Source organism: Lates calcarifer, linkage group LG15, assembly GCF_001640805.2.
Source record: "Lates calcarifer isolate ASB-BC8 linkage group LG15, TLL_Latcal_v3, whole genome shotgun sequence".
Taxonomy (NCBI): domain Eukaryota; kingdom Metazoa; phylum Chordata; class Actinopteri; family Centropomidae; genus Lates; species Lates calcarifer.
The window spans coordinates 23666687-24154273 of record NC_066847.1 but is presented as its reverse complement, the minus strand read 5'-3'; the positions used below and the strand labels follow the sequence as shown (position 1 = coordinate 24154273).

General features: G+C 40.9%; 32 protein-coding genes and 2 non-coding genes across 56 annotated transcripts; 20 read left to right on the top strand and 14 right to left on the bottom strand.

Moving 5' to 3' along the window:
• The first annotated feature begins 704 nt into the window (after window positions 1-704).
• LOC108885837 (protein NDRG1) lies at window positions 705-5490 on the top strand. Its single transcript, XM_018680326.2, has 12 exons — window positions 705-1066; window positions 1475-1580; window positions 1825-1945; window positions 2087-2149; window positions 2288-2348; window positions 2849-2935; window positions 3124-3180; window positions 3329-3495; window positions 3681-3780; window positions 4001-4036; window positions 4147-4198; window positions 4513-5490. Exons 1-12 carry the CDS (start codon window positions 1016-1018, stop codon window positions 4743-4745), a joined length of 1134 nt encoding a protein of 377 aa, XP_018535842.1. The 5' UTR covers window positions 705-1015; the 3' UTR covers window positions 4746-5490.
• A 2742-nt stretch (window positions 5491-8232) lies between these two features.
• On the top strand, window positions 8233-68046 carry LOC108889485 (focal adhesion kinase 1). Of its 10 annotated transcripts, none has more exons than XM_051075912.1 (35): window positions 8233-8510; window positions 16322-16348; window positions 26948-27234; window positions 27322-27488; window positions 29849-29936; window positions 30199-30278; window positions 30407-30469; window positions 30566-30620; window positions 30985-31125; window positions 31620-31697; window positions 32328-32435; window positions 33146-33263; window positions 33623-33653; window positions 34350-34420; window positions 34835-34852; window positions 35447-35503; window positions 37406-37426; window positions 39017-39114; window positions 39659-39743; window positions 39932-40032; window positions 41371-41486; window positions 42080-42180; window positions 42355-42444; window positions 42627-42831; window positions 49675-49786; window positions 55769-55846; window positions 55993-56181; window positions 56992-57117; window positions 59679-59741; window positions 61621-61660; window positions 62428-62531; window positions 64242-64397; window positions 64919-64999; window positions 65137-65222; window positions 65695-68046. In XM_051075912.1, the coding sequence occupies exons 3-35, from the start codon at window positions 26992-26994 to the stop codon at window positions 65819-65821; spliced, it is 3297 nt and encodes a 1098-aa protein (XP_050931869.1). In that variant the 5' UTR covers window positions 8233-8510; window positions 16322-16348; window positions 26948-26991; the 3' UTR covers window positions 65822-68046. The 10 variants fall into 10 exon arrangements, with proteins under 10 accessions (XP_050931869.1, XP_050931866.1, XP_050931871.1 ...); XM_051075909.1 differs by lacking the exon at window positions 8233-8510 and adding an exon at window positions 10031-10407; XM_018685957.2 differs by lacking the exons at window positions 8233-8510; window positions 16322-16348 and adding an exon at window positions 20503-20855.
• On the bottom strand, window positions 67948-71328 carry LOC108889522 (prostate stem cell antigen). The gene is made up of 3 exons (XM_018686032.2): window positions 71191-71328; window positions 69219-69335; window positions 67948-68963 (listed from the first exon to the last, which is right to left on the bottom strand). The coding sequence occupies exons 1-3, from the start codon at window positions 71237-71239 to the stop codon at window positions 68752-68754; spliced, it is 378 nt and encodes a 125-aa protein (XP_018541548.1). The 5' UTR covers window positions 71240-71328; the 3' UTR covers window positions 67948-68751.
• Window positions 71329-73316: 1988 nt separating this feature from the next.
• On the bottom strand, window positions 73317-78999 carry LOC108889531 (lipid scramblase CLPTM1L). Of its 2 annotated transcripts, XM_018686041.2 has the most exons (17): window positions 78439-78999; window positions 77734-77825; window positions 77424-77589; window positions 77203-77315; window positions 76823-76901; window positions 76589-76706; window positions 76338-76432; window positions 76088-76172; window positions 75825-75925; window positions 75671-75730; window positions 75488-75538; window positions 75304-75386; window positions 75031-75065; window positions 74813-74868; window positions 74617-74661; window positions 74276-74409; window positions 73317-74104 (listed from the first exon to the last, which is right to left on the bottom strand). In XM_018686041.2, exons 1-17 carry the CDS (start codon window positions 78637-78639, stop codon window positions 74038-74040), a joined length of 1581 nt encoding a protein of 526 aa, XP_018541557.1. In that variant the 5' UTR covers window positions 78640-78999; the 3' UTR covers window positions 73317-74037. The 2 variants fall into 2 exon arrangements, with proteins under 2 accessions (XP_018541557.1, XP_050932264.1); XM_051076307.1 differs by having other exon boundaries at window positions 77203-77589.
• Window positions 79000-79640: 641 nt separating this feature from the next.
• Window positions 79641-83121, top strand: LOC108889562 (uncharacterized). The gene is made up of 3 exons (XM_018686085.2): window positions 79641-79872; window positions 80909-82402; window positions 82603-83121. The coding sequence occupies exons 1-2, from the start codon at window positions 79794-79796 to the stop codon at window positions 81451-81453; spliced, it is 624 nt and encodes a 207-aa protein (XP_018541601.1). The 5' UTR covers window positions 79641-79793; the 3' UTR covers window positions 81454-82402; window positions 82603-83121.
• Window positions 83122-83819: 698 nt separating this feature from the next.
• On the top strand, window positions 83820-96738 carry mrs2 (magnesium transporter MRS2). Of its 2 annotated transcripts, XR_001962006.2 has the most exons (13): window positions 83820-84717; window positions 85794-85858; window positions 85993-86029; window positions 86354-86466; window positions 90220-90381; window positions 90510-90640; window positions 90970-91086; window positions 93483-93552; window positions 93887-93969; window positions 94349-94466; window positions 94857-94970; window positions 95099-95376; window positions 96009-96738. XR_001962006.2 is itself a non-coding variant. In XM_018686056.2 (12 exons), the coding sequence occupies exons 1-12, from the start codon at window positions 84381-84383 to the stop codon at window positions 95156-95158; spliced, it is 1407 nt and encodes a 468-aa protein (XP_018541572.1). In that variant the 5' UTR covers window positions 83820-84380; the 3' UTR covers window positions 95159-96738. The 2 variants fall into 2 exon arrangements, 1 of the variants encoding a protein (XP_018541572.1); XM_018686056.2 differs by having other exon boundaries at window positions 95099-96738.
• On the bottom strand, window positions 86724-89790 carry LOC108889547 (integrin beta-1). Its single transcript, XM_018686069.2, has 7 exons — window positions 89611-89790; window positions 88774-89028; window positions 88378-88588; window positions 88137-88266; window positions 87703-88009; window positions 87305-87583; window positions 86724-87083 (listed from the first exon to the last, which is right to left on the bottom strand). Exons 2-7 carry the CDS (start codon window positions 89025-89027, stop codon window positions 86879-86881), a joined length of 1386 nt encoding a protein of 461 aa, XP_018541585.1. The 5' UTR covers window position 89028; window positions 89611-89790; the 3' UTR covers window positions 86724-86878.
• On the top strand, window positions 91298-91370 carry trnar-ucg (transfer RNA arginine (anticodon UCG)). Its single transcript has one exon. It is a non-coding gene; the product is annotated as a tRNA-Arg (tRNA).
• trnar-ucg (transfer RNA arginine (anticodon UCG)) lies at window positions 91853-91925 on the bottom strand. The gene has a single exon. It is a non-coding gene; the product is annotated as a tRNA-Arg (tRNA).
• Window positions 96739-97598: 860 nt separating the features above from the next.
• Window positions 97599-108009, top strand: LOC108889552 (syndecan-2). Its single transcript, XM_018686074.2, has 5 exons — window positions 97599-97878; window positions 102895-103027; window positions 103772-103977; window positions 104459-104714; window positions 104817-108009. The coding sequence occupies exons 1-5, from the start codon at window positions 97819-97821 to the stop codon at window positions 104978-104980; spliced, it is 819 nt and encodes a 272-aa protein (XP_018541590.1). The 5' UTR covers window positions 97599-97818; the 3' UTR covers window positions 104981-108009.
• Window positions 108010-109726: 1717 nt separating this feature from the next.
• LOC108889595 (carboxypeptidase Q) lies at window positions 109727-127931 on the top strand. 2 transcript variants are annotated; one of them, XM_018686153.2, is made up of 12 exons: window positions 109727-109783; window positions 110512-110662; window positions 110986-111201; window positions 111348-111464; window positions 111561-111768; window positions 111853-112060; window positions 116856-116967; window positions 117621-117712; window positions 118346-118441; window positions 118948-119053; window positions 125767-125923; window positions 127083-127931. In XM_018686153.2, exons 2-12 carry the CDS (start codon window positions 110512-110514, stop codon window positions 127090-127092), a joined length of 1473 nt encoding a protein of 490 aa, XP_018541669.1. In that variant the 5' UTR covers window positions 109727-109783; the 3' UTR covers window positions 127093-127931. The 2 variants fall into 2 exon arrangements, with proteins under 2 accessions (XP_018541669.1, XP_018541660.1); XM_018686144.2 differs by lacking the exon at window positions 109727-109783 and adding an exon at window positions 109815-109983.
• On the bottom strand, window positions 119419-125744 carry LOC108889616 (uncharacterized). 2 transcript variants are annotated; one of them, XM_018686187.2, is made up of 3 exons: window positions 124442-125744; window positions 122689-122821; window positions 119419-122567 (listed from the first exon to the last, which is right to left on the bottom strand). In XM_018686187.2, exons 1-3 carry the CDS (start codon window positions 124694-124696, stop codon window positions 122404-122406), a joined length of 552 nt encoding a protein of 183 aa, XP_018541703.1. In that variant the 5' UTR covers window positions 124697-125744; the 3' UTR covers window positions 119419-122403. The 2 variants fall into 2 exon arrangements, with proteins under 2 accessions (XP_018541703.1, XP_018541695.1); XM_018686179.2 differs by lacking the exon at window positions 124442-125744 and adding an exon at window positions 123447-124430.
• A 250-nt stretch (window positions 127932-128181) lies between the features above and the next one.
• dscc1 (DNA replication and sister chromatid cohesion 1) lies at window positions 128182-131853 on the bottom strand. The gene is made up of 9 exons (XM_018686166.2): window positions 131484-131853; window positions 130862-131030; window positions 130589-130723; window positions 130247-130337; window positions 130013-130151; window positions 129831-129883; window positions 129567-129721; window positions 128958-129106; window positions 128182-128838 (listed from the first exon to the last, which is right to left on the bottom strand). The coding sequence occupies exons 1-9, from the start codon at window positions 131651-131653 to the stop codon at window positions 128727-128729; spliced, it is 1173 nt and encodes a 390-aa protein (XP_018541682.1). The 5' UTR covers window positions 131654-131853; the 3' UTR covers window positions 128182-128726.
• Window positions 131854-132036: 183 nt separating this feature from the next.
• mrpl13 (mitochondrial ribosomal protein L13) lies at window positions 132037-143627 on the top strand. The gene is made up of 7 exons (XM_018686201.2): window positions 132037-132161; window positions 133139-133262; window positions 133547-133640; window positions 134255-134315; window positions 136161-136247; window positions 138178-138299; window positions 142836-143627. The coding sequence occupies exons 1-7, from the start codon at window positions 132135-132137 to the stop codon at window positions 142858-142860; spliced, it is 540 nt and encodes a 179-aa protein (XP_018541717.1). The 5' UTR covers window positions 132037-132134; the 3' UTR covers window positions 142861-143627.
• Window positions 143628-143757: 130 nt separating this feature from the next.
• Window positions 143758-271054, bottom strand: col14a1a (collagen, type XIV, alpha 1a). The gene is made up of 48 exons (XM_018686105.2): window positions 270787-271054; window positions 268931-269066; window positions 258274-258390; window positions 254012-254155; window positions 253444-253539; window positions 234952-235107; window positions 234667-234786; window positions 234374-234538; window positions 234053-234217; window positions 233199-233350; window positions 232177-232306; window positions 231619-231764; window positions 231330-231459; window positions 231081-231220; window positions 230353-230479; window positions 229221-229360; window positions 226766-226898; window positions 226235-226270; window positions 224773-224912; window positions 222161-222293; window positions 221064-221186; window positions 218528-218677; window positions 214021-214137; window positions 210237-210383; window positions 208111-208185; window positions 204876-205015; window positions 202142-202265; window positions 195923-196066; window positions 195429-195593; window positions 195165-195203; window positions 194879-195017; window positions 192400-192542; window positions 190998-191107; window positions 183860-184018; window positions 181549-181626; window positions 180589-180675; window positions 176154-176207; window positions 173392-173487; window positions 172690-172743; window positions 166728-166781; window positions 161154-161207; window positions 160930-161001; window positions 157844-157879; window positions 155395-155461; window positions 155023-155214; window positions 151727-151804; window positions 150475-150630; window positions 143758-146543 (listed from the first exon to the last, which is right to left on the bottom strand). Exons 1-48 carry the CDS (start codon window positions 270796-270798, stop codon window positions 146224-146226), a joined length of 5691 nt encoding a protein of 1896 aa, XP_018541621.1. The 5' UTR covers window positions 270799-271054; the 3' UTR covers window positions 143758-146223.
• An 8867-nt stretch (window positions 271055-279921) lies between these two features.
• deptor (DEP domain containing MTOR-interacting protein) lies at window positions 279922-313185 on the bottom strand. Of its 2 annotated transcripts, none has more exons than XM_018686218.1 (10): window positions 312814-313185; window positions 312467-312559; window positions 308499-308677; window positions 307536-307659; window positions 299778-299956; window positions 294875-295057; window positions 293311-293448; window positions 290677-290747; window positions 290063-290167; window positions 279922-285257 (listed from the first exon to the last, which is right to left on the bottom strand). In XM_018686218.1, the coding sequence occupies exons 1-10, from the start codon at window positions 312825-312827 to the stop codon at window positions 285135-285137; spliced, it is 1209 nt and encodes a 402-aa protein (XP_018541734.1). In that variant the 5' UTR covers window positions 312828-313185; the 3' UTR covers window positions 279922-285134. The 2 variants fall into 2 exon arrangements, with proteins under 2 accessions (XP_018541734.1, XP_018541739.1); XM_018686223.1 differs by having other exon boundaries at window positions 312467-312556.
• Window positions 313186-315621: 2436 nt separating this feature from the next.
• limd1a (LIM domains containing 1a) lies at window positions 315622-334842 on the bottom strand. Of its 2 annotated transcripts, none has more exons than XM_051076030.1 (8): window positions 332788-334842; window positions 327499-327600; window positions 323155-323222; window positions 321911-321973; window positions 320976-321106; window positions 319877-319928; window positions 317917-317985; window positions 315622-317272 (listed from the first exon to the last, which is right to left on the bottom strand). In XM_051076030.1, the coding sequence occupies exons 1-8, from the start codon at window positions 334034-334036 to the stop codon at window positions 317201-317203; spliced, it is 1806 nt and encodes a 601-aa protein (XP_050931987.1). In that variant the 5' UTR covers window positions 334037-334842; the 3' UTR covers window positions 315622-317200. The 2 variants fall into 2 exon arrangements, with proteins under 2 accessions (XP_050931987.1, XP_018541750.1); XM_018686234.2 differs by having other exon boundaries at window positions 315622-317219; window positions 332788-334837.
• Window positions 334843-339088: 4246 nt separating this feature from the next.
• Window positions 339089-369108, bottom strand: lars2 (leucyl-tRNA synthetase 2, mitochondrial). The gene is made up of 21 exons (XM_018686249.2): window positions 368956-369108; window positions 365381-365625; window positions 363811-363942; window positions 359317-359408; window positions 359173-359233; window positions 358985-359074; window positions 358515-358658; window positions 355576-355683; window positions 353572-353731; window positions 352965-353069; window positions 352331-352446; window positions 351897-352180; window positions 347846-347944; window positions 345812-345949; window positions 345621-345724; window positions 344896-345075; window positions 344479-344648; window positions 342724-342801; window positions 342503-342614; window positions 341124-341251; window positions 339089-339496 (listed from the first exon to the last, which is right to left on the bottom strand). The coding sequence occupies exons 2-21, from the start codon at window positions 365612-365614 to the stop codon at window positions 339317-339319; spliced, it is 2715 nt and encodes a 904-aa protein (XP_018541765.1). The 5' UTR covers window positions 365615-365625; window positions 368956-369108; the 3' UTR covers window positions 339089-339316.
• Window positions 369109-378881: 9773 nt separating this feature from the next.
• LOC108889676 (transmembrane protein 158) lies at window positions 378882-381501 on the top strand. Its single transcript, XM_018686271.2, has one exon. It carries the CDS (start codon window positions 379533-379535, stop codon window positions 380232-380234), a length of 702 nt encoding a protein of 233 aa, XP_018541787.1. The 5' UTR covers window positions 378882-379532; the 3' UTR covers window positions 380235-381501.
• A 561-nt stretch (window positions 381502-382062) lies between these two features.
• On the top strand, window positions 382063-389021 carry cdcp1a (CUB domain containing protein 1a). Its single transcript, XM_018686263.2, has 9 exons — window positions 382063-382344; window positions 383097-383306; window positions 383406-383768; window positions 383870-384238; window positions 385366-385557; window positions 385866-386237; window positions 386323-386679; window positions 386790-386877; window positions 387182-389021. The coding sequence occupies exons 1-9, from the start codon at window positions 382275-382277 to the stop codon at window positions 387624-387626; spliced, it is 2466 nt and encodes an 821-aa protein (XP_018541779.1). The 5' UTR covers window positions 382063-382274; the 3' UTR covers window positions 387627-389021.
• A 779-nt stretch (window positions 389022-389800) lies between these two features.
• On the bottom strand, window positions 389801-391234 carry clec3ba (C-type lectin domain family 3, member Ba). Its single transcript, XM_018680332.2, has 3 exons — window positions 390992-391234; window positions 390731-390829; window positions 389801-390605 (listed from the first exon to the last, which is right to left on the bottom strand). The coding sequence occupies exons 1-3, from the start codon at window positions 391086-391088 to the stop codon at window positions 390205-390207; spliced, it is 597 nt and encodes a 198-aa protein (XP_018535848.1). The 5' UTR covers window positions 391089-391234; the 3' UTR covers window positions 389801-390204.
• A 1375-nt stretch (window positions 391235-392609) lies between these two features.
• On the bottom strand, window positions 392610-399957 carry fez2a (fasciculation and elongation protein zeta 2a). Of its 2 annotated transcripts, XM_018686279.2 has the most exons (9): window positions 399454-399957; window positions 398029-398137; window positions 397709-397825; window positions 397396-397528; window positions 395921-396186; window positions 395634-395714; window positions 395328-395403; window positions 395170-395235; window positions 392610-393793 (listed from the first exon to the last, which is right to left on the bottom strand). In XM_018686279.2, exons 1-9 carry the CDS (start codon window positions 399804-399806, stop codon window positions 393777-393779), a joined length of 1218 nt encoding a protein of 405 aa, XP_018541795.1. In that variant the 5' UTR covers window positions 399807-399957; the 3' UTR covers window positions 392610-393776. The 2 variants fall into 2 exon arrangements, with proteins under 2 accessions (XP_018541795.1, XP_018541805.1); XM_018686289.2 differs by lacking the exon at window positions 395634-395714.
• A 343-nt stretch (window positions 399958-400300) lies between these two features.
• ubxn11 (UBX domain protein 11) lies at window positions 400301-404388 on the top strand. The gene is made up of 14 exons (XM_018686301.2): window positions 400301-400592; window positions 400674-400720; window positions 401417-401539; window positions 401631-401731; window positions 401834-401885; window positions 401965-402041; window positions 402122-402227; window positions 402335-402552; window positions 402646-402723; window positions 402802-402916; window positions 403009-403112; window positions 403258-403331; window positions 403970-404119; window positions 404213-404388. The coding sequence occupies exons 1-14, from the start codon at window positions 400522-400524 to the stop codon at window positions 404379-404381; spliced, it is 1485 nt and encodes a 494-aa protein (XP_018541817.1). The 5' UTR covers window positions 400301-400521; the 3' UTR covers window positions 404382-404388.
• Window positions 404389-404951: 563 nt separating this feature from the next.
• On the bottom strand, window positions 404952-416808 carry cep85 (centrosomal protein 85). Of its 2 annotated transcripts, XM_018686313.2 has the most exons (14): window positions 416642-416808; window positions 415632-415691; window positions 415394-415525; window positions 411542-412335; window positions 410087-410217; window positions 409706-409823; window positions 409412-409597; window positions 408899-409051; window positions 408647-408801; window positions 408323-408440; window positions 407560-407610; window positions 407345-407452; window positions 407019-407262; window positions 404952-406894 (listed from the first exon to the last, which is right to left on the bottom strand). In XM_018686313.2, the coding sequence occupies exons 2-14, from the start codon at window positions 415669-415671 to the stop codon at window positions 406731-406733; spliced, it is 2394 nt and encodes a 797-aa protein (XP_018541829.1). In that variant the 5' UTR covers window positions 415672-415691; window positions 416642-416808; the 3' UTR covers window positions 404952-406730. The 2 variants fall into 2 exon arrangements, with proteins under 2 accessions (XP_018541829.1, XP_050932027.1); XM_051076070.1 differs by lacking the exons at window positions 415394-415525; window positions 415632-415691; window positions 416642-416808 and adding an exon at window positions 413022-413390.
• A 1979-nt stretch (window positions 416809-418787) lies between these two features.
• On the top strand, window positions 418788-426178 carry wdtc1 (WD and tetratricopeptide repeats 1). 2 transcript variants are annotated; one of them, XM_018686334.2, is made up of 16 exons: window positions 418788-418848; window positions 419504-419643; window positions 419821-419904; window positions 420044-420090; window positions 420497-420608; window positions 421323-421510; window positions 421630-421812; window positions 421949-422043; window positions 422197-422312; window positions 422418-422493; window positions 422587-422683; window positions 422791-422961; window positions 423070-423305; window positions 423559-423727; window positions 424274-424466; window positions 424569-426178. In XM_018686334.2, exons 2-16 carry the CDS (start codon window positions 419578-419580, stop codon window positions 424764-424766), a joined length of 2031 nt encoding a protein of 676 aa, XP_018541850.1. In that variant the 5' UTR covers window positions 418788-418848; window positions 419504-419577; the 3' UTR covers window positions 424767-426178. The 2 variants fall into 2 exon arrangements, with proteins under 2 accessions (XP_018541850.1, XP_018541840.1); XM_018686324.2 differs by having other exon boundaries at window positions 418804-418950.
• A 712-nt stretch (window positions 426179-426890) lies between these two features.
• Window positions 426891-429981, top strand: LOC108889728 (transmembrane protein 222). The gene is made up of 6 exons (XM_018686357.2): window positions 426891-427078; window positions 427343-427427; window positions 427695-427726; window positions 427826-427922; window positions 428010-428140; window positions 429284-429981. Exons 1-6 carry the CDS (start codon window positions 426960-426962, stop codon window positions 429369-429371), a joined length of 552 nt encoding a protein of 183 aa, XP_018541873.1. The 5' UTR covers window positions 426891-426959; the 3' UTR covers window positions 429372-429981.
• Window positions 429982-430120: 139 nt separating this feature from the next.
• Window positions 430121-432674, top strand: LOC108889718 (trophoblast glycoprotein-like). The gene is made up of 2 exons (XM_018686346.2): window positions 430121-430909; window positions 431132-432674. The coding sequence occupies exons 1-2, from the start codon at window positions 430650-430652 to the stop codon at window positions 432117-432119; spliced, it is 1248 nt and encodes a 415-aa protein (XP_018541862.1). The 5' UTR covers window positions 430121-430649; the 3' UTR covers window positions 432120-432674.
• Window positions 432675-433264: 590 nt separating this feature from the next.
• On the top strand, window positions 433265-437091 carry kdf1a (keratinocyte differentiation factor 1a). Its single transcript, XM_018686363.2, has 4 exons — window positions 433265-433612; window positions 433965-435028; window positions 435462-435536; window positions 436392-437091. The coding sequence occupies exons 2-4, from the start codon at window positions 433984-433986 to the stop codon at window positions 436475-436477; spliced, it is 1206 nt and encodes a 401-aa protein (XP_018541879.1). The 5' UTR covers window positions 433265-433612; window positions 433965-433983; the 3' UTR covers window positions 436478-437091.
• A 2607-nt stretch (window positions 437092-439698) lies between these two features.
• nr0b2a (nuclear receptor subfamily 0, group B, member 2a) lies at window positions 439699-441252 on the bottom strand. Its single transcript, XM_018686373.2, has 2 exons — window positions 440377-441252; window positions 439699-440267 (listed from the first exon to the last, which is right to left on the bottom strand). Exons 1-2 carry the CDS (start codon window positions 440909-440911, stop codon window positions 440026-440028), a joined length of 777 nt encoding a protein of 258 aa, XP_018541889.1. The 5' UTR covers window positions 440912-441252; the 3' UTR covers window positions 439699-440025.
• A 5201-nt stretch (window positions 441253-446453) lies between these two features.
• On the top strand, window positions 446454-449441 carry gpatch3 (G patch domain containing 3). Its single transcript, XM_018686385.2, has 7 exons — window positions 446454-446944; window positions 447593-448050; window positions 448183-448357; window positions 448565-448624; window positions 448732-448853; window positions 448944-449071; window positions 449168-449441. Exons 1-7 carry the CDS (start codon window positions 446524-446526, stop codon window positions 449349-449351), a joined length of 1548 nt encoding a protein of 515 aa, XP_018541901.1. The 5' UTR covers window positions 446454-446523; the 3' UTR covers window positions 449352-449441.
• Window positions 449442-449655: 214 nt separating this feature from the next.
• Window positions 449656-453291, top strand: gpn2 (GPN-loop GTPase 2). Of its 2 annotated transcripts, none has more exons than XM_018686394.2 (6): window positions 449656-449769; window positions 450119-450652; window positions 450832-450988; window positions 451101-451261; window positions 452554-452684; window positions 452888-453291. In XM_018686394.2, the coding sequence occupies exons 2-6, from the start codon at window positions 450233-450235 to the stop codon at window positions 452958-452960; spliced, it is 942 nt and encodes a 313-aa protein (XP_018541910.1). In that variant the 5' UTR covers window positions 449656-449769; window positions 450119-450232; the 3' UTR covers window positions 452961-453291. The 2 variants fall into 2 exon arrangements, with proteins under 2 accessions (XP_018541910.1, XP_018541917.1); XM_018686401.2 differs by lacking the exon at window positions 449656-449769 and adding an exon at window positions 449776-450004.
• Window positions 453292-456336: 3045 nt separating this feature from the next.
• Window positions 456337-472845, top strand: arid1aa (AT rich interactive domain 1Aa (SWI-like)). Of its 3 annotated transcripts, none has more exons than XM_018686436.2 (20): window positions 456337-457570; window positions 460078-460296; window positions 460422-461045; window positions 461169-461264; window positions 462048-462288; window positions 463223-463312; window positions 463421-463591; window positions 464181-464538; window positions 464660-464805; window positions 464899-464984; window positions 465106-465315; window positions 465435-465639; window positions 465830-465983; window positions 466103-466266; window positions 466393-466585; window positions 467558-467683; window positions 468198-468297; window positions 468507-469350; window positions 469452-469582; window positions 469679-472845. In XM_018686436.2, exons 1-20 carry the CDS (start codon window positions 456656-456658, stop codon window positions 471560-471562), a joined length of 6957 nt encoding a protein of 2318 aa, XP_018541952.1. In that variant the 5' UTR covers window positions 456337-456655; the 3' UTR covers window positions 471563-472845. The 3 variants fall into 3 exon arrangements, with proteins under 3 accessions (XP_018541952.1, XP_018541957.1, XP_018541935.1); XM_018686441.2 differs by having other exon boundaries at window positions 456338-457570; window positions 465848-465983; window positions 466097-466266; XM_018686419.2 differs by having other exon boundaries at window positions 456338-457570; window positions 466097-466266.
• Window positions 472846-473726: 881 nt separating this feature from the next.
• pigv (phosphatidylinositol glycan anchor biosynthesis, class V) lies at window positions 473727-476517 on the top strand. Its single transcript, XM_018686463.2, has 3 exons — window positions 473727-474117; window positions 474369-475535; window positions 475632-476517. The coding sequence occupies exons 1-3, from the start codon at window positions 474055-474057 to the stop codon at window positions 475917-475919; spliced, it is 1518 nt and encodes a 505-aa protein (XP_018541979.1). The 5' UTR covers window positions 473727-474054; the 3' UTR covers window positions 475920-476517.
• A 1252-nt stretch (window positions 476518-477769) lies between these two features.
• On the top strand, window positions 477770-485818 carry zdhhc18a (zinc finger DHHC-type palmitoyltransferase 18a). Of its 2 annotated transcripts, XM_018686484.2 has the most exons (10): window positions 477770-478399; window positions 478570-478730; window positions 478981-479130; window positions 480066-480203; window positions 480317-480368; window positions 481093-481195; window positions 481291-481403; window positions 481636-481741; window positions 483030-483100; window positions 483852-483998. In XM_018686484.2, the coding sequence occupies exons 1-9, from the start codon at window positions 478164-478166 to the stop codon at window positions 483069-483071; spliced, it is 1101 nt and encodes a 366-aa protein (XP_018542000.1). In that variant the 5' UTR covers window positions 477770-478163; the 3' UTR covers window positions 483072-483100; window positions 483852-483998. The 2 variants fall into 2 exon arrangements, with proteins under 2 accessions (XP_018542000.1, XP_018541992.1); XM_018686476.2 differs by lacking the exon at window positions 483030-483100 and having other exon boundaries at window positions 483852-485818.
• Window positions 485819-487587: the final 1769 nt, after the last annotated feature.

Genomic DNA, 487587 nt, shown 5'->3' with positions numbered 1-487587 from the left:
TTTTCATTTCATAGACCAGTGAAGGGATGAAGGCTCTAATAATAATCAGCAGTACTTTTAAAAACTGCTTTGAAAATGAAATAAGATGTGAACAAAAAGTATGATTCCCAGGTGAACTCTTGCATCAACTCAAAGAATGTAGTCTAACCTGTTGAACTTTTTTTGTTTTGTTTATGTTTTTGCAGAGATAAGCCATAGGAGTTTTATTTTAGCTAAAGTGCTGCGTAAGAACTACATCAGGAGGGTCAAGGTCACTGAACTGCAGGGAGCAGAGTGTTTTGCAGTGAGGAACAGATGGCACACTGAGATTAGACAGCTGACCTGCTCATGGTTTGGCTGAAGCTGCTGTGATTCCCCTGACGCCTTGTAGCAAAAAATAACAAGCTTTATTTGTGAATTTTACTTAAGTTCCCAGGTATCAAGCATATTACAGGGCACATTTAATCCAATTTATTTTCCTAATAACAATAACAATTGCTTTCAATACATTTTGGTTGTTAAGTATAAAAAGCCAATTTCAATTTAAAAAAAAAAAAAGAATAATGCTATGCTGATACTAATGTCAGAATCACAGTCTTGTATTGTTGGAGTTTTGCTCAAAATACCTTCCACTGCAGGTGAAAACCCCACAGTGACGTAATGTTTTTGCAGGGTAGATGCTCTTGTTAATTCCCTGAAGAAATCCAGTGATGTCTCTGTGGGAATACAGCAGCCTAAGGTCAGATTAAAACAGGAAGAGGCCAGTTGGCCACGTGTGAGCACAGGTTGGAGTTAGGGCTTAGAGGCAGATCAGTGTCAGAGGATATATAAACCAGCTCAAACATATAGTCTGTCACTCACACACTGCTGGACTTTGGACTATATATTTACACCATCAAGTTGTTTCTCACTATAGGACTATCCAGAGATCCAGGGAAGTTACAGATCAAAGATCCACTCTACACAGAAGACATCTGCTCTGCATTTACTGAACTTCACCCTTGTTCCTGTTGTGCTTTACTCTGCATCAGCAGTCATGGTTCTGGAGGAGAATGAGTGTGACTCTGTCTTTGAACCCCAAATCACTGTGAGTATCACAGAGAGCTTAAGTGAACCTTGATGCTGGATCCACTGTTTTTGAGTACATGGCTAAAGAGACTAGTCAGTTTGCTGGGTGTAACATTGTCAACTTCTTCATCTTACAGTAAAATGACATTAAATTGTCTTGTGCTTAAGAAAATACAGCAATACAGTGGTATGAATGCAGAGACTACACCATTATTCATGGTGAACTCACATCACTGGTTTTGTGTGATATTAACAATCAAATGTGCTCTACAATTTATTACATATTTGTGCTGCTCAGCAATTTGTAAATTTATGGTGCCTTCCTCCACACTCAAAGGGCAGAAACACAGTGGACCAAAGGGAAACACAAAGTAGGGGAATGTGTGGACAATCTGAATGTGTGACTGAATCTGTGTTTTTGTTTTAGGAGGAGCATGTAGAGACTCAGTATGGGAACGTCCACTGCATCATGACAGGGACTCCAAGGGCAAATCGCCCCGTCATCCTGACCTTTCATGATGTTGGACTGAACCGTAAGTCTCACCTCTTAACTCCACAATAATGCCTTGTGACAGTATGCATGCACAGATATGACAAAGTAACCACACAAAGTACACAAGTCGATAAAATCCCAAACTTTAGCAATGAATTCTACACATTCTATATCCTTGCATGATATATTTTGGTTGTTGTCTTATGTCTTATGTTGCCTCCTGTATGTTTCATGTATAAGATTTAATGCTGTATGTTAATTTTTTAAATTTTTTCTTTTTGTAGACAAGACCTGTTTTGAGACTCTGTTCAACCACGAGGACATGCAGGAGATCATCAGACATTTGCCTGTTTGTCACGTTGAAGCACCAGGACAACACGAGGGAGCCAAAACTCTCCCTACTGCGTAAGGAGACTGTCCACATTACTCTGTCTCTTTTTCAACAGCAGTCTAACTCTCATTGTATTTATGTTCATATTTAAAGCTGATATTATACCATTATTAACACACCTGCTGATGTTTATGTTGACTTGTGTGACCTCTCAGGTATACCTACCCTACCATGGACCAGCTGTCTGAGGCACTGCCTGCTGTCCTCAAACACTTTGGGTAAGACAGACCTGAAACTCTTCAGGTCTCTCAGAGTTAATCTGATACTTACCTCACAGTTTTGTTCTGTCTTTCTTTTAAATGGACCAGTGACGTTTGAGTGGTTAGCCTTTTGACCTTTGACCGTGTGCTTTGCAGGTTGCGTAGTGTGATTGGAGTGGGAGTTGGAGCAGGAGCCTACATCCTGGCGAGATTTGCTGTGAGTGCAGATATATCTTCTCTAAATCCAATTTGAGAGAACGCAGTCACCTAGTTTGCAGAATATAAACTCTGAATGTTTACTCTTTACTTGCTGGGGTTCATCCTGTTGTAAATCAGATCTATGCCAGAGTTACTAATCACATTTTTCCTATGCAAAGCTACACAGATACAATTACATGTGTCTCATAATTCCCAGAAGTGGACTGACACTTCCAACCAGCCACTGATAACTACAAACAGCCATGTTATCCATAAAAAAATCTCTAGATACTGCATGTTCTCTTTCTAGAGATTATTTTATGGATAACACAGCTATTGTTAGAGACTGTAAAGACTAGGGACTAAAGGATGTGATAGAAACTGATCAAAATCTAAGACTGTGGAAATCAAGACCATGATATGTCACCCAAGAGTTATGTGGCAATATGTTGTAAACACACTCATAATTGTAGGAAAAAATAAATAAGAGAACTGCTGTGTGTGTGCTTCTGTGTGCAGCTGAATCATCCCGATCTGGTGGACGGGTTACTCCTGATCAACATCAACCCCAGCGCTGAAGGATTAATGGATACTGTTGCAAACAAGGTAAACAAAATATGTGGTATGTGTGTGTGTGTGTGTGTTGACCACCTGTCCTGTACTGTTCTATAAGACCAACATCTATTTCATATATTATGCTATTTTCTATCTATACAGCCGTCTGTATTGATTGATATGAGATTGAATTGGTTTGATTGTGATGTAACAGTGTGCATGTTTTGTGTGTTTTATAGATCACTGAATGGACCCACACTCTCCCAGACACAGTCATTTCACACTTGTTTGGAAAGGTAAGGTATTAGGCCTCCTCTATAAGGATTGGCTTCAGTTACCATGACAACAAAAGTGTAAATATACTGTATATGTTTAAAAAAAAAAAAAAAGATGTCAAATTCCCAGTGAGTCTGACTGAGTCTTACTTTCAAACTGATTTTTCAGGATGAGATCCAGACCAACCACGACCTTATCGCCACATACCGTCACCACATCACAACAACCATGAACCAGTCCAACGTGAGCCACTTCTTCCGCTCCTACAACAACCGCACCGCTTTGGAGGTGGAGAGGCCTGTTCCTGGAGGAAACATCAATGCCAGGACACTCAAGTGAGTAAAAGCTAATCCGACGTTTTCTCACACATTCTAGCTAGTTTTAATGGTTTGAAGCAGAAAGGGGGTCAGTCAGGAGCCATCGAGTTCACGCAATACTCAATCTGCAATCTGTCGGGCTCAGTTGAAGCACGTGTCTTACCTTCGCTGCCTATAATTCCTGGCTATCTTCTGTTTTACAGGTGTTCCACTCTGCTGGTTGTGGGAGATAATTCTCCAGCTGTGGAGGCCGTGGTCGACTGCAACTCTAAACTCAACCCAACCAAGACCACACTGCTCAAGGTAACTAGACGACTGACAACCAAAGAATTATAAAACACACACACACACTTGCATCCATACAATATGTGATATATTTCTGTATTGAGAGAGACCAGCATGTAAAGAAATAATTTACACCAATTTGCTGTTGTCAAATATGAACATATACTGTAGTGAAACAGTTCCAGTTTGTTATTGATTCAACTGAAAGTTCACACCTGTTTGTGTTTTGCCCTTCTAGATGGCAGATTGTGGAGGCCTTCCTCAGGTGGATCAGGTAGACTGTGATATTTTATTGGCTACTCTGCTGTCAACGCTGTCAAATCTCTGCCTCTGATTGATTGAAAGTGGAAATGTGTTTAACGCTTTTCATCTCTCTCTTCACAGCCAGCCAAAGTGACTGAAGCCTTCAAATATTTCATCCAGGGCATGGGATACTGTAAGTTACTATGACTTAACCCTAAGCTACTTTGATCTGAAATTCTTGAGTCTCTGCAGGTTGCACTCTTTGACTGCTGCTTATGACAATTAGTCAGTTCAGTTGAATTTATGTCTAACAAGTCACTGTTAAACATCACTTCCTGAAAATGAGAGGATTATTCTTACCTCACATAGAAAATGTTAAAGGCATCTGTCACAGTTAGAACAATTTAAATGAATCGATATTGTGCTATATCCAGGACAAAAGCAAAATAAACTCAAGACTGTTAAAGGCGGATGCAGAGTACAAACCTGTCTCTCCTCTGTTCTTAGTGTCCAGTGCCAGTATGACCAGACTTCGCTCACGGACAACCTCCAGCTCCAGCATCTCATCCTTCGATGGCTCTCGGAACCGTGCACACACCAACGAGTTGCAGCGAGGCCGGACACACTCACACGGCACTGAGGAGAAGCGTGGGCGCTCACACACAGATGTCTCCATGGAAAGTATTTCCAACAGTGCGCTGGACCATAGCATCTCAAAGTCCACTGAAGTGCCATGCTAGAGCGCACTCTGCCCTGAATCCCATGCACTTAATTCAAATTATACCTCATTATATCGACCCAGCTTCATTCTACATTTTTTCTTACTGCTCCCTCTCTACCCCTCTTCATTCAATAATGCCCTTTCATCTGCACTATATCTAGCTGAAAGATCACAGGTCATACCTGTAGGTGACTTTCTTTCATCGCTCTTTTCTTTGTCTCTATCCTACTGTGTTTGCACCTATCCACTCACCAATTTCAGTACCTTTTCCTCACCAGTTCAGCCTCCCACTCTTTTAACCTGCCCTGAATTGTGAGTTTTTCTCTCTGTTTCCGTTCATGTCCTTGTCTTTGTCCACTTTCCTTTCTCTCTTCTACTTTTCTCCCCTCTGACTCTGACCCACAGGCTCCTTATTCTCTTATATTCATAATGACGCACACCACATGTGGAAAACATAGAAGCTATTGCGTATTTGTGTAAAACTCATATGTGTATTTATGTATAATAAATATAATTAATATATAAAGAGTCAGCAGTTCCTGGTGGATGTTCATAACTGTAGGAATGTGTATTGATTTTATGCAGCTGTGACAGGTGTGTATTATTAACTGCAGGAATATGTTATGGACATACATTTTAGTTCACAAAATGTTTTAAATTGGACTAGCTTTAGGAGTTCTGTGTAAAACAAACTTATATTATTGCTGTAAAGGTATGTTACGTTCAGTTCCATTATTATGACTTTGTGTAAGTATGTCTTGTACTATCAGTGATTAAACATTTTAAAGTTAACAAACAGCTTGCAGCTTTCATTTATTCAAACTGTGGTTACAGAACAATCTGACCTCTCTGACATTAACTGCTGTTACTAAGGCCACAATCAATGTTCAGTTCCCTAAAATTCCCTAATCAAGTTTGTCCACCCTCACTGCTAAATTGGATCTCTGTACAAATGATACCAGAATACCAGATAGATAGATAGATAGATAGATAGATAGATAGATAGATAGATAGATAGATAGATAGATAGATAGATAGCTCGTACTTCAATGGTTTATCCACTAGATGGAGCTCTATAGCCTCTTCTGTTCTCTTTCTCTGACCCAGTATTCAACCATTGCTGGGTCATGTTATGTGGCCAAATAACCCTCTACACTCCCTGATTTCAATCCTAACTGATGTTGTGTTTTAACAATTGCATTCAAATCACACTGAAATCCAATTTCTGCCCAGCATCTGTTTGTTTTTTAATATCACTCATCCAGCACAGCATTATGATTTTTTTTTTTTTTTTTTAAATATCACTTAAGGGTCATATTTAGTACTGTCCCTTCCCAGACGGATAGATTAAAGTGCATTGTATAATAGTATGTTTCCATCCCTGTGTATGGTCCCTGACACGCACATTTGAATACCATTTATCTATGTATATTTTGTGTTGGTTTGTTAATTCACATCCTGTTTAAGCTGTTTTTCATTATTTAAAAGAAAACTAATAATAGGTCAAGAATACAACAAGAAATTTGGCAAATAAACATGGGAGTATATAGTGGGGTTCACTGCATAGAGTACTGAGTACGGCAAGTGAACTGGCTCAAGGTTGATTTACCCTTACCTTTCTCTCCAATGCCATTTAATTATATAGAGCGGAATCATTTTACACTACACATAATATGTTTTTCCCAACAGCTGCCAAGCTATGTGACTGCCAAATGCGCAAATGTGGGGTATGCTGGTGGCCCAGCCGATACTATGTAACTATGATGTCACAAGTTTTAATCCACCTAAGTGTCACCCTCCTTTGTGCCATAATTTGCATCACTCTTCTGTGGGGTTAAAAATAATCTTTGAACAGAGTGTGTATCTGCATGCATTTGCGTGTGTGTGTGTGTGTGTGTGTGTGGATATTAGCTGCATGCATGAATGTACTGTACAGTGTGTGTAGGTGGGACTGTGCATGTAGGCTGTCAGTAGATGGATTGTTTTGGGCTGTGACTGTGAGACAGTGGAGACACACAGATCCAAAACAGCATAATGGCAGTCAGCATCAAAGTCACAATAATTTTGTTTGTGATGTATAAATGTGTGTGTGTGTGTGCGCGCGCACATGTGTTGGTGATGCATCTTTATTTCAAAGCCTCCTTTGTTTGGCTTACATTATGATACTATAATGAATAATGCATGACATAAATCTCTTAAGATTTCATTTAAACATGAGACACTGGCTCTAGCACGACTGTGGGTTCATACATGTATCTTCTGTTTCCTATTATTTCACTGTGCTTCGGTGCACTGGGCTACGCTTTAAAAAAACTCAATCCTGCAAATTTCCATCCGCACTGGTAGAAATTTTGTGAGGTTGATTTGATGACTGCCCCTGCCAGCGCAGTGATTACTCGTCCAAAGTGAGATGGACAAAGTGGAGAGCAATTTAATTTCAGCTTCACCCAGCAGAGTGTTGCACAGTGAGATAATGACTGTTTTGTTCAGAGATGTTAGTGTCCCCCATTACTTTCATCTCCTTACCTACAGCAAGGCACTTCACTAACTGCAACTCACTTTACACAACTTTTTACTCAAGTCCATCGCCGGTGAGGCAAACAGCCATTATTATAGACAATGTGATCATTTGACTGTGGCAACGATAGTTGTACTTTCACACTGTGAAGTTTAGGCTCTGACACCCTCTCCCAACATATACACCCACACACACCTCTTGGAAAATAAGTAATAACTCCAGTGTGTTTATGTAATGTTTGACTCAGCCAAGGGCTTGTCATCAACCATTGAAAATGTTATTACATTTGTATATATCTGATATTATATGGTCACATATGCATATAGTGCATTTCATACCACATCTTCTCTTGCTCCTGGATATAATTAAGGTTGTGTCGTGTCGTGCCTGCATTTCATTTCAGTTCTATTTTGTAATGCTATTGCATAAATGGTTCTTTTACAGCCTGTATCTTTTTTCTTTTGACAGTTAATGTCATGGGTACTTATTCCTTATGCTCTGTAATCAGGGAAGGTTGATTGGGATGAGAGCACTATAATTTCCATTACTTCATGAATAAAAGTAACTTTGAACCTTGATATCTGAATAAAACATTGTTTAATATATTATACAATGTCATATAAAAACAGGGAATTTATAATCTACACAGTAATGCTACTGTTTACTTTAAGTATTCTTACCAATTTTCATTACAGTGCATTGAATATGGCAACCAAACCTGGCAACATTTATTCATATTTTCAAAAAAATAAATAAATAAATAAAAACACTACCCCCTGTTTAAAGCCTTTAAACACAATTTCATTTGACTACAGTCATGAATTTGGGTAAAACTGAAATTGGACAGCTTTGCCTTTCATGCGTTCATTTTACATTAAATCAATGCCTCATATGGAAGGTATACTGAAATGTGGGTCTTATATTAAAAACACTGAGGGACCCTTGTAGTAGTACTGGACACGTAGGGCCCCTCTCCTCCTGTCAGTGAGCCCTGCCAGCTGCAGCCATGTTGGAAAAGCTCGGGCTCCAGCAGCAGCAGCAGGAGCAGCAGCAGCAGTGCTAACAGCTAGCGTCAGTGGACGCCGACAACCGGGCACGGCGCTGTTGTGGACAAAAACAGACCGGGAGAGAGACTCATAACGGAGAGGCACAGGCACCAAGCCGGTTCTGATATCAGCGGGTGTATGTGTGAAATTCAAACATACTGGCTGGAAAAGGTGCGCGGTTACGGGGAGTAGGTGCGGCCGGGCTCTAGGACTAAAGCGGGTGAGTATTGATCCTCTCCTGGGGGCGGATTGAGTGGGAATAGCCCACTGTTAGCTGAGCTAGCTTAGCATTAAAGGGGGTAACACACACAGACAATGGGGTAAACGCCAATGCAATACGCGGGGGTGTGTTTTTAGGGGCTGGTATCAGGATTTATGGTGAAATATCGCGGACTGGATGATATGATACACTGGTCATTTTTGACTCCGTGGAGTCATTTGTATTCCTAACAGACAGACAGTGGTGCAGTGGCCGAAACCACCCCTCTCTGATTCTCCGGTAGGTGCAAAGGTCCAAGTCAAGGAGGATTTCTGTCATGCACAGCAACTACGCTGTAGCAAAACATCTGGGTTTTGTTGAACAACGAGTTGCTCAGACTGAGATTCATTGTTGCAAGTACCGGTTTTTGAGACAAAAGGGGGCAGATCTTACTTAACCTGAGCGTCTCAAGTGTTTTTTGGGTTGCTTGCTGCCTTGTCAACCAAAATACTGTACACTTATCGCTGTGGTAGGCCGATTGAAATGTATTAATTTTTAAGCAGGTCTGAATATAGGAGCACAAACCATTCTTTTAGTGTGCTCGGTGGGATTAAACCAATATTTTAGTGTAGCATTAATACAATTGACAGAACTAAACATCGTGTGTAGCTCGGTGCCCAGCAGCTCTGTGGATGTGATTTGTCAGATTTTTTTTTTCCTATTTTGGAGTCAAAGCTGCCCTGTCATCTGTCTCCTACAGATCTCTGTTTTCCTGCCTTTTCCCCATCTTATTCCCTGCCTTTACATGATTGTTGCCCCCCAATCATCCCTGTACATGTCCTCCAGCAGCCAAACTAGAGGGTCAAGACCCTAAAGTATGTACACAGATATTTTGGTGCAGTTGTGGACAAAAACGTGTTTTTAATATTGAATGACAAACAGCTGAAAACATTTTATTATTCCAGATACAATACAAGCCAGACAAAGCTGGTATCAGTTCAGTTTCCAGTTAATAAACTCAAAATGTGATTATTATTTTTTTTTAAATCAATGATGAAAGGTGAATTTCCCCCATTCCTGAAAAGGGGATGTGACATTGTAAGTGAATTATCAAGAAATGGCATTTTCATGAAGTCACTTCCCTTCCAATGGATGAACACAACCGCTTTTCTGTGCAGGTATTATTGAAAGACTAGTTAATGTTTGCTAGATGGCTTGTCCAGTCAGTGCTGCAATTCATGGATTTTTTTCCCCCCCAGTGATTTATACAGGTCCATAGTCAGATATATACAAACCTGATTCTTGTAGATATTTTTTTGCCATCTGTCTTTTATTTCATTTATTATTTAGTGCATATGCAGAATCTTTCTCACTTAAATTGCATTTGCAAGTAGAAATCATAATTTTTGTAAGCTTGTTACTCATAGAAGTGATTAATAAGAGGGTTTGTACTTTGCAGTGGCTTTGTTTCTCTTCTTTCTCTGTCTGGCTGCCTTGCTTCCTCTCCCATTACTTCCACTAATCCGAAGAGGCAGGGACGGGGAAAGCAACATTGAGGATGGATCGATGTTAACACCTGTCTGTTTTCAGTCAGGGACAGATAAAGGGAGACAGAGTAGTGGATAAGACAGGAAGCGAAGAAAGAGGTAGTGGGAAGGCAACAAGGAACAAAAGCTAAGGAGAAGCAAGCAGCTGTTTGGAAATGAAACTCTGCCCCCAGGTGTATCAGTCAGAAACAATCAGTGGGCGGGTGTTTTCCCTCTCCCTCTCTATAAGTGACAGCGTACAGTACAACTAGGAAGTGGAGAGACAGAAGAGGGACATATACGGGGCCATCTGTGATTTAGCAGAGGTTCAGTCCTCTGTGTACCGAGTCTCAGTATGCAGTTCTGGGATTTCCTGGGCTGCACCAATGGAGGTATGTACGTGTCTGGTCATACTGATGGCTCAGTGAACGAGTTTGGCTGCGATTGGACTGGTGTACGGGTCCTCTCTGTGTTAGGCAGGTAGAGAGGGGTCTGGCAGGCTGAGGGCTGGAAAGGAATTTGTGCTGCTCACCGCTGTGCAAGCAGTTGCATGTGAAAACCTCACAGACAGGTAGAGTGTGAAGCACAAACAAAAGACGCAGCAGGCTCTGATACAGTGTCAGTCTGCTCTGCTTTCCTTTGATAAACTTTGTCGGTTGCTTTTGACAACAGATTTGACAAATGAAAAAAAGAGGCACAAATGAAGGGTTTGTTTGTGTCTGTTGCTCTGATTGTTTTCAGATCTTGCTTGCTACACTTTCCTCCACGAAACATAGAGTGAGTATGTGCCGTCCTATCTTTATGGAGTTCACTTGTTTGGTCTGTTTAGTTTTTATTTCAGGTTTCTTTTTTATAATTGGTGTACAGTTTTATTTTCCCACAAATCAGAATACAGGGTATAACAACCACTGCTACCACTACATATTACTATCATTCTAACTATTGACTAGTGACCGTCGCTACCACTGTGACTATAGTCCTCAGAAACTGCTGTCACACTGTCACAGCAAAAGACAAAAAAAGTCACAATTTATAGGGATCAGTTTGACTGTAGGTAAGAGCAGCATTGAATTTTTCACCCTTATAGTCAAGGTTCATGGTTCTTTTTGCCCTGACCTGTCATGCTTTACGCTCATCCTGTGCATCTAAACCTACATTCACATGAACAAAAAGGGTCTGAATGTTAAACTTTTGAATGTGAGTCACATCTGATTGTGTTTACTGTGCACGGCAGCCGCATGAAAACTGATCTTCTCTATTCTTTTTGGACAACCAGGTCTGGTCAGACCTACACCACAAAGAGTTAAACATCAGATTTCTGTTCCTGTATAAATGCAGCTAAACAACCACAGGCCACAGAGATCAAATGACACTTTACTTGTCCAGAAGGCTACACGTAGGTGAGCAAATGTTAGGCAGTTGATACTTTAGTGGAGGAAAAATGTTAAAAAAGAAAGTAGGGAACGTTTTTGTCATAAAGAGCTTGTTGTAGCTTTTGTTACCTTTCTAACAAACCCACATGTACGGATGAATACAGATGATTTGTGGACCTATGGAAATAAAAGCATTGTGTGTCCTTTAATCTAGAAAGGATGTAAAACTCTGCCTTATGATCTCAGTTAAGTCTTGTGTCTTGCCTCAATTGTGGTTACTTAATTTGTGCTGTATTGAATTCCAGGACAGTTCTACCTCCAACACCCATCCTATGCCCCGGGCTACTCTTTCTGTTATTGCACCAATAACTATAGCTAAGATGCCTGATGGGTTGTGTCATATTCTTTATGCTTTTTTGGCAGGTATCACAAACAGACAGGAGAAATTGTTGGACACGGATCTGAATTTTAAAGTTACATTATACAGTTAAATTTGCTGTGTAGCTGATTCTACCATCTGTGAAATTTTTTCTGGGAACAAGTTGTCCAATTACAAATTATAGGAAACAAATGTGCTTTATCTTACGCATATTTACACCTGTCCAAAACCTGAAGAGCAGTGTTACAATACGTTTGTTGGGGCAGTGATTGTCATCGTTTTTCTTTTTTTATGGGACAATGCAGCAGCAGGCTGTCTGGAGAGAGCAGTGAAAGTATGACTGGAAACATGTGCTCATGTTGTGTCATCATCAGTCCTCCCCTATTTGCATCCATAGCTCGCTGTTTTGTTTAACTTATTCCATGTGGTCAGCACTCACTGCCAGGTCCTTTGATTGTGAAATGACTCATATTACAGTTTATCAGAATATTGCTTTGCTCTTTAGGTTTACAAATAGTCCTAGATTTATTGTCAAAGCAATAGCATCAGGTTACATTAAGCAAGCTTATTTGACATGTTTTACATTCCCCTGTATCTGACTTCACTTTAAGGCTTGGCAATATGGGAAATAATCACTGTCACTATAAGTAGAACACCTGCTTCTAAAATCCATATATAACACAACAGCTGTTTGGATATGGAAAAGTCATTTTCTAGTTGATGTTTACCCCAGTGGACTATATAGAAAGGGAGATCAAACTGAGCAGTTTCACGTTTATTGTACCGTACCATGATTAAAACTTAACATTTTCTGCAGAAATGCATCTGAAGTGACTCACAACAGCAGCCAGAGGAAGAAAGTAGTAGTTTGCAGTGCTCACCAACATGAGCAGGACTGGATTAATTTTTCATGTTTCTTCTTATGAGGTTGTTTAAATATATTGGTCCAAAATCAAGTTTACTTCAAGTGTTCTCTGTGTTTTTTTTTTTTAATATCAGACAGCATACATGTTTCTATAACTAAATGGAGAAATTCATATACATGTACAGCTTATACCAAAACATTTCAAAGGGTGAGCATCAAATAGTAAAATCCTTTATTCTTAGTTCCTGAAAGAATTTAAAGATGTGTAGTTTCTGTGAGACCCCAGGGATGTGGTGGTTTGGATCAATGAATTTGTGAACGTCTGAACATTAACTTTGGTGCAGTGCACCGCACACTGAAGTAGATCTATAAAACAGCTTATAAAAGGCTTGTTTGTGTAAAAAAAAAAAAAAAACAAAAACAAAAAAAACAAAAAGTGACTGTAAAAAGTGAAACTATAAATCTGTAAATTCAGAGAAAAATGGCAAGAATGGTAGGGCATAAGATAAGAAGGGGGGATCTGCAGCTCTGCTCTGGAAAACAGTTTTCTTTTATATATTGCCAAAAACATTTACTCTTCAAATGAAATGGATAATGTTACAAATTATCAACAACAAACTAATCTTATGTATCAGGCTTGTCCCAAGCTGGTTAGATATCTGGATTTGTTAAGTTTATAATCTAATAAATCACAGTTAAAATGCATAAAAATATAATTGAATCAAGTCTTTGTTTCAATAGATTATATTAAAAGAAGAACGTGCGGTTCATTTTGGCAGTGAGTGTTAAAAGGCTGCATGGCTGGTGATGAACATACTGTATGAGAGGGATGTTGCAAACTTCATAAAGTATATGCTCTGCGCACTGTTGTACTCTGAATTGATACTGGTGCACTGGAACGTATCGTAGTGCATTATGTTGGAGCATTTATATCAGCACACTGTTAGACAAATTGAGCATGCAACTTCATTTGATTGAGTGTACACAAGCAAATGAACCTGGCCACCCCCTGGAGTTATATACTGTAGCTGGCCTCTGAAGGTTGTAAACACACGTGTGACAACATATGAAAATGTTTTTGTGACGTCAGCACATGTAAACACTTCTCCCGCCAAACTAAAAAAAATACAGATGTGAAAAAGGGGGCTCTGGTGTGAATCGGACAGTCCTCTGCCTTACTTCCCTGTCGCTGCAGTAGTCCCAGTACAGTAATGTTTTTATAGCTGCTGCTTACAATGACAGCTACCTCATTAAAGCTGTCGTTGCTACTGTGGTGACTCTGTTCTATTCTCTGATGTGGCACTCAGCTCTGCGCCACTCCATTTGGATATACTATATTCTGATGAGTGCAGAGAAGCTGCGAAAGGCTGTTGTTGTTTCCTTGATGCGAATGGAGTTGTGCAATGCCCTTAGCGTGGTGTCAGCTGTACCGTGGCCTCTGTGGTTTACAGCCAGAGGCAATAGTTTTCTACTCTGAGTGGGAGAGAGAAAGAAAATAGCTGAGAGCATGGGGGGTGGGGGTGGGGGTAATAGAGTAGGAGGGAGAAGCTCTGAAGAGTGTTTATGCAAGTGAAAATGTTTTAAGCAGTTCTAGTGACAGATGTTTCAGTACTGTTTTAATAACAGGTTCTAGTTTGGACTCATTATTCTTGGATGTGAAAGATTAAAGTTGGGTTTAAAGCGAGGTCATTTCTGGTCACACTGAGAGAACATCTCTGCCAAGAGGTTTGTTTGGAACCAAGTCTCTTTAACAGAATACGTATGTGTGGTGATGGCCATGTTGTCACACTTATGTTTGAAACGTTTTATTATACAGTAACTGTATAAACTAAAGGCAGATGTGTAGGGAAAATGTGTCTGCAGTTTTCTCGGGCATTAGTGCTACGGCTGTCTATTCAGGTATATTTTTAACACCAAGTAACATTTCAATACATGCTGAAGCCTTCTCTACCTAATGTTCTGCCAGTCCTGGCTCAAAAATGCTCAATGTATCGGCGCCTTAAATGTTACATTTATCACTAGTGAATATTGGAGTCAGAGTAAGGGAGAGAGAGAGAATAATGCCAGGACTGGTGTTGTGTTGCTTTTGTTAATAGCATCTTCCTTGTAGCCAACATTTTGGACACAACTTTGCCAAGAACAAATTGGATTATGTGATTAGAGGAAATTATGTGAAATGGCAGAACACACAGTAAGCAGCAGTGAATCAAACCAAGTAAAATGTTTGAGTCAAGGTAATAACCAAAATGTTCTAACTCTAACTCAAGACAGTTTATTGATATACAGTACAACTGTTGTATAACATTTTTATTCTGACCTCCACCTCCTTTGTGCAATTAATAAAAACAAAATTTGGTGTTTTCCAGACTACACACTGCCTCTTTTGTTTGTTTGTTGTGGCCTTTAACTCTTTTGTTTGTTTTTTTTTGCCCCCCGTTTTTCAGTGTAACACATTACACACTCACAACCAGCTTAACATTAAAATGTAATATAAAATCAGGACAGAGCTGCAGTTTGAAAAGGAGTTTTTTTTAAAAAAAAAAACAGTTAATACCAAATCATGTCTTTTTGCATTTTTTTAGTTGGTTGTAGCCTGTTGTTGGCATGTGTGTGTCTGTCTACAAAAATAGGTACATTTATTTCTTGTATAGTGTCTTAAAGAGACTATACATTGGATGTTGCACAGTAAAGGGTTGTATAGAACTAGCATTTGGCTTTTATCTTTCATATATCATATGGCAAAGCGGTGCCATCCTAAGTCGCACCGCTGTTGCTTGGTAACAGATGTCAGCTTAGCTTCAGAGTGTTGGGCATTTCATCATATTGCTGATTTTGGTGTCATTTCTTAGCACAGAATGAGTGAAAAGATGGAACAGAGGAGTGGTGAGCAGAATGTGGCCGAGGGTTATGAGACAGATTTGAGCAGAGTTGAATGAGGCCAGTGGGTGAAGTTATTACAGCATGACAGAGCAGATATATTCTGCCAAGTCATGATTCCCGCCTCGCTCCGGCTGTCTGGAATGTGGCTCATATCAAATCCTCCTAATTCATTAAAGCTGCTGCGCAGTCACTGGTTGGTCAGAGTTGACAAACATGTAAACCAGTGGATGTGTTATTTGATTCCCCCTTGATAGCTCTGTTATCTGTCATCATACTCTTCTGTAAATCACACCACCTGTCACGTCTTTGCCTTCGTCTCCCTCTATGCTTCTTTATTTTATTCTTTTTTTCTTTTCATTCCTTCTTTTCCACCTTTGCACTGCCTTTTTGCTGCATTGTGGAGGAATAAGGAGATGCTCATGAAATTGGACTGAATGTAGAGTATGGTATCTAGGGAAATAAATAACACATACATGCATGTAGATACAGTTTAATCTTAGTACGTGTGCAGGACAAATCTGTGCCCATACACATCTGTGCCATTATACCTCATATGCGTGTATAAGTTTTACAGACGGTTAATTGCAAAATTTGTTGGGGTTGGTGATGGTCAGGAAGAAACTTTCTTTTGGCTGTTCAACAATCTGAGTTACTTGGTTACTTGACACTTCCAGTCATGCTGTGGTACAGTGGCCATGACTTAATCCATGACAATAGGACACTGGATTGTGAACGATTCACTGCAGCACAATGTTATTTACACAAATTTATTAAAGTCAAATCTTGTTCTTTTTCCCTCTTTTTTTCAGATATTTCCAGAATATCATACTACGCTGGTGAGTACAAGTTTTAATTACAGGCAATTGCTGTTAAATTACCTGTCATCTAACTGCTAGTGCAACCTATACCTATTGTTACTGCGGTGTATACAAAATCAATTAAGGTTTCCCTTGCACCCTTATATAATAAAGCTTTTTTAGGGGGTCAGAACTTGGTGCCCAAATTTTGTACGAAAAGAAATAATGTTGAAGTATCCATTCAGTTTCATTTTACATGATAAATTAAAGGTTCCTCCTTTTTAATTTTTCACACAACATGATGCTCTTTGGTCTTAGTCTTGACTTCAACTTATAGAGGGCTGGTGTTACTGTGTTATGGTATGGATGGAGGTAGTGCGGAGTAATTTCAGAGGTATAGATGAGACATTCTATGGCCCTTAGCTCCAGTCTCTCTCCATGGCTGTTGCTAGGTAACTGTTGATCCTATGTCTTTGAGCAGGGTGTTATATATTTGGAGCTGGGAACTTGTCATTTCTGAGAAGGACCAAAACATAATTTACATATCTTAACCTTAGCCTTGGCAACTCTCCACTGAGGGATGTGTCTCCAAAGTTGAGGTTAAGACTGAGGTTAACTGAAACTTATAATGAGATTATGTCTCTGACTTTGCAAGAAAGTTACAGCAGCAAGGCACCCAGTATACAGAGTGGTCAGATCTGTGGCCTTTAACAACCTTGGGAAAACTCTCTTTCAGCACTGCTGATAAGGATCGCAAGTTCATTTTCAGTGGAAAGCATACTGAACATAACATTCAGCCTCTGTAAGTCTGTTAGAACTGAATTATGTCATGCAACAATTTTAAATGGTGATATGACTCAAAACACAAAAGAAGACATCTGGAGTCATGGCTTGCAACTGGGCCGAAGAATCTGAAATCTAGTAAATCAGATTACATTACTGACTAGAAAAAGAGAAAATCACAGTATCAATTTCTTCAGTTTTTAAAAAACAAAAGGCTATAATCATTTTGTCTTTAAATGTCGATCGTTTCATATTGCTCATTCTTGACGCCTGCATAGAACTGGCTGTTGGTGTATTGGTGCTGAGCGCAATTTATGGCACAGATATTTTCATTCATCATTGTTCCTTGTGTTCATATCGTGTACTCAAGCATTTGATTAAACATGCTTCATGTTGAGACTATTGTCCCAAGAACAAGAACCACATCAGGAATTTCAGAATATTATTGAAAATCCACGTCAACAAACGTTAACAAATTATTTAACCCAAACTGCAAAGTTTTTTTGTTTTTTTTTTTTACCTAAACCTGACAAAACTCTATCACATCATACAATGATTAATTTTTCTGCAGTGATTTTAAACAATTTTGGAAGGTTCAGACAGAAATACTGACATGCTTATATGGGAATCAGAGAAAGCTCTTAGTGTTCATGGACATATTTCATTGTTTAATTTCCAGGACTTGTTGTTCTTGTTTGAAGCAAAATCTAAAATATAGATCTACGTCAGTCTCTATCACAAAATAATCAACAGCATGGTTGTTTTAGTGTTTTGCAGCTTGAGGCCTAGCTGTAAAGTGCTCATGACCATCTTGTGCTCTGGCACGTCAAGGGAATTGAATGTCAGAGTGCTTTACTGCCAATGAAGAACTGGCATGCTGCAGGAGCAGGTGAAATATGTGTGGAGAGGAGAGGAGTGAGGACAGAGGGCAGCAGAGACCTGTCGTGGTGTGTGGAAGCAGACAGACAGACAGGCAGACAGGCAGACAGACAGACAAGGGGAGTGGATAATGAATAGAAACAGAGGGAATGTGTTGTACGGGTCAAAGAGTGGAATGTATGTTTTCAGTGGCTAAGCTCTGATCCTAGTTAAACCGTTTGTGTGCGTGCGCTGGGTTTGTGCGTTCATATGAGTGTCTGTTTATTAAAGTTGGAGTGTTGATTGAAGAGTGTCGTCCCATTAGCATATTTTTACGTACTGTCCAATCAGTTTGCCTTCTTTTCACTTCATCAAGTCTCAATTACGATATTTCAATCTGTCTTTTGCTGCTCTCTTTCCTTTTCTGCCCTACGCACACACACGCACACACACACACACACACACAAACACTAACGTCCCCCCTCCCTCCCTGCTTCTGCCTGTTAGTGAGCGGAGCAGCTTTTTTCGCAGCGTGGTCACAGCAGCCTATACCGAAAACACAGCAGAGGAAAAACACTTGGCTCACACATACACTCACTGACTTTGAGTATCTCGCACACTCACTCCCACCTCAGCTGACACACACACACAGTTTCTCACACACACACACATACATGCACAGTCACCTACCTGCTTACCTGCATGCACATGCACTCTAGTACACACATTCTCTCACTCACAGTCTAATTTTGACCGCTCAAGGATTGCGCTGGACGTACTGTGTGTATGTGTGTGTGTGTGTGTGTTTGGCTGCCGCAGCGTGTGTGTGTGTGTGTGTGTGTTTGAGGTTGGAAATTATGTTGTGATCTAGTTGCTCTTCCGCTGCTGGAGAGGAAAGCCTTTAGAAACCGGACTGGGCGACATACAGCTGACTGACTTTGAAACAGATTTACTGCATCAGGTTTTTTTTCCTCCAAGCCACTCCTGCAACATCATTTTCTCTTCATAATCTTTTTCCCATCCTGCCTGGCTATTTTTGCATCAGAGCTTTTTTTTCTTCTTGCCTTTTGTTTTTGCTCCACCTCTCCCTTCGGTCACTTTATGTCTCTCTCTGACATCAGACACCTGCTCTGACCTGGTTAACTCCTGCAGGCTCAGAGCATTGTGGGAAAGCTTTGGAGGATGTGAAGCTCCACGTCTCCCTGGGGTTTCTCCACTCTCTCTCATCCTCCTACTCTCTTTATTTCATCTTTTCCCTTTCTAATTTACATTTTCCTTTCACTTCTTTCTTTCTTGATCGTTCTGTTCTTTCTCAATTCATTCCTTAGTCTTTCTCCGTCTCCTCTCTACATCCGTCTGTCTCTGTCTTCGCTCTCCTTTTTCCCCCCTGCGTCGGTCACTTTCATACCTCTACCTCTCCCTCATTATGCTCCATTTCTCTACACCCGTCTTTGCCCTACATTTTCATCTCTTCCTTCACTGATGCCAGTTTCCTCTTTTTTCTCATACCTCTTGCCATCTCCTTTGGACAACATTGTGGATTTATAGAACAAAACTACTACCCTTCTTGGAAAATGGTACTTTGATGTAATTACATGGAGTCTTACTTTGCCAGCAAGGACTGTCAGTGTTATTTTGTAACACACGACTTGAGATTTATGGCTGCGGGGAAGCCACCTTCTTTGAATTTCACATCAAGGATTGATTAATCGGATCAGCAGCTCCGCACTGAAGACCTGAATCTCATATTTTGTGGGTATTTATTGGATCGTAGGGTGGCCTGATGGGTAGAGAAATCTTCCCCTAACAGCGGAAGCCAGGCTTGAATGTCTGTTTTGTGAAGCTTACATCCTGCTGAAGTGTCCTTGAGCAACTTACTGAATCCTCTCCACCCACAAGGGCTCAATCACCCTGCAGTGAAGGAGAAAAAAAAAGGCCTGCCTTACAGGGATCATTACATATCACATTGCACAATGGTTAAGGTATGTTGCTGGGTTAAAGGTCATGACATAGATTGGACAGATTGATTACTAAAACCTGGCCCCAAGCCACTTCCTCAAGTCATGAAGTACCATGATGTTTCAGCAAGATGTAGAGGAGCGAGTCGCAGTCTTGTGATCAGTAGCTTTGGTTCCTGCACCAGATACTATACTGTTTTTAGTGTCTTTCAGTTGTTTTAGTCTAGGCAAAGAGCAAAAAACCTGACCTTAAGATCACCTCTGATTTGGATCATTTCAGCCTGCTGGACCGCTGTGAGAAGCTGAGTCAGACCTTTATCTCTGTGTTATTTAAAGGTGGAAACATTTGGAGCATCTCTATCAGCTGGACTTGGACCCTGATGATAGATGTTGAGCGCAGTGGCTGCTAGAGCGTAGACAGTCACGGACTGGTATTCTCTGTACCTCCTGTGGGGTTATTTGCTGTGTCACCACATTTTACAGCACAAAGGATATTTGACATCCTCTGTTTCCTCTTACTGGACTCTCTGCTTTACTGGAGTTACTTACAACCCTGGGACACTGGCTTTGATTGATTTTTTTTTTTTTTTCCTTTTGCATTTCCTGAGGCCGTCTAGTCAGGTGGCTAAAAGTCGTACAATGGATGATATGACCCCTGTAACCAATGACAGCCCAGGTATCAGCACAGCAAGTCTCACATTCTAACTTCTTTGGGAAATTTTTTGGATATCACCGTTCGCTCCACAATTTTCCATAGTTGCAACAAGCCTGATCAGGAGCCAGTCTTGGTCCTTGGCTCTATGCAGTTTTCAGGGCCTGGCAGTTTTGTCTGGGCCCTGTGGCCAGACCTGGAACTGCTCCCCCTACAGAACAAATGGAGAACAGCGGCTGCATCCCACTCTGCTGGAGCAAGGGGGCTTGCATCTATGCACAGCACCCCCTACCAAGTATGTACTAAATACTATGTCAGTACAAACATGCCATGTAGAAACTAAATGCAAAGTTCTTTTACTAACTCTTTTATCATTCACAACTACACAGTAATAGACCCTAACCTTCTCTATTGTGGTATATCTCATGTGTTTGTTTTTTTTTGTCATCATCATGTTTCCATCATGTTTGGAAACATCATCATCATCAGTTGGTTGGATTTAGTTTACCTGAGCTAATCTGTTTACCTCATCACTCTGGGCTTTGGGAGAAGTTTCAATACATGATGCACCACAAAATTCTTTGTTTCTGTCCTATCTGTCATTACTTATGAGAGACGAGGTCCAGTTACAGACAAAACATATATTGCTCATAACCAGCTATTACTTTTGAGGTCCTCGAGGCCACCAGAGAATGAAAAAAGCCCACAGTCACTGTAAAGTTTTGCATAATCATGCTAAACTTTGTTTTGCAACATGACAAGTTATGAATTAGACTCATGTTTACAGTAATTGATCAGATGTCATAGAGCATCATACTGAACTGAACTTTTTTTTCTTTATCTGAAAAAGCATCACTTTGTTTGCCAGGGTTACAGTTATACTGAGCTTTATGTAGGTTGGTGAATAAGAGTGTGTCGGGAGATGGTGGTTATAAGTCGGTTATAAGAAGCTTTGATGTTAATAGAACGGCTCCGATCACACATACAGACACACACACACACACGCACATTTAGTGTCACGAATGTAGATGCAAAACCAGTGTTTAGACTTCAAGCTTTTTCTTCTGAGTCCCCTGATATAGATAATGCGCATCCTTGGCAGAAAACAGAAGAGAGAGAGAGAGAGAGAGAGAGAAAGTGTGGGGGAGGGGGGGCAGAGGAAATTGTTTGAGGATGAGAGAAAGATGAGAGGGAGGAAGGAAAAGAGGTGGTTCAATACGACAGGAGGATCAAATGGAGATGTGAAGGCAGGAACTAAAAGGTCTGTGAGCATGTGAGATGAGCGACAGTAGGAGATTAAGAGAGGGGGATGAAGAAAAGAGTTGCAAATGAAGAGAGGGATGCAGAAAGAAGGAGAGTACAGGAGATTTGGGATGAGAGGAAAAGATGCAAGCTTTGGAAAGAAAGACATGAAGGGAGAGATAAATGTGAGAAACGTCAGAAAGGAATGGGAAAGGGATGGTTAAAAAAAAATGGAGAGGCCTAGGCTCCCCCAGGATTGTGCAAACCCCAGTAACCCAGATACCAGTTAGACGAGGAGATAAACCATCGTTCTGCTTCTGCTATGGGACAGAGCTCAACTCCAGCCTTCTGTGGTTTAACAGGCTGAACGTCAGTTAGTGGAGCCCCACTGAGAGAGAGGGGGTGGTGGGCCTGGCAGCCGCCTGCTCCCCTCCTGGCTGCCTGCATGGCCTAGTTGATTTGATTCCTCTCCTTGTGAGGCTGTGAGGGCATGCATGTGGGGATTTAGTGCAGTTATGTTGAGTAGAAATTGGTGCAGTGAGAAATGGTTTCATTTGTCCCGTATTGTGTGGTGCACCTATATTTAAAACAGTAATTAATGTACCTTTAGAGCCATTTATTAAAAGTGTCCTAAATCTTATTTGCAAGGTATACAGTTGGGACTGAAGGACAGCTTCTGTAATATAATGTGGTTATGGTTTATGTGTGTTTGTAGTTTGTTTCAGTGGAATAATGCACAAGAATGCATTGCTGTTGAGCAGCCAATGTCAAAGATTTAGGTGTCAGAGCTTTCCATGCTGGATATTATCAAAAAACTAAAGAGAGCTTGATGGCAGAAATTTTGGATTTACACGACAGAAAAAAAAAGAGCTTTATGTCTATTGCTTTATCCAAACCCATACATAATCATTCACGCATTTTGGCATTAAACAGATAAAAATTACATTCCTATCAGCGTCAGATACAATTAAGCAAAACAACATACTTTCACTACCTAAAGTATCAGTCTTTCATCACTGGTGTTTTCTTGTCACTCACAGTTACATTAGATTCCATGACAAACAGGTTGGTAGCTTTTGTGATTTTTGGGTCATATTAACTTAAAGTTTATGAGAGTTATGAGCTTTTTTGAAAACTGCTACCGAGAAACAGATAAACACATTTACTGCATTTCCTAGTTATGTGTGATATAACAGTATTTACAGCATAAAGTAGCTGTATGAGAACAGTTAAATGTAGGTATGCCTGCCTCTCTAATAGGATTTCTTTAAGCTGTGTGTAGTATTCAGGTTAAGGTTACGTGTTTGTGATTTTTGCGTCACTATTGTGTTTTGTGTCGGCGAATGCAGTGGTGTGTTACAAATAACTAATCTGACTATTGAGTGAGCAGCAGCAGATGGCTGACTGTGGTTTGTGATTCTACAGCTCCTCTGGCGAAACTGGTTCTATTTAAAAACGAGTTGCAGTCAAAATAATGTCCCCAATACATTTTTTAACGTGCCCCTCTGAGAGGAGGCATGAAAGCTGGAGCGAGAGCTGTTAAAACAACTGGAGATATGTTTGGCATCTGCATCACAACTTATCTATATTCTGGACAGATTTTTCCTCATAGCGTGTGTTGATAAATTAACCACAAATTGTACTGCAAAACTGGTGCACTGCATTTGTTTTTTAGGCATTGTTTAGTATGTGTGGTTGATTTTTCAGTTACACTTCTTACAAGAAACACCAAAACACCGTCATGTCGTAACTCTGATATCCACCGAACACAAAACCTGGCATCTGCTGCCACACAGCAGGAGCACCTGGGACAGTAGGACATCATGCTGTAAGAACAGAACAGCACAGTGTTTGGCCATAATGAGAAACCTATGCTAATGTCCTTGGAATACTTCACTCAAATAAAATGCTGCTCTGCAACATATTGTATCAGAATACTAGATTAATCAAAGAATAGATTTTTCTTTGCATGGTGGTTAGAAAAAAAACTCATCCTGGCCCAGAAGCTTAGGCATTTAAGGAACAGTGTCATCAAATAATGTATTGCACCTTTACAGCAAATACGGTGCCAACAGCAATACTGAAATGATCCATAGTTCAAACCTCCTTCCCTTTTAAATGCGGCACTGATCTTCTCCAAGGTTGTTTCACCACTAAAACAAATGCGTAGTGTAATGTGAGGTGTACTTCAGAAGATTTGGGGAATTTGAAGCATTCCCAGCAAATACACAGAGCCAGGCTTGTCCTTTCAGTTTGGAGAGCTTGAAATCTCAGCAGCTATTAAAGTAACAGAGGGTTAACTATAAATGATCTACACTGCAAAACTAACCTCTCTAATTTGTGTATTTTGAGCAAAGAGCCAGTATAATATTACAAGTTGTGCATTTAATGCATTCATCATGGTGATAGGTTTCATCAGATAGACAGAGAGCCAGTAGTTATTGTTATAATGAGATGATACAGTGATGGAAATACACTCGGTGGAATTACTCTTTAGGGATTGTAACAAGCCACCTAATAATCCAGCAGTATCATAGCCAAAGTAGCATCATTTTAATTGGATGATGACAGTAATTCTCTAAGAAGGACATTTGTAATTTGATCTACACTAATCTGCTGTATTAAAGCTGTGAGTGAAGGTCTGTTGGGTCTGTGTCCATGTGACCATTATACACTGACCACTATTCATCAAGTCTACATAATGACTTTTACACAAAACATGAAAACAGGTCAATTTAACAAGGGTCTTCCTAAGATCCAGAATTTTAAGCCTAAAAGCAGACATGAATCTCTATTGGAGATTACAGAGAAAGCTAAAAACTGACTGATTCACAGAGCAGTAAAACAGTACTGACAAAAAGGTTAGTGTGGATAATATGAATGAGATGAGGAGCGAGAGGCTTTCATGTCACAACAATAATGGAAATAGAGACTAAAAAAGAGCGCAATGCCTCACAATGTGTGTCAGACTTGTGCACACACCCACAGTTTTCTATACACCCGCTATTGATACAGCAAGTTCTTACAGGAGCATGCTGACTAAAGTTGCAAGATACATAATGTCCTCTTTTAAACTCCTGTTGCAGTCACTGTGCGTACACACACGTGGGCATGTACAGTATTTCACTTGCTGTCTTTGAAGAGGCAACTGGAGGTCAAGCTGTTAAAACTGCTGAACCAACTGTTCCTGGCTCAGTCTCCATATTTCTGTTTCTGTGTTTCTGTCTTCCTTTTTATCCCAGTATGAAGTGTTCTGACCATGACCCGAGCACAGCACAGAAAAATGCTGAATATAGTGATGTGATGTTAAAAGTAGTGATTCTTTTTTTTTTGTTCTTTTTTTTTGCTTGCAACAGCACAGTATTGAAACAACCGGGCTTGTCAGGAGCAGTAACCGAAAACACAGTTTGGCAGTTGTGTATCTAGTCTCACATGTATGGTCTCCATATATGGTCGATTAAATAAGTCATTCATTAGAAATGATCACATCAGCATTCAATAACCTTGTAGATGATGATGAAGCAGATTGCAATTTTTCTAAAGTGTTTTGTTGTAGATAATATTCACAATACTGGAAATGAGCCTTGAAATCACTCTCTCAGATTCAGTTTACTTTAGTAACCTCATGACAGCCAGGATTCATAGTCAGCTGAAACCAGTCACTGGAGTGATGATGACTCAACAAGACCTGCTGGGATATCCAGGAAGTCACAGTATGACACACAGGAAACTGCAGAGTATGTGTCTCACACAAGGATAAGATGTGTGAGGATGAACCTACAGTAGAAAGAGGATAAAAAGATGAAAGAGAGGCAGAGACAAAAAGGAGTAATCTGTGGCAGGATGGTTCGGCCCTGTTGTTGCTTAATTCTGCTGTGCATTTATTTAGCACCGCAGCAGTTTTATTGAAAAACATGTTTCTTATAAAACAACTTGTGATTTTGTAGGTTCATCTCATCAATACAAATTTGCCAAAAAAATTTTTACCTTGTATTTGGGCTACTTCCCAATTATAGTGTTTAGTTACTCAGAGTATAAGCATTTGAAGCTAGTACAGACTTGTGAGATCCACATTAAATACTGTTTACTCGTCAATGTCATTATTCCATCACATTTCAGTCGCAGCACCACAGCAATCCCTTTCTCATCTCTTACATACAGTAAATACTATTTTAGGTTTGGGAAACAGGGAGCACTGGAGTCGGCTGATACACCGACTGGAGAAATTGGAATCCGTATCGAGGGAGAGAAAGTCAGATCTGTGCATCGTTATCTGGAAAGGCTTCTGTAACATGAGCCCGAGCCATTCCCGGTCACCTCCAATATGTCCAGAACAATTTAGTAGTCTTTCCACAGCAGACCCTGGTGTGTCTAGCCAGATTTTACAAACCACCAGATTGCAGACTGTAGCCCAGCAGGCATGCAGGCAGGGTAGGGTAAATGTGCCACAGAAAGACTTGAGTATGGCTTTTTCCATGTTGGCTACTTCGCTTTTCACTGCAGATAGAACTGAATGATCAGACCACGGACTGACTGGTTGGCTGGCTGGAGTCTGACTTGGCTTGACAAGACCGACTACCTGGGTGATTTAGCAGTTGGCCTGCCAATCTGACCTCAGTGTTTTCCCACTGTCTGAGGATTTATTTATTGAAACTCTCCTGATTTATGTCGAACTGTGAGTCCATTAGGGTCCTTCTAAAAAGACCTTGCATCAGTGTTTTGCTGCTTTGTATTGACTTTCTACTGACTGACCCCTCCTCATCACACGTGCTCACACACAAGCTCGCTCATTAGCGTGCAGTATATGCAAGTGTGCATGTTTCGCTGCTCTTGTACGACAGTTATTTGTTGTCTGAGTGTTGCTGTGTTGTCACAGTTTTATTGTTTCCTCTCCAACCGGATTTGTTCTGCATGAGTTGATTATTAATGCAACCTGTTTTGTGTCATGACAAATGTGTAAAGTGCAGCATGACTGACAGGCTGGTGGTGACTGAGTCTGTTCGAGTGGGTGTTTTGATTTTTTTTTTTTTTTAACATGCCCTAATCACATTTTTTAAAACTGTCATCTTTTCTGTGTAATGTCACAAGCTACTAGTCAACTATGAAGTCATGTTTTGACCTCTGTCTTCTCTGTTTCTCTCTTAGAATATGACGGCCAGTTAGCCCCAGCAGGAGCATTTGAGTCAGGCATGGCGTCGTCTTCCTACTTGGAGCCCAACCTCAATCACTCTGCAGCAGGTGGTTGTGGGGTTAAATCCCGGTCTGGGATGCCTGGCGGTCCTGGTGTTGGCACCAGCAGCTCAGCCGGAGGCCTCGAGCGGCCCCCAGGCTCCATGGACCGGGTTCTCAAGATCTTCCATTACTTTGAGACAAATAGTGAACCATGTACCTGGGCTAGTAATATCAGGCATGGAGATGCTACAGATGTCAGGGTAAGGCGCACAAACATCTCTTACCTTCCTGTCCCTCTACTGTCATTACTTCTACATTTTTTCATTAATTTACTGTTGTTTCAACAGGGTGTCATCCAGAAGATAGCAGAGATTCACAAATTGCGCTGTGTGTCCTCTCTGGGCCTCCGTCTCACTCATCTGCACTCCGATGCTCTCCATTGGTTACACCCTGATTTGGGCGTGTGTCATGTCAGGGAGAAATATGAGAAGCAGCACCCCCAGGAGGAGTGGAGGTAGAACTACAAGAAGATTTAATGTTTTACGCTCAACGTCTGCTTCCACTTTCCATCCCTTCCTCTTTTTCTCTTTTTTCCCCAGTAAGAGTACAACAGAGTAATGTCTATGTGTGAATAGACCTGTTCAGATAAGTGAACAGGTCTGGATGTTGAAGTCCTTCAAGGGCTATCAGTATACACCTAAGTTTAATGATGCCTCTGTCTGTAGTTTAGGTAGCAGTGGATTGATGCTTCTCTGTTATCAAGATTGCACCCCCCCCTTCTTCTCCTTAAATGTTGTGCTTGTATCAAAGAGCAGGCAAAGTAACATAACATACTTTGGTCTCAGGAGGACAAGAGGCAGACTGTTATAATAAACATGTCATCTTTACAAATGCCCTGTTGAACTACACAGAAGCTGCATTTGTTTAAGCCACAAAACTGCCAACCAACAGTGTTTTATTGAGCCTTTCTTACAAGTTTCAGCTTCATAATATATGGTCCCATTGAAACTACTTTATACTTTCAATAAAGCAAAGACCAAGACCTGAAAGGCATAGTATACAAGCTATAAAAAATATCACAACCACATATTTAATATTGATATTCCCCCTTTACCCATGACCCTTGTCTCGATTTTCTTGAGATTTACAAGTCCTCATGTAATGTGTTTCCTCATTCATCCATAGTTGGGAATACTGAGGATGGTATGGTGTTTACCTTAATTTATTTGGTCAAAGTAACTTCATTGCACAAACTGCTGGTACTTTTTGTTGCCTATTATTAAATTATAATAAGTTAAGGATCATAGTCTACACTTATTATACATCTGGTGTTCTATAGGGAAAAACATTCATTGGTTCTCTGTGATGTTCATGATTTGGAAGCAGCTCTGTCTGTTTTCAACATACAGTCAAACTGTGCTGGCACTTAGACATACTCAAATGATATTGTTAACAGCTCTTTTTACATTTAAGTCCAATGTCCTGCTGTTGATGTGTGTCAACCAAAGTCATTAAAAATGAAATGAATTCAACATGAACCAGTTGTTCACGTTGCTAACATGCAGCAGAGCAGCTCTGCCAGTTGTTGCAGCTTTGCCTCGGAGGACGGCAGAGCTGCGAGCCCACAGGAGCTTCTGCCGCTGCCAAGCTATTGTTAGAACAGCAGCAGTAGCCCAGGGGATGGACTGACTCTATCTCACTCCTCTCTCACTCCCTCGCGTGCTCTCTTCCATTCTGTCTCGTGTGCTTTCACTTTGATCTCTCTCTCATCTTTCACATCTGTTTTCTCTCTTATCCAGTTCTCTCTTTTCTCTCCAATATGCATCATTTTCTATCTTTCTCACGCTCTTTTTGGTTCATTCATTATTGAATAGGAATGTTTTATTCATTTTGTCCTCAACCTTGATTTCCTTTGTTATCTAACTACAGGCCTGTAGCATCACAGCAGTTTGGAGCTCGCTACTCTCCTGACCCATTTCTTTGAAATGTAGTCACTGCAATATGTCAGTCATAAAATAATATGTGACTATAAAGAATGATGGGCCATCTGGATATTTCTGTGACACAGCTAACTGGCAAGTGTAACAGCAGGAATCTCATTACAGTTTTTGGTTTTACAAGGTTATCACATTCAGTTAGTTTGCTGTCAGCAAAATCTGAAACCACATCCCTCTGTGTCACCAGACACTAACATAGTGAGAAGAACTTTAAGACTGGGTTTCAGGCCCCTATGTCGGCAGCTAGCCACACTGCTGAAGACACACAATCTTCCACATCCATGGATGCTCTTCTGTCACTGTCACTTTAACCTTTCTGTGAAGGTGGAGCAAGAGACATTTTGCTCAATACGGTCAATATGGCAGTTTTGTGTTTGGTACAGCTGCGTCATCACGCAAAAAAACCCCACCATGTAATGACATACTGTGTACTCTATGTCAGATATTTCTGCATTATCTCTGAAAGAGATGTGGGATTTATCTGATCAGGAAGAATGACTGTAAATGCTATTAGACACCACAGACATTTACATTGGGTTTGATCTTCACATTGTTCAAACCAACACATTCAGTGTTTTTAACAAACAAAAGATCTATTTTTCACAATTGAGATTGTCCTGCATTTAATTTCTTCTATACCCCCAAACTGGGCCCAGAGGGAGGGCTTTAATAAGTACTGAGGTCTGTGAATGCGTCAGCTGTATGTATGAGTAAGCACGCTCCTTCTGTCTTTATGACTCAGACAGGCACTGAATTTGGATGCTACAGGTTATTTTATAATGTATGCTTGTGTGTGTGTGTGTGTGTGTGTGTGTGTGTAAGTAAGTAAGTGTAAGTGAGTATGGTTATTTATCCAAACTGTCTCTGTCACTTTTAGGTATGAGTTACGGATGCGGTACCTTCCCAAAGGTTATCTCAGCCATTTCTCTGAAGACAAACCTTCTCTTAACTACCTCTATCACCAGGTGAGACAACACGGCAGGGTTTCAGAAAGGTGTCCTCCTTGTGACATACTACATACTTAACAGTTTAATTTTCTTAAATTTGTTCTGTCATACATGATCTGCTCTGTCACGTCTTCCATCAGTTTTACCTTTATCAAGACAGCCATACATTTACATGGATAAATGAAAAAGATACCTAACTGATACACTTCACTCTGCTCTTACATGAGATTACTGTAAAAGACTACAGATTTTACATTTAACTGCCACACTGTTTTTCCAGGTCAAGAGTGATTACATGCAACATATAGCTGATCAGGTGGATCAAGATGTTGCTTTGAAATTGGGCTGTTTGGAAATTAGGTAAGACAGACACACACACACTTTTTTATGCCACAATAATGACAAAAGTCAGAATGACAAACAGAATTAATATATATTGAATTACCATTTACTTTGAGTTTATCAGATTTTCTCTGGTTATTATGCAGGAGGTTCTTTAGAGAGATGCCTGGCAACGCCCTGGATAAGAAATCCAACTATGAACTACTAGAGTAAGATTGATTTAATGTAATGTATTTTAACAAACCGTGCAAAGGTAAAGTTCAGCTACTCAAAGATGAATGTTGTGATGCTGTTTGCCTTTTTAGGAAAGACGTTGGTTTGAGAAGGTTCTTCCCCAAAAGCCTGCTGGACTCTCTTAAGGTGAGGTTAAACCACTTTTAATGAAGAAGCAGCCAGGGTCTCCCATTTAAGCTCCATTGCCTGATAACATAAGTGACAGTGGCAGACATTTCTTTGGGAATCCTAGTCCTGCCTAGTCAGCTGAATGAGTTAATGGCTGTTTGACTGAGTGACCAGCTGACTGGCAGAGAGGCTAACTTAATGACTGAGTGGCTGTCTGGCTAAATGTCTGATTATCTGATTGTGTGGAATTAAGTTAAACCTCCTGTTGTCACTCACACTGTCACTTGTCTTTTGTGCATTTCTTGGCTCTGAACCAACTTTCTCCCAGAAAGACTTAACCCATGGCAATGTTTTTTCTTCCCTCTCCTCCACTCTCTGTCAGGCAAAGACTCTTCGTAAGCAGATCCAGCAGACCTTTAAGCAGTTTGCTAACCTCAACGATGAGCAGAGCATCCACAAATTCTTCGAGATAGTCTCTCCCATCTACCGCTTCGACAAGGAGTGCTTCAAATGTGCTTTAGGGGTACGGCAGCGCTTACTATATCAAGATAATTTTGCATGTAAAGATGAATAGAGAAAAGTTCATTCATGGATTTTCAGTACCTGAAAATGTATTCAAAGTCACGGGGGTAGGAGGTTGGAGCCTGTTTAGCATTCACAGGGTAGAAAACATGCAGAGTGGAGTTTCATCTTTAATTTAAATGACTTGCCAGAACCATACAAAGAGAGGTTAGCAATTGCAGTTTTTCTATTCCTTCCACAGTCACATTATATGTGGTTTTTATTATACTATTCTCTACAGTACTCTGTTGTCACTGTCATTTACAGAATTCAAACAATCCTCTGTCCTGTAGGGAATTTAGTGTCATGTAGTGAAAACAGATGAGAATATTGAAATAGTTTTATACAATTGTTGCCAGAACTGTGTTTAGTTAAAAAAGCGGATGATATAATGAAATATGACATACATTTTAATGCTGTGGTTTTTTTTTCCACCATCTTTCTCTGTCTCTCCAGTCTAGTTGGGTAATATCAGTGGAGTTAGCTATCGGACCAGAGGAAGGAATCAGCTACCTCACAGATAAGGGCTCAACGGTGAATATGCATATACACACACACACACAACTCAACTTGACAGATCTAACTTGGCACTCTCTCATGAATCATCAGCAGCTTTAAAATGTGCTTTCTCTGTTTTAAAAAAATGTAATGCCTTCAACACTACCATACACTGTGTACTTCGAACGGACAAAGTGGCAGTCGCCCATACTGCCCTCTACTGGTTCATCTCACATCTGTGGTCGACAGGTTTTCTCTTGTGTCCTCGGTTGTTTCTTGAACACACAGTGTGAGCTGGAAGAAGCCAGATGTGTAATCACCAGGTGACATTGTTATGAAAATTACACAGCTCTATCAAGGACATGCTCGCTGCTGTGAGAACTCAAAACACAGGAAACAGCTGCATACCCTTAACTCCAGAGCGTAGATTGACTTATTAAATTATACCTTAAAGAAGACAGACAGCCTGTCAAATTGTCAGCAATTAGTTTTAATGAAATTCGTCTTTGCATGAAAATTAATTAGAGCTTGTCCTTGTGGCCTGTATAAGCACATTAAAATTCACTCTTGATGATATTAGCTTTGAACTGAATTAACAGCACCAACATATTCCATATGTTATATGTGGTTTTTAATCTCTCCATGTGTCTGTCTTTGTTCCCGCAGCCTACACACTTAGCTAACTTTAACCAGGTTCAGTCCATCCAGTACTCTGCTTTGGAAGAGAAGGACAGGAAAGGCATGTTGCAGCTCAACGTAGCAGGAGCTCCAGAGGTAAAATACACACCCATACACTATTCCACTGGATTTTCCATTGATGGCTGGTTCTTTGTGGAACCATACTTATTGTCTGGGATTTGTATATTACGTGTGGGGTAATACCTGAAGTTGTATGTTGAATTTAAATCATTGATTCACGTGGAGTTGAGGTATTTTAAGCTGGAAAACAGTGCCCATTCTCTCATCCAAAATACATGTTTTTCAAAATGACAGTGAGGCAAAACTATGTGTATGTTGTATTTTGGTTGGCTCAAAATGACATCATAAAGAATTTATGTCATTCAATTTTTAAGCAGCAAAATATTTTTTTCTCATGTAATATAGCTTCTGCTTGTTTATATTTTAAGTGGTAGTACCAAATAAAGAAAAAAGAAAAAACATAAAAACCTGTAGGGAAAGAGGGAAACAGTACGTGGGAGGCTGAAAGGGGGTGTTGCCATTTTCACTCAAGTGTCAGAGTGAGTGTGTCTGTCGAGAGTGGGTGCACGTTCACAGCGGGCTAGTACAAGTGGAAGAACATGTGTGCATCAGTGCTGGAGTATCTCTTTAGGTTTTTGTGTGTGTAAAAGTGTGTGTATATGTGCGCTGGTAGTGGACGTTATCACTAATAAGGCTCTCATTGTGCCACTGTGAAGCAACTCTCTGTCCCACTCTTACACTAATCCTTCTGTGCGTGTGGCGTGTGTGCATGCGCGCATGTGTAGCCTCTCACAGTCACCACGGCATCGCTGACTACAGCAGAAAACATGGCTGACTTGATTGACGGATACTGTCGGCTCGTCTCCTCAGCTACTCACTCCTTCATCGTAAGAGTCCACAAAGGTAGGACATGAATCCACTTATGTAGTTTACGCTTGCTGTACTAGTGGTGCAGTTGATATTTTTGGTCTTATTTAGATGGAAACTGGGAGCGAAAGAGAAAAAACCCTAACATGTTTTACCTTATACTATAAATAGTACTTTGGGCTGAAGTTGCTGTCAGCCATCTTTCAAACAGTAGTCAAGTCTGATTGTGGCCGGTGAGGCTTTATGGCTGTCACTTTGAATAACCAGTCTGTGTTTGGTTAGCCTTTTCTAAGAATAACTATGGCAGCAAAGAAATGGTTACAGTGATGTTGTAGCTCTAATATGAAGCCAGTCTGTTCTATTCTCTAACTCGTGTGTTCATTTTGTCTCTGCAGAGGGGGACAGGGCTCTGCCTTCAATACCAAAGTAAGTCAGCTGACTCTGTTTACACCAGCGGAGCATTTTATGAATTTAAAACAAGGTGTCATTTTCCTGTGAGAAATTAAAACATTTTGAAATACACTGTTCCACCTGTGGGACGCGCTTGGTAGCTCTGCTTTAAGTGTGTTTTGGTTTGTACTGGACTTAATAATCAAAAAAAAAAACAGACAAACAAATGACACTGTGCTTTTTTGTGCTTCTGTAACTTTGATAGTCACTCATACTCACCCTGAACTTTTGCTTGTAGAATTAACTGTTCAGAGGAGACCAGGGTTATGACTGTAATCAAAAGGAGTGAAGACTACTAAAATGTTTTATTGTGGGTACATTGTGTTTTGGCTTGTGCACAAAAATGGGGGGGTGGCTGTGGAAGGGGTGTAGTCAAAGTTCTTGTGAGCTTTTTTCTCATTTTGTTTTGCATGTCAGAATTTGTTTTGTTATTTAAATGAACCTTTGAATTGGCCATATAACGAATATAATATTCTTTATAAGGTAGGACAGTCTTTTATAGTTATAGTGTTTGACATTCTAAAGCAGCACACATGACAGGATGTGGGAGGATCCTCTATTAATCTTTTTCCACTACTATCTTCATAGCTGCAACAGGGAGGTCATTCAGAATCCGTTGGTTTAGATGTGAACCAAATCCTAAAAAAAATCTTTTTCTTCTCGCTTGCACAGAGTTTCAAATCATGAGAAGCGGATGGAAAAACGGATGGATGGAGTACGGACCAGAGCTGTGTGTGTCTCAGGTATTAAGCCCCTGTCTCACTTTCTCCTTGCCTTGTCAGTCTCTTTCCCCCCATGTGAGTTTGTCTCTCTGCCCGCTGCTCTAAATGTCATGAATGACAGTGACTGCAAAGAGTTAGATAAAGGGTTCATAGATATGTGTGCGTCCCCGGTTTCAGCCCTATAAAGCCTCATCTGTGTGTGCAGTGAAGAGTCCTTGTCTCGCCAGATGTCCCCATGGAGAGCTTTAGTCACTGTCACTCTGTCTGTGCCCTGACTGTCTGCTGACCTCTGACTAAGTCACACTTAACACAGAATTAAATGAAACTTACCCCAAAGTCGTAAGGTAACACTTCTAGCTTTAATTGTCTATCTTATAACAGTACAACTAATATTTCTCTCCCTTGTCTCCCTCATGCTGCATGTGGCTTCTGCAGGTCACACTAGTGGCGATGGTAAACAACATTCTTTCTATTAACACTCCTAAATTAGTAATACAATGGAATTCCTGCTGTGTGTCTACATTTAGTGTGCTGTATGTGTGTACAGTATCTCCCCTGTCTATCTGCCTGTAACTGTTGCTGCTTTATCCATGACTCAACCTGTTTTTCTCCAACTTGTTTCTCTGGAAAGAATGAACCTTTCCATCCCTCCCCTTTCCTCATGTCTGCCTCTCTTTCTCTCTCCTGCTCTATTGTACTGTCTCATTGCTTTTGTGCAACTGTACTGTCCAGTAGTACATGAACATTTTAATTGTTGTGCATGTGTTTGGAGTCAGGTATGGTGACAGGCTTTTGGGAAGGTACTCGATTATGGCGTGTTTCTGTTACTTTTGGCATTTTCACTCTTTGTCTGTGGAGGTGTGTTCACTGAGCTTAATGATGATTTGATTTGTCTATGTGTACTATGGGAGGTGGTGGATGTAGAGACAAAGGATATGATTGCAGATGTAAATCTTGGCAATACAAATCATTTTGTATTAATAACCGAGCTTTAAGTTTGTATTGTGTCAAAGAAGATGACGTCAAAGTTCTGCTTTGCCACTGCAGAAACGGACGACTACGCTGAGATCATAGATGAGGAGGACACCTACACCATGCCTTCAAGTAAGTGGACACACACGTGCACACAAACATTGCAGGCTGCTTACTGTATGTGACAAGTGGAGAAACAGAGTGACAGGTGTTCAGACTTTTGTTTGAGATCGTGCAGCTTACTGCGCGTGCATGTGAGAATACGTTTCGTGTGTTTAGGTTTGAAGATTGCTGGGATGATAGGGCGAGGATTAAAGGTCTTCAGGAGACATGAATGTGTGTTGCTGGTGCTGTGTATGATTCTTGTGTGTGTCTGTGCATTTGCAGTTAGGTTGGGTTTAGATCAGAGTGATGAGACTTGTGCTGTATCACAGGTTGACTCCATTTTCAAAATGTTGACTTTGATCTAATTTGTCTTTGTCTTATCGTTTAGTGAGGGAGGGGGCTAGTAATTCTGTTCCAAAACCAGATAATGGATGAACCTATTAAGTACATCTAAGACACATGCAGATTCACCTTTGAAAAATATTTTATCACTATTTTCCTTCTAGTTTCTTTTTCAATGAATGGATAACATGATGGCTGATGTTTTGTATGAACCTGCATTTTCCATGGTCACATGTAGCAATATAATATAAAAGGGGAAGCCACTTGAACCTCATATTATGTGTGTATTATTAGGTTGGCGGGCTATATTTGTTTTCGTGAGTTGTCATATGATTTAAGGAGGGTCACAGCTTCCTCTGCTGCATTGACACATTATCTTGCCACAATATTTTATGTAACAGTGAACAATTTTCAAATAACTGTCTCCCACTAATCAGTGCTATATAATGAGTGTTCAGTTTGACAGTGTGCTATTATTTCAATTTTAGGCATCAGTGTAGAGGTTTCTCTGACCTTGGAGTATCTATCTGCTGTTTGTGATAAACATCCCTCTGCATTATTACCTTAAAATGAGATCTGAGTAAATATGAGGGCCTGCTGTGCTGCTGTTGCTGCTGAGTAGTGCCTCACTGGGTAATGCTAAGTGGTGATGCTACATAGGCAACATTTAGGAGGCAGTGAAGATGGGCAATATCACCTTCATCTAGGATGGGAAATGCAGCTGGGACAAATGACATAGTGGGCTGTTGGGATAGTGAAAAAAAAAAACATGAACTACTCCCATTTGAATTGCCTCAAAATGCTGCCTGGGTATCATAAGCACATGTTGTTCCATGCAACCAAATTCCAACATGGCTTTGCTTTTTGACCATTCATAAATTATAGCTTTCATTTTACCCCTGTGGATTTGCAGGTGTGAACACACAAGCTCATACAGAGAGAACAAGTGAATCAAACGGCACACAGAGTGCTAAATGTCCACACTGTAAATGACCAAAAACAAAAATCATCACTGTTATTCACGATGTCTGTTGCATGATTTTGTCAGATTTGCAAATGACTGATTTTGTTAGAAATGATCTAGTTAGATTAATACACTGACATACAGTACATAAGCTGGGGAAGGTCACATTTAGCTGTTTTTGTCTTCCATGAACACTTTCAATGTCTGTTTTGTTTTTGTTAAGTAGCAGGTTGTCAAGCAATAAGATGGGTACATTTGGTGTTGAAGTTGTTTTTGCATTGTAAAACACTCCTTTTATGAATACTACACTATCTAGTGGTGAGCAGTGGTGTGTGTGTTTGTTGCCTCGTTTACTCTTTGTATATAGACAACAAAAATTAACCATCTTCAGACAAAACACACTAAAAGGCTTTAAACATTATAGAGCAAGTCATTTTATACGATCAGGGACACTTTAACTAGCGCTCAGCACCTCTAACTTAGCTGCGTCACTGTCACACCCACAATCACAGCAATTGTTAAAGTAACACTGACATAACTAATAAAGACTGCAGTAACATTTTATGGTTCTCTGTACTCACAGCTAGTTATTTCTGTCTCCTATCACTAACCCATTTTCCCAGAATACTATGGACTAGATCAAGGTAAAGATTGGAACGTACCATAAGTCTGGTTGTATTGTGATGGCTCTTTAATTTGGTGGTTGTTGTGATCCTTTGTTTTTCTTTACTTTTGCTTGCAATTGTAAAATAAAAACCAGAATTTATTTCTGTATCTGTACCCTGTTGATTTGACCCCCCCCCCCAAATTGATGTTTGATGTGCTGTCAGTTTTTGGCTAAACTGGTGGTAACCTCAGAACTGAGTCCCAGTTGTTGGACATAGATCTTGTTGTGTATTTTAAATGTTAAAGGGAAAAAAAAGTGGAACAAACAGTTTTCAGATACTTTTTTCTGAAAAAATCAATAATAACACCAGCAAGTGTTGAAACCCATTTAGTGCTCTGGGTAACAACAGCATGGCAAGAGTTCAAAAACTTTTTTCTTTAAATACCATTTAATCAAGCAAGTCGACTAAGTGCATGTTCCTATTTACAACTTTGGCCTGGTGGAGGAAGTGCTGTGAGACCAAGGGTTAAAATAGATACATATGTGTGTGCTGTATGATTTTAAATACAAACCACTAACACATAGAGTAGTCCCACTCCATTGTTGAACTCTTAACGTTTGACTTTTTAAATATCAGGTTACATGGGCGATATTTAGAGGCACACAGGCATTAATTATGGCTTACTGTACATTTTTGTTACTGTATGTTGCAGCCCATTTCCACATTTAGTCCCAGGCATCTTATTGCCTAACATCATTGTCTCTAAAACTCGCACATGTACTGGACATTTTACAACAGTGATCGTCATAGAAGAGAGGTCCAAGAAGTCCATTTGTCAAATGTAAACTGACATGTTATGTTAAATTCATATGCTGATTACATGGACAAAGTCAGGTCAACAGTGCCATGCCTTTCTGGCAGAGCAAACCACCAGCCTCTCAACAGCCAACATTTCACAGACATCTTTATTTCTGTTTTCTTAAAGCCAAATTTAGAAACGCTACATTTTTACCAGCCTCACTTTCCAAAAGTACAAATGAAAACTGATGGGATTATAGTAACAGAAACAAATTCCTTTTGGTCCAAGCAAGTGTAAACCAGCCTGTGAGCTTTGAGTCCAGGCCAGTTATGTTCAACCTGACTTTATCCGTATTACATTTGAATTAGCTTAGAAATTCATATTCATATTTACATTGAGTGTTAATGGCTGTTGTTTGTCTGTGTTACATGGCATGTCTGGCTGTGGTTTGCTGATGCTGTTGTTGCATGCTGTTGACATTGAGCTATGCTGATTGCTATAAAGCCAAGCTTGTCAGAGTAGGATTAACTTTATTAATCCAGAAATTCAGGATAGTTTTTCTTATTTTTTGTTCTGTTTCAAATAACCCCCTACAAACGTATTCATAATTTTTATATATATATATATATATATATATATGTATATACATACAGGGCTATTCTGCACACTGCAAAGAACTCTGACAAGCTTGGTAAACGCGAAGGCCTGACTAAGAAAGCGTATGTGTGGGCACTGACGTGTGTTTTTGATCTGAAGGTTTGTGTGTTTGTCCTTTTTTGTGTGTCTGTATCTGCGTGCATTCATGTCCGTGTTTATCGTGTATCTAGCACGGGACTATGAGATTCAGCGGGATCGTATTGAGCTGGGACGCTGCATAGGTGAAGGGCAATTTGGAGACGTTCACCAAGGAGTCTACATCAGCCCGGTTAGTAATCTCTATCTTTATCTATCTGTCTAAACAATATGGCTGGTCCTTAGCCTGTGAGAGATTGACAGGTGGCAAAAATGGAAATCCATACAAATGTTATAGGATTATACTCTTCACTCTCAGGACAAACAGTTCTGTAGATACCAAAATATGGTTCATGCTCTTATTTATAAAGGCAAAATATCTACTGACCCTGGCTGTCTTTGTTTTCTCTCACACTCCCTGCAAAGTTGCTTTGAAGCTAACTAAAAAGAACGACCCATGCTTGAACTTATGTCACAATAATTGCACATGTACATCATAGTTGTAACAGAAGAAGATGATGTGATGGCCTTGCTACTCAATAACCATGGTATACTCACATGTCTGATAATTTAATAAAGTCGGAAGTTAATTTGTTGGTTAATTTAAATCTTATTAGTTTCCTTTTTAGTGTCTTATATGCTATTGAGCTCAGAGCAGACACTGAACAGGCTTAATATAGATGTTTGTGTTGTAATGCTGACTGTGCTGTTTTACTTGGTGTATCTGTTTCTTGCAGGAGAACCCAGCTCTGTCTGTGGCAGTGAAGACGTGTAAGAACTCAACGTCAGACAGCGTCAGGGAAAAGTTTCTCCAAGAAGCATGTAAGTTCCTTGTTGTGTCTTGTGTGTGCATCACAAAAAAAAAAAATCTTATTGACCCTGGTTGTCTTCGTTTTCTCTCACACTCCCTGTAAAGTTGCTTTGAAGCTAACTAAAAAGAATGAACCAAACTTGAACAATAGTTAGTCATTCTGTGAACTGACCTTCGCTCCCCACTTTTTTCCCTGCAGTGACCATGCGTCAGTTTGACCATCCTCACATTGTGAAGCTGATGGGAGTTATCACAGAAAATCCAGTCTGGATTATAATGGAGCTCTGCACACTTGGGGAGGTAGGAGACTGATAAGGATTTGTATAAGCGTGTGCTTTACATGACTGTGTTCTATGTCTGTCTCGGTTAAAAATAGATTTTTGGTCTATGGCACATAGTCAGTAGCTCATTTTTGGTTTCCATTCCATTTTTCTCTGGATCCATTGGGACAACAATATTTTGGTGAAAAAAGTGAACAGAAATACAGAAAACATTTGTATAATGTTTATTCTGTATTCCTGTTTGCTTTGATTGATGATATTAGGTTTCTTAATAAGCATAGTTTGAGGCAAATCTCAACTCACAATGATGCACCCTTCATATGTACAGGGGCTTCGGGAAGTATTCAGACCCCTTAACTCATTGCACACTGTATTGTGTTGTAGATTCCATTTTAAATGGTTAAAATTGTCATGTTTGCCTATTAATATACACTCAATAACCCATCATGACAAATTTGAAATTTTTAGTAAAGTTGTTAGAAATCAAAAACTGAAGTCTCTCATTTACAAAAGTGTTCAGACCCTTTGCTGTAGCACTGTAAACTGTGGCCAGGCGTGAATGCAGCCAAGTACAGAGAGATCCTTGAATGAAACCTGCTCTAGAGTGGAAGTGACGTGAGACTGGGGTGATCGTGACCTTTCAGCTCAACAAGGACCTGAGGCATAAAGTCAAGAAGCAGTGGAGAGTCTACAGGACAAGTCTCTGACTTTCCTTGAGTGGCCCAGCCAAAGCCCAGACTTAAGCCCCGCAGAACATCTGTGGAGAGACCTGGAATTGGCAGTTCAAACACACTTCCAATCCAATCTGATGGTGCTTGAGAGGATCTGCCAGGAAGAATGGGCTAAACTGCGCAAAGCTTGTGGAGATTTACCCAAGAAAACTCAAATCTTTAATTGCTGCCAGAGGGGCTTCTACAAAGGACTGAGTTGATGGGCAAAAGTGGCAATTGTTTTCCATTTACAATTAAATCTGCAACACAGTATACTGTGCAAAAAGTGAAAGGGTTTGAATACTGTCTGAAGCCAGTGTGAGCAGCAGTACAGAGGAGAGGAGGTAATATACTGCTCAAATTAGATAACAAGGATAATGTCCCCACTAAATTCTCCTCAGGTGGCTCCTGGTCCTCATAGCACAGCTTGTTTTATGGACCTGTTTAAATGGCTATTGTTATTTTCACACATTGTTTTCAATTTCTCCAGCTATTTCTCTTTGTCTCAATCATTAAATCTCTCTCTTTTTACTACTTCTGCTTTCCCTGCTTTCTCTCTCCCTGTCTCTTTGTGTTTTTAATGGCTGTTGCTCTCTCCCTCTAAAATCTCTCTGTGCTTTTCTTTTTATCTTGTCTGTTCTCCATAGTTGCGGTCGTTTCTCCAGGTGAGGAAGTACAGTCTAGACCTGGCCACTCTCATCCTGTACTCGTACCAGCTCAGCACGGCATTGGCCTATCTGGAGAGCAAACGCTTTGTACACAGGTATGCAAGAGGGCATCCTGAAACTACAGTATACCAGAATATTTAGAAATTATGAAATGAATACCCCATTAAATCTCAATTAATAAATAATTATTATATTATTATATATTATTATAAATTAAATATTAGGGCATGTTTGTTTTGCTACGTGGCCTGAGCACCGTAGTAATGATGTAGATCTTTCACAGAATGGATTGATCTGTTTACCAAATAATTATTGTCTTTTAATAGTCATTTGTAATGACAGGGTAGTTGGATGTAGAAGTATATTATTTTACAGCAAATAACAAAAGTCAGGTGTTGCCACCTTCTGAGAGGAGCATTAAATTGAATATTTATAAATGGAGACATGTCCTGTTATAGGAAAAAAGTATTGACACAAACTTCTAGTACATGGATACTCATGTCTCATGAACATGCTAACTGACATGGAGGGGTGAATTAGAGATACTAAACATCTTACTGTGCTGTTTTTCCAGCAGTTACATGAGAGATATAAATTATTATCTCATGTGACAAGTGTCAAGTAGATTAAAAGAATAAATGGCAAAGTGTCTAATGACCTCCTCTAACCCTGGTTTCATCATCTTTAGGGACATTGCAGCGCGGAACGTGTTAGTGTCTACAGTCGACTGTGTAAAACTGGGGGACTTTGGTCTGTCGCGATACATGGAAGATAGTTCTTACTACAAAGGTAACAGTATTTGCACCATACACACAGGTTCCCCATTAAAGCACACTCCACCATCTCCAATGAACGTCTTATGTTATAATATATATAGAGAGCCAATATTATTCATAGAACATATATGATCTGAAATGATTAATGCAGTAGTAATGTAATGTCTCCCTGATCCCTGTTTTTCAGCATCTAAAGGTAAACTGCCTATTAAATGGATGGCTCCAGAATCCATCAACTTCAGACGATTTACCACAGCCAGTGATGTCTGGATGTTTGGTAAGTTTAATTCAATTTTTTTTCTTCCTTTCTTCATTTCTGTGTCAGTTTTGTTTTGTGCTGTAGCAATAGGTTTTTACTTCTGTTTTACCTTTCACTATCCTGTTTTTTACAGTATTTAAGAGCCAATACGTGGCTGTCTCATAGTGACAGAGTTTCTATGTTTTTCTGTCTCTCCACAGGCGTCTGTATGTGGGAGATTCTCATGTACGGCATCAAGCCTTTCCAGGGTGTGAAGAATAACGACGTCATTGGCAGGATAGAGAACGGCGAGCGGCTGGCGATGCCCCCTCAGTGCCCTCCTACTCTCTACAGCTTGATGACAAAGTGTTGGTCTTATGATCCCAGCAAGAGGCCGCGCTTCAATGAACTCAAAACACAACTCAGGTACTAAATCGTGTGGTTTAAGAGTGTGTGTGAGCCTATCTGTCTTGTCTTTTGAATTTATGAATGAATTATGATTTCATGGTTAAGATTTCTGGATGTTCTTGTGTCCATTTGCACAAGCCAGTTTTTGTTCTTCATTGTAGGCTTTGGCTGTAATAGACTGGGTGAAAGTAGCCCAACAAATGATTTGAATTGTGGAAGAAAAGGGGGATCCAGGGGCACATTCATTACATTAGGTTAATTACATTTTCTAATATTCTGAAAATAGAAAAGTTAATGTCTTTGCATTCTGATTTCTGCATAACATGACACCAGTTTCAGTAAATGCATTAAGTAGTTAGACCCTGAAATTTAGCTTTCAGTCTGTCTTTTATAGGGGCAAATGTACGATTTTGATCACTTTGAATCCCGCTGCATGGTTTTCCTTGCTGTTTTCTGATTATTAGTTTAGATAAAGGAATATTCCACAGTAAATTATGTTTTGCAGAACAATTTTCTTACACTTCCCTAACAGCAGGTGTCACTGTCTGGCTGTGTTAATGTGACAAGTAGAGCACGCAAAGAGCTGCTGCAGATATTATGCCAATTATATGAAATTAAGAAACATACTGTGTCCTTTTTCTCTGACTGCTGGTTTAACGTCAGACCGAGGGGATCATGTCAGTGTTGCACCAGGAAGGTGCTTTTTGTCTGATCTGATTTAATCCAGTTTTAAATACTACATGAATGTTTCATTTTTAATAAGGGACATGAGAGGGTAAATTCCTGTGTGGTGAAAGTATACCTGCCGTAGACACTGTACTAATGTCACTCAAAAACAGTTCTGTGGATAATAGTATTGTAATGTTGAACAAATTTTATTAACATCCCAAACATGCTGTGGATTTTTGACTATGACAGCAGTTATTATATGTGAAGTCTTGAATCCTGCCCAAACCCTCTGTGCAGCAGTCGTATACAGTGCAGTTTGTAACTAGCTGGCCAGTAATATCTTTTTCAGTGTTTTGGGTCTACTCCAGCACACTTGAAATAATGACTAGGAGGTTAAGGTGCTTACTTTCATCCATAAGGGTTTTTGGTGATGTTGACTTCAATTCAATTTAGGAGACATAGCTCTCTGGGGAAATATATTATATAATATAAATGACAACAGTGTCTTCACAGTTCATCTGATGTGTAATTAAGACCCTCACGTTAAACCCTGAAAGTTAGTACCTTTACCTCATGAGTATGATTTCTTTTTAAATCCACACTTAACAGGCTCCACTTTACCTCCTGTTTGAGCCGATGACGTTACGGTTGGCATAGTAACAGAGATGTGATGATGACAGAGATAGATTAATTGAGACATCTTGGTCACGCCTTACCTTCTTGTTAAGTGATACATCACTGCCTTGTTACTAGCTTTGCCTGGAGACAGATTTGGAACGAGAGAGACTTTATCTATCAAGAGACGATGTCCTGGGCATGTTGTGATCAGATATGGCAGAGCTAGACAACACTGTTAGTAATTTAAAAACTTGCTGACTAAGCCCCAGAGTAACGCGTCACTGTGATTATTTTCCTTTGAACAGGAAAGGGCCAGCCTATTCGTCACTCTTGTAGCATACTACTAACTGAACTAGACATTAAAGTATTTAGGAAAAGTTTTATCAAAGAGACGGAGAGTTGCGCTGACAAGACAGGCAACTAACCTATGAACAACAGGGCATGGTGTCAGTTATCATCAGGTGAGAGGAGAGGGGAAAAAAGATGATTTCACTTGTAAATTAAAGGAAGAGATTGACTCCATAAACCTGACATGTTTTATGATTTATGTGCCAGTGTAGGGTTACATTATATGATTATAGTTAATGCTAATCATAGGATGCTAATAGCCAAAGTGACATCACCAGCTCTTAATTTTTAAATTTCCCCAGCACATTTGAGATAAATAAAAAGCTGTTTTAGATATAGTATGTGCATGCATGATGATGCTTGACAGGACCCTTTGCTTTGCTTTGTGTAAAAGAATCGAGATCCCTGTTTGTACAGATACAGTATTGACTTAAATCTAAGACACTCCTTCTCTCAGCAGAACTTGAGTGAGTAAAATAATTTTTTAAGCATCTCGAATACAGAATTGAACAAGAGTTAACACTAATTCTTTACCATCAAGTCTTTCTTACATTTTCCTTTTGGTACACAGTAGGGGTAAGTAAGGGGTGCAGCACCAGTAGAGCTTTTCCCAGCCACCATGACACAACAATTCTTAATCATTCAGACATGAACGGACCTGTAGTTTTTTGGAAATGATGTTTCAGCATCGCCTCTGATGGCGAGATAGATCATAATAACAGGAGTGGTGGTGATAATGAAAGAAGTAGAAAACAAACTGAAACTCAACAGTGGAAACAGCTCATTACACTTAATCATGACATTTTACATGAACTACTCATCAGGTAAAGTCAGGATCTGTACCTCAGATCATTCACTACTGGACCTTAATAATGCACATGTGCTGTTTGTTTGCTTTTTTTATTTACACATGATCACAGTGATCTTCCAGATTTCTCGTTTTCACTTAAGAGTGGGTTGCCCTAGATGAATTTAAATAAATGATAATGTGGCCAGATTGCAAGGATGCTTTTACAGCACTGATCAAAGTTGAATCACTGCTTCACCTCAGCAATATGTTATTCTGAGGATGTCTTCCCCTTAAATTCTGACATTTACATGCAAATAGATTTGATTTAACTGGGAGCTTAATAACACACCAAATACCGCATGTAAACATGTGCATGTAATATGTTTTTATGCAGTAATACATTTGCTTATTATTCAAAACTGAATTAACTAGGAGAAAACTAGATGTAATGTATGAAACTTTACCTCACATCATTAGTATTGAGAGCTGAAGCATACTTTTCTGTTGACAAACTCATACACACAGAACAACGCAAGTTTCAGGAGCCCAGCAAAATGCCATCATTGTTTCCTTCGGCATGCACATTCTCACTCTGTCTTGTTCTTTTTCTCTCTCTTGCACACACACAGAAACAGGAAAATAAGAGTACATATTTAACTCCTGTGGTTTTATGAGTTTGCTTAAAACCAGCATGACTCACACCTTAAATTCCACCACGATTCCTCTTCCAAATTTTCTCAATGTCAGCTCTCCTCTCATGGCCCCTAATCCTACTCCTCTTGCAAACTCTACCTTTTGTGTGGTTTTTTTTTTTTATCCTCTCCTCCTGAACTCTTTCACCTCCTCATTGTGTTCTCCTGATCTCACTCCCTTATTTTGGCTCCAGCTGAGCTGCAGTCGTCCACATCGTGGAGGTCCGCACATTTGACACATGTGCGGTGTGTTTGTGGTTGTATGTTTTGATAGGCTGAAGACTCGGGATGGAAAAGTACATGTGAACTGCACTTGGGTGCAAGGCTGACAAAATTAAGAACATGTACTCTAATTGGCTATGATACCTTGAAGAAATAGTGAGGAACCCTTAATGTGCCTCATCCAGTGTCTTGGAAACCAAGTCAATATTGACCATGTTCACTGTGGTCACTGACTATTAATAGGAGAAACTCATGCCATATAAGGTTATACAGTTTGGTTTACTCTTGGTCTGGCCGGCTTTTATATCATAATATCAATTATAGGTCTCTCCTGCCAAATATGCAGCTCTCAGCTACTACTACAGTTTTCCTAGACTGCAGACCAACATGAGTGTGTGTGTGTGTGTGTGTGTGTGTGTGTGTGTGTGTGTGTGTGTGTGTGTGTTTACACAGTGGGCAGCTGCCAGCAGGAGGGGAGAGAGAGAGAGAGAGAGAATGAAAGAAGGAAGGGAAAAGGCAAGCAGAAGTAGTGTAGCTCTGTTCTCCCATGGTAAAAGCTAGCAGATCAAGGCTCCTAACTCTCATATCTTATTATCCTGATAGTAAAGTCTATGTGTGCTGATGTACCACTGCCTGAAGTCTAGTGGGGTTTTGTATAGCTGCAACAGAGCAAATTTGTGTCATCCTGCCAAGCAGAAGTAGGTTTTATCTGTTTAGTGTTGCTGGGATTCTTTGTAGTTATTCATGTCGACCTTCAGTAGCGAATCAGTGCTGAGTGCGGCTGGCGCATCATCATTTTAGTGGCTAGGATATTCTCCTCAAAGTGCCTCGACTGGAAATACTCTGGTGCTATCAGATAGGCCTTTTCAAAAGGTAAAGTATGGTCTCTTCCGTCTCATTAGGCTTTTCTAAATGTTGCGGCATCAGCCTATAATAGAGTGAATACTTTATTTCCCTGCTGTGTTTATGTGTGCAAGTGCGCTGCGTTCAGTGGATGCTACAGTACCTGTGGGTTTTTGAGCAGCCATTTTGAGTGCCTCTTAAACATAATTCATAGTTGATTGTTTTCAAGTCTTCTACTGATCTTCAAGAGGAACTGTGTCTCTTTGCATGTCCTGCTTAAAGGATGGGTTCTCATTTGATCATGTCTGTCCTAAAATAATATCACATATTCACATCAGCCATAGGCACATTGAAACAGTTATTGGTCTCTGGAATTGTCCTTCGTGGTTGGAATGAGATCCCCTTGTAAAAAGCGATTTCAGTTTTCTCACTGATGGGAGAAATCCAAAGATGTTGGTTCAGCAATCTCAGTTAGATTATTTAAGTGGGGATCTTTCAAAATTTAAGTGTTTGTTTTCATGGACAGTGTATCCTTTCTGCAGCTTTGGGTTAGTAACACAGAGTGTTGAAGTACAGGGTGTCACATGCCAAGCTGGAGGGAATTTAATGTCTTGCTCAGGAGCACTTCAGCAGGATGGATGCTTGATGCTGTTAGTTTCAGCCTGAGTTAAAGCCACCTTACTTCCTTTTGATTTGTACTGCTGTGTATGAAGTTTACATCTTCCTCAACTGCTCAATACTCATCAGTATCCACTATTCTGGGCAGCTAACAGGTGAGAACTACGTGAGTGAAGCAGGGCGTTGCTAAAACGTCCAAGATTGTGCAGTCAGCCAAGCCTGAATAAATAAACCTAAAGGCCTTGTTTTTCCAGGTGGTGGCGTGGTGTAGGTGGGGGAGGAGACAGTCAGTGTTGATGATGTTGCCAGGTGCTGATGTTATCATCATCACCCAAACACATACATGATGTCATTTATTGTTAAACTATGAGGCAAGGTTTGCAGAGTCACTGATGACTGGTTACATTTGGATCAAGCCAATTGCTTGGCTTGTTAAATAGAAATTAAGTAGCAAGGCCAGGGACACAAAATTACAATGCTGATATGATTGTAAAACACTACTTTCTGGGAGAAAAAAGCCCTTACAAGCAGTTAGAGGCCCTATTTGTTGTCACTGTTGTTGTTTCTCTAACCTAAAAAGTAGTAACTGATATAATCATCATGTATTTAAATCATCACTGCTGGCTGAGTAAAGTAAAAAATACTTTCAGTAATGACATTTTTTGGTCATCTGTTCAAAGCAGTTGATGTTTAAGCCAGTGGTCAGTGTGTTGGATCTGTTTTCACAGGTTATTTTAGTGGAGTAATGTTACCTCAATACTGATACTGTTGTACAGTTGTGCATGAATGTGTGTTGTGACGGTAAAGAAGGACTAAACCTGACAGGAGATGGACTTGGACAGGTGCAAGGACACACACACACACACACACGGCTGGAGACAACAGAACAGGAGGGTAATGATGTTGCTAGAAATAGCCCTTACCCTTGTTGAGGAGAGTAGAAAGAGTGTGTGACTGTTGGAATGTTGAACCCTTCAGTTTTCTGTTTTCTGTTTTGCGAAGCCGTCGGCTCTAAAGCAGCAGCAGCTCCTTCCTCTGGGAATCTGGGTTTGATTTAGCAGCAGTTTTCCCAGGGAACGGGTCAGCGTGAGTAATTTTAGTGGGTGAATTCAGTGTGGTATCTTTGGCTACATTAGACCTAAAAAATGCTTGGTTTGGGGCGTGGGACTTTGCTTCATTTCCAATTGATTCAGTTTGTTAATTTGTTGATTTCCTAAGCAAGACTAACCAAAGATTTACTGCTTTAGTTGCAGTAATAGTTTTGCCTGACACAGCGAAAAGATGATATCAGTAGTTACTGTGAATATACAATGAAGGGTTAAAGTTGGAACTTTAACTTTGAATATAAATATGTAAATACTGAAATTAAAGTAAATGTCGCAACATAATAGCTGACCATCCCAGCACTACCACAAAGTAGACAGAGAGTTTTTCAAGCGTCTGATGCCAAAACCATTGACACAACTGTTGAATTGTTTTTGTTACTGGGAGTATTGACACATTGAACATCATTGGGAGTTATATGAGTGTTCAGGGATGGACTGATGTGTTAGTAAGAGACTGAGCAATAAGATATTTCATAACAAAATGGAATTTGTTTTTCTTAGTACTTAGTACTTAGTACTGTAGTAGTTTGTGTTTTGACGCTCTGTACAAACTGTGTTCGAGGAGAATTCTCTGTATGCACAAGTTCACGCGGCAATTAAACTCTGACCCAGAATAATGTCTGTGTGTTTATGGGGTGCCGTCTTTACAGCAGGGGGTAGAAAAACACTGGAGCAGACAATTTGCTTGTAAAAAATAAACTGTTGTGTTGGGGAAGACCTAAATATGTGGGTACTATTTATAGTAATAACAGTCTGAAGTGTTAATGCCATGTCTTCATTTTTGCATTTGCACTAGAGATTGTTACAGAGACAACCCTGTCTATTTATCATCTACTGTCTAAGCTTTCTTTTTGTCTCTTCCCAGCACTTGATTAAAAGAGGTGACAGTTCAGCAGACACACACAAACATACCAGTACCATCTGTGTGTTACATCATCTCTCTCCTTGTTTCCAGCACTATATTAGAGGAGGAGAAGGTCCAGCAGAAGGAGAGGAACAGGATGGAGATGAGGAGACAGGTCACTGTGTCCTGGGACTCAGGAGGGTCTGATGAAGCACCACCAAAGGTAAGACATACACCACATGAATTTGTGTCTCTGTGTGAGTATCTGTGTGTGTGTGTGTGTGTGTGTGTGTGTTTTGTCTGAGGGCAGCAGTAAAGAGTCTGTGTATCTGCTGTGTTTGTGCTGTTTACAGTCAGACACCCTGATTATTGCAAGTCCCATCCACTCTTTAGTGAAGGATCGCAGCCTCTCTGATTTCGTTTGGAGTTACTGATATATCTTTTGCTTACTTTGCTGCATTCCTGATTGGAAGTGGACCCCATTAATATTAAGACATTAAAACTATTCTGGAGGATCCTGGTGACATGTTTAGTTCAATTATTGCCTAAGTCCGTTTTCAAGCGAGGTTTTCTCAGCTTTTCAAGGAGGAGTGTCAGGTGGGTGTAGCAAAGTCCCATATCATGGTTAAAAAAAAAAAAAAAAAGATAAAATGAATGTTTTGGTCAGAAGACCACTGATCATGTGACCTTTATGTCACTTTTTTTTTTTTACCAGCTTTTGCATGTGTAATAAATTCATTCTTTTTTGTATCTGAAAAGCCTCTGTTCTGACATTTTTCACATAATCACACTATAATGGACAGATTGAGGTTAGTATTAGAGTCTTATAGATTATAACAAATGACATATACTGGGGCTTTTTGTTATATGCATCTTTAAACCCTTGACCACCACCAAACTCATTTGCACATGCTGTGGAAAATGATCAAAAACTGCAACAAGATGTATGTTTCTAACTGGCTGTCTTGCAATGTGTAAACAAGGTGGATTTTCTGAATAATTACCTTTGACTAATATGACCCTACCTCTTAAAATGCGCTTTTTTTAAAGACCATAAACCCCACCCCCACCCTCTTTCTCCACTAGTACCATCCCACAGCTCACAGCTTGTTGCCCCAGCTGCTGGCTGCCTCACCCTCACTCACTGCCCCTGCTGTTAGCATCTGTTACCTGCTTCTTTTGGTTACAACTAAAGCCATATGTGTTCAACGGGAGTTAATCAGATTGAGAGACAAAAAAGGAAATTTAAATGTTCAGGGAAGTAACAGCCTGTTCCCTCATTCAAAAACTTTTTTAGCCCTTTAGAGGCTTAGCTGCTGTATGGCTTTGGTTACATTCCTGCATATTTCTGTCTGTTCTCCAGCTCATCCCTGTCTCTCTCACCTGTCTTCTACATGTCTCTATCTTCTATAGTGCCTTTTTTTTATTTCCATTTTTCCCTCCTCTACCTTTGTCTTTCTGTTTGCAGCCCAGCCGTCGTCCCTCTCTGCAGCCCACCTTCGGTCTGGATTGTCTTTCCGCTCCTCCTCCTCACCACCATTGCCACCAAAACCAGCGCTTTGCCTCCCAGCTTTCCCTTTGCCTTGGAAACCCTCATCCCTCATCTCCTTGCACCTCCTCTCAACTCCCCACTCCTCCACTCTACTCCTCCTCTCTGCACTTTCCCCATCACTTTTCCTACTCTCCCAATCCTCAGCCTCAATCACCACCTCCTCAAAACAAAACTCTCTACAATCGCGCTTTCTCTCCACACCACGCTGGGTTGAATTCCGAGTCCCAAGCTCGTCCCAGCTTGTCCCCACAGTTTCAAACTAACCTCTGTTCTCCACCTCACACAGATTCAGACAGCATGTCCAGTGGCAGCTGCCCCTACAAGATAAATCCCTCTACTAACGGCCACCTGCTCTGTTCATCCCAGCCAATGTCAAACAACTCCCACTCCCATCCTAGGCACCTCTCTCCACTCCTCTCCCAATCCAGTTCTAACCTTCACTCTCCTCTCAGCAGGATGTCAAATGTTTGTCCCCTCACCCTCCAAAACATCCAGCACATGTCAAATTCTAATCTTAAAATCCCGCTGTTGCCCAGCTTTCACCATGGCTGCCAAACTAATCCCAGTACCCCACTCCAACCTGACTCTGACCCCAAGACCCAACACCCTGCGGTGCAGTCATGTCGGAGGCCCCCACTGGTTTCCCCTGCTCCTCTCACTTCTTGCACGCTGCCCTCCACCAACCCTCATCCACACAGTCAAATACCAAGCTTCCCTGTAACTACCCACACAGCATTTCCCATCCCCTGCTCTGAAAGAAACATGTCCAGACCCTTGAAGGCAGGTGGTGTACTGCTACGCTGCACGATAGATATTTTTAATAACTAAAACAAACCTGTATGTCTGCATCAAAGAACGTTGCAACATTCTTGGTTGTGGAGCCTCTGATAAATGTTGGGGGGGTGGGCTTCTTGCACAAGAAATAACATCATATTGAACTTGATTATTATTGATCAATTGAGGCTATTGAAGGTAGATAAATTTACTATATTGTTGTTGATTGGGACATTGAAATGGTGACTCACTCAAAGGATTTGATTCAAAGGAACTGACACCAAAAACTGAGTTTTTTCTTTTATAATAAAAAGATTTCCACTTGAAACATGTTATGACAGTATTTTAAGGTGGATTTTTTTTTTTCTTCACAGACCTTGATAACTTGGTTTTCAGTCAAATTTGATTGACAGTGGCTTGACAGCACAAGCACATAACACAAGCGAGTGAGCCCCACCCACTTCGAACTAGTGACATGGACACAGAGCTTCTCCAACTCTGGCTGAAAATTGTCTGTTTATATTTGTTCCATAAGCTGATTGATTGATGACAATAATGTTTCCAGGACCTTAAAAGGTTCATTTTCTTTTAGTGCTTATTTAAAATTTGGCACGTTACTGCACTCAGGATACTGGTTTATGCCCACATCCCTTGACTTTCTCTATGTTCACCACATGACAGCCAAAGTTAAAATAAGCACAGTGCTGTTTAATCAGTCACTTAGGAAAGAAAAACATTGAAAAAGGAACATGTCAGTCAATTTTTTGGCAGAATGCACAAAACGGACATAAACTCCATGTAAAAAAAAAATGTTGCAACATTATTTGATCTGTTGCTTTAATATTCCAAACATTGAGTCATTGATTATAATTAAGTGCCATGATTTTGATGCCAGCACCAGTGACTGTGCAGTGAGCATGTTTATGCTCGGCCTGGTGACATGGTTTAGGATGCAAAAGAAGTGCTGTTAAAATGTTCTGCGTCGTGATTGAATGTAGTAACATACGTTTGTGTTTGTCTGCGTCAGGCATTGTGTTGATGTGTCCCCGGATTATTGCACCCTATTTCTAGCCTGTTCAGGATGCCTGTGTAAAATCCTAATTCCACTGGGCTAACAGTCTGACTCACCTCACACACACACACTCAGAGCTTATATACAATATTTCATGGATTTTGCCAGAAAAAGCAAAGAGTCACAGAATTGACAAAAAAATCTTGTGGTCTGCTGTAACACGTCCCTGGAATTTAAATGATGAATGAGCTCAAAAAGGATGTTGAAACCATTTTTTTTTTACACTAGGTGGAAGCCAAAGTCCAGAACTAATGCTGTAATGCAGCAACTTTTACACTCTCCAGCACCAGGTCTCATATCTGTCCAAGAGGAATGACTTTCAACTACTGTAACATATAGTATAATTCACCATAATGCTAAGGAACTGCAGTCTGTACTGAATTCTGCCACACTGACCTGCTGCATATACAACTGACGCTTGTGAAGAATGTGTGAAGCTTGAGATTGAGACAGTTACCATAAATACATAAAGACCTAGCTAAAAGGTCTCTCTCTACTTAATCCTGTTTATACAGAGCTAGCTCACTTTCACCTTGACCTAGCTGTTGGGTGCTGACCAAGTAGCACTACACATGAGCTGGTTTTTGTGGGTGAATCTGTTCTGAGGTGAGAGTTCTTTAGTCTTCCCTCAGAGCTGTATCAGCACTCTGCCTTGGGAGAGCGTAAATAAAATGTAAAAATAGGATGCACCTTTACAATCAGAGATACTTGTAGCACAAAAATACAGAATAGGTAAGACAGCCAGAAGACAAGTCACAAGTTAAATCCCTCCACTGGACAAAATCCATTCCTGTTACAAGTCACAGTGAAACGTCCCTGTCAGCTTTTGCTGTATGTTTGCACAGCATTGTGGCACCTAAATGGTGATAGACGTGTCTGTGTGGTAGTCAGTGAATTGTGCCCTAGAGTGATACATTAAGTAAAAAGAAAATCTTAATTACACCATGCTACTCCACATTCCTAAAATTCTTCATGGAGTTATGCCATGGGACTACATGCTAGTGAGAGTACGTGTCTCGTAACAACAGGTTCATTTTAAAAAGAATCCCAATGACGGTGTGGGCTGCCCTGAAATTTGCTGCAATTTTAATTCATACAATCAGTTTAACTGCCACAGGTGATGACACATAGCTGTGGCTTGAGAATTGTTAGTTAACAACACATAACCATGCACAGCACCTCATCCAATGAGGTTGTAGCAAGCAAAAAACTTATATTAAATAAATTGAATAAATATTTACTTTTGACATGTTGCTGATTCTCTACAACTCAAACAGAAGGAACAGCTGCAGTAGTCAAAGTGTCAAAATTGTGTCAGCTTATTTTCATTGCCAGTAGATGGTGAGCATTGGCAAACTGCTGCTATTGCCTGTTTTTCCTGTAAACGGCAAGCTGGTGGTGAAACTCCTGGTACTGGATGACATTGACAGTGCCTATTCATCTGGTCATTGATTCTTAAGAAAACTGTTTCTGTCTCATCCTGTTGTGTCCTCTGTGATTAACCTCCAGTCTATGTGTCTGCTGTCCCTGTGTTTTTCTTTCTGTTTTTAAACTGGGTATTCCCAGGGAAACCTCCCTCCACATGGACTGACTATGACAGGGCTGTGAATTTGGGCCAGATTGAAACTTTTAAGATATAATTTTCTTCTTGAGTAGGAACCCTGTGTCCTCCCCCCGTGTGAGCACATCCACAAACCTGCTGTATGTTTCTGTCTGTCGGTCTGACTCTGTGTCTGAAACTTTGACACTCCCTTTTGTCTTGTCTTCAGTTTGTCTTGTCTGCTTCTCTTTGTCCTTCTCTTTCTACTTTTTTTTCCCCTTTTTTCTTTCCTTATCTTCCTCTTTGTCATTCCTTCCTGTCTGTTTCTTTGCTGTCCCCCCCCCCCCCCCCCACTACCCCTCCCTATGTGTCTTTTGTGTCTGTCTTGCCGTCGGAGGTGTGGTCCAGAGAAAGCTACTATGAGAGACTGTGGAAGGTAGAGGTTACAGTAATATTGTGCTAGACACCTGCTCTGTGTTAGAGCAGTTTAAATCATCAAGAAAAGTGTTTCCAGTCATTCCAAGAGGGGAAACTGTTCATCAGTTTTTAACAGTTTCATCTCAACAAATCACCAGAAACCAACAGAAGAAATTAGGCTGTGGGTTCACCAAGGACTTCTGGTTTTACCTACAAGTGGCTATAATCCAGAATCAGACTCACTTCCCTCTATTAAAGTCTGTTCCTTTGGCCAACAACATTCAGTGGAAAGCTGCATCACATTATCTTGCTTTAGAAATGATTCATAGTAGGATAAATCCCTTTTATTCTGCTAATTGGAAATATTTTACACTTCTGTCATTCAGTCTAGACAGTTTCCAAATTAGAACAAAAAAATGTACTTAAAATAGGGGTCTTTGGTGAACATGCAACCATAACAGACTGTTTACACACCTGCATCATATCTAACCAGGTTTTCCAGCGATCAGTAGTAGTGCAGGAATTTAACATAATCTACACCGGTAATCCATGGATGTTTATGTTTGTAACATAGGGACAGTAGTTCATGCCAGTTCAACTAACAGCTTGGTGGACTTGCAGCCCCGTGGGTGGTCCCTCTTTTTTTGATTGACAGCTAACCCAGCCACACAAACAGCTCCTGGAGGTTTGTGTGTCGATTGTCTGAATGACCAGGTGTCCCGACTTGTATCATTTTGGTTTTGGAAACAAGATGAGACAACACTTAATTTTTGTTTTTCTTTATCTTTCTATTTCTCAATCTCCTTTTCTCTTTCTTTTTTTCTTTTGTTCTTTCTGTCTCTGTCTGTAGCCGAGTAGACCAGGCTATCCCAGTCCTCGCTCAAGTGAAGGTTTTTACCCTAGTCCCCAGCACCCAGGACACTACCAGGTATTTAGACAAATTCCACTATTCTTCTGCTACTGCTGCATTTGTTATAATTACAAAATGGATCTTGTGATATAAGAAAAAAACAAAAAAAAAACAAAAAGAACCTAAAGACTAACATTTGTCTCTGTCCCTGCTCTTTTTGTCAGATGGCAGGATATCCCGGCCCTCACACCCTCCCCTCCGTGCCCAGTGCCCTATACCCCCCACAGGCAGCGATGCTGGACACGCACCACGCGCACACACACCCCCGCCACCACGTCCACACGCACTCGCATGCACAGCACCTTCCACAGCCTCATGGACAGGACATGGTGCTATGGGGCTCCGCGATGGAGGTAGGAGGACTCATTTTATACTCACACACACAAATACACAAGTCTATCATGACAGGATAAACATATACAAAGATAATGCTCTCAATATGTTGCTCATCTGGCTCGCATACATTCACACTCATGTCATGTACACAGTTGAAATTCTTTTTGTATATCTTTAATTTAAAGACTTAAACGCCTCAAAATTGAAACTGGAACTCCAGCTCTGTGTCGTCAAATATTATTAAGATACTTTTTCCATCTATTACCTATAACACTTATCATCTGAGGGCTGCGAGGGGGCTGGAGCCAATCCCAGCTCACATTGGGCAAGAGGCGGGGTACACCCTGGACTTATTGCCAGACATACAAACAACCACAAAATTATTTTTACTTTATTTAAATACATTTCGTTGGTTTGTGGCTATTAGACAAAATCTCCTACAAAATTGCACTTGTTGCCTGAAGAGCTTCATCATTCTGTGAGGAAGTTTCCTGTCCAGTCCACAAACTTATGTAATTACCCAAATATTGTAATAGCACAAATCAGTGGCCCATTGACACCCATTATTTTAAGTGTGTGTGTGTGTTTGTCACCTCAGTTCAGCCTCTCATCAGTCTGGTGTATGTGTGTGCCTGTCTCCATGTCCTGTGTTTGTGTGTGTGTGTGTGTGTGTGTGCGTGCGCGCATGTCTTTCTTCATCTGTATGCATCTGTGACTTTGTGCGTGTGTCCCTGTGTTGGTGTGCATGTCTGTTGCTACGCCTTTGTCTTTTGTTGCATGTTTGTTTGTATTTGCGTGTGTGTGTGTGTGTGTGTATGTGTGTGTAGGACAGGGCAGTAGACATGCAGCAGTGTGTAGGCCAGCAGTGCCTGTTAATGGAGGAACAGCTGATGATACAACAACAGCAGATGGAGGAGGATCAGAGGTGGCTGGAACAGGAGGAAAGGCTGCTGGTAACACACACAGCACACACAGTGGAAAATACACAGACACACGTAATACATACACAACACAGGGATTAAGAGAACATTTCACTTAATATATAAGACCAGTTGCATCCTCAGTTTATCTTACACATCACAAAACAACAGTGTGTGTACATATATATCTTAAGTAGAAGACTTAAAAAAAGGAAAAACAGCTACATTTAAGACTCTCAAGTCTCTTTTGTGTGTGGTGTTGCTGTGCATGGTACAGTGTGTTATCGTGACCTGTAATGCAAATGCTTGCTTAGTTGGCATCTTTGACTTGTCAGCTTTTTTTTTTTTTTTTTTTTTTTTTAAGTTCCAAGATGCATGTTGTTGTGTTTTCATTAATGGTCTCTCTGAAACTTACCAAGGACAAATATATTCAACATTTAATACATTTTAAATCAACAAACTTCTTTGTATTAATTAGATATATAAGCTAAAACACGTCTGAAGGCCCGGGATCACTTGTGTATTACATTTCCTAACAAAATAATACTTCAGTCCTGATAGGAATTACATCTGTAGTGATACTAATGAAGGCCCTCAGCTGAGGTTACAGTAATAATATAATTGATTATAACTTTTTTTGGTTGATGTTTAAAAGTTTTGAACCTCTGTTTAAACTTGCTGCATTCTCCTTGAGCAACAATTGAATCCTTAGCCTTTTTAAGTTCTGCTAAGATGTTGATGCTGCTCTTTATTTTCTGAGTTGAGTCAAAAGAAAAGGGAGGATTTTCTTGAGATCAGTTAAGAACCACATTATCTGGAGGCTTACCGTGAGGTGCGAAATGTTACTGCTGTATTCATCAAAGCTGAAGAGTTTTTAAAATGAGCATTTTTTTCAATTACCTTAAGTACTTATACTTATTTACCGTTATGCTCAGTCTCATAAGCTGATATAGTTTCTCTCAGATTTTACCAGCTTTAAATTCCTCCCAAATTATGGCATTAAATTCCGGTCACAACCTCAACAGCTCAATTGTTGGATGCACTCTTAGTTAGAACATAGACTTCACAGGTTGTGTGAAAAGTGTTATGTGTTTTGAAGGAGGGACCCTCGACATAAAGACCGGGGGGAGAAGAGGGAGGAAACGGTTTCATGTCAAACACATATTTCTGTGAACGCTGATTGAAGGATGTCTGGGGTTTTTGCTCAAGAATTTTATTGTGTGTGTTTGCGTGTGTGTGTGTATTTGTGTGAGTGTGTGTGAGAGAGAAAGCATTTGTAGGCAGGTGTGGCCTGTGTGAATTCCAGGCTAATGATAGGCTTAGAGAATCTGACAGCCCAGTCAACAGTCTGTCTTTGACCCACAACCACTAACTGACAACACACAAGATTACTGAAAAGCTTGGGAGGCATGAGTGTGTGTGTGTGTGTGTATGTGTCTGTATAAAGTGTGTGTTGTAGGCAGGCTGGTTTTTATAACACTGTCACTTCAGGGAGGGGCAAGAGTAAGAGCGGGGGGAGAAAGGGAGGAGAAAGGAAGGTTTTGGGAAAGAAGGGTAGACATGCTCGCACACTCGTTGGCAGCACGCTCCATCCCTCCTCCCTCTCTTCTCTCTGTGCGTCAGAGTCAGATATAAGTGTGCTGGAGGCAGGAAGCCAGAGTTGAATCTGAATTCTTGTCTTGATGAAACTGCTGGAACAGACTGGGGGTGCAGGATAGCACACAGACAGGAAAAACACTCCACAGCCACATAGAGATATAATAAGATCAGAAGATAACGACGCAGACACAACACCTCAAGCAACTCAGGCACAAACGATTCATCAGGCAACTTTGATGAACTCAATAGCAATGCTGGTCTTCAAGTCCTGTCTTGGAAAACTGGTAGGCGAGGATGGGTGTATGTGAGGGAGTGGCTGGCGGGATGGTATGGTTAGTTGTGTGTGTGTGTGTGTGATTTTATTTTTACCAACATATCAATCTGAAAAGTTTTTCTTAAGCTGGAAAAAGTTTGTGTGTAGAGTGAAAGTCCTGGACATTTGGATCCTGCAGCTTTGTACAGTGTGTTCCTGTTTGTATTGGAGGTCTCATGCGGGGACAGTGTGTTTGGGATGCATACTTAAATGCGATTTTTGTGTGAGCTTCACTGCTGTGATCCACTCATTCATTTCCTCATTCACTTGTTCAGACTTTTAGATAAAACTTTGATTTGAAGAGTTGGAGTCTGCTGACTTTCACCTTATTCAGATCATAGGGTGAAATATCACTCATTTACTTATGGCAGGGTCACTTATTGTCATGTATTCCCTAAAATGGCTGTACATGCCAGTCTTTACACAGTTTAAGTGATTGAATTTGCATCATATAATGCACCAGTCCGACAGCAGCATGGGATACTGAGCTGAGAGCATGTCTAATATGGTCTAAGGTATATCTGAGGTATCAAACATAACCAGTGTTTGCTTGTTGCATACAGGAAAGCAGTGTGATTTAATATTCATTGGAAAAACAGTCACATTCAGTGTGAATACCAGGACTTCTGATCTGTCTAGATCAAAAATGAACATTTTTTTGCTTATTTTTGTGTGTGTTTAGAAACCAGACACCAGAAGTTCTCGAGGGAGTCTGGACAGAGAAGAAGGTGGACTTCAACCACCAGTAAGTTAACTTTTTCTTCTTTCGTTGGTAGTTGTTGTTATTCATGCTCACTGCAGGACAATAATAATGCCTCACAGGTTCAGTAAGAAAACAACAGGGAATTCATATGTTTTGTTTTCCTGAATGGACTGTGTGTCACTCACAAACTTTCTGATTTTCACGGTCAACATCAACACCTTCATCACATGTCCTCCCACTCCACACACACATGTCTTAAAAATAGAGGGAAGTTGTTTTTCTGAGCTGTTTGTGTTTTTAAGCGAGGAGGATGTCTGATAAAGACAAATGTTGACGGAAGCCCACGTTCTGTCAGACTTGTTGCAGTTGGCTGAAGCATGTGTTTGTTTTGATTAGAGCTGAGGGGATTGATCGAGGCACAGGAAGTGACCTGTTGGGGGGTGGGGTCATCAATGAGGGGGTCAGTGGATTCCCACAACATCACTGGTTATTAATAGAAAACTACTGTAAGAAAGCAAAGTAGCCATCTTTACTTATCTCTCAGAAAATCATAGGCTGGGGCTTCTCAACACCAGCAATGTATAGGATGCTAATTTTCAGTTGGTTGGGAAAAAAAAAAGCAAATCTGAAGCGTCACCTCGGATGTTAGGGAATTGTGAGATACATTTTTCCACTTGTGACATGTTAGACGCCAACTCATTACTTGTTTGATTAAAGAGTTAATCAGCAGATTAATTGATAATGAGAAAAATCATTAGTTGCAGCCATAGTCACATGAATATGTACAAATATGCCTCAGACTCAGTGTTTGTGAAGGAGGATTTGTGATCACTTCAGAGAGCTGTTTTTTTTTTTCATTTAGCACTGTGATGTAACTCTGAAATGATTTGCACATTGACAGACATGCATTTACACTTAAAACCTACCGGTGGTGAGATGCTGTTCACACCTCTAACATTATAGGTTGAAAAGGAAACTTAATCACTTTTTCCCTTTGGTAACATTTTTTGTGACTTGAAACTGGAGTCTTCTTGTTTTTCTCGAGGCCTTTCTGTTTTCTGATTTATCTTCATCCTGACACTAAATTATGTTGCTGATCAGAGCTTTTATGTAACTTTACCCCAGAACTAGAATCTAAGGAGCCAAAATCTTAAGTTGTATGTTGATGTCTGTGTCCCTGATGCCAGCAGAAGTTGTTGTAGCAGTCTGAAGTTGCCACGGGCAAGACAGATATTTCTGTCTCTGTAATTCATCTCACTGCTTGTCCTCCTCCTCCTCCCATTGAATGGCTGTGGTTTGTGGTGGGAAAATCTCCCTTGTTTGTGTGTGTGTGTGTGTGTGTGTCTTTCTTTTTCTGTGTGTGTAAAATGCTGTAGTAGAGTATTTTGGGGTGTTGGTGGTTGTCAGACCATGACACTCTGATGGTACCAAGGCTTTCGAAGCTCTCTGGGCTGTTTTCTCACACAGAGAAAACAACAAAGATGCAGCAATAATGCAACAAAGTAAACATGAAACATGCCTGACACCGCTAGAGAGCTTGTGGCATCATTTTATGCTCATAACCATCAAATCATATGACATGCTGTAGGATTTTTTTCTGGTTTTGAAAGGGTTGTGCTAACAAAAGAAAGACAATTTTATCCCTGTGTAGCCAGACAGAATATTTTTGTTTATATAAGTAACACAATGCTACACCACACAGCACAGAAAAACAGAAACAGCTCTTCGACTGGAGTTGTACAAGAACAAGTTGTGTGACAATTTTTTGTGTAAAAATTAAATTGGATTCCCTAAATTTTTCAGGACAAGCAGCTGATGGTTTTTGCCTGTGAAGTTCTAATTTCTTGTCAAGCTTCTGATTATGTGTGTGTGTGTGTAACTGTGTAATTGCTAACCCAGTGTTTTGTTTATGTGTTTGCAGACAGGAAACCAGCACATATACCAGCCCGTTGGCAAACCAGGTAATAGACAGGCCTCCAACTGTCTGTAATTACAGTCAAACAGCCGCTATTGTTTTACTCCCTCGTCTGTTTCTGTTTCTTAATCCCCTAAAGTACGTAGTTCACCCATATAGCATTACATGGCTGTGTTTAGCTCTTATTCACTCTTTGTATACAGATACTGTATCTCCAGCCTTTTCTGTCTGTTGCACAGCAGATAGTGTGCTAGTGTGAGAGTCAGTGTCCGCCTGCAGAGTTTACAGTCTGTTGCCACAATACGACAGATCTGATTGTGAACTCGGCAGCCTGTTGGCCTGCAAGTGAGCAAATCAACCTCTGTTTATATGGACTCAGACGGCATGTCAGGCTCAATATGTTGTGCGAATGGTCTGCCCTGCACGCAGCCGAGTGCAGAGGACATAGAAAAACATTCAGCTGAAAATAGCATCACAGTTGGGAGACTTTGCAGGACAGTTTCCTTTTTTTGTATGAAGAACTGCACTACATTTTTTCCCCTGCACTCAGAACCGTAGTGTCCTTGTGTTTTGATCATTTGTGATTTATATTATTTGAACTTAAACTTTAAGAACCAATTGATTAAAAAAAATTATAATAAAAATAATCATTAGTTGCAGCCGTATACTGATGTTAATTTTGAAGTGCAAAAGCACAGAGATTGCAGACTCTAAACTCAGACAAAGCCTGTCTAAAAATCTATCCAGAGCTTGTATGAGATTGTAAAGCTGTGAGGAAACATCATTTTCACCTTTATATGTTGTTACCTGCAGAGCATGCAGCTCCCCCAAAGAAACCCCCTCGACCCGGGGCTCAGAGCCAGGTGGGCAGTCTGGCCTGTCTAAATACCGGAGACAGTTACAATGACGGAGTCAAGGTACACACACACACACACACACACATACATAGTGACAATCAGAACTGGAAACTCACAGAAAATCAAGCGTATAACTTTTAGCACACAAAACCAAAACAAAAATACTTGCTCACAAAGAGACATATTAATAAGATAACACACAGATACACCTGTAAAACCAGCATTTACACACACATATACACATTGCATGTTTTTAATGCTTAGAGCATTAATATTTTCCTTTTATCTTCTTCTCCCTTGGCTGCTCCCTCTCTCCCTCCCGTCCTCTCCCACCTCTTCCTCCTCCTGCACTCTGCCTTAATGTTGACCCTAGCCCTGGCGGGTAAGCAGCACACTGTCTGTGTGTGTTTACTGTGCGTCTTGTCTCCTAGTTGATCACACATTTACTCATATGGTCCTTTCTTCCATCAGTCCAACAAATCAAATTCTGTTAATATATAAAACAAATTTATTTCACCCCTGCAGTTATTGTGTAGTCAGGTTTCTTGTTGCTACTGTCTTCTCTTCTCCAAACTAATATCCAAATCAACAGTTTTCATTGTTTTCTTCTACTAACAATACTTCAAAATCCTCCAGAACTAATTTGTTCTAATCATGCTAGAGGCCATTTTGGACTAATTTAACACTAATAATGCAAATATTAGAACTTTGGGGATTTGTCTTTGTCATGAACAATATCAGAGGATGGACTGAGTGCAAAATACATTTGATAAACAAAAGCGAGGGATCCTTCCCTGGTTGCTCTTTGTTTGTTCCATTTTTTCAATTTAATGGTGTTATGAGAGCTTCCCCTTGTGTTAATAATAGAGAGTGTCATATGTTATTCAGACTGTAAAGGCCTTGGAGGCACATTTGTGAATTTTTTATTTTTTTTTCACTTGACAAAACAAACTTCTACAAATCCTTTCAAAATATAACACATCAGACCCTCAGCCACAGTAAAAATTACATGAATGAGTTATCATTACTTATAATTACTCATTACTTACATTAATGCGTTAAACAGTAGTAACAGGCAAGGATCAGAACTGTAGTGTTTTGTAGTGTCTGTAACTGATTGAACATATAAATGATTTACTTCTGGAGGGAGGATTGAGTTTTATACGTGCTTACTTGAATTCAGGTACCGTTCATAACTTTAATTAAATAAGATAATTTAAGATAATTAAATAATGATGAATTTGTTTTAAGATGTGACCCCTTCCTGATCAGTATAATTAGTAAATCTGGTTTTGCCAGCGTCACACTACCATCTAGTGGCCAGAATACAGAATTATTTTTTTCAATAACATCTGTGTGAAAGCAAGGATTCAATTTAACTGACCATATATACAATCATAGATCCAAGTAACCTACTGACATATTCATTCACTCAGCCGTCCATCCATTCAATCACTTACTCATTAATCTACTCATTTTCTTCTGTAGTATTGTTTGTGATTTGTGAGGTTACAGTGCTCTGCAGCTGTGGCTTTTCGTCTCCACCTGTTTAAAATATTTGAAAAGCGGTGTTGTGTACGTTAGGTCAGGCAGTGCATGATTCATGTAAATGAATGAATCTGGGAGTGGTTTGTTATCAGGAAACTCAAGCTCATCTTTTTCATCTACATTGTCTCAGCTGGTTTTCACCATGTCCTCATATAGCCCTGTAGTTCTTCAATAAACCTGTCAATAACTGATGTTTTTTTCTTCCTTTCTCTCATGGTCCAGCTTCAGCCCCAAGAGATAAGCCCACCTCCAACTGCCAATCTGGACCGTTCTAATGATAAGGTGTACGAGAACGTGACAGGATTGGTCAAAGCTGTGATCGAGATGTCAAGCAAGATTCAGCCAGCTCCTCCTGAGGAATATGTTCCCATGGTCAAGGTAATGGATGCATTCAATCTCCTCAGCAGCTCACTTTCAATCATCACTTTGTCTGTCTTAAGCTATCAACATTGAGCTTTAAAACTTGACAGTATTACAAAGATCAAGGCAGTTCTGTTGATACAGTTTTATGTTGACCACCCTGACACCATGTTTTAATTTAATGACATTGTTCAGCTCTTCAGAGGGCTGAATTTTCATACTTCTGCTTCTAGATGAATAATTTGTGACTCATCTGTTAACCAGACTCTGCAGAGCTGACCTTTTATCCTCACAAGATGTTGCTTTTAATCCTGGGGATTTAGTAATTGAAGTCTTTTCGGCTTGCACTCAAAAATGAGAATGTTACATTTCATTCCATTTTATTTTTGATGTCTCCATTATACGTTTGTATAAATGTATTTCTGTGTCGTTTATATGGAAAAACTCCATGTGAATTAATGAACCGACTTTCCTTATTTCACGTATAATTTTGTCCTGTCCTAAAAAGTTATATCTGGCTGTGTTTTCATGTGAACCAGGATGTGGGTCTGGCATTGAGGACGTTACTGGCCACAGTGGATGAGACATTACCACAACTTCCAGCCAGCACACACAGAGAGGTACAAAAAATACACTCTTACTAATACATGCATATACTCACACAGTAATGTGTGCATGTTTATCTTCTTACTCTTGTAAAATGCATATAAACAGTAGATGTTGGTAAAGACTGCAATGCTCTGGTTTTCTTTAACAGATCGAGATGGCACAAAAGCTTTTGAACTCTGACTTGGCAGAGCTGATTGGGAAGATGAAGTTAGCCCAACAATATGTGATGACCAGGTAGGTGTACACACCAGCAACTTCACAAGATACAAAGCATAGTTCTGTCTTAGTGCCTTATGCTAGACAATAGTTAGCTACCTTTATGTCTTATATTTCATAAGAGTCTTTTTTTTGTCTATTTATTTGATGCAGGTAACCATAAGACATATATTATTATTCCATTGAGGGGCACCAGTTAAGTCTGTTACGTTTTAAGAAATAGTATTACATTAATGTCTGGAAAAACTTCAAAAAAAACAAGGGGGCAGAGACTACTCTGAAAAATATTGGTTTCAGCACTCTTTGTTGTTGTTGTTTTAAATTTGTGTTTTTAGTCCGTTCATCTTTGCCACAGTGACTTTTTGATGCTACCACTGGGGGGCACCAAATTTCTACACATAGTGCCTTTAATATCGCACTACCCAGACATCCACAAGTGAAAATCTGTTGTATAATTAATACACATGTTTGTGTTTTTGTTCCGTCCCAGTCTCCAGCAGGACTATAAGAAACAGATGCTGACGGCAGCTCACGCTCTTGCCGTCGACGCCAAGAACCTGCTGGATGTCATCGACCAATCCCGGCTCAAGATGATGGCCCAGTCCCGCCCGCACTAGCCATCTGAGCCCGACCAACAGGAGCTGGTCTGCTTTTTGAAAGACAGCATCGTTAACAGTTTCTGTTGGCAGTGGAGAATAAAAGACTGGACAAGTGACATCAGTCGTGACTCCCGATGTGTGAGAGTGGACGGAGAAAACAGTGGCTCTGATACTTTGACAACAGTTCGTGAAGAATCATTAGACATTGACTCCTGCCTAAGCCGAGGTAGTCAGTTCATCTGGGATTAAACTCTGCACCACTGTGACTTTCTTAATACAAGAACAGAGTAAAAACTCTTCCTGAATCAGGGACTTGGCAGCTTCACTCTCCCTGGACTGGAATATAATGATGAGAGGAAGAGAGGAATATACTGGCAATTTTTAAACTGTGAGCCCGGATGAGATTCCTTAAATCAGAGGTTTCAGAGGCTTAAAAATCTCTGACAGAAACACCATCATGTGAGCGATTAGATCTGGATTTGTTGATATCAGACAGATTAGTCCTTGTGGAATACAACCTTAAAGCAAAGCCATCAGAACCTGAGCAGACTGCATTTGATCTGCAACATATCTGCATGAAACTTCACAGTGGGAATGGACTTAGACATCAGCCAGCAGCCATGTTAGTACGTATGCTGACACCTTGTGTTTTAAACCCCTGGATGTGAGCCTCCTCCTCAGTTGAAATACCTCCACCTCACCATGGATGCTTGTCAATGAGCAGATCAAAGCAGATGTTTTCTGTTCAGCTTTTGGTCGTGTGCGGTGCTTTGGGCGGATGCTCCAACAAGAAAAAACTCACAGTAAAGACACCCAAGCAGCCTCCCACCATACATCGCTCCTCCCTTCTCTGCCCTCCATCCATTCCCGTCTTCCCTCCGTCTCACCAGCTTTTATTTATAGACTCACAAATTGCAGAAGAGGAGACGGAGGGAGAGACAGGAAGAGCGGATTCAAACTTGAGGACAGCAGCGCAGCGCCGGTCTACTGCCTGAAGAAAGAAGACAATATTCTCATGTTTCCTATCTATTTCACTCACTTCTAATTCTCACTGCTCCTCTCCTTCCTGCAGTCTTCCTCAGCTCCTATCTGAGCAGGTTTTAAGGACTCCAAATGTGAAGAATCCAACTCTGTCTGGGTGAAAACCACTGACAGGAAACTCCCTATTAGCACTCAGTTCAGTCTATTCTTTCAATCGGCTGGCTCCATGTTTTTTGTGTTGTTTTCAGCAGCAACATTCTTCTTCCTTGATACTGAAAACTGCTTGTAACTTATAATACAAGTAGATATTCGATCCCAGCAGTGACTCAGATGAGCAAAAATAGAAGGGAAAAAAAAACAGAAGGTGGATTGTGAGGATTCAGTCTGAGTGATGGGACACTTTCTATCCATCTATGAAGAAGAGGAGGACATCGCGTCTCAGATTGGTTGCTGAGCTCAACTTAAACTATTTCTGTGAGGACAGTGTCTCCTCCTCTGTTTCTTTCCTCACCCACAGTCCCAGTGTCATTCAGCTGTTCCTCACCTAAGAGTGGTGTCACACCTGTAACAGCCCCTCACCCACCGCTGTCACACAGTGAATTTCCCCGGGGACACAAACAAACCTCACAACTGGAACCTTTGTGCTTCGAGTCCCAGTTTCTGTCAGGTGTTAAATATGTCCCTCCTAACAACAGTCCCCAGGGAAACAAACACACACACATACACGCACACACACGAAATGTGGAGCCACGTGACTGGATCTTGTCCCGCAGACACAGAAACACTGAACTGAAAATACAGCAGATCACATGTGTCTTTGTTAATACTGACCCCACATGGAGTATGACATACTGCTATATGAAATATACTGGTGACTGTACTAGTATAGCATGATATACTGGTATGGAGAAGAGCATATTTGCACAGCACCAAACAAAATCAGAATTTTTTTGAACCCTGTTTTACCCAGGTTTGATTTCCATGTTTAGCCAGCAATGAAACTATCAAATATCTGGGTGTTATAGGGGAAAAAATGTATAAAAAGCAAAACAACCCCCCCCCCCAATCTATTTTATCCCCTTGTTGTTGTGTAAATCTGCTCATGTTGGTATATTGTAAGCTATACTGGTGTGTATCACTGGTGAATTGTACAGAACTCGTACTAGTAAACACTGGTTTTTATTTTGTCTTCTGGGCTACATCAGCCATCTTGTCAAATAGGAGGAAAAAAACAATGAAATAAAATAATGATGAAATGGGAATCAGTTTGTCCACATTCTTATCAGTGATAAAACATTTCCTATACAAGGTTTTATATCTCCAGGATCTAGAATTATAGAGTTGTTATTTTGTGTTAATGTTGGTGGGGGTGAGAAGGCTCCACACTGTGGTCCATTTACACTTTTTTTTTCTTTTTTTTTTTAATTATTCCAATAAGATAGTCCACTGTAATACTTACTGGTAATCCCTGTTTCAAATTCATTTTTATCTGAATCTCTTCTTTTTTCATGTCTTTAATCCCAAATAGATTTTCATTATGCTGGTTGTGTCATCAGGTACAGGATTTATCAGGGAGATGAATATAGATACAGATGGGTAGATATATAGGCAAGGTATACTACGTACATGCCAGAGCAAGGCTGAAAAACCTGCATTCAGTGAGCTACAAATGTAGTGAATACAATATGTACCATGGATTTTTTTCATATAACATTTAGTTTTTTCATACTGTGTAGTACAGCCACAGGGTAGACAGGTTATTGTTAATATTGTTCATGTAGTTCATACATGTATATATAGTTAAAAGTAGAAATTTAGAGAAGCAGTTTTTACATGATACAATATAATACATAATAATACAGCCTGTACAGATATATTCAGAGACAACACTTTGATCTATAGAGCAGCAGAGTGACATAACATATCACTTCTGCAGCTTTTGACAGCACTGATACATCCCTCTGAGCTCAGTGAGACAGCAGCAGTAAAACACCTACAGACAGAAGCACAAGTGTTACGTGCACGTGAACAGACTCGGCTCCACTGAAGTTACACAAGTTATAGCTGTTGCAGCAGCTGATTGTGTTTCCGTTTCCGTTCGAGTCGACTGAGGCGGTCGAGGCAGCTCCTTTGCACGTGGCCTGACTACTGCACTGCTTCACTATGGCTTTCGTAGCACCTGAACAACACACACAGACAGCAGGATGTTGAACTGAGGTCATTGCACATAAATGACCAAAGCTTAAAGCAGAATTGCATTAATCAAAGTTCCCTTCAATAATGACTCTAATAAAAGACCTATTACTTATTGTGGAGAAACTTTAGACAAACACTTAAGACTTAATATGACCTTTTAAAATAAATTCTGGAGCCTGAACATCTGCAGATCTACATGTTCTCTTGTAGGGACCTGATTCTTTGTAATCTCTCTTACCTAAAGTGTCAACAACAGTCATGCACGTGTCCAGTGGCGCCTGGCATTTCTGAGTGTTCTGGTTGCATTCTTCATTAGTGGTGGCTGCACTGCACACGTAGCACTCCAGTGACAGAGCTGCATGTACAAGGAAGGAGGCAAAAACCGACATAGAGATTAAAAAATAAGATATATTTTGAAAGCAATGAAAGCCAGTGCATGATTCAAAGAAGTTTTTCTTGAAAATACATAAAATCTATGTTCCTGATAAAAGCAAATGGGAGATGTTCAAAGGCCTAAGCCAAGCGAGACAATATTATGACTGATGTGTCTGAAAGTTGTTCACATCAGCAATTCGACATTCCTTTATTGAGTTAATAGTTTGTTATGTGGGTGGTTGTCGGTGTATAATCCACCATCTGATACAAAGGAGCAGAAAAACATTTGCTCTGTCACAGTATGGTGTACCTCTTCATTTACCCACTCAGTCACTCATTTTAGGTCATAGCGCTTTGTTGTCACGATCATCTTGGATGTATTTAGTCTTTATTAATATTAATGCCTTTGACATGCTAGGCTGTGACGTTTGGTTGACAACTCTGTACTGAAGTAAGAAGTACTCCTTACTCAACAAAATCTTTTCCATGTCTATGTGAGAGAATTGGTATCAAAAATCACAATAGACTAGAATACAGTTTAATTGATTATAATGGGATCTGGTAATCTTTTCCATCTTTGTGTCTGGACTTCAGATATTTCTGAGAATGACGCACAGCTTCAGCATAGAGGAGTGTTCCTTTTCTAAGAATTAGGAGTCAAAATCAGGCTCCTGGTTGTCTGCTCCTGTATTAAAGTCAAACAAATTATTAAATATTTCAGTCTGACTACAGAGGAAGAAAATTATAGAAGGAGAAAAACTTTTACAATACACCACAAATGTACATTTAAAGAATCGCTTGAAATAGAAAGATGGCTACTCCCAAAGATGGCATTGTCAAAACTTGTCAGGCTTGCTTCTTTAATTATAAAGAGGTTTTGGTGGAGGAGGAGGTTGCATACTGTTCCTCCCATTCACAGTTTATTGTTCTGCTGTCTCTTGTCATCAGGCTGATACATCACAGTAAACATATGCACATCTAATATTTATATATACACATGGGATGAATTCACAATAACATGCTCTCTCATTTATTCTTATGAGAGCAACCCAAGCAGAACAAAACAACAAATACATGTAAACACTGAACACTATAAGCCCAGAGGGGAAAAAAAACTGGACAAACAAGGCTTGCATTAAAACATATTAGTCATATTTTTGAAGCTACATATCTTCAAATAAACTTTAATGTTGGTGACACATTTCCAGTATTACTGCATTAACCTGCTGTGGAACTACTGAAAAAATGTCAAGGACACCTGCTTAAATCAATGACAGAAGTTAATTATTAGTCAAGGTAAAGCAAGAACAGTACTCTATCAGTGCAAAAAAAAAAAAAAAAAAATGCACTGATACATACATCCTCTACAAACACAGCCACCCTGAGAAGAAAAAGAGGAAAGAAACTCTTGGTTTTTGTTTTAATCTTAGAATAAATCTGTGCAAATCTGTTGTTGCGACTGTTCTATACAATTAAAAAAAAACAGGTGTGAATATTTGACTAACAGCATGTGATATAAAAGCATTGTACTTCTGTTCAGTCTTTCAGTTTCAGCAAAAGGCCTGAAATTGCCCGCTAGAATAATTAACTTTGTTAATCACTTTGTGTTCTACTAAAACCATCATTTATTTCATATTTCTAATTCAAAAGCATATATATTTGATCACTACCAGGACAGACTTTTTCAAGGATGGAGCAGCTTTTAATCTCACCAGACTGATGCTTTTAGCCTAAAGTCCCTATTAACCACTCCACACCCTGCCTGTGTACAGAAGCCCCCTGACCCTTTGACCTTCAGTGTGAACAAGTCTAAAGTCTGAGGTTAACTTACAAACCTGGAGAGAAGAGGAGGGAGAGGAGCGCGAGGCTGAGAAGCATCTTCATGGCAGGTGTTAGTTTCTGTTCGCCACCTGAACCTCTGCTGTCTGCTGTCAAACCTGGTGTGCCCTGTTCTCTCTCTCTTTCTGTGTGTGTGTGTGTGTGTGTGTGTGTGTGGTAACTTGTTTGTTTTACAGAAGCACTCGATTACAGCGGTTCCACCCACATGATCCACCATCACGGCATCAAACCGAAAGCATCTCATAAATGTCGTCTCGGCATGTGAGTGCGAGTGTGAAGGACATTCCTCGATCTTGCTTTGGTTTCACAGATACTTGCTATTTATTTATCTACTGTCAGTCAGGGGCACAATGAGGCTTACTGACTTAAAGCAGCTGTTAAGTGTAACACAGTGTGCGGCCTGTGCGGGCTGAGGCAACAAGGATTATGTCATCAAACTTTCAGCTCAACCTGTGCTGCAGGACTTCTTGGAGAATTGTTGGCTTTATTTTGTTTAGTCAAGAGGCAACTCCCATCTCTATGCAAGTGCAGCAGGGGAAAGTGCTAGAAGAAAAAAACAGTATTCAACAAAATGAAGACAAAGTGACCACATCAGTCAAAATGATCACACAGCCTGCCAGCCAGTGACACAAATCATAGATCTAAGGGTCTTTTACAGTGGCACCCACTTTTTATAAATCATCCCACAACTGTCCTCTGGCTCCCAAAACACTGCAGGACTGTGAAATTGTAAGGAAAAAAAAAATCAGATCTTGCCTTTTTTAAAATGGATTTTTAAAATATCTATGACTTGCAGTTATTTTTTGCAGGACGGACAAGAGTCACGCCGCCCTCATATCTGTCACATCACATCTGGTCCAGTGTCAACAGAAGAATGCGCCATTAAACACCCAGTACACACCTAGCACACATGCTCACAAACACACTGTTTTTGTTTGTTTGTTTTTTTTACTCAATAAATGAACATTCATTCCCTGAGGCCAAACCTGAATCTTAAGGGGAAATATGAGGATATTTCATTTATTCTATTTACAGTATAAAGACAAGAAAAACAAACACACACACACAAAGTAAACAAAGCATGAAACTTCCTCAAGAGAAACCAGTCAACCAGTTGCCATAATCACTAGTCTGTTACCTGTGCTGATTGTCTCCTGATTGCACACATTGATAGACACACACTCGCATGCGTACGTGCACATCAAAACACACACACACACACACACACACACACACAATCACATTGTTTTGTTCAAATTTACTAGTTACATTTTTATTTTAATTTTTTTTGCCAAAACAATTACAGCTGAAAGGATACAAAATAATTAAAAGTTTGTAAATTATTCGGCACTGAGATCAGTGTCGTACAAGTGCAATAAAAAGCCTGATAAAATGTGAATAGTTCATTGCAGTGCTGTGTAGATACATGTTTCTGATAGTAATGTATTTGTGTGCTGAGTGGAAGGAAACAGACTGATTCTTCTATGCAACTACAGTATATTTTATGTTGTGAGTCAAACTGTATTATGGAGATTTCATAAACGCATGCAAATTTGCAGTAACTGGTTAACTTGCTGGGAGCTGTAGTTTCTTTTTATATGTTAGCATTGCGAAGTCAGTCTTTTTCAAAAATAATTTACAGCATGACGACAATGGAAATAACTCATTATGTAATACATGATGATGAACATTAAGAGTGATACAATACAAAAAAAATCGAATGGAATTTTAGACATGAGACAAACATTAAAGATATACATCCAGTAGAGTGTACTCTCCTGATAATCTAAGCACCTTCATGTGAATGCAACTTCAGGATGTGATGAGGGACCTAATGTACAACATCAAGCACCAGAAATATAAAACAAGTCATTTATTTATTTTTTATTTTCTTGAAATGGATGATCAGAGAAAAAAAAGGTGCTTCTCATTGCTGGTCTTGAACCATGTGGCTTAAATGTAACCTTGCAGGACCCAGCTGTAGGTCCTTCATTCCTTTCAAACGTGTGTCACAGAGCAATGTAAAGTTCAAACCACAGGACATTGTTCTAAATTTCATTTTCAAAGGAACAAAATACATTGAGCTGAGTCGGGGTAATTGTGCAGAATAATTTTCAATTGATTTAATGGTGCAAGCAGCACTGTTGCTGGTCTTGTGTTTGAATATTTCAGTCTATATGAGAGTACAGCTTCATAAAGCTTCAGTGAAATGCTTCTGTTTTTTTTATGGCATTATTAGAATCTGCAGCTTCTGTGAAGCGCTGGAACAAGCCTACAGAATATAATGAATGTGTATGAATCTATACAAGAAATATGTAGAACTGAAGTTTTCTTCTTTTTTTTTTTTACTTTAAAACTTCTTCGTGATTTCATGATTCAAGCTTTAAGACAGCCAGTCATAAAGTTCACGTCTAGTTAAAGCAGATGGGTAGCGATTAATGGTTATCAACCTATATTTGCGATTGGAAACTCCACCTTTTACAGCGTAGCAGGAAACGCCTGTAGTAACCTACATATCTGTGCATATAGAGCAGAATTAAACAAGCGTACATTAAGACTGGTGATATCATTCCTGAAAGATAACCCAGTGTAGCATGCAGCAGAGAGAATCTGGAGATGAATTCATTACTGTAAATCACTGCAGCAGTGAAAGGGGGAATCATCAATGCCAAGCAGAAAGCAGCAGCACCGTGAGTGTGCAGCAGTAGCAGAACATGTTGTCTTGGATCACACGTGGCCGAGCATCGTGTCCGGGTCTCTGTTTTGCATATTGAAGACTCATTTGTTTCCCTCTGTCTCTCAAATATGAGTTTTTGTACGAAGAGAATTCACTTGTCGTCTCCTCACTGAGTCTTCACTTTCTTGCTGTGGGTCCCAGAGTCTCGTCTTCTGGCCTTGGGGGCATAACGCCTGGCAGAGAAATGAGATGACAGCATACAGCATACAAGTTACATTCAAGCCACACACACACACACATACATATATATATATATATATATATATATATATATATATATATATATATATATATATACTGGAAAGTGAGGTTTTCCTGGTAGTGAGTTGTTTTACAGGTTGTACCTTCGCTGGTAGAGGTAGAGGATGAACAAGAGCTCATCTCTGAAGCAGGAAAGTTGATGAGAGGAGGAGAAGGATCCAGAGGAGGAGAAAAAGGAGGCACAGGAGCACAGATCTGAGATCAGTGTGTTCACTCCCTGGTAGAGAGAGAGAGAGAATAATGACACTCATCAAGTAGCAGAGTCCCTGTTGAGATTAAACACTGTGTCATGTTTAAAATGGTTCTTTTATCTGACACCAGAAAACAAGTAAAATCAAATTCACCATTTTATTATAAGGTTAAGAAAACAGGGTGTGTATGGACATGATGGATATAACTGAGCCAGAAAAGTGGTTGTACTCACTTTGTACATCAACACTGTCCCCTGCAGGTGGCTCACAGACTTCAACTGATCCAGAACAAGGGGTGGAGAAACACAAGACGGAGCCATGAGAAAAAACAGAGACGAGAGAGATTAGAGTTCTTCTACGATATAAAGTGGTGATTAATACACGTAAACAGGCTGTTTTTCATGTCTCTGATGAAGCTGCAGAACAGACCTTGTGGTTAATAAAGAGCTGTGGGGCCATAGACAGGAAGCCAAAGGCATACACTCCTATGAGGAGAAAGAAAGTGTCAGTATAGCACATCAGTACTATGAATATGAAAGTAAAGGTATCAACTTAAATCAGAGATAACTGATAAGAATAAATCACATAGATGAGCTTATTTTCACTGGTACAAATGATGTCATGGCGACGGATATAAGTTGACTCACCAGTCACCAGGCTGTTGACCAACCAGGAATAGTAACTGTTAACATAATATAATTTAATGTTAATTTAACAATCAGAAGAGCACACTTTGTTTATATACTAACTTTTAATATACATGTAGTACTCAGACATTCAGTTGGCGGGGAGGGGGACTGAGACTTAACCAGGAAAGAGTTTGTACTGGTGGAAATGGCTGTAGAAATGGTGTCACAGCAACAAGACAGCATTTAAAATCATGTGGCACAGCAGAAAGTTGGATATGGTGATTGGCTCACCTCTTTTGGCGTAAGTAGGCCAGTGAGAAAATAGCACCGCTAATACACAAAGGATAGACCAAGTAGGACAAGTATCTGGACGCCTAGGGTGAAAAACCACAGACAAAACATTAAGATTAAACAAAACCTGAGACTGAGACATGAAGTCAGAGCTCTTCCAGATGAGACAGAAACATACTGATACCTGTGTGTCATACTCCACTGTCTTTCTCTCTTCTTCATCCAGCTTATTTACCTACATACACAGAGAGAGGGAGCAACCTTAGGTTAGAAATAACTAACAATATATTTTTATAAAAACGTCATTACATCACCCTTGACAGATGGTGAGTTTAAACACAACAACGGGCGACTGCTCCATACTCACATGGAGCTTGGAGCTTTTCCACTGGAACTGGATCTTAAACACTTTAAACACCTTCCACACCTGGCAGGGACAACACTTTCAGTGAGTTAAATCTGTCAGTTTCGATCTTTATACGTGACACTTTTTGTCGGACGAGAGCGATCACACTAAATACCTCCACACACGCTCCCAGTCCGACGGGAAGCAGCACCAGCAGACTGGTCTCCTCTAGCAGGTGGAGGAAAATCAGCAAAGTACTGAGACTGCGCCACAGAACTACAGACAGAGAGACAGACAGTATCATTGCTCACTGTGGTAGATCATTAACAGCAAAACTAGAATTTAATGTTGCTGGTAAGCCCCTGCGTAACAAAGCAGCTTCTGTGTAGGAAACTAGTTTAAAAAGTCAGGCTTCCTATAACATGATGATTTTCTCACCGGACTTTCTAGACATTCCCGCCATGCTCTTCTTTTTCCTCCATGAACTGATGTCATTTTTAAGAGCCAAGAATTCACAGATGAGCTGTAGAGGACCACAAAACACAGTCACACAACATGCCGTGTTCCCTCATGGCACTTCATGCTACATACAGAAACTGTGATTTATAAAATAATTCTCAGTACATGAGACTACTGTATGTTTCAGGTGGATTCTAACATGATAAGATGGTATGTTATGTCATCTTACCTGCAGAGCTGTGATGAGTGCAGTCAGCACTAACAGGTAGAGGTTGGATCCCACCAGAGTTTCTTTAATTTCATCAATGTTTTCCTCTGTGAAGCCTCAATAAACACAAAGAGGTGATTATGTGACATGAAGAGCAACATGCTAAGTATTTAGGTTTTTAATAAAAACAAATAATTAATATTTATTTTTAAAATCATAGTTCACCAAAAAATAATTATAATTAAAAGACATCTGTTGTCTTATTAGCTCACCAAACTGTCGTAGAGAATAAACCACATCCTGTAGATGGACCCAAAACCTGAATCTCCTTAAAGAGATTCCCTCATAGGACACGGTCAGAGGGAGCTGAACAGTGCTGCTGCTGATCTCCTGTTGATGGATGGATAAATAGATGTATGGTCATGTTACTCAAATTCAAATTCCAGTATTTACTGGAGAAGATTTTACTTTGTATCTTTCAAACACTGTGTGTGAAAGCTTCCTACCATGAGGTCTCTGACTCTGAAGCTGAGTTCGTTGATCAGCAGCAGAGGAAGGTAGATCATCTGTCGGGCTTCCTGAGACCTACAGGCAGAGACGTTTCATTAAAAAACATGTCTGTTTTCTTTACTTTCAAATCAGCATTTGCCTAATGACTAATAACTCTCTACTCTCCAGAGAGTTATTATCTGGTGTTGCTGCAGCATATTTTCTTAAGTGTGTCATTTATAATAAAATATAAGTCTACTTGATTTTCTCACAAACAGCCAATAAAATACATTTTACTCTTAGACTCTTATGGTAAACACCAGTAATAAAGCAGAAGTCAGCAGCCCTTTGCCTGATCACCTGACTTTGACCTCCAAAGCTTCCTGTGGACACTTACACTCTCATGTAGCGCCGCACATCACTGGGAAGCCCCGCCTTGTTGAAGGTGAAGCCCTCTGACATCATAGTAACTGACAGGTGCGGCCTCCAATGGGACACGGGACTGGACCTCTGATGGAGCCACAAAAATATCTCAGTCCCAGTAAAGGCTACATGTGTAAATGTACTGTAAAGTTGAAATGATGATACGTCTTTGACAGAAACTGAGTTGCATTTTACCTTCTGCCCCTCTGTGTGTGTGGGAGTGATGTAGGTGGTAAGCTGAGCTGCGTAGTGGACTTCTCTGCTGTCCTCCAGAGGTGAAACGCCAGCTTTGTGAATGTAAACCACTGCATACAGAGTGCCATTAGCCCGAGTCTCCTCTGGCAGAGAGACATTCACCTGCCTGTAGAGAGAGAGGGGGGGAGACAAGCAGACAGGGAAAATAACAAATGGTCAGTGCTTCTGTTCTTGTTATATACTAATGTTGACCAGTCACTCATCTTAATTTACGTTATAAATAGCTGTAATATTAATGTGTCAAACCCACCTTTCAAATGTAGACTGTGGGTCAAATGGGTCTATTCTTACAGCGAGGTTGAGCTGGCTGTTGTCTGGCACGAGGCAGGTGAACACACTCATCTGGATGAAAGAGAAGACAGTTAAACTCCATTTTGCCTGAGCAGGGAACAACAGTGATTCTTATTTATTTTCACAAGAAGAATGCATTTTGTGACTAAGCACACTAACTTATACAGAGCTTAAACTCCAGTGAGAGAGCTTCATCCTGCTGCAGCATCGTCATGTTCAGAGTGATAAATCTGTCTGAGGAATCATGCAGATCACCAGTTATGCTACAGGATCAGCCTGACAAACACTTGATATCTTAACTTTAAATCTGCAGAATGATGAACCTATATCTGAATAGAAATCTCAAGTATACACACACAGTAGTAGGTTATGGGCTGTAAAATGTAAATTGGCAAAATATCACCTGGGACAGTCATTTATTATTTAATTCAGTGCCATTAAAGTACACACCTGATTTGCCTAGGGTTTTATGCTAAGCCTTACTAACTGGCTGATAACATGATGACAAGGTAGAGGCAGTTTGTGTAGTTTATTTCAGCTAAATGATCGGGGCTGTGCAGTGGTCTTGCAGTGGGTCACACAGAAATGAAGTTTTATTGTGTGACTGATTTGTCTGCCGTTGGCCATGAGGTTTAGAAAATAAGAAACAAAGGCTTGTGCTAACCTGTAGTCTGGGTCTTGCTGCCAGGTAGGAGGTGATGCAGTGCTCTCCTCTGCCTCCGTCGCAGGGTTTGGTGTTGAGGAAGCCGTAAAGCAGCCAGGCGGTGTGGAGCATGTAAACCACAAACACGCCGAGCAGCAGCTTAGCGATAGAGCTCCTCTTACCGCCGCTCTCCGCGGGTTTGGAGCAACACGATGGGAACATGGCAGCCAGCTATTGTTACAGTATCTCAACGACGAAATAATAAAGTGAAATGGAACAGGAATAATATACGTGGTCTGGTTTGCAGAACTGTTTATAATCGGATACGGCGTCAACACAGTAAAATCCCCACGCTTCCTCCCTGCCACAGCATCCTTCCGGTGATCTGCATCCAGCTGAGGGATGCTGATGCTGACGACACCCCCGCGACTGCGCCCACACTGGGTCCACATCCGAGCATCTAATCTCACGAAGCTATAAATAGGTTTCATATATTACCATAGTCATAATACCCCCCGCTTGTCACGTGTCACGTGGGATTGAGCGATCCAAGGGATACGGTTTCAAAAATGATTGTTTTCGCTGAGTACAGTATTTTCAGATTTGGTTGGCCTAGTCTAGATTTAAATTTTACTACGTTAAGGCCACCAAAATAAATAAAGGATTCTATTTCTCTCCGTCCGAATTTTGTTCCTGTCAGTGTGGGGAGCTTTGAAACACAATCTAGACCTATACGTTATTCAGTGAGATGGTAAAGCGTTTTTTTTTTTTTTTTGGTTCAGTCACTCCCTAAAAAACTGGAAAAACCTTTTTAATTTGGCACTATTTATAATGAGAGGTTCTGGGACAGTTGTTTCAATCTGTTATGTTGAGTTTATGAGCATCGTCTGATTTCCTGCTGATTTATTTTGAGTAAAACACAATGAAGATTTTATTTTTGGCCTCAGCATATGGAAGACAATTTTAACCAAGAAAACAAAAGGGAAAAACATTAAAAGTTAGGCACGATGAGAAAAAAAAAAAACTCATGGTATGGTAAGGTGGTGAATGAAGAAATAATAAATAATACATGCACTTAAATATAATAAAGATATAACGCATGATATTTCTATGTCTTGTTCAGGCACAGGAACGCACGTGCGTCACCAAAAGAAACGTAACGGTGACCTAAGCGAGGGTATATAAGGGCTGCGCATCGTTTAGATTCCCCCTTTTGCATCTTGACACGAGTTGACCTGTTGCAAAATTTTATCTGCGGAAAGCGAACACTTGGAGAAGTGAATTCCCGGAGAGAAAAAACTACTGGAAAACGCATCTTTGTTGAAAAACAAAACTACTGGATCTTTGAACTATCGTGGAAAACCGAGGAGTCACACATGGCCTTCAGTCGACCACTGATCTTCGAGGAGCACCTGCTGAGGGGAGTCGCCCCCGAGTTGGACGACATCCGTGCGGGTAAGATAACACTTAAATTTATTCTACATTGTTAAAGTGACAAGTCATTTTGCTTATGATTAATTCATTGATTCACTGCCTAAAATCCGTAAAAGTTTCATCAGTGTTTAAAAGTGCTAATTTAAAGTTGGACAGTTCACACTATCGTTAAACTTGTGGGAAAAAGACAAATTTGGTGAAAACAGACACTTATTCGACGATTTCTTCGTGTAAAATTATTATTTGATGGACAGAATTTCGTAAATACCCCGGGAAAGGTGTAGAAGTAATTAACTGTAAAACTTGTAGTGATTTGAAAACAATGGTATTTTGGTTTGAGGGCATTAAATTGTCTAAATGTTGCATCGAAATTATTGGAAAAAGATGGCGACTGGACCAAATTTCATATAATGCTGAAAGGTTTTTCTTGTGCACCATGGAAACGATGGAGCTTTAAGCTCCGAACGTAAGGAACGTTAGCGCGTACAGATGTAAACACACCAGGCCCTGTTGTTCTGTGTGATCCTGAGTTAGTTTTGATTCTTAAAGCTTAACTTATCATATTCGGATGTTATACCGCATCATCCCGTACCTTCATGTACACAGTTTATCACAATAAATGAACTCATGTTCAAGTATTTCTCCAAAATATCAGTGTCGTTAAGTTGGAAGATGTCTGACTGTTTTCTTCAGCCTGAACTGTTGTGTACTTTGACAATGCTTTTAGCTGGTTAGTACTTTTTGTGAGGATGAGAGCAATTTGTTTTACAACTGGACTACATGTGTGCACCCTGTGTGCAGGTTGTAATGTCTCCTGCACGTCCCATGATTTGCAACTCATACAAACTACTCTTTATGTCTGTGCAGAATTACAGTAGTTTGTTAGATAATGTTGCTGGTTGCACATCAATTTATCAATGTACTCATGGTTCAGTGTGCATGATGATGCATGTGCAATGCATGTTATATTAATCTATGTAACTTTATGCAAAACATTGAGTGTTGTACACTGAGACACCCCTGTACAATAATCTGTTCTAAATTAAATGTCTTTAAGGTGGTCATCAACGGATGGACATCGATGATGGCGAGGACTGGTCTGACGGCGCTGAATCAGGGTATGGCTCCATGACTGAGGATGAAGACCTTGACGTCGACGATGTTGAGGACGTCAGCTTCCGCTCCCCTCTCGTCCAGCAGCTCCAACCAGACGGCTTTTGGGAGGATTGGCGACGAATGGGCCCTCCGGTTCCTTTTGGCGCTCCCCTCGCCACCCCTGTTCCCACTCCTATGCCCGACGCTGCTCCTGTTTCCCGGAGCCTGGAAGAGTCTGCTCCCTCAACGTCAGGCCTCAGCTACCCCACTAAGAGGAGCAGGGAGGAGAACCACATGGAGCAGGTAAGTATGAAGAGACTGCGGAGGAATGAAGAGGAGTCAGCTCCTTCGACGTTAGGCCTCAGCTTCTTCGCAAACGGGAGCAGGGAAGACGACTACAGGAACTCAGCTCCTTCGACGTCAGGCCTCATATTCTTCACAGGGAGGAGACACTGGCCCGATCCCTTTGGATTCCGAAGATGGGCTGAAGACAGCGACTCTGATTAGAGTCTGACCACCCTGTTGCAGGTTTGGACAAATGTAAATACTTTGGCATTTGGCAGAACTGATGATGGCCCAGGTAGCCTTTGCATCTGGCAAGGTTGGTAGCACCCTAGGTAGCATCTTGCGCCAGGGATTATTTATACATATTTGATAGTTAGATTTTTCATTTGTATTTTGAAGAGCTGACAAAACTACAAGTAGCCTACAACAACACTTTTATCCAGAGCATTTTACAATGTGCCTCTGATTCACACACATTTTCACACACACATACACACCGCGACATGCGAGGCACTGGCCTAAACATTGGGAGCAATTTTGGGTTCAGTGCCTTGCCCAAACACACTTCAACATGTGGACAGGAGGAGACTGAACTCAAACCAACTCTTGCTCAGTCACTTCAGTCAGTTCAGAGTCACCTGACAACTAAGAGTCTTTGGACACCTTTGGACTCAAAACAAAGACAAGCAAGCCCAAGGAGAACATATAAAATCAGAACTGCTGCATGCTTCAATACCTCCCTGCAAAAATATCCCATCTAGCCCTTGGAAAAAAAAACAACAACAACAAAAAAAAACAAAACAAAACAAACAACAATGTGCAGGTAATGTAAAAAATGTTCTATCACATGGGCCATTGCTCATAACATGATGTGGGAGAAAAGGTAAGTATGAGTGTCGGACTGTCCCATTTACTCTCTTGTTCTGTTTCAACTAAGCTGTAGGAACCCATACAGAGGTAAGTTAACATTAACAAAAGTGTCCTGCAAATTTTAGTTTACTTATTTAATAGCTCAGAGATTATTTCTCTTACTCACTCACTCTGTTATACTTTTATGTGTTTTTTCTTTCATGACAACAGAAAGGACATGTTTGCTGCAGACCAGATGAGAAGGATGGATGACCACAGAACAAACTGGAGAGTGGTGGTCGCCTGTTTTTCACCCAGCTAAGTAAGTAAACCCCTCACTAAGACTACAAAAATACCATAATAAGCTAAAGTTACACATACTGTATGTGGATTACATTTATTAACTTTCTTGAATATTATTCCATTGTTTATAATACATAATATAATAGTTACCTTCAAAGCAATGGTTGAATTACACTGTTTAAAACTATTCATTAAATGTTTGACTGTTTTACGTGGCAGGAACCATTCTGTGTCTTTGGCACTCCTGGAGCACCACCCTCTTCAGTTACCAGCCAAGAGGAGGAGGAGCGTCCCGACTCAACCCGCACAGAGGAGGTTGTCCCCATGTGCTTCCCCTGTGCTGGTGGGGTTGGGAAGTTTCTCTCACACACGTACAGGAGGCTTTCACCATCTCTTTGCTCTGAAATCGAGACAGTCAAGAAAGAGACACAGTTTACACTGAATGAGAAAACAGTTCATTCTGAGAGATTAAAAGTATTTAGCTTTGTTGCACTGAATACAGTAGTTACTATAGATATATGTTTACTGTTTATGCCCAGATTAACACAGTATTTGTTGTCTTTTGTTTAAGTATTACATTCAAGAAAGTGCAAGTGCAACTTTGTACTGTTTGATTTTAGATAGTTTAAGTATTAATATGAAAAAATACTGTAAAGATAATGAGGGTATTAACTTTGTCCACATATTGTTAATCTGCACTATTCTCTGTACTTTTTTACTTTTTTTGACTGGTTTGATGATGAATTCAATAAAATAATCACATCTGAAATGTTACTGTGTTCTGTGAGATCACCTACCCAGTTTGAATAATCAGGCCAGAGACATTTTTCATCTACTGTTTCTACTGATGGCTTATAACTGAACACAACACTAGACTCATATTCTACTGATGTTCTGCTGAGCTGGCAAACATTTGATGACATACTTGATTGTTATTATACATGAACATTATGTGTTTATATATTAAAACACTAACAGTATAATGTTCTAGTACATCCACTATCTGTACATGTTCATGACATGATGGTTTCAGCATGAAAACACTCAAATGATCAGATATTAGTGTGATTCTTCCTCACATGTATCACATAAATATTAATCATAAAAAACTTTGAAAATCATTTTTGTTAGCTGAGCTGTGTGTTGGTGAGCTTGAAAAACAATGACATGACCACACCAGTAAACTTTTATGGAAATGTTTCAGTTTTAGGTTGACCACCCGATTCTCAGTAAATACAGAAACATACATGAACATACAAACATTTTATAGTTTCAGTTAAAATGGTTATTACTGTATCCTTGAATTCTTTCAAGATTTATATGAATAATATTCCAAATAGCACATATTATAGGACATACAGCAGAACATGTTATTACTGTCAATATAATTGGTGGGAGAGAGTCACTTCTGTATAGACGATCTTTGGCAGTCGGTCCTCGTCACCGCGGTGCATTGTGGTTAGACACAGTGCTCTTGCCTCTGTCCCCCATAGATGTATTTCCCTCCGTCTTGCTAACCCGAAGAACTGCGTTTTCGGACTAAAACGCAGCCGTATGCGTTGATAAAGGACAGTTTGTAGTTAGCGGCGGGTGACTGACTTGTGTTGCTGGTGTCTTCGCTCGCTGTCATTACCAGTTTAAAATGGGTAATTACTGAGAGCACACGCTGTCCCTGGTGCTGTCAGCTAACGTAACTAGCATAACACGAGAGAGCCGCACAGCACTTCTGAAAACACCGTGGGGAAAGTTAGAAAGTCTCCGAGCTAAGACAGCGTGTGACCTCTTTTACGTGAGACCGTGTAAACCAACATTAGCTCTTACTCTTAACTATCATGCGAGGGTTTTTCATTATTGAATCGGATCTAGATTCTGGACTGGCTAACAGCTGGTGGGAACTGAGGGACCACCAATGAGATAACTCAAGGATTTTACACACTCAGAGCTTTCCACCTATATTTCAAGCTGTGTCCGCATCTGAGCTGAACATCAGCTCTCCAATGCCACCAATGGCAGTCTGCGCCAAGGCTGTGTGTTGGGGCGGTGTGGAGATGAAACTTCACAGAGTGCTGCTGGCTGCCTGTATGAACTGCACCAGGAGATATCTGCCATTTAGTGGGAACTTATACCCAAAGCGACCTTTCGGTTCTGCCAGTGCTTTTTCCTCAGGACTTGGTGAGACTCGAACTCTTAAGTACACTGTGCCGCTTGGAAATACAGAACTGGCTTCGTGTAGCAGGAGCTACAGTGATAGTGGTTCAAGGTGTCAACTCAGAAAACCTCAGTCTGTTGCGGTGAGAAAGGAGAACCTGCTGCAAGGAGGTGCAACATGGCCTGGTAAGCATGAGATAATCGAGTTAGTTAGAAGCACTCTGACAAGAGGTGATCTCACAATCACAGGTGGTTCACACAGGTAATAATTAATATGACTTATGTTGATCCTACACTGCACAGCTTCTAACAGTGTGAGCATATCTTAATACATGTCATCCACTGGTATTAGTTTATCACAGGTATACTGGCATCAGCGTGTGTGTCTGTGGGTAAGTAACAAGTTTTTTGCCGTACAGACATGTAAGTATGTTGGAGGTTATTTAGAAACAAGCGTTTTATTGCATAGTTTGTCCACCAGAGGGTACTGAGAAGTGTATTGTACATATCTCAGTCACAACTCCTTAATAACGAAACATTCTCAACTATTGATATCAGTAGTGATCTTGGTATTTGTCAAAGATTCAGTATTACTCAGGCTGTAGTCTGTTTATTTTAACTGGAGATGACTGATTGTAGATTGTTTTTGTAGAGGAATATTAGAAATTTGATGAATCATTTATACTATAGCACAGACCTGTCAACCTTTGTCATTGAATCAGTTATGATAAATTTGTAATTAAGACATCTGCATACCTGTTTCTACCTACTGTAACAATGTCTTGCATACTGCTTTGTGTTATGTACAGTACTAACAATGAAACCTGATAGAACTGCTGAACCCTGATAGATGTACATTGAAATGTACAGTAATGATGAATCTAATTTTGCAGGTTAGATATGCATCAGTCATTTCACTGCACTTCAGTGTCAACATTCAGTGCATTTGCCCTTTTTTTGTGTCACTCTATTATAAATGCTAATTTGCCCAAATGCTCTTGGCCAACTGAAATGGGACACAGATCACTGAGAGGTGTAGGTTTCTCCACAATCCCTTGAAACTGCAGCCAATTAGCCCATTAACATCACTGTGATTTAACATCTAAAATAAGTACATGATTGTCAAGCTATTGTAATAACAATGTTAGGGTCTTATTAGAACCTTTTTGCAGTCTTTAAAACTCTGTAGTTGAATTTTATGTAGCTTTATATGTGAAACATTTCCTTCACGTGTGGTTTCATTTTGTCTTTTCTTTGAACAGTGTCCTTTATCCGCCACAGAGTGACAGATGCTCCTCTTTCCAGCGTGCCTCCAACTTTTGTAGTGGTAAGAGATGTACAAAGGGCAGTTGGCCAAAAATGTTTCAGTGGTTACTGAACAGTAGTTAATACTAAGTTTAATCTAAGGAGCTTTTGGTGGAACTGATGCAGAAATCAATTTCTTTTTTACTTATCTCACAGATGAAGTTTGACCAAGAGGGGAATGTGACATCATTTGGTGAGTGTTGGAAGATTAATCTAATCTGACTTGCTTGCTGTCTTTTACTTAATGAGAGTAACCAGAGTACACATTTTAATCTTAGCCATTCACAATAGTACTGTTGCTCATCACTGCTGTGTTACTTCTGCTATGACCTGTGGTGTGAACATCCCCAAATGGTTTATGTTAGCTCCCTCACACTGTTCTTTTCTGTTTTATAAAGAACATGCTGAAAGCAGTAAATAAGATGTCTTATAACCTCTGCTATTGGTGTAGAGTCTCGTCCTGTATCATTACCCCCCCCCCCCCCTTACTGGAGTCTTTTATTTGTTTCTCTTACAGAGAAGAAGAAAACAGAGCTTTGCCAGGAGCTGAGTCTTCAGGCCCGAGACCTTCGCTTTCAGCACAGCACCAGCCTCACTGCGAGAAACAACTGCATTATCATACGAATGGAGGTATGCTCTCTTTTTGTCTTTGTCTTCATGAAACAAACTTGATAATAATACTTTTCTTTAACGGCCACTAATATGCTAAATGTTCTGCATTACACTTCAGTGCAGCACTCACTACAGCTCCATTTTAAACCTCAGGCATTCAGTAAATAGTAAATGAGACATGATTCCGCCACGTGAATGGCAAAGTGCAGTAAAATAATGAAAACTGGAAAAATATGTGAGGCCCCTAAGTTTTGTGAAGGTATAATATCATTACATTGTTTTCAAGGTTATACATTATTTTATTTGCTTATTTTTCCACAACAAAATAATCATTAAAACTAGATGTAGCAAACTAAAACTCAATAAAGGGAAAATAATCTGGACTTAAGTGGGACACCTTTCATCACGCACTCCTCCCTCTGGCAGCTGATTACTTAAGCCCTCTAGAGTTACACTTTCTAGCTCGTGCCACAGTTGACTGTTGTCTGGAGGATGTGCGTGAGAGGGTGTAATAGAAGATGCACGAGTCCTCAGGGCTGATCATTAAACAGAGTGCTGTAGTTCCTCCTGTTTGAGGCAGATCATCTTTGGTGTCCACCATTGTCACGCTGAGGTAGCTGCACTCCTGGTCACACCTGATGCCGAGTGAGAGAACACAGTCAATTCAAGAATATCTGAATTAGTCATTTTAGCCACTGTAATGCTAAAATCAGATTGTATTTGGTTTGAGTTTAGGACTTTGGTTAATGTTTTAAAATAAAACAAATGTGCTTAACATCAGCCTCCATCTAAAGAAACTTTAATTCCCCATCTCATTTTATCATTACACCCTGCATTAAAAGCAACCAGTTCTTACCTGTCCCTCTTCTCTCCCATCCCGAACGCGCGACACTCCACACACTTTGCGTGTTTGACACATGTGTTCTCACAAGTGGGGCAGTTCTCACAGGTTGGCCCTGCATACGGTGGCTCACATTTACATACTCCACACTGACACATCCCTTTACCGTTGCACAGCTGCTGGTTTGTTGCCATGCAGGAGGCAGTTTCATATGAGCAGCTGCAGTCTTCACCTGTCCAGTCGTCATCACAAATGCACTGTCCGCACATGCACTTCCCATGGCCTCCACATACTCTGTTGGGTATAAATTGTATTCTTTACATATATAAATCAATCTCTGTAATCACACAGAGTTAAAAAGGGAAAACAGTGCGGCATAGCAAATTCAGAGTTCCAGTTATCACATGTCATACCTGTTGTTCTGGTAAGGACAGTCAAAGTTGCTGCACTCACAGAATCGTCCACTGTATCTTTCCTCCGGGTTTGCTCGCATCTCGCACTCACAGAAGCCCTCCACACACTGCCCCCTGCCACTGCACACTGGGGCATTTGGGCCTGAGCGACAGTAGTCTTCGTGTGGTGAAGAAAATGAATCAGTGTCCCTCTGGCAGTTTTGTCCAATGTAAGACTCGTAGCATGCGCACTGGCCACACAACAGAGCTCCGTGGCCACTGCAGGTGGGGCTGTTTTCCTCACGATTTCTAATGCAGTCACACTGACCTAGAAAAACCAAATTAAATGTATTTGTTTGTTTTTTCCCCACAACATTTTTGTCATTGTGTCTCATTGTGTTGGGGCTTTTTTAATCACCTTTTGTATTATAGCATGGTTCTGTGGTTGTACTCACACTCTAAAGTTATTTCTAACATCACACTCAGTGAAAAGCCTCTGGGTGTGATAAGGCTGGACCAGGGCCCAGTCCTGTTCTGGTTTGAGTCATCACTCTTACCAGGACACTGGGCGGCCACCACGTTCACCTAGAGAACAGAGGATTGATTATTACAATAATTTCTAAGTGTTAAAAATTATGATCAAAACCTGTTTTTCATAATGTCCTGTACAGATATGTCAGTTTTAATTTCACTAACCTGTATGAGTAGGGGGTTTCCGGTCGTGATACTACTAAATGTGATGTTGACTCCTGCTGGTACATTGCTGATGTCCATAGTCAGTTCTTGGACAGGCTGGTCTGTAGGCATGGTGATAGTTAGAGGGAAGGACTGGCTCACACCCGGCCTCAAACGGAGGGAAAGCTCCTGGGGCTGGAGCAGCAAAGTCTTGGCAACTGCTGGCTCTGTGCTGCAGAAGTTCAGTAGTCGCCAGCAAGAAGATAAAAAGCTTAGAAGTCATTGTTATCACTGTTGAGGGTAATTTGCTGCATATCGGTGTTGCCCTCCCTGTTTTTTGTTATTTTTTTTTCTCTGTGATTTAATCTGATAAGACAGTGTCAAGGGTTTCATAGTGGACCTTACTAGGGAACTTACCTGCTGTCATTCTTAACAACCTGCACAGCGCCCTGAGGGTTATACACATAACTTTTATGACAGCCTGCTCTCCGAAGCCCCTTCGAGGTATGACAGCGGACGTCGGAACGAGGGGCGGTGCACCATGCGCACTCCGGGCCAGACTGGATGCACTCGTCACAGTTTGAGGCAGACAGGAGACATGTTTGTTGTTTAGTCCAGCCGGTACACAACAGAGCCAGCAGCAGGCTGAGACAGAGCAGCTTCACAGCCATCCTGCAGGTACAGCAAAACTTTAAGATGATGTTCTGGAGAGTAGTAATTTATTCATCAGTTATCATTTTTTATTAAATAAAAGATTTAAGCAAAAAAAAAAATCTGTTATATATGATAAGTAGGCAGACTTATAGTAATATAACAAATTCTCCGGCTATCTTTTTTTTCCCCCTTCCTTGCCTTTTTCTTCCCACATGGGCAATGTAAGCTCATGTTTCTCTAATAGCCTCACATGTTCTGTTTAATTGGTCACATTTAAAATTGAAATAGAGAAATAAATTAGCACAATACAACAAATGCTGTTACTTTATTAGACTCCTAAGCAGTGAAGATGCAGGCCTGGAGTCAGGCCTGTTTGTATTTCATTCCATTTTGAAAGCAATACAAGATTTGATTGATTGATTTTGAATTGATGTAAATGTTTGAATACCCCATGTACTGACACATCCCTTTCCAACAAGGACAGAAAAAAAGATCATGTCCATTAGCAAGACAAACAAGTAAACAAACATAAGAGGTATGCGATGGATGCATCAGGTAGCCTCCAGTAATATGTAGTTTGTCTAGTAGCATGTACATTACCTGAAGAATTGTAGGCTTTCTGTGCTGTAGCTGTGTCTGCCTCAGCTGAGTGTGGCACGTTTACAGGCTTCGGTCATGCGCTGGATGTGTGTGAATGCTCCTCGACACCCAGGATGCAGAATGTGATCACTGATCCTTATTGATGAGGCTGTGTTTAGTATCCAGCTGTGCCTTAAGAGAGCAAACAGAATTGCAGTTGCAGCAGATCAGTATGTGCTAAAGTCCACAACAAGAGTTTCTCAATCAGGTCTCTCACTGCAAATATTCGGATCGGTCAGCTGTTGGGCCTGTAGTCTTCCAAATGCTGATCTTCATACACAGCCATAGATGCACAGACATGTCAAGATATTAAATGTTATATAGATAAGCCTATTACTAAAAAGCTACACATCTGATGCTGAGGAAATTTAGGTGATTTCAAACTTTGAGTCATTTTTTTAAAGGACCCTCACCCTCCACTCCCCTCTATACACACTGTTCCCTCACAAATGGCTTAAAAATCTGAATGAACATGTAAGTATTTGGTTTAAGCTTCCATTATTAGTGATGAAAGTGCATGTTTCACTGCTTTCAAATGTAACCTCCACCCTCCCCCTTGTCTCTCCACAGTCCCTGAAAGCCATCATAACCCCGCAGTCCCTCTTGGTGTTGGATTTTCGTGGTCTGGGATTGGAGCGCTGGTTGGTGCTGGAGCTCGCCCCTCAACTAATATCACAGACACACTCTCTGCCCTTTGAGTTCAGAGCACTGGAGGCCATACTGCAGCACAAGGTGAAACACTGTGTGTCTCTATGTATTTAAGCATGTTCCAGCCCAGATAGTACCTCTCTGTAAACTGAGGACACGCATTCAAGATAACATGAACGCTTGCACATATGTGCATCTTTGTGTATCAATAGGTTAACACTCTACAAACCCAGCTGAATGAAGTTGAACCAGTAATATTGGACGTATTGGAATCCCTGGTGGATCCTAAAATCCTTTCTGCTGATAGAACTAAACTGCATATTCTACTGCAGAACAGCAAGAGGTAAAGCACATAACCATGCACATTGACTTGGCTTGTAAATGCTCCTATGAGCGAGGATGGATTAGTTGAAGCACAAGATTGTTTTAAGATAACTGACCCAGTTATCTTCTTTGCCATAATATTTTCCATTTTAGCAACTCGGTTTTTATCTTTTAAGAATCTCTATTTAATTTTTAAGTCACTACTTTTTATCCTTGGATCCTCAAATTTAGTCAAATGTAATTAATGTATACAATTTGAGCAACAACATGTGCACTATATTTACCACTGTGGCAGCGTTAGACCTAATTGTGTGTATAATTTGTCTGTCTCTCTTGTACCTCTGACAGTTTATCAGAGTTGGAAACAGACATAAAGGTTTTTAAGGACTCCTTGCTGAAGATTTTGGATGAGGACGAGATGATTGAAGAACTCTGTCTGACCAAGTGGACAGACCCAAGAGTTTTGTATGTTACACATGCACTCACATACACTTAGATTAATACTAACAGCAGTTCTCTTAAAAGCTCATTTAAAGGCCCAGTCAGTGGCTGCAGAAAGATAAGAAAGAATAAGACTTTATTGATCCCCCAAGGGGCTGAAATCTGTTTACCCTTCCTTTCAAATAATGTGTGACCCTGCCCAGGCACTGGTGAGTATTGTTCCTCCTTTTCATCTGACCACGTGGCCTAATGGATAAGGCGTCTGACTTCGGATCAGAAGATTGAGGGTTCGAGTCCCTTCGTGGTCGTGTTTAGTTTCCCTTTGATTGTGTGTCTGTGGTTTTTCCATGTTTTGTGGATCACCCTGCTTTAGGGATGGATTTATGATCAGGTGTTTTGCTGTGTCTAAAAATAATCAGAATAGCAAATTAACCCTTTTTTGTTTTTACTATATTTTATATATTTAGTATATTTTTGTTTTGTCTGACGTTATTGAAACCTACAATGTAGAGAAGGATGTAAGTGGTAATCCTTACATTTCTCACAAATTAAACTTGAGTTTTTGATGATTGTGACAAAATATATCATCATAAAGCATTTGTTTGCCAAAACAATATTTCACAGACAGAGAAATCACAGATAAATTTCAGTTCAAAATCATGTTCATAAACAATTCTCATAAAATTAGGAAAATATTAAAGTGAGCCCAAAAAGGAATCTGAAAGTTTAAGCAGGGGAGAAAGCAAATCATGGAAAAACCACAGACACACAATCAAAGGGAAACTAAACACGACCACGAAGGGACTCGAACCCTCAATCTTCTGATCCGAAGTCAGACGCCTTATCCATTAGGCCACGCGGTCACTTGCAAATAACCCTTAATGCTAATCAGTGTGAGGCTGGGGCCACATTGTTTCTTGGCCAGATTACCTGTTGGTTTCTGTTGAACCACAATACATATTTTAAATTTTAAAATTGTATTTTAGTTTATTTTTTTCCCAGACAACTTATATAGCTGTCTCAGGACTTTTATGACAGTTGCTGTCAGGGAAACATCCTTTGTCATAAGGCCCGTCATCACCTACTGTTGATTCTCTCTGGCTTCATGGCTTTGTCCACCACTCTTTCAAGTTTTATGAAGTGTTTTGCTTCAGCAAGACATTTTTTAGCATTTAACCATCAACCATCAATACTTTATTTCTGTAATATGTAGGGCTGGGTATCGTTTAAAAATTTTCAATATGATACCAATACCTTGACTTCGATTCAATAGGTATATTTTTCAATACCAGTTTTATCAAATCAATTGTTACAAAGAAAATTACATTACATATTACAGTACAAATATTGAGTTTTATTTTTCTTTTTTCCCACTCAAAGCAGTTTTCTAACATAAAAATATACAACAAATAATTTTCAGTGCAAAAGAACTGTGAGTGCAAAAGAACAAGTGACTAATACTCAGTGTCTAATGCTCACTGCTGCATACTAAGGACCTTGAAATCTTCGTGCAGTTGAACACGGAACAACTTTCTGCTCGTAAATTGATTCCGTGCACGTTCAAATGCTTCATCAAATTGGTCGTGTTGCCTTAGCAACGATGTCTTTCCTTTTTGCAAATATTGCATTGCGCACTATTGGCATTAGTCTTGCTAAAATGGAGCCACACTTTTGACTTCGGTCGTATTTTTTTAACCACTTCGAGACATACACACACACACACTCACAGTAGTTCACAACACAGATACACGTGAACCCCGTCTGTGGGCGTAACCACGTAAGTAGTTTTCCTGCATGCCTCTACCGTGTAAAGTTACAGCCAATCACCGGCAGCGTTATCAGATCTTGATCACGTGATTAACTCCTTGGTATCGAAACCTGGCACCGAAAAACAAAGCATCTTTCGATACCGGGTAGTATCGAAGCATTTCGGTCGGTGCCTTAAAAGAACCGAAGTTCGGTACCCAGCCCTAGTAATATGTGCAGGGCTGATAAGATGAGCTGTATTATTTTCTAATTGTCTCGGATCCTCTGATACGGCAGGGCTTAACTCTTACATTCATTATTTTCCATTTATTGCCTGTTTATTTTCACACAGCAGAATTTGAAATATGGTTGGTTTGAAATTTTTCCTTTTACTCTTTGGGTGATATTTGTGTTCTGCAGCACCTTCACATAAAAAGGTGGTATCCATCGTGTCAAGCTGAGTGACAGGCTTGAAACATTCATAGAAGAAAAAAGAAAAAGAAGTGAAAAGTTAGAGAGATTTAGGATAATGGTATGTTCTTATATGAGGCCTATTGATTTTTGGATATGATATTTAAAGACTTCTTGTCTGGTCAGTGGTCATACTGATTGCTGAAAGTTTTGAAAACTACCAGGTCTTTTATGAAAATATAACTGTCTCTCTGCCTTTCTAGTGAGGAGAGCAGTTTGGGCATTGACCATGCTGAGGAGATGGAACTGTTACTGGAGAATTACTACATGCAGGTAGTGCAACTTTAACTAACAGTTACACATTGATGTGTTTTACACATTGATAATTACCATTAAAATGTGTTTAAAATATATATTTATATATATATGTATGTATGTATGTCTAGACATTTTGCACTATGGTGCACTGACTCCTCTGAAGCAGAATTATAGATGGAGGAAATGTTCAAACTGTCTTCATCGAAACATTTTTATTTGCTAGCACCTGTTTGTTTTAATATGAAAACAATGAAATACAATGTTAAATGTCATCTATGTGTAATATACAGTGAGCGAGTATTGAATGTAGCTAAGTGTTCATACAGTGATAGTGACCTGCTCCATACAGGCTGAGGAGCTGGGGAACAAGGCCAGAGAGCTGAAAGGGCTGATTGACGACTCTGAGAGTGTCATCTTTATCAATCTGGACAGGTACACACACACACACACACACACACACACACACACACACACAGGGTGCAATACATATAGACACAGTATGTGTATGCATATTTTTTTGGATAACTTACAACACAACAAACTTAAGGCCTCTAAGTGGAACTGCCTCTTAACTGCCACTTGCACTTTATGTAGACTATTTTATAATATAATATTTATTTATATAATATTTTATTAACTGTTTTGATAATATTACACCTTATGATGTGTGTGGTTGTTGTGAAATTTTCCTCACTCTGACTGAATTTAGATTCAAAGAAAATGATTAAGCCACACTCATAAGAGATATTTGAATTCCTTTTGAAACAAAACGACTTCATTGGCTCTACTTTTGTTGTCTGCTTTATTTCAGCCATCGTAACGTGATGATGCGTCTAAACCTGCAGCTGACTATGGGTACCTTCTCCCTTTCCTTATTTGGCTTGATAGGAGTGGCCTTTGGAATGAATTTAACGTCGTGCTTCGAGGAGGTGAGAGCTTCCTGAATTCAATCACTTGAGGGTATTGATTATTGTATTTGCTGTTTACATCTTCTCAAAATTGAGGATTTTCGTGCTTGTCCTAGTTTTATATATGCAAGCCTTTGACTTTTTGACCGTCCAATAAAGTCGGCAAGTTAAAGACAAAACTTTGGATTTAGACAGCATCTAATGCGCGTTAATGATTGTTTTATACATTTTACAGAAAAAGACTCTGATGTGGTGCTGTTTAATTAAATTATTGAGTTTGTATGTTAATTATGTTTCCCCCTTGTGTATTTGTCGTATGTGTATCCAGTTATGTTTATCTGCAGACTGTACCTTTTTGTGTATTTATAATTGCATATATTTTTGTGTTTTTCCGCTGGTTTTTATTTCCAGGATCCACGTGTCTTCTGGCTGGTAACGGGCTTCATGTTCTTGGGCAGCGGGCTGATATGGAGACGACTGCTGTCATTTCTGGGACGACATCTAGAGCCTTCAATACCCTCACTAGTAATGCACGCACACACAGACACACCAAAGGCCTGATATACTGTAATTTGCTGATCATAATTTTTATTTAAGTGAGTGAGGGGCTAAAGATCAAGTCATAAGTGTCATTTCTCCTCTTTGTGACACAGATCCCTCCAGTTTGGAAGAGAAATCTGAAAGCATCAGACATCAGATCAGGAGTCAGATGAAGTTGTACCTCCGCTCTGTAAACTGCCACAGACCTCAAACAGACTCTGCAGCTTTAAAGACGCTTGTTTTATTGCCCTCAACCTCCCAGATTCTTTACGAATGCTGGACAGTTTTTTTTTTGTTTTGTTTTGTTTTTTTTAACACACCTCATTGTTTTATGAGCCTACAGCAGAGATCAAGACTGCATCCCAATGCCAAGAGACGCCATTGTGTTACAGTATGTGTGCTTTTGTAGTCCCCATCATCCTCACACTGTGTTGGAGTTATTTCAGATGCGATGCCTTCATATCTGTTCATTTCATATCTGTGGGTGAAGTATGTGGGAGTACTTCTCTGTCATAACTGGTTTTATGGGTGTATGTGTAGGCAAGATGCAGTACTGGAACTGAAAATGATAATAACCAAGCTAATATGATTACATGCAGTTGTATGTTTCCTCATTTCATAGGTGAGATAAGGTGCAGAATTAAAAAAACATCCTATTATTTAAGTAAATGGGAGCCATGTGAACGTGTAGGTCTATTGTTAAGGTTTATAAAGAGTTATTTACTTTGCACTTGTTAAGATGAGTGGTTCATGGCAGACATTTTGAAACATCAAGGCAGGAAAAGCTCAGGTGTAAATATTGTTAACGCAGGCTTCCTTCCATTAAATGCCCCACTAAGCCATGTCACTGAATGACCGTGCACAATGTCATGTCGGTTGTTTGCAGGGACTATTCTTAAAACACTTGATGCTCTAAAAGATGAACATTTATCAAATGATAACCTGGTATCTAATGTGACTGTCAGCATGACTGATGAAAAGCAGTGAAACAGGATTATTATTATTATTATTTTTTTTTTTCAGATAACTTCTGTGGAACAATGACTGAGCTGCCTCTGCAGTTATTTATGTTTTTCTTGTCAGTGTCTCACTAACTGTGAGTGTCTCAAGGTGACATTTGCCCAAAAATTAAAGGGTTTTAATACACATGGAGCTTTGAAGAGGATGATTATGATTGTTCCTATTTTCATGAAAGCTGAGTTAAGTCAACTTAATTGTATCAGGAATTTGCCTTAGTAAGCTCATAATGCAACAGGACGGACACAACAACATTCAACACAATATACTGATAATAAAATCATAGATAAAAACATTTTAAAATACACAAGGTACCATAAATAATAAAAAAATGCAGGTCAGCAAGCTGTTGGTATTCTTTGTTATTTTGAGGTACTTCAGCCCAAAGCAAACTATAGTAACTCTTATACTGTAAATCACTGTCACTGTCAATGGTGATTCTCAGCTTGGCTGGCCATGACAGGACAGAAAAGCAGAAAAAACAGTTTTTTCTCTTGTGCATTGCTGAAAAATTTTACCTCTTCAGACCTCCAAAAATACTCCTTAAATGTACTGGTCAAAGCTGACAGACATGCAGACCTTTGACTTCATTTTCAGGAGTTCTAAGCAAAAACTGTTGGAAATCATTATATTATAGTATTGTGTATTATTTCTAACAAGTCCAGCTAAATCCTTCACATTTTGACTGTTGCCAACTGTATTATTTTCAGTGCCTATAAAGAAAATATTCACTGTCCTCCTAAATGTTTCTTTTTTTACCACATTTTTTTCAATACAAATTGATTTTTGCCCATCTCAAGGTAATTGAGACACCTCAGGTGTGACTTGGATGCAGTTTGTGTTGTCATAACCATTCTTCTGCAGTAGAGGGAGACATACCTACATACCTACTACTTAGTTTAAAATGCAGTTCACTAGCTGATGCACTGGAGCAGTGCACCCTGGGCAGCCCTCTCTATCAGTTATAATTATCTGTAATTCTGGTCATGCTAAACATCATGTTTTTGTGACATATTGGAGAGCTTTACCTCTTAGGGCCTGAAAATTAAACCATGTGAGAAATTTAGAGGGGAGATGTCTCTTTGGTGAAACTGCTAACGTCTCTCAGACCTTTGAGTAATAAGGAGCCACAGCTAGACACTGATTTTTTGTAAGGGGTTGGGATCTAGATCAATGTATTGTATCGAATGTCTTTATGCGAAATTTTAGTCTGAAAAGTTATTAGTAACTGCAGCGGTCAGGTGAATATAGTGGAATAAACAGTACAATACGTTGCTGTGAGTTGTAGTAGCATAAAGTGGAAATATTCCTAAAGTACCTCAAAGATGTACTTGAATAAATGTACTTAGTTACATTCTGTCACAGGAAAAAAAATGTACTGCCGTAAAGCATTTAACATTTAAATAAAAAATGAGAGAAACATCTAGCTGATTCATTGTTAGATTAGGATAACAGACTTTAGATGTTTAAAAACAGGGTGAATTGGTGATTTTCTGTGTCTGTGGGTGTGTGTGGTGCGTCCATTGAGAAACGTGCCTCCCTCGGTGAACGTCATGTCGTGCTAACGTCACCGGCCACGCTGCACAACCAGTCCAAACAACTTTTCCAGAGGAACTGCACATCGATTCCAGCGCGTCCAGGAGCCTTTCACCAAAGTGCCGAGATTTGACCAGACAGCAGAAAACACCAGTGAAAACGTGACGAGGAATCAGCTGAACGACATTACTTTGTCTTTCGGCGTATACAAGTTAGTTTTTCATCCTCGCTATTTATATTTTTGCCTTACAACTGCCGTCTCTTTTTTTGGAAGTTTAAGATGAGGAATCTGTGGTTGTTGTTCCTCGTCGGGCTGGCGACTGGGTTTATCAGTGAAAAAGTAAGTGGCTTTTAATTTGTATTTGTTTGCCCTGAATTTTGACATACTGACGCTAATGAAAAACCTGAATGTTATTACTCGATAACGTTGAGTTTGTGTCTTGTCTTTTATCCAGAGTTAAGGCACCAATTAGCCGTTAACACGGGTTTAAAAGACGCAAACTCCTCAACGTTTAATTTTGTTCAGCTGTCTCTGTTTCCCACGCAGGTTCCCCATGAAATCAATGGGCAGTTGTTTTGAATACGCTACATACAATGGTATACCGTCCTAGCTTGTTCAGTATATATTTTATTACCAAATTTTCTCTAACTGGTCCACCTGGACGTTTTATGTAAAGTCGGAGCAACATGAAAATAAGCCTGACTGTTTTTAAGCTTAAGCAAATGTTATCTTCCAGGAAGCAACAGTATTTACATAAGAGATATGTTATTTGGCTGACTAATCTGGGGTTTGCTGATATTCAGCCCAAGTTCAGGCGTCCAGTTGGTGTCAAGTTCACACAGGGCCAAAGTCTGTTCAGCCTCCAGCTTACAGCTTTGACATTTAAACCCCAAACCTCCAGACCTGGCCTGCATTTCTAGCCCACACAAGCTTTAAAATGTCATTATTTGCAAAATGAAATTCAGAGTCAGAAAATAATGACTGCTTAACCAGGATGAAAATGCTAAGGAACAAAAAATCTGTCTTTCTCTCCTCCTCCTTTCTCTCTCTCTTTTTTGTAAAGCTGGAAAACACCTGGAAATGACAGGCTAAAGGCAGAGCTCTGTTCACTGTCACAAGTGTGAAAATATCCTGGTTGCATGATTTATTGACTGTAAATGTCCTAAATGAGAACCAGGGAAGTGTGACACCTCTCCATAGATGCATGATATTTATGATTTATGGTCTGTATATTGTGAAAGGGAGAGGGGCTGAAACCTGACACTGTCCCACTGGATATTTTGTAGCAGGAACTGAAAAGAAAAGCACACATTGGCTTAATGCTGGAATAAATAGTCTGTGATTTCCTTCCTACCCAATACCCCTCTAAATATAATACCCTATAAACAAATGTGATCACTAAGAAAAACAACTTTTTTTTGCTCCTAAACCTGAAATTGTATCATCTTGTAACGTGTCCCTTGCTCTGACCCACATTATGCTTTGATTCCCCTTTTACTTCATGCCACTAATACACAGACTCCAGTCCTAAATTGCTGGGTGTGATGGGTTACATTGCATATTCAAACTGTCTCTCTCTCTGAGCGCAGCTGAGGTGGATGTAGGATTACTCATTAGTCAGTCAGCGATGTTGCTCACATCTGAGAGATGGATGTTCAAACAGGCTTTCAGGCCCTGTCAGTTTGTGAGCTCATAGTTGTGTCATTTTCTGGATGACTCACAGTTGAGTCCCACTGGGCTAGTCTGGGCACGCATTAAACTGAGTGGGATAACACGCCGTTTTCCGTCCTACCAGAAAAGGTAAGCGGAAGAGCATAACACCTGTTGTCATTATTATTGATGATCTTTGTGGTGCTTCTGAAACACATTACCTCAACAGACATATGACAGGAAGAAATAAATTCTTAAATGATAATCCATGACTGTCAAAATAGTAGATTGGCATCACTTGCTGTGGATAGTCAGTAAACTGTGTGGTCAGCCTGAAGTTTCATGTGCTCTCTGTTTATCAGTAGCACAGTGTTAGTCACAACATATTAGTCACAACACTGAGAGGACTGTACACATCTGGCTGGCTTCCTGGCTCTTTCAGTAACATTTTGGTTTGTGGTATGTCTGCCAGTCAGACTCAGCATATCTTTTACAGATTTTCACACCGTTATCAAGTATGTAGCAAAAGCTGTAAACAAAAGCTAATTAGGTTTTTTCCAGTGGGAAATACCAGTAAGGTTTTTGTTTTCTTACCCAGCTCTTTGCTCCACCATGGAGCTTTTGACATTTTAAGCCAGTTATCTGACGGAAATCTTATCTTTAGCCAATTTGTGAGGACTAGTATCTGTAGTTTGGGGTCAGCAGATTCAAATTAATGTGATACATATCTCAGACATTATCCTATCCTCTATGTGTCGGACAAAAGTAGATAGTGTCATTTCCTTTTCTGTTTGCGTTACACTTTGGAATAGAAGTTTTTGTACACCCGTGTCTCTCTCTACAATCCTATTGAACCCTGTTTGTCAAGTATAATTTTTCCGTTGTGAAGCATTTATAGAGTGTACCTGCTTTCAAAAGACAAAATAGATCAACTTGATGTTAAGTGGTCAAACATTTTTATGACTCTTAGCCTTCGTCAAACATACCCTCCCTCAAACACAGTGTTGTGTGTTGCTGCTGCTGCTATCTCGATGGTGATGACGGGTCCTCTGTGTGCTTTTGGCTGTTACACAACCTCACTCTTGACCCTCTCGCTGACTTCCAGCTCATTGGGGAAATATTTGACTTTAATTACTGTCTGCCCAGCAGGCAGAAAAAAAAATGGATTTGTTGATTACAAGATGTAACAATGCACTCGCACACTCTCCCTGTTGCATGTCTGCAGTATTTTACCACTGTGACACGGCTGTTTCCAGAGAGCTGTCTTCACTGTGACAAAGCACTGGGGCACCAGATGGTTATATACGGTCTGTGTGTATGTGTGTGCGCACTATGTACATACGGCATGTATGTTTTCCAGATGTGTCAGTCAAGTCTTCCAGTAAACCCTGATGCGTAGTTTCTTTCTGGCGGGGGATGGACAGAGAAAGTGTTTGCTGATTTAATTTTTTTGCCTTTGTGTTTCATTTTGTTTGGTACATTGTCTGTACATGTGTTTGAAAACAGTGAGGTTGAAGTAATAGGTTGATTAATCAATTAATTAATAAACTTAGCAAATTAGCAAATTAGTCTGCAATAATTTATGATAATCAGTCAGTTGTTTATCAAGCAAAAAATGCCAAACTTTTTCTGGTTCCTGCTCAAATGTGGTGTTTTTCTCTGTCATAGACTGTGGGTTGGACATAACAAAATATATGAAATATAAAGTTTGATTTATGTGTGATTGTCCATACATCTGCCATATTATCATATTCATTCATATCAGAATATATCCTTGTTAATGGTGATAATGATTTTAGCCATACAGCCTAGCCCTATATCTGTGCCCTTCAGTGTATGGGGCTGATTTTGTTGTTAAAGTACGTGGTGGAGGCTGTGTGTGTCCACAAATTAAACCGCACCTGAGGTCACAGCACAGCTAGTTGTTGTGGCCTTAAAATGGAGTCTTGCTCACTTTTTAGTGTGTAAATTTTGTGCCTCCTTCACTGGAACAATTCAGTCAGTATACACCTGAGCATGAACTGCTTTCTTTCAAGGCTAGAGACGAGAGAAGCAATACCAGTGAAGTCCAGCTATGAGCTGTGAGAGTGACAGTGGATCTAAGAGGGTTTTAAACTTAAGACTCTCCTTGGTCTTCCATGCAAATTCAAAATGTAAGGTAAAAACAGAGACGAAAGACATGAGAATGGACATCATGTTTGCATGTCTGCAGCAGTTCTGGTTTTGTGTGTGTGTGTGTGTGTGTGTGTGTGTGTGTGTGTGTTTCGTTTTGACAAGCACAGCATCTGCTTTTGTAATTCCTAGCTGAAGATAGCAAGAATGTGAGAACCTCCGTCTGCTATTTCAGTCAGTCTTGGGATTATGAGACTTCACTGTCCTTTGAAAATTGATGTTGATGATTTTCTGTTTGGCTTGTTTCACTACAATGTGAACATCTGGTTTATCTCATCGTGTTTTTCTCTCCATATTTCTTCATGTCGTCAGTTGTTACATCTCCGTTAGCTCAGCCAAGCTTCAGAGAGCACAGGCTGTTGGAAGTTGAGCTTTAAAAAATAAATCCTGGGTCTGGATTTAGTTTAATGAGACCAAAAAAGACCAAAAATAGGTAGACCTGTAGCTTGGTGATATATGCTTAAGTCGATTAGTCATATCAGTTACCATCTGCATGACTTGTTGGGTTTTGTTTGTTGCCTTATGTTTACATTTTTGCCTACAGATGAGTGAAGGTGTTCTGACAAATCAAACGCTAGGATAGGTATGACTCATGCTTTAGGAATTTATTCATACCTTTATGTCCCTCAAGTGTGAACATCTATTGCAGCAAAATGGGAAATGTTACACCTCCTCGCCCATCTTCTGTCCACCTGTATTACAAGAAACTCCCAGTACTGTCCCTGTCTCTCTCTCTTTCCTTTTCCTTTCTCCCTCTCTCAGCACCTGTGTTAGTGGAGGCATACTATACATACCAGACATACTTCAGGTCTCAATGGGCCATATTCATCCACGCCTATGTGTGTGTGTCTTACTACCAACATCTGCTGAGCCATTCTTCTTTCTTTTTTTTTTTGTAATTTCAAACTCATTATCAGGTGGTTTTCTTTGATTCATGCGTTTTTCTAGTCTGGTCGAGCTGTTTGTTATATCACCTTCTGTCTGAAGGTCTATACAAAGAGACAAATGGGCTTTTGGTTTTCATCAGACTCCTTAGTTGAGTGTTTGGGTCAGTGGGAATATACAAAACTGTTTTTTCCATGTGTGTGTCCACTTGTCTGTTCTTTTGAAGCTGCTCTATCTCGTCCCTCCTCCTCCTCCTCACACACACTTAGATGTCTGCTGTCTGGCTCTGTGAAGCTTCACAAATTACTGCCACAACACATGACATGAACAAGAAACCAGCCCACCGTCAACTGTACATGCGACAGTATGGAGGGAATACACACACTGGTTAAACTCACAGACATCAGTGAACACTCATGGCATATTTGGCCAGCATAGGTCATTGGTTGTGAGAGGTATTGTCTTACTCCAGAACTGTAGAGATATTCACATGTTTTCAATTAGAGGAAGGAATTTTGCAAGTGTGAATGAAGCAGATTTATGTGTATCAGTGTCTCTCCCTCTCCTTTTTGAGTCTTTGTTTGTATTTCTCTCCTGCTTGCATCAAATATGAGTAATAAAAATCTCTGTAATTTGTCTTTCTCACAGCTTTTGGTCTCCTCCCAGTCGCCATTTTCCACTGCAGATGACCTGTACCTAGAGGGCCGATCATCAGGTGACCTCCCCATAGATGATGAAGATGGTGAAGATTACGGCTCAGGCTCGGGATCTGGAGACTATGGTAAGGAGACTACTGTCTTAAACTTTACTTGTCTTGTAATTATAAAGATTAACACAAAGTAAATTTTGATCCTGTGGACTTTCATTTTTATTTTTATAATCATAACTATATATCACTAGGACATATTTGTTGAAATTGTACCTTATTGAACTTAATAATTCTGCTTATGACCTCCAGTCACATGTCTACACATTCAACTTTCCTTCAAACAGCTAAAAGTTTTCCTTATCTCATGGTGTGTTTCCTGATCTGCTGTCTATCCATTTAGTTACACATGTCAGACAAATGAGCAATATGTATTGTAGACACAAGTGCTTGTAAATTCAGACACAGAGGCAGTCACTGTATGCCAGATGTTTGTCCGGAGGTGATGTGAAGTTAACCAGGTGAGATTTTATTGGGAGTCCACAGGTGTCAGATACTTTCTGCCTTTATTACGAGTGACTCACCTTTACACCCACAGTGAATAACGTGTTGGAACATTTAATTCATTCAGAACACGATTGCAATATAAAGCATAAAAGTGGTGTAATATGGTTAGGTAAATTCCCCTAAGTTATAAAGCCCACAGGTTGCATTCCTGCTGCATGTAAGGGAACTCATTAATTAACATCCCTGCAGCACATTTTAAACATAATCGGAGAAAAATTATCTTGTCACTCCACAGGTACATACTCGAAGACAAATAAGTGCAATGGTTCTAGGTTGAAAAGAAAACGACTCTAAAGTGTTCTTCTGTCTCAGCTTTCGCAGATAAAGAGGAGTTATTCAGGTTCCTCAACTTCTCTCAGGCCTCAGACAGAACCAAAGAAATGGTTCCAGTTCAGCCACAGCCAACAGCAGACTCTCCTCACAACCCACCAACCACAGCAGCGGACAGCCAAGATCAAACAACCACAGTGAAGACAACAGCATACATATTCCCTGGTGGAGACAACACAGATCAGGAGGTAGATTATATTACTTTTCCTTTTAATTCAAATCTTTACCTCAAAGTCAAGAAATCTTGGTGGCTTTTGTCACAAGACAAACCACCAGTTATATACTGTGGACCATTTCAAATATTAACAGACAGATATTTTGAATGCTATACCTTGGTGCACTTTAAATACTTTTTCAGTATGTTTTTTGGGACATGGTAAATGCAGACTTTAATATGCCATCTGCTTAACTGAAAGTTTCTGCAACTGTATTATAGAAATTTTGACTTATGATGGTAAGAGCTCATATGAAGTTAGTTCTTACTTCTGAAAGTTGTAACAGTAAAACTATAAAACTTGGAGCTTGGTGTATGTTCAGCATCCACCGCATGGTTTAACTGTAAAGTAGTAGTAGTAGTAGTAGTAGTAGTAGTAGTAGTAGTAGTAGTAGTAGTAGTAGTTAGTTAGTAGTAGCACATCATGCATTTAACAAATACATACATTATCTCAGGTGCCAGGTATTGGCCCAACAGCTGACTGGTTTACGAAGAGTACCAGCACCAGCTCCACCACTGCTGAAGATACAGACGAGGACAACAGTCTGGACAGGTGGGATACCACGACATCCAGCGATAATGGAGAAGAAATTTTGATGAAGGAGGAGGACAATGACATTCTGACCAGAAATCAAGGCAGAATATACGAGATGGACTCTCCTGAGGAGGTGACCTCTGAGAACTTATGGGAGAGGACGGAAGTTCTGGCAGGTAAGGAGACATTTCCATGAGCCCTTTTAAAACCTCAGTCAGTCGAGGTCATAATGTTGTTTAAAAAATATATAATGTAATATTCTCTTTTTTCCCCTCCAGCGGTGATAGCATGTGGAGTGGTTGGATTCCTCTGCGCGGTTTTCCTCCTCCTCCTCCTTGCCTACCGCATGAAGAAGAAGGACGAAGGTAGCTATGACCTTGGGGACACCAAACTTTCCTCAACAGCCTATCACAAAGCGCCTACCAAGGAGTTTTACGCCTGAACTGATCAATAGGGACTTAAAATGGAATCTGTCACCTGCCAGTCAGGGCTGAGAATGGATCTATAAACAGCTGAAGATGATTCCTCTTGTTGAAGTTTGAAGTCGAGCACCTCTGCTCTTCCTCAGTGCTCCTTAGATTTTTTTTTCTTTTATCTTTCCTATGTTCCTCCTCTGCCATCCTTTCAACTTTTTCCCTACATAATGTTCAGTTATTGTGAAGAAGAGAACAAGTAAGACTATTAAAATACATTCCTCATTCTATACTAAAGAAGGAGTTAGACATTTAATACACTTGCTAAATTTTACAAAAGCAATCTACCCTTGAGTATCACAGCAGAAAAAAAACATTCTAGTCTAGGAAAGTAATCCACTTTAAAGTAGTGATAACGTCGTGCCTTTAAACCCACATTGCTTCTTCAAGCTGAACTGGAATTGGATTTGGTTCTGCGTTACAGACAAATCAAATGTCCCATTTAGCAGAACCGAACGGTCCTAGCTCAGCGGAACGGCATGAGGAAGTAAACGTATGAATAACCTCAACGCATTTTGAATGCTCTTAAATGAAATGATGCCACATGTGGGATTAATATTACAAAGAACCCTCAAAAACCTTTAAACGTTGATACCCTTTACCTTTTATTTGTGGTCAGATTTGCTTTGTTTGTTAACATTTTGCATTGTTACATTTCACTTTCTGTACACTTTGCTGAATTTAAGTGTTGTTGTTTTTTTTTTTTTTTTGGTCATTATAAGGAATGAATATGTTTTTTCATATGCTGTCCAGTATTGGTATGAAAGATTTTGTTACTCTGCAGGTACATATTTTTGTTGTTTTGTCGTAGATATTTGACACTTGTAGAACTGACCAAATATAAATGTGCTTTATTTGTCTTTTGGAAAATTATTTTTAGTAGCTTTTTTGATGTGCATATTTAGAGATTATATTTCTTTAAGCCATTTTTTAAAGAAGAGATTACAGTTTTTTCATAGCATTCATACAGTGATAGCCTTAAACAGGTAAAAGTCCCTCAACCTTGCATCTGTCCAACATTAGTAATATTTTCAGGGCTATTTTATGTGGTGACTGGGTGCAGCAAACATGTGGGACAGGGCTGCTAAGGTAGAGCCAAGGCTAATGACTATAATTCACAAACCGTAGAAGTGACCAATGTTGTCTGACAAAAGCCAAAGCACATTCCTGTCTTACTGTCAACTGTATACAGCTGTAATGGTTGGTTTGAAGTTAAAGGGACAGTGACAGCATTTAGTGTTTCTTACAGTTTATAGAGTCAGGGTTTATTCATGCAGCAGGGTTTGAAAGTTAAATTGCAATCAATTGCAGATTTCTGTTTCTTCTTAACTGTAATAAGCAGTGTTACCCACAGGGAATTTCCAACTCTGTGATGGTTATAATGCTAGTCTGAGTGTAAACATGTCAGGTTTTAAACACGTTTCCTAATTCTCAGTCTATACCTCAACCAACCAACCAACCAACCAAAGGAGAGTGGAATCTTTTAAGAGACTTTTAGAGCTTCTGTAAGGATACATTTAACAGCAGTGACAACAGGAATTTTATCCAGCTACCTACCGCTTATTATGTGTCAAAGAAGAAAAATGTTCACATCAGCCTCTTTTTGAAATGGGTGAAAAGTTGTCTTGAAGTGCTATTTGTGGCCTTATAATCTTGATGAAATGGTCAAATTAAAATTTTTTTCAATCCTGCTTTGGTTATCAATATGATGATGGTTGATACATACAGAGAGGTGGTGGTGGTAAAACTATGAGTAGACTTGCCATTTATCTACACATTGTCATCAAAATTACATTGATTTCAGATTGTTTATTTCTGTTGCTCTGAGTTTTTTGACTTTGAGTTTGATGTTGCATAACTGTTGAATCAGTATAAGCATTTCCTTATAGGATTGTAATGGCCATTTTCCCTCGTTAAAGGTCACTGCCCTTATCGGTTCAATTTTTGTGTTGATTAACACTTTGATTGCCTTCATGCGTGATGCTACGTTTATCTTTTGTGCTTTAGTCAAGGCTACATAATAGTGTTTTCATGATATAACTGCCTTGGCCATAATAGAGCTATAACTGAGTATTTTACAACAGTTCTAGACTATTTGAATGCAAAACTACCTATTCACTATAGCTGGAATAAACAGGACGATCTGATCACTAACCCACTGTGACTTACTGTTGATAACGTTATACTTGTTGGGCATTTGAATCCTCAGTGCCTCGCAATTCATTGTCTACATTCATTTACAGTATTAGTGTCATGTTTTGACCTTCGAGCTGTACAGAACCTCATCTGTAACAGTTCTGGTCTTGACTGCACTGTGCCAGTGTGGTCTGGAAAAAAAACTGACATTTCTGTTTGTACTTACAATGGAAATGTTTGACATAAACCGTACCCATAGAGGGTTAAGACAACGGGTCGGCACTCAAACAGGTGATGACACACAATAACCTTTGTCTACTAGGATCTCTGTAAGTTTATACAGTATGTTGATGATACTATAATTTATATGTATTAATTTATACTTGCTTAGACAATAGTCCAGGTTAATATGTCAGTGATAAATTGGGATTGTGCAGTATTTACTCATGGTCGAAGCATCTTTGTGCCTACTGCTCAGTTTTTGTTTTTTAATATTTATGTTTTTAGAGTATTTGACAAGCTTCATTTCAATTCATTTTCAATGTCATTATCAATTATCTAGCTTTTTAAAAATGCATTTTTTTCATATGAATGGCTTTAATAATTGATCAAAGTAGAATAATAAGTTCCTTGTAAATAGTTTGCAGCTTTAATTTTCATTTTGATAAAAGTTGAATATGAATTGATGGAAGCCTTGAGTTAACAAATAATCACCAACACAATGGTGAGGACCAACCAAAAACCAACTTACCAATAAGGTGTACGTGCGAGAGGCGGCCTACAGAGAACTGTGTTGCTGAAATGGTGTATCTTATGAGGTTCACTACTGAATTAAAGATGTGGCTTTAATGCAATGCTGAAACTGGCTGTTTGTCATTCTTTTGGCTTGGGGCATTGGTCTGAATATAAGATCATACATTCCTTCTTTGCTCTTTTACACACACAGCACAACAAGACAGATGTATTCACTCAACAGCTTGTGTGCTAATGTTCAGTGGTCTTTCCATCCCTCTTACTTTCTGCCCTTCTGTTGACCTGTTTTCCTTTCATTTCCCCTTTCTCCTGTATCTGTATACACATTGACAAAATCTGTGTGTTCATCTGCCATTCAAGCAATAATTTCATGTATCCACACAGTACTTTGGAACCTCTCTATTATAAACTTGTGTTTTGTTTGCGGTGTTGTGTATTCACTGTGAAAAAAAGGCAAAACCAAAAGACTGTATCAGAAGCCAGATTCTTAAACGAGTCCTTTAATCATTCTACAGAAATTCATGGTGTCAACAGATGAAAGCTCAGACTGGATACACAGTTTGTAATGAACTATTGGTTACAACATGCTGTGTTAAATGTCCCTACGCAAAAAGGTCAGCTGCAGGTAAAAGCACTCAGATGTAAGTTTTGTTCCACTTGTTTGCACAGTAGCGTAGAAAAACATTTCCTACTGACCTCAAGAAATATCCTTTTACAAATGTAGGTGCCAGAAAAAAAAAAAGAAAAAAGATTTCAAACCACTGTGTCAAACCAAGCCAGCAACATGTGAATGGAGCCAAATGGTTAGATGTTTTCCAAAACCCAGTGATGCAGAGAAGAAAACACAAATGGCAGGGGAAACTGTGAAAGGAAGCACTGGTGAAAAACAGATAAGACACAGAGGGTGTTATATCATTATACAAAAAGCAAATGGAGAAGAAGAAGAAAACTAAGCATACATGAATCTTACCCTTCTCACAGGGTGGGTCATTTACAGTGAATGCCAATGACTGCAGAAGATTAGTGGTGGAGAAGAACAGGGGGTGAAAACCACAGATTGGGATGTGGGCAGAGACTTACTTTGTTTTTGTTTTTTTGCAGTGTGGATACAATACAACCCAAACACTGGACATAATTTTGGTAACTGAAACTACAAGAAAATATGGAAATGTAAGAAGAAGACACATTATATATATCAAGCACTTCATAATTTGGTTTCTGTATAATGTGAGAAAAAAGGCAGATAGCATTGACAGGGAGTTAATTTATACAATTTAACTGTCAAAGTGAGAACAATACAGCTCACACATCCAGCTGTATTGTTTCCTTGAAAATGGCTGTGCAGCGGCCTGATAGCTCTCTATTCATAACAAACCTCCTCCTTTCTTTCTATGCATTCACATTGTCCAAGAACTCTTAAACTTATGCTGAATAGTACTAGTATGATTAAAACTGAATATGAGGCATAAACCCAAATCATTAGATACCATGGAGTCTGTCATAATTTTCTTTGAACTGGATGGGCATAATGTGTGTCTCTGTGTGTGTTGGTTATGAAAACAATCTTTAGAAGTGTATGATAATATCTCCTGCCAGGCAATGAAAAGTTGATAGCATGATAAGAATAGACTATGTTATGTAGGCCATAGCTGGTGTTTCTCTACTGGATAACCTTTTTTACAATAAAAAAAAAAGCAAAATAGTGGCACACCAAAAAATATCAATTATTCCATGTTTTTATTTTTATTTTTATTTTTATTTTTACTTATTTGTTTTTGTGGACTGCGTGTGTTTTTTTAAATAAAAGAAAGGCTTTTATTGTGAAAGCCGACAGATCGGAAGTTTACGTCGTTACGCTCGCTGAAACCAAGAGCACAGAAACGGTATTTACATCCCGGCATTCATTCGGTGTAACTTGTTATTAGATTACTATCACGGCAATATAAACTCTTGTAACGTGAACGATAGCAAAGGCACTGACTTTGGCCTCAAGGTTTTCTGTTTGTGCTGTTTTATGGAGGTTTCAAATCAAGTTTTAAGATCATGGTTACTGTCGGTAACGTCTCTTTCCATCCTCAGAAACGTTAGTCTGTACTAAAACTTTTTGTCTATCTGATGTTATGGGTCTGAATTAAAACGAATATGAACAAAAACCCGGGAATTCGGCTTTGTCAGTACGGTCATTTTGCTGTTACATTTGAACTGATAGCAGGCCTAGCTCAGACTTACAACCGGTAGTCATAATGAAAGTAAAACTGTAACTTCAGCTGGAGTTACTCGAAGTCAGTATTAGATAAAACTAGTATACCATGACAAATCAGATGGAGTTTCATATTGTTGGAGTCATCTCTGTTAGATTAGCTAACAGCATTACGTTTGTGCTGCTGGTTTAGTAGAAATGATTGACATCTTGTTTTAACTCAGTCACTTTTAATTTCCATTAAAAGTGATTGAGTCAGTGATACTGTTGCATCCAGTGTTTTCCTCGTGAATTTGTAGCAATGTGGGATCAATTCATTGCTGCTATTTACAGGGAACTTCCCTGTTAGGGGTTATTTGGGCGGCTTCCATCAGATTCTACTCAATCACACTGATTTGTCTCTGTCCACAGATGGCTTGGGAGGGGAGACTGCCCTTCCTCCTCTCCATCTTTATGTTTCTCTCAATGCTGTCATCTCTGAGTGACTGTCACCCTCACCCAGCTTGGCCTGTGAGTTCAAGGGCTGTGACCGCGGCTGCAACTAATTATACTGCAAGGAAAGGTATTTAATCTTTCCTATCATCAGGACATCAGATAACAGTGGCCTGTGTGTGAAAATCAGGGCTGACACATGTGTCTTCAGTGTTATTTTTTTTAAAGATATTTTTTAAAAAGTGGCACAGAAATCATGTGGTTAAAATACATGCCAAATTTCTATCCTATGATTTACAGATTATGTTGGATACTGGACTGAAAATGATTCCATCCCAGCTCGTATACACCTGTGCTTCTGTCTTTTTAGATGCACTAAAATACATCACCTTCTCAATAAAGACTTGAGGATGAAACCTGACTTTCTTTTTGTGTGTTTCTGTGTGAACGCAGCTTCAGATGTAGCAGCTGAGGTAGCAGGCTATGCTGATGTGGCAAAACAGATCATTGACCTGGCTGTGTTTGGCGCTGCCCAGAACCGCTCTTACAGGCGGCTGGCCGACTTCACGGACACTATAGGCAACCGTGTCAGTGGCTCGCACAATCTAGACCTGGCTATCAAGTACATGCACAATGCCATGACGCAGGATGGGTTGGACGTTCACCTGGGTGAGTATGCCTTAGTTATCTGTTTCGCTGGATGCAGGATGTTAGAAGCATGCAGTGAAGACAGGTTTCAGTCTGCTCATATTAAAGAGTCTCTCTTGTCTTCTCCCACTAAGTTTTGTTTTTGTGTCCTCCCATGTGGTCTCCAGAACCTGTCAAAATCCCACACTGGGTGAGAGGGAAGGAGAGTGCAGAAATGATTGCACCCAGGGCCAAAAATCTGGCTATACTGGGATTGGGAAGCAGTGTAGGAACACCACCTGAGGGTAAAATCCATTACTGAGCAAAATCATCGTAATGCCTGTCATCTGCTATCCATCTTCCTCTTACTCCTCCTGACTCTCTCCCTGTTATCTCTGCAGGTATCAAAGCCGAAGTGTTAGTTGTTCAGTCTTTTGAGGAACTGAAGCGTAGAGCCAGTGAGGCCGTAGACAAGATTGTGGTCTTTAACCAGCCATTTGTCAGCTACGGGGAAACAGTGGCTTACCGCGCTTATGGCGCCTCTGAAGCAGCTAAAGTGGGAGCTGTGGCGACTCTCATTAGATCTATCACTCCATTCTCTATCAACAGGTATCTATCTATCTATCTGTCTATCTATCTGAGTGTTAAGTCAACATACTGAATATTTCCCTGTCTTTGTCTTTCCCGGTCCAGTCCCCACACAGGTTTGCAGGACTACCAGGATGGAGTGAAGCGCATCCCTACAGCCTGTATCACTATCGAAGATGCTGAACTGATGTGGCGTTTTGCGCAGAGGGGGCAGAAGATTGTGGTCAGACTCACAATGGAAGCCAAGACCCTGCCGGATGCCGACTCTTTCAACACGGTGGCTGAGATAAAAGGCTGGCAGCACCCTGAGCAGGTAGCACTCATTCACCCACTTACATATACCTGCCTGTCTGGCTTGTTTATCTCTGGGTATCATCATGCAGCGGTCTGTCATTTCCAGCGTTTTCGTGTCAGGGTAAATCTGTTGGGTGAGTCTACAAAGTAAACTGTGTGGGGAAACAGATGTTGTTCGTGTTAGGATTACATTTTTGGAAGAAAGACTTATCTCTGACTGTTCCTGTCTCCCTCCCTTCTTAGTCTTTCTCTCTGTCTTTTCCTTGGTTTGGTGGGAAGAAGAATGAATGTTGTAACCTCTTTTTGCTGACTCCTGATATTCCCAGAGATATTTAGTCCGCCTTTACTTTGCTGATGTGTGTGTGTGTGTGTGTGTGTGATCTAATCTTTCCAGAGAAGCACTGAAGCTTGTCTCTACTGGAAATACTGAGAAATGTCACTTTCAGTCATTCAGTAAAAAGTAGGTTTCTATGGAAACACAATGTTGTATAAACAAACTATTTACCTTTGATTGCGTTTTTTATGTTTTGAAAAAATAAACGTTTAGAAAAATCCTATAAAATCCTCCTGCATTAATGAATCCCTAAACTCTGGCCATATGCAGTCATTTATATAGATTACAAATCTGACATTACTGCATTTTCCCCAGATCAGTGCATTTTTTCTCTGTTGGCCAGTCTAAAAAACTCAAACTGAAATTATAGGCCAGCTGAAATTAACCCATCCTTTTATGGTATGAAAAGAGTTGTCATTTGTGAACACATGTTAATGTAAGCCAACAGAGTGATGATTTGAATCTAAATTTTGGCGTTTTTTGTTTCTAGTACTGCAAGTATGGCAAACTGCCGTCATTCTTATTGTGTTTTTTTTTGTTTTGTTTTTTTAATTTTCAGCCTTTGTAAAGCATGACTAATAAGCTGTGTATAAAACTTATGAGTCAATGGGAATGGATGTAACCTCTAGCAGAAGCATTGACCCGCAACTAGGATAAACTTAATCTGATTTCAGCATGCACCGTGTGAAATGTGTGTTGTCCCCTGCTGAGCTTGTTAGTCTGTCACAGGGTGAACGCACGTAGACCGACAGACTATGTGCGAATTATAGTCACCACTTTTTTTCACTTTTCGCTCAGTCATAGAATAAGATGGGAAAATATGCCCTGCTCTAAGTCAGAAGCCTGTCCCAGTGGAGTGAAAACACATGATCTGACCCATCTTGCAGCTATGCAGTGAAATGCCACACAATGTCACACACAGCTACTTTATCCATATCTGGGTAAGAACCCAAACATGTCTAGCAGGTAAAACCTGATCAATGGATGAGGTGCTGCTGCATGAAAGCATGCGGCTTCACTCTGTTTTTGGGAGCGGTGCTATGATGCTCTTAAAGAATATCACAGCATTGGTTATGCCACTGACTGGAGAAGGGTTGAGGAAACAGTCTGGAGAGCCCTGGATACCAGAAGTGGCATTCTCTGTACCACATATTGTCTAATGGGGGTACACAAATGTTACAGTCCTCAAAAGGAACTGTCCGGAGCTCTCATCCTGTCTGCTCAAAGTTGCAGTGTTTGTCTGAATAAACATGGATGAAAAGCAGGATCAGCATTTCCTTTTTTCAGGGACTGCCCCAGTCGGTTTAAACCAGTACATCCTAAATAGCTGAGCAGGGTATGTACATTTTAGTTGTGCTGGTTTGGAGAGATGACTGATAAAACCTGTGTGAAACAGAACGGGGGAGAAGCCTCTGGTTAGACGATTAGAAGATTTTCCATCTCTATGTATCACATGTAAAGTCTGTGAAATTTCCACAGTGTGGTCTGTGAATCATGGTGTGTACTGTATATACTCTTACGCAGCTCTTAATTAGGAACACCATGCTAATCTTGGGCAGGGCCTCCCTTTGCTCTCAAATCTGCTACAATTCTTTATAGCGTGGATTCTACAAGATGTTGGAAACTCTCCTTTGAGATTCTGGTCCATGTTGACACGATTGTATCACATACTTTCTGCAGATTTGGGAGCTGCACATTCATGCTGCCAATCTCCTGCTCAGCCACATCCCAAAGGTGTTCTTTTGGATTCTGATCTAGTGGTTGATGAGGCTGTTGAAGTGAACTGAACTCATTGTCTTCTTCATGAAACCTTTGTGACATGGTGCATTATCTGGCAAAAAGTAGCCATTAGAAGATGGGTGTGGTGTGGCTATAAGGGATGTGGTTGGTCAGCAACAATACTCATATAGGCAGTGGCACTCAACCTTTAATGGATTGGTATTAAGGGGCCCAAAGTGTCCCAAGAAAACTTCCCCCACACCATTACACCACCACCATAAGTCTGGGCTGTTGACACAAGACAGGTTGGGTTCATAGATTCATGTTGTTGTTGCTAAATTCTGACCCCACCATCTGCATGCCTCAGCAGAATTTAAGATTCATCAGACCAGGCTACATTTTTCCAGTCTCCAGTTGCAAAACATCATGTCATAACAGTAAAGTCCAAGACAGCCAAACACAAGATTCCTGACTTCGACAGCTAGCAGAGAGCACAAAGTTGGTCTACTTGGTATTGCAATAATGTCATTATGTCCACTTTATTTCAGCAGTTACCAGTGTGTGTAGTCCAAGTGAATGTCTTTACAAATTGCAGTCTCTATGGTTCAATTTGTGGAAAAACAAAATGTGGAGATAACTGAAAACTCAGTCAGGAGACTTGGATTAGAGGAACATTGCTGATGTAAGTTGTTACTATTCTGATCTGGGAACCAACGCTTGGTCCCTCATTATAGAAAAGGGAAATGAAACACATGGCATGGTTGACATCATTTCTGGCTCTGTGACTTGTGCTCCGGCTGGCAGTAGCAGAAAATGTGGTCGGTGTGTGTGTGCGTGCGTGCGTGCATGTATGTGTGTCCCTGTGTGTAGAGAGACGTGCATCTGAGGTTTAGTGAGTCATTTCCATAGTTTAGCCTTTCAGGACCTTTCAGAGTCATCTGAGAGTGATGAGTTGCTAGGATTTTTTCCACCTACTCAACTTCTACAATTCCCATCCTTCTTTTTCAATTAAAATTTTACCTTTTCAAATCTAAAATGCCCTGATGTGTACGCTTTCTGTTTATGATTATACCCAAAACCCAAAATCATTTTGCTTGACAGTGATGTGATGAGTACTGGTTACAAATGCTCATCTGTATTTGCAGGAAAGAATGTTTTTGTTATTCACATCTACGCTAAACTGAGCCACATCTAAAACATCTTTATTGTACTTTGTTGGTCTCCATCTTTTAAACTATGGTGACTTCAATGTATTAAGTTGTCTTCACTGTCAGCACACTGTACAAAGCAGCTGTAAATAAACTGCTAACGATACTAGTCAGTTAACTATACCACTAAATATTAAGAGGGACAAAGTGTGTTCATATGAAGTTAACAGGGGTAGAAGGATCTTTCTCAGGGTTACCATTGTAAGAATTACAACAGAAAAATAATCCACAGTGGGTTTAAATAAGCATGAATGTCCTGAATCAATGAATCCTTTTATCACTACTGGTGGCCTTATTACTACATTTATGAGCAAATTCCAAACCCAAAGACTTACTGTGAAATCCCTGCAAGTTGTAACCAGCGATAAACCCCTATATGGACAACACACGTGTTGGGTTCAGAGGTAGAGATCTCTGGTATTGCAAAACAAATCCAGTGATTCATGGACAGAGACATGTCTGTGTGTGTTTGTGCGTCTGTATTAAATGCCTGAGTATGTCTTATATTTCCAGCTGATGTACTCCTACCTCATACTAAAGGCATTAAAGTGTGTGAGCTGCACATTTACACAAATGTTAATGGTACTGAACTTCTTTTAAGTGAACTGATGGCACCTTCAGCTCTTAGCAGAAAAAAAATCATTTTAACAGAAATGGTGCCCTCTAGGTCATTGTCCAGACAGTGCTGAGAGAAAATGTTTGGTAACCTGGAACATCAGGTCAGGAGCATCCCACTGACGGGAATCTCACTCCTCAAAATTCCTGGAAACGGCGATATCACTCTGAACAATGTGTTTTTGTGTCTATGTCCTGTTTTTTTCATTTTATTTGTCTGTCCTTGCTGATAAAAAAGTGTTTTTTATTCTAATCGCGGAGTCCAATTTTAGGCATGTGATGTTGGTGTTATGTGTTTGTGTGTGCTTTATAATTAAAATAATAAAAATGTAGACAGGATATGGGTTAGATAGTGCTGTCTATTCCAGTTCTCTCATCATATCTGAGTTGGCACATGTCACTCTGCTGCTCATTGACCTTCACTGGCTACTCATGACCATTTGACCGTCTACTTCAATCATACAGGCTAATGCTCCTTCTTGACTACTGGGTTCCTCCCAAGGCACTTCGTCTCGTATTGCCATTCCTGCACACAAGGCCGTCGAAGACCAGACTCTTTTTGTTTGGTTTCCTTCCAAGCTTCCAAATACTATCAGTGCAGGGGCATCACTCTCTATCCTCAAGAATCTCTTGAAGACTCATCTCCTCTTAGAGCACCTCCTCTTCTAACACTTCTAACACCCTAACATACCTAACTCGCAATTACTGTCCACTTTGTCTTTTTGAACAGATTTAGTATTTAGTGTTCACGTCAAGGTCTCCTCTGTCCCTCACTTGTAAGGATAAGCGTGTATGCCGAAATTAGTAATGTAAATGAGTCATATCCGACAAATGGTCAAGTTGCCATGGATACACCCCTAGAAAAAGTGTCCTATCGCACTCTCTCGATCTCCGTTTGTTTCTATATTTAGATCTCTTTTATCTGTCCAATCTGCTAGGTCGTCTTACTGAGCGGTCATTTGGACAGTTGGGATGTGGGCCAGGGTGCCATGGATGACGGAGGTGGAGCCATGATTTCCTGGGAAGCCCTGTCACTCATCAAGGATTTAGGTAATATACCCAGCAGAGACGGACATAACGTATAAGCTAATACATACAGCACATGATAATGGACAGAATGTACTTCCACAGAAAGAGAGGTGTACATACTGTAGGAATGCAAACAAGTACATATCACTCAAGCTTATACACAAATGAAGTCATGTTAATGATTTACTTTGTTATTTATATAACCTGTTAGTCCCACTGAGATCAATAGTGACCAGGCCAAAGACTACAACTGTATCAAATGTGTAAAAGCAAAAATATAGTAAAGCTCCATGAACAAGGGAGAAGAATCACATTTTCTATACTGGTGCCTCAGTTACCTCCAACAGCCAGTTGGAGGAGTAGAGTATCCGGTTCCAAACTTAGGGACAAATTACAAAACAATTCCTCAGACTGTAAACAGTAATTTCCTCCAACTGTTTGTAGAGGGACAAAAACACACATAATTAGGAAACACACTCTGATATACAGTGCAGTATTCTTATAGACAAGAGAGTATAATGTCCATAGATGAAATGTTTCATAGTCAGTAAAGTTCAGTATGTATTACAAGTTTTAAAGAAAAGAACTTCAATAGTAACAAACTGCAGCCATTATCTCTGTTCTGTTTATATTTTATCTGCACTGTGTTCATTTGTCTTTTCATCCATTTTTAGGTTTGCGTCCAAGGAGAACCCTGCGAACAGTGCTGTGGACAGCTGAAGAGCAGGGTGGAGTTGGAGCGCAGCAGTACTACGATCTACACAAGGTATTGTCTACTTTTGTTGCAGTACTTATTAAGAAACACGCTGTAATGGCAGTAAAGTAAATATTATTCCTGCTAGGAGGAAGCAAGAAGGGTCGCGCCACATTGTGAAAGTAAAGACCGGAGGAGTGTAGAAGTACACTCTCGGTGAACTGGGGAGGCCTTGGCTAGCTACCAGGTTTTTCTCTGTGCAAAGAATCTAAACAGCAATCTACAGTCTTACAGAGTTTTCTTCTTTAGAGACTTGGCTGCCTACCAGGCCTTGACCCATAATAAACTGCACTACCAAAAACAGAGATACAGGGTTACTGCATTTTTGTATAATTTTTCACTAATGTACTGTAACTCCTGAGTGGACTGTCCAGTTCCTACATTTGACGTATAATTAGGATATAAATGACCTCAATCAGGTAAGGCAGCTGCACTACCAACTCCTAGTAGTTGGCTGAGTGTGTGTGTCCTGTTTTCAAAGTAGCTGTGCTTATATGTTTAACTTAAGACTAGGCTCACCATGTCCTTTGACAGAAGTTTGTATTGTTTCCAATTATATCACACACACCTTGGCTTGTTTTTAATGTGTCCTTGGCCTCTCACATCTTCTATCTGGTCTGTTCTCTACTTCCTCTCCCCACCCAGGCGAACCTGTCCAACATTGACCTTGTTATGGAGTCCGACTTGGGGACATTCACCCCTGTGGGTCTTCAGTTTACGGGCAGTGATGCAGCGAGAAAGGTGGGATTGAAAACGAAACACTGTCGCACAATTGTTAGTAGTTACTCAGGCTTAAAAGTCTGATCTGCAGAGCACAGATTCTATAAGGCAGCATGTAGCAGTCTAGTAAAAGTGCTGTTTCCTTCCATCTACTCCTTACTTCACATTTATATCTCACCTTCAGACCACTGCACCCTAGACTGGACATTTTTTAACTAGTCCCACTTAACCTCACTGTTGTGCATTTAAAATTGCAAGTGGGAAGTAGTTTCTGCCACAGAAACCATAGCAGTAAATGTAGAAACCAAACTTTATTTTTTATGTGAATGTAGCACTGTAACATCAAGTTACATGGTCACAGAATGTTTACTATCGGCTATAGTCTGACATCTAAATTACAATGACTATTTAATGCTAGCATTGCATAATGCATCTCTGAATTACAATACTGGAAATGATGTTGAACTGTGTTTTAAAACCGCTGGTGTATAACAAACAGTTATACTTTGCTGTGTCTTTATCAATAGGTGATGGAAGAAGTGGTCAAACTGTTGGCTCCCATTAATACGACTAAACTGGAGGCACATGGAGAAGGAACAGACATCTCACCGTGGATGCAGGCAGGAGTACCAGGTCAGCTGAATCTGTTCCTGTGCAACTATAAACACATGTCCATGATAAGATAACAGAGCCTAGTGAAAACTGATACCTAGGATTTTACATGTCGGTCATAAACAAATAAGAGTGGAAGTAGGAAATAATTCATCTTAATATCTGTGGTTCTGGTTTCCATGAGCTCTTGTTTCTTCTGAAACTGCTGCATGCATGGAATCACATCCTCACTGGTGAACTATGAACACACCATGGTATAGTATAGTATAGGGAAGTGGGTGCAGATTTTAACTTTAAGTGGGATTTCTTAAACATCTGAAAAGTCTGAGAGTAGGATGGACAGTTGTCTGCTTGGATAAGTCAAATCTCAGAACCACACAGTTGACTTGAGTTTAGAGTTTTTTAATGAAGGGTACACAGTGTACAGCAGGCCTATAGACACAAAAACAATAATAAAGAATAAAATAATAACAGCATAGAATCAATAGAATTCAATAGAATTAAACTGTGTAGTATTAGAAAAGACAACCCTGAATCATTGTATTTGGATACTGCAACCCACATAACACAGATGAGGCTTTAGAAAGGCTGCTGACACCTTACTTTTACAGTTTGTTACAATTGATAAAACCATAGTAATATAGTTAATATGATTTTTTTTTTTTTGGGGGGGGGTTGCATTTCTGATAGTGGAGGCAGATTCAAACCCTTAACCTTCAACATTAGAGATTTAAGTGAAAATGCATTTTACACAGATATACATTGTTGTATAACCTTTAAAGGAGGAACCGAAAAAAAGACACAAAAACATGTTAAAGAAACATTTCCGCACATAACCAGGAACCACTGACATTCCTACTTTAAAGCAGTGACAAAGAGACTTAATTGGAGAAGAGTGTGCCACATGGATATAGTGACAGTCTTCCATCATCAAACATTTAACAGCTCCAGTGGAGCCTTGGTGCCTTGCTCATATGATAGGGCTTCTGAGGTATTTTGTTTGTCTTGGTCCTCAGAGGATTGTTTTCAAGGCCCTGCTTCCCAGTCTTTAAGAGCCCCTACTGTTTATCACTTTAAGAACACCTTTTTAGTAATGTGTGATGGAAAACTATTAGATAAAACTAAAAGGAGTAGCAGTTAGCAGCATTTCAGTTAGACAGAGATCACTCTTCAGCCTGTTACACATGCTGATAATTTGCTTTCAGCATTCTTAATTGTTCCATTCGCTAATCTCTAGTCATTCACCAACTCCTCTCCATGACAAAATGTCTGAACAGCGTAAAAAAGACAACAGTTTTACTGTCAAAACAGTGACGTGTCATGTTGAATCCTCTGGTTCATGAACCACCATAGACAAACTGCTTTGTGAAAGGCCTTCCTCCTCGTCTGCAAGGCTGGGCCGAAGTCTCTTTTATGGTCTCTTTACTATTGTTGTCAGTCCCGGTCTAGTAATATCCATTATGTTAAGGCACTTTACAGAGTAAGGTCTTGATAAGCAGGATTGGTCCAAGTGGGATGGCCTTGACTGAGGAAGTGAACATTTTGATGGGGATGGCAAAGTTGCCTGGTTAGAAGAGGCTCATGGGACAATTTATGTTTATTAAAAATAGTTTTGATGTATGTTATATGGAACCAATAACATAGAAATTCACTCCTCATAATGAAACAGGAAGCTTGTCAAGTAACATTTAAACCTGTTTCTTTTACGTAAATTATTAAAAGACTATTTTCCATAATGCCGTCCCAAGATTTTGTGATGTGTCATGCTTTGGTTCCTTAAATGATGCCTTTAGCATCTGAGCACATGCTCAGTGGATTCTGGCTGATTATAGTGTACATTTCCAGTTGGGCGTTCACCTGCTTTATAAAGTGATTTATTGAGCCCTGTATGTCCTTGTCTCAAGCGGATAATGATGGAGTCTCCCTTCTTGTTCCTTCCAGTAACAACACATTTTTTTATTTTTTACAGATGCTTTCCTGTTTATTATCATCCCAGTGTTCTTGCCAGCTACAATATTTGCATATGACCACTTATTTGAGTCTAAACTAAAACTGCTGTAAGATGTTTAGAAAATGGATGGACATTTTAAGTTTTTATCAGTTGCGAGTTAAGCAAATTACTCTACATAAAAGTTGACTCCCTACTTGGACCTCGGGTACACAATATACCATAGGTCTATATAACTAAAAAATAATAAATAGAGAATAAAGTAGAAATAAAGTATAAATAACTGCACATAAGCAGTCTAACTTAATGGAGCTTTGTTTCATTATGTGTTTTACAGCACATCTATTGAACTTATATGTGTTTTTATATTTTTCCTATAAAACAAGACAATGAAAATCCCCTCTATACATATCAAGTTGAATAATGATAGTTTGCCAAGGCTGCTGACAGTTTATCAGTCAAAACTGTAGCTGCAGCTCCACACAAAAGATACTTTTAACATCTGTGCAGAAGTTTCTCTTCACTTTTAGTTCAAATTTATAATAGTTTTACTATGGAACACTGTAAATGAATCAACATGATTCTGTGGAAGAGACACTTGTAGAGCTGAAACTAATATCAAAGATTTCACTGGTGTTTTCACCTGTTACAGTTGATTTTAAATTACCATCCCTTGTTTAGTAGTATTTGAAAACTATACCAAACCATAGCAGTTTGGCTTGGTTTTATTTTTTATATTACCTCTATCCTTGTGGTTTTGGTAGAGGTTAAATAGTCCAAACATCCTCTCCACCTCTGTCTAGTTTTAGCAGAAGTGAAACTGTGTTGTACTCAGAAACACATGGTGGTGTACCTTGTAGAAGGAGGAACTAAAAAAAAAAGAACCTTCAGCCAGGCAGACCAGACAAATCACAGAGAAAAACAGAGAAGACACTGTAAATTTCCCACAAGTGGGATAAATAAAGTCTGTCTTAGTTACACTCTGTTTTCAAACAGTTTCAATAAAGCAGCTGAGGGTTTTGGTGCCTTGCTCAAGGACACTTGAGGACACTTGAGCAAGGCACCAATTGACACTATTTTCTCTGTTCTGGTGCTTCAGGAATATTAAAACATGTGTACTGCTGTGTGTATCAGACAGAGTAAAGGGAAACCATCATCAAACCCATTATGGAAACCAGTTCAGTTGGACAGAGGTTACTGTTCAGTTCATTTCACAACATAAAACACTTAGGTGCCCAGTTACTTTTGTACACTGTTCCATGGCGTCTGTTTTACACCATAATCCAAGTTTTACAAGTCATTTACCAACTCCTCTCCATGGCGACATTACCGAAAAGGTGAAAAAAGACATACTGCTAACCCACGACAGTGATGAAGTCCTCAAGAGTTGAGTTAAATCCTCTGGTTCATGAACCACCGTGGACTAGCTGCATTGTGAAGGGCCTTCCTCCTCGTCTGTAAGGCTGAGCCGAGGCCTCTTTGATGGTCTCTTTACTATCGTTGGTTGTAGGAACAATATGGGACTGTCCAGGGGAAAGGTGAGGGTGCAAACACCACAGTCTTTGCTGGGCACTTTTGCCTGGGTAGCTTCACAGACAGAGAAGTGAGTAATTCTGTCAGTATGAATGAGCACATTTACTGTTCAGCTAGGTGAAAGTAAAACAATTACATTTCATATATGACTTGATGATTTGTAGGGACCACAAACCTGTGCTTCGGATGTGATTTTGCAGAGTTTTCATGGATAGCTGCGTGCCGACCGATCTCTTCTCTGGGGGGTCAGTCTGGGAGGCTACATGTCTTACAGCAGGCAAAACTCGACAGACGCTGCCACCGGTGCCCTTAACAGCAATACAGGGAACAACAAATTTCATTTAAAACAACAAATGATGCTCTTGTTTTATCTACTTATTTACTTACCTTTCTTCATTTAATACACATAAATATGTGTTTCAACTATTTTACCTTAATAGTAGCTTTAGAATCATTTTGATGGTGCATTGACTTGTAATAGCAAGAATGGTGCTACTTATCCATTGACGTGGCTGAGGACTGTGGCTGGGGTCAGATTTAGGGATTTCTTTTCAGCTGACATGAGAACCACCAACAACGATTTTATTTATTTAGTTAGTTAGTTAGTTAGTTAGTTATTTGCTACGATGAGATCAGTCCAATATTTTACATTTTTTTCTGTTTGTTATTTGAAGTGTTGATATTCATAAGAAGATAAAGCATTTTAATATAGCATCTCCTCTCTCTAGCTTCTCTGTGAAGCTCGACTGAGAACAGATTGTTTTGTGTATGTCTGAGCCTCTCTTCTGATTGGCTGACTGCCAGGAGTGACGCACGGCCAGGCTAACCACGCAGGTAACGCACTAAAGCCCATTGATGACACTCACCGGTAAAACAACTTCCGATGATGCTGCCTCCTTACTGAAACACAAAACATATGACTAGTTTACTCACACGTTCCTGTTTTGGAGTCAGGCCCGTGCAGTCATTGGTCGGCCCCAACAGTGTGGGGACCGATGCATCCTTGATCACTGGCCTGCTGGAGAAACCTGCACTGAACTGTGCCTGATTGAGGAAGCAGTCAGCGCTGAAATGAGCCGAACAGACGGTTAAAGTAGGACTAAAATGTTCTGATATTTCAGAAAAAATAAACTTCAACCACTGGTATCTAACGTTGCTGTCCTTGGGAAGGGTGTGTAGTAATAATTGGGTTGCTTGACATCCTGTCTTACATCCAGCGATTGTGCAGCGTCTCCTCGACATTGTTATAACGTGTATTGTTATGTTATTAAAGGTGAAACAACAACAAAATGTTTAGACGGTGGGTCCGGGTCGGTCGGGCCGTGCCGGAGGCTGAGGGCGGTGGTTGTGTAGTGGTGACATCACATCCTTACGGAAGTCCTGACGGCTCGTGTACAGGCACATTTACTTTAGGCTGTGAGCGCGTTGATACCTTTCACGGTGTCTATGTAGCACCCAGACCTGCTTTATAATCAAAAAGACGTACATCTCACTTTCCGTAGCTAGTCTTTGGTACTGGTGCTTCTATTATTCCTCGGCATACATTTCAGACTCAATTCAACCTGAGCAGTGTAAACAGCACCTCGGTCACCACAGCATCATCTGGGAATATTTACATCCTTACTTCCTACCCACGGCTTTTACACTTCGGATGACCACAGTCTGGATTCCTATTTTATATTTAAAAGTCCCACTGTGAATTAACCCACATTAATAAAACGCTCTGCCTCAAAGTGGTTTGGACACACGTACAAATGTCTGCTGGTCGTAATGGGAATGCAGAGTTTTGTTTTCTGATTTGCATACGGCCTTTTCCATTGCTTCTTTAATAAGGAGCTCCACAGTGGTTCATGACACATTGTTTAAATATGACCACAAAGTGATTCAGTCAGAGGGATGTTCTCTTTGTGTTGGGAGGCTTTACTCACCTGTGTCACCACCTTGGCAGGTGTTGGGACGGCGTCAGGAGTGAGGAGAAACTGCTTTTTGAATCCCATCTCCACCTCCGCGTAGTTAGAGAAGCACTCTCGCGTAAAGTGGAGATTGCACACGTAAACAGAGGCGGTGGGTATGTCAAGCCGTCCCAGAGCGTGCAGCCAGCGGTGCGCCATCTCTCTGTTGGACGGTAAAGAATGCAGACCCTCCGTGCTTTTGCACTCGGGGTAGGCGCATTTGCGACCCATGTCTGACAGCTGATTTGGGGTCAGTCTACAGGAATAGCTAACCAGGCTAAAAACAAACTTCAACTTCAACTTCTTCTGTCTTCACTGGATCGGTTGCCAGGTATTTTTGCTCTAGCGCCACCTGTTGGCCCGGAGTGTGGAGCGGTAGATTGGCAATAAATAAAAATGTTATTTACTCCGGTGCTTTAAATTGTGATTTTACTAACAGACTTTGTTTGCTCAGATCTTTTGGCATGTCAGCTGAGTAACTGTAATGATTTCATCTGTAGCACTTGTCGGACTCCTCGACCATTGGCTGTAAATTATGCATGACAATTAATTCCTGACCTTATAAATATATTTCCACCACTATCTTTATTACTATACTAGTTTGGAAAAAACAAACAAACAAACAAAAACAGACTGTAGGAAAACACAATCCAAAGTCAGGGTCCACTTACTAGCTCTTCCCACATCTTCACTGTCCTTCACGCTTACATGGATGGAATAAAAACAAAACAAAACAAACAAACAAAAAAAAAAAAACAACAATCTGACCCTTGATTTTCTCTATAAAAAGGCAAAAGGCTGCATTGGCTAAATAACGTTATAGACTCGGACTAAAGCTAGTTGCTAAGTGACTGTACTGTGTATGTGTTTTACCAACTACAAAAAGATTTAGAGTTAAGCCTAGAACTGTTTTATTTCTGCCACCAGTTTGTTTTTAAATCAGATTTTTTTATATATCAGCAAAGAAAAGACTGAGGAGCGAGTTAATGAGCAGATTGAAATAGAAAGGTAACCACAATGAGAAGTGAAAGTTGTTATATCGTAACCAAGACTAGTAACTGGTTTTCCTCTTTTACTCCTTTAGTGGGTTTGGTTATTTTTCACAGGCTGGGATCAGTCTGGCCAAGAAATGGAATCAGTCCTGGTCTTACTCAGAACCGTGCCTTCCCTTCTACAGAAATGTCCTGAAGAATTAAACCAGATTAATGACCTGGAGTCACAGCACAGCTGACTCTTCAGTATGTATCGTTGAGTGTTACAATTTGTATCTTATCTGTTGTTCCATCTTGTCTTTCATCCAGGTGCCAGCCTCCATGTGGCAGACAGTCGATACTTTTGGTTCCACCACACTGAGGGTGACACCATGACTGTTCAGGACCCTCAAGACATGAACCTCTGCTCGGCATTGTGGGCCGTCGTTGCCTATGTCGTGGCAGATCTGCAGGACATGCTGCACAGGTAGCCAGTTAGCACAGAGAATGTGGGGGATAGGAAAACAGGATGATCACCGGTTGATTCCAAAACACATGATAAAATCCCAGGTTTTAAAAAAAGACTTGAGATTGAATAGAGTTTAAATATTTTAATGTCACTTTCTGTTTACAAAACTGAACGTGGATCAATTTTGGGTCATGAAAGAGGACAAAAAGAAAATGTGTTATTTCCTCTGTACTTATTAAGTACTCAGGGGTCATTAATGTTACTGTAATGAATTACTGTTACAGTAGATCCAGATTGAAGTCCAGGCACATTTTACCACAAATTTGAAATGTATACATTAGTAATGACTTGAAAACATGTTGTTTTAAACAGATACTTAGTAGATTTGCATAATGTTGTAGCTCAAGGCGGTGTCATGATTATTCTGAATCTAAAGTAAGCTACAGAGTCCAGAACAGGACCATGGACATGTAAGGTTTTAATCGAAAACCCAGTGAAAAATAATCAATATCAATGTGATCATGATGGTTATTTTAATTATTTTCATTTTTATTTTATGCTTAGAATGCTTTTATGCTTAGAATAAAAGCTGATTGTATAGTGCTGTTTTACTGTCTAAGATTGAGACCAAGAGAGTGAAAGCTCTGAGTAAGATAGGACTTTCTCAGGTTCTGTATTTGTCCTAATGCCTTAATATAAAGTTCTGCAAAAAGGATGAAAACACGAAAAAAAAAAAAAAATTCTAGGTCTGTGGAAGTTACAAGAAGTGTGAGAGAGAAGTAAATTTCCCTTCATGCTGGGAATTGCCCACCCATGAGAGACAGAGAGAGAGAGAGGGATATCGGTAAAGTTAGGCTATATTCAGACACAAAACAAACAGCAACAATGGATTAATGTGTGAGAAAGTGTGTTGAGAAATTGTGGCGCTTTTCTAAATTTCCATGTTTCTGTCTGTTAATAATATATATATATATATACTGTTTAAAGTTTTACAATTCCTGCCTACATTATGCTTAACTTAGTCTTGGCGCATATTTCTTTCTTAATGTCACTTTTATGTAATGCTCGGTAAAATATTACATTATGAGATCTTTGCAGTGTTGTGATATCATCAATAAAGAATGAATCACAGTTTTACGCAGTTTATCCTATCTGCTCTTATGCCGTAATACTTTAGGTCTTGCTGATCATGTAGTTTCAAAGAGGAAGCGGAGGACAAATGAGCTACACACAGCACTGAGTGGTTGTTTCTGCAGAAAAGAGAAGGAGGAGGAAAGAGGAATGAAGCAGGAGGAGGCATGATGGGTGAAGAAATTATTAGAGTACCAAAAGAGAAGAGAGATCATACGGAGGAGGAGAGGAACTAGAGGGAATTCATCATTTTGTGGGCGCCACACAGACAACTCTGAAGATATAACAAACACACACACACACAGAGCTGGGACCTCCTTACCCCAAGAGCCGATAAGTCAGTACTCCCTTTGGGTGATGTCAGGGTTACTCAGCTAGCCAATGCTGATAAAGTCATTTTGAAAACAGATGTATGTGTGTGTAGGTGTTTGTCTGTTGAAACAAAGCTTTGTAACTTTTGCTAAGTGTCTGGTGAGCTCTTTCTCATGCTAGCAACACTGATTCATACACAGACTGTTGTGGTAGCAAAGAGACACACTGAGTCACGCACATCACTGCTAACGTGACCTAAAGTCACTAAATACACACATTAACGTCAGAGAGACATCGTCTGACAGATGGGACTTTTTGAAATTACATTTGAAATGATATTTAAATCTACTGTGTTTTGTGAAGCATTTAGATTTACAGTGTATGATTAAAGGTGAACTGATTTCTTTTTTTAAATATCCTGTGTAATTAAGCCATGAACTATAAAGCTGGTCTGATGTTTACCTGTACTCAGCCACAACTACTGACCACATACTGTGTGATGTCTGTCTGGCTTTAATTCAGTTTCATCAATTATCAGTCTTGACAAATTTGTACATTTTCTAATAAAAGAAAATTAATTCTATTTAAAGATCTTAATCAGAGCATAAAATCACACCACAAACTTGGTCATTTAGTATTAGTTGTTTCATGTTACTCTTGATTTGAATACGATGGCTGCTATATAATTTTTCCCTACTTTCCCTACCTAGAAATCTTCTGCCGATTGATGAATCGATTAATAATTTTTTTCAGTTTTATATGTGACAGAGACTGGGATCCAGTCTACAGAAACCTGACGGCCTGAGGATATTAAGCAGGTCAGTAAATCAAAACATTTTTTAAAGTAATTTATTAATCTCTTGTTCTCTGTGATACAAGTAATTGTTATTTGATTCCAGTAAAAAACAAGACAGGTGGAACAACACAGCTGGACGTCAGCCAGTACATACTGTTATAGCCCGTTAGCGTGTGGAGCTTATATTTGTCAGCACACCCCACCACCTTGTGGACAACCTCCAGCACAGCACCTGTCTTGTATTGTATGTGGGAAATGAAAAATGTACTAATTTATTCATATCTGGTTAATTAAGGTCAACAGGAGACTGAGAAAACAACCTATGTGATAATATGATGACCGCTTATTCTATTACCAGTAACATTTTTTACAGACAAAAACAGAAATAACAAAGATCAAAGTTTGTTTTAGTGACAAAAACATTTTAACATTTCAGTTTTAAGCAGTAATAACTGTTTAAGGTAGTTGATTGATAAATACCTATAATGCGAATTGCATTTTTAAAGGACAATTATGAGTAATTTTGACAATTGCTGGGAATACACATAACCACATTCATTTCTAAATGTTCAGTGGACACGTTCATGTAGCCACAGGCCGTCTGGAGTTGAAGACTTTGATCCCATTTTGCATTGAAGACCGAGCATATTTTGTGAGGAGGGCTCCCGTGGTCTGTTTCTCTCCGCACAGGTCTCTGGAAGAGGAGAGGACGGAGGAAGTGGAGCATTACACATTATAATGAACTGATTCACATTGTTATTATTTTGCTTTTTATTAAAGGTTATAACTTCTTATATGGATAATAACACCAACTGTATGTATGGCGTGATGTCCTCTTCTGTCCATTTCTCTCTGAGTGTGAAAAGGTGGTTGAAGCGCTCCAGCGTGTCCTCTGGCAGATCCTCCACCCGCAGCAGGCAGATGGTCTCTGGACGGGACATGCGGTCGACCAGGGCAACGCTCTGGAAGATTTACAATGCCATCAGCAGTCTCACAAGAAGGTCAGTCAGTAGGAATGAGCTGCAGCAGGTTGCTCCTTTTTTCACAACAGCATCATTACAACTTAGCTTTAGAGGTCTGCAACAACTGTGCTCCATACTGGCTCAGTCTATGTGGGAGGCATTTGAAACTACATTCTAAACTACATAAAATGCAAACTGGCTTGAGAGAGAAATAACCAGAGACAGTATGAAACTGCAGTTTGAGGGGAGGATGTGCTGCAGATAGATAGTCTGTGCAGGCTGAAGCAATATTCAAAGTGCTGAAATTTTCCTGTTAACTACCACCTCTACTCTTTCAAAGATGTTCGATATTGTGGTGAAAATATGTGGAGAAATATGTAAATAATGTAAAAAAAAAAAAACCCTGTATCCAAAATGTACAACATATACAGTATACAGTATAAGAGAGGTATGGGCTAACCTTTAGCTGGTCCAGTCTTGTGCTCATGCCCTCTGGGACGCTCTGCTGCCAGACCTCCTGAAACTCCCTCAGGTTAAACTTGACAGCGTTCTGCAGCAGCATCAGCGCTATGCCCCGACAGACTTTACCCTCATGCAATGCATAAAACACTTTGTCTGTACAAAGGAAGGAGGATACACAGATTTTAGCACAGTGTAATTCCAGATTGTGTACTAATGAAATATTATGGTCTGACAATTGAATCTTCAAAGATTTTTTTCTCACCGTTTTCAATATAAAGTTTCCCATAGCAGTTCAAACAGTGCTCGATCATCTCTCTGTGAATAAGAATGAGACGATCATTATTGGAACCCGGCTTATCATCTACTCGTAAGACGTACAACAGACGCTCATAAAGTCAGTGTTACCTCTACCACTGAACATGAGGATTCCAGATGCTAACTTACTTGGGCTCCAGTGGGGCTAACTCTTCCAGACTGGTTTGAAGGGGCACCTTGTGGAAGGACCATGACTCAGAATCCACCAGCTGAGTCACATGACTGAGCAGCTTCATCTCATAGTCAAAGTCTAGCACGCGCCAGTAGCCTGGAAGAAAGAAAGATACTCTTAGTAAACATCTGGTAGATTTATCAATACATTCATGTACATATGCAACTTCTTATCAAAAAATCATTGTTCACCATCTATCTGACAGGCATGGATGGTGTCTAAGTGGGTCTTTATCTCCTCTTCACTGGCCTGGATCCTCTCCAACAGATCCTGCATTGTGTACTGACAACAGAGGAACACAGAGGGAAACGCTTACTAAGAGCTACAATAACATTCAAAAGCACGAACATCTTAGGCTGCCATACTCAAATTTATGGGTTAAATGTTTTTTTTTTAATGCTAAATTTTCTTGAAACTAGCAAGTAGCCTACAGACAGACTTCTACCATGACTGCTACTGAAAGAGTGAAGAGTTAACATACATACTCTGGAGCTATATACGGTTTAATGACTTCACTGTAGAAGATGTTTTACCCTGTTCTCTGTATTCTCCTCCTGCCCTCCTAAAGCAGGTCCTTCATAAGGATTCTCCATTAAAAGCTTTGTCAGTTTCTTCAGTTTAGGACGCCGTTTCCTCAGTTCCCAGTAGCTGTTGCAAAATCCCCAGATCTACAACAGAAGTAGGACACTGTTAGAGCATGTGGGTCACATATTATACCAACCATTATGTGTATATGTCTGTTTGTGTGGGTGTTACTTACTTAGGAATGGAGCACATGTGTGTGTATGCATGTATCATTTCCATACCTGAGTGTGCACCACTTGAGAGCTGTCCTGGCTGTTAGTAAGCTGGTCTGGTGTGCTGCATCCTGGGACAAACAGCAGCAGGTTGGAGGTGTCGGCAATTTTAAGATCATAGGTCTTGTCACCGGTACAGAGCACTGCACAGTCATCTTTATCCCCCCGAATCACAAGACTGGAAAAAGAGAAAATTAGAATTGTAAGTGAGTGTTTATCTGTCACGTTTACATATGTATTTACATCCATCCTGCTCATGCATCTTTTCCACTGCAGAAAAAGGGATGACAACAGTGCTTCACAGATTATGTGCTCATCTGGTTTTAAATTAAATTAACGAGCAGTTGTGAGTTAATACATTGATTAGTCAATCTAGACAAAATACATCGACACCAAACAACAACAAACCTTCTCAAATGAGAACAACCGTTGTTTTTCTTCGTCTTATATAATTGTAAATGAAATAACCTTAGAGCTTTTAACAGCTGTCACATCAAAAAAGCCCTCTGAAGATGTTTTCTTGGGCTTTGGGTCACCTGAGCAGGGTATTTTTCATCATTTTTCTGACATTTAAAAGATTCAGCGATTACATTAGTGTTTCCTCAGTGAATGCACATTATCAATACCTTACCTTTGGCCAGCTTCTATGTGTTTGCACAGTGTGTCGTCCAGCTCCATCAGGCAGTAGTCAGCAGATGATACATTCTCCCCAAAAGACAGACAGTGGATTGTTTTCTGTAGATCCTCTTCTTTCAGTTTGGCGATCTGCAGCGTGGCCTGCACCTCCTCTAAAGTTCTCATTTTAGCTCAGACGGCAGTTTAAACCGATAACGTTTTGACAAATAAAGGTTTTTTGACTGATGAGACAAATTGTCACAAACTACCCCCGTTTTAATAAAGTATAACACAAGTGAAAACTAATGCTTTTTGTTGACCGGTTACTGTCAAATTTCCCCGCTCTCTTTCTGTCGTGGGAAGGAAGTGGTATCTACGTCAAGGTGCGACCTCAAAATAGAGCCGGGTAGAAACTTCTGCTTGATTGACTCTTAAATAAATTCTAAAACAATCATAATGTAAGATTTATTTAGAGATTGACGTTCAGATATATAAACAAGTCACACGAGCGCCCGATATATTTAACTACATAGTTAGATAAAGATAAAACCGTAACATAGGAACAGCGAAGTCTCAAATCTTGTTTCAACCGGATAAAATTACCGGACGGACTGTCACTCACGTTGAGGGTCAAATATCTTGAGGATGTACTAACAGTGTTGTCGAAATGTCAAGTTTCACCAGATCTGCCCAGGTGATTTAACACATTATATAATACATTATCTTATTTAAATCTCACATTTTGACTGTTTCGTGCCTTAAATGTCACGCGGGTCGATAGCCACACTGTTAACTAGCGTTGCTAGCGAGCTAGCCGCGGGGCGTGTGAGTGCATGATTATGATCATTGTTATGGAGATTAAATAGTAAACGTGTAGCAGTTAGAGGGAAAAATACCCACGCATAGAAGAATAATGTTTTTTCAATAAATGTTATAACTGTAAGCTCAGCAGTATCTCTAGTTAGCCCCTGTACTGTCATATAACGTTACTGTGTCGAATTATTCCGGCTTGAAGCATTGTCAGGGAACATTTTAGGGTTATTTCTTTATTGCAGAGTTATTTTATACACTCACACTTTTCAAGCCTGTGTGTGATTATCCCGAAGGATTAAGATGTGAACATGGTGGTGCAGTGGTCCAGTGGCTGCTACTAATGTTAAAATTGGAAAGGAAATAACATGGATATCAATTATTAGAATTTGACTTTTAATATATATAGCACTGTCCAAAAGTTTTAGGCACCAAATATGAAAAGGGATGCTTTCAAAAATAATCCCTTGAATATCGTTTGTTCATATGTAAACTGAAAAGCACAGCAACGTGAACAAAGTAGAAATTAATTATTTATTTATTGGAAGCACTCTATAATAGGTTTCAAAGACTTAGTCCAATGCCATAGGCCTGTTTCACAGCAGACATTTTGGCTCGTCATAGCAGGAAATGCACAGGTGCTGGCTAATAACATTAACGATGGGTCTCTTGAATTCAGTGTTGCAGTAGTTTGGACAGTGAGCCTGCATGCACGATACCAAGATCCTGACACTGAAGCAGCTAAATGGAAATGAGCCATTGTTAATTTTATTATTTGCACATTTCTCATACCATTAATCCTGTGACTGTCCCATGCCTGTCAGTATATTCATCCAATTCTTTATCCCCCTCTGCTTTCAGCAATGGGCAACTTTCGCCCGCTCCTGGTTTGTGATCGATGCCAGGATGCAGCCTCCTGGGAAGATTGCAACCATGTGTTCTGTTAGACTGCAGGGGAAGCACAAACCTATCTACCACGCACTCAGTAAGTAGGAGCTGCATCTGTCCCCCACCCTTGGTCCCAGTTTAAGGTTGTTTTGGCATGAAATGGCCACATGATGGCAGCAGAGGATAAACTTAAAAATATTAATAGCTTGATCTCACTCTGCATGAAGTTACATTCTCATATTGTTTGTTTTTTAGAAGATGAGTCTTAACTGGTCTAGCAGACCAGCTGCTGTTTTTGGTGTTATCCCTTCTGTCTCTGTTTTAACAGAGTATTTCTTATGATTTCTACCATAAACCGTAACCTCTTGATCATCTTTGCAGGTGACTGTGGGGACCATGTAGTAGTAATAAACACCAAACACATAGCTTTCTCTGGAAACAAATGGGAACAGAAAGTCTACTCATCACACACAGGGTAAGTGCCTGCTTACCTTTTGTTGTTGCTTTCTTTCTGTCTTTGTTCTTCAGTACTTCAGTCAAATGTAAAGCATATCTCAGTAGACTCTTGTCTCAGTCTTAAGAAATGGCAGCAGTCCACTAACACACCACTGCTTTTGTGGTGGGTGGGAGTTGTGTTGATTTATATTCTGAGATTTGTTAAAGTGAATGTTAAAGTTAAGAATTGCTTTTTCTTTGCACAGTACATTATGCATTTACATTAGAGATGAGGGTATAGGGGCTTTTCTCTAGAGGTTGACTAAATGAGGTTTGATTAAATGCTCAAATAATCCCTTGGGTGTTGAAAGGCATTTAAAATGCATAACCCATTTCCCACAGTGTTTTTCCTTTGTTTAAAAGGGAAAAAAGTATTTGATTAGACTTGCCAATAAAAAACAGAACACTTTTTAATGTATGAATTTATTATGTTCAGTATGAGACCTTATTCTTCTGTCATGCTTGGTATTTGCATACTTTGTTTTTATGTATATCTAATTGAAATACAGGAGAAGTGTTAGAGATGTCAAAGCTCTAAGGTCTTGGCTTGTTATGCACATCAAGGAAAGACTTTGCTTTTCTTTTTTCCCCCAGGTATCCAGGTGGATTCAAACAAGTCACAGCTGCCCAGCTGCATCAGAAAGACCCAAAAGCTGTAAGTGTTGTCGTTCAGTATTTTGTCATACTAACAAAAAATATCCTAAAATCTCAGAAATGCCATTGCCATCATACCTTACACTGTGGATTTCTATTATACTGTATGTGTGATTTTAACCCACATTCTTGGATATTAGTATAATTTCTGTGTCTGCCACATGCTGTGCAGAGTAGGTGTTTCATGGTTTGACATTTATCCCTTCCTTCTTATGTGCTGCTTGTGCACATTAATGTGAAGTGCAGAGAACAGGGATTAAGCAGCAGTGGATTTAAACTGGTGATGGCTGCGTTTGGTGAAACACAGTATGAGAATGTCAGTTCAGGGATAATTCCTGTGGTTTTGCTTGTGTTGCATATTCACAGTTTCAGGGCTATGGACCCGTCATTGTGTTAGAGGAACAACAGAGCCTGGATTTTTACACACAAAGATAAAATTACACATAGAACTTGATGTGACCTGTAAATTGTGTTTCGATATTTTGGCAATTGAGTTACAAAACGCTGAGGGTTTGACAAAAAAAAGAACAACGTATGAGCTGAAAGAATAAGTGTAGTGAAAGTATATATTTTTCTTGTCAACATGTCCCATGAAAAGACCAAAACTAACAGTGTATTCACATATCCTCTGAACACGTACTGTTAGTTAAGCCAAACGCTTAATACAGCAAATTACTCTGTGCCACAAAACAAAAGCAATTCCCAAAAAACAGTTCAAACACTATTCAAATGCATCAGTGAGCCACACTGTTGCACCAGGTGACTGTTTTCTTGAGTATGGTGAACATGGGCACTGTGGTTTATTTTTGTGTTGATTTTATATCCAAAACATACTCACCAGAAAACCAAATGTGTATTAATCTGCATCTAAAATATACTAGTGTCTAACTGTGTAAGGAAAAGATTAAAGATTAACATCTTCAATAGGAGGGGCGGTACGGTGGTGCATTGGTTAGCACTGTCACCTCACAGCAAAAAGGTTCTGTGTTCGAGCCTGGGGCTTTTGTGTGGAGTTTGCATGTTCTCCCTGTGCCTCCGGGTAATCCAGCTTCTTCCCACAGTCCAAAGACATGCGTGTTAAGTTAATTGGTGACTCTAAATTGCCTATAGGTGTGAGTGTGATGGTGATGGTGGTGATGGTGGTGGTGGTGGGGGCCCAGCTCCATCCTCATTGTACGACATGCATACATCCTGTTTGGACTAATCAGTGGAACACGGGGCTGTTTAACCTGATTGCTGAGCTTTGCAGGTCAGCAGCAATTTCATGTCCAGAATCAATTAACATGTCAACTGCAACAGCAGATTGAGAGCCATACAGCAAGAGTTTGGAGACTTTTTCCACATGCGGCTAGCGTAGGCTCATAAAAATACCAGAAAATTGCTCTTGTCATGTGGGAACCACTAAAAGTCGGTCAATGACCTGTTCTGGTTCCCAATCTGTAGTTTACAAAACCAGGAGAGACGTCCACTCTGCTGTTGGCTCTTTGCTGATGCAGGTTTAAGTCCAGCCCCTGACCACAGACGTGTGTCCTGATGGTGGTTTAGTTAAAATGAGGTTTGGAGGGTTGGCGAGAGAAGAGGGAGAAATAGAATTGGACAGATGAATGATTTGTCAGCGCTGCCTCTGTCCAGCATCTCTGTCCAATATCTCAGTCCAGTAGCTCTGTCCAAGTAGAATTCACATTGTAGCAACCAGCCTCACATTGAGAAACATAGTCAATTTTTGCCAAACAAATGTAAGAAAAATATGGAAAACAGAATATAAAGTTGCTATAGATACTGACTTTTTACGAGAAGTGATGAATTACCTGCGTATCATCCATTTCAATGTGCTTCTTTTCACCAGATTGTGAAGTTGGCAGTTTACGGCATGCTGCCCAAGAATCTACACCGGCGCACAATGATGCAGCGATTACACATCTTTGCCGATGACGTAAGTCCTGTTTCTCCTTATCTTTCAGAGCTGACGGGACTACAGATGCTCCCCCGACAACTTAATCACCCAGGCTTATTAAGGACAATCAGAAAGAGGGCACATTATGAGAAGAGGCGAACTGATATAATTTTGAAGATGTAGACTCAAAAAAAGAGCTAATTATAATCTTATTTTTCAAAGCTTTATCCAGGTCAAGGTTTTATTAATTTCAGCTGCTTCACCTTTACAGCTTATATCAGTTAATTAATATAAAATTGATATATGTAGTTCAGCATGATTGTCGCCTTTGATGTAGTAGAGTATTAGTTCCTTTCTTCATGTACGTTTTTCCCAGCTGGTGTAGCTCTTTGAAGTGTTTGGAGGTGTCTGCTTAGTGTTCCCCACTGGTCGTGAAGATTCCTCAGAAGCACTTTTTCCTTTCTCTGTGTTGTGTAACTTAAAGCTAACATTTTTATATTGACAAGAGGTGAAATGACTATGTATAATGTGAAGGGGGTCACTCGTAGTGATGAACCAACAGAGAATTATCACTCGACTCAGCTGCAGTTTCCCTCAGCTCTACTGAGCTTTTTGGCATCTTTCAGCTCACTGTTTGGGTTTGGAGCTGACAGCTTTACTGTTTTGGTTCACTCTCACTGTTCTCCTCAACCTTGTTTCCAGATGCAGCAGGCATCTGTTTTCAATGAGATCTGATAAACCAACGATACACTATCTGCTACAGAGTTAGTGACTAGCTTGTGAATATAGCGGAGAGTTTAGCAGTTTAAGAGCCGGGCGTTAATAGAGACAAAAAGCAGCTACAAGAGTGAACATTAAACTTACATACACCTGATGGTCAGAAACACACCTCCCAATGAATGCTAATGTTGCTCTGTATCTGCAAATCTGCTGGATCTATAAATAAGCAGGCGGTTGTTGATGCCAGTATTGTGTTTTCTGCATTGTGTTCAACAATGCAGCTTTTACTGTTGCCCCCAAGAAGACAAAAAAAACTGGTGTGATTAATATGTTTCCACTGGGTTCTCAAAGTCTGTCGCCTTTTACTACTTTATTCAAAACAGAAAACATACATTGCGTCATTGTTACAGTGAACTGTGGCCTCTGCAGTTCAGAGACAACACTTTTGGCACTTCCATAGCATTAAATTTTGATTGTTTTAAAATTGCACTGGCGAGAACCACTAGTGTCACACATCACAGCTCCTGAAATGAATTGAAACAAAAAAGTACTTGACAGGTTGTTAATTGACCCGGGCGGTGTGCCCAAAAATTAACTGGATGTAATTTTTACCCGTGTGAGAGCAATGTCATTAATTCCACACACGTGTGTGTTTGTGTGTGTGAGTGACTAGGAGAAGAAAATCAGGTCTGGGGTTTGTGATACATGTGGGCTGTTAGGTGTCAGAATTTAGAGGTGAGGAAAGTCAGATACCTGTCTTTTATATTTTGGCCTGGTCCTGTCTTAATATCCGAATTGATGTTGTGCAGTGTGCATCCCTAATTACGACCAGATGGGCTTCCTGAGTCTTGTGAACGTCTGCAGTCCCATTTGCAATTCAGAACAGTGCAGACGGTGTAAAGTTGCTTATGAGTATTCTTGAAACTTTGAAGTTTATGATCTCTATTTTTGTCTCTTAGTCAGAACTATTTGCCCGCCGCTTAATGAATCTGTAGGCACACGCTCACATTTAATGAATATTAATAAGAGTGACGGCCTGTCTGTCAACCTTGGAGAGTGATGAGTCTTTGAGCAGAATATCTGAGCTGCTCCTGTAAATGGTGTAAATGGTACCTTCTTATTTCTTCTTTATTCTCGCTTTCTTTTTCATGTCGCCTCCTTTCAACTCTTTTTCTCATCCCATTTCCTTCATTTCTCCTTTAATTTTGTGTCCTGCCTAAAACTTTCTCCTTTGTCCACCCCTCACTAGGAGCTGCCAGAGGACATCCGAGCCAACCTAACGGAGGAACTGGCTCAGCCCAGAAAAATCCCCAGGAAACTCAGCGAGTACACCCAGGAGGAGATTGACGCCTTCCCCAGGCTGTGGACACCGTATGTAGAAACACACATGCACACACAGTCAGCACTCAAACACAGCAAAGCCCGAATAAATGCACTCACTACATGCAGCGCACATGTCTGTAACACAGCACATAAAAATCAATACAGGAGGAGTTAAGTGTAGCACACACAAAAACCTCAGCATTGGCCAGATTAACAGGATCAGTGACTCATTCTCTTCATTGCTGTCTCCCTCTTAAAGACATGTTGTGTGTGTGTGTTTATGTGGAGCATTACACATTCAAATAAAGGCCTCTGTGCTGTAGGGTTCTTTTTAATACTAAATGAAAATGACCTCAAGTAAAAACTTGCTGTCGCTGAACAATATCTTAGTTGTAAACTAAATTGAGTCACTGTCATGAAAAAGCCTTGAGAAACAGAGAGAGAGAAATATTTGGCAAACCCACCATTGCCACTACTATAATATGTCACATTAAAGTGGAGTTGTTATCAGGTATGCCTTTAATGATTATTTTTTACCTGCTAGGGGCAATTATGTCGTACATTGTGAAAATGATCACTGACTGCTGCTGTAAAAACTGTGCTTTCACAGCAGTGTTTTTACTTTTTCTTCACCAGGTGACATCAAGTATAATGTTCCATTTGTAGAAGCTGAATCTCCCGCAGAGAAAATATAGATTGTAATGTTTATGGTAATGCAAACCCCTAACTTCTACCTTCTTTACTAATTGCATGACATACTTTACAAGTACCACACTTGGGAATCATTTCCTCATCTTCCTGCCTGTTGAAGACCTTTATGAGGAGTAACACACACAAAACACACACACACACACACACACACACACACACACACACACACACACACACACACACACACACACACACACACACAGCCATCTTTTTGCATCTTGTGCTAATGAGGAACAGCCAAAAGAGGGTGATGTTGATCTGAGCACCATCTCACAGCTGCTTGATTGTTTGCAATATAGTGGCTGGTCATGCAGTTATATCTGTTAAAATAAATGATGCTTTCAAATACTCTATGGCAATAGACAACATACCTGAGGAAGAAAAGAAAAGTTTTTGTATTTTGCATTCAGAAGAATTACAGGTTTGAAAATCCACAGCAGATGTTTAGGCAACAATATCATCTGTGACATTTTCATTTGGCACATTTCTTTTCTCTACTGTGCCCATTTGGACTGGTAGACTATAGAGTCACCGTAGGTGGCATGTCACTGATAATTAAGCAGTGCAGTGCAATCTCTATGTCACTGAATACGGGGGGTTTGCAGTCGTCCATTGCTTGGCTCTGCTCAGACCTTGTCAGTAGTGTAGAGTGCATTGTTTTCATGGTCTTACTAAGCAACGTATGCATGAATAGATCCAATTCAAAAGCCTGCCAAACTGCTTTTTGTGGCCAGTTTGACTCTGACACTCTCCCCTTGTGCAGGAAAAAATAAGATGCAACATTTTTCATTGTAACTACAAACACATGTGGCTGTGGTGTGAATGATTGTCAGCCAACAAAGAGCTGTCAGTATGTGACATGATGCACAGAAAACAAGGACTGACTGTTGGACGAATAGCCACTAGATTCATGGGAATAGACTTCCTAAGGTTTAAAATTCACTATATGAATTCAGTCATAGGAACTTGCAGACAGCTCTAGTACCTAAATATATGACCCATTTCCCCCTCGAGGTGACATATTTATTTACTATATTCAAAGGGTTTTGTGGTGTCTCTGATGGTTGCATACCAGAGTTCCCTGAAAATGAAAATCCCTTCAAAATTTAAGGCCATTGTACATTTTGCTACCATCAGACGTCACAGGCCACTCAGCTGCTACTCTGTAGATGTTGTATTGTTTAACAGAAATTTAGTATCTCAGAGATTTCAGTTTTTTCTTCTGGCCTAGGTGCTGTGCCAAACCTTTGAATATAAATTGTAAAATGTCACAAACACATGTGGGGAGAGTCAGCTGCTTTCCACCACTCCCTGACTGTTTGGACGGACAAGGTTTCTCTGTGGGCTACGAGAGAGAGCATCTGTTATTTGGCATAATCATATTCATGGCTTTTCTGAGTGAAGTATTTTCTGGTTGGAGATTAGACTGACATTGTGACCCGCGGTTTGCTGTCATGATAAAGTCGTCCTGTTGCATTTTTCTCCAGTCTCACCTGTAGTAAACCTCATTCTGACAGGTTAACTGAGAGCAATCTCTCCTCCACCTGCTCAGCACTAGCCTTAGCATCCCATCAGTCCATCCGTTCGTCCATCTTCCGGGCCGCTTATCCTGGTCAGGGTCACTGCTCTTCACCCGGAGTCCTGTGGTGGTCTTTATTTTAACTACTCACAGGTTGTGACTGTTTGTGAGCAAATAAAAAAAGACCAAGCGGTAAATTCAGCTGTGTTACCTTGTGGCACAGTTAAATATACTGTAGTACTGTAGTACCATTGTTAATTATCTTTGTTTTTATTACATACCGGTGCATTGCCTGTTAAGAATGTACCTGTCAGTAGCTGCTGTTTGCTTGGCCTACGTTATTCCAGCTTGCAGCTTGTACCTACTGGAGTTGGCTGCTCCAGTCCACTCACATAGTGTCCGGGTGACAGAGTATAAAATGTTGTTGTTGTTGAGATCTGCCTTTCTTAAAACCCTGGCATGTGCATGCTGTAAATTGTGTGGGTGATGCGCTTCCCTTGTAGTGTAGTTTCACCTTTTACTTCACAAAAGTGATGTGTGAAGCTTTCTCGAGAACCATTTGTCCAAAAAACTTCACAATCGACACTGCACTTCCATGGGTCCTCAGCAATACATTTGCAAGTCTGAAGTCAGTCAGATGAGCAGTTGTCAAGAAACGGACAGAGATTCCTCCATTTACGGTTAGATGATTTGTGAATGCTACTTAGATTATTGATGTATTGATGAACAGGGTGGATTTATTGCAGGACTGTTGTAGTAGACTGCATTAGTCCTAGCTAATGCCAGAACATTAGGAAATACCATTTAAGTATTAAGTATTCCTCAAGTTAACAAATAATCAGTTCACCCAAATAACCCCCCTCAAACCCCCACCCCTGCCAGATAGTTTGGTTTGATTTGTCCCCACTAAAATGGGAGTTAATGGAATCTCATTTGCAATTCCTTACTGAATGTTAAAAATAACATTTTATAAAAATTCAACAGCAGTCTTTCTTTCCAGAAACAACACTCTGGTTTCGTTTGGTAATCCAGACCTCAGTGTCAACAGTTTTCATTGGAAGTACTTTCTACTGAAGAAAACTGTCCCTATGAAAACTGTTGACAGTGTGTTCTTATGGAGAAACAGGGGTATATTTTCAGGAAATACTCCTGCTGTTGAATTTTTCTACATGTAATATTCTCACAAACAAAATTCTGTTCATCTCCAGTGCATCTGGGTTTGAGGCCAAAATCTCAGACTCTCAAAATCTGGTTGAATAAAACCAAATCTGCATGTTTACTCACCACAAGAGGCAATTGAGATAATGGTTTGCTGTAATTTGCGTGGACTGACCCTTTAAATCTACGAACAGCACCTTGATCGTGACACAGTTTCACTGTGGCAAAAACCCTCCATCTGGTACTTGAAACACATGTGAACAAAAACCCCCACATTTGACATGAATATTTGAAGTGAAGTAACTGAATTAAATTAGAAAACACAGAATTTACACAGAGGGCTCTGATCCAAAAACTGTTCTCATTCAGTTACTGCCCTGTGTTTCTGTGTGTACATGTACAAGGCGTTGGGCATTGTCAGCACTGTCGGTGTATGTGTGCACGGTGATAAATGAGCCACCTCTTATTGTTTACTGATCCAATCTCCTCAGCCAATCAGTGCGTGTGCTCAGGCCTGTCACTGTGTGGTCGTCAAGGTCACGCCAATCCTGGTTTCTTTAAGAGATGGGCCTTGGCCTAGTTAATATTCCCTCACACTCTGTCTTATTCATTTTTACTGATCAAATATATATGTGTGTGTGTGTGTATGTGTGTGTCTCAAGGGAAATGGGGTTGAGGTCATCAAGGGCGATTCAATCGTTACCTTTTATTAAACACATAGTTAATATTCTCTCAGAAAAATCTTGGAGCAGAGGCAAAAGATTATTATTGGATATGCGTCCCCCCCTTCTTCCTCTCCACACACACACACACACACACACACACACACACACTCTCACACTCTCTCTCTCTCAACATACAAACAAGTGCTCAGACATAGAAAATCGACAACATAAACATACCGCTGTAGTTGATAGCAGAGCTATTACACTTGATAACATTTTTTCTACTTTGTATCAAAACCAATACAGCATGCTCTGATAATATCTGTCTGCTGCAATCTCTGCTTGAAATTAAAGGGAAAAAAAACACAAAGAGGATGCTGTGTCTGGTCTCATTTTGAACAGAAAAAAACGATAAGATCTGTCTGGTTTCTCATCTGTCACTTTCTCTCCATGGTTTTCCTTGTAATTGCCTCTTTTTCCAGACTTTTATGCCTCCACATACTAATGCGTTGTCCTGTGTTTTCTCCACAGACCTGAAGACTACAAGATGAAATGAAATCAAGGCTGCCTGACGTGAGCAAAACTGAAGATTTTCACATTACACTGAAAGCAACAGTTTCCTCGAAATAATTTGTAGTTGTGGCAGAAAGAGCTTTGTAAAGTCAATGGCCAAAAAGATTTTTTAGGATTCAAAAACATACAATAAATGATTTTCTCTGTTCAGATGAGACACTACAAGAACAAAAAGTCATTTACACTTCTGTGTAAATCCAGGCAATAGCACTGGCTGCTCCAAAACTGAAATCAAAGCTGGACTGGACTTTACTAAAGCAGTTAGTCATCACACAGATGCCAGCATCGTCAACACAAACTCTCTTCTGCTCTGTCTGTGTGGCTAAACACAATAAAACCGCTCTGTCAGTTGTTTTGGCCTTGACACAACCACAGCAGACCTGAATAATCGGGGAACAGCTTGAGATTTCACCGTGTGGCTCAGCTCTGATCAGAGAAAAATCAGATTCTGTGGGTTTTCCCTCTGATTATACAACCATGAAATGATCAGATCTGGCCCATAAAAAATGACATCTGTTAGAGCTGATCCTGCCTTTGAAGGTTTGTGGGTTCACAGTGAAACCAATTAATGTGTTACCATGGCAACACTCAGGCCATCAGTGCAGTTTCAGTAGAAAAATGTTAACTTTGGTCAGGAAATCCTGAGCTTTTCCTCTTGTGTGTGTTTCAATATTGTTGTCAACTATGAATCTGTTCTTTTTATTTGAATCGTAAAATAGGCTAATAAACAATTTAAAAGGAAAATATTAACATGCTTGTTTATATTAATTTATTCTGTCTAGTGAAAAACTCACACCTCTGAAATGTCCACTTTCAGCAAACTAGCAACAACCCCGACCCTCACTGCTACAATAGCAGTTGGGTCTTTCTGTTGCTCCAGGTTCTGGTAGCGCGCAGAATTCGATCCCTTAGACTCTGCACAGTGAGGCCCCTTTTGGTCTACGTCAAGGTCCACTATGCCACTGAGTACCCTCTTATTAGGAGTATCTCTCAGTGCACTTTTCAATCTTCAGTTTGGGTGTTAGGGTTAAGTTATTTCTTACCATTAACTCTTCCATCTGGGCTGTGGACTTCAAAAATTATCAGCAATTAAACGCACAACCTTTAATCCTAAGAGCAGCAGCCAACTGATCAGACACTCTGAATGTGTATTTCTTGCAGAATTTGAGTGTTTTAAGTTTACTGAACCTGGTCACCAAACACTCAGTGAACCTCTCACTGTTGAAACAGGGCAAAACCAAACTTTTGCATAATTAGGATGATTCATAACACCGTTTGTGTTGCACAGACTCTAAAGATTTTTGTCCCTTTCAGTCATTTAGCTTTTTTTAACCGATATGTTCCACCTGCCAAGACTGCAGTCTAAACATGTCAGGTAGAAAACGACCTGTCTTTACATAAAAACGTTCAATTAAATAAAAGTAGCCTCGTCAGTCCATTGTTACATGTTCGTTTCACTGTGAATTTTAGTCCCCACGCTGCAAAAGAAACTGATGTTAATCTGCACCTGTGTGCTGGAGACAAGAGCTTCGGCTTTATCAACAGACAGGAGCCATGCTTACTACTTCCACATCCAGGCAGCCTCATACTGTAGAAGCTGAACTGAGGCACCAGATTGTCATATTTTGCAAATGAAAAACACAACCAACAAGAGCTTTAGTATTTGCATCTTCCTTTGTTTGTGCCAATTTGGAATCATAACTGGCTAGATCAATTGTCCCTCATCCAATCTAACTGATTACAGCTAATTTTGGATTTATTTCCACGCTGGAAACAGCAGGATTCTGTAGTACATTTGACTGAACTCAGCCCCTAGGATATATATACAACTCACTAAAAACAAAATGTATTGTTACAATGTTATTCTCATTATCTTATGAGGTGTGTTGGTCAGTGTTATCAGCATGTCAGTGAAGAGATGGGTGTTGGAGCTAGAGGCTTCAGAGGGTTAATTAACCTGTTCTTGTCTAGTAGTGTTTTTACATAAATGCTCTAGAATCTAGTTTAAGTTTGACTTTTTTGTGTTGTTAAATGACCTAAAACACAATGTTGTAGTCTCATTACAGATTTATTGGTTATAAAAGCAAACAAATTAGAAAATAAATAAGTTGTTCATATTGTACTAAGGGGCATGATGGTAAGACACATTCCTTATTAAAACTGTTCAAGTCTGACAGTTTAAATGTCAAATAGACCAGGGCCAGCTCACAGCTAAACTTTCAGTTGCTTCAGTGCCTGTTTTTTTCAGACTGCAGTGCAGGAGAGGGCAAAGTTTACACTTTGTGGTGAGACAGCAGACTGTTTGGATCCAGGCCCACCTTCCGACACGAGGTCGAAAGGTCAACCGGTGAGAAAAGTGTTTCCACAGTGAGCAGGCCTGACTTTGCATAAGAACAATAAACAAAACAAACTGGGGCAGCAACACAAGACACAAACACCGATTTGTCCTTTAAATTCACCACAAGTCTGAGTATTAAAGCCCAGTACAGACCTGCTCCATGTTTGTACTAACAGAATGAAATATGGAAGGACAAAATATCATTGTGGTGGCCAGATTTTCTCATCATTTACAAGATAAATTTGATTTGTGTTCCACAGTGTTTAGGTAACAGAAATTCGATATGTCTGCTTCTACATTTCATTTTTTGGAGATTAACTCCCATAATAGTTCATCCAAAAACACTGGTAAAGAGAAGCAAATTCAACACAATACTGTACGGAGAAATCTCTTCAAAAACATTTCAATATTCCTTTACACACTGAAACACTGAAATAAGTGTGTGTTTGGGGGGGGGGGCATGATTCATCATTATAAAAAGCAGCCTGTACAAATGTTGCCAGCTCATCATCCTCAATGATTTGAATTGTAAAATAATCTAGCTAAATTACATTAAACCAAAAACAAGATGCACGTATCCAGTTACACACTCACTGGTTGGCTCAAAGGAGACATGCAGCTTCACACACAAAAACAGAAGAAGGGTTTAGTCCTGAAATCAGCTGTAAGATGGGAAGAAACAGGTCTTACCTTTACATTACCACTGGACGATGCTAACATAGATCAGGCACTTTTCGGACCCCCTTTTTTACAGAGATATCGTACAAGAGTCCACAGAGCTATTTACACTGTTTCACCTGGTGGAGAAACTCACTGGAGACACAGGGAAGAGGGGGGTTCTCACCACAGTTCCAGATTGGGGGGTGGGGGTGGGGGGTGGGGTGTTGGGGTAGGTGTATGTGTATGTCAATATGTGATTTGTTTCCATGTGTGGATATGTGCGTGTTTGTGTGTGGGTGTGTTGTGGCGTGCAGGGCTCAAGCACTTTAGGTGAGTCCATCCTTCCTCTTAAAGTCCTCCCTCCTCGCTCTCCTCCATGGCGACGACATCACGTGAAAACCTCCTGGCGACGCCCGGCGACCTCAGCTCCACGTCCTCGGAGTGGGCGGGGCGCGAGCGGTAACCGTGGGCCGACTGGGAAGGCTGTCGGGGGTAGTACTGAGGGGGGTAACCACGATGGTAATAGGGGTCCTGCTCTTCCTCTCCCTCCTCCTCCTCCACCTCATCTTCGCCTCCTTGGTCGTTGTTGTAAGCCACTGCAGCGGGGTTGTACAGCTGGTTGTAGGGAGGGTTGTAGGGCTGGTAGCCGCCGTGAGGCAGGGGTTGGACTGGGGTGGTGGGAATATTTGGGGGTCAGTTTTGAACGTACGTTTCCGGATCACCACAGCTAACATAAAATCACCACTGCAGGTGAGCGTGGAGCGAGGTAAAGGCTGGCTTTGTGACTAACAAATGCCTTAAGTGAGCAGAAGCGCGGCAGGAATGGGGAGCATGCAGAGGGTGAAATTTAAATTATGCAGCAGGTTCGAGCAGTCTAATTTTCTCTCTTTTTTCACTGACACTGAAACTGTGCATAAGCAGATTTGGGATCTACAGTAAAGACTGTGTCCACAAGACTGGGTTAATGAGGAAGTTAGTTAATGAAACTCAAGAAAAATCTGGTTTCTACCACATTTTGCCCAGATTTTCCAGAAATGAAAACATCACAATCTGGGTCCCGTTAGGGGGAAAATTTAGATTTTCTACCCACCTTACAGTATGCGAGATGTACAGATAGAAGTGGGTTGGTTAGTAACGATTGCAGCCAATCAGCATCAAAGCAATTCATCAGCATTTAGCTGAGATTAGCTTTGAAGAGATTTGAGCTTGAAGCGGGGTGAAGCGGAGGGGCTGCCGCAGCAAAGCATTGTGTGCGCGGGCATTTGATGACAGATGGCACTGCGATCAGCGCCGGTGATCATCACAGCAACGTTGTGTGGTTTTGTTTGGCCTTGTGGGAAAGCAATCTAATCCAGTTTTGTCTCTGAGACAGTCAAGTGATGAAACACACGGCTTTACAGTTCCATCAACAAATCTTACTGTATAGTAGAAATTAATCCAGTTTCTATTCATAATTAACAATCATACAGAATCATGTGCATTACGACTGAAAATCTTCTCTGAATAATGTTTCTAAAAACTTGCACATGATACAAATTAGGTGCTGTAAGTTGCTTAAAATCACTTGCTCTGTTAATAAAGCCACCTTGCTTTTTTTAACTGTTGCAACTTAAAAAAAAACATGGTTGAAAAAAAATATCAGGCAGTTTGATTTGTTGCCTTTTGTTGTTGTGGATAATTTCACATATAATCCTGCATAAATGAAGCGTAGGCTGCAAGAGTAGTTTGGGATACAAAAAAGAAAAAAGAAAAAAACATTCTCCAGAGAACCGAAATTTCAAAAACACTGCTGCAGGGATTAGAGGTTAAACACCAGGGCCAAGAGTAATTATCCATCCCAAGAAATACTGAGGCCTTGAGGGAATCATTGAATTTATCAATTTCCTCAGTTTCTAGTCTTATGAACAGGGCACAGAGGGAGGGATGGAGGGAGGTGAGCACAGGAAGAGGAGGAGGATGAGAAGGAGGAGGAGGAGGAGGACGGCTGGAGAATGCTCCTCAGTAATCATTCCCATAGTCCTGTTGAACTTCAGTCAGAAAGACGAGGAAGCCGAGGGAGAGGAACAAAGGGAGGGAGGGGGGAGGGGAGTCAGAGAGAAGATGTTACACCTCGTATCAGGAGGGAAACCCAACGGCACCAAAGAGTTAACCCTCTCAAACCGCACTGACAGAAACTTTCCCAGCTGTCAGGTTGCGGTTTTGGAGGTAGAAAAATTAGTCTTGGAATCTGCTTTTCTCTTTTAGAGAAAGAAAATATGCACACCCTGAGTAATTCTTACAATAAATTTAGCTCAAATAAATATTAAGACATTCATTTAAAATGTTTGGAAAGATGGAAAATGTGTCAGATCTCTATTTTGCTTTCTTTACACAGGAAAGTGCAAATAAAGATTTCCAACACAGAGACAGAAGTACAACATGAGCGATTGTAGTCCATAAGACATACCAAGAAAAGCATGCCATGTGAGTAATACTGAGCCAAACATTGTGCAGTAACACAGCACAACTTCAGTGTTTAACCAGTAAATACTCAGTGAGATGCTCATTTGAAGGCAGTCTGCTTCACGCACACAGCTACTCTAAACTCTGAATTCAGTGAAATGATCTCCAGAAACAAGACTTGTGATATGAGAGCTGGGTTCTCCCTCAGTTTCTAGAGAAGTTTAAAGGGATAGTTCAGTTTAAGGCATTTAACTACTTAACCAGAGAAATTCATAGACGATTTATGTATCTGCTTGTAGCTGAAAGACGTACCCAATGGTTGCCTATTGACTATGTGACCCTCAGCTTTAATCTCAGCATTCACATACCTGGGAAACCAGGCAAGACATTTGCAAAAACATAAAATAGGAATAAAAAGTAAACAACACGTTTGTCTCACTTTGATTTCGTAGGAAAATACCAGCACATTTACTGAAAAACCCTGAACTATCCCTTTAAAGGTCACAAGAACAAAACAAAAGGAAGAGTATACTCTACACAGTGTATTTTATAATTACAGTTTCACTTTTAAGTGGTCAGTGAGGCAGTGTTTAATCCTTGCATGGTTTAGAATAACAGACACGACTCCTCTAAGTCATAAAATAAAATAAAATAAAACATTATGACTGGAATCCATTCATATAAAGGGAATCTGCTTTGATGGATGAAGTCATGTCTCATCCATTGGCTACTTTTAGCACATGATATATCATCAGGACGACTTGTCAGGAGCTGTTAGATGTGTAATGTCCTTGCTGTGATGGGCCCAAGACAATGGACACTTAAGCTGGAAGGTCATCATCAGTCTGAATATTCAAAGACGCCGAGCGTACGTGTGTGTGTGCGTATATGTGTGTGTGTGTGTGAGACAGTGCATTTTATTAGATGTGAATGCAGACAAACAGCTCTAGTCTGTGACGTAGTAACCTTCTTAATCCATCAGTGTGGACATGAATGTATAAACTTCACAGTGGAACAACTATAAAAGCCTGATTACTCTCCAATTCTCTGAGAGCTTTACGAGGACAATAACTATCTCAGAGCCGGCTGTCACAGTGAAAACTATATTTCAGTGTTTTATACTTATAAAAGGTGGTTTATAAGATGGAAACACTGGGCAGGGTTGGACTGTTTAAGCTGTTTATATTAATAAATTACCAAATCTAAAATAATTAATCCGCCAGTAGTCGGTTGCTTTGAACAAATTCTTTTTAAAAAATGACGGAATATAAATGATGCTCAGTTGCAAAAGGACAAATCGAGACAAATGACATCTAAATAAAGAGCAGAGAATGTTTTTGTAAAGTCTGGATATTTTGTGTTTTGACTATGTTTAGTAAAATATTCCAGTCAAAATGTTATTTTTGTTTCAATTGCCAGAACCTGACTTACAGTGCACACTGCATGTTTCTGCTTTTGTCTTCATTTGTCTACAGCAGTGGTTCCCAAGCGCTTTTCAAGTAACAAGGTTATCGAGAGAATCTCATTCATGTTCTGTAGTGCAAATGAAAAATGCTTGCTCAACCTCGTGTTTTTGGATTTTATAGACATGTCTGTATTGTTCTTTAACGTCTCTGTTCCCTCCCAGTTTGGTGACCCCTGGTCTCCACTATGCTAAAGGTATCTTTTGACATTTAACTGGTGTGGTGTGGATGTTTGTCTACAGTGTGGAAAACCAGACAAGCTGTCCCTGTTGAGTTTCATGTGCTAATTTGTTACTGCTGAGGCAACACTTTACTTTATGTACGCCATTAAATATTTAAAAGCAGTATATAAACATTTAGTGAAGGGTTTATAACATACTATAATGTAGCTGTAAGGAGATATGAAGTGTTTATTGATGTATTTGTCAGTAACTTGGTAACTCCTCCTACCAAGTTAGGTAGGAACTCATAATGACAATATAGTAAAACACAGTTGTAATAACAAAATATATAATTAGAATTTACAGGAGAAGTTATAATTGTTGACTGCATAATAAAACACTTGAACATGTCCTTAATGTAGCTGCATTCAGCTTAATTATAGTATGTTATAAACCATTTAGTAAATGTTTGTATACTGTTTGTAAATGCTACAATAAGTGGGTGCTACAAACAGCAGCTGGATGATGCTTACCTCCGACATTGTATCCCATACATGAGTTCTGGTCACAGTATCCTGGAGGGCCAGCTGGTCCAGTGCTACCTGGATTTCCCGGCCTCCCCGCTGTCCCCGGGGTACCAGGCCGACCGGGTGGACCCTGGCTACCTGTCCGTCCTTCACCGGGCAGGCCTGAGGACGGAGGAAAAGTTTGTGTTAAAAGACGGGCGGAGTGCAGAAAAGTCAGTCGATCAATAAACATTCGGCGGAACGACTGACAGCGTGTCACCTGGTGAGAGGGGATAAAGGAAGACAGAGAGAAGGCAGGAAAATAAACTGAAAATGTGCCATCCAGGCTTGCACGCTGTCACTGTGCTATCACCGTCTTCAATCTGTTCTAAATCCCCCTCTCTGCTGCCGTAACAACATGACATCAAAAAATTAGGGGCAGCAAACGTTTTCTTGTCATTTCGGGATAAGGGAGATCATAGTGAAGGTCCTGGGGGCAGGCACAGGAATAACTGTTCTTAGCTGAAATTTAGCCAGAGGCTTCTTTTTTCTGTTTACATAGGAGAAACTACTCCATCAGGACTCGCTTCGGCAGTCAGCAGAAATATGAAATCAATATTTCGAGGTGAGTTTCATTCGCCAAGCGCTAAAATTATCATCCCACAAATATTCCAAAAAAGCATGGTGGATAAAGACAGACAGCTCTCCCCTATACCTTTCTGTCAGAAAAGATTTCCTTTCTCATACGTTGAAGTTTGTGGATTTTTTTTAGCAGTTATATGATCATAGAAAAGTTTCCAGGGAAGTTTTGTCAGCTTGTTTTGTGAGTATTGATCGCACAACAGTAAACACAAAATCCCAGCCCTGACATATTTTCATAACACAAAACTCAAACTCCACACAGTGCACAGGGAAATCAATACAGAGAATTATATTCATGGTCCAAGACGTCCGCTTGCTTTTCTCCGAGATTCAACAGAGAGTAAAATCCAAAACAGATTAAGTCTGTGTGCCGTTTAATTCTATTGTTTAAATATTAGAAACATTTTTTGGTTTTCTTCAAAGGGACCACAATGAAAAACATTCCTCATACAGTAGCTCCGGTGTGGGCGCAGGCTGAAAACACCAAAAACAAAAGGTTCAGAACTGAATCATTTTAAATATATATTTTAGAGGAGCCACAGCACCTCCAAATGTGATCTGTGCATTGAGACTGGATTCAGTTCTCTGTGCTTATCAAGTGCTCTCAGGACTACGTCTGTGTTCGTCTGTATCTTACCTGGAGATCCGGGTGGTCCTCGAGGTCCCTGACTCCCAACCCCTGGACTACCCCTCTCTCCCTTCTCTCCTGGAAGACCTGGCAACACACACAGCATAAAGAGATCCACATTTAGGTGAAAGTCACATTGCACTATTGCTATTTTTGGTGCACACACAGCTACATCAGGGTTTATTAGGGGATACTGACGATCCCAGTGGTGGAAAGTAACTAAGTACCTTTACTCCAGTGCTGTACTTGAGTAAAATTTTGATGTATGTGAGTATTTTTAGTGTATACTACGACTGTTGTACTACTTCACCACTTGTATTCCACCACATTTCACAGGGAAATATTGTGAGTTAACTACATTTATGTGACAGCTATAGTTACTCAGTAAATCAGGTTTAATTTAATAACTGTTTAAGACCCAAAGAGGTCAAATTGTCTAATATTCCATTAAAAGCAAAGATACAATAATATATGAATTTGTGTTGTTCATGACCTCTCAGATTTATCTTGTGACTGTTTGGAACTAACTGTACATAAAGTAGAAGTTTGACATCTAATAATGTAAAGTATAGTAATATATCACAGAGAGTACTTTTGCTTGTTACGGAGTATCTTTACATTGTTGTATTGCTACTTTTACTTAGGTAAAGCATCTTAACGCTCTTCTACCACTGCACTATGCCAACATTCGTATTACATTACAAATTTCTGTAGGAAATGTGCTGGATAAATTATGCCTGGATGATCAGTCTAATAAAATGTATGATAAACCCAGAGTTGGCTCCGTGCTGCTGTCCAGTAGTGCAGCTGTCTGAATGACCTAATGGAATATTTTTTCATGCGCTCTAATATTAGAGAACCACATAAAACTGTGATCTGCAGATTTTCTGTCCTGCTGCTTTTATGGCTGTCTTAATCAGCTGCATCGATAAAGAGGAAGTAAGCACAATGAGTCTGAGGAGAAAACATTTTACATTACCCCACATAAAAGTTTATTTCATTGTCTCGTGTTGTTCTCTTTACAAGAGCTCAAATGGCTGGCTCCATAGTCTCCCTCTATGCAGGACAATATTTTATATGGAATGTAGTTTGTCAATTTTACTTAAAAAAACAACTGATTTCTGTTGAGCAGCAAAACTTTGTTCCTGATTCTTCTATCAGCCCTACTTGGACCATCTGAGATAATAACAACATGTCCTATTTTCATAAATAAGCCATACATCTTTTGTAATATTTGGCCTACTCTGGTTTCAGTTCAGCCTGTAAAACAGTAAGGTAATTTGTGTGTGTGTATTGGGCCCATGGCTGCAGATCATAAATGTTATTGAGGAGAATCAAAGGTCTGAAGCGTGGAGGAGGACCTAACCATGCTGGACATTTCCTGACAAGAGGTTCAAGTGCTCTCAGCTTTCCTAACCCTCTGTGTGTGTGCGCGCGCAGGCCCATTCAGTATGTGGTTCTTCAGTGTGGGTTGCATGTTTTAGTGATGAAGACGGAGCCTCATAATGGCTGTTTCTCCTCTAAGGCCTCGTGGCAGGCGAATGACCTCATAGATATTGGAGTTACTGTCTTCTGGTCTGGAGTGAAGCTCGCGGGAGCTCTGACCCTCACTGTGAGTTTGTCTGGTGAGTCAGAGAGCAGGCCAGACAATGATATATAGCAAACAAGCAGGCGGGTTGAAGCTCCAACTGGAGCGACGGACAATTTTTCTGTTCTTTTCACAGTAAAAGCCTCTCGCTGACGTGGTAAATGCACCACTTTACATACATAATGTATCTGATTATTTTACAATCACACTACTTTCACCAGCGGGATGCTTCTTTTCAACATAAAGATTTATCACAACACCACAGGCTTACACAGTCACAATAACCATCTTTATCCAAATAGCTGGCTGTGGCTGAGTAGGTTCTTTTTATTCTGTTTCATTTATGCAGAAACAGCGACAGGAGAAGTAGACATGGAAGTGAGGATGAAATTGAAACATTAGCAACAACTCTGCTTGACCTATTTTCCTATTGTGCAGAAATCTAGTTTCCTTAAACTGTTCATTATTTTGTTTGTTGCTTTGAAATGGGCTCAAATGTTTACCTTCATGTATAGTATTGAAAATGTTGGAATGATCAGAGTGCATTTCTACACACTCTATACACATATCTTTAAACAAATTTGGTTTAGAGGACACTGGCATTTAATTCCACCATAGCACCAGGCTGTAATTATTACAAAAAAATAATACTGGAAATCATGGTAAATTTGGGTTAAGTAATTACACTATTAAATGTTGAGTACTTCACCAATTTGGCATTTAGCAACACTATTGGACTCAAGGTGAAACACGATTGATCAAAACTAATCCATCAGAATTAGAGAGACTGTCTTTTTTTATTCCACATATTCTTCCTTGTTAAAACCGTTACCCACAATTCAACTGAATTGCTGACAGTTCAGCTGGTATGTTATGCTGGTAGCGGCTACTGTAGCCTCGAGCTGCCAGCCTCAAGCAGAGATGAGGAGCATGCTGCCTCACCTCTTTCTAACTCCACACCCCCCAGATTATTTTCATTTTCAGACTTGTAGTCTGCAGACCCAGCTGACGCCGCCTCAAGTGACATCCTTTAAGGCAATTTATCAGACTTGTCTGAGCTCCCTCTGGAGCCACAAAAAGCTTTATGCAATTTTTCCACATATGCAGTTGTACTCTAAGACCTATAAAGATACTTTACTGTCTAAAATCAGTGGAGTTCCCTTTTAACTAAATAAGAGATCAAACAAGTGATCCCCTTTCATTTGCAAGTTATGACAGAAAACCCAAAGGTTGGGGTGTCTTGGTATTCTAGGTGTTTAAAGCATTGACCATGAGCCACAGTGTCCCTGTCAATCAGTCCTCTCAATTTTGTATTAAATGCATAAAACGCCCCACCATTAAATAAATAAATAAATAAAAAATAAAAGAAAATCAAAAGGCTGCATATTATATTTTTTCCATATATTATCAGTCATCCTGTCTTCCAGTTTAGAGTTAGATTGCAGTAAGGTCTGTCTAATAAATACCCAAATGGTTTCCCCTCTTTCGATGCTAATATAAACAACAGCATGTAGTTTGAGTGTCTAGACACAGCCCAGACAGTGAAGGACTGATTATGGTGTGTGATCACTCTGTATATTACAAAGAGAGATTTGTATGTTTGGATATTGCTACATCTATTTTCCTGTGTCAATCTTTCTTCTTGACATATGTTGTCCTATCCTGTATAACTCCGTCTTTATTCATAAACACATCCTTAGATATCGTCCTCTCTTACCTCTGTCTCCCGGTCGTCCGTTCTGGCCATTGGTACCAGGGAAGCCCGGTCTGCCAGGCGGGCCTTGCTCTCCCTGAGGCCCCGGGAGGCCTCTCCTTCCCGGCTCCCCGGGTGGTCCGGGTACTGTTCGGACCGACACTGCAGACTGGACGGGGATCTGGTTCAGTATGGAGTTATAGCGAGACAAGTGGCCTGCAGGAGGTAGAGGAGGAAAATAGTTTGAAATGATGTAGATGACTTTTGAGTATTTTGAGACAATTTGTGTGTTTTTTGTTTGTTTGTTTGTTCTGTTTTGATTGAGGGTTCTGCAAAATCAAATAACAATATATTTATATGCTTTGTGTTAATGTTTATACGCCACTGATTACTCACTCTGGATGAGTTGTTCACACACTTGCCGTGCGATGGCTCGAACAGCAGCCTGGGATTGCACATCGCCCTTGGGAACAAACGACACACACAGAGCTCAGAGAATGTGATATCGCACAACCACACAGTAGACTGATTCGACTTTTCTATTTGAGCAGCCACAGGAACATAAACTTCCAGACCAGTGGCTGATAAATTGGTGGGCGTGTGTTTTGTGGATGTTTTAATGAGCGTACTCCACCTTTATTCCACACTCTGACGCCCCTTATATTTATATTGGCCAAAACAGATAGCTGAGAGCAAAGCAGAGGGTATCTATAAATTGCACAATTAAATTACACTACATAAATCAAAGTTTAATCTTATAAATATCTGGGTATAACTCTGTTGACTTCAACTGTGCCTCCACTAAACTATGTTGGTATTCCACGCAGTAAATTTTAAATCCGCATTTTTACTGCAGCTGAAATTAGCAGTGGGAAACATATCAACAAATGTATCAAAATGAAGTGCTGGTGTCTTTATTTGACAGTGTTAAGTGCCCACTCTTGTTAGGATTTTAAAGGGAGAGGTCGCCCACTGCTAAACCTTTGATACGACTTGCTATGTGGTAAAGTAACAGTCAGAAAGTACCAAACTGTCTTTATGGGCATCTGTATTGATATAGACTGAGCAGAATAAGAACAGAGCAGAGTGTTTGAGTGTATGAATGTTCCTTCATATGAGAGAGGTGGTAATTCCTCTGACAGACTGAGCAATTTTATTAGATACCTACAAGTGAAGAGTTTTACTTGATATTTAACTTAGGATCTAGTGACCTGAAACTTTTTTAGATTTAAGTTGTAACTGATATTCCTTAAATGCCATTAAAAAGGAGTTTTCAATGGGTTTGCAAATTAATTTACAAGCAGCCTTGTGGTTGTATGCCTCAGCCAACCAATCCAGTTATAGTTAATCACCACGTGAATTCTCAATTTATGGCCACAAACATGTTTTTTGCAGTCACAGTGACCTTGACCTTTGACTACCAAATTCTAATCAGCTCCTGAGTCCAACTAAATGTTTGTGCAAGATTTAATGAAACTATCAGATGTTCCTGATTCCTGATCACATTCACAAGAGCGGGAGGTCACAGTGATCTTTCACCACCAAAGTCCAAGTGAACCTTTTGCACTTTACTGAACATTTCCCAGCATTACTGAGATAAGGCGTTCACGAGAAGAGGACAGACGGACAACCCAAAAACATAATGCCCGAGGCAATGGCTGTCAGTGGTGTGGAGGCATAATAACTGTGATGATGTCTAATTTAAGACACCACTGAGATGCTTTATGGGAAATGTAGGATCCAGTGTTTTTGAAGCTTGACTCATACAACAGCCTAAAAGCTGCGGATGCCAACACCATTGTTTTGATTTGGACCACTCTATTTTTTTTTTTTTTTTTTTGGTTTGTTTGTTTATGACAAATATTCCAGTTTCACAAAAGTGCAATAATAAATCACTGGAATAGCCTTTCAAAAATAACATTCCACTGAAAAGCTACAGACTTATTATCATTCAACTGGCATTAGACCCTTATTGCTTAGATTTGTCACTTGAGTTGAGACTTGGTCACAACCTCTAATATAAGTTCTAATACAGCTGCTTAAATAAAAGTGGCTTCACTGCTTAACCAGTGTTTATAATGAATTCGACAGCTGGCAGTCTCCTCCTCTGCCGTGTAATCATCATCGTTTTTATACAGTCATTTGATGCGACATTTATTAATGTGTACAGAAAAATACATTAAGGAAAAAGCTTTGTGATAAATGTCTACTTTTCTGCTGCTCATTTTTTACTGTATAAAACATTCTGGGTCTGTGAAATGAGTTGCGGGCTAGGTTCACATTACAAGATCCTAACCAGATTCTAACCATCTTTATTCACAACTGGACAACCGCACACAAATGTACAACACAGAGGAGAAAATCCTGTCATGTATCTTTCCCCCCCAAAGAGACTTTCACGTTGAGCCCTGCTCTGAAAATTAACTGCAGCAAGGTACAAATGTTGATAAAACGAAGCAGAAACGGGAATTACAGGTTTGATTCAAGTTGGCAAGTCGTGTGTCTGTCAAGCCCTAGGCGGCGATGGCCTCGCTACTGTGTCAGCAAAAAATAGCTCTGCTGCAAATTTGAACCATGAACACTGATTTGATTTGGTTTTCCCTAAACGAGGTTGAGGGAGTGAAAAGAGAAATAAAGTGAATGTTGGTGCAAAAGACGAACGAGAAACAGCGCATGTGTGCAGGAGGGTAATTTGGTTTCTTCAAAACAAGGGTGTGTGAAGCATTAGTGAGGAATTGTTGGGAGTTTTACTTGAGCAAAATAACAATATTTCAACGGCAAAATGGAGCAGTAAAACTTGATTTGTTCTAAACAGTGGTTGAAGTGTGAGAGTGGAATGACTTACTCTTTCTCCCTTATCGCCTTTGGTACCAGCAGGACCCTGGAACATAAAAGCACAGGAGGAGAATAAACATTGGCCTGGGATGTGTACTCACAAATAGCCACACTCATCTCTCTTTCCCTCTCTCTTTTAATACCCTCACCCCATTACTCTCCATCTCTCTTTACCATTTTCCTTATGCCTCTTCAAACACACATACCTTTTCTTCTCTGATCTGACAATAAATGCATTGAAATTGTGACAATGTGTGCCTAGGTTCTCTTTGTTGTAAAGACAACACACACACACACACACACACACACACACACACACACACACACACACACAAATAAGCCCCAAAGCTAGTGTGCCCACAAACAGTGCACAATGCCTGTGCATTGGATGGGCTTGCTTTATGCTACTGCCAACACTGTAAAGCACACAGATGCATATCTGATCACAATACACGCACACACACACTCAAAAACCTGCCAAGCACATAAAGCCAGTGAATGCATATCAGAGTGTAATGCATTGTAATCCAGAGGCAAATAAAAGACATATTTCCTGGCCACAGAACCATGTGCTGATATGATAAATATCAGTTTGATGTTGTTACAGCTTTTGAATAAAGGCTTGTTTATCTTGGGGGGAAACATGTCCTTGACCACTGACTGACTGGCTATATGTGTGTGTGTGTGTGTTGGTGGATAGAGAAGGATAGAGAAAATGTGCACGCAGTCCTGGCATATTATATGCATATTATATTGCAGATGATAGAAAGCCTGTGCCAACATTTGACACAGCCGCTGAATCTGAGTGCAGGTCTCCACAATAAAAGTCTTCTCCTGGATCTCCTTTTGTGTGTCTGTCTGGACCTCCTGAGTCTTCCTGGGCACATAAATATCTACTGTCTTATCAGGGTGACATAGTAAAACCAAATCAAACTGTGTGGAAGCCAAAGTTAAGTATCTGGGTATAAGAAAGACAGAGAGTATCTCTCATAAAAATCTGATTTCTTATATTATTTCATCAAAACTCTCTTTTCGTAGTGCCTGGCATATGTATGGTCTGTCCAAAGCACAGAGTAGATGTTTTCTCGCTCAAAATGTTTTACAGTTCATCCGCAGGGGGAAGTACGTTTATGATGACTTTCCTCTTGCACAGTTCTTCAACGTGGAATGATAAAACAGTCACAAAAAGATTGTTGCTTTTTTCTTTTTCGAAACTGGCAAACGTAAGGCTGCTCGCTACCAAGTCAAGCAAGATAAATTAAAAAATCCTCAGGTGGTTGAGGCATTGGAAAGAACATTCAGAAACAGTATTTTGTCTAGGTTAGACACACACTTGGACTCATTGCCACACACTCAGGACATCACCTGGTGCTACGACAACCTGATTGTTGACTTGTGAGGTCAGTAAATAGAGAGGTATGTACATCTGGTGTCAACTGCAGGGAATTTTGATCAAAATGTGGGTCAGTGAAACAGTAGGCTAAACTTAAAATGTATAATCCAAATACCTAATCAAGGTTGTTTTTTTGCTGTTTTCCACAAGTGACATCTGTAACATCTGGCCCATCAAGACTCTGACAACATGGGCCAACTGACAGGAGATTTTCATACAGACTTTGCAGAGATCTGTACAAATAAGCTAAAAATAACATGTGTTTTGTCCTGTTCTATGTTATGAAGTTTCATGAAAATTGATCTTGATATATAGAGCATAACATTTCCAGATGTATCATGTCATTCCTGAAACAGAACAGTTTGGATTCCACTTCAGATGTCTGCATATCAGGTCAAGAATTTGACAGAGCTTGAAGTCCCGCTGTTCTGAATCTTTACACTCCATCTTGCCTTCAGTGCTATAAATCCACTGTCCTTTAACCCATTTCTCAGTGCGGCGGCACTTTTGTGTCCACCCCGACAAAACTGTTAGGAATGGCTTCCGCAAGGTCTCTTAAGGTCAGCTGCGACATGATGAAGCAAAATGCTATATTTCCCTGTAGATTTAAATGGCTGATAAAAACCACTTGTTTAAGAGGAAAAATGTTCTCTTGCAGCAGCAACCTGGCGGAGGGTTGCAGGGGGCCAGAACGAGAACTGAATCAGCAATTCAGCGCTGAAGTAAAGTTTGAGACTAAAACTTTTAGTTTAAGAGATTAAAACTCCAGATTTTCAGTTTGTGTATCAGCTGCATGTGCATACATTCATACGGGGCATCTGTGTCTGTCGGAGTCCCAGAGATGAGGCAGATGTGATCTCTCATTTGTTTGTGTGAGTGTGAGTGTGAGTGTGTGTGTGTGTGTGCGTGCGTGAGTGTGGGAGAGAGTGGGGGAGAGAGTGTCGTGAGTGATTTATAGCTCCCCCTCTCTGAGCCAAACTTTGCTGCTGGCCTGCAGAGCTGACCCGAGACTAGATTAGCTGTCACCAACATCACAGTATCATCTGTTCCTGTTAGCATTACACAAAGTTTGGAATCCAACATCTTCTCCTCCGCATCCTTTTCTGGGCTTGTGTTGTGTCACTTGCACATCTTTCTTCTTCTTTTGCTGGGGCTAAGCAGAGAACTACTTACTGAACTTTTACAATGAAAGTGAACCTTAACATTTTGAATTTCAAATTTTTATTTATTATTTCTTAAAAGATCACCTCATGAGATTTGTCTTTTGGATAATCTATACAGATGAGCTTAAGTCACGAGTAAATGATAGCTGTTATTATGATTCAAGTCCAACACTAAGAGGCTGCTTCCAGTTAAGAGAGGGGAGACTGGGAAGTGGAACAGGACAGGAAGGAGGAAAAACAATCTGCAAAGCATGAACTCCTTGTCAGTGTTGGAACCAAACCACAATGTTATTTATATTTAAACAAACTCCTGTATGTTTAGGGGGGCATGAATGGAGAAAAACATCTAAGACCAAACCTTTTTGTGCGAGGGTTTAGTTCCTGCGGTTCAGGTCAAGTCACACCAACACAATAACAGTGTTCTGTATGTATGTAGTCTGTATGTTGCATGCATGTCAATGGAGTTCTTGTGTCTGAAGCTAATTCGGTATCTGAGGTATTTTCACATCAATCTTAACAAAAGAAAACATTTTCACTCACTGGAAGTCCTTGATCTCCCGGGGACCCTGCTGGTCCACCTGGTCCTGGAGCTCCGGGTGCACCAGGGGCTCCCTGAGAGAAACACAGGTAATGGGAGAAAGAGACAGAGATGGAGAAGGGAGGTGACAGAAAGCAGAAGGATCAGTCAAGTCAGTGTGTGAGGGTGAGCTGCCAAGAAAATGATGCTGAGAACTTAATAAAAAATCTTTTTAAAAAAGACTTACAACAGGTCCAGGAGGTCCTTGTCGTCCCTGCGGTCCGATATTTCCCGGCAGACCCTGACGGAGCGGTAGAGGAATACATTCAGTATATTAAATATTATGTGCACTTTCATAATTGTAGGTTGAACTTTATTTTGCACAAGCCCTTTCTAAGAGGCCTGAGGAATTTCCTGCGAGTCTCCAGACTAAACCGACACTAACACTGTTATTTTCTAATACAATTAGCATACAGGCTACTGATGGAAACCAAACTCAGAAGCTGTAGCGTCTGCTGCTTCTGCCGGTGGTTGTCCAGCCTCAATCTGCCAGCAACTACCTCGAAATCAAACATTTGCTTTTACTTTTAGAAATATTGTACAAAACACAGGTGCATTCTTCCTGACTGCAGGGCTTTTCACAATAAGATTGTAGACCGTTACATAATCTGTATTTCAGTTGCCTCAAGGTGTGTAAAACCATCCGTGCCCTTTAATGTCTTCTCCATGATGCTGCGGTTTTTAAAAGAACACGTGAAAAAGAAATTGCAGCTTTCACTTCAGAGGCACATTCATACCTATGAGAATTCTGTAGGCCAGTTTTCTGAACGTATGACATATAATAACAGGATATATAATAGCATGATGATGGCTTCGTTGTATCTTAATATTTATGGGTCGTTCAAATTGAACAAATTCATTGCTATTAATACACAGTTTGGAAATTGAACTGAGCATCGGATTGTCCTGGAAAACAGCTTAACCTGAGGTTCAGCTAATCCTTTCATTTTTGCTTGGATGTCTGTCGTACTTTGTGGTTGCACACTGGGGCTGATGCCCTTTCAACATGGACACTCCTTATACGGTTCTCGGTTTAGCCTGTGTGAGGATGCAAGTCCTGAATTACAAACAATAAAATGACTTAAAAATGGGGAATATGACTCAAATGAGGATACAAAGTGCTAGATAAAATGTTAATGAAATTATGGAGGGTGGAAAAATTATAATGATTTAAAAGGCGCATGATACAGTCTATATACTGTAGTTTGCTCTTTGATTTCTTTGCACGTACACTGGATGCGTGTTATGTCTAATCCCATTCAGTAAACAAAATGATGACATATCTCTTAGTGAGGGAAATTCCCCTGTGGCGTTTCATCCTAAATGTCTGCCAAAGCAGCAACAGCATCCTCTTTGTTAAAGTCTCACGGGAAACTTTTACCTTCCAAATGGACACAACAATACCATGTGTTTGACTGCACAACAGAATCTGCGTTCATTACACAATAACACAACCATGAGCTCCTCTGCAAACCTCAGCCAGTATGTGACATCAGAAAACTCCTCAGTGAGTGTCACTCCGGAGTCACACAGTAAACACTCGCCATGTCCGACCCACTAATGGGACCCGGGAGGAGGCCTGAGATCCTACCAATGCTCAAGTCTCACAACGTCACACACGTTTTACTTTGAATTCCTTTCAGACTGAGTAGAAACACATCTGGAACAAGAGGGTTCTCAATCTTATGACCCCAAAAAAAAAAAAAAGTTCACTAAATTCCCTACTGAGAAGCAAACAAGCATTTGATGCAACACAGACAGGAGTCAGCCTGGTGTCACACTATAAACACTCCCCAGTAAATCACTCTAAAAGCTCTGGTAATGGGACATAGCTAATCGATCCAGTGCTGGAGCATAATGCAATGACAAAATTACACACCCGCCGTCAATACTGATGACATATCATAATCCAGACTTCATTTTTTTTTCTTTTAGGTTAAAACAGGAAATTCAGCCTTGTGCCTTCTCTCACAGGAGTCAGGCTCATGAAAATGTATTGCTGCTGTTTTGGAAGCCAAGTGGCAAAAAGTTTATGGTCTGACCTAGAGGGGCAAGGGCTAATCTAATTCAGAGTTTTGTATGCATGCTGAAATACCCACAAACAGTGAGCAGGTTCCCTCTATGTAACCTCTATTAACTACTAATCTACTCATAGCAAACTATCTTTGCAAAGGGCTCTGAGGTGAGTTTGGATGCTCTAGTACAAACTGTGCTGAGGACTTCTCAGCGGAAGATGATTTACAAGTCAGCAGTATATCTACAAGCTTTTACGAGCCTGGATCTACTCAGTGCGCTCCTGAGTTGAAAATGCTCTGTAATGCAAGCATCAATGACAAAATAAAGATTCATAGCTTTCCTTGATCCTTTTCACTGTGACACAGACAAATTAAGTAGCTAGGAGACAGTTACTGTTGTTACAACTGGTCTAACTGGCTGGTGCTGTACAGTCTTGGCCAGACTTGTGTTTTTTGTTTTTTTTTTAACACTAAGCCTGGCTTTTTTTTGGCTTGTATACACCTCAAATTTTTTTTTCATGTAGTGTGTAAGTTTAACTGAGAATCAAAGGGATATCTGTGTTCCCTCTTCTCCTTTCTACAGATCAGATGATAAAAATGAGTGGCTGGGATAAATCCCTATCAAGTGTCCACCCCCAAAAAAGCAGCACAGGCAGCAGGGATTATCAAAAGCTGCTTCTCATTCATAATCACTGTTCAGTTGGCTACACTCTACTTTCTATATCACTGTTAAATGAATAGCAGTAATAGCAGAAACTGCTGTAGCATTGATAACCTCTTGTGAATTGATTCTTATCAGTATTCGCTGCGTCCCTTTCGCCACTGCTTTCAATACATCCGATGAGAAATCACAGATTTAGAGGGACTTCAGTCTGAGCACGCTGCTGGAAGCATCAGTGTGTGACGCTGCAGTTAATTCTGCAGCAATAAAACTACTGATTGGAGAGGTTTCCTGTCTTGTATGGAAACTAAATTATAATTGGCTCTTTGTGAGTCTACAAACATACGCATTGTGTTTTTTTACAAGAAGTCAATAATTACAGATATAAAATACACAACATATTAGTAGCATCTTGATGAAATATGAATGTCGGAGGCCTGTCATAATCAGTGTCTCCCAATTGATATCAGCTAAAATTGCTCCCTGATTAGTCATTTCACATGATTACACTCAGTAATTACATTGGTAAACATGCACTGTATTCTGTGATACAGTGCAGCCTGGTAATTTGAAAACATGAACATAATATATTGTGAAACAAAAGCATTGAGCTGTAGTGTAGTGTGTTTAAAATTCTAAAAAGTTTTATTTCCCTCGCAACTGGCGGTCGTAGCTCTGGCATGTTTAGGAGAATCTGAAAACCACATTTACACTGACAGCAAGCTCAGGAGTGTAAATAAAAGCTCAACAAATCTAGCAATAAAAAGCAAAATATGAGAAAAGGATGTGCAGCTGTAGGAAAATCTAGTAATGCTTTAAATAAAGATCAGCTTGAAGATTTCCTTTTTTTAACTGTTAAATAGCAGCCTCAGAAACAGAAATACTACAAGCTGAAACTTGAGAGGAGTTTACCTAATCAACTAGCTAGCGTGTTCACTTAAGGAGACTTGATATTTTTAAAATCAAAGTTGGAAGTCCTCTCATTCACTCAAACACATCCAGTTTCCTTGGAGTCAGCCTGTGGCAGCCATTAGCAGAACCTGAGGAAATGTTACATCCAATCCATTTGTAGTTGTACAATGAGACAAACACTGTTTGATGGCATTGCATTGTGTTAGTTTGTGAAAGATGGTAGTTTTTACGTCATGAGCCTTTCAGCAAGACAAACTGGACGGTACATTAGGCGTCAAATTGAGCATCAGCGATGAAGTTGTAAGTCCTAAATCAAACATGTCATGGAAATGAAGCATGTTGAGAGTATCCAGTTAGAGTGGATGGCTACATTCATTGTACACACAGCTGAGAGCCTTTACTGTGGCTACCAGACAGTCACTTTCCAGTGTGAATATGTATCAATATCTGCTGCTTACTGATTCTGGTGATGCAGTGGGAGTGAGCCACAATATCAGACATATGCCTTTAACTCTTAAATGGGGAAAAGTTCCCTAAACCTAAGAGGGAATTTGGGATGGCATTTAGGTTATCTGACAACATTACTCCAGTCTATATGTTTACTGGTGAGTCAGTCTGCTTCTCTTCCTAGAAAATGTCTGATAACAGATATTAACACTGTAATGGGCAGACAAAACGTTGTTCACTGTCTGTTAGAGTCACGCACCACCATAATCACAAATCTTTAAACACTGCAGCACACTGCTGCGTAAAAGAAACAATCGAGATGGTTAAGGCAGGATGGAAAGCAGATAAGACTTTAATGAAGATGCCATTTCACAGTGTAGTGGCTGTTATCAGCACCTTTAATTAAACCAAAATAAGATCTGAGTGAATCTTTTCCTTGTTAAAAGTTCATGAACTCCAAACCTATCTGGAACTGTGAGAAGAACCTCCAGCCAACATACAGGTGTCCTGAAGGAAACAACATGACAAGTCTGAAAACTATGTATGACTTCTTCCGAAAGCCGCCACAGAGGGGAGCGTCTGGACCCCTGTCAGCCAACGAAGAGACAGCAGATGGATTATGTGTAGAGTCTTTCACCTCGCCAGGAGCCAGGCCAGGACAAAACTCTCCTGTTATCATATTACGCATTTGGATAAAAACCTCCTCTTTCTGCTCGCCGACACATTACCCTCTGGCTGCGTTTGTGTTTTGGTATTTACAGTCCTGCTGGGTATTGTAAGGCCTGATTTCTCTGTCAGCATCAACTACAACCAGCTGGTATCACTGAGCCTTCATGAATGGGATCTCATCCACTGTGCATGTTGTGTTCAAAAGCCGGGCAATATGTACTTTTCAACAACTGGGGGGAAATACTTGTATAGTTTTACGAAGGGACATAAAACCAAACAGACAAACACAGCTGGACATTTAGAAACTACACAGCTGGAAAAGTAACACAAATATTTTCACAAGAGGCTTGAAAAACTATTGTTTGAGTGAGAATCTTAAAGGACATCTAAAATGTCACCTAAAATAAGAACAAAAATTGTACAAATGTTATGTTTTTAACTGTTTAGAATTTTGCATTGTCCGCTTTTCTGACACTCAAATATTTATTTATCACATTTGCCATTTGTACTGTATTCAGTATCTGGAAAATATGTCAGAAAAGCTACACAAATCGCTCATAATAGTTCTGAAAAACCTCTGATAGTTAGGGGAGCAACATCTGGCAGACGTGCATTTTCCAATGGACTGACCTTTTTTTATTTTTGTTATTTCTATGTTGTTGTGTATTGCTATGCCTACCTGCCTTTTCTCCAAACCATTTTGAACAGAGCTCTCATATCTTAGAGCACCCTCTACAACTAGTAATGATGATGTCAGCAAAAAGATATGCTACTATCATATCGTCTCCATTTATCTTTGAGCAGGTTGTGGTTTTTCCGAAATAGCAGCCTTCAAGTCTCACTTTCAAGATTGAATTTCTACACTCCATTTAACTCAAAACGGAATTTATTTTGTCCACATCTCTACATTACAGTGTCTACATCTATATATGAGGTAAATCAAATACTACAGATAAATAAATCCATGTAGCATAAAAGGAAATGCTCCTCTATATACAACATTACAAAGTAGGACCATAACAGAGTGTGCAACAGTACAGTTAATGTATTATCTTACCCTTGTTCCTGGGGGGCCGTCTCTACCGGGCGAGCCAGGGCTTCCAGGAACGCCCTAAACAAAACACAAACAAGCAGGTTTGAAATCACTATGACAACACTACAGCACTAGTTTATACAGTACAGCACTTCATGTTTTAAAGGCACTTCATCTGCCAAATCACACACAGTGTAACAGGAAATGTCTTTTTTTCTCCATATTTAAAATTCATTAAAACACATTAAACCAAAGGTCAAGACAGATAAGGGTTTGCTGTCTTGCTCAACGATGCTTTGACAGCAGTGGACATAAATTTGATTTGTGCAAAGAACCCGCTTCTAACCCTCGGGACACAGGACAGTCTCTATATCAGCTAGCCACCCTGCTGCTCCATCTTCTGCCCCATTTCCCCTTCATCCACCTCTCTGCAGGTCAAAGCACACAGCCGATTCCAAAATACAGTCATGGATTAAGTGTTGAGGTGATTTATCTCTGCACTTCAGTATTAGTGGAGAGCTCATAAAACAGGACAGTTAACACTGTTAAAGGTTCCACAAATTACAGGACAGGGTCGCAGAGGACAGGCCTCCTATGATTAATGATGTGCCGTTGTTTAGATGTTGGCTGATGCGTGTTCTCCCAAGACATCGGCAATAACACCTCTCCCGCCACTGTCACACACACACACACACACACATACACACACAGAGCAGGGAAGTAAGCTTACACATCTGCACAAAACACATAATGAGGCTGAGGAACACGCTGCAAAAAATATCCATCTTATTGACTCCATGTAACAAGTGATAAAATCTTCCAGTGCAAATGTATTAAACTTGTTTATAGGTTCTTTTTAAAATGCACATATCTTTAAACAATAAAGAGAATTTTTTAAATTAAACTTGGTTTAGAGGTTGAAGTAAAAGTTGATTTTCATTGGCTTTTTCATAGGAAACCATTTTTTCACTTGGTTTAAGAAAAAAAACTTGAATGACTTTATAGGAAGTTTTTTAAAATTATTTTAAAACCTTCCACCCCCTTTATAACACACTATCATGTAGCTGCAATGTGGACACTTTTAAAGTGTTTGTTGATATTTGTCAACTATAACAGTAGAGCTACAGCAAATGTAACTCATGTAACAGATAAAAAAATGTAAATTGTAAAATATAAGAAACTTTCCATAAAACATAAAATATTTAGTAATTCTGTAAGTGCTTCATTAAACACTAAGATACAAGATTACATCTATATCATAGTCAAGTCTTGACCTGTGTATACAGCGTTTTAAGTTTGATTAATACATTAATAAACCATTTATTAAAGGAAATGTTCCACTTACGCTCATTCGCTTTGTGGCGAAGAGTTATATCGATAGCATGCTCATGTCTACCTGTTAAATATGAAGCTACAGCCGCGAGGCAGTAAGCTTAGCTAAGCAACAAGACTGGAAACATGAATATATTTTAAATTTTAATAAATCGATAGGAGAGTGGTATTGATCTTCTCATGTTACTCTCCCCCAGAGGGCAAATAAGCGAATTTCTCAAAATGTCAACTATTCCTTTAAGTGTTTACCTACAGCTTACAGAGGCCAAATGGGGTGGAGGGTAAAGTCAAAGAATTTGTAGTTTTTCCTTTATAACTGGCATGAATATAGGCACACATACACACACCTCTCCTGGCACACAGACCGACCTGAGCCTCTCAAACAGGCCTTGAGAATAATACGAGTGGGAAGGCCAGAGAGATGAACGATCACAAACTAAGTGCACAAGTGATTCTGATTCAACACGTTAGCCTTGGGATTGTTTTGCCGCAGAACGACACGGACAACACAGAGCTGTGAGATTTAGTGTCCAACAGATTAATTGCTAAGTAAAACGGGGGGGCAAGTCGGGCAACTGTATACATCTGCGAAAGATCTATAAGGAAACCGAGTTTAAAATATTGCCACACACACAGACACACACACACACACACACGCACAACCTTGTTTTCCAGCCTCAGACAAAGCAAAAATTATTACTGGATAACGCGTCACATACACATACCGATAAACAGAATGAAAGTGAGAGATGAGAAAGATGGACACACACAAACACGCTCTTTGCTATTCATTGCAGCTGCATTTTTCACTGTCAAATTGAAACAGAGGTGGAAGGGATGCTGATGACAAGGTTACATTGTATTTACTGCAGCAAGAAACACACAGAGAGAGAGAGAGAGAGAGGAAGACACCGGATGGGGGAGAGCAGAGTGGAGAGCGAGCGAGGTAATTGATGATTTAGAGTTGTGATATTCTCTGTGGTCTCTCGTATATTACAACAGAGCCCTGGAAGCTACAATATTCCCCCACTGAGCCACACAAACAAACACACACACACACTCACACACTGATATTCCTCTCTCTGACAAAACACATTACTACTCTATAACATAGTGCGGCACAGGGCAGCACTGCCAGCTTTTATTAATAGGACTATGCAGGCTGAGAGAGAGCAAGCGAGCAAGCTAGATAGGACTGCATCAGGAAGTGTTGCAGCTCTTGGTGAGCTGGTTAAGACACTAGTTGTTCTCTCCTAATGAGACTTGGTTACTGTTACTCTCTCTAAGAGAATTAAATGTTATTAATTAAAAGACTTGCACTAGCTCAAACTTACAATCTGAGGCTGAATTCTAGTCTCACTGTCAAAACAACTTTACTGATTTGAGCATGTCATCAGCCAGACTACAGAATAGTTCATACAAATGGATAAAACTCCCCAAAGAAAACACTGTAATTATCAGGCACAAGATTATCAGTACAACAACAAATTATCTTTACAGCTGCCTCTGCCAAAAGCAGTTTATCAGCATCAGCACTATAATAAACACCTGTCCATTACAGTAAATATTATTGTCATTATCATTATCATTGTAAAATTTTGTTTTGTAACCAACACCCTGTTGACATCAGAGTTTGTTGAGTAATTAGCATCACTACCCAGCCACTAAATCTAAACATTATTAAAGACACCCTGCAGCATAACCACCATACTGAAGTACAGCACAGAAAATGAAAGGTAACTGCTAGAAAACAACCACCACATCATAGTAGAGAGCGTTTTCGAAGGCAAATCAATGCATCAGTTTGACGTGATCAGTGATCAGCAGATGGGAGCGGACCGACTGAGACGAGTTGTGCTCTGTGGCATGGAAAAGAAATTAATATTGCTCCTTTATGCTCTCTGCAGGAGCTGTCTCTCAAAATCAAAACTTTTGCAATGTCAGCTCCATGCGGAGAGTCCGGCTGCAGCTGAATCTGGTTGTAATGAATTTCAAATGAGTTTATGCACTCATTCTATGAAATTTCTTTTCCCTGTACAGATCATTGTTTTAGTTGTAGCACCAGGTAGGAAGCAGGAAAATACACTGGTTGTCAGTCCATCACAGGGCCTGTAAATCAAGAAGTGAAAAGTTCCTACGAAAAATATAAGCCTTCTAACTTTGACAAGTGAATACAAGTCCCCCATCTTACTTCATTTGCTCTGGTCCTCAGGCAACACAGCGATGGACAACACCAGCTGAAGCACCCAGAGAGATGCTGTATGTGTAAATAGGTTCCTGCTCACTTCAAACCCAAGTGGAGTTGGAAAATCCCATCTTAGCCAGGAGACTATAAAAGATAGAATGTGTGTTCTTTTTCCAGTTCATAGGTTTGATAAAAGCCTGAGTATTTCTAGGACAGACCTGGATTATCTATCTCTACACCAGGCAGAGCTGCAGACTGAGGGCGCAGATAGTGCTGCAGACTGAGGGCGCAGATAGTGCTGCATCAGGACCTACTTCAACTCAATGTGTGAGTGGGATGGAGCTGAAAGAGCTTTTAGGGACGCTGGCTCCCACACTCTCAACTATCAAAACAATTTGAAGAAATCACTTGAGGTGAATTCAGCAAAAACAAATGTCCTGTGACATGTACAAGAAATTTTAAAAAGTACAAAGCTGAATGGAAATGTGTGCACAACATCTGTTTTTCTACTCTTGATTTAAGCTCTAAGGAACATTTTGCTGTTCAGATGTGGTGATAATGAGGTTATCAGCCCGGCCAGTCAAAGTGACTGAGAAGAATTAGGCAAATTATGTAGCAGGGAGTGCTCTGCTCATAATAGACCAAGGCTTGTTAAATGTACTAGTGCTGTTAAAATTTAAAGTCTGTCTTATCAGATATATTGCAAGTCGGTCTTCACAGATCTCTGTCATTATCCCAAAACTATACCATATGTCACTGGAATGGACGTGAAAAAAGTTGCTTGTTGTTTGCTCAAAGACGCATTTAATATTTGACTCACTAGTCTAGTGGGAAAAACAGCACACATTCAAACCCCAAAGCTCTGGATCAACTGAAAGACTCCACACACCCATGATTCACCCTCATAAGTGTTTTTACTTAATTAGCCTGATTAGATTTTTTTACTCAGGACTCTCTGTGTCTCTCTCTTCCTCTGTGTGTGTGTGTGTGTGTGTGTGTGTGTGTGTGTACATACTGGGCTTGACTGACCCTCTTGTTGCAGCTTACAAAAGTGTTATTGGTGTATTGAGTTTGGTGACCGAGCATAATTCCCAGCTCTGCCCAACTTTAACCTAAACAGATTTCTAATTAAGCTGAATAACTAACACCTTGAGGGTGTTTGTGTAGGGTCTTGGAAGTATAAGACAAAGGCTACTGTTTGTAACTGCAACAAGTGTGTTTTGCAAGCACTGCAATATGTCAGGAAAGCTATATTTTTTTGGAAAGCTAAAAAATACTGTTACCATCATTAATCTAAACAGACACAACAGCCAGAAATAAAACCTGCTCCTGGAACCGATGTCCAGAGCTCCCAGCAGAACATTAAATTAATTCAGTATTACCTCTGATTGGTTCACTGCCCAATGATGAAGATGATGGTAATGATTATGCACATCTCAATGATTCCATTAGACCATTCTGTGTCTGTGTCCACATGCATATGTATGTGTATCAGAAACAAAATGGTCCACACACACAGATGCAGCGCTACTTGAACCTCTGTTCATTTTCCTCTCACGTCCTCCTCCTGCTCTCTCACTCATTTATGTTGTATAGTTATGTGAAACTGTGAGAGAATAATATGCTGCATTTTATCTGCATCTAATGTAGATTTACACTTTTGACACAGCCCTTCACCTCTAGAATAAACAATAATAAATCAATGATTTAGCAGCCTTAAGAGACAGCAACCTTAACTACTCACCATTATATGGCACACATCAACAAATTGTCTTCTACTAATACTGGCTATATGGACAGGATGATAAAATAAGGTTTTCTTTTCTTTCTTTTTTTCTTTTTTTTGGTTTCACACTTTAAGTTGTTTATCCACCTCGAAAATTAATCCGCAGGAAAAAAGTACTTTCTGAGGCCCAAGTATTTTCTGCACAGTCGAAGCTATTTAGTGAAAAAATTTAGAGAAACCAGTAAGGTAGTAAATATTTTACATATCTTAACTTCTAATGGGTGTTTTGTTTTATGTGTGATTCTTAACCAGTTCAGTGCTAAAGATCAACACAATGAACAATAAACAATAATAAAAAATGGACTGAAGTTAGTTGCCTTTATAGGGCAACAAGTTTCATTTCTGTGAGCCTGCAGGGCCACTGCACCTCAGTGATAATGGATGTAGGGCTAATTTGTATTCTCCACACATACACACATTCAAGAATAATTTATAAACATTGTCACACAGAGAGACACACAGACACACACACAGCTGGGTTCGTTATAACCCAATTCTTCTTAGTTCCTTTAGTCAAGACTAAAACAGTGGGAGAAATCACTGTATGTCGGACGGGTTGTAAAATAGTCCCTCCCTCTGGGTTCTGCTTTGTGATGTTGGGAATCATATCAACACGCCTCCAACACACACTTCACCTCTGTCTCTTACTATTATATCCATTTTTTTAGGAAACGTTGTCTCACCATTTGTCCAGGTGGACCGATCTCCCCTCTCTCTCCCTTCTCTCCAGCAGCACCCTGTAAAACAAACAGTGTTATTACATCTCAGCTGGACCAGTGGTCATACAGACAGCTACCAAAGGACTGGAAAAACCAACATCAGTTATCTTAATAAGATGCTGGGCCACCACAAGTCCCCAGAACAGCTTCGGCGTGCTTTGGACAAGATCCTGCAAGTGTGTCGAGTCTATTTGAGGCATACGTCAACATTTGTCAGTTTATATTGGCAGGTGGTTGACAGCTCAATGCTAAGTCCGTTTCTAATTGCACACATTCTGTGACATTACTGCAGACAGGTGGGAGTCGAATGGCACACAACACACTTTTTGTGACCATGTTTCCATCATAATTTAATGTAGCAGTGAAACTTGGGAATATCAGAACTTTTGGTTCCATATTTGGTATTTGTCTTGATCCCAGATATGGTTCTTACACCAGTTTCATTTCTAAAAACTGTTTTTCTTTCGTAACACCGTCTACACATTAGGGCCATAGTTGTTTCTTCTGAAAGGAGGAGTTATTATGTGTAAATTATGCTTATTTTTTAATATTTAAATTATCAAGTAATTGTGGAAATTTCCAAGGTGTGACCTTGCACTCCTGAAATATGACATTACACAACCTTTCAGCATGCACACACAAATACAGTCCTGAACAAAGTCTTACCGGGGGGCCCTGAATGGAGAGTCCACTGGGTCCCTGAGGACCAGGCGGACCTGCGGGTCCAGGAGGGCCAATTTCTCCCACCGGCCCCTGAGGTCCCTGTGAAATCAACACGTTGGATTTAAATGCTTCAACGTTCACTCTTGGCCCCAACTTTTAATCACATTGACGACAGGAAATCTTCAAAGGCTCAGAAAAAATAGAAATTTAAACAGCTTCTATAACAACTGAGTAAACGCCTGCCCAAATGAAGATCATATGCAGTGATCAAAAACTCATTAACAAAAACAGAACAGTTACTAAATGGACCTTTGTGTGAGAAGATTTAGCCAGAACAATGGATCATTTAGTGAGGATTCCATTTTTGATTGTTGATCTTTTGACCTGCTGAAGGTCTCGTCGGCTCATTAATAACGTATATTCATGAAATGCATTTAAACTCTTGATCCTCAAAGCACTTTGAAGGCCGTATAACTTAGATTCACTTTCAAGAAAGCTAAAAAGTATTTAGTCTAGACATATAAGATGTGCATGACAATTCCAAGTGGTTTCAGTGTTCTTCTAGTTTTCTTTATAACTATAAATCGAAAGAATGTTTAATTGTATATTATATGACAATGTTACGCTCATATCCATTGGATGTTTGCCCATTTCCTCGAAAGGCTGACAAACTCGACACATACGATGTCCATCCAGTTAAAACTACAAACTCTGCTCAGCTATCATCACTACATGCCTGAGGGTTTTTACTACCACTGGCTGCTTCTATAATGAGATCTACTACAGGAAATAGACGTAGACACTCATCTATAATCAAGCTGTGCTGGGGTGGTGGCTCATTTGATTCATGTGTGTGAGCTGCAGACAAGGTTCCTGCAGTGGGAGTCAGAAAAGAGCAGGATTCCTGTAAACCGCCGCTGAGTCGCAGCATTTGTAGCTTGTTGGCTCAGCAGCAGCGGTAGCCAAAGTAATCTTCGCTGCGGCTGTATTTATTGTTTTACTGCTCAACCATATAGTCGCTGGCTTCATGTCTTTCTTATCCATGCAAACAATCAAACGAAACTGAGGATCAGATAAACATGAATGGAGTGGGGGGGGGGAACAAACAGAAATGTGTTATGTTTAATTAAATGATAAATATCACTAAAATATGTTGCTACACAACCTGAGGAGATGAATCAACTGACAGATGATGAAATTTAAATTACTTGGTCTATTTTAATAACTGTACAATTTATTGCCCCATTTAACAGAGCTTATAAAAAGTAATGTAGCCAAGTTGATCACTGAGAATGATTAAGGATGAATTCATGGAGGAGCTGCTCTCATACAGCAGAATAATCCAACTATTCAAATAAAGCTGGGTGAAGCTGCAGAGTTAGAGAGGACAAGTGTGAGCTGGCAGACGTGTATTAATATATACTCTGTACTGTACAGTGTGTGTGTGCCAGCAGAACAGAAAAGCATACCTCACTCCAAAACTAACACAATTACGCCCATCAAAAATAACACACATGGTATGTATTGGGTAAGCCTTGCACGAGTTCGACCCTGTCTTTGTTTCAGTCTTGGGGAATGCTGGCAAAATGTGCTAAGTTTTAAGTTCTGGGTGGGCCACTTCGTGTACTGCACTTGATACGCTGTCACTCAACAGAGTCAAAGAGGAATATGTGGTTGAGATAAACAACTCTTTATTTTCTAGATTGACAGCCTTTTGTGTCTGAGCAGAAGTGACAGGACCCCTGCTGCTTCTCCAAAAGAAGAAAAGCTTCACTTTTTTTAAAAATATATATATTAAATTACAATCATGGGAACTGGGTATTGGTATTGAGAAACTTCCAACAGCATCAGGCCTTGTACTGACTGCCACAGCTGGATGGTTTGTAGAAGTTTGGAACAGATTGCTGTAACAAAACTACAGCAGATGCAAACTCTACAGTACATCTTTCATTAACAGTCCAAGACAAGATTTGTTAGAACAGTGCCTGTTAAATGCAGGATAGTATCAGTGGCGATCGGAGCCTGCCTTCAGCGAAAAGGAAGATGAGTTGGCTAGGAAAACTGATATAGTATTTTCTAAAATGACGACTTATTTCAGCCCAAGGGTGCTTCACACCCTTTCTGGAGGATGGAGTGGGCTGCTGTTGAAAAGGCTCTTTTGTTTGTGAGCTGGGGGCATTACTTCACACCCCGACAGTCTTTCCCTTAATCATCTAATCACTGAGTTGAACGGAGGATGGGTTTTTTTTTCTGTCCCTGGAGAAAGAGGTGTGGACCAGCAAGTTCGGATTATTAGTAAAATGTACCATAAACAAGAGCACTGCAGTCTTGTGGGCCCTTTATTTGCATTGATCAGTGGGTAGATGTGTTCAATTACAAATGAAAACTGACCCTGCCTCTTTTGCTTCACAAAGAGTTCAATCTGACTCAACTTTGACATGTGACATCATGAGGCTCAGATGTTCAGCCGTTTTGAAAGAGGGGGTGGGATTCATCCAAGAAATACTGATTTTTAAAGGTTCAGTTTACTCATTTAAAAATTCACAGAAATTATGTCAGCTCCAACAGTTCATGCTTTTTCCAGGCGAAATCTGGTCTGAATCCCTCTTTACCATTAACTCCTGAGGTGCTGCTTCTTGCTCAAGAAAACATGCTGCCACATAGTTGCTCAACCATGTGAAAGACGCAAGATGGATGCTATCTGAGACTTCAGGAGATTCTGCAGACGGATAAAACATCTCTGAACTGAAGTGCGTTTTACTAACCGTTACTCCTGGCTCTCCCCTGTCTCCTCTGGCACCCCTTATGCCTGGACCGCCCTGGAACACAGGAAACACCAAAAACACACTGTAAAAATAGCACATAATCAATGCAAATTTTGTGCCTAAAGAGAGAGAAACAGATAAGAAACATGCCTGTGCAAAAATACACATCCACCAGACTCCCTTTCAAAAATGGAAATTGAGGTTCATTTTTTAGAAATGCAATAAAATTAAAACTGTACAGGGCTTTAATATGAATGGATTATGAATATAATGGAAAGAGTCCAATGGTGATCTGTGCTGTAAACTGCCCCTCTGAGCTCTGCACTTTATTACTTTGCATCTGTAAGTAACAGCAGGAGTCTGGAGCTGTAAACCCTGGGCTGACCTCTCTAGCCCCAAGGTTTATCCGGGGACAAACTACACACATCTGCTAATCATTGGCCCATTTGGGATACATCCTCTTCCTGTGTTTGCTTAAGTAGGTTTCCCCTGGGAACAAAGTGGGGGCTAGGTAGTTCCTACAGTTTTTAGCCAGAGGGGACAGGAGGGATGGTTGCATGAAGGGAGAGGAAAATGAGAAGAGACACACAGATGTAGTAACAGCAAAAAGTCAGTCCCTATGGCAGGATTGTGTATCATCTCTTTTGTTTAATCTATAATACATTCTGTATCATCTTATTATAGATAAGACCTGTGTCATTTTATTTTTCCCCCAATTTATACCAATGAACAGAAAACTACCAAACAACTGATCCAAGTACAGCATATAGTTGCTTTACCATTTATCATCTAAATGGCTTGCAGGAATTTTTTTCTGTACTGACTGATATATATCTCTTTAAACAGAACATGTATTGGTATTTATTACTAACATGATGTTCATGAGGTCTGGTTCCACTTTTGCCACCGCTGAGACTGTTAAAGGACAGGTTCTGATTATATTTTTAAGCTCTATCTTGATGCGGAGTTCATGGGCCCATATATATGATGAGGGACAAAATACGCAGTCCTTGCTCTGTGCAGAAATGTGCAAACCGATATGATGTTTCACCAGTCTGAGTTAGAAAAATCAAGCAGGTATCTGCAAATGTTACAGTCACTTAAATACAAAATTCCCTCTTTGTATTTCCCTGGATGGTGTTTCCTTGTACTTTCTGCCAGACAGACTAAGGTTTGTCTCTGGGTCACAAAGCCAACATGCAGAATGCTGAAGCCTTTGTCTGAACTGAAATGCATTTTTGCACAGGAGGCAGACTATGGCTTTTATCCCTCATCAACATCCATCAACAGAGGAGTGGTGCAAGGGAAGGAAAGAGGAGGAAGAATTACAACAACCAATTACTTTTTCAACTATATATTGTATGTGAGAATTAAAAGAGGTACACCTTTAAAAGAAAGAAAGTATCCTTTTAATTCTCCTTTTGGCAGGGGAGACTAAATGTAATTTTAGTTAAGGAACGGAACTACTGTTCTTTTGAGTCTGTGCTTTTTAAAATTCTTGTTAGGGAAAATATGTGTTATTCAAAATGATTGATTATATTTGTCAATTCAGCAATTTGTCTTTGCAAGTATGTTTTTAATGGATTTTTGCAAACAGTGTGTGCCTATTACTTGTTGAAGGCAGGGCAGAACCTGCAAAGAGACTGAAACTAGCTTCCAACATCAGCAATACAAATAATTGTGTTTGGATTTTTCATGGGCTTTTAATGGGAGTAGAAAAAAAATTACACAGCTATTATCATTTAACTGAACATTTTGATGCCGAAGGCAAATTTAAATTTAAAAAAAACAACAACAACAACCTGGATCTCAAAAAGCATGGGCACAATTGAATTTTAACAAACAGAGATGGTGGGCCGAGCATGTCTTCTTTGCTTTAATGTCAGATTGATTGCTGACTGATGTTCAGCATCGAGCTGACTCTCTCTCAATCAGGCAGCACAGATTGCAATTCAGCCGGGGCGATCAATATTATTATTATATAAGATGACTCAAAGATTCAGAAAACTGAAGAGGCCTGCTGCTGTGCGAGACTGGATGACATATACACCGGACAGTGAACGCAACTGAGAAGCAACAACATTGTGTAGAATGATGACTTCCAACAGTCTGTGCGGTGGAGATCAAAATAGGGTCTCGCCTGTGTCAATATACCATAGACAAAAGTACATATTCTATCCAATATGAAAAGTTTCTAATTTATAAATTTTTCATCTCTAATTTTACAATCAAATAACATCTACTACACTCCTGTATATTATACTGATAATTATTTGCTCTCCATCTCATTTTGCCTTCCAGTTCTGTGTTTAGTCACTGCACTGTGTATTCCCATAGACCCAGGTATTTATTTAGCCTTTTTCACACTCCTTGGCTTATCGCAGTGAGCAAAGGCTCAGCAGCACACCAACAAATTCTGTACACATCCATTGTTTACAGTGAAACTCTCTGTTTTCACAGTCTGTTAGGACTTTGAAAGTTTTCCTGTCCTTAGGAAGCTTTTCTTCCACAGGGAGTACAATACATTTATTGTGTTAACAGCCATTATATTGTTTTAACAAGGGGAATGGCACTGCCTGTTCATCTTTCCTCAAAACCCCACTGACTGTTGTGCACAGTTTTAGCACAAAAGTGGCTATGATTTTGTCATTAAACCATTCCTCAACGCCCATATGCTGCCGTTAAAATGTGATTTAAGAAGCCCATTCAATGCCGGAGAGAGAAACAGACACAGACAGAAAGACAGACGGAGGAACAGCGAGGCATAAAATGAGTAACAAAGAGAAGTATTGGGATGAAGTGGAGGCAAAGGGAAAAAAATGAAGAAAAAGAGAAAGAGAAGGACAATGAAAAGCTGAGAGCTATACAGTGCTGCTATTGATCTCTACTTTGGAGAGAGAGCAACAGAGTGAAAGAGAGAAAAGGAGAAAAGAGAAGAAAAAAACCCACAGAAAACAGCAGAATCATGTAAAAAATATATATTAAAAAGATCTTCAGCCTCTTTTTAGTCTTTTTTCTGATAACAAGTGAAAAGATAAAAGAGAATATGAGTGTTTTCCACACAACTGTTGAACCAGCTTCCAACTTAACATGCATTTAAAAAAATGAGTTAAATCTTGGTAGCATATTTTCCATAACTTAGCTAACATTTGACTGTAGTACATGTTTGTGCCATGAGGTTGAAACATTAAAGAGCTGTAGAGAAGCAGAGGGGAGACCTGTGGCCTGTGGATTTAACCTGGCTCATCAGACAGGGACGAAACTGGGGGGACTGTAATCAGCAGTAATAAACTGAATAGTCATATAATTACTTTCTCCAACCATACCGGTGTTGATCCACACCTCCTTCCCCTGCCCTCAGCCCCAAAGGCTGGAGACAGTCAAAGAGAAAGAACTTAACAAGGGAGAGAAAACAAGAGAAAAACAGAGATATAGAGACGGGGTGAAAAGAGAGAGAAAGGAATGAAAGGACCAAGTTGGGGATAGAGAGAGAAAGAACAAAAGAGAGAATATAGACAAAAAGTCTCAGGCTGTAAATGAGCTCATTTACTTGCTCTCATCTCTCAGCCTCTATCAGGTTTTACCTGCTACTGCGTGAGGGGAATACAGCCTCTCTACAGGCTCATCCCTCTTTTTCTAACACATTGCCACCCCAATCTTTCCCATTAACAAGTGGGATTCAAAAAATATCAGATTTAAGAGAAACTGTTTTGAGATATTAACTGCTCAGTGGACAAGAAACTCACTGCATATAGATGATAAATAAGATGTGTATCGACTGATAAATGCACTTCTAATTGTACTTGTTTGACACTGTTGGTCAGGCATGGTTTGACCACTGCCATGAAGTCTCGCGTCTTTCACCTTTTTATCTTCCCATACTGATATTTTATTAGATTATTTTATGTGTGCGAATCTGCTGTTTATGTCTTTTTATGTTTGCAAAAAAACTTGCCTCCAACTGCCCTTAAGGGACAATAAAGTGTTGTGAATTGAGGTGAATTGAATCGACTTTTCTGAACATTCAGTAGTAAATTCCACAGCAGGAAATTAACCTTTTTATGAAGCTGCCAGACTGGCTGTTTGGCTTTGAAATTTACCAGCAGTATCCATTATTGACAGGCTAAACATTTTTTTCTGGAATGAATACAAAGCTTTTTTTCAGACAGTAAAAGTGAACAACTGACACAAGGGAATGCAAATTAGAAAGTCTGTCAACAAATGCACTGAGGTATAAATAAATGACAATATATAGAGACAGAGAGGAAAAAAGAAACGCAGAGCCAAGAGGAAAGACACACAAAGGTTTTCACATAGGCCCCTGGAAAGCCAGGGACAAAGACATGAAGAGACTGAAAAGACAGTGTTCACTTCAATTTGTCGAGTGATTAAATGATTTAATAAGTAACTCAGTGACGGAACACTGATCTCTTACAGGGGGTCCGGAAGGTCCTGGGGGTCCTTTGCTGTCCTGCGAGCAGGTGCAGGCATGAGGCATGGGAGGGCACTGCTCCTCAACTCTCTGAGGACACAGACACACACACACACACGCACACACACAGCACAAATTGAGTGTGCAGATGACTTGGTCTATATTCAGACATGAGCAGCATCACTTACAACCTCACCTACATACATACATACATACTTAAATGGTAGGATTATGTGGAGCTTATTGTACTATATTATACTGGTGGTGTTTCTAACATGCTGGGCTGCTCATGTATGTGGGATGGACAAAAAAATAGACACACCTTACAATATATACAGTAATGCAATCCAAAACATCACCACCACTAACTACAGCCTAAAATTTACCACAAAGTTCACTCAGCATTTCTGAATGTCAATAAAAGCTGATAATTATAAGCATTACAAAGATGTTGCTTTAGTGGATTGCATCAGATTATACAGGTGTATTAAATTAACTGGTCCACAGTGTATCTGTTGTGTGGTTATATGCCTGGGGTGCTAACTGATAATTGGTGTTCTCATACCAGTGCATTCAGACCTGACTTTTGTATGTGCAAAAGAAGACAACATTGTTGACTCTCAAGGTGCTCATTAGGGGAATTTGCATCACATCAATGAAATGAAGATACCAACCTGACCACAAGCGCTTTTAGCAGTGGCCAGAGATAATAGCCATTCATTCAGTGCAGATTCCAAGTAATTTGGCTTTAATTCGGGTTTCATCTTTCTGGATTCATCATAACTCAGTTTGTGAGTAACCACAATTATCTAACTCTAATTATCTAAGGCTGTAATATTCATGGCATTAAACTGGTGTTCGCCCACAGAGGAGTGCAGAGGTAGAAAATTATGTATTAAAGTGAGTGTGTGTGTGTGAGTGAGTGTGAGAGAGAGAGTGTATATGCATGTGTCAGTTCCTTACCAATGCTGGCAGCTCACAACACTTATCTCTGCTGGCCCACGACGTACTGCAGATGATGTCAAACATCTGGAGCTGGAACTGTAAACACACACACACACACACACACACACACACACACACACACACACACACACACACACACACACACACACACGTATGCATGAATACACTTACACACACAAACCAGTTCCATTAGTTCTACAATATTATCAGTTAACACATTTCAAGATGCATAAGTGAAACAGGGGCAACATTAGATGTGGGATATTAACCACGGTATTTTGTAATGATGTGGTTTTGTGGTGTTTCTGTGTCGATAAGAGATGAGAACAGAGACAGTTTGACTGCTTACAAGCTCTAAAGTGCAGCTGAAAAGTGCTGGAAGATAGATGGACGGAGTCTGGCAAATCGCTTCAACAAACAAAATAGATGTTCTGGAGGATCCTCTCATCTTAAACTACAGACCGGGCAATAAATTAGGTCGCTACAGTTTAGCATCATGAATGAAGAAGGTGCCTGCTGACATATACTGTTTATTGTAAGAGGAGAGCAGTGTCTGAGATCTACACTTCTAACCATCCAGAAACCAGACGTCCTCCATTACCCCAACCCTCAACAAAGATCTATATCAAACTTCATACACGCATATATCACAGACACAACTTCAACTATGGAAAACTCCCACTTAGACTAAATGACTAAGTAAAAATGTTTTATCTAGGAATTAAATACATACAGACACAAATGCGCGACTACAGACTTGGATGAGATTCTGTCGACTTGTGGGAAACTGTCCGTTAAGTGTTTGTTTTTTCTCGCCGCTACTGTATCATAATCTGTACTGCTTCATACTGTATAAATTGGGAGAATCTGCTGCATGGAAACATTGCACCTAGTCTGGTCATGTTTAATTTTTTCCTTAATGTTTACATAGTGTTCTATGTATTATTTTAACTAGAGATAGGGCCCCTGCATGTCTGATACACAGTAACTGGGTCATTATTTGGTTTAGACATCCCAGGTTCAGTTAAATTTGGTTCAAATTAAAAGGCGCCAAATGTTCTTTGTCACCTCATCTCTTTCAAATGCCAAATCTTAAATACGGCAAATGGTTCAATTAATTGGAAAATGCATGACAATGAATGGAAATTTGAGTGAAAGATCTTTAATTCTTGGAGAGTAAAGGCCTGCCTTACAGCCTGTGTGAAATGGTCTTATCCTGGTAATTATAGTCCTTCTATAACAGCACCACAGGGGTTCTTTGACTTGAAAGAGCTGCACACTTTCAGTCAAACTGGAACTAACACGGACAGCCAAAAGATACAGACTCTCTGTGATCCGTTTGTGTTTTTGACCCAGATTCACTGAAATACTGTCCTGGTTGTCATCATGTGACTTAATCTATTCATGCTGTCACTTCTGAAATCGCCTAAATCAACTCACCACCTGAAAATCCACAGGCTTGCTGTCACTACGAATGAGAGAGACTTAAGAAGAGTCTCTGGATATTATGACATGTCATTCACTGTGAAGCCTAAAACAAAAACTAGTTCTTCAACTAAAGACATCACCTCTGGCTGATTCAAAGTACAGACATTAAAATTGTGTAAACTGTGATGTGTATGATGTTAGAGGTCTGTTAAAGCTACCATTAAAGCTTAAAACAGATGCTTTTCTGCAAAGGTCTTTCTCAACATAACATTTTTCAATCAATTTCACCAGCCAGTAAGGGACATTGTATTGGTAGTTGGAGAAAACGTCACATTTCTTCACTTTCCTTTTGAAAAACCTCTTCATGCAGCATTTTCCAGCTGATAATTTTCTTTGGAGCAGGTCAGAGGTATAAATTTACTAAGAGGAGGGCTAAGTATTCCCAGAGACCCAGGATATCTCACCTTCTCCTCTGCCTGTATGCGCCAAGTTTTTTTTTTTTTTTTGGAGTGTCTGTTCTCCTTAATGGGTAGAGCACGGCTAACAAAGTATCTGTAAAACACTTTGTACATTTTCACTTGCTATAAATAAAATGAATTCCCACTGAGTAATTCACTGAAAATGGTTTTGGATATTTATGGTTGTCACTTCACAAGCCATAATGATTGTGGAACAGGTTGGGAAATAAATCCTGGCATGTTACTCTTACTTGGAAGATTTTGTCTGTTTTGCTAACCCTCCCATATTTGACTGCCCTGATAATTGCTCTATACTTAAATTTTCATGACCAGAGGGAACCCTAAACATACTGTACAAGATACACATTCACCCTTTATTCATTGTGGACTTAACAATAACACAGACAAGAAATCACACTGACCGGGGCAGAGTTGTCCTGTGTGCCTCTGGACCGAAACATCCTTCCGAGGATCTCCACTCCGTCTGTGGTGATGTTACCGGCTGCACTGACGGGTTTCTCCCCGACTACAGAACAATCTAACACCACCTTCACGGATGTCTTACTGATGGTTACATGGAGCTGTATGGGAGACAGAGAACAGGGTGCATTAGAAGTCTATCACCTGCGTTCAGACCTAAAAACCTTGAGATTATGACAAAACAGCAGCAAGATACAAATGGGCTGTCACCTTTATTTTATCCAGTATTTTATCTTAAAAGTCAGTGTTGTTTGGTCTGTATAACAATCATTATTGCTTATAAACACAAACAACTGAATGGACAGACTCAATAAAATAGAGTTGTAACATCATTTTAAGTGTAGCATTTTCAGAGGTCCCTCATCTGTGATCAGCCAGAATACTAAACATTAGACTGTCTCATGTGTGTATGTGCACCAGCAACAACAGGCCACCTATCTACTGACTAATCGCAGTGACAACGAGTTCTTTGCGTACGTGGATATTTTTTTTATAAACATAAACACAAGCTAAAAGCATGATAAGCACACAAATTAGCCTGTCCAGTCAGAGTGCCTGTAAGCTCAAGCCGCCTCCTTAGAGGAAACCACTGCCGGAGCCATGAACCGTGAAATTCAACTAGTCGCATGTTTAATGAGCAAAGAGGGCTGCATCCTGGTGAAGGACTGTAATAAACCTGACTATCCGCACCTGCATGTTTCATCATTATGGGCCGTTTTCTGTCACGTTTTTGCTCGTTCACATTTCAGTAAAAATACAGATGCACGGTAAAGAACAGGAACACACGTGTGCAAGCACATACACCTCTACACACACATACACAAAAATGCACAGTAACAGGGTGCAGCTAATGTGGAGTTAGACAAAGTTCATATTCGGGTGTCAGCACCCATTCCCCGACTGACGTCTGGACGGCTGCTTTATAATGACTTTCTGTTCTCATCCTCCACTTTGCACACTTCACTGAGCATGATGTGTGTGTGTGTGTGTGTGTCTATGACAATTTGCTGGTATTTTGTGGCATTTAGTGGTTTCAGTTAAGATTAACATTAGTGGTTTGGGAATGAACACAGAGCACTGAAGTGTCTAAGGTTTATTGATGTATATGTTTCTTGGTGTGAGAGTGTGTGTGTACACTTGTGCTTTGTGAGGATCAGTTTGAGCTTTAGACAACAGAGCTGTTTGAGAGTCAAGACTTGTGCTGTCTCAAACCAGGTACAGTTAGTACACTTAGATGTAGTACACTGTATACACATTATACTCACTGGCATAGTGCATGATTTTGACATGGTAGTGTTTCAAATCAAAGATGGCCGCTGTGTACTTATGGGAAATGACAACACAACAAAATATCCACCAGCCGCTTTGCTCATTCCACTTAAAAGTAAGCGTTTTGCTGTTTCATGCACCATGTAAATTACAGCACCATCAGTGCTGACAATGTTCCATCCTTCCTTTGCCGCTCTTTTCACAAGTTTGTAAACACATTGGTGGTCCCAACCCATCTGCCATGTAACCGAGATGGTGACTACTGGTGATCATTTTGAGTGCTCCGTCCTGGTTCTTACAGTGCACTGCATGTTTTCGTTCAGTGTGAACGCACTTGTACACTCAAAATAGCAAGTGTGAGTATGGGAGTATGTGAATTGAGGCAGAGCACTGGTTTCACAGTTCAGGTTTGAATTAGGTTTAGGTCCGGGTTAAGGTAAAGGTTGGGGTTAGGCATTTAGTTATGATGGTTGAGGTTAGGGTAAGGGGCTAGAGAATTATGTCAATGAGTGTCCTCACAAAGATAGAAGTACAGATATACGTGTTTTGTATTAAAGAAGTCATTCACTGTCCTTCAGACAAGCTGGTTCCTCCATCTACTCCCACAGCGACTCAGACTTATTTACAGTCTGGAAGACGTTTATTCTTGAAAATTGACAATTCGAACCATTCCTCTGTTCTTTCACTTCAGCTTCATTAAATCCTGCCAACAGTAGCGGGCATCCGAAAACATGGCTCTAGTAGTATTTTCTCATAGTGAACATCAGGGATTTTATTGTTCTTATAGCTGTGTTATCACCGTGTGGTAATGCAATTTGACACACCGACTGATTTCAAAAGTCTGCACTTCATTCTAAAGTTGCTGACACCTAAAAGTTATATAACCTATGGGATCATCTATCTATATCTATCACAAACTTTCATCTTTGTTTTTCAGGTCAAATTCAACTTTCTCCACATAATGTATTTATGTGAGCAGTGTGCTCACCATGACAGTATCTGAGGGCAGTATCTAGTGCAGATTGAAGGCAAACCTCAAAACTGAGACTTGGGAAACTTGGATTTCGCACAACAACAAAGAAAAAAAGACAAAACAAAAGCGCTGACCACAAGAAATGAAAGAGAAATATAAGCAGCATAATGTTTTTCGCTCTGTGCTGCTGCTGCCAGGTCAGATGGCTGGTTGCAGTCTACAGGATTCATCCACAGCTAATACTACTGCCAGCACAAGATGAATTAGCCTCTCTCTCTCCCTCTCTTTCCCCCTCACACACATAAACAGATAAACAGACTTTCACAGTCTTGTGTTTTCTAAAGCTACTGCTGTCTTACAAATCAGCACAATCTCCCTGTAATATAAAGCACCTCATTTGTTTGCGTCTTTCTGTCAGATGGTTTTATTTTTCCTCTCTGAGAATTCTTTTTCCTTATCATTTTCAAAGACAAAAAACGAATTAGTTTTTATTTCACAAACCAGTGACGGTACATTATCTTTGTCATTTTGCACATACAACTTCAGTAATCTCACAAATTGAGTAACTCTGTTGCACTTGGATAACAAAAACAGTGAGCTATCTTCAATGACTATGAATGTCAAAACAAAGCAAAATCAACAGAAACAGCAGAAACTGTTTTGATCAGAATTTCACAAATTTAATTTCTTGCTCAAAGCAGCCGGACTTAACATCAGAAGAAAATCAAAACTTTCTACAAGAATATTCTAAGGATCCCCATCTCAATAACAACACTGAGGAGGAAGACGAGAATGAGTGAGTAGGAGAGTAGAGAGAGGAATGGGAAGGGAGGATAAGGAGAAAACAAGGGAGGACCCAGATGAAGAGGAAGAGGTTTGAATCAGCATGTTCACTTCCTCTCACCTCTTAGTAACTTTAGAGCACGAAATGAAGCTGTGATACAGTAATGGAACCGGAAAATTGGCGCGCAGACAAACACACAAAAGCTTAAATTGTTATGGCAGTTTTTAAACGTGCTGTGTGAGATAATGTGGGGTGAAGTAGATGAGGCTATCAGCATTTCTGCTGACTCAGCTGTCTCTGACCTGCACTTAAAATTTGCTTTAAAGTTTGCTTATGCATGCCTGAATCAGTGTGTGTGTGTGTGTGTATGTGTGTGTGTGTGTGTGTGTGTGTAGTGTGATTTTGTATGTGAATGGCTGCTTGCAGAGTATATACATCCATGCATATACTGTATGTATGTATACAGATGCACTCTCTTTGCCTGTGTACAGCATGTGTGTTTTCCCTTCCTATGTTTGAACGATCACAAAGTTGCTTTCACAATGGCTAAAACTCACTTATCACAAACAGACTTTACAATAAAGCTAGCTCCCTAACTTCAGTTTGTCTCTGGTGTCATAACAAGTCCAGAGATGACCACACCTCAGACACAGACATATTTCTATGTTTGGGGGGAAGGGGGGTGGGGTTGGGGGGTGGGGGCGTATAAACAAAAGTTTCATTACAGCTGGAGACGTGGCCGCTGTTTAATGACTAACTTGGCAGCAGTCATACGTAGATTTTTTTAAGCAGTAGTCACGACAGAAGTTTAGCTCACTATCCCTGTCCCTGATATTTGTGGAAACAATCTTAGTGAGTTGTAAACAAATGTGTTTTCAGCAAAAGGAAACATCTGCTGTGTTGACAGAGAACTCAAAGGTAATGATGTGACTTTTGAAGTTTATAATACAGAGAATTTCTTTTTAAGGCCATCACAGTGTGTTACAACCACGGCAAAAAAAAAAAGAGCAGGCAATTTTCTGGTCCAGTCTGACCTGGTTTTAAAATGTAATCTGTATCTTAATATATTTGTGCATTTACACCTGGTACTTGTATGTGTTTTCATGTTCTCCTTGAGAACATAACCTACTTTGGTGTAGGATTTCTATCTGGGGTGCTAATCCAGACGAGCAGGGCCAATTCTTAACCTATCATAGCGAAGATGTGGGCCCGCAGTTAAACACAACCTGCCTCATACAAACCATTTAAAGCTTGAAGAAATGGACACCACATGTCTAGCAGAGATTAAGGCACAACAACATTTTTTTTTTTTTTTTGCCTCTGTCTGGATTAATCATCAAGTTGTTTATCATCACGACAACAAGGCATACATAGCAAAGCAACACAGCATACTGTGTTACTTTATCAGCCACATGACACATCTCAGCTTCAGTCATCTCAAATCTCTCCCTCTAGCAGACACAACATATTTATTTCTAGCAGCAGCTTTTGTTTCTCCATTCTTATGTCTTCTTCACAGGAACATTTATAGTAACAGCTTAATAATCATCACTTATGGATGAATGAATTAACAGTGAATTTTGAATTTCACTGAGAAATGCTGTGGATTACTGTGCTGTGAGCTAGAAAGCTGCAAAAGCAGTGGTGTAAATTCCTTGAGTGTAAATTTCTACAGCACACAAGGACAGCTTTAAGTGCTTGTGAACATTTTTAATGTGAGGCATTTAATCATTTGGGAGGTACAAAAAAAGTGCTCATACACTTCTGGAGTTTAATATGGCCCTGAGCAATATGTGAGTTATACTGAAGATATATTTTAACTTCTCCTCTCTGTGTCTACATGTCTCTCTGTTTGTCTATATCTCTCTACCATAACTTTCTGTGTGTCTCAAACTCTCTGTCACATGTATTTCTTCCTTTGCTCTTCTTTCCCCCTGCTTCACCTCCTCTGTTTTTTGTGTTTCTCTCAGTGTGTGTCTGTGTATGTGCTTCACTGAGCAGTGACATATCCTGCTGGGTATCCCTGCTTTAACACGAAGTGTCTTCATATGGTAAATCCCTTTATAACGGACACACAAACATGCGCACGCACACGCGGACACTCTTATTCACTTGTCATCCTGTCTAAACGGAGACGAACACTTCCTCTGGCCAGACAGTCTTCTGCATCTGTTCCCTCTCTCAACACTGTCATGTTCTCCAACAGAAAGACAGAAAACAATGGAGAAGACAAAAGGCGCCAAGAATGATGGACAGCTACTCCCTGACATTTTGAGAATTAGAGATAAAGACAGACAGAGAGTTGGTGGGCTGGTTTGTTTTCAGCAGAAATCCACAGAGAGACCCAGCAAAGAAACTACACAACAAGCAGCTCTACAGTGAAAAAAAAGAACAGGTCTATAAAGACTTTGCCTGGAATCCATTAGTTTTCAAGTTATGTTTCCATCCATTTGTCAAGCAAATGTTAACCACTCCTTTAAAAACATTTTTACGTTTTGTTACAATACATGCAAATGTCCATTCCCATTAGCCCTGCTGAAGTAAATACACTTCCTGAACAGTGTAGCTAATTCAAAGAACACATCCGTGAAGACAAAAGAACTGATTATCATTCGCCAACTTGTTATTATTATTTTGTGTTGCCTAATGTTGTTGATGTTTCATGCCAAAGTGCTTTGCAATGTGAATTAGTCATTCGCTGGGCCCGCTGGGTCCGAACTGATGCCATTATTTATTCCATGGAGGCATTCGCATCACTACTTATTCCATAATTTCTTTTTTTCACACACACTTTCTTGTCTCAAGCGAGCAGAAAATTGTCTTTCACTGAGGGAATGTCACCACAATTTGCCATTTCCATCCAGTCAGACTAATTTGATGCAACATAATTTTAAAATATTCCTAGCAATTGAGGGAAATGTGAAATGTCTTTGTCAGAGGACTGGTTGAAAAGACAAACTAATATCGTATCTGGTGGTCTGGTCTGAGGTCACTGGTGAATAGAAATAACAACAAAATCACTGCAAACTACCACTGAAGATAAATATGATTAAACTAACACAGAAACAAACAATTTCATTTGACATTTTCTCTTTTATATTCCTGTTTTGGCTGCATGTTTGTAGATGCAGTCAGTTTATGGCAATAAAACCAGGTACATGCTGTGTATAAAAGTGTGACAAAAGGGCTACAGTGACTAAGTACCCAGTTGATTTATAATAAATTATTTATGGTATAAAATGTCAAAAACATATGTCCACTATAACTTCATTATGAGAGACCACAGAGAGGTCTTAAAGGGTGATGAAATCTGCAGTTTCACTCCCACTCTGCACAATCCACTAGTTTAAATAAAAAAGGTGTAGCGAGAACAGTCGGGAGTGGGAGGGAGAGACAGAAGAGGGAGGAAGGCTATCATCACCTGCACACACATACATACACACACACACACACACCGCAGCAGTGTTGACAGGTCAAGAGAAAAATTCCAGCCTGAGAGCCACTGGAAAACCACCCAACAGGCTCCACAACTTCAAAAACATCAAAATACAGCAGATATTCCCCTTTTTTTGTCTCTTTCTCAGCGGCTTGCTGCTTCCTGTCTCCCCTGTCCCCTTCTGCTCTGCAGAGTTTCAATGCAGCAGATCTGAATATTAACAGAAAAGCTACAACCTAAAACTTGTAATGAGGGTTTGTCAGTGTGAACCTGACATGTAATGCAAAACCAGTAAATGTAGTCACTGTGGGGCATGCTCTCTGAGTAGGATAACAATGACTGTGATTGGTGTTGAAGTGGTTCGAGTTCTAAAGGACTTTAACAACCTAACAGCACAGACTGGACATGCACATTTTATACTGCAATTTTTTTCTTTAAAATTGCTCGCACATTCCCACCAGCAACTAAAACCTCTATCTGCGGTATACTATAATGATATGAAGCACGAGCAAGCACATTAACATGAAACTATAACCAACAAATGTAATGTTTTTACACAAAGGAATCACTTCTATCATTTACGTTAACACCCATATACCGTATATATTGAAGACTAACCTTATGGAAGCTGCCATGGAAGATCTTTTTGATTTCTGTTCCTTCAAATGTAACAGTTTGGAAGTCTCCTTTGTAGTCATAGTTGAAGAACGTCAAGGTCTTTCCAGAGTCTGCAGGGGGACGGATGGTAGAAAAGGTTGATGTTCACATCAAGTAGAAATTGTACGTTATATTCTCTCTGTCTCCTTCTATTAGACTCCAGTAAAGAGGTGGTTTGTAACAAAAGAGAACCACGTGTTGGAGAATATTAGCAAGAAACAACCTGATCTTTGAGGTGCTCTACTGTTTATCTGCACAAGGTTTAAATTTACTACTGTAAAAGTACAAACTTCGTCAGATGTCCTTTCAACTGATAACTTTAAAAGATTCAATTTTATTTCATTGTGATATAGACATGAAATCCGTGTCGTTTTTCTTTTTACTTTTGGACCAAGCACTGGATGCAGGGACATAATCCAACCCTCTCCATTATTCTAATAATATATCTGATATTAGTGGCAATGAGAGTTTGTAATGTGTCAGTGAAAACTGAGCAGGCAAAAAAAAAAAAAATTGGTGGGGGTGTTGTTTTATGGTTAATGTTGGAGTAAGCGTCATGGTACAATTTTGTTAAAATACTGGAAGCTTATTCCAAACCTCTGGAACAATTTAACATATGTGCCATCATCCACGTTTCCTTCCTTTGGTTTTAGCCCACGAAACATTTCTCCATTCTTCTGATGTGGATATTTTCAGAACTCTCAGAAGCAGTAAAATACACTATATAAACCAAACCTAACAAACGATTCCATTTTTTCACCCCTTTTCCTGCAGCTCATGCTTGCAACAGGCAAAACAGAACGGCCAAAATTCAACTTCTTCCAGCTACTCCTGGGGTTCCCAAGATCATCAAGGCCAGCTGGTAATATAATCTCCACAGCAGGTCATGGGGTCTGCACTGGGTCCCCTCCAAGTCAGCGGTGTCCAAAAACACCTCTAAAGGTTGATGCCTGGGGTGAGTTTGCCTAGTGTGCAGTGACTCTGTGACATCGCTTATCACAGTCTGACACGAACATAGCCAGTGCACCGTGGTCAGTCTTATGAAACCATCACTATTATCATCCCATCTGCTCTGGCTTCATATTAAGTCAAAGAGCTGAGATATCTCTGCATCTTATTAACACTGAGGATACAATGTAAATGAACACTCAAAAATGTAGTTCATACCTCAGCTGTAATTACTTGTTTGTCTCAAGTGTTAAAATCTGCAGAATTATGCACTTTCAAGGTTTATTTGGAGGAGTTGGGAATGCAGGAGCTGCAGCACAAGTGAGTTTGTACTTGTCAAACTGTGATGCAGGTGAGACAAAAAATAAAAATAAAAATACAAAGAAGCTGAAAAACATGGGTGATTCAAACTCACTGTCCAGGATTAGTCCCACCAATGGCTCGTTGGCTTTGTTGAGGATTTCCCACAATGCAAAGGGCTCCTGCGGGGTCTCCGGCAGTAGGCGGAGCATCATTGAAATGGTGTAGTCAGAGGGTAAACCTTCAGGGTGAAGGTACCTGGTACACACATGAAAGAACGGGCACGCACATGCACACACACACACACACACACACAGACAGCAAACTTAGCTGTGCCCTACAGGCATGTATCTACTAGGTGTCTTTTTCAAAGTGTCAGCTGATGTGAATGCTTTTAGAGTGCTTTCGCTGCCTCAGACCGTCTCTGGGTGCCAGCCACTTTTTGATCAGTAAGCCTTGCCTTTTTTCTGTGCAGTTGCCTCCAAGCACTTCAGGTTCAAATCATCTTAGCTTCAACTTTTCAGAGCACTCATCGATGCCACTTTTCACAAACGGAACAATCACAGAAAAGGAAGCTATATAAAGTAAGCTCATATAAAGCACGAAAAAAGCTCCTAAAATGACAACATTGCAGGGGAAAAGACATTATGATAGCACAACTAAAGGTACTGAATGCTCCTGCGAAGTTTTTGTATGCATGGGTTTCATATTTGAAGATTTCCCTCTGGTGCAGTGCTAGGTAAATCTATATGTTTCTGACCTGTATTTGTAATTATCTCTGAGAATGTTTTCCAGCTGCTGTAATACCTGTTAATTACAAGTGGCCATGGTCTAAATCAGCAATTTGAAACCCACTTGAGATGTACAAGATGAACTCTTGAATGAAACCAGAAGACATGACCTTAAAAACTTTAATCTTTTTCAACACTTGGACAAAGTCTAATCAAACTAGATTCTACAATAGCTCCTACAAGTGTTTTGAGGTGGTTCCTCTCACAACAAGCTGAATTATTGACGCTGGTAATTGTGTATTACAAGAACAGAGCGTCTGTTCCATGAGAAACTACAGGGCATAGAATGTGCATTGGGATGTGTGCAGTAAATGTTAATTAGTGCACAGATATGTGTTTTCTTGCTTTTTTTACTGGTGAAATGTGATGAAAAGCTTTAAACGTGACACCGGAGATGCAGTTTTTACAGGTTGTGATTGTTTTGGAATACCATGCTATGACTCAGCTTTGCTGGCCTGAATCTGAAATTGCTTATTTGCTTTTTGTATTAATTGGCAGTAGGAATTACAGGGATAAGTGGACATGGCATTTTTAATATATTACTGCAATAATCTGCTTGCACTCAGCGCTTTCATTACATTTCCTTTTTATTGCAAAAATGCCACGATTTGTCATAACTGCATTTTCTGAAAGTTTTGAAAACAATGAGAGGCTTTCTCAAAGCAGAAATGTTCACGTCTTAATGTCTAATGGGCGCATACACTGTATTTACATGAATTCATCAGATAAATGTATGTCATTTAGAGTCTGGGTACCGCATACAGAAATATTATTCTAATAGTGAAAAATAATTAAACCCAGGTAAAAGGCACAAATTCAACTGTCTTGGTTGTTGGCTCAGGGGACAGGTGCACTGTGTGGAATGTGTAAGATAACATAATAACACAGCCCAGGTGTTATGAGTGGGACTTGAACTCTTGTGAGCTAAAAGATAATCCTAACAAAGATAAAGGGGAAATCTTTGACATGGTAGCTTTCAAGCCTTCATGCTTTTCATGTTAGTTCCCCACTAGTTTGCTATCGGCCAGAAAGTCATTTTCTTTGGCAAGACTGTTGAATAGTTCTGCATCTGCTGCTGGCTGATAATTCAAAAGACCTGTGGTGTTTGTGTCCTGCTGACCACTGACAGTGAACGCTGCCCATGTCCAAGGGAATAAGGGAAAGTCTCTAGTAGGATCAAAATATTAATGCAACACAGAAGTAACAGAAGGTTACATGGTAGTACCAGTTTCTGGTACTAACTTACTTTTTACTTTTACATACCAGTAATTATGTTTATGTTTGCGACTGTTTTAATAAACATGTATAATGATGATTGTTGACTGAACTGAACCATCCTATTTATATATATATTTATATTTGTGCATTCACAATTTGTTCTCAGGTGTATCCCGCAAAACAATTAAACAAATAATCTGAACAGACTGTCACCAACAGCTCTGTCTGTTGTCACTTATTTTTTATGCCAATATAGCTGATCACACTGTGCAGGTTGATCTGTATTTATGCACATGCTGTCAGGTGACCCTGTGAACATAAAATAGTGATGTGACAACAGCCCTGCAATAAATCCTCTCTCCACAGAGGTGAGATGTTCAGTTTTTGTTGAGACTGTTTAAAAAAAAAAGTGTTCAGTGTTACAGACATTTTGGCAGCTGTAGTATGGTGCTGTTGAACTGTACTTTACTCAGGTATTTCTAATATTTTGTCAGCCTCAGTGACAGAAATGGCCAAGTTCATTGTTTCTCAACTAAAACAGAAAGGTGTTTTCATATTTCTCCATCTTACTGTGGTGTTACTCACTTGGTAGGCTGTGACACCATGGCATCACGGTGTAACCTGTAACACGGGAAGCTGTTGAAAGACCCCGGCTCCAGAGAAACTCCAGGTATAATGCTGTACTCCTTCTCCACAAGGCCAAACTTCTCCATCATACGGAAACCTGCATGAGACATTATCATCATTACCTACAATGTCATTATGTTACTGCCATCATTATCATTAGTCCCCCCCATACAGGGGTTCGATACAGTAGATGGACTTGTGAGACTGTTATTGCCTATTTTTCCCCATAATTTGCACCTCTTACCTGCCATTGTGTTACCACTCATCAAAACAGACGGACAAGCTGAAAGACAGAAAAGAGTCTGTTACTTCATCTGTAATATCTGAAATGCTCAACCATTAAATAAATCCTTCTTTCCTTCCATGTCCTTCCACTAACAAGAGTCCTTTCTCAATCTTCTCCCTGCCTCTTTCACCTTGCCTGAATCTCTGTCTGACTTTCCTGACCTCTTCTTCCTCCCGGTTTCTTACCCTCTCTCTGTTTTAAACATAAGGTGGTGTTACTCACTGGCAGTGGCAGCCTCGCAGACAAAGGTAATGAGCTGTTCTTCTATTTTCTTCACAGCATCCAAATCGTCCACAAAAAAGACATGTCTGTCACTGGGCTTGCTGGCGATATTCACCAGCTCTCCGTAGTCTGCGTCCGCAAAGCCGATGGCAAAGATGATATAGCCTGAGAATGGAATTAAACAAGCGGATTTACTATAAGCTTAAAATCTATGGAACAGATTAAATAGACTAATGGAATATGTGGTTTGATTTATGGGTTTCAAACCAATGTTTGAGGAGTCTGATTGCCTATAAAAGTACAATGTGACATACAGTTCATACACCATACAGGAACTTGGAGGTTGAATGGGGTTCTGTCCTCCATCTTGCCTGTACTGTACCAAATAAAATACTGTACATCCAGTGTCAATTAACTATAATTTCCAGATTTTCCCAGGACTTCAACAAACAACAGATCATTCAATTTCTGCGTTTGGTATATGAGATATCCACCCTCCATCTGCATCTCCTTGGACACTTTGTTGACATCATCTTGCGAACGTCCATCAGTCAGGACAACCAGGACCTTAGGAACGCCCCTTCTGGCTCCGGCCTCTGTGGTGAAAATGGACTCTTTCACATGTTTTATGGCCCGACCTGATGGAGGACAGAAAGAAAACACTTAATTTAGAACAACCGCACCAATGGGTTCTATTTTTGAATGTTTAGTACATACACCCATTTATACTAACAGATGTGTTTTTTCTTGGCTTCTTTATTCTTACATAGTTACACTTTTTTCGCATTTTTTTCTTGAAATGCACTAAAGTTCCACTTTTCTTGGCTGATTGACATCAACTGTTTCCAATATACTTCTCAATCATTGGCTCACTCACAGCTGTGTGGCTAGTAATGTCCAGTCATATTATTGCAGATGTATAGCACGGATATAAAACCTGACACCTATCACTGTTATGCTCATGCTCCCTTGTTGATGTAACCAAGATTAAATGTTCGTGTTTGCTTTTTAAGAGGGGTTGCTCTTTCAGCAGAATACTCTGCTGTTTAGATTCATCAACACCAAATATAACTGTATGACCATTTGCTATAATTGGTCAGTTCCTTGGTGTAAGTGTCTCTGACTGACCAATAAAACCTTGGAGAAAATAAATGCTGCCAAGATGTTTACCGTCATTATCTAACTCAAACCATTTTATAAATTTCTGCCAGATTATGTTCATAGTGAAATAAATGTTAATCAATGGCTGCCTTGAAGGAAAAACATACTAAAAAATCAAAAAGGAAACCACGCAGAATGCTTGGGAACATGGCCAGTAGTGATGTACCATATACGTTCATAGTACAAAATTAATAACCACTAGTATGGCCCCTTTACCATAGGTGGTGCTTAGACCCTTTCCACACCACTCTTACTGTAGTACCATCTGAAATGATGCTTCACATATCTATTGGTGCAACACTGTGGAACGAAAGGATAGCATTTTTTCCCCAAGCAAGGCTGGTTACCAACAAATGTTTGGCAGACAAAACTAACTGGAAGTGTGAATCAGCCCATCAACAATCAACAAAAAACAAAAAAATGCCCTCTTCCCCACCTGTTACATGGAGGTGAATGCTGGAGACCTGTGCTACAATTTTAATGTAAGTACTAATTAAAAACATGTATTCCACTGACATTAATAAAACACATTATTGAGCTCATAATTATTACATGACAATGATTGGCCTGAGACTGAAATTCTTCCAGAACCAGATTTTGGTCAAGTGGCAATCAGCATTTAAAATATGTAAGAAAACAGAAAATTTCCTCTGAATTTTAGTAGAATACAAACATGGAGAGATGAGACAAACTAAGATTAAAATGTCACAATCCAGTCTGTAAAAAAAAACATTAGATGAACTTTTAACAGTGTATAGGTCACCTGCTAATGGATTTAATCAGTCAATAAAATCTGTCCAGACAGCTTTAAAAGGTTTTGAGACCCACCCACAACCAGCAAACAAGACAGAGTCAATGCACATTTGTCAGTGGATTTAATGATGCCTTATGTGTATCATTGTGTTGTGTTTCTAGCCTCTCAAGTTTTGTAAAATAAAATTCAAAACAGTGAGTACAGTTTGTTGGCCAGGTGAAATCAACTCTGTAAAAAAGCATTATGCTCATTCATGCTGTATTTATACGACAAATCTATTGATGTATTTGCCTCCAGAGAACTCTTTTGCTACTGATAAGTGAAGTGAACCTGACCTCTGAACAGAGGAAGGATGGTCATTATTGTACCAAGTATGAGGTACAGTCACTTAAAATAACAGTCTAGTCTTCTAGACGTCACACAGACTGTATATATGCAACAACATACACACAGATTTAGTAATTTTGTGCACGTAAACCGATAAGCATAGGCTCCTGATCATCAGCATACATAGGTAGGTCATTTCAATTTAATGCCAATATTTGCATACTGTCCATTCGCATAAATAGTTCATATGGCTCATCTACTCATCTCCACCTGACCTTTTCATAATTACATGGGCAATCCCTGCTATTAATCCTCTCAACTCCTTTTGTCCTTTTGCACTTTCTCCACTCACTCCTTCTTATGTTTTCAAGAGTTTGCCTTAGTTATTAAGAGAGGAGCATCAGGGAGCCTTGTATTAAAAGTAATACCATTCGAAGCAATAAATGGCCAATAAGTTGACTAACCCCTAGCGAGAGTGTTTCACGTAAACATAAAAATGTCTCCCAATTTCTAACCAAAACCCTTAGACCACATCTTCGCCTCCTCCTCCTGCTGTTTTTATTTTTTTCTTTTTTGCACTAAGCTGTCAGTGATGACAAATGATAGAGTGCTTGGCCTGTAAAGTGTTGCATTGTCAGATATCTGCCAGTGATACATCTGTTTCTACACTGTCCTCTGATCGCGCTGGGCAAGACTGGAATTACAGCAGCTAGCCAGGCATGAAGTGAGACATGGGACAGAGCAGAGGAGAGGGGAGATGATTGGAAGGAGGAGCAGGAGGTGGGGCTGAGTGGGTGGGTGAGGATGGAGGAGAAGAGCAAGTACTGTAAAAGGGCACAAAGAGAGTATGGTGGGGGGGTGAAATAGAGGGAAAGGTAAGAGGAAAGGAGAAAATGAAAAAAAGAAAAGACGACAGCATGTATGAGAGGAGGGTGAGAAAAAATGACAACAAAACAAACATGTCAGTGGATGCTGGGTTGAGAAGCCCGTCATCAATCAGCGATCCATCACTTTAATCCATGTCAGTTTGGATTTGTCCTCCTGTCTGGCAACAGTTAAGCAGTTTTCTTGCTGTCACTGAAGAAGGGAAACAATGTGAGAATGTAAAAATAGGTGAAATCATCTCTCCTGTTTTAGCATCCAAAGCCTTGGTGGGTGCAACATAATGAAGTAGGAGACTTTTTCTCCCTGTTCTTTTGTGGCTCCAGGTGAAATCTGTATGACAAGGAAGAGACTGTAATGCTCTCTCTAGGTGATTATGAACTGAGAGAGCTATAAAACCCTCTAATCTCTAGAAAGTTACTGTAGGTTCCTAAGAATGATTTGAAAAGATTTTGGATAATCAAATGCATTGCTGAAAATATACAATAGATTTTGAATAGCCTCTTTATAGTTGGTGAAACTCATTCATAGGCTATTCATACATTCATTCTTGAGCTCATAAAAGACTCATAAACCTCGAAAATTGAGTGAAGGTCTCACACAACTGCATTACTACAGCAGAAACAGGAATAAGTCAATCTGACTGCTGCAGTAAAATCATAGGAAGCAAATCACATCTTGACTAATCTGATGTGTGAATATTGCAGTTATGGATTAAAAGCAACACTAGTTTACATACTGTAAGTAACATGCCTACACACATACAGTACACACACTGGGAAATCAAGCACACCTTTATGTGTGCCCCTAAACACAATTCCTCTATCAGTATGTACCGTACAGTCAGGCAGTGTCAAGGATTTGCATGAAAATCAATCTCAAAAGACACACACACACTCATATACAGTACATACACTACAGGGATAAAGACTATTACAGCAGCAGCTACATTTAATCAATCATTCACCACGCTATTCAGAGGCTCACTAATGCCTTAATGAATAAATGCATAGTGAAAAGCCAAATCCCAGAATATCAGCTTCAGCACCCTGAATCCTCAACATACCCTTCCCTCACACTCTTAGGAGAGGGTACTGACAACGGAAAAAAAGTTGACTGTAGAGTCTTAAAGAAGGCAGCATCATTTACATACTGTTTATAAAATGGGTTATAGAGAAGAGGCTCATGAGTAGAAGTTGGCTCAGGAGGTGAATAAATAGCTGTCCCTTCTCCTCAAGCAGCAACCTCAGTCTGCAGTGCCACTGAGCAAGAAACTGCTGCCGCCACGGTAGCAGCTCTGTGGCTGACTGTCTGAGATGGTGGGGTTAGTGGGAAACTCCCAGACATGCAATGAAGCAGAACTTTCTGAGAATGAATGAACATGAATTCACAAACTGATTCACACAACAATCTCACCCAAAAAAAGAAAAGGAAAACAAACAAAAAAAAAAGTCTGACAAAATCTGTTTTTGACATGTTTGCTTGACCCAGGGGTTTTAGAACAGAGGATGCAAAGTAAGCTAGGCACTTACAGTAAAAACATAACAAGGCATTGAAACTGTGGGGTTTCTTGCTGGCTTCTACACAGATATATCAGCCAGAGGCTAAGGGTTAAAGAGGCAGAAAGCTACAGTCTTTTATTTGAGGGCTTTGGGGGATTTAGACACAGTGAGGGGCCCTGGTAGGGTCTCTACGGAGAATTTGAGGTTTAAGAACGAAAAAAAGGGAATAATTTAGGGTTTGGAGAGTGAAAAAAAACTTTAGGCTGACACACAAGTACTCTACCTCTCAATGGACCAGAGGAGTAAAATGTAAGTGTGGAGGTTTGGGCACAGTCTCTAGCAGTATAAATCTCAGTGATTGTTTGCTTGTAAAGTTAAACATTGTTGCATCATGTTTAAGTGCCATATTCACGTGATGAAACACAGAGGAAGGGAGAATATTAAAACTAAAGCATAAAAAAGGCTCAGTAAACAAACAGGGGAATAATCTCCACCTTCGTCTGAGGCAGCAGCAATGAAAAAACAGACGTGGAAATAAATAATTATTTTGTTTAATAAACTGAAACTATCATACACACTAAAGCATAATCTAAAAATATGTGCTGTGTGGGCTTCTATGGTGGAATAAGGACAGCCCAAAGAATAGGCATTATGTTTGAGCTATTCAGGAAGATTAATTCTATGTGCATGTTATGTGTACATGAGTGGGTGAGAGACAATGAGATAGGGGAGAGAGACACAGAGAAACTGTGAGCCGGTGAGCAGTAGTCTAACCTTGTGAGAGCTAGCTGCCTCCTCTCTCCCTTTGTGTGGGGAAGATGATATTTCATGGTTTATATTCTATTCTGCTGTAGACAGTGCGCACAGGCGCACACACGTGCGCTGCTCTGTCAGCTAAAACAATTGGAAATGGACAGAAGAAAGACAGACAATGAGAAAGTTTAGAGGGAAGAAGAGAGAGCGCTCGAACAGAGGAAGAAGGCGATGTTAAAGATATGGGAAAACAGAAGATGATTAAAAAAAAGGGGACAAAGAAGAGAGGGAAAATGATGGAAAGGAAGATGAAGAGAAAGGAAAGCTAACTTGAGTGAACTGTCACCAAGGCGAGGGAGGTGAGGACAGGGGAGAAGAGGAGACGACAGTGGAAAAAGAGGAGTAAGAAGTGAGGGAGTAAGGGTTAAGTGGGGCGGTGATTGTACAATCAGTGCTGGAGTTGACAGGAAAGCTCAAGGATACAATTAGTCTGAGCAGACACTGAGCTGTGACCCAGACTTTAGGAGAGTTAAAGTGCTCTGAACAACTAGCATTACCTTTAAAGCCACATTAATGCACCAAGGTTACTGACATTCACCCTCTATGTACTAGCACAGCTGGACACTTTCACATGAATTTTACAGAGGATTCACAACCCAAAGTGCTTGTTGCACACCCTGATCCTGAACTAAAAATTTTCCTTTCCGCAATAGTTTGAACAAACATCCTAAAGCAGAGGAAAAATTTCATTTTCATGCCGATATTTCAAATTTCACAACATGCTTTCTTTGAGTTTACTCATCAAGACTGGTTCTGATAAGTTGAGTTCATTTTTGACCTTGGAAACTACAATTGGCAAAAAAAAATCTCACCACAAGGTCCCTTAGTAGCTGCTCTGAGGTTTCTGACTGTGTATCACGCAATCTTCCTCAGAAAATGGGCTTGTGAAAATGTGGATGTAAAAATTTTGGACAAATGATTGAAAGCTCCAGATCAGCTACAAATGGAGCTTGTGGTGAGGTTGTTTTGTAAACAGCCAAGGGTTGATTCCAAGGGTCAAGAATGAACTTTCAATCTCAACAATGGATGAGAAAGGAGGCCTTAAAGTACCCTGAAAATGGAAATTTTAACATCTACTTCTTCCATGACAAATGGGCAAAGGGAGAAAGGTTGAGTAATACAATCAAATGCTCCAGAACAGCTATTAATGGACCCTGTGAGGAGATTGTTTTGGTACATTTAGACTGAGGTATCAAACTGACATCTCAATTTACCTCTCTGGTTGTGCTGTATGAGCTATTACCACATTAATCCCACTAATACACTGCTCTGACCTGTCTTGGTGTTTCCTCCTTTGTATCTGATCCTCTGAATGGCTTCCAGCAGCGCTTCCTTGTTGCCATGGGAACTCAGCTGGAATTCTGTCCGAGCATCGTCGCTGAACTGAGCAATGGCTACCTGAAGAGAGACCGAGAGACAGATAAGTGAAACAAATTCAAAACACATGTCAAATCAAAGTATACAACGTTAAAACTCCCATTTGTCTGAGCCGTGTTGTTTTTAAACTTGCTCTACAGGGATAGTTCACACCTAAAAATTCAAAATCAGTCGTCATCGGCTCACGCTCGTGTCAGTCACAATACCACTGCAGTGTGTTTCTATATTTGAGCGCACAGGTTCGTTTCATCTTCCTCCAATACAAAAAGCAAGACGCCAAATTACTCCAAGCAGCTCAGGCGGTGTTATCTGTGTGTTATGAAGCCAAATTACTGTGCTCTGCGTCCAAATATCTATCTAATACTCTCCCTCATTATCACCTGCAATTTCTGCATTTATTCTCAACAGCAACAACAGTATCAAACAGATGCTACCTTTGTTCGCTGAAGGAAATGCTGTAATTATACAAATTGAGTGTGCTTAAACAGCCCCACAGAGTGAATGCTGTACAGATGGGAAAGTTGAACTGTACATGACACCTGAGAAATGTTAAGGTTTAATAGGCGAAAGCGGTAACGGGTCACAGATTTGACCATTTCTCACCTGGTCAGTGCAGGTGGTCTTTATATTTTTCATTCTGAGCAGATGGGCCAGAAGTTCATGATGTTAAAAAGACAATATTACAGCCTTATTATATGCAAGTCTCCAGGTGAAAATGCACAAATATGTATGTATATATATATATGTGTGTGTGTGTGTGTGTTAACACATATATGTGTGTTAAAACTCCCAAATCAGAGCTATGATCAATCTAATTGCCTTACTCTAAGAGGGGCGAACAACTATCATTACCTCCAGACTGCTAATGGTGCTGTTGTTGGCTCAGGGCTGCCTACATTTACCAGCCAGCTCTCTCTCTACTGTACAGCCAACTCTCTCACATTACAGCCACTGTTTTGCTCTCGGTAGCCTGCTGCCAGAGGGTTATGGGGCACACAGTGAGGGTAGCAAACTGCTTAACAGCAGACATTACACAAATGAAAGAAAAGGGTTTAGCAAGCACCTCTACGGTGTGACAAATGAACCACCTGAGCTCTGCTGACATAGTGGGGTGGGCGAGTGGGGAGGCATGCGGGTGGGAAGCACAAAAAGAATTAGTTCACAATGACAATAGTGAGCTACTGCCCCAAGTTAGAGCCTGGCATTACCTATTGATGAACCTGATACATGAGAAACATTCAGAGGCAGCCGAGATGGTAATAGTTACCGTGGTAACGTGATTTAGTATTATTAGTATATTAAGTTTTAAAAGTATTGCTCATGGTGGATTTTACACTAAGAATCATGCTGATAGTGTATTACTCACTATTTCAACCATTTGATGTTTATTCCAGCTTTTACTGCATCTAGACTTAATTTATTAAGACCACCATTCCTGCCAGAGAAGTAATGTTTTCTGGCACAAGACACAGTGGCAGCAAATGAGTGGAGTTAATCGGACACTGCTCGGCAACAGAGAGGCCTTCCAGAGAGCAAAGATTGACTCACTAGGGGGGTTTAAAGTTCCCTCTTACTTTCCTAAACTTTTATATAGATACGAGGCTGTGGTCATGCTGATTTCTCAGGGCACAGAACAAGAAAATTGGGTGAGATTCGGCTCCACTGCATCCTCGCGGTATCAATTAACACCAATGGCAGCAGCCTTCCTCAAACACCAAATGAGCCAAAAGCATAGGGGTCAAAAGGAGGAGGAGTTTAAAAAAAAAAAAAAAAAGCCAGAGTTTTTATTTCTGTATGTCTGACTTGTACCAGTGGGAATGAAACAAAAAAAAAGGATGAGATGGCTAGCAGGTTACAGAAAGCATGCTGCAGATCTTGACAGAGCCCGGCCGTGCTGATAAATCACACTCCATCCTTTCATTATGGATATACAGCACCCAGTGTCCTTTATTCCATTATCTACTGACTGAAAGTCTAGTTTCAGGGACATTTGAGAGGAAATTAAAACAATTTTTTCTTCCTCCTTCTCTTTTTCTGGGTAGCTGGGGGTGAAATGGGTTACAGCATATGAAAGAGGGTGAGGTGGTTTGGAATATTATGGAACGAAAAGATATTTTAAAGTGAAAAAATATATATATTTTCGCAGCATTTTCTCCCCTGTGACTGGCCTCTTTAGCCACAGATTACACTAAGATATGTGATTTCTTTATTTCATCATTATTATGGTTTTCAGTGTGGCTGTTTTTGGCTAGATCCTCAGCATCTGCTTTACATTGCATTTCCCATGAGCATGCATCTTTCAAGAGGAAAGTGCTATAACAAAGAGAATAAATTAGAGAGAGAGTGAACAAGAATTAAAAGCCTTAGGCACGTTTGTATGTCTGTTGGTTAACTTATGGGACTGTATATACAGTAATTTTCACTAAACACAGACGTTTAGACTACACACAAGAACCACCAGCAGTCATAAATGTGAATACCAGCACTCCAGGGAGACTGTAACACTATTCAGAGTGAGGAGGTCAAGACGGCATTCTAACATTTTCAGTTCTGAAATCTATCCCTGTGTAATGATGCATGTCCTTCCTTTCTGAAGTAAAGTGACCTTGGCGCATATGTCACGTGACTGACCTGGGTGCCGTCTGGTCCAATCAGATCCAGCGATCCCATGGTGCTGTAGAGGAAACGCGTGATCTTCATGAAGTTGTCGTCTCCGATGGACCAGGAGCCGTCTACCAAGAACGCCAAGTCAGCCTTGGCCTCCTTACACACTGGACAGACAAACAGATGGACGTACAGCCAAGAGAGATATGGAGATTTAGCCAACACATCATTTTGTCTCTGCATTTAAAAAGTAATTTCATACAAAATGAAGGTCAGCGAAGGACAAAGCATAAGCTGAATGTTAACTGGCTGTCTAATATATGCAGACTCTGAGTAAATATGCAAAGTATGAAGCTCTGCAAATACACATCCTCTGGAACAGGGTAAATATGCAAAGACTGTGTCTTCAGATTAATCTGCACACTGTAGAGTTTATAAGAATAAAGGTATGACACACACTTTAACTTAGAGTTTCAAACTCTTATTTGACCACAAAAATGTTCAATATCCAATGTGTTGGTGTTTTTGTCTTCTTCCTTCGTAAGCTGCTCATTCATATTTCTGGTCCAGCAGTGACTTTTCCTTCTGCTTTTATTCTTCTCATGTTTCTAAATGACTCCCAGTAGCCTTATCTTTGCTGCTGTAAAGTTGTTTTGTGGTTTTAACAAGTTTTCAAACTCTAAGTCTGCGCTAAATTCCAAAGCCCAGTTCAAGACCATGTCAGCCTGCATAACTTCCTGGAAAAAACATGAACTGTATCTACACTGTTTATGAGGAAAAATGGTTGTAATTCTAAATGCAAGAAAGTATAGGAGAGGAGAGGAGAGGAGAGGAGAGGAGAGGAGGAAATATCAAATGATACAAAAATCTTCTGGTGTTATTGTTTTTCTTCAGAGACAAATGCTTTAATCGTATATTTTTATAGAACTTCATCAGTCAAGTGTTTGTGCTTTTCACAAATGTCAAGTTAAAGGTCGGCTGGAGAATGGTTTGATTAAAAGGTTTTATGTGGCTGATTCTGATGTGATGATAAAAACTTTTTCATTCTGTGTTGTGACCTGTCTTGAACCAACGCTGTCTCCTAAGAATTATGTTTATATACAACTAAACTACAACAGCAAATACATTTTGCAGGAAACGTATCAACTATAGCATTACAGAATCTTTTTATTGTTATGTGTGGGCACTCACAGCACTTAGTTAAGGTTAGGGAAAAGTTGTGATTTCATACAGAAAAAGTTCACAGTGACAGTTTTTATTTACATTCCACCAAAACCACAGTCTCTCCCAAATCTTAACCAAAGTGCTTTTGTTGCCTAAACCTGCCCACAGACAGGACTGTGGATGTGAACCCAGGCCTCTAATCTAATATCTCTGCTTTTGTGCTGCACGTCTTTTTCTCACTTCCCTCTTCCTGTTGCTACTACTGTGTCTTTCTCCTCTTTTGTCTCTTTCTGCCATTTTCCCTCTGCTTTCTGTCTGCAGCCCTATGTCTGCCTGTTTTTCTCATCCTGTCAATCACTTCGTTTCATTCTCTTCCTCTTGTCTTTTTCATTTTTTTGTTGCCTATCTTTCTCCCACTTACAGACAAACACGCACCTTACTTTCTCTTTCCTCTGTCCTGAGTAAAGGTTGCCTGTCATTACGGACGGAGGCATCGGCCTGACAAAGGTCAGAAACTCAGACAGAAATGCTTACAGACGGGCTCAGCAGGTGTGTCGGTTCATGTCTGCGGGTCAGCCTTTAACCTGAGCCCATCAGACAGGAACAGAGGAGGAGGATCGTCTGGGCGGGAGGCGGACGGTCGGACTGTGAACTTATACCCTTTTGTTTCTAATCTTTTTAAGCTTGTCAAGCCTTTTGGAAAAAAAAACCCAAGTGAGAATATTTGACTTGTCTGATCTCACAAGTCATTTACTGTTTACATTCAGGTTTAAAGTACAGTGGAGTTTAATCCTTGGTCTTAAAGTCATTATGATCATTATGATATGTTTGGATTTCCTTCATAAGGACAATTTATTTCATAAGCAGTATAGCTTCCTGAGTAAAGACAATAAGAAATAGTACATACTGTAAATACAAGAGTTGTGTCATTCAGCTGTCAATCAGAGGTGCACCCTGTAGGCTGTAGCCAGGGTGCCTTGTGTATAGATGGTAGCTGGACTGAATATGCTAGGTGCTTAAAAGAGACTGTACTGAAGCTGAAGTTGGATGGGAGCGGTCAGGTTAACTCTGCTAAGCCTGAGGTAATAAGCTAATAAACCAGGATTAGAGTAGTATTACTTTATTTTGGCATCAGACACAGTCCACAGCCTGGGTACGTTTCACACAATAAAGTCGTTGTGGATACAGTAAATGTCTCGTTGACTTCCTGTGGGGCACTTTTCTTTTTTCCCTTTTTGCTTACCTTAAAGTTACGCTCCCTAATTTTATTATAGTGCCCCCCAAATCCCCACATTTCCTTCCAGGTCACTATTTATGTTTTGAAACTAAACACAGTTCACAGTTGTGTAAAGAGCACAGGGTGACATAGCATAGCTACTCTATTAAAAGTAATATACTGTTCCTCTTTCAAAACCATGCCACTTGTGCTGGCTAGTCTGTCTTAAATTTAAGAGCATAAGTACTGCTCCATATACTTTGGTTACATTTCCCTGTGTAGCAATGTCTCAATTAGATTTTTGTTGCCACCAATCCCAATTCAAATCATTTGATGGAAAGTATATGCCAATGCAGATCCGATTTTACACACCAATTTAATGCATCAAAGTTAGCATTTACCCAATTAAAGTAAGATACTTATTTCAAGATACACAAACCACTGAATAACTCCACATTCTGCATCAAAATTTCAGTTGGAATATCACCTGCCTATTTCAAATATACAGTGGAATGGGTGCCAAATAAACCAATTACTCAAAAGAGTAATTTAAATCACAATTCCTCTCAAAAATGTTATCTTCCTTACCTCCACAGAAACAATTGAAATTATTATATATATCTGTTGCATCTGTTATATCTTATCACATATAACAGCTGGTGTATATACAGTGTAATGATTCACAAGTTTGCCTGCACGGTTTTACTTTACAATTACAACAAAAACAATAACAAAAAATTAATTTCAAGACTGATAAAACTTTGGTGTCAGGTGACGACAGTTATCACAAAAAAGCAACCAGAGTACTGTGAAGTTTACCCACATGACTAGAAAAAAATCACATAAGAATGAGTGTGTGTTTGTGTTTAGCGTCTCGCTCACCTTCCTTAGCAGGCGGGATGGTGGGAGGGGGCTCTGTGGTGGGTGGTTCAGTCGGAGCCTGAGTGGGTGCTGGCACTGGACACAGAGACACACACACACACACACACACACACACACACAGACAGACAAACAGGGAAACAAGACAAGGTCATCGATCATGGTGGCAGTGACAAGTGGTACCATCATCAGCTTTATCTGCAGGGCACACATATAAACAAGCGCACGCGCGCACACACACACACACACACACACACACACACACACACACACACACATAGGGTCAATAAGCTGACAACACATGAGAGCAGTAGGCTGTTGCTATCAAGCTGAAAGTTTCCTAATCCTCCTCCTTCCTCCAACAGCTCAGTTACAGTAAAAAAGATTTCTCATCCAATCAGTGTCTACAGCCTATAGGTACATATACCGCTGTTGTGTTTTGTTCTGTATATTTCCATGACCGAGTTACAGCAGTCAACTTCATCTTTCTGCTCTTTCTATAGACCTCTCTTCCCTTCTTCCTCTAAGTTGGGCACAGCAAAGGTGCTATTTTCATCAGTCTAGTATCTGTCTGACCAGAGGCTGTTTTTTCAGACTCAAAAACAGCCCCAGGTTAAGGTATGCCTCAGTGCCAAGCCAATTACTTTCCAGAAAGCCGTGGGTTCTGTCAAACCAGAGTACAGCGAGTAAATCATCTTGGAAACGGTGGCGACTGCCCACAGAAGGGACACATAACTCCACAAAGTAGATAAAATTATCTCAGCAAATGTCTCTTCGGCTTCCATGCTAAAATAATTAGCACATAATGCGTTCGAGTCAATTGTGAACTTTGCTGTTGAGCTTTTTTGCCCGCCAGTACATTGTGGCAAATGTCACTGAACAATAAACACTGGGGACTTTCTGGAGTTTAGGAGTGGTTCATGTTGCTGTTGATGTCATTCTCTCCGTCCTGCTGTTTCCTGTCTTCACTGTCTCTCTCCACACTGTGCCTTCCCAAGAAGTATTTCCATGAGTTTTTAAAAGGTCACAGACAAATGATATCAGTGTATTACTGGACCATGTTTTACAGTAAGTGCATTTACAAATACTGTACTTATATACAATCCTGTGGTAGTTTTACCTTAATTAGTATTTCCATTTTGTACAACTTCCCTCCACTTCACTACATTTGTGTGACAGCAATTCGGCTACTGTGCAGATTTTACATATGAAGGATGAGATCATCTTATAAAATATAATGCATTGTTGTAAAATAAAGTACCCAGCAATATATTAAGTGGTTAAATGATCTACTTCTCCACCAGCTTCAGCATTAAGACTCATCTAATAATGACCCTGTAATATAAGACCTTCATAATAATTTAGCACTCTGCATAATGAACACTTTTATTTTTGATTCTTAGGCACAATATCCTGATTATGGTACTTGAAATGAAGCGTGTTTATATGGTGGTTTTACTACTTTTACTTAAGTATATTATCTTAATACTTCTACTAGCAGTGTCTGTAGTCCAGTAACCATTGCTGAAACCAAACTGTACAGTCTCCTGTTGAATTTAATCCACAGTTGTTGACTCAAAATCTGTGGATCAACAACATCAGTCCAGGAATCTGTGTGTGTGTGTGTGTGTGTGTGTGTCTGAGACCATATCTATCTATCTATCTATCTATAATTCTGGTTGTGAACCGACCCCTCCTGGTCCCTGGAGCTGTGAGCTTCACCTCAGCTCATCAGCTGATCAATGAACTGCAACAGCAGAATTTATCTTCACTGAGAGGGAGAGAGAGAGAAAGAGACTGACCACAGTGAAGAAAGCTGGAGGTAGAAGAGAGGGTTGCAGAGGTGAGACAGATGCGTGGCAGAAGGTGGCTACAGGGGGGACAGATGGACAGAAGGAGAAAGAGACATAAAGAGAGATTGGAAGGATTAATTGGGGAAAATGAGGTAATGGGTGAAAATTTAGAGTGAGGGAGGAGAGAGCGGCAGTGGACTAAAAATGGGTGTAAAACATGAGGATAAAATGGTTGAGTGTGAGTCAACCTCCTTAAAAATGTTGATAAAAATTTTAAATAAATGGTAAGACATTCAAGCATGTGTATTTACAATACATAAAACATTTGCAACATACAGGTCATGTCAGTGATGGAGACTGAAGGTCCCTCCATTTCTTGCATCTGCGTGTGAACGCTGATCTGGTATTGGCTGCTGGGCGTGAGGTCATAGAAGCACTGTCGGGAAGCACCACCTCCAAGGCTCACTTCTTGCCTTTGACTATCTGCAAGTAAACAACAAAAACAAAAAATGACGTCAAGTTCAGATCAAGAGTCATAAAATCCTAACAAGCTCAAATCCCCCTAAACGTTCCTGTTTCGAATTAACCCTATTTACAGAGCACACGTCTTCATTTTCAGCCATGTACTGAATCATATTCAAACCTGGGAGCTGCCAAGTGTAATCACTTTCTTAGAGAGTTGGATACTAAGCAGGATTATTGGAGTCGTCAGGTAACAAAGTGCCTTGCTCCACGGCACATTGAAGGTTAGCTGCTGAGCAGTAATTCACTACACTGCACAAACACCTGAAGATTCAAACTTCGGAAAATCTTGCCTCCAACTGCAGACAAATGCACTTTTGCGTATCTAAAACATGTAAAAATAACTTAATATTATCCGTAATAGAAAAACAAATATTAACACGTTATTTTCAGGTAAGAAAAAGTAGGATTTAATTTGGGAAATCTTCAGCTCAACACATGACTCAGTTTCCATGGTGAAGCTTCATGCTTTGTTGATTTTATTCAACCACAAAATTTCACAAAATTGATTCTGATACTTCAAACTCATCCAATCTCTTGATTTATCACAGACAAAAGTAAACAAACACAAAATTAGGAGACAAACAGTAGCCTGTGGAGCTTTACTCATTTATTGAACCAAAAAGTAAGGTAACTAGACAATTCTGAAGTTAAAAAAAGACTGCAGGAAAACATCATTATATCCAATGAAAAATGACATGAATCATATTATTGATTTCTCTCCTCTTCCTTTGTCAATTTCCTTTGGATTGTAGACGCTTTCAATTTAGTGTTTGTTTTGAAAGGCTGTAGAAGTACAGCATCACAGAGCAATAAAAAAAAGAGAATTTATGTTGGCAGCCAAAAAGGGACAAACTGGAAACTGGAAGCACACATATACACACACACACTAATAGCTGTCATTTGTCAGTTTCATTAGTCTAATTCTATTTCCTAATGTGTCTCTCATCTTGGAGAGTGACAAATTAGCCCCTCCTCCACACAGGAAACAGCCATAGATAATAAAGTTTAGGGAAACAGCTGTCACTGAGAGGCTGCACTTTTCCATCTGAGAAGGTGTTTAGGCAGCTGGTTGGCTCTGCACGGATTAAAGCAAATCTCTAAACTCCAGCTAGAATATCTGAGGAGAGACAAAGATAAATAGAAGGAAGAAAGAAGAAAAAAGGAAGAGAAAAGTCTTCCACTGTCTGTCTACCACCAGTAAACAGCAGTAAAAGGTGTATAAACATCACTTACTGCTCATGTTACCTTCAAATGGAAGTAGCTTTTATTTACAGTGTGTCTACAAGCTCTAGCTTCCCATTTATTTTAATCAACACTTTAAAACAGAGCTACAGGCCTTTCTCACAGAGAACATTTTGACATAACCAAATAGGTGCAATTAATAATGTTAATAAGGTGTGCTAAAATAGGTGTGGCACTGTAATGCGGGTAATGACTTCTGTCTCACTGACACGCCTGAGTGGAAAAGGGGCACAAATACAAGTGTCTTTCCTGTGCATATGTACGCAAATAAGTGCATATGCAGTGGTCCCCCAATTTATTTTTCAGCCTTATTCACCAATATTTCTATAACTTTTTGCAAAATTTTTACAACCATACTTGTGTGGTACAGGAGAAAAATACTGCAACTTTTCTTAACTGAGAGTAGAGCTTCAAAAAGGAGTAGTGCTTCAGGAGTAAAACTTAAAATGGGTCCAGCAGACAGCTTTGTACTCAGCCAGATTCCCTTCCTTGACGCTGGTGAGGCCAGCAGCATGATATGCACATATTCTGTGCCCTGCTTGTTACAAGGTATTCTCATTTTTGTGCACACTCTCACACTCTTGTGAGGTGACACTGACTCTTTTCATGCAACATTAACTGTTTTTCCCCCCCTGGAGCTATCTGTGACATGATCCCCCTGCTGCACCACAACAGTAGCCTCGCTGAAATAAATGAGGAAGGACACATATTTTTGCCAAAGAGCTACCAGTGTGAAAACCCACTTCCGTGAAACTTGGTGATGAAAGTGGTACAACTTTCGGAAGACTGCCAGCCTGTACTGTCGTATACCCATGCACCTTCTCTCATTATCCTCTCAGGGGTTTTTGGGTAAGTAAAAACTCCTCCACCACTGCATCTGGTTCTGCTGTGAACTTTTGACCCTTGATGACATTTCAGAAATGAACTCTTGGGCAGATAAATAATCAAAAGACTAAGCAGGAATCAACCAGTGTCAACTGGGTCATGCATTCAATAAAACCATGTTAGAGATAACCAAGTATCGATGTGGCATTTTCTCTAGCTGTCTATTTACTGCAAAGAACCACTGAAAAATATCAACAATGTTGTCACTATTTCAACAGTGTTTCTTACTGCAGATTTTATATGAACCTGTGCTGCACAACCAATTGCCCTCTGAGGACAGATAAAAATAAAATTTGAACTTGAAGTTGTTGACTGTGAGTGGACCAGCTCCAGAATACTTTCTTGTTGACAGGATAATTTGTGCAAAGGTTTTATTAAGGTTTTTATATTGTAGACACTTAATTCAAAGTAAAATAAAAGGAGAATAAAGTACAAAAAGTTAAAAAGATGAGTTTAGATCTATTTTTCTCTTTTTCTGATTGATTTGTTTAAATAGATTTCTTTAATCCTTCTTTCCTCCCTCTGTCTCCCTTTTTAACAATTGATAACTGCATAATCTACACAATAAACAGCTTCTAAAGGTCACACTCCTTACTCTCTTAATTCTGATGAAATGAATGACATGAGCTATTCTCAAAGTGGTTTTCCTCCCATGTCGTTTATTAGGGAGAGACTGCGTGCATATCAAGTCTCCCTTCCTTTCGACAAACAGAGATTTATAAAAATCCTTCACAATGTAAACCACTGCCATGTGAGAATGACAGAAATATATAACATTCATTTCCTCAGAGGCTCATATCAACATGAAACCAGATGACGTGTGAAAGGTATACATAACCGACACACATGTAACTGTCACACACACACACACAGTGTATCTTGAGTCCTGGGCTGACTCGTCTTAGTAGTACTCAGTAAACGGAGGAGACGTTTTCATGAAGACAGACTGTAAATCTATAAGGAAACATATTCACAGTTTGGAACTGAATCCAGCCACCTCACCAAATATCACAACTCTAGTAAAAGTGTTTGATTTACTGACTGAATCGCATTCCAGTCACTTAGCTGGCAAAAGCCTCGTTTCTCACAATGTAGAATGCTGAACATATTGGGAGGGCTGAAGGTGCACATGGAAATGTTGATGAGAACAACTAACTGTGTGACTGTGCATGCGCTCTAGGACTACTGTTTGTTCCCAAAAACTTTGCCTGAATTAAACTTTTTTTTTTTTTAAACTGCATTTAAAAGGTGTGACCCAGACCACATTTGAGCAGTACTTAATTTGAATTCAGAACAAATAAGTCAATCACGTTAACACTTGGAGTGAGCTGCCTGTCTGGTATCACATTCTCACACAAAGAGCAAAACTAATGAAAGCACTAAATCAAGAAATGAACTAATTTTCTCTCCACCTTTTTTTTTTATACAAACACTGTCATTCACTCCCACTAACAGTGAATGTACTTACTGAGTGTAGACTGTACGGAGACTCTGTATAATGTGGCATGGAGGAGAGGCTGCCATTGGACACACATGCTGTTGGAGCGCACCTGGTAGGTCGACAAGCCAGAGACGCCGAGGAACACTGGAGACAGAGAGAAATAGAAAAATGACCGAAAGATTAATTTAGCACAGATTTCTTTATTCCTGAGGAAGAAAAATTCTGTTTTCATGTTAAGACTATGTTCAACAGGATATTACACAACAAACAACCAGTCTGTTCATTAGAGATTACAGTACAGACATCTCTCAGGGACCAATATTTTAATTACTAAAGGTATCAAGTGGCACATAAACGCTGGGCAACAATCGGTAGGACTACATTCTGTTGTTCTATATGAAAGTAGTTAACAGAACCTCCATGTTCAACCAGATAAAAACATGAAGCAAACCACTGAAGTAAAAATCTGTAACTCTGGTCACTTCTGTTTATTATCCTTTGAATGGTTTGCAATAACTCAAAGTTATGTTTAACAATATTGGAAAGGACAAACTGTTGCACATTTTCTAACTGTAAACCTTTTATTTACTGTCCCTGTCACTTGTCCAGCAGGCACCATCTACCATCCAACTCCGCCACCCACCAGATAACTCAAGACTCCAACCAGGAGAGACTCACACACAGAGCACACTCCAAGTCTGCACAAAACTACTGTATATTCATTAAGGCTGTATATTCAGTAAGGATTGTATATGGTGCTCCAAAGTCTCTCTAATTTTGCAAAGACAGTAAACTACTTTGAGAAAAATGTGGACGTTTTTGGTAAGTTTGGTTATTTGGAGAGTAAAACTGATTAAAGTACACACTACATAATGCATAATGTGCCACTAAAGCTTTGACTGACTGACTGACTGAGGACTGTGTGAAAAGGTTTCAGGTTCAATGCCGGCAGTCTGCATTAGGGTTGCAATAACGCTAAACTTAAGGTCAGAGCTTCACTGTTTTGTATTATGCATCACATAGACAAGTGGCACCTTGTTGAACATCTATTTGGTGTGCTGACAGCAGAAAAAATGAACAGTTAAGCATCCATATAAAGTGTTAATGGTAGAAATATAACTATACTGACAGTTACAACATTCAGTTAAAGCAAATCATTTAGTTTCAAAATTAATCAGGCTTAATATCTAACTATCATGTAAAGAAATAATGAGGCATGATGCAGCAAAATGCAAAACACCACGAGCAATTTAAATAGCTGAAGCTTGTTTGGTAGTGAGATTTCAGTGTACCACAGGCAAGAAAACCTCCCAGGAGCTACTCTCTCTTCTGTTTTCCTCGCACTCTCTCTCCCTCTCTCGTTCGGTCCCCCTTGTTAACAGAATTTGCTGATGGCATAAAATAAATTTGGCTCTTGCACCAGTAAATGGATATTTTATGCTGGAACCATATGGCAGGTGCCTTATTCTAAGTACTAGTGAATAATGCATATGACAACCCATCATTCCTTTAAATAATATGCAAAGACACACACACAAACTCACCCACATACATGCAGACACGCAACATACACACTAGCATGCACACACATACAACACATGAATATGTATATGTGTAATTAGGTATGCACACGAGTTTACATTTGTACATATGATTAGGTGCTGTATTAGGTTGCAGTTTACTCCAAATATAACCAATTTGGCATGTTTGCACAGGAAAATGGCAGTTTCACAACCAACATGAAGCCAAGCATTTGGACCTAACTGCCCTGAGTGCACAAGCTGACAAAATGTTTGCACATTATTTTATACTGTTGACTGCAACTGGTCAACACTGTTGGTTTTTGGTTTTATTCCAACAGAGTTAGTCAGAGTTAGTATTTCTTTTAGGATAACTTTGACTTTGACTGTTCCCTGTTATCAGGGACATCTGAGTTTTAACTGCCTCCACTTTTGTTTGCCAAAATAATCTGCATGTGTCTAAGACTAAACCAAACTCATTTTGGTGAGATGGATTATACTGCAAGGCTTCAGTGGAAGTGCATAAAGCCTAGTTTAAACACAGAAGAAAAACATGAAAACTAGGACAAAGAAAGATACAAGAATGAGAGAAATGGAATGTAAAAGAAAGAAAAGCAGGAAACTGAGGGTAACTGCCCATTTAACATCCAAAGGTCAGGGTGAAAGGAGTATCATGGATATAAACTATAGTGGACCATATGGAGATGCTGCAATCAGTCAGAAATTACCTCTGTGTGTGTGTGTGTACACGCATGCTGAAGTTGCCAGGCTTGAAGCCAAACATTTGCACCCATCTGCCTTCACAACCTCCACCCTCCACCCACAGTTTCCACTATTTTTTCATCCTGACTCTGGCTGTTTCTCGTCATGTAATCCTTTCACAGTGGGAACTTCTCTTAATTCAAGTCTTTAGCGAAATGCATACTATTTTCAAAATTTCTTGAGACTCCATTGACTGAGCACCCTTCAGTGGTCCTGTGGAAAACAGATTTTTATTGTAAACCTGAAGCGATACCACCTAAATACAGACTACATAAAACTTCATTTGGGGGAAACAGTTTCATTTCATTCAATGGTCCTCAAGGTACCAATAATTACCTTTCTATGCTACATACTAGTATGTATAATTTATTGGTGCAAACATGCCAGTTGGCTCCTGTGGTAAGGCTACAATGAATGCACTGTACCCTGGGAAATATGTTACTGTACCTCCCTTATTAGAATGAGAAATGACTGAACACATCTCCTTAATAAATCTTAGTTTCTCCACTGCAGAGCACAAATATGGACAATGAATTAACTACACCGTGTGTAACATGGGGAAATCTGACACATCTGAAAATTTATCAGAGCACTGAGAATTTTTTGCATCTGACAGAGGATATGTGTTCGGTTTAATATTTAGTGATGAGTCATTTTCTTAATCCCTGGCCAACAATGTAGAAAAACAAACTGCAATGTGGTACATAACACAATATGTATTAAATAGAACTCTATATGCTATCTGCTATAGATTTACTTTTTATTGTATGTATAGTCATAAATGAGGCCTGTGAACTCATCATCCTTGTTTTGGGTGGTAGAGGTACCATCATCCAGTAAAGTTTCAATATGGACGGCTGATAAATCTACATGTCAATGCCTCATACTTTATCTTCGTCTCATTATGAACACATCTTTCATTATGAGAGCTTTACAGAAACAGGAAGCCACATGGGGATTGTCACTCATCCTACAGGGAAATGATTAAAGAGGAGATGAAGGAAACTACATCACTGCAGCAAAATATAATGAAAACTCAGCGTATCAAAGTATTTCCCTTTAATTGTTGATTATGCATAAAACCATGAATGACTCTAATTCAAATCTTTCTCAACATTTTTCTCCAAAGTTAAGGGAAATAGCTTTTCAGAAAGAGAGTGGAAATCCAATTTTTGCTGCATAAATAAACATGCATGAGAAATTTATGAGATATTAAAATTATATAGAGTATATTTGTTTTCATCCCGATGGATGTGCTGCCATTGGATTCGTCCCTCGTGGCCAATCAGACAGTAAACCCAAAAGACAACAGTAGATTTTAAAGTAAGGGATGATACAGCAGTTTTCTGTTATATCACACACACACACACATACACAGAGAGCGAGAGAAAGACTCACATACAAACAGGAAGTCAGTAAGCCAAAAAGACAACATAAATGTTTGGTGATAGATAATGACACAGCACTACTCTGAGAGCCTGCCAGAGTGGGATTAAAATAACACTGCACAAAACAGATGCACATACATGCACACACAGATACTCTACAAAGACTTTTCCCTCTTTCTATCACTATGTCAATCTCTCTCTTCCTCTTACTTCCCCACTCTCTGACAGTCTATTTGCTTGAGATGAGAGAAGCATTAGGTTTTACTGCACCTACTGATACCAAATCTATATGCATAAAGGATTGTTCTCACTGGCTGACTGGGAAATATTTATATCCTTCTGTCTATCTGTCTGTTTGCAAAAGTCTCAATGGAAATTAGAGCGTATGGTATCAGCAGGCAGTTAATATGCATGTTGTGCCTTTCCTCAAACTAGTTTGCTTTTCCGCTGCTGCTGCTGCTGCTGCTGTTGCTTCTGTCTCCTCCTTCTAACAATCACACTCTTTCATGACAAATTTAGAGTGACTAAACTTTAGGTGGTGGTGACGCCCCCCTTATGGCTCATATTTAGTATGACTTTCCAAAAGTAAATCACATTATCCTCAGTGGAAGCAGAATCTAAAATTACATGTAGGATCTTACTTTTATACGTAATTATAGATTATATTCACTTTTTGTCTGAGCAAACAGCCAGACAGCCACTCCCACTTACAGCTATGCCGATATATCCTATACCTTTAACAGTGCCAAATGAGGGAGGATACCATGAATAGCTGAATTCTGCAATCAGATATAATATCCACCATTTAATACTCTAACAACAAAGTATGAGTGATCTTTGCAGGTGTATGATAAGGATGCTTACATGTTTTAGCATTCACTAGCTGTGGTTCACTTTGTCCTGTAGGGTAGGAAGCCGTCACTTGAACACTGTATTCAGTCCCACTTAGCAGATTCAGAAGAAGCATGGAGTTCACATCTTCACCCACTGTTGTCTCCAAAACTGGACCTGAAACTGAGGAAGACACATATATGCATAATGGGGACATACAGAGAGGCAAACAGAGGAAATCAAAGAACCAGGAAAGTCACTGTATTTAAGATAGACCACCATTAACAACGTAATGTGCCGCTCAATAATAGAGAAAATGAAGAGTGTAGCGACAAGAGGTGAGGGGGCGGGGCTTAGCGAACTGTCACCACCTGTTCTTACCGCATGACACATTTAGGTGTGGCTCCATACTAGGCATGGGATGATATGAAAATTACATGTTACTTTTATTCTGGCCAAAATAATTGCGAGATTATCGCGATAATCATGAACATATGCTGTAAACTCTTACTCTTGCGGCTCAACACAGATAGAACACATCAGATAGGTAATTCAAAAATAAGGAAAAAAGTAAGTAAGGAAAAATAAATATAATGGGCAACGTCAAATGAGAAGATAGATTTTCTGTCAAAGTAAATAAATTTTAATTGACTTGAACTGTTCCCTATGGGCTGTGGTCAAATTAACGTTACGGTTAACGCTTAAAGGAAAAACTGTAGTAAGCAGTCAAGTTGCCACAGACCGCAGTTCTGCTCTGGTCTGAAACAGAGGAGCTGTTTGTTGTTTAGCTACATAGCTAACGTTACCTGGCTAACGTTGGCTAACGTTAGCTTAAGTTACCGGTGACCAAAACAGCATCACAACGTAACAAGCACTTAGATAAACGTCAACGTTAGTATAACTGGACCAACACTTGCTGCTTTACCTTGAGTCCTTTGAATCGGAATCCATAGTATATCCACACATCCGATCTAACTTTGTTTTGCAGGGATACAATGGACAATCGTAAGTCTTCAGCCATGGTGACAGGCTGAGTATTTTAGAATGACTGGAGAGATGCAGCTCCCCCTTGTGGCAATTCAATGTAAATCAACATAAGACTGTATGAAGACAAGCTACACAGCTTTTCTGTAAGTCACTCGTGAGGACATTAACGATTATTGCCATATCCCGATGATGGAAATTCACCACTCAACTTACTGTGAATGTTTTTTATCGCGATGGGCGATAAAATCGTATATCGTCACATCCCTATACAACTGTTCATTAAACTTCAGATTGCTGACAGAGCCAGAGGTAGCCCTCATTATTAATCTCTGACACTGATCAGAATGACACAATCCACATTTTTCAGTACAGTAGATTTAACACTGAATCACTTGTCTGGTCTGTTTATAGGTAGCTAGGTAGAGAAGTAACTATAGCTTACTGACACTTACAGATATGTGGTGAGTGTGCTAATTTGGGACATACTGGCAATTTATAACCTCCCACACATACACAAACCTGCACAAATATACATACAGGCATGCATTAGCCCAGCAACAAAGATACCCTGGAGTACATACACACATATGCAACAGAGTGTACACAGAGTGGAGCTCTATTAGATAGGACACAGACTTTGTGTATATTTGTATGTCTGTGTTGGTGTATGTGCATGTGTTTGAAAGGGTTTGTATACATTTTATGTATTTGCTACACCAAGTAAGCTTATGCTTACATTAAGTACTGTATATTGTAGCTGCATATCTATATGTGTGTGTGTGTGTGTGTGCAGGCATTTCCACACACAAGCACTTCTCTTGCCTCCACGTCCCAAGATTCTCAACTTAATTCCTAAAATCAGATTAATGCAGCCCGTCTGCTTGAAGTGCGCTCCTCAGAGACTCAGTAATTGTATTTCAATGACTTAAAACAGGCATGGAAACTATAAAGACTGGAGCCTTGTCTTGGAATGATGAAACAATTAGCACTAAGGAAGCAGCAGAACAGTGAAAATGGTCTTTTGTTGATGCTTCAAGACAATAAATAAATGAGGATGGGTAATGTCTTATTTCAGCTCTGGATCACTGACGTTTCCCTTGAAGCCTTAAGCTTCTTGTTAAAAAGGAAAAAACTAAGAAGTCACTATCAGGAAAGCCAAAGCATCCCTGAGAGCAAATTGTTTTTTCAGTGACTATGTGCTTCTCATAGGTCTGTTTCTGGTGGGTCCTCCTGGAGCATTTGGATTAGTTAAGTCTGGAGGAGTCTCTGTCCCAGGGCAAAGCACATACAAAATAAAAAAAACAATACCCTTGTGCTTGACAATTAACAGTTGTTTACCAGTGCTTGTGGCGTACTTGTGTGGGACAGAAACATAGAATTTAATTGTCCCTGTCTGTCTGTTTTTATGTTTCTAACTAACAAAAACCATCACAAAAACAAACAAAAAACGGACTGAGGAAAATCTCCACAATCTGTACATTTTGCAGGTCATCCCCAAGGGTCTATGTGGGGATTACTGCTTGATTATACAAATTATGTTAGGATTAGCAGTGTGTGTATATGTGCGTTTGTGTATGTGTACCATAAATGGGCTGGTAGACGATCCTGTAACCCTCTGTAGGAGACTGAGGTGGATCCCAGGTGACCCTGAACCGGTTGTACCACTCCTCTGACACACGGAGGTTTCCAGGAGACAAGAGGGGCACTGCCACAACACAAAATAATACACTTAAATTTTAAAATAAGCAAGGCAAAATATGGAAATGTTCAGCTGCTTGGGAAACAAATCTCTTTTGTAAAGGACAAGTATAGTCATGGTGCTGATGACGGCCTGAGTTTGGGGAATGATACTAAAACTGTTAATGCAAACAGAAATTGCCAGTTTACGGTGGCATCGGTGACTTACGGTGGCTGGTACCAAAAAAGTACTGGGATTTAATATCCAGCTGTAATATGATTTATGGCTTTTGTTCCTTATTGCTGGAGACAGCAAAAAGAAAACCAAGGCCTAACTCTGCACATAGTTTGTCGACATATTAGTTTCAACAAACTGTAAATTATAAATTACTGTAACATTGCAAAGTTGTAGATTTTTTTGTTTGTTTTTTCCCTACTGGTGCCAGTCGCAGTTGAATTTCAGTTATCACAAAGTTGTAAATTCCTACAGCACCTGATCTAGGTGAGAAGATGTTTTTTCTCCCTAAAAAATATAAAATCATGATCTCATATGATGACATATTCCCTCTGACGCTTCAATTCTCTGTGCAATGAGGAGACAGTCACTACTGTTCATGGGAGGTAATCAAGAGAATGTTTGAGAAAATCAATTAGAGCTGGGCAAAATAATTTAATCGTCTCATTAATGAAAGGAGCTGCTGTAATTATGAACGGCCTTCATTAAGATAATTAAGAACGCGTCAGTATTTGTCATCGCATTAATTTACATTCTCCTTCAGGAACATAAAGGAACATGAAATTAATGCAAATGAACATTCTGCTCACTGCACTAAAATTCATTTTCATTAGCTTTCACTTATGTTAGATGTGTTCTCCAAAACTGGGAGCTGCATCTTCCCGTAATGAAAACCAAACCCAATGAAACCAAGAGCTGACCCCGATGGTTAATAATTCAGAGGATAGTGTGTGTGTTTGTGTGTGTTTGAGGTTTGTAAGGCTTACACGTGGCTCCCAGGGTAGAGACACTGATGCCATCTTGTCCGTCCGTGTACACTGGCGTGACTGTCACCATGTACTGTGTGTCTGATTGTAAAGGCTGAAGCACAGCTCTCCTCTGACCACCGGGAACTAACACCTAGACACATAGACACACACAAATACACACACACACATGCACACACGTACACACACACACACACACACATATTCAGGGCCCATTTGAGGGAGCAAGAGAGTGCAGGGAGTTTTAAAGCAATAATGAGTTCTACTCACTTGGGACTAGCATGCACACAGGCAAACAGACAAGGGGCATACAAATAAGAAACACGCATTCAAGCGCAAGCACACACACACACACACACACTGAGATAAATGCATCATATAGCAGAATACATTCAGAATCTGTTACTTTTCTCTGCTGGTTTGTTGGGACATTTGGAGAGAAAGATTAAGGCCAGGCTTAATTTGGTGAAACAGAAAGTGCCTGCAAAATGCTATGTATATCTTAAGGGATTTGAACCACAACTGCTCAAGTATTCTGCTCACTTCAGTTCAGTCAATAAAGTCAGATGAGGTCAACGGTGAGGCAGAAAAGAGCTGAGAAAAACCCATTACTGCTGGCTTTTCATTTATAAGTGTTGCCATTTGTTCTTTCTGTGCATCTATGCATCCTCTGGAAATTTTCGTTCACATAAATAAGGCACTTCCTTGTAAAAAAAAAAAGACAAACAAACTTTAAAATTACACATAAGTACCATAAATATTAGGCCTGGTACACTAACAACTAACAACAAGATATCTAACAACCCCGATATTGCTATTTTATAATATATTTAAATCCAGATGGATACTAACTAAAGCTTGGCTTGACAGTTCATTCTTGACCTTGGAAAAACCAGCTAAGAAAACAATCTCCACTTAAGGTCCACTTACTCGCTTGATCTGGAGCTTTCAACATTATCACAAGGTCTTTACTAGCAGATGAAATTTATTCAGTCAAAAATGTTCTTCAAAATTCTGGACCATGTTTGCTTCAAGAGTTTCATTGTATGAACATCTGCAGTCTCATCACTACTGTGCAAAATGTTGAAGATCTTACATTATGGTTGAAATCTGCAGAATGAGCAAGTAAGAGAACGTTAAGCAGAGATTGAAGTATATGAGTTTCTTCAGAAATTCTCACGCAAATTGTCAGCTGTCCAAACTAAAACTCAGCTTTCTCTTGCTCCTTATCTAATCAACTTTCTCATTTGTAATCCAAGTGCTATTTGATATGCCCATCAGAAACATAAATCTGTCCTAACAAAGTGTTTTCTTTCCAAACCAAGAATTTAACATAAGCACAGCATAGAGATGAACTTTTCTTAATTGTGCCAACAGCCAAATATTAGCCTGTGTGTGTGTGTGTGAGTGTGTGCATGACAGAGAGGTGCTTTAAGGTAAGGCCAGGTAAAGCTGTCACAGCTAGTGCATTGGGAGGAGCTGTCCACTCTGACTAAGGTGCTGAAACTTCTGTCAGTGTCAAAGCAGGAAGGCACGCACACACACACACACACACACACACTAAAATGTTAAGAAAAGTATAAACAAATAAGCACATAACCACTACCTTATGAAACACAGAACTGCTCTGTGCTGTCGCTTCTGCCCTCTATCTGTCTCTCACACACATCCACATCAAAACACATCCAAACTTTCAGAGAGGTGCGACCTCAAACAACCCTTATCTCTCTGCTGGCGGACAGGTTTAAGCCTTTCTCCCCATTTTGTTTAGCTATTGTTTCTTTTCCCACTCTTTGTTTCTTTTGCTCTTTTCTCTGCTGCCCTCCAGCTCCTGCTCCCAGTGAGGTAAATGGCTACTGAAAAGATAATGGAATGTCTTCTGGCTTGACTTGGCCCCTCCATCTTCTACGGCTCTGACACCACATTGGGAAATTAAAACAGGGGGGAGGGAAAGCGAGGGAGAGGGGAGGAAAGTTAGGGGGAGGTAGAAGGCGAGAGAGAAGACAAGACTGAGAGAAAACAGAGAGATAGGGGGACAGATGGAAAAGATGGGAGAGGCTGGGTATGTGTGTGTGTGTGTGTGTGTCTGTTTGTGAGTGTGCATCAGCGATCAGGGTCAGTACATGGCACTGAGCTCAAGGGCTCTTACCACAGATAGAGGGAAGGACAGGCCGAGTGGATGGGTACTAAAAGTGTAATCAGTTTTCTGATTGGAGCAAATGACCCGACAATGACCGCAGCAGTCGGCGTCCAGTCGGCTGTAGGTGTGAAATAATGATGAACGCCTTCCATGCACAACTGCAGTGTTAAATATTCCACGTAATTAGTGCCCACAACTCACAGAATGGAGATGTTTGTGTGTGTTTACTTGCGTGTGTTTGAGAGCCACAATGCCTCAAGTGGCAGAAGACTATAAAGAGGGAGACTTCTAGAAACTACAGGTGTGTGAGAGAGCTCTAAAAATAGTCCTTAAAAGAGAAGGATAACTAAAATCAGAAACACTCACAGCATAAGCAAAATGCCACGTAAACCTCTAAATCTGCACTTAATAATTTGTAATCTGTAAATGATTTTTGCTTTAGCAGTAACAGATCACAACTTGATCAACTCACAGATTCTTCATTGTGGTCCTTGAGGCTACCATAGGAGACCCTGTAGCTCTCCACGTGGGGGTCCTCCATCTCCCACGATGCCTCTAAGCTCTGGGTGGTCTCGTCGCTCAGCTTAAGGTTTCTCACAGCCTGACGTGCCACTGCGACACCACATCACAAACAACAAGTCACTGTACTGAATCACTGTAAGATTTGTGTACAAGGAACTGACACAAAATCTTGGCTTAAGCTGCGTTTTCTTCACACTTTTAATGTGGTTTTGTGAACCGTGGGTTTTGAAAAATGTCAGTCAAGATGCCAGTATGCTAAAAGGAAATCATAACAGCGACTGTCAAAGTGCCAGCACGCTCAGTCAGCTGTGATGTGCTGGATGATGAAAATAAAGTTGCAGTACAATCTGGCACAGACCGAGAGAAAGTCAAGTGTTTCTGTTTTGTTTTTAGCTTTGTCAGACTCAATAATGGCTTTAAATCAAAGCAAACATGTTTTAAAAGTCTATGCAGTCCTCTTGGGATGAAAATCAGTGTGAGGGTTCCATACATAATGCAGCCCTAAACTACAAGCCTTGATTTTTTTTTTTAAAAAACAGAGGTGACTCGCTGTCTTAGTTGGCCACTTTGAGCTGTGATTTTCACAGAAGTACTTGGAGATTTAAACAAAGCAGATGTGCCTTTTTAAAGTTTGTAATATAGCGAGAAGGGACTTAAGTAAAGGAGACGTGCTGCTTTTTACGTTTTTAGATCAGTGAGTGGAGAAAATGCTCTGACTCAATTAGCTGTAGCCTGCTCCTCATACAAAACACAATCCAGATGGCCTCCGGGTCGCCTCTGAGATCATGGAGTTTGAACTACAGTCTCTAGGTGTTGCCAACTTATTAAAGACACTTATAAAAACAGAAAAGATCTTCCAGACATTTTCTCACAAGGCGCATCCTGTTTGAGAATGTTATCAGTCTTTCGGTTTAAGATTCATTATATTTAGTCAGACTTCTCTAAGCCCCTCAGTAAAGTCTGGTTTTGCTTCCTGAAACTAAGACAACAAAGACCAAAACACACTGCTACGGGAACTCTGCTACAACTGTGGTTGCTCTCTGGCAACATCAGCATGCACTGGCAACCAGGAGAGACTTTCACATTTCAATGGCTGAAGATTTTCTAGACAGATGCCTTGGCTTGAACCGTGATTAAAATTTGGCCAGTCTCTCTGCAGGGATTGTTTTTAGAGCAAGTACTAGGTGAACTTAGTCCGCTGCTTATTGGACACATGCAACAAAATGATTTAAAGCAACACTCCCGAAATGAAAAAGTACATTTCAATGGCACAACTTCAATCCGCCATAACATGTTCAATCATGTCACATATTTTCTTTAATGTTTGGCCACTATTATACATGTACAATACTGAGAGTGTGATTCTTTGGACACTTTTGCTCCTGCCATTTTGAAATGTGGACATTTCTTACCTGCGGTTGTGGTGGCAATCGTTGTTGTCGTGGCCACTGGGGAAATACAGAGGGCATAAATCAGATAACTGGATAGAAACTCTCCTCAACAAATCTCTGTATCAATAACTAAGGTAATTAGACAGAAATACATAACAAAGCATTGATGGGAAAATAGATTTTCTTCCTCTGAGATAAGCTGGGACAAACAAATCAATGCAAATAGGCTCATGCAGAGCTATACTTTGAACTCAGAAATGCAAATTTTATTATTCTAAAAGGCATATGCAATTAGACTTTTCTGTTATTCTCAGCAGGCTGTGGCACTTTGGTGAAGAGGGTTACTTAGGGTCACAGGGTAATTTAAACAATAGTGCAACCAAAGGGGATTTTATTTTATGAAATTACACTTGTCCCCTTCTTTTGTCTCTGGAAAAGTTTTTAGCCTCTGACTTTTGTCAGGTTTTGTATTGATTAGATAAAACAAATAGTACAACCCCAGGAGTTAGTATCAGAACAGCTGTACGTGTTGCCAGTTAAACAGCCACTTACATGTGGTCTCTATAACCGAGACGGTGTCACTCTCTGATTCGTCGTTGAACACAGCCGTCAGCATAACTTCATACTCAGTAGACGGATTCAGACCGTTCAGGATGTATCTGTTATCACTTCCACTCAGGACCACCTACAGAAGGGAAACACACACACACACACACAAGCCTAAGTCTCATATTACATTTGACTTCCAACAGTATCTTCTTTCCAAAATCTTCTTTTGGACGATGTTGGCTGATATTTCCCCCAAAAAATGTCAACCATGTGCTTCTGCTGTTTCATAAGCTGTTTTCAACATTTTATTTTGGTTAAAACTTGATTAAAACACTGTGCAGGACAGTTCTTAGATCTTTATTATCTAATAAGAAAATCTATAATCTGATATTAAACTAAGTTTTGACAGATGAAAATATTGTATATAAATTCTCTGTATCACCAACTTGCCTAGGTATTAATGAAAAGTATAAAAACAAGCCAAAAGTAATAATGTTTTCTCATGTTGTGTCTCAAAGTGCTTCTTCTCTTTTATATCTCCATTTGTTGTTACTATATTTGCCAGGAGAAAATAATAGGACGACTTTTCTAAGTTACCCTCAAGATGTGATAAAAATTTGGGCATTAACCAACAGTCTGACAGATAATTTATACTCTAAGTGCAACACCAGACTTTCAAAACCAAGGTCATCACTGAGTTTTAGTAGAGAAAGCTGCTAAAAACATAAAATAACAAATCGTCTCAGTGCTCGTAATTTTACTCATGAAAACAGCAGGAAATGGTGGAGCATATTTTAAAAAGCTGGTGTCTATGAAAACAAATGTGTACAGAGAATTTGTGCTGAATAAATTATGAATTGCAGAAATTCACATCAACAAGAACACAGCATTTAATGTTATGTTATGTTAAGCAAAAGTAACATCTGAATGAGACCATTTATAGACTTATAAAGATCATGATTACAATATAAGTAATTCTGAAAAGTGTGGTTTCCCATGAATATAGCAGGATAGCCAATTGGATCGACTGCTGCTGCCGGAGTCCAAACGACCACTATAATTTGTACAACACGGAAGCGAATCAGACCCCAAGGTAAACACAAAGAGGTCATCAAAAGTACAGCTTGTTCCATGGAGAGCTACTCTGAAATTGGAATTTACTGTAGATGACTCAATAACCAGATTATGTGCAGGAATTTGTTTCTGCACAGAGCCCTTTGAGGCACAGTTATGTGCAAATTTCACCTGCGCTGCCAGCCATTTGCAATCTCCCTGGAGCATGTGCATCTTCACTGACTCATTCTCGCCCTTTTCTTTTTACAATTCTTTGCATTTAATGAGATGTATTTCCACATTGTAGAGCGTTGTTTCCTTTATGCCGGATAACAGCATCACCTTCTGTGGTATTTGCCTGATTAAAGAGAATCATTTTATTGAAGCACATAACAAGACCCAAAGACCTGCTGCTTTCAAAGATGTATCAGGACACCAGTAAAACAAATGAACCCTAATAAAAACAGCATGATGCATGAAAAGAACCAATGATGATATCATATATTCTTCTCGTATATCTATGATCAAGTTTTAATCTCACTCTGTTTGTGAATGTGTGTCTGTGTAGCTGTTGGACAGTGGTATGTTTAATCTCCTCTCAGATATAACAAAACAGAGCAGTCGGTGGTTGATGTAAATATGTGTTTGTGTGTGTGCACGTGTGTGTGTGTTATGTGCACATGTTTACAGTATGTGGGTGAAAGACAGAGAAAAGCCCTTTTCTCTATTCCGGCAGTATTACCAGCCTACCTCTCCAACTCCCCAGAGTGTTATTTTCAGCTCTGATGACTCTCAGCAAAACACACAAATACACACATACGCTCACACAACATGCACACAAAAACACGCACACACACACACACACACTTTTACAGACCTAGGGGCTCTATCGCTGCCTCCCAGCTGCCTCTAAACCCCAGATCATGGTAATAAAACACCCAAGCCATTAATTTCTAGATTTATTCAGCCTTTATTTATACTCAGCCATGCCAGGGGTTTTACCAGCTACCAGTAGAGTGGTTTATATGCAAGTCTATGGAGTAGGCTTCCTTTATCTGGGCACATGGAGTGTAGCCACTTCTTCCTCTGGAAATAGAGATAATAAGTGGACCCCTGGCTAAATGAAAAATTCAGAATCCATGCAGGATATTTTATTTATCTTTTGATGTAAAAATGTTAATTTTATTGGTGTAATATGTGTCAGCTCGAGGAAGAGAAAATACAAATTTTGCGGTCCATGCACACAGTAGCTGTGCCAAGGACTCTGACATGTTTCAGCCTAATAGTGTTGTCAATGTGATCAATGAGGATGATCTTCTCTGTCACATTTCAATTCCTGTTCTTGGAAAAAAAAAAAAAACCTTCTTCAAGGAACCTTTAAATTACGTATTTTATTGGTACTGACCTCTTTTGTGTCACCACCTGTGAACGGTGCCCAAGAGAGTCTGTAAAGGACGATGTCATCAGCTGAGTGATCCCAGCTGACTGCAAAGCTTTCTGTGCCGACATCACTGGAGCGTAGATTCAGAGGACCAGGAACTGGATCTGAGAGACAGAGAGAGACTTTTTTGCACTTCATTGTCTTTTTCTTTCTTTCTTTTTTTCTTTCTTTTTTCTTTTTTTTTTTTTTTTTTTTTACCTCTGTTGTTAAATACTTACACACTTTCAAGTACCATTTTATTATGTATTTACGCAGTGTTACACAGTGATTTTTTTTAGCTACCTTCAGCTTGGAGCATGCTATATTCACTTACCAGGAATTAAACTGCTGCTTTCCTGACTGTAGGGACCAATTTATTGCACAGATTTAAACTGTTTGTTCAGTAATTATCTTACATCTTATAAAAACACTGTTGCACCACAGCATTTTGGTGTGAACTCTAATCATGCAGGTTCTCAACATTTCAAGATTCGCAAAACCTTAAAGGCGCTAACACACATTTGTGCATCTTCATGAAGCTCCTTTTCTTCAACCTGGTCCATTGAACAAAGTTTGCCAAGAGATAAATAAAAATCAACATGGCCCTTTAGAGTGAGTAGTTTAATAGCTCCTCGCCAGAAATACATTTCTTTCAGCTGACTCAGCACTTGAGCCAAACTGCTTGTTGCTTGAAGGGATATTCCTACAAATCAATATCTGTTAGCGTGACAGAATAGTCAGGGACAGTGAAATGACCTTTTAATGTGACTGGGCTATTATGCTGAGGTGTAAATGAGGCAGGCAGACTGCCAAAAAAGCAGAGGGACCAGTAGGGGTAATAAAATTCAACACTGTTTGGCACTAAGAGTGAAATGGTTTGCCTTCTAATGGTATTGCTACAACTATTTTCAGGAAATTGAGACAATGTTGTCCTCAGCAGGGACAGGGATTGGGAAATGGATTCATGCCGATGAGGAAGACAATTTAGACAAATCTACTTGATTATTACCACCGGAGGCAACATTGCTCATCTGCATCTGCCCCTGTTTGAATTCAGGCCTTGCAATGAGCCCCAAACACCAAGTAACCGTTGCATCAAACAATGGCAGTTTCTTACTGGTGGTGAATGCGTCAGTGAGTGGCTCTGATTGGCCGTTGTCGTACATGGCAAAGATGGCCACCGAGTACTCCATCAGGGACATCAACTTGCTGAGGTCATAGGAGCTCACTGGGCCGACCTCCACCTGAGGGACACACACAAACGCACACATATACACATCACATATCCACACAAAAACCTGTTGTATGTCTGTACAGTTACAGACTAGTTCAGTCACAGTAAGCCAAAAAAGCTATGAACACACTGAAAAAAAAACACATTACGTCATTTGTAATTATTTCTTCTAGTTTTTATTCACAACAGTGCCAAGGCAACTGGAAGTCCAACCATGAAATTTAACCAAGGTTTCCAAAAGAATGACCTTTAGCAGTAACATTTGGTGAACACATTGGACACAGGTACTAATTTCTATCTGCAAGTAATAGGAGTTTATCCAACTTGCACTTGGCACACACACACACACACACACACACCATCCCTGTGTAATTACAATATCCTCTTTATTTTCCGAGATGATTTATATCTGTACTCAATACTCATTTTGGTCTGACCTTTTCAAAATGAGGACAACAATCCCTACAGTTAATCTCCTCTTTGTCCTAACCTTCCTTCCCTCCTCTGTTTTTTTTCCTCTTTCCTCATCTCCTCTCACCCAGACACAGATGCTCCCAGATTCAAATGCCATCAAATATAATTAAATCACTGTCATCATCAACATCACACACCTTCTCTGTGACTAGTTCGTCTGTCTTGATCCACATGATGCGGTAACCTTTGACCCCTCCTGGCGCGGGGTCCCAGCTGATGTGGGCGGAATTATGGGTGATGTCAGAGAACTGGAGGTTACTGGGAGGACTCAGCGGTACTGAAAGGAGAGAGAGAGGAAATGTTTGATGTGTGTTTATATGATTCTGAGAAGCAGTTTGTGAAGGATAAAGGTTGAGAATGAATGTGTGTGCATGTGCATTACTCACATGTAGTTTCCTGATTTGTAATAGGGTCACTGGCTTCCTCTCCATACATGGCATAAACAGTGACAGTGTATTCAGTGTGAGGGATCAACCCATCCAGCTCCAGCTCTGTAACTGCATCTGATACCTTGATCTGTGGACAAATACACACAAATGCATGCATTACAGCATTTAACACAAACATTTGGACTCACTGTTCCCAAGCTGCTGCTTAAAACTGCGAACTGAACAAGCATTTCTCGATTCAATATATCTTTCTTTCTCTTTTTCTATCTTTTCTTTTTTCCCCTACCTCCTTCTCATCTAAGTCTCCATCATCTGTAAGAGGTGCATACAGCAGCATGTAGCCAGAGGCCCCATCCACGCTGTCCCATCTCGCTTTCATGGTGCTGTGAGTCACATCAAACAGCCGCAGGCCTGTTACTGTAGGAAGGGCCACTGCACACACACACACACACACAGGCACACACGCACACACACAGGCACACACACACACACACATGCATATGACCACACAGACAAACATACAACACAGTTCAAGAAGCGATCATACTAGTACATGTTATAAACAATGTTATAAACAATATCTGTTGTTGGTGTTGATTAAGTGAGGTTTGCAAAAATTTTAGCTTTTGAGGAAATATTAAAAAAAGAAAAAAAAATCTTATCTTTGTGGATGCTCTTTGTGCATTACAAGTGTATCATTTTCAATATGTCTGGCTTCCCACAGCTGTCAAACTTTTAAGTGACTGCCATTAACTTTGCGATCTCAGATGTTGACTGAAGCGTTGGTGTGAGGTTTTGTAAGCACACTTCTGCGTGCGTGTCTGTGGAGTGAGAATAAACTCACAGGTTGTTTCCGATCCTCTCAGAGCTTCACTCGCCTCATTTGCATACACGGCAAACACAGCCAGCTGGTACTCGGTGAGAGAGCTGAGATGCTCTAGCACCACTGAAGTCTCGCTGCCGTCCACTACAGCCTGGGGTGCAGGAGGGTGAGTTGGGAGGGTGAGTTGGGAGGGTGGGGTGTGAAAGATGGATGGAAGGGACAGGAAAGAGAGATAGGGTGTGGATATAGATGGGAGAAGAGGGGGGGCAAAGAATAGCAGGGGAAATGGAAAATGGGACAATAAATGGGGGAAGATGAAAATGACAAATGGAAGAGAGGGAAAAGAGGAAGGCGGGGCAGGAAAGAGGGATCGAAAGAGAACGGGAGAGGCGGGGAAACACAATCGATTTAATGAACGGGGTAAAGCACAAACGTCTGAAGCTAAAGAATATTTTTTCATTCTGAACCGAATGGATGACAGTTGTGATACAGATTAGATGTGGGCCGAGCCAGCTGGAAAGGTTCTCCTCACATGCGGCTCCAGAACATCTGGTCCCTGTAAACCCGGCTAAGTAAAAAGATTTAATAGTTTCTGTGGTCAAACGTTCTGGAAAAATCAAGCAGGTGCCTGGATCAGCCGGAGTATCATTTCTGGTGAGCCTTCATTACCTGCGCGGATGTTGCTGGGGACTTGTGAATGGAGGGATGAGAGAGAAAGAAAGAGAGAGGTATGGAGGTAAAACTGAGCTCAAACGATACACCTGGCAGACAGCTCCCATTGGTGTAGTAAATGTGATGGAAAACTAGAATGTACCCCAGCCTAGACCCACCTCTGTGTGTTCCTGCTTGTCTTGACCTCAGTATTTTTTAGATCTTGCTTATGCTTTTAAGCATATGCACATGTAGCTTTCAGATAACAGCGAACATCATCAGATTTTTTGAGCTGTACTTTTGCAGTAACAGGGATATTTCTTAAGTACAGTACAGTAATTCTAGTGATCTCTCTGCAAAGAAAAAAATAAAAAATAAAAGTATATATTCACCTCCTGTGGTTCTCCTCCCTGCACAGGATAATAAACCACTCTGTATTTCTCTACGTTCCCGGGGGCATGGCTCCATGAGACCCTGAAGCTCCGGGCTGTGACCTCTGACGTCACCAGGTCAAGTGGCGTTCCGATATCCTCTGGTACCTGCTCTGAGGAAAGGAAAAGGACAAAGGAAAAGGGAAGTATAAGAAAACAGGCCGCATCAGATTACATCAAATCACTCCCAGTGAGGAACTTTCAAGTAGAAAAACTCACATGCATCCAAGATCAGAATAAAGGAGATAGGGTTGAAATATAATCAAAACACATTAGACTGGATTTATGATGTCCCTTTAAAGACAACCCCTTTCTTTTATTTTCCGTCCTGCATCTTTATATGCGCAGAGGTGGAAACTTATTGGTGGAAAGAGTGGGAAAGAAGAGCAGGATGGAGTGTCCTAAAATAATAAACATTTTGTGGCAGGATATTGTTTCCATTTGGCTGCTGTATGACACCACCTTCCCCATGGAGAAACTTTGCATTAAATACCTCCATCTCTGGAAATCCACCGTCTCTTACCTAATTACGCACGGTTAGATTCAGACCAAGCAAAAGCTTTGTGACTATGGTCACTTTTTTTTCCCCATCATCCAATCATTTACGGATGCATTTGGAAGAGCCAAAGAGATCACATTGCGCATTGTTACATATTAAGTTTTATTTTACCTCAAATAATTGCGAAGGTTGATATCGCAGAGTGAAGTTAGATCTCTAGTTTGCATTTAAATAGACAAAAATGCTTATCTGAGATATTATATAAACATGACTGCACAGCCTCTCTCTCTCACTATCTGTCTCACTGTCTCCTTACTCTCCTTGATGTCTTTATCTTGTTGCTCCACTTGTTCACACACTGTTTTGGTCAGACCCTCCACTATGGAGCTCATGATGTTGAAGTCGGCCACATTGTAGACGTGAGTGTTCTCTGGCTCTGAGGCGATGGAGCGTAACTCATTCTCATCAGCGTTCTTCACACCTGGGAGGACAGGGGCAAACACACGATCACACTTAGTGACAAAATCAGTCTGACTGTTGTCTGGGACGACCAGTTTTTCATATGAACTGACTATAACACAGCAACAAGACGTGAAACTCATTGTGACGCAGATGTGAATCCTGTGCCCGTCCTCACCGATAGCAAACAGCTCAACCCCTGCGTTGCGCAGGCTGTGTGCGGGTGGTATAACATCATCCTGGGACTTCCCGTCCGTGATTAGGATCCCGATCTTGGGCACACCAACCCGTGAGCCGGACTCAGGTTTGAAGCAGTTCTCCAGGATATAGGTCAATGCAAGGCCTGGAGAGAGACAGAGAGAGAAAGAGAGTAGGAATGAATGAGACAAGACGGACAAGGGTGGATGGAAGGAGAAAGTCGGGCAGAAAGGGATAAGTTATGTAAGGGAGAGAAATGGAAGGATGCAGTACCTGTGAGAGTGTTTCCTCCTTTGTAAGGCAGGTTCTTGACAGCATCAATAACAGCATCTTTAGTGGAGAAAGCATTTAGATGCCACTCTATCCGGGGATCACCACTGTACTGAGCCAGACCTACAAACAAACACACAAGCACACACATTATATTTATACCTCATATTACAACCTGTCATTTGCTTATATTGCTCCTTCAAAGTTAGATGCAATTAGAATATTTTCATGAACATCAAGGGGCCATACTGCCCGTATGGTGTTCCCATCTGTTCAAGAGGTACCCACCTATCCTTGTCTTATCAATGCCAACATCGAAGGCATTGACCAGATTTTCCAGGAACATGCGGACCAGCCGGAAGTTGAGCCGACCGATACTCCAGGACCCGTCCACCAGGATCACGATATCTGCGATGGCTTCGGTGTGGCACACAAACTGATCGACTGGGTGAGGAAGAGAAAAGAGGGACAACAAGGTCAACGGGGAGCTGATGACAGCCTCTTCAGAGAAGAGATGATAGATGATGAAGAGATTTAAACTGTAACTGACATCTATTCAAGTTGATTGCAGCTGGAGACAAACACACTGAATAATGTAATAAGTATGTGATTGAAAAGATGACTCCAATTGGAAAAAATAATGATTTTACTATTGATGTCCAGATTTTTCAGCCAAAACACAGAAACACAAAAAATGCACACCTCAAGTCGGAAGGTTTCATGTTGTCTTTATTTAAAAAAACACTGTAAACCTACCAGCCAGAATGAGAACTTTAGAGACCATGTAAAATAATAATCATTTATACAGTGACACAAACACATATCCTGCATGTTTTCTTTTTATCTCACTCTATAAACATGTGCAACATGTGATGTAAAAACTGCACTTTGAGAGCCTCATTTGAACTCTGCGGTGATTTTTCCCATAGCTCTCCTCTTGACCTCTTCTTCTTGGAATGAATTACTCTTCAAGTTATTGGAAAACTGACTCACTTTTCATTAGGAAGGCAGTTTTAAAGTGGACTCTACACATGAAACTTCCCACCTGAAAGTAATAGTGAGGATAAATAAGAGTCAGTATTATGTATGGAAAGAATCACACCCATACACACACAGACACACATACACACTTGGATTTGCATAGAAATACATGCTCTAATGCCGGATATACAGTACACAAATACAACACCCTCAGCATCTATATTATGATGCAGTACACATTAAAAACACAACCACAGATCTCTCTCTCTCTCTCTCACACACACACACACACACATCTCTACTCGGTCATTTATCATAATTCCATAACTGCTTATCTTGTCATCCTGGATGATATCCTGAAAATGAATATATCCACTTAAAGTTGCATCATAAATCCCTTATCTGTCTTCAAAAGTAATAGTGGATAATCCAGAACATGCTGATAAGGTTGGACATTTGTGTCTAAACGAAGAAAAGCGATAAAAGAGAATGCTGACTTCAGGAAATGCCAAATATTACTTTGCATTTTTGTTCCGTAAAGTCAATGTAAAAGATTACAATAAAGACTGTAGAGCGGAGTGAAACCATGAGTCAATGAGGATAATTAAACTGCTGCTGGTTAGTACTTTCATTAAAACCAATCCAAACTGAACACATCTGGGAGTGCAGTTCAGTTTTTTAACATCTCCATTAAGACAGTAGAGTGGAAGGTTTAATTTCTCACCGTGTTCTAACAACAGATGTTAGTTTAGTGGCTCAGGTGCATACTGGGTAATTGCAATGGCCTGGGTTAGTCCCAAGACCTTCGTTATAATTCCGTTTCCCTTGTGTTCCCCTCCTGGTGCACTGCCAACTATCGACTGTAAAATTATGCAAAATAGGATAAGAAAAGCTGCTATTCAGTGACAAAAGGAAAATTTCTTTCTCAGTCTTATGAGTAGGAGTCAGAAATCCACAATGACTTGACGGACAGCAAAATTGTTAAACAAACAAAATGCAATGTAAAGCATAATTTTGCTGAGTAATCTTTTCAATTTTTTCCCCCCCTGACACCTGTGTTATTCATGCTATCATCCCAAGCCAACGCCATCTCAAGTTTGAAATTCATAAAAGACACACTCTCCAACGATAAGCCACACAGGTATCCGTTTCAAGAAGTGATTTTCCAGACAGAGCCTTCTGTCTGCTGTCTGTGTCTGTCTGACTGTTTGAACCATCCATCTGCTGCAGACGGCAGACGAAGGAGAGAAGCGAGGACAACAAGGTCAAGAGATAGCTGATGACAGTCTTTGGTTTGCACATGCGTAATAAATGAGACTGAGATGCGATTGTATAACAACAGGTAAAGTTTTGAAAAAGCAAAGATTATGAATATATCCTTCAGAGCTCAGGCTGACAAGTAGAGAAGAGAAGAGAAGAGAAGAGAAGAGAAGAGAAGAGAAGAGAAGAGAAGAGAAGAGAAGAGAAGAGGTTGTAGCTTAGCATGAGAGTCCCAGTAAATGGTAAAAGGCTGAGAGGCCAAAGAGTGAAAGGAGGATTCTTTGTAAGCTTCTTCTCTTACAAAACAAACAAGCATGGCCTCTACAGAAACTCTAAGGTTAAAGAATAGAAAGGAAGAACCGAAACTCATCACGGGGGGAGGCTTTAAAAGACACACACACAAAGACACTGATCAACCGAGGAGCTGCTCTACGATAAAAAGTGAGAGACATTGAGAGGGTATTAGTATCTATAGTAACTGCCGTTGACAGCGGTTAAAACCAAAGACGGGGAGGGAACTTAATGGTTAAGGATGAAAGAGTCGAGCGAGGAGAGTGGGGGACTGTGCAAAGTGAAAAGCCATCAAGATTGACGAAGGAGATGATAAACAGAGGATTAGAGGGTTGGTAATTACAGCTAATTACAGCTCACTGGCCATTCCCAAGTCTATTGTTGCTGTCAGGGTGGTGAGAGCGTCCTTCATCTACGCGTAACACTGGTGTTTTACATCTGAACCAATAATCAAGGTTGCCCCCTCTCCTTCACATTATCCCTGCTGACCTGTGTAAACAGTCAGTTTAGTTGGATATGAGAGGTCGTTGAGTCAAAGTTAAGTTTTACTCTTCTCTGTGTCCAGGTTGTGTGTTTTCTCTGGTCAGTCACCCGACAGGAGAGAAACATAGAAGTCTCTGCAAAACCACTCACCTCATAAACTTAAATGCATTTACAGGACTTTGTTGAATGGGTAGTAGTTAATTTCAAGCAACACTAGATTTAATGTGAGGTTTGTGTTAAGTAATGAATACTAAACAATGTAATTACAGTAAGATTGCATGCTTTGCAAAATTTTATTGGGTTGTGTTACCTATAGTTGTAAAGGAGCTGTGACTCTAAATGGCACTAGTTGTCTGATCTAAGATCTTAAAGCAACTTCTAAGCTGAAATGAAAAAACATATGTGTCATTATCTAATAAAATGTATTTTTCAATCAGATTTCCTTCAATGAATGTTATTTTCATATATTTAACTATTTTAAAATCTCATTCTGGCTGTAGCGCATACATTCACAATTACACATACTGTACATGTGCTCCAACTGCATGCATTTCTTTCAGTGATTTAACTGGAGCTGCTTCTCTCAGTCTTTTATTGAAGCCTAGTTTAAGCAAAATTGCAGATCTACCTACTGTGCAGATCTTAAATAGCACTTCCAGGGATGATTTGTGTTATTGTTGTGTCCCTGCATTCAAAAAATACAAATTTTAGAAAATTTTGTTTACTTGATTTTGATTCATAATGTAGGCTAATAATACATCACCGTGTCCTCACTTTTTAAAAAATCCAGCATTTGTTCACTCTTGTGTCATGCACTATGATATCTCAGGCACCACTGATCCAGTATTCTTAGACACTTAGAGAAATGATGCATCTCACTAATCCGCTGATCGACAAACTCTGTCAGCCACTAATCCTAACATAAAAAAGGGCTGAAGGATTAGTGACCTCATGATAAGGATGAAAATGAATGTTGGCTGAGACACATGGGCTACTGTATCACTGCCCACCCTTTTTGAAAAGAAGAAAGTCAACAATGATGTGTTAACTAGGATTAACAGATTAAAGCAAAAGTCCAATTTATTATTGTGTGAACAGAATAGAACTGACAAAACTGTGGAGCCATGCAGTGAGTAGGTGTGTACAGAACATTTCAGAAATCCTGAAAACATTGTGATGTTAATAGTTTTCTAAAAAACCTTCTGGGAGCACAGAGTACAAGCTGAACTATCTATGTCAAAGTTTTACATCATGTAGGGGAATAAAACAAATTCATCCATCTGTAGAATCTTACTGATTAATATTAAGTGATCAACCAACAATTTTTGGAAGATGGACCACAATAACATCAGAATTACCTCTGCAATCATGTTACAGATGTGTGCAAGATGGTCAGGAATATAGATAAAGGAGAGAGATAGGAAATCAAAGCCAGGCATTCATGTTCCTCCACATGCACATGATGGTGACTCCCTCCCAACAATGAATGTCAGAGAGAGTTGTAGTACTGTAGTTGCTGTTGAATCCCTCCTCTCTGCTCTCTGCCTGACTGCCAGACAACAGCAGGCTGGTCAAAGGTCCCTCTGCTCCTTCCAAGCCCCATCTGCCTTTCTCTCTCTCCTTCTCCTCCGCTTCTCTACCTCTTTTGCCCCATTTTCTCCTCCCGTCTAACGCCTTTGCTGCAGGTCAAAGTGCAGTCACTGGGGAACAGTGGGGCACTGTGTGTGTGTGCCCACATAAGAAGGAGAAAATGTGTGAAAGAGAGGCAGAGAAACAAGTGAAGTGGGAAGAAAGAAAGATGGCGAGACGAAAGATGAAATACCGCAGATATATTGACAGATTCCACAGTGTCAGGTCTTAAGTTAGTCCAAGTCTACAATTACTCTCCACTCCTCTGTCTCACTCTGTCCATCTCTGTGGTTAACTAATAAGAGACAGGCTTTCTTTGGCACCAAAATCTGCCTTAAACACTTCACAAAGTAAAACAATCTGCCATGGCAGAGCACAAGACATGTCAGTCTATACTCTAATGGGTGTGAGGTCTTGTATTTCTATTCGTATGGGGACCAAATGTTCATATGGAAATAGAAAAATTCAGAAAATCCTAGCAAGAGTTGACACATTCAGAGGCCCTTTAATAGTAGAGTAGTAAGGTCACATTTGATGTTATGATAAAATGAAGAGTTAAAGGAATGCTTAATCTCATTTGCATATACTGTATTAGTCTTGGGGTGACATATCTGTACCTGAATAATTTCCTAAATCTCCGCATCTGTGTCACATTTACTGTATCAGCCTTTTTAGTTTGACTGACCACTGACATTTTCTAAAGTCATGGATGGCAAGAGTAAACTGCTACTGTGGAGCTTGGCTGGTTTTCTTCTCTCTGCTGGATAGCGTGTTACAGCTAAGGCAGCTTTTGGAGCCGAAACCCATGTTTCACTCAACCAAAATGACATCTCGGCATATACGTCAGGAACCAAGCATTTGAGCTTCACTTGCTCACCATGTTAACGAGGGTTTCACCATGGAAACTAAACCAAACAATGTTTTTTTATGTTTGAAATTTGTTGGAAACTTTCTTTGGCTCAATTTTAACACTATTCAAAAATCAAACAAGAAAACCGCCGCTAACATGAGAGCAGTTGACAACTCAGAAAGTGTTTATGTGTCCAATGGCCATGTTGGTATTTGGCTTGAAAAGTAATTATGTATTATTTACTGCGGTTATGATGACTAGACATGATCAGAGTAGTTGCTAACAAAAGCTAGTGACAAGAGCGTGTCGATTATGTTCTTTATTTTCAACAGCTGCTTTTTTTCTGTTGTTTGTAATGTGCAACTTTCCACAAGTATTCAACTAAGGGGAAAAAAACACTTGGTTTCCATTGCAGACGTAATAAAAAATTAACATTTACAACTGAGTAAACACCCCCATCCTCAGCATCAGCAGATGTTAAACGTTAAACATATTAAGCTTCTTCACAGCAGACATTTTGAGTGGTCTTAGTAGGAAAAGCTAATGTTACTAATTATACCACTAATAATAAATTATATCATAGTGACACTAAAACCGAAGCAGGTAAATGCATCACACGCAGCCATTGTTAATTTTATTATTTACACCTGTGCTTTTTCTATCGTGAGCCAACTGAAAACTTACCACAAAATAACTAAATGTTAAAAGGACTGCATATATATGGCACTTTTCAAGTCTGGTCAAACATTCACACACACATTTACACAGTGATGGAACACTGATAGAGAAATTTGGGGTTCAGTATCTTGCCCAAGAAAACTTTGACATGTAGGAGGAGCCGGGGATTTAACCCCTAACCATCTGATTAGTGGACAACCCTGCTGTACCTCCACAGCTATCGGTAGAACAGACAAATCTCTCTATCAATATGACCGGTGCTTAAATCACTGTAATGTTAATAGGTTAACCATCCAGCCCTGTATCAGACCAGCAGTGTTTACCCCCCCCACTACTGCTAAAACTTGTTATGTCCTAAAGCCGAATTTACGGCTTTGTGTCCGTGTGCCCATATTCATCAACTGTGAACCATGAGGTTGGCTGAACTACATCTGAACCTTATTTGCATAGAAGCACATGATTAGAAAAAGGCGCTGCCATCACTGAAACCTATTTACATGCGAGCGAATAATTGGACAAGCACCAGCCATAATTGGCATGCAAGCACGTGATTAGACAGACCGTGGTCCTGGTTGTCCATGAGAGAGTGAGCAACCACATTTTACAACTCACAGCCCACAGTACAGTCTGCAGAGCCGGTGGGAAAAAAAAGTATGTGGCTCCCGGACAATTGAATTAACTTGTGTGGGAGTGGAGAAATGTGGGTATTAAAATTGTGACTGCAACAATGGAAGCCACTGTTGGCTGCAGAGTAAAGACAGACGGGCAGTGACAAAGACGGGGAACAGAGCTGAAGACTGGAAGAGAGAGATGATCTAGACAGTACAGTAGTATAAGTAACAGCTAGTACTGTGGTACTGACAGTTGTAGCAGTATACAAACACAAATAAAGCACACCAAGGTTTAAACACATTCACATACAGGCTACATGTTATCCGCAAAGCACACCAGTTTAATTAAAGCAAAACAGATTGCTCCGTAATCTCCTATTCCCAGGAAGTAACGCACACACTCAAGCATATGGATATAGATGGGAGAGTAATGTGTGCACAGTACACAAACAAATACATACAAAGACTCACACAACACACATTCAAACACACACACATACACACTTATCTAGTCTAGAAGACTTTTCCAGCCTCTCCCTCCTTCCTTGCGCTCCTTGTCTTGCTCTGTTCTCATTAACAGTGGTTCTTCCCAGCCGGCCTTGATTTATTGCTGACCTCTATTTAGCCAGGGATCAGACAGACTGTGCTGTCATTTCAATCTCTCTCTAGTTAAGTTAAGTGTGATTGTGTTTCAGTGTCTGGAATTAACATTGAGGACGGTGACAGGCACGCAGATAGATGGATAGTAGTTTCCCACATCAGTGAGAACAATTCCCTTATTCTCTCAAGCCAACGTCTGATTCCTGTGTTAACCTGCTTTTAAAGGAGTGCTTCACCTCCGAGATAAGGCTAATTTGTTGCAAAAATAATTGGACACTTATTCCCAAATAGTTTAACACGAGGTGATATGTTTGATTTTGATGTATTACTCCACTCAGAATGAAAAATAAACTTCAGCGAAACGATGGAAATAATATCATACAGTGAGTGAACTCCCTCTTTTTTATGGTCACCCCTGTAAGAAGCTTTCTCAATATATCATTTCAGGATGAATAGTAATAGGATCCATTTCTCCTGCCTACTGTTTATCATGTAGAACCTAATGTTTCGATATAAGCAATTTCCCGTGTATTATAGAGAGAATGTCCACTTTAAATCAATACTGTCTGTTCCTTTCCACCTCATCTGCTCATGTGTAGGTGTGCTTGCTAAGTGCTCCACCAAACTGAGATGAAAATGTGCATCACATTTAAAGAGGCAGCCACAATGAAGCTATAATGAAGTGAAAAACTGACCCTGCCGGCCAGTTTTCCATTTCATCACTTAGTGTACACCTGTCTAACCACATGTGCCAAAGAAGAGACAACATGTCTTGTAATTTTATATCAAAAATCCATTAGTCTCACCTCCTAGAAAATAATGTACTTCTGATTTTCACCTGTAGGTGTACAGAGTATCTAGTTAAGATTTACGAGGCATTGACGTTTTTCACAGTAGACATATAAACCTGTCATTACTGAAGAGATTAATAGGACTGATGATGATTCTGATTCAAGTGTCGCAGTAAGATGAGACAGTGTGACAGTGAGCCAGCATGCACAACACAAGGATTTGTATGTGAGGTTTTATGATCCAAAACACCAAATTAACTTCATGATGGACGTTTATATTGTGACAAGTGAGACTGTTTTGTCAACTGCTGTTTGAACGAAGCCAAGAATGAACCATTAATGAATGTTAAGGGCGCATCTATGCTCCCTTTACATATGAAAACAGTTACATCCATTTTGAATGATGTAACCGCCACTGCATACCTCTATGTGTCCTTTACATTGGCATGGATTGAGCAATACATCCACCAGAGTGCAGCTCAGAGTGACAAAAACAAATTGATGCTATGGAAGAATTAAAAACAGCCAGTGCAACAAACATCTGACTGCTGTATACTGTATGCTGAAGTTATTTTTTTCCTGTGAAATAAAAGTACTAGCAGCCATCTCAGTGTCACAGCTTCATACCTGAGGCTTAGAACTGCTTGAACCCAGAGAGCTGTTTTAGCCTGCCAAAACACACTGGTGGTACACAGGAGCACAAAAACAAGATTTTCTTTGTTTTATTGGCTTGTTTATTCAATCAGAAGATGGGCAGCAGATTGATACACCTGTCGTTTGCTCAGTGGCCCTCAGAGAAACTCAGACAAACTCAGCCAGGCACAAACATTCATATTCATCTGTGGGTCCTGTGGGTCTACAGTACGTGAGTGTGTGTGTAGATTGAGTGAGTGACAGAGAGAGAGAGTGAGAGAGAGAGTCTTTGTCTGGGTGTGTGTGTGTTTGTGTGTGTGTGTGATCCAGTGAGTTTGAAGGTGTAATCCGACAGCTGTTTTCAGACAGTTTGTGTTGTTCCACCACAGACCTTCCCCTGCTTGGCCTCCTGATCTTTAATCCACTGTCTTATTCTGACAGAACAGACGCTGTATGTATGCTGAAAGCAACACACGGCCTATAAGCTTTCTCTCTACCTTTCTGCTTGTCTCTCCATCATCTCTACCTGTCTCTGTTTGCCTTGCCTTGCTCTTTTCTTTTTGTTTGTCTTCCTCTAATCTCTGTCTGGTACACACTGACTCTCTCTCTCTCTCAAACACACACAAACACATAGACTTGTTGAACTGTGTGGGTTCCTATTTCAAAAGCTGAGCCCCTCTTATCATGTCTGGTTAGTTTTTAGCTCCATGCACACACGGTAAGATCTTAACTGATGGGTGTGGCTCTTGAACTAGGCTTTTTGTGTCACTATTTAATACAATACTGGCTTAATTATTAATTCTGCAGAGTTTGCATGCCAGCTCACCCCCCACTTCTATCTCTCCACTCCACTGTTTCAATCTTTTCATTCACCTTAGTCAAGCATAAGCTACTATTTGTTTGACAGATGTATACATTGATCAACTCAAGGGGAAGGTAACTGTAAGCACTTCTATGGAGGAAAATAAGCCAGGAAACAGTGTACGGAGGATTTACTGCAGCTAAACTAGTTAATATGAGCCACTGGAAAATCATGGAAATTTATTCAAAACAAAGCTATGATTTTCCTGTATTCCACAAATGATAAAATAGCTTTTTTTTCCTTCTTTTTAACCAGAAGCCTCTAAGCAAAGAATGAGCCTCATTTCAAAATATGGGGATGTGGTTAATTTTAAAAATAAAGTTCAAGGTCTGATGCCCTTTGCCAACCACAAAGTTTAAACTATGGGAATCACAAGGGGTGGAAGAAGGGAGCAAATGGAGGAGTGGGTGGTAAGAAAATATGAAAATAGGGGGGATGGGGGAAAGGGGACAAGGAGGTAAGGAAAGGTCAGGCAGTAAAACAAAGGAGAGCTAGAAAGAGGGGGAAACGGCATGAGGTGGGGATGAGAGAAACACATACAGCAGTAAATTTGTCATATAAAGCAAGAGGTAGAGCAGCATTAAAAATTGTGAAAACCGGAAATAAACAGCAGGATAGCAGGTGAGGGAAAAGAGAAAATTATTAAAGAAAAAAGTCATAAATTTTGGTTATAAATGTAAAACTACCAAATTGAATAAATGCCACTTCTAATGACACACATCCATTGTCAAGTTAGGTATCAAGCTAGCAGTTTCTTCTACAATAACCTTACCCCACTGTAGTTATGTACACAGTGCTTTTTGCCACAGAACAATACAGTGTGGTAGACCTGTCTTTGTGACCATGACAGAAGGAGGGAAGAGAAACTATAACAGGGGGAAAATCATGGAGGAAGTGGGCGCTAATTATTCTAATTGACCTCTGCACTTAAAGAGTCCTTGCCACTAATGACCAAAATGCCATTAGCACATCCATACACACATGCACTTGTTAACCACTGTCAAACAATTAGCTCAACTCAGCCATGAACCCCCGCTCCTAATCAAGGACAAGGACAGAAGTCTGGCTACCACAGAGACCACACACACACATGCGCGCGCGCGCGCACACACACGCACACACACACAGGCACACACACACACACATCCAAGTGAGCAATGGCTGATCTGCTCCCAAGTCTCTGGACACACATCTAAAGTGTGTGAGGATGATATTTCTTTAGTCCCCCTCAACAGGAATAATTCAGGAGTTTGGTGAATGTCCAAAACAAAATGTAAAACACAACTTGCGATGATGGAAAAAGCATTTAGCGAGACGAGACAAATGGAGACAAAGTGCGCATTTCTGGAGGACGCTTACCTGAGTTCGCTCTTTGTCACCTCACTTTTCATTTCGGTTTATTTTAATACTTTCTCTTTAAATACTTCTCTTTAACTCTCTCCTTACTTTGCCCTTCAGACCGCACACCAGCTCATTTTCAAACTGTGCATTTTCACATCATCTGCGAATCACGTCTACAACATTAATTTTAAATTTCTTGGAGCCTTTCATGCTTTTAGCCATGACATACACATTTGGCTCTTTTTGCTCTCAAATGGAAAGAACTGATGTAATGTTAAGAGGCATTCAAAGGGACTGATAACTCACCAGTCAGTGGACTGGGCTGCATGTATTCACTGTATTTGTCTCCCCTTCATTTGTGGTATCGGTTTTGGCCTCCTCGCTCAGTCTCTTCAGCTATTTGTCAGCTCACTGACACATCTCTCTGGCTACGAACCTTTGACATCTTGTGTAGCCAGTGAGCGTCACAGTGACTGATTGGTGGAGGCTAGGAATTAAATTAAATGTGACCCAAAATGCACAAAGACAGAGGGAGTCTATAACTGTTAATTCTGGAGACTAATAAGGCAATAAATAAAGCGAGACGCACAAGCACACATACAGACATGCACACATAACACACAGAGATGGAGAGATGGAGACTAAATGAATGTTAAAGCTGGGAATTAACAAGGTGATAAATATAGAGGGATGAACACACACACACACACACACACACATACACACACACAAACCTCGCTAGAGAGTGCCAGAGCTGAAATAAATGATAATGTTAGGAATTAAAGCTGGCTATAAATACAGAAACCTCGCTCTCCAGGTGTGTATTTGTTACCCTCTGTGGATGTGATGGATAGTCTTTCACCATCAGAGTGGCGAATGTCAACAGAATCTCATTGGCCTCCAGTTCAACTTTAACTATGTCTGTCCCTCGGGTTCAGTGCGAGATTGTGTGTGTCTGCCTGTGTGCATGCCGGTTTCAAGCTTCAGTCAGGGAGTGAGGAGGGTAGCGATCCACTCACATCCTATTAGGTGATATGTATTGAAAAAGGCACCAAAGCATGGAGGCAAGGAGAGGCTTGTGTCCTTTTAGTGCTCAGTGATTTCATCTTGTGTGTAGGTGCTGTTGGCACGGCGCGTCTGATTGCTCTATGTACGAAAGCTAGAACAAAGCAAGTCAACCATACATTATTTAGTCAACCAGCAGATTGGTATTGATATCAAAGTCTATCCAGTTAGTAAAAAGAAAATTTCAACTCAAGGGAAGGCAAGTACAAGAAGGGTAATGGAATATCAAAACACAGTGAAATTGTAAAAATTGATGAAATATAGTTTGTTTAAAAATATTTGGCTGAAATGTGAATTCACTGTTATTACAAACGATTTTTCTCCCTCTGTGGCCCATCCAAGACTGCAGCATTAAGCTTTGACTACAGCAGAAACCAGTGCTGAGTTACAGTATCTGTTAGATCTTTATGGTCTGCGGGGCGACAACCATCTGTTTTACTACTGGAGGCTACTGACCCACATTTGTAACAAATACAGTCATGGACACACCTACAGCACACACACTCACACAGATGTCCTCTGATCTAATATTGCGCAGCTGTCCAAATAATGGCTATTATTTTTGAGGAAACATTGTTTAGGGCCAATTTCCAATGAAAATATATTACTGTCTTGCACAAGGGACCACTAATGGATTTGTTCTTGCTTTGATAAGCGAAACACAGATATTTATTGTTATTGGCTGCAGAGTTTCTTACTGACTTTGTTTTGGATGAATCGTGGATGAAACCAGCAGTAACGGCTAACTGTTAATACAGTAGATAATGGAACAAAAATCTATGCTCCTTAAATTATTACCTGTAGGGAAAAAGAAAATTTGCCATATATTGCTTTTATTGGACAGTTTATAGTAAGGAAAAGTGGAGAGAAAGAGAGAGGGATGACAACTGAATACAAGCGCCCCACCTAAATGACAAAATGTGTTGTCTGTCATTGCCGTCCATATGCCCGCTAAAAAAAGGCTTCATATGCTTGAGTGCTTTCTAGCCTGCTACCACTATGGTAAAGGTTAGGTTTAGGAAAGTAGTGTTGACTTGGTTAAAATTCAGGAATAATTATGATCATTGTTAAAAGGAACCAACACTAACCTTTGCTTCTTACAATTTATTAGAAGCAAAGTCATTATTTGCACAGCCACAGAAGGTCACTCTTCAAGGAGATCACCAAAGTCCCCAGAGGATTTATCATTTGGGCATCATAGATATCATGGATATCAAATTTCATGACAAAAGTCTTTAAGTTTTTTTTTGAGATGTTCACAAAAATGTCAACATTGTTATGGTGCTAGAGGAAAGGTCCCAATCTGGTTCACTGAAATCAGTAGGCGTCTTCCTCTGGAGACCATGAATCTCTCTACAAAATTCTATGGTAATCCGTATATTTATTTGAGATATGTAGATATGTAGATGTAATAATCATATAAAGATATCAAATGTGACTATTATGAGAGCATGGTTTCTGTTAACAGAGAAGCTGTCAAAGGAATTCTGGGATAGCTTTCTCTACTTAACCACAATGGATCCATTTAATCAACTGAACAAAGATGGCAACCTCCTGAACTGACGTCATTTGGTCCCCGTGTGTGATAGCATTACACAGTATTTGCTGTGTTTCCTTGTTTCAGTCCAAAATGGAAAGAGTAGATGTTGATGTTTTGACACTTTGGACTTTGAGAATAAAGTATGAAATGTCAAGCACTGAAGCCACCATTTTTTAATGTAGCCCGCTGATTAAGGAGCCCAGAGAGAGTCTTTTTGTTGGCAGAGATAAAACTGACAGAAACAAATGGAAAGTCAAGGAATGACAAATGAATGAATGCTTGGCACTCCAGCTGACAAGGAGTTGATTTTTTTTCATTCATTATTGTCTTTATTTTTTTTTATAATTTAGTGGTTATGAGAGCCTGTCCTTGTTGTACCTGCTTTTTTTAATCCAGTTTGGAATAAATCTGTCCTAATGTTATTACAGGCAGATTTACAACAACGTTTAAAAGTGAAAGTTTTCTTTCAAAAATTAGTATTTCTAAGATAAATGTGAATCTAGAGTTTGTTTTTATCAGGGAAGAGGTGTGATGTAAGAGAAATTAGTTTATGGTGGCTCTTTCCTGTACTTCTACAACCAAAACTTACATTAGTTTTATTGGGAAGAAATAGCTAACAAAAACAGAATATTTAAGACAAGACTACGGTAACCTAACTGCACAGGTACATCAGCGCCTTCAGTGAGGCAACTAACCCTAACCTGCTGGGATATCATTATAGATGTTTGAAATGATTCACACACATTTACATTTTCACAAGGGAAACTGATATTTTCTCACTGCCTCTGCTGCTCTATGAGTTAACTATCATGTGTGTGTGTGTGTGTGTGTGTGTGTGTGTGTGTGTGTGTGTGTGTGTTTGCATCTCCAACTTCTTTTGCTGCCCACAAAAAATCTCTCCCCTTTGAACAGTATGAAGAAAATTACTCCACACATGTAACTGTATTTAAGTCTTCAATTATCACTTGTAAAAGGAAACATAGTAGGTGTCCTGTGTATTCATTGTAATTACCAGAGGATGGTTAGAGGGGGATAAGGATAAGGCGATTGCATTTCACAGTAATTATGCTTCTCTGATGTTACTCATTAACAAAGAGCGCATGAGAAAATAACTTCACTGACTTGACAGAATGATATATCGCCTTATTTAACAGCAGCAAATGACTAAGGATAAATCTGACTCGGAAATTTCCGCAATTAATCTGATTCAGCAGTAAATGTGCGAACTATAGGGATGTCCTGGTTGTGTCACAGTAGACCTGACCTCTTTCAGATCAGAACACAGCTTTGCTCTTATGTAATTTGAATGTTTTTTTTCTATCCCTGCGCTTAGGTTTTTAAATCATTGCAGAGGTATTTATCCTGCTTTTCTCTGCAGGCAATGACACAGCAAAAAGGAGGGAGGAAAAAAGCCAGACACTTCAACTGAGAAACTGATATTCAAGTAGAAAAGGAATTCTCTTCACATCTTCCAGCAGTGAGCAGCTGAATCCGGTGCACACAGATCACTGATTGATTTAGGGGCTGTAAAAAATGCTTCAGCCGTGTCTCCTAACTGAGATTTGACTCAGGAGTCCCTGACTGATGATTCGAATCGTTGACTTTTAATGTCCAGACCTGCAAATGACTGACATCAATATGGGAAACCTGGACAAACTCCAAAACTACAAACCGGGGGTAAAATATCCCTTTAAAACCTTTCCTGTTTGCTCAGAGCCGGTCCCAGTCAATGACACTCCAAGAGCAGACAGAAAATGAGTTTCATTTAAAGCCTCTGGAATGGACAGTCTGTATTTAGTCCAGAGCAGCTTGTAGTTATGCTCTGCAAGATACAGTTAAGTAATTTGTAGAGAATCTTCAGAGCAAAAGTGGGTGGCTAAGGTGGTTATTTTACTGAGGAGCGGAGGAAGTTTCATGACACTTCCTTTAGCTAATGGCCCTCTGCCCTCTACTTTAAAACACATCTGAGCAACTTACTGATCCACCTTACTAATATGCTCACGAACACCCATACACACCTGCAGACACACACACACACACACACACACACACATACACAGACGGACCAGGATGTTTTTGATTTTCCGCAGCTTAAGTTTGCTGTCTTTGCTGAATTTTATGCATTCTATTTTCACCTTGGTTGACTACAGGTGAGATGCACAACAATGCTGCGACTATTTCATGCAGAAAAATTTATATTATTGCACTTTTTAACATCTGATTTTGTTTATTTGTCATTATATTAAAACTGCTTTACAGCAGAAAAAAAACCTATAAAAGGCTGGCTGCAGTGCAAAAACATAACTGACTTGTCTGATGTCTGCCCTACACAAACACACACACACACACACACATACATCAGAGAAGAGAAGAGATGAGACTATGAGCCAGCTGTTAATGAAAGGTTTTGTAAACAATCCACCCTGACATAAAAGCGAGCTGATTACTACTATGGAACAAAGCAGTGACGGACTGGGATAGCATTACTAATACACACACACACACACACACACAGAAGGAGACTTCATACAACGGCATCTCTTTGGGGCACTGTGGGACATTGTTATTATCACTGTAGAGCACAAACACACTCAAAAAGAGGAGGGGGGGTCGACAGTCGCATGTTACAGTGCAACACAAAAGAGCACCTCCTATTGATCCACTGAGAGACATTATCATCTTCACTACAGCACACACATACACTCACACAGATTCTATTGAAGCACAGCAGGATATTATTATAATCCCCAACAGGTACGAGGCAGAACACCAATCAAGGTCACCTCTGCCGCAGTGAATGGTGAGTGGCTCTGATAAGAGCGGACTGAAGGAAATCCAGCTGACAGGAAGGAGAGGAGGAGGAGAGCAAGAGAGAAACAAAGGGGAAGAACATCAAAGATCTAAACCTCTGTGTACAAGTGTGTCTGTGTGTGTGTGTGTGAGAGAGAGAGAGAGAGAGAGGGAGTCATTACTTTAGTTTAACAGTTTTTCATTAGTTTTTATTTTTATCAAGATACAGTTTCAGTCTGGGTTCAGTGGTAGTTTAAGTTTCTATTTTGAACTGGAGACAGGTTCAATGCGCGGGCTCGCATGAAAACGTTTTTTGGTAATTTTGCAACCAGATGTGTTGGACCAGAGCAACAACAGTTGAATTTTACCAAAAAACAATAACAGCCTCAATTCTGCACTGACACATCATGTTGCTGTCTGCGGTTGCAGAAAGAACAAATCAAAAGCAAATCTGGTTTTTGAAAACATGAAAATAAAAGTCACAGCGCAATTTATGATGCTGAGATTTTACTGCAGCACCTGATTTTAATTGCCACAACGAACGACAAGATCAGTCAGCGGAAGCTGAAAACAAGTCTATTGCAGTCCCTGTCGCTGGGAAAGCAACAGGGCTTATTTTACTTATTCATATATGTATCATTTTAGTTTTTGTTGTCTTTCAGCTCATGTTTTAATTCTTTATGTAACGATGGCAGAGTGCATAGCAACAGCACAGTACTGTCATGATATGAAGAATCTAGACATAATTTACTATATACCTGCAATATACTGTAGGTATGACAATCACACATTATTTATTGTGAATCCAACGCATTTCCATAACTTAATATGCAGGTTAATACATTGTGATAAAGGTACTTTAAGATTGCACTCACTACGAAATTTGCTTTGATTTACTATCGATGTATTTTCATCTCCACCTGAGAGCCAATTTATTATGTATTCACGGATGTAAAGTGTCTATAAATAAGCTTTATAACATGGTTAATTGCCCAGTGATGCTCTCTCTCTCTCTCTTTCTCTCTCTCTCTCTCTCTCTCTCTCTCTCTCTGTGTGTGTGTGTGTCCTTCTCTTGCTCCATCAGCAAGTATGAAGTGCACATATAGCATTACAGAGTAAAATTATATTGTGAAAATAATATTAAAGGTTATAGTCCATATAAATGATGACATGTAGTATGCAGTTGAATGGAGGCTGGACTTATTCAGACGATATTCAGTAATTGTAACTTCCTGAATATTTTTGAGGTCCCACTCTCTTCCAGTGCCCTGTGATTAATGATCATCCAACCAAAACCGAATAATAGGCCAGCCTAAAGCAAGTGTACTTCGATAATAAGCATCCTACCACCATGTAATGAGACCCTGTCTTTGTGTACACATTACGATACAAAGATATGGTAAAAATGTCTCAGAAAGTGACTTTTAAATCTTGTAAAAACAATCACATTCACACATCAGCAGCAATTAGAGTGTCTCAAATTCAGCCACAAGCGTCACTCATGTCTGAGTCTGCAAATTACCAGCTAAATCTTTGCCTCTCTCACACACACACGGACACGAGCACACAGAAAACCAAATTTTACAAATTATTCTACAGTCCCCCCGCTGAACTCACACTTATGGTAAAGAAATCAACAGATAGAAGGCCGTCTCTATGCGAGTACATTTTCAATAAAGAAGATGAATGCATTCCTTTCTTCTCTCACATTTCATAGACGCTGAAATATTAGACATTTAAACATGAGGACGTTAATGCTGCCAAATGAAAGAACATCTTGGTTTCGATTACAAACAGACAGAAAGCCAGACAGGTCTTGTCAAATTAACAGGCAGCCACGCAGACGCAAGTGAGCAGCGTGGGTCAGTCATCGCCTAATATCAGTAGTCACAGTCACCTAATATCACTCAGCATCGAGTATGCTGAAGAGTTTCCACAAAGCACCACTGTGAGTGATTCACCAGTGAGGCGTAGATGGTTTTGGCATCTTTACTCTCACTTGGTGGGCAAGTAGACCACCGGGCCGATGTCTGTCTGGGTATTGCTTTAAAAGGTGGATTTCTCTTTTAAACTCTGCATGGGTTGGGGAGGGTGGGGGGGTGGCGGGGGGGTGGCACTTCGCAGTCGGCTCCAACCGGACATGGACGGTCACCAAACTCATATTTTTTGGCTTTCTGATCTGGGGAGCTGGTGTTAGACACAGCACTAAGGGGCTGTTTTTCCTACCTCCAAACATCACTATGGCAACTGAACTGGAGGAGTCTTTAAGCACAGAGCTACTCAGCACAATTTGCTTTATTTATACGTTCATGTGAGCACAGGATTTGTGTATGGCCTCCTCTCCTGGAAACTGTGTTTGTGAGCATTTGTCCTACCTCCAGAGATCTCGTTGGCATCCTCTGGAGGTACAACTGAATCAGTCAGCCTGTGGGGCTCAGTCTTGTCTCCTCCATCACTCTCACCTCTTTCAGCTACAGCAGATAAAACAGATCAATCATAGGTTAGCAGAATCCCATCCAATAAAAAGCAGCACTTATATATATAGTCTACATATGCTAATAATTAAAGCACAGTCATAGATTCATAGAGGATACAGTAGAAATTAAACTGGCAAATGGAGATAAACAGAGCAGAAAATGGAGTAGAATATGGTAAAGAAAAGTCAAATATAGCACATAAGAGTGCAGCATTACAGAGAGGAGAGGAGAAAAGTAGAGGGGACAGGAAATAAAAAAGGAGAGAAGGACATAAGGGGAGAAAGGAGGAGAAGACAAAATGTAGGAGACAAGAAGAAGGCAGAAAAGGTTTGAGAGAATAGCGTAGTAGTGTCGTGTTAAGCAAAATTGAGGAGTAGCGCATAACATTGTTGAATAGAGTAGAGGAGTATATGGGAGCATCACAATACAGGTACAGCAATAGAATATATGAAATGCATGAACCAACCTTTATGCCTGCCCTGAAGTGCTCTGCTCTGCTCACTGCCACTGACAGCAATGACACTGACAATGTAGTCTTTGGAGGGGTTGTAGTCTGTTATCAACACCCTAGTGTCGGATTTAGACACTATGATCTCCCTCTGCTGACCACCTGATGGAGAGAGAGGAGAAGAAGAAGGAGCAGAGGGGCAAAGGTTAGACTCATGGATATTTCAAGCTGTGTTTTTCATTTCTTGTTGCTATATTCAGTTGCTTGGAAGCAAAATATTAGTATTCTCATGTCCGAGCCAATATAAAGTTAATTCAGCAGAGGAGCTGATTAAGATTCTCCATTCTGAGGGCAGGAAAACACTAGATCAAGGTCAAAATATTTGCTTCTTTAGTGGATTTCTTTGCACATGTTATTGTAGTTTTATCTTTGTGAAAAGCATCTTATGTATCTTCACTATTAAGTGTTAAAAAAAACAGTTAGTTTTAGGTTTTAGGGTCTGGAAAATACAATTTGTCCCCAAAACAAACTGCCGATCCTCACAAAGGAACAAGAGAGAGAGAGAAAGAGAGAGAGAGAGAGAGAGAGAGAGTGTGTGTGTCCTGTTCTCAGCAGTTAATCCCCATCAGACCAACAAGTCACATTATCACCCCATTTTAATTCTGACCCTGCAATCAATCGGGACATCAATAAGCTGTGTGTATGCTTCCTCAGCTTTTGTGTCTCCTGTCCCTGCAGGGTGATGACTAACGACGCTTTTTAGGAGAAGGGAGATAAATCCTACTGAAGGGGACGGCAGGTCAGTCAGGGTAAATGCATGGATCAGCGTTCACACCACAAACTGGAACCTTAATCTGCACAGGTGAAACAAACCACTGTCACATACGAGGACTGAAGTTGAAGGGCAGACTTTCACTTGGTCGCTGTATGACAAGTTCCCTTTCCTGAAATAGAATTATTGGGGAACATCAATAGTGGATCAAAGACTCCCCCTGCAATTACCTGGTTAGAATTTTTAACGGAAATAGCCAGTCTTATTATTATTTTCTACACATGGTGAGTGAATCATCTTTTTTCATTTCAGTCTGAGGCTGAAAGTGTTGAAGAATACTTAATGTGATGTGTAAAGAATTATGAATTTTGGGAAATACTTTTATTTCCTTTCTTGCCTATTTGCTAAATATAAAATTACAGCAAGCAGGTCATAGCAGAGCGTAACATAAAAACTAGAAACAAGGGGAAACAGCTTCTGTAGCCTGATTAATCTTCTTAAACTAACAAGATTAATCTGCAAACTCCCTGTTATTTAGTGAACTTTAGATTGTAAGCTTATTTTTGTACTTTGGATGGAGCCGGGCTAGCGGTTTCCCTCTGCTTTCAGTCTTTATGCTAAGCTAAGATAATTAACTCCTGGCACCAGAATTGTCATTGATCTTTAATCTCTCTGAAAGAAAACAGGTAAGTGTACCCCCCTCCCCCCAAAAAAGGACTATTCCATTAAAAGTAGTTTAAAGTCTCACAAATTTGCTCTGTAAAACTTTGTAATCCTGTGGCCGAGGACTGAAGTTGAAACAACATAAATGTTGATCACATTTGTTTCCATGATATCCAAACTGCTTGCATGTGGGATGACTCAATTGTGGAAAACTCATTAAAAACACCATCACTCCACATTAAGTTTAATTAAGCAGATTTTGGGGGATTGCAGCAAACAACTGATTCTGTTCTCATTTTCAGGACTGTTGTCAGAATCCTTTTAACCAAGAATAAATATAAAAGGTTGGCAGGAATTTCATGGCATTCGGCATCACTAGAATGCTTCATCACAAATGAAAAACAGGCCTGGTATAACCATCACAAAGAACACACAGCCACGTTGTTTTCCTTTATATTGGCCGATAAAATGCACTTAAGGCAACAGCAAAAAATACTGTATAAAAATACCACAAGTCAAATTTAGACAAAGATCATAATCTAAAATAAACACAGGAACATAATGTGACTTCACCAAAATCTGATCAATTATAGAATAAATATAGCCCAGTCATACACAAAGAGAGAGAGAATAATGTTATAAACCTGTACATCCCAACTTTCTAATACTACCTAGTGTCCGCTTTGTGTCCTCAGATCTCCTCAGCTTTGACCTTATGAAACACAAAGCATCCTTCCTGGGACTGTAGCATTAGCATTGTTTAGCATCTGTTTACAGGTAGCACTAGCATCAAAACACCTGTTCCCTATTGCTGCTGCTTTTAAATGGAGGTGGGTCAGTTAACCAGATGTACATTTACCAAAATAGCTAGTGAGTTTTTTCTGTTGTAAATCTGAAAAATCATTTTGGAAAACATTTGCTTTTGAGTGTGGAATGGGGTCTTTGTTGCCCCTTCTGACTGTTCCGGAGGACAAACGGCCACTGAAAATAGATATAGATCTTGTGAAACACCAATGTGCTTCAGCTGTCTAATAAGGTAGAGCTGTACATCTACACACATTCTCTTGTAGGCCTACTTGTTGTGAAACCAACTGGTTGCAGCAACATTGCTACAATAAATTGCAGTTGCCTACAGTAAAAACAAGACTTTCTTCTGCTGGGTTTGGCTACATCTCCGCTGAGATTTAAAAGAGTAAATATAGACATCTGGCACTCATAAGTAACACACAAATATGCGAGCACACACAGACACAAGCCGCACGATTTGAATTTCAGAATTGTTGGCAGGCTATTGAACAGACTTCCAATAAGTGCTTATTTTGGTTTAATTCATGCACTGTCATAAAACAGAAAATAAAGCCATTGGACAGAGAAACACAGGCTAAAGTTAAACAATTTTTGATGCAATAAGACATTGTCTACAAGGATACAAGCTGATAATGGGAAAAAATTGACAGGGGACAATGTTTTAAAGAATATAAGCATTGAGAAAAAACCTGGAGAGTCAAGTTTTTGTTGGCAAAAATGAGCCATTTGCTTTGACCCAAAACTTGATTCCTTATCCAGCTGCACTTTAGTTGCTCCTTTTTACAAGAACTCTGAGGAGAAAAAGGATATTGTGTTGAACGAAAAGGTTAGCTGCCACTTTGACAGCACCTTTTGTGATCTAAAATGTGTTTTAAGCCTCAACAAAGGGACCTTCAGCCAGTGTTAACACGCTTTGCTGTGTTCCTGTCGCTCACTTCATCTGACTCAGACAAACCGGGGGGCAGAGCAGACTAGACATAGGGTCAGAAGAGCAGATATTTGCGTCCTCATCCCTCTTTTCATCAGAGAAGGCTTTATTAGCCAAATTGTGTACGGACTACATTACAGGATACAGAAGGGATGCTGTGAAAGTCCTTTTTTTTTTTTTTTTTTACTGCATTTGCTGAATGCCAGTGAGCTACTGCTGCACTCCTCCCCTGGAGGAAGTGGCCATAAATTTCAGTTTTTGTTCTCTTTTCAGCTGTCGGAGGCAGCAAGAAATTGTCAGACAAGGCGGTTCTCGCAAAGGGTTGTTTGCGAAAAACAAGTTTTATGTTACAGAGTGCTTATTCAGTTCCAGTTATTCATTTTTACAACGCCTGCGAAACAATTGTCTGCAGCACAGCACAGCATTAATAGGGAACAAACGCAGGCAGCAGTGCTGCTATAGTTAAGGAACTGATATCAGAGGAGATGTGTGACCGTGAAGGTACATGCTCTGTGATAACATGATAAAGGAGATGTCAGTAGTAATTAAGGTGATTACTGACTACACTGTGCGTGCCCAGAAAGAGACAAGGTCATGCCCTGTGGCTGTATAATGATCAACTACTGACAGACGCAGGATAAAAGCAGGATGTCAAGCGTCCATCATGGCCGCAACGCCGTACAGTGATAACACAGTTTATTTCTGAATGAATGACTGCTACTGCTGCTGCTTCTGTCCTGGTCTGAACTCCAGCATCATGAGTCAGTGTCGGTCCTTCTGTCCTGTGTTCCTGTCACAGTCCCATTTTCAAATCTGCTGACAGGTTCCACGTACGCAGCAAAAACACTCCTTTGTCTCAAACTTGGCAGACATGCAGGACAAACTTTGAGTCCTCCACATCTTTCCAGAGTGTAATCCCTTCAAAGGAGCTTTGATAAGAAGTAAATTACATAATCCTTCCTGACAGACAGAAAATCCAAGTCATAATGGGATCCTTCCCCCAAAAAAATTCAAAGTCAAGTTCCACTTCTTTTCAGTGTAGAAGCATTTTCTCTGTGTGTGCCAGTGTGTGTGCTCGGTGTGTGTATCAGTACAGTGAAATCATCCCACCTGGTATGCTGTTGTAGAGGAACAGATAGCTGTCAAAGTCTCCTTTGGGTTCCTTCCATGAAACAAGAAGTTTGCTCGAGCTCAGCTCTTTGAAACGCAGCCTCCTTGGAGCCGGAACTGAAAAAAAAAAAAAAACAATTAACCACAGCTTCAATAAAGCCAGGGAATGATTAGAAATACATAACATGCTGATGAAAGAAAATAAAATTTTACTTTAAAAAGTAACAGTAAGTCAGAGGTTACGTAAAACCAACACCAAGACCACAAAATCTGCTAATCAAAGTGACTCAAAGAGGAAGTGACTAAACAGATGGACAGAAAGACAGAGAGAAGGCTGAGTGAATTTCAAATTTCAAGTCCCCGCAACCACAAGAGTGACACATAAAGCAGGTCAGTGTGGCATTCAGCTCAGTTTAAATCTGCTTCTGCTCAAAACAGCACGAAAAAGGTTTAAAATGGCAGATGTTCAGATGAAACTATTTCCAGTCAAATTCTCTTCATAAGATTCAAGAAAAGTTGATACATGATTTGAATGATGACTAGAATTTCACACCAGTGCCGATGCATATATCAGATCTATACTGTACAGTGGAGAAATAAATGGTGTGTGGTAGCATCGTCAGGAGCTCACTGTACTCTCCAGCTCTCTGTCAATGAAAAAAATCTGCAGAGGCCTGTTAAAAATGGTGACAGCAGCCACTCTCTGCGTGTTTGTGTATGCAGTCTGTGGCGTCTCACAAACACTTAGACAGCACATTTTTGTCGAATCAAAAAGTGGTAGAGAAACAGAAGAGAATTTGACTGGTTTTAATCTACAAACAGAGACAGACAACCAAAGAGAATAAGAGTGACACAGAAAGAAGGAGAGACCATAATGTAGTATCATAAAATACTACAAATTCACCTCGGATGAGAACAAAAGTCGCTGGCATACACGTTATGTCTGCGACACATATCACCATTTCACCGTTTTGCTATATTGTTCTATGTTAGTTTATGTACAAGGACTTCACGACAGTCTGTTGATTTTAAATGTGTCATCCATAAATCTGATGACACTGCCAGTGTACAGCTTTAGGTGTCTGCACTCTTTAAAAACATGTGTGTTGTACATTTAATGTACAGTAAACTATCATATGGATCATAATGTAGGTGGATTTGCAAAAGATTTTAAAACAGATTTTTTTTTTATTGTTTGTTTTTGTTTTGTAACAAAAAATAATTTTATTTGAGTATTTTCAAACTCTCCAGAACATCTGAGAAGGAAATATTATGGTTGTTATTCTAATACAATTATTTGGCAGCTTTAGTAACTAGTTACTTTACAAATTACATTTGCTATAAATTAAAGTACCCAACAATACAAACAAATGATTAGTTGACTATTCAAACAGTTGATTTACAGATAATTAATGGGCATCTATCTAAGTTATTTTTCATGTAAAATGCCAAACATATTGTGGTTCCAGCATCTCAAATATCAAAACCTGCACCATGAAGGTTTCACTTTGGGCTACCTATGTACCAAATGATTAATCAAGAAAATAATCTGAGGCTTTTTTATTGAAATGAATCAATAATTGATAATTAATGCATCAGTAATAATAATCAATTGATATATAACATTCACTCAGATGTGAGTTTTCTGCAGTGGGCACTTTTTACATGTTTAAGTAAATGTTTCCTCATTATACTTAGATACTTTTACTTAAGTAATATTTACATGCAGGATATTTACTTGCAATGGAGGATTTTCACATTGTTTACTTAAATAAAGAATGTGACTACTTTCTCCACCACCACATCTCATTCACAGAAAGTGGAGAACCAGAGTAAAAATCTGTGCTTGAAGCGCCAAGGGAATAATGATAATGAAGTATAATTAGAAATGTATGAGAATCCCTTTAACCTTGAAGAACCTCAGACCTGAACTACTGACTCAAACTAGTGATCCTTCAGTCTAGATACACAACTATAGTAATGAGTGTGGACATGTAAAGACTGTACATCAGGCACTAAGGAGAAAGCATCTACAGAAAAAATAGGTGATATGATGTTGACAAACCTGAGGTGTAGTTTGCAGGATTTTCACTCGCTGATGAGAACAGACATCCATCTTTCTCAATCGAAAATCCCATTCAGTCCGAAAGGTGAAGGAACTGTATATTCTGAATTGTTTTCTTTTATTGTAGGTGGAAAAGTCAGAACTGTGGTGCTCAGCTCGGTTGATTACCAGTTTGTTTGTTTGTTTGTGACAATATTTCTTTTTACATAGGGCAAAAAGAATCAAAATTTAAGTCAAGCTGGGTCACATTTTTTTAAAATAAACCATTTAGTCTGTATTTAGTATGAAGAATACACTAGTATGTTTATTATACCTGAAGCACCGTATATGATTGAATTAGCCATGACTTTCCTGTCAAACATCCCTAAAATTTTAGTCATGGTATTACCTCAGAGGTTAATGTCATGTCCCAACTTTTATTGAAGCCAAAAAATAAAAAAATAAAGAGAGAGAGAGAGAGAGAGAGAGAGAGAGAGAGAAACAGAATCCAGTTTCAAGTTGTCAAACGAGGACAACTTCTTGAACTTCTCATCACCGGACCATCTGATGCTGTTTGATCGTTCTGAAGAGACGCAGCGCAGCACCTCACAGTTTTCCATTTTGCTCACTCCTTTTCTTAAGTAATCACACGGCACCTATCAAATACTCAAAATGCATAGGACGAAACGGTATAATTACACCACACAATAAGAATCTATGAATAATTTAAGTCGGTGATAGAGCTGGGTAGATTATTACTCTGGTATCACTGAGTGTGTGCTTGATAGTACGTGAATTGAGTTGGCGGACGGGGTACTAATAACCCGGTGAAAATTGCCTTGAATGCCTTGATCTTTGCTTTGCATGTCAATGAACACACACACACACACATACACACACTGATTTATAATAAAAAACTTATGTAAAAATGAATGGGCCAACTATGACTCTCTAATGCTGTGAATTCATGTCAGGGTCTATATGTTGGAGGCATTTCCAGAGACGGCAACTATGATTAATGAATATGGACATAATAGCTCCAATATCTGCGGATGCTGACAGAACATGAGGGTCTCGGATATAAATTACCTTTCACAAACCGCCACGTCTGTTCTTGTTTACCACCGTGCAGCCATAAATATCATCCAAGAGCTCCACATTTCACACACACTCTCTCTCTCTGAATCTAAGTGCCAAGATGCTTTTGTGAAACACATTAGATATCCACTCTCTGTATCTCACAATAAAATACTTAGTGCTGTAGAAAGCCTGGCAAGTTAACTTAAACTCTCCCCTTAACTTACATAGCTTATATCCACGTATAGCACAACAGTATATCACACAAACCACACATTTATCTCAAAGAGTTACACTGCTGGAGTCAGCGAGACCCCAACAGCTCCTTGCTTAAGCTTCTTGCCAGGTAGTAAATGCAGCTCCAGCCATTTGGCAGAACTTTCGCGACTACTGCTTAGCAACAACTTTTAGATCCAGTAAATAGTCTGAGTCACTGAAGCCTCGGTGAAAAAATTACAAGCCCAGAGCGCCAGAAAATTATAGAAATCCTTTCTAAAATGATATTTAACACGTCCTCTCCTCATGCAGCTGAACCTTAATTCAAATACTTCACTAATTTGAAGGAGGAACTTGAGTAATCTCCTGACTCTGTGGGGGCTGTGAACTAGAAAAGTCTTTTAACTGGCACCCCAGTATGGACTGGAATTATCTGGGTTAAAGTGATTCGAGCGCAGCTTGACGCCCCAGTTTGAGAAGGGATGCCTCTTCTCAGGATTAGCAGCGGTGAAAGCTAGCAGGAACTCCTGATAGATGAGTGAGTGCTCGCTGCCCAGTCCTCTGCTTCACTTCATCTCCTCTCTCCATCCCTCCCCTCGTCCCTTGTCTCTGGTTGAACTTCTTCTGCAAGATTCTTCTTCTGATCTCCTGATTTTGGCTCCTGACCACAGCGCACTTTTCCTTCTTTCTTTGCTCAACGATCTCTCAAATTCAACCCCCATTCAACACTCTCTCTTTTTTTTTTTTCTTTTTTTTAAATCTGTTACGCTTTCATGTCTTCCCTGAGCTTTCTGGCTTTCCTCAATCGTTCTTTTCATTGCCAGTTGCCTCTATCCTTCCCTCTCTATCCCCTCCTCACCTCTGCTTAACCCCCTCTCCCTCATTCCCATCATCTTTCTCTTTCCCTCATCTCCTTCTTTCCATCCATTTTCTCCTCCTATTGTCTCCTCTTCTCCTCTTTTTCAACATTCTTCACCCCTCTCCCTGTCCTGTCTTTCCCCTCATCTTCTCTCCTATTCCTCCTTCCCCTTCACCCCCCCCCTCCCCGTTTTAATTCCTTGTTTTCCTCCTCCTCCCTCCAGATTAGCCCAATGCCGACTCCACTGTGAGTATATTCAGGCTACAGTAGCTTCACTAATACTAAGGATTTATGGATGACAACTGCTCGGTTGCACTGTCACCACAAAATAGCTACCGTACTGTACACGAGGGAGATGAGGGAAGTGTGTATGAGTGCGTGTGTGAGTGTGTTAGGTGCCTATTCAGCAGCACGTGCCGTTTGATGTGGTCGGCGTCTCGTCGCTACAAGAACTACTCTGCTCACCGAGATAGCACTTAACCCAAATCCACTCTTTTTTCTTTCCACCTCTCCACTCTTTTTATCCTCTGCTGCTCTCATGGAACTCTCTCTCTCTCTCTCTCTCTTTTTATCACGTCTCTTCCCCTTATCCTTGGATTTAAACTCTCTTCTCCCTCTCCTCCTCTTCCCTTGTCTTCACTTCTGCTCTTTTATCCCATCTCCTCCTCTGCTGCACCCCTTCACTCCAGTCCTTTAGTGGCTTAACGCCTTTTTCTGTTTTTTTATCGCTTTACCTGTGTAAGTGATGCCTTTTTTTATTCCCTCAGCACTTATCTCTCTGCTGCATTGTGCGTGCACGCCAAGTGTGTGTGTGTGTGTGTGTGTGAAATCTCTCTTAAGGAATATTAAGAGTCTACTGGATGATCCCTCCTCATGTGCAGTCGAAAGCCATAATATTCTGCATGCTCGCCAACCACCAGTGAAAAAAATATTACCATAAAAACCCCAACTGGGTTAAATCTGCAGGAGATGATTGACATCAAACAAGAATGAAATATTAAATACCAGAGTCTGCTATTCTAATACACAGTGTTTCAAGGTCTAGGTCAGTGCTAATATAGTGGCGAGTCATTACAGTTTGTATTCAAAGGACAATTCCAGTAATTGGGTCTTATTTCTGCAGTGATGTCCACCACTATTATTATTAATAATAGCATTATACTCACCAAGTTAAACAAGAATTAAATACATTATTTAAAGTCTAGTCTCTCGTTTTCAACAGCAACATCGTTTCAACAAAGTCAAACACAATCAGATGATCAGACCAGTTTTGAACAAATCCAGAGATTAGTCAGACTTTTCAGAAGAGGAGAGTAAAACTATTACCCAAACTGTTGTAAATATCCACTTTAACTTATACTTGACTATACTTACTGTAGTTGTACTTACAGACAACTTAATCCTCTGGTGAAATAGGAGATTATCAGCAACATTTTTGGAGGACTCAGTTTTAGTTTTACCTACAAATAATGTGGTATACATAATCTGGTTAAACATTGGGGTTGTTTATGATCAGTCTTTCTCCTGTCCCCATTGGATTTCATTGGCCAAGTAAAAATAATAGCCAAGTCTACGAAATTAAGCTCCAAGTAACAAAACATAATTATGCTTTAAATCATCAACAGGGTCAAAATTCAATATATATAACACTCAGAATGTGCAATGTGTAAATATGCAATTATATATGAACAAAATGTACATTTATTTTCAGCTTAGTTCACAAAAGTTCCAAGGTAAATTTCATCTTAAACAAGTGATATTTTCTAACCACTAAGGCAGATTTTCTCAGTTATTTCAAGAGAACCAGGACCCAGAAAGCCCATTCACAGCCTTGTACTACTACAATATCTGCTCAACCCTGTATCACCTCAGGCTCTGCACAATGTTCTACACTGTGATTTTGGGAAGCGTGTCACACTGCAACTACTTTACCTTGCACTCAGTATTCCTGCCTACACTGTGGCATCCATTCCACATGCAGTCATTGTGTTCCTGTGCCAACCCTTCCAAAACCTTCAAAAATCATTTTCAGAAATCATCATCAGCTCATGTTCCCATTAATTAGACTTAATTTTGTTTATTTACAATCACAGAACATTATCTGCACGCTCCGACAATAACGAGAGGGCAAAATTAGAGAGCCTCCTGCGCATCACGTCTCCAACGATTCAATGCTCCATTTAGTCCAAAGTGGCTGATGATTATGACAAGCTGGATTACCGTCAACAAATGGCAGCAGGGTGGCGAGGTGACGGCAGTCGAGGTTTGGATAATTTAGCCGTTTTTAAATTCAAAACAGGTTGTTCCATCTCATCCTCTCTTCTGTTTATGAATAAATGATTTCTCATCATTGGCTCCTCTCCCTGTTCATTATAACTGAAATCACCGGCCAACACTTTCACTCATACTAATTCACCAGGCTGCCGTCTGACCACACAAGCACACACAAACACAAACACACACACGTGTAGCTGGACACACATGCACATGTACACACACAAACACAAAAAGGGCAATATCTTTGGAAATGTGCTCTCGAGCACATAATCTGCTGTGATCTGTCCCGAAGCACGGTATTGACCCCGGCTGTCAGCCAATCAAGAAAATCAATTACAATAATTAACTATGCACACGGCAAGCACACACATACACACACACACAGGACTACTCACAGACATTTTCCAACTTTACAATGAGTCATCCAGGGAACAGGACTGAATCTAAGTGGGAAAAAATGCTTGATTAAAAGTGAAGCGTCACACTTATTCTTTTTTTCCTGACAATGAGGTGAAAGTTCAAATGTAACTGTGGCAAACATCCACCATCTGGCATCTTTCCTCCATCTATCCTCCTTCTGTCACTGCTGCATTGGAAACAACAATACAAAGTGCCAGGTCACTGCTCGCACCCTCTGAGGACTGAACAGAGAACAAAATCTACATTTCCCTTTTCACTGCTTTTTTAAGGCCAAAGTAACAGTCAGTGAAAGGAAAAAAAAACACAACAACAATCCTCTGTGCTGTACACTGCTCAATTTCTGCAGTGAGAAAAGTATCAGAGCCATTCCCACAGGCCAGATAAATGAAGAAAGTGTCTGGTGTAGCTGAAGTTTTGTCCAAATCCTGTGTCCTAAGAAATAGATTCATCAAAAACAACACGATGTATCGCCATGAAATTTTGTAAAGACATTCATGCTCCCTTCAGGATTAATCCCACTAAATTATAATCAACTGACTTTTCGTACTTAATGAACTTATATACATAACTATTGCAACAACTATTGAAGGATTTGCCTTCAAATTTTGTGCAGACATCCACTGTCCCCAGAAGATAAATCCTAATGTTTTTGGTAATCACCTGACTTTTTATCCAGTGCCTCCTTGAGAAATCTTGACAACTATTCGATAGATGGCTGTGACAGATATTCATGGTCCCTGGGGGACAAATTCAAATAGCTTTGTTGATCTCCTGACTTTTCTTTTGGCATCATCATCAGGTTGAAATTTTAATTTGTCCAGTACAACTTTCTCTTTCATGGTGTGTGCACAGAAACTTGCAACTGTACTAACTTGCACTTGCACTAATGACACTCCCCTCAGCCTCTGCTGCCAAACCATGATGGTGAACCTGGCAAATTGTTACCATAAGCAAAGACTGTTGTTGCAAAAAATGAAAACGTAATTCCTACCTTAAAGTAGTTGACTTTTGACTTAACGACACTTGCAACAGTAAATTCAAAAAAATGTAGCCTACTAAGGCAATGCAAGTGTCAACTACATTTACTTCTCAACATATTTAGCAAAGTGAATTTGTGTATATAAACATATATTTTGTAGGGGACAATGTTGCAGACCGTCAAGTTAAATTTGCAGTGTTCTGCACTTCCACTGTAATTTTGGTGGTTTCACAAAATTTCACTTCAGATGTTACAGTAAAACTTCTTTGAAAGCAAATTTGTCACAGCTGACCTCTGAAAAACAATTTATGCACTACAATAAAATAATAATTATTTTTAATTAATTAATTAATAATAATAATTTCCTGAATATGACGTAATGTCAAGTCAAGTCAAATTTTATTTATATAGCGCCAATTCACAACAGAAGTTATCTCGAGGCACTGTACATATAGAGCAGGTCTAGACCGTACTCTTTATCTTATAAAATTTACAGAGAAAAACCCAACAGATCCCACCATGAGCAAGCACTAGGCGACTGTGGCAAGGAAAAACTTCCTTTTAAGAGGCAGAAACCTCGAGCAGAACCGGACAAATGCACGGATGGAGGAACAATCTTCAACTTAAAACACCTTAAACGGCTTGTTTGGTTTAAATTCTAGATTTGCTTCATTTCTTGCAGAGAGGAACTCACCCACTCTGTGGAAGTGGGAGTTCCTGACGATATCCAGACATTTGTGTTGTATATACAAACATCCTCCATGGGTAGAACACACACTAATCCTTAAGCTCAAATCCCCCTCTGACCAGATGTTGCAGCTTACAGGGACAGACCGGGCAAAAATTAATGGCTATCACATGCTCCCTAATGAAGGGACTGAGCAGGGCATGCTCCCATAGTGTCTGGGAGGTCGTCCATATTCTGCTGTGATTCACTGGGATCAAATCCCAGCCTAATTTATGCCGTCACGCTTCTGTCTCACCTCTCCGCTCTGTCTGCCGGCAATGACAAACATGACCTACAGAACCGCTAATGAAAACTGGAATAAAAACGTCTTAGAGGAAAAGAGAAGGAGGGAAACTGAGATGAGAAAAATAACTGAAGAGAAACAGAGCAAGAAGGATGAAGGGAGAGAATGCAGAAGAAAGAGAGGGGGAAGAGCAAAGAGAGAGAATGAAAAGAGGGTAGAAGTAAAGGAGGAATATAGAAAATCCTACTTTCATTTCAAGGCAATCAATAAAAAAAACAAAAAGCAGCTTCGTGACTTAAAGCAAAATGGATCTGAAACAAAAACTATCCTTTAAAAGATCACTGTAATAAAATGAATTCTTTTTAGGGTGGAACTCTTCTTTTAATTTAGTTGTAAAAACAGATCGATAAAGGGCCCGTGTCATGTGTGGATTATTGATTTTAAACAACCTCAGAGAGAAAAATAATCTTTATTTGATTTCTCTGTGTAGTGTTCCTTTAACCGAGACCTGCCGCTTCCCTGCTCCTCTAACTCCACATCCTGGAAGGAATGTGAGCTACACACACACATACACACATACACACACACAAAGCAGGGTCAGCTAAATGTTTAAGTGTCCCTTGGGGTCATTTTCATATGATCTCCATCCAGATAACCACAGTAAGTCTGACCCTCTGCACTTCATAGGCTGCCAATAGCAGACACACTCTCCCATGAACTCATGCAGAACACACAAACGTAACTACACACACACACACACACACACACACACACACACACATACATACGCTACAGTCATAGGATTCAGAAAAAGAGCTCTTGGATCCATTTTGTTGAAATGAGCTTAACGTTCTCAGTCAAAAATAGGAGTCAAAATAATAACATTCAGGATCTATCGCCTAAACCACCTGAACCTGAACCCCTGGTCCTGATGAGAATAGATTAGCGGGTGGTTTGGCTTTAAGTCAGAAGCCAATAAAGTTACTGCATTAAAAGATATTAGAGGAGATGAGGAGTGTGTCAGAACATCTGAGTCTCATCTAGATAAAAACACACATCTGTTACATCTTAACACATGTTATGCCAATATAGCCACATAATGACATATTAACATACAATATGTTCAACTGGAACTCAAATGTGTGTTTCTTTTTGACACCGGTGACCAAAAAAACATTCCACGAAACAGACAGCAGCCCACTTTTTAATGAGACTCAGTTTGATTAAATCAGGTTTGCTGAGGTGAGGTTGATTGCGAAGCACACTGGAGCGTTATATATTGTGCAGCACATTGCGCAGCAAATCATCACAGCTTGAAGCGCACCGTTACAACACATTACAACACATTTATTAAAACCCCGCTGAAGCGTGGCAGCACTGGCAGCGGGGGTTGCCAGCGTTGCCATGCTGCCACAGTGAAATGGCATAATGATATGGAGGTGATATGATCACGGGCGTGATGTAATCTGATTGGAGAAGACAGAGGAGGGATGTGGAAATGGGGGTGAAGACTTAGGGGAGGTCAGGTGAGGGAAGGGAGACAGATATAGAGATAGAGGAGGCCAGAGAGGTGAGGCTTCAGGGGAGAAAGGGGAGAGGAGCGATGAAGGGGACAGATGGGAGGAGAGTGAAAGGCCAAGGTGTGAACTGGATGAAGACCTTAAGGCAAAGAAAAGTTGGATGGGGTGGATAAGGGGAACAGGAGCTTGCTGAGAGAGAGGGGGATGAGAGGAGGAGGGGATAGAAATGGAACAGGGGGGTGACAAGCAGAGAGAAGAGAGAGAAAAGATTGGAGAAGAGGAAAAAGTACTTACCTTGACTCTGTGCCTTACTGGGGAAACTGGAAACTATGGCCAGTGACACCAGCGGAGCCCACAAACACCACCTCATCTGCCCTGTTGACAACATCCTCACAACCAGCCTAGACCTGCGCAGAGAGGAAAGATCACGCTGAGAAAATGAAAAGCGAAAAATGTGAGAAAGAAAGGCGGGGAAACACAGAAAGAAAGGGGGGTTTCAGTGACAGAAACACCAGGAATGCCATTCAGCTGCAGCACCAGAGAGGCTCTGTGGGTCAAGAGGACCCACCTTGCCCACATGAGCCCACAGGCACTGATCTGGAATCAGTTACTCCTGTCTACCATCCACTTTGATACAATTACAAAGCAGTAGCCCAACAGTCTAGACTGACCGCAGAGCAGCGGGCGAGCGTCCTGCCTACGCAGAACAGGCGAAACAGTGGGGGACTTTGTTTGAGGGAGAAGAGAAGAGAAGAGAAGAGAAGAGAAGAGAAGAGAAGAAGGATGGAGGACAGACAGAGTGACAGACAAAGAGGGAGAGAGAAGTTTGATTGACAACCCCAGAGAGGGAACATTTCACGAGTGCCATTGTCGGACAACAAGAGCAAACACAACAGCTCCTCTCTTCCTCCTCCTCTCCTCTCCCCTATCTCATCTCCTACTCTCACCCCTCACTTCTTGTCCTCTGCACCCTCTTCTCCTCCACATTGCCTCCCTCTCTTCCTCTCCTGACCCTCTCCTCCACCTCTCCACCTCCTCCTCTCTCCAGTCTCCCACTCATTATCACACACAGTGGACGGGCACAGACATCTTATCACTCCTCTCCTGGGGAAACACACACACTCTCTCTCTCTCACAGACACACACACACCTTGCTGAGAGTCCTATGAATAAAACAGCATGTGCAACAAAAGTTGTTTCAAGATTGAGTCTTTCTCTTGATGTGGAGGTAACCCGGTGGCATTGGAAGAACATGCAGCTCCTTCAATTCAGACAGTGTCAAAAGGCCAGGAAAATGGCAGTGCATATTAATAAGTATAAAATACTCCATAAAATAGGATTGATTTTTTTTTTCTCATACATCATCCTCAGGACATGAAGATGGGAAATGACCAGGATTAGAAGGAGATTATCATCTCTCTTAGTCTCTCTAACAAACAACGGAGTTAATCTGACTAAACTGAGATTATTATAATTACACTTCTCTCTCCACTCACTGATATAACAAAAGTCAGATTGAGACAAAAGTTTCTCCTCTCTTCAGTTTGCGTAATTTCTTGTTTGTAACAATCCAAAGGGCAAACTTTGCAACCAGTTAATGGGTTAATGAAAACCAGGGTTAAGGCGACGCCCTCGTTAAAACTAAGCAGTCTGTACACACTGGACGCGCACGCGTTTCAGGGCTATTTCTGGAATATAGTTTTGCGCACACTCAAATGCAATTAATTACAGAACAAGACCGCAGACGACTCTGGCGCGCGCGTACCATCCAAGACTGTGTTTTAAACCGACCGCATTTTAAAAAGGCTGAGGGAAAAGACATGTAATACTTCTCTTATGCTGGGAAAAACATCTTTAGTCCAATAAAAATCAACAATTTATTTTTTTAATTTCTGAACGATTTCTTCCACCTGCTTGTGAAACTGCACAAGTTTGATTGAACGACCGCAGCCGATATTTATACTCGGTGTTAATTTCAAAGTGGTGCTGACTGGTTTTTAATCTAGTTTTCAAGCCAGATTTGGGTCAAACTATCAGATTGATTCAAATGTTGATTCAAATGAACTCGTTGCGTTCAAACACTCCAGCGCCGCACACCTGAGACCGACTCACTCAGACACACGCACTGTGGATGAAATCGCCTTTCATACCTCTCCAGTCATCAATTCAAAGCGTCCTCTTTTTTTTTTTATCCCCAAAGGAAATCCTCTGAATACCAGAAAGACTGCTGCCGCTTCTGTTGTTGCCTCCCAAAGGGTCCTTCTTCCTTCTCACTCTTTCCTCTCCCCTCTCTCTTTCTTTCTCTCACTCCCTCTCTCCGGATACAATTCGGTCAGTCCGGAGTGGGTGTTTCTCTCCTCGTTATTCAGCCATCCCTCCCTCCAGCTATTCCTCCCTGTCCCAACCCTTTCCTTCTTCGCCCCGGTACATCTCAGGGAGAGAGAGAGAGAGAGAGAGAGAGAGAGAGAGAGAGAGAGAGAGAGAGAGAGATGTAAAAACGCGACCCAGTGCCGCTGCGCAAAAACCTCCGCTGCCAACCTGCAGGTTTCAATTCGGCTCCAGCCCCTCGGGGCCCTTTCTATGCACCTCCGTGATCAGGGACTTAGGGAGACATATCCGGAATCTGTGACTTTAAAGAAGCCACATGATCATTGTCGAAACTCGCTTTTTTATGTGTTTGATTTGTAGAGAGAGAGAGAGAGAGAGAGAGAGAGAGAGAGAGAGACAGAGAGAGAGAGAAAAGTGCGTCTGAGAATGGCTCTGTGCGCTCGGAGCAGGTGCCTGGCCGTGCCCCGCTGCGCTGCCAGCTTTAATGTTAAAGGCACAATGACACACGTTTTCACCTCAGCTCAAAGTTGGAGGACACAAAAGAAACAATCGGACTATAGTTATAAAGCCACATGGAACATTTCAAGTTCACGGTTTCTCTCAGTTGCAAAAAATGTCCATAAATATCCAAATAAGTCATTTTTGAACAGTTTCTTTCCGACTGGGAACTTGCTGATGGAAGCCATAATGGCAACAGATCACTTTAAATGTTTCCAAAACAAAACCACTAATCCTCTAGCCTACCATTTTTCAATGAAGTGATCTTGAAATAAGACAGATAAATTCACTAATTGAGCGTTTTACCTGGTTCTCAAGACAAAAAAATCATTTAACCCAAATGTCAGATTTAGAAAATCTGATTGGAGACCAATTTTTTGTGTGGACATGGACATGGGAAAATGTTATTCTTCTTAAGCTGAGACTGGTTGCTGGAACTCTGGGTGATTAGTGACTGCACGTTGTTTATTTGGTGATGTCTGTCTAGTATTTAGGATGGTGTTTTCAGCATGTATGTTGCAAGCTCTAAATAATTGAAACCAGGGGTTTTATGGCAATTAAGATGATATTTTTAAATCAGTAGTTTAAAAATACCAGCTTGATTGATATCACCTCTGTGTTTGTCTCTTATATTTGAAGTTAAAGTCAGGAGGCCATTAGCTTAGCTTAGCATTAAGACTGAAAACAAGGGGAAACAGCTAGCCTGGCTTTACTAAAAGTAAAACAAACATCAGTCTACCAGCACTTTGTTTCATCTGTACAAAAAAAAAACAAACAAAAAAAAAAAACAAGCAACCAAACAAACAAAACCACAATATGTTGTGGTAAGTGAGCCAAGCTAGTCACTTCCCCCATTTTCTATTCCTTATTTTACACTGACCTAGCCATGGCCTGGCTATAGTGTCATCTTTAATGAACAGACATAAGAGCTGTATCAATCCTTGTATCTCTCAGCAACATTTTCTTTCTTCAAAATAACAAACGTTTCCTTTATTCTAGACTTGAATGAGCATCTCAATTGATTGGTCAACACCAGCACTTTCTACTCGCAGGCTGAGGAAAGAGACATGAGTGCACTTTGTAATGCTGTTTATACACTCAGCCCCTTTGCTGTTGAAAAGACTCTGTGACTTGCCCTGAGGGGGGAGGAATGGGAGTCATGAGAAACAGAGGCTAGTGAAATGTGCCAGTGGCTGGCTGAGTTGAAACGGCGAATAGCTACACTCCAGGTGTGTCCCTGGGGCACTACACACACGCACATGCACACACACACACACACACACACACACACACACACACACACACATGCCTTAGCTAAACAACTGTCCAGATGCCATAAACACTATAATCAAGAGGATAAGGATTCTCCATCCTCCTCCCTCCTTCCTCCTCTTTTTTTCCTTCAGCCTCTTCCCTTCCTGTCCTTCTGTCATCTTCTTTCCCCTTCATCTGTTGCCTGTTTGCAACAGACCACACACAAAACAAATACACCACATGCAGACACCACTACATACAGTGCATGGCTGGATGTTATGACTTACATCAGGAAAAACGATCAGGTCAATATAATACAGTGCAATCATATTTTTATACATCAGTTCAGTCATTTCCTTTCTCACTGTGTCTTTCTCCTGATATGTCTGTCCTGTTTGATTAGAGTAGTCTTTAGTTGTGCAGCTATTGTCAGCTTTTTCAACATTTATTAAAAACTGCAATGTGAGTAAATTTTGGTGAGTGAAAGATTCATAAAAACTGAATTTGATAAATTCAATTTGCTACCCAGACCTATACATAATTTAATATTAGGCCTGAGCTGCACCACCATGCTGCAGTTGTCTCCAGACATCATTTCTAACATCAGCCTTTCTTTTCTTTTCAGCCATGGTGGCAGTGTGGACGCCAACGTCACTCACTCAGTCCATCACTTTGGTCCAGACTGAAACATCTCAACAACGACATGGACTGCCAGACAGTCATGCTTCTCAGACAATGAAGCCAAATGACTTTGGTGATCCCTTGACTTTTTCTGGAGTCTTTTTTTTGTGAACTATTTGTAAAACTATTGGGTGGGTTGTCATGAAATTTGGTATAGATAATCCTGAGGTGCCTTAGGGATATATCCTGATGACTTTGGTGACCCCCTGACTTTTCCTTCAACACCAGTATGAGGCTTGACATTTGTGGTTTTAAGTCTGCAAGTCAAGTCTGCACATCTATTGGATGACATTTGGTACACACATTCAAGTTACTCCCTTAGGATTAATTTTGATAACTTTGCTGATTTCTGATAACAAAACACCCAACCAAACTAACGACATTCCCATCAGCACAAATGTTTGCATGTTAACACAATAAACTAAGAGGCTGAACATTGGGTAAGCATGTTAACATTTAGCATGAACCACGGCTGTGTCCTGAATACTGTCTACAAAGCCACTAGCATGGCTGTGGACACAGCAGCATTTCAACAGATAAAATGACAGATCATGGCTGTTACTCACCTAGATTCACCTGGTCAAATCACAAGGAAAGAACTTGAAGTCTGAATATTCTACACACCACATCTGGGAAAATAAATACTCAAATGACTAAATAAATAGCAGGCATGGCAATGTATCATTCTGGGAACAAACCAATAAGCTCAGCTAATTGTGCGCACTGGAAAAAGGTAAAGTTGGAGTGTGCATGGCTGAAACTGCTGGTTTCATCAGGGATAATGTGTTTGATCATTTTTGGTTTTGTATTCAGAGTCCCTGCAGTCCCAAGTGGATTATGATTGACAGCTGCTCTCTAAGGACTCACAGGCCAACAGACCTAAAGACCTGCCCGGTGAATGAACCATGGTGTTGTCCCACCTTGCATGTCCGTTTTTCATTATTTTCTCTTTTTTTGCCATCTACTCATTTCCCTTGATGTCCTCTCTCTGTTATGCTCTTTATCTGTTCCATTTTATTATTTTATTCCCTCTCTCTTCTCCCTGTTGTTCTCTCCCTCTTTCTCTCCTTTTCACCCTACTCCTAATCTGTTCATCCTCCTTCTGTCTACCTGTCCATCCCAACTGTGGCTCTGTTGAATAAATGCATCAGTCACATGGAGGAGTTGATCCACAGGTCATTTAGCTCAGCGCCATATGGTCCAACTGTGAGGCTTCATAAAGTTTTTAAAGTCACTGCACTGCAACAAATGTCTGTTTATTGCAGGTTCTCTCTCTAGTGAAGCAAATACATCAGATCTATGCACAAAACTCTGCTCAGACATCTTGATTCCTGACTTGCAAGTCTGCATACAAGCTTGTAAAAGTTTGATAGTAGGGGTACGTACGTAATACATCTCAGGAGTCAGAAAAATGTGTGCAGTTTAGATCAGCTGTCTGTATATGTGTGTGTGTGTGTGTGTGTGTGTGTGTGTGTGTGTGTGTGCATGTGGGTGATATGTGACAGATTTCACATTTGTAAAACCTGGATGGTACAGCAATGGAAGACTTAGTGGCGAGACAGTATGGATAAAAAGTAAAAACTTTGACAGCCAATTATACTCAGTCTGACACTGAGAAGGTTTAGGGAAGTGTTATCCACACAAAACACAATTTCTTTTTCTTCTTCTCCTTTTTTAATGAAACTGTATGCACATAATTTTTTACAGATTTTTTTTTCTTACATTGCTTTTCCTCTGAGACAACTGAGCATATAATTGTTGTTTTCCTGGTTTTGGTGACATCTTTGGTGATAAGAGGCCTTTTCACCAGTATTTAATACTCCCTGTTTGCACTGGACCAACATATTGTAATAATAAAAATGATCAAACTCCACCACACCCTCTTGAATTTCCTCTACCTTCCTATAATTATTACAAACAAGCCGCCATTGTTGCCTTGACAAACATGGAAAGCATAGTTTCCTGTGTAGCAGAGGATTTTTCTCCCAGGAAACAGGAACCCCCTCACTGGTATTTATAAGAGCACACGTTTACGCTTGAAGTGGGTGAGAGATGACTGTTTATTGCAAGGCATCAATCAGCAAGAGGTGGAGAGTAGCGAAACTGTTATTAATATGAAAAAGCGTAAAATGTAAAGTAAAACTAAATGTAGCAGAAAAAACTGCAACCTCGTGCAGTTTCAGAAACTGCAGCTTTTAATAATATGAGTGTTACTTTTTTATTTGATTCTGCTCATAGAGTCACACACACACACACACACACACTCGCAGATACTCACAACCCACACACACAGTGACAAAGTCTGCAGTAAGCAAACACACTTAATATTACATTTAAACAAAGACCTCCCCCACTTTTCCTTCTGTTCTCCTTTCACAAACACACATGCACACGCACGCACACACCTGAAGCCCCCTGCCCTACATTTTTTAAGACACAGAGATGACCCGAGGCATGGAGCTTAGCACTCTGACACATTGACAGACAGCCCAGATCACTGTGTCACTCACACACACAAAGAGTTGTATTTAAAACTAGCAGAAGAAACATGGTTTGTTTGTCTTATAGGCTCAAGCAAAAGATCTGGACAAGTTCAAATAGAACTGACAGATGCAAGGGTGAGCATGGTGAACTGGGATGCACGAACAAACACCTCATGCTCTGAATTTCAACCTTTTTTTCTGCTGGACACACACACACACACACACACACACACACACAACCTCTGCTCTTGAGCTCTGTCTTAATAACAAGCAGCAGGTTAATATGAGGGCAGCGGTGGACTGAAGTGACCGCAGCCTACTGATTAGTCCAACTAGTCGCTCGTCAATTATTAGAGAGCTTGTCATCTGGTACCAGGCCTGCCGTTCCCAGAGCGCCGCTAACCCGACAGCTCTTAAGGTCATGGTACATTATTCTCATGGTGGGACACGTGGATGGAGGTGATTTACTCATGAAAATACTGTTATTTATTTGAAGACTCACTCTAGACCACAGGCAGCCATTATACTACTAACTCCAAAAGGTATCTTTGACATGCACAATATGTTCATTAGAGCAGCCCACAGGTTGCACACAGTGAGGATTTTTTGGCCTTGCCAGTGACATGCTCGAGTGAAATATCTCAACAACTATTGGATGAACTTCCATGAACATTTGTACTCACATTCACGGTCCACAGAGGACGAATCTTACCAACAAATCCTACCTACCAACCAATGATCCTCCTGACTTTTACTCTAGCGACACACCCTGGTGACATTTGTTGTTTTAACGGAAACGCAATGATAACTATTGAATAGATTGCTATGACAGTTTGCACACACATTTATGCTCCCTCAGGATCAATCATAACAGGTCATCCCTTAACCTTTCATCTAACACCATCATCGGTTCAATTTTTTATTTGTCCAGTACTGCAACTAAGGACAGTCCCATCAGCCTCAGCTGCACCTTGTGTTTAGCATTATCATATGTTAGCATGCTAACACATCAAAATGAGATGGTATTAATGTTTAGCAGGTATAATACCTGCTAAACATTAATACATTGTGCACATGTTAGCTTTCAGCTCAAATCATCCCTGTGTCTAAGTGCAGACTAACAAAGCTGCTAGCATGGTTGTACACTGTTAGTCCTTTTCTAATCTTAAATTGTCCATTCATCTACACCTTGAAGCCATGCTCCAATAAGCAATATGGAAAAAAACAAGGGCGCAGAGAAAAATCACTGCATATCCAAAGAAGCAAAAGTAAGAGAAGTAAATTAGACTTCCCTCACTGCATCCTAACCATGTCCTGAAAATAGCTTTCCCATTACCGATACGGTATCAAGTGTATTCATTCTTCCAGTTCCACCAGTTTTAGTTAGTAAAATAAGTTTTTGAAAAGGAAATGCTAGTTGAACAAAGGTGACTTCCAGCCAGAGTGGCTGGCCAAATTCACTGAGCTGGCAGCCACAGTCCAAGAAGCATTTGGCAGGTGGCTAACATTTCTGCTTGCTGTGACTTGTCCTGAGCTCCTCGCCTGCAGGGAGGGAAGTGGAGGACAGGAGACAATTCACTTGAAAACGCTGTAATCACGCCTCAAAGGCATTTAGACCGTCAACCTGAGTAAGCACTGAAACATTCCTTTTCTCCAGCTGTGTAAGTCTTTTCTTTTCTGGGTAAGGCCTCCTTGTTTGCCACATGTGATAACACAGCTCACCTTTATTTAATCAAGCCAGTTATTGGCACTCTGTGTCAAAAAGCTAATTAAACTCCAAAGAATATTGTGTTCCAGTGAACATTATTATGTTTCTCTGGTATTTCATTATTCGCTCTGTCATAATGTTAAGTATGACACTCTAAATGTGTGTCATTTAGTGGTTACTATGTGGTTTCTTTTGAGAGGGGACTTTTTTGGGGGGCAGATTTTTTTATCCTTGGAGGCAATTGTAGATCTACTATAAGCAGGGGATATTAACAAAGGGTAAAAAGTAAAAATAAAAAGTAAAAAGTAAAAAGTAATGTTCACACCTATGAAGTAGGTACAAAGTTCGTACTATGTCACATCTATGTCAAAATTTCTCCTGAAACAAACTGAAGAGGACCTTCTTGAGCTGAGTGAACTACCATCACACGTGATCATAATCAAGGAAAGAGTGATGTGACGAGTAGAGTGAGGATAGAAATGAGCGAAACATTGTGTTTTTCCTTCTCCTTGTCTAACACTGTGAATAACACCACAGTGCAACTTAACTGCTTTCAACATACCTTATATTTCTCCATAACTCTCTTATTTTGGCTGCTGTCAATGTCATGAGAGATTTTTTTATGTGTATTAATTACTTGATCTTGGCTCATGCCGCCTGCATTGGTGTTGCTTTAATTGGACCAACTGGGCTTTTCAAACCTTAATATGATCTTATAATATATGCCACTTCGTGAACGCTTTCATCCCAGCCTTCTCACAGTGCGTACATTTTTAGTGTGCTGGCCCCAGTTGGAATTGGACTCCCTAACTTTGGCAGTGTGACTGTGATTCTCTATGCACCAAGCTACAGCACGTTGTATCAACACATTACTCTCTAAGGGCCCATGAATAAAACACAATTCGCTAATAAAAATGCTCACAACTCCTCCAGAAAACATCATTACTGTTTGCAACGTATTTGTTCTAACACTGACAACTCTGAATAATTACATTTATAATGAGAAACCTAGGAAAAAACATGTAAAAGCATTGTGTTTCTTTGCACTTATTCTGATACAGAAACACATTTTTATTGGCTGAGTCACATCTCTTTCTTCTTGATCTTTTCCTCAAGAAAAAAAAAAAGTCCAGTTTCAGGTTTTTGTGTGTGTGACAGCTTCTAATTATCGTCTAATGCACCGCACTGTGTACTGAGCCGAAACACACACAGAAGGACTGGTCGGATGGTTGAATGAATGAAGGCGATGTGAAGTTGCTGAGCTAATCATAGAATGTGTGGATGCAAGGACAGATGACTGAATGGACAGATAAGTGGATGAAAGGTAGTGATCGTCTCATCTGATAAGGTCTTTTCCAGTTAGAGTATCTGACCTGAAAGATAAAAGGATGAAAGAGAGAGAAAGAGGGGTAGAAGAGGACACCGACGCCCTTGTTTCCACTGCAAGTGACTGTGAGTGTCACTATAAAATGACAAAACTGTGTGGTGAGGTTCAACATTAATCAACGTTTTGCAGTTCATCTAAATTATGATTAAGTGGTTTATCTGATGATATGGGACAGCATGTAGCAGTTAGCTTGATATTTTACCACTTTTCCCTGTACACCCAGACCCTTGGATTTCCCATAAAGGAATGACAGAAGTGTGTGTGTGTGTGAGAGAGAGATAAGCAATGTCAGTCAAGAGCAAATCTGCAGAGCAATCAGACAGTTCAGAAGATCACCTAGCTATGCAGTTAGAAATATCATCAATGCTGCCAAAAACACTGAAGAGATAATGAGCAAAGAGAACTTTAGAAAAGAAATGAAATAAACAATAATAATAATAATGTCATCCCTGCAAGTATCTTTCATTCTTGTTGACTGTATTCACACTCAGACTTTAAGCAAAACAGAGGTGGAAAGTTTCATCTACATAATCTATTCTGTCCCTCACTAAAATCCATGAAATTGTCCAAAACATGACTGAGATAAGGAACAAAATCAGGATAAATAAAACGATATACATACGGCTTGGAGTGGTATAACACTACCCCCTGCTGGTAGCTTTGTGCTAGTGCATCTAAGAAAAAGAGAAAGGATATTTCAGGCATTTTGTCTCATCTCAGATTTCCCATATAAGATACAACATTTCCACCATCAAGCCATAGGCTGGTGGTTCCCCATCCTTTTGGCTTGAAACCCCTAAAAATAACTTGATGTCTATTTGTGACCCAACATCACAGGTTAAGGTCTGATTGTGGGCATCAGTTTTGAACAGTGTCCACCTCAGACTGGTCTTATTTGAAGGATTTTTAGTCGACCTGAAGATGAAACCACAAACACACAGGAGGATCAGATCAGTTTGTTTATTAAACACTTGATTAACTGTGTTAATACATAAGAACATCAGAATGAGCTTCTATCTGCTTTGTCAAAAACAGACTGTAGTACTGTGAGCTTATATTGTCTTCAAACCCAACATTCAATCTCTGATAGCGGAGAAAGAAAAAAGAAATAAAGAAATAAATCTATAACTGTACCTGCTGAAAATGTCTCACTCCAGCCTCATGAGGTGAACATAAAGCAAAGAATCCCTTTAGTTAAAATGAATCATTTAAGTTGAAGTAGAAAACAGCACAATGTAGAGGACAGTGGTGAAATACATTCTGCCAGACTGCTGCTCTTGAAACCACTGTTGTGCTATTTAAAGGTGGTGTCCGTAAAACACTGATTGTCAATAGAACTGAAGCACAATCACCTGATACAATGAGCACTTTTAATACACAAAGTCAGAGATAACAGAGCTGGGAACAGAACAGGAGACTAAGATGACCACCAACTGTGACTAGCAGCAAAATAAGGACTTAAGGCAAATGCTTTCAGGCTTATTGTTGAACAGTCAGTGAACCCGTTTCAGCCAACCACGACCACACAGAGCTCCTTCAAGACTTTACAGTAATACACGTGACACATTTCGAGACAGTGGTGAAAGAGTTTCCCAAAACCCCACTGAGACCATAATCTCTGTCCCCAATACTGCAATACTTTCCATCGCCTTTATGAGAATCACAACCCTTTAACCAGATCATTTTTCAAACACAGTAAAAAAAGAACAAATTCTGAGTTGAAAACTGCAGGTAGGCGAGTTTTTAATTAAAGAAAAATTGAACCCATGCTGAGTGTAGAGATTAACTGAAGAAGTCTAATGACATCTCTACAGTAGACTAATGAAACCCTAGATCGAAGAATCACTAATGTCTGCAGTTTGGGGTAAGATGTAATCACAGAATATTGAGATCTCTGTATCTAGGGTCCCTTATACAGTATCTCTTTCTCAAATTCAGCAAAACCTACCAACAAAAGATCCATCAACTTCACACGAACAGTAATAAACAGTAATAAAAACAGAATCATCCAACAACACATGCGAGCTGTTTTGAGATCAGCAAGTGAGACAAAATGTCATGAATGTTTGGCAGAGTAAAACAGCGAATATCATCAATGTCTGAGATGCTCTAAAATATTCTATAACAGTTTTATTCTAACTTTTTATTTATAGCGTTTAGGGGCTTTTCTTTCTTCTAAAAATGGGACAGCGGTGCCAAAAACGTGGAAACAAAGACTTTTGAAGGCCAAAATCGACTTTACTTCTGAAATGATTTGTCGGATGATGCATTCCTATGAGTCAACAGACTGAAGAAGTGCTTTGGATTAGGAGCTAATGCTACATAAGCACAGATTTTGAGGAAATCATGCATTTCACTGCTTACAACACCTACGCACACTAAGAAACACCAATGACATGTCTGCTGAATAACTCAATCAGGACATGTTTTGAGGCAGTTTGATGCAACAGATTAAATCCTATTGTTTGGCAATAAAGACTTCCTGAATATATGTTCACCTAGAATAGAAAAAAGCTCAGTTTTCTGCATTTGTGTTAAAATTTCTTAGAAATAATTTCTCTTCAAGACTAAACTACGTACATATCCAGTGAACTAGGCAGTGTCGTTTCGTAGAAAACAAGTGTTTACTCAGGATTACAGACACATACTGTATGAGCACTATGAGCATCACTTGTCCATGCTCCTCTTTTTTTTTAAATTATTATTATACAGTTTCAAATATGATAATATTTCATGCTAGTATGCCTAAGGACATGATGGCATAGTCTATAAACACACAGTTAAAGCAACATTATGTAACTTTTTCTGAGCAACACAGGCCTCTGTAGCCACAAGTGGTAATTAGGAACAGGAAGTACTGTTGCTGTAACAAACACATTAAATTCGGTTTATAAATCTTGATATTTTAAAAGTTTCCTTGCTGGATATTAGAGATGAAAGCTGGTTTCTAATCACCTCTATCTATCTATCCATCTTTTTTTTTTTTGTTACTGTTTTACAGTGGCATTACTCTAGAACTTGCTGGACCTAATTCAGGCAGTATAAGCTGCTGACTGTCACTCAGTTATGTACTTCTCATGGGAGATTTGTACCCAGTCAACCCAAGTTACATAGTGCAAGAATGGGCATTGGGGGCATGGAGTGGGAATGACAGAGACACCATTCTCCCTATTACAACTCAGTGTAACATCAAAATGATTTTGAAGCTGTCATTTTCAGGTAAACTAGTTGCATAATGTTGCTTTAATTCGAATGTTATTTTGGAGGATAATAATGTACAAATCCATTTACCTAAACCTCAAACCTGCTTTCATCCAGTGAACTTTCAGTTAACTCTTGATCTAGACTCTGTTGTCTTTTAAGGTTCATTACCACCAAACTCCAAGAAAATAAAATTATTTCTCATTCACCTGTAGTTATATCCGGCTAATCAGATCTGCTGCCACTCCAATAGATTAGAGGTGAATTAAGTTTTATTTGTGGAGCTCACAGAACTGAAAAAAAAAATGCAATAACGAAAAATCAACAACAGGATCTTTCAAATATCTGATTAACCACAGACTGCGCTGTCACCAGTTTTCTGAGGGGGTATTGATATTTGTACAGTAGAAAGCAGCTCCACTGAAAACTATTTACAACATGCTCTTATTTTGGAAAGACAAGTTGCTATTAATTGTATTAACGTCTGTGATCACCACAAATGAAGTTTTTTCCATCTATGTGTGGTTGACATATGTTGTCATTAAAAAACAGATCACACAGACGTCATATTTCAAATAACTGCCACAATTACCTCAGCATTACCCTACCAACCTTATCATGTTTAGATTTTACTGCACAATGTTCTGCTTCGAGTGATCATACTGGTGATTATCTAACACATTATCTAAGACAGATAATGAAGAAGAACAGGATTTGGGAGCAAGCAGGGGGTTATTATTTCTTATTATTTCTTATAAGTTTCATTAGGGATGTTAGATTGTATATTCACAAATTAATATTCACATATAAATACTTTACATGTTATTCCAAAAAAGAAAGCTTTTGTCACCTAAGTGCTTTTGTCACTTAAAACAATTGTTCAATAGTTTGAGTGCTCATGTAGTCATTCTACTCCTTATTCTTCAAACATTAGAGAATATACACTACTGGTCAAAGGTTTTAGAGCACCTCCATTTTTCCAGCTGTCACTTAATGTCAGAGTGTTTCTGAAATTAAAGCCTAGAACAAAAAATAATTTAAAAAATTAAAAAAGGGGAGAACCTTAAATCTGCAATTTAATTTAAAGTCTTGACTCATCCAACAGCTGAATACACTCATTGCTTTGCTTTTTCCTTCTGGTCCAGTTCATCCCAAACCAGTTACAGAGAGTTAGAGTCTGGAGACTGGTGCTGGTCCTCCATCACTTGAACCGTCTGGTTCTTCTCTTCTAATATTTTGGGTCATTATCTTGTTGTAGGAGGAACCCCTGACCAACCAGTCAGTCTGGGTGTGTAAGTAATCAAAAAGGCTTCACTTGCTTCCTTTGCTGCAGGAAAGCTGTGAGTTAACCAATCTCTTAATCCCTTAAAAGGCCCTTCTCTATGAAATGTACATACATACATACAGTTTTTGATGATCTTAACTTTTCTTTTTCTTTTTTCTTTTTTTCCATGGGCAGTTTAGTACTTAACATTTGTACATAACATAAAACAAAAAATGGGGTGTTGTAAAACTTTTGAGCAGCAGTGTATACTGTAGATACAACATCTGTATTAAAAAGTCAACAGACTCCACTGTTTACTACTTCTACTTTTTCCAATAAAGCTGGCTGGCATAACATTATAGTTTAGGGCTTATTTGGCATTGCCACAGGTGTGGAACATATTCATTCCATAATTTTTTACACAATAAATGTAACACTTCTTAAAAAGATTTCCTAAAGGTATTTTAGAGCTGAGAACATGTCAACAGTAAGTATGACATATAATATTTATTCTTTCTTGTCTCTTAAACAAGCTCTTATGTATAATGACTTCTGTGTCATTATAGAAAATAAAAGTCTGCATATCAGGTATAATCTTTAAAAAAAACCCAACAAACTAAAAGATACTAAAGAAATCAAGGGAAATTAGTCCTTTTAAAAACAATTATTTATATAGTCTCCAAGATGTTCTCAGTGCTGTAGCAGTTTTAGTTTGCACATTAATGAGGTTTCATCCTGTAAACATAAGTAGGGCTTCTTCTGTTTGTTTGTGCGTTAAATCCATCATAACTTTTTAAATGTACATTGTGCCTGTTAATGTCACGTGCAGTTCATAGCTGCACCTTTATTATGTACACTAACAAATTCCTAGCAGCTATACATAAATCTACCTGGCCATCACTATAGTTGTTAATTTGCCAGTGGGTTTTCACATGAGAAGGGTAAAAACTTGTATTTTTTCTATTCAACATTGTGGCTCCCCGGGCAGGGAAAAAAACCAACAACAAACAATTAAAAACCCTGAAACCAAAACCTTGTGATTTACAGTATGTAGTTGTAATATAAATACGCTCCCTCCCTGTGTTATCCTGTCCTTCCCAGCAGAGTGAGCTGTTGAGCTGTCAGGACCTTAAGTCGAAAGTTGGAAACAAACTGGGGGAGAGGTCACTGAATCTATCAACATGAAATATTCCTCCTCATTGTTGCAGTTTCAGCTTTTACTTTCTCATCTCCAGCTTCCGTCTCACATCCTCTGATGTGTTCAGCAACAGATTCGTGATACAGTTTGGATTCAAAACGCAAAAAAACATGGAATTCAGGTTTTCTTACTCCACACATGAAGTCTGGGACCTCTTCATTAAGACTCAGAGTCACAATGAAGCAGCTGGTGATCCAGCTGTACAAGTGGGGGGCTCTTGCACTTTCCATCTGTAGTGCTTGTGCCTTTAAACTCAAAGAAAAACTAGGTCAACCTTCCCCTTTTATCTGCAGGTTGAATCATTTACTTTACTACTTGAATACCCACATTCTTGAGCACACACTGTTTCTCAGTCATCCACCTTATCCAAACAATGTTGGAACAGTGAGAGTGTGTCAAGTTGTCTTACAGTTCTCGATCAGTGTGGTTTTTGAGGTCAAGTGTTAAACCTTGTTGCTGCTGCTGCTGCATAATTATTACACTGCTCCTCTCGAACTTATAGCTCCTCCATCACTTCCATGACGATTGTCCTGGGTCCAGTTAGGATCAGGTTGCTGACGGTCCGGTAGTCGTGGGAGAGGACGTTCAGCCCGTTCACCGACACAACAAACTGACACACCTGGAGAGAGATGGACAGAGAAGGGAGAGATACTGTAAAATGTCAATCCAATCACAGCAGTCAAAATGTGAAAGGTGAGGTGGAAGTAGAGGTGACTGTGATTGAAAGTATTCAGAGACATGAGAGGAGACAGAAATAAATGGATACTCCACAGAATCTTGTTAGTATCAAATACTCACCACCTGCAGGCTTGAAGGTCGCTCTGACAAGAAAATTGCGGCCGTTTCGATGTATTCATCAGTGTTGCGCAGTGTTTGGAGTGTAACGAACGTACACATCAGTGCTGCAGGAGGATTATGTTTCTATGTTTCTATTGATTAAACTGTGGCTCTGGGTTGTCGCTGGAATCTACTGTCAAGTCAGTTTTATTAATCTAGCGCCATCACAACAGAAGTTAGCTCAGGGCACTTTTCATTTAGAACAGGTCTAGACTGTGCTCTTTATAATTTACAGAGACCCAACAACTCCCATGATGAGCAAGCAATAGATAAAACCTCCTTTTAAGAGGCAGAAACCTCAGGCAGAACCAGGCTCAAGGTGGGCGGCTGTCTGTCTTGACCGGTTGGTAGTAAAGTCACTTGCCACCCTTCAAGACCAAATCAGAGTGTTAGTGTTTTATTCTTAGAAGATAAATATCTGGTGGAGTACTCTTTTAAAGATGTTTTGTTGAGTAATTTTTACACCTGCACTTGATAACAGAGGTATTCAGCACTGTCATTCTTCCCTATAATCACTTAAACTCTGTCTGACAGTGTGTTATTTTATGCTTTCTCACTGGTCTCTCCTGGAAAAAAAAGACATCTTGAGCCCAGTGAGTCCATATGATTGAATCTAGTTACTGATTTGGCACAATGCAACTAGCGAAAGCTGCAGTTTCCATCTTTTAGGTTAGTATTTCACATCCAAATGATTGGTTTGATTGTCTTTGTTTGTTTTGTTTTTTTGATGGAAGTATTCCTTTTAATAACATAGATCTGTAATCATAGTGCAGCTAATACACAAATTTGACCTTACAGTGAAAGCAGCAGTAAGCCAAGAGAGAAATCACAACACAGCCACAGCTCCAACAGTAAACACTGATAGCACTAACTGCCATGAAGTGGTAACTACTGCTAAAACTGCACCAGGTACAACATGACTGCCACGCTCCAATCACTCCCCCGTCACTCCTGGACCCCACCTCCCTTATCACCGTTTAACCACCACTCCAACTCAACAGCTCTGATAAAACTAAGACTTGTTGTCAGAGCTGCCCTCTAGCCGCTGTTCTTGCAACATGATGCTGCTGTTGTGGTGTTTTTTGTGGGGTTTTTTGCAAGCTATTACAGGCGCACACTCAACACATGCAAGCACACTCCCACTTCACTGGCTTCCAAAAGTCTTCCATAAGGTCTGCAAGATGCAAATAAGTATAATGCCTGTCAGAGAGAATGAGAGCACGTACTCATTCTGATTCTTATATTGCTTATAAATCAATTGAATGCAGATGTATACTGCTGAACGCAGATGGAAGAATAACTTTAACAGATGTGTCCCTTGCCTTAGATGCAGGAAACATTATGTATTTAGAATCATCTTACAGGGAACAACTATTCAAACCATTCCTTACATAAACTCATCTTACATATGAAACAGAGGATAGCGAATAAACACTGATAGAGGTTACTATTTTTGGTTTTATTTTCACAGCAATTGCTGCTAAAGGTTTTTTTCCGGTGTTCCCTAAATGATAGAAGGAAGGAGGAGGAAAAAAAAGCCAAGACTGTTAATCCTGTGCTGCAGAGGAATTTCAACCTCTCACTGTAATTACATCTAAACCTCTGCAGCCTATGTCCCACTGCTTCACAAGAGTCAAAGTACTGTCCATCGTGCACTTCTAGACGCGCTCTCTTTTTCTTCCACTTCTCTTGATTTCTCTCCCTCTATTCTCTACCTTTCCTTTCGGCCTCTTTAACTCTCTTCCAACACCTCCCCCTCCTCTTTCTCTCCCCCACTGATGCTTCTCTCCTTTCAGGGCTGTGGGGTTGTTAGCCTTGGCTGAGGCCCAGCTGAGCTGAATGGCTCCTTGCGCTCAGAGGGTTAAAATAGCTCTCAGACACGGGGACCGGCATGACGAGAAGACATAGAGAGAGAATAAGGGGGCCATGCTGAGACGTTCAACTTACATGCATTAATAACAGCTGTGTGTAATGTAGAGGTTGGTCATTCGTTACATAAAACACTCAGTACGAGCCATGAGGAATCAGAAAGACAGAGAAACAATAACTGACTGAAGAGTTACAGCAGCATATATTAACAACTCTGCTGCTAATAAATTACTCATACATGGATGCATTTTCTGCATTGCATTATGAAATCTGCAGTAAATATGTTAGAAAAGCATGTAAAAGGTTTTTTTTATGTTAACAACCACAGCAGCTATGTGAGAAATCAAACCACAATGATCCATCAAACTGAACAGCACATCAGGCTTAATCTGCACAGTGTCTGCTGGTTTACAGCTCACTAATTAATATACTATATCTTTTTTGTTTAATCCATACAGAAATGTAAAAAAGACAAGCTGTGCTTTTACAGAGATCAGTGTGGGACCATTTCCTGACCAGGAGCAGCGACTTCCTTGAGTCTGCTGGTTGCCTGGCAAGAGACAGTCCATTTGATTTTTTTTTCAGTCCCAACAGGTCATAATTATGTGTGAGTCCTCAGTATAATCAATAAACTCAAGAGACAGAATTAAACGCTGTGCATATAAATGATCTTATTTCAATACAAATTCATAAATACAATACAGATTCATCTGACCTTTGAATCTTCTCATGTTTAATGTTCAAAATCTTTTAGATGGAGGTCAAGAGATTCTGACAATTATATCTATGTGTAACAGAACACATTGTTCAGTTCACTCACATAATGGTGTGCAAACATGCAGCAGAGACCAGAACAAATGGACACAAAGTGAGACAAACACACACCCTGCTCTACCTGCTGCCTTATAAAAGTGCATTAGAAGAGGCTCTAAGAGTGATGTATTGGACGGTTACATAAGTGCTGAAATCCATTATGGTTAGGACAGTGCTGATGTGTGTGTCTGTCTGTGGTTGGGGAAAAAAAAAGAAGCTACAGACAGATGGAGATGCTGTGTTTGAGAGGATATGTGTTTGATGAGTAGTAGTCCGGTGATGCTCTCAGCCCTCTGGGTTCAGGCCTTTTGCCTGGAGTGTGGTGCCAACACTTTACAACACGACATTTCCTCTACTGGATTGTATTACTGCTTAATTACACATCAGTAAAACCACTCAGGTGAGGTGGAACAAGATTAACATTCTTGGAAAGTGCAATAGTGCAACTCCTCACAGATAAACTAGTGACACTCTGACACACACTGCTGCACACGGAGAATTCAATTGACAATAACAACGCTGCGATAATCTGATATCTCTGAACAAATATGCTAGCCTGCCTTGTTTTTTCTTTTCTTACACACAATAAGGTTAAATGACAAGATTTGGAGTAAAACTGTGACATGATGAATCAGCATGTAGGTCACACAATCAGGTCAAGAGAGCTAATTGCATACACAAAGACATAAACACGCACTTTTATGATGGACTGTGAACCATGACGTGCATTTCCATAGTAAAAAAAAAAAAAAGACCGTTAACAGTAACCAGAGCAGAAGTGATATTAGTTTGGACCATTTCCTCTTTCAGTGCTGATACCTCTAACATCTGCCTCCTTCCTCATCCTCTACACTCTTCACTCCTCATGTGTCTTCTTTCTGACCTCACTCTGAGCTAACATCCTTCCCTTTACTTAGTCGGAAAAGTTTCAACCTGCTGCCATTATGGGAAAAGTACAGCTGTTTTTTTTCAGCTCCAGAATTTCATGATGAGTTGTCATCTTTGTGTTTCCTTTAAAAATTTAAAGATCCGACATTTTAGACGATGGAGGCCATTTTCAACCCCTGACGAGAAAATGTCCACCGCACATTAGCAGTGGTTTGCTGATCAATTAAGATAAAAACGCAGCCAGTAGTTTATTATGTGCTTCATAACTTCATGTTTCCCCCCAAGTCATATGCTTCTCTGTTCCTCTTTCTGGCTCCTGCTGCTTCTTTCATTCAGTCCTCGCTCTCTCCTCCCTGCACTCGTTGTGGTTTAAGTGCCTATATTCTGCATTCCCAAGATTCCTTGCTGCAACTCCCCTTACATACCTTCATGCCAGCTGTGGCAGCAAAACCACCAGTGCCCTGTTCCTCCTTCCTCCTCCTTCCTGACTTTTTTCCCCTCTCGCAGCACTTTTTCCTGCTTTAACAGTTGCTCTCTGCCCCTATCCCGACCATCCCATTTCTTGTCTAACACTTCACTTCACTCTCACAGTCTGCACTTAAATATAACATTATGTATTCTAAGGAAAAGCACAGAGTATTTTTAAAGTTAAAGGCGTGCTACGCGTATGCAACCTTGCTCAGAGGAGGCAATCTGAAACATCAAAGGCAAACAGGAAGTTTTGATCTTAATCTCTCAGAATTAAATAGCACGAGCTGCCTTCTACACTCACCTTAATGCACTGCAGGTCAACAGCCATGAAGAGAGCATCACAGAAGGCATTATTCCTGGTACACCATACCTACAGTGACCTGAAAATGAGCTAGGATTTCTCCTTTGCACTACCTCTCTAACTCAAAGCCTGCATCCCTGTATTATACGCTATACCTGGCTCTCTGTCCCTACATCATTCCCTCCCTGCATCTCAACTTCAAGCCCACTGAGACTCAGGACTCCATACATCTCTCCGAGTCTCACCTTCATGCCAGCCGCAGCTGCAGGTCCACCGGGGTCCACAGCCTGGATGTGACAGGGTTTGCTGCCTCGCACCACGAAGCCCCAGCCCACAGCATCGCCTACAATCTGAGGGACAAAAAGAACACGTGTAATGTTGATATGATATGACATGTTACTGTTTTTAATGCACATGCTAATCTGAGCTATCTGATTATTTCATTCTGTTTCCAAAAAGTCAAGACTGAACACCATTGTTGTGCAAACAACATACAACATACATTGGGTCTGCGGTCTTTAAATTTATTCTCATGAGATACTCATTTGGCACCCTGTGGCTAACACAGCCATATCAGAAGAAGAGCAGAGTGTAATGGGTGAGCACATATTATGAATGTATTTGTGAGTGTGTGTGTGTGTGTGTGAGTGTGTGTGTCTGAGTTGTCTGCAAATGCACATGATTTGAGTGCATGCCCTTCCTTTGTGACTGTGAGTGTGTGAGTCACAATCTGTGCTGAAGTAGTCTTTGTTAGAGCTCAGCCCGTGTGTGTGTGTGTGTGTGTGTGTGTGTGTGTGTGTGTGTGTGTGTGTGTATGTGTATGTGTATGTGTATGTGTGTGTGTGTGTGTGTGTCCTACAGTGAATGTCTTCTTTATAAAAGGTCCTCCTGGTGTCTGCAGCTCCTCTGGACTCACTTGTCTCTTCAGCACTGTTGAGAGAAAACACACACAATAAAATGTTACTTGCTATCACGACAATCACACATGACCACATACGCAGGCAAACGTACACATGGTTACAGCACACACATCTGCAAACAGGCACTGACATGCACACACACTGAAACACAAAGACAGTATTGGTTAAAATGAGCATATGCATGTGTGTGTAGAAGCTGCACGTGCTAACAGGGCCTGGAGGCTCACTGCTTACTGAAACAATATATCTCCCCCTTCCCCTCCTCCAACTTCCCTTTACCATTACTCACTTCAACATGACCCAACGCAGAGTTTCACTGGACTTCTGTGTCTTAAAAGTGAGTCACTTTGAAATTCTCTCATTTTATACTAATTATTGAAAAAAAAACTACCAAACTAGAGAGCTGCAAAGATGTAGCCAACTGGTCAGCAACCAAGGGATTTATGCATGCACACACACACACTAAGCATACAACAATTCCTGAAGAACGAGTGCTGGGAATGTGTGAGCACTGCACGTACTTCAGACCAAAGAGTATGAGGTCGTCATATGTGATCATATGAAAAGGAAATGAAAAATGAAACAAGAGATGGAATCTCATTAGACAGTCTAAGACAGTTTCAATTTGTGTGCAAATATTTCTACTGTACACACACCTATCTATAATATAGCACTTACAAATGTTTAATAAAGGCTCACAGTCTTTACTCCTGTCATTCAGTCTGCTTTTGTTTTTCTTTTATATGATTTTTTCCCTCTGTGTTTATATACTATTTGTCATTAACCTTTTAAAGTGAGGCAACTGAATCAAACTAACTAAATCATTAGTGATTAACTTCCCAAGGTTTGCTGTCACTGCTAATTATGTTTACCAGGTAAAAGTGTGGTGAATTAATGAATCACACCACACTGTAGATGCTATAACACTGCAGCATATAGTAGATTTCACCACAGACTTCTGATGAAACTGCGCTTTGTTTTTAGGGTGACTGAGGAAATGCCTACAGGATGTCTGTATACAGCTAAATGTGGGAGTGCACGAGCACAGTTTCTCAATAATGGAGCAATAATTGAGATGTATAGACCAGAACCGATCTTATGCACTGCTTTATTAGTTTGTACACGGAATTTACAATGCAACAGCTGTTGTGCATGTTGATAGTGTTAAACTCATTAATTATTACTAATTAATTAATAACTTATTCTGTAATTATTTCACACAGAAAGAAGAGAAAATTTGTATATTAAAATAATGTGTGCAAAAGTATGTCAAATAAACCTTTAAGTGCTAAGTTGACTTCTTCCCCATAAACCTGAGGACACATCTGTTATTCAGCCTGTGGTCATTGTGTGGCCTACAGCGTGTGCATGCCTGACAAATCACTTGTGGTCTGTGTAGTACCTCATTCTAATCTGATAAAAAAGAGGAAGTGATATGAGAGGGACCTTTTATCCTCTTCATCTGGACATTTTCATAATCTCTTTGTGAAAACCCAGGTCCAGATATTAACTTCTTTGATACCTCATCTGCCATTTCTACCTCATATCAAAGGTTAACATATTTTTTATTTTTTTATAAATCGGTTTGGCTTCATTAATTCATACCAGGAATTACATGAGACACAAAGCCCCTCATTCATTCACTGGGAAACATTTGTACCATTTACTGTGAATTTTTTTATTCTTATTTTTAGACTCCTTATCTTCCTATCATGTGATACACACAATTACTAAGGTTAATGAGAGCTAGAGGGGAAATACCCTAAGAACTGAAAACTGATTGAAATGTGTGTGTGCGTGTGCGTGTGTGTGTGCGCCTTCCTTTTCCTGTTCATTGTATGTGGTGTGTGTGAGTGCTCATGTTGACGGGGGCTCTGCTGGTACAAAGAGACTCCTGTCAAGGTCTCTGCTTGGAATAGACACATCAAAAGGAAAGATCTCGCAGACACAAAAAGCAGAAACAAACACACACACACACACACACACACACACACACACACACACACAGCTCAAATGCCTCACTTCTCCATTCAAATTTCCATTCATTCAGCCTCTCTCTTCAATGTTTCTTCCGCAAGTTCATTAAAATATAGTGAAGCCATTTTACAGTTAGTGATGGTTGGTAGGAGGAAGGTTAAATCATTATTGGTTTGAACTGTTGTGAGTCCTCTATATTTAAGAGAAACTATTGCTAAGGATTAAATCTTTCATAAATGTTCAAAAAAACAAGAACACATTTAAAGCATAATCAATATAGTAGCCATTAATTTGTCAGTATTTATAGAAAACATCTACCACCTCTACACTCATTTATCCACATTCAGAGTTTAGAGGTGGCTGCAGCTGATCAGCATGCATCGGGTAAAAGGCTTGACCACAACCACTCATTATTGCAGATCTCATACATCATAAATAACAAATAACTAATTGAAAACCAGAGACAAATATAAGCTGACACATAAACTAATACACAGCACCTGAAAACAAAATGAAATGACTTCTCACACCTCTAGTCCTTCAACACTCTTCACAAACTAGACTCTGTATGTACATGCATGTCCATGTTACCGTACCAGATTTGGGGTTGCAGAGGACAGGTGGACTGCTGCTGAGTGTTGGACTGCTGCTGTAATAACCGCTGCTCCCACAGCTGCTGCTCATGCTGCTCCGACGAACTCCGACCAACACCTTTATCTCTTTAGTGGGACTCACTGAGAGAGACAGAGAGAGATGTTGGATTAAAACCACAAACAGCAGACAGAGAAAGAATTAGAGGGGAAAAACCAGCATATGGACAGTTTATTAACCTAGCATCTCTACCTGCAGATCAACGTACAGACCATCACAAACAGTATTACATAGAGCTTTTTACATTGTTAATATCTGATATGTAATTTGTGTAATTCTCTCAGTGAGAATAAAACAAGTTCCTTTGTTTGAAAAGAGTGAATTAAATGTTTCAAAATTATTCAAAAAATCTACCTTTGTTAAGTTTACCCTCCTTCCTGGTCATTTCTACTTTCCATGCATGGTTGCCCACTTCATTCAACTCAAAAATGTTCCCCTTGGACACCCCTACCTCTCTCCTTCTTTATCCCTCTCTCTTTAACAGTGTCTTCAGCTGTAGCATACTCAAATTGACCACTTGCATAATTATTAAGCTCTATATCAGGTCCATAGTTACCAAAGTTTGGATTCTGGATTCTGTGTTGTATATTTCAGAGCTGGTCTCTCTTTAAATGAAGTTATCTAAATAGCAGCCCCTGTCCAACCATTTTACAAAATGTAAATACTTTAGTGGAAACCATGAGTGGATTTTATTACATCCAAAAAAGGTGATCTGGTTAATATCCACTGCCACAGGGCACCAGAATAACACATTTATGCAGTCTAAGGTCTAAACTGAATAAACCAAAATAAAACTCAAGCTGTGATGAAGTTGCAAAACAACTTTACTACTTATTGTTCAGAAGCCAAGTTAACTGGACCGTGTGTCTGACCAACAAAACCCAGCGTTTTTCACCATGTTCTCCAGCCTAGCAGAACACAAATAACTCTGTTAACTTTATATGGCAGAAACCACCAAGGACACCAGTTATGGTGAGTGTGCGTATGTGTGTCCATAGAAAATAAGCAAAACGAGGTAAATATGTCTCTTTGGTTTTGCCTCAACAACAGAATAATAAAACTGCCTCACTGCACACATGAACATACAGTATTACCACTGTGAAATGTTTCTACCAAATAAATACATCAATCAAAATGCCAAAAAGCAGTAAAAAAAATATCACATCACAACTTCCCAAAACCAAGGTGACATCTATAACAGTCTTGTTCTGTTCAACCATTGGTCTAAAACCCAAAGATATTTCATTTACAATGATATATGACAAAGAGAAGCAGCAAATCATCTCATGTGGAGCCAGAGAACATTTGACATTTTGGTTTCAAACAGTTGATCAAAATAGTTGCAGATTATTTTCCTGATGGATTAACTGATTTAATATTTCAGCTCTTAAGTTTTCTGTCTGGTTTAAACTGAAGGAGAAGTGACCTCAGCTTCTCTGAGAACAGAATTCACACACACTATTTGGTATGATACAGTATTGTATATGTGTGTGTGTGTACAGTATTTACCTGAGAGGAAGCTGGTGTTGCCTCCATCTGAATTCTGCTTGCGGAGACAGAAGGGGCTGTCGTGGCTCTCGGGGATGCTGCGACCACGCTCGTGAAGAAGTTCAATCAGCCGCCGTCGTCGCCGGAAATTCATCCTGAACTGGTATAGGAGGGGCCCATCAACAAAGTGATGCTTGTTGGTGACTAGTAACAAAGAAAGTGGACGTGGAGAGAGTGAATTTTGATTCTTAAACTTCTCCATATGCAGTGATGGATATTCACTGATGTCAGATCAAAAGTCTAAAAATCTTTGTTGTGATCCTAAACAACCTCAAGACCATCTCCTCTGGATATCTCCCCTTTCAACAAGTACGCAAAAGCTGGAGAGATGAAAAGCAATCTTGTTTGTTGTGAGTCACTCACACCTACAGTAAGTCAAATTATTTTAACAACAAAGTGAATGTGTAATCATTTTTTCCACGGGCCAGCTGAACTCAAATGAACAGAGCTAAACAAACTTTCCACTGAGCTGAGATCGCCTACAGTATGCTGAACAAACATAAAGTGACCATGCAGAGCATTGACCTCAGACTTATCTGTCCAGCTGAACTGCAGAGTTTCTGAGAGACAAAAATGTAAAATTAAAGTTTGAAAAATAAAATGACACAGGATGAGATATGAAGTTAACAGTCCTCAGTTCAGAGTCGCTGAATCTGTCATCTATCATACAATTTCTCATAGGCTTGTTTTTTTTTTTATCTGTCTCACCTTTTTCTTGGTTCCTGCAGCAGTAAGTCTGTTATTTTCCTGTTTCTACCTACTCTGCTGATGATTTATGTCTTTACACACAAAACAAAGGCAAGCCAATCAACCAACCAGAAACATACACCAGAAATCTGCTTAGAAACACAGTTCCCTGTCTGATTATGTAAGTTTAATGAGTAAGACTACATTTCTTTTAAGCTGTATTCAAAATGGATCATTTTCATGATGTAACGTAATCTCTAAATTAGGCATGGGCCGGTTACCTGTTTTATGGTATACTGTGGTATATGAAAAAGTCAAGGTTTCAAAACCACTCACAGTTCCTGCAGTATAAGCTGTTAAAATGTGTTTTGTTTTGTTTGTTTGTTTTTTTTTTTTTTTTTGTTTGTTTGTTTACAGGCAAGAATTCTATTATTTATGTTCAGAGCTTGTTGAGCTGCAGGTTTAGGCTAACTTAAGGGACTGCATTTACTAAAAATTTAAAAAAAAATATTTTATTATTTTAGCTTAACACATGTTTACTAATGTTCCAAATACTCTGTGTTGTTAAAAATAAAGTTAAAGTTACTTTCTTACCAGGTCCTACTGCCCATGACTTCTGGAAACATCTGGTTGACATTAGATCATGTTGCTTGAATAAAGATTTAAAGCTAAACTATGTAACATTTTGAAAAAGAAATAACACATTCTTCATAAAAGGCAAAAAAATAAAATTATCAGTAAAGACAAAATCTTATGTTAGCCAATGTTAGCTACCTTTAGGTAGATATTGCCCTGTAACAGACTGTTCTCTACTTGTGCTAATGTTACAATATGTTTTACCTTTAGCATTATGTGCTTAGCAAAAGTTACACAGGGCCACTTACACTTACTCTACAGTTGAGATTAATAACTTGATCTATCTGCTGGACAATTTATTTGACCAACTTTTCACAATGTAAAAAAAGTTACAGAAACACACAAGAGTAATGACAGTGGTCTTCTTCTCCTGTGTGGTCATTTTGTTTACTGTTGAATTTATCAGCCTACAGCATAACAAGAACAACACTGGCCTTGTGGTCAGATCACATGTCCTTCTATGGGTAAAAGGCTATTGTCAACCTCACAAAATTACTATGAGTGAAAATGAAAGACATGTTTAGCATTTTTAACACTCCTCTCCACACTAATGAACTGAGTGAACTACTGAACAACTGAAATGCTGTTTCTCTTGTTCAGTTTAAACTGATTAAGAAAGATCTTACGGCACAAACAGTCTCAGTTTAAGATTTATAAAATCTCACCCAGCCTCCTGTTAGCCCACTGCCTTTGGCACAGCGATACTGCAACCCTACTCTGCCTGCTCATGTGATTTATATTCTTAATTTGCTTATGGATATTATCTGCAGTGTTTTAAAGCGGTCTCTCTCTGTGGGATTCAGATGAATAATGAAGAAAAACAACTGCCACGCTGTCCCACAGTAAACACACTAACCAAGCACAATGTGGATCCATCCAGACTTGCCCCCCCCCCATACATTACATGTACAAATGTGTGACCGCTGCCCAGCAGAGCACAGAGCAGGAATGCAGACCAGCTAGTTATCTCATTCTCTGCTCTCTTTAAAACATGCTTCTAATAGGAGCTGAGGGTCTGTACACAAATTATCTATCAAAAGAGTGTTTAGCGATGTGTACAGTGAAAAGTCCATATATCATCCTTCTAACACACAGTGTAGTTATTTCCACAGGGAGGATGACACTATGAAGTCTCTGTGAGGCCAACAGGAAGCAGAACAGGCTCTGTATTACATTAACTAAGTGAAGTGACAACACACAGTGCTGCAGTGTGTGTGTGTGTATCTGTGTATGTTTGTCTGTGTGTTGACGAAAACCACATTCCTAGTACCCTGGAGATGCTCAGCTCTATTACGGCTCTTGAGAGAGGAAGTGAGAGAGAGAGAGCAGATGGGCCTCCCGTGTGATGAGGGGTGAGGGCAGAGATAGAGAAGCAGGAGCAAAAAAGGGAGAGAGGGCAGAAATGACTTTCACTCTACTCTTCATCACATGATAAACTGTCTATCTTTCCTTATTCCCTTCTGTCCACAAGGAATCACTTTTTCTCTCTATTCAAATGAACAATTCTGGAAACAATCATGTCCAGCAGTGGTATTTTTTATGATCTATTGTTCTGTTATGGCTATATACAGTCTGTAATCCAAACCAGAGGAATTTAACATGTCAGCCCCCACCTGTGTTGAAGGCTATACTGTACATTTCCAATGTCCCAACTTACTATGATTTATTCTAATGTTTTAAAAAAGTGCAGCCAAAGTGCTATGTATACTCCAAGACAAAACTGAACAGTGTAATGTGCATGACTAGCATCTATCATATGGTGAAATCTGCATTATTGAATCAACTGCACTACGGCCATGTGACTTCTCTGCATTAATACACGGCCTAATTTAATCAGACACGGGTGTGAACCACACACATCAGCATCAAATCAAATTTAACATCATGTGACGACACAACAGAAACTCATTCAGGATCCGGATCCATTGTTAAACAAAATGTTAGACATGAACACAGTATGCAGACCTTACCAGCCAGAACATAACCAAAGCGTTCAAACTGCTCGTGCTAATTATGCCTTTAATTGGCTTGATTAAATGAGGGGCTGTGAACACAAACTCACAACTGGGAGTTTAATGAGTTTGATTACACTGCACACTGAAGCTCTGATGCTCTTCTAAAGTAAATGAGAAAAGTCTTTTGGTTTCCATTTGCTCTCAAACTTCCCAATACACGACAAGAGAAACACATATTAATACAGAGAATAAAATGTGATGCCAGCCACAGTACAACATTAAAATGCTGCTTACATGTTGTACAATGATAGTCCAGTGCTAAACAAATAACGTATAATAACATTGACAGAAGCCCATCTGCACAATGAGTACTTTTACTTTTAGCACTGTTGTATTTAAGTAACATTTTAAATGCAGGCCTTTTACTTGTACATATGGTATTAGTACCTCAGTAAAGGGTCTGACTACATCTTGCACCACTGCTAAAACTGTAAACTGAACCAGTCACATAAAACATATATCACATATTCAAAGATAACACGATAGCCCTGGCTCCTGGCACTACAGCCAGTAGAACTACTTGACCTCTTGGAGCCTGTGACATTCAGGTCACATTTTCCTCATGTTCATTACACTGTGATATTCTGTAACTCTGCTCACTCTTGAACATAGCCCTGAGCCAGGCCAGGTCAGGCATAGGAGACGCAGGGAATCAAGTCTGGTGGAAAAAAAAAAAGAAAAAAGAAACACAGTCCCAGCCTATGTGAGCGATAATGTGGGTCAGTTCAGAGCGACTGGGAGCCCAAAATGAGCTGTAATGAGTTTTAAGGGTGGGCGAGAACGGGTGCTGCTCTTACAAAGTTTCCATTTTTAAAGTTTCCAGTTTCCCATTTGAGACTATGTTAACCCATTTTTGCTTTTAGGTGAGAGGATCAGAGATATGTTTTTTTTTTTTTTAATAAGAAAAGTATAACTAGGTTAGGTTCCAGGTTAGATCTATCTACACATATCTATGATACTAAAATAGTCAGCTCTGTGTTGACAACTGCTGCAAACTCAGACTGAACCCTATATGACTTTGACAAGAATTTGGCAGTTTTTTTAAAAGAGTCAGAAGGGTGTGTTTCAGTGTATAGATATGAACTATATGTCTACAACAGTTATCCGATAGCGTGACCCAAAAGAGCAAAGCAAAGGTAACACAGTGCTATAAATAGCAGGTTCCCTAGATTAAAGAGGAGTTGTAACAGAATCAGTCACCATAATGTAAAGTAGAGCTCTGTGACAGGATCATGTAGAGGTGAGAATGGACCATGTACAGGGGCTACTAGCTTTACTGTCACCACGGGTTATTCACAGATCATCAATCTGTCAATACCATGACCTCCAGTCAGACTTTATGACCCCTGAAACAGGTTCAAGCAGATGCAGCAAAAGGTTCGAAATACTTAAGATTGTGTGAACATATCAAATGACCTCAACCGTGATTACAGTTGTGTACATACAAACTAAATGACGTTAGTGTTGGTTGATAAGAAAAAGAAAACGTGGGCAGGTTATACAAACAGCTGCCCCATCTTCCTCACCGTGCTGAATGATGCCATGCTCGAGAAGCCTCCGCCCCAGCTGCTCTGCCTCCTCCCTGGTTGCCATCTCCCCTTCCTGTAGCAGCCAGTCGATGAACTCGGAGGCCACCAGCGTCCGCTCGAATGTCCCACCTTCCTCCTCTCTGGTCTGTAAGAGGTTGTTCTCTGTGTTCATCAGCCTGTGCAGAGAAAAGTACAAACTTCTGTCACGTTGACTGAGCATAACTTCACAACACTGCATGAAAAAAGCAAACTAATGGAAACACAAAGCTTAAAAGTCAGTGGCACACTCCAATAATGTTGGGCTGAAGTCCTTGACGGTATCAAGAAATCTGAATATTCTAGAGCAGCTCTGGCTGCTGTCAACACTGTAACAACTGGTGTGGCTCGTGTCCTGTAGTAGTGTTATATACAGTGCTACCGGACAAAAAAACAAAAAACAAACATGAGCTCATAGAAATGCTGCAACAATTCTAACTCATAGCCATACAGTAACATAGCCCTAGAGTCCTGTATAATTTTACAAGAAATGTTTTCTGTATTTTGTAAAATGGCGTTATTGTTAAAAATGAACTTTCTCCAGTGGGAATTTCCGGCAGGGAAAATCTTCCAAACCAGTAGCTCTGCCCATTTCTCCACTCTGTAATCTGCACAAGTGCACAAATACTCCACTGTAACACTGTCTGGATTAGCACTTCAGCCTCATAACTGGAAGCACTGAGAGTGAATCGTAAAGTTAAATTCATGTTATTCCAAGGACCTATTGCTCCAAAACTACAGATCAGATTAGCATGATGACAAGGTAATTACATCGAGAGAAACCTTCCAGATCCGCTTCACTGGCAATAAATGAAGGTTTGAGTGAACAGACTCGGCTCAGTTGGATGCGAAAGCTCAAATATTCTGTTTCACAGTGGTGAATATGATTTCACATTGCCTCTGGTAACCAGCAAGAGAAAAAATATCTTAAGTGTGCTTGACTTTCACTGTTTTATTTTTTGATGTGTGTCATTCTGAATAGTCCATATCAAAGGATTACATTAAAAATAAGTGGTGTGATGTCTTCTGGATGGCACCAGATACACATGCACTCAACAAACAAAAAAACAAACAAGTGCACACACACAAAGAACCAAATTGCTGACTCTCTCCGTACGCTTCTCTGTTAAAAACACATTCACACCCATCACTCACAACCAAACACCATCCCCTGAACGTATAAACAATACAAAAACAGCCCTACAGTGCTCAGAGGAAACAATAAGGTTTCTGTGGTACGTCTGACATGTCTAAACATGTGGTTGCAATGAACTGTACCATCAAAGGGAAAGAGCTTTCCACATCTTTGTTGGCACAAATGTTAAATTCCCACATTCAGTTTTAATGGCCATCAATCTTCCACTTAACTATTTACTCGACACACCTGACAGAGTAACAAAGACAAAGAAAGACGAAAGAACAAGTATTCTCTGCCTGTCTGTGAGAGAGCAGATAATCTTTAAAACCTTTGTTGTTTGAATGGATATGATTTTTTTCACACATCTCTAACAAATTCAGTCAGTCAAGAGATAAATCTGACTCTTTGGTGAAAAGGTTGATAGAAGACAGGTCAAAGTCATAGTCTGACATTTTAGGATATACACTCATTCACTCTCTTGCAGGCAGTTAGATGAGAAGATTGCTACCACTCTTATGTAAGTAAGTATGAAGCTACAGGCAAGAGATAGTTAGCCATAGCTCAGCATAAAGATGTGAAGTAGGGGAGAGCAGCGAGCCTGGCTCTGTCCAATGGTGACAACACTTTCCTACCAACACTTGTAGGGACCACTAAGATCCAAGAGTCTCTGCTGGTTGCCTGGCAAATGGTCCTCAGCAAGAAATAACCTGACACATGATTAAATACAAACATTAATTTAAAATACTACAAAGAACAATTAAACATAAATAAATGTAAAATGGCAATTTTTCACACTCTTTTGGACAGAGTCGGGCTACCCATTTTGAAACTTTATGCTAAGCTACGCTAACCGGCTCCAGATTCCTATTTAGCATACAGACATTTCTTATCTAACTTTCGTCAAGATTGTGAATAAGTGAGGCTGTCCCCCTATAAAAGAACAACCCAACAGGTTGCCTGTACAAGTATCTTCTGACCCATAAGGGACAGCTGTTTGTTTCCAGTATTTTGGAAACCATAGTCATCATGGTTTCTTTTATCCATAATCAGAAAAGATTCCTAGCCTTGTGTGTGGAGTAGAGGATTTTTTTATTTTTGGCAGGGCCAAGCCATCAGTCTGTCTGTTGTTTATACAGTTCATTGGTGAACATTTAACATCTTATGGGATCCAGGACATTAGAAGCACAACCATTAGTGTGCAGGAAGAACAGCGTCTGCTTTGATTTAGCTAAATGGGTGGCTTAATATGTGAAATTAAACTAAATGAAACCTAAATCAGGTGGAGCCTGTAAAAAGCATCCTCTGTGCAAAAAGTCTTGGGATTCTTTCAAGCCCTCTCTGTCTGTGCAGTCCTCTCAGTGCAGTTCATTAAAGTGTGACTGATGATCCACAGAAAGCTGCGGGCCCACATGTCAAGAGAAGAATTATACTGTCATTAAACTTGGTCCCAGGGTGACACCGTATTCTTCAAATTCAACCCTGAGTTGAGTAAAAATAGACCAGCAGATTAAATGTACAATGTTTAGGAAAATGGTCTGAGGTGCACACCCAGGACGGCTTAAGTCCCTCAGTTATGTAAAGTCAACACTGCAGAACACAAGTCTTGTTTGGATGTCAAATTTTGATGTATTAGGAAATTTAGTAGGACAACTGCTATGGCCCACATTGGCAGCCAACATCATTATGCAAATGTTGAAAGAACTGGACATAATGTTCCATCAGATCTGGCCGTGTACTGTACATAATACCATTTTATCCATTTAAACACGTTAAGTCAACAGCTTGTGTTATGTTAGCTCAAGGGGATTGACTCAAAGTACTGTACTCGAAGTAAAGCACCTTGCTTATATAACATCTTGAGCATCATATGAGTAATACTGTAGACTGTGCAGGACGTGAGACTGTATATACAGTATGTCAATGACACCTTTAAGTGGGGCGAGGCAAGCTGCCATGACCTGGATATGCGTTCAGTGTAGTTGTTCAGTCAGCATACCTAACTCATCCTGAGTGGTGTCCACTGAGACGTAGCTGTAGGATAAACAGGCTTTTCCCTGTTCTCAGACTTTTAAAAACAAAAGTATGATTTTAAGGGTCAAAAAGGGACATGTGTGAGCATTATACAGTGAGCCAGTCAGAATATTAAAGCAGTCATACTATAGAGAAGTTTTACGTAAAGCAACTGCAACTGAGCTGAATGGTGAAGTGAAGATGCATTTGTCAGATACAAGTTTTAAAGAAACAAGTAAATAATGGATTAAAAAATATCAAATTTGATACAGAGGTTTGTATGGAGGAAGATGAAGAAGATTAGGTTTTACCTTTAATTTTTCAACACAGAAGCTAAGTGATATCTAAGCTGAAGTGGAGGAAATAAAGTTGCAATCACTCTTCTCTATGTCACTTCAAGGAGTGACTAAACAGCACAATAGAAGCCAAAATTAAAATGTCAACAATGCAAAACATATTTTCATTTGCTCACCCAAAGAGGCCCACAACTCAGTGTTATTGAGTTCTACATCTGAAATATAAACTATGGCACAGTATGCGTATATATATATATATATATATATATATATATGTTTGAGTTTATGGTAATTTGCTTGTGGGTTTGGTCTCAGCAGTGGTTTATGTCTCTGGGCAGGAATGTAAAAAATGTATGAAAATTGCTGACTGACTCATGTCTCCAAATGGTTGTACATGCAAACATGTTTTCCCTCTTCACCAGCCCTTTTCAGCTGCTTTGTGGAAACTTTGCTGCTACATGACTCCTTCTGCATTTCTGTTAGACAAGCTCCCATTCACTGTAACACCGACAAGTTCTGAACCTTTATTGAGGTTATGTTCTCATATCAAATCTCAGTTACAGTCACCAAAGGCTCCTGACGTGGAACACCAAATGGATGATAACATTACTGTACTTATCAGGACTTATTCTACTCACCAGCACAGATTAGCATTACTGTACTTCAAGCTACTCTAGCCCAGTGAAAACATGAAATGCTCAAATGCCTTTATGGTAATGCTCCATTTGTTAATTACCCTGTATGTATGCTGGACTTGATACTGTAATAACCAAAGGCATTCCACCAGTCCTTAGTTACTCATGTGGAAATTTTGGGATCTACTCTCAAGCATGAAGAGCAGCAAATGTTATTATCCAGCAGTTATTAGTTGTAAGTTAGTCTAAATGTGCAGTGACACATATCTTTTAGAATTCATGTCTAACCAGTGCTATGTTTTGAAATGAAAGGTTATGTTGAGGTGAGGTGATCAAAACGAAGCAGCATTGTTTGTCTCTTTCACTCTCACACACACTTCAGCGCACACTGATGCCACAAATGTTGATGCACAAGTATAAAATAAAGACATGTGTGCACATGACTGGAGAGAGGTACTTACTGAGATTGTGTTTGAACTTGTGAAGCTGTTTATCAAGAAAAAAACATGCTGAGGAGACAGTGATGAAAGTTCTCTGGGCCTGTAGTGACTTAAGCTTAATCTACAGAGTTTAAATCATACTGCAGGAAAAAGTTTGATTCCTTACTAATCATATCCGATCTAAAAATGAACAAAAGTGGATTAGAAAAGTAATTGCTGCTGCTGAGGTGCCTTTCAGTGGGGCACACAAGCCACAGCTGATGACAAAACAGAAAAGACTGTAAAAAGACTGTAGGTGTGAATGTGTGAGAGCGCAGGACAGGGCATTCATGCTCAGTGAATCTACCACAGATAAACAAAGCTTTAAAAAACTGTTTGGATTCGTTTATTCAAAAGGTCATTTTTCCATTTGATAATTCAATATGAGCACACTGAAATCATGTATATGCAGTTCAACCACAATCTCTACTACACACACACACACACACACACACACACACACAGAGAGAGAGAGAGAGAGAGAGAGAGAGAGAGAGAGAGAGAACAATGCTTTAAAAGGCCTGTTACACATTGTCCTCTCTGACTAACCCTGTCGCCTAGAAACTGCTGTCAAAACAACTGTTTGAAATGTCTTCCTCTGGTTTGTTTATTGGACTTTGTGTATGTTGATTTGACAATCTACAGCATCAGAGATCAATGCTTGAGACCTTTTGATTTTTCCAATGGAAAAACTAGATGTGGAACTGGCTGCAGGGGAGGGCACTATATGGACTGTATGGTCAAGGAGGGTTTGTTTTTTTTTTTTTCTTTGCATGGATAGAGATTCATGCAAAACAGGACAGTCGAGTGTTAATGCCCCAGACAGAAGAAATACAAAGAGATGGTAACATGTTGCTATATTTGAACCTCAGTAAGCCAAACCAGAACCCTAAAATCAACCTGACCATGGCCATGCTGTCCTGCTTCACAAGCCGCTGCAGTGTATGGTTGAGTTATGAGTGAACCTACTTTTCTTCTGCCTTTCAAAGCTTTCCTATTTACTGTCTTGCAAACCATTTTAGAAAACTGATGACAATATGGATATAAAAAAGAGCTGATAAAGATATGTTGACTGTCCAGACTAAAAATTTTAAAACAGGGCTTAAAAGCAACAGACACTCCTCATTGTGATGGTAGAGAGGGACCATCAAATTCATTAGGATTCATCTTTTGGCAACTACGAATCTCTGTACAATGAATGTCTGAGATATTTCACTGGATAAGTGATAACCAAAAGACAGAAACTGCCACCTCTAGAGATACGCCGTTAGCACGGGTAAAAAGAGCTTTTAAGTTTGCAACAACATGCACTAAGCTCATAAAGGTAACCATCTTTAGTATATTTCAGGGATAAGCCAAGGAAATCAATATTTATCTAATTAAAAAAAATGTTAGGAAGCCCAAACAACAGTGGGATTAAATTTGTCAATTTCGATATCAAGACTAAAACTTGTACTGGCGTGTCCAGTCCATTTGTTTTAGATGTGATGAAATTAAGTTGAATCGTTGCAAAACTCTTCCTAAAAATATATTTGCCCTTTGCACTCAGGCTCAAGAGACTTTTTTGCGCGCGCGTGTGTGTGCGTATGTGTGTGTGTCATGGGCTGCACCATGGTGATTACATAAACACATAGCTTTGAGAGCTGAGACGACAGATGTCTCCCCTTGGACTATTTCTTCCTCTTATGCAACTGCTCCAAGCGCGTGCGTGTGTGTGTGTGTTGTAAAAGAAAAAGAAATGAAAAATAGGTCTATGTTTACAAGAGTGTGCCACTGTGTATGTGTTAAGAGAAATAGTGTTTGCTCATATGACAAAGAGGTGGCAGGATGTGTGAAAGGGATGGGGAGTCCAGCTGTTTGCATTTTGTGCAAAAAGAAAAAAGAAAGAAAAAAGATGTGGGGTGTGCGTTTGGTGTGTGTGTGTGTGTGTGTGTGCGTGCGTACGCATTTTTGGTACCTCTTTGGGACCTTTTCTGGTATAAACCGTGACCTTGTTAGGACCAGAAGTCCTACTGGGGACCTGGTCCTAATGAGGCAAAACATAATTTCTGGTTCCTGGTTAAGGCTACGGTTTGGGTTGAATGAAAGTCGATGTAATGTCCTAACAAGGAGAACAGTGCAAATTTGTGCATGGGTGTGTGTATAAACTTCAAATTATATTATTATTATTATATTATATGCCACTAGAGAGAGGTGGGGACACACAGAGGAAAACTTTGCCGTTTCTATAGAAACAATTGGTCTCATCATTATTGGAAAAACAGCATTGTGGGTACAAAGCTGATGACAAACAAAAACATTCTCATTAGTGGTGTCCTCTGCCCTTCTCTAAATCCAGCCTGACTCCAAACAACTGCTATGAGTCATCTCTTGTCAAAATGCTTCCAATTTTCTCAGATTTTCCACTTCCTCCGGGCTTTTTTTTATCATGATCAGAAACCAGTTAAGCTCAATGCTACGCACTCTAATCTGCACCTATCTAATTAATGGAGGTGGCATTTCTGATTTATTGTATCCGCATGCTGCGGAGAGTGCCAGTGACTTTCAGAGAAGAGAAACAAAGAGGAAGGCAGGAAATGCATGCATGGTATGCTGCAGCTTGCCAAGTGGCCATTAAGCTCCAAAAACTTTAAACAGCATCAGACAAGGTGGTGATAGTTCACTCTTCATCGCATCAGCAGGCTCCACCAGTACCTCCTTTGAAGACACAAGCCTTATATCTTGCAAACAATCAATCATTTATATCAGGGCATCACAGTAAAACCCAGAGAGAGGAGTGATATAATGGAGGGATACACCTGCAGGAATGTAGAGAGATACCACAATACTCCTCCTCCTCTTCCTCCTCCATTTGCCTGATGTTTTTGTAGTTGATCAGAATTTTACGTTTGTATGCATTTCCTTGCAACAGGGTGTTTTCATGTAATTTCCCCGAGGGAGTCATCCCAAAGGGATCAATAAAGTCCGTCTAAGTTCTAAGTTTTCACCACTTCAGACAAGGTTATGCAGTATTTCAAAGTCTTTATGCTAAGCTAAACTAACAAGCTGCAAACTTTAACTCATGAATACAATTAGATAAAAGGGCAATGTCAGTCTTGAAAGGGAATTGATGTGTGTGCCTGTGTTGTATTTCAGGTGTGTGTTTGCATGTGCGTACATACTTCTCGTATATCCTCTGGCCCCTCATGAAGACCTTGGCTTCACTGTCCAACGGGAAGGTGCCGTCGTCCTTACGGAACCGGTAAAACAACTTCATGTCTTTGAACTCCCGGTGCTCGTCACACACTGAAGAAACATGCATGCACGAAAAACAAAGAAACTGTTTTAGTTTAAAGGGCTTATCATCTGCGAGAATGACACATTGTCTACTATACAGAGCAATAAGGCAAGACCAGAGACATAGATGTGTATACAAAGACAAACACAGATGGACACAGACACAGGAAGAGGCAGCCTTAATGTTTCCTGTTAGATTGTGTCTTGATATCTTAGCATCAAGGCCAACATGCAGAGAGTTAAATTGTGAGACTCAAAAACATAGACACATGTATCAGGTTCATATCTCAGGTAACTGTGACAAACTGCGCATTTACTTTACAGTTAAATCCATTTACTTTAATTCAATCCAGCTGTCAGCTACAGGGGTCATTTCAGGTTATGGCCAGTATGTGCTGAGAGTAGCTTATGATGGTAGAATGTAGCACAAGAAAAAAATCTTGGGAATTTTGATAGTGTTTGTATAAAGCAGTCACTAAAATCTAAACATCATTAAATCATTAATCTACAGCTGGGATGAGTTAACATTGAGTTGGCTCTTCCTCAACGTCAGCTAAAGAGAAGGAGGCAGCCAGCTCCTTCTGTCTCTGTGTTCAGTGTCTGGTCAAACGTGAAGCAGGTAGCGAGATGCTACATTGGAGCCAAATTGGCTGGGAGACATGGAGAATCATCCATTAAGAGGCACCAGGCGTTCCCAGAATATGTCAACACAGAAAGAAAGAGAGAGAACAAGAGCAGGACAGGAACAGAGAGCCTTGCATTTATAGGAAATAGAAAGCACCAGAAAACTACAAGCAAGACTAACCCCACACACCTTGAACATATACATACACACAGCTCAGCCTTACCATGGTGAATGATGCTCTGGTCTAAAAGCTTCTGCATGATCTTGATAGCCGTGTCTCGATCTGAGGCCTCCTTGTGTTCGATCAGCCAATCGATGAGCTCCTTGGCCACAAAGCAGTTTGGGTAAGTTCGCAGGTGGTGCCGCCGATCCTTGATCACCTTCCCCTCATGGAGCCGAAGCCTGGAGGGCAGTCAACAATCTTTAAGCATTTAGCATCAAGTATTAACTATGCTACATGCTAAATTCATTACAGAATAATGCTAGAATTATTTTATCCCATGAAAACACCAAAACCAACAATGCATGTGTCTGTTTCTTACTACTTTCTCACTTCCCTACCCAGTTTGTAACACTCAGCCCCAAGCCCATTTGCTCTGATTAGTCATAATTCAATATGGGTCACAAATACATAGTTTCATTTCTGAAAATGGCTAAGTAGTTTCCTAAAACAGCTGGGCTCTGAAGTTTTTAGGGAAAGTTACTAGAACAGATAGAAACTGTGCATTTGCTGGGGACTACTTTCATTGGTGGATTAATATTTAATGCTATAGTGATTATTCACTGCAGCGGTATGTTGCATAAGGGATTGACTCCAAATAGACTGCAATGCATGTGTTCATTGTAATGAGGGAACATATGACCCAGTGAATGGGTTCCACCCGGTCTCATTAACAACAACATTGGTGCTCTAAGACAGGTGTAAAGGAAAAAGCCTTATCAGAATGTGGCTACACAGGCAATATATAACAATAAAAAACAGAATATTGCAAGCCTTCTCCTTTAACATTCACATTAACATTGGTGCTTTGCTTTGAGTGAAGTAGTAGAGGAATGTGAGTCTATTTTAATTTCATTTCATTCGTTTCAACATTCTTGGCTAAAGTTTTGGTTGATGATCAAATTCTAAAACACTATTCTCATTTGAAATGTCAATCACAGCAAGAATTCATAAAAATAAAGACAAATCCATCACTTTTTAAAGGTTGCAGCTTACATTCCCAGTTTTAGTTACCTGTGTGTGCTGCATATCATTTTAGTCTGTATGATGAACAATCCTCTACTAGTAGAAAACAGTTATCTTGAGAACAATCTGAACATTCATTTGAGGTTAGACAGAGCAACTCAGTCCTGTGCATGGTATTCAAACTGTCTACAGGGATTTATGATGTGACTATATTACATGATGACATGACAAACCTCTTCTGCTTCTGTAGATGGCCTAGATGCTGGTTTCATCAAGGTGCCCTCTTTCTGAACCTGAGTATTGTGAAACAGCCCACCACAGTCTTAGCCAAGCCTCCTGCAGCTAGCTAGTTCCACTCCATGCTGAGTCTGTGTGCAGCTGGCTAGGATCACTTTGGATTAGCAATGACAGCCCAAGTCCAAGTCAGCCCAGCAAGACCCACGTGCTGTACTGCCAAGACTTGAGATGAGCAAACAACCTCAGATGAGCAAGTTATAGACTTCGCTTCCTTCATCATCATCCTCTCTCTCTCTGTGTGTGTGTGTGTGTGTGTGTGTGTGTATAGCTTCAGAAAATTTCTGTCTAATCTACCCGTAAATCATTTCAAATGGAGCTGGAAGTGAAATCATCAATCTTGCTGTTTCCTTACAGGAGACTTCTGGTAGGAGTTCATAATCTGTTGGTTATTAACATTTCTAAAACTTGTGCTGGTTCAAACAATGACAGACGGGAGCATTTCTGCATGAGTCTGTGGCACCCAGTGCGAATATGAGTCAATTTGTGATGCCTCCCTCTCTACTACAGTCAGCCATAGTGCAACAAACTGTCTATTCACAACTATGGACTGGTTACAAGACTTACTGCAGCAGCTGCATGTGCCCAAGTATCACAATAGCTGAATTTTGGTCTGTTTTTCAGCCCTGGTACCTGAAGCAGATCTGCTCCAAGATATGGGCACTTGACATGATGGGGCACAAATGTGTGATAAGATATTTTTTTAAAAGCCAGTGTACTGTTATCAGTACCAGGAACCATGTCAGCCATGTTCCATGAGCTGGGCTCGTGATAAAACGATCAAACAAAGGTGTGGATTAGGTACACTCCTGGCTGTGTTTCATATCAGGTCTAATTTTGTCTTCATGAATGCTGCTGCTCATAAACGACGTTGACTGTGACTTTCTCGTGCCCTCGTGTCACTGTTTGGTTGGGAACTATTAATTAAGGACAAAGCCAAGGGACAAGGCTAAATCGGGGAGTCAAGGTAAAACACTGAGGGGGGACATCAATCATTAAACTGTCCAGTGTGTGTGTGTGTGTGTGTGTGTGCTCATACAGCACAATGTAACAAGGCTATGAATCTACAGCCATGCTAGGTGCTCTGTGAGACTGTACTTACAGACAGTGGTGCTTTGAGCTATATGCTAACATGCTAATACTGAGCAGGTATAATATTTACCTTGTTCACTTAGTTTCATTTTAGTTAATCATTAAAACATACTAACAGTTGTTAATAGCACTTAACATAGGTGATGCTGATGGGAATGTCATTAATCTTGAATGTTGGACAAATTCAGTTTTGACCTGATGACAGGGCCAGATTAAATTTAAGGGATCGCCAAAGATCGCTAGGCTTCATCCTCTGGTGACCATGAATATGTGCCAAATTTCATGACAGTAAGTGGGTGAAATATTTCATTCTGGACCAAAGGGGTGGACCAGGCCGACAGAACAACTTGGTGGTGGTGTGACTAAGAAGGATCTCAGGCTCTAGAAGAGGCAGAAACACAGAGAGCAAATCTTGTATGTCACAACCTCCAAGTCCTTTCCCCCAGAACAGCAGCGTCTCAGAGGATTCTGGGATAGCCACCCCGGCCAACCCTTCGTTCACTGACACCAGCAACACTGCCAGCTGGCAGCCTCAGCACACAGCTGTGCCAGGGACACTGACACACACACACACACACACACACACACACACACAGAGTATACAATGACAAAAAGGGAAATACACACTGGTGCTGAGCAAGAGTACCCTGAGTATGTCCAGACACAAACTATTAATCTCTCGAGGTGATGACTTTAGTGTTACTTTTTATGGTTCCTCAGAACAGGACAATGTTACAGCATGTGCTTCTTCACAAACAGCAAAACTCCAATGCATCTCACTCAGCTGGAAAACACAATTCAGTGGCGTATTTGCCTCATAGTTCAGTGGGGGACTGAAATTCCAGGCATTGGTGCCATGCTTTACCTACTGAGGCTCTATTCATTGCTGGGAGCGTGAGCCAGCAAACGCCACCGGAGGTTATGAGGCCTTTCTGTACGTACCATAGGTCAAAGGGTACAGCGTGTCAACAACACTCGGAGGGTTAGTGATACAATTTCCTGATAGGAACAAATTGGCAGGACATCGTAATGTAATACGGTCAGGTTCATCATTCCCTCTGCAGCTCAAAGGGCACTGTATTACTGGAGCAACAAAAACTACTCATGTGTTCAGTCTTACAACAGCTAAGCAGAGGAGGATCCTGCAGAGTCTGACAATTACACTGCCTCAGGCTAAAATGTGTTTGTTATATACTGTAGGTGAGGAGCAGCAGGGTTGTGTGTGTGTGTGTGGATGCCTTTTTTCATCTGTGCATGCTGCAGTAGGGATGAAACTGTCTGTAGAGCCGGTTTGCAGCGAGGGAGAGCCACACGCGTCATCATTAACCCGCTGTCAAACATGCTTACAACACCCACTTTCCTTATTTACTGCGTAATGTCCTGTCATGTACTCGTTCATCCTGATATAGGACACAAAAACGTGCACGAGCTGGCATGCAAACTAAAATAACAAGGGGGGGGGGGGGGGTTAAGTGTTAATAGGGAATCGTTATGCAAGGATGACTGCAAATTAGTCAGTTTGCAAATAGTCCTGACACAATCACAGCAGTTTCCATAGAACAATGTTTGACATCCAGGGGTCAGCGGGGCACCCGGGGTATAGGGACCGACCGACCTACCTCAGCTGTTCTCCGGTGACGAGCACCTCGGCCAGCCGCTCCAGCTCTGCAGCCTTCTTCTGCATGGTGTTCAAGATCCCGTCCATGTCTCTGCTAACAGCCAGCCACATACAAAGACATTCCACACTGGTAAAATGCCCCGGTCATGCATTATTTATTTATTTATTTACTTGCAAATAAATCTTTTAAAAATGCAGTGCAGCAAAGTGTGCACCCTGTGGCTTATTTTTAGCTGACAAACATACACAGAGGGGAACGAATGTATTGAAAAACAAAGGCATGCGTGCATCCACGCGGTGATGATTTCAGAGAATGGACGAAGCACTGACACCTGTGTTTTTGCTTACCCTTCAAGCACCATGGAGAGCGAAAATATGACTTTATCAGGTATTCCTTTGATGAACGAGGAGGAGAACTATTCCATGTCGGGGAAAAAAACACATGCAGCGCTGCAGACAGTCACAGTCATAGCCCAGCCTCAGCGTGTGCCAGCAGCTCCATACATCAACAGCAACCCACTTTTTAATTCCTCGAAAATCTCCACGAGCTCCAAATATCTGCACACACACACATACGTACGTGCGTGCGTGCGTGCATGCATGCGCGCACCTCCCTTCATGAACCCCCTGTTCTCTGTGGGTGCAGCGTTAGTGAAAACAGCACGCTCCCTGGGTTTGGTTTGTTTGTCACTGAAACGCCACACTCGAATGAATGCACGTTTTTCTCCACGGCGCAAGCCAGTACCCATCCACAAAGCCCCCGCATTGGGAGGACTCGCGTTTCGTCACTGGGGGAGTTAACGGGAGGGGCGGGGTTACAGACACGCGTGGATACGCTCGATTCATACACCGTCGGGTACAGGAAAGAATTACAGTGTCAGGTGGGTGGGACGTGTATTTTTAATTCTGAGTTGTATTGTGTATATGTATTACGCAAACACAGAACATGCAGTTGTAATGAGTGACTCGTGTAACAGCAAAAACATATCTGATCTCTGATCTTTACGTATTCTTTTTTTGTGCAAAGTGCTGAAAACATAACCATGATCACTGTGACAAGCTTTAGATTTAAACCAGATTTGGACCAGAAAATCTGAGTCTGAAAATCTGACTAATTCCTAGGAGGCTCTCCAGTGAGTCAACATCAGCAAAGTGAGATTGTTTTCCCTCTGATATCAGTGAGAGTTCATCTGCTTGAAAGTTACCCCCCCCCAGCAGTCCATATATTGTGTCCTATACTGTGGCTACTCAGAAGTTAAATGGAATGTAAATGAAAGGATCACTATAAAAACAGCAATACAGTGTAGGGTAACAGAAAATGCACTATATGGTGGCCACTTGCTCAGATTTTTTTTACTCAAATATACTTTCTTACAGATAAATACTGTCTCCTTCAATCATTTATAAATCCCCTAACTTGATCATTGCAAAAGCCTGTCTGATAGCTTCCTGGATCATCTGACAAAGTTAATGAAAATCCACTCACAGCTTATTGAAATATCCTGATACCTTGTGGCCATTATGTAGGTATACATAAACAAGAACACAGAAATGCCTCTGACATGCAGGCACTTTCATCTGTTGTTCAGTTAATGAGATGAGAAGTAACAAGTTGTTGTTGAGTTGAAACAGGGCCAAAGCATGAAGATGTGTGTTTTATCTCAGTGTTACTACAGAAACTAATCTGGGCAGAAAGATGTTAAAGATATAGAGACATACATAAAGTAAACATTATCTTCACAGAATGTGTAAAGATTTGAAACACAGATGACACATAAATAGGCAAAGTATCCCTGATGAAACTGAAAAAAGAAAGGAATCACAAAAAAGTATGTTGATAAAAAAGCAGAGCTAATGCAGGATTATAGTCCATGAGAGAAATCTAAATTTAACATGCCACTACAATCTGTACAAGAAGCAAACTCTACATCTGAAGTGACTGCACATCAGCCTATTATTCACAACATGTGAAACAACTTTCTGTAGCATAAAACCAACGCTTCACCCAGGACTGATGAAGTCATCTGGTTTTTCATTTGCTAGTGTGTGTGTTCTGCAAAGTAATGGTCTTTTGTGAATGTTTTCATAATTAATAGCTTATAACCTGCATGTTTATTTACATGACAACACCTGTATGTGTGTAAGTTAGTCAGAAGTAAAGGAGTGCCAAACACAAAAGCCACACTGGAGAAATTAAAAAGAAAAACACACTTCTTAAAATCTGTCAGAGATTATAATGAGGCCTTGACTGAGCCAAAGCATCAGTTCACTCACACACACTTTCTGATTCAATAAATATTGAAAAGGACACTTCACTGATCACTCTGTCTTTAGGTTTATGTCCATGCTGATACATAGGCAGCTAAATCCCCCAGTACACTCCCTACGTTAACCCTAGTCAGTGAAGTCACAGCAGGTCTCCATTAAGTGAAAATAAAAAACACCTGGGACATCATAAGTGATTGTGGAGGGAATTCCAGTGCGTTTACTGCATTTATTTATCATGATCAACACACATTTTACATGGTACATTTTGGAAAGACAGGCTGCACTCAACAGACAACAAACTTACCACTTCTCCGCTTTTTGTAATGGGTTAGTTTCTGTTTGTATGTTTTCTCAAATCATACTCTCATTATTCATGGATTTAATCTGTCAATCAATCTGTCACAGTGGCCAGTGAGAAAGCTCACATATAATTACTGACAAAGAGAAAGAAAGATCCACTGATCTGTTTGCAACCAGACATTTAAACTGACTCTTTTTCAGACATGTCTCCGCATTAGTTAGTTTAGCTTCTACAACTTAGATTTTTCTCGGTTACAAATGGGCATTATTACATAAATGTACAAACACATTGGCCAGTTTGAATTTATTCAGATTGTTTGTTACAGTGCATGGTGGATACTGACATCTGCTGGTTAATGGAGGCATTGCAGGAAATGAGGTCAATTTATTTTTTACTTTAAAAAAATGCTTTGAGAACATCAGTGGCACTCGTAATTCCTTAATGTTAATAAATATCAAATAGATTTATTTGTAAAAAAAAATAATAATAATAACAGTCTTGACTGAAAACATGATGGTTTGCTAATGAAGTGATCATTTGCTCCCATAAAAAACAAAAAACAAAGCCAAATCAAAAACCAAAGTTGGTCTATTGCAATGCATTTATTAAATATTTTCTTACAACAATCATACAGCACATATGTATATGATTGCTCTTCATCTTAATTCTCAGTTGACTATGAAATAAGGACCTCAAATGACAAACAAAGTTAGTATTAAGTTAGTAAACTGAAGACAGGAATAACATTTGGATGGCAAAGGTAGGCAATCAAAACTGAACTCCCCACTGCAAATCAAATTAGTATTGAAGGGGTTTCGCACAAAAGCCAAAATGAAACAAAGGTAAATGAATGTAGGCCTACAATATATATCTTTTTTAAATATACAATGTATGCAAATGTAACAAAATACATCAACCTACAGGTCTAATACCAACATCTTCATAGGTGCATAGAAAACTCACACAACTATCTCTAAGTGCTCAGAACAGGCTGCATGTGGCAAATCACGGCTGTTTATTCTCTAACAGTAGAACCTGGCTGTCAGCATTTTTGCTCAGACTGCAAAAAGAAAAACTTATAAAATGTTTTGAGTTTGAGTTTAGAGAGGCAACAAACAGCAACAAACAACCTGGAAGAAATGGTTGCATTCATAAGTTATTACTAGATATAATTTATTGCATACCGGTATTTGCATGTAAATGTTGGCTCTATATGCAGGTCAACATGCTGAGGCCTTTCACAGAATGCCTGTGCTGTTTAATCCCCCTACATGGCCACTGCTAACCACTATGAGAGGAAAATAAACATTTTGTAACTGATTAAAATAGTATTCAATAACAAAAATCATTTTGTATAAATACACACCAGCTGTTATTATTGCATGTAGAAGTTGCTGTGCTCCCTCCAGAGGAACAGTACACATCCAAAACAAAAGCAGGAAGCAGATTGTCATATGACTAAACCATTATTTTCAAACATGTGAGTGAACAGCAGATTGTCTTTTCTATCTGACTGAAACATTAGGTACCTGTGATTGATTTGTGAGGAGCTGACCTGCACAATATTGTTGTAAATGTTCATTATTAGTTGAAGCTTTGGACTTATAGGATTTATAGACTGATTTGAACGGTACTTTCACAGCACAAGTGTGAATGTGAAGTTGAAGGCACACAGTATCTAAAACGAATTGACTATAAGATATTTACACAGCCAATGCAACTGATATTTACATAAAAAAATAATCATATGGCATCACTTCAGCAAAGTCAGTATGCAGCAGAGACAGCGCAACGCTTCACTGCATTCAAAGTAGGGTTTTGGTGTATTACGATACTTCATCAATGGGTCATAACCTTTTTGGGTTCTGCACAATGGAGACTTCATTAACATTCCTGTCAAAATACACATCAGACCGTGGTGTGATCTGAGGCGTTAAAGCAATCAGTCCTCTACAACAAGAATTGTACACATCAGCTCCTGCAGTTCAAAGTCACTCTTTGGCAGTTCCTTCTTAAATCCACCAGGTGTCTCCCTCCACCTGCAGCAGAGTTAGTAGGAAGGGGCAGTGATGGAAGAGGAGCTGCTGGGCTCAATGTGCTTCAGGTGGCAGGAGTGGCAGAGAAGGTGGCCGTTCAGAGGGTAGCAGCGGTGACCCTCCTCGTCATTCAGCTCCATCTTGCAGTCCTAAAAGACACAGAGGATGAGGTGGATGAGAGGGATGCATCCACTGAATGAGCCTGAACAGACAGAGCAGAGGATAATTGGTTTGATTCCTGCTCTGCGTTGACCACATTTCCAACAACTGAAAGACTGGACAGCAATTATTGTCTCGGAAGTGTGCAAATACAGGCACTTACAAGAGATTTATCTCCACATTTACAAAAAGATCTGAACGTCTCATCATTAGTACATTCCTGGTTCATGGTTCATCAGAGATTCCTTTATCTGCCTTATGGCTCACAGTTTCAAGAAAGAAATCTGTCTACAAAGGCAAAACATGTTCATGTTCCTCTTTTAAAGAAAAACTGACTGGGAGGACACAGTCACTCAACAGTTAAACACTACTTTAAGAGGGAGCTGCTCTTTACACCCCACTGATTTTTATGTACGTGAAATGAAAGAACAGCAGCTGTCAATCAGCCTTTGGCAAAAAAAAGAGAGAGAGAGGCACTTGAGTAAACTGATGAGATAGTGATGATGAGGTGTTGCATACCTGCTCTCCTCAGCAGTACATAATTATTGCCAAGACTGTAATTAAGCTTGGGGGTCTACTCATTATGATTTCTCTTAATGAGCCATTCAGAGGCTCCCTGGCTTGCTGTTACTAAACAGGCATGTTTTCAGTTTTGTAGCAGCGAATCGAGACTTGTTTTCTACCCACCTCACAGTGATAGCATTCCACATGATAGTCTTTGTCCATAGATACAACTCGAATGGTTTCATCAGAGCCCTGGAAAGAAATTCAGACAGACAAATGTAACTGAAGCCAATCTCGCCAGGAGACACTCCACTGTCTTATTCTATTCAACTTGTCAGTCTGACAAAAGCTTCAAAAGAAGATCGATAAAAAGCGTGAGCACACTGATGTAAGCCAAGAGCTGAATTTTCTGTACTTTTAACTTCTCTGCATTACAATCATCCCTTTGAGCACAAACCCACTCTGAAGCTGCATTATCAATAAAGTTTCATTATATTTTTTGGGAAAAAAGAGCTCAGGACCTTTGTGACAAAATTGAACTTGCAAATCCTACTGGTACACGTGGATATAGACACAAAATCTAGCCGCTGGGAGCAAAAGATTGTGATCATTTACAAATATGTACAAAGGTCTTGTATCTTAATCTGAACATTTTGTAAGTGTGCTCTTTGTCCTCCTGATTTGTCCACAGAGACAGCAGTTGGGGGTTTTTTGTAATCTTTTTTTGGTTACAATATCACAATGTCAGCCTGAGAGGGAACTCCCCTGAACTCCCCTCTATACAACAGCATGAATGCACAAGACAGACTAAGCCCCCTACCCCCTATACACACACACACAGACACACACAGTACCTCTCCTCTAAATACCGGCTTCACTGCTTACTAAAGGGGAAGGGCAAGGGACATTCCAGCAAAGTCAACTCTAATTTTGGACATTTCTTTGCTTTTGCCAGCGTGTCCTGTGTGTGTGTGTGTGTGTGTGTGTGTGTGTGTGTGTGTGTGTGTGTGTGTGTGTGTGTGTGTGTGAATCACACTTCTCCCTACTATCCTCCTCCTCTTCCTTTAAACCACATCAAATCACAGCACAGAGATATTAGGCCTCACATCGTGTTGACCTGTGGTCTAGTGGGAAATATGGCTGTGCTGAACTAACTGCTATTTCCACAGCTAAATTCTACGTTTGGGTTATAAGTGAGTAAACATGAGGAGATAAGGATTTCTAATCTGCCGAGTTCCTGCTAGCTGAAGGACCACAGGTAAAGGTGAACACTGTCTGGATGATTCACACCGTGCACCGTGCTGAAATTCATGTTACACTCCCTCTACACTGAAACTTGCCTTTGGCACTTTGACAGGGTTTGATGCTTAAACACTACAACTGATACTGCGTATGCCTCCACTGCCAGTCTTTGCTCAGACCTGGCTGTAACTCAAGTTCACCACAGGGTTAATTATTCTCTAGAGCCAAGTTAAAAAAAAAATCCATGAATTTATCATATTGTTGTGTACATCTACAGTAGGTTAACATTTCAGTCACAAATACATTTGCCAGGAAATTAAGAAAATTGGCATCTACCACTGAGTATATTTTAAGCTTTAAGTTTTAAAAACATTCAGCACACACATCTCACATTACACATATAACACATTCTGCTGCTATAACATGACAAAGAACACAGCACCACCAGGAGCATACACACAACATACACAATACACCAATGGATATGCAATATGTGGATAGTACTAGTAATGTAATACTACTATCAGAGCATTACCTTAACATCAGTGTAATGGACTGCACTTATATAGTACTTTTCTAGTCATATCAGTCATTCAAAGCGCTGCACACTACAGGTCAGATTCACCCATTCACACACACATTCATACAGCACTACCTATACGAAGTGCTCACATACACACACATTCAGACTACGTATGATACATCGGGGCAATCTGGGGTTCGGTATCTTGCAAGGATTTGACTGGAGGAGCCAGGATCAAACCACTGACCCTCTGATTGGTGGGCAACCGCTCTACCTCCTGAGCCAAGTAATCTAAATTATATGATAAAAACTTTATCCCAACACAAAACCATAATCATGGTCAAGATATATATTTATCACAAGCTGATGTTATCTTACCTCTGATGGCAGAATAGGCTGATTACAGGCTGCACATTTAGGGGCCAGGACCCTGAGAGAGAGAGATGGAGACAAAGACGACAAATTGGTTAACTACACCAAATATGTTTCATTCAGTTAATTAATGAACTGAAGAGAAATTCAATCTATCCACAGATTACAGTTCATATCTGATGTCCCTCTGTCAACCTTTAAACCCATTTAGCCCCCTCTTTCTCTCTTGACTCTGACCAGATTTGAGATCTAGATTCAATTCAGGATATGCCAGGCTTGCAGATGTGCTGGCTTTCCATCACACACGTGATTCTCCAAATCTCCAAAAAGCAGTAGAAAAACAAAAAGCAAAATGAATTCATTATTTCCACACACATGGCTGGCACCTGGATGTCTGAGAGAATAACAAAGGGCCTCTTAGTGTGGATGGGCATGACTGTGGCTAAAAGTCAAACACATACTGTATACACAATAAAGTTTGTCTGATTTAATCAGCATAGAGAACATGTGGGAGCTGCCAGACAGTGATCGGCCGTGTGCTTGGCTGGGAAGTACATGCTGTCCCAGCAGAGAGAAAAACGGCTGTTAACTATAGAGCTGCCGTAGAAGCTGAGGCACTCCAGGTACTGCTGTTGATAATTCACATTTACATACAGTTTCTAAGAGTGGCTAACAGGCACAACATCAATTTTCCTCACACACACACAAAACTCAGATTCTTCATTCAGACGTTAGAAGCCCTGTATTTGCCCTTCCAGAGAATGTCACTGTTGAGTTTAGAGGAGAGGAGCCATGGCCGCACACCACTCCTCACACCTCTAACTGGACAGTGATCTTTTCTCCCTCCCCCTAACTCTCCTTTCATCCCTGAGTACACTTCTCATGTGTCTGCTACACGTGTCAGAAAGAAACTCTTGCAGATGCTTCTCAACCTGACCCTGCAGCAGCAGCAAGGGAAAGTTAAGGGGCTGCGCTGTGATTCAACTTGGAATATGAAACCAAGGAATTTTTTTCTTCCAGGGTCACGCTAAACTAATTTAACACAGATAAATTCAGGTCATGTGCTCGTGTTACTCTGAGCTACTGGGTAACAAGTGACGCTCACCTGTGGTAGTCTTTGACACAGTAGATCTTATTTTCAGTGTCCACAGTGAAGGGCACTCCATCAAGACTCTCATTACAAACGACGCAACGGAAACAGCCAGGGTGGTAGGACTTCCCGAGGGCCTGCAGGATCTATAAAGAAAGAAATAAGTGAAGAACATCAGGAAATCTGTGCTTGGTTTCATTCTGCTTCACATTTCCTCACTCTCTGTATCCAAGAGAGTAAAAATAGTTTTTGCCTTTAGATTAGATTAATTTTTAATGATCCATGTGGGTATACTGAGTCATCACAGCAACAAAGAAAAGGACAAGGCTAAGAATAAGCTTACCAAGAGCAACAAGTAATCACACCTACCAAATAAAACTGAAAGAAAACCACAAGAGTTAAGTAATAATACTATGTCTTCTCTGATAGATTTAAGATAGAAGCAAACAATATGTCCTATGTAACATACAAGAAGATGTACATAAGATAGAAAAAAACACTCTCAGTGAGCATGCCCAGCAGATTTCTATTGTAAGAGAGCATTTTGAATGTGCAGATGTGAAGATAAGGCAGCACAGTAAAAACTCCTTCAGCTCTGTGTGTGGAGTCATGTCAAGAAAAATCCCTCAAATGCTGCAGCACTTCCTGACTTGATCACATGCTTTGTCTGTTTTTGTTTTTACCCATGAGACTGTGTGTGTGTGTGTGTGTGTGTGTGTGTGTGTGTGCGCGCGCGCATGCGTGCGTACTGTACATGTATGAGAAAGTGCGGGACACACACTCACAGATCCGATGCTTCCCTCCAGAGTTTTTATCCAGATGTGCCCACAGAAAGCTCATTTAGGGTGAAGTAACGCTAAGCTTCTGCTGAGATCACCTGGCTCAGACCCACGCACACAAACTCCCACATAAAAGCACACATAGACTGGAGAGAAGTAACAGACACTCACCATGTCCATAATCAGATGTCCACATGCGTTGCACTTGTCCGCAGACTGCTGGAAACCAGAGTACTTTAACAGACAGAGGAAAGACGACAGTGATGTCATTGGAATTTGGTTCTTCAATGGATGACTGAAATCCCTGACTCTCTGTTTCAGACTGAGCACTAAACAGCTCCACTGTGTCCCAGGCATAATCCCAAGTAGCCTATGTGGTTTAGCATGTGTAGTTGTACTTAAATTTATCATGAAAACAACTCTTCCTCTTTGAGAACAGAATTGCTACAGTCTTCAATTAAAAAATCATAACAAACACAGACTGTGTGTGGAATTTGTTACAAAAGAATGAGGCCTTTCAGAGTGAATATGGCGTGGTTCCTGAGATTGGCATTTCACTCATCCAGTGTTTGAATCAGTCAGCTCAGCTTTATTATTCCTTATTATGTATGAGCAGTGTCAGTGAGGAATGGCCACACCAACAGGCTAGGCAGAAGAGCAGCCGTAATTAACAGCACACAGAGGGAGCAGAGCCAGAGCAAATTTAATTCAGTATAAATTTTGATTTTAATTGAGCAGCTAAAAGCTTTTGGTGGAAGGGCAATTAGATACGGTTTTACACAGCGAGGGCTCCTGGGGTAAACACGCACAGAGCTACTGACAGTGTAAATAAAAGGATGAGTTGGGAAAGTACTTACAGCAAAATAAAAAAGGGCGGATTTTCTATAAAGACACAGTCACCACACTGGGTGCAAAACGTGCACTTGAACTTACAAAAAACTTTACCACAGGGTTTCAACTGTGTTAAATGTACATCCTGTGATTATGCATACTGTACGTTTTCCTTTTGTGCAAAGGACATATGGTCATACTGCACTGGTGTGAATGGCCTGACTGCCCTCCACCCTATAAACCATAGCAAAGCAGCTTCTCCAGTTACTGACCTCCTTCCAGTCCCACCCAAGGGAGGAAATTGATATGAATCAGCTACATTACATGTTGTAAACTGGGCCACAAGGTGAACGTGTCTACCCTAAATTGTCTATTTAAGTTGAAGGCTGACATATTATTGGTTGCATTTAAGTGAATTGAACCTAACAATGGTGATTTAAAGTGATGTTTCCTTGTTAGTCGTAATTATAGATAGATTTTTACAACTTTAAACAGAGAAGTGCATTGGGTGAAATCACAACAAAGACTAGAAGAACACATACTCAGCAGAGGTATACTAAATATAGTGTGTATTGACTGCTCACCAGAAAGTCCTCTTCACAAAAAACCTTCCCTCCGACATAGTAGAAAGCCTTCCCTCTAAGCCTTCGACCTGGAGAAATAAACAGACAGAAAAGCCCATTTGTGTGATTTCACTTGAGCAATACAAAGCATGATCTGTACCTTGACCTCTAAAAAACAGTCTGAAAGAAAAAAATGTTTTGTCATTATTGCGATACAATGAGTAGATTAAAGCGGACTATAGAAGTCAATGATATGATGTTGAAATGTCTTCGTAGAAAATCTTGCGAGGCCATGAGCCCAGGCTCAGAAAATAGTTACAGCACTAATGCATAAAGACCGTGGTGATTAATTACAGCCATTCGAAGGTAATGGACCCTCTTGCAATATTCATTATATCCTGCTAAATCCCAGGCAGATAAATCAAATAAACGGATCTGTGGTGTGCTAGTGTCTTAATATAATATTGCTGGGACACAGAGCAGGCTGCAGCAGGAAAGGGAACACATCTGGATCAAACACATGTGCAGAAAATGCTGATAAAATCCAATTGCTAGACAGGTGCAATAGATTAAACACTCTGCTCTATTGGATTTCATGGCAACCACAGGCCAAGACCTACAACGACCCACTGTATTCTTCTTCTTTGTTCCTTTCTGGTGTCTTTCCACATGCTGGGTGCGCTTCCTGTCTGTCTGTGCGCTTTAATCGTTCTATGGTCTGGATCTGGCTTCTTATGGCAGCACACACTCACATACACACACACACACACACACACACACAGAAAAAGCTCCCTGCTCACTTCACATAGCTATTCTTGCCCAGGTCCCACAGGAAGAGGGAACATTCCTCACATTTTCTGAGCAGGGAGGTGAGGGAGGGGACAGGCAGGGAGGAGGAGGGGTTAACCTTGGTAAACAGGAGCCCTCTTTATCTCCCATCTCATGCTCTGTTTACCTGATTACTTGTATCCAGATAGATTCACACACTGATTTAGCCACTAGGAAACACAACTCATGTTACTTTATTCAGGGATGTCTCAGTATTAAGCCATCATGGGCAATGTTGCAAGTTACTGAGCAGGACTGCTTAATGGAAACACTGGACTTTTTTGTAGGGATCTTTACCTCCATGTGACGAAGTACTGAGATTTGTCAAGAACCATTAATTAAACCAGTTGACCTGTCTTTAAATCACTAAAGGTGATAATTTGCTTGTCAGTAGGGGTGAAAGAAAACAATAAACTGTTTTTCTTTAACAATGAGCTTGAATTATATGTTGAATATGGAGATAACAACAAAGAAAAAATTGAAAAAAATAAACCCCATGATTTATCCTTTTAAATAAATGGCACATGAAATTCTCTGGACCAGTTATTCACAATTAAATTATTGTACTTTAATAGAATAATAATGTTCACAGCAGCCAAGGTCTAGCCAAGGCTCGTACAGTAAACACCTTATCAGGAGACAAGTTATTTTGATCGGGCCGAGGTGTCAAACTGGCTTTGGGCAATTACTGACAGACAATCTTGGAACTGTGTCCCTTAAGGAAAAAGGGAAGGATGAAGGGGATGAAAGTGAGATACGGGCCATTCCTCTTGTTCGCATTCCTGCCTTTTTTTTCCAAGTGAGTCATAGAGGGAAGGCTTTGCAGAAAGATAAGAGCTTAATTAAAGTCAGGAGTCAGGGCTGACGGTTTGAAAAGCACCAGAAAGAAGTGTGACTGTTGCACTTTCATAAAAATGTAAAATACCTGAGGGACAGAACAAAACACACAGCCATTTTCTAATTAAAACATTCTATGAATTCTCTTATGTAATTCCATTCAGAAAATAAGCAGTTCACAATGACCCTACCATGACTTCCTCGTTGAGCCTTAACTCTGCTCTTTCCTGTGAGTAGATTACTCAAGTAAGACATTTCAGCAAAAGAGCCACATCTCTTTTACACCAATTTCACATTTGTAGACTATTCAGTCTCATCTTACGTCATTTGCTGTCCTGCTAAATATATCTATGTATGTTAAATTGACAAAGTAAAAAACCTCTGTGCACTGACAGGAATTGTCTCTGGCAGTTTGAAAGCATTTCTTTGACTATGAACAGCACCTGGGACATTTGGTCAAGGCCCTGACATTCTACCCACCAGATGTTAACATACCAACGATTCAGGACCAATCAAATCCTTGTTTGTGTTCTCCAAAGACTGTGGACTGGCTGGGATAAAGGGCTGATATTATGAAAGTAGAAACTGAGATGGGGAATGGATACCACTGTTATTGCATTACTGTTGTGTGAAAAAATGACCAAAAAGAAAAAAAAAAAAACAACCCACATGCTTAATGTAGCTGCAAGGAAGGCACATACATCTGTGAAGTCATTTCTACTTGCATTTCATTTTAAATATAAATATAATGGAAGCAAATATAAGAGAATCTCATATAATCTCTTTTCAGAGATCTGTTGGCTACTGTGTAACCAAATTCCAACAAACAGGACTTAATCTCCAACTGAAATTGGTACAGCACCGTTAACTGTTTGTAAACAGTCAATGATTAGCCTGAAGGGAAGCCCCCCTGCAGCGAAGTGCTGAATCCCAGACAGCCTGAGCTCCTTTAGCCACCAGGAATGTTCTCCTGCCTCTCAGTCACACTGGGGGGAACTGGTGGAGTAAGGGCATAGAAGGAAGTTCACGGTCATAAAGACTTGTTATGCAACTCATCCAAGTGTTCTGGAGGAGGATGAAAAGAAATGCTTGATATTAAAGCACCATAAATCTGACTGCATCCGCTTGTTTACTGTGTGGGCACAAGCATGAATACATATGCATGTATATGTATCGGTGTGCCCCCGCATTCTGGCTGCATGTGGTGGTGGGTGGTGTGCACCCACTGAATGGTCTCCCTGTCCCCCATACTCATACTGTACTCCCGTCTTATTGCACCCAGCTGACATAACAGCATCCAGTGTCCTCCTGGAGCCTGACCTACTGAGGGGCCCCTATGCCAGCATTCCTCCCCAGCTAAGATGCTTTTCCCTGGGGCCGCTCACAGCAAACACAACCCTTATGCCCTCACATGGAGCAAGGTATGAGAGGTATGTGGTGTGTAGCCCCCCCCCCCATTAGTTTCACCCTGAGCCACAACGTGTCTCCTCTTTTTCATCCCCACACACACACACACACACACACAAAGAGGAGGAAGAGTAAAACAAAAAACAGAGATGTTGATCATACATTTGGGGGGTGCAACCAGCAAGGTCAAAGGTGCTGCAGAACAATGGGCCTGAGCAGAGGTTACCACAGTGCCGCAAATACTCCACATACCCACCATAATTGGGACAGAGAATTTAATTGGTTAGAGTAGAGGGTCGGGTCATACCTCAGCTATAAAAATGTACCGCTTTTCCATCCAGGAAGCTACAGGTCAGTCATACATGAGACAGTGCAGCCAGGGTGATGAACCATAACTGATGTCCTGCTGTAACTAACTGGTCAGGCAAACCTGGTCATTTTTTCAGCAGTAATGCAAGCAATAATAGTGGTATCCATTCCCCATCTCAGTTTCTGCTTTCATAATATCAACCTGAACCTAAAAACCTGGCCAGTGCAGCGCTGAATGAGTAGCCTACTGAAAAAATGCTAAACTGACACACCATACTCAGGTCACAGCAACAATATCTACCACACAGCTCACCTTGGAGCAGTGAAAACTTAATGTATTTTTATGTTAACACATCTCACAAGACACACAGCGGTTAGCTATTCCACCGCATGTGTGGCTTTACTCATTCTCTCAGAAAAATGTACATAGTTTCTGCCTCAGGGATTTAAACACAAACTGCAAACAGATATTGTTTTTGAGGATGTTGTGAAAGGTTCTGACAACCAGTGCAAGTTGCTGCAACACATGCTTTCGTCATTAACAGCTCCATGCAGTACATGCTGAAAAGTCCCACCTCATTTATGCAAGTCTTTTTCAGCTTCAAGCTCTGAACATGATTTTGATACACTTCTTAAATACAGTAAAGAGCATGAATTAATACTACAAATTATTTAATTGACAGATGAATTTGGTCTGCAAAAAGTCTTACTCTGTGTGTCCATGTGTGGGCTAGAGGAGTGACTGGCACACCCAGAAACCAAACACCAGCAGTACAGGACGGTAATCCCTAAATAATTGCGTGTTTTTGCTTGGGGCAATGAAAGACTAAAGAAGAGGGTACCACTTTGATTTAAGAGGACAGGGTCTTAGTCAAGAGGTGACATGAGCTTTACATGTGAATCACCCAAGGCAAAAAGTGAAAAGTGTTTGAAAGTGTTTTGAAAGGACTTGAAGTGTGTATTTGCGTATATGTGTGTACTTACTGCAGGCACTGCAGGTGAAGCAGCTGTCATGGTAGAGGCTACCCATGGCCTGGCAGGCCTGGTTGGCGCCATACACTGCCTTGTTACACTTAACACAAACTCCTGGAACACAAGACAGAAAGTAGTCATTTATTCAGTATCCTATCATCAATACATGTACTAATGTAGTCAGACACTATATCAACACATACTGACTCACAGAATAATTCTAAGACACAAATAAAGTCTGCTACAAAGTTTAATCATACAGTCTAGGTTTCACAATTAGATTATTGTAGGAGGATAAAGGAGCACTGTGGAGACTCTGATCCAGATTAAACGAGACAAAAACAATAGAGACGGAGGAAAAAAATATCACAAAAGTCAGGAAACTGGTTAGCGGGCTGTATCATTGAAAGGGGAAATATATCCCTATTTGTTTATTTGACTTGGCTCAGAGACTGAAAAGTCTCTGTGATAAAAATCAAAGTGTTTCTACCCTAACAGCACACAGAATCAGTGTGGCTTCATATTACGCGTAAGACATCGGGAGTGTACTTAATATTAATCCATTCACTCATCCAAGCCAAATAGATTTATAACAGATGTGCAGAGGAAATGAATATTAAAAATAAAAGCCCAAAACACTTGAAAGTAGTAGTTTTCTTTCTCTCATGTGTTGGATAAAGAACACCAGTTCATATCTTTAAACAAATTACACAATCCCTCCTTTGACTCTGGACAGCTCAGGATCATTATTACGTTTACGTTTTTAAAGCTAGAGCTACTTAGGTGCAAAACTACTTCCCTGACACCTCACATGAAAATACTATCTTATTACTTTCATCACTGCACTTCCCTGTCAATCTCCATCTCTCCCTCTAAGCATTCACTGTGTGACACGGCATGACATGAGAACTGACATATGGACTGTGACAAGTGACAAACCACATCACTGCTGACCCTTATGGGCAGTCAGCTAGCTGCTAAATCAATCAGATACGGTATGATATGACCATCCAGACATGAAGTAATAGTCACAGCAACAGGGCAACAGCGTTAATGGAGGATGAAAGCAAGACCACGAGTTAGTTATTTGTGTGTGTGTGTGTACGTGTGTGTGTGTGTGTGTGTTTATAGAAAAAGTCCCCGGAGACAGAGAAGTAGAGCTCAGCAGAAGAGCCTGGCCCAGCCCAGCCCAACCCAGCCCAGCCCTGGTCCTCCTCGAAGGCTGACAAAGAAACTTCTGTTTCCACTTTATCCAATGCACATCACGCGGCTGCCTCCTCCAAAGACACACACTGTTACATTTTTATAACCTTCTTTAAATGTTTCTCCTCAAAGACAGTCAGTAATACTATATACAACTGGGCTATATATAATTCAACTAAAGCCTCTCCTAATACCACAACAAAGGACACATCATCAGGGGCTCCGACGGCTGGAAAGAAGATTTAGAGATAATAGAGGGATATTATTAGAAAGCAAAAGAATGTTGCTCTTATGTAAGCCATTTTGTTTACATGAAAACACAGTAAAGTTCTCATCCCCTCAAACTATTTAAATGAATGAGTGACGGTCCTATAAATCTCATTCTTTTTCTTCTGCAAATGTTTACAACAAATAGTTTGTGCCTGAAAACAACAACTTAGGAGGAATATGGTTCTCAGGAAAACTGTCTACATACAGTTAGTGGACAGTACTTTTTCAGGATCTACTACTGCGCCAAAGACATTTTTCCTTTAACTTTTTACAACCTTGATTTGTACGTCCCACAAGAAAATGCAGTCCACTCTCACTTATTTTTTCCTGTTCGGAAACAGCAATTCCTTGTTTTTGTAGTAACCTACTCGCCCGTTGGGCCACTACAAATTTGCTTTTGGCCAGAGTCCCATATTCCAAAACAGTGTGATTATTCCAGGGCCTGACTACTGGCTGCAAGTGGGGGGAGGGGAAGCAAAACATGAAGCCAAAACTTCACCCCCTCCCTCACCTTTCCCAGCTGTCAAAACTCCTAGTAGATGGCTGCTTTCTGGCCAAAATGCCACTGGTTGAAAACTAAACCCTTGTCAAACATCATTGGAGCTACTGACTGTTTTCAGCCCTCCAATTAGCCCCAAGATTTCAGATTCATCTGTTACACATCCACCAACTGATAAAACATTCACTTAAGAAGTAGCAAAAGTATGTACATCACCATGTCATTCACTAAAATGTGAAACATTTAATAGATGGATGCACCACCACCTCCCTACCAGACAAGCTCAGGTGTTTATCCATTGCTTTTAGCTGACTATTTCATCTGTATCTTTTCCACTTAGCTAATTATTTCAGCTGTTTACTTTTAGCTAATTGCTTTAAGAGTTCATTTGTTAGTTTGAGCGAATTATTTCACCTGCTTATCCATTAATGTTAGTGTAATGTAACTGCTTCCACTGTTTCCATTACTTTTGGCTGGTTATTTCAAACTATTTTGACTTCTCTACTCTTCTCTAATCTATAGCAAAACATGGCTTTAGGGTGGGAAAACAGACTCGGGTTGGTAGAAGGTCTATATACAGTCTCCCTACAATACCTCACAGGTTATGGCGCTACTGCTAGAGGTGTTGCCACTTCTCCAATCAGTCCTAGGTATTCAGATTTTAAAGTAAAATTTCAAAGGTCTGAGTAATGAAAAGCTTTGTCACACCAAAAATACAACAAAATACATCCACCACGTGATATAATTTTGAAAGTACCAAAACTATATCCTACTTTCATTCAGCGAAATGTACTGTATGCTGTGTCACCTATGTCATCATATGGCATCAACCAAAGCACACAGTAAAACTCTACACCCAGGTGTGATATAACATAGTAAATTCAGTCAAATACCACAGGCCATAGATATATAGACAAACAGCCACAGGCACACGCATTAGAGGAAATCACATTCACACACACACACACACACATTAAAGTTAGCCTCCAAAAGCCCGCCAAAGCAGAAGCCAAGAATCCCTGGGAAGAGTTAAGACGAAGCTTTCCAGTCCACAGCCAGATGGGATAAATTAATCCTCCATCTTAACACAACACTAAACGCTCCTCTGAATGTGTATGTGTGTGTGTATGTGTGTGCTTGTGTGTGTGTGTGTGTGTGTGTGTGTGTGTGTGTGTGTGTGTGTGTGTGTGTGTGTGTGTGTGTGTGAAAGTTAGAGGAAGGGAGGAGGGGAGGGGACAGAACACTTGGATGTCCCACCACTTCTCCCCTCTTGGATGAACTTGTCTATAAATCTCACATCCTCTCAGGCTCTTGTAGCTCAGGACAAAAACACATCCACGACCTTGTCCCTAAATCTCTCAGTTTGTCTACTCATCCATTCAGCTGCACTGCAGGCACCTCTAAACTTGTCTGGGACTCCCCTCCCCTTTTTATCTTAAGACCTCATTTCTAAAATTCCTCACTCTCTCTCTTCAGACATTCCTCAGTGTTCCCCTGGTGCAGCCGTTTGGCATCGGACTCATTTTCCCAGAACCTCCAGCTGCAGTCATGCCAATCAGCATTCAGTGTACGGTTGGGAACTCTGATGGATCAGAGTCCTGTGTACAGACACAGCTCACTGGATCGGTTAATTACCACCAAGGCATTGGTGGAACATTTGAAAGAACATTATGTTTAGTCCTGATGCTGACAAAGAAATGTTAACTTTCAACAACCTAACCTTATTCATACAGAAATGAATAGTCCTTTTAAGTTTGAAGAAGGCATATGTGTCTTTGTCAGATTTTTCTACACAGAATTCCGAAGACACTAAAGTTTTGTGAAGAAAGCTAGCCTACTCAAGTTTTTTCTGGCATGAGAGCGTGACTCAGAGGATGACCCATGTTCTGGTGGGAAACTCCTCACAGGAACTGTGTGTGGGCTACGTGGAAATGTGTATGTGTATGAAAAGAGACATATACGGCTCTGCTTCAAAACCTACACTACTGCTGATTGTACACTGTGCTCTCCCACACATCTGTAATATTCACGTCACTGTGCTATTTAGGAGCCTCGTCGTGACAGTGACGTACACCAGAACATCTTCCCTTACACACCAATATAAGCACACAGGGGGGCTGTGGAAGGCTGTGAATTGCAATCGTGACATTCCAGCAGGAAATTCCTCCTGCGAGGAGGCGAGGGTGGGCTGTGAGTGTGAATGTGTGTGTGTGTGTATGTGTGTGTGTGTAATGGGGGTGCTTTGTGGCCTCAAACCCGATACCGCCTATCTCACGCTCTCCCCCCACCACTATCTTTCGTTCCTGAAGCGGGACGTCCCATTTTCATGAATGGCCTTGGCTCCAAACACCTGTCCAACACGTGAGCACCAGCATTCTCTGCAACAAACACTCTCCTGGCAGCATTCAGTATATCTCACCTATTAACTGTATCCGCTTCTATCAGCTGGTGTCACAGCAAATCATGTGTAATTTCCTGATAGAGCTTCTATAGTGAAGATAGACCAACAGAAATGCTACAGGCAGTAATATGAGTGATATTATTCTGCTGATGATGGGGAAACCATGGATACTTAATGTGCCCCAAACGCCAGAACTAACTGTCACAGCTGATGTTATTTATTATCATTTTTCTTGTGCACATGTGTTCATCACATGCACAAGCATGCATGGTATGCTAACAAAGACCAGTGAGAAATTTGCAAGCACAGCTCTGCAAAAATTACATCATTTGGAAATTTGCAAATGCCACTGTCAGTCATTCATAGTGGAAGGGACTAAAACGATCACAAACTTACTGGTGCACCGACCTGACAAAAGTCATCAAACTCTAGCTAAAGAGTTCAGCCATCAGTGTTGACTCAATAGTAACCTATTAAATTTCTGGGAGGATATAAAAGGGAAACATTCTTCTTTCTGTCCCTGGCCCCACCTTCCACTGCTCAAGGGTTTGTTGCAGCTGCCAAGAGGGTAGACAATGAATCATTTAAAAAAAAGACAGGAAACAAATTGGAAAATTATTCTGTCTGCATTCCACAGAGAAGAGCTCTACAGTCTCTGTCTAATAAATTTCAACTATTTAATCAGCAAAGACCACGAGAATGCCATCAAACAAAGGCATGAGATGACTGAGATACCCTCCTGATTGTCATCTTTAGAAAACAAGATGACAAAGCGTGACAGTGTGTGCATGTGTAAATATGAAATCAGACACAAGTGGATTTATGTTCTGAACTGTGGGTGGGCGGTTCTGTCATTCAATGGGCCTTACAGCAGTGGTCTGACTGACAGAGGCCCCCTTGTTGGTGATGGTGGTCTAAAAAGTCTTACCAAAGTAGTCCGCCTTTGGTTGGGCATCCATCTCTTTTTCAAGCCGTTTAGTGAGAGCTTCTAACTTTATTTCAGCAGCTGAAGGCCCCTGCTCAGGGGACTGCGTGAGGAGAGACTGGCAGGGTAGCTGGACAGGCTTGGGGGAACAAGGTGCTTCAGCTTCAGCACTGGCAGCCTGTCCACAGCTAGGTATTTGGCTGTGACCTTGACCCTGGCTGCTGCTGCTGCTGCTTTTGGAGACACCGCCAGGGCTCAAGGTAGCAGATGTCACCTGGGCCTTGGGTTGGGGTGTTTCAGAAGGTGCAGGTAGGACAGGGGAAGCTGCCACAGGACCATTATGGCTGGTAGAGGGTCTTGAAGTTGGAGAAGGTGGTGCATAATGGGCAGTGGGCTGTATGGAGGGCTGCTGCACGTGGAAATCTGCTCCTCCCGTGAAGGCACTCAGAGGCAGGGCAGGGATGAGGTCTGGTTTTGATGATCCAGAAGGTTCACTAGCCCATCCCCCGGCTGGCCCAGCAGAGGTGGGTGGACTCTGGTTTACAGGAGGAGTGACAACCTGATTCTGCTGGGATGGAAGACTGTTGGTGGCGGGAGCCGCAGGAAGGCGCTGGGGCTGCTGCTGAGACACTCCGCTGCTCCCAGACCCTGGCAAAGATGGGGAAAGCTGGTTCTCCCTGGATGGGGCCCAGGCAGCTGGCTGGCTGACCGGGTGACGAGTATGTGTAGGCGCGCTGTGAGACGAGTTTCCTGGGCTGGGAGGAGCAGGGGTGTTCTGCTGGTATGAACGTGGCTCTAAGCGCTCCTTACTATCGTAACTGTTTCCATAGCCGTATGGCCTGCCGGCTGGAAGTTCAGACTGAATACCTGTGTGGTGTTTCTGACCGTCCAACTGTGCGTACTGACTCCCGGCTGCGGTGCCCGACACTGGGCCAGAGAGTATCGGTGGCTTCGCTGCCGCCTCACCGGGCTGCCTGTAACTATTGATGGGCGGTCTATCTTTGGTGTAATATGTGCTGTTGTGACCCCCATTCATTTTAATGGCCTGGTTGTTTTTTGCCATCTCCTCTTGCTGTTTCTGCATGTGTATTTTAGTCATTTTGGAGGCAAAAACTCTCCGTGTCTCTTCAAAGTCGGGGTTATTTCCTGCATCCCTCCTCATTCGAAATAAACCATCCCTGGATGCTTCATACATGTTCAGGTCCTCAATAAACTTACTCGCCTCTAGTCCTAAATCCTCGTATTTATCCATTTTGAAGCTGTGTGTCTCTGTGTGTTCAATAAAGTTAAGTTTAAAGCAGTTTTATTTAAAGGCTAAAGCCTAGCTAAATCACAATAGTCTGTGGAAGAGTTATTTCCAGAGTGAATTATTAGCTTACAGTCCAGCAGCTCGTAGTCTTGAAGGGAGACCAGGGTCCAAACCCAGAGTGAAACTTTTTTCAATTATTTCCAACTTTTCCGTCCTTATAAATAGTCCGGAGCGAATAAATAAAAGTTCTAAAAACTCCGCGTTCTCCCCGGTTAGAGTGTCCGACCGTCCAGCTCAGCTCTGCCCTGAACAAGCCTCCGTCTGTCTGGTTATAAATGTGAGCAGATCCCAGATCCGATAGCCTGGACGACCCCGCAAACTACTGCCCCCTCCTCCCGCTTTACAGTCCCAGCGGGGAACCTTCATTCAAAACCGTATCCACCGCAGCCCCTGTCAAGAGAAAACTACTTCAAAGTGATTAAAATAGCTGATACGTCGTTAACGTAGCGACGGTTATCTGACAAAAGTAGTCGACCGTTGATGGACCAGACCGTGGGATAACCGTCGGAGCACGGAGCCGTACGTGGCCACCGGTCGACACAGTTGGGACTGAAAACATGGAGCAGTTTGTTTTTAAAGGCACAGCGCTCAAATCAAGCGACAAGTAAAAGTAGAGTCGAGGGGCAGTGCTAGGACTCATTAAGCATACACAGCGACGTTATAAGTAAATTTTGGTTTAAAATAGCGGAATCTGGGGGCAGCTTTTTATCCGGTTCCGCGACAGTTAACACATCCTGTGTCATTTTAAAAAATATATCGAGAGAAAGTTGACTCAGTCGCTTCTCTTTGAGTCAGCAAAACAAACTTTGGACTTTGGTTTTTGCTCCATTAAATTAAAGGGTTGAACTGCGAGCAGAAAGAGTTTTTCCCATGGACAGTGAAGTTAACTGAGTATAGTAGTAGCCCACTAAACAAAAAAATTAAGGTTCCTGTACTTTGATTGTTTGGTATTCTACATTTCAGGAGTTGTTATTTTACTTTCTACTCTATGTCTGTGACCGCTACTTTATAATATTTTACATAGCCTACAGAGCACGTGATCTGCTTAGAAAATATTCAACCACCCAGCAAAATATACAGCACTTAAAATCAACTCCACCTCCATCACCTTTCATTCATCACCAGTTCACTATAAAGTACCTAGTATAAAAAATTACAAGGACCATTTTCTGCATTGAGAACTTTTCATACTCAGTACATTTTGCTAATAGTAAATCAACTTACATATACTTTTACATTGCACGCTTACACACACTTACATACACATCCATTTGATCATTATTAACCAGAATAGCTAGATCAAAATATAACCAAGTGTCACTCAGACACAACTTTTTAAAGTTTTCCTACATCTCATAAAAAATCTATGTGATGGCACAAACCCATATAACTATATTATAATTGCAGTGTATGGGTGTGTTTTTTGTGGTGACGGGGGGACTATTTACAGTGCCTGCACCCCCTCTGTTTTGGTTGAGTGACGTCACACATTCCTGTTCATGGAAAACACACACACATATACATTGTGTCCTGACCCTGATTGGAATATATGAGACTGAGTTGGGGTACAGCTGGATGAACTCATGCTGTGAATGGAAAGAAAAAGACTCCATCTCCCAGCTAACACAAAGGAACACATTTTATTTGTGTCCTGGATGAAGCCTCAGTGTGCATGTATTGCAAAAAAAAAAACAAAAAAAAAACATTGAGCCAGTATGTTTAGGGGCCCTCTAGGATGCTGTTGGCACTATAATTAAAACAGATTGTTTTTTACAGGGCACAGCCATCTGTATGTTTAGGAAACAGTCACCATAGTACAGCCTGCTCTTCAAGCAAGAGGCTTAACATGCTTTACTTCATTCTCATATACCTTCACAAAAGCATCTGAGGGTATAATTGTAGCAAAAGCCACAGGGAACAGGATCATGTGTTGTGCTATACATCTTGCAATATGTCAATGTAAGATTAATTCAAACATGTGCCAACAACAGCAGGGGCTTGGAAAACCTGAGATCATTTGGTTTCACCAATTACATTAACTGGCCTATTTGTGACTTTAGTACATTATTAAAGGACAAAAATAGACCAATACCAATTGCAACTTATTCCCCTTGTCTTCAAACCCTCTATGTGTCCATTTTTACTTATCATAGGGGGTGGGTGAAATAGACAATATCAAACATCACCTAATCTGATGCTGTCATGTATGAAACAAGCAGTCATGTCAAGCCAGTAGTATTTATCTCAGAAGGCTTTACAGAAATACACAGTATACACTTTCTATACTCTAGACTGTTGATTAGGAGTTAAACAGTTTTTTTCTCTGTGAGGCAAATACATTTGCATAAAAGCATATTCGGTGGCAAAAGAGTCAAATTCAAATAGAGCAGCAATTACTGTTTTTTTCTTAGTCAGGCTTTTACTTTGTAGCAGCTGCAGTACTTAGTAAGAGATAGTCACTGTGTGCTTAGAGCTTGGCAGCAGTTGTTCTGGATGAAAAAAATGCAATAAAGCTCTGGCAGATAAGAAGAGGTGGATGTGAAAATAATAATTACCCACACCTATATGATACCTTCATGCAACTTTATATGTAGGAAAGACTGCAAACAAATACACATTTGTGTGTGTGTATATATATATATATATATATATATATATATATATATATATATATATATATACCGTATATACCGTACCATATATATATATACTGTACATACAGGCTCTCCCTCGATAGGGCCCCACCCTTTCTTTTTGTACATACATATACTGTACAGTAGATCCCCTTGAGGATAAAACACATCACATCTGTGTGTGTTCTTTTGAAAAGGCCAAAATAACAAAAAAAAGCCTGTTTCTATGGAGAGGTGCAGTCAATAAATGAGTAATTTTGGCAAGTGTGGTGCCTTCACATACATGCCAAGAGTTTAGTTTTATCCCCAGCACAATTAAAGGACTAGTGAAAATCTGCTTATACAATGAGCTCACACAAAAAACATCCACGGATGACCAAATTACCAGCCTTGAGGTCAGACTCCGAGATAATGAGCTGTGGCATTACTGCGATGTCCTGTGAGAATACACAGCCAGTGGAGGGTGACTGTGACTCTGCTGTACACCCCACCCTTTCTTTTCTTTTTTTTTTTTCCACCAGCTGTGGAGTTTCTCAAGAGGAAGGGGAGCGATTTTCTTTAACTCCTCATAGACAAATCACACTGTACATCTCATGTGTAGAAAAGACTACGACTGTGGTCTGCAGAGAAAGTGAGTCACAGCGGAATACTGTTGCCTATTCAATAATCCTTGTCGTCATGGAAACTGCAGAGCAGACGAAAAGTGTTAAAATGACTTCAGGGGCTGTCAGTGACAAAATTAATTATTAGAGGAAGTGCATCAGTACAGCTCAGACCTCATTTTACAAAAGAAGGCAGTTCAGAAATATCCTCCATGTCTATTTATTCAAACATGTGGTAACTTCAGCCTGGTGAAGAATTCCCTGGCATTTCTAACCCACCTAAAAATGGCTATGCTTGTTGCTCTTTTCAGTGACACAGCAACTTGGGCTTATTATTCAGGCAAGTTCAAGTTCAGACCTGTTTATTGACTGGTGTTACCAGGCAGCAAAGTATAAAGGAGGGTGCGAAAAGAGCAGCAGCAATAACACAGAAAGGGGAAGGGGTCAGGGGGTTAACACCCTCACATGGATCTAATACTTATTTCATATAGCCAGTCTGAATGTGTGAAAGAAAATATGGCACACGCAAAGATGAAGTGACCGAGGATAAAATCCACCTCTATCTTTGTCTGGTACACACAAAACAACTAAATGTTTTGTGCTGTGATTGCATCTGGTTGAGATAAAACTGACAGAATCTGAGAGAATGCAGAGAGTAACTAACACAGCTTTGGCTCTTTGCTCTCCTTCTCTTACTCCTGGTTTCTCTTCCTGTTATTCTGTCTTTCCTGAGAGCCTTTTCCTGTCACCTGATGTCAGAGATAGAGCATAGAAATATGGAAAAAGGTTGGACGGGGATCAGTAAGGAACATTTTGTTTTCCCTTCTGTCCGCACATTTTTTGAATTCATCGTGTTTTAATAAAAACTTGTTTTTTTATGTAACAAGATACAGCATGATTTTATCAGTCACAAGCTGAACATCCTCTGCTAGAAAAATGGAAAACACTTCCTCAAACAGAAGCTGACCTTGCAAAACTGACCTGACAACTCCCTTTTCAAAGAGATGATATTCATTTTTGTTCATTTACACAGTGATTCCAGGCAAAATCTGAGACTTTTATTGTACAGCTGCTGAAACTCTTGGATGAACTTGAGACGTGGGCACTGCACAGTCATCAAAGACGAATGCTTGCATGTATCAAAAAAACGCTTACTCACACAGCCTTTAAAGAGATAGGGCCGGTGGGCGTACACACGGATACATTTCAGTGCCTCTGGCTCATGTGCTCTGCCACAACGGGGCTGACGGGCTGAGTCATGTTGGCCCAGTGCTGAGACGGAGACACTGAGCTGATGAACAGGCAGAGAGAGCTCAGCGAATGGACAACCACGACGCGGTGGCGAGTTTGAAAAATCCCCAACCACATTTGACTCCTCGGATATCTCCAGCAGACCTTTTGGATGGTGACAGGGTTCCAGGCAGCAAAACGGCAGGGCCCCATGTATGGTGCTCAGAGGAGGACTGTGGCTAAAAGCAGCACCAGAGGTGGAGACGAACACTGATAAGGCAGATCATGAGTGCGTGACTCAGCAGGGACACTGAGCAGAGGGGCAAGTGGCAGACGCGGAGGTGTGAGGTCGTGGTTCTGGGTGCAATGCTGAAATTGGTGTTATGGGGTAAATTGGGGGAAGTGAATGATGGACTGGAAAACTCTAGCTTAATGGGGAAGGGGAGGGGATTGTGATCTGAAAGAAACAGGTGTTAAATCTCACTTTGAAACTTATAAAAGATAATAAAGAACAAAAAGGAGAAGCTCACTGCTCCTTAGGTCTTTTATTAAAAACAGGAAAATATAAATAAAATGTCTTTAGACATATTTACATTTAAGTTTTGACAATTAACATTAACCAACTTTCATCCTTTCTGCTTGACATATTAAAAAAATCCACCTCTTTTGTCTGTCTTCCCCATCCTGAATCACTGATTGACAAGAATCCATGACTATCTTTCAGTTAAACAAAAAAAGCAGTGGTGAACACCCAAACGTCACTCATCAATGAGGAAGTTGATGAGGGCGGTCCTGGGGGAGAGGATGGCTCTCTTGATGCTGCGCTCGGCGAGGTGCTTCAGTCCGAGTGGGCTCTCCAGGATCAGCTGCTGCACCCGTTCTGTGTCTTTGGACGCCTGCAGAGGCACCGTCACTGTTCCGCAGGCCTTGTTGTTTATCTGAGGGAGTGAGAATTAAGAGGTAAGCAGATGGGAGAAGTTAACAAACTGTTGAGTCTCCATCTGAAAAATGCTCTGCCATGTCGAGCGGTAACCAAAGTCTTGCTTCCTGACATAAAAGTCCCAAAATAACAAGACGCAGCCTCTCCCTCCACATATACACATAGTTAGTGGTAGGTATGGGAAGGGCCCTCAAGTCTTGTATGTTTAGAAACAAGTGTATGTGTGCACACGGCAAATGTGATCATGTCTCTGGAAGTGGTTGAAAATTAATGGTGTGTGCGTGTGTTTATGTGTATGTGTGTGTGCATCAGAGGCTGCTCAGCCTTGGCCTCCCTTCTGGGACAAACCAAAGTATGTGATTAGAGGACAGACGGAGCGAGGTTGTCTCCGCAGGACTGAGGAAGCCCACAACAGAGAGCTCAGTCTGAAGTAAAACCAACATCATCATCAGCGTCATCGTTGTCGTCGAACACCGGGAGTTCAAATATATATACTCTGTCTACATGTGTTTGGGAGGGAATGTATAGGATTGATAGCTTTTGTGTATGAGAGCTGACCAAGAAGCAAAGAAGAATGCAGAAATTAAAATGTGTAAGGGGGTGTTATTTTCATGTTTGGGTTTCAAATATGGGTTGGGAGAGAGAAACACACACACACACACACACACACACACACACACACCACTCTCCGGGTTTTCTTTCATTTATCTCTTGTCTTTTTTGTCTCTCTGTCACAGCAGAGAGGGAGAATCCAGCCGGTGAAAGACAGGTGCTGTTAGTCAGCTGACTGTATTTGCTGTCATCACACATCACATGTGTGTGAGTGACTGAGGGGATTAGAGGGTTCTCTCGGGGGATACGACCTGCTAGGAAGAAAACTGTCAGATTAAAGCAGTGTGAGCTTTTTATCTATTAACTGAGTAAATGTTCAGAGCAGTGTGACGACTGACACGTGTGTGCGTGTGAGTTTGCGTGCATCCATGTGCCGGTGTTGAGCATGTGTGACACTTGGATCTCATCCAAGGTGATTTTTTGAACCTTCCCATCACAGCTGGATATTCCCTCTGATTGTCTGTACACTTTTGGCACACACACACATACACACTTTCATTCCAGATGATGACATACACTGCCAAAGTGAGGGCTTTCACTATTTGTGTGATTGGGCTCACAGGCAGGAAAAAAGCACAAGAAATAAGAGAGATTCAGGAATAACACGGTTGCTCTGTTCCTAGCTTTTAATTATTGATCCACTTGTCTATTTAGCTTAAAGCCTGCCACTTGACAGAATGCATAAACACACATGCACATATAAACACACAAACACACACACACACACACACACAAGGGGTAATCATAGGCTCTCTTGAAAATTACAGACTATGAATGTAATCATGGACCTAAGACTTTGAGTTTAAGAGTGGAGAGTTTGAGTAAAAATGCCAGTGGATGCAAGAGCAAACGTGTTTGCATATATCTATTAATAAAGTTATGTATAAACAAAGAGCAAAGGGCTGTCGCTGAACAAAAACATTTTATCTTCAGGATTAAAATTAAGAAAAATGCATGATTTGTTTCAGAGGTTTTGGGAGGGTGGGGGTGGGGGTAGGAGTGGGTGATCCTACCAGTACAGACAGCTCCACAAAGTCGGGGACCTCCAGGTACTCCGGGTCCACAGTCGGCCAGGACTGTTGCAGGACGTCTCCTCCTCGCTGAAGGAGGGGACTGAGGGGGTTTTTCACCTGGCAGAGACCTGGAGGGGTGGGGGTCCGGGAGGAAACACACAAGGGCATCACTGACAATACAATACACTGACACACTAAGAGGATGGTTTCATATGCTGACGTACAGAAAATAAGCAAAAAGAAAGAAAAAGAAATATTTGAAAATAGACCAGAACAAAGCAAACTCACTGAATTTAGTAAAGCAAGCCAGATAAACAGCTGGGGAAGACTCTTCTGTTGCTTCTTACTCAACTCGTTGAGAAAAAATATCTCAAAGAAAGGTCAAACAACAACTAGCTATCACACCACCCCGTCCTGGCTCACAGCTAAACCACCAAGTGCACATCCCACAAGAGGCACAAGGGAAGGATGTGAACTTCCTCTATCCTGCCCTCTGTGTGTGTGTGTGTGTGTGTGTGTGTGTGTGTGTGTGAAATTACAAACAACAAGTGAGAGTTTGAAACAGTACAACGTGACTGAGTGCAGCAGGGGGTCACACATCCCTTGCTAGCATGTCCTGTTTATAAGGCAGTTTTAGAACTACACACAGCCAAAATGCGAACAGGCCACTTATTAAAAACACACACACACACACACACACACACACACACACACACACACACACACACACACACACACACACACACACACACACGCACACAAACAAATACACTTCTTCCTCCCAGCGATGATCTGTCAAGTTTTTCCTGACTCTGGCTATCAGCTGGACAATGTGTTTTTCCGGGAACCTCTCTGCCCTCAGCTGTGTGCAGAAAGCCTGTGTACGTGTGTCATCGACAATAAGGGGATGTCCTCCAGGGCCAGGCCAGCGCGGGGGCAAGCTCCCATACGAGGCATAAAAAGTGACGTTAGACCTTCCTTTCTATTGTTTGTTTTCTTCACTGGCTCAAGAGCTCTTAATGTGAGCTTTCAGTTTCATTGGCTGTACAGTGAGTGTCGGGTAAAAAGATACTGTAGATTTGTTTAGGAGATTAAAAAAAAAGTTTCAATGACAAGTTTCACTCACTGACTGAACTGTTAGGGTTACATCACCACTGGGCGTTCACTGGAATTAGATAAGCAGCACTGTCAACATTACGTTTATCTGAGGCAACTTCCTCTTACAGACATTGTACCACACACTTCACACACTTAAGTGATTTTAGTTTAAAAACTATTCAAAATTTTCGTTGGACATTTCGTTTCCTCCTGCCACTTGTTTTACCCTGAGTGCATGAGAGAATAATTTATTATTTGTCAGTAGTTTGTCTGTCACGCACCTGCCCAAAGTTCAGAAGCCAGGTGGGGGGCCATGGGTGCTGTCATCATCACCAGCGCAGCCAGAGCCTCCTCAAACTCCACGCTGTGCTGAATCACCCTGACTGTTGCACTCTGAACACACACACACGCACACACACACAATGGAGAAAAATGTAATTTCTTAAGTGGTAATAGAGGATGAATGTCCTTCTTTATTCTAGTTGTCAGAGGGTGCACTCACATTCAGTGTATTGGTAAATCCCATCAGACGAGAAATGGCAGCGTTGAAAAGGAAGTCCTCTGTGAAGTGAGATGTCACCTGAAAATACCAGCAACAACAAACAAAGCAAACAAACAAAACAAACAAGAGGGTGACACACTTAATTAGTAAGAAATTATGAAATTATGGAGCTTTTTGTTCTGTTGATTATTGGACATATGGATGTTTCCTGCTAGACTGACTGTCATGTAATAACTTTGCCTCTAAAGAATCATTAGAAAACAATAACGGGAGCCTCCTCCCTGTTATCACCATGTGTACCAGCTGAAGGCACACACCATGTCAGCATTCCCCTGCTTAGCCCTCTGGGTAGAAAAACCCATTTGGGAAGGGCCCTAGGGAGGAGGAGGTCGATCACCAAGGCTTTTCTGAGGGACGGATCAAAGGACAGCATGGGCTTTGGGGGGCTTATGGCAAACGGCCTGAGGTCCTTTAAAAGCACTAGCCCTGAGGGGTGGAGAGAGAGAGAGAATCAAACCTGGCAGCCAAACGGGGCTATTTATAAAGTGTGAAAGGAGACAGAGTGGATTTAAAATCAATTTCCATCCCCTTCTTCTCTTACTCTTTACTCTGGGGGTTTCGGGTTGCGATGGATGTTCGGTGTTGGATGGAAGAGCTGGAACTCAGGACTATGTACTGCTGGGCAGTGTGATGAGTGACATATTACCTTGAATCATACAGTATCTTGTATAATAGCTCGGTATCTTTCCATTCCAGTGTTGAAAGGATACAGAAAATGTATAATTTAATACTGTAACAATGCATCAGTTAAGATTAATAGTTAGTAAATGTTGTCCATGATGTCCTGCCGACGAGATTATTATTAACTGTCTTAATATCGTTGCATCACTTTAAGTGTGTGTTCTTCCCTCAAGCACATTAGTGCCCAGGCTGTGCTTCTCTCTCTCTCTCTGCTACTGTCTCTCACTGCAGGGTTCTGCCTCCAGAGCTGAAGAGTCTCCTGCTGCTCCCATGATCCAGCTCAACCCATGATGCGACAATAATTAAACATTTACTAGTGTTATTGATAGTGTTAGTGCTATTAATGTACCATTGTTTGTCATTATTATTCCTTTAGCTGTAATAATAATTATTACTATTATTATTATTATTACTATTATTACTACTACTATTTACACTTTGACTTAGTCTGTGTATCTGCAATGTTGTCTTTCTCCTACCCCATTCCCCCACCCTCCTCTCTTTCTGTCTAAACCCAACCGGTCGAGGCAGATGGCCGCCCACCTTGAGTCCGGTTCTGCTCGAGGTTTCTGCCTCTTAAAAGGAAGTTTTTCCTTGCCACAGTCGCCTAGTGCTTGCTCATGGTGGGATCTGTTGGGTTTCTCTCTGTACATTTTATAAGATAAAGAGTACGGTCTAGACCTGCTCTATATGTACAGTGCCTCGAGATAACTTCAGTTGTGAATTGGCGCTATATAAATAAAATTTGACTTGACTTGACAAAAACAAAAAACACAAATAATTGGTACTTGCAGAAAAACTGAAATAGACCAAAGTCGCAAGTACCGCTGAGTATCTTATTCAAGGAGGATGGACACTGAATTAGTGTGAAAAGCTGAGATTTTGGAAATGGGCACACTAGTGACCCCTACTGGTGAGGACAGTGGCAATATCTCACTGTAAAGTAAGCTGCCATGAGACATTTTCAGCCAGTTATTCAAGATCAAAGCCAGTCTGAGGCTGCAGAGTTGTTACCTCTTGAATAGCAAAGTTCTTGCTCTCCCAGATCTTCTTAGCCTCTGCCAGCTCCTTCTTCTTCAGCAGGGAGGGGCTGGGGACATCTCCGAGTTGGCGAGCCCCTCTCATCTTGGTCACCAGCTGCCACAGTCGAGACTGCCATCGCAGAACTCCGGGGAGGGCATCAGCTGAGGTGGTGAACACACACACACACACACACACACACACACACACACACACAGATGCAGGGATATTTTGAAAAACTGTGGGAGAAACACCTTTTCACAATTACATTTCCTTCCTTTGACAACAACTGATTTCTTTTAGGAAGCAATTCATGGCACATAGGTAAGGCTGTGGTATAATTCTGATTTGAAAAAACGTGATAATAACTTTAGGTAATTTAAGTAATTTTGCAGTAGCGTCTCGACTCACTCTTGACATTCCAGAGGATGTCCTGTTCGGGAGGTGCAGCGTATAGGATGTAGAGTCGAACTGTGTCCACGCCATACTGCTGCACCACCTCTTGGGGGTCCAGACCGTTGTGTTTAGACTTGCTCATCTTCTCCCACGTCACCTCGATACGACCGCCTCCCAGCGCCACTGGCTCCTTATCTGGAGGCAGGTTAGGAGCCGGAGATCAGAGATAGAGATTTTTTTTTCCTAGCTCATTTTAATTTCACTAAATTCCCTATTTCATTGCTATCCTTGACTTTTTATTGCTTCTCATATGTAAGGCCTAGTCAATCTGAGCCTGGGATCAAGAGGCTTTCCTCTCTATGTAAGCCAGTATCTTGTGTTTATCCCATTACCAAGCAATAGAGAGAGGCTGGAAATCCTTGGGCATGAAGCTAATTTGAAGAGGATTCTTCAAAGGATTTCTTATAATTTGACTTCTGTCAAGAGTAGCTGGTTAACATGTCATTCACTGGGGGAAAGCCATAAAGCACAAAACAGAGAGGGATGGCTGTCAGCAGCACAAAGGATGAGGTGAGATACTGATGCCGCTACATGCTAACATAAAAGAGAAAGACGTTCTCTCTCATGAGTTTTCTGCCCTCGTAAGTTTGTTTTATCTGGAAGAGCCACATGGAGGGAAGCCCTCTCCTCTCCCATCTGTTACAGATGTGTCACAGCTTGCAGATTCAGGTAGTGTGTACCTGTGAAATCAATTTCTTCTCTCTTCAGGTACTGGCCACTGTTGGCTAGTTTGAAAGTCTGGCCCTTGATCAGACCCTGGACCAGCAGCTTCCGAAAAGGTTCCCTGAAAAGACAGAAATAGGACTCATTAACATACATGCACAAAATGTCACATGCACAGCAAGAGCGGATAAACCACAGCGTACGCCACCTGTGAGCCACAAGACCTTGGTCCTTGCAGAAGTGACAGAGGAAGCGGGCGTAGTACAGGTGCATGACAGCATGCTCCTTCCCTCCGATGTACACGTCCACAGGCAGCCAGTGATCTGCTAGGTGGCGCTCAAAAGGCCTGGAGAGGGAAAAGCAGGTTTAGGGAGGATGTGACACTGGATTCATGTTAAGCTATTATTAAGAGCAATGTAGAGTTATAAATGAATTATTAATTATTAAATGTCAGCGTGGGAGACTAAAAGATTTCTGAAGATCTTTAATGCTTAATGCAAAGTGGTCACTTCTGTAGTCTTCTACTTCTGCACTTCCTTGAGATCATTTGTCAAATTCTGTGTCAAGTAATGTGACATTTTTTTTTCTTTCTATGATTTTCTGCATAAGTTTTTTTTTAAATCACCCATGCTCCTGCCAACTACTCTATTCTTCCTTGATTTTATTCCAAGAAATCTGCTGTTGCTGTTTCTATAAATATCAAATGAATGACTTCTTAATCCACAGAGATTTTTTTCTTTCCAGGAAATAAAAACACATATAAAACAGCAAATATAAGAGTTTTGTGGGCATAGACTTGCTATCAGGTATTAGATTTTAATCCTTTTATTAATGTTGCCCCAAAGTTTTATTTTTATTTTTTATTTATTTGCCAGATGGCAGTGGCTGTTATGTGCTTTGTTAGATGTGCACACACATTTCCTCTAGGGGGCAGGCTGAATCTGACACACGAGCATCCAGGGATGAAGCTCACAGAAGCCTCCTGAAGCCTCTGCCTCACTGGCTTTACACTAACAGAGAGAAGGAAAAAAAATGTGCTAAGTACTGCATGTTTAAAGTTCAGCTCTGAAGACTCCCTCTATAACCAGCTTCTCATGTCAACAGTTAAGCAAAGATTTCAACAGGGCAGTGGTGTGTGGTTAGCCTGATCAGCGTGATGGTCAACAGAGGCGGGGGATCCCACCGACAGTAATGATGCTTTTTGGGGACGGACTGCTATCTCTGTGTGTCACCTTTCACACCAGTCATTACTCTCCTCCACACCTCTCTCTCCCTCGTGCCCTCCCTTCACTGGCTGATGGTGTCTCCGGATAATTGAACCAGGGAAAAAAGAGTTATGAATTCGCAAGGCTGAAAATAATAATTTAGCCTGTTTGTTGGCACACACACACACACACACACACACACACACACATATATATATATATATACACACTTTCCACATAACACCCCGTTCCCATTTCCTTCCTCTTACTCGCTACTTTCAGTATCTCTTGCTTCCTATTTTCATCGTTTCCCCCTTGTGCACATAAGTCTCAGCAGGCCGACTGAAATGCACAAATAGTGTAATTGCTTTTTCTGTTGTGCCATAATCTGTCCCGCTAAGAAAAGTGATGGGGAGTGCAGCAGCGCCCCCCCACCCCCCCACCCCTCTTCCTTTTAAAGCAGCTTTACAGCTAGGTCAGGGCAGTGGGAAATTAATCTCTTTTGTGAAGCTCAGGGTATCGCCACCATCCCAGCAGGTGACAGCCATGCCTCCATAATCTCTATTGGCAGGGGAATGCAACCTTCAGACAAGTGTGTGTGTGCGTTTCTGTGTGCATGTGTGAGCGTACGCACACAGGCCGTATATGCATGTTTGAAATGGGTAAGTGGGAGAGAGTGGGTGATCTTACAGTGAGCAGCATAATGATGTGTTTGAGTATAACTTTCAAAGAGCACACACAGAACAAAGTGTGCACGTGGAAGTGCAATATGTGTGTGTGTGTGTGAGACAGGAGAGAAAATCAAGTTTGTATTTATACAGCAAAGATTACATAAGTGTGTTTTTTTTAGTATCTTCTCCACCCACATCTTTCATTTTAAATTAAACAAAGGGTGAAAATGAAATCTGTACAATTTGTACCACAGTGTAAGAAAAAAAAGGAAAAGTGAATAAATAAGCTTGAATTTGGTGGCTTCGCTGAGTCATTAAATAAATAAATGAATAACAGCAAAGTGGAGAGGAGGAGGCTATTCATACCTGTCTGGGTTATGAGGGTCTGTGTACCTAAAGTAATACCAGGCTGAGTCCACAAATGTGTCCATGGTGTCAGTCTCCCTCCTCGCTGGGCCTTTACACCTGACAGGAGAGAGAGACAGAGACACAGAGAGTTGGCAAGGGCAGCACAAAAATCAATATTAGGCCGACAAATTAGAAAGCGAACAAATGAACGATCCCTGTTTGTATGCTTAGAGAAATGGCACATTATGTGATTTATGTGTGTATGTGTATATGTGTGAGTGTAAAGCTGGCTCCATCTGGCTGTGGGGGTCATGTCCCTGTAGAGAAGCAAAGCTGAAGCCAGACTGGCACCGGAGCTCTGTTTCTGTGCCCTGACTAACAGGCTGTGCTAACAGGGAGCGAACTGGCAGGCCGAACACATGATCATGTGTTTGTGTTGGAAATGCCACCTCGCGCCCCTTTCTATCCAAGCCAAACAGCACTTGGGTACGTGACGCGAATCTGCCAACATCGCTTTCACGGTGGAGCAGAGGACATCCGCAAAGACACGGGAAAAGAGAGCTTTCAGAAAGTGTTTTTTGTTTCAGATTTAAAGCACTTAATGGAACAGAGAAAGTGTCTGCCTTTTACTTTATAATGAGTCTCAGTAGAGTTAAAATCAGTGTCCCAGAAAGATAAACAGAGAAACAGCTCTGAGCTTTGCTACAGTATGTACAACAGTGCAGGTATCGTTTCCTGGACCTTCTGGGATGTCTTTATTTTGTCTTTCTGTCTGTCTCACATTTTCTCTCACACAAACATTTGTGTCACAGCCATTTTTTATATCACACTCTCTTACACAGATACGCACATCAAGAGGTAAAACCCCGCGACCACCTAATATGCCAGTCTGTAATAAGGCTGTGATGATGAGGTAAGAGCTGGAGGTTGCCTAGCAACAAGGCTAAGGTGTAGTAAGGTTAATATTTGGAAGACAGGTGTTATTTTTCATATGATGAAAACCCAGCAGCATAACAAAGCCCCCTTCCATCGCAAAAGAATCCAAAAATACAAAAACTCACAACATATAGAAAGGAAATTAGTACAAAAGAATTCTGCTTGAGCAAGTCAGCTCAGCCAATCAGAGGCCAGATTGTGATAATCTGACAGACAGGTACTGGCTACAGTCAGACTGCTAAGCATCACATCAGATGACACACACAGGTGTGTCTGTGGAGATGAACCTTCCCTAAGCCACGAAAAGAGCTGAGCTGAAGTAAACTCAGTAACAAAATGTGAAGCAACCTGTGTGCATGAGTGTGAGTTTTCGAGTGTGTGTTTGCAGGATGAGCCAGAAAAGAGCCAAAAGGCTCTCAAACAGATGAGGCAAGAGAGGCAGCTGCCCACTCCACGAAGGCTCTCTTCCCAGAGAAAATAGCCCTCCATCTGCCGTGTGTCTGTCTGCGAATGTGTGTGCGCCGTGCTAACTAGGTGGTCCTCTTTCGTTTTACCTGCGGATTCACAGAACAACACGCACTTGCACGCGTACCTTCCTTGCCAGGCTAAGCTGAGGCAGGGTTCAGTTAGCAGGCCAATTTACAGTGCTGCAGAGGGTCAAAGACGAGATGGGCGCACAGGAAATGACTTCCTCAAGGACAGATAAAACTCCATTTCTGTCGCCCATTTCTCATCACTCCACGCGTCTGTGTTCCACTCAAACTTTAATTGGACATGGTCGAGGAGTGAAGAGAACAAATTTCCACAGACACTTAACAACGTAGGGGAGATGGGAAGAGGAGAGATAACGGCGTCCTCCTGATTATAGCCATCAATCACCCCTGATGGGAGGAATTATAGTAGCTTTGTGGAAGTGAGTGAACACAATCTGATGACTTGTGCCATCTGCGACTGAGTGGGCCATTGTTTTAATCAACATGGTGCCATGATGGTGATTAGTCTTATTCAGGGAGGGATTCCCATGTAAGTGAGGGACTCTGGAGACGCTGGCTGAGTATGCATTCTGCATTCACAAACATTTTCAAACACATTCTCTGCGCTGGCAAGAGGTGTGTGTGTGTGTGTGTGTGTATGTATGTATGTGCGTGATTACGCCTGTGTACAAAAGGTAAATGTGTGTGCGCATGCACAGCACTTGTGTGAGTCCCTTGAGTCACAGCTGGCTTACGCAACCTCCATCATCATCTCATGCTGCTCCTGCCACTCATTACATAACCCCCCCCCCCCATCAGAACAAAAGTATTAATCACACAATTCACAGGCCTGCTCTCAGTGCTCTGTGTTCTTGTAAAGCTGTCAGTCCTCTCAGGCCTGCCTGACAGTCGCCTCATTTATGTCAGTGCTGGTCTCCTGAGGAAATACAGGAAGTACGGAGGAAAGGCTGTCACTGGAGAGAGTTTACACATAATTCAATTTTCACTCTGCAAAACACCATAATGGACAGGATCATTTCCCAAATCGCTTATGTTGTGCCAAAAAGAAATAACACTTCCTCCACCCTTTCTGCATCTTATTTACAACACCACATGACAGAGCAGGGCTGCCAATGTTGCAGTGCCTCAGGAAGTGGCGGTGACTCAGTGACTGGCTCATGGGCACTTAAGCAGGGTGGTTGGATCACTTTGCAAATGGTATCGAAGATCCACAGCTGAACAAAGGTTTCATCCATATGAGTGAATGCATTTATTCGGGGGTTCCTATACTCACTTGAATAAGACTTTTCAAGGATCTTGTTTTGTGAAATGTAAATACTGAAAATTAGACAACACAGAGGTCACTATTTTAAATCCATATATTGTTAAGAGCATGAAAAAGTGAGAGCAACAAAATTCTGAATGTCTTTTTTCTTGCCCTCCCATTAGTCCTCTCACAACCCTTCAGATTTATCATGTGAAGCAAAGTGTCCCAAAATGTTGAATTATTCCTTTAAGTGCTAATGTTGAAGATGTCCGTCTGATGGATTTAGCAGCACTCACGTAGAGTATTCATTACATTTAAGGTGTTTTCCTAATTCATATCCCACTGTGTTTTATTTGGAGGAGCAGCCGATCATAGTTGCCACACATAAGCATACTCTTTACTGTAATTGTTGTTTCATAGCTAGCGGCTGTATACAGCTTCAAAAGCTTAATCTTCTGGCTGTAGTTCATTATCTGATAGTTAAGCAATGACTTTGAGCCAAGGCGACCTCCAACTTGAAAAGAAATACGCTATTTTTGTTCACTGCTAATGAGCTGCAGCTGACAAGCAGAACAAGCTGCAACAGCACATAAATAATTATACGTAGACAAACATGTCACAAGTAAGTACTCTAAAATTGATTATGTGGATACTTTACCTGGACCCATTAACACTGAGTCAGCTACTGATATTGAGCTCAACAGATACTGGCTGTGTGTGATGTGCATTGTACATGCATTTTATTATCAGTAGGGACAGAATATGAAGTTGTGATTATGGAATAAAAATACATGAACCTTTGACCACCAAATTCTAATCAGTTCATCCTTAAGCCCACGAGAATATTTATTCCAGATGTAATGAAATTCCCTCCAGTCATTCCTGATATGTTGCCCTCACAAGACTGTGACCGTGACCTTGACCTTTGATTTTTGACAATCACTTTCTAATCAGTTCATCTTTGAGTCCAAGCGAATGTTTGTGCAAAATTTGAAAAAATTCCCTCAACAGGGAATATCGCATTCAAGAGGCCAAAAACATGTTTTGCGAGGTCACAGTGAACTTGACCTTTGGCCACCAAAATCTAATCAGTTTATCTCTGAGTCCAAGGGAATATTTGTACTAAAGAAATTCCCTCAAGGCATGACTGAGATATCACATTCACAAGAATAGGACGGACAGACAACCCAAAAACAAACAGACAACCTCCGGGCCACGGCTGTCGCCAGCACAGAAGTATAATGAAAAAGACTAGCATGGATACTAAATGAATATATCCAAGAAAGGGTTTCCCTCAGGATGTTGACGATAACATGAAGCGATAAAACCTGATCCAATGATCAAATAAAACCTAAAAAATAAAATAATAAATAATGCATTGCAGTTTTCTCACCTGGGGCATTTACAGTTGACCCAGTCATGAGCAGCCTCCAGAGGCGACGCCCCCTTTCCTGTGAGAGATGGCAGCTTTGGTAACGTAACAGGTAATTCCTCCTCAGGGACTGCGACTGGACCACAAGACCCACAGTGCACCACAGGGATGGGTGTGCCCCAGTATCGCTGTCTTGATATCAGCCAGTCCCTGAGCTTAGAGCTGGTGAGGTGGCCGCCAACCTTCTGCTCTCTGGCCTTCTGGGTAATGGAGTCAAAGGCCTCCTCTCTGGTGAGGCCTGAGAACTACAGAAAGAAGAGGACAAAAGGAAAGGCAAGAGCATTCACTACAGTAATTAAAGAGAGATGATGTACTAAGCTTGTGCAACTTATCATAGTTTAATAACCATGAGTCTGTATATCGTTGATGAGGTGGTCATCATAAACAGTGCCGACCTCATCAGAGTTGATCAAAGTTTGTGCCTCGTCTTGGTTGCTTTTCAGCACCGTTGTCCACTGGAGATTCAGAGCTCTGGCCACAGACAAATCCTCCTCACTAGAGTCTGGGACACCTGTCAGACATACACACACACACAATCATGGACATAGAAAAACATACACATTACTGATCTCTTGAGAGAGTTAAAAACCCCTGTGGAGATGTTAAGCAGGTTGTGATGCAACTAATCGTTAACAATCCCATGGGTTCCACCTCCACACTCAGAGAGACAAACACCCACTGGTTTCACATCATTAGGGTGAACCACTACTGTGTGGTGCAGACATACAGCAAATAACGGATTTTCCAAATGTTATGAATGTTGGGGTTTCTTAAAGTTCACACCATCTTTCTGTGCCTCATCTTTATATATGCAGCTCCTCATTTGTGGGGTAATGACTTTTACATGTTACCACCTTATCACATGACAGCATGGAGAGGTCAAGTGTTCCTATTAGTTCATATGTTCTGTCGCTCGTTTTAGCTCAAGGAAACAAGCACAAACTTACTAATTATAGTTCGTGGGTGACACAACCCACCCACACACACACACATAGACACACAGACACACAGACACCACCAATAACTCACCAATCACAGTGTCCAGATAGCCATCAAACGCCTCTTTGTGCAAGATGACAAGGGGAATCTCGCGGCCGGTGAACAGGTTGCGAGCAGTGACCTCTGTCAGGGAGTCTGGAGAGCAGAAGGCAGGGGACGTGAGAGAGGCAGGGCTGCTTCACTCAGCAGCTCATTATCAACAATCATTAACCGCAGACTTACAGAAAAGCCTTGAGGGAATCCCAATTAACATGCACTCAGTGAACTGCAACCACTACAGCCATACCTTGACATTACACAGTACACAGTCACAAATATCAATCTTGTGGAATATATGCGGATTAATAATTTATAAATCTCTACTGAGATGCCAAAAGAACAAGCAGTTCCTTCTTTGCTGATTAGACACTACTCAACACAGAACACACATAATATGCAAAGGATCATAACCTCTGCAAAGAACCTTTTCAAGTTCCGACAGGATGCAGGTGAACAGACAGTTCACCTCTGAAAAATTAAGTAATTTTAAAGTAAAATCTAAATGTGTGTCTTCCCTCAAAAAGAAAACATAAAAAGTTGTATACACCTTGAGAGACGACCCAAACTTATGCTGGGGTCGGTCTAGAGACATGCTCACCTCTGCCTGGCTGCAAGGCTTTCTCCAGGACGGGGCGCACTGAGCTACTACCGTGCAGCAGTCTGTGGGAGGGCAGGATGGCCAGGTAGGCTGCTCCAAACACCGTCTCTGGGGAGGAGCTGTAGGCTGACAGGGTCTCCCCCGTCTCTTCGCCGTTCACCTGGGAGATGAGAGAAGAAGCATGTGGGAACCTCTCCTCGTCCAAGTGTCAACAGCTGTGCTGGAGCGGACTTAATGAGGACAAGTCTGTCTCCTAAGGCTGTCACCTTAAGTGGTTTATCTTAAAATCTCATGTCTACCATGCACAGTAAACACATTGCAAGGAAAGTGATCAGTCTTTTTAAGATGCTGTATTACAGATTTAGCAACAGAAGCATCTTTGATTTGTAAAATGGATTAAAGCATTTAATTGGTGAAACAATCCAATCACCAACTCGAATTTTTATAAACAAGTAATAGTTTATGCCAATAGTTACTGCCACCACCCTACTGACGTTTAGTGCAAATCCTCTGACTTTTCCTGTAGCGTCACCATGAGGTTGACATTTGTGGCTGTGAGTGAATTTTGAATGGTTCACCATGAAATTTGGTACACACGTTCATCTTCCCCTCACAGTGGTTTATATCACAATTATATGGGCGTCAACAAGTTAAAATTAGCCAAAAAATACTTTGGTTTATGACTAAAGTACTTAATGTGTGAAAAAGATGCTGAAGATGGCATGTTAGCATGCTGCAGTTATCATCTAGCTCAAAGCATTGCTGTGTGAGATACCCGTGAGATATGCTTTCAAAGGAAACAAAGTACATTTATATATATGAAACTTGTGTACCTGTTTTGTACTTGTTGTGTTGTTCTAACTGTTCTTCTTGTGAGCACTGAAGGAATGCAATTAAATCCTGTGTGTACAGATTATGTATACTGAAAGAATGATAACAAATTCCAGCTTAAACCAGCCACACAAGGATGACATAGCCGAAGACTCTCATTGCTTTGTCTATTAGTAAGAGCAAGTAAGGCAGTTTAAAGACGTCAGATGTAAGCTCCTCTAGCTTGAGAAAGGCATTTGTCATCTTTTTTTTATTTTATAGAAGAAATAATTAACAAATAAACTGATAAACTGTCATTTTGATGTCCACTTCAACAAATGACATCTGCGAGATGTATGCAACGTGTGCTTTATGTAGCTCTGTGATACATAATGAGGCTACAGTGTCTTTAATCCTATAATTATTTAGAGATGATACACTCATTCTAGGGTGTTCAAGGGTAATTATTATATGTCATGTTAGTAAAAGGCACACTAATACGAATTTTCAGCCCCCTAGGGAGATAATTCAGCAAAGACTTCCTGTGATGATTTATGATAATGCAATATAAGACAAGCAGCCGTCCAATTAACGTAACGACCTCTGGTTTATATTACTGAATTCTGACAGAGAAACCCCCCCTCTATTTACAAAGAGGAAAACACAAATGCACTCTCACATCCTGTAACCTCTTTCATCTAGAAATATATGAAGACTTCTGAAATGAAGGGGACTGACTTGAGTCACATTTTTTTCTAATTCTTTCAAAGAGAGTGGTTTAATAAGGATGCTCATAGGGCTCTCAGTGGGGGGTTTTTGTGAGCGCTCTGTATGAAATGACTGACATGTGAAGAACTGTAAACACAGCTCTGTGAAAACTCAATAGGAACTAATTTGTGACATCATCTGTTTGGGTAAATTGCAGCTCGCAGATGAATGCGCCCGCTGAATGCGAACAACAAAGTGAAGATTGTTCTGTTTTGGTACATGATTTTTAATAGAAATACACAAATAAACAGAGGCGCCTGAGGAATGTAAAATAAAGCAAGAAATCAGCGCTTGTGGAGAAGGGAGATGAAAAACAGAGAGTGGGAAGAAGAAACCACAGGGAAACACTTGGTGGAAGAAGAGATTGAAAGAAAGCAAGAGTGATGAATGAATAAAAAGGGAGCCGAGGGGGTTGCTGAGATTCACCTTGAGTTTGAAATCGAAGTAGCAGCCCGTGCAGTCTCCAATCCAGTTTGCCTGCATGGCTTTGACCCCGTACCACTCTGGAAGGTCTGCCAGGGCTTCCAGGAGAGGCTGCAAGAGCGAGACACAGACAAAGACACAAGTTTCCTACTTTGACCAAGTTTGGAAAGAGCTAATTTTCTGCTTCACTTTTAGAAAAGAGGTATTTTTTTGTGAGGGGGGCCACCGGTTTCTCATAAGTACGTGGCTGTCTTGGACAATGCAATTGACTCCAGCTCAGTGTGGGCTCCTTCAAAAACCAGCCAATTTATTTTGACAAAGCAGCAGAGCCGACCAGGTCATATTATGCAGACAAAGAGGGATTTTCAAAAATCCTGACCTCCACTCGCCCTATTTTCCTTGATATCACAAAGCAATCGCTTATAAAGTGTGAGCACACTCTCTCTCTCACACATGCACAATCTCTCTCTCTCTCTCTCTCTCACACACACACACACACACACAACAACAGTTATTCTGCATGATTAAAGGAAGCTATGCATATCAACGAGACTGAGGCCAAAAAGCCACAGCTGGGCTGAGGCCAGAGATGTTAAAACTCTCCATTTCCCTTTCAGTCTGTCACAATCAATTACCCACAAGCCCCCCACCCCCCTCCCCACACTGTGCCACTCAGCATGCAGCACCTCATCATGGCAATATCAATACAAACGTAAACCCCCGGCTATAGTCATCCCTGGCATGACTGTGTCAGCTATGGATTTGATCCAGAGTGGGAGAGAAAAAGAGACATAAATCCCGGCGAATGTGTGTCAGCATGACTGAGAGACTCTTGGAGGAGACGCAGCAAAACAAAGACGTGAAGAGAAAAAGAAAAAAAAAAAACAGAAAAAGCAATGACAACTAATGATGGCTTTAAAGTAAGAGGCAGTAAATGGTTTTATTTTACTGGAGAAGAAAATATAGTTTGGCACAGAAGTGGGAGTAACTGAAAGATGTACAGCAAGGACAGGAGTCTCCATGGCAACTAAGAAAAGCTTGAGAGAAAAAGCATGGTATAGCAATAACCAGGGATTGTTTGTGTATGAGACAGACACATCAAGTACATTTCTGACAAAAAATATTACACAATGCAGCCGCGCAAGTGAAGGTATTTTCTGAGCTGTTCAGGGATCTGAACCCGCAGACTCCTCGTCATGAGGTGTTTGTTTGGTTAATGCATCTAAATGGCAAAACATTTCTAGAGGCAATGCTTATACTGGTGTAGTATTATAGTAGAACAACATAAAGAGCTCTCAGTTTGTGAATCATTTAGATGTCAGTGCGATGTAGCAGGCAGGCGGCATGTGTGCCTCAGTGCAACAAGTGTGATTATGCATGAAATTGAAAACTCCGCCACTGCCACGTGATAATTTAGCATCTTGCAAGCGCCACATCTAAAGATCCATCTTTGTAATAATAGTCAGTCATCTGTGTCCCGGACGAAACAATATGGTTTCAGTTCACGAGGAAACTCTCTCAAAGCAACGTGGAACAACCTGACAGCTGAACTGATGACCGCTGAATAAATATTGTCTGAAGTTAATGTTGTCTAACAGACTCCAACACGTGTACAGGCGAGCAGGGGAAAACACGGGCGAACAGGAAAAAAACAAAACCAAAATCACAGTCCAATTACAGCACTTTTTTAATTTGGCACGCTGCGGTTTGACACGGTCCTCCTTTCTCTCCATCTGTCTTTCTCACTTCTTTTCCTTTAACACCTTCCTCTTCCTTCCCTTCCCACTTCTCTTTTCGTCAAAAGGAGAAAATTAGAAATGCAGGAACACATTGTCACAGTAGGCCGATTCCACCTCCACTCACACCTCTGACATGGACACAAGAAGTGATTTTTTAAAAAAGATGACAAACAATTAACAAACCCTCAGGATACTTACTAGCGTTTTTGCAAGTTTTAGTCCATTTATCAGATATCACGTGTGTTCTTATTACTGCCAACCACTTTTCTAAACATAAAAGAAGTTAATTTCAGACTTCCCAGGCACTGGCTTTCTATTTTATTTCTTTACGGTATGAAAATCCACTCACAGAAATTTGCTTTCCCTTGCCCTTTCATGGGAACAGTTTGCCTCATTTTGAAGCAGAAATGTCGATATTTCTCTGGTTTTAGCTTCTAAAAGATAATAACTTGCTGCTTTTCTTTCTTTTATATGATTGATGAAACTGAGCGTGTGAGTGGGCTTTGCAGTGTTGGTTGGACAAACCAAGATATCTGAAGATGTCACCTTTGGCTTTTTAAAATTGTCACAATAATTAAAATAGTCTTTAGCTGCACCCCTTGAAACAAGATGCATGACATTTAGATCATTCTAGACACATTTTCTCAACTTAGAAAAAGGATTAAACCAAGTTTATCTGCAAGTCAAGAGTCTTAGACAATGTGCCAGACTGATGAAGGCTTTCTTTTTCCTCAAGGACCAATCTGTGTGTTGGCACATGCCTTGTGCCTTCATGTTGAACAATGCACACGTATGTGCTCCATGTGGATCATTCATATGTAAGTCCTGAGGGGGTAATTTCACCCTGCAGCAGGCCTGTTCACCTCTGAGCTGAATAGGTGGAGGCTTCTCATCAGTCAGCCAGGCTGCCTGGTGGTATTACCCCGACTCCACTAGTCTCTCTCCCCCCCTTGGTTCGGGAGAAGCCAGGCTACAAATGACGGTCTCCAGGGGTCTGATTGCAGAACCAGAGAGGCAGGGCTGCAGCTGCTGCTACTGAAGTGTCAGCCATGATTGTTATCAGATGGGTCCGCTGCTCATTTTGGACTGTGTGAAGCTGCTGGCCAGCCGTTCAGACGCCACTCGTCACACACACACACACACACACGCACGCACGCACGCGCACGCACACACACACACACACACACACACAAAGAGCCGTACCTTGGCATAGTTTGTGGTCTTGATGAACCATTGTGTGAGCAGCTTCTGCTCCACCAAAGCACCAGACCTCCAGGAGCGACCGTTTTCATCCACCTGCTCATCAGCCAGCACTGTTTGATCAACAGGGTCCCAGTTTACCACAGCCTGGATAACACACACACACACAAATGTAGCTGAACATGCACACACATTTTAACACACATACACAATTAAAAAGGAAAGGCAGAGCTTAGGAGGTAGCTTGGATTTAATAGACAGACCAAAGACTTATTTCAATGTCGTCCCATTTCATTAAACATAATCAAAGAGCTTCTACCAAGCTCTCTCCTTTTCACTTCAGTCATTTTCTTCCGAGAGTGAGCAGCCTCAGTTATTTCTGCGACTTTCAAGGACCTCAAACATAAACCAATCATATTATTCTCTCCAAAAGAAAATCAGGATGAGCACTTTTGTGCAAGAGCCATTCCCACCTCTTTTTGATATGCCAGTCCTGCTTCAAAGAGCTTGATGAACAGATACTGCGTCCACCTGTAGTAGTCTGGCAGACAGGTGGTCACTTCCTGTGGAGAGGAGCCAGAGTAACGTCAGCAGTGTGAGGGTCAACCAGACCTAAAAGTTGCCTAAATCTGTTTGATGCTCAGTTCTCGTATCTACTCACCCGGTCCCAATTGAAGCAAAGGCCAAGGCTGTCCAACTGCTCCCGCATGGACTGGATGTTACTGAGGGGAGGAGACGCAACAGCAACATTAGGGTATGTACAAACGATGAACACCCACGAGAACAGATGCGATATTTCGTGTACCTTTTAGTCCAATCCTCTGGGTCAAGACCTCTCTCAATAGCTGCATTCTCAGCTGGGAGTCCAAAAGCATCCCAACCCATCGGATTCAACACCTGTGGATTCAGTTAGAGCCTCCGTAAATCATTAATCAATCAACAATATAATATATAATCAGGAACAATTTTGATGATAGGCTGATTTCAAATTGTTTTATATCTACATTCTCCGTTTTCAGCCTCTTAAATGTGAGTATATGTGACATGTTGAGAGTTGAGAGAAACTATACCAAACTATATCAATGAAATAATGCTGGGCTCCGCAGCACACATTGACCCGTATATGCTAATGTGTTGTTATACAGTGTGGTTAATGTACGCAGACGGACTGCAATTTTCACATATAGGCAGCTGTTATATAATGTAAAGGCAAACAGACACCATTTCCTAAAGAACATCACAGTCTATTGTTTCTCTCTCTCTCTCTGCTGCACGTCTGCTTTCACCTTCCATCCCTCTGTACTTTTTATCCACATCCATTTCATTGTCCCACTCCAACCTACACTCTCCTTGACATGAATCGTTGTCGGCTCAAGACGACGACTCATTCACTCATCTCTTTTCCCCTTTAGCCTCTCAGCTGTGTTTTTCTGCTCACCGAGAGAGAAAGAAGATGAAAGCACAGGAGCGGAAGGCGCGAGTAAAGAAGGGGAGAAGCAGAGTGACAAGGAGTGGAGGACTGGAGAGGATCATTGTACGGACTCTAACGGGTCTGATGTTTCAGACGAATCGGTATCCTTGGTAACTGCATGGGCCTCATTTGTAAAGCCGTGTGCTGGATGGTATTAGGCTAAGAGAGACCAGTGTGACTGCTCAGGAGGAATACAAGCCAAAGATAGCCTATGTAAATAACAAAGCAGAAAAAAAACATGCACCTCATTTGGGTGGATACGCTACTACGCTTTTGTTTATTCAGTGTAAATACACCATTAAACTGAGACTGTGATGGACAGGCTGCGATAGTGAGCTCAAATCTCAAAGTTCAAAGAGAGCAGCAGAGGCACATTATCTTTTCACTGCTAATAGCTTCAGCTCCACTTATCCTAATGTCCGCACAGAGTCTGAAGATATGTCTGACTCTTACCTAACCTCTTATCACGGAGGCTTACAGTACAGTGGAGCGTGAGTGACAAGAAGCAAGTGACAAGATAGACGTGGGAGTGAGTGGAGGCTGATTTTATGACAATCCGTGTGCTGTAATGTGGAGCAAATCAGTGCCAAACGGAGACAGACACATCCAGCCACAGCTCCACGCTCCTCCACGCTGACAACAAGAAGGATACAAGTGCCTGGATTCTGGTTTTGTGAATGCGGAGCCACTCAGCTACATGCAAGTGTCCACCTACACAGTTTCCAGATAGAAGCTTCGCTCCATCTGTAGCAGCTTTGAAATGAAACTCCAGCGTTTGTCGGTTTTCTCATCACATTAATTGACTATAATCAAACTGATAACTGCTTCAAAACTCACATTTTATTTCTTGTTTATTGAACAATTACAGAGCTAATGTACAATCAAAGAAACAAACCCTGAGAATCCAGCAATGTTTAACCCAGGAGCCCATAAGCAACTACAGAATAGAAGAAGAAGAAGAAGAGGAAAAAGACCCCAATTAGTTTTCATTTACATATTAAAAGGGTAATTTAATCCAAATTAAAAATTTGTTGTAGACCAAGTGGTCTCTAGCCACACATTTAGTTTAGGTTCAAAGGAGCCTTTTGACATTTTGGAAAATATCTCCTTGATCTACTCTGGCTCATTTGTCACTTTGGGCAAAAGCATCTGCCAAATCAATAAATGTGAATGTAAATACGCTCATCTGATTTCTTGCTGAGACACCGCTGAGAAAATCAATCCCGCTCTCATGTCTGTTCCGCAGAGGTGGTCTCCACCAGCACCTCTAAGGCTCTCTAATTTACAGCTGTATCTCATTTGTTTAATCCACACAAAAAGTGTAAGAACATCACGCTCTGCACGTGGAACTACTTCTTGGCCGGGTGTAGTGACTTTCTTTAACAGATTAAACATAGTTGAAGTGAGCTTTAGAGGAGCTAGTAGGAGGATTTTGTGAGTTTTGGACAGAGCCAGGCTAGTGGTGTCTCAGTTTCCAGCTTTATGGTAAGCTAAGCTAACTGCACTACTGGTGGTGGCTTTGTAGTTACACTTGAGACATGAGGATGTCATTTCCCCGTTGGGAGAAGGCAAATAAATGTATTTTCCCGAAACTCCCTAAAAAGTGTTTTTGATTTCTGCCTCCGCCACATTTTTAATTTACGATTTTTAATGACAGGAACCATTAAAGATGTTTCTGAGTCTCATGGATGAAACAGGTTTAGAGTGTGACCATCAACATGAGTGAACCTTCCTTAATTGACTGGTGTGCATGCAGCAGAACGAGGTTGGCGTTCTGACAGATGCTGAGAGAAAGGAGACTCCTGGGCAGGGAGTCGGCGCCACTCATGTGAAACCATGTCTCTGTTCAGGGAGAATCCACGCAGAAGCAGAGGGGATTCTCTCTGCAGGTGAGAGAGAAGGTACACGCTGTCTAGTGTAAAATCCACTGGGTAAAGAAAAAAAAAAAGAAAGGAGAGGCTCAACTTACACTGACTTTTCATCAGAATAAATAAAAGGACGGAGGGTGTGAGGACGGAGGCACTGTAGGTTGTCACTGTCACAGTGAGGGGTGTGTGTGTGATAACACACTGGTGATAGCTTCATCTACACCTACCATTTACCGGACTCAAACCGAGTGCTGAATATCGACTGCAAGGCTTTGATCTGAAACAGTCGAGTCAATAACACACTTGAGTGCCTGAGATCGAGAGTATGGATTTTACCTTTACCTTATTTATAACTCATTTTAACCATGAAAAGAGACTGCATGGGGAAGTTCAAGATCATCACAGCAGGTTTTAAAATCCTTTCTTCCAACTGTCAGCTTACAAGAATCAAGCAAACATTTCCTTACTTATAGGCCAGCTTCATTTCTGTATTTATATATCTGCTTGAAAAAGTTCAACAGGTCCAAAGTGTCGTAAAAACTTCTTAGCTGACAGACGATTACGGAATCATTCTGAGTAAAAACACTCAGCAACATAAGAGCACAACACAGAATTGAGAATTAGGTCATTGCTGCAGACAAACAACTTCATAACAGCACAACCTGAGCATGAAATGAAAACAAATACAATATAAAGATATAAGTGAAACAATTAGACATAATGAACTCTTATCAAACTAATGTACATGAAGTACAAATGAGTGCTGTTTGAAATCAATACAGCGCAGAAGAAAGTGCAACAAAAAGAAAAATCTAATTACATGCCCCAAGGAAAGTGTAAACTCTGGTCGTGTAATTGAAAGATAGTGGCATGAGCAGGTATTATTACGCTACTAATGGTACTTAAATGAAAGCCACGGTCAGTACACTACACTGTGTACACTGTGTTAGCAGCACACGGGTTAAGAGATATGAAGTATCACCGGTCAGAGACACAGTGTAAACTGATATTCTTAATAATGTGTTGTATATACTGTATGTCCATGCAGAGCAGGAATAAGAGTGAGGCAGACGATGCAGTGAGACTTTCTGAAACAGAAGGACTTATAGAGTGAAAGCAGATAGCTACAATCATACTGTCAGTCCTGTATCATGTTACTCACCAAATATGGAGAGCTCCATTAACTCAGACTGAAAGACTGACTCACTGTTCCAGTACAAGTAATGTTGTGGGAAAAGCCAAATCAATTTCAAAATGAGCCAGGAAAGTGGATGTCTAGCAATAAATGATAGTGGGCTACAACAAAATATGCCTCTCAAAGTGCTCCTGAGGATGACACATCCTTTGTGACTTTGGGAAGAGAAGTCAGTAAAGTGCACGTTGGCCGAGCCCAAGAAAGAGACTTGTGGTGACGAGGAGATAACAAACATAAAGCAAACTTAGACGTATGTTTAAAGTTAAAAGCACTGAGTCATAATTTGTGCATTCTTAAAGGGATAGCTACCTATTGTGAGAAGTTTTATTTTAGTTTTATTTTATTTCATTAATTTTTTTGATTTGCCCAAGAACAGCTGAGTCAGTATTTGTAAACATACTCTTGGGACGTTCATCCATTATATATTTGTGAGTTCTCTTTGCACCCAAATATTTCAATGTCACAGTGAGAACTTCATGTTGATGAAAGGGCTCCACTTTTTAGGAAACCACTGCACCATTCACTGTCAATAGACCAGCCCTTGATTTTTAATGTTAGATTACAGTATTAAAACATAATCAATGATTCTGTTTTCTTTCTAGTTTTACTGAATACTGAAATGTCCTTAACGTTTAATCTCAGTTCTTATGAGAGCATCAGTAACTTTCTTGGTCTATTTTACTTTTAACACCAGCACATAGTGTATCGACTTGGCTTGTTTCAGCTGGAATCGTGGGAAAAGACATTTAGCAAAAGCTGACATACCTGATGGCCTCTCATTCTCTGGAAGTGACTGATGGTGTCGCTGATGGTATACACTCGCACGTGGCCCATGTGCAGTCGCCCCGACGGGTATGGGAACATGGAGAGGACATAAAACTTCTTCCTGTTGGAACCCTAAGAAAAACAGTGAAAATGATGTACAGAGCTGTGAGATAACCTCATGGGATGTGGGAAAAGATCAGAAAACTTAAATCCTCAGAGGCTACAATAACAGAGTAGGAGTTTTTTCTTTATTATCAGACAGTCTCTTTTGAGGGAGTCTTGTATAAAAGACACTGCATTAACCTGATGAGATCAGGACAGGAATAATAACTCATCGCATACAGAGCGAGAGCCCCGACTGTATTACTGTTATGAGGCTCTCACAGCGTCTGATTATAGTGTCAGAATCTGAATGACGGCACTGCTGATTATGGATGGTTTACAGTCTCAACACTGTTACCACGGCAACACACTAAGTACCGGTTACACCCAGCTATACGTGATTACAGGAAACCTGAGCCATGAATTCTTCAATAAATTAATTAGGACCAGGGCTGTCACGAATACACTTAATCACTGTCAGCCTTTCCCAGACAGCCGACCATTAGGATATATAATCAGCCTGATCTCCTGGTCTGAGATCAGCCGGGAAGGCCAGGGACAGTAATAGCTGGGAATCATTTGGAAGGATGCTTAATGGCCCATTAATCAATTAATCTTAAAAAAAGACTGAAGGTGTTTCAAATGTACATATACATATACACGGTGGAACGACTTCAGTTTCCCTTTTCACTCATTCAACAGTGTCAGCAGCTCTTTGTACAGTACAACTGGTGTCAACAAGGGCAGATCTCACCACATGAAATAACTTCTAAAAACCTATAAGACTTTCAAAGTACATTTTCATCCACATTAGTGTCCTGGTTTTGGATATTATCCTTGTTTTGATCATATTTGGGATTTGGTGTTTAACATGGGAACATGGGAAACCTGATTATTCAGATGATTTGTGCATACATTTTTATAACAATATCCAGGTTTCTGATCGTCTGCATGAGCGTGTCTGTCTCGTCTTAATTCCATTATTCCTTAATTTAATAATTTAATTTCCTGGCTGTGTTAACTCTGCTGCACGTAGAGCTGAAACAATCAGTCAATTTATTAAATGACAGAAAATCAATCAACAGGATTTGCAGCTTTTCTTTGTTACACAACATTGCAAACCTAATATATTTTGGTTCTGAATCACTGGTTGGACAAATCGAAACACCTGGAGACATCTAACATTTGATAGACCATACGTATAGTCAGTGTTTTTCTCTTAGAGTTAGCGTACTGTAGTTGGCATATCCAAGTTTCAAAAAACCAGGATATGATGTTTACACGCACAACACCTCACTGGGATACTCCAAAAAACCTGATCATAACTGGGACTCTAGACTGCATGTAAACTCTCTAACTTGACCAACTAGATCTAACGTGTGCATCTCCATTATCCTGATGTGAACAGGTGAATGGGTGACCATACTGTATATCAGGCCTGTATGAAGAGTAACCAAAGCCTTCTCACCTGCTCCAGCGCATCCTTTCGCCACTGCGCCATAATTCGTGGGTGCCACCATTCTTCTACCCTGCGTCGGGTGTCTGTCCGGTAGTCCTTCTCCCACACTCCTGTCGCGCTGAACAGGGTGCGGGTGCTGGGGGACAAGAGGCACGGTACTGGACTCAGGAGAGGAGCCCTGATTCGGCCTGACCAGGCTACAGTTAGCGGGTGCAGAGCCAGCCTTCTCACTGACACCTGCATGCTTCTGTCACCTGAAACAGAGACACTTCAATCAGAACGGGCAGCGGGACACTGGGGTTGGACAAAACAAGCAATTATGAAGATGTATCTCTGGACTCTCTGAGCTTTTGATGATTTACCATACTTCCTGATATTTCATACTGTAAACAATAGTTGACAGTATCAAAAAAAGGCAGTTTAATTAATACTGCAGCCCTAAACTGATATTTAATGCAACAGTCTGTGTCCCTCTGACACTCTTCTAGTTTGTATCTAATGGCTTTGGTTAAAATCCCAATGAATCCCTTTTAAAGTTCACCAGCCTGACAGTAAAAATATGAAAATCATTTCACTCTAAATTTGCTGATTTTAACCAAACTATTGAAGAAAGATTTTAAATTAGAGTTCAAGTAATAGATGGATGTCTGTGTTTTATAATGAATTTTGACATTGGTGTTGACCTTTCTTCAATTTTTTTTCAAAATGTTAAAATAGAAGAAGACGACGACTTCAAATGTTTTAGAAAAATAAATTCATCTCCAACATGAAACTACAGTGCCATTCAGACAATTCTCTCCTTTTTAAAATCTCATAAAAACTTTTCGTTGATTATACTTTTAATGGAATTAATTATCCATCCATTATCTATACTGATTATAAATAAACCAAACGTAGCTGACAATAGGTGAGAGGTGGTGTACACCCTGGATAGATTGCGTATGGTGTATAGCAGGGCTGACAGTATAGACACAAAGAACCATTCACACCTACAGCTAATTTAGAATCACCAATTAATCTGTATGTATTTATACTGTGGGAGGAAACTGGAGTATATGGAGAGACCCCACACAGGCACAGGGAGAACATGCAAACTCCACACAGAAAAGCCGAGGTTAACCAGGGTTACCACTAAATGCTACAGTAGGCATGAAAAAGTTCATTTGAGTTCAGACGATCTGGATCAGCAGTACATGTGAGTCCACTTGTTGAGAACAGACTGAGTGTTGGCTCAGCTCTGCAGCTCTACACGTGATTTTTTTTTTTTCTTCACCACCGCCGTTTCACAGTCTGTGTTCTTAGCACCACGTCATTTACACAGCAGCATGATTTTGTGGAATGAGAGGTTTATTCAGCGTGATGTGATTATGCCATGTCTCACAGTGAGGAGACTGTGGACAGCCTGTTCTTATTACACCGCCCGCCTGCTCAGATGTGAGAATGACATTTTCAATCAACTGATTTTCAATTATGGAGTCATTTCTTCTCTTACAATCTGACCTGCAGTTTTAAAAACTTTTTTTTTCTTTTGTATGACAGCATACTAAACTGGATGGAAGTTCCTGCTACCAGAATATGTCCCTCAGTTTTTGTACTACGTCCTACTTGTATGCAAAAATAAGGCAATATAGGAATGTTTGTAATGTCAAACAGATTATTCAGATTACTGGATTTTAAATGACAATGAATCAGTCCCACAACTAACAATTAAACAACCAAATTAGGCTAATTTCACTCTTTTTTCCATAAAGACTGCAGTTAGACTGGACCTTCATATGGCTTGATGTTGTTCAGTCAACTGCATGTCAGAAAAAACAGTTTGACCTAAATTTGTCTTCTTCACAATACACATACACACACGTATATAAACACAGTTTCCAAGGTAACCTGAGATTTCTGTACAGTCTCTGCCTCCTTGGGAGGACAACTGCTGCTAACCTGACCTGTCAAGAGAATGTTTTCACAGCCGTGACGCATCTGGACCTCAGACAGCGAGACCTTTACAGCTGCTGAACGGAAGAGGTGATAATCTGCACACCCTTCACACCAGACTGAGATAAAGATGTAAATGAGGTAAACAAAAACTATGACTGGTTCTCTGAAGCCATGGGAAACTCATTGAAAAGGTTATTCTATACTCTGTGATGTTATGAAAATACAACATTACAGGAGAGAAAACGGGAAGGGACATCAGGAATGTGACTCTGAGCAACACAACAGTATATTTTTGAGCTGAGACTTTAAGGAAACAGGACTTTCTGACAAGTGAGTCACTCAAATGCAAGAAACTACAAGCCTCCACATCATTCATTAAGACTCCAACCAGCCTGAAGGATTTACTGTCCAGGGAAGGCAAATCTTTGGGGGATAACTCTGAGCTTTTTTAAGCAAATGAGTGTAAAACCTGTGGAAAGTGCTCTGCTCTGCTCTGCTCTGCTCTGCTCTGCTCCTCCCCTCTCCTCTCCTCCACCCACCTGCTTGTGGGAACGTGTTTTTCGCTAAATTCTCTCGAGTATAACCTCAGCATCGCAGCAGCCAACACTCCTCCCTCAGGCTGAGGCTGGGAGAGCCGAGCACTCAAGGTTGTGCGCATCTCTGCCGGTGCGAGTGAGTGGGCTGAGGCGAGAGACTGAGAAAATGTTTCTATGGTGACTGGGCTCATCCGTTCGGGTGTCTCCTGTAAAGAGTGACTGAAAACTTCTGCAAACAGCGCACTGGCTCAGAGCAGAGTAACGCTTCCTGTGGAGATTTGTAAAACTTCATTACTCTTCTAGTTATGACCAAAAAACTTGATCTTACTTTATTTATTTGTCTTCTTGTGATTAGATGTTTAATAATATAAATTATCAATTTCCTCATCTTAGTTTATCTTATTCAGGCAAAGTTCCTGAAATTAAGAGAAGTGGTATTCTGTTAAATAAAAAAAGAAGACTTATGCAAAACAAACAAATTAACAAAAAATATTATTTTTGGTAGAGGTATTATGTTGGTGCTGGAATCTTTTTAAAAAAAGATAACTAGAACCAGAATTAGTTTAATTATGAAATGAAATATCAATATTATGACAAGAAATTAGACAACATCTGGGATTATTCTTATAGTGTGACAGAGATTAAGTGTTTGTCTCCATTTGGTCACCACATTTACAAACAAACGTGTCAGAAATTTGCTGTGAATAAACACTGGAGCTGAAATGACTGACTAACAGAAAATGAAGTGGCAACAATTCTGATAATCAACTAACGACTTAAGCAGTGGTAGATTATTTATGAAGTAGTAGTAAACCCCACATCTCTAATGCTGTTTGCACAGTTTTGTGGGATAAATTGATGACAGGTCGGTGTCAAGCATTTTCAGTCAAACACAGTGAGGAACAAACGTAACGCGAGCTTAACGTATCAACACTAGAATTTGTATAAATCTTCTACACACTGTCTTGATTTACAAGGTTCCAATATTTTTTGAAATATCCTTTACGTTAGCACAACACTGACTGACAAAATAAATGTAACCTCCTGGCATGTCCACACAAGAACAAGCAGTCGTCTGTTAGCGACAGATTAAAGCTGTTTAAAGGTACCTACTGTTTTACTTTCAGGTCCTTTGTTTCCGTGCTGTGGTCTTATTGGCATAAAAACAACTATCCGCCTTAAAAATATTCATGTCCAGCTTATAAATGCGCTGTAAATGACCTGTTTCCTTGTATCACGACTCCACTATAGGCGCCGCCATCTTGCTTTCAATCAACTTTATCAACACGCCGCACGTAGACAAAGACAAGCACATGTGGGTTTAAAATAATAAAAGTGCTTTGATATTACTTTCGTACGGCAGGGAAATTTCATAAAGCAGACAATTTTATTTTATTAAATACTTTCATTCAACCTTAATGTGACATGCTGCCGTTGTGTGTGTGTGTGTGTGCATAGTCCGCGTGTTCTCGCAGCTATAGAAAAATCAACGTGTGTGTGTGTGTGTGTGTGTGTGTGAATGTGTGATTGCCGGAGCTTCACAGTTGATTTCAGTGATTTCAGTGAGTGATGGCTCTGCCTGTTACCCTAGCAACCATGTAATATCCTCATCTTATTATTATTATTATTATTATTATTATTATCAATTCTTAATTAAAAAAATCAATCAAAAATTTTTATTCAAGGGAAATTGCTGCCTGTGGATACTGGAAAATTGTTGTCTACAGCTGAATTAACCTGAATATCCAAATTTGACAGAATAAATGAAACTCGTCGTCCAGAGCCTCTGCATTGTTTTCAATTCTTTTTCTGTCAGTAGCACTTTTGAATGAGGCAGCCTGTGTACAGGGTTTATAAATTTTAAGTATTGGCTTTTATTAAAGGCAAATAAATTGTTTACTAATGATTTATACATCAGCTATTAATAAAAAACAACATTTGGGTTGCCAGGTTGTGAAAAATCCCACTTGGGGATGGTGTTTATTCTAATAATGCAGTTTCAAATGTTTGTAATGCATCAACAAATGCTCATGGGTATTTTACTTTCCAGGAAGCAATCAAGGCAGCAGCTAATAAGTTATTAATAAATTGATTTTGGTACAGATGGCACATGGTCAAACAGTACATTTGGGCAACTTGGCAACCCACTTGTCCTTCTCATTAATGGTTTTAATTTTTTTTAAACTAAAGTTTGCATTTCTTGTTGAAACTGCTTCTTGTTCTTTTTTCTTCTGGGGTGAAACATATTCCAAACCAAAGTAAATTAACTCAAGTGGTAGTCCCTCCCAAGAAGAATTACCATAAAACATGACTGAAATAATTCCATGACACAAATTTAGTGCCAGCAGCTCTACAAGTATCCTCAGGAGGTGCTTTCATTATATGTGATTTCTGAGAGAAGTGCTATTTCTTTGATGCCAACTTCCAGCATAAAGTGATTGCTGACAGAGAGAGAGCACCTCCACTCACTTCATCTTCATCACAGAGTGGAGCAGAGAGACACTGAGGAGGAAGAGGAGGAGGAGGAGGCAGCGTCTCATCAGAGTCTTCTTCTTTCCACAAGCTCTTCCTGTGGCTCTCACCTTTGATCTGGCGTGCAGACAGAGGCAGTGAAAGAGGAGAGAAGTTAGAGCCGGTGAGGGAAGAGAGAAAGGAGGGTGGGGTGTCATTAGCAGGAGATAGAGAGAGTTCCTCAGTCTGACGTCAGTGAGCTAAACCTGGGGCTCTGATCCGGCCTGCCGTCGTATATCAGAGTTAAATGGGCGCCTCCGCCCTGGGCACAACAGGATGTGGCTGAGAAGGAGGAATGAGACAGGGAAATGGGTTTTTGACACAGTTGAGACGCTAACTCTCCACATAAAGCCTGATGAATGAATCTGATACTCTCTTCCTCATCATTACTGTATTTGAGGGAGGACTGCAGGTACAGTGTTTTATCATTTGTTCAAATCTGAACCTTACTGCAATCCAAGAAAAGAAACGCTAACAAATCTGGAAAATATGTTTCTCCAGTTCAGCTTGATGTTCCACCTTAAAGTATATTAATAACTGCTCTCTTTTACTAAGCAGCTAACTGTGTAGACTGTATATATACTCACATGGTGGATGAAACAGATGGACTAAAAGAAGTGAGCTTGAAGGTCACTTTTCCTGGTCAGCCTTCATTGAAGTGCTTTATGTCTAGAGTCATGATTTTTTGAATTCAACCAGGTCTAAAGCGGGAAGACTGATGTTACTTGACTCTTTTGGTAGCACAGTCACATTTCAAAACTCACAGATTTAAACTGTATGATTTATAGCTTATACTCTGATTACTCAAAAGAAATTCAGACTCTTGAATGAGGGCTAAAACAGTCTAGTCTCATTTAGAGAGAGGGCACGTGAAAAACATAACACCCCTTAAATCCTGATTTTAAACATTCAGTTTTTCGTGGTAAAATCAAATATTCATGATCTCACAGGCAACAATTTTAAGGTGTTGGTATGTTAGGTATATTTAAAGGAATAGTTCAACATTTTGGGCCCTACATGGGGGTTTTTTGTTTGTTTTACTTTGCTTTGGTTTGGTTTTTTTGCTGAGAGTTGGATGAAAATTGAATAGAATTAGGAGTGGAATGTGGGTAGCTTAGCTTAGCATAAAGACTGGAAACAGGGAGAAAGAGCTAGCCTGCTTCTATCCACAGTTGAAAAACAATCCACCTAACAGCACACCATTTTTGTTTAAACCTCATACAAACCAAAATTTAACAATAGTACCTTAAAGTGGAGCCGTGTGTTTGTTTTTTTCTTGGCACAATGAAATGAAGCCAGTGCACCCGGCCAAGAAATAGTGCCAGTAGCTAACTCCATATAAAAGCATAACTTTCAGTTTAACTCTTGACAGCCCAGATAATGGACTGCTCCAGTAGCCGAATGGTTATAGTGCTTCACACAAAACCACATTGTGGTTTGACTCCAGCTGTAGTTTGTCACTAGTCATGTCTGGCTCCCCTTATTTCCCATCTCCCTTTTCACTGTCAACTGTCAAAAAAAAACAACCTCTTAGATAATCTGATTCATCAGGATTGTGTAGGTGTGGTTTGATCAGATTTAACTGACAGTGGCCTGGCATCTCCAGAAAACCACCCCACAAATGTCATCAGATTTTTATTGACTGAATATCGCTCAATCCTGATTGAAATTGGCTGCTCCAGAGCAATCTTTTAAAATAATGCTCCTCTAACAATGTGACATATAAGGAAAAATGATAGGCATCATATAACAGGAGCAGATGGAGGCTCCATGTCCCCAGGGAGCGTCTGAGTGAACAAAGGCAGTTTATTGGTGGAAATGTGTGGAGAAGCAACGCATTGAAAATAAAAAGTGTAATCAGTTCAGTGAAAGTCTTATCCTCTTTTCAGGAGCCAGCTTTGTCTCAGTGTTCCACTTCTTTGTATTTTACTCTAATTAACACTTTAAAATGCTGCGTGGCATCATTTCTCACTTTAATGGCAGTCTTTTAATTGTTTATTTTTGGTTGTGTTTAAAATTGTGCATCTCCTTTTTTTTGTTGTTGTTTTTTGGACTGCAGCATTCCTCAGGAGTCTCAGGTACAAGCTGCTTCTGTTGTTTTTCAAACAAATCACTTCTGAAAGCGACCAATCATCCCCGTTTTCCCCCCACATCCACCTCCCCATTCCCTTCTCTCCCTGTTTCAGGGGACGATTGCATTTCACCAGCGGAGAACCAGAAGACAAACGACCACGCAGAGCCGCCTGAGCAGCAATGTGTTTGGTAGAAAGCAGATGAGGGGGGGTTGGGAGGGGGGAACTGACTTCTCTTCACCTGTCCAAGGTGACCTTTCGTGGACGGGTGCGTGATTCACAATCCACATCCGCCTCAGTGAGAAGTGGTGCCGGTGGTGCCACAGAGAAACAATCTCACACCATCTCAGTTCCCTGAGACCAGCAAGGAGCGGGCTGATAGGTCTCTCCATGCCTCTGACCGGGGGCTTTCGGAGAGCCTGATGAGTGTGATGTTATTTCCAGGGCCTATTTCACATTGACAGCCCCATGTGCACTTCACTTATCTGTTCTCACGGAAGACAAAGACTCCGAGAGAAATATGGTAGTACAGAGGAGATGAGGAGGTTTGTAGCTGGAACAGGATCTTAAAGAATCTGTTGGGAACTCTCTGGCAGCTTCATTCTCTATCCTGATCTTGCCTGCTCTAATTTTCTTACGCTGCTGCAAGACTTTCACTCATTTGGGATGTAAAATGCAGATTCTGCAACACACAGGCAGGCTGTTCTACAAAACTACACATTTGTTATGTTTTCTCTCGGGATCCCCATTCAGCTTCTCAGCAGTTAATGTTCCTAATTAGTGTACAACTCTTCAGTCCTGCAGATCCTTAGATGCACTCAAACCAGCTGTAAGCGAGGCTCGGGTGGCAGTTGGATTAAGATACAAATACAATGAGCTTAAATTGCTGTCTTGTTATGTCCTTGAGTAAAAATTTAATTTCTACATGTGCTTATGAGCATGTTAATTGCCCTCATTTAAAGGTTAACAATGAGAATGAGAAGCAATCTTTGTAGTAAGGAGTACTTGGAATATATCAGATCATAAGGGGCCAAAACAACAGACAGTTTAAAAATAAGCAATGGTTAAAAGTAACTAAGTACATTTACTCAAGTACAGAACAATTCCAAAGCACAATTTTGAAGTACTTGCACTTATCTTGAGTATTTCCAATCTGTGCCGTACTATATATTTTTACTCCACTACATTTCAAGAATTCAACAATGTATCAATTCTATAATAATAGAATATAATAATAGTACCCAGCAGTTTACTGTATAAGTAGTTGAATTTTACTGACTACACAATGCTGATTGACTACTGCATTAAAATGCTGCTAATACAGGTAATGATAAATATTTAAAAAAATAAAAGTAAAATAAAAGTAAAAATACATATGCACATTATCCTGATAGTATGTATGACTGTATTTTTACTCAAGTATATGTTTTACTGCAGGGGTTTAAATAAGCAGTTTAACAATGTAACTTTACTACTTAACAGGGTACCACAGCAGTACAGCATTTTACTTTTAGAAAGTTGGGCAACTCACAAGAGACAGATTAATAAAAGAATGGTCGACATTAAAGTAGCAGAGGCCGATTCACTGTGCGCTTACTTTTACTCCCTTTTGTCAGACTCTTCCCACATCTTTCAAATCTCATGTGTCAAGTCCATAACACAGGCTTTTTTGTCTTTGTAGTTATACAGCAAAACTTGTTTGGTAGCCCTCAGAGAGACCAGCAGCAATACATAATAAACAATATGGGTGGCACAGTGGTGCAGTGTTTAGCACTGTCGTCTCAAAGCAAGAAGGTTCCTGGTTTGCATGTTCTCCCTGTGCCTGTGTGGGTTCTCTGGGTACTATGGCCTCCTCCCACAGTCCAAAGACACACAGGTTAATTGGTGGCTCTAAATTGCTCGTAGGTGTGAATGTGAGTGCGAATGGTTGTTTGTCTGTGTATGTTGACCCTGCGATGGACTGGTGATCTGTCCAGGATGTACCCCGCCTCTCACCCAATATCAGCTGGGATAGGCTCCAGCCCCCCCACAGCCCTTAACGAATAAGCAGTACAGATAATGGATGGATGGAATAAAAAATGCACAAATACAAAATAATGCAGTGTAAACAGGTATTTCATAGCTTTTGCTAAAAGTCTCAACCCCAATCCAAGACAAACCCTTCTCAGAAATCTCCTTTCACATCCACAGAAGACAACATACAACTGTTTCCACAAGCTCAGTTGTCCTCCTGCTGATGAGTAAACTGAACTTCATGAGTAATATAAGTGGAGTGCCCCTTTAAATAACACATTAACGCTCCCTCCATCACCATATGCAGGTGGTATATGATTTGATTTCCGGGTGTTGTTAAACCATTTTTTCTAAATGTTTAGTTTACTTAACTTCAGAACGTGAATTAAATAAACATTTACATCCACTCATGTATATTATGATCACTCTGTGTTACAGCACTACTCAGATTTTACAGTTTGTGTCCAGCTCTTTGCAGACAACCATGAGCGGGTTATTATTGTTTCTGCAGAAGAGAAATGAGAGCGGAAGAAACTCTCTGCTGCCCTGTGAATTATTTTGTGATACAGACAGGACCCGAGCCTGGCACTGTTATGAATACTTGTGGCTGCTCTGATCACCGAACATGGCAGTAATGATGACAACACTTTTATTAGTTTCATTCTTATCAACTAAACAGATTGTATATTTCCTCAACACCTCACTGCTCCCCTGCTTCTGGGGGAAACCTCTGTTTCGTTGCCGTGGTGATGAGTCCTGGCAGTGATTGGTGGTATGACAGGACTACTGGGGAAAGACAGGGGATTTTTTAGGCTCAGCTGTGAAAGAAGAGCTTGAACATTGTGTCTATGAGGATGCATATACCCAGTCCTCAACTTTTAATTAAGGCAGGTGTCTGTGAGACTCGGTGGGTCAGACTAATGGTGTCTGATCCTGCACAAAGCTGATGAAGGCCAGCCAGGAGTCACTAACAGGTCCCCCTTTTTGGTTTTCTGAATAAGAGGCCACATTTTGAGAAAATGAATGTTTCATACATCCTCCTTTGGCACAAGAGACTTTTATCTTAGTCCAATTTGCATTTTTGTCACCAAAGCAATTTACATTTTTATAGCATAATTAATGAACAAGAAAGTCATTTACATTTTCTTGCTCTGCTCACCAGTACATTGTCTGGAGAGCATATCTGATACAGAGGGACCAGCAATGGGAAATGTGTGGGAGTATTTGTGAGCACCAGAGAGATGTCTGAGCGTACAGAAGGGGAACCGAACAACTACATGATTGTTTTAAAGCAAGAAGGTTCGGGAGAATACACCGTCATAATTAAACAGAGACAAGAGGACAAGGGGCTTTCAGGTGCAAATTGAGGCCAAAGCCTCTTTCACTTCAGCTGGCCCCGACATCAAATGCATGGAGGCAGGCCTCCAGAGCAATTTACACCATTTAAACAGCACAGGAGAAAACATTTCATACAAGTGCCATTCATATATTCTAGCCCACGAAGATGAAAGAGAATAATTCATCACCATTTTGCCTCTGGTCAATGACCCAATTCTGTCAATAGCTTATTATCTTTTCTGATGCATTATGTATACATTGTTAGGAAGAGTACATGGGCAAAAAAGCATAATTATGTCCTCATTAAAAGCCACATCACACTTTAAAAGCTGGGCACCAGAGACTGTGATGCATGGAAAGTTAAGTGACTGTGGGATGGGGGTGGTGATTTCTCTTTTTTTATGAGGATGGAATTTCCTCCTCAGAAGGGTTGACAAAATAAGAGCATGTAAAACATAACAGAGAAAGAATGATGCTGCACCTTTGTGAAGCCTCTAGTGTCCATTTTCTGTCTTTTAAAAAGGTCAGTGTGCTCTTGTTTTGTGATTTTAAAGCTCTGGTTTAGGTTGTGGCACTGAACTGTATCATATTGCAAGGTGTATCTATTATTTTGCCCAGGATAAGGTTAAGAGTACACTCTGTGCAGGTTTTGCCAACATTGGTAGGTTATGTGTAAGGATCTATGGGAGTAGATTTGGTTATGGGTGAGTAAATGTAGGAATATTTTTTCAAGGTGTGTAAGAAGCAAGCAGGAAATGACTAAAACATTGACACTTTGCTTGAGAAAGTCAGTCCTTGTCTCTATTCTCTATTATCAGGATCTTTCCAGTTCAACTCTGAGTTGCATAAACATAATTTTAGAGTTGCCTCTGAGCTCAGTGAGATTTAGGCCAACCCTGGCTCACAGTGACCGCAGCTTGAAACCCCCTACACACCCCTTGCCAAAACGGACCAGGTGTTCAACCACTACTCCTAATGTTTAAACTTTTATTAGAACCCACACAAAATTGAGATTAACTGCAGCTGTGTCCCCAGCCGTAACTGTAATCAGATTTGCTGTTTGTGATAAAGTGCTGGATCCAAAACACAAAGAGCACAGGGGAGGGGGATGGGAGGGAGGGGCGAGCAGAGGGGTGAGGAGGGTGGTGGTGGTGGTGATGGTGATTTTCTGTCCTCTTCAGCACTAGATGCAGCACAGCCAGGTGACACACACTGTGTACAAAACCCCTGCTGCTCCAGCGCAGTGGAAGGCACATGTTTATTGATGTGTCTGGCTGCCCCCCTAAGCACACAACATGGCCGAGAGAAACAAGCACCAACATACAGAAAGCTCTGCAAGCAGACAACAGATGAATAAATAAGGACTGGATTACGGACTGTTGGACTGTCAGAGATGTTTTAATAGATAGAAATTAGAAACTCATAGGCCACAGAAAACACATAGAAAATCTAACTTTTTATTGTTGCCTATGACAGGCTGGTTGTGATACTGGTGTTAAAACAGCTGCAACCAAACCAGACAAGAAGAGAAAATTCAACATTCAGTTATGTTATAGAATAACCATTAACAGTCTTTTCTATTTATCTGAACTGGACATGTATACTGCACACAGGAGAGTTAATTTCATGACTGAATGAAAAAAAAAACTAATGATAAATCCTATGGAACATTTTCTATGAAATGTGTCCTTGTAGACTTACATTATTGCACTAAGTTCTGGATGTTTTATCACTGGATGGAGGTAAATACTTTCAAATGATTATAGTTTCCACACATTACATTTACACTTACACTTCAGGATCATATTTTCAGACTATTGGTGTATCTATTGCTACATTTACAGATACATAAGAGCAATGTGAGATATTTTGGACATCTCATCTCGACTGCTGAGGTGTTCACGGGCAAGGCAGCTAACCTCCTGCTGCTCGGTGGGGCTGCTTACTCACTGGCCATCATTTGTGCTCAACTCAGTGAATCTACTCTGATTAGATAAAGGTTCAGAAGTTAATCTCTCCTGCATGGCATGCAGATTAACTTCTTATCTTTTCTAGCTCAATCGCTCTGATGGAACAACAGTCTAAGTTATTGGTGTGACCTTGTTGGTTATCGTTTGCCGCATGAAATCCCATCATGTTTCTCAGCTTAGTGGCTTTTACAGACATCACAGCTCCAAATATACACTCACTGAGCACTTTATTAGGTACACCATACCAATACTGGGTAGGGCCTCCCACAAGAGGTTGAATGAAACACTCTGTTGAGATCCTAGTCCATGTTGAAATTATTGAATCACATCATTTATGGAAATGTGTCAGATGCACATTCGTGCTGAAAATCTCTCATTTTACAACATCTCAATGCTAAAAGAAAAAGTCAGAGGCTCACCGAAGTGATGACAAATCATCCTGAAGAAGAGTTGAATGTGTGTAGCACACTCCATGACAATGCATCCAACAGCTGGATTTGGACTCAAAAACACAAATGTGAAACTCACTGTGGTGCTAAAAGAAAACTCAATAAGATTCATCATCCAGGAACTATGAATTCCTGTAGGCTACCAAAATTTTGCGCTGATCCTTCCAGCAGATGTTGAGTAATTTCACACAATAAGGGAAAGCTTTCACCTATTGGTGGTGCTGGACGAACGGTCAGATGATCATCACAATCAATAGGGTTCATCATCTGGTAACCATGAATGTCTGTGCAAACGTTCATGGTGACTCAGCTGATAGTTGTTGAGATATCTCAGAGTGGTGGACTGACTGGCCAACTCTGCAATCTTAGCCACTAGAAAGACTAACACGTAGACATGGTGGTTATTTAACTGGGTGATTCCATTTTTTGTTACAGAATGTTTGAACAAAATAAATGAATAGATCAGGGATTCACTGCTTCTGCTTCCTCTCCAGAATTTTATTGCTAGTAGTAAGGAGAAGGTTTTGAAACCATGACAATGCATCCAACATTTAGATCTTCATGTTAGAGTTTTTTGGGGTTTTTTTTCCAAAGGAAGTAGAACTAATCTATTAAACACAAAAATATTTAACTTCACACTAAGAATGTCTTCAGGGAGGCTATGACTTCTTATTTATCTCCAGTATAACTACTTAACTTTACAGTGGCTATCTCTCAAAGGGATCGTTTGGCCAGTGTGGTGCCACAGGTTGTTCTTTGCAGGTAGTGTGAATACAGTGTGCTACATTTCTCATCCCTGCGAGGGGAGAGATGAAGTCAGTCCGCGGATGAGGACTGTATTTTTGTCTTACTGAGCGTGTCTGTGCGAGGATTTGTGATTGGAGGAGGTAGCCTGTGTGTTGGCACTTGGCGCTTTTTGTCCCTGCGCACTGGAGGCTCTCCCCTCACCTCCCCGCTGTGTTTTGGTGCTCGGCGCTCACACCTGAAGTGACAGAGGGGGTGGGGAGGGAGAGAGTGGAGCTCGGAGCTGTGATGAAGGCAGCGCACAGAGCTGCTGCTCAGCCTGATTCTCCTGTAAAAGCGATTGCACGGCACATTTGGAGAGCAAGTCCGAGGGAAAATATCCTACGGGAGGGAGGGGAGGGAGATGCGCGCATGTGATAGGCTTTGGACGTTTCCATTTATACCAGGCGGACTGGGAATTGAATCTCTCCATCGGGAGCTGCGTTTTTAAAAGAAATCACCGGTGACTGGCGTTTTTCAAACATTGCACGCCTCGTCCGTCGCCCTGCGGATCGTCACAGCACCATGCGAGCAGGAGAGACGCGCCCTGTGCCATGCTGAACAACTCTCCGACTCTGCTGCTGGCTCTGACCGCGGTGGCCGGACTTCTCCAGCGATGTCAAGGCTGGAGCGACGAGGACCTCCTCCTGCCGCCCATCAACTCCTCCAACAGGTTCCTGGCCAACCTGGAGGTGGACGTGCGCTTCTCCAAGAGGTCCGTGGAGGAGAGCGAAGCCTCGCCCGACGCCTCCTCCCTGCAGACCCTGTCCCAGTGCAACGTGAGCGTCCAGAGACTCCTGCCCACCTCGCTGGTGGCCCGCTGGGACAGCAGCTTTGGCTTCCAGTGTGACGTCCTCATCTACACCACCAACAACCACGGAAGGGCTTTTTTCTCCGCGTCTTTCAACAGGGCGATCTCGCCCGTCGTCATCGAGCACCTCGGGGTCACCGGGGGTCAGCAGGAGTTGCGGCTGTGCGTGGGCTGCGGGATGTCCCGGTACCGGAGGTTCGGTCAGGGCAGGTCGAGGGGCCAGCAGAGCGGGGATCAGGTGACTTTCTGCTGCGTGGATTTCAGCCTCGACGAGCTGAAGGGGGACAAAAGTTGGAGGCTGAACAGAAAGCCCATCGAGTCGACACTTGTGGCTTGTTTCATGACTTTGGTCATCATCGTGTGGAGTGTTGCTGCTCTCATATGGCCGGTCCCGATCATTGCAGGATTTCTGCCTAATGGGATGGAGCAGAGGAGACCGAGATAATTGAAATAATCTCCATATTAATTAGCCTGTGCTGCCTATACTATAATTGTAGCCATTCAACTGTTCACATGAATGAATGATTGCGGGGGTTTGGAGAACTTTTTGATCAACTGCTTTAGGTTGGGGTGTTCTTTAACCTTTTTAATAGACCTCCTCCTCATTAGGACAACCAAGGTAATGTATGAAAACTTACACTAGCCAATTGTAATCTATATTGGGACCAACACCAATGTGTTTTGTATACCCTAGTAGGCCTTCCTATAGATTATGTCAGCGTAAACTGTGCAAACTTTTCTCTTTAAACTGTGTTTGTATAGTTTTTAACCTTTCTAGAAAGTTTTTGCCTTATATCCCATGTGTAGGACTTTTGCACTGAGAACTTTAAGGTGTGCCGTCACATACAGTATACAGTTATAACCTATAGTCATGTTCAGAGTAAGTGTACTAATAGGCTTTTTTCCAGTACATTCTGAAACATAGATGTTGTTTATGATCGACATAGAGAGAGTTTCAATATTTATATTGTTAGATTTCTAATGTCAAGTTCATTCGTGCTTATTTGTATTAATGTTTAAATGCAAATAAAATTGATTATAGGCTATATCTCTGAACTGTTCTCTGTAGCCTAAATCAATTTGCTTCACGCTTACTTCAGGCGAATGCAGTTTCAAAATGTTTTGAGCCCACAATGTCAAACACTTTAAGTCTTTGAGAACTGACTCTGACATGATGAGATGCACCTTTAACTTGTGGCCACAGGGCTCCTCTGCAGCTGCCTTCATACCTTCTAGTTAATAAATTGTGAAAACAGTGTTAGTCAGTCTTTTAACACAAGTTATTGTTTTTATGATGTTAGTGCTTGAATTAATCCATCCAACATATGATCAAATAATAAAACAACAACAATAACGATTCCATAATTTCACTAATTACCTCAGTTTTTTAGGTGAATGTGTGGAATTATTACGAGTGAAATGTACTTTAATATCTATCTGCTATCAGAGCGTTAATTTATTGCTGAGCAGTATTTTGATGTTAATGTTGCCCCAGCTGGTTCTAAGTACTTTACATACAGTTGTTTAATCTACATCAATTCATAAACATTCATCATACTGCAAAATTCTGTACATCATCTCTTCTTTTTAATGGCCAATGTAGAGAAAGGATTTGGAGAATTCCTCCTTATCTGATGTTTTAGCACTGTTACATGAATGCCTCCAGACACAAAATTAAAGAAGGTTTTACCACACACAACCTGTCTTCATTTAGATGTGTGACAGCTTGTGAGACACAGTGGTGTAAATGTGTCCCTCTCTCTAGGATCGGTGCAGGACAGGTTACTGTATGTTGCATCATGCGTAGACAAGACAGACTTTATCAGCCTCATCTGTCAACAAACCTTCTGGTGTTCTCCTGAGCTGACTGAACAGGCTGTGGTGTTGACAAAACTGTAACTCGGAAAATCTGTGGGTATTGTGGGAGGAAAAAAATCAGAGAAGATGTTCATCTGTAAAGGAAAAAAAAAACAGGTGTGAACAAAATATTTTAAATCTCACAAAGAGTATTATTTCTATACAGGATCACAGTGTATGTATGTGTGTGTGTGTGTGTGTGTGTGTGTGTGTGTCTGTGTGTGTAGAGTTTGACCTTTACCACTGAACTAAAATGATTATATTTTGAAGAAAAATATTTGCAGAAATAATTACACTCTTATACTGTCTTATAATGGCTGTTTTTTTTTTTTTTTCATTTATTTTTTTTTAAATCACGGAAGTTATGAGGCATTATCGACCTCTGTACCTGCCAAAATGGCCGACCTAACCACGCCTTTACTTTACCTGCTATTTCAACACTCGCTTCCTGCTGATACACTCGCTTATTAGGAAGTGGAGGAGTTGAGTCTCGACGTTTTCACGAGCTGGACTTCACGTAATCGAGAGGAAAATGCTGCGCGTGAAGGTCGCAGCTCTGGACACGAGGGCGCAATGACATGTGCGCTGATTTCCCTAAGGATCAAAGTTATAAAGCTACAACTTCAGCATGTCCTCGACAACGGTCAGAGTCTGTCTACAGCTTTTACTTCTGTCATGCATCGTCTCCGCTGTATCAGGTGAGTTAATCATTAACCAGAAGGAGAGATTTACTTGAAAGGTGTTGGATCTGCTGTTTAAAAATTGTTGTTTAATACTGTGTTGTTCAAATATTGATTATTCCTCAAGTTATTATGTGGTTTATTAATTTCTAAGCTGTTGTTATTGAGCTGTTTACCGCTGATGTGACTGTTGGGGAATAGCTGGGACCTGGATGACTTAAATGAGTATGAATAAAACAGGATGAGGGAAATGAAAGCATTGCCCTGTAGTCCCAGTGTGGAGTTTTTGTTGTTGAACATAACTGGACTGAGCGGTTTTCTGTTGTTTGCTCACCATCCAAAAGCCTTCCAGAGCTAATCTGATGTGTCATGTGTCAGATGATAGGTTGTGTCTGTTTTGTCCGCTGGAGGAGAATATAATTCAGATAAATATAGAAAGAGAAAGAGTACAGTAAAACAGGCTCTGTGAGACACCAGAGAGTTAGAGCTGTGGTGTGTGAACATGGGCCCTGTTTGCTCAGCGCAGGCCTGGTTAGTCATAGAAGGAGTGAAGCCAAGCTGTCGGGCCCCATGTCTCAGCACTGTTAGTCATATTGACTTTGTTAACAGTGAATAAAATCGCATATCTTAACACTTTGTAACACTTCTTATATTTTGAATTTCAGTTACACCCAAGTGGTGATTTTATTGTGAAATATCTAAGTATTTTTCAGGATTGGACATCTGGTGTTTTTATCAAATTTTCACATGCTTTGTCTTTTTATATCCAGGGGTCCAGAAGCTAAACATCACCCCTGACAGAGGGACCACCTTCAACATCAGCAGTACTCAGGTCAAAGGTTGTCAGGTGTGTACAGGGTCAGGGCGTTCACGGCGATGTAGTACCTCTCTGCTGTTAAAAGACAGCACTCCTGTCTCAGTGGAGTTTGATTGCTCCAGACCTCAAGATGTATTCAGGGTGGAAATTAGCCGCAAAATAGGTAAGAGTGCTAAGTATTGTTGGAAAGGCTGTCTTGCTGAACCGATACAGTATGGATGGAGTTATTTGTTGTAAGGTTCACATGAATTTCTTTCTTCAGAATGTACCACAAAGTCGTGCAATGGGCACGTCATCCAGGCTGACTACGGCTCGCTTCCCTTGCTGGATTTTAACCGCAAGTTCACCTGGAACCTGAAGGCATCAGCACCAAAAGCGTTCAAAATAGACTTTACTAAGGCTGGTCTGAGACAAATTAGTCCGTCTGAGAGATGTCCAGACAGACACAGCTACACCCTCCATGCTCTCCAGACTACAGGGAACGCTGCCGTAGGGAAATACTGCGGGACGGGCCCAATCAGTAGCGCTCAGATACTGAATCTGGGCAGCTTTTCTCTGGAGGTCCCAGCAGGGCAGAGGCTGCAAAATGGCCAGTTTGATGTGTCTGTCGGGGAGGAAATCAAGTGTGAGTTGGTTTAAATGTTCACGTCTGAACAACTTCTCTCTTGTGTGTCTTTCAAAGTGGCTTTATTTGACTAGTTTCATTTAACTCGCTTCTCTCCCTAGCCCTTGCCAGAATTACACTGACATTACCAAAAGGGGCCTCGTCCACAGAGCTGCTGTCTCCAAACTACCCGGACAGTTTTCCCGACGACGACGTGATGGAGTGGTACTTTCAGGTCCCGAACAAACACAAGACCGGCATTCAGTTCCTAAACCTCACGCAGCCGAGTTGTCTGAAGAAGGAGACTGCGGCGGAGTACCACACCAAAGGGAGACAGGCGTTGGTGCTGAGTCTGACAGAGCCCCAGCCGGACCGGTTTCAGGGGAACTTCTCCCTGACGCTGAGGAATTGTGAGATGGACAGAAGACAAGCTGGATCTCCTGGACTCTCACTAAATGTCCGGGTGTCCACTTCAAGTACAAGTTCACCAGGTTTGTACCTCATCTGCCGTTTATCGTGTTGTTTAGCTTTGGTATCATTGCAGCTTTTGTGGGTTGTGCATTTGACTCTTTGAAATGGCTCAGTTTAAAGTATCTCAGATATTTATGAGATAAAGTGGTCAGATAAATCTTGAGAAATGTTTCGATTTTAGATCAATATAGATGTTAAGAAATGGTGTTTACACTGTAACTAAGAAACTGAAATCCTTTAAATCTCTAAGGCCAATTTAAAGGCTTAAACACTCATTCAACTGAAAATTAAAGCTGCTATAATCAATATTTTTATATTAATAATGGACCAAATGACTATGTGTGATCTCAAAGATGTTGCCTTTAGTGACAAACCCACAGATAATTATCACTTGATTCCTCAACTGTAGTTGGTATTTTGGTGCCTTTTAGCGTAGTGTTTTGTTTTTCTGGCCCGCAGCTTCAATGTGTTTCTTTACTCTTCACTCAACATTTTAATTCTTCACAGCACCTTTAAAGTAAATTAGTTATTAACTACAATCCAATCTTCAAAACTGTTTAGAGTTCATTTAGAGGTGTTGTCTGATCAGTGCCAAATTATTTATTTCCTAAAGATATGAAATAAAAGAAAGAAAATGTTAAATGTGATGTATGTAATGAAAGCAGTGTTGTCCTCGAGCAACTTGGAGAGTTGTTGAGTGTAGGTGGAGGTTTTGCTGTTAAGAAACTAGTGCAGAAGCTGAAGGATGTCTCCTCTGCATGTTGAAGCAGGCATGTGTATAAGTATTCTTTTTTCCCCCTCTTTTCTTATCCTGTTGTAACAAGGCTGCTGTTCTATTAGTCAGGGGCGTGACAGAATATTCCCCGTTTTTTGAGACATGATGAATAACGAAGCCGTGACGTGGAGAGTGAGCCTCTGTGTTGGGGGAGCTCTGAGATTGCCTCACTGCTGAGTCATGACTGACAGCAGTGACACATTTCCAGGCAACATCAGTGATCAGAGGAGGAATCACGTTCCACACTTTATCAGTCAAATTGAAATTCAAATTTCTGTTCTGCATGGTCGTGATGAATAGTGATTTGCTTGTGTGTGAGACAGAGAGAGAAACCAACTAAATGCTTGTGCCTTGCTGTTTTGTTTTCTCTAGTGTTGTGTAAAGTGGACCTGCGCGAAGTGGATGGCCTCTCTTTGTACATCGAGAAGTTGAGACCGGACTCTGACTGCGAGATGAAAATAAACTCTGTGACGATGGAGAAGATCACAGTCACGGCAAACAGTGACCTGTCTTTCCAGGACTGTCTTCCTGAAGACTTACAAGTCACTGCCATGAAAGTCATAGGTAAATCCAGATTTGAGTGTTTAATGGTGACTCCCAGAGCCTGGAAAATAAGCCTTGAGTAGTTTTTAGCATCTGACATGACCTCTCAATATCACATTTTTATTCTCAATGCTGTTACTCCTACAAAAATGGTGTATTTTTAGTCATTACTTTAACCCCCACAGCCTTGTGTCAGGCTTTATTTAGCGACTAACAGATCTTATTTACTTATTACTAGAAGTGAGAAAATGTTTTTTTTTTTTTTTAAGGCAGAAATTCTCTCATTTCTGAACCCCTCTTCATTTAAATGACCTCTACTTTTATGTCAGGGTGTAGTCAACTCCAAGACTGCCCAAAGACACCAGTCCGCCTCTCACTGCCTGCGCTGCCGAGCTGCCTCCCCGCCCCTCTGAGGAGTGCGACCTGGATCCTCCATCCTCCCGTGCAGGGCACCGTGGAGCTGACTTCTCCCTCTGGGCCACTCAAGCAGTCCCTGCCCGGACAGCCGTGCAACGACAGCATCTTGATCAATGTGGCCGAGGATGACGGCACTGCTATCGGACACTTCTGCCCCCAGGGAGCCATACAGAAGATCCAAATCCACACCAACATGTCTGTCACTGTGTCCAGCATGGGGGGTAGAGCGCTGAAGACGTGTTACAAGAACGTGCTGGACGCCTGTTTTAAAGAGGAGATATCAGGTAACAAGCAACTTCAGTTTGATTAAATATATGAATGTTTTTTAAGTGATATTTAATATTACTTTCTTTTCTAACTCATATACAGAAAGATACATATTCACTGTGTCTTCAAAGAAAGACACCCCCGTCCTTCTGGCTACTCCCGGTTGGCCAGTGGGAATGCAGTCTTACTCCACCGTCTCCTGGATTGTCTCCGTCCCCCCGAAGATGGAGGCGCACCTGATGTTCACCAACATCAGCCAGCCCAAGTGCAGCAACCGCCACACCAACATCAGGGTGCAGAGGGTCGGCAGCCTGGAGGAGGAATACAGCCGTAGGGAGGACGAGGACGCCGGCAGGGAGCTCGTCGTCTCTGACAGTTTCTACCTCAACATGTCCAACTGTATGCCCGAGAGAGGACACTTCAGCGTCATCACCAAGATCACCCTGCAGGAGAGCAAGAGTAAGAGGAGGATTTTGCAGGGTTGCTCCTTGTACATTGTGTTTTTATTCCAAGGATTGTACATTAGTGTTGATGAAAGGTTATATGTGTTGTTGTTTGCTCATATTTAGACCTTCTGCTGACGATCATCCTGAGTGTGGTGGCTGCTCTGTTGGCCATTTTTGTCATTGTGCTGGTAGTGGTCTGTGTAGTGGTTAGGTGAGTATGTTTTTTTATTTTATTTTATTTTTTAAGATCCTTTAAGTCATTATGATGAGAAACGCTCTTGAAATAATTACTTTACGTTGAGATGCAAAGTCATTATTTCGACAAAGTTTCTCATTATTTTTGAAAAACCAAGTCATTATTTTGAGGAAGTTTCTCATTATTTCAAGAAGGTTATTCATTATAATGGCTTACAGGACTTTTTTTTCATCACGTTGGTGTGAATGGGCTTCCATAACAAATCACAGAAATTTTCCCCCTTCATTTTAAAGTTTCTCTCTCATTTTCTGCCAAACAGGAAGAAGAAGAAGCAGCTGAATCATCAGGTGTCCATCTACAATCCAAACGGCACCAGCTTCCTGCCTGGACAAAACAGGTTCCCTAAAACGCGGGAAGACAACGAGTCCCATGTGTACGCCTCCATCGAGGACACGCTGGTCTACACGCACTTGCTGAGGAAGGGTATGGAGATTGGCGTCTATGGAGAATCTGACACGCACCGGCCCTTCACGGGACACACAGACTCACAAAAGCCGCTGGTCTCCAAATACTCTGATGGAGACGGCATGGAGGTCGATACTTATCGCTCGTTTCAGTACTCATCTCAGCAGGCGCCTCCGCTTCCCAACAGGCCTGCAAGCCTACCACTGGTGGACAATGATATTTACCAGAGTGAGGACCAAAGGGAGGAGGAGCGGTCTCTGAATCTGGGGGAGAGGCAGGAGCCAGAGGGAGGGAACTGAGGAGAAGATTGGATTCAGCTTTGACCCACTTGAACTTTGAGATATTCATTCCCTGGCGTCTGTGTGATTACCTGCTGTTCAGCCTTGAAAGAAGCCTCTTTTTTTTCCTTCTTCTCTTGAGCGTAGTTTTGCACCAAAGCCAGGCACACAAAATAACCCTGTTCAAACTTGCCTGCTGCTGTTACCTTGTTCTTAGATGAAGACGCATTTGTTTTGAAAGCAGTCCTTAATCATTCCCTTTATACCAGTTTTTGCCACTATAAAGCAATTTTCCGCTTTTAGGCGATGACTGTTTTTCATTTTGAGATATTTTATATGTGTACTTTTGTACTTATTGTGGATGTTTGTACAGGAGCAAACCTGTGTGCTGTTTACATGCTGTTTTTTTATTTTTATCATTAAACCACTGAACAGAGAGGACTCCACTGCTGTTGCAATACATTGCACTTGATAGCATCATCAGCACATGATGGCCTGATAATGGCCTGTATTGCAGGAGATTGCAACAGCAGTGTATGTGCATGGAGTCCTCTCTGTGTATTTTATATCACTGCTTTTTCACCTGCTATAGAGACTTCTAAATATCATTAGACCATAAATGTGCCTTACAGAGAGGGCAGTACACTCCTGCTAATATAGTTTAGGATTTTAGAGTTGTTTTCAGCCAGGGATGAATAAAAAGTGTTTTTGTTCTGCTGCTAACCAAGCCATCTTCTTCTCAGGTCCTACCAAAACTCTTTTTTTTTTTTCTTCTTGCGTATCACGATGGATTAGAATCACTAGCTAGCAAATTTTACTTTACTATTTGTTTCAAGGACCACAGACCTCTTCTGCTGGACTCCAGTTACATATAATAAAAGGTCTTGCACACACTGAAGGGCAGTTATCTCACAAAGAAACGTCATCATGTTTGTTAGCTGACTGAACTTTGTTATTAATTACAGGTAACTTCTAAAAGAGAGGCTGTACCAGAGCTATAATTTAACATAAGTGTGGTGAGTGCCCAGGACCTTTTCATGTGTCTGAGTCACTCGTTGTGTGAGAATCTACAAACTGATGCAGGAGGTCACGGAACAAACCAAGAACCAACTAAGTTACATTCAACCAAGATTTTGGTTTGTTTTTCATTAACTTTTTACAGTTTACACATTTTCTGGGATTGTTATCTTGATGAAATGGGAAAAAAAGCATGCAACATTTTAAAAATATTTATGTATAAATTTGTATTCATTTTGACATGAAGCTGACCCAGACGATGCCAGAAATTGAATAGGCCTCATTTGAGGAATAATGTGGTTGTAAAGTCACCTCCTGCAGTTCAGAAAATGAACAGCAGAGGGGGACAAAATTCGAAGTTGGAAATAAAGTGTCTTTTGCTCACTGGTTTTAAAAGAACTCTTGTCAGTGCAAACTGATTTTGTTTAAGAGCCATGTAAAGTATAACCAAAAATATTTTACAGTCTGACTGACACTGCTGAGGGGACTGAGATGAGGACGTGGTCCCCATAAACACACTGCTCCTCATGTCAGTGCATGTGTGGGTTGATCTGTTGTAACTGTCATTTGAGTGACTAAACTACTTTGAGTGCTTAAACAGAAACTGGGTTTTCATGAAAAGTGTGTGTGTGGGTGCAGAGACAAAATGACATTGTGTTCATCAAGTGGGAAACCTCTGTGTTTTCATGGGAGGGAATCCTGTAGGATTTACTCATTCCTCGCCTTGTTCCTGTTGCACATCCTCCTCCTTCAACTGTCAGTTTACCCACATCCCCTACCACTGTCAAATATATATTAAAAAAAACATCATCCTCATTCTCTTACAATCATCCCTGGCCTTGAAGATGGCCATTTCTTTGCTTCTAGAGAGTTCTAAAAACACCTCATTCACATAAATATTCTTAAAATAACCACTACCCTTTTCTCTTTCTTCAGTCTTATTTTGAAAGGAAACCTTTGGCTGGTCTCCACCTTCTAAACACAGTGGCCTTGCAAAATAATTTGGAAAAAAAGAGCAGCCTAAACCCCAAAAAATAGTTTAGTTATTAACGTTAGTTGCAACATCTATGTTCTTTTTTAAACGACTAGTTACGTAAGACTTTTTTAAGCAAGCATTTTTTCCCGATGAGCAAAAAATTCAGCTGAATCTTTGACTTGAGCAGAAAGAATGAGAGAACTGAGGAGACAGTGTTTATTAACAGCATATAATGTAACATGAACAGCATAATTTGACATCCACAAATGAAATATAAAAGAAAGAGTAGCCATCCAGTGGTGTTTACCTTATGAATATCTTATATGTTGTAATCTATCTAAGTTTATTGAATGCATGTAAAATATCATGTGCCACTAAGTTTAGCTTATACAATGACATAGTGTATCCCAGCCCACCGTGCGAAGTCAACTAACGTCTGAATGGCTTGGCGAAGAAAATGTGAGCGTAAGAAAGATGCAGCACATTATTTTTCAATGCATTGCATATTTGTACCTGATATTCAAATGCTCTACATGTTTTGTTCTTTTTCTGCAAGCAGTGAGTGTTTATCTGCAGAGAGTCACGTTAACGCCAGAGAGCCGCCTGTCAGACGATGTTGAACTCGCACACCGAGGCTTTCTCGGCCCTGCAGTTCTCGTCGAACCACTTCCCGTTGGCCGTGGTGGAGAGGATGGCGCAGTTCTGGCTGCGCCCTCCGTCCGGCTGCAGGGTGATCTCCGTCTCCCAGTTTTTGAAGCGCACGTTGGACCCCGACTGGTCCACCCACTGGCCGTCGGTCACAATGTCGTTGACGCCCAGCCAGATTTGCTCCTCGGGGCCGATGCTCTGGCGGACGTAGCTGTAGAGCTGGTCATTCTGGTCTCCTGTCACAGGGGTGGCCAAGCTGCCCCCTTTGGCGATGCAGTCGTCGCTGGCCGCGTGGAAAGTCTTCTTCACCGGATCGGCCAGGAAACACTTGCCGATGACCTTTGTACCTCTCAGACAAACTGGATTGGGGGGATTTTGTTTTGAGAAAGTCAGTGAGGTTCAGGTGTCATGTGTTTCTCCATCACTAGTAAGATGTTACATCAGGGTTTAAAATATGATATACTGAGCAGTTAAGTTGTAATACCTGTTTGTAATGCCTGCTGCTCTTTCAACAAATTCAGCTCCTGAACAATGTCATTTATCTGTTTCTTCAGCTCCTCGATAGCAGCACTGTTTGCAGAGTCTGGAAAAGCAAAAAAATGCCAAATGTATCCAGAAGCATAAAGCATTCAGCCAACATTACTGATGAACCTTCACACAGTAGTTCAGTAGTGTTGCTCAGAGACCTACCAAGTGAGGATATTGTTTTCATCTCTTGAATGTCAAATTAATACGAAGGTCCTACCTTTCTTGCCGTTTCTTTTCTTTGAGGTGGTCTGCTGAAGTGAGCAGTGCGCCAGCAGCAGAAGGCAGAACATCAACCGAACTCCTCTAACATCCATAATGCTCGGAAAAACACTTAAAATCCACTCGTAGAGAAACTGGGTTCAGCACAGCACCACAAAAAAGCTCCTCGCAGCTCTGAGTCCTGGCCAGACAGGCTGTTGTTTTACACGCCCAGAGTGGCGGCACAGGGTTGAATGAGGAAATCTTATCTCAGAGAGGACAAATGTTTTACAGATGTTTAACAGACGTTTGTGTTGTTTTTGAAAAGTTGGAGGGAGATGGATGGGGAGCGGGATCGTGCAGCGTTTAACAGCATTCAGACAGGCATGACTCTGGTTCCATATGTCTGTATGTTACCAATAAATCACAGAAGGGCCTTTTCTGTCTGTGTGTGTTTGTTACATCACATTTCTTAGATAAACAGAATCAGAATAATTTAAATTTTCATCAAAAATCTTCATCTGTTTGTGTCACTGTTAAGTTTTCCATGTGATTTTTCATAGTTGTTTGATAATTGAACTATGTATTTAATCTTCTGTTTTCCCGTACTGGGGTCCCTCCCAGAGCCTACATCTGGATCTCCTCAGCGAGCTGGAGGAGGTGCCGATGACACGTGGCAGAGGCTTATATAATGAACAAATATTGTTGTGAATTTAATATTAGTTTATGTTTCATCTCTCAACCTTAAGACAATAGTCTTCATTTTCACTGACCACCACCAATGGTGAGAAAACTGACTTTGTCCAAGTGTCAAAATGTCCAGTGATCCCACTCTCTCTGAAATCACTCAGCCAAATAACACATTAAAATGATGCAATGCATAGCTCCGCTTCTAAACATGATCAAACATACTCACAGTTTTTATGTAGAAACTGGATTATAATATGCATTTCACCCTCACATATTCAAAAAAAAAAACAGCTAGATCACAAAGAGGGTGTATTGTATTTGTAGACTCCATATTACACCTTCAGTCTTCAACATACACACTGTCTGCTATCTACTGTACATTGAGATTTTTTGAGTACATTTTCCAATGTTCATACCTCCCTTTTTCCTTAACACTTACATCTGGATTTAAATCTTTGTGGAAGATTTGTTGCTTGCAACAAAATATATGTTACTGAAATGAGTTGAGTCAGTGCCTCCTACTGTAATATAATTATATATTTATGATTCTTCTTTTAGAGAGGTTGTCTGCTGTCCTGGGAAAGAAAGACAAATTATGAAGTTCTTTTATAAATCACACCCTGCAAGGGACTAGAAATAACCTCGCTCGTGGGAATGACTCAATCAAATTCTCATTTGCATGTATGAAATCATTATTATATGCAGGAAGAAGGTAAAAGAGGTGATAGATATTTTCATCTATTTTCATTTTACAATTAAATGGTTGAAAGGTTGTTGTTGTTTTTTAAAGCAACTTGCTTTATTCATCCCTTGTATAGCACATATATACAGTACAATGTTGATAGGGATGGGAAGTTGGGCTCTTATTGCCATTACTATTGTTTTGTCTTGTATGTTTAACATCATTATTTCTGTTATGAGATCAAAAAAAAAAAAACAAACAGGGAGTGATTTTATCAATATATTTGAAATAAATTATTTACAAAATAAATTAACAATGAAGCTGTTAATAAGTAAGTATAGAACAGTAATATGACATTCACTGAAAATAAGTCATTTATAATGTACAAAAGTTCAGGCAAAGGCAAAGGCAAAGGCGGCTTGTAAATACTATACAGAAAAAACAATGCCCAGTGGTCACGGTGTTTGCTGCTGCCCTGAGCACAGCAGACAGGCTGACGCTTGGGTCTCTGATTCAGAGTACAGACAGTGCATGGGTCACAATTCAGTATTCACTCAAATGCATAGTTAGTTAGTTAATTAGTTCATTTCAATCCGGACTACATCACTTTGGCCATCAGCTCTTCATCTTCCACAGAGTAATGATGATGAATGTGCTGAGATGACAACACAGGAGAACAAACAGCACAAAATCTGCAGGGACATGGAAGGCTGTGTTGAATCACATGATGGCTGTGCACGTACAGTACATTATATTTATGCACACTCATCTTGTGTAACTAATTTATTTATTATTAACCTATATTTTTCTATTTGTCTGAATGCAGTTCCTTTACGCCACTGGAATACTTAATTTCCCTCTGGGGATCATTAAAGTGTTATATTCTCTTACTCTTCAATTTTACAATCTTGATGCTTTCGAGTTGTTTTTTAAAATATAATTATCTATTACTGCAACTTCAATGTGCCTTGTGCATTTGTTCATTGCTCCGTGGAATAAGAAGCACTTGAGATAAATGCGAAGCTCTTTGCGACACAGCTTTGCTCTTACTTCTAACCAACAAGCAAAGCTCAGTGTTTTCCAAAACAGTGCAGCTCCTTTACTGGTATATCTGTCTGGGTGTATATCTTATATAATTTATCATGTTTAGAAGTCTTTTTTTTTCCACAGTGAACAGAAAATTTTAAAAACACTTGTCAGAATTCACAAGGAACACACGAGGTTTGCAGAATCACAACACTCCACATAAAATAAATACAACTGAATGAAGGACGTCACTCAAAAAAAAAAGACACATCTTGAGGTGAAAACATGCTGGAATAAATTAAGCTTCATGTTTGCAAAAAAGTAAAATACAATGGGTCCTCTTCATCTCGTTGCCACTGTAAACTATCTGAAGCCTCGGCAGAGTGTTAGGCACCATCCCTCTGGTCTACGTCGGGCAAAGCACTGCAATAACAGCAGAGATGAATATTAGTAGAGCTGTGATGGACTAGAGACGAGCTGATGCCAGTAAAATGCACAAGAGGAGATAAAAAGGAGGAAAAACAAAAGGAAAAAAAAACACCTGTGAACATTCACAGTTTCGCCATATCAGTTATAGATTGTTAAATATCAATAAAGTGAAGCATTATCTCACACATTAGGTTGGGTGTTGAAGGATAAATGTTTGCAGGCAACTGATCATCATAAAACAGTGTCGTCAATATTAACTGCACGGTGAACAGAGCTCGGCTGTGCATATCAGTGAGTCACTGTCTGCGAGTCTAGACACTATGAGGGATAAACCATGCTGCAGCCAGTCACTGTGTCACCATGTGGGGAGTGGGAGGTGGAGGGGGGAGGAGACGTGAGAAGGGGGGACATCCGGGGTCAGACTGCACTACACTTCAGTGGTAGAGAGGGGGCACTCTGCCATTGCGAGTGACAACACCACAACAGCGCACATCACATGTGAACATGTCACAAACCTCTCCATCCATCGCTCACACCAGAGCTAAATTAGGCAGAGTGGGACATAAAAGAAGAGATAGAGAAAGAAAACATAAAGAAAAGAAAACAGAACGTGTGTTGAAAGAAAGGACACACAAAAGATAGAAGAAGTGTTTTGGTAAGAGACACTGAGGAAACAGTGCTTCAATGTGCCTCACATTTATATAGTATCTGACATTAATGTGAAATCATTTTCTAAAGCATACTGTATTTCCTTTTATGTTGAGTGTTTCTGTCTAGGTTTGCTTATTGCTACATGGTGATGCAATACGAACTACAAGATTCATATTATGTTTTTCACATTCTCCATATTTGCCTATTGTTCTTGTCTATCCACATATGAATTTTCAACACTATAAGATAAAAAAGCAATATTTTGTGGCAGCCAGCTGTTGAACTTTACATTTTGTTTTGTCTTTAAATGCACCAACATGTACTGTTTTCAAAGCAGTTACCTGCTCTTAACTGCAAAACCAAGCAATAGCAATGTAACTTGACCAAACTTGGCAGGCTTGACTAAAAAATAAAAGCAGTAGCATGTTCAGGATAATGGATTGGATGGAGGGACGTTCTCTGCAAGATGATTTTTTTGTACAAGTTTGTAATTTTGAGAGGGAGGAAAGAGATTTAAACTGTTACTAAATGGGATGAAGATTGTCAAGAGCAATGTTAAGTATGTGGTAAATGGGCTGAAACATGCAAATTCACTTGGTCCTTTAACTTTGCCTTATCAGCACAGTCACAACTGATCAGTCATTGATCGTTTTGATTTTAGGAAATATAATCTACTGTGATAAAAAAAAAAAAAAACAGACAAAAAGTGAAAAACTCACCTTTGAGAATATAGTCTGTTAAGAGACTGGGCACCTTGTCACTGTCATCTCTCATAGCTTGAAGAACTGAGAGGCAGCAGATAGAAGGAGCAGAAGTGAACGGATCAGACACAGCCGCTACAATTCAACCATTATTGGTGCAGATGAAAGGAACTTACTTTTGGTCAGGATCTGGAGGTCCTCGATCGAAGGAGGATGCCCCTTTTTCTCATAAGGGATGACTGTGGTCAAATACTGTCAGCCATTAGAGACAAGGACAAGGAGAGAGGAAACAATAAAGCAGAGCATCTAATGCATGAATCCTGGAGAAAGAACAACACATACAGTTTGACTTGTTCTTTACTTGAGAACCAGACCTAACTATTTTGAAAAAGTAGCTAGCTGAGATCCTGTCAAAGTGTATATTTTCAGTGCAGAGAGCAGAAAGGTAAAGATCAGCAGCTGAGAGAGAAATAGTAAGTAACCTGTCTTTCACTGCACCCACTCCCAAAAGTTTGCCGGAAGCTGTTTTGAATGACGGAGGAGAGTCCCTCCATGCTGAAGCGCTGGAGGAGGAAGGAAGCAAAGCAGAGAAACACAGGAAGAGAGAAAATCATAAGAATGGAAAAAGCAGCAGGAAATGCAGCCATGAGTGCAAAAGAAAGATCTCAAGATATCAGATGATTACATTAATATACATTTCAAGAGATCAATAAGCAGATAAATAAATCCATCAGGCTGGTAATGCTTCTTTTGAACCTAAAGTACTAACTGATCCAAGTGTTTTCTCCGCGTGGCCCTGCGACGTCCCGGCTCCACCTTTAAGCTTCTTCTTCTTCCTCAGCAGCTCGCGGTGCTCCTTCTGCCGGTTTTGCACATCGATGAGTGCTGAGATGAAACTGTTCTTCACCTCTTTCTCAAAGTCCAGTTCATCCCTGAGAGCCAGCTGCTGCACCAGCTCCTCCGAGAACCTCCTGATGTTCGTCTCCGTCTCCTCCAGGCGTTCGTTCAGCTCCGCAACGGTCAGGGTCCTTACCCCTGACACCGGAAACACACAGAGACAAACAAAACACAAAGTTATTTGATACTGAAGGAAGGCGGTCAGGCCATTTAAAAGTGCAAAAATGAATTATATACTCAATTTATTCAGTATATTAAGAAGTGCTTTCAGTTTTACAGGATTTTATGGATGACTTGGATGTAAAAGTACGTTTCTAGATTCAGGTCAGAAGTACATGGTGGATCTTTTATATTACATTTACTACAATAATATCAACTTGGTGCCAGAGCATTAATAACATTAAAGGGGCTATTTGTAAGTTTTCTCTGTCGTCGAAAGTGGTTTCTGGTCTGGAGTCGCTGGTGGTGATGGTCGCTTGTCAAGAGCCATCATTGTGTTTACAATACAAGAGGTTATAATGCGCCCTCTGAGCAACTTCTTCAGGACAGTCTGGGTGCTGTAGTGAGTCGCTATCGGAAAATGATGAGACAGGCTAGCAGGGCTGGGGCTAACTGCTTAGCATGCTAATTTCAGTAGAAGAAATGATAAAACTAGAAGTTAAACTTTGCTGTTGTTTTCCACTGTTGGAGACAGCTCTTGGTGAGTAAAGGAATGAAGTTTGATGCTGAACTCACAACATTTCTACAAGAAATAAAAAAGCTGCTAATGCTAACATTGGCTATGTAGCGATAGCAAAACTTACAAATATCTCTCTTAAAGAACACACCTGGCCTCATTTTATATTTTCTTATTGTCAGTAAATCCCATGACCAAAACAACAATACTTTAAGACATTTTGTGCTATTAAGACACATTTTGTGCTCTATGCTCTACATTTTGTTATTGACTCAAATAAACTGTAGTGCCCATGTTCAATGAAATGAAGGAACATGTCACAACAATTCATTGTTGGTTTTGGTCTTTTCATGGGATTTGTTGACAATGAGACAAATACAGAATATTAGCAGAGCTGTCTAATTTTGATGAACTTGCCGAGGCTCACTGGTCTGTACCACTTTATATGTGCTCTCAGAGTTAGAGGAACACAAGAACATGCTGTAAGAGAATGTGTCATGATATTGATTATGTACTAGTGTATTAATACCAAATCACAGAACATATCATGACTGTTAATTCACTGCTGCAAGAATACATATCATGATATATTGGCAACTTCATAGTTATCCATATCACAACAGAGCATGTCATATAACACTGATTATTTATCCTGATTGATGGACACTCACTCTCCTCGTAGCTGGAGCTGCTGGTGGACCGCTGGACATCCAATGAGAGCATCGAGAGGTCCGACTGTGAGGGATTGTGTGCTGCCTCCATGTCAGGTGAGTCCTGCATCATCTCCTCTATCTCCTCAATAACCTGAGAGAGTGTAAAGAGACAGAGAAAGCAGCACTTAAAATATCCCTTTGAACATCAGTTATTAAATCTCTGTGGGGATTTCAGTCATGTTAAGCCGCTGCTCTGCATTTGCAGGCTTGAAGCATCATGGCTGCGAACAGGCCAGACTGTGCTGGAGGTTGGTGTTTATGTGCAACCTACCTGCTCTGCTGTGAAGAGGGGCTCCTCCGCGAGGCAGGAGACAATGATGGAGTGCATGTCCAGCTGCTCCCTCAGCTCCTCGTCGTCCGAGAGCTCCGCCGTGACATCAGCCTTCCTCTAGCCAGGAACAGGACGAGGGGGGAGGGAGAAACAGGGAATTTAATCAAAGCACTAAACCCTGGCACAATGAATATTTGAGATTTGTGAGATGAACAGAGGAGAGATTTGGCGTGGGAAGGAGAAAGGAAAGGGAGGGGGGAGCTGGGGGTTAACGGGAAAGTGGGACAGAGATGGGATATGGGAAGGGTGGAATCACTCACAGTTTTCTCTTCCAGGTTGAACGTGGGGACGTGGAGGGAACGCGTTCGAGACTGTTTCCAGTCCACGGGCATCACGTGCCCGTAGTTACTTGTTAAAGCGTTCCATATTCTGTGAGGAGACAAAACAAGTCTTAACAAACCTTTCAGTTCAAAAATGCTCAAACCACACTGAAATAATGATCAGAATTATAAACCCTGATAACAACTTTTCCAGAGCCTCAGTACTTTTCTTGTAGCTGAAGCACTACAGGAACTAAATGTGAGAGGACGCCACACAAATATTTTTAGAAATCACATCCACAGATGTATCAGAATCAGATTAAACAGTTTTGGTGTAGAGGGCAAATATGACACACTCCTGTAATCCCCAACATGGACCGCTATCAAGTTGAAAATGCCACTGATGATTAAATTTTTGTGTCACAAAAGCTCAAAGCTGCAGGATGGTGCTGTCACTGGATGAATGTTCAGTGCTAATGTTTAATATGTTCGTCATGGTGATTTACTGACTTTACCACTAATAAATCCACAGTTTGTCAAAACACTTTATATGTCTTTGGTATGGTAACGTGTGGACCCCCTGTGTTACTACTAACAGAGAAGCATTAAGTGGGGCTGGGTGATATTGCATTAAAACAATATTAGGTCTGTGGCTAATGATTATTTTATAATCAGTTACTCTGCCAGTTATTGTCTTGAGTAGTTGCTTAGTCATTAGTCTACAGAATCTCTAAACAGCATCTTCAAAGTGCCAGTTCAGTCCAAACAATCTGAAATCCAAATATTTAACTTACTAACTAACGTTTTTATTTATTTCTGTCTGAATTATTAATAAATGATCAAAATAGTTTCAAATCATTAAATAGTTTCAGATAATTGTCAGTGAACTGATTTATTGAACTGATTAGTCATTTCAGCACAAAATAATATAATACTAAAGTATATATTGGCAATAAAAATGGGCTATTAGTAACTATGTAATGGCTTATAAAACCGAAATATTCAATAGAAGTGATCCCTGTGTCACAAATATCAGCGGTAAAAATAAATAAATAAATAAATAAGGATATTACTTGTCAGTTCACTCATATCTGCTAATATCGGGTTTTTAAAGCCATCTAAGGGCAGATACAGATATCATGCCGATGTTAGTGCGCCTGTTTGGTTGAATGAATGTGTAAAAACGTATCTCACTTTCCAGTCTGTTATCAGAGAGGATTAAAGCAGAGTATTAATGGGTTGACCAAAGATGGCTGTCACTGTAGCCCCATACCATTAAGCCCATGTTGGCTTCAGGATATAGGGAAATTAAACACCATGCTTTTATATATTCTTCAGAATACGAGCTGTAGCTGAGTGGAAGCTCCGTATCCACACATCTTTAAAGACAACTATCCTGCGGACAGGCCACAAACAAAAACTCACTCGTCTTTTTGCAGCAGCGTGTCCTCCGAGATCACACTCACGGGAGCGATGCTGTCCGTCTTCGCGTTAAAATTTCGGAAGCACGCTGATAGCTTCTCATCAAAATCGTTCACCAGGTCCTCCATGGACCTGAAAGCTCCGGTTTCCCCCGGGGAGAAGCTGTTGTCATGCAGCTCGGGGAGATCATCATCACCATGGTCCAGGAGGAGCTGCGGTACGGCTTCCCCTGTGGCGGCGGCGGCTGCAGCTGCTGCTGCACGGCCTTTCAGCGGCAGCAGCTCCTGCTCTGAAACCATGGTCAAATCACCCGGACACGGCCAGTCGTCGTCGAAATGCGCGATGGGTGCATCCATAGCCCGGACCAGCCTAAAAGCTCCGGGTAAATGACGGGTGTGTTGTGGGACTGGCAGGCCTCAGCATCCTCTCTGTCTGCCCGCTCACTTCCCACAGACAGGATCCTCCGGACAGTGTGGCTGCACCGGGCCGACTAGTGGTGACATTTTCCAGGATTTTAGGATACAAAGTACCCAACACCGCAGGTCAGGAAAGCGCAGTGGCAGCGGTTTAGATTCTGTTGGTCAGTCTGAATACTGGATACACTTTTTTTTTTGTAGAGCAATAAAAAAAAAAAACATAGTCATTCATTCATTTCATTCGTTGCCATTGTTATTATTATTTTATTTTTTGAGGCAAACTTGTAATATACACAAAATGTTTCAAAACTGTAGCAAAATAGGCGCATCTTACATGCCAGTTGTTTGTTTGTGTGTGTGTGTGTGTGTGTGAGAGAGAGAGAGAGAGAGAGAGAGAGAGAGAGAGAGAGAGAGAGAGAGAGAGAGAGAGAGGGTGGGGGGGTGGAGTGTGGGGGCGACCTCTAGTGGATGGAAATGGGGACCGTGAAGGCATCACCTCATTCCACAGTATCAACTGCTCCCTGCGTTGCTAATAGCAACAGACTCCAAACAAACAGAAAGAAACCACGGGAAGTTCCTCTGGACAGACACAGACCCGCGCTCATAGCGGACCGGGATATTTAGGTTTAGCAGTTTACTCGCAGTCTCAGGTAAAATGAGCTCACCTTTATCGATGCTGAAGAAAACAAGGCGCACTCCGCTGCAGGGCCCTATGAATGAGCATTGGTAGGTTATTGACTGAGTAGAGATCTCTGACTTCACTATGCAAACAGGGAGCAGATACATGTAACTGTGTTTGACCTGCAGGGACAGGGACAGACAGAAAGTGCCTTTCAGGAGGAATCTGTTAAAAGGTAGGCTGGTCAAATGTTATATTTCACACAATGACCTGACACTGACCTGACAGGTGACTAAACAACATTTATCAACAGTGGTGAGTGTGAGTGAGTATTTAGATCCTTTAGAAGTACTAATGCCACAGTAGAAAAACACTAACAGTATGTAGGCTTAAGTATAATCAGGACAATGCACTGAAAGTATATAAAGGTCAGTGCAGAAAAAACTGTCTCAGACTATAACATTTCATTTAATTATTACTACTCTTGTTTATATTAAACTTCATTATTATTACTCTTGTTTTATATAAAATTGCATCCAATGATTATATTTTCATCATGTGTTAAATCAGTAGATTAGTTTTTGTTTTGTAAAACTTTAGAAAACTGTGAGAAATGCCCAACTTCAACTTGCTTTGGCATGAGAGGGAGAAAGGATTTGTCCAATTATAAATAAAATTCAACTTAATAAATAAAATAGAATAACCAAAATAATGACATGGAAAAAACAGCAAAACCTCACATTTGATCAGCTGGAAGCATGAAAAGTTTGGCATTTTAGCATTGAAAAAAGTAGTTAATAAAGAAAATAGTCTCAGCTCTAATTATATTAACTGATAGCCACATATGTTGTAAGGTCTTCATATGTTCGGTATGTAAAATTCTACTTTGTAAAGTAACAGCTGAGTAAGAATAATCCTGGCCCTTTTTCAGAGTTTCAGGCAGCTTTGGTGGACAGCAATGGTGACGATTCATCTGATCCAAACCGTCCTCAAACCTCTCGTACTCTGGCAAGCGATCCCTCCTCTTCAAAGTCAAAAGCCCCATTAAAGAAAGGTAAATGTTATTTATTCCAAAGCCGAGTATGTCTTCATTTGCTTACTGTCATAAAAAACAAAGAAAATCTAACCCCAGCTCTGATGATCAGCTGCTCCACCGAGCGACTTTGAGCTCATGTCTGCCATGATGCAGCGGGTGACTCTGCTGGAGAAGAAAGTGAAGAGCCAAGCGCAGGAGATCGAGTGCAAGGTGAACACACACCTCCTCCAGATCAATAGTGATATGGCTGCAATATACATCTGTGAAACATGTCACACCACTACACCTTAAATGTTCTTCATCCTTCTAAAGAATAAAAAGATCTCTGCTTTGGAGGAGAAGCTAAGGGTTCAGAGAGAATCAGGTAATTTACCCTCAACATGAACAGACCAGAGTTTGATATAAGCAGATGATACAGATGAAATGATTTTGTGTGGATTCAGAGTTTAGAGATCTGAGTGGCAGAGATGATCTTGAAAGAAGGTGCCAACAACTGCAGAATCAAGTGCATGAAATGGAAGTAAGTAGATTTAATAGAGCATTTCATTCATGTCAATATATTTTACACCATACTGAATTCTGCTTGTCCCTGTCCTGCAGAACTTTCTAGATGACTATGGTTTGATCTGGGTGGGAGATGGGGAGACCAGTGACTCAGCTGAGTGTGAGCAGACACACAGCTCAGGTAGAGGCCTCTGGCAGCCAGGTATTTTCATCATCACAGGCCCTAAGCTTTCCTGCAAGAGCAGGGATATAAGTCTTCTTCTTCTACCCAAAATGATTCCTAAATTATTGTATATCTTTCCTCTGCAGGCACCTCTGGGGTCAGGGATTTCCACATGAACTTTGACCTTGTGCTGCAGAGGATCAAGGAGCTGAATGTCCTGGCAGGGGAGGGTGAGTCTTTTGTGCAGTCTACAGCCAGGGGGGCACAGCTGGCCAAGAAGGATCCTATTCAGCTCAGGCTCTACAGCAACGGCATCGTCATGTTCGATGGCCCTTTCCGCTCGTATCAGGAGCACAGCACCCAGGTTGGCAAACTAAAACTGTACAGGAAAAAGTGAGGCCGAACTTTGAAGTGGGATCTTTTGATGGTTCTGTTTCTTTTTGTTTGGTCTTTGCAGCACTGCATGCAAGATCTGATGGATGGGTATTTTCCATCTGAGCTTCAGGAGAGATTTCCAAATGGCGTTCCTTTTGAAGTGAGTTTCTGTTTCTTTTCTGTCTTTCTATCAGCAAATGTGCACAAATTTGTGACTTAATAGAAACTTACTGTGTAGGTTCACGACAGGCGAGATGAGGAATTTATCCTCAGGCTACCGTGGGATAAATTTCCTGGTGAAGGACAGGCTGTTTGTGGGGAATCATCGAATGTTGCTAGCTCTCAAATACCTGGTCTGTGCATCACACAAACATCACTCTGATACTTCCTGCCGTGGAAATCCATCATCTTCATCGTCACTTTCCTGTCTTCTTCCGGTTCACAGGCAAGAAACTGACCACAGATCAGTTCCTGAGGAGGCTGCCCAAGGTGGTGGTCAAAGCGGGTCGAGTGATTGATATCAGGGACTCACTGAGGGCAACCCTGCAGGTGAGAGGGCAGAAAAGATCCACATCACAGGCCCTGTGTGTGTATGTACTGAATGCTCATCTATGCAGATGATCAATTTACCTATTTTGTTTGTCTGTAGCTGTACTTAATATAACGCTCATTATTTAACAAGCACTTTCTTTAGGGTTCATCTGACACCCAGAGCAACGACTCAGTGATCCTCATAAATACACCAGCACTGCAGGCGATGAAAGAGAGGTATTAAAATTTCATCATTCATAACATAAGCACTTTTAACACAGTTTTGTGTTAATGCTGACATTTAACTGACTTACCAGTGGGCATCAGTCATTAAAACCTATGTTGTACAGACGAGCAGTCATGCGTAACATTTCCACTTGATGTACAAGTACAGCCATGGAAAAACATGGCATCTGGGCTTTAATATGTAACTCAGTATGAACATCATATAGCATATCCAGATACAAGACCAAAACAGCATGCAAATCATTTTCTAACTTTACAACTGTGTAGAAATTAGGGGGAAAAGCAGGGTTTAAGGGGTTAACAGGAACTGCTAAATACAACTACACACTGCATGATGTAAAGGCTGATTAAAATCCCTGTTTGGCGACGATGACTGATAGTCGAGATTGTGTACAACAGGTCACCACGGACAGCCAGCACTCGTTAGCTTGTGATAGGGTCTGGGATTCAGATCTGTGACCTCCTTAAGGAGTCTGAGACCAGCTGAAGACATTGTTACATAAAGTGTTTGATTTTTATGCCTCACGCTGCAGCTGGTAATGTAAGTTTTGATTGATGTAATGATGACAGTGTTAGCAGGCCTGTGTCAGCTTTCACTACTCTGACTTTTCTTACATATTTTCTCTCAGGCTGCAGACGCACAGCTCTGACCGGCCTTCGTCCGCCCGTGATGTCATCACACTCAAGGTCAAGTCAGAGGATGGGAATTGTACTTACGTCTTGAGAATGTGTTTCTCAGAAACAATCGCCCACCTGAGACAGTATCTGGACAAACACCGGTGAGACCACGTCCTCCTGTGGAAGTTACCTTTCTGTTAGCTTCTGTCTTCATAATCATGTGACACTCGTTGCTTGTGTTTCTCACACTATAGAGGCAGTGGTCTCCCAGGTTATGACATCATCAGCGCGTACCCACAGTGCTGCTACGATGATGACTGCAGGACGCTGCAATCGTGTGGACTCACGACTAACGCAACTCTGCTGCTGCGAAAGAGACAAAACCCTCATTCATTGATGGGAGTAAATAAAATAAACCTATAAAACGTTATGTATGACTTGTACATTTTTTTTTTTAAATCAGCCTTTTCACAACAGACAGGAAATCATATTAGGAACGGTACGGATGTTACTAATAACATTAACGATGGAGTCCTAGACAGTGACTCAGCATGTGCAATACCAGGACCCTGAAAATGGGGCAGCTAAATGGAATTCAGCCATCGGTTATCTTATTATTTACACATGATTTTCTTATTGTGTCGTCTTAAATGACTTCTGTGAAAAAGGCCCATGTTTGAGGTACTGAACCTCCAACCTTTTCTCTGCCCATAACCAATTTCAATACCTCAGCTCAGGGTATCTTCTGACACCAAGCACTCATGCTCTCTTTTCCTAATGTAAAAATCTGTAAATCTCACTGTGGAAGTCATTGGGATCGGTCATGTCAAGGTTGATACCTGATCTGCTTATTAAGATCAGTATCAGGGCCCATTACACATCCACTGCATTGAATCAGTGCATGCCTAGCTACAGAAATCCAGAAAGTTTTCTGCACAAAACTAGCACAGTTAAAAATCAATCAAAGTGAAATCAAAAGAAATGGGAAGCAAATTAAAACAAAACAAAATGTTCAAAAACTTTATTTCTAAAATATGCAAATACAAACAAGGACAAAAGTATGAAAATATAAACATCTTTTTCCCTTTCGCAAAACATTTGAGATGTTAAGGCATGCGGAACCTGACTTTCCAAAGATAAATCTTGTGCTACGAGTTTAAAGGTCCCATGAAATGAAAAATGGCTTGTGTGTCCCTGGGTGTTGTTCTGTAGAATTTATCAAAAAGTCATTGTTGCATATTTTTATATTTAAAATCCCTTTCTCTTCCTGCAAAGTGTCAAGTCTTTTTTTAAAATGGCTTCTCCTACACTCAGGGCAAATATAAAATTCCATCAGGTACAATGTGATATAAGGGGTGATCCAGCCAACCCCTCCCCACCATCATCATGATCGCGTGGGATTAAAACATGTCTCTTTCACCTGAAGAAAGCGAATTATCCTCATTAATTGCTGCCTGGCCTATTTCACATGAAACACCACAGAAGAAAATAATAATCTAAAAGCCACTTCATGGGACCTTTACACATTGTTGACGCCAAGTTTGCTCAAACGACATTAGCACATTATTACAGCAACGCATTAGGACCCAAAACACTTTCACACCGAGTTGTCAATGCAAACAAAAAAATAAATAATACTGAAGATTAATACTGTTTCTCAGGCATACATTTATCAAACACTTAACCACTCTGTCGAAGTCATTATCAACTGAAATGTATACTGTGAAGTTATTCATCTACACAGAGCAGATTCTACAAACATTACCCAGACTAATGAGCTTTACTTAACTTCATTTATCTACCAGGAACAAAATCAGTGAAGGGCCGCGTCCACAAGCTGTGCGATGCGGCCCACAGTTTATCTGCTACATTCAGTGTCAGGGAATGTATTGACTATCCTACTGGTTGACGTGCTGAGAGAAAAGTCATGTTGGAAGAGTCCGCTGCAAACAGCCCTTTGTGGTTGGTCTAAAATGAATTAGCATTGTGGTTGCAAACTTACAGAAAGGCACGTGTTGGTGTTCATTCAGAGCGAGGCCTGCAGCAGAGAGGAGCGTTCACAAACATTCACGGACTTGCGCAACTGCTTCGACCAGAGTTTTCTTTGGTAATAAAACTGTTGTAGGCCTGTTGGTGTGAGAGGCTGATTTGGTATTAAAACCGTTCAGTTGTTAACTCTTATACCTCACAGCTGAGTCTAATGTTACAGCAGTCGCCATTTTAAATAATGGCTTGTTAGTAACATTTTCTTGTGAATTCAGTTAAAAGCACAGGTTAAAATCTTTTCAGTTGATTGTCAACCATTTCTTGCATAATTCCCCTCAGGAGGGAAAAGTAAAATTTAAATAAATTATATATGCGGGACTTCTACACAAATAGTTCATCCACTAGAGTGGAACAAAAAGTATAAGACTGTTTGGTAACTGACAATATCATGTCATCATTATTAAAAAACACACACACAATGCTTTAAGGATCAAGTATTAGAGGTAAGTTATTTTCTGTTAGCCCTTGGACAGAAATAGATGAACTCACCGGGGGAAAGGGAGGGATCTGACCTACAGGCAGGCTTGAGACTCGACGTTCGCTCAGTCGAGACACGCAGAAGCTAAACCATTTGGGCTTTCCTCTGTCCTCATTTTAAGTAAATTAAAATCCAGTCCTCTCTCTGACATTCAGTAACTAGGTATGAAAGACGGGTCCGTTTTAGACGCTTCTGAGGCAGAGTGGGGATTCTGCAAGATTCCTCCACCACCTGGCTGGGTGGGAAGGTTATTGGGTGATGCAGTTCTCTCCCATGTCCTGTGCGTAACGGTCCAGTATTACGTTACGTAGTTCCTCGACGTCTCGACGGAGCTGTTGAGCTTCGACGAGCTTCTTCTGCAGCACCTCTGGACTCATCCAGTCCTCGTCCTGCTCTGCCACTGGGGGAGGTGCTGGAAAAAGGAAAAACATGACTGATTTATGTCATACTACTTTTCTAATCCTAACTCATCATTTTCTCATTACACTGTAGTGTATTAGCAAAACTAGAAAGAGTAAAAGTCAAGCAGTGCTTACATGTGATACCAAGCAGCAGGGAGAGATTGGGGTCTTGTCCCTGAGCTCTCTGGGTCAGGATGCTGCACAGGGAGCGCAGGTCACTGAGGCAGGAGGCGATCTCTACGTGGAGCCTCTGTGTGAGACGAGCCCCGGCTGGCTGCAGGGCAGAGGAGGCCTGGTTAGTGCTCCTCTGCTCTGGATCGCTCATCTGCTCCTGCAGGGTCAGATTCTGCTCCATCAGCTCCTGGTTCTGAGCTGACAGCTGAAACACAGGTGTCCGTTAGTTAGAGGAGCAGTCAAGTCTAAGAACAATGAAGGTTCTCTGCACACGGTCTCCATCTCACCTCTTTCATGGCTGTGTGGAGTTCTAATACATTCTGCTCTTTAGCCAACACCTCTTCTCTGAGAGCCTGAGAGCTGCTCTCTTCCTGAGATATCTGTTCCTCCAAAGCCTGCAAACACAAACAATTCACAACTCACAAATGTTGAAAAGAGACTACAAACAGAGCAGTAAGGAGACAAAGTGTGAAGATATAGAATCATTTGAAGATATAAACACCTGGATTTGGGAGCCGAGCTGTTCCATCATTCTGTGTTGCTTCTCAATGACCTGCAAAGGGAAGAACTAAGCTTTAAAACAATAACTTCTAACTTGTTGTAGACCTGACTCTACCGTATGCGCTGTTAAACTAAACAATTCCACAGCTCAGAATATATACTTTTCTGTTTATAGTCATTCACAGATTTTATCCCATGTGCTCTAGGGTTGGGGAAATTAAACCTGATTTCTTTGAGGTTTGAGGTTCTTTGAGGTCAAGGTTTCCAGAGACTAACTGACATCCATTCCTTTAATTTTAATATCAAATTACATTCCTCTTTCTCCTCCCTTTTCTGAAGGACTATAAGGTTGTGATATGAGCTTTGTGGGAATAGTGTGTGTGAGTGGAGGTGTTTGCTTTGCAGCTGAAGCACACAGCAGCACAGAAAGCATGGTAAACTACACTATGACAAGAATGACAAACCAGACCAGCACCAAAAGATGAAAATGTTCGAGCCTTTGATGAACAGTTGCTGCTGCAGGCTTTAACCACAAGGTACAGAAAGTTACTTCCAGGGAAATTAACACTTCTTGTTGGTTCAAATTTAACTGAACAGTTGCTTCCTCTAATTCAGTCACATCAACTTTTTGAAGCTGAAGTTATTTAGGGTCAGGCATATCGGCAGCAAAACTACAACTAGACTGCACAGTATGAGCAACTTATGCATTCTAATTTGGGAGCGGTAATTTAAACCAGAATCAGAATGTGTAAATAACAACAGACCTTTTTGAGTCTTTGCTGTTCCTCTCTCAAAGCATTGTTCTCTCCTCTGAGCTTCTCAATATCTAGAGACGGCAGTCTGGCTCCATCCTCAAGGCCCTGCTGCACCCGCTGCTGCATACTGATGAGGACAAAAATAAAAAACACAGAACACATTATGCACAGTTACTACAGTTTCTTTGTGCATGCAGAATCAAGAGAACATGCCTAATGGGAAGATAGTACATGGAGATCACATTGAATGTGTGAATGTGTGTGTGTGTGTGTGTGTGTGTGTGTGTGTGTGTGTGTGTGTGTGTGTGTGTGTGTGTGCGCGTGTGTGCATACTCAGTGATGGTGGTCAGCAGGTCTCTCTCCCTGCGCTTCTGCTCCTCCAGCTGTGCGTCTTTCTCCCGTAGCTGTGAGCGCGTCGTCTCTAGACAGACCTCTAATTCTTTTACTTTCTCCTGTAGTTGGGCTGCCTGCTGCTCAGCCTCCAGGAGCTGATATTTAAAAAAAGATTTCAGATTTAATCATTTAAACATTTGATTAATTTGACCCAAGACAGAATGAGAAGGCATTGAGCAGAACTATCCCAACCTGCTTGTTTTGGCTCTGGTAGTCCTCCAAGGTGGGCAGGTCAGCCAGATATCGCTCCAGAGTCTCAATACGCTGCTGGTTCTCTCTCTTTAGCTCTGCCTCCTTCTGACACTTCTTTTTCAGGTTGTTGATGTGCTTGTCTCGACTGCGTATCTGCATGTGGTGAGAGGGATAAGGCGCTCTAAATGTAATAAGTGTTACACCCATAGTGCATACATGAGGAAAAGCTGTTGCTATGAATACATCCATGTGTTGCCCTTCTAGAAACTTTTATCTTTGTGGAGCTGCTGTGGCAGGAAGTATTAACAGCTTCTCTGCATTACTAACATGAGCAAAATGCAGAAATTCTAATGCAGTTCTCAAGAAATAATTGCCCCAAAAATAGAAGCAAAGCGTGTGGTTTGGCAACCTTATTATCATTTTTACTTCTCAGTGTCATTTATGTCATGATACTTTCTGATTAGCATGTTCGCAACACTGTATGCTAAGAAGAGGTTTTAGTTAAGCACTAACCCTCTCTTCCTGTTTCTTCATCTCCTCTGCATGTCTCTCACAGGTCTCCTTCAGACTGTCAGTTAGTCGGCGTGTCTCTGCCTCGACTGCTCCCAATCTGCGCTCTGCCTCCGCCTTCTCCAGGGCGACGCAGTCCGTGCGCTCAGTAAACTGTGCTCTCAGAAAGGCGTTCTCTCTCTGAGCCTCCTGTGAAGCCACCATGTGATACCAAAGTTTCAGTGAAGGTTCTTTGGGGGGAAACAGTTTGTAAGGGTGATGACAGACCAACACAGGGTTCTCTGTGTTTTCACCAACCTGGAGCCGCAGCATGCACATATCCCCGTAAGAAGCCCCCCGGCCCAAGAGGGCTCCATGGACCTGCAGCTCACTTTCCCTCAGACGCTGCTCCAACTGGGCCATGTGCTGCTTTTGTCTGCATCAGACCAAGTCCAACCATCATCAACACAGGAACAACAATACAGTCAACAACGCTGTGAAAAACAATCGTAAAAAAAGCACTGTGCAGCCACTGGGGTAAGAGGACAAACATTAAAATGGCCATAATTATGTCATTCAGTGCTGGAAATAACTGAAAGACTGAGAACGAATTTAATTATTATCAAAGAATAATACAAATATTCCCTTCCCTCACTAAAATATCCCATCACAAGCAATGTAATTGTCAGAAACACTTGCCTCTCGATGATGAGCTCCTTCTCCTTTAACAGACTCTCACTGGCTTTAACCAGAGCGTCCCACTTGCCAGACTCTGAGTGAACAGGGTTTGAGTACAGAGATGGGTACTGACCAACTCCAGAGCTCATTAACTGTAACAAAGAGATGAAAGAGGCATGTGACACTTAGAGCTGCATCATGTGGAGAAAATATGCAAAGGTGACAAGAGAAGTGAAGATTTACAAGTGTACAAGTTTAACCCTGAAAATAAATAAACTATGCATGGCTGACATCCTCCCACTTTATTGGGAAGTGCACACAGTACAGGTGTTGACAGAAACAGCTGCACATAACATGTAAATGCAAACTGGTTGCCTCAGTTAGCCTGACACCTGATCAAACTGATTTTATAGCAAAGCAGTCATCTGACAACAGTTACAGGTACTTTTTTTGTCTGTGAATACCATCATCAATTTCAAACAGCTATCACAAAAGAGAAGTAAAACTCAAGTATCAAGCAGTGCCAATCTCTCTTTAGAATGTAATTCCACCTCAGTGACTATTTAAAATCTGTCTTGTGAAGGCACTGCCAAATGTCAGTGCATTCTGGTGCTCTGCAGAATACATCCAGCACCATGAATGAATGAATGCTGTACTCAAATCATGGTATTATAACTTAGTTCAGGCAGTAAAATCATATTTTGCATTTCTGGGCATTTTACCCAGTCTCAGTTTCTCAAATACATAAAAAGTTTTTAGAGAGTGTGTTAAAGTGATCATGTGTCAGCACATGGCAGTGGTAAGAGTCACGCCAGAGTGGCACTCAGTCAGCATCTGCCACAGAGGAAATGAACTTCAAAAACAACAGAAATGGCAAATGGCTGTTGTGCAACTTTTTTTTTTTACCCTGTCAACAGCTTTTAACAGACTGCAAAAGCGAAGTAGCGAAGTGTTTTTAACATTAAGCAAGCATAGGATTTTGTGAATTATACATGCAATAAAACAGAGGGTTTTTTTTTATAAAGTTAACAACAGAGACCACAACATCTTTAAGAAAATCTCTTAAAGATCTTGTGATTTCAATTTGGCTGATTGATTTGACAAATCCTGCTTGTAAGTAGGACGAGGCGTCTGTGCCTTCAGGCTTTGTTCAGATGAACGTTATTTTTCCAATGTTGACCTATATAAGTGTCACGCACTAAATTTCTGGCCAGATTTCAATGTCCACCAATCATCAACTGCCCAGTCTTTACTTTATCAAGATGTTGTCCTCCATCTCACTATCACAGCAGCCAAAACAAGTTTGTTTTGCCACCCAGTGGATGCGTGATGAAAGAGTGACAAATGCCTAGCCTCAATACCATGATCCCAGAATCTGTGACAGTTATGAAACAAATAAAAATAACTCTACACTCCCAGATTTGTGTTTCTTTAACATTAGTGTAGTATAATTTTCTGTTTATGAAGAATGCTTACCTGCATTTGTTCCAATTGCAGGCGTAAACTCTCCAGTTGCTGCTTATGCTGCTGTTGTTGCTGCCAGCTGGATAGTTCACTACATCTGTCCTGCCGCAGTGGTTCGTAACCCTTGGAGCCTGAATGCTCCCTCAGCAGAGCCTGTGTCTGCAGGCTGAGAGGGCTCGCATAAACTCCAGCAGATCCGGCTGCACCAGGCTGACTGCCCCTCTGATTAGAGGTTTCTGCTGTGCCGGGAACCCCAGGCCTAGCTTCAGGCAGAACCTTATAGCTGTGATCCATGCCTCCTCTGTAGGCGTCAGACACACAGTCTGGGCTGTCTCTAATCCCACTCGCCTGTAATCGGAGTCTGACATCAGGGCATAACCCCCCCAACAGGGCTGACTGATTTAGCGTAGGTTCTACGGCAGGAGTGTCAAACCTCTGGCCCTCGTCCAACCGTGTGTGATCTGAGGGGAAAAGCGAGTGGTCCAGTCCATTGACAAGGCTGCGGTAGCGGCTCAGGCAGTCTGGCTTTGGCCCCAAGGGATCGCCTCCCACGCCAGTCTGAGCATCCAAGTTGGGCGAAGATGCCGACTTGGAGAGAGAGGAAGACTTTGAGGTGGAACCGCTTGGGGTCCTGGAGCCAGAGGAAGACCTGTGACCCTCAAGCGAGGAAAGGCCGTCCTCCTGGACGCATGACTGGGGCTTAGAGGCCGGGGCTCCGGCCGTGGATGGCATGACATGTGCAGTGGGAATGGGGATCTGACTGCGGATGGGTTGGAAAGACGGGCTGCTGCTAGAACTGCAGAAATCTTTTGAAGATTAAAACAAGAAAAAAAGTCATTAGAAATTACAATAAGCGTCAGTCTCTTACAATTCACTATACACATGCACCTTGTTAAATCAGTGCAGAATATGTGGAGCACTACTGCAGGCAATTTTCTCTATTTTCAGTCAGTGATGTAAAGTAGATGCAGCAGGGTTTATGGGTGGCCTACTTTGATGATGAGGTGTCACCACTGAAAGAATTAACTGGCTCTGACTGACTCAACCCAGGGAATAGGCTTATAATAGACTTAAACCAATGGGCAGAATAAAATCTCTGTATTATATGATGAATAAAAATGTACATGTAGATAGCATTAGTAAAGCTAGTATTCCCTGCCATGTCACTAAGTGTACATGTAAGACAATTATAATTAACTGTAAAATTCTGTTACAGTAGAACTGCTGACTAAAGGATCTTCCTTTTTAATTAACATAAACTCTTGTAATTATTCTCTCAACACTCAAATATAAGAACCCTCAGATTGTTCTACAGAGTACACGACCAACTCTTTCCATTACCCATGCCCAAAAATGTTAACCATCTTCATTTGGAAACCTCAGAGATCACATTATGCTCACAAAGAACTTCAGGAACACAGCCTACAGATATCTCCACAAGCCCTGACACAATCTGAAGCTACATAAGTCCCATTTCAACAGCGTTACAAACCTGAGAGACCTGCCGAAGTCTGGAAACCCAGGATTCACTCGAGTGCAACAAACATGTTATTAGCTGTGGCATTTTTTTCTAAAGCTGAACTGGGGTGAGTCGAGCTGCAGGACGCTTAAAACCAAAACAACAGCCCGTCCTCTGCATTTCTGGGTATAGCCAAACCAACTTCTGAAGCGAAGTCTTGACAGCCACACAACAGGCAAGCCCCGTGCCCAAAGCCGTATTGTCCTCGAACAGCCAAACCAGCCTGTACCAACCCTCTGAGCAAACACATACAAACAGGCATACACCGGAAAGGTTAGGGGTATTTATAGCCCACCTCTCAAGTTACAGAGTGATCTGTGGGTGCCGCTTATTTAAGCACCTTGCCTCCTCCCACTGCAGCACACATCACACACGTGTACATCCAAAGTCAAAGACTGAATGGGATATGTTGTTCCCCCTGTTCCCTCAGTTTAAACCACAACTTCATTAAATATCAAACAATTACAGAGAAAGATGATATTTATTGAAAAAGGGCAGGGATATTATGGGAAGAACATCAAGCTTCCAGGAAGGTAAAACTTCAAATATAATAGAAGCCTCCGGGCTGCACTAACTCATGACTGGTTAGAACAAGTCTAAACTACTCTGTAAGAAGGAGGTTTGCTAGATGTTTGCTCAACAGACATTCCTGCCCTTCTAAACTGTATAACATAATGACAATTACCTGCAGCATTAAAACAGAATATACTGTTTTTTTATTGTTTAATATTCTAAAGCTGTTTAATTTCTATTGTAACTATGCTATACTATATTATCTACAACAGGTCATTACTGTGTCTAAATCTGGGGTTAATTGTCATGTTGCTAGGCACTGCTGTCAGTTTAAGTGCCTGGACAAGATGTACCAACACCACAACCATGCTCAACAGTTGTAACTAAACAAGTGAGGCCTGCAAGAAGTAGTTACATTCATTCCTACATTAAGACAGCATCTATAAACGAAATCTATCCAGAGGCAACAACATACACCACATAAACTTGCATGGGCCTGGACGAAATCATGCAAACCTAACAATTAATCTGGAGTATCTAATAACAAGCTTGGCTTCCATTTGCTTGAATGCAGCTTCAATCTTTCTAGGAATGTAGTCTTGCGAGACCTGGGCTGTGTGGTTGCAGCGTTCAGGGCAGGTAGGATAACACTAGACATCTCAAGAGGTGCTTTCAGTTCTTTGAAAGAAGTAGAAGACGTGCATTAACTAACACTACTAATTGATCTCCACGCCTTCCCTTTGAGGTTTAGTGACGTTTAGAACTGATGGCTAGACACATGACAGGTGAGCAAGACTGTTTAATTTAACACAGTTTACTGTATGTAGGGGTGTGCACTGGAGCAGCATCGTCTGGCTAACATTTGCACAAGATCCTATAAAATGGCCTCATGTGCCTTCCCTGACACACCACTGTTCAGTGTGTGGTGTGAGGGGCAAAAAAATAGTGACCTGTTTGCAGTGTTATGAAAAGTTTCCAATTGGCAGCCCAGGCATAAACACCAGCTTTGTGAACCTCTAACCAGAGAGTGTTTGTTCACCTTTCAGTCTATTATTTTTTGTGTTTCCTGTTGTACAAGGGGCCACCCATCCCAGCTGGCCAGCTATTACACAGAATCACTCTGATACACTCTGTCTGTTATTTTTTCCGCTCCGTGCATATTCGTATAGATATAGTACATACACACACCATCTCAACTGGATTTCACATTTTCTCCCGTGGGATATTCCCATTTATAACCGTGATAATACAAAATACAAGTTTGTTGAATGTGACATTTCACACCACAGGCATGGGTCCAGTTTCCATTTAGCTGTCCAGTCCTGGTATCCCAACACCCCATCCTCGCAATTAGCCATAACACCAGAGCAGTGCAGCAGAGGCTTGGGGCATTTTTGGCTAGTGCTCTAATCTACCTCTGCAAATCTCTAAAGCACCCACAGTGGATCATGCACATTTTTCTCACTTTATAAATAGCCTAAGAAACAACAATACAAACGATAAGACAGAGTCTTTCCAGCTTCAGCACAAAAAAGTGGTTAGGGTTGAGTCTAAGGGTCATGTGTGGCTTCTGACCACATTATACATTTCAAGTCAGATTAAAATATAATAAGGTTTAATGACGATATAACAACAACAATATAATAACAACCACATGATAGAATAAGATATCCAGTAAAGTGCGACTATTCTAAAAAATTGAGCCACCATTGAAGCACCCAACTCTGATTGCATAGAGTGCAAACTGGGACTCCAAGACTGACAGACAGACTTCAAAACAACGTTACACAATACACACTACAGGCAGTGTGTGTGTGGGGGGGGGGCATCACCTTCTGTGCTGTCAGATGCTGAGGTGCCAAGACCAGTGTCCCCACTGTCCGATGTTCCAGGCCGGCGGCCAAAACGGCTTTGGAACTTCTCTGACACAGCTGGTGTTTGCCACTCCATGTCAGCAAACCGAGCTAATGTATATTTGTGAAAAAGGACAGGATGGCAACAGAGGAGTGAATCAACAAGCGATGAACTGACACACAGTTTATCTGTTTTCACAGCAGCGTGCCAACTTACCCGCTGGTTTGGATTGAATGTATCTCTGGGAGGTTGTCATTCCATACAAGACAATGTCACCTGATACAGATGAGGGGGGGAAATTACATTATCATACAGTCCAGATACCAAGAAGATGTATGAAAGCATTATTTAGTTTTGAATCATGTCTTCAACGTTTCGTTACTTCAATGAAAAAGTGTCTGATTGCTAACATTTAGTTGGCGGAGAAAACAATGAAAGAGGCTAGTAGGTTTTAATGATGAACCAGAGACTCAGATGTCCACTGAACAAAAGCTCCTCTCTTGCACACTGTATATTATCATCTCAACCTTCATGGCTTAGGACTCAGCAGCTGTTAGCTGATGACTGATCTGCTCACCTATCAAACTCATCTGTCCCTTTGACGTGCCAGAAACAAACTCGACTTACTTTTCTGGGCACCAACAAAAATAACAACATGAGCACATCTCTTAGCGTTACATAATCTGTTACACAAACATTTATATCCCTAAGAGGCTACAGGAAGTTATGCATCATTCGTAGCGAATATACTGATTACAGATGGATACATGCAGATCTGAGATGCAGCCTGATTGTTACAAAGTAATCCTCTTCACCAGCTAATTCATAAAGGAAATGACTCGCTAACGCTTCACCAGCCAAGGACAGCTAAGTCAGCTAAACGTGACTAATCGCTTAATTGAATTTGTTAAAATTGTACGATGTCGACTAAATGCGACAATCACAGCTACCCAGATCTGGGCTGTTTTAAACCCACGACTTCCTTAAGATGTACCCCCCGTAACGTTAACATTTGTTGTCCTGCGATGCGCTGCACCGTTAACCATTTAGCTAATCCATGACAAATCCGTTTCCGTCTAACAAGCTAGCTAACAGCTAGCTAACACAACGCTGCCCTTTGCTTAGCTACGTGAGTGAACATTAACGTTTCGAATCTCTGAGGGCTTTCCTGCTCACATTACTGTAGTTAAGATAGCTGTCGGCGCTGACGTTAAGGTTTACTTTACCTTTTGCTTCACATAAACGCAGAGTGAAGAAACAAATCTCGGTTTCAGGCTGGTAACCGAAGCTGAATCTGTACCATCCGCTACTGCTGCTGCTGCTGTTGTTCTGCTAGCCAACTGATCCCCTCCGCTGGCAGACAACCCAGCCAAGATACAATGGCCGCTTGTTTAATATCCCAGCGCCGCCCGCTCAACAATGACGGTTCATGTTGTCTCAGAAACCGTTTGAGGTTTTCCTGCATTCGGGGCATATCCTTCCGCAGCGGTCACATCTGCAAACTACAGCCGAAAGGCTAGAGAAGCAATATTTTTAAGACTCGTCTTGATTCAGTCCTGCCGATGCCGCGAAAAGATAACCGGGCCCATTCTACCATATGACCAACTATCACCACAGAAAGACAAAACGAGCCAACCTAATCAAGATGCGTTGAAATGGCTAGAATAACCTAGAAAATAAGACTTTCACAAGGGTTCATGGATGTTATAATCTACTATCAGTTTTAACATATATTTATCACAGAAGAGTATTTTAAGATTAAAGATTACGATTAAGATTAAATACGAATAGAATGTATAATAATGAAACATTTTAATAATATAAAAATATGTTTCATTGTTATTGCGCAGGCTTCATGTTACAAAGCAGTGGACAACAGTAGACGGAATTAGGAAATATACAGTCCATATTTTTCTTCTTTTTTTCCTGTTTTTCATTGGCTACACTACATGTTCCACAACCAATGACCCTATTGGCTCAATTTAAACTCTTCTGCTTTTCACCTTTAGTGAAGTTGCTGGGCCACACCAAACAGAACAGCTCTGGATGACTAAGAAGTGAAAATACCACAAATGCTGACATCGGTTTGTTGTAGGAAGTTGAGACATTGGTGATAACGTGTAATACCTAACCTCCACCATACACTGACACATAAGCTGCAAATCAAGATTTTTTGCAATGGATCAAAAACAAATTGCAACATCTGTTTTATTTTGTCTTTCCTTGGTACAATAGTAATGCATAATGCACAATAGCTGACTGATTAACTGCATTAACCTGTAATATGGTGCTGTCTGAATTATTTTCAAAACAGCTATAATAAAATGTCCTTTCTAAGTCCTCTTGTGTCATGTGACAATTTTGTCCTCACTAGTTTCTGTACTGCTGAATCTCTGAAAGGCACGCCTTAGATAACATGTGTTTGGGCTTTGGCATGTTGCGAAAATGACACACACAGAAAGAGCAGGGACAGGCTGTAATTAAGGAAGAGGACTCATGTTTGAGATTTCTCTTTTTTGTCCAGCATTCACCTAGTGACTTGCAACATTATAAAATATCCTATCACAAAAATCTCTTACTGAAACGTGAATGCATTCATCCAATCAGTTGCTTATTAGGTTGCATTTCTTTTCTGACACAGCACCAGCTGTACCTTTAGTGCTCTGTTTTTTATCCACTAAATGAGAAAAAAAACAGTACATAAAATAGAAATAATATATGAAAGAATCTATTCGCATGATTACACAAAAGGACATCTATATACTTTTGAATAGTTTACAGGAATATATTTAAAAACAGTTAATTCCCTCTCTAAAAAAGTCTATTTTTCCATTTATATTTATATAATCCTACTCCTGGTAATACTAAAGATGTGTTTAGTGCTTTTTTTTAACCTCCACTGTCAACAAGTACACTCAGCTATAACCTGCACTTGTGTTTTAATTTGACTGAGCCTATTTAATTCATCCGTACATCCTTAAGCCCCTTAAGTATGATCAGATTAGATCTTTGATCTACATCCCTTGTTCGTCTGGCTGCTTGCTGTGTTAGCATTTCTTCATTCTCTTTCTCCGTGACCAGGACACAGAGCTGACTGTCTCACTTTACTTCTCAAATTGCAATAAAACTGTTCCTGTAGGCATGTTGTGTACATGGAAGTAAAATGAAATCTGGTAATTAACTCGTCTCTAACTAAATTTAATTAATTATCATATAAAACACAATAAGCTGTATAGCTGGTCTTTAGAGCCTTTTTGCATTTTTTTTGCGTTTTTGTGCAATAGAAATGCTTGTAAATGTCACCTGTTATATGTGTCAGACATCTTTTATTCTGAAATGAGCACTGACCGGAAGTACTTATTGTATGTTAGCAGGCTGAACAAAGTTGCGTGATGTGCTCAGTGGGAGGAGGGTTATGTTCAAGTCAGAGAAGGTATTAGCGAGAATCCTGTCAACAAACTCACATAGAGTGTTATTTATAACGTTTATTAAATGGACATTTCTTGACAGAAGGCTTTTTAGTTCGAGGAAAGCGGTGAGATTTCTTTAGCAGTCGTAAATTATAATTAAAGCGTTGCAAATGTTGACGTTACATGATGTGGACGTTTTGTTTAGCTAGCGAGGTAACGCAGATACGCTAACGCCAGCTACTTGGTAAACGGCAGGTCTCTTAAAGGCCCGATGCACAGGTGGCTAACGATTCTGGCAGGCTAACTGCGCTTTAACGTTTAAATAACTGTCAGTGTTTGGCGAAACAGTCCGCTGATAATAATACTGATAGAGCTGCATAGCTAACATTAGCTAGTTAGCAACCGAACTCGCCTTGTTGGTGTTCATTGACGGGAGCAAACCTAGTCTTTGGCACTGGAGTGGGTAAAGACCGTGAACCAGCTAACGTCATATGTGATACTTACCTTTCAGCTGTTTATAAAGAATCCATAATGAGTTAATAATTCAAATATCTGCTCATAAACTTGTCCTTAACCCTTCCTTTTGGGGGACATTAAACCAACGTATAATCACTGCAGTGTAATAGGTGTCTATCCTGTATTTCCTAATCTGTTTTAATGTTTTTAACGTCTGTACAGCTCATTCTCAAGAAATACAGAGTAAATGTCATCTGAGCTCTGACCCCTGGAACCTCCAGCCCAGACCCTAATTTATGTTTTGTGGTGAGGCCATGACTACTGTCAACATCACCAGAGATATTCTGCATAGGCAGATCAGGGTGAGTAAACAAATGCCAAAGCATATTATGAGCTTAATATACCAATGAGCAAACAATGTGTTTCTAGTACATAGATGTTATCTTGGCCGGGCTTACCAAAATAGGCTCCTTCCAACAAGAGAGACTGTAAACAAGTATGTATGAAATTCTGATGCAGCCTTTGATTCATATCTTCAGGACAAAAAAGCGTCGGGCTTTCAGAGGTTCTATCATGTGACCGACCCCTTCATCAAGAGACTTGGACTGGAGGCTGAGCTTCAGGTCAGTGACAACCAGTGTGTGTGAGTTTGTGTTTGTGCATATGTAGATGGAGAGAGAGAGCTGTGAAAAAGAGGGAGAGACTAATAGTATACTCCTATACTTGTTATGTCTGTTCAGTTTGGACTGTCTTTCTCAACAGGGCCACACAGGCTGTGTGAACTGTTTGGAGTGGAATGAACGAGGAGAGTAAGTTTTCTGAACCTGACATTTTACCTTCTGTGTAATTTATCATCTCTGACCTGGATCAATGGTTGGGTTACATCACCACATTACTATTACAAAAGTCTTCTTCATACAGTATGTAAGTGAAGACCTGTAATGGCTTGATTATACATCAAAATTAGTATAGAGTATATTTTTTATTCATGTTTCATCTCTGAAACTTGCCGTAATGCTAATGACCAAAATACAGAACATTTGCCTCACAATTGGCAACTTCAGTGCTCATTGATTTAAATCAGCAAAATAAAATGGCATCAGCTGTTTCACATCTTCAAATGTTTCAACGGATAAAATTTTAAATGGTGTTGGTCATAAAGAGTCCTGGATACATGTTGCTTGACTTGTCCTGGTGATTTCCTTTTGTCTTTAGTCTGCTGGCCTCGGGCTCAGATGATCAACATGCCATCATCTGGGATCCATTCAGACACAAGAAGCTTACAACTATGCACACAGGTCATGCAGCAAATATATTCTCTGTAAAGGTAAGGAGGACTAATTGGATGATGGGAAAGTGAGCTATAATCATCTACAGTTACTGCATTTATCTACACATTTATTCTCCATTCATAATGTGATCAAGGCAGTGATGTCCACCTTGTTGGATTATACTTCAAATCGTAGAAAGATGAGTGAATCTCCTGTTTTAGTCTAACCGAAAGTGCATTTTAACCATGTGAACACCTGAATCCAACTTGGACTCACTATTGCAGTTCAAATTCTGGATATCTTATGGTAACGACTGGTAAGACATTGTGCTCTGCCTCAACTCAGCCTCTCTTTAGTCATTAACAAATGTTACAAGTTCACTTCCTGTACATTAGGTGGCACTATTGGCCTTTTAATGAGCTGCATGGAAACCCATTTATGTACATGTTCTACTGTGTTCACACAAAAATTGCCGTAAGGGCATAACACTGTAGCTTCATGACAGAGAGCTTGGGAATGAGGTCAAATACCAGAAGGAAAATGTTATATCGTAACATAATATGGAGCTGGTGTCTAAGGCCATTACTGGAACTTTAATCCATAGCATGGAAGCAGAAATATTAATGGACTGGTCCTAAAGGTGCGGGTAAACATATTATTAATGCCTTAATCTGTTGCAGTAACTGGATTATTATATGTTTTAAAAAGCAGCAGCTAATCCTCTGAATATACTCATCAGTTAATTTTGGTCTATTTGTCTGTTTGTACAGTTCCTCCCTCACTCTGGCGACAGAATCTTGGTAACAGGTGCAGCCGACACAAAGGTCCACGTGCACGACCTGACAGTGAAGGAAACCATCCATATGTTTTCTGATCATACCAACAGAGTCAAACGCATCGCCACGGCGCCCATGTGGCCCAACACCTTCTGGAGTGCTGCAGAGGATGGCATTATCAGGTCAGAAACCAGAGATTGAAATGGATTAAATCACTTTTTTTTGGTTAACAAACTCAAAGGATGAGCCATGGTTAATTTTGCTACAGGTTATATGTTCACTTTCTCCTTGTTCGCTACAGACAGTATGACTTACGAGAGAGCAGTAAACGCTCTGAGGTGCTGATTGACTTGACAGAGTTTTGTGGTCAGCTGGTTGAGGCCAAGTGTCTGGCTGTCAACCCGCGGGACAACAACTACCTTGCAGTGGGAGCCAATGGGCCCTTTGTACGTCTCTATGACATCAGGATGATTCACAACTACAGGTCAGTTGAGTTTTTGATGTCATTCTACACTAATGATTATTCAACAGCCACTGAAATATGGTGTGTTCTCCCTTCCAGGTTTTGGCATGCACATGTGCATGTGGGTTTTAACCAAGTTGTTTTGTTCCTCAAACAGGAAATCTGTGAGTCAGAGCACATCAGCAGCTGTGCACACATTCTGTGAAAGGCAGAAGCCCATCCCAGACGGAGCTGGGCAGTATTATGTTGCAGGTGCATATTTGACTGAATTGTCTGGTATCAAATTAAGCTATGGGTACATTTGAATTCTTATTTTATAGTAATGAAAACAGGAAATGTACATCTTAGAATAAAGAGACAGGGAAGGATGTGGTTGAATCTCACTTCTCTGTTTGAATACTCCAGGGCACCTGCCAGTGAAACTCCCAGACTACAATAACCGCCTAAGGGTCTTGGTGGCCACCTACGTCACCTTCAGCCCAGATGGCACAGAGCTGCTTGTTAACATGGGTGGGGAACAGGTAATGTTTCTTAGAACAAACAAGAAGGAATAGTAAGAGGAGTCATTTAGTCATGGTCTGCGCTGTAATGTTTGTTTTATTTGTGTGTTTTTATGGTTCTTCTAGGTGTATCTGTTTGACTTGACATTTAAACAGAGGCCATACACGTTCTTGCTTCCAAAAAAGTGCCAGTCATCAACAGGTAGGTCTGTGCAATCTTTGAAAACATCATAGAGATACATCAGGTATGGAATCTATAGATGTATTGGTGGTGTCTGAAACTTTGGCTTCCCAGGAGACGTGCAGAATGGAAAGACAACCAATGGCGTCTCCAATGGAATTCACTTGCCAACCAGCCATATTCGCTTTGCCGGAAACAAGATGCACTCTAGGTAGTTGTCTTTCACCCTGCTGGTGATTGCTTCTACACACAGATGGTGTTTAAAGGTTAGAGAGCGCAAACATTTGAGTCATGTTTCTTCTGTTTTCTTTGTTTTAGTTCTACTGAGCTCCCTCCTCACTTGGAGAAGATAAAGCAACAAGCTAATGATGCATTTGCACAGCAACAATGGACACAGGCCATCCAGCTGTACAGTTTAGGCATTCATCAGGCCAGCTGCAATGCCATGCTGTATGGGAACCGGGCTGCAGCCTATATGAAACGCAAGTGGTAGGCCTCCTTGTATCATGATGCCTAAAGAGACAGACGATATGTCATCTTTTCCCAAAGACTATGAAAACAGCTAACAAGTGTTTTGTTTACGTCTGTGATTCACAGGGATGGAGACCATTACGATGCCCTCAGGGACTGCCTGAAGGCTCTGACTTTAAACCCCGGCCACCTGAAAGCACATTTCAGGCTGGCACGGTGTCTGTTTGAGCTGAAGTATGTGGCTGAGGCTCTGGAGTGTCTGGATGATTTCAAAGGAAAGTTTCCGGAGCAGGCGCACAGCAGCGCATGTGACGCCTTAGATAAAGACATCAAAGCTGCTCTCTACTCCAAGACAGAATCAGGTATGAAAGACAAAAGTGATACATGGCAGGAGTTCTCATTTCTTAAACAAGTGTGCACAGCTGGATCTTGAAATAAACATAAAAACCACACTGACACCACCCTTTTGTTTGAATTTGCGAATGCAGTACACACTGTGCAAAGAGTGAAAAGGAGAATGTCTGTGTTGTCACATATTGACAATCCGCACTATTTATTTGTTAATGTCTCTGAATGATTCCGTGGTAGTAAGTTTGATTTCTCTCTTCACTATAGCTGAAGATAAGAAGGCCAACAGCTCCATTCGATTCCACTCGTTCAGTCGGAAAGAGTCAATCCCAGAAGATGAGTTGGTGCTGAGAGAGCGCAGCTTCGACTACAAGCACAGATACTGTGGTCACTGCAACACCACGACCGATATCAAAGAGGCCAACTTCTTTGGAAGGTTAGGAAATCTCACTCTCAGCCTGCAGGGGCCTCGCTAGGGGGCAGTCACGAGCTCTGAAGCTTAAGGCAGAGAACCTCAAAGAGACGCAGTGGAAAAACAGTGAAGCAAAAATCCACAATGACAAGTAGCTTTCATTCCTAAATCTAGTCTGTCCAACATTTATTATGTTGTTTAAAATATCCACTTTAAAAACATGATGTTACATGTAATGTGAATGTTATTTCAGTATAGGCAAATACTTTATGATATGTGTATAGTGCAAACAAAAGGTGATATTTACTTAAAAACACTGGAATGTAATACAGCACTAATACTGTAACACAAAGCTCAGTTCCCGCTGAACCTTTTATACCAGAATGCCCTGATAATTCACCTCTCACACCAGGACTGGAAAGGCCCAGATTACACGCCCTTACAGTGAAGTAAATGAGTGTTCTGTGAAAGAGGCCCAGTGTAAATCAATCCTCTAATTTCCAGTAAATGTGACGTGCTTAAAGAACACAACTCATCAGACAGGTCTGAATAGTTCCCTTTTCTCCGCAGCAAAGGCCAGTACATTGTCAGCGGCTCAGACGACGGCTCCTTCTTTATCTGGGAAAAGGAGACGACTAATCTGGTAAGGATCCTGCAGGGGGATGAGTCCATAGTCAACTGCCTGCAGCCTCACCCCAGCTACTGCTTCCTGGCTACCAGCGGTATTGACCCTGTAGTTCGATTATGGAACCCCAGACCAGAGGTACAACAGATGATCTGCGTTTTATTTATATAGAAGTTTTTGTTATGTTTTACCTTTGTTTTCATTGCCCTTTTTCATCACCTCTACTTTCTCACAATACAGACAGAGAGTGAGAACGGGCGCGTGGTGGAAGACATGGAGGGTGCTGCTCAGGCGAACCAGCGGCGCATGAACGCCGATCCACTGGAAGTCATGCTGCTTAACATGGGCTATCGCATCACAGGCCTGCGTGGCGTCGGCCCAGATGGCTCAGATGACGAAGACAGCTCAGAAGGACAAGTGCAGTGTCGGCCAAGCTAAGCAAACTGTCAGCCATTCTGCAGAATGGATGTAGGAAGCAAAGCACTCTCCCAGCTCCTGTTTGAATCTTAATTTCCCCCCCTATCTGACAGAAACACTAAGTGAATGTCATGTCACATCTCTGCACTATGCATCGCCCTCCCCCGTCCTAAGACAAGGACTGGTGGAGACCACTTTGGGGAGAGGAATTCATGGAGGGTGGAGACGACACCCATCTCGCCCCCTTCAAAGCACCAACAACACCTCAGCCTCTTCCTCCACCCTATGATGGCAGGGGGTGGGGACACCTTTGAGGAGAGCACCTTCCACGTCACTCCCCAGTTTCTCACGCAGAAGGAGGAGTTCAGCACTTATCCCTCCTCAGGTTTATGTTGGAGAGACACACAACATGTAGAAGGAGAAGCCTGCGGCTGGGCGACCTATTTTCAGGTCAGCGTGGCCACGCCGTTGCAGTGTCCTCCGTGGAGGATCGGATCACAGGCCAAGAAGAGGGTGCTTTGTTGCATCTCCTGCCTGCTCTACAGTTGGAGCTAGGAGTCACAGTGCCCGCTCATCTCAGAAAGGCTGCACACCCAAGTCATTGATTCTGAGTTAGACTTGATCATAGTTTCAGTTGGAGTTTGGTCACAGAAAGCCTAGAATTAATTAGAATCTCCAAGTTGTGGAAGTTGCTGGTGTTGCTCCAATGAAACGTATTTTCAAGCTTTGTTAGGCTATAATTGTCAGAAAAAAACAAGTGGTTTCTTCTGCCAAAGGTTGTCATCTATCATTTCAGCGGCCAAGGATTAATGTTTGTTTTCTCTGTTTCATTGAAACATGATTTTGGCATACTGTACTCCTTTTAGTTAAGAGGTTTTACTGCAGTAGATTGTTGACAAGATCAACAAGATATCGACAACAAAACATTTGTAGAAAAAAAGAGGAATAACTTTCTAATACAGTTTTGTTTTAAATTAAGTCCCATTGATTGTAAATGTCATTTGGAATGAAATGTCAGTGTGAAACTTCTGTTGGGTCTAAGTGGGGCACAGATGCTAATTTTGTGGTGTATGCCAACTGGGTGCTAAGTATTTGGTGGGCAATAGGATTCCTGCCTACCAGCTGCGTGGCTCTAGCACTAGTCCTCTGCTGCAGTCAGGTGTTCAGCCCTGCTTGCATGAGGCTTCTCTGACCATAGTTGTGGGGGAAAAAAAAAAAGGACACAGAGCCATCCCATCCGTTGCTCAAAGAACAGCTCATTGGGTCTTCTTTGCCCTCAAAGGGTGAATGTTAAGAAATGGTTCCTCAACAACATGCAACACTAGGCTTTCATGTGTTTTACTTTGTTCATTAATTTGAAATACTCTTGTTTTTCTTTGAGGAATCCTGTAATAACCTTTGTTGCAAACAAAATAAAATTATTGAACACCTTATTGTCTGTGTTCTTGGATTATTGTTCCATCAATGATTTAAAAAAATAACTATTTGTTCTTTTAGTGTATCAGTTACACAACAGCTACAGCAGTACTGATGCAATTGTAACTAGGTTGGGAAGATGTACTGTAGGCGAGGCTACGGTATGAACTTTCTGGTATCCTGCTCATTCATCAGTGTCTGCTCCACTCTCTGCTTTTGCTGACTATTAGGCAACAAATGTGAGCACGGTGCACCACAAGCATGAGTGGTTAGGGGAGTATAGCGTGCCCCATATACCGTACAGTAATGAGGTGACCCAGCTTTAGGAGTAGTGGAGGTTACACTGATAAAGCTCACGGCTGACTGAGCCTGTGAATGTGGCTGCTGCCACATCGGGCTGAGATCATACAGTCTATGGCTGTGATTTAATAATTCCCAAGCCTGAAAAACTAGCTTTTGTATGTTTGTTGAACATATATTTCTTCTTGGAGTTGAGTCACTGTCACTTTATGAATAACCATACAATAAGTTAACGGAAATGCTCAAATATAAATACAAATGACAAAAAATAAACCATATTGTTGTGTTGATGACTGCTGACTTTAACCGTGCAGTTCCTATTAAATCCCATTAAGCGGTGGTACTCAAACGCCGCAGTCGGCGCACTAACGAACGGTGCTGCGTTCACTGCCCGACCGTTGGCTCACAATCCGCGGAGGCGATGACTGCGCGCTTCCGCTTCCACGCGCGCCTGGCGCCGTCTGTGCGTCACTGTCATCCCCGTCAGCCCGGGCAGTGATGGCGGAGGCGGACGAGAGCGACATGATGATGAACTACCACGGTGACTTCTTGAAAAGCGACAGAAAAAACAGCCGCTACCCCTACTGCATTGTCTGGACTCCTATTCCTATTTTGTCGTAAGAAGCCAACACTTATTGTTGTACACGTCTTGCTAGCTTAGCGTTTAATGTGACAGCGGCAGGTTGCTATTTTGCAAACGTCAGATGAAGCGAAGGAGATTTATGTTAGCCGCTGATTAATACCTATGCTATCTATTTCCTTTTAATAAATTACTGCATAGAATGTATTCTATTACACCATCAAACAGGCCTGAATTGACATATGTGTAAACAGCACGCAGTCATATCGATGTATTGTTTTCTTCTGGGTGCATCCTGCAGGTGGGTGCTCCCCTTCATTGGTCACATGGGTATATGCACCTCTGCTGGAGTCATACGAGATTTTGCAGGATCATATTTCGTCTCGGTGAGTTATCTCCTCTGCTCGCAGTTGATCCATGTATGTATCAGATGCAGTGAACTGCCCCGCCTCTTTCTAATGGCCCAGGAGAGTGAAGTGTTGGACATACATTAAAATGCAAATCTCTAATATGACAAGTCATACTGACGTGCAGAGTGGAGCTGTTGAATTTTTAATGAAAGGGAGTGGTGGCCATATATCCACTGTATTTTGTGTTTTAACCACACACTTGTATGATTCATTCAATGTTTTAAAATATGAGTTTTTTCCCAGGAGGACAACATGGGCTTTGGTAGACCAACAAAGTAAGTTAATTGCAATATTGTATTTTTTTTTATAGCATGTTAACAAGAAGATTGCACATTCAAATGAGCATGTTGATTGATTGTCAGCTTGCATTGCAGGTATTGGAAGCTTGATGTTGACAAAGTCTGTGGTAACGGAGCTGCGACATGGGACAAAGCAGTGCACGATGCGTCTGAGGAATACAAATGCAGGCCGGTAAGATGATATATGGGATTTTAAATGCACATATTTCCATAATAATATATACATATAATGATATCTAATTTCTCTGTTTCATTGAAGCACAATCTGTGCTTTGATAACTGCCATTCCCACGTTGCCATGGCCCTCAACCTCATGCGCTACGACAACAGCACGTCCTGGAACATGGTGAACCTGTGTGTGCTGTCTCTCGTTTATGGAAAACATGTGAGGTAAGCATTTTAGCCTCATTCTGCCGTTTGTTCCAGCATTGTAAGAACAATGTGTGTATAAAGCCAACCCTGCATCCAAGTGAGCATCTGTTCCACGGTCCTCCAGTTCCCAGTGTACTTGTTTTCTACTTTACCAGGCAGTTATATTTTGACATTTAATTATTTTACCAAAATAAAACAATGATTAATTTGCTAGCATTTACAGCTACAGCTGCACATTACATTCATTAGACAGGTTTTTTTTTGTCCAGATTGACTCACATTTTTTTTCCTTACACCCACATACATTTGGGAGTGTGAGTGTCTCGGTCAAAGACACTTCAACATTTGAATAGAAACAGCTGGAGGATCAAACCAACCTCCTTTTTGTTTAATGGTCTACCTCCTCTACCACCTGACCTATAGCCACATCAAGGGTGTGTATCTGCTGTGCTGTCTTCACTGTGAACAGGATACTTGCTTAAACATTTTGGATCCCAAGTTCTGGTCTTCAGCCTGTACAGCATCTAAAGAAAATATGTAGGCGTAGGTGTATATATACAGAGAGGACACAAGTGGCAGTGGTAGAGTTAACAGTTGGAAAAATATAGTTGTCAACGGTACACACCTGAAGCATCTTCATCGCAATCATGTACACACTGCTCTGCTGCTGGATGCTAGCGAGCATTAAGAGACATATGGCTCAGAGAACCCCCCTCATTATTCTCCACTGACCCATTTAGAGAACGCTGGCGTCACAGTTTGTGCTGCCTCCGCACATACACTCCCACGGCACAGGAGTCTTTTAAACAGAAGGGGAGTCGTGTAATTCATCACTGACAGCAGCGCTCCCCCTCTGTGTCACCGCTGGAGGTCACCTCTCTGCTGGGGCTCCCTGCGCCGGCTGGGTGGAAAGGACAGTAGGACACGGAGATGGGGTGCGGCTGCGGGGGGTGGAGAGAGAGTCAGGGGGAGGGGGGGAGCTGTGGGCCTCTGAGAGTAAAGAGACTGAACCATGTGATACTTCCAACACACCTCACATGTCCTTGTCTGTCTAAAATATACAGGGGTGTTTGTTTTGTTTACCCTTTCTGCTACACACACTCACACCACCCAGGTGTCGATGATTACTCTAACACACGTTACCCTCTTTCTATCCTTCAGCTGGGCAGCGTTCCTCAAGACCTGGCTACCTTTCGTCATGCTGTGTGGAGTCCTCGGCACCTTCATCCTCACATTCAACCTACAGTAATGGAGCGAGCAGCAGCTAGCAACACTGGGATTGACGCATAGACTTTGGTTGTACTGCATACATTGACGTGAATGATGTGTTTTGACGGTGCATTTGTTAGTACAAAAAACACCAAATGAAGGATTTTGTTGTTGATCTAGTCTCTGGGAGGGTAACTGAGGGCAAAACCTAGTTGTTTGTGGGTAGTTTCTTTTTTGTTATTTGTGTATTTATCAAATATTAAGATGTGTATAAGCTACAAAAGATCTCTTCAAAATGTACCATCACTGTTTTTCACATTGTGGGCTCTGCGTTTTTTTGTTTTGTTTTGTTTTTGTTTATCTTAATAGGAGGATTATGAAGGAAGATTACACTACAGTAGAGCAATGCTGGCTTAGATCCCAGTGATGTATATTTCATGGAAGGCAATGATGAATGTGTTTCCAGACTGGCTAATGCACATTTTGATGATGAATGGCTAGAAAATGGATCCACGAAACCTTAATGCTGAAATGTATTCATCAATTATTTGTCTAAGAGATATAAGCCACTACCAAAGATAGAATGATGTAGGACCCACATGTGAGAAATAGTGATATTGTCCCGTGAAAAAAAGCTCTCCTCCCTTCAATTCACTTTCCTCTGGTGTATAAAGACAAATGTGTGAAGTGTGTTTTTTTGGTTTGTTTTTTATTTTTTATTTTTTTTTTTTACCATGGGTGTATTGCTTGCTTTTCTCCAGACAGAAACTGAATGCATCCACATGCTGGAATGTTACTATAACTCTGCCGATTTATACAAAATATGAGCAATACTACATAACATCATTGTGTATTATTTATTTGATAAGTTGTTTTTACTGCTGTGTACCAGAAATAGTATTATTTATTATTGTGTGTCTCTCTATTAGTTTAACATTTGCTGTTTTTTTTTGTTTTTTTTACTTTACATTTGGTGTGTTGTAGTCTTTTTTGCACCTCCCCTGTCAGACTGTGGTGTAGGTCACAGGCTGTGTGGATGCCCTGATCGTCCTCTGTACCTTTAAGGGAACCACGTACCTTTTTCATCCAGCAGATTCTGCGTGATATGAACTATCATCAATTCACTGGGACCTTTATTCCCACAGTGGAGCAGATGAGGAGGGGACTGATGCTGGAGCGAGCAGTCTTTGCCGCCTCTGCAGTGTGTTTGATTAGTTTGTGAGAACAAAAGCTTATTTATTCACATGGAATCAAGTTTTTCTCTGCTGTAATTCATACTCTGTGTAATCTTTCCTTTTTAATTAGCTATAGTTTAGACATGAGTGTTTTTGCAGTCCATGTGTTTTTGGGAATTCTTCTTTGTGCACCATACCAGTGCTTGGACTGTCCTTCTGGCTGCGAGTGTTTTGCCGTCACTCGCACGGTGAAATGTGTTTCCAAGGATCTGCTCACGGTGCCGCAAAGTGTTCCAGGATATGCAAGGACTGTCGTCATCACAGGGAATAATATTCACCAGATTGCACCTAATTCATTTGCAGAGATGGAGAATGTCACCAACATCATTTTAAGCAATAATAGGTGAGAATGTCAGTGTTTTTCTTTTTGTTATGTTCATGTATATTTGGATTATTTGACTAACTTTGTTGATGTGTATCTAATAAATGAACTATGTCTGTTTCTGTGAATGTGGTTTTCATTGATTCACTTGGACAGCACAGTGAGATGCATGACTTGTATCCAAGTATGAGAGTAATATTAAATGTCCAAGGACAGATGTGACAGTGTTAGTCGTCTTCACAGGATTACAGAGATGACATCCCACAGCTTCTCTGCCCTCATCAACCTGCGCTTCCTGGACCTCAGCGGGAACCAGCTGGCGCTCATCCATCCGGAGGCTCTCAGCATACCCGGCAGTCCCCTTCAGGAGCTCAACCTGAGCCGCTCGCTGTACAACTTCACCGCCCTGACGGACCTCACCACGGCTCTGCGCTGGGGCGGCCTCAGGGGTCTCCTCCGCCTCGACCTTTCTGGGAACCACCTCGCTCTGCTTCCCCCCGGGATGTTCTCACACCTTCCCAATCTGCAGCAGCTCTTCCTCACTAACAACTCTCTGGTAGCTGTCTACAGTGGGACCTTCTCTGGCATGAACCATCTGGAGGTGCTGGACCTGACACGGAATGCCTTCAAGACATTCAGTGCCGAGGCTCTACAAGAGCTGGACAGGCTCGGGAACGTCCGCATCCTTCTCGGTGACAACCCATACACTTGCTCTTGTGAAATCCACAATTTTGTCATCTGGCTGAATGAATCAAGGGCTCAGCTAGATGTGGATGCCGTGAGATGCACCTCACCGAGAGCACTGAGCGACACCCGGCTGCGAGGGCTCAGCGTCCAGGCTATTGGGTGCGTCGTTCCAGTCCAAGCGGAGGTGGCTGACCTCACCCTGCAGACATCCTATGTTTTCCTGGGGCTGGTGCTTGGGTTCGTGGGAATGGTCTTCCTCTTTGTGCTCTACCTGAATCGCAAAGGCATGAAGAAGTGGATCAATGAAATGAGAGATGCGTGTAGAGATGTTCTGGAAGGGTACCACTACCGATATGAGATCGACTCGGACCCCCGCCTGGGACACATCTCAGCAGATAACGGTGGTGGCAGCAGCAGCAGAAGGGCGCAAGGGCATTTAAGATTATCGCTGTCACAGCAGCTGCCAAATGACACCTGCATTGTCCAGGTTCCCTCAGACGCAAAGGTCAAACAAGTGACAGCCACACCACCTTTGAACTTATGATCTCTTACTGAAACTAAAATAATTTGACAAAATATGAGCTAGATGTAGATATGAATAGTTTAGGCCAGAAAATGTATAAATTAATTTAGCATTTTTGAGCTTCCTGTACATACTGCAGTTATAAATCTCACCCTAAAAGTGCCTTTGTGTTTTTGAGGCATAGAGGCATTGTATATGTAAAGTGACATTATTACTGTATGTTTGTAAATTTTATAAGAATATAATATATAGGCTAGAGTGATATCATACTAGACTGCAAACAGTTACTGTTTTTCTTTTTTTTGGTATCTCATATTTATATATCTTGATATACTGCAGATGACTGCCAGATAGATACAAGACATAGGTGGTAGCTCAGTGGCATGTTGACCTAAGAAACTGTAATCCATAGACACCCAGTAAATTGTAGACATTTATTAGATTTTCTATGGTTCAACTATAAAAACATGAATCCTTTTTAGCCAGCTATGTGTCGTCATTTTGAGTGGTATTCATAATGTGAACTGTATCAGAATAATCAAAGGAGTAAATATTAAAGCCCCTGTATGATATGAAATCTGTATTTACATTAATAATAAATAAAATGACATTTTGATGTATTTAATTTTTCTTGTTCATCTGATTTATTGTGACTGCAGTAAAAACTACAAGACAGCGTGCTACACAGATCCATTCATTTTTCTCCAGGTGAGGTGGCCCCGCTATTCCACGTCAGAGAGTGTGTGTGATTAAGTGTTTCCACTGAGGGAAAAATGGGGCAGAATGAAAGATATTTGGAAATACACCTGCTGGCTGTGCAGCTGCGCACCTCTATGTGCCTGTCAGAATCCCCCTGTGTGTGTGTGTGTGTGTGTGTGTGTGTGGTGGTGGTGTGGGGTGTAACAGGGTGCTTTTGTTTAAAAAAAAAAAAAAAAGTTCACTTGTCACAATGTGAAGCGCAGGATTTCATCATCACTTGTTATGTTGCATCACACAGTACCATAATACAATGTGGCTATGTCCATTTTTCTCGCCATTGTTTTCCTTCTAATACGCTTATTTCTTCGTTAATCGTACTTTTCGGTCACTTTTTGTCCTCTTTCTGTTGACTGTTATCATCTTTTCCCTGTCTCTCCCTCTTCTCTACTTGTATATCCGCCCGCGTGACGTCACGAATCACCTGTGGGTGGGTGTAGGATCTGGGATTAGCTGTAGCCGCAGGTAATAGCCAAACATTGGGAGACTGTCGGCAACACAAGGTTGTGAATTTTACCTAAAGAAAGACGATAAAGAGCGAAGCTGCGCTGTTCGGGTCGAACCTTGGGTCTGAAAGCTTTGTTGTTTCGTGGAGGTAAAGTCACCTGGAAATCTGTAGGCGGTCAAAATCCGTCTCTTTTTTTTTTCTCTATTTGAAGCGCTAGCAGAGGAAAGTTTTCGGTCTGGGACTTCCGCGGTTTGCTCGCTGAACAAGTTATCTGGGATAAAAGACAGCCACAATTGTTTCCTCTTATGCGGTAAGTGACTGTTTTGTAAGTAAAATTAAAAACAGTTAAAAGTTGAATGAGTTTTGGTGTGAAGATCCCTCCCCTCCCCCCCGGCACATGTACTGAAGGCCAAACAAGCTTTAAGGGCGCGACGGAATGGGCCAAATTATTATCAGGCCAGCAATCAGTTTACTCAGTTTTATTTACAGTCTGAGAATTTAACAGGAAGTTACTTTACTGGAAGTTAAGTGTTTACTACAGATGTCTTGAATGCAGACTGTTTCAGTGTGCTATGGTGCGTTTAATGCTGCAAGCGTGTGTGGCAACAAAAGGGGAGGTTTACATCTGGTTATTGTTTCTAAACATGCCTCTTCCACACCAGGTCCCAGGCATTTTGAGCCATGCCTGGTCACAGCACAGGGGCTCCCCAGGCGTCCCGCCACCACAAACACCACAGCTCCGGCTCCAGGTCAGAAAAGTACAGACAACATCGGACTATATCCAGAGACAGCACTGCCAGCCAAGACTCCTACAAGGATCCCCACGGGGAGCATCTACATGAGCACCACGCTGACCACTCCCGGTATTCAGAGAACAAGTACAGTCGCAGCAGAGGAGGCCATCCACGAAATGGCACGGCGCGGGGCTCGGAGACCATAGGTTTCATTCCCGGGTCGGCAGACAACACGCCTACCAGCAGACAGGCCTGTGGCTCCTGCGCCTCTATGGGCTGGAGCAGCTGTAAGGCTCTTATCTGCTGTGTACTGACCTGTGGATTTTATGGCACCCGAGAGCCCTGTCTGCCTGTTAACGAGAGCTCCACAGACCATCCCCCTAAAGCAGGTAGCGAGCCTCACCCTCCTAATGGCATGGCTTTGAGCAACCCCACCTGTGGCAAACAGGTTGAGTGCAGCAAGCCCACCAAACCCTCAAAGCTGCCCACAAGTGACAGCTTCCGCTACCCTGACGTGCGCATCGCAGGTCAGACAGTAAAGTATACGGTCCCTGCCACCAAACGGACCCGTGCGCCTGGCAAAGGCGAAAGCCACAGGCCGGTCAGCAACACCAGTCTGTTATCCCGGGACTATGAGTTAGACGACCTGAGCGAAACGGGCACGGACATTGACTCCCTCATCACCAAGAAGCTGCTGGAGCTTTACGCCCTGCACCAGATCGACCAGCTGGCCAAGTGCACCTCCGACTCGTCTTTCTCCCGCAAGACCAACGAGATCAGCGAGCTCATCTACAGCATCGCCCAGGATTACAACCTGGAGGAGCAGGAGGCCGAGTGCAAGCTGGTGCACGGGGTCATACGCATCAGCACACGAAAGGGCAAGAGAAACAAGAGCCATCAGTCCACCGGACAGCGTCCTAATGGGAGGAGCGACGGGACTCTTCCTGACAGCGGCAACGAGACCATGACCAACACCTTCATAAGCAGTGACTGTAAGAATATCACTCAACATGTTTCAAAACCAATTAACGTGAATGATTACTCCTGTATAAATATTTATGAGCTACCATTTGACAAGGCTTTTCGCCTCCACCTGGCGGCTACATACCAAATATACCAGTCATCAGACCTGATTTTCCTTAATGACTCATCGTGTCTGTTGGAACGCTGCTGAAGCTCCTTTGTTTAGCTCGTAGTCTTAAACCCTGATATGCGAGGCATTTTACAGGCAATGACCTAATAACAACTGGTTAATCTGAGGCAAGCTGATACAGGTGCACATTGTCTCTTAAAACATATTGCACAACAGACAGGATGACCAGATTAATTGTAAACTGAGAACCTATTAATAATAATGAGCACTGAAGCTCCTCATCTGCTCGTGCTCATTTTTTCTTTCCTTTTTTTTTCGCGCCCCTGCTACAGTTCCGGAGGTCAAAGTGTCAGAGCAGACGCCATCAGATGAGCTGGCAAGGAAAATGAGACATTACAGCGGGAAAAGTGAGTATTGTGGGAATTTTCCAAGTCGGACCCTTTTGTGTCTCCCTTTGTGTTGAATTGTGGGGGAGAAAAAAAAAAAGCATGTTTGAGGGGTTAAGAGTTGAATTAGATCCAGAATCATTCAGCACCAGAGTGTGATTAGTGGTTAGAAATATTGCACATCATCAACTTTAATTGTTTTCATTGTGTTGATAGAGCTACAGTCTTTATATGTCCTGGTCATTGAGGTATAATTACCTCCCCGCTGTGTGAATCAGTGCGCAAGGCTTCGTCTCTGCAGCCCATTGTACCTGCTGCAGCTGCAGGCGTTCTCTTACCTCCTCTCTACTTTCCAGCAACATACAGTGAAAGCCCCGCATTCCTGCCCTTTTCTCTGCATATTCCAATCCCTCACTCATTAGCCACCTCCTCCCCTCATCTGCCACCTTACACCCACCTATCAATCTGCCCCAACAATTCTCCCCCCCTCCGGCTGAGTGGTCATGCTACACCACCTGCAGATCAAGTCGCATTAAATATATACCACACGGTTTATTATGTAATTTTAGTGAATAACTAAGGTTACAGATGGATTACCATGCAGCAGCCTCTCTCTCTCTCTTTTTTTGTGTTGTTGTTCTGCAAAGAGGCTCTTAAAAAGAACAAGGTGTCCTGTTACGTGTCTTTGAATGAGGGTTCACCACATTGTGTTTTCGCAACTTTCACATTGCGGCCTGGGAATGTGTCAGCATCCTGATATTTTATGTTGCACCTTGTATGTGCACGAACATGCGCCGTATTGGCTATTTCTGTGCTATGCTATTAACTGCTATGTTTTCTTGTTCAAATTATCAAGTGTTTTTTCCTCTCTTGCAGCGTACTACTCCAGCACCACCACAGCCTACTCGGCCTACCATCATGACACCGAAACAGACTCATCAGGTGCTCCTCTGCTTCTCTGAAAGTACCTATAGTGACAAGGGATGTAGCCAACCTTCTTCTATCATTTATGCTGTTACTGAGTGGAGCACCTTCTGGGCGGTTGTACTGTTCCTTTTAGTGGTCCGGCTAATGTTTGCTGTTGGAAACATTTTATTGTTCCAGCAAATGACCCCACTGAGGAAACAATGTTTTTTTGTTGTTGTTGTTTTTGTTTTGTTTTGTTTTGTTTTGTTTTGTTTTACACAGGGAAAGACAAAGTGTTTATGTATTAGTATGCAGTGTTGCAAGTTGTTTTCAGAAAAAGAAACGCTCCATGCAGTCTTAGCAGTCAGGTCATAGGATAGAGACTGATGGTAAAACATAACCGTCCTCATTCTTGTCTGTGTGATTGTTTGTGCAAGCCATTGTGCATGTACTGTGCCAATGGGTTTATTGACTCCTGTCATTTAGACTCCTTAGAGGCATGCCTTGTTCTGAAAACTGTATTGTTAAGCCATATTTTGATGTACATATTTTTTAAGTCAATATTACTTTCTGGATTGCTGAACCATTTGTTGAAACCAGTTTTCTGTTGTTGTTGTTTTTTTACTCAAAGTCCTGTTTTTAACAAAATAAAAATCTCCATGCTTGTTTACACCTTTTCACATGTATTCCCCAAGGAAACTGAATGTATAGTAGTGATGTTTAAGTCATCTATTGCTTATTTTAGCCTACAGAAACACATTATCTAAAGATACAGTTACTTTAGATGGCATTGCCCTGGCCTCCAGCACCACTGTAAGGAACCTCAGAGTTATCTTCAATCAGGAAACACACATCAACATTTTTTCACCTATGTAATATTGCAGACATCAGGCACATCCCACCTCTAAAAGATGAAGCAAAAACTAGTTCATGTATTTGTAACTTCTAGCCTGGATTATTGCAATTCTCACCAGGCTGCCCCAGTAAGTCTCTGAAGTGTCTCGAGCTGATCCAGAATGCTGCTGCACGTGCACTGACAAGAACTAGGAAAAGTATTTTACATATTTGTCCCATATTAGCCTCTCTGCACAGGCTCTAGAACAAAATTTAAAATCCTACTCCTCAACTACGAAGCTCTAAATGTTCAGGCACTGTTGTACCTTGGAGAGCTTGTAGTGCCCTTTTACCACACGAGAACACTGTGCTCCCAAAACGCAGGGTTACTTGTGGTTCCTCCCCAAAAGTAGAATGGGAGGCAGAGCCTTCCAGTTTGGACCCAGGAGACAGACGCCTTCTGCACATTTAAGAGCAGGCTTAAAACTTTCCTTTCTGGTAAAGCTTATAGTTAGGACTGGCTTAGGCTTGCCTTGAACCATCCCCTAGTTATGCTGGTATTGGTATAGGCCTAGATTGCTGAGGGACTTCCCATGATGCACTGAGCTCCTCTTCCCTGTTACTTTCTGCAGGTATTTCTGCCTCTGGAAATACCCCCCCCCCTGTTGAGCCAGCAGCCAGCAGGCTGAAGCAGATAGTCGCCCCCACCCACAGCCCAGGTCTGCTCAAGGTTTCTGTTAAAAGGGAACTTTTCCTTGCCACTGTTGCCGAATGCTCTTTATGAAAAGTGCCCTGAGATTATGTTATGATTTGGCACTACATAAACAAAACTGGCCGCTCTGTGCTTGCAGAGCTTTGCATCAACTTTTTTTTTTTTTTTTTTTTTTTTTTGCTTTCTCTCTCTATACAAGCCAAAATAACACTGGTCTAATTTAAACTAATGCAGGTCCTTTTGTTTTGCAGCAAATTATTTGCTCACATGTCAACGGGTCTGTGCTTCACAGAGTTTTCTGCTACTGTTTTTCTTCTGTCTACTTTTCCTTTTTATCTCTCAGATTATTGTTGTCAAGCTCATCTCCCCTAGGTCACTGTGTTATACCAGGCAGGCTTTTTCCGCCCTCAGCCAAAGAAGGAACTTGTTTGGCTGGTTCTGACAAAAAGGAAATAAAATCCTGGGGTTTGTCTTTGTTATTTATTGCAAAAGGGAGAAGCGATGCAGAAAATCAGCCTGATTTCAGTAATCTGTCCTGTCCTGTTGAGTCAAATGAATTGTAGTTGTAGTTATCAATAATGTATATTTTAAGATTTAAAGATGTGTACCTTCAGGTGACAGGCCTGTTGTTGCAGCCGCCAACCAAAAATATGTAGTAACTATATTTAATGACAGATAGCACCGATAATAAATCTGTTTCTCAACAGTCGGTCTACTTACATACTTTCAGTTGTAGTTATAATTACAGTGTTGTTTTGAGTTATGGGAATGTGTTTGTTTTGTGCAGTATTGTCTCATTTTCAACCTTAAAACATAAAGAAATTAAGTGAGCATCTGGAAGCAGGACAGAATAAGGCAGACAGCTGCATTAGCATCAAGAAATAACTCTAAAACATTCATGGAAAACTATTCTTTTGAAAATAGACAAAAATACTTTCTAGTTATTCGTATCGAGAAAAAAAAACCCTCAAAACATTCTCTGCTCAACAAATCCCAGTAAACTAGAAAAGAGCAAATTATCCACCAGATGTTGAGCTTTTAGATTTTCCTCTGTTTGTGTCGCAGTTGCCCTGTGTAACCCCATTTCCTATGGCTCTCTGCCCCTACCAACACATTCCTGTTTTACCTGTATGAGGTGTCATGTGAAGGCTCACTGTTTCACAACTAACATACCACAGGCTAGGATGATTCAGGAGGGCTTGTTCTGTATCATAGTGTAAAGATTGTTAACAGCAACCTGAGATTTTTAGGACACTTGATTTAGCATGCAGATATTTCTTCCATTTAATTTTTGCGTACTAAAAATGTGATGATTGCTTTGTTTAGGGCTTTTATTTTCTTAAATGTTTGTGTGCCTCAGGTCCACTTTTAAGGCTTCTGCTCTTCTGTAGTTTGCCTGAGTAAATACATGATCTTTACTAACTTCCATGAGAGGGAGACAAAGTACCTCTGGAAAACAACAGGGCTGTAATGCTACACCATTTGTGGTCAGAAAATGAAATATGAAGTGGGGGGGGGTTACTTTCCTTATCAAAATCATCTGGACAAGAATTCAAAATAAATGAGCTTAAGCAATACTTGGCTGCTCAGCATGACAGTAATGACAGACCTGCCAAATAAATGAACTGTAGGGGTGAAGGTGTTCAGAACAGTGTGTCACTGTCAGGTGTATTAAACAAATATTATGTCAGATTTGGCTTGTTGTGAGTCTTTTTAAAAGCCAGAGACACATTCACGTACAAAAATATATTTATTTGAAATGTTCTGTAAATGCAGACAAAACATATTTACAACACTAAAGCAAACAGTGGATACAGCAGATAAAATCTTTTCAGACTGGGCTAAAGTGACCTCAGCTTCAATAATACATTCATAGTTTACTAATCCACAATGTTTGTTGGCTCAATCATAAGTGGTTTTTTTTGTTTTTGTTTTTTGTTAGGCATTCCTTCATTTCATGAGGGAACATTGCTGAGGTTGACAAAAAAGTTCTGCATCGCTGCTGTTAAAAAATTCAACTTTTGTCCAGGACAGTCACATGAGGTCCTCCACCTCCTCCTATCTGCAGAAGAGCATGTCGACCAGCAGCTCCAGCAGATCGGCCTGGCCTATCACGGGCCGGAAGAAGAGTTCGGTGATGAGGCTGGGCGTGATGCTCTGCAGCACGGAGGCTGTGAGGAGGACGCGAGCAAAGCGCTCCTGGTCCCCCGGGCGCAGGAGTTGGACCACCTCGCTGAGGGCATGCTGAGCCTCCTGTTGCAAGCCTTCGACGAACAGAGCTGCCTTTAAATCTGGAACATCTGTTGGTAGCAAAGACAAGAAATGAGTTTTTGCACAGTAGCCGGACAGCAGGCATTTAAAATTGACCCCTGAGAACCAAACTTTTTGTATTTACAGAGCAAAACAAACCTGGATTAAATATTGTGGTCCCTTTGAGATATGCGTACTCCTTTGGACTCAAATCCAAACTCCAAAACTTTTTGAGGCAGGACTTGAGTTTGCTGACACCGGCCATGGTGGGCTGCTCCCTCTCCATCTCAGGGCTCTCCTGACGGTTCAGCAGAATCTTTTTCAACATGCTGTCAGTGGGGGTGTCCATCACCTCAAAGTCCACATGCTCCTGGGCCAGACCCAAAATGAAGAGCGGCGCCCAGCAGCTTTTTAGAAGTGAGAACTGGTCGTTTGGTGGCAGCTGGTTAAAAGCAGGCAAGTTCTTCATGAAATGGACGGTTTTAACCAGAACTGCTGAAGCTTCTTTGCAAATCTCAGCTGGCCTTTTCAGGCACACTGTCCGTCGTAGCTCGCAGTTGCATCTATGTGGTACTGAATTGTAGTTGAAGTTGTTTTGTCTTGGTTTGCTGTTATCCATTTGGCACAGGATGTTGTAGAGAATAGGGTTTGAAAGCCTTTCGCTGTTGGCTGAACAATGACACTCATTATCCATTTTGTAGCTTGGTGTAGATCTGCGTAGTCAAATGCAAGTGTCCTCTCATAGGATGAGCTTGTGAGTACTGCTGCTGCTAACGCCAGTGTCCCTGTATTTATAGGGCCAACCCACCCCGCTCAGTGGACCTTGACTTGTCAATATAGTCTCCGTGAAAAACAACCGTGTGCTCTGCCAGGTGACTGCTGGAATAACCCTGGGAAACCAATAAGCTTTTCTCAATGAAAGGGAGCTGGTGGAGTAACGCCTGGATATCAAGAGGGTTGGGCCTTATCTCGTCGCTGGTGTCATTAACCCAGGCAGTACCAAGCTACCAAGGACTGCAGAGGTAATCAGCCCCAAACTGTGTCCCTGCACTCTGCCAGCTCACACCTGGAGAGTTGGAAAGAGGCAACAGCAGAGAGAGGGCATTGACCTGTATGTTAAGTCCTCTTTTTTTTTCTGTAATCCCTACAACAGCACATTTTGGTTGTTTCTATGAAAGTGCCTAATACAATCTCTTTTCACAATATTGCCTTTGATGTTGATGAAATAAATTTATATCAGTCAACATGGCTTGCCTAACAGCTCTACAGATATGTTGCCAGAATTTTAGAAATCTTTAGTCCACCTCCAGCCACCTAACACAACCTTTATCACCCTCTGTAGAGTTTGACCACAGACCAAAAAGAAATCATCCTGTTATATATTTGGACTGCTGATATTTTATTTATTCACACAATAGATTTTAAATATACAGAGTTGAAGAAGTCTAGTGGCTTATTACTACACTACTAGAGACTGCACTAAGGCACAAATTGCAAACATCATCGTGCCAACATGCTCACGACGACAATGCTAACATACTGATGCTAAGTAGATGTAATGTTTACCATGCTCATGTTAGAGTTAGCATGTTAATATTTCCTTATTAACATCAAACACAGCTGAGGCTGATGGGAATGTCATTAGTTTTGCAGATATTTGGTCATAAATCAAAGTACTGGACAAATTAAAATTTTGACCTAATGATGGCGCTACACAAAGAATTTAAGGAATTGAAGTCAGTATTTTAAAGGGGACATGAGAGGGTTTTGATCAGTCCATCCAATTGTTGTTGAGACTCTTCACAAAAATGTATGATGGCGCATACTAAAGGAAAAGTCACAGGATCACCAAAGTGATTAGGATTTATCCTCTGGGGAACATGAATGTCTGTACAAAATTTGATAGCACTCCATGTCATAGTTATTGAGATATGTTAGTCTAGACCAAAGTGGTGGACCGGCTGACCAGCATTACCTTCCATAGAGATATGCAGCTAGAATGTCTAAAAATAGTGGAATCAGTCACTGTGTACTATAAGTTTTTACCTGTAGAATATAATTTGTCCCCTGGTTGTTGCAATTATTGGATATCTAATATAGGCATAAAATACCCCAAATTTAAGGAAGGGGATAGAGCTTATTGACCACAGTGTCCATAATGGTATAGCTACAGCCCTGCAGCTTTGCCCAGTCTTCTAAAAATATCATGACGATGTTAATATATCATCATGAAAAATAATTCACACATAGTGCAGTTTAAAGACAGATGAAATACCACAATGTGAAGACACTTCCATCGTCATTTTGCTGTATTTTTTTTTTCATGCGCAAGTTCCTTGTGTGCTATTGTGAATAAATAGTTAAAACAACATGCGTAATTTTAGATAAATTTGCATTTGGGTACAGTAATGTGAAATCCAACTTTGTTTTACTTTTTTGCTTTAGTCACGAGGCTGAAATTTGTTCAGTCTTTGGCTCAACAGATACTGTGGACAGACTGAGCCTTTCCGTCACTGTCAATGGAATGACTTCAGACAGCGTCCTTCGTCGTTACAGAGCTTTAGTGTGTCTCAGATTGACTTTGTAAAATTGTTGTATTTTATCCTGAAACATGAAAAATTCAAGGAATTTCAGTTTATGGCGTCTGTAACAGGTAGTACAACGTTCCCCTCCTCATTTAACTGAGTTGATCCTAATATGTTATCTTCCTGGTGCCTGGCACAGAGGTTTGACACTGATAAGCAAATTACTTTATTATTGTCACAAATAAACAAACAGCATATTTTCAAAAACACACCCCCCTGGTCGGGACATTTGGCACTGTGAACCTACTAAAATCTGTTTATCACATTGTATGGTGACAGATGATACAGTATATGTTATATTTTTGCTGGACATCTGCTGTGCAAGCCAAGAAGCCTGAAAACCATCACAGGGTGGAAGTTCCAGAGGAAGACCTGAACCACGGAGCATCGGGGGTCAAGGTTAGTCTGTGAGGTGAATGACTGCAATAAAGAGATTACATGCCAGACACAACTGGCAGCACCAGTCACCGAGTGTTTGTTTTACTCCGTCATTCTCTTTACTCATCCCTTCAAAGAATACTGTGGAATATGTTTCATTGCCTCATTTTCTTTCCTGGTATGATCTCATTATGACACACAGTGATTATTCACAGGAGACCGGACATGTCCATGCACACACACAGGAGCTAAATCAAGACGGACCACAGCTTCAAATATATGATGAAACAGATTATGTTATCTTTGAGAATGCGGTACTTTCTGCAAAGTGACCTACAATGCACTCAGCAGGCCTCGGGCTTCATGAGACATGCTGACAATTGTAAATGCATGTGATAAGGCTTGTGTTTATAGAGGTTAGGAGCAGGCAGAGACGGACACGGAGGACAGACACTTATCTCCACTAAGACAGTAAAAATAAAGTGTCCTTCATTCTAGAAGTAGAACAACTGCTGTAGATCAAGGAAGTGAAATGGTCTAGGTCTGATGAAGCGTGATGTAATGGCTGTCACCTGAATATTGACTATAATTATATTTAAAATACAAATAAACTGTAAAAATGCATCAAAGCCATTGACTGTAATATCAATCACAGGACAATCATTGGATCATTCTGAAGAGAGCACGTATCCCTCATCTGCTGAAACAAAGTTCGCTTGTCTTGTAAGGTTTCCTCCAAATATTGACTTTTGTTTTTCCTCTGGTTTAAGTTTTCCTAGGTCATTGGACTCTGAGTACGTCCATTTCATGTGTGCACATAATAGGACACACTGAGTCTGGAACATGACACTTGACCTTGACCTACTGCTAATATAACCAAGGTTCATTTTTCACGAGGTCATCGACCCAATGATGACGGTCATTTGTGGGGTTGTTTCAATCCTCGGGGAAAAATTATTGAATTATCCTGGAGTTCAAATTGTTGGAATTCAGTTCACGTGTTTATATGTAGTTCTGTCAGGATCACTGTAAAATTAATGTATGTTATTGACTTACAGGGATAATACCACAAATTCATGTGCAGTAAGACAGACCTAGAATGCTGTACATACATTTTCAAACAATCAAATTTTTGGACCTTCCTGTTGACAAAATTCATAAATCACTAGGGGAGAAATCAATAATAATTAAATTGTCTATCTTGCTGGATGTTTTTTTTTTTCACAGTGACATACTCTACTGACCCTGCTGCACCTGGAAAAGCACACATACTAAATTAAGATAAAGCTAAAAGTGTATTAAAAACTATCAAGTACTGCACAGAGAGCTGGCACTGACTGCTTGTTCACTTAGGCAACGTTCTCCTATCGTTGCATTAAGAGGCACTGAGGCATGTTAAAAATGTGATTTTATAGTCGAATAGAATGAACGGGTTTTGTAAAAAAAAAAAAAAAACAACATTTTTATGTTCCTTGATGTGAGATATAAAAAAATATTATTAGTGTTATGGCACTGGTATAAAAAAAAGTATCAACAATACCAAGCCCCAGAGTTGAATTTTATTAAGTTCCAAAGGGCAAAAACTCCATGGCACTAACTCATGACAGCATCTTTTTTGTGACGAGTATTTTTGGTGTATGTGTGTGTGTGTGTGTGTGTGTGTGTGTGTGTGTGTCTTTGTGTAAAGATGTCATCTCATTTCTGACTTACAACTATAATAATATCTGTAAAATTAAGGTAGTTTCAACACAACTTTTTTCTCTTTCCACATCTGACATTCTTGAGGATTAGTGTGGGACTTCCATGAGCCAGGATTGCTATGACTAATGCACAGTAAGTGTGTAATATGGTGTGTAAAGTGATGTCAGGGTTCAGACACCCAGGCCTAGTTTTATTGCCCATTACTATCAAAACACAATGATAAAAGCTGAGGTGAAGGTTAAAGAGCTAGCCTCTGGGTCAATGAACCTACAATATTCCTTCGATGTTTCTCTGAAAGAGGTTTGAAGAACATTTGGTGATGTGAAACACTTTAGTATTTTTGTAACATTGTGTTTTGTCCGTTCTGTGATGTTAAAGAGTCTCATACTTATCTTGTTGCCTTTTGCCTAAATCAAAAATAGATATGTAAAGTTAAAAACTGAGCCAGAATGCTGCTCTTGTAACTGTCATTTGAGTCTCATGGTTTTATTTCTCCTTTTAACATTTTAACATTGAATGTAATCAACAGTGCAGGAGAGCTCACTATCAATGTTCTGTTTACATTGTTACTAGTTTATGTTTTGTAAAATGAAGTCGTCCAGGAAGGGGAATCTCTTCATAGGTATCTCCCATTTTTGCTCCTTTGTTGCTTTGTCAGAGAGCAGATTGGGTCTGACACCACTGATGTGGCCTGTAAGGTTGAAGGAGACACTGTGTGGGCTGAGCTGCTCCCAGTCAAACTGCATCACTGTCACTTTATCTTTTATCTGTGCAAACATATTTCTTGGAAATTCAGTTTGGACTAGTTCGCAAAAAGGTCTTGAAGACATAGAAATAATAGTGCACATGTAGATACAGTAAAACCGTCAGAGAGTCATTATTATTGTTCACAATGGGTGGTTTGATACTAAAGATGACATATTGTGATATACTAGTATCACTGAAGATGAAGATAAATATCCTCTATCTGTATAACTCCTTCCTTGTTTTTTTGCTTTGACATGTATGAGAACAGCACAGAAATAACAAATAATTAAGAATTAAAGAGAGAAAGAAAAAGACTGTACAGATTTTACCATGTTAAAATTGAACTCTGGTTGATGTGAAAATCCTCAGTGTTTATTTACCTTTATAGCCATGTGTCCTTGTTTTGATGTGTCTCTATTTACTATCAATCATACTCCATTCTTCAGCCATGGAAGACAGTTCACTACTGGGTAAAAGTGCCCATTAGCATTTATAGAAGTAAGAATGTATGATGAATTAATGTGTTTATTAATGTATTATATGATTAATTATTATATGTCAACGACTAAGACTCCTCCTGTGGACGCTCTTAAGTGGAAGCTGCTGACAATATAGTAAAAAAGAAAAAACAGTTGTAATAAAATAAAATATGTCGTCGTAGAAAAGATTGTAAATGATTACAAATATATAGATTAAGACTTAAAAATGTGCTTATATCAGCTCACAACATTATAGTTATTAAATGTCTATATTCTGACTCTATATGCTCGGTGTTACCGACTGTTGTTATAAAATGTAAGTAAGCTGGTTAGTATTTCTAATGTATCGGGAACCGGATGTGACGTTGTTTGTGAAGTCGTTCAGATGACGTTTGTTGTTCAGGCGATAAACAATCATGGCGGACAGCGAAGGTGTAGCTCCCGTGTATTTTGCAATTAGCAATATTCCCGTAGCCTTTCGCTCAGCGGACCTGAGGAATTATTTCAGTCAGTTCATAGAAAGCGGAGGTTTTCGGTGTTTTCACTACCGTCATCGGCCGGGGGTTCTCAGAGAGTCCGAGGGACCCGAAAACGCCGTGTGTGGAGACAGTGAAGAGAAGACGGGCAGCTCCAACTGTTCGGGGACCGACCAGGTCTCAAATAGCAGCTCGGTGAAGAAGCAGGCGGTGAAGTCGTGCTGTTGTATCGTCTCAGTTCATGGTACAGAGGCGGACAGGTTCGTCAGGATGTATGCGGGGAATCACTGGATTGACTCTAAAGGGACATGGCTGGCCAGGCGCTGTGTTATCAAAAAAATCAAAGTTACACATGACAAAGGTTAGTGAGACGTTGTACGTGCTTTTTAACCTCCGCCTGCCTTCAGCTCCACTGTTAGTGAGGACGTTAGGAAAGACTTCATTCCTCTTGTACGGGTTTTACCTACTTCTGATGTGCCATATTAAAGGGGCACTCCGCAGATTTTACTTTTTACCATTTACCATTCTAGTGATTTATCATTATTATCATAACCTCTATATTTATAACAGGGAGGGCCATTAAGATAAAGCTCTCTTTTACAATGACACCCCAATTACAGTGCATATAAAAGCACATGGAGGTTATCCGTTATACAACAAACAGGCTAAGGACATTAACATTAACACATGTCAGTCAAAAGGGATTTAACTGAGAGAGTAACAGTCTGGATGTCTGGGCCTCTACTGCTTTAATTTGGGCTGTTATTTTCAAAATGTGTTTTTTGTGAGACCTCCAACAGTACTGAAAATATTACGAGGGCTTAAATGCACCACTTTCCCATCATTTCCCTGTTCTCTTTGTATTTGTGAAGTTATAATCACTGTAAAAAAGTATGGGAATTATGTAATCTATGCCAAGGCTTCTTTACATAAGTGATTGTTGTCTTTTTTCTTGTTTAATTGTGACATTGAAGTGTTATCACATCTAAACTTTTCTTTATTCTTTCAGATGATGGATCATTCCCCTATAAAACAAAGTATGAACAGCGGCACCGTGTTTCGTTAACAGAGCGTTTCACAGAGGCTGACCTCAAAAGCTTACCTGAGCTGAATCCACCCGCTCTGATGCAGAATGGGAATGTGGGCACACCGGTTAAAGTTTTCCTCCAGCTCATCCAGTCCTGCCGACTGCCTCCGCGCCTCATCCGGAAGTTGGGCCTCACGTTCCCCAAGACCAGCTCCAACCGCCGCTACGGCAACGTACCCTTCCAGTATCAGGACACTTGGACGCTTCCAGCCACAGAGGAGACCGTATTAACAGCTGCCGGACATGAAATAGCGGGACCAGGCACTTTGGTTGCTCCACCCTCTAGATTGAGGAAGCCGGCTCACAGCACAGAAGCAACAGAGACTGATGAGCCGCAGAGAGACGAGGAGGACGACAACACGCAGTCAAATGCAGATGATGTGGGTATAAGGTTAAATCCATCAATACCTGTCAGTTCTTAGCATGTGTAGGCTGTAATATAGGGCCGCCTAAATAGTCGTCATCATCATCATCCCCTGAGGTTTGCCAATTATTCATCTTGTTGATTGCAGGATGATGACTGCTGTGAGGAGTGGGAGCGCCATGAAGCTTTACATGATGATGTAACGAGCCAGGAGCGAAGCAAAGAGAGGCTGTATGAGGAGGAGATCGAGCTGAAGTGGGAAAAGGGCGGCTCGGGCCTGGTGTTCTACACTGATGCCCAGTACTGGCAGGAAGAAGAAGGAGGTATGCAAAAGATACATTAATCATACAGTCTAGACATTGAAGATTAATGTATTTTCCAGCCATCCAGACAGATTTTGTACAACTAACTTTGTGCAAAATCTGTTAAGATCTAAATAGATTAAAATTACAATTATGTGTTTTTTTTTTGACTGAATGAAGTGTATTTGCTGAAATATTGATTACATTTATGCCACTTTGTCCTTTCAGATTTTGATGAACAAACGGCAGACGACTGGGATGTTGACATGAGCGTTTACTATGATAAAGGTATCTCAAGTTTGCTGGACATCTCCAGTTACCTTGACTGAGGAAGGCCAAAAAATGAAATTATCCCTGCAGAGTCAGATTCTTTAACCCAGCTCTGCCTCTCACAGATGGAGGCGACATGGATGCCCGCGACTATATTCGAATGCGGTACGAAAAGAGGCTGAGGGAGGGTCTTGAAGATGGATCTGGATCCAGTCAATCTATCGGCAGCTTTGAGAGGTTCACCAAGGTAAGAAGATTGCGGCTACCTTTTATTTGCTCCAAAAATGTCTCCCTCAGTCACTACAAGCTATTTAATTAATATATTTCCCCTGGGTAGGGCGTTGGCCGTCGTGTGATGGAGAAGCAAGGCTGGAAGGATGGTGAAGGGTTGGGAAGCAGTCAACCTGGAATCCCTGAAGCCCTGGAGAATGAGGGCCAACATCCTAACTGCAAAAGAGGCTTTGGGTGAGTTGACAAAATATAATTGCAAGTTTTAGTATGTTATGTTTGATTTGTCATAGACTGCTTTTCTTATGCTATTCTGAATTTTTGTTTTTGCAGGTATCATGGAGAGAAATTGGTCTTACATCCTGTGAAAAAGGCCAGAACAGATTTCCACATAACCACAGTGTATGATAAACCCAAAGACATAGATAGAGGTGACACTTTGCTCAGACGCCAACCAAACACCAGTATGAAGTACAGAGGCTGGCAGCCAGGTGGCAGCATTGGACCACGGAGATGACATAAAATAAATTCTTATTTTGTATATATAATTATTTTTTAACTACTTATTTGTCTGCCTTTGATATTAAAACATTTTTCAATCATTCCACTTGTGATGAGTTTGTCTCTTTACTCTTGACATGCTTATTCAATGAAATGAAAACAGATTGCTGACTCACTGTCACATAAAAATTTGTTTTCCTATGATTATGCATATTTGTATGAAATCGTATGGGCTATATTAATTATTTAAGAAGCGTCTAGTTGGAAGAATATACGAAGTTTTACGACCTAAATCTTTAGCTGGTGTTGTACTCCGTACAACATGAAAAACACTGCTTTTATTTTGACGGCAACGTAACCCGGATGTGCTTTAGAGTAGCTTAGCCTTTTAGCGCTCGAGTATTGCACGCTTGCAAACATAACGGCGGTACATGGTAATTACTTATCAGCATTCGTTAAATTTACAGATTTAAGTCTATAACAGTGTAATAAAATTGTCGCTAGCGGTTGTTTTGTGTCGTACACAGACTTTTAACTGAAGCTAGCGAGATAGCGTTAGCCAGCTCACTTCATTAATGTTAACTTACCTAAATGTAAAACTTGAACGTTGTTGACCGTTGAGATGTATTTACTTTTTGATAAATGTTTATACGAGTGAAAAATATTGAGGTGAGCATAATTTATTTTTATTTCTTTTAAGTCCGAAGTGATGGCTGAACTAACCTTCATCTAGTTTAGCGCTGGTATCTGACACTGTCTGATGTGCCTCTTACTACCTAACAGAAAGCTGGATGCTGATGTCCTGCTCGGTGCAGCACATGTGGCCCCTCTGACATCCCGGTCCCTTCGGATGTGAACCACCACCTATAGCCCATCAGTTCCCTCGGTGCTGAAACCATGTCCAGCCAGAAAGGAGCAACCCCCTCTCTACGTTTCGGCCAAGTGGTCATTGGACCCCCAGGTTCAGGTAAAACCACTTACTGCCAAGGGATGCAAGAGTTCCTGACTCACCTGGGACGCAAGGTGGTCGTGGTGAACATGGACCCTGCTAATGAAGGACTACCATATTCCTGTGCGGTAGACATCTCAGAGTTGGTTACTCTGGACGATGTCATGGAGGGCTTGAAGCTTGGGCCCAATGGTGGGCTCCTTTACTGTATGGAGTACGCTGAAGCAAATCTGGACTGGTTAGAGAGCAAGCTCAAACAGCACAGTGACTGCTACTTCCTGTTTGACTGTCCTGGACAGGTGGAGCTCTACACCCACCAGAGTTCAGTAAAGAATATATTCTCACAGCTGGCCAAGTGGAATTTCAGGGTGAGCTAATGCATTCAGGAATGGGAATGATCTCATGTCCCCTGAGCATTCATCTGATACTTAAATTATAGCCACAGTCATTATACATTAACTTAATATGAAAGTGATTTCCCCTTTAGATCCTTTAGACCACAATCACACCTCATGACTGTTGTTCTCCCCTACTTTCTCACTCTCAGCTGACCGCAGTGCACCTTGTAGACTCTCATTACTGTGCTGACCCAGCCAAGTTCATCTCCGTGCTGTGTACCTCCCTGTCCACCATGCTGCATGTGGAGCTCCCCCACGTCAATGTCCTCTCTAAGATGGACTTGATTGAGCAGTATGGCAAACTGGGTAAGAGGCTTCTGGCTTCACCTCAAATGAAACAAGTGTTAGACACACAGACAGAGGATTGTATTTTTCAGACACACACCAATAATTTTTCCTTGTCTGTATTCTTGCACAGCCTTCAACCTTGACTTTTACACAGAGGTCATGGATCTGACCTATCTTCTTGATCACCTGGCTGCAGATCCTTTCTTTAAAAGATTCCGCCATCTAAATGAAAAGCTGGTGGAGGTCGTCCAGGATTATGGCCTTGTCTCCTTTGTGCCTCTCAATGTACAGGTATAGTTCAGGCTCAAAATATTTTAATATGCTGGTCATACATTCTAGCAAAAACCACCTAATATTGCTGTAACTCCACTGAATTACTATTTTCTGATTCAGATAAGGGCTAATGTGGCTCAGGCTAGTGCTGATGCTAACCGTACATGGTTGTTATCATTACTCTGAATTTGAATTAGTAAAACTGATGAAATGTAATTCATGTAGTCTTGTAGATATTATTATATATGTGCTATTCTGTGACACTGAAAAAAAACACAGCTCTGTCTGTCTGAAATATGTTGTTGCTCAGTGACTACTGAGCATAAAGTCTGCTTTGAGCTATCACAGACCTAATGTAGCCTGACCAATCAAACATTACTCTGTCATATACAGAAATCGCACAGAACAACTGGCTGGAGGATTGTAAATTTTTTTTTTTTCCTTTTACTAATTAAAACTAATTTCATGTTTGGAAAGCAAACTTAAAACCGAATGTTTCAAAAAGACGAATCAGTCATAATCATGAATCACTCTTAGCATTTCAAATTGAAGACCGGATCAATTTTCTGCAGAAAGGGAGTGGGCTGTCTGCACACTGTATTCGTTCCCTGACATTACTTTTTTATGGAGACTGATTGGATCCTGCGTGTGTCCAGAGACAGGAGTCTAGACCGCTCTGCCATCACTGCATATGGGACCAGTAATTTATACAAATGGCAGGTTAGCACTCTGGGAAATGCAGCCTTGATCCATTTCTCTGTTTTCTACTTCACTTAGTTAAGCAGCCACCAGTTACCTTGGTTACCAATGGTGCTTAACACTGCAAATTTGACAGGACAAAAAACACACAACATTTTTGACCTTGGGAAAGAAAAGATGTTAAACTCTTGAGTGTTGGAGGCCAGTGAAGCTCTTGGTTTTGTGGCTTTGTATGCATGTGTAGTTTATCTCAGAGTACCAAGACTTTATTAACAAAAAACGAGGCATTACCACATTTCCAAGAGTGTTTCAAAATCTTTTTGAGGAAGGTGCCTTCATGCAGTACATTGGACTGTTAGAGGAAAAAAAAGGCAGAGAGAATTAGGACATCTGAAACACATCAGCTATTACACAGGCTTATGAAAGGATTACTTCTATATACTTTCTATACTTACTTTGTGTGTTTTATACTGCTTACTCTGTCTTTAAACTGCAGATTAGCATGGTTTCAGTGAGAGTTTCCTCAACAAATATTTTGTCAGTGGGTATTTTCAGTGAATTTCTACAGGGAAAACCCCCGCTGATAAAATGCCTCTGTTTTCTGTGTACAGGATAAAGAGAGCATGATTCAGGTCTTACGAGCAGTGGACAAAGCCAACGGCTACTGCTTTGGAGACCTGGAGGAGAGGAATCTGCAGGCCATGATGTCAGCTGCTGTGGGGGCAGACTTCCAGTTTGACTCGTATCCTTTCCTAATCACTGTGGTGACTCACTCTGACTCATCTGGTTTAAAATCAAACCTTAGCATTGACGGGAGGCGGCTGAAAAACTGAATACTCTGATGGTTCCATTAACTTACGATGAATTCAGCTGTCCTTAATCTTACAATATACATACTGAATTGGGTTATTTTTGTTACGTTTTCCTTAACAGCGGACCCTCCAGTACTCTTGGAGTGCAAGAGAGGTATGTTGAAACCAGTGGAAAGACTGTGGAGGAGGAAATGATGGACCTGTAAATTGCAAAGCTTAATTAAAAGGACTAAACTGGTTGCCTTTTTAGCACTGAGTATACCAGGGGAGTCTTGGCAACATCCATCTCAGTTGGCCTGAATACTGAGCCCACCTCTCTGTCTCTCTCTCTGCAAAAGCAGTGGAGAAACAGGAACTAAATTTGGGTGCTGTAGATGCTCCAAGGTTGCACCACACCTCATGGAAATCACATGAATGACTGAAAGGGAGTAAGTGCTTAACTTTGCTTTAGTTATCAAAGAGAGTAGTGTGATTAATTGTTTTTTCTCTTCTGTTGTCTTTATAGAAAACAATAAAAGATATTTTCAGTAGCTGCAACCTAAAGGCCCTTGGTTTTTTTTCTTTTTTATGTTAGATATTTGAGGACCTGATATTTTTGATGAATTATTGGTAATTTCCAATAGTAAGCATCCAGCGGTGCAGATCTGTATATAGATATTCAGAAACCATAAAGTGACCACAATAAACACAGAGATTAGTTTTTGTCTTCCCTACGAGCATAAATAAAAATATTTCCCTCTTTTTTGTTTTATAATTTGGTGCAGAACATTATGGCAACGAGAACAGAGAACTTGGACTTTCCTCATGTGTAAGCTCCCGCCATGTGCATGTATTAGTGCGCAGGATATCTGACAGGAAGATACAGAGAACAGACAGCGTTTTTCCCTTGATATGCAGTGGAATATAATGGAACTTGACAACTGCCAGTGCCTCAGAGATCCAAGTGCTGTTGGACTGCGTGCATGTGTGTGTTTATGTGTGTGTGTGTGTGTACAAGAGTGTGTACTACATCAAGAATACTATATCTTTTACATTATAGAACAAACTTCAATATTTCTCATGTATAGGTTGAGTACTATGTAGTTTAATATCCAACCAGTTTATATTTAAGTTTTAAGCACAGACTATGTGAATGTCTTAAAAAAATACAGTAGCAGTTATAGTCTTAGGTCAAACAGAGATTATATTTTTTTAACAGAAATGACAATTTTCCAGAGCTTTCTATTCTGAATAAAAATAGATATTGTGCAACATGTAGGGTGAAATGGAAAAAAGTGTGTTATCCCGTAAATCTAAAGCAGTTGTGGGCTACTTAGTAATAACAGCTGTCCATGGAGATTTTTTTTAACAAAAGAAGAAGTGAGTCAAAAACATCACCAACACATCAAAAGTAGTAATGACTTTGGCCAAGAGCGAGTCCTTGTAGCATTGTTGGGTGTTTTTTTTTTTTTGCCCAGCAGGTGGCGCATGCGCTCGCAAATCCTTTTTTCCAGATCCTTAAAAGTCTGCTCCGACTTTTCCCGCGAGCCGGAGCAGAAAAATTAAGTCAGGCGGGGAGAGGAAGCCACATTAAATCTGTGTTTCTGCACAACTGGCCCTGTGTCTGGTCTCTGGGATGGAAGACCCTCTGTCTTTCTAAAAGCAACTAAAACTCTGTTATTTCTTGGGAGGAGATGACTCTTTTCCACTGCTGCTGCCGCTGTGCTCTCTCCACCACCGTGTATAACCCAGTTTAAAACCTAACATCCGCATTTTAATTTATCCTACAACACGAGTCTACACCACAGTCATACACGCATCTTTACAACACGATGGCATCGTGTGCGTGCGCGCACTTCTTATGCAGGGTTGTAGTCGGACTAAAATAAAGCGTGATCCACTTTGCGAGCTCGCACTGATGTGGGAAATCACATTAACCCTGTGTGGTGTGATGTGGCTGTGAAATTATACGTGGACAGCTTCTTGCCTGCGAAGCTCATGTTCTCCGTGCATTAGGGGGGTGTGTCAGGCAGAATGTTAAATTGTGTTCCGATGTTTGTACATGTGATCAAGTATGCCTTCTCACTGGTACTTCCTGCCTCTTTTTTTCCTATAAGCCCCCTAGAGGTAGATGTGTGTGTGTGTGTGTGTGTGTGTGAGAGAGAGAGAGAGAGCAGAGACAGTTTGTGTGTGTGCATGTGTGTGTGTCTGTAGGGAAAGAGAGTGAGAAAAGAAACCGAAAGGCAGCCTCGTCCCACTTAAAACCAAAACCTCATTTCTAATCAATACCAAATCAAACCATTTAACGCCTCATAAACCTTACCATGTCTTAGCATGTCAGTATTTAAGAAAAAACAAACTCCGTGAGTCTCGCGCGCGCGCGCGCACACACACACACACACACACACACACGCACACACACACTTCTCATTACCATCCCACCCCTGCTCAATGCTGTGCACACACCCTCTGTGCGTTTTGTGGATGCCAAAAATGTCTGCTTCATTTGACTGAGAAATGGGGGTAGAGAGAAAGAGAGAGAGAGAGAGAGAGAGAGAGAGAGAGAGAAAAACAACAAATGCCCCATTTTCATAATTGTTGGGAGACTTTGAAACTGTTCACGCATCCTCTGTCTGGTAGATAAGGTCTGGACGTTTTTTTTCCTGTACGGCGTAGTTCAATGTTAGTAGGGTGAGAGAGAGAGAGAGAGAGAGAGAGAGCTGGAGCCTGCGCGCCCATCCCCCCACACTCAGCAGAAGAGTGTTTCTGCTGGAGTGAGAGACAGACAGAGAGGAGAGGAGAGGGGGTGGTAGAGGAGAGCAGAGCAGGCAGCAGGCAGGGGAGGGAATAAGAGGGAATGTGCATTGGTAGTCTCGTTTGCTGCAAGGCTTCCTCCTTCTGCTCTGGAAAAAAAGCTGTGTGTGTGTGTTGCCTTTGCTTGCTTAAAAACCTTTCAGAATCACTGGTGGGAAATAACTAAAACACTAGTATACATGGGCTATTTAAAAAAAAAAAAAAAAAAATTTTTTAGCTGAATACATTTATAGATATGGTGATTACAACTCTTTCTTTTTTTCCAAGTGAGAGTCATAACTGTATTATAAGCCAGGCTACAATGAACTCATTGCAAATAGTTTCCACCATTCAAATCATTTAATTCGCACCTTGCATTGTATGCGTTGCAGCTCCTAGTGCGTGCGTCTGCGGCATCCACATCCATGTAAACACACACACACACATACTTGAAGAATTATGTATTTCATTAATTAATTAATTACCCCCCTCTCTCACACACACACCCCTGCACTGATCACTCATGAATTTCATTATACACATTCATCACATGTCTGTGATACGCAGCCTATTGGACGTTTGATGCAAAGTACATTGTTGTTATATGTTGGTAACACAACATTAATGAGTTGTGTGAACATTAGATTCTTCGTGTGGAGAAAATATTCCACCTATGGGGGGTGGGAGTGTGTGTGTGTGAGAGAGAGAGAGAGAGAGACGGGGGGGGGCAATGTGAGGTTGTAAGACAAAAAGTCCACTCCGCATTGGAGGAAGGGGGGGAGGGATCCAGTCCATGTTTTGCAGCCGACCGTGCGGCTCAGTAAAATGGCTGTATCTAGCGGAGCCTCGTGTTGGTTGGGTTCGCTCCCTGCCTCTACCCGGGCTCAGTAACACAACTCCCACAACAATTTCTGTCGCTTTTTTACGCATTGTATGGAGCCTCCATCATCTCTCTAACCCATTTACGGAACCGGAACCGGGGGGATGGCAGCCGGATTCGGTCCGGTGTGAGGGGTGGGAATGAATCGGCACAAGGATAAATGGTTATAAACAATTATTTATATTCAATGCTAGCTTGTGATTGTGACTGACTCGCCGAGAGAGGGAGAGAGAGGTGGGGGGGTATATCATGGCCGCTCAGGTCGCCAGCGCCGCCACTCTTAACACTAGCCCGCCTTCCGAACTCAAAAAGCCGGATCGAGACCCCAAGGAGGAGTCGGTACCGGGGGAGAAGCAGTCAGACAAAAAGCAGCCGGGCTTGGACAGCGGATCGCCGGGCCGGGGGGATCTGCAGGACGGGGCCGACGGTGGAAATGCAGGGGGAGGAGGGGAACCTGAGATGAAGAACGGGAATGGGAACCCGCCCAGGGCTAACAATAATAACCAGAATGACTCTGTCGGACCGGAGGGAAATAACCATCCCGGTCTGGTGCATCACCACGGCACCGCTTTTCCTCCACCTTCGTACGGATATAGTCAGCCCTACGGTCGGGCCCCTTTTCATCAACATGGCGGACAACAAAGCCCTGGCATGGCAGCTGCTGCGGGTCCGGTCGTGCAGTCGAGCAACATGATGGACCCGTATCAACCTAATTCACACGATCATGGCTTTTCAAACCACCAGTTTAACAATTACAACCCATTCCCGAACAGGACTCCCTATCCCGGCCAAGCGTACGCCATGAACTCCCCTCGCAGTACCCAGGCGCCGACAGCTGGGGGGCAGCCAGCTAAGCAGCAGCCACCAGCGGGAGGACCCACGGCGATGGCTGGATCATACAGTAACCAGAGATATAACATTGGAAACCCTCAGCCTACGTCCACACCGACACTCAACAAGCTCCTAACCTCCCCCAGCTCAACGCGGGGATATCCAAACTACCCGTCTAGCGACTACAGTAGCCAAGAAGGAGCTAGTAAGGGACCAGCAGACATGGGCAGTAGCGGTCAGTATGGAGGGAGCAATCCGGGTTGGCCACAAAGAAGCCATCACCCGTCGCCTATGAGCCCGGGAAGTGCCGGGCAGCCGCTAGTTAGAAACCAGGTAAACCCACACTATTACAGGAACATGATGTCGGCTTTAGCACGTCTCCTTCCCTCCTCCTAGCTAGTTCACAACGTAGCAGGCCAGCCATTGTCTGATACTAGTTCGCAAAGACTCTAAAATGGCTGCCTCTCGTGTGTGTTTTTTTCCTTTACACCAGACCGTTAAATAATTATTATTTTTATTTATAGAGGTATGTAGCGATACAATAGTGTCGCTTGAAGAAGATATAAGTTGTTGAATCGTTGTAAGGACGTTCAGGGAGCCAAGAAGGCCCGACTTTGAAAAGGGGCGACAATACTCGCCGAAGAGCAACGGCTCGTTTTTTCTCCGATAGCATTGCTACTCGGATTATACGTTGGATTTACCCTTCAGTGTGTAATAAATGTATTTAAACGACTCGGGTATATAAAGGGTAACGTGTTATAATCGATATTAGATTATGGTTGTTGTTTAGACACTCGTATTTGTATCGTTTTCTTGCCCGATAAGCTGTAATTTTGTGGCAATGACGGAGGGAATGTGTTGCATGCCGAATCAGCCTCTCACGGTTAGTTAAATGCCCTGTGTAGGTCCAGTTTAAATAACTTAAATGTCCTGTAAGGTGTATGGAAAGTAAATAAATTATAACATTTCAATTATATATTGATTAAACGAGTTTCCCCGTGCTGAAAAGCTGCTTGACTTTCCCATGCACGCTGCCTGTAAACAGTCGACTCAGCCCATATGAGTGAGTGGCTGCAGATTGCAGTTTGCACTGGGATTTGAATTGTGGAGGTAAAATCCTGCTGTCAAAGCCAGGAGATAGTTGGTCTTGGGTTGACATGCTAGCTGAAATCTGATTGGCTCCTCATCCGCTGCTCATGGCCATTTATAATTACATGTGATGCAAGGCAACAGTTGCTGATAAGAACACACAGCATTAACTCATCGCAGGGTCACCAGAGGTATTACAGCTTCACTCCTCCTCACAGCTCCACTTTTCACTGTTCAATAAAACATGTAGTGTTGATGCAACTGGGAGATGGATAATGGTTTAATATTTTTTAATTATTCTTTTTGCAAACGTGGCCCAAAGTAATTAATACTAATACTAAATAAGTGTTGTAGCATACATGCTGCATGGTTGTAATATTCCCATCAGAACCAGTCCTATCAAATTCTGTGTAGCTTGGCTCACTGAAATATGCGCTCATATGTCAGCTGCAGCCTGCAACACTGTATGTGATAGGTACTGTTGTGTTGTTCTGTATGAAATCCAAATAAAACCATGCAATGATATTACTACATGTTTACAACGTAATGACTCATGACAAACATCTGCTGTTCCATTAGTTTTCTTGTTACTGATTGACGTACCACCTCATACTCTTGATAATCCCTAGATAAACAAACCATAAACAGACGGACAGCTTTGTCTTTTCATACTGTAACTTGTTACATGGTATCAAAATGCAAATTTGAGCTCTGCCCATGAGAGTGTGTGTATTGCTGCTGTGGCCTGACATGCCACACAAGTTTGACTGCAAAGAATTCCCCCCAATCCTCCCCCCAAGCCAATCAGAAGGCAGTCCACCATCTCTCACCCACCAAGGGAGTTTCCTCTCTGTCTTATGCAGATTAGCCATGTGCTACTCCTATTTATTTCACTTCATTATCTGGGATCTGCAAAATGTCACGTAAGGCATTTTGCATACTATTTGTAAAGGGCTGTTGTTAAGCTGAGGAGGCTCTTCTTGCCAAAGTGCACATGTGGGAATTCACTTGACCTAATGTTAGAGTGTTCTTTATGTTTTCAAATGGATGCTCTTTTGCTGAAATTATCATAAAATTCCAGATGTTTTAGTGTCAAAATAGTTTTGGTGGAAGTGAGGAGATCATTGGATCCTGAATGTAAGGTTCTAGGACAGCGTAGCACTGAGTCGAAGATTCTAATGATTTAGATGCAGCGCCTAGCTTTCACAGGAAGATTGCTTATACTGACTGTATAGTTATAGACTGACTATGCTCATGTACATTTTTCACTCTCTCTGGCTGTTGTGAAAGTACTTCCTTCATTTCTGGTGTCATTCATCCAGAGCCAAACTGCCTCCACCAGGGGAAAAAAAAGCTACTTGGACCATGCTCAAAACAGGAGCACAGCTGGGATATGTTTAAGATTGGGCAGAGTGCCCTCCATTCGAAAGTAGATATATATAGCTCTGTTGACTTCCGAAACTATGGCAAAGTGAGGTGAAAAAAATCAGGGTAATGACCGTGGGAAATAAGGTGAAAAAAAGCACAATTTCCTCATTTACTGAAGTTTGTTTTTACACATTTAGTCCTTGAAAGTTACACACTGCAGCCAAGTATTTTATAGACTTAAGAAAAACTCTAATGGCATAATTAAGTTATATAAAAGTGAGGAGGGCTGTGCTAAGTTGCAACACTTATTATGTTATTTAGAATTCTCCTGTGTTGTTTGTTGTTGGCTTTAATTTATGTCTTCATGTTCCTACCATGTGCAGCCACCTGGTCCCATGGACCCAATGGGAAAAATGAGAGGTCAGCTCTATGGAGCAGGCGGTCCATACAGTCAGCAGTCGCAGCAGGGGCCTCCCACAGGTCCACAACAGGGGCCCGGTTACCCTGGTCAGGGTTATGGACCTCCAGGTCCCCAACGATACCCAGTGGGGATGCAAGGACGTACCCCTGGAGGCATGGGTGGCATGCCATATGGTCCACAGGTATTTTACATGATTTCTCTTATTCAGAAATACATTAAGCTCTCAGTGTTTTAATTTAATGTTTTATAAAGAGCAGTGTTTTCTTCAGTTGTGTTTGAAGTCATATGTGTTTGTGCACTCTTTAGATGGGGTCTTATGGACAGCAGGGACCAGGAAGCTACGGCTCTCAGGGCCAGGCACCATATTATGGCCAGCCTGGCCAGGCTCCTCATCCAGGCCAGCAGCAGACCCCCTACTCCCAGCCCCCACCAGGACAACCAGGTGGCCAGACACCTTATCCAGGGCAACCGCATCCTGTGCAAAGTTCTGCTCCTCACAACCAGGGAGGACCACCCTATCAGCAGCCTCACATGCCCCCACAGCCTCAGGGGCCACTGCCAGGCCCACCCCAAGGGCCCCCACAGTCTCAGCCACCTTATTCTCAAGCCTCAGCCCCACAGTCTGGCCAGTCTCCCTACGCCCAGCAGCAGGGCCCTCCCAGTCAGGCCCAGCAACAGCCAAGCTCCCAGGCTCCCCCTGGATCACAGGGCCAGTCCAGCTACCCCGGATCCACGCAGGGGCCTCAGCAGCCTCCCTCGCAGCAACAGCAGGCGCAGTCTCAGCCCCCACAGCAGCCACAGGGACACAGCCAACACCCACAGGGCCAGCCTGCAGGGTACCCACAGAACCCCCAGCAGCAGCAGCAGCAGCAGCAGCAGCAGCAAGCACAACAGTCACCTTATCAGCGCTTTCCTCCTCCACAGCAGCAGGTACTGCTCTCAGTGTGGAATCGTATTCATCATACTTAATTATCCTCCTTTTGTGTGTGTTCACATGCATGTGTTTCTGTATCTCTGGCAGTACACTTGAGCACGTGTTCTGTTGTCTTTCAGGATGTATCACAGGACTCATTTCAGTCCAACGCCCCTCCATCCACTCAGCCTAAATCTGGCCCAGAGGACAGTCAAGGCCGCCCCTCCAGCCTTCCGGTCAGTTTTGCTTGTTATATCACTGCTGGAGCATAAAACGCCTTTTTCTCACTGTGTTTTATTGCCCTCATGTTACTTTCTATTTATGTCTTGTAATTTTTATTACACAGGGCATATTGATTTTACTACTTATTACAAAAATATGACAGTGTTTTGAAGCTCATTACATTTAAAAACTCCTTTTGTGTTACTTTGAATGTCAGCTATTAATGTTTTGAAAGCTTTCACTGTACTGCGTGCTTGCATTGCGGCCACCGTGCTGTCCGTCCCCTGATGATTTTAGACTTTGTGTGCTGCTGCACGTTAGCGGCTGATGAGAGACAGCTGTGTGGCTGCAGTGTGTGAAAAAAGGCGCTGTGTAAATGAGTGCATTTGAGATGAATACAGGAGTGTTTGTGTATTAAATCACATGGCAAGGCTGCTGCTACATGCTGACTCAGCTCGCATCCTACAAACCTTGGTAACCATGACAACCCTCGGCACTAATGCACACTCATTTTTTTTTCTTTGAAAGAGATAAATAAGGACAAAGGCCTCTGGGTGTGTGTGTGTATAGTATTTGTATGTGTGCTGCTCGTATCTTAACAACAGTGACGGAATTGCAACATGCTGTTACTACAGCCAATGTATGAAATAAACAAACATAATAATAGTTAAAATTCATGTTTGTAAATGTTTAAAAAAGTCTCAGTGCAAGCAGTAAATGTTTTTGTTTTTTTTCTTTCTTTTTTTCTTTTTCGCCTTTGTTGACTCTTCCTCTGCTCTTCCCTTGTGTGTTTTCAGGACCTGTCAGGGTCCATTGACGACCTGCCCACAGGTACAGAGGGCGCTCTGAGTCCCGGCGTGAGCACGTCAGGCGTGTCGAGCAGCCAGGGCGAGCAGAGTAACCCGGCCCAGTCGCCCTTCTCTCCTCACACGTCTCCCCACCTGCCAGGCATCCGAGGGCCTTCACCTTCTCCAGCTGGCTCCCCCGCCAGCGCCAGCACACCTCGCACGGGACCGCTGTCACCTGCCAACATGCCAGGTGGGCTGATCCCTCACACACTGAAATGAGACATATCATCAGTAATACAGCTCTGAAATTTGCTTCATAGCAATGTAATGAAGAACACTGACTTTTACAAAACTACAGTGTTACACACAACTCATATTGCTTAGTTATTATACCCTGTTTTCCATGTTATAAATCAGTATCTCCACACATTATAACAACACTATTCTTTTATCTTCTTCTTCTAAAACCTCAAGGTATATAAAGCTTTCTATATCCACTCTACAGCAGTTGCTAATATTATATATTAATTATTATATAATTACAATTTTCCTCAAAACTCAGTCTGATATATTTGGGTTCCTCAGTCATTGTGGGATCTTGACAATGCTGAGTCACAAAACATGCATTTGTAAGGACTGACCCAGTTGGTATGGCAGGGTTAAAGATGTTTAAAAATGGCTTTGAGAATGGGGAGAGTGTTGACAGCTTGGATTTGTCTGACAAAAACCTGACTGGGGAAAAGAAAAATGAGCCAAATGCTAACCATGACCATATTTGTGTTAGTTGTCCTGCTGTTCTTGTTGGTATAAATAAACCTCTCAAGTGGGGAAAAAAGTTTGAAAAAAGTTTGAAACCGTAGCATGCTTTTTGTCCACCCACTAAATTGATACCCACTTTTTACCATTTTTTTCAGCCAAAACCATCTTTAGAATCGAGTAATACTCCCTAACGTCCTACTCAAAATATGCTGCCTTTCATCTAGCTGGGGGGATGCTTGTTACTGACTGCTGTTATTAGCTGTTCTGATTTCAGTTTTGTTAATTGCTTAAGAATTGAAATCTGCCTCTGTCCTCAGCCAGAATAACCATGTTGGCTACTTCAAAACCACAGGACCATAAAACTGAGTGCTTTTATTATACCTTTTTTAAGCTCACCCTAACTTAAGTTAAATATTATTGCTCAGGGACCCAGATGCCTCCCAGGCCATCGAGTGTGCAGTCAGATGGGAGCCTACACCCTGCGATGAGCCAGTCTCCTATGGCCCAGGACAGAGGTATGCTGCAGTCTAAACGTAAAGTGTTCACAGAGATTAACATGTCCGGAGTGTTATTGCTGTAGCATCTGAGTCTGAGCACCGTCTCCCTCGCTTTCCCTTATTCAGGGTTTATGCAGAGAAACCCTCAGATGCCCCCTTACGGCTCCCCCCAATCAGCCTCTGCATTGTCGCCGCGCCAGTCCTCAGGGGGACAGATGCATCCTGGGATGGCCCCATATCAGCAGAACAACTCCATGGGTGGCTACGGGCAGCAAGGAGGACAGTATGGCCCCCAAGGTGTGTGCTTCTGAATTGTATCTGTCAGGGTTTGACTTGAGGAAAGAGCTTTTTTTTGTTTTGAATTTCTGTGAAAAGGTTAGTTGAAACAGCTTCTATAGACTAAATTTTTTAAGGATTAGATTTTGACTTCTAAAGGTTTTCCACTTAATTCACTATTAACATGTAAATAAGTAAGTTTTCTTATATACACATTTACCATCAGACAAACCTATGGAATATATCTCTCTGCCTAATAGGAATACCATGCTATAGTTGGTCCCTCCCTCTGACTCTGTTGCGGCTATTTATAGCTGTGAAGCAGAGAGTCAGCTGACGTAGCAGAGCCTCCTGTCAGTAGAGCTGAGACTGTGACGAAGGCTTGTTGCTCAGGGTGCATAGCTCTCTGTGCTAGCAGGCTGTAGGGAAAAAGTCTGTTTCACACAGCTCTTTAGGAAAAGACTTTGTCATAGCTATAACAATCCACTTTTAACGATGAGCACAAATAAACTTCTGGGTGTCGCAGTGATTTATTTTCCAGACCAGTGTACAGTTAGAGCCAAGTGACTATATTAACTTGTTAATGTTTTTGTTACAATGTCATCCTTAGGTTATCCCCGTCAACCTGGCTATGGCAACATGCCCAACGCCAACTATCCTGGGCCGGGCATGGGCCCAATGAACCCCATGGCGGGACAGGGTGGGGGGCCACCATATGCTGGCATGCCTCCAGGAAGGATGCCTCCAAATCAAATGGGGGCACGTCCCTATGGCCCCAACATGGGCCCCAACATGGGCCCCAACATGGGCCCCAATATGGGCCCCAACATGCCTCCTAACATGCCTCCTAACATGGGCAACATGCCACCCCAGGTAGGCTCAGGAATGTGTCCTCCTCCAGGCATGAACAGAAAACCCCAGGACCCTGCGGCCATGCAGCACCCTGCCACCAACTCCATGCACAACAGGTTGGTTTATGTTGGATCCTCAAGTGCCAGTCTTCATTTATCTCACATAATACTTAACACTGTACCACAGTTTGTCACTGCTATGCAAACCAGATTCTCATATATTGTCTCCTCCATCCAGGATGCCTGGTTACCCCAACATGTCTCAAGGCATGATGGGGTCTGGTCCGCCTTATGGCCCACCCATGAACAACATGCCGGGCATGATGAACACTCAAGGCGGATCACCTTATCCAATGGGGCCAAACATGGCTAATAACTCAAGTGGTAAGTTACTCAGAGAAGACTGCACCTAGCCTTACTCTCTTTATTTAATATGTCCCTTTCACAGCTAATTCCAATCCCTGTCATTGTCTCTAGGTATGGCCCCCAGTCCAGAGATGAACAATAAGATGAATAACAAAGTAGATGGGAGTGGAACGCCCAAGCCAGATTCTAAATCTAAGGTAACCTGTCTACTATATGTTCTGATAAAAGTATTTTTGGAAGTCTGGTCTCTTCAAATAATACATCTGCAGACTTTCCACTGTTTTAAAATTGGCTTCTTATTTCACTTGCTCAAAACAGAAGTCCAATTCTTCCACCACAACCAGTGAAAAGATAACACGTCTGTATGAGCTGGGACCGGAGCCGGACAGAAAGATGTGGGTAGACCGTTATTTGGCCTTCATTGAAGAGAAAGCCATGGGCATGACCAACCTGCCTGCTGTAGGACGCAAACCCCTCGACCTCTTCCGGCTGTATATGTCAGTTAAAGAGATCGGAGGCATGACACAGGTTAATATGGCATTTATAAACAACAATGATTTCCAAAGTACATGTAATTCTTGCCCTTTTCTTTATTGTATTATTGTATATTTTATTTTTGATTATTGTTATTTGTGTGTGTTCCTCAGGTGAATAAGAATAAGAAATGGCGTGATCTGGCCACAGCCCTCAATGTGGGTACATCCAGCAGTGCTGCCAGTTCTTTGAAGAAACAGTACATTCAGTGTTTGTATGCCTTTGAGTGCAAAGTTGAGCGCGGTGAGGACCCTCCCCCTGAGATTTTTTCAGATAACAAAAAGAACCAAGCTGCTAAGGTCCAGCCACCTTCTCCAGGTTAGAGCTGTACTCATGTCGTTTTTTTCAAATCAACACACACGTTTCAGTGCAATTGCAATTCAGTGGCTCACATCCGAGCTCTTAAAAAAAAAACAAAAAACAACAGAACTACATAACTGGTTGTATTTGGGTGTCATTAAAGTCATGTACCGTGTCTGTCTGCTCCCTCTCTTATTTCAAACTGAAGCGTCCCTCTGCTCCACAGCTGGGTCGGGCTCTCTGCAGGGTCCTCAGACACCCCAGTCCACCAGCAGCTCCATGGCTGAGGGGGGCGACTTAAAACCTCCCACCCCAGCCTCCACTCCTCATACCCAGATGCCTCCCATGCCACCCGTATCCAGGTGACTCTTGTTTAAGGTTTTACCCAATGATTTTACCTTTTTAAAAGACATACAAGAGCAACTAATTTCTTTCTGCCTTTCCCACTTCCCCCTCTCATTTGCTTACCCCCTAGGAGCAGCGTTAACCTGCAGGACCCATTCTCTGAAGGAAATGACCCCGCTTTCCCCAGGAAGAACATGACACCCAACTCTGCCTATCAGTCTGGCATGAACACACCGGACATGCAGGGCCGCATGGGCACCTATGAACCCAACAAAGACCCCTTTGGTAACATACGGAAAGGTGGGCACGCTCAACCTTATTAGAGCTGAATGGGATTGTGTCATTTCTAAAAGCTAAAATGCCTCCATTAATTACCCGTTCAGTTAATCACTCCTAAATGGGCTTTTATTCTGAATGCATTTGCAGTCGGGGAGCAGTTTCTACCTGCTAACCAGGGCCCTAACAGCGGGCTGGGTGACCAACAGCAGCAGCAACCGCCACAACAGCAGCAGCAGCAACAGCAGCAGCCTCCATTCAACAGAGGACCACCTGGGGCCATGGGCACAATGCCAATGGGGCCCAGACAGCAGTATCCTTATGGACCAGGCTATGACAGGAGGTAAGAATTATTGAATGGAAGGTCACTGAACACTACTGCTAATAACAGGGAGATATTTTTATGATCACACAAACCTCTAATTTCCTGTGCACGTCAGGGAAAAAAAAAAGTCTGATTAATAAACCACAGGAGTAAATTTGTTGACATTTGATTAAAAAAATGCATGCAATTTGGCTGACCGATTCACTCATTCAACTATACTTTGAGTTTATGATGTACTGCGAGGGATTTTCACAGTTTTGTTGTGGAAACAAGAGCCAAATACAGTCTTTGAATTCAGTTGCACATTTCAAAAGGTTGGGATTTTTGAAAAGGAAGATGTGGTTGTGCTACACGTGTCATTTTCTTGTCGTGTCTCTGCCCGTCCTGTCTGATCTGTTTTTACAGTGTCCTTTTTTATTTTATTATTCATTCATTTTTCATTCATTTTGATTTACGATGTTGCTTACTGGCAGATGCTGATACTGTGACTCTATGATAGAAAAAGGCTTGTGCCGTGAATTTGTGCGGCTCTGAAAAATGAGTGAACAGATTTTAAGCTGTAAATTAAACCTCAGAGTCTAAATTTAAAATTAAAAATATCTGGGTGATTTATTTTGGTTAGCTGAGACACTGAAAAAGCCTTGTTCTTACCAATTAAAGTTCTGTTGGATGTTTTTTCGAGCACCACAAATAGCGCTACTTTTATCAACACATCACTGGCAAATTGGTTAATTCTTTAATTCACTCGTGTCACTGTTTGAAATAGACCAACAAAGAAGTAGTCGCCCACTTCTGGTCTGACTGGTCGCAGTTACAAGCTTGGGACAGATAAAAAAAAGAGTTTTTGCTGCTATCTGATTCAATGGAAAGTATTTGTGTTGTGATCCTAACATTATCACATAGCCTTTTTTTTGTATAAGCTCTAGCATAATTTGTATGTTTATATGGAGAAAAAAACCCATACCATGGCTATTGTTCTGATTTTCCCAGATCGGAGCAAGGAATGGGCCCAGAGGGCAACATGGGATCCGGTGCTCCTCAGCCAAACCCTATGATGCCTGCCAACGCCGACACGGGGATGTATTCGCCAAATCGCTTCCCACCACAGCAGCCACGGTCAGTTCACATAGCACTTATTTGCCAAGCTTCTTAGTTTTAAAACTCCTGTCACTGGTAACTGATCACTCTTCATGTAAAAAATCCTCACAACTGTTGGATGTGGCGATATAGCCAAAGTCAGAGTTGCGTGGCTTGAAATGTGCTTTCAATTTGCAATGTATGAATCCCATTTAAATTTTCTAATGGCTGGTATTATTTACCAGCTAGTAAGCAGTACAGTTAACCAAAAGGGTTATGTATTTGTAATCAACATTTATATTTGCCTTTTATATTTAATAAATGAATCATATTGATACAACAAAGACTGGTGCAATAGAGATTTAGAATAATATAATTGAGTTTAAAGCTGAAAACAAAAAGCAACCGCTGCAGCTGGATGTCTTTTTATGCTTGTATATTCATCACTGTATTCCATAATGCTGACTGTGTGTCTAACGTGGGCTTGTCTTAGCTGAGTGAGTGAGATGCAAAATATTTTCATGGTCAAACTGACTGAGCATAATGTTTGCAGGCATGATTCCTATGGTAATCAGTATCCTGGACAGGGAACGCCCCCTACTGGCTCCTACCCAAATCAGCAGCCTGGAATGTACCCACAACAACAACAACAGGTAAATGATCCATCTGCACTACACTGACTCTCATGATACACTGGAATAAATAATGTCAGTATTTTTCTTTTTAGCGTTCTAGTATTTTTTTACTGGATGGAGCTGCTAACAGATTTTGTTTTTTGAGCAGTTAATGAACCCATTTTTACAACATTTACACTGGAATGACATGAAATAATTGTGTATCTGTGTACCTTTTTAATACGCAGAGTTACAAGCGTCCTGTGGAAGGTGGTTACCCTCCATCAAAACGTCATGAGACGGAGTACAGCGGGCCTTTCCCTGGTGGACAACAACCACCGCAGCAGCAGCAACAGCAAGGAGGCGCCTCTGCACCCTCTTCAGGACAGCAGGAGTCGTACAATCAGTACAGCGGCAGTGGGCCCTACTCCGGCTCTGATCGCCGTCCACCTGGCCCAGGCAATCAGTTCCCCTTCCCCTTTGGCCGTGAGCGGATGCAGGGGGCGGCGGGACCCAACGCCCAGCCCAACATGCCCCCTCAGATGATGCAGTCAGGGCCTGAGGGTCCTCAGGGAGGCATGTGGCAAGGACCGCGAGACATGAACTATCAGAACTACCCCAGCCGGCAAGGCGGCCCTGGGGGCCCGCCCCAGGGACCCGGTTACCCCGGGATGAACCGCTCAGAGGAGATGATGTCATCAGAACAGCGCATGAATCACGACGGCCAGTGGGGTGGCCAGATGGGCCCACGGCAGCCTCCCTATGGTCCAGCAGGGCCTGGCCAACCCATGCCTCGTTCAGTACAGTCCAACTACCAGCCCCCTCAGGGCGTGCAGAACCACATTCCACAGGTGTCCAGCCCAGCCTCCATGCCCCGCCCCATGGAGAGCAGGACATCACCTAGTAAATCTCCCTACATGCACGGAGTAATGAAGATGCAGAAGGCTGGGCCTCCAGTGCCTGCATCTCACATAGTGCCCCCTCCAGTGCAGTCGCCTCTAATAAGGCGAGACATGCCTTTTCCCCCAGGCTCTGTAGAAGCCACCCATCCAGTACTGAAACCACGCCGGAGACTCACCATGAAAGATATTGGTATGTCTGTAGATTAGCTTCTTTATTATTGATATTTGTCAGCTTCGTCTTGAGTGAAGACAGTACTTGGTACCAATTGTTTTTTTACCTTGATTTCTCAGGAACGCCGGAGGCCTGGAGAGTCATGATGTCATTAAAGTCTGGTTTATTGGCTGAGAGTACGTGGGCCTTAGATACCATCAACATTCTCCTATATGATGACAGCAGCATTTCCACTTTCGATCTCAACACGGTGAGACTTCATATTGAGCCCTTAGTGAAAGTTTATAGCAGCACAGCACAGCTAGTGATCATATCTAATATTTTCTATATTTCTGCTCTTTTTCAGTTGCCTGGCCTACTGGAGTTGGTGGTTGAGTATTTCAGACGCTGTCTCATTGAAATCTTTGGCATTCTGCGGGAGTACGAAGTTGGAGACCCTGGCCAGAGGACACTACTTGATCCTGATGCCTTGAAACGAGCCTGGGACGGCACAGAAGAAGAGGAGCCACGGGCTGAGGACATGGAACAAGAGGAAGAAGATGACGAAGAGGAGGAGGAACGAGAAACGGAGGGGCCAGCTCACGTGAAAGAGGAGGAGGAGCAAGAGCAGTGCTCTAAATCTCGGGGCAGAGACGAGAAGACGGAGGACGAAGAGAGGAAGAGCAAGAGTTCTTCATCTGAACAGACGGGCTCATCGCAGTCCTTACCTGCCCATGAGAGACCCAAACAGGCCAGCAAGTTTGACAAGTTTCCCCTAAAGGTGGTACGAAAGAAAGACCCGTTTGTGGGCAGCCAGTCTAATAATCACGGGAAACTGCAAGAGTTTGACAGCGGGTTGCTTCACTGGAGTGCTGGAGGGGGAGACTCAACTGAACACATCCAGACCCACTTTGAACCACGCAAGGACTTCTTGGAACCTCGAGAACGAATACCTGTGCCCCCTCTATTGCTGAAGAGACGAGTCCTAGAAGAAGAGATACTGGAAAATTGTTTGCCAACTGAAGAGGAGAAAAGGAAGCATCAGGATGAAGAAGAAACACCAAAAGAAGCATCTCCCTCAGAGAAAGCAACGGTCTCAGAGAAGGCCAGCCCCTCGCCCAGCAGCGAGGAGGAGAGGAAAACGCTTTCTGAGACAAAGACAGTGGAGAAAGGTGCTTCAAACCACCAGGAGAATAATAGATCAGTTCTTTCCTCCAGCAGTGTTTTAACCAAGCAGGCACAGCAGACTGGCACCATCCTGGAGGATGAGCCTCACAGTAAAGACGAGGGGCCGCTCATTGCACTGGCTAACTGGCAGGATTCTTTAGCCCGCCGCTGCATTTGTGTCTCCAATATTGTCCGCAGCCTCTCCTTTGTGCCAGGCAACGACCACGAGATGTCCAAGCATCCAGGGCTGCTGCTGCTGCTCGGTCGCCTGATCCTGCTCCACCACAGGCACCCTGAGCGCAAACAGGCCCCACTCACCTATGAGAAGGATGAGGATTCAGACGAAGGAGTGGGCCAAAGGGATGAATGGTGGTGGGACTGCTTGGAGCTCCTGAGGGAGAACACACTGGTCACTTTGGCGAACATCTCAGGCCAACTGGACCTATCCGTCTACCCAGAGAGCATCTGCTTGCCCCTGTTGGATGGTCTTCTCCACTGGGCCGTCTGCCCCTCAGCAGAGGCCCAGGACCCCTTCCCCACCCTGGGCCCCCACAGTGCTTTGTCACCTCAGAGACTGGTCCTGGAGACGCTAAGCAAATTAAGCATCCAAGACAACAATGTGGACCTCATCCTGGCCACTCCACCATTCAGTCGGTTGGAGAAGCTATACGGAAACCTGGTGCGGCTAATTGGAGACAGGAAGGTTGCAGTCTGCAGGGAGATGGCTGTGGTCCTACTGGCCAACCTGGCACAGGGTGATACCATGGCAGCCAGAGCAATCGCTGTTCAGAAAGGCAGTGTGGGCAACTTGCTGGGCTTCCTGGAGGATAGTCTGGCCGCCACACAGCTTCAACAGAGCCAGAGCTCTCTACTACACCTACAGGGGATGCACTTCGAGCCCACAAGCCCGGACATGATGCGGCGAGCTGCCCGGGCTCTGCACGCCTTAGCCAAGGTGGAGGAGAACCACTCAGAGTTCACACTACATGAGTCCCGACTCCTCGACCTTTCAGTGTCTCCCCTAATGAACTCGCTGGTTTCTCATGTTATCTGTGATGTACTCTTTTTGATCGGCCAGTCATGACAGCTGTAGGGAGCCGTGGCTCCACTATTTGGGGGGGTTTTTATCCCCAATCCCCTCTTCCCTGGTAACCTGGCTTGTGTGTGTAACAGGGCAAGGAAAGTTCAAGTGACTGTCTTTAATTTATGAAAATCCTTCAGATTCCATTCTCTGAGCTCTCCCCAGGCCGTCCTCGCTCGAGGAGGGTAATCACAGAGCTGTGGTGGATTACAAACCAGAGAGAAGCCCACAAAGTGACACTACTTGCAACATGAATGCCAACTGGATGACACAGAGCAGAGCACCATGGTTGGGAGACTGTTCTGCACTTGGGGGGAAAAGTACTTTTTAATAAAGATAAATAAATGAATAAATAAATAGCTGAAAAACAAAAACTGTAACCAAAGTTGCTGTCTCGTTTACAGTGAGTTTGGGAGACACAGTGTGCCCTAGCTCTCCCCTTGAGGGCACAATGAGTCTGTAACTGGTTGACGTTCAGAGGTGAAGCAGACTGACAAGTGGCCTACTGGTTATAGTTGCTGTAGTTGGATTCTCACCAGTCAGCCCGACAGTAGACAAAGTGCTGTCAATAGACACCTTCACCAGGGAGGCCTGTGCAGTGTGCAGTAGATTGTAGGACATTTTCTGTACCGTACTGCTCTTGAGTGTAAGCATTCTGTAACACACGTTTCACACAGAAGCTGAAGATGCAGCTCTTCTAGAGTTTTGAGGTCATTTTAGTTTGGTGTTAAACAGAAAATGGCTTTCTTCCCCAAAGTATCAAGAACCTACAACACCCTTACCTCCTCTTATCCCTTGATTGTATGAATACCCTTATGAAAAGAAATCACCTCTTAGGACTGGTTTTCAACTTCAAATACAGCTTTGCTGTGGTGTATATATAATGTTGTACATTACACTTCCTTTCTCTGTGTCTGTCTCTGTCTGTGTCACTATTCTCACACTTGTTATTGGTGAGGGATGGAGGCTGACTTGTGAGTTTGGTCCGTGACCTCCAGTCCCCCGTCAATTAGACCCACTCCTCTGGTCTCTCCACAGCTCCGTAGTACGGCAGACACGGCTCAAACCTGTTATCTCCTGGTACAACAAAAATAAACTAGATGAAGTACACATTGACAATTTTTCTCCAGTCATGGATTCTGCATATTTGTATTTCAGACTATGTAGCTAAGACAACATGTAAATTCCTCCCTTTCCCTTTTTTGGCTCAATGAATATCATTTATTCAGTATGAAATCTTTATACTATATGTTCCACGTGGTAAGAATAAATGTACATTAAATCTTCGTAAGCTGTTTGATGGTTTTGTTCTTCTGGAATAACTACCTCTTCTGGACAAACAAATCAACAAACAAATGTGAAAATTCACATGAAATTAGGTTTGAAAGAATTTCTGAAATAAAAGCCTCCACCTCAGTTCTTAGGAAACGCAGTCCCTCTTGATGGATTTATCTGTTAATATGCAAATCACTTAGTTTCTATTACCCTTATTACACTTGCTTTGTTTCAGTAAAATAAATGCAAATGTGTAAGAAAAGAACTACAGACATTAGTGAATCTTTTCTACCTTAAACAGGCTACGTAACATGAAGCCTGAAGGAGGGGCAGGGCACATAAGCTTATACTTAACTTATACAATAGCAAATCTTAACATTTAGTCTCACACTCACACCAGGGGCCATTAATATACCACTTAGAAACCATTTCATATACATTTTCAATCAGCTTATACGTTTAATATGTATGAGACAAACAACCGAAAAAACAAGAAAAAAATCACTTTTATGCGATTACTAACAAAAACGTGTATTAGAAACTAATATTCGCCATAAATCCGAGCCAATCAAACTTAAAGGACCACAAACGAAAACGTAGTTTTGAATGAAGAAAAACATACTTGCACCACTTGAAAAACCAGTCTATGAGACAGTCAGGAGCTCCACCTGCTGGAGAGGGGAACAAAAAGGCTCCACTCGGCATTCAAAGTAGACGGAAGACTAAAAACTTAAGAAGATGACAGCCAAAGTATCATTCAGTTATATTTTTGCGGCAACATATATTATTTAAAAACAAAAATAGATGTATTCATTATTTGTTAAGGAGGAACTGCTCGAGAGTCCACCTCGCCCGGGGGTCACGAGCTCTTATTTTGAAGTGGATTTTTGCAGTTGCACCGGAAATGAAAATGCCAATCGAAAACGAGTCAGACTACTGCAGGGGGAGAGGATGTAGGGACAAAGATAGCAGGTGAACGAAAACAAACGCTGCTTGAAGGCGGGTGGCCGTCTTCTAAAATGAATGTTTAGCCTCTCCTAAATTTGTCAAACCAATGAAAACGCGAAACTCGCAGAATATCGTTTGCCGAACGGTCTCTCCCTGCTAGCTATGTTTGATAGAAATTATGACGAATCCAGCGGTGGCTGCTTCGTAGCAGCGACAATGCTCAGGCCTGTCATAACCGGCTTTTTCAGATTTTGTTTGTCACATCAGTGACCATGGATGTCAGAGCAGTTCTGGAGTTTGCCACACTCACCAGGGGCCTCTCGCTGTTTTTGCAGGTAAGATTAAGACAAGTTAGATAATGAGAATCTGACTATTTTCTGATCTAGCTTCCTCAGTTAACCTTCATTTCCCTCTAATGTTTAAATATTGCCGGTTACATGTTTCTGTGTGGTGGCTAATGTATATCACTGTATGTGATAAATAGATCTCAGGTAAAGTGGCTGTACACCAGTATGGCTTACTACTCAGCAAAACTTTGCTTATAGTGGCAGGATTTATTTTAGTACTACTAAATGTTTCCCCTCAGGCTGTCTTGAACGCTGCCATCCCCGACCATGAAGCTGATGCGTTCAGGCCCCCGCGAACAGAAGAGCCTCTGTACCTGGACTCTGCAGTGGAGTGGTTACTGGGCGGCCTCTCTCACTGGGACGCCGAGCACTTCCTCTTCATCGCCGAGCGAGGGTACCTCTATGAGCACAACTTTGCTTTTTTCCCCCTCTTCCCCGTCGTCCTCCGAGGCCTGGCAGAGACGTTACTGTGGCCCCTGAGCGCCTGGCTGAGCGTGCGGGGGCGCCTACTGGTGGCAGTCGCTCTGGGGAACAGTGCCCTCTTCCTGCTGAGTGTGGTCGCCTTGCACGCACTGAGCAGGATAGTTCTGCAGGACAGGCGCCTCGCTCTGCTCTCCAGCCTTCTCTACTGCATCACACCTGCCAATGTTTTCATGACTGCTGGCTACTCTGAGAGCCTCTTTGCTGCCCTCACTTTCGGAGGTCTGTTCCTCCTGGAGAAAGGATTCACCTTCCGAGCCTGCTTGGCCCTTAGCATAGCCACTGCAGCACGATCCAATGGACTTGTTAACATTGGATTTCTACTGTATCTTCCATCGCTGCATGCCATTTCTCAGATTCGTGTATATCGTATGACGACAAAGGGCCATGTAAAAGTCTTCCATTACATTTGGGTCATCATCCGTCTCCTGCTCACTTCCCTCTTGGGAACTGCAATTATTGCCCTTCCCTTCTGTGCTTTCCAATACTATGGCTATAGGACGTTTTGCACACCATCCGTCTCCCTGGAGCAGGTCCCTCCTGCTCTTCTGTCACTGGCTGAACGGAAGGGCTACCGAGTCCCAGATGAAAATGGTCCGCCACCCCTCTGGTGCATGAGACCCCTCCCCCTACTTTACTCTCATATCCAGGATGTGTACTGGGACGTGGGCTTTCTCCGTTACTTTGAGCTGAGGCAGATACCGAACTTTATCCTGGCTCTGCCTATGGCTACCCTCGGCATTATGGCAGCTTATGCTTATTTTCAAACTAACCCAGAGCTGTGTCTGAGACTCGGACTTTGGGATACAGGCGCAACTAAAGGGCTCGACAAACCCATGCCGGGATTCTTCAACCCCAGAGTGTTTGTGTATGTTGTGCACTCAACAGTACTCCTGGTGTTTGGAACATTGTGCATGCACGTGCAGGTGAGTCACCGTCTTGTTGAACGTTAAAACTGTCTGGATGTGAGGAGCAAACGATCATGTCAACTCATCCCCATTTTTATTACTCTACGTTTCTAGGTTCTGACCAGATTCATGGCCTCCTCGTCTCCCGTGCCGTTCTGGATAAGTGCTCATCTTCTCCTTCTCAATGAGCCGCTCCTTCACAGAAGAAAAACATCAAACCCCAACGTGCAGCTACAGACTCACTCTAGAAATGGATGCAAGCACACGCCTCAAAATCCCATCACTGCATTGCTGCCACATTTTAAAACCTGTTCACCTACCACTCAGAGCATCCTGGGATACTTCCTCTCCTACTGGGTGCTGGGGCTCGCACTGCATTGTAACTTCTTGCCATGGACTTGACTTAAGACACTGCTCTGATCTTTAAATGCAATATTTCTCTGTTCTATGTTAAATTATGTAAATCCTCACACGAGTGTTTTTACATCATCATCCATAGTCAGTACAATATTGCATTAAAAAGAGATACATCAATACAGAATTCTGTCAATGTCATATTTATTTAAAAAGAAACAAATACTTAAGTAAAATTATTGTATTTTGTTTTTTGAGAAAAACAAATCCAAAAAAAAAAAAAAAGAACTTTGCCTCATATTTCAGTTATGTCGCCCACATACATTTTTTGACGCAGATTTTATTCATGCAGTAGTCAAAACATTTGATTTACACATCTTACTCTAATGTGTTTGTAGTTGAGAAGAAAATTAAATGTATATTATAGCCAAAACTTCTTTACAACTTTGGTTGTAAATCTTGGCAGGACTGTGGTTGTACTTGAAAAAAAAAAAAACAAACAATATTTTTATTTCTTGCTGAGGCATTCAGATTTGATTTACTCAGTTTAATATTGCACTGCATGTTTGGAAGAATTATTCCAAGTTATAGTTTGAGACTTTTGGATGTGAATGAAAAAAATAAAGATTTTGTTGCTGTAAAAAGATTCCTCAGCTCAGTTTTATTTTCATGTAAAAGCAGTTGGTCTTTCTTGAGGTGTTAATGTAAAACTTGTATATTGTGTTTTGCTGTAAAGAACATTTGTTGCCAAAGTTGCACTGGAAAGTTGGACTTGAATTTAAAATTAAATGTGAACAATCTAAACAAGAATGACTTTAAACATATGAACGTGCTATGTGTGCTAATTTTTCACACACAAAACCTTCTCCTGCATGTGAACAGTTTTATCTGCTTTAGTGGTTTACTTACAAAACAGATCATTTACTGCACGGTAATTGGTGCTGACTTGTCAAGTCTAGAGTTACTCCTCATGTCACTTGCAGGCATCTCTTCGAAGCCATTGGAGGCTGCTGTTGCTCATGAAACAATGTGCTCCTCTCATTCAAGTGTTTCTATAAGAGTGTTTTTCTGGAAAAACCCTCACTAAAAATACCAAAATCAACGTTTTTTTCAAGCAAGCATGTAATCAAACCAAGATTTCTGACAGCAAATGTAACGTGAGAAAGAAAAATGGACTAGAACAGATACCACTCAATGTATTTCTCTGCTGAATAATCTCTACTTTGGAGACAATCTAGAAATAATTAAATGAATGAATGAATAAAAAGACAGAGGTAATGCTTTTCCCAATATCTGCCATGCTCAGCACACAGGATGGGGGTGCAGCAGAACGTCTGCCGTTAGTCAGCCATTTAAGAATAATAGCTCGATTTTAGATGAGACTAAAACTGACAAAAGCAACATTTCTCAATAATGGAGTGTACCAGTAGTCAGTACCCAATATGTACTCAGTGAAGATAATTAATGGGTTAATTAAATTACCTTGTAATTCTGGAGCACCTGTGGATCTATAAAGTACTCTAAACGGGCCATAAAGTATCCTGCATGTGTACATTTTTAATTGTAGAAAGGAAACTCCCCACATAGATGGTGAAACCCCAAAATACTAAGGGCATTAACTCAATGTTCCAACAACTGAGCAACACCATGAACTTATTCTGCTTATTTCCAGTGAATTGTTGTATTTTCTATACGGCTTGTCATTAAACAATTTGTGAAAGCATACAGAACTGCCTATTCTAGTCCCAAGATTATCACTGTGCGGGCGCCGGTGTTTGCCGCTGATCTACAAATGATCTCCTTCCATACATGCTGTGTATATGTGGGTACAAATCAGCGGTGAGTCCTGGACGCATACGTCAACGTTCACACCGTGACGTACATTGGCTGACGGTAAAGAGAAAAGGGAAACGTGAAGTACCGCAAGAAGCTACAGCCGAAGCCCGTTTGTCTGTTGGATTCTCGACAAAGGGCGAGTTCGTTTCTCCAAATGCGCGCTAATATTTATGAGAGGCTTTAATTTAACTACCAAAAATGGTAGTTGACCTTGGGTCAACTCGGGAATTGATTCAGGTCGTTAAACCCAACTACGGAGAAGAATGCCTTTGCTGGTACGCTAGCTAGCTCGCGTTAGCTTTCAGGATGGGCAACTGAACGCTAACCGAACAGGGCAAAAATATAAATGTACAATGACTCAGTCTTGAGGGCACTGTCTCTCGAAGAAACGCGGCGAGAAAAGAGAGTTTCGTGTGTGCCTTTTAGCTACCTCCGAACCGTGCGGATACTGTTTACATGATGAAAAACTGCGAGTACCAGCAGATCGACCCGCGAGCGCTGTCGGTGTCGCCCTCGTCGGCACAGAACCACACCGAGAAGAAGGCGCAGCGGCCGCGGAGGAAATGGGAAGTGTTCCCGGGGAAGAACAGATTTTTCTGCGATGGACGGATCATCCTGGCTAGACAGAGCGGCGTCCTTCCTCTGACACTGGGCCTTATTGTTGTCACGTGTGGCCTTTTCTTTGCATTTGAGTGAGTAACTAGAAATGTCCTTCTGTAATTCAACATGAAAGGTCCTTGCTCACATTGATGTGTAGAGGATGCCCCTGCATTATACTTCATTACCTTTATTTTAAACTGTCTGTCACGATAATATACGGGAGCAAGAGAGGTGGATTTTGACTCATCTCTTTCTTTTACAGTTGCCCATTCCTGGTGGAGCATCTGACCGTCTTCATACCTGTGATTGGTGGCGTGCTTTTTGTCTTTGTGGTCATCTCCCTGCTGAGAACCAGCTTTACAGACCCAGGCATCCTACCTAGGGCCACCCCAGATGAAGCTGCAGACATAGAGAAGCAGATAGGTAAGGGCTGGCATTGCATGCTTGCTGTGGGACAGATGGGGTAAAGGAGCTTTGCCATATGGGGGATCTCTGACTGACGTGTTTGTCTTTGAACTGCAGACTGTCACCTAAGTAGCTTACTCCTACTATCATGGCTGAAGAGTACAAAAACCAGACTTAGCTGTATTTGTATTTACGTGTCCCTTATTATGATACTTGTTTGCTTCTTGGGTTATCTGTTTAGATCAAATGTGTGCCTCTCTATTTTAAGATACCTCAGGATCCTCTACATATCGCCCCCCACCACGGACCAAGGAGATCCTCATCAACCAGCAGGTGGTAAAGCTCAAATACTGCTTCACTTGTAAAATGTTCCGCCCTCCTCGGACCTCCCACTGCAGCCTGTGTGACAACTGTGTGGGTAAGGATGTGTTATGAAATTACCACCTATTCCAGCTGCTTTAATTAAACTAAACAACATATAACCATTGCCAAGTAGCAAATACTATACCAACACCTGGAGGGCTTTCATGCAGTCCACTGCTCTCTATTAATCCACTAATCTGTGTCCAGAATCTGAGATGTTGAAACTTAGTGATACCACAGTGGCACCTATTTTCAAAGTGATTGAAAATCAGCTTTGTATTGGTGTGTGCAGGACTTTTCGGGTTTGCTTTAAAGTGGATGGTCTTAAAAGCATTAGGTCATCTACTGGCATTTGCAAGATAGAGCAAGCAGTTTGTTACTGCAGAGTGCCAAACTGACTGAAATGTCTGTCCTGTTAACTGTTAAGGAACATCTTCATATGTCGTAAGATGGGATTGATTGTGTTACCTAAGTAATAGTTAAATAATGCTTCCAACTTAGTTTTTTTATTATTTTTTATATTGACCATGAATTAACAAAAGTGAAGAAAAAAATGATTGCTGTACACTTAGTGGCTACTTTATCGTTCACACCTGTGTAAACTGATGTACGACAGCTACCATAAATTCAACCTTTACAAAGTTTATAATGTTAAATTTTTGGTAACATTGTCAGAAATTTGTATGTTCAATTACATGTTTACTGTTGAGATCATACAGTAGGTGTACTAGACTAAATCATGTTAAGAGGGAAGTAGACTGTCAGGAACACCTCTCAGAGTAACTCACTCTAGGACAACACCAGCTGTGTTTATAACGTAGATGCTAAAACATGTAATAAATTGAATCAACACCTGAATTAAGTGGCCATATACGGAGCAATTATGCCTAGATGCGCTCTGTGTTCAATATTGAGCCTTACTGTTGTTATACCTAAAAGTTACTATAAAACTTGCCTCTGATCTCTGGTGTACCGCTTTTTCTCCCACAGAACGATTTGATCACCACTGCCCATGGGTGGGGAACTGTGTGGGCAAACGCAATTACCGCTTTTTCTACAGCTTCATCATCTCTCTGTCGTTTCTGACATCTTTCATATTTGGCTGTGTCATCACACACATCACTCTGCGTAAGTATCCTCTCTCTGCAGAAAGACACAAATATCTCAGCAGTTGTACAACACTTTTGTCATGTTATCAAGAATCACTTTTTTTTTCTCATGCCTTGACTTTTTTTCTCTAGGTTCTCAGGCAGGTAAAAGCCTTCTTCAAGCCATTCAAGAGAGCCCTGCCAGATATCCTTTGTACCAAATTTCCACATAATCAACCTGTTGTGTGAGATGGATGAGATCTTTTTGAATCTGTTCCTGTTTTCTGCCAAGCAATAACACAAGTTACACTGTTGACGAGGCATTTCCCACCCCTTCTCAGCCTAAGCCCACGCTTAATAGGATCAGAGTGTTAGCATCCAGCAGAGCTGTGCTTTTAGGCAGATGGCTCTCCAGTAGTAGGTTTGCTGCCTCATGTCCTTGTGAGATGATGTCAGCAGCGAGACAAATATAGACTGCATGACTACAGAGTGGCTCGATTTGTTATTCACAGACAGGGTGTGGGTTAATTTCCTCATGGTACACATGATAAGAATGACATTATTTCTTCTTTTAGAGTCTAACTGTTTTCTCTCGTGACTTATCACACAGAGCAGATGATTTGATTAGATTTTTAAAGAAACTTATCACATCAATTTTCATATTAAAATGAAAAACTTATGAATTCATGAATTTTCTGTGACTATTAAGCATTATAGGTTATAATGGCGTAATGGTTCACTGTTATGGATTTTGTATCTCAAGTTGAAATAAATGTAAACGAATTAGTGTCTGACTGAAAGGTAAGAATTAAAGATAAATAATTGTAAGTAACAGCAGTGTGAGTGTTATGTTGAGGAAAATGTAAACACACATTCAGACTTATTGATGATATGGTGATGTTATCATGCCTTGACTCTTCCTTGTGTACTGTGGTGGAGTTGGTGATTTGTTTCTTCTCCATTTGGTCTATACTGGGCCTCTCAGGCTTCCACACATACTTAGTAGCCTCCAACCTCACAACAAATGAAGATGTAAGTATTCACATATGACTCAGTTCAGATCATGATTATTAAAATAGATTTTATCCACTTAAATGACAGCATATTTTTGTTTGTCCACTGTGTAGATAAAGGGCTCCTGGTCAAGTAAGAGGGGCGCGGAGGATTCTGGGAACCCGTACAGTTACAACAGCATTATGACCAACTGCTGTGTGACGTTATGTGGGCCCATGCCTCCGAGGTGAGTGAAGATGTCAGGAACACTCATCATCCTGATGCACATTTTTCTTTTTCATTACCTCTGAAGTTCACCCTGTGTCTCATTCATCAGATTAACAGCTCTGGGTCTACAAACGTTTCCTCTTTTTAGTATCAGTGAAAATGCTTCATGAGCATTTCCTAGCCTTGGTTACAGTACAGGTACTGTCCACGTTTAAGCACATCATAACGCAATCTTCTGCCCTGCTCTCTAGTCTGATTGACAGAAGAGGTCTCCTGCCTCCCGATGAGGCGACCCCTGCCGCCTCTGCCTCGGACATAGAGCTGCCTCTCTTCGCAGCCAAGAATGACACACACATGGTAGGATGAACCAGCTTGTGGTCTGCTCCCTAGTCCTGACTGTCCCATAGCTCCTGTGTTGTTGTTAGCCTGCCCCCTGTGTGCCTTCTCCACAATCTGTGTTTCCACTCTCTTCATCCTCCAGACTTCCAGATTCAGCACCTCAAGTAGAGTTGCCGACATGCAGTACTTTGGATCTGTGTTCTGAAAGTTGAACATTTCATATGTTTTGTTGATTTAAAAACCACAAGAGAAGAGTGTGGATCTGTAATAGTGAACGGCCTGTCAGTTATCTACAGAACGTATCTGTGTTCGAATTTGAACAACATTACTAGGGCTCAGCTTATGATGGCTTGAGACTGACATAATATAAAGCCAGATATTCACAGAAGAGGTGATTGAGGTAGCTAATTAGAGCTGGCATTAGAGGTGCTGAAGAGGTAATTCATCACCATGCAACATGCTGAAGTAATACTGCTGTGTCACTTGTTCTTTTAGCTTGAGAACAAAATGTCTTGGACAACACTCGTGAAACTGTTTGGCATCACTGAGCAGTTAAAAAAGCGAGACCGTGGGCAGGGAGTTTTAACAGGCAAACATTTAACCATTGCTTTAAGTCATTGTTGAGTTTTTGAGTTACCCCGTCAGACTGCTGCAGATACAGTATGTTCTGGTTATTTTGTGCTGTGGGACAGTAAACACGCTAATCGCTGCACCTTTTGATATTTAACTTGTGATTATGTTTTCCTCATACTTATAGGAATTCAACATGTTGTTGTATCTACCTCCTTGTTTTTGTACTACTAAGTTTGCTTGTATGTTATGGTGAGGGTGTATGCACACAAAGTAATGCTTTTTGTTTGGACATGCAAATGGTGTTAGATCATTTTATTTTGGATTTATCAGCACTTTATCACAGATCATTTGTCACCATGCCTTGAAAAGATTTGTCTCAATATTGTCAACATATCAAATGTCTTGGGTATATTATTAGCTTTCTAAAATCCACTTTTACTCCTCTTTTTGTGTTCATCTTTTACCTAAAAACAATAACAAATGTTCTTTTATGTGTTAAATAAACATTATTTTTGTATTTTGGAATTTTGGTCTCTGTTTTGAGTTTACTTTGCCTTTTTGATTTTTAAGCTGTTTGGAAGAAGCCAGAGGTTATTCTGTTCATTCCAATAGGTATAAGTTATTGAACAGTTGGATCTATTTATCATGAACATTTGTGTTGTATGCCTGTAACTTAATCGCTGGATGAAAGATTTGACACTCAGTGTTACTATATCCATTCCACCCCTGCTAGGAGGAGAACTGTCAGGATTTTGCTTTGTCCTGCACAGCCTGAAGGGCACTGCTGCATGTAGACGGTTGATGGTAAGAGTAGGGGTTGAACATTAAAACCAATCACAACATCTCTTCACTCGCCATTCGCTGTGTCACTGTCTTTCATATTGTAGTTGGTGTCTAGGTTTGGAGTCATTATCATCTAACAGTTATTTCTTTTTCAAGATGTTTTTTTTTTCCCATAAAGCCAAACGCAGCCAGGGCAGATTTTGTGATTGGTTTGTAGTGATGGTGTGGATGGGTGCACTGTCTTCACTTGAAAGCGCATGCTTCACTGCCATTCATTCGTCCTCTCATTAACATTTGCTCGCTCACTCAGTGCTGGATGGAGCTCGTGTTTGAATGCTGATGATTTTTCTCTGTAGTTAGATGACGTGTCTTTCCTCATTTGTCTGGGGTGCTTTATTGTGCATGTATAAACTGTACTTCCCTCTCTACTCTGATCACAGCCAGAGGAAACACAGGAAGCAGCAGCGTCTCCACACACATCTAAATCTTTCTTTACCCTTGTTCAGTATCGTTGCCTTCTAATTGCATTGTCTGCATCTAACTCACCTCCCTCATGCTTCTTCATTTGAATCTTTTGATGGTGCTGTCATTAGTGTAATCACTGCTTTCATTGTGCTTGATGAAACTAATCCTTTTAATCACAGAATTTTCTATACATGTCTGTCTCACTGTTTTGTCATTGCAGCTTGGCCTTTCATAGCATAAATTCACACTGTGGCCCATTTCTTTTCCCCCTTTTTCTTGACTTCTCTGTTTTCTCTTCTGCACACAGTGCACTCAGAGCACTAAGGACGTGCTGGAGAGGATGGTCCACTCCTCCGACTTTCACGGTCTTTGCCCCCCCGGCACCCCGAAGACCACCCCCCTTGAGCCGGAGGACTCCAGCACGCCGGCGCCGTCTGCAGAGCCTTCGCCCTCCTCCACCGGCTGCTCACAACAGCACGCCCACCAGCCCATGGCCACCCCTTGCCCCCCGTTCAGCAGAGGCAGTAAGAGGGACTCACTGCACTCCATCAACCCGGCTTTCCGCCTGGCTTCCCCCTCGCCATCGCTGAGCCGCGCCAGCTTGATTCTGGGCGACGCAGCCGACACTGGCTTTATCCCGCTACCCTGAGTGTGCACCCAGTAACCATAGGAGAAGAGAAGACTTATTCCACTGCTCTCTGTCACTGGCAATGAATTTTGCTACAGAGACTTTTTCACGGTGGTGGTCATGATGTGTGTTGCCATTTGGTTTCTCAAGATGTCATTCTGATGAATTGATTAAGCATTATCTGGAGGGTTTGTATGTTCTGTGAGTTATATCAACAGTGTCCTACTGTATGTGTCCTTCAGGGTGGAGGTAAATCTTAGTAACACTTGGAAGCACAATATAGAGATTATTTTTTTAAACACCTTTTTATTAAGACACCCAGAACATGCCTCCACACGTTCCGCAGAACCTCAAGCCATACATCACAGCTGCAGTGTTTCAGTTCCTGTTGATACTTTATGCAAACAGGTCTTTAAATCTGGGAATACTCACAGTTTGACTGTGGATGCAAGAAATAGAGAAACAAAAGATTCTCCAAACTGGCATGCTCTGGATAGTGAGCCATTTTCAGGATGATCAATTCAAGAGTTAGCCTTATGTTGTGTCCGATCATTTCCTGTCATCTAGGTCAACATCAGCCCAGAGTCATTAGGTGGATCCAGTTTGACTGTTTTTAGATAAATGAGTTATCAGTTATCAGAAAGGGGAGGACAAGGTGCAGTTTTATTTTTATTGTATTTTGTAATCAGTTCTGCACGTCTTCTATATCAGATGCTCCTAGGCTAAATGGCAAATATCTTTTCTTTAAGCGAGGTGTATCACTTTAGGAGACAATGATTTAAAGATGACACTTAAAACTGAGTGAATTTGGTCAGATTTTTTCACGTGTGGCTGGATACTAACTGCCTGAGGTCGCTGAAATGTGTAGTATTTATATATATTGTGTCATGTCCACCTTGTTGCTTTTTGTTGGATGTTAAAACCAAGTATTTAAATCAAAATCAAATCTGCTGCTGCGTTTCAGGGCTTGGATTGGAGTATTTGTCGCTGAAGCACTGTTTCTTATTTATGTGATCTACTGGGACGCTCCCCAGTGCGAGCGAGCATCTGCTTTTTCGTTGCCTCAGGGCACATCAACCGTATGTTACCTGTCACGGGTGTGTTGGTGGTTACAGCACAGGCTCAGGCATATGGACTGCTTCAAGCAGAGAAATGTTTTAGGAATGTTGACGAGGCCTCTTCATGTGCAGGGCAAGCTGTCATTTTCATGGCTGTGACCTTTTACTGCTCTTACAGCATGAAACTTAACCCTCCATCTGTGATGGTGGAGTACAGTTTCCTTTGAGAGCTGGGAGTTTGTGTGTGCCACTAGGGGGCAGGATGTGAATAAGGATTGCAGCCTCTTTAGAGGGCAATTTAGTGACAGAAAAACTATTAGAGGAAAAGCCTTTTGTTGTTTTTATTTATTCTTTTTTTTTTTTTTTTTTTTTTGTATGTGAGCGTTGAAGCTGTACATAGGTTGTGAGTTTGTGAAGAACCACTTTGCCATAGTCAATGGGTCGCTCATTTATCAGTCTGTATTAAGACCCATAGTGTGTGTAGAGACAATTACAAGCAGTGCTTGTATGAACAAACTTGTTTGCATTTTGTAGGATGTAACAGTGGAACTGTAACATTTGGTCAATAAAAATGATACATTTTGTTGACTTCTAGTGTTTTTTTTGACCCCTCTTTCTCTTGAGAATCATTTTTCTCAGATTTCTGTGATTAAAAATAGTCTTTTACTATGTAAATACTCTGCTTATTACATAGCCTTATATTCACTTTTTTACTAACAATGAAGTTAAATAGATCCATGTTAACTTAGAATGCTGTTGTTGTTGCAGGTGGTGAGAGGGCCCACCTAACATGCAGAGTCAACCTGTTTCAGAGTTCAAGGCCACAGCTCCAAAGGCATGACCTCAACCTGTGCTTCAACCTTGATTTTGGGACACCCAGATTCAACTGGTCGCAAGATCTGAGTGACCCTGACGGGGGACGTGTGTTTGTAAAAGGTCAGAGAGATAGGTTGCAGATGGCCCATTTAATGATTTGTAGGAAAACCATAAAATCTTTGAAAATCAATCCTAAAACCTACAAGGAGCCAGTGAAGGCAACGCCAGATATGAGCAATGGGGGGGGGGGGGGATTCCTGTAAAAAGATGAGCCGCAGTACTCTGGAAAAACTAACATAGGACGTACAGTAAATCAGTGATTAATTCTTCCTGATGGCTTGATGGTGTCAGTGAGGTGTGTGTGTGTGTGTGTGGGGGGGGGGGGGGGGACAACAACAGCTGAAACGAGATCGGAATATCTGTGTGTTGATTTGTCTCTGATACAGAGTTATCTGGGCGCCGTATCCTCCCTTCATCTGCCCTCAGATGCACTCAAATAAAAAGTCTTTTAAACCCCCCCCTTGTAAATAGCTGTACAAAATAGAATATCATCTTTCAGAGTGTGGTGAATTGTTTCCTTGGCATGATGTTTATACTGTGCCCAGGGTTATACTTTTTAAGAAGTCCTTTTTTGTTGTTGTTGTTGTTGTTTTTTTGCCTGTAATTATTGAAACTGAACACTGCAGAAAAATAGCCGTTGGGCCCAGCGATCACAACGGATGCACCGTGGCAGCTGAGGCTGGAGTCTGACTGCACTTCAGCTGTCACCTCTGTGTGCAGAAAAGTGAGAATGCTACTTTAAGGTCATCCAGAAATCACTTTTTTTTTTTTTCTTGAAGGGGTGTCTGCATGTGGCAGCTGGTGTCTCCTGAGTGTTTTCAGCTTTCAGAGAGGATGCTTTTGAATTTATGTAAAAATGTGCAACAGCATATATTTGATGTCTTCTAAATGTGTGTGAAATAGCTGAAAGGTTTACAAGACTACAAGACTTTTCACTTGCAATAATATATAAACACATTGTTTTGATTTGACTTTACTTTTTTACTATTTGGTGCAGCAGGAAATAAGATGACTGAAGACATAAACTCCAGCTGGAATCAGACAAAAGGACGTCAAAGGATGCTTGCAAGGCTCAGACCCGCAAATCAATTGTTGTTAAATACAATAACCTTAATGGATTTCTTAAAATTCCTGATGTCTCTATTACCTCATTTGACTTCAAAAGACTCGTCAGTATAGCAACCTGTATATCTTAAGCTAACATAAAACAGATGGTCAGACTTTTGGCCCGGTGTCTCGCAGAAGGAAAAAGCCAAAGCATCGCTGCCTCAGCAGCTGTGTTTCATTTTAACCACAACCCTTCCATTGCCTAGAAGATTTAAAAACAAAAAGATCAAAATCTGAAGACAAATCTCCATCTCCAGTAAACGCACCAGGTCATCAGTGTGTAGGGGGTTTATTTGTCAGCAGTGGTGAGATGTGGGTTATTTGAGTCCTTTGCTGGCTGCAGGTGATTACTCGCTTGCTGGAGTGTATCATGC

Excerpts from the sequence above, each read along its gene's own strand:
- LOC108885837 (XM_018680326.2), top strand. The coding sequence starts at position 1,016 with ATGGTTCTGGAGGAGAATGAGTGTGACTCTGTCTTTGAACCCCAAATC. Across the intron at positions 1,946-2,086 it reads GCCAAAACTCTCCCTACTGC|GTATACCTACCCTACCATGG; the intron begins GTAAGGAGACTG and ends GTGACCTCTCAG. Across the intron at positions 4,037-4,146 it reads GCCTTCCTCAGGTGGATCAG|CCAGCCAAAGTGACTGAAGC; the intron begins GTAGACTGTGAT and ends CTCTCTTCACAG.
- LOC108889485 (XM_018685957.2), top strand. The coding sequence starts at position 20,783 with ATGGAGAACAGCGGCTGCATCCCACTCTGCTGGAGCAAGGGGGCTTGC. Across the intron at positions 27,235-27,321 it reads GAGATGCTACAGATGTCAGG|GGTGTCATCCAGAAGATAGC; the intron begins GTAAGGCGCACA and ends TTGTTTCAACAG. Across the intron at positions 42,181-42,354 it reads AGATAGTTCTTACTACAAAG|CATCTAAAGGTAAACTGCCT; the intron begins GTAACAGTATTT and ends CCTGTTTTTCAG.
- LOC108889522 (XM_018686032.2), bottom strand. The coding sequence starts at position 71,239 with ATGAAGATGCTTCTCAGCCTCGCGCTCCTCTCCCTCCTCTTCTCTCCA. Across the intron at positions 69,336-71,190 it reads CTCCCTCCTCTTCTCTCCAG|CTCTGTCACTGGAGTGCTAC; the intron begins GTTTGTAAGTTA and ends TTGTACATGCAG. Across the intron at positions 68,964-69,218 it reads GACTGTTGTTGACACTTTAG|GTGCTACGAAAGCCATAGTG; the intron begins GTAAGAGAGATT and ends TGTGTTGTTCAG.
- LOC108889531 (XM_051076307.1), bottom strand. The coding sequence starts at position 78,639 with ATGTTCCCATCGTGTTGCTCCAAACCCGCGGAGAGCGGCGGTAAGAGG. Across the intron at positions 77,590-77,733 it reads CCACAGTCTACATTTGAAAG|GCAGGTGAATGTCTCTCTGC; the intron begins GTGGGTTTGACA and ends CTCTCTCTACAG. Across the intron at positions 76,902-77,202 it reads GTGCGGCGCTACATGAGAGT|GTCTCAGGAAGCCCGACAGA; the intron begins GTAAGTGTCCAC and ends CTCTGCCTGTAG.
- LOC108889562 (XM_018686085.2), top strand. The coding sequence starts at position 79,794 with ATGGCCTTCAGTCGACCACTGATCTTCGAGGAGCACCTGCTGAGGGGA. Across the intron at positions 79,873-80,908 it reads GTTGGACGACATCCGTGCGG|GTGGTCATCAACGGATGGAC; the intron begins GTAAGATAACAC and ends AATGTCTTTAAG.
- mrs2 (XM_018686056.2), top strand. The coding sequence starts at position 84,381 with ATGCCACCAATGGCAGTCTGCGCCAAGGCTGTGTGTTGGGGCGGTGTG. Across the intron at positions 84,718-85,793 it reads AGGAGGTGCAACATGGCCTG|TGTCCTTTATCCGCCACAGA; the intron begins GTAAGCATGAGA and ends TTCTTTGAACAG. Across the intron at positions 90,641-90,969 it reads CTACTGCAGAACAGCAAGAG|TTTATCAGAGTTGGAAACAG; the intron begins GTAAAGCACATA and ends TACCTCTGACAG.
- LOC108889547 (XM_018686069.2), bottom strand. The coding sequence starts at position 89,027 with ATGGCTGTGAAGCTGCTCTGTCTCAGCCTGCTGCTGGCTCTGTTGTGT. Across the intron at positions 88,589-88,773 it reads GTTGTTAAGAATGACAGCAG|CACAGAGCCAGCAGTTGCCA; the intron begins GTAAGTTCCCTA and ends GAACTTCTGCAG. Across the intron at positions 87,084-87,304 it reads ATGGGAGAGAAGAGGGACAG|GTGTGACCAGGAGTGCAGCT; the intron begins GTAAGAACTGGT and ends ACTCGGCATCAG.
- LOC108889552 (XM_018686074.2), top strand. The coding sequence starts at position 97,819 with ATGAGGAATCTGTGGTTGTTGTTCCTCGTCGGGCTGGCGACTGGGTTT. Across the intron at positions 97,879-102,894 it reads CTGGGTTTATCAGTGAAAAA|CTTTTGGTCTCCTCCCAGTC; the intron begins GTAAGTGGCTTT and ends TCTTTCTCACAG. Across the intron at positions 103,978-104,458 it reads GAGACAACACAGATCAGGAG|GTGCCAGGTATTGGCCCAAC; the intron begins GTAGATTATATT and ends ACATTATCTCAG.
- LOC108889595 (XM_018686144.2), top strand. The coding sequence starts at position 109,915 with ATGGAGGTTTCAAATCAAGTTTTAAGATCATGGTTACTGTCGGTAACG. Across the intron at positions 111,202-111,347 it reads TGGGTTGGACGTTCACCTGG|AACCTGTCAAAATCCCACAC; the intron begins GTGAGTATGCCT and ends TGTGGTCTCCAG. Across the intron at positions 119,054-125,766 it reads GATGCAGGCAGGAGTACCAG|GTGCCAGCCTCCATGTGGCA; the intron begins GTCAGCTGAATC and ends TCTTTCATCCAG.
- LOC108889616 (XM_018686179.2), bottom strand. The coding sequence starts at position 123,755 with ATGTCGAGGAGACGCTGCACAATCGCTGGATGTAAGACAGGATGTCAA. Across the intron at positions 122,822-123,446 it reads TGACTCCAAAACAGGAACGT|GGCACCGGTGGCAGCGTCTG; the intron begins GTGAGTAAACTA and ends ATTGCTGTTAAG. Across the intron at positions 122,568-122,688 it reads AAATCACATCCGAAGCACAG|CTACCCAGGCAAAAGTGCCC; the intron begins GTTTGTGGTCCC and ends CTGTCTGTGAAG.
- dscc1 (XM_018686166.2), bottom strand. The coding sequence starts at position 131,653 with ATGAGAACTTTAGAGGAGGTGCAGGCCACGCTGCAGATCGCCAAACTG. Across the intron at positions 130,724-130,861 it reads CTCAAGTGGTGCACACTCAG|ATCTGGGGATTTTGCAACAG; the intron begins GTATGGAAATGA and ends CTTCTGTTGTAG. Across the intron at positions 130,152-130,246 it reads CCATGCCTGTCAGATAGATG|GCTACTGGCGCGTGCTAGAC; the intron begins GTGAACAATGAT and ends TCTTTCTTCCAG.
- mrpl13 (XM_018686201.2), top strand. The coding sequence starts at position 132,135 with ATGTCAAGTTTCACCAGATCTGCCCAG. Across the intron at positions 132,162-133,138 it reads GTTTCACCAGATCTGCCCAG|CAATGGGCAACTTTCGCCCG; the intron begins GTGATTTAACAC and ends CTCTGCTTTCAG. Across the intron at positions 133,641-134,254 it reads GTCTACTCATCACACACAGG|GTATCCAGGTGGATTCAAAC; the intron begins GTAAGTGCCTGC and ends TTTTTCCCCCAG.
- col14a1a (XM_018686105.2), bottom strand. Across the intron at positions 161,208-166,727 it reads ACGGCCCCCCAGGAACAAGG|GGTCTGCCGGGAAATATCGG; the intron begins GTAAGATAATAC and ends CCGCTCCGTCAG. Across the intron at positions 150,631-151,726 it reads AGGACCACCCGGATCTCCAG|GCCTGCCCGGTGAAGGACGG; the intron begins GTAAGATACAGA and ends CTCCGTCCTCAG.
- deptor (XM_018686218.1), bottom strand. Across the intron at positions 293,449-294,874 it reads CAACACCAGCTTCCTCTCAG|TGAGTCCCACTAAAGAGATA; the intron begins GTAAATACTGTA and ends TGTCTCTCTCAG. Across the intron at positions 285,258-290,062 it reads CAGCTGCGGCTGGCATGAAG|GTGTGTCAGTTTGTTGTGTC; the intron begins GTGAGACTCGGA and ends ATCTCTCTCCAG.
- limd1a (XM_018686234.2), bottom strand. The coding sequence starts at position 334,036 with ATGGATAAATACGAGGATTTAGGACTAGAGGCGAGTAAGTTTATTGAG. Across the intron at positions 327,601-332,787 it reads ACCAAAGGCGGACTACTTTG|GAGTTTGTGTTAAGTGTAAC; the intron begins GTAAGACTTTTT and ends CTTGTGTTCCAG. Across the intron at positions 323,223-327,498 it reads CTTCACCTGCAGTGCCTGCA|GTCGAAGGCTTAGAGGGAAG; the intron begins GTAAGTACACAC and ends TTATTTCTCCAG.
- lars2 (XM_018686249.2), bottom strand. The coding sequence starts at position 365,614 with ATGCAGGTGTCAGTGAGAAGGCTGGCTCTGCACCCGCTAACTGTAGCC. Across the intron at positions 352,181-352,330 it reads CTTTGATCAACTCTGATGAG|TTCTCAGGCCTCACCAGAGA; the intron begins GTCGGCACTGTT and ends TTCTTTCTGTAG. Across the intron at positions 342,802-344,478 it reads AGAACTTTGCTATTCAAGAG|GTGACATCTCACTTCACAGA; the intron begins GTAACAACTCTG and ends TGGTATTTTCAG.
- LOC108889676 (XM_018686271.2), top strand. The coding sequence starts at position 379,533 with ATGCTGAACAACTCTCCGACTCTGCTGCTGGCTCTGACCGCGGTGGCC.
- cdcp1a (XM_018686263.2), top strand. The coding sequence starts at position 382,275 with ATGTCCTCGACAACGGTCAGAGTCTGTCTACAGCTTTTACTTCTGTCA. Across the intron at positions 382,345-383,096 it reads CATCGTCTCCGCTGTATCAG|GGGTCCAGAAGCTAAACATC; the intron begins GTGAGTTAATCA and ends TTTTATATCCAG. Across the intron at positions 386,878-387,181 it reads GTGGTCTGTGTAGTGGTTAG|GAAGAAGAAGAAGCAGCTGA; the intron begins GTGAGTATGTTT and ends TCTGCCAAACAG.
- clec3ba (XM_018680332.2), bottom strand. The coding sequence starts at position 391,088 with ATGGATGTTAGAGGAGTTCGGTTGATGTTCTGCCTTCTGCTGCTGGCG. Across the intron at positions 390,830-390,991 it reads GAAAAGAAACGGCAAGAAAG|ACTCTGCAAACAGTGCTGCT; the intron begins GTAGGACCTTCG and ends TTGCTTTTCCAG. Across the intron at positions 390,606-390,730 it reads GCAGCAGGCATTACAAACAG|TTTGTCTGAGAGGTACAAAG; the intron begins GTATTACAACTT and ends CCCCCAATCCAG.
- fez2a (XM_018686279.2), bottom strand. The coding sequence starts at position 399,806 with ATGGATGCACCCATCGCGCATTTCGACGACGACTGGCCGTGTCCGGGT. Across the intron at positions 398,138-399,453 it reads ACGCTGCTGCAAAAAGACGA|AATATGGAACGCTTTAACAA; the intron begins GTGAGTTTTTGT and ends GTCTCCTCACAG. Across the intron at positions 395,715-395,920 it reads CGGAGAAAACACTTGGATCA|CGCTTCAGCATGGAGGGACT; the intron begins GTTAGTACTTTA and ends TTCCTCCTCCAG.
- ubxn11 (XM_018686301.2), top strand. The coding sequence starts at position 400,522 with ATGAGCTCACCTTTATCGATGCTGAAGAAAACAAGGCGCACTCCGCTG. Across the intron at positions 401,886-401,964 it reads AAGGGTTCAGAGAGAATCAG|AGTTTAGAGATCTGAGTGGC; the intron begins GTAATTTACCCT and ends GTGTGGATTCAG. Across the intron at positions 403,332-403,969 it reads CTGCAGGCGATGAAAGAGAG|GCTGCAGACGCACAGCTCTG; the intron begins GTATTAAAATTT and ends ATTTTCTCTCAG.
- cep85 (XM_018686313.2), bottom strand. The coding sequence starts at position 415,671 with ATGACAACCTCCCAGAGATACATTCAATCCAAACCAGCGG. Across the intron at positions 409,052-409,411 it reads TGAAGAAACAGGAAGAGAGG|ATACGCAGTCGAGACAAGCA; the intron begins GTTAGTGCTTAA and ends CACCACATGCAG. Across the intron at positions 407,263-407,344 it reads TCCACACAGCCATGAAAGAG|CTGTCAGCTCAGAACCAGGA; the intron begins GTGAGATGGAGA and ends CCTGTGTTTCAG.
- wdtc1 (XM_018686334.2), top strand. The coding sequence starts at position 419,578 with ATGTTTTGTGGTGAGGCCATGACTACTGTCAACATCACCAGAGATATT. Across the intron at positions 421,511-421,629 it reads GCAGAGGATGGCATTATCAG|ACAGTATGACTTACGAGAGA; the intron begins GTCAGAAACCAG and ends TGTTCGCTACAG. Across the intron at positions 422,962-423,069 it reads GCCTATATGAAACGCAAGTG|GGATGGAGACCATTACGATG; the intron begins GTAGGCCTCCTT and ends TGTGATTCACAG.
- LOC108889728 (XM_018686357.2), top strand. The coding sequence starts at position 426,960 with ATGGCGGAGGCGGACGAGAGCGACATGATGATGAACTACCACGGTGAC. Across the intron at positions 427,079-427,342 it reads ACTCCTATTCCTATTTTGTC|GTGGGTGCTCCCCTTCATTG; the intron begins GTAAGAAGCCAA and ends TGCATCCTGCAG. Across the intron at positions 428,141-429,283 it reads GTTTATGGAAAACATGTGAG|CTGGGCAGCGTTCCTCAAGA; the intron begins GTAAGCATTTTA and ends TCTATCCTTCAG.
- LOC108889718 (XM_018686346.2), top strand. The coding sequence starts at position 430,650 with ATGAGTGTTTTTGCAGTCCATGTGTTTTTGGGAATTCTTCTTTGTGCA. Across the intron at positions 430,910-431,131 it reads ATCATTTTAAGCAATAATAG|GATTACAGAGATGACATCCC; the intron begins GTGAGAATGTCA and ends TCGTCTTCACAG.
- kdf1a (XM_018686363.2), top strand. The coding sequence starts at position 433,984 with ATGCCTGGTCACAGCACAGGGGCTCCCCAGGCGTCCCGCCACCACAAA. Across the intron at positions 435,029-435,461 it reads CACCTTCATAAGCAGTGACT|TTCCGGAGGTCAAAGTGTCA; the intron begins GTAAGAATATCA and ends CCCCTGCTACAG. Across the intron at positions 435,537-436,391 it reads GAGACATTACAGCGGGAAAA|CGTACTACTCCAGCACCACC; the intron begins GTGAGTATTGTG and ends CCTCTCTTGCAG.
- nr0b2a (XM_018686373.2), bottom strand. The coding sequence starts at position 440,911 with ATGGATAATGAGTGTCATTGTTCAGCCAACAGCGAAAGGCTTTCAAAC. Across the intron at positions 440,268-440,376 it reads GACCACAATATTTAATCCAG|ATGTTCCAGATTTAAAGGCA; the intron begins GTTTGTTTTGCT and ends TGCTACCAACAG.
- gpatch3 (XM_018686385.2), top strand. The coding sequence starts at position 446,524 with ATGGCGGACAGCGAAGGTGTAGCTCCCGTGTATTTTGCAATTAGCAAT. Across the intron at positions 448,051-448,182 it reads CGCAGTCAAATGCAGATGAT|GATGATGACTGCTGTGAGGA; the intron begins GTGGGTATAAGG and ends TGTTGATTGCAG. Across the intron at positions 448,358-448,564 it reads CTGGCAGGAAGAAGAAGGAG|ATTTTGATGAACAAACGGCA; the intron begins GTATGCAAAAGA and ends TTGTCCTTTCAG.
- gpn2 (XM_018686394.2), top strand. The coding sequence starts at position 450,233 with ATGTCCAGCCAGAAAGGAGCAACCCCCTCTCTACGTTTCGGCCAAGTG. Across the intron at positions 451,262-452,553 it reads TTGTGCCTCTCAATGTACAG|GATAAAGAGAGCATGATTCA; the intron begins GTATAGTTCAGG and ends TTCTGTGTACAG. Across the intron at positions 452,685-452,887 it reads GCAGACTTCCAGTTTGACTC|TACTCTTGGAGTGCAAGAGA; the intron begins GTATCCTTTCCT and ends CGGACCCTCCAG.
- arid1aa (XM_018686419.2), top strand. The coding sequence starts at position 456,656 with ATGGCCGCTCAGGTCGCCAGCGCCGCCACTCTTAACACTAGCCCGCCT. Across the intron at positions 464,985-465,105 it reads AGCCAGATTCTAAATCTAAG|AAGTCCAATTCTTCCACCAC; the intron begins GTAACCTGTCTA and ends TGCTCAAAACAG. Across the intron at positions 467,684-468,197 it reads TTCCCACCACAGCAGCCACG|GCATGATTCCTATGGTAATC; the intron begins GTCAGTTCACAT and ends TAATGTTTGCAG.
- pigv (XM_018686463.2), top strand. The coding sequence starts at position 474,055 with ATGGATGTCAGAGCAGTTCTGGAGTTTGCCACACTCACCAGGGGCCTC. Across the intron at positions 474,118-474,368 it reads GCCTCTCGCTGTTTTTGCAG|GCTGTCTTGAACGCTGCCAT; the intron begins GTAAGATTAAGA and ends GTTTCCCCTCAG. Across the intron at positions 475,536-475,631 it reads CATTGTGCATGCACGTGCAG|GTTCTGACCAGATTCATGGC; the intron begins GTGAGTCACCGT and ends CTACGTTTCTAG.
- zdhhc18a (XM_018686476.2), top strand. The coding sequence starts at position 478,164 with ATGATGAAAAACTGCGAGTACCAGCAGATCGACCCGCGAGCGCTGTCG. Across the intron at positions 478,731-478,980 it reads AGACATAGAGAAGCAGATAG|ATACCTCAGGATCCTCTACA; the intron begins GTAAGGGCTGGC and ends CTCTATTTTAAG. Across the intron at positions 480,204-480,316 it reads CATCACACACATCACTCTGC|GTTCTCAGGCAGGTAAAAGC; the intron begins GTAAGTATCCTC and ends TTTTTTCTCTAG.